Here is a 513,952-nt window from a genome sequence, read left to right as displayed (position 1 = left end):
TTTAACAGGTTTATTTCAAAGTTAAATTGTCCAGGTTTCCAAAAATAGGGGAAGAGCAAGTCCAGGTCTACAGGGAGGGTAACAGATCCAGGGTTCTGAGCAGGAGTGGTACCGTAACGTCCTAGTGTCCGTGGTGAGTCCAAATGTGAGGTCCAGTAGTGGAAAGCAGGATGGTGGTGGCAGGAGTGAAGCGGAGGCAGGAGTCAGGTTCCAATAATCTGTGGCACAGGAGAAATATAAATAGAACCGGCCAAAAACACAAAGAGCGAAAACAAGCAGGTTGAGTCAGCAGCGAGACTAACATGGTCGTCTTGACTATGATCTGACGATGAGTGGCAAGTTTGACCGGGTCTTTAAGGCTGAGGTGATTATGGTGAATGAGCTGCAGCTGGAACCCTGACTCCCGCACACCAGACTTCACTCCCTGCAATTAAGAACAGACAGAGGGAGGGGAGAGCAGAGAGAGAGAGCTACCTAGCAGCAGTAGGCCTAACAGTACCCCCCCCTCTACGGACGCCACCCGGCGGCCGACAGGGTTTATCAGGATGTAACCGATGAAGATCACGGACCAGAGCAGGATCCACAATGAAGCTCCTGGGAACGTTCCTCAGGACCATAACCCTCCCAATCCACCAGGTACTGGAAACCACGACCCCGGCGGCGAACATCCAGAAGTTGCCGGACAGTGTAGACAGGACCCCCACCCACGACCCTGGGCGGAGGAGGGGACGAGAGGGCGGGCACAGAGGGCTAACAGACACAGGCTTAATCTGGGACACATGAAAAGTGGAATGAACCCGTAGGGAGGCAGGAAGCTGTAGTTTAACCGCGCAGGGGTTAACAATAGACAGTATTTTAAACGGTCCTATAAAACGCGGCGCCATCTTCTTAGATTCCACTTTTAATGGAAGATCACGTGATTTAAGCCATACCTCTTGACCAGGAGAGTAACCGGGAGCCTGGGACCGGTGACGGTTGGCTTGCCTCTGCATGTACGATGAAGCTCGGGACAGAGCTACCCTGGCCTTCCTCCAGACCTTGAAGCAGCGGCGCATGTGGGACTGCACCGAGGGTACCGCCAGTTCCCTCTCTTGAGAAGGGAACAGGGGAGGTTGATAACCAAGAGCACACAGAAAGGGAGACAAACCAGAGGAAGCGTTAGTCAAGGTGTTATGAGCATATTCCACCCAGGGGAGCATGGAGCTCCATGACCCAGGGTTAGACCCTGTGACACAGCGGAGAGCGGTCTCCATCTCCTGGTTCGCTCTCTCGGCTTGCCCGTTGGTCTGGGGGTGATATCCAGAGGACAGGCTGGATGTGATGCCCACTGCTTTACAGAAAGCTTACCATACCTGGGAGACAAACTGGGGACCCCTGTCAGAGACAATATCAATGGGTAGACCATGAGAGCGGAACACATATTCAACCAAAATATCAGCAGTTTCTCTGGCAGTGGGCAGTTTAGGTAGGGCCAAAAAATGAGCAAACTTAGAAAAAACAATCAATTACAGTAAGAATGACAGTCTTTCCAGACGAGGGGAGAAGTCCAGTGACAAAATCCAATGCAATGTGGGACCAGGGACGGCTGGGTATTGGCAGAGGTCATAGATGACCAGCGCTGGCCTGGGTGGAGTTCTTACTTCGTGCACATACCGTACAAGCAGCAATGAAGGCTCGAGTGTCCGCCTCCATCCTGGGCCACCAGAACTTCCGTCGCAAAAAGTCAAGGGTCCGAGTAACTCCAGGGTGACAGGTAAGGGGAGACGAGTGAGCCCACTGAAGTACCTGGGAGCGAACAGACTCAGGGACAAACAACCGGTTAGGAGGACCGCTCCCAGGGTCAGCTTGTACATGTTGAGCCTGTCTAACAATCCCTTCGATGTCACATGTAATGGCAGCAATACTGCAGGTAGGAGGCAAGATGGTTTCAGGGTTACTACCAGTATCAACAGCAGAATGAACACGAGACAGGGCGTCAGGCTTGACGTTGCGTGACCCAGGACGGTAAGACAGGGAAAAATTGAATCTACCAAAAAATAGTGCCCACCTGGCTTGACGGGGATTGAGCTGCTTCGCTGACTGGATGTATGCAAGATTTTTATGATCCGTCCAAACGATGAAGGGTTGTTCCGCCCCTCCAACCAATGCCGCCACTCCTCGAGAGCCAGCTTAACGGCGAGCAGTTCACGATTGCCAACATCATAATTCCTCTCTGCCTGAGAAAGTTTCCGTGAAAGAAAAGCACAGGGATGCAGTTTGTTATCTTCAGGTGAACGTTGTGACAACACCGCACCTACCCCAGTGTCGGATGCGTCCACCTCCACGACAAACTGGCGGTCGGGGTCAGGCTGCATCAGAATGGGAGCCGAGGCAAAGCGATGTTTTAGCTCTTTGAACGCTGATTCGGCCCCTTCATTCCAAGCGAACGGTAGTGAGATGGAGGTGAGAGCGGTGAGTGGCGCAGCAATGCGGCTGTAGTCTTTGATGAACCTCCTGTAGAAGTTCGCAAACCCCAGGAATCGTTGAAGTTGTTTGCGGGTGGAGGGGGCTGGCCAGTCCGTGACAGCAGAGATCTTAGCTGGGTCCATCCGCAACTCCCCCTGAGCTATTATGTAACCCAAAAAAGAGGTTTCAGACACATAAAATGCACATTTCTCCATCTTCACAAATAGTTTGTTTTCCAACAACCTTTGCAACACCTGGCGCACATGCAGTTCATGTTCCTGGGAGGACTTTGAGTAAATCAGGATATCATCCAGATAGACAAAAACAAAACGATTCAACATGTCCCGAAGGACATCATTCACTAGTGCCTGAAAAACAGCAGGGGCATTAGACAAACCAAAAGGCATAACCAGATACTCAAAATGTCCCAAGGGTGTGTTGAAGGCAGTCTTCCATTCATCGCCTTTACGAATGCGCACCAGGTGATACGCATTTCGTAGATCCAGTTTCGTGAAAGATAGTTGCACCATGAAGGAGGGGAAAAGCAGAATTAATTAAAGGCAGAGAATATTTGTTCTTAATGGTGATGTTGTTAAGTCCACGGAAATCAATACAGGGTCTGAGGGTCTTATCCTTTTTCCCAACAAAAAGAATCCCGCTCCTACAGGTGACGAGGAAGGACGAATAATACCTGCCGCCAAGGAGTCCCGAATGTAGTTCTCCATAGCCTCCGTCTCCGGGCGGGAGAGATTGTACAGGCGACTGTTAGGGAGAGGGGCTCCTGGCTGGAGGTCAATGGCGCAGTCGTATGGCCGGTGAGGAGGAAGAGAAGTAGCTCTGTGTTTGCAGAAAACGGATGCCAGGTCATGATACACGTCAGGGACAGCAGAGAGATCCATGGACTCCAGTGGAGGTTGAGGAATAGTGCTGGCAGGGGTCTGAGCAGAACACAAACAGTTAACATGACAAAATGTGCTCCATGAAACAATTCTACCTGTCACCCAATCAATGTGTGGATTGTGTCTTATGAGCCAGGGGATACCAAGGACCAGGGGGTCTGTGGGCAGTCAATTATGTGAAATTGAATGTTCTCCTGATGATTACCCGACACTCTGAGACAAACAGGGACAGTCTGATGAGTAATACGGGTCAACAATTGTCCATTTAGACCCTTAGCCTGCAGCGGACGGTCCATAGGAACAGTCTCTAAATCCATTTGTTGAGCCAACTCTCGATCTAAAAAGCTTTCATCGGCACCAGAGTCAACCAGCGCACTAACAGGGAAATTCTGGGACTGCCACCGGAGGGATGCCTGGAGCAGAATGCGGGGAGAAGAGGAAGAATCCGCTGCTCGGCTCACCAAAACTTCTCCCATTAATGATGAGCCGGCCCTTTTCCCGGACGAACTGGGCAGGAAGGAACGAAATGACCAGCTTCTCCACAATACAGGCAGACACAAGCCTGAATTCGACGTGCACGCTCCTCTGAGGACAACCATGCACGACCCACCTCCATGGCTTCGGGTTCAGTGCTCCTAGTATTGACTCGGGAAGACTCGGCCTTCTCCGTAGGGAAGAGGCGGGGAGGAGTTGGTTGACGACAGACAGGTTGCTTGGAACTAACACTCCTCTCACGGCGGCGCTCCCGAATCCGATTATCCAACCTGATGGTGAGTGAAATAAGATTATCCAGCGTGGGCGATTCATCATATGACACCAATTCATCTTTCAAAGTCTCAGACAAAGCATTAATGAACACTCCTTGTAATGCCTCGTCATTCCAACCACTCACTGCCGCTAAAGTCCGAAACTCCACTGCCATCTCCGCCACACTGCGAGACCCCTGCCGAAGAGAAAACAACCGTTTAGCAGCCTCCTTGCCCCGTACGGGGTGGTCGAAAACCTTCCTCATCTCAGTGGTGAAGGCAACGTAAGAGTTGCAAACGTCCGACTGACTCTCCCAGACCGCTGACCCCCAAGAACGAGCGGAACCGCTAGTAGAGTTGATAAGGTAGGCAATACGGGATCTTTCTGAGGCGTAGGTGAGTGGCTGTTGTTCAAACACTAACGAGCATTGAGTCAAAAAATCACCACAGGTTCCCATGTTCCCGTCATAGCGCTCTGGAGCAGGAACAAAAGGCTCTCTGATCTGGGCTGGAGGAGCAGGAAAAACATGCGGAGCGGGAGAAGGAGCAGTTTGTATGCCATGAACGGGGGGTGCAGTATTAACTTGGGTAGTAAGGGCAGACACTTGATTGGTGAGTAATTGAACCTGATTAAGCAGCATCTGACTGTTCTCAGAAATAGTCTTAAACAAAGTATCATGTTGGCCAAGTAAAATGCCCTGATTGGCTATGGCAGTCCGAATTTGAGTGAACTCTGGGGTGTTATCTGAGCTACTGTCTGCTGGGTTCATGTTTGGTCAGATCATACTGTCACGATTTAAACTGAATATGAACCCAAATGCAGACAATTACACCGAGCCAGAGAAGGTTTAACAGGTTTATTTCAAAGTTAAATTGTCCAGGTTTCCAAAAATAGGGGAAGAGCAAGTCCAGGTCTACAGGGAGGGTAACAGATCCAGGGTTCTGAGCAGGAGTGGTACCAGTAACGTCCTAGTGTCCGTGGTGAGTCCAAATGTGAGGTCCAGTAGTGGAAAGCAGGATGGTGGTGGCAGGAGTGAAGCGGAGGCAGGAGTCAGGTTCCAATAATCTGTGGCACAGGAGAAATATAAATAGAACCGGCCAAAAACACAAAGAGCGAAAACAAGCAGGTTGAGTCAGCAGCGAGACTAACATGGTCGTCTTGACTATGATCTGACGATGAGTGGCAAGTTTGACCGGGTCTTTAAGGCTGAGGTGATTATGGTGAATGAGCTGCAGCTGGAACCCTGACTCCCGCAGACCAGACTTCACTCCTGCAATTAAGAACAGACAGAGGGGAGGGGGAGAGCAGAGAGAGAGAGCTACCTAGTAGCAGTAGGCCAAACAGCTTGACATTTCTCAACAAGACCTCACCACAGGCCAACCGCAGTTTCTCAATTCCATAGTCCTTTGACTGTACATTAAGGTCACCAACCAGTACTTCCTCACAGCTATTGTTCTGTCTGTTTGTCATACCACTTTTTCTTATAAAAACTGAGACCCAACTCTTCTTCATTGGGCTCTTAATCCTGCACCTGTGTGATTGTTAACCACTCCAGAATTGCAATTGTAATAATAAAATAAGTTGTTTGAAGAACCTAGTCTCTCTTCCTTTCTGGTTAGAATTTCCACCACACTAGGTATCCCCTTTCCCTTCCCAGACATCAACAAAGGAAACAGTTCCATAGTAGTTACAGTGTTAAAGTGATAACACACTAAATTTGATTTTGGAGTTCCCACTGGACACACACTGGTTGAATCAACATTATTTCAACATATTTTGGATGTGGAATCTACGTGGAAAATACATTGGTTTTGAAAAAAGTCCTAATGTTGTTTGGAGGGGGAAATTTCGACCACAGGATTATGTCATCATGGTAACAATTTCAACATAGACAAACCTTGTGTAAAATATGTTGAATTTGTATCTTTAAAACAATGTTAGATCTTCAACGTTATATCCACTATCAGAAACGTATCTATCTACAGATATCCTTTGGTCTCCTATTCAGGATTTTAACCAAGCCCAGTGCTCCACTTAAAAACTAAATAGATTCAATGTTGCTATCAAAGTCATTCCAAAGGGTAGGATTAACAGAGCAAGTTAAGTGTGACCACACTTTATCACTCATATATCATCAATAATGAGATTTAAGCCTGTATAGCATTTTACAAAGTAATCAACAGCCATTGTTTCAATTCAACCCAGAATTCAACAAAAAATAGGCAATACAATAGGCCTAGGGGATAAAGCTCTGATTGATTTCAAGTGTAATGTTATTTAGTGATATTGAATTGTGTTCGGTTGTCAACGCAACCAAATATCAACATTTGAAGGAGATATATCTTCTACTTGGATAGTTCCATCTGTGCCACTGACTTCACTTATGACTAAATGTGTCTACAAATTAACAAATTATTTGTTGGATTCACATCTCCAACCAAACCAAAAATAAAAGTTAAAGAATGGAATTAAGCCAGTGGCTCAGATGGAACTATCCAAGCAGTAGATACAGTGGGGTCTGAAATGATTGACACCCTTGATAAAGATGAGTAATAATGATTGTATCAAATAAATAATTCAAATACTGAGCTATATTGTATACTGCATTTTTTAGGGGAAATTATATTATTTTATACTAATAGTATACAATTGCTCAGAGTAAGAGATTTTGTTTAACAAGTAATACTTATTTTTCTTCAAAAAGGTAGGCGTCAAAATTATTGACTCCCGTAAAGATTCTTATAAATAAAGTAGTCAAAAGTTTAGTATTTGGTCCCATATTCCTAGCATGCAAAGACTTGGGCCGACTCTTTTCTCTGTGTATATCAATGACGTCGCTCTTGCTGCTGGTGACTCTCAGATCCACCTCTACGCAGACGACACCATTTTGTATACATCTGGCCCTTCATTGGACACTGTGTTAACAAACCTCCAAACGAGCTTCAATGCCATACAACACTCCTTCAGTAGCCTCCAACTGCTCTTAAACACTAGTAAAACTAAATGCATGCTCTTCAACCGAACGCTGCTTGCACCCGCCCACCCGACTAGAATCACTACTCTCGACGGGTCTGACCTAGAGTATGTGGACAACTACAAATATCTAGGTGTCTGGTTAGACTGTAAACTCTCCTTCCAGACTCACATTAAGAATCTCCAATCCAAAGTTAAATCTATAATCGTTTTCCTATTCTGCAACAAAGCCTCCTTCACTCATGCTGCCAAACATGCCCTCGTAAAACGGACTATCCTACCGATCCTTGACTTCGGCGATGTCATTTGCAAAATAGCCTCCAACACTCTACTCAGCAAATTGGATGTAGTCTATCACAGTGCCATCCGTTTTGTCTCCAAAGCCCCATATACTACCCACCACTGTGACCTGTACGCTCTTGTTGGCTGGTCCTCACTACATATTCGTCGCCAAACCCACTGGCTCCAGGCCATCTATAAATCACTGCTAGGTAAATCCCCGCCTCATCTTAGCTCATTGGTCACCATAGCAACACCCACCCGTAGTCTGCGCTCCAGCAGGTATATCTCACTGGTCATCCCCAAAGCCAACACCTCCTTTGGCCGCCATTCCTTCCAGTTCTCTGCTGCCAATGACTGGAACAAATTGCAAAAATCTCTGAAGCTGGAGACACTTATCTCCCTCACTAACTTTAAGCATCAGTTGTCAGAGCACCTTACCGATCACTGCACCTGTACACAGCCTGAAATTAGCCCGCCCAACTACCTCATCCCTATATTGTTATTTATTTTGCTCATTTGTACCCCAGTATCTCTATTTGCACATCATCTCTTGCACATCTATCATTCCAGTGTTAATACTAATTGTAATTATTTTGCACTATAGCCTATTTATTGCCTTACCTCCATAACTTGCTACATTTGCACACACTGTATATATATGTATTTCTGTTGTATTTTTGACTTTGTTTTATTTTACCCCATATGTAACTCTGTGTTGTTGTTTTTATCGCACTGCTTTGCTTTATCTTGGCCAGGTCGCAGTTGTAAATGAGAACTTGTTCTCAACTGGTTTACCTGGTTAAATAAAGGTTAAATAAAAAATTTTAAAAAAACATCAAGCTTGTGACTCTACAAACTTCTTTGATGAATTTGCAGATTTATTTTGGTTGTGTTTCATATTATTTTTCACCGAAAAGAAATTAATGGTAATAATGTAATAATGTATTGTGTCATTTTGGAGTCACCTTTATTGGAAATAAGAATAGAATACTGTATGTTTCTAAACACTTCTACATTAATGTGGATGCTACCATGATTACGGATAATCCTGAATGAATCGTGAATAATGATGAGTGAAAAAGTTACAGAATGTCAAAGATACCCCCAAGACACACTAACCTCTCACCATTACCAATACCAGGGGAGATTAGCATGTCTTTGGGGTATGATCTTTGACCTCACTGTACATCTCCTTTAAATGTTGATATTTGGTTGCGTTGTATTTTTGTAATACAGCAAACAGCCTAAAGTTAAAGCTAGAGTCCTTAATTGAAACAATAACAAAACAGATACACTGCCTCTAATTTGGTAAATGGCTGAGGGAAGGGGCTGGAGAATTGTAACCTCTCTAAAATTCATAGACATAGCTATGGATTCAAGGACTGACCATCCATGATCTCAAAATTATAGTTTTAACCATGTTTTGAGGCTATACAGTGTCTGTTTACATTTACATTGTTTAAAAAACATTGGAGTAAAACAAAATATGTTGGGTTTTGACAATTGGCCCAGCATCGTCCAGGGTAGGGGAGGGAATGGCCGGCAGCTCAGTTGGTTCGATTCCCACGGAGTGCCAGTATGAAAAATAAAAAAAGAATGTATGCATAAGAGCGTCTGAAAGTGGTTGAGTGTCATCCACATAACAATGATAGGAGAGACCATGTGAAGATATGACGGAGCCTAGTGACTTGGTGTATAGAGAAAAGAGGAGAGGGCCTAGAACCGGGCCCTGGGAGACACCAGTCTGCTAAATGACTAAAATGTAATGTAAAATGTATGACAGTTGAACTCATGAGGCATTATATATTTCAAGAATCAATGGGTATATAACGTTAATTTACAGTGCATTCGGAAATTATTCAGACCTCTTGACTTTTTCAACATTTTGTTACATTACAGCCTTATTCTATAATGGATTAAATAAAATAAAATCCTCATCAATCTACACACAATACCCCCTAGGGTTAGAGGCAGAAGCTTGAAATTTAGAGTGGTAGAAAGTGGATTTAGCAGCGGATACAGAGGAAGAGAAGGTAGAGAGGAGGGAGTGAAAGGATGATAGGTCCTCCCGAAGTTCAGTTTTCCTCCATTTTAGCTCAGCTGCCTGCAGCCCTGTTCTGTTTGCTCGCAATGAGTCACTCAGCCAAGGAGCAGGAGGGGATGGCCGAGCCGGCCGGGAGGAAAGGGTACAGTGCGATTAATAGGATGCGGAAAGGGAGGAGAGTAGGGTCAAAGAGGCAGTATCAAGAAACAGGAGGGAGAAGGATTTAGCAGATGGGAGAGATGATAGGATAGTAGAGGAGGGGGTACTGGGGGAGAGAGAGCAAAGATTGCGACGGCGAATGGCCATCTGGGTAGGGTCTGAGTGGTTAGGGTTGGAGGAAAAGGGGACAGAAAAGGACACAAAGTAGTGATCAGAGACCTGGAGGGGGGTTGCAGTGAGATCAGTAGGCGAGCAGCCTCTAGTAAAGATGAGGTCAAGCGTATTGCCTGCCTTGTGAGGTGGAGGGGATTGGGAAAGGGTGAGGTCAAAAGAGGCAAAGAGGGGAAGGAGAGAGTTGGAAAGAAATTAATCGAAGGCACATGTTGTACTTGTCGAACACACCTGTAAATGACACACGACTGCCTCCAGTTGGAGTCTCTCTCTTATTAGAGCAGAGGAGGAATCACTTGTCAAGCACACACAGCTCTGGGCATAGCTCACTCCACTACCTCCTCTCCTTTCACGTCTCTAAGTCCCTGCCTTGTCTGCTCACCCTCCCTCCCTCCCACCTGCCCACCTGACTCTCAGCGCAGATTGAGAATTAAGTGCACAGTGCCATCTGTGCAGCTAGAGGAGCTGGAGGAGAGGAAGGCTAATAGTTCCACCATGGATCAAAAGCTCATCACTCTTAACCCCTTGAGGAGATGATACTGACGGACCTGCCTGCATTGCCTTTTCACTTGGCTATAGTGTTTACTGTGAATGTGTCCCCCAAAGGAGTCAAAAACGCAATGTGAATGTGCTCAAATGTGAATGCAAGCTTAACGGGGGCACCCCAAATTGTTATGAAGTAGCTGCTTTGCTTGAGTGCAGCTCCTGGTAGACCATGCTATTGTCAAGGGAGCTAACAACCTTGTACCTGCAAGTGAGACAAAATGAAAGAGAAAAGGTTCAAAAGCGATGGCCGGCTCTATTTCCTTTATACCAAGAAATGTGTCTTTTTTTAACACCCAACACATTTATTTGGTGTAGATGCCAGTGCCACGATGGTCTACAGTTCCTTCCGAAAGTATTCATACCCCTTGACTTTTTCCACATTTTGTTAGGTTACAGCCTTATTCTAAAATTGATAAAATTATTCCCGCCCCCCTCATCAATCTACAAACAATACCCCATAATGACAAAGCAAAAACAGGATAAAAAAAAACGGAAATATAACATTTACATAAGTATTCAGACCCTTTCCTCAGTACTTTATTGTAGCACCTTTGGCGGCGATTACAGCCTCGAGTCTTCTTGGGTATGATGCTACAAGCTTGGCAGACCTGTATTTGGGGAGTTTCTCCCATTCTTCTCTGCAGATCCTCTCAAGCTATGTCAGGTTGGATGGAGAGTGTTGCTGCACATCTATCGGGTTCAAGTCCGGGCTCTGGCTGGGCCACTCAAGGACATTCAGAGACTTGTCCCGAAGCCACTCCTGCGTTGTCTTCGCTGTGTGCTTAGGGTCGTTGTCCTGTTGGAAGGTGAACCTTCGCCCCAGTCCTGAGCGCTCTGGAGCAGGTTTTCATCAAGGATCTCTCTATACTTTGCTCCATTCATCTTTGCCTCGATCCTGACTAGTCTCCCAGTCCCTGCCACTGAAAAACATCCCCACAGCATGATTCAGCCACCACCATGCTTCCCCATAGGGATGGTGCTAGGTTTCCTCCAGACGCGACACTTGGCATTCAGGCAAAATAGTTCAATCTTGGTTTCATCAGACCAGTGAACCTTGTTTCTAATGGTCTGAGAGTCTTTAGGTGCCTTATGGCAAACTCCAAGCGGGCTGTCATGTGCCTTTTACTGAGGAGTGGCTTCTGTCAGGCCACTCTTGATTTTTTTGTTGTTGTCATTTTAGCAGACGCTCTTATCCAGAGCGACTTACAGTTAGTAAGTGCATACATTTTCATACTGGCCCCCCGTGGGAAACGAACCCACAACCCTGGCATTGCAAGCGCCATGCTCTACCAACTGAGCTACAGGGGACTACATTGGTGGAGTGTTGCAGAGATGGTTGTCCCATCTCCACAGAGGAACTCTAGAGCTCTATCAGAGTGACTATCGGGTTCTTGGTCACCTCCCTGACCAAGGCCCTTCTCCCCCGATTGCTCAGTTTGGCCGGGCGGCCAGCTCTAGGAAGAGTCTTGGTGGTTCCAAACTTCTTCCATGTAAGAATGATGGAGGCCACTGTGTTCTTGGGGACCTTCAATGCTGCAGAAAGTTTTTGGTACCCCAACACAATCCTGTCTCGGAGCTCTACGGACAATTTTATTCTGACATGCACTGTCAACTGTGGGACCTTATATAGACAGGTGTGTGCCTTTCCAAATCATGTCCAATCAATTGAATTTACCACAGGTGGACTCCAATCAAGTTGTAGAAACATCTCAAGGATGATCAATGGAATCAGGATGCACCAGAGCTCAATTTTGAGTCTCATAACAAAGGGTCTGAATACCTATATAAATAAGGTATTTCTATTTTTTATTAGGTAATACATTTGCAAAAATTTATAAAAACCTGTTTTCGCTTTGTCATTATGAGGTATTGTGTGTAGATAGTTTTTATTTATTTAATCCATTTTAGAATATAGCTGTAATGTAACAAAATGTGGAAAAAGTCAAGGTGTCTGAATACTTTCAGAAGGAACTGTATTTCAGAGAGCTGGAAGGTGGGGCTGGAAGGCCACAAATGGTCTATTTCAGGGAGGGCTGGAAGTTGAGGCTGGAAGGTCCCTATTGTCTATTTCAGGGAGGGCTGGAAGGATAGCCTGGAAGGTCCTAAATGGTCTATTTCAGGGAGGGCTGAAAGGTGAGCCTGGAAGATCCCAAATGGAATACCCCCATTGTTAATGGGCTCTGATTGAATACCCATACTAGCAGCCTAAATAGTCTACATTTTGGGTATGCAAAAATAGAAAATTTTATAGTATGTGAAATTCACAAATTTAGTATGCTTTACTCATTCCTGGTTTTCATCTAGTATGAATTTGCTGCACACTAATGAATTGACTTTTCAGACCCACATGTGTTTGACAACAGCTGATAATCAGATAAGGGGATGGGCTGTACCAAAATGAACAAATGGCAGGGAATAACACCATTAGATTTTGTTTTTCTTTTAGCTTTATTTTAGCAGGGAGTCACCATTGAGACCAGTGTCTCTTTTTCAAGGGAGCCCTGTATATTCAATTTCATAGAACAAAATAATTGAATACAATATAAAACAAGTAAAGCACAGCATGTGTCCACTCTCTAAACTGCCTCTGGGCCATAAGGCCTCTACGGTGGCTTGCGAAAGTATTCACCCCACTTGGCATTTTTCCTATTTTGTTGCCTTACAACCTGGAATTAAAATTTATTGTGAAACAAACAAGAAATAAGACAAAAAAACAGAAAACTTGAGCGTGCATAACTAGTCAATACTTTGTAGAGCTACCTTTTGCAGCAATTACAGCTGCAAGTCTCTTGGGGTATGTCTCTATAAGCTTGGCACATCTAGCCAATTGGATTCATGCCCATTCTTCAAGGCAAAACTGCCCCAGCTCCTTCAAGTTGGATGGGTTCCGCTGGTGTACAGCAATCTTTAAGTCATACCACAGATTCTCAATTGGATTGAGGTCTGGGCTTTGACTAGGCAATTCCAAGACATTTAAATGTTTCCCCTTAAACCACTCAAGTGTTGCTTTAGCAGTATGCTTAGGGTCATTGTCCTGCTGGCAGGTGAACCTCCGTCCCAGTCTCAAATCTCTGAAAGACTGAAACAGGTTTCCCTCAAGAATGTCCCTGTATTTAGCGCCATCCAGTACCTTCTTACATATGTTTGGGGAGTCTCCCACATGCCTTTTGCCGAACACCAAATGTGTTTGCTTCTTTTTTTCTTTAGGCATTGGCTTTTTTTCTGTCCACTCTTCCGTAAAGCCCTGCTCTGTGGAGTGTACGGCTTAAAGTGGTCCTATGGACAGATACTCCAATCTCCGCTGTGGAGCTTTGCAGCTCCTTCAGGATTATCTTTGGTCTCTTTGTTGCCTCTCTGATTAATGCCCTCCTTGCCTGGTCCGTGAGTTTGGTGGGCTGCCCTCTCTTGGCAGGTTTGTTGTGGTGCCATATTCTTTCAATTTTTTTATAATGGATTTAATGGTGCTCCGTGGGATGTTCAAAGTTTCTGATATTTTTTTATAACCCAACCCTGATCTGTACTTCTCCACAACTTTGTCCCTGACCTGTTTGGAGAGCTCCTGGGTCTTCATGGTGCCCCTTGCTTAGTGGTGTTGCAAACTCTGGGGCCTTTCAGAACAGGTGTATATATACTGAGATCATGTGACAGATCATGTGACACCTAGATTGCACACAGATGGACTTTATTTAACTAATTATGTGACTTCTAAAGGTAATTGGTTGCACCAGATCTTATTTAGGGGCTTCATAGCAAAGGGGGTGAATACATATGCACACACCACTTTTCTGTTATTCATTTTTTATAATTTTTTTAAACAAGGTATTTTTTTCATTTCACTTCACCAATTTGGACTATTTTGTGTATGTCCATTACATGAAATCCAAATAAAAATCCATTTAAATTACAGGTTGTAATGCAACAAAATAGGAAAAACGCCAAGGGGGATGAATACTTTTGCAAGGCATTGTATGTGTACTGCTTTTCTACATACAGAGTAGAAAAACTAAAGGCCAATTTACCTCACTCTGAAGACACAAAAGGAGTCTCCAGAATTAACCAACCCCATGAACGGGTTTGATAACTTGCGATTTTAAATACTTTTAGTAAGAAGTAGGCTAGAAGAGAATCCAGACACAGCCATGGCGTCATCATCAGCATAGCAACTGGCCCTCCACCACCTGCGTCAACGACTCTGTGTACAAGGAGTATATCTGAAGACAGCAGAGTAGGATGGGGAGGGGGGATTAGAGCTCAGGTGAAGTCTGCCCCCTGGTTTGTGTGTGTGGATAAACTACAGGGTGGACCGTTGCTGTGGAAATCAGGCCAGCCTCTCCCCCCAGGAGTCAACATCAGACAAGCCTCTTACGGGGAGCAGGCGGGGAGAGATTGCGAGGCCCCTCATCTAAGCTACACCGCCTAAGGAGCCGCTGCCAAATCACTGAGCAAATGATCCAGGGGAGGCGAGCAATGAGGCAAAGATGTGTCAAGCCTGACTAAGTTAAGTGCGAGAGCACTTTGGTGTGGTGTTGACATTTTTTGTTAACCTTTGGTTATGTAGTTAATACGGTTGTTTTCCCCCTTTCTACGAGTGTTAAAGGCTTGTAATATGCAAGACAGGATTTTTTTACTTTGCTGTTTAAACCACATGCAGAAAATGCTTGTAGTCACTTGAATGTATCCTAAAGTATCATAAACAGAGAGCAAGAGCTCCCTCATATGAACAGATAAAGTTTTAAAATACCTACAGTAGTACAACTGAGGTGTACTTAAATGGAGGACAAGTATGTATCTCGAGATGTTTGAAGGGCAAGTCAACAATTAATGTTACCATGGTCCAAGATAAATCCAAAAATAAATCAATTATAGGGTTATTTACATGTATTTAATATATTCTGATTCCATTTAAAAGGCTTTGCCTCTTATGAATGAACATTAATCATGCATAAAGGCTCGCCGAATGTCCCAATGGTGTGTGTCCTTGTCATATATTTGCAAACTGAATATCAATTACATTTCTGCCAAGGGAAAGTCTGTGACATCATTTGATTTGCCATCTAATGAATGACGTGGAGTATTTCATTTAAATTCATCATTGTCTCAGATGATCCAACCACACTAAGAAATAGCTGTAAAACTGAAATTACACCTAACCTTAATCTTAACCTATCCCTCGTTCCTAAACCTAACTTTAACACTAAGAATTGATTTTGTCCCCTAAACGTTAAGTAAAGTTTTTCTGCCAGTTGAATATACACTTCCTTGATGTTATGGATTGCTGTAAATCTTGGCCACTTCAATAATAATCATAATTATATCTTTTATCTAAATCATCTACAATACAAACAGCCGCCAAGTATACATTATTAGAGCAAACTGTGTGATGGTACCTTACAGGAGATTAAATATGTATTATACTCACATGCATCATTAACTGATGATGCAATTAATCATAATAATCAATTGTGTCACTGAGCTGGATCGTATTTCCTTGTTGCCGTGAGATATTTCTCAGAGATTAAAAACAAGGACCTTATTCAATATGAGCTGTTTACACTATAGCTCCTTATAATATCAAATCAATTTTAAACTTTATTTTTCCCAGAGGGCAATTGGTTTTGCAGCAGGTGAGCACATGAGATAGAAAAAAAATAAAAACCACATGGAACAAAAATGATTCTGAATAACAATGAGCTAGTACATCAGTCATGGGGTGACAGCCATCAATAAAAATATATAAAATACTAATGATCAACATTAACAGCAGCCCATAAATATAGCAATAGTACAGGTTACATAATAAGTCAAGTGCGTTGTGTACATTCTCAAATCATCACGTCAACATCATCAAGATATGCGAACAAAAATCATAATCAGTAATGCCATCATCATAATCATCATCATCACATTACCACCACCACCATCATTATCATCATCATAATCCCCATGTTATGAAAAAAAATAAACACAAGGACCGTGAAACCAGTTCGGACAGACTAGCCTACCTCCTCCACTTTACTTTATTTCAAAAGGGCAGTGGTCGTAGGGGTAAAGGAGTGCTTGTAGTCTTGACAGTGGGGAATCCATACCAGAAGCCAGAGGGTAGCACCTGGAACTAATGGTGTAGGGGGTGGGAACAGTGAGACAGGATGGATTCTGCCTTCCTCACCACTTGTCTGTTCAGGTCAGACAGACTACTCTGCCCACTTTCTGTAAATCCCACAGGTTGCAAGGATAGGGCAGAGCCAATGTAGACTTGAACTGCACACAATTTACTATGATTTCTGTGTTAATATGGAGGAATAGTAGTGGTGCAAGGCTAAGATGAAAATGTTGACTGTATAAAACAAGCAAATTGCACCAACCTGAGGGTGGCTCCTCCTGCTGCTGCTACTGCTGCACTTTTGACATGTTTCCAGATCTGTACCCAGTTCCTGCCAACTACGCCAGATGTAACACCCACAGTTTGCAAGGATAGGGCGGAGCCAATGTAGACTTGAACTGGGTACAATGCCATTGAAACACATCATGCAAACACAATATAAATATTCAAAATGACTACTTGTAACAGAGCAATCCTTACCCTGTTACAACTTTCACTATTCTAGCAAGTGCATTTTTAGCTTTGATACCAAGGTTGCGATACCAACGATCAAAGAAAATGAGAGTCATCAAGGTCCTGTCAACCTGGAACTTTCCCAGTTTCCTGAGACTAAAAAAGCCTTGCTGATCCTTCTTACAGAACATGTTAGTGTTACACTCAAAGCTAAATGTAGTTATCAATCATGTTGCCAAGATACTTGTAATTGGCTACATTGTCTACCACCTGGCACTTGATAATAGTGTTCTGAGGAGTAAGGGGTTGATGCCTGAAATCATTACACATATCTTTAGTTTTTGTCACATTGAAGGAGACTGACTATTACTGTGAAGGAGACTGACTATTACTGAATCGTCCACAAATGGGTATTGCTAATGCTCTTATCGACTGTTGTTATTATAATAAATGCCCTTAGAATAGCTAATGCCCACACACACGTGTCTGGCTTTCCAGACTCAGATTGAGACCCTTGTACAAAGAAACTTCACAATGGAGGATCTTTATTTTTATTACGTTTCAGGAGAAGACCCAGATGCTGACAGTGTCGAAGTAACAAAAGTTTATTACAAAAACAGGGGGCAGGCAAACGACAGGTCAAGGGCAGGCAGAGGTCAGTAAGTCCAAAAGGTACAGAATGGCAGGCAGGCTCAGGGTCAGGGCAGGCAGAGGTCAGTAATCCAGATCAGAGTCCAAAAGGTACAGAACGGCAGGCAGGCTCAGGGTCAGGCAGGCAGAATGGTCAAAACCAGGAAAACTAGAACACAGGAACTTGAGAAAGACAAGCGCTAGGGGAAAACCGCTGGTAGGCTTGACGAAACAAAACGAACTGGCAACAGACAAACAGAAAACACAGGTATAAATACACTGGGGATAATGGGGAAGATGGGCGACACCTGGAGGGGGGTGGAGACAATCACAAAGACAGGTGAAACACATCAGGGTGTGACAATTTTACAGAGATGTTTAGTTCGGGAGTTCAGTATGGGTCTGGGAAACTGCCACATAATGTAACACACGAGAATGAAGTCACGCATTCATTAGAGCAGTAGTCTCCAGCCTTTTCTAGCATGAGAGTTACTTTTTTTTAAATGAACATGGTTGCGAGCTACTCATTTATTTATTCCCCTGCAACTCTTCCCCAGGTCCTTGCTGTACAAGATAGTTTAATATTTTCCCAAATTCAAATTGTTGCAGTTAACATTTTCCTGGTTTTCCAGTTTTCCAATCTCAAAATTGCAATTATTCATAGAGAACAGAGGCGCAACGTTCACTGGGGACATGTCCCCCCCACATTCTGAAATTGCATTTTTGTCCCCCCCAGTTTTATCATTGGAATGTGATACAAAACGATCAACGGTGTGATTTAGGACCATGCGGACGCTTCCGAGCGGTCTGGCAGGCTGTTTCAAATGTTTATCCCCCCACTTCTAAAACCAAAGTTGCGCCCCTGATAGAGAAACAACAATATTGGATGCTCTGAGTCACATCAGAAGATATTTTTTTAGGTCTGGAAAAAACTAAGACATTTGTATTTTTAAGTGTAATTCAACTAGCAAGAGAGCAACGTGTTTGTACTGCTACTGCACATGTGATGGCAGAGTTTGCAAAACAAATGCCCACCCGATTAATACATATAATTATGATAATATTTTGTCAGGTAGGCCTACATTTTGTAGTTAACATTTAATTGAGAAAGTCTTTGGGAAAGCCTTCTGTCTACCAACAAGATGGTTATCATTAGCATCGCTAACTGGCTTCACAAAGTGATAAACAAACGCATGTACCACACAGACAGACGGGGCAATATTGCTGGAAATTAATTGTGTATATGTTACTTGTGTACACATTCTTTTGATATGGCAGGTGATCATTGTCAGTGTGTACGTGTGTGTGAACACAAAATAATAGGACCCACTCACCAGCCCTGACAGATCAGAACTTTCAATTTGCAGTTGAGCTTGCAATTATTTTACGGGCAGAGAAGACCCCGTTTCATTTTTCTCCCCTGTAATTGTGGTGGTCTAATTTCCACCCGGCATGCCCTGCGCAGAGAAAGGACTCCCTCTGACAACTGTAGTTTTCTTGAAATCCACTGTGGGTCTCTATTATTTGAATGAGGAGGAGTAAGATGTTGACTATACAAAGAGCAAAACAGAGAGGCCGTAGGGTTAATACATGTACAATAGCACTTTTATTAAATGCTGTACTCGTTCTATTAGACAATGCAAGATTACATCTGTGTGGTACAGCTCATGCCAACCTACACAGAGGCATTGTTCTCAAAAGGAGAACAACAAAGGATTAAGACAAAGCACGACATAAACACATTAGGCACCTCTGTCGGTTCAAAGATTATTCATGTTGGAGAACAACAAACTGGGGATGAAGAGGGCAACAAAAGGGTGGAACATGAATTATCTCAGTGTGTGAACATTAAAGTGAAATGCAGAAGAACAGAACTGTCCCCTCTGCTGTTCGCAGTGACCTGCTCACAGCCATAACTGATGCAGCAAGTCCATTTATAAACCATTCCCTCCTCTTCAAAACTCCATCCCCCCATCCCTCCCTCAGGGAAACAAAACAATTAGACAGAAATCATCTCCCACCACCACCACCTCTCCTGTCTGTCTGGGAAAAATAACTGCCCACATCAAGAGGACCAGACATGTCCACTCCAATGTTAACGGAAAGGTCAGTTGTCATGTGATTGGAGCTCTGTTATGATTTGCTGGACATGGCCATGTCTCCAGATCTACTGATGGCCTTGTGTGTTTCAATCAAACCTCTTTGGCAGGACCTGACATTACAGTGCCCCTCATATAAGTACTACACTTTGGTATCTCTGTCTTGAGACCTACTGTACATACAGTGGGGAGAACAAGTATTTGATACACTGCCGATTTTGTAGGTTTTCCTACTTACAAAGCATGTAGAGGTCTGTAATTTTTATCATAGGTACACTTCAACTGTGAGAGACGGAATCTAAAACAAAAATCCAGAAAATCACATTGTATGATTTTTTAGTAATTAATTTGCATTTTATTGCATGACATAAGTATTTGATCACCTACCAACCAGTAAGAATTCCGGCTCTCACAGACCTGTTAGTTTTTCTTTAAGAAGCCCTCCTGTTCTCCACTCATTACCTGTATTAACTGCACCTGTTTGAACTCGTTACCTGTATAAAAGACACCTGTCCACACACTCAATCAAACAGACTCCAACCTCTCCACAATGGCCAAGACCAGAGAGCTGTGTAAGGACATCAGGGATACAATTGTAGACCTGCACAAGGCTGGGATGGGCTACAGGACAATAGGCAAGCAGCTTGGTGAGAAGGCAACAACTGTTGGCGCAATTATTAGAAAATGGAAGAAGTTCAAAATGACGGTCAATCACCCTCGGTCTGGGGCTCCATGCAAGATCTCACCTCGTGGGGCATCAATGATCATGAGGAAGGTGAGGGATCAGTCCATAACTACACGGCAGGACCTGGTCAATGACCTGAAGAGAGCTGGGACCACAGTCTCAAAGAAAACCATTAGTAACACACTACGCCGTCATGGATTAAAATCCTGCAGCACACGCAAGGTCCCCCTGCTCAAACCAGCGCATGTCCAGGCCCGTCTGAAGTTTGCCAATGACCATCTGGATGATCCAGAGGTGGAATGGGAGAAGGGCATGTGGTCTGATGAGACAAAAATTGAGCTTTTTGGTCTAAACTCCACTTGCCGTGTTTGGAGGAAGAAGAAGGATGAGTACAACCCCAAGAACACCATCCCAACCGTGAAGCATGGAGGTGGAAACATCATTCTTTGGGGATGCTTTTCTGCAAAGGGGACAGGACGACTGCACCGTATTGAGGGGAGGATGGATGGGGCCATGTATCGCGAGATCTTGGCCAACAACCTCCTTCCCTCAGTAAGAGCATTGAAGATGGGTTGTGGCTGGGTCTTCCAGCATGACAACGACCCGAAACACACAGCCAGGGCAACTAAGGAGTGGCTCCGTAAAAAGCATCTCAAGGTCCTGGAGTGGCCTAGCCAGTCTCCAGACCTGAACCCAATAGAAAATCTTTGGAGGGAGCTGAAAGTCCGTATTGCCCAGCGACAGCCCCGAAACCTGAAGGAGAAGGTCTGTATGGAGGAGTGGGCCAAAATCCCTGCTGCAGTGTGTGCAAACCTGGTCAAGACGTATGATCTCTGTAATTGCAAACAAAGGTTTCTGTACCAAATATTGAGTTCTGCTTTTCTGATGTATCAAATACTTATGTCATGCAATAAAATGCAAATTAATTACTTATTAAAAATCATACAATGTGATTTTCTGGATTTTTGTTTTAGAGTCCGTCTCTCACAGTTGAAGTGTACCTATGATAAAAATTACAGACCTCTACATGCTTTGTAAGTAGGAAAACCTGCAAAATCGGCAGTGCATCAAATACTTGTTCTCCCCACTGTATACACAGTGCTGTCATAAGAATGACAAATCCGATCGCATAAAGTCTAATAATGCAATGTAATGTTTTTTGGGGGGTAAGCCAGTTGGCTATGTGTGGTACAGTAAAGTATAACCATTTGTACGATCATCTGATGATTGTTGACATGAGCTGACAGAAGTAGCTGTATATCATGAATAGCCTACGCTTGACTTTCTGTTTTTACACGGCTGCTTTCACAACCAATGAAATCCTTGACAATGATCAATGCCATTTCATAGCCGTATCTCAGTTAATTATTTATCATGGTCTGATTGGCATGTAGTTTTTATTGACATTTTATAGAATATATTGAAAGAAAAAGCATATAGTCAAATACTATGGACACAACTTCTGCGAGGAGGTTTTCAGGAACATAACTGGAAAATAATGTAAAATGTAGAAATAGAGATTGATGACCTCATAGCAAGAGTAAGAGATGTTCATTGCCTCATAGACTACAGTATATGAGTATAAGATATAAATAATTATTTAACCTTTATTTAACCAGGAAGTCCTATTAAGGTCATAACACCTCTTTCCCAAGGGAGACCTAGATAATAAGATAGAATAAGCCAAAGTGGGGATCTATTGGTCTTTATTGCGTACCAAAACAGTCTGTTGAGAATGTATAACCTAAGTGTTCCTGCAGAAGAATCATGTAATACAATTACATCATTACGATGTTACATAAGCTTTTCAAACTGCTAGTGGACCACCACACCCAGGGCTTGCTAATAGATGTTGTTGTGCTGACAAAGTGTAAGGCACATCAAGTCACCAGGAGCCCGCTACACTTGGATCCCGAAATCACTTTTTCTGGCATGCGCCATGAGACCACGTATTGGGCAACAATCTAATTTCTAAAGTTTTGAGCAGGCCAGACTGGAGCTATTTGCTTCTATACGGGTTAATTGTCCCAATGTCACAAACAACGTCTTGTGAACGTCAAATACAAAGACAAAAACATAAATGAGCTTCTGTTTAAAAGTTAAATGAAAATAAATCCTCCACATAACACACAATTTACATGGTGGCATGATGAGATTTAGACTACTTGAGGCAAGTTTGAATTATACAATTATTTTTCGGACTATGGTGTGGGAATACAGCGATTGCTCCCAGTGCAATATGGTAAGAATGTTTGTGCATCATGCAAATTCTCACATATAACCAGGACATTAATTTGATCCTCAATGTTACACCCTCCTTGCGTAAATAATTATTTTGGATGAGTAATATTCTTTACAGATGAAAAATCTTCTGCTTCAGGCTTCACTCGCTACAGCCTTGTTTAATTTCAAATACTTCCCATTATGCCGTATTCCCCCGAGGAAATGTCTCACCTTCCCAGAGGAAAACCATTCTCCCACAGTGCACCACTTCCTGTGCGCGCCCTTGACAAAACCCAATGCTGAAAGTGTCTTAAAACAATGTTTGTGTTTGTAATTATGCTAACCCAGCTTGTCTTGGACTATGTAATCATGTTTGTTGCTATTCAGTAAGCCAAGGCCCTATGGCACATTTTTCAAATGGCACTGTTTCAAATTGTCACTTAGGTTCCTCTGCCATTTGGATGCATGTGTATTGACACAGTTGTATTGCCCCCTATGCGAAGGCTATAGGTGACTGCCTCCGTGCCCTATTCTGTCATGATCATTACTGCTATGAGCCAAGTTACTGAAATGTTAGAAAACTATATTCATCAGACAAGAGGTAAGAGTATTGTCTGCATTAACATATTATTTGATATGCAAACCCCATCTGTCAAAATGATGACAACTTGATTTCCCACATCTCGGCATTATGAGCACATGAAGGCTAATTATCTTTAATAATTCACAAGGTCTGACTCTTCAACAATCACCTTGGATCAACTTCATCTTTATACAAAACCTCCCTGAACTCAATAATGGAGAGCAGACACGGTATGTTTTCTCTTCTGTCTGAGAGATAAAAAAAAGAGACCGAATAGTACCGGCGAAATTGAACAGACCAGACAAGACAGGCAGAGAATGCCTTAACATAATGAAAGAATGCTGAGTGACAAGGGGGAAAGAATTGGCAAAACGATCACAGATGTGTAACAAGGATCCTCTCTTTCTTTCATATTTGATTCCCCCCCCCCTCTAATCGTTCTGCAATTTGTGAAAACTGTTGGACTGTGTGTAATGTCACATCCGAGACATCTTGACAATTAGATTTTTTTTAAAACACCATCTTCGCACAAATTCAATGAGAAACGACGAGTGCTTTGCTGATTAGATTCCCTACAGTTCAGTCACATGCTGGTTCGTCTGACCCAGAAAAGCAATCAGATGATAAATACGTTATGCAAACTTGTTTAGTGATGAATTAGATAGGAGTTCTGCCCATTTACCAACGTGTAAGCAGCCCATATTCTCTAATCTAGTTAAGGTGCAAGCTGATTGTCCCCTGTGATTAGTAATTATCAATTTCTCTAAACACAGTCCTGCAATCAGCTAGAATGGCTTACTGTTAGATTTCCCTTGCCTCTTTTTTGATAGTATTAAAGACAACAGCAAGTTAATTAAGGGTAAAAAATCATGGCGATCCTTGGTTCAAACCTATAGTTTACATCATCCCCCTCAAATCTATTTATCCAATTTGGACAGGGAACAAAACGAGAAACATGTGATTTCATTATTATGCGCAGCTGTAACAAAATGTAAAAAAACATTATAACTGTCTTTCCCAAACTGTAGAACAAATTGCGTTACTCCTAATTATGAATGTCTGATATTCACTGAGTAATTACAAATGAAATACGAGACCCCAACTGACTTCCTAACTCCAACTAATGGGCACAGACCCTGGGTCTGATCTTACAGGTAAAAAAAACTAGCATTCATTTTCTGTGGAGTATTTTCTGTTTTCATTAGTTGGAGTTAGGAAGTCAGTCGGGGTCTCAACTTACTGTTGAGAGATATCATAGTAGAATACACAACGGTCAATTTTGTAATTTGGTAGTGCATCAGCAGTTATCCTCTTGTTATGTCAGTCACTGACAGTCAATCAATTAGCCTATGTCAGCTAACATTTTATAGTTTGCTAGGTAAGTTAGTCTAGCCAGCTATCTAAACCTTGTAGAAATCATGGCCGAATTACTGACTGGGTACGCAAAGCAACCAAATCTCGCTTCGGCCCCCCACAACACTAGAGGCGGCCCTGATCAGACCATAACAATTATAGATTGGTAGAGTGCCTTGCAAAAGTATTCATCCCCCTTGGCGTTTTTCCTATTTTGTTACATTACAACCTGTAATTTAAATGGATTTTTATTTGGATTTCATGTAATGGACATAAACAAAATAGTCCAAATTGGTGAAGTGAAATGAAAAAAATAACTTGTTTAAAAAAAGTATAAAAAATAAATAACGGAAAAGTGGTGCGTTGCAGGTTTTCCTGCAAAAATCCAGAAAATCACATTGTATGATTTTTAAGTAATTCATTTGCATTTTATTGTATGACATAATTATTTGATACATCAGAAAAGCAGAACTTAATATTTGGTACAGAAACCTTTGTTTGCAATTACAGAGATCATACGTTTCCTGTAGGTCTTGACCAAGTTTGCACACACTGCAGCAGGGATTTTGTCCCACTCCTCCATACAGACCTTCTCCAGATCCTTCAGGTTTCGGGGCTGTCGCTGGGCAATATGGACTTTCAGCTCCCTCCAAAGATTTTCTATTGGGTTCAGGTCTGGAGACTGGCAAGGCCACTCCAGGACCTTGAGATGCTTCTTACGGAGCCACTCCTTAGTTGCCCTGGCTGTGTGTTTCGGGGCGTTGTCATGCTGGAAGACCCATTCACGACCCATCTTCAATGCTCTTACTGAGGGAAGGATGTTGTTGGCCAAGATCTCGCGATACATGGCCCCATCCATCCTCCCCTCAATACGTTGCAGTCGTCCTGTCCCCTTTGCAGAAAAGCATCCCCAAAAATGATGTTTCCACCTCCATGCTTCACGGTTGGGATGGTGTTCTTGGGGTTGTACTCATCCTTCTTCTTCCTCCAAACACGGCGAGTGGAGTTTAGACCAAAAAGCTATATTTTTGTCTCATCAGACCACATGACCTTCTTCCATTCCTCCTCTGGATCATCCAGATGGTCAATGGCAAACATCAGACGGGCCTGGACATGCGCTGGCTTGAGCAGGGGGACCTTGCGTGCGCTGCAGGATTTTAATCCATGGCGGCGTAGTGTGTTACTAATGGTTTTCTTTGAGACTGTGGTCCCAGCTCTCTTCAGGTCATTGACCAGGTCCTGCCGTGTAGTTATGGGCTGATCCCTCACCTTCCTCATGATCATTGATGCCCCACGAGGTGAGATCTTGCATGGAGCCCCAGACCAAGGGTGATTGACCGTCATCTTGAACTTCTTCCATTTTCTAATAATTGCGCCAACAGTTGTTGCCTTCTCAACAAGCTGCTTGCCTATTGTCCTGTAGCCCATCCCAGCCTTGTGCAGGTCTACAATTTTATCCCTGATGTCCTTACACAGCTCTCTGGTCTTGGCCTTTGTGGAGAGGTTGGAGTCTGTTTGATTGAGTGTGTGGACAGGTGTCTTTTATAGAGGTAATGAGTTCAAACAGGTGCAGTTAATACAGGTAATGAGTGGAGAACAGGAGAGCTTCTTAAAGAAAAACTAACAGGTCTGTGAGAGCCGGAATTCTTACTGGTTGGTAGGTGATCAAATACTTATGTCATGCAATAAAATGCAAATTAATTACTTAAAAATCATACAATGTGATTTTCTGGTTGAAGTGTACCTATGATAAAAATTACAGACCTCTACATGCTTTGTAAGTAGGAAAACCTGCAAAATCGGCAGTGTATCAAATACTTGTTCTCCCCACTGTACACCTGTTCTGAAAGCCCCAAAAGTCTGTAACACCACTAAGCAAGGGGCACCACCAAGCAAGCGGAGGAGCTCCCCAAACAGGTCAGGGACAAAGTTGTGGAGAAGTACAGATCAGGGTTGGGTTATAAAAAAATATGGCACCACAACAAACCTGCCAAGAGAGGGCTGCCCACCAAAACTCACGGACCAGGCAAGGAGGGCATTAATCAGAGAGGCAACAAAGAGACCAAAGATAACCCTGAAGGAGCTGCAAAGCTCCACAGCAGAGATTGGAGTATCTGTCCATAGGACCAATTTAAGCCGTACACTCCACAGAGCTGGGCTTTACGGAAGAGTGGCCAGAAAAAAGCCATTGCCTAAAGAAGAAAATAAGCAAACACGTTTGGTGTTCCCCAAAAGGCATGTGGGAGCCTCCCCAAACATATGTAAGAAGGTACTCTGGTCAGATGAAACTAAAATTGAGCTTTTTGGCCATCAAGGAAAATGCAATGTCTGGTGCAAACCCAACACCTCTCATCACCCCGAGAACACCATCCCCACAGTGAAGCATGGTGGTGGCAGCATCATGCTGTGGCGATGTTTTTCATCGGCAGGACTGGGAAACTGGTCAGAATTGAAGGAATGATGGATGGCGCTAAATACAGGGAAATTCTTGAGGGAAACCTGTTTCAGTCTTCCAGAGATTTGAGACTGGGACGGAGGTTCACCTTCCAGCAGGACAATGACCCTAAGCATACTGCTAAAGCAACACTCGAGTGGTTTAAGGGGAAACATTTAAATGTCTTGGAATGGCCTAGTCAAAGCCCAGACCTCAATCCAATTGAGAATCTGTGGTATGACTTAAAGATTGCTGTACACCAGCGGAACCCATCCAACTTTAAGGAGCTGGCGCAGTTTTGCCTTGAAGAATGGGCAAAAATCCAATTGGCTAGATATGCCAAGCTTATAGAGACATACCCCAAGAGACTTGCAGCTGTAATAGCTGCAAAAGTTTGCTCTACAAAGTAGTGACTTTGTGGGGGGGGGGGGGTGAATAGTTATGCACGCTCAAGTTTTCTGTTTTTTTGTCTTATTTCTTGTTTGTTTCACAAGAAAAAATATTTTGCATCTTCAAAGTGGTAGGCATGTTGTGTAAATCAAATGATACAAACCCCCCAAAAATCCATTTTAATTCCAGGTTGTAAGGCAACAAAATAGGAAAAATGCCAAGGGGGGTGAATACTTTCGCAAACCACTGTATATAGATATCTATAACATTTGGGTCTTTAATCTAATGTATTGTTCTGCCTTATACAACAGAAATCTCCAAATATAGTCCTTCTGCACCAAAACAAGTTGGGGGATAATCTTCGCTGTCTGTAAGAAAGGAAACAACAATAGAACAGCTGGCTCAGACTCAGACAGATGTTCCAACTTACAACTGTTATAAGTGGCACCAATTTAGTCTTGATTGACTTTATGAGCAAATTGACTGGAAGACAAATGTTATTCTGAGAAACTCTTAAATTGGTCTCTCTCAACGCCACATGTCCTCATTAAACCTCTGTTCAATAATAATAATGTAATTTATTTCAGTACAACTCTTTCTTTTTAGAATTTAAGAGCAAACAGCTTAAACATAAAAAATGTTTTATTACATTGTTCTTATGATGATCAATTGCTTTAATCTATCTAAAATGGTACTCTTTGAGTTGCTTAATCTGCATTTTCGAAGGGAAGTTTTCTTTCATTATAATGCAATCAATCTTTTTTGTATCTTATCTGCTGCTACCAAGAACAGGTCAGTAATTACAGTTTACTTAGAGGAACTACATTGGTTCGGGAACTACATGACAACTTAAAACTATTCTCCAACTCTGGACCTTACTACTTTTTCACCCCCAAGGAAATAGTTTGACATTTATTGTAACAATAGCTTTTTCAGGATATGCAGTAGTGAAACAATACACTGAGGACCATTGTTAGGGGTTCTAAAACATCTGATAACATATCTGGTACCATGAAAGTACTGCATTTCAGGAGTTAAAGATCTCTTGCTTTAAATTCTGACCAAAAAGCATCCCCCTGTCAGAGAGGACTCATGAACAATTGATGCCCGTTAATTGGAAAATGGTTTGAAGGTTTCTCCGTCTACCAGAAACCCTTACATAACCGATTAGCTTTCATAAGGGTGTTTAAAAAAGCTCTATATTCTCAGCGGCCTTTGTGCCTGTTTTGACAGAAAATAAAAAATAAAACAGGCTTTGTAGTTGTATCTGCTATAATAAGATTCTCTCAAACTTTGTTGAATAACCAACCGTGACCTAGTTTCGTTACTGCAAAGACACCTAGGCAGCACAGAGCACGACTGATGAGTTTGTGTAGGTTTTTACAGAAACCTTTCCTTGACTTGCATCTTATACTGCACACATCAGAAAGGCGACAGAAGAGTAATCTTGAGGGACTTGAGTCTGAAATGTTACAGACACTCCCCATGGTAACCTGCCACTCTGTATTTCCATCCCAAAGGCTGGCCTGAGTCTAGCCCTGCGGCAACATGGGAGAGCCCTCATAAAGGAATCAGTTATACAAGGCCCAAATGCAGTCATCCAAAGGGCGTTATATACTGTGAACCTCACAAGGAAGTCCCTGCTTGTTCAAGTACTGCTCTAAGAATGTATGGATGTCTGGGGACTCAGGTCTGTGTTGTTAGTGAGGACAGACTATCTGTGGAAGCTCTTTTTGAAGTCAGACTACAAAGTGCTCAGGGATTTGTTCTTGGAAAAACAGAGAGAACAAACGACCGGGATATTAGCACACAGGAGGGTGAAGGTGTACTGTTGTTCTAGACTTGATGTGACATGAGATGGTGATGGGCGATGGCTCCATACTCAGGGATGGAAATTAAGCTAGCCTGCTAGCTTGTGGCTAGTACTTTTCAGACCGGGCTAGAAATTGTGCCTCCATAGCCCACCAGCTAGTGAAATGTTGTATTTTCAAATATCGCTAGTAAAAATTGAGGTCTACTAGCCCGGCTTGCCAGTGCCCAAAATCCTTAGGTTCCATCCCTGTCCATACTACACTGTAATTGGAAAACTTGATATGAAACCTGATCAAAATCAAATACATTTTCTGTAGCGTATGCTTATGACTATGTTCTTCAATTGCAATAAATAGAGATTATCAGAATATAATGGAATATAATAGAATTATCAATTTGGGGTCTAACAGGGACTTTCACTCACAAGGCTAATTTCTAATACCCAATTAACTTAAAGGCAGGTGAGACCAGTAACAGTATTAATAGGTTACACAATTTAATTGGTTACACAAACTGGTCAGTCTGGGCAAGGAATGCTGACCCAGTTTTAACAATTTTACATTGTTTTACAGCATCAATGCATAACAACAAGACATACACATGTCGTCCAGTCATTGGGCAATAAGGAATTTGAGTGCCTACATACCGATGAGATCATGGATTGTTATAAAATGAACTTATGTACTTCCAGACGTTCCAAACTTGATATCAGTCCAAGTATGTGCAACTTCTCATGTACCAATAGTAGCCTAGAAAAACAGAGCAATGGCTGGTCTGACTGACAGTCAAAAGCCTCGGCCAATGACAGTGGAGCAGAGAAAGACCACCCCTCTCCCTCGGCTTGGTCCCTGTGTATGTGTGAGTGAGAATACTGAATGAGGACTCTGTCGCTGCATGCTGCCACAACTTGCAGTGGATTTAAATAACCTTCAGCACAGAGAACACCAGAGTCGAAGGAAAAGCTCCAAAATTGTAGATTTAGGAAAGAGAGCAAAACATCACTGTGTTGTTTTCTGTGTTCCTGTCGGGAAAAAAACTACTATAATACAAGAAGACGGTGAAGAAGAAGCATAAGTGTTCAACGGTGTCAACAGATTAAATTGGAAGAATGTATAATTCTATGTGTTTCCTGGTCCTGTCGTGGGTGTTCGCTCTGCTCGTGTTCCCAGGTAAGACTTCTCTCCCTCTCTTTTTCTTTGTCTCCATCTCTCTGGCTCTTGTATTGGTGCTGATGTTGCAAAGTGATAAACTGTAGCAACAGAGTTCTACTGGGGAAGCTTCATTTGACAATCACAAACTCTGACTCTCTCTCCCCTCTCTCGCTCTGTTTCTCTCTCCCAAGAAGTGGTCTGTTACTGCCAGTATAAACTGTTGGAAAATATTCAGGTGAAACACAGTGGAGAAAAGTCGGTCCAGGCATTGTTGATTCTACTAAAAAGCTTTGGTCTTAGCTCAAGGTGATCCTTGCTAAATTTTGTGTCCTCCCAAGCACCCACAGGGTTGCCAAAACTTGCTTCCATTGGGTTTTGATGTAGACAGAAACTAATGTAAAGAAAAGCTTGCTTTGGCAACAGCATACAGTGCAGAATACCAGTTATATTTCCTATGCGGATTAAATGTTGCATGTATTAGGAATGCAAAGAGAGTTTGTTGTGATGATGCTTAGGTTGGAGCTGGGTGAATTATCAGTCAGCAATCTTAACTGCCGCCTCAAATACTTAAATCTCATGTCCCGTTTTGATCCTAGCCAAGGAAATGAATATTGATCATTCTGGGGCCATGTCTAAGGAGAAGCCTATATTCTCTAGGGTAACGGCAACCCTTTTTTCACGCCATGACTTCAAGGTCTGGATCATTTGTGTCGGTCGCAACTAGACGTGCAGCATTTGTGAGTGACTTTGACATGTTAATCAACAGAGAGGAGAGTGTGTGTTTCATAATTGATGTTCAGGGGAAGAGAGTCTAGGATTACAATTGGAGGGGGCTTGAGGCACATTTCTATATGATTTGATATACTTCTGGTATTGGATATATTATTGGAGTAAAATTCTACATTTCTAAATGGTAATATTTTTCAGGATTAGCCCAATGTAATAGTACATTATCAAAACTAGCCTTATATACCACATTGTACCTACTTCCTCATGCAAGCTCTCTCTCTCTCTCACACACACACACACACACACACACACACACACACACACACACACACACACACACACACACACACACACACACACACTTCTAAAAGTACAAGCACAAGCTGAAACAGTTACATTGCAGGGGTGTATCCGAGGTGATGTGACAGAAGTAAGAGACTAATGAGAACGCTTGCACTGGATGAAGACGCAGCATAGCCAGGACAGTTAGCAATGCAGATGGCATGTGGTGGCCCTACTCACCGAGAGCTTTGGGGTCACTAGCAATCCTGCATGACTAACAGACTCCATCTGTTCCACGGTGACATCACAGGGCCTATAGTAGGGGCACCGCCCGCCTTTGGGGCGATGACATCAGGAGAACACAGCTGCATAGGCGGTGCTATCACTAAAATGAGATGGAGAACTCAATGTGGGTATGGTGTTGTACAATATTGAAGGGTCCTTTTTGATACTCCTCTAGCCAAATGGATTGATCCTTGATATGCCACTGCAACTATGGCTATTGATTTATGGATATTGAATGATGCGCTAAGGCATGGACTCTAAGACTCCTCCATGGACCCTAAGACTCCTCCATGGACCATAAGACTTCTCCATGGACCCTAAGACTCCTCCATGGACTGTAATACTTTTCCATGGACCCTAAGACTCCTCCATGGACTGTAAGACTTATCCATGGACCCTAAGACTCCTCCATGGACTGTAAGACTTCTCCATGGACCCTACGAATCCTCCATGGACCCTCAAACTCCTCCATGGACCCTAAGACTCCTCCCGAAATAGCAGGATATTTTGTACTTCTGGCCAACAACAGGCTACTGAAAATCTACAGTGTCCCTGTCTTTCAAATGCCCGCCAACCACCCATAGCCCCTCATGTATTATAGATAAGATATGTCAATACACTGTGATTAACATGTATTCAACTACTCAACTGGGACCCTTTCTTTGAATGAGATGTAGTCCAAAATGTGTATGGTCATATTTTGGTAGAAACACTGAATAAGCTAAATCTGTGTGCTCTGTCCCTACAGCACCATTACTATTGTACTCTCTCTGTCACAGCCCAGAGCAGGTTACGTCCTTGTCAAAGTTCATCAAATCAACCAGCTTCATAAACAGTACAAGCACAAAGGCCATTCACAGATGTATGAAGGACTCTGTGTCTGCTAAGATCGATGTGGCATCCATTTTGTCTTTTTGCACTCAATCGATAGTATTGTGTACTGTATATAATTTGGCATCGATTTCTATTGCTTCTCTGTGTCTACTTGTTTTATACTCTCAGCTGAAATACACTGAAATGTGGTCTATACTCCCTCAATGTATGAAACTGACCCTAGTTAGTCTTTGAGGAGTTCTCCATGTTCCTTTTTCAACGAGGCACGTATGGGCACCCTAACCTGCCCCACTCCCCATCCCGCTGATAATGTTGATAATGTTAATGTTTGTTGCATTGGGTATTGCCTGGAGGACCTTAGTGGGAACCACCGGTCACTTCCCTCAAGATGAGAATGATTGAAGAAAATGGATATGATTTCCTGTAGAATCCAGGACCTGTCATATCGAGTATCTTTTATTAGACACAAGAGACCACATTACGTAAATTAGAGCTGGACAATTTGGCCATAATATCATATTACAGTATTTTTCTAATTTCTGACGGTATGAAGGTGTTAGATGGTATTTTATGTTTCTGAATAGTAAAAGTTCTAAATATGCTTTAAGGGTAGTGCATAACCCTAGGATGAATTGTAAGTGGTTTTAATGGGCTTTCTCAATTCTGATTCTGTTTTATACTGGTCAACCAAACTTTAACCAAAAATAATACGAGTACAAACCTGACAATTAAGTAGTCAGTCCTATTTGTAGAACTGTCACGAATTCAGCCGAGGCTGCCCCTCCTCCTTGCTCGGGCAGGTTTCGGCGTTCGTCATCACCGGCTTACTAGCCACTACCGCTCCATTTATCATCACTCCATTTGTCTTGTCTTGTCTTGTCAATCACACACACCTGGTACTCATTCCCTCATTAGTCTGTGTATAAGTGTTCCCTCTGCCCCCTTGTCCTTTGTGAGTGATTGTTCATTGTGAGAGTGAGTAGCTCGGTTGAGCTCTTTCCTTGTATGTACCCAAGGTGGATTTTCCCTAGTTTTGTTTTGACGTTTAGTGCGCTTTATTCATGTACACTGAATAAACTCTGGATTTCGGTGTTTTTACCTCCTGCGCCTGACTCCGTCATTCACACCTCATCACAAGAACATTTCATAGGAATCAAAATATATTTTTGTAGCCTCAAACTCTGGTACTTCCCAATGGTTGACATTTGCATAGTTATTTGTTCAATTCCAGAATTCTTCTTGTATTCCTTAATTTCCAGCATTTTCATAAATGTGTTAATTTCCTGCATATGGTGTCACACTTTTTTTGCCTTCGTTTTTTTACTTGTTGTGCAAGTAAGATAGCTAGCAGCAGAGAAGGTAGAGAATCATCCATAATCTAGCAGTGCTCAGCTGTTAGCGGTCTCTTACCACTGGTAAAAATGGATGATTTACATTTTGTTGATTCATTACTCAATTGTTACATTTAACAATTCAAACATGAAAATAACTTTATAGAAGGTACAGTAAAAATCCACACCAGTGTGTGGATCAATACCAGTAAAATACACTATACCGCCCAGCCCTAAGTAAATTATTACAGACTATAAGGTGCCACGCAGTACATTCGTAAGTGTTTCACAAACCACCTGTCTATATGGTCCTTGCAGGGTTGCCTTTCATAATATGTATGAGTGGGAAGATTAATATGATCCCATTAAAGCTTGGGGTTCTCTTGTTCATTTCCGTACAGTACTGCCATAGACTTGCCGGCTGATTTACAAAGTGTTCTCATCAATTGTGCACACTCGATGCAATTCATTATCTTCGACAGCTCTGTGTGACTGGAGCACAATGTTTTGTTCTCTCAGCTATTTGTAAGATAATGAGCCTTGAAATAACAGCGTCTCAAATGTACAGACACATCTAATGAAGACTTTCAAAAGGGCACGTGTGGAATTCCCAGGTGCGTACTTACTCAGAAATGTGTCTGACTGATTTTTTTTGACACAGTAAGAGATATGTTCATAGTATTCATCCTTGCCTCAATCACAGGGTGATATATAGAGCCCAACAGTGGACGCGTTATAATACCCATAAAACCTAGCGGTCAAACACGGAAATGGTTCCAATCATTTTTTCACCATACATTCTCCCATAGGGGATTTTAGAACCACTTCAAACAAGGTCTGTGTTTCATGTAGTCTTTCCCTGGTGTGACGTTTTGATAACCATGTAAATCTCTCTTGGACAAGGTGACTTTTATCAATATATTAGTCTCTATTTACTCTCAGATTTGAACATGCTAATTAGCATAAAAGTAGACATCATGCAAGACAAATCCCTGAAAGTGTCACGCCCTGGCTCTGGGGACTCTTTAATGTTGAGCCAGGGTGTTAGTTCCTATGTTTAGTTGTTCTATGTGTTTATTCTAGATCGTTTAGATCTATGTTGGCCAGGGTGGTTCCCAATCAGAGGCAGCTGTAGCTCGTTGTCTCTGATTGGGAACCATACTTAGGCAGCCTGTTTTGCACAGTTGATTGTGGGATCTTGTTCTGTATAGGTTTGTGTTGGTGAACCTTTAGACTTCACGTATCGTTTTGTTGTTTTGTTGTTGGTGTAAAGTACTCATTAAAAGATGTACGCCTATCACGCTGCGCCTTGGTCTGCCTCTAATAACGATCGTGACAGAAGATCCCACCAAAATAGGACCAAGCAGCGTGTGCAGGAGCAAACGCCGGGTTTGGAACAGGAGGTTACTCTGGTAGATGTCCTCCTCGGTTGGGGGAGAATCACGGAGGAGGAGGCCGTCCGCTACCGGAGGGCGATGAGGGAGGATGCCCAGGCAGGAGAGAAGAAGCGGCGCCAACCGGGCTGTCGTCGGACAGGCGAGAGGCAACCCCAAGTAATTTTTTTTGGGGGGGCACACGGCATGGACGACGGGGCTGCTGGAGGCAGCTACAGGGCGAGTTTGCGGACTAGGAGGCCACCAGGTTACGGGGGCCATTGGTCATGAGGGGGAAGGAGAGTGTAGAGGCACGGCGAGAGGTACTGGGGTGTGTTACCTGTCCGGTCCGGCCCGTTCCTGATCCCCGCACCAAGCCAGTGGTGCGCGTCGTCAGCCCGGTCCGGCCCGTTCCTGCTCCCCGCACCAAGCCAGTGGTGCGCGTCGTCAGCCTGGTCCAGCCCGTTCCTGCTCCCCGCACCAAGCCAGTGGTGCGCATCGCCAGCCCGGTTCGGCCTGTTCCTGCTCCCCGCACCAAGCCAGTGGTGCGCGTCGCCAGCCCGGTCCGGCCTGTTCCTGCTCCCCGCACCAAGCCTGTGGTGCGCGTCGTCAGCCCGGTCCAGCCTGTTCCTGCTCCCCGCACCAAGCCAGTGGTGCGCGTCGCCAGCCCGGTTCGGCCTGTTCCTGCTCCCCGCACCAAGGCAGTGGTGCGCGTCGCCAGCCCGGTCCGGCCTGTTCCTGCTCCCCGCACCAAGCCTGTGGTGCGCGTCGTCAGCCCGGCACGGTCCGTGCCTGTTCCACCTGTGCCTGGTCCGGCTGCTGCTCCACGCCGGAGCCAGAGCAATCCGCTCCACCGGTGTTCAGTCCAGCTCCGGCCAGCAGGGCCAGACCACGAGGGCGAGAGAGAGAGTGGTGGTCACGCCCGGAGCCGGATCCGCCTACGAGGCGGAATGCCCACCCGGCCCCTCCCCTCTGGTGTTTGGTTGGCGCGGTCGCAGTCCTCGCCTTTGGGGGGGTGGGGGGGGGCACTGTCACGCCCTGGCTCTGGGGACTCTTTAATGTTGAGCCAGGGTGTTAGTTCCTATGTTTAGTTGTTCTATGTGTTTATTCTAGATCATTTAGATCTATGTTGGCCAGGGTGGTTCCCAATCACAGGCAGCTGTAGCTCGTTGTCTCTGATTGGGAACCATACTTAGGCAGCCTGTTTTGCGCAGTTGATTGTGGGATCTTGTTCTGTATAGGTTTGTGTTGGTGAACCTTTAGACTTCACGTATCGTTTAGTTGTTGGTGTAAAGTACTCATTAAAAGATGTACGCCTATCACGCTGCGCCTTGGTCTGCCTCTAATAACGATCGTGACAGAAAGCTCCTGCACGTCATTTCTAGCTATTAGCTACCTTGATCCAAAACTAAAGATATATTGAACATTTTCATTTACTGTTCCATATTTTATTTAAATAATAATTGTTGGCTTATATTATGCATTTGGTATTGTGTCTTGTATAGAATACTATCCTAGTAGCAGTCAGATATTTACAATGTGCCATGAATACTAGGCTAAATCTTTGCCAGGAAAATAGCTAGCTAGCTAGCTACCTAGATGATACCAGATCCTCTTCTCCTTCAGCTGGTGGAGGTCTAAATGTAATCCCTTATCATTTCTGCCAACTATATGAACGAGGTGAAATCTATTTCAATTCATGGTGTCATAATGAGCTGCTGTATTAAAGTAATTCAGAACTAACTTATTCTGATGCAGATTCAAAGCCAGATGAACTCATTGAAGAATGTATCCATAATCATGAATAAGCATATTTATTTGACAAGAATGCACCTAGTCACACGTCAATCACGTCAAACACCTGAACTCCAAACAATGCATACATATGCCTTTTATACATAACGTATAAACATCTGACTTGAAGTAAAGATTAAATTATTTATTCATCAATGCCACAAACCTGGGACATCGAAGAACACCATATTAACTATTATTACGATCTAAGAGCGCACAGACTATTTTGCTTTTCCATTTTAGGAATCAGAACAGCACAAATAACACAAAATATAAAACAGCATATTGTGATTTTTGGTGGGTGAGTTACAAATGGAGAAACAACTGGATGCGTGAAGTAGGTTTAATATAAAATACTAGGTCAACTCCAGCAGATTGAGAAAAACACTTAACAGACCCAAAACAAGGAAGCCATGCCTAAACACAGCTATATCAACACCCTTCTTGTCTATTTAACAGATCTATGTTTCTGCTGTCAATTGTGAAAGGCACATTTACCACTGCATTGTCTGAACCTCAGAAAAAGGATGACAGGATTACACAGAGGGGAAAAAGTTACAAAAACAGTACACCACAACACTTTTAAACATGTTACTGAGTCGAGATGTTATCAAATCAAAAGAAGCAGCATAGGGAAAGTGGGTGACGGTAGGGTGGGGTTATAGAGATAAGGGAGTTCCAAAGTGTCCAAGGTTTTGGGACCATGTGGCATAAAAGGCATAGTGTGGAATAAGTGGAATCTAGATGGATAAACATGAAATGGGGTGCTGGTGTGACTCAGGGTCACATTCCATCTCAGTTGCAGCATTCAAATCGTGGTCATCGTGTATCTGTGAATCACAACATTAAAAACGATGAGTGATCACAGCATTTCCACAAATTGAGCCATAGACAATACAATTTAAGCATTGAGGACAGCATTTTGTTGACAACATGGTGGTTTACACAAGGTCTACTGTGTGTGAATGATGGAATAATCTTACCCCAGCTGTAGGTCCATTTGAGTGTGTGTGGTCACTTTGGGATGAAAATCAACCAGTACTGGGACCATAGGAGATTTGGGATGCTTGCTTTCAAAGTGCAGCTTGAATGTCTTCGGGTCTGCATCTATAAAGGTCAAGTACAAAATGGAGGAAGTTAACAATCTTTTGTTTTAGACTGAATTCAAAGTTGACACAAATTATAAACTAAGCAATACGATGCAAGACACTACTGCACATATGAAAGACTGTACCACATAGGCCAGTACAATACCTTATATATCAAGAGGAACATAAAGGCACATACAGTACCAACCAATACTACTCACTCGACAGACTGGTGTGGACCAGTGCTGCCTTGGCTGCCGTCTTCTGGTCAGCAGCTACTACCTTCTTCTTAGCAGCCACCGCCTTGGCATCAGTCAACAAGTTCAATTTCAACTTGAGAGTGGAGCATGCGTTATATATCATTACCCCCCCCACCCCCGATTACAAATCATAGTATATCGCAGTGATTCGTTATGTTGATTATTTAAGTCAGGTGTTAGTGCCGGGCTGGGACAAAACTCTCCACACAGTTCTGCTCTTCAGGACTTTCAGGAGAATAGTGTTCCAGGTTGAAACAGCTTACATAGTTGAGAGGTGAGAAGACTGAGGCATACCCATTGGTTCTGGAATAGAGAAGGTGCAAATAAGGTTTGCAATTGGGCATTAATAACATGACAGTAATTGTACCTCAAAAACAAAACGTGTGCATTCCAATTAATTTAAAACCAACCATAGCAGGTAGGACTAAATAAGGTTACAAATCCTTGCCTACTAGCTATACTAATGATTTGCTGTCCAGAGAGTAGCAACAAACAGATCAAAGTCTTCCTGCAGTAAAGTAAGCACACTGTTGACTCAAGAGAGGATGGTAATCAGTCCATCTCTGAAACATCTCATGAAGCCAGACAAAATAATACAGCTATCTAGGGTAGCTACAAGTCAAGTAGTACTTGAAGTAGGCTACCCAATCCAACAGCTTTACCATTTAAGATAGATAGCTAGTTAACTAGCAAGCTAGACTTTTGGTTTATAAAAGTCAAAGAAAGCTAAACTTGTTTTTATAAATATGTCATGCATTTAATTTAGGGCTGGGCGATATATCGAATTAATCTAATTAATTCGAATTTATGGTTTAGCACAAATGTTCCAAATGCCTGTATAGCAAGAACATTTGTATTTATTTATTTTATGAGCATTCTATGTCTTTTTGGTCTTGTCTCCTTCACTCCTTCTGTGCTGTGTGCACTGTAGTGATGCTGCAGGTTGACTCATAACCTGCAGTCCCAACGGTTATATCTGCAGGACGGGCGGGTTTAGGGTCATGAAATATTGTGTGGATGTCATGCGTCTTTGTGTAGCGGTAGGACGGAGTCAGGCACAGGACACAGAACTTAGTCAATGACGTACTTTACTTGTCACAAGTAAATAAACATATCTTCCACGCAGGTAAGAAAATACAGACTCACATGTCAATGACAACAAAACAACAAACAATCACGCACAACACCATGAGGGAACCAGAAGGTAAAATAGGGAAACAAATTAGCGTAATTGGAACCAGGTGTGTGGAATATAGACAAAACAAGTAGAACACAGAAACATAGATCGGTGGCAGCTAGTACTCCGTTGACGACGAACGCCGAAGCCTGCCCAAGCAAGGAGGAGGAGCAGCCTCGGCTGAATTCGTGACAGTGGATGAAGGGTGGGTGTGTGGCGGGCGGGTTGAATAAAAAGAAAACAATATACCTTAAAGTCCATAAATGTATAATTATTGTGCAGTTTATATATATAGGCTACATTGAGGTTTTTCGTTCATTATTTTAGGTTATCTGGCATTAGTGTGTAAGCCTAAGCTTTAGGGCCTAACTGTAATGCCAAATAGCCTACACGCCAATCACCAAATACTTTTTTGGGAACGGACAGAAAAAGTTAATGGTGATCCATTGAGGCAAAAAGGACTATGTTGGAGTTTGATTCAATAAGAGAAAAGCTGCGAAATGGAAATTTGAAAATAAAGACAACGGAGTGCCAGAAAAGTAATGTTTGGGAAAGATTTGGTGAAGTGGTAAAAGAGGATGATAGCAGTGATTGTGAGGAGTTATACAAATTCGACAGTCACAAGAAGGGGACTTCAAATAGGTCTATGGCATGTCAAGCAAACTGTATGTAGCCTACTGTTCAGATGGGTTAAATGGAAACTGAAATCTGGACACTGACTGTAGGTCTATAACCACTTACATAGCCTTAATATTAACTCCTGCAGAATTAAGCATTTCTGATACACCGAATGTAGGCAAAATTGTGACTCCAAACAGGAGTGGAGAAATATGATTTATTTATTTATTTCAGCATCTTGACAGAATGCGAATGCGCAGTTAGATACTGTCTGTAGAGGTGCTATCTTAATCAGCATCCTAAAAGTTGATTATTATTTCAAACATATAAAATATGCATCCAAGCCTAACTGAAATCTTATCAGAAACATGTTGTGTCGTTTTCACAGCTTTCTATTTGGTTACAAGTGGTCAAACGGATGTCATTTGGGGTTTTGCACAGATAATTTTGTTGTTGTTAGCCTATTGTAGTTTCTCCCCAGTTACCTAAACTTTGCTTCTCGAAAGAACAGAGATCACAGGGAAAACTTTACCGATGTCAACTAGATTAAAGCATCCATTCTATGGATTTATGAACTTATTCTTGTGAGCAAGGGTTTATTTTGTATTCTAAGGCAACATATAATGACAGAAGAGAAGCTGCATGTTTCTAATTATAGACAACTTGACTAACAAATAGCCTACCAAAATGTCGGAAATTATAAGCACAAACATATCTAAATCAGGCAACAACAAAAAAATCCAGCACCGCCTTTCAAAAACTATTTCTGCTGTCTCTGACTGTAGCCTACAGCGCATTTTCAATATTAGCGTGTTAGGGTCTGGTGCCATCCTCACATTTCTACTTTATCACATGTAGTTTGCTGGCGGTTGCTGGATGGGTTATTAGCAATTGTGGGCGGTGTGGGTGAACAAACAGCTGACTGGTGCAACACTAGTCTGCTCCCTCTACATGACTCCGCCTCCGCCGGCTGCTGCATGCGTCAGAGGATGTTTAGCGAGGTGGAGCTGGAGTGGAGCGAGGAGAGTATAATTTGGCTGGTGCATGGAACAGATTACATTTTTTTTGGCCTAGTCTTTTACTCCAATTTCGCTCTGGTACCACTCAGCCACAAGCTGCCCAGCATTTTCATATCCTTCATCACTGTTATTTTAATTTGGCCAATTCTCTTGTATTTATTTAGCCTACCCCACCACTAATGTGCAGAGATGTGAGTCAACCAAGAAATATGTCACACAGCCTGTGTAATTGATAGCAAGATAACGAATGGGCCCATGCAGCAGCACTGGAGACGTTTTGATTTTTATATAGGCCTAGGCTACTGTTAAAAAATATATCTACGTTTATCTAAGTGCTAAAGTTGTTTATCAACTGTAAAATGTGGGCGGAACAGAGCCAGAGTTACAACTTAAGTATCTGATCTTCAATAGATTAGAGAAAAAGTAGGTTGTTGTTTAACACCACTGCTGCATAGGCCTATCATCAAGTAGGTCCTTGCTTAATACCACATGTTGTTGAAATGTTAAAGCTTCCTACTATAGCCTACTTCAAAACTAAATGGTACATAGTCACAAAAGTAGATGGGGTGTTTGTCAAATTATATTTATTTAAAATGAATGTAGAGAATTTGGAGCATCATTTTTTTTCCGGTGAGCACTGAGTGAATTTTAGCAAAGCAGGGAAAGGACGTCGCTGAAGCTATGCGCAAAGACCGCTCTTTGAGTAATGAGTGGGATTTCTGACAGCTCAACTCCGCTCACATCTTCTGGCGTGTGTGCACCCATCACTTGCACCCCTTCCCATGCCTCTTATCGCTCCCTCCCCACTCTCTCTCCGCTCTAGCCTCTCAGTCCTCTCCCTGCTGCTGCAGTGAGCAAAGTGAATTTATTAAATTGGTTCCTTGTTGTTAAATGATACCACAGCTCTCCAAAGCATCATTAATAATAATAATTTAAAAAAAGGAAAAAAAAAAAGTATTTTCTCAAAAAGTTATCTACCTTACTCTGTGCTGTTTAATGATTTAATCAGTTCCTTTTTGTTCTCTTTCAAACATTCTATTTAGTTTTGCTTTGGATCATTTGTCATTGCATGAGAGACTGAGGGACAGCATAAGCACAAAAAAAATTGTTTTAATGCATCTGCTCAAATTAATGTTATGAAGTCACTATTAAGTAATGATGTCATCTCGAATTCTAGTGACAAATGGAGCAACCAACAGCTACTTTCCTTGAAAACTAGTTGGCAACACTGAAGATAACTTCTTCCTCTCTGACAACAAGCAGTTTAAACTCGCTATTTGCATTTTAGGTTTGGTCCAACAGAATCTGTCATACTGACACCGAAACACTTAGAGGCATTATTTTACTGTAAAAGACTAGAACTTAACCTTTCTAACGATACCCCTTTTATGTCTCAACTTTTATGTAGCCATCTAGCCAGGCTAATGTTGCTAACTAGCTAACAATGAGCTAGCTAGCTAGGTAACAGGCATTGAAACAAGCAGCCTCAAACTGAAAGTTACTGTGACTAACAAAACGGCCATTTGTCTGCCTTTTTTTCCAGGAACAAATCATTATGTCTATTTACATAATTGTCAGATGGGTTGTCATTAACTGAAAAATGAAGTGACAGATGTCAATTGAGCCATTTGACCTCTATGACGTAAAGTAGTGGGTGTATGAGCAACGATTCCTCAACCACCATTGAGAGCATAGAAGCCACCCTCTTTTTTTTGCACACTCCTTTAACATTTCCTTAATTGATTAATTAAAATATATATCTATCTATCTATGCATTCTTGTTTGTTGAGGCAGATGGTCATTGCTGATTTAAGTGACATAGTTGCGAAAAACATTTCAATATTTTTTTCTGTCTAACCACAAACCACCCAGCTCTCTAAGCTTAAATTGATATAATCATTCATCAAAATGTCATGCTCAGAGCCTGCTTACTCTTAACACGCAGTACAGCTTGTTTCTACTCATTGATCCACTAGGTTCGACATGATGGGGATCAAATTGGTTGTGAAAATGAGGCTTCAGTTTATTAGCTGTTGATAGTCTGTCAAAATATAATATCCTCTCTAAAGTACACAGCTTTAAATCAAGTAAAATCCATCCACATTACAGACTCAAATACCCACCACATTACTGGAAATTGTGTCTACTGTGAAGTGTTTTGAGATGTTTCGATGCACTTGTAATAAAGTTTTTTCGATTTGAATGGTAGCATTGACAGCTACAAATTGTTACAGAGGCAGTTTAATGAGACAGACAGCTCTACTCTGTCAGTACAGATCCAACACCTTGTATCACAACAGGTAAACATATAATCTCATATTCTTTATAAGGCATTAGCCTGTCTCAGTGGGTAGCCTTGCTATCGCTGACTACTAAATTAAATTTACGGTGTCCATATTAAGACAACATTAGTCTCAGCAGGACAGTGTCAGTCTCATGAGGCTGTCCTAATATGGACACCGTGTGAACTAGCTATGTGATTAAGATGCTGTGATGCGTGCTTGCCTCTCCTCTGGGAATGCTGTAATGTCTCAGCTCTACTGGGAAGGGACGGCCAGCTAAGAGATGTGTTCATCTCAATGGGTTACTATATAAGACTTTACACACACTTGGATGGCAATATTGACAAAGAGGAGGGACACATCACTGCAGTGAGTCATTCAGCACTAATGGTGATGTTGATACTGTAAGGACATTGTCCACCATTGACTAACATTCTTAGAGAGTACAGTCCATAGTTTGCCCATTTACTTGTGTTTCACTCTCAGACTAGAGACAAGGCAATGTCCTGTTGCATCATCGCGCGGTGAGTGCTAGAGTATAGATTTCTGGCTTAGTGCTTGACAATAATGTAAAGTGGTACCAGTGAAAGCCCCATCAATCAGAATGAATGTGACAATGCATCGTCATTCAATGGAGAATTACTGTAATAATGTGAGTCAGAGTGAGAGAAAACTCAACTGTTGTTCTATCAACCAACCAACTGAGAGGAAAGGCAGGGAGAGAATAGGTGTGGCTCACTGCTGTGCTATTGTTGTTGCCCGTTGGACAGATACAATACTTCTGTCCACACAAGTTGAACAAAGCCACCATAGGAAAAATGTAATGGGATCACAGCATGAACTTTGAAGCGATAATGCCAGAGAGACCGTATTTTAGTATAACACTAGAATACCAGAAAATGAGAGCTTGTCTATCCACAATGTTTACTGCAAAATCACAGAGACAGGCAAACACACACACATGCGGGCACACACACACACACTTTCTCTCTAAAAAAAGATTGACTTTGGCTAATGCAGTTGTCAGTAGCTGAGTGTAGATGCGGTGTGGAAATCAAGCGCAGGAAACACGGGCGTTCGTGAACAGACTTTAGTAAATGAAGTCAGCACCAAACAGGCAAACAGCCAACCCAACCGGGAGGCAAAATACAAATTACGCACAAAATACAACGTGCGTAAAAGGCAATAGCGCACACAGTGCGGACTCTCGAAAACAACAAAACACGAGAGTAATAACGAGAGCAACAGCTAGACAATAACCAATCACACATAACACCTGACCCAACACACGATAACTAAATAGGAAACCAAATCAAACACTAACAAGGGACAGGTGTACAAACAGACAAAACCAAACAAACATGAAACATCGAACGGTGGTAGCTAGTACTCCGGGGACGACGACCGCCGAAGCCTGCCCGAACAAGGAGGAGGAGCAGCCTCGGCCGAAACCGTGACAGTACCCCCCCCTTGACGCGCGGCTCCAGCCGTGCGCCGATCCCGGCCTCGGGGACGACCCCGATGGAACTCGGTCAGCAGGGACAGGTCTAATATGTCCCTCCTCGGCACCCAGCACCGCTTCTCCGGGCCGTACCCCTCCCACTCCACGAGATATTGGAGACCCCCATCCGGCGTCTCGAATCAAGGATGGACCTCACAGTGTACGCCGGAGCCCCCTCGATGTCCAACGGGGCGGAGGAGTCTCCTCTATCTCATAGTCCTGGAGTGGACCAGCCACCACCGGCCTGAGGAGAGACACATGGAACGAGGGGTTAATATTCCTGTAATCAATAGGCAGTTCTAACCTGTAACACACCTCGTTCAACCTCCTTAGGACTTTGAATGGCCCCACAAACCGCCGACCCAGCTTCCGGCAGGGCAGGCGGAGGGGCAGGTTTCTGGTCGAGAGCCAGACTCGATCTCCAGGTGCGTATACAGGCCCCTCACTGCGGTGGAGATCGGCGCTCGTCTTATGCCGACGGATGGCCCGCTGCAGATGAACTTGGGCAGCGTTCCATGTCTCCTCCGAGCGCCGCACCCACTCATCCACCGCAGGGGCCTCGATCTGGCTCTCGTGCCAAGGTGCCAGAACCGGCTGGTACCCTAACACACACTGGAAAGGGGTTAGTTGGGTGGAGGAGTGGCGGAGAGAGTTCTGTGCCATCTCGGCCCACGGAACGTATCTCGCCCACTCCTCCGGCCGGCCCTGGCAATAAGACCTCAGAAACCTACCCACATCCTGGTTGACACGTTCAACCTGCCCATTACTCTCCGGGTGGTAACCCGAGGTAAGGCTCACCGAAACCCCCAACCGTTCCATAAAGGCTCTCCACACTCTGGAGGTGAACTGGGGGCCTCGATCAGACACTATATCCTCGGGTACCCCGTAATGCCGGAAGACATGGGTAAACAGAGCCTCAGCGGTCTGTAGGGCAGTAGGGAGACCCGGCATGGGAAGGAGACAACAGGCCTTCGAGAACCGATCCACAACGACCAGGATGGTAGTATTCCCCTGTGAGGGGGGAAGGTCTGTAACAAAGTCCACCGAGAGGTGGGACCAGGGTCGTTGTGGAACGGGCAGGGGTTGTAGCTTACCCCTGGGCAAATGTCTGGGCGCCTTACACTGTGCACACACCGAACAGGAGGAGACATAAACCCTCACATCCCTGGCTAACGTTGGCCACCAGTACTTAGTGCTAAGGCAGTGAACTGTCCGGCCGATACCTGGATGTCCAGAGGAGGGGGACGTATGAGCCCAATAAATGAGGCGATCGCGTACCTTCGAGCGGAACGTACGTCCGACCCACGGGACACTGTGGAGGACTTGGGTCGGTGCGTAACGCCCGCTCGATCTCTGCATCGACCTCCCATACCACCGGTGCCACCAGACAAGACTTTGGTAGTATGGGAGTGGGCTCAACGGACCTCTCCTCCGTGTCATACCGCCGAGACAGGGCATCTGCCTTCACGTTCTGGGACCCAGGGATGTAAGTGATTTTAAACACAAACCGGGCTAGAAACATAGTACAGCGGGCCTGGCGAGGATTCAGTCTCCTAGCTGCCCGGATGTACTCCAGGTTACGGTGGTCCGTCAAAATGAGGAAAGGGTGTTGAGCCCCCTCAAGCCAATGCCTCCACACCTTTAGGGCCTGTACCACGGCTAACAGCTCCCTGTCCCCTACATCATAATTCCGCTCCGCCGGACTGAGCTTCTTAGAATAAAAAGCACAGGGGCGGAGCTTAGGTGGTGTGCCAGACCGTTGTGAGAGGACGGCCCCAATACCGGCCTCGGACGCGTCTACCTCTACCTGGAATGGTAAAGCGGGATCCGGATGCGCCAACACCGGCGCCGAGGTAAACAGGTCCTTCAGTCTCCCAAAAGCCCTGTCCGCCTCAGCTGACCACCGCAAGCGCACCGGACCCCCCTTCAACAGAGACGTTATGGGAGCTGCCACCTGTCCAAAACCCCGGATAAACCTCCGGTAATAATTCGCAAAACCCAAGAACTGTTGCACCTCTTTCACAGTGGTTGGGGTTTGCCAATTACGCACAGCTGACACCCGGTCAACCTCCATCTTCACCCCTGACGCAGACAACTGATAACCCAAAAAGGAGACCGACTTCTGAAAGAACAGGCATTTCTCTGCCTTGACATATAGGTCATGCTCCAACAGTCTCCTCAACACTCGGCGCACCAGGGCTACATGCTCAGCTTGGGTAGAACTGTACACCAGAATATCGTCTATGTACACGACTACTCCCTGCCCCTGCATGTCCCGGAAAATCTAATCTACAAAGGATTGGAAGACTGAGGGAGCATTCATTAACCCATATGGCATGACGAGATACTCGTAATGACCGGAGGTCGTGCTAAATGCTGTCTTCCATTCATCGCCCTCTCTAATGCGCACCAAGTTATATGCGCTCCTGAGATCCAATTTTGTGAAGAACTGAGCACCGTGTAATGACTCCGTCATTGTCGCAATCAGAGGAAGTGGATAACTGTACTTCACCGTAATCTGATTGAGACCGCGGTAATCAATACACGGGCGCAAACCTCCATATTTTTTCTTCACAAAAAAGAAGCTCGAGGAAGCGGGTGAAGTGGAGGCCCATATGTATCCCTGTCTCAGAGACTCAGCGATGTAAGTTTCCATCGCCTTCCTCTCCTCTTGAGACAAGGGATACACATGGCTCCGCGGGAGTGCTGCTCCTAACTGGAGATCTATCGCACAATCCCCCTGTCTATGAGGCGGCAGCTGCGCCGCCCTTGTCTTACTAAACACCAGTGTCAAATCCTCATACTCGGGGGGAATATGCAGTGCGGGAATTTGATTTGGACTCTCCACCGAGGTCGCCCCTATGGAAACACCCAGACATAGCCCCTCACACTGAACAGACCACCCTTTAAGAGCTTTCTCTCGCCACGAAATAGTAGGATCATGGGTAATCAACCAGGGAAGTCCCAGCACCACCGGATACGCAGGAGAGTCAATCAGATAGAGCTGAATCGTCTCCTCATGACCCCCTGCGTCTTCATCCTAAGGGGCGCTGTAACTTCCCTAATTAACCCAGATCCTAACGGACGGCTATCTAGGGCATGTACAGGGAAAGGCTTATCAACGGGAAGGAGAGGAATCCCTAACTCTACACAGAACTGGCGATCTACAAAATTCCCAGCTGCGCCTGAATCTACTAGCGCCTTATGCTGGGAACGAGGTGCAACCTGTGGAAAACAAACAGGCAAGGTTATGTGAACAACAGAAAGCTCTGGGTAAGTAGGACGCCTACTCACCTGGGAGGACTCCCCAATGCGTGGCCTGCCTTCACCTCCACCGGGGGACCTTCCCCAACACCTAGCCGCGGTGTGCCCTCCACGGCCACAGTTGGTGCAGGGAACGGCCCCCCTCGGGTTCCTACTCCTCCGTTCTCTAGCGCCAGCACCTCCGAGCTCCATAGGGCTCGGCTCGGAGGTGCCGGAAGGTGGAATGGGCAACCCCCACCCGGGACGTCCATGGGTGGCGAGCAGGGTGTCCAGCCGAATGGCCATGTCGACCAGTTGGTCAAACGACAACGTGGTATCCCTGCACGCCAACTCTCTCTGGACGTCCTCCCGGAGGCTGCAGCGGAAGTGGTCTATGAGGGCCCGCTCATTCCACCCTGCATCTGCCGCTAGAGTCCGGAACTCCAAAGCAAAATCCTGTGCGCTCCTCATCCCCTGTCGGAGGTAGAATAGACGCTCCCCCGCCGCCTTCCCTTCTGGTGGATGGTCAAACACGGCACGGAAGCGGCGGGAGAACTCCGCGTAGGTAATAGTAGCGGCGTCTATTCTCCTCCATTCGGCGTTGGCCCACTCCAACGCCTTGCCGGTGAGACAGGAGATGAGGGCGGAGACGCTTCGTGTCCCGAGGGCGCCGGGTGTACGGTGGCGAGGTAGAGCTCCACTTGCAGCAGGAACCCTTGACACCCGGCAGCGGAGCCGTCGTGCGCCCTCGGGAGCGAGAGCCGAATCCCGCTGGGTTCCGGAAGGGGGACAGGAGGACTGACCGATGGGGATGGTCCGGTAGGTGGGGCGTGGGTACCCCGCTGCTTTCCCATCGGTGGAGAGTGTTCATCACCCGATCCAGGGCGTGACCGATCTGGTTGATCCTGTCCTCCTGCCCACGCAGACGGTCCTCCATGATGTCCGTTGGCGCGGTTGCTCCTGCTGATTCCATGGGTGTGATGTGTGATTCTGTCAGTAGCTGAGTGTAGATGCGGTGTGGAAATCAAGCGCAGGAAACACGGGCGTTCGTGAACAGACTTTAGTAAATGAAGTCAGCACCAAACAGGCGAACAGCCAACCCAACCGGGAGGCAAAATACAAATTACGCACAAAATACAACGTGCGTAAAAGGCAATAGCGCACACAGTGCGGACTCTCGAAAACAACAAAACACGAGAGTAATAACGAGAGCAACAGCTAGACAATAACCAATCACACATAACACCTGACCCAACACACGATAACTAAATAGGAAACCAAATCAAACACTAACAAGGGACAGGTGTACAAACAGACAAAACCAAACAAACATGAAACATCGAACGGTGGTAGCTAGTACTCCGGGGACGACGACCGCCGAAGCCTGCCCGAACAAGGAGGAGGAGCAGCCTCGGCCGAAACCGTGACAGCAGTGCCTTTTTCACAAGATAATCATAAAGCATATACTTCAGTTCTGTTTAGATGACTTCAATGACATAGCAGTCCTTTTCATACTGTTTCCAGTTTCATTCCAGAGTGAACACAAGGGTGCATCATGCACATGTTAATTCACTGTATTATTTTGTACTACTTTGAGTGTGTTGTGATGAAGTGAAATACTCATCCTACTTAGTAGGCTGTGAGATAATGGTATTATGTCTGGGTTATTATTTTCTCCAGTCATCCATTGTATGACAAATGGCATTGGAAATGTTAGTGGAATTGTGCATTGCTGGAAATGCGAGTGAAAGCACCCATTTCATGTTTTGAATCTGTCCTCAGAGAAATTGTGAAATGGCTCAGGCCAACATGTCACATGCCCTGATGTTTGCCTGACCTTGCCTGAAGTGTCAAGCGTCCCTGACAAAATACATCTACAGTTACTCAAATGTAGTATGTAGTATTTATTAGGATCCCCATTAGCTGCTGCCAAGGCAGAAGCTACTCTTCCTGGGGTCCAAACAGGATTAAAACAATTACACACATTTGTCCACTCATCCTTGCAAGGTCCAAGGCTATAGAGGGCTGGGGCAGAAACGCTGAAGTGAGTGCCAGGCACACTAGCTCAATGCCAAGCCCCATATGCCACTGTGTACACCCTGTGCCCTTCAAAAGGCCCTCACTTTGTTGAGCACCGGCCGTTTGCTGCTGGTTGGAGGAAAGGCAAGGAGGATGCAGGGCTTTCATCCCTGACTGGGGATGCATATGGAAGGAAGCATAACTAGAGTATGTACAGTATACACACTATTCAAGCTATTTATCACTAGTCTATTTTATGTAACACTTCATTTCAACACCCTCTTTATAATCGTAATAATATGTGTAATACCTTATGAGCTTTGCATTACATGCACAACATAGTCACTAATACATCTCATAAGCTTAGTTACAGGTCCATACTGCAGGTAGCTGGGTGAATGGGGAGGTGATGACGTGATGGAGGTACAGACTGAGAAGGCAACATGTCTGAAAGGGTGGAGGAGCATTCAAGAGCTCCACTCAGACACGCTATCATCCTGTCTCACGGGGCCAAGTGGAGCCACTTCAGGTCCTCAGTACTCTCTCTCTCTTCCTCCCCCTTTATCACTCTTCTTTTGCCTCCCCTCCCACTCTCTCTCTCTTGCTTTACTTCTCAAGAAAAACCTTATCAACCCACCTGCCAAAAGCAAATGGGTGATAGGTTAATGTTCCTTTTCCTTTGGAAAATAATTGTTCATCATTGCCAAGCATTACTTATGTTGTCTGCCTTATGTTGTTTGATGTCATTAGATGTTAGTGAACGGTTGATAACATACATTTTAGATATGAGTGCATAATCAATATGCTCTCTCGTATTAAAGCAACTACCGCCAATCTAAAGAGGGCTTAATATCATAAAACGGGTGTGGCTTTTTCACACACTTGCAAATGCATGTTGAAAATCAATTATCACAACCAGCAAAAATGAGGAACGTAATTACCATCCATGACATCCAGACATAATTGCATCTGATTTTTATCTAGCACGTGTTATGTATCTAACTGGTGAAAATCAATACCATCAAGAGATGAAGCATTTGAAATGTTTCTCTTTGTGTGTGTGTAGTTCTGTTGATTATATGCTCAGACTAATGTCCTACAGTTGACATTGTTTCCAGTTAGAATGACATGCAGTGGGGGGTTCATAAGAAAGCACTCCCGCGGTAGAAAATATCATTATTTAAAGTGGAGGAATAGGCATTTTGTTCCATTTTGTTCAAACCGCAATCTTGACATCTGCTGCCTGTAGCATTATTCAAGGTCAATGGGAACGAGGCCAGCGCAAGAAGAAGTGAAATATTTGCCATTGGAATCAACAGAACAACAGTTTCCAGGTTAGACGTGCAAACAACTGGCAATTAGATGGGAACAAATCTGTCAACGCTACATAGATCATTTCCTGAACGCTGATTTAAATTAGGATAATTTAAATTAACAAGTCCTGAATAGAAGTTGAATACTGTTATTTCACTAGGTATTATTTGGGGTTCTAAATATGGCAGAGACAAACACACCATTTCGAAGTTATGATTTAGTTCAGCTATGATGATATCCATTATTAACTCATTAGTAAGCCATTACTAAGGCATTATCACGCTCTCTCATGATAGTGATCGATCAGAGCTACATCCCTGATCATAATGGGTCATATTTGTTAGTGTTAAATGGCTACCCAATATGCGCTCATTGACTGGAAATGCATTGATATTGAGTAGTTGTAGGACGTTTTATCTTAGACCTTTGTATACTATATGTTTATGGTTCTAGAGCTAGCTTCGCTATCAGACCCAGGAATCAAGATTGACTTGAGAGTGCTGATAATAAGACTAGACTAATATGCTAATACCAGAGATAAGCATTCAACTGAGTGCCAGTCTCTTTCCCAGGTGAGGGCAGAAAGGTTAAACTCCTCAGAAAGCTTACATTGTAGACACTAGTGGTGTGCTGGTCAGCTGTTTGTTCAACTGCACCGGCTCTCCATTTCTAATAACCCATTGTCAACCACCCAACTACTTGTGATAAAGTGAAAATCTGAGGACCACCTCCGACACTAACACTAATATAGAAAATGCGCTGTAGGCTACAGTCAGACAGCAGAAAAAGGCGGTGCTGGAATGTTTTGTTGTTGCCTCATTTAGATATGTTTGTGCTTATAATTTCTGACATTTTGTTCGGCTATTTGTTAGTCAACTTATCTATAATTAGAAACATGCAGCCTTAGAATACTAAATAAACCCTTGATCACCAGAATAAAATCATAAATCAATAGAATAAATGCTTTTATCTAGTTGACATTGGTAAAGTTTTCTCTGTGATCTCTGGTTCTTTTGCGGAGCAAAGACGTTTAGGAACCTGGGGAGAAAATGCAATAAAAAAATAATTTCAAAAAATATATATTTTCTGTGCAAATTTCCGGTTTTAACGAAATGGAAAGCTATGAAAACGACCCAACATGTTTTCGGCTTGAATTAATATTTTATGTGGTTGAAATACTATCAGCTTTTATGATGCTGATAAAAATAGCACCTCTACAGACATGTTGTCTAACTGCGTATTTACATTCTGAAATCATATTTCTCCACTTCTGTTCCCAAGTCAAAATGTAGCCTAAATTTGGTGTATAATTTTGCTGTAAGAAATACAATTCTACATCACTAGTAGACACCCTTTTCTCAGTATCAGTCAAGTGTTTACATTCAACCTGATTCAGGAAATCAAGTCAACACAAGTGTATCATGCCTATTAGGACAGTCCTGGTATAAATGCCCCACCATCTGTGTCTGTGATTGCAGTTCATAAGACAGGAAGTTAGTTACAGAGAACAGCCCTAGAGGCATCATTTAAAGGGTGCCACACTCACTTTACATTTATATCTATTTGACAGCAAGGTTTACTCACAGGTTGTTAACAGATTCATTTAAACTGAAAAATATATTTCAAAGATTATACTGCGTTACAGTTCATATCAGGAAATAAGTCAATTTAAATAAATAAATTAGGCCCTAATTTATGTAGTTCACATGACTGGGAATACAGATATGCATCTGTTGGTCACAGATACCTTTAAAAAAAGGTAGGGCCATAGATCAGTTAACCAGTCAGTATCTGGTGTGACCACCATTTGCCTCATGCAGCGCGACACATCTCCTTCGCATAGAGTTGATCAGGCTGTTGATTGTGGCCTGTGGAATGTTGTCCCACTCCCCTTCAATGGCTGTGCGAAGTTGCTGGATATTGGCGGGATCTGGAACACACTGTCGTACACGTCGATCCAGAGCATCCCAAACATGCTCAATGGGGGACATGTCTAGTGAATATGCAGGCCATGGAAGAACTGGAAAATGTTCAGCATCCAGGAATTGTGTACAAATCCTTGCGACATGGGGCTGTGCATTATAATGCTGAAACATGAGGTGATGGCGGTGGATGAATGGCACGACAATGGGCCTCAGGATCTCGTCACGGTATCTCTGTAATCAAATTGCCATCAATAAAATGTAATTGTGTTCGTTGTCTGTAGCTTAAGCCTGCCCATACCATAACCCCACCCCTACCATGTTCACAACGTTGACATCAGCAAACCGCTTGCCCGCACGATGCCAGACACGCTGTCTGCCATCTGCCCGGTACGGTTGAAACGGGGATTCATCCGTGAAGAGCACAATTCTCCAGCATGCCAGTGGCCATCGAAGGTGAGCATTTTCCCACTGAAGTCAGTTACGATGCCGAACTGCAGTCAGGTCAAGACCCTGGTGAGGACGACGAGCATGCAGATGAGCTTCCCTAAGATGGTTTCTGACAGTTTGTGCAGAAATTCTTCGGCTTTGCAAACCCACAGTTTCATCAGCTGTCTCAGACAGTCTCAAACCATCCCATTGGTGAAGAAGCCAGATGTGGAGGTCTTGGGCTGGCGTGGTTACACGTGGTCTGCAGTTGTGAGGCCGGTTGGACGTACTGCCAAATTCTCTAAAACGCTTATTGTAGAGAAATTAACATAACATTATCTGGCAACAGCTCTGGTGGACATTCCTGCAGTCAGCATGCCAATTGCATGCTCCCTCAAAACTTGAGACATCTGTGGCATTGTGTTGTGTGACAAAACTGTACATTTTAGAGTGGTCTTTTATTGTCCCAAGCACAAGGTGCACCTGTGTAATGATCATGCTGTTTAATCAGCTTCTTGATGTGCCACACCTGTCAGGTGGATGAATTATCTTGGCAAAGGAGAAATGCTCACTAAGAGGGATGTAAACAAATTGGTGCACAACATTTGATAGAAATAAGCTTTTGTGCGTGGATCTTTTATTTTAGCTCATGAAACATGAGATCAACACTTTACATGTAAGTTAGTTAGTTTGCTAGTTCGTTTTTTTGGTCATGTATTTACCACTGTAGTCTTCCAGCATGGTACAAAATGCTGAGTTACAATACATAAATACGAAACATAATGCATCCTGTCTTCACAATCATACTAAATAAACCTCCTTGTTACCAAGTGCTTTGTAAATTGGAAGCATCATCAAAGTGGATATTCTACACAACCTGTGGATGTTCTAAATCGTCCTTACAGTTGTTGAAGACTATTATTCAAGGTTGGATGAAGGTCGTTATCGGATGATCCATCCTGGAGCCTTAAGAATAGTATCATTTTATCATATGAATCACAATTAAATGCACCAAGGCATAGATATGAGAAAGAGCAATATAAGGATCTCCCTGTGGCTGAATTTTGTTCATGCATGAATTACCTTATGGTGGTGTAGTATATGAAAAGACAGAAAGGTCAGAGATGTCATCGCTTGCTGGGTTGAAGAGAAATGTGAAGGAAAATAACTTTGTTTTAGAACTTGCCTCATGCGGAGAGGGCGGGGGTGAGAGAAAAGAAGAGAGAGAAAATGAAAAAGAGATTCAGTGGAGTGTAAGGAAACTAAAAGGAATCACACATTTCACTGTCATCCTTTTATGGCTGTCAGTTGACTTCTACCTTTGTACGAAGAACATGTGATGAAAGCTGATATAGCTTTATTTTACTGAGATTTTCATTGCAGACATTATCCCCTCGTTGTACAAATTCTCAGTTGCCATATAAGGCTCTGTTGAAGTATGTGAGAAATAAAAAATAATAATTGTAAGAACACAATAACAAAGCAATTGTTGTTCATAAACTGAGGTAGTAAAGTAGCAGTGGATAATTGACCAAACAGCAGTGAAGCCTCCAGAAACATGGCATGCTTTGAAAGATATTAAACAATATTTTTTATTCACACATATTTTACATTTGTTTCATCAGGACTTTCAGTGTGTAACCAAAGTGTTAGGATTGATCTGTCAAAATAAACTTTTTTTTTCTTCATTCAGTGTACCAATCAAGTCGCTATCGCGATATGCAACTTTTCAGGGAAGTTAGGAACCAATATACACAAGCAGTTAGGAAAGCAAAGGCTAACTTTTTCAAACAGAAATTTGCATCCTGTAGCACTAACTCCAAAAAGTTTTGGGACACTGTAAAGTCCATGGAAAATAAGAGCACTTCCTCCCAGCTGCCCACTGCACTGAGGCTAGGAAACACTATCACCACCGATAAATCTACAATAATCGAGAATTTCAACAAGCATTTTGCTACGGCTGGCCATGCTTTCCACCTGGCTACCACTACCCCGGCCACCAGCTCTGCACCCTCCGCTGCAACTTGCCCATGCCCCCCCGCTTCTCCTTCACACAAATCCAGACAGCTGATGTTCTGAAAGAGCTGCAAAATCTGGACCCCTACAAATCATCTGGGCTAGACAATCTGGACCCTTTCTTTCTAAAACTAGCCGCCGAAATTGTCGCAACCCCCATTACTAGCCTGTTCAACCTCTCTTTCGTAACGTCTGAGATCCCCAGAGATTGGAAAGCTGCCGCGGTCATCCCCCTCTTCAAAGGGGGTGACACTCTAGATCCAAACTGTTACAGACCCATATCCATCCTGCCCTGCCTTTCAAAAGTTTTTGAAAGCCAAGTCAACAAACAGATCACCGACCATTTCGAATCCCACCGTACCTTCTCCGCTATGCAATCCGGTTTCCGAGCTGGTCATGGGTGCACTTCAGCCACGCTCAAGGTCCTAAACGATATTATAACCGCGATCGATAATAGACAGTACTGTGCAGCCGTTTTCATTGACCTGGCCAAGGCTTTCGACTCTGTCAACCACCACATTCTTATTGGCAGACTAAATAGCCTTGGTTTCTCAAATGACTGCCTCGCCTGGTTCACCAACTACTTCTCAGATAGAGTTCAATGTGTCAAATCGGAGGGTCTGTTGTCTGGACCTATGGCAGTCTCTATGGGGGTGCCACAGGGTTCAATTCTTGGGCCGACTCTTTTCTCTGTGTATATCAATGACGTCGCTCTTGCTGCTGGTGACTCTCAGATCCACCTCTACGCAGACGACACCATTTTGTATACATCTGGCCCTTCATTGGACACTGTGTTAACAAACCTCCAAACGAGCTTCAATGCCATACAACACTCCTTCAGTAGCCTCCAACTGCTCTTAAACACTAGTAAAACTAAATGCATGCTCTTCAACCGAACGCTGCTTGCACCCGCCCACCCGACTAGAATCACTACTCTCGACGGGTCTGACCTAGAGTATGTGGACAACTACAAATATCTAGGTGTCTGGTTAGACTGTAAACTCTCCTTCCAGACTCACATTAAGAATCTCCAATACAAAGTTAAATCTAGAATCGGTTTCCTATTTCGCAACAAATGCTGCCAAACATGCCCTCGTAAAACTGACTATCCTACCGATCCTTGACTTCGGCGATGTCATTTACAAAATAGCCTCCAACACTCTACTCAGCAAATTGGATGTAGTCTATCACAGTGCCATCCGTTTTGTCTCCAAAGCCCCATATAATACCCACCACTGTGACCTGTACGCTCTTGTTGGCTGGTCCTCACTACATATTCGTCGCCAAACAGACTGGCTCCAGGCCATCTATAAATCACTGCTAGGCAAATCCCCGCCTTATCTTAGCTCATTGGTCACCATAGCAACACCCACCCGTAGTCTGCGCTCCAGCAGGTATATCTCACTGGTCATCCCCAAAGCCAACACCTCCTTTGGCCGCAATTCCTTCCAGTTCTCTGCTGCCAATGACTGGAACGAAATGCAAAAATCTCTGAAGCTGGAGACACTTATCTCCCTCACTAACTTTAAGCATCAGTTGTCAGAGCACCTTACCGATCACTGCACCTGTACACAGCCCATCTGAAATTAGCCCGCCCAACTACCTCATCCCTATGTTGTTATTTATTTTGCTCATTTGTACCCCAGTATCTCTATTTGCACATCATCTCTTGCACATCTATCATTCCAGTGTTAATACTAATTGTAATTATTTTTGCACTATAGCCTATTTATTGCCTTACCTCCATAACTTTCTACATTTGCACACACTGTATATATATGTATTTCTGTTGTATTTTTGACTTTGTTTTGTTTTACCCCATATGTAACTCTGTGTTGTTGTTTTTATCGCACTGCTTTGCTTTATCTTGGCCAGGTCGCAGTTGTAAATGAGAACTTGTTCTCAACTGGTTTACCTGGTTAAATAAAGGTGAAATAAAAATAAAAAAATAAAAAAAGATGCCATTGTAATTGTAATAAGATGGTAGCATGTGCATACAGTGATTTATATTTGATGTTTACATATTTGGAATGTTAAACTATAATTGCCTGGCTTCATAAAGTTATACCAGAATTCCGATTAAGGAATTTACGCCAATGCACTTCTCAGTATTTGGTATTCAGACTTACCTTATTCAGATGCATAAAGCGCCCTGCAGGTGTTGCTACCATGCACGCTCTGAATACATTACATTCAACTGCTGAAAGCCTCCCCCTCGCTGGCCAACATATTTCTTGTGGAGTCTTCATTCAATAGGGTTTTCAGTACATTTATCTTAAGCCATCCCTTTAAATACAGTGTAGCTTTGTAGTTTAAATTTTGTCGAGAGAACGGGTTCAAAATATTAGGGATCCGTGAAAGAAAGCCATCTAAATATATACATATTCGTCTCTATTTCAGCACCAATTGGTAGATCTAGAAATACTATTATCTTGTAGATTATTTAGGTTTAGGAAAGTATTTATCAGTCATAAAAAACTTTTTGGGAGAGCCTTTACACACTAATGAAAGAAAACTTTGGTTTGATTCAGAAAATTGCCACATACAGTTCTTCAACCTGTGGTAGTGTTGGAAGATTAGTTTACATAGAATTATAATAAGGAGAATAGTATACAATGGTAGGCTATACCCTCGTCTATTGCCTGCACTAACCATGGAACTGTGTGATGACACAGCCAAGTATTAGCAACTAACGATACTGATAGTGGCTAATATTTAACATTATAGAAATAGGAAACTGAGAAAGCCGGGGTAGCCTATATTTAAGACATTAGAGAGTGCCCATCCCTGCAAGTTAAAAGGCAGTACAATTTAAATTCAGCAAAATGGCACAGCATTTCATATACTTTACTGTGGGAAAGTTGATATGTTGATATGCTTCAGTTTGCTGTCATATGACTGGTTTCACATTTGTCTCCAGTGATTATATGGTAAAATTGATTATTCGGGAATTAAGGCAAGGTCAGAATATGGCATATCTGTAGACACACCTCTGTCACACCTTCATTTATTCCATCTCCAACCAAAACAAATAGCAGGTGAATAGCACTTTATTCTCATGCTTAAGTTTGTCAGAATACGCATAGAGAGAAAAGAGCATAAAAAGGGAATCATGTTCCATTTACACACGCTTAACTAGGGTCGGAATCGGGCCCATAGTGAAGACTGGTGAACTGGGTTGGCGGGAAAAGGTCTGTTAAAGCTCAACAAATCAGGAAATCACAATCTAATATAGCAAAACGTGGTTGACCTAAAGGCAACATTCCACTTTGATCTAAATGTAAATGATCAATGTTATCCCCCACAATAACCATGCAAATTAAGAGAAGACAAACTAAGGTTATGTAGTGCATTGCATTTGAAAAAAGAGAACATTCAATGATTGACTGTTACTGGATGAATACAGATCAAATGTCGGAGAGACAGACCGCAAGATTTATACAAATCTCTGTGTTGAAAGCTAAATGTTAGTCTAAAAGAAATGTGAGATAATGTCTAGATGCTTTTTATAGTGGAGATCAAGTTTAGAAATTGCCTGGCTGAGCTGATGAGACAGTGGATTGCGCAGTCAGATGGAACAGAGTAAATAGGCATTTTAACATCATAGATTTTGCTGGTTGTAACTTGTGGAATAGACAACGGCTGGAATGCAGATTTAACCAATCAGCATTCAGGATTAGAACCACCTGTTGTATAACTTCATTTATTATATCTCCACCCCAAACAAATAGCAGGTGAATAGCATGCTATTCTTATGCTTAAGTTCAAGGTCAGAATACGCATAGAGAGAAAAGACAATAAAAAAGGGAATTATGTTCCATTTACACGCGGTTAACTAGGGTCGGAATTCCCCCCGAACTAGTGGAATATTCCTTACCAAACAAACTTCCCTTCACATCTATAAAATACCAACAACTGGGAACACATAATGGCAGTATGAATTTAGCAATCTGAAAACAGGACAGCAGTGCTCCGCCTCTTATTATTTATTGATGAAACAACAATTTCATGGAGAGCCACCCCTTACATCAAGGAGACAGCCCCCATCTTGGCCGACAGACAATCCTGTTACGAATGTGAAACCTGCCTGGTGTACAAGGCATCACACAAGCAAGGTTATTCAAGGACACTAGCTGGACTGGGTTGTATGGACTTTTACACAATGCATCAACTAAGGAACAGAACAGCCCTGTAGGTGGGCCTAAAATAATCTAAATTAGCATTTATTCAATGGGATTTTATTTAATCAAGTCTTCTTGTATCATTATTCCAGTCTTGGTTGATTTAGTCTCTGAAAATGTTGCCTCACCTAACGAAACACAAACATTATTTGCCCTTTTGTGTATTTCACACACAAAAACATTACTTGTTTTTGGCATTGTACTCGATGTTCTAGCATCGGGAGAAGTCCCATTTTTAGACAAGTCAGCTGGCTGTTTATGTTTTCAGCTGTCAGATTGCATTTGGTGTTGTGTAACTTATGGGGTTGCTTTCACAGATAGTGCACAAAGAGGCTCTGTGATTGGTGGAGCTGGCAGTTCTTCGGGGCGGTTATGTCATCCCTGTTAAAAGGAACATCTTCCATTGGGCAATGTCATGGTTGGGGGTTGGGTCTATGAGACCTTTCTGGGTTGTTGTCATGGTGTTTCCTGCCTCCACGACACCACCAACTCACATTGGTGCAGTAGCACATATTAAACCATCATGTATGGACATGCACCATTATCTAGATTGAATTTGCCATGGATATGGAATTCATCCTACGTTGTGGCTCTTCACAAAATACAGTGGGGGAAAAAAGTATTTAGTCAGCCACCAATTGTGCAAGTTCTGCCACTTAAAAAGATGAGAGAGGCCTGTAATCATCATAGGTACACGTCAACTATGACAGACAAATTGAGATTTTTTTCTCTCCAGAAAATCACATTGTAGGATTTTTAATGAATTTATTTGCAAATTATGGTGGAAAATAAGTATTTGGTCACCTACAAACAAGCAAGATTTCTGTCTCTCACAGACCTGTAACTTCTTCTTTAAGAGGCTCCTCTGTCCTCCACTCGTTACCTGTATTAATGGCACCTGTTTGAACTTGTTATCAGTATAAAAGACACCTGTCCACAACCTCAAACAGTCACACTCCAAACTCCACTATGGCCAAGACCAAAGAGCTGTCAAAGGACACCAGAAACAAAATTGTAGACCTGCACCAGGCTGGGAAGACTGAATCTGCAATAGGTAAGCAGCTTGGTTTGAAGAAATCAACTGTGGGAGCAATTATTAGGAAATGGAAGACATACAAGACCACTGATAATCTCCCTCGATCTGGGGCTCCACGCAAGATCTCACCCCGTGGGGTCAAAATGATCACAAGAACGGTGAGCAAAAATCCCAGAACCACACGGGGGGACCTAGTGAATGACCTGCAGAGAGCTGGGACCAAAGTAACAAAGCCTACCATCAGTAACACACTACGCCGCCAGGGACTCAAATCCTGCAGTGCCAGACGTGTCCCCCTGCTTAAGCCAGTACATGTCCAGGCCCGTCTGAAGTTTGCTAGAGTGCATTTGGATGATCCAGAAGAGGATTGGGAGAATGTCATATGGTCAGATGAAACCAAAATAGAACTTTTTGGTAAAAACTCAACTCGTCGTGTTTGGAGGACAAAGAATGCTGAGTTGCATCCAAAGAACACCATACCTACTGTGAAGCATGGGGTTGGAAACATCATGCTTTGGGGCTGTTTTTCTGCAAAGGGACCAGGACGACTGATCCGTGTAAAGGAAAGAATGAATGGCCATGTATCGTGAGATTTTGAGTGAAAACCTCGTTCCATCAGCAAGGGCATTGAAGCTGAAACGTGGCTGGGTCTTTCAGCATGACAATGATCCCAAACACACCGCCCGGGCAACGAAGGAGTGGCTTCGTAAGAAGCATTTCAAGGTCCTGGAGTGGCCTATCCAGTCTCCAGATCTCAACCTCATAGAAAATCTTTGGAGGGAGTTGAAAGTCCGTGTTGCCCAGCGACAGCCCCAAAACATCACTGCTCTAGAGGAGATCTGCATGGAGGAATGGGCCAAAATACCAGCAACAGTGTGTGAAAACCTTGTGAAGACTTACAGAAAACGTTTGACCTGTGTCATTGCCAACAAAGGGTATATAACAAAGTATTGAGAAACTTTTGTTATTGACCAAATACTTATTTTCCACCATAATTTGCAAATAAATTCATTGAAAATCCTAGAATGTGATTTTCTGGAAAAAAAATTCTCATTTTGTCTGTCATAGTTGACGTGTACCTATGATGAAAATTACAGGCCTCTCTCATCTTTTTAAGTGGGAGAACTTGCACAATTGGTGGCTGACTAAATACTTTTTTCCCCCACTGTATTTACTATGTCTGTCCTAGCTCGCTCATTAATGTCTTAATTGAAATTACAGATTGCCTCTTATCTGCTCGTCGTCACCTTATGCCATAGTTTGTACATCTCAATTGTCAGTAGAAACCACTTTCTTTTTTTTTAAGGCAGTAAATGAGGCTGAATGAACTGTTTTGCTGCCAGACAAGGCACCGCTGATAGCCAGGGGTAGCAGTGGTAAGGTGTTGGGACTGCTGTTGGGTCTCTGCTGTTGGGACAGCTTTATGTAGGCCCTAACAGTTTGTGGGCACCGTTTGTCACTGTTATAGTGCGATTAATGTATTGTTTAGTGTTATGTTGTGTTGTGTACTGACTTTGCTGGCGTGGTAGCTTAGTGGGTAAGAGCGTTGTGCCAGTAACCGAAAGGTCGCTGGTTCTAATCCCCGAGCCGACTAGGTGAAAAATCTGTCGATGTGCCCTTGAGCAAGGCACTTAACCCTAATTGCTCCTGTAAGTCGCTCTGGATAAGAGCGTCTGCTAAATGACTAAAATGTAAATGTAAATGTAAAAAAAGGGAGTTTGCCCAACCAAGATTGACATGCAAAAATCACCACTGCATATTGTTTATGGTCAGTGGTGTTAATGAAGTGGTAAGTGGTGTTAATTAATTTTTTTACGCTGTTTTCCACTTTTGGGGGAAGCATTGTGGTGGTTGATGACATGAAGCCATCTATTTTGTGAAGTAGACCAGTTCCTCCTGCAGCAAAGCACCCCCACAGCATAATGCTGCCACCCCCGCGCTTCACGGTTGGGATGGTGTTCTTCGGCTTGCAAGCAACCCCCTTATTCCTCCAAACATAACAATGGTCATTGTGGCTAAACAGTTCTGTATTTGTTTAATCAGACAAGAGGGCATTTCTCCAAAAAGTACGATCTTTCTCCCCATGTGTAGTTGCAAATCGTAGTCTGGCTTTTATATGGTGGTTTTAGAGCAGTGGCTTCTTCCTTGAGCGGCCTTTCAGGTTATGTCGATATAGGACTTGTTTAACTGTGGATATAGATACTTTTGTACCTGTTTCCTGCAGAATCTTCACAAGGTCATTTGCTGTTGTTCTGGGATTGATTTGCACATTTCACACCAAATTACGTTCATCTCTAGGAGACAGAACGAGTCTCCTTCCTGAGCGATATGACGGCTGCGTGGTCCCATGGTGTTTATACTTGTGTACTATTGTTTGTACAGATGAACGTGGTACCTTCAGGCGTTTGGAAATTGCTCCCAAGGATGAACCAGACTTGTGAAGGTCTACAATTTTTTTCCTGAGGTCTTGGCTGATTTCTTTTGATTTTCCCATTATGTCAAGCAAAGAGGCACTGAGTTTGAAGGTAGGCCTTGAAATACATCCACAGGTACACCTAAAATTGACTCAAATGATGTACATTAGCAATCAGAAGCTTCTAAAGCCATGACATCATTTTCTGGAATTTTCCAAGCTGTTTAAAGGCACAGTAAACTTCTGACCCACTGGAATTGTGATACAATGAATTATAAGTGAAATAATCTGTCTATAAACAATTGTTGGAAAAATTACTTGTGTCATGCACAAAGTAGATGTCCTAACCGACTTGCCTAAACTATAGTTTGTTAACAATACATTTGTGGAGTGGTTGAAAAACAAGTTTTAATGACTCCAACCTAAGTGTATGTAAACTTCCGACTTCAACTGTATACATACATACATACATACATACATACATACCTACACATACACATACGTATACATATATATACACACACACATACAGTGGGGAGAACAAGTATTTGATACACTGCCGATTTTGCAGGTTTTCCTACTTACAAAGCATGTAGAGGTCTGTAATTTTTATCATAGGTACACTTCAACTGTGAGAGACGGAATCTAAAACAAAAATCCAGAAAATCACATTGTATGATTTTTAAGTAATTAATTTGCAATTTATTGCATGACATAAGTATTTGATCACCTACCAACCAGTAAGAATTCCGGCTCTCACAGACCTGTTAGTTTTTCTCTTTAAGCCCTCCTGTTCTCCACTCATTACCTGTATTAACTGCACCTGTTTGAACTCGTTAACTGTATAAAAGACACCTGTCCACACTTTCAATCAAACAGACTCCAACCTCTCCACAATGGCCAAGACCAGAGAGCTGTGTAAGGACATCAGGGATAAAATTGTAGACCTGCACAAGGCTGGGATGGGCTACAGGACAATAGGCAAGCAGCTTGGTGAGAAGGCAACAACTGTTGGTGCAATTATTAAAAAATGGAAGAAGTTCAAGACGACGGTCAATCACCCTCGGTCTGGGGCTCCATGCAAGATCTCACCTCGTGGGGCATCAATGATCATGAGGAAGGTGAGGGATCAGCCCAGAACTACACGGCAGGACCTGGTCAATGACCTGAAGAGAGCTGGGACCACAGTCTCAAAGAAAACCATTGGGAACACACTACGCCGTCATGGATTAAAATCCTGCAGCGCGCACAAGGTCCCCCTGCTCAAGCCAGCGCATGTCCAGGCCCGTCTGAAGTTTGCCAATGACCATCTGGATGATCCAGAGGAGGAATGGGAGAAGGTCATGTGGTCTGATGAGACAAAAATAGAGCTTTTTGGTCTAAACTCCACTCGCCGTGTTTGGAGGAAGAAGAAGGATGAGTACAACCCCAAGAACACCATCCCAACCGTGAAGCCTGGAGGTGGAAACATCATTCTTTGGGGATGCTTTTCTGCAAAGGGGACAGGACGACTGCACCGTATTGAGGGGAGGATGGATGGGGCCATGTATCGCGAGATCTTGACCAACAACCTCCTTCCCTCAGTAAGAGCATTGAAGATGGGACGTGGCTTGGTCTTCCAGCATGACAACGATCCGAAACACACAGCCAGGGCAACTAAGGAGTGGCTCCGTAAGAAGCATCTCAAGGTCCTGGAGTGGCCTAGCCAGTCTCCAGACCTGAACCCAATAGAAAATCTTTGGAGGGAGCTGAAAATCCGTATTGCCCAGCGAAAGGCCCGAAACCTGAAGGATCTGGAGAAGGTCTGTATGGAGGAGTGGGCCAAAATCCCTGCTGCAGTGTGTGCAAACCTGGTCAAGACCTACAGGAAACGTATGATCTCTGTAATTACAAACAAAGGTTTCTGTACCAAATATTAAGTTCTGCTTTTCTGATGTATCAAATACTTAAGTCATGCAATAAAATGCAAATTAATTACTTAAAAATCAAACAATGTGATTTTCTGGATTTTTGTTTTAGATTCCGTCTCTCACAGTTGAAGTGTACCTATGATAAAAATTACAGACCTCTACATGCTTTGTAAGTAGGAAAACCTGCAAAATCGGCAGTGTATTAAATACTTGTTCTCCCCACTGTATATATATATACACATACATATATACATACATATGTACACACATACACATACATACACATACACATACATATATATATATATATAAACACATATACATACATATACATACATATATACACATACATACCCCTTTATTACTTTCCAACCCCACTCCCCTTCCCTAATTGGAGTAAACTAGTGAACAACAACGCTTAGGCCTCTACTTCCAGCTTATACATACTTTATACATTTTATGGACACAGTCAATTTTACAATAATTATATTTTGCTTGTTTTTACTCATGAACCTCTCCGATCATTTTCATGATGTCCATCCGATTTGGTTCTATATGCCATATCTCTCCAACTGTGCTGTTATTAGTTAGTTGTTATTAGTCCCATCCTTCAGCTCCATTCAACACCTCTCATCTATCTCGTAACACCATCCATATTGGATTTCTATTTGCCATATATTTTTCAACTGTACTGTGATGTTTCACAAAAGTTCTGAACCCTTCTATTCTCATTTTTTCTACAGATTGTAAATTGAAAATAAACATTTTTGCTAAAAATATTATTATATTATTGATCGATTGACTATGACTTTTCAGATCACCCAGTAGTGCTATCTGCAGGGTTAGCTCCAGGTAAATATTGCAATCCTTCAGCCATTCCTGGATCCTGGACTTCCTGACGGGCCGCCCCCATGTGGTAAGGGTAGGTAACAACACATCTGCCACACTGATCCTCAACACAGTGGCCCCTCAGGGGTGCGTGCTCAGTCCCCTCCTGTACTCCCTGTTCACACATGACTGCATGGCCAGGCACGACTCCAACACCATCATTAAGTTTGCCGACGACACAACAGTGGTAGGCCTGATCACCGACAACGATGAGACAGCCTATAGGGAGGAGGTCAAAGACCTGGACGTGTGGTGCCAGGATAACAACCCCTCCCTCAACGTGACCAAGACAAAGGAGATGATTGTGGACTACAGGAAAAAAAAGAGGACTGAGCACGCCCCCATTCTCATCGACGGGGCTGTAGTGGAACAGATTGAGAGCTTCAAGTTCCTTGGTGTCCACATCACCAACGAACTATCATGGTCCAAACACACCAAGACAGTCGTGAAGAGGGCACGACAAAGCCTATTCCCCCTCAGGAGACTGAAAAGATTTGGCATGGGTCCTCAGATCCTCAAAAAATTATACAGCTGCACCATCGAGAGCACCCTGACTGGTTGCATCACCGCCTGGTATGGCAACTGTTCGGCCTCCGACCGCAAGGCACTACAGAGGGTAGTGCGTACGGCCCAGTACATCACTGGGGCCAAGCTTCCTGCCATCCACGACCTCTATACCAGGTGGTGTCAGACTCCAGCCACCCTAGTCATAGACTGTTCTCTCTGCTACCGCACGGCAAGCGGTACCGGAGTGCCAAGTCTAGGTCCAAACGACTTCTCAACAGCTTCTACCCCCAAGCCATAAGACTCCTGAACCGCTAATAATGGCTACCCAGACTATTTGCACTGCCCCCCCACCCCATCTTTTTACGCTGCTGCTACTCTGTTAAATATTTATGCACAGTCACTTTAACTCTACCCACATGTACATATTACTTCAACTACCTTAACTAGCCGGTGCCCCCGCACATTGACTCTGCACCGGTACCCCCCTGTATATATAGCCTCCCTACTGTTATTATATTTTACTTCTGCTCTTTTTTTCTCAACACTTTTTTGTTGTTGTTTTATTTTACTTTTTTATTAAAAATAAATGCACTTTTGGTTAAGGGCTGTAAGTAAGCATTTCACTGTAATGTCTGCACCTGTTGTATTTGGCACATGTGGCCAATAACATTTGATTTGATTTGATTTGATTTGACCTGTGACCAAAAACAAGCCACAAATTGTCAATACCAAAACAAATGATCTAATGTATATGTCTCTTCGCAGCAAAATCTGCAGAGCTGGGAAGATTGAATCCCCCATATAAATAACATTCTATTGGTAGCAAGATTTTTGTATAATAATTTAAGTTTTGAATCCGGCATCGTTTTACGTATCAGTTCATAAACACTATGCCAAGGAATCGGTACGTCAAAAATCTCTTCCCAACTATTTTGCAATATATATGGGACGGCTGTCAATCTTTTGGTTCTTAAATTAAACTGGTATATTTTTTTATTTATCACAATTTTCTTTAACCAATTATGTTCTTTAATGCAGGACCAACAGACAAGTTCCTTACTTTTTCCCCCTTCCACTTTGCTCTTCCATTTTTGCGGTAATGCTGCAATTATTTGGTTGTAATTTTGGGTAGAGCAGACATTTCCATATGTTTTTGTTAGCTGCGTGTGCGACATAACTCCACCAGTCCTACCTAAGATATAATTTACGCAGATTATACCTTTTTTAAACATTTTTTTCAAAAATACTGGCTTTTTATCTATTCGTATATTTGAGTTTAACCACAATATTTGTTGCATTATTTGTTCTGTCGTTTCTGGAGGAGTAAATTGAAATTGCAACCAACTTTCTATGGCTTGCGTTAGAAATAGTGATATTTGGGAGATGATTTCCTTTTCAAATAACTAAAAGTGAGAGGTTGTAATCTGAATTAAGGGAAAAAGGCCATTCTTGAACATGGGATGAGACAATCTTACTAATTTGCTAGAGAACCAGTTCAAACTTAAAAAAACTTTTGTATGACTGAAGCTTTTAGTGATAGGTCTAATGCTTTAATATTTAATAATTTCTGTCCTCCGAATTCATATTCATTATATAAATAGGCCCATTTAATTTTGTCTGGCTTGCTGTTCCGAATATAATATAATAATTTTTTTCTCATATAATTTTAAAAACTGTTCGCTAGGCATAGGCAAGACCATAAGCAAATAGGTAAACTGGGATAAGTTGAGTTAACTGAGTTAATCCACAAATAGACAGGTATTAACCTTTCCATGGTAGCAAGATCTTATCTATTTTTTATTGTATTTTTTTGTGATCCAATATATAATATAGTGCATTTATCATAATTTGGTAGTAATCCAGAGAGGTTAGAAAATGTATCTAGATCCTCTATGAGGCTGTGGAGGGATTTAAGTTGTGGATTTAAAAGAAAACACGAGTCATCAGCGTACAATGACACCTTTTTTTTAAGCCCTGGATTTCTAATCCCTTGATATTATTGTTGGATCTGATTTTAATAGCTAACATTTCGATGGCCATAACAAATAGATATGCTGATAGTGGACAACCTTGTTTTACTCCTCTTGACAGTTAAAAAAATTTGGAGAAATAGCCATTATTTACTATTTTACACCTAGGGTTACTATACATGATTTTAACCCATTTTATAAGAGATTCTCCAAAATTGAAATGCTCCAGGCATTTATATACAGTGGGGAAAAAAAGTATTTAGTCAGCCACCAATTGTGCAAGTTCTCCCACTTAAAAAGATGAGAGAGGCATGTAATTTTCATCATAGGTACACGTCAACTATGACAGACAAATTGAGAAAAAAGAAATCCAGAAAATCACATTGTAGGATTTTTAATGAATTTATTTGCAAATTATGGTGGAAAATAAGTATTTGGTCTCCTACAAACAAGCAAGATTTCTGGCTCTCACAGACCTGTAACTTCTTCATTAAGAGGCTCCTCTGTCCTCCACTCGTTACCTGTATTAATGGCACCTGTTTGAACTTGTTATCAGTATAAAAGACACCTGTCCACAACCTCAAACAGTCACACTCCAAACTCCACTATGGCCAAGACCAAAGAGCTGTCAAAGGACACCAGAAACAAAATTGTAGACCTGCACCAGGCTGGGAAGACTGAATCTGCAATAGGTAAGCAGCTTGGTTTGAAGAAATCAACTGTGGGAGCAATTATTAGGAAATGGAAGACATACAAGACCACTGATAATCTCCCTCAATCTGGGGCTCCACACAAGATCTCACCCCGTGGGGTCAAAATGATCACAAGAACGGTGAGCAAAAATCCCAGAACCACACGGGGGGACCTAGTGAATGACCTGCAGAGAGCTGGGACCAAAGTAACAAAGCCTACCATCAGTAACACACTACGCCGCCAGGGACTCAAATCCTGCAGTGCAAGAAGTGTCCCCCTGCTTAAGCCAGTACATGTCCAGGCCCGTCTGAAGTTTGCTAGAGTGCATTTGGATGATCCAGAAGAGGATTGGGAGAATGTCATATGGTCAGATGAAACCAAAATATAACTTTTTGGTAAAAACTCAACTCGTCGTGTTTGGAGGACAAAGAATGCTGAGTTGCATCCAAAGAACACCATACCTACTGTGAAGCATGGGGGTGGAAACATCATGCTTTGGGGCTGTTTTTCTGCAAAGGGACCAGGACGACTGATCCGTGTAAAGGAAAGAATGAATGGGGCCATGTATCGTGAGATTTTGAGTGAAAACCTCCTTCCATCAGCAAGGGCATTGAAGATGAAACGTGGCTGGGTCTTTCAGCATGACAATGATCCCAAACACACCGCCCGGGCAACGAAGGAGTGGCTTCGTAAGAAGCATTTCAAGGTCCTGGAGTGGCCTAGCCAGTCTTCAGATCTCAACCCCCTAGAAAATCTTTGGAGGGAGTTGAAAGTCCGTGTTGCCCAGCGACAGCCCCAAAACATCACTGCTCTAAGGAGATCTGCATGGAGGAATGGGCCAAAATTCCAGCAACAGTGTGTGAAAACCTTGTGAAGACTTACAGAAAACGTTTGACCTGTGTCATTGCCAACAAAGGGTATATAACAAAGTATTGAGAAACTTTTGTTATTGACCAAATACTTATTTTCCACCATAATTTGCAAATAAATTCATTAAAAATCCTACAATGTGATTTTCTGGGAAAAATAATCTCATTTTTTTTGTCATAGTTGACGTGTATCTATGATGAAAATTACAGGCCTCTCTCATCTTTTTAAGTGGGAGAACTTGCACAATTGGTGGCTGACTAAATACTTTTTTTCCCCACTGTATAAACTCCAGTCGTACTTTATCAAATGCCTTTTCAAAATCTGCTATGAATAGCAGGCCTGGTTTCCCAGATTTTTCATAGTGTTCTATTGTTTCCAGTACTTGCCTTATGTTATCTCCAAAAATGTGTCCATGTACAAAACCTGTCTGATTATAATTAATAATGTCTGACAATACCTTTTTAATTCTATGCACTATACATTTTGTAGAATTTTTGCATCACAACACTGAAGAGTAAGGGGCCTCCAATTTTTTTAATAGACTGGATCTTTATATTTCCCACTAATAATGAAATCAGACCTTCTTCTTGAGTGTCTGATAATCTACCATTTACATAGGAGTGGTTAAAACATGCTAATAACGGTCCCCGGAGTATACCAAAAAAGGTTTGGTATACCACGACTGGTATGCCATCCAACCCTGGAGTTTTCCCAGACTTAAAGTATTTAATTGCAACCAGAAGTTCCTCCTCTGTAATTTCACCTTCACATGAGTCTCTCTGTATGGCTGTTAATTTTACATTATCAATAGAAAAGAAATCCCTACAATTAGCTTCAGTTAGAGGAGATGGAGGCGACTGAAATGAAAACATATGCTTAAAGTACTTTGCTTCCTCCTTCAAAATATAATTTGGTGAATCATGGGTGATTCCATCATTTGTAACCAGTTTCAGTAAATTCGTTTTGGTAGCATTTCTATGTTGAAGATTAAAAAATAATTTGGTGCATTTTCCCCTATATTCCATCCAGTTTGCTTTAAAAAAATAATATATTACACTTGATCTTTCTTGAATAAGTTTCTCCATTTCTTTTTGTTTTCCATCTAATTTATTCTGAGCCTCTATGTTACAGTTTTTATTGCTATCTATCTGTTCTGTCAGACCTTCTATTTCCTTTGTTAATATGGACTCTTTTGACCTAAATTGCTTTTGTTTTCGAGATGAGTACTGAATTGCATGGCCTCTAAAGGCACATTTAAAAGTGTCCCATACAATAAGGGGATTTGCTGTACCTATGTTATGTCGGAAAAAATCAGTTATAAATTCCTCTGTCCTAGTTAAAAACAAGTTATCATCCAATAGGCTTTGATTAAATTCCCAATTTCCTCGCCCATGTGGAAATTCAGTAAGAGTAATGTATATGCCAATTATATGATGGTCCGACTGCATTCTGTCCCCTATCAACACTTTAAAAACTTTTGGTGCCAACGAGAATGACATAAGAAGAAGTCAAGACGACTATCTTGATTGAGTCTCCGCCATGTATATCTCACTAGGTCAGGATATTTAAGCCTCCATATATCTACTAATTCTAATGTATCCATGACATTCATGATTTCCTTAAGAGCATGAGGGTGATAGTTTGTAGTGTGATTTCCTTTACGGTCCATTGAGCTATTTAAAACAGTATTATAATCTCTCACCATAATAATAGAGTCTTGTATTGCATGCAGGGTTGATTATTTATTATATATATTGTCAAAGACGTGTGGATCATCATTATTTGGTCCGTTAATGAGCCATATCTGTTTATGGTCCAATAACATATTTAAAATCATCCATCTACCTTGCAGATCTGTTTGGACAATTTGCACATTTGGATCGAAATTACTGTTAATTAATATCATCACCCCTTTTGAGTTTCTTTGCCCATGGGAGAAGTATATTTCACACCCCCCCGTCCTTTTTCCACACAACTAGAATTGCAGGCCACTTCCCAGTTCTTTCATGGCCTGCATACTCACCAGACATGTCACCCATTGAGCATGTTTGGGATGATCTGGATCAATGTGAACGACAGCGTGTTCCAGTTCCCACCAATATTCAGCAACTTCACACAGTCATTGAAGAGTGGGACAACATTCCACAGGCCACAATCAACAGCCTGATCAACTCTATGCGAATGAGATGTGTCGTGCTGCATGAGGGAAATGGTGGTCACACAAGATACTGACTGGTTTTCTGATCCACAACCCTACCTTTTTTTTAAGGTGTCTGTGATCAACAGATGCATATCTGTATTCCCAGTCATGTGAAATCCATAGATTAGGGCCTAATTAATTTATATCAATTGACTGATTTCCTTATATGAACTGTAACTCTGTAAAATCTTTGAAATTGTTGCATGTTCCGTTTATATTTTTGTTCAGTATAGCTGCATACTTTTGTGTATTGCGAAATGCAACCCAAGCTGCCTAGAAAATGTAGAGCGGAATTTGATGATCTTTGCATAACTTATATCAGTGATATGATAATGAGATGAGTTGAGTATTTCCATCCATACAATTGGTATTCAGCGTTCCGATCCTTATGAATCGCTCACGTATACAGACGGCAGCAATTGTGGTTTTCAAATTGAAGTGTGTACGTGCACTGTTTTTTCCCATCAGGAAGCGATTGTTCACAAACCGGTCTCGTCTGCTAACGATCCTCTCGGAGGGAAACATTTTCCTCCATCTGGATAAGGGCCATCAAATTCATTTTCACAACCTGCTCAGAGTGCTTTGTCATATGTAATATAATTGGAAATGGTGCGTCACTAGTTGAATGACTGAGAAGTCAAACACTGTTCCCATTACACTGCACAGCTTTTTACCTTGTTTTTATCTTAAAAGCAAGATCCTTTTTTATAATTGGCAGCCAAGCACTGATCATCATGTCACCAGCATCATTCAAATGATAACCTACCGTTGATATTTATTGGACATTTGCATGAAGCTCATCACCATGCACATAACCACCATAAATTATGAAGTTATGAAATAAGTAATTTATTCCATCTGCCTATAAACTTAGCGCCAATGCCCCTAGAGGGCGTAGTTCTTCCTGACGTTGTGTATTACCTCTAGGTGTCGACGCAATCAGCCCAGCCGGTAATACACTCATGTCCCCCGGCGACCAGTTGGTACATAAAACATCCTCCTATCAGGCTACAAAGGCATCGGTTTCATCCTGAACTCGATTTAATGGAGGGCCGTTCCAAAAAAACAACGAAAAATATGCATACTGTCTTAATAAAACACAATTTTCCACCACCAAGCTGGGATGGCTAGCTATTTCTGGACGTTGTGTACAGCAGGGGTAAATAACAGACTGGTGCAACCGGATTGGCTGAATGCTATACACAATGCATTAGCCACCTTAGCATGGTGGTGGAAATTGTATTTTATTAAGACAGTACGCATATTATTCCTGTTTTTTTTTCAGAGGCACACTATTAAAGTTAGTTAAGGAGCACATCGATGCCTTTGCAGCATGAATGGAGGATGTTTTATGTACTCGCTGGTCGCGGGGGGTTAGGAGTGTATTGCCAGCTATGCTATTTGCGTTGGGAAGCCAAAGACCAGACAACGTATACCGGTACTTTGGCGAACCATGGGGCTACTATAAACTCTGCATGCTTTTCCATGTCATGGTGGTGGTAGTAGGCTACAACATCATCGCGTTACTCCAAGTTTACTGCGACATTATGTTTTTTCTATCAATATTTGCGCATAACAGCGTTTCCACCCCAATTGTTACATAATCTATTTGACGGACCAAAATAATATCCCACCTTGTCAATCTGCATAAAACAATATGTACATTTTCCCATCAGAGATGTTTCCATCAAACTGACTTATTGCAGATAAAAGGCTCTGCGACATAGTGCACATAAAAAAACATTTTGCGGTAAAATTCCCAATGTACTGAATAAAAAATACAAGCTAAATGGGTTTCCATCGCATTTTCAAATCAACTGATGGTTTTGTCACAAAAATGTTGCCTTATATAGCAAATGAGCCCACTGGTCTTGGCATGTATGCTCTAGCCAACAGCTTACAGATACAGTGCGGGTAGGCTAGCCTACATGATGAGGTTATTATGGATAAACGCGAGATTATTTGTATTTGTCAAACGGCACCCAAGCATCGATCATCATGTCACCAGAATAAGATCCTCGATATTTACTGGAAAGGAGCATCAAGCTCATTACCATGCAAGTCTGTAGCCTAATAAACTGCATGCTTTCCCGAGTCATAGTGTGAGGACCACACAATATATCATCGCGTGACTCCAAGTTTACTTCAATATGATGGTTATTATATCAATATTTGCTCATAAAGGTATTTCCACCGTCATTTCTCGCATAATTAATTTTGCAGACACAAAAAGATCCCACCATGTCGAACAAACAAATTGTCTGTCGGCATTTAAAAAATTGTACCGACAAATTTGCTGTTTCCATAAGGCCTGTCATTAATTGAAATGGTTGGATGGAAACCTGGTTTATGAGATACATGTACTGTTCTGGAAAGAACGTTTTGTTTGGGATATTTGTGGACAGACAGTGTTTCAGACAGTGACCCTTAGAGATGTCAGCTATAATGAAAAGAACACAGCTAAACTTTAGACAGTTGGCACCAAACCTCAGTACATATACAGTCACGACTGAAATTATTGGCACCCTCGATAAAGATGAGCAAAGAATACTGTATAAAATTAAAATTAAAATACTGAAATATATTGTATGCTCCCAAAAAATGTGGAAATTATATTATTTTATACGAATATAATTGCTCAGAGAAAGAGAGAGGTCAACACTATTGGCACCCCTGTTTTCAAAACTCTGGCGCCCATTTCTTGCAAGGATAATGGCACTGAGCCTTTTTCTAAAATGTTTTATGAGATTGGAGAACACATTTGGAGGGATCTTAGATCATTCCTCCAGACAGAAGCTTTCCAGATCCTTGATATCTATGAAAATAGAGCTCTTTGGACACGCACAGCAGTGTTGGGTTTTGCATCGAAAGAAGGATGCACACAGAAAAGAACCCCATACATACCTACTGTAACATATGGTGGTGGATCTTTGATGTTATGGGGCTATTTTGGTCCTGTGGCCCTTCTTAAGGTCAACGGCATCATGAACTTTACCCAGTGCCAGGACTTTTTTAGCCCAAAACCTAGTTTCCTCTGCCAGGAGGCTGAAACTTGGCCTCAATTGGGTCTTCAAGACAATAACCCCAAGCACAGATCAAAAGCAATAAAGAAATGGTTAATTGACCACAAAATCTACATTTTGCAATGGCCATCTCAGTCTCCAGACTTGAACCCCATTGATAACCTGTGGTTTAAATTGAAGAGGGCAGTCCATAAGCGCAGAAGAAGGATATCAAGGATCTGGAAATATTCTGTATGGAAGAATGGTCTAAGCTCCCTCCCACTGTGTTCTCCAATCTCATAAAACATTTTAGAAAAAGGCTCAGCGCCATTATCCTAACAAGGGAAGGGTGCCAGAGTATTGAAAACATGGGTGCCAATAATTTTGACCCATATATTGTTGTTCTCTGAGCAATTGTACTAGTATAAAATAATATAATTTCCCCTTTTTTTTTTATCATACTATATAGCTCAGTATTTGTGTTATTTATTTTATACATTCTTTTTTGCTCATCTTTATTAAGGGTGCCAATCATTTTGGTTGTGACTGTAAACTCACATCTCAGGGCCCCAGTGGCAGACTTGAATAAATTCATTTTGATATTCAGATTCAGAAAACTTGTGTCACGATCGTCAGGGAGAGACCAATGCGCAGCGTGTTGAACGAACATGGTTAACTTGGTGCGTAGACTTGGTGCGTGGAGCAGGGACAGGCCGGACTGGGCTGACGACGCACCCCGTAGGCTTGGTGCGTGGAGCAGGGACAGGCCGGGCTGGGCTGGCGACGCACACCGTAGGCTTGGTGCGTGGAGCAGGGACAGGCCGGACTGGGCTGACGACGCACCCCGTAGGCTTGGTGCGTGGAGCAGGGACAGGCCGGGCTGGGCTGGCGACGCACACCGTAGGCTTGGTGCGTGGAGCAGGGACAGGCCGGGCTGGGCTGGCGACGCACACCGTAGGCTTGGTGCGAGTGGCAGGAACAGGCCGGGCTGGGCTGGCGACGCACACCGTAGGCTTGGTGCGTGGAGCAGGGACAGGCCGGGCTGGGCTGGCGACGCACACCGTAGGCTTGGTGCGAGTGGCAGGAACAGGCCGGGCCGGGCTGGCGACGCGCACCGTATACTTGGTGCGTAGAGCAGGGACAGGCCGGACTGGGCTGGCGACGCACACCGTAGGCTTGGTGCGTGGAGCAGGGACAGGCCGGACTGGGCTGGCGACGCACACCGTAGGCTTGGTGCGTGGAGCAGGGACAGGCCGAACCGGGCTGGCGACGCACACCGTAGGCTTGGTGCGTGGAGCAGGGACAGGCCGAACCGGGCTGTGGAGACGGATAGGAGACCTGGAGTGAAGAGCGGCCACAACCCGTCCTGGCTGAATGCCTACCCTCACACACTCTGTGTGAGGCATCCGCACAGGACGTACAGGGCGGTGTATCCGTAACCTGGTGGCCTTCTGAATCCGCCCCTTTTCTGCCTCCGTCAGCCCCGTCGTCCATGCCGTGTGCCCCCCCCTAAAAAATTTCTGGGGTTGCCTCTCGACCGTCCGACGACGACCCTGATCACGCCGTTGCTCCTCTCTCCGTCGCCTCTCCACTGTCTCACTCCATGGCCGGCGATCCATCCCGGCCAGGATTTCCTCCCAAGTCCAGGACCCTTTACCGTCCAATATCTCCTCCCATGTCCAGGCTGCCTGCTCCTCTCTACGGCGCGCCACCACCGTCTCTTCTCCCGGCGCTTCCTCCCATGTCCAGCCCAAGAGCTGCCCCTGGACACGCTGCTTGGTCGTTGCATGGTGGGTTCTTCTGTCACGATCGTCAGGGAGAGACCAATGCGCAGCGTGTTGAACGAACATGGTTAACTTTATTATCTTTAGTGATAATAGAAACAATAAACAAAACAAGAAACGACTCGTGAAGTCCACGGTAACAATGACCGAACACGGAACAAGAACCCACAAACACAAAGGGAAAATAGACAGTATAAATATGGCTCCCAATCAGAGACAACCAACGACAGCTGACACTCGTTGCCTCTGATTGGGAGTCACTCTAGCCAACATAGAAATAAACACAACAGAATTACCAACATAGAAATAAACACATAGAATGAACACACCCTGGCTCAACATATAGAGTCCCAGAGCCAGGGTGTGACAACTTGAATGTCCTCAGAGAGGCAATTCATTTTGCAGCAGTCATAAAACATATCACATATATAAAAAATAAAGAAAATAGCAAAGGATATTTACAAGCAAGTAGGCCCAGTAAATGAGCCAGGAGCTGCTAGCACTAAGGAACATATGTGTGTGTATCATGTATTCTTGTGTTCCTCGCCACAACTCACTAGAGAGAGCAATGGCAGTGAGTGGAGTAAACTTCTACTCTACATCAGGAAATCTGTTGTGGAGAGAGTCCAGGTCCCCTGCCAATGGTGCTTATAGAAAGCAGGACATTGGCACGTCCATTTCTCCTTTGCTGTCTGACGGGATCATGCTCAACCACTGAAACAGTGACATGCATAGGTGGGAATGCTTCGGGGTATTTTCTACTGCTCAAAAATACTTATTTGTGTACTAGTCTGCAGTCAGCCTTTGTTCATATCTCATTGTCCTCTATCAAGCGTACTGTGGGCTGGTAGGTTTAATATCATCTTCAGTACATTGTTATAGTCTTTGTTCCATTAGTTGAATTAGTAATAAAGCTAACATTACAACTAAATGGGTATTAGGCTTTGATCACCATAGTGGATAAAGTCTTCAATCTGTGCCCACCTTTGGCAAAATCTGAACTACTTGCAGTGATACATTTTATAGTTCATGAAATGCATAATCAATTCCTGTCAGAGGCCAGATACTCATTTCACTGAGCCATGAAACATGCTTTTCTAAATTATGAAATGGTTCACTGCACTTCACTGAGGTATCCGTCTGAATTGGTCAGAGCAAAAAGTACATGCAGTTGTAAGAGTCAAGCAATGCAATGATCCTGGATTATGGATAATTTACATAACTGGCTATTAGCTGCTGCCTGCTTACTCAGTTGCATGCTGGTATGTGCTGAAAACAAATTGAGAAGGATATTAATCTGAGATTTGTAGAAAGAGGGAAAGACCATGATAATGAAACAGTGCAGTAGAATATTAATGGGCATTACCTGTTTCTGATGCCCACATACAGTGAGGGAAAAAAGTATTTGATCCCCTGCTGATTTTGTAAATTTGCCCACTGACAAAGAAATGATCAGAATATAATTTTAATGGTAGGTTTATTTGAACAGTGAGAGACAGAATAACAACAACAAAAATCCAGAAAAAACGCATGTCAAAAATGTTACAAATTGATTTGAATTTTAATGAGGGAAATGAGTATTTGACCCCCTCTCAATCAGAAAGATTTCTGGCTCCCAGGTGTCTTTTATACAGGTAACGAGCTGAGATTAGGAGCACACTCTTAATCTCAGTTTGTTACCTGTATAAAAGACATCTGTCCACAGAAGCAATCAATCAATCAGATTACAAACTCTCCACTATGGCCAAGACCAAAGAGCTCTCCAAGGATGTCAGAGACAAGATTGTAGACCTACACAAGGCTGGAATGGGCTACTAGACCATCGGCAAGCAGCTTGGTGAGAAGGTGCCAACAGTTGGTGCGATTATTCGCAAATGGAAGAAACACAAAATAACTGTCAATCCCCCTCGGGCTGGGGCTCCATGCAAGATCTCACCTCGTGGAGTTGCAATGATCATGAGAACGGTGAGGAATCAGCCCAGAACTACACGGGAGGATCTTGTCAATGATCTCAAGGCAGCCGGGACCATAGACACCAAGAAAACAATTGGTAACACACTACACCGTGAAGGACTGAAATCCTGCAGCGCACGCAAGGTCCCCCTACTCAAGAAAGCACATATACATGCCCGTCTGAAGTTTGCCAATGAACATCTGAATGATTCAGAGGAGAACTGGGTGAAAGTGTTGTGGTCAGATGAGACCAAAATCGAGCTCTTTGGCATCAACTCAACTCGCCGTGTTTGGAGGAGGAGGAATGCTGCCTATGACCCCAAGAACACCATCCCCACCGTCAAAAATGGAGGTGGAAACTTTATGCTTTGGGGGTGTTTTTCTGCTAAAGGGACAGGACAACTTCACCGCATCAAAGGGACGATGGACGGGCCATGTACCGTCAAATCGTGGGTGAGAACCTCCTTCCCTCAGCCAGGGCATTGAAAATGGGTCGTGGATGGGTATTCCAACATGACAATGACCCAAAACACACGGCCAAGGCAACAAAGGAGTGGCTCAAGAAGAAGCACATTAAGGTCCTGGAGTGGCCTAGCCAGTCTCCAGACCTTAATCCCATAGAAAATCTGTGGAGGGAGCTGAAGGTTTGAGTTGCCAAACGTCAGCCTCGAAACCTTAATGACTTGGAGAAGATCTGCAAAGAGGAGTGGGACAAAATCCCTCCTGAGATGTGTGCAAACCTGGTGGCCAACTAAAAGAAATGTCTGACCTCTGTGATTGCCAACAAGGATTTTGCCACCAAGTACTAAGTAATGTTTTGCAGAGGGGTCAAATACTTATTTCCCTCATTAAAATGCAAATCAATTTATAACATTTTTGACATGCGTTTTTCTGGATTTTTTTGTTGTTATTCTGTCTCTCACTGTTCAAATAAACCTACCATTAAAATTATAAACTGATCATTTCTTTGTCAGTGGGCAAATGTACAAAATCAGCAGGGGATCAAATACTTTTTTCCCTCACTGTACACAAGGTTGTATTGGTAATATCCTTGCGTACATTGCAGTTACACAAAAGTAATGCCGGGGACGAATTCCTTACCATGCTTCATCCAGAAACTACTATTACAGGCGAATGTAGGAGATATAAGATCTAAGGGGTGAATCTTAACTTCCGTTTAAGTCACATTTTCACTTAGTTTCCCATTGACATCAATGTATGACTTAGTGAAATTTGACTTAAGTGGAAGTTAGCCTCTAAGTAAGTAAGTAGGTACATGTATGTAACTAAGTAACTGCTGTGAACAAAGTCTAGCATAACCTGCTAATATCAAGCTCCCGACCATGTCAATGAAAGCCTCATGCAGACTCCCGCAAAGTGTTAGCTTTCATTCAACCAGTCTTTTCCCCATCATCTCCTTTCCCCTTGTTATCAGCTTTCTTTCTTCAAGGGATCGTCTGGGGTACTCCTCTCAGTTTGAGATTCCTTTTGAGCTTGAACCCACTAATTAATCATAACACCAGAGACAAAGGTGGAGGAGAGATTGGAGAGAGAGAGAGATAGACGGATGCGACAGAGTTTTTCTCCAATGAGAATAGACCGCTGTGGAGTAGCAGACAAGCAGACTGTGAGGCCAAGACATACACGGCATAATGAGGAACGGTTGATGGCTTTCAGGGACGGTGGATAGTGGATTTGTGGCCATTCATTTCCATGGGCCTGTGTCATTATTGGAAATTGGAAAAACAATTAGGTATTAGAGCTTGACTACGCCAATGACCAAATGTGTCTCAAAGTCTAATAAAAGCTGACATCTAACACCCTTCAGTCTAGAACGCATCAAGCGTGCCAGACTATGTATATTTAAACTCCACTGTTCCTCCCCAAATACTCTGAGTCCTTAGATGATATTGGCACATGACCTTGTCAAAGACTAGCTTTCTCCTGAAGGTGACCGCTTAGACCGCTTAGAGACATCACTTGTCACCGAGACCTGTCATGGTTGTCAAGAGTGGATTAATTAATCATGCTTGATTCGAGACATCTACACAGGAGGGGGTGTTGATTGGTGGAGGTCTGAAGCACCAGTGGCACCCAGCCAAGTACTCACTGGAAGTTACAGATGCACCAGGAAGTGGTTTATTGTGTCGAGAACGTAGTTTTAACATGGCACATTAAGTGGTGAGATGTCTGTAACCTTGGCCATTCAAAGTTTGATGGTCCGAGCAGAAGATTAAGGTATTTTATTCACATTAAGTGCAAAAGTTAAAGTGAACTGTTGGATTTTTAAGGTACTCATTTATAATAAATAAAGTATCTCTAAAGTCAAGCATAAGGCCTAAATATATTTCATGACTTTATGTTTTCTATGAACATGGGCTCTATTCTATTGAACCTACATAGCTGTATGTACGCTGTTGCTGGTCTAGTAGAAAACAGAGGTTTTCTTTATAGTTTTTAAAGTTTTATCTTGTACTGTAAAAAGCTTATACTTTGATTACCAGGTGGACTTCCCACACATGCACAGTGAGGGAAAAAAGTATTTGATCCCCTGCTGATTTTGTACGTTTGCCCACTGACAAAGAAATGATCAGTCTATAATTTGAATGGTAGGTTTATTTGAACAGTGAGAGACAGAATAACAACAAAAAAATCCAGAAAAACGCATGTCAAAAATGTTATAAATTGATTTGCATTTTAATGAGGGAAATAAGTATTTGACCCCTCTGCAAAACATGACTTAGTACTTGGTGGCAAAATCCTTGTTGGCAATCACAGAGGTCAGACATTTCTTGTAGTTGGCCACCAGGTTTGCACACATCTCAGGAGGGATTTTATCCCACTCCTCTGCAGATCTTCTCCAAGTCATTAAGGTTTCGAGCCTGACGTTTGGCAACTTGAACCTTCAGCTCCCTCCACAGATGTTCTATGGGATTAAGGTCTGGAGACTGGCTAGGCCACTCCAGGACCTTAATGTGCTTCTTCTTGAGCCACTCCTTTGTTGCCTTGGCTGTGTGTTTTGGGTCATTGTCATGCTGGAATACCCATCCACGACCCATTTTCAATGCCCTGGCTGAGGGAAGGAGGTTCTCACCCAAGATTTGATGATACATGGCCCCGTCCATCGTCCCTTTGATGCGGTGAAGTTGTCCTGTCCCTTTAGCAGAACCCCCCCAAAGCATAATGTTTCCACCCCCATATTTGACGGTGGGGATGGTGTTCTTGCGGTCATAGGCAGCATTCCTCCTCCTCCAAACATGGCGAGTTGAGTTGATGCCAAAGAGCTCCATTTTGGTCTCATCTGACCACAACACTTTCACCCACTTCTCCTCTGAATCATTCAGATGTTCATTGGAAAACATCAGACGGGCATGTGCTTTCTTGAGCAGGGGGACCTTGCGGGCGCTGCAGGATTTCAGTCCTTCACGGCGTAGTGTGTTACCAATTGTTTTCTTGGTGACTATGGTCCCAGCTGCCTTGAGATCATTGACAAGATCCTCCTGTGTAGTTCTGGGCTGATTCCTCACCGTTCTCATGATCATTGCAACTTCACGAGGTGAGATCTGACATGGAGCCCCAGGCCGAGGGAGATTGACAGTTCTGTTGTGTTTCTTCCATTTGCGAATAATCGCACCAACTGTTGTCACCATCTCACCAAGCTGCTTTGCGATGGTCTTGTAGCCCATTCCAGCCTTGTGCAAATCAATTTATAACATTTTTGACAAGCGTTTTTCTGGATTTTTTTGTTGTTATTCTGTCTCTCACTGTTCAAATAAACCTACCATTAAAATTATAGACTGATCATTTCTTTGTCAGTGGGCAAACGTACAAAATCAGCAGGGGATCAAATACTTTTTTCCCTCACTGTAGATGTGTCCATGTTTCAGAATTACAGTATGTTTCTGTGTGTGCAGTAGTAAACAAAGATATTGTGTAAACATTGCTATGGCAGCTTCAAGAATGGTAAGATTTTTATTGGATGTGGCTCCCTTGCCATTGGTTTCATGCTTATGCTGTATGACCTTGTCAGAAACAGCAGGAGTTTTTGGCATCCCATCACTATCTCAGGAGAGAGGAGAGTGGCTGTGCTTTTCAAGTTCAAGCGAGGGCTCAAACTGCAGGAAGACAATACAGTAGTGCTATTCAAAAAGTAGTGTGTGTTTTTGCTCTTGGGAAAGAGAGCTGTGTTAGTTAGTCAAGGGTTTATTCAAGTTCGCTACACTGTATGACACCGAAGGACAAGCCAAACACCTAACTCCATAACTGCTCTCTGTCCTTTATTTATCCTTGTCGCCATAGAGATCAAGACTCCTCTGGAATGTATCGTGTCCCCGCAGTATGACTATGCAAATTACTTGGAAAATGAAAGAAATATAGTATAGTCTTGGATAGTCTTGAAGCGTAAACGAATCCTGACAACGAAAGCGTATACATTTGGTCAACATCACGGTGTTCCCGCCCTCTCAAGAAAATCACACCGGCCAGTTGAGGTAGTAATTATGGACAATAATACCTCTAAAATTCCTGCAGAATTAAGATCATGGTCTTCATTAGAAACCATTAAGTACCTACTGGCACTGTGGTCGGATGCCACAGTCTAATCGAAATTAGATCAGGCATAGAACTAAAGATATATTAATGAAGAGATATGAGAGAAAAAGGGTTCCCCCATTCCCACGTCCAATGCCAGCACAAAATAAAATATTTGAAAACATTGTACAGAAAGGCCAAGGACTGTAATAGCAGGAGTGGGAATGGGAGAACCCATTTTATTCAGAGCTGGAAGCGGTATTGGGTTACCATCCCACCACCGCCCACAGTTCATTCTGGACAGTGCTGTGGCAATATTGAGGGAAAGCTGCTGAGCACTTTATAATCTTTTCTGGTAATGTGAATAGTCTAATTCAGTTGCTATGTCAGATATGAAAGTAATACAGTGGTATAATACAGTGGCTTGTCTATGTAAATTTTATAAAAGTCCACTCTGGATAGATCTAAAGTTACAGGTGGAACATTTGGCCTACACATTATACCTTGATCCATACACTTGTCATGCACTGAACTCTTCTGCTGCAATTCCCTCATAGTCCATCCCAGGGATTTGTAGTTCAGTTTAAATTCTGTAATGCTAACATATCAGTCTATCAACCCTTGATGAGTGAGAGACTCCGTTACTGAATTATTACTAATCAATGATTTGGAGGAAACCAAACCACGGTCGTTCTCCCAGCATGTCACATTTGGTACATTTTCTTTGGTACTGTTTAGGCCTATACTAAATAAAAATCTGACTCCTGGAATATAATGCAATCCTTTAAAATGTTTATTCTATAATATTCAGTGAATCTTTTAGCATTATCCAGACAAATCGCTAGCAATAAAGAGCAAAATATGTCCAAAATGATGCGTAAAGGCACACAGCTTTCTGTAAGCATGAGCAAGGCTTCATTCATAATACGATGTAGAATATGAATGACACTTTGGGCTACTTTTAGATTGACACTTTATTCATTTATAAAGCCATAGTATTTGCTTTACAATGCTTGCTCCTTTGCACTTTTTTCCATTGACGGTTTTATCCATTTACAGAATTTGATCACGTGTCTTGCTATAGGTTATCTTACAAACAACAAATGTAGGCGGTTATGATGAGTGTAAAACTATGAATGATAAAAGTCTGCTGTTTTCTGTTGATTTAAACAGCTTGTGTCATAAGGAAGGTCCAAGAAAGGTTGGATTAATTTGCATACAGGAAGGGACCAGTGAATCTGGTCACAATACGGACGCAGTGGGCAGATATGTGTAGACCATGTGTAGACCCTACAAATCTCGATCAGATACTGATCATCTTGATCGGATGATGACAACCACATGTTAATGCAAGGTGTAACCACAGAGAAAATGTCAACTACAGCAGGGAGAGCTGGAGATGAAGTAAACAGTGACAATGCACTTTCTTCTTACATATTTCTTGCAGCCAATGCTTTGCAGTGAACATCATGTCCAACAAAAGCACCAGCAAGATATCTATTCAGCTCAGCACAGGTTGAAAGTTGAAGCACAGAGGAACACATCGCAGTGGAATTGTTTGGTAAACCCATTGCTGAATGTGTCAGTCAGATGTTGAGAGTCAGGCTGTGGGTGATACTATTGAAGAGGACATTACTAGAAAACGGTTCTTACAGCTTTAATAACATGCCATTCAGGTTGAAACGGGCTTCAATTTGATAAGCTTAGGTCTTGTATTTACAGTGCCTATAGAAAGTCTACGCCCCCTTGTGTTTTTTTCACATTTTGTTGCATTACAAAGTGGGATTGAAATGAATGTAATTGTAAAAAAAAAACATTGCTCTACACATAATAACTAAAATATAGTCATTGCATAAGTATTCACCCCCTTTGTTTAGGCAAGCCTAAATTATACTGAACAAAAATAAAAACACAACATGTCAAAATATCCCAGAAATTTTCCAGACACACAAAAAGCGTATTTCTCTCAAATGTTGTGCACAAATTAGATTACATCCCTGTTAGTGAGCATTTCTCCTTTGCCAAGATAAGCCATCCACCTGACAGGTGTGGCATATCAAGAAGCTGATTAAACAGCATGATCATTACACAGGTGCACCTTGTGCCGGAGGGAAATAAAAGGCCACTCTAAAATATGCAGTTTTGTCACACAACACAATGCCACAGATGTCTCATGTTCTGAGGGAGGGTGCAATTGGCATGCTGACTGCAGGAATGTCCACCAGATTTGTTGCCAGAGAATTGTATGTTCATTTCTCTACTATCATTTTAGAGAATTTGGCAGTACATCCAACCAGCCTCACAACCGCAGACCACGTGTAACAACACCAGCCCAGGATCTCCACATCCGGCTTCTTCACCTGCGGGATCGTCTGACACCGGACAGCTGATAAAACTTTGAGTTTGCACAACTGAAGAATTTCTGCACAAACTGTCAGAAACCGTCTCAGGGAAGCTCATCTGCATGCTCATCGTCCTCACCAGGGTCAAATCACATAATAAGTTACATGGACTCACTATGTGTGAAATAACAGGGGTTGACATTATTTTTTAATGACTACCCCTTCCTCTGTCCCCCATACATACTGTAATGACCCAGCTGGGTCATAAAGGAAAAGAAAAACGGGCACCAGGTGTATAGGAAGAACACAGGTTTATTCCTAAATGGGCTATTGTTCAGGCCACAGCCCACGCCGCTAAATCCCGAACGTAGACAAATCTAACATGTCAAGTTAAGGGTCCCGAACAGAAGAGAGAGAGATGAGACAGTAACCCCTATTTATGCATTTCAAAACCCCGCGGGATTACCCATCATACCCCCCCAACCTTTCCATCTGTCCTGGCATATTTAACCCCTGCTAGCACCCATGAGAACAATAACACACCCACGAACACAGTACACAATACCGGGTCGTTACATAGCCCCCCCTTTCTAAACCCTAGGCCCTAGGGTTACAAAACAAAATCCTTAAAACGACCCGGAGGTCGCATCAGTCTCTTGTGCCTCCCCGTGACTCTCACCGGCGGACCCCCAGAACACTCATCTGCCCCAATGTAATTTCGGTGAATACTTATCTAATCAAGGTATATTAGTGTTTTATTTTCCATTTATCTTAAAGAAATATTGTAATTTTTCCTCCACTTTGACATTACAGAGTATTTTGTGTAGATTGTTGACAAGAAAAGACAATTAAATACATTTTAATCTCATTTGTAACACAATAAAATGTGAACAAATCCAAGATGGGTGTAGACCTTCTATAGGCACTGTATGTACAGACGGTATAGCTTACCCGGATGGACCTGAATGTGGTAGTATTAATTGAGATTGGGAAATGATCTAATTGGAAAGTAGTGGAGTGGATTAAATGAAACCTATGCCAGAGATTTAGTTGCACTTGAGATTGCAATAAACCCACTATGAAAACAAAGCTCAAATGTCTCTGTCATCAAACAAATAAAGGCACAGGCAATACTATCATAGAAGTCGCACGACAGCACCTGCTCGCTAGTTGTTGGCGCTTGAAATGCCCTTGTGTTGGCACTGGTGAGAGAGAGAGGAGTCCCGGTGGTGTGCTAACACATGGAAAGACTACATGCTGATGGGGAGAAGTCAGGGGGGAGGAGGTACTAGGTCCGACTTTAGATAGGACAGAGAGGTAGTTTATTACTCAAGGGGCTGCAAAACAATTCAACAGATTGTGTAATATGACTCGGGGGAAATCAGCTCTGTCAGACAGTGTTTAAGTAAAAGATATCAGGCTGGATACATTTTGCAAGTGGGAGAAAATACAACCGAGGCTGTAGACCATGTGGCAATTCCTGCCCTGTTGGCGGTGGCATTCTCCATTTGGGGAAAACTGTTGAAAATGAAATAAAATGTCTATAAGTGTAAACTGTAATTAGGTTAAGCTGTAAACTGTCTCTGTTTCCCAATCCAATAAAAATACAATATGACTCCCCCAAGACGGCAGAAGCATTAATAGTTAGGCCACTCAATATTGACTGCTGTGATCTTTGAGTACAAGTCAAATTCTCAAGTGTACTTTGGGGACTGTAGTTGGGTCCCCACTTTGCAGTCAGAATGATATAAACTTTGTTGAAGAAAGAATACCTTTTAGGAGTAGCAGAAGGTAACTTCCTAATTGTATGTGTGTGTGTGTGTGTGTGTGTGTGTGTGTACTGTATGTCCACATGTGTATGGTGCATTTAGAATGAATGGGCTTTTTGGAAGGGGATGACAACAGAGATTGACATTTGGCACCAAACATTCACACAAGTTCTCTCGATCAGAGCCACAATTAACAAACTGGGAAATGTTTTTGACACTGTGGCAGAGGTTTGCTGGAGTGATGAAAGGCCAAAACATACAGCAGTCAAGTCAAGCCTCATGCAGCCGTATGCAAACTTTGACGTGCACTAGAAGAGTGTCTGGAGTACTGATCACAATTGTAAAAATACATGCTTTGCTAGGATCTGTAATCTGGATGGATTCATGCACATCTAAACCCTGCATTAAGATGTGTTCTTTGATCCGATTGCATCAACATTTGATCATACAGGCTAGGTATGAGACAGACACAAAGACCTATAATCCGATTATGGAGGAATTTGGCTGACCACCCCTGGAGGTGGACGAGAAAACATTGTGTCCTTCCTGTGGCCAAGTGTGAGATGCTTCATTTGTTTAATGAAATGGAAAATCCCTTCGCAATGTGGATGTGCTAGAGGCATGACGGGTAACCCCTTTCCCAGAGATGGACCACATTTCCCAGAGGGCCAAGAGGCAGAGACTATAGAGGCTTGAGAATGGCCTTTGCTCATATTCACCTCCCAGGATTGATTGTGTCCAAAGGCTCTGTTCATTTACACCATCCACCGACACATTGCTCGGACTGGAAATCATTGGGTTGACTGCATTATCGATGCAATCCTTTCAAGGATTTGCAAGTGTCTTGAGACTGACTGAAGGGAGGTGGTAACAGACAGGCCTCAGCACACACATACCTCTGGTTGCGTTATTGACAGATATTTTTTGGGGGGTTGCAAGTTTCCTGAGACTTACTGTGTGAAGTTGGTAGCAGGCGAGCGACCCAGGCATGGGGGGCAGTCAGGCGGGTGGACATGCAGACCCAGGCGTGGGGCCAAGGCTTGGGGGCCAGGCGGGCAGGCAGATTCATGTGGACTGACAGGCAGACCCAGGTATAAAGGGCAGGCACCATTTTACATTTTTAGTCATTTAGCAGACGCTCTTATCCAGAGCGACTTACAGGAGCAATTAGGGTTAAGTGCCTTGCTCAAGGGCACATCGACAGATTTTTCACCTAGTCTGCTCTGGGATTAGAACCAGCGATCTTTCGGTTACTGCCACAACGCTCTTAACCACTAAGCTACCTGCCGCCCCACTCTGAGTGGTGGCACCAGCGTGAGCCCTGATTACTACCTATAATTCAGGGGTGGACAATAATTTTGTCTCGAGGGCCACATTAGGATTTCAAAATTCAAAGGAGGATTTTGTAAAAAATAAATCGGACAAATTTGTTCGTCAAGAAAAATGCAAGAAAAACTGCAGTTATTTCTAAACATGTAGGTCCATTATCATTTTGACATACTTTATATTGAGTTTTAGATGTTCAAGAGTTGCCTGAATTGTCCCCCCCCAAATCTATTTTCATTGGGGAGCAACTGGTGTTGCCTGAAGGGGTAGTCCTAATTGAATTATTCCTATGGTATAATTAATTATTCAATCAACAGCTAGATTGTAGAATAGATTATGTCACTTTTTGATAAACGTAACTGAAATCTCTGTGAGTGTTGGATCCATCCTCAAGAGAAATCATAATTAATATTCTAAACTCTAATCTGGGGAAATTGGTCTATTGGGAAAATGTACCAATAAAGGAATAGTCAACTGACTGTTAAAGAAGCATATTTTATAGACTCAAGGGTGCATTTATGAATGTCCCCATAGCTAATCCAATTGCTTGGGACAGCATCCAGTTTTACAGTCCTAGGGGCAATATTACTGCCAAAAAGGGATTTTGTGTCAATGATCCAAAAAGCAATCTGGGTAGTTAAATTGAAACTAGATTCCTGTTCCCGCTCTCTCGCTCTGTCAGTCAGTCACTAAGTCAGTCAGTTTTTCAGTCTGTCTGTCTCAGTGTCTGTTTGTCTGTCTGTCTCGCTGTCTGTCTGTATACTACAGAGCTTTAGAATACAGTGGCCTTCACTGTTTCTTTCCTAGATAATTACCAATTTGTCAGTACTCTGCCTATTGTATGAAGACAAATGCTTATTTGCTGTTCCAGAGAAACCATTACACTGCCAAACATTGCATACAGTAACTGAAGTTGATGTTTGCCAAGACAAGAGCCATCCGAAAATAAAATCCATTCTACCCCATCTAACCGTGCTTGCAGTTTTCAGTATAGGAAAATAAACCTAAAATTCAATGTAACATTTACTGTCAGCTGCAGTAAATGTCAAACACAACAATATAAACTTGTATCTACAGAATTACAGAGAATCCAACACAGTATTTTGTATAGCGCCTGTACAGCCACTTTGATCAGATGAGAAAGGTGTTTGGAGAGGTTGTCAGTTCTGGTTGGTAAGCAAAGAGATTGCTAGTATTGTCTTTATGTTCTGCTTAACAGTCTGGGTAATGCACTTGTTGATAGAAGAGGAAGAAAAATGCACAAACTAGATAAAATGTCACAAATGTAACTGTAGGGGACTGTCAATGTTATTCTGAGAAGCTGAGGAGATTCTGGTATGAACAAGGGAAAGGGAACGAGACCTGAGGGGTATACTATGAAGGAAGCTAGATCTACTCTGGGTTTTACAAAGCTAGCCAGCTTCAGTTGGCTTCACATTCCAGCTCAGGCTTCATCCGTACTACGACTGTGGACAATGCTCATCCACCTGCCGCTAACTCTAGCAGGCTTGTAACTGCGCATACATGTCATACATGACTTGTCGAACGCCAAACTCTTCATTGAGACAATGCTGAAACATCAACCCATGGGCGAGTCAGTGCCACTTTTTCATTTGTGCTGAAATCAAAATGAAAGAAATGTTATCTTGTAAATTCAGCTGGCTATGGTGTGAACTAGGCTTTTAGAAGTCCCATCTTTATTTCATTACTTATTGTTAATGCGTTCTTTGGTGTTATCAAGCACCCTTTTTCCCACACCTATTGATAAAATACTTCTATTAAGTCATGCAAAACTTTTACTGTGAGTGAAGTTTCAAATGCATTCTGTCATTACCAAATGTGTAATATGATAGGTATTTTAAAATGACTCATTTTTAACATAAAAAAAACCATTAAATAAATACAATGATGACGCAATCTTTGCTAGAGGGAGGGAATCTGATTTCATTGGTCCTCAAGTCGAGGCTCAGACACTTCATTCAGGATAAATGTAGTTAGCCCTGTTTTAGCCTGCCCCGGAGCAGATTCGTTCTGAAGGATTTGTTGCCATAGAAAGGTGCCTGGCTAAAAGGTGATCAGCTTTCATGGTACCGGTTATCCCGAGTTTAACTCAGAGTTGACCAAAGTTACCTTGGTAACTTCTCAAACCTGATTCGTATAGAGCTCTGAACATTATTATTAACTGTGTGGACAAGTTTAAAGAAGTACTGTAACAACATGGGGAAATCTTTCAGCCCATAACTAACAGGATTTGAGTACTTTCAGAGACGCTACAGCTTTGTAACTAAGAGTCAGAGGCTTGTTGAGAAATAACATATCCCCTAATGTCAGGCAGCATGCTTTGACCTGAAAGCCCTTGAAAACACAAGGTGCCTCTCAAGGAACTCAGACATTGTGTAATTTGTCATAATTATACCTTTGTAATCAAAGAAAGCATGTCATTACAGAGCGTAAGTGCTACTTCATGCATTACTTAGTGGCTATTTTCGGCAAATTATTAGGAAGATGTATAATAAATCCATCTCTCTGTTAAATAACATTTATTTTGGATCATCTACTGAACTATAACGTACACCTTAGGAGAAACTTACTGACAGACAACTGAGAAGAAAACATTGACTTTGATATTTACCGAATGCAAAAAAAAGAACATCACAATGTTTATGAATAGAGGCTCCTGGGTTACTAGAAATTCGACATAAAAAATCAAGCCCATGTTTGAGCAATCAAACAAGTCCCAATGCCTCGGTGATGCAGGATGAATAAATCTAGCAGCGAGAGTCTGGCGTCTAACCGGGAGATGGTGGTGCCACCCATGAATTCAATCCACAGTCTGAGTCTGGGTGAAGGCCTGGAACTTTCATCCCAATTTTAGAACCTGGAAGGTGTCATGTGAATGCTACATTGCTAAGGATTTTACTGAATTGATTCCTGATTATTGTAATGATCTTAAAAGCTGTCAAATAAAGTTTTGTTTTATTTGTGAACTGTTATGGTATACTATTATTTGGGAATGGGAATTGCCTCAGGTGAAAAATATATTAAAATGATAAGTAAATGAGTAAATAAGTACATTTCATATTGACAACAAATGCAAATTAATATGACAGCTTTTATATTGTAATATAGTAGCCTACTCCTATCAACAAAATCTTAACCCTAATGAGCACATTTTGCAATCTCATTCTTCTCATGAGAATGTAATGAAATCTAAATTACATTTTCATTTTGAGGATTTACGAGCTCATAAATGACAGCAGTAGATATACAACCTCATATTAAACATGTCTGTTTATTTTATGGGACAATTTATTTTCTGCAAAAGATGTGTTCAGTGCAGGCTCTATGCCTTTCTGAGGAAACTGTGTTGTCACTCCTGTATACCCCCCACTGTCCTCACCAGGAGCAATATTGTTCATCATTTTGTGCCAAGAAGTAAGACTTTTTAACTATTCACTTTTGACAACAGGTCAGTAAAATGTCCTATTATTACCCTCTTCATAATGCATTATAGCTTCCTAATGAGTAGCACTTTATAATCCTCCCTCAGCTTTTTAGCGAAACAGTGTCATTGCAAACAGTGGTGTGGAGAATGCTTATTGTTTCTACTGTTGATTGCCGCTTTAAACATTTTATGAATGGAGTAATGAGTAAATATTTACTATCCATTATAAATGCTTTATTATATGGAGTTATGGGCTGGAGAAATGTAACCACTCTCAAATTCATGAATAGAACTATGGATGCAAGGACTGACCATCCATGATATCAAAATTATAGTTTTAACCATGTTTTGAGGCTATAGTGTTTGTATAACATTTACTTTGTTTCCAAACACTGGAGTAAAACCAGCTTATATTTTGGGTTCTGATGGGGTACGACAGTTGAATGACGCATTTATATTCTTCAAGAGTCAATGGGTACATTGTCCATCGGCATGTCCATCTTTTTGTGAGATATTACACTGGTCACTCAAAACATTTATAAAATATGTATAGTATAAATAGCCGACACTTTAGATGAGGCCACACAAAAATACTTAACTAATGATTAGTAAATGGTTTATAAGGACCTATATTAAACATCTTATGAAGGATCTTATGAGTCATTATTAAATGATTTAAAGGCTGTTTATAAAGTGGGAAAAACAAAGTTACTAACCTTTACAAATGTGTGTGTAATGATTAATAAATGACGAATAAACAACTATCTACTAATCCATTATAAAAACGTTATTACATGGAGTTATTATGAAGTGCTACCTACTAAGGTAATAAGAAGAGGGTATTCATAGGAAGTGTTACCAACAGGTTTAATGTATTAACCCGGTAAACCCTTTACTTAACCTTTTACTGCAGTGGGCTAAATCAGGGTCACACAGTGTTTCTTGGTAGTCTTAATCAAATCTACTTAGAAACAGAAGTATACACCTCACACACGGTTATGGGCTTTCAAAAAGAAAAGACACCTGTACCATGTCAGATATAGAGTTGAAATGTATTCAATTTTTAGTTTGCATCCCAATATTACACTTTATATACATCACAGAAGACTGAAATATAACAAAACCGTTTGACATAGAAACACTGGATTTTCAGATACCACCCTGCATCCCACTGCTGGCTTGCCTCTGAAGCTAAACAGGGTTGGTACTGGTCAGTCTCTGGATTGGAGACCAGATGCTGCTGGAAGTGGTGTTGGAAGTCCAGTAGGAGGCACTCTTTCCTCTGGTCTAAAAAATATATATCCCAATGCCCCAGGGCAGTGATTGGGAACATTACCCTGTGTAGGGTGCCTTGTTTCAGATGGGACGTTAAACAGGTGTCCTGACTCTCTGTGATCACTAAAGATCCCATGGCACTTATCGTAAGAGTAGGGGTGTTAACCACGGTGTCCTGGCTAAATTCCATCATGGCCACCTAATCATCCCCAGCTCCAATTGGATCATTCATCTCCACTCCCCTGTAACTATTCCCCAGGTTGTTGCTGTAAATGAGAATGTGTTCTCACTCAACTTACCTGGTAAAATAAGGGTAAAAAGAAAAATGATTTTTTAATTATGAAATTATGAAAGTTATTAATAACATTCCACCCATGAGGCCACTAGGTAATTTGACTGCAGGAAAGGGCTACAGCCAGCCATCCCTCCATAGCGGTTCCTCCTTAACAGACTGTACAGGTGAAGTTCAAAACACAGACCTGTGTCCATAGCTGCCCATTGATTCACCTGAATCAGAAGACACTATAGAAATATGCCATATTTACGTTCATTTTTGTCGAGCATTATTTTATCCTCTTGGAGACCATTGTCTGCTTAAACAAAGATAATTATACAAAACCTTTCTCAGCATTTTGAGACCCGTACCTAATTAGTGAGCAAATGGAAAGGAAAGTCAGACACTGAAAAGAGAGAACACCTTCCAAGTCAAACTTTAAAGAATGCTTAGAGAAAGGATCCAAAAAGCAGCCTTCAGTGATTACAGACTCAAAAGGGAAAGATACATTTTTAAGGTGTGCCAGCTAGGGACGCACTTAGTCATCGGATGATCATCAAGATTTCAATTTATGCTGGGTGTAATGAGATGTCAAGGAGACATACAAATTGATTGATTATAACTGTCTTAGAGGCCTCTGCTTAAAGTCACGGGACACCATTTATTTTGTTTCTATTGTCTATTAGGGCCAGTGTTGATGGGCGCGGTGTTGAGAGGCAATGGCCCAAGAGCTACTGACCTACGGTACAGCCATTATCAACTAGATCAAGCGTTATTCTCTAGATATTACATATTACTGCCTTCCTATGTGGGTTTCTTCATAGTCCAAAATGGCTTCCTTTCTTTGTGGATTAATTTAATATAAACTGATCTAAAAGAGCTGGACAGGTGAAAGCAAATCCATCAGTGGATGACCAATGCTTTCATCCTGTCTTTCTACATCAATGCAGATGAGGAAGAGGAGTCACAGAGAGGAAACCACTTTCAACTACTGGATGCACCCCAGAGTTGCTACATGGTAGAGTATAAAAATCTGATAATGCAATCTCAGGTGCACCTGCGTGACGTGACAGCAGGGGTGCCTGCCAGAGGATAGGACGGGAGTGGGATTGGGCGTGCTTTCAGGGGTAATTATAGTGACTACTAATGTGGGGGTATTTGAGCTGGCAAACTAAAAGATTTGGGGTTCAAATTGGAAGAACAGATACTGGTGACTGTAATCTGCAAGGCTTTATGACTAAATGAGCTAAATTCAAATAATAACTAAGTTTGATGTCACTTTACATTTAAAACCCATAGAGACAACTTTATATGCACAAAACATTGAGTTTCCCACTACAGATCATAATCATTTGTGACCAAGTGGCCTGAAAGAGGTTTGATTCAAATGGCCAGGTTTTTGTATTTGTGTTTCCTGGGTCGGAAAATGATAGTCTACCTTTATGTCTGTGACCAGTAGCTAGACCTAATGCGGTAATACACAGCAATTACATGCAATTTGGAGTCAGAGAGCCCAACCAGATATCATTGTCCTCATTGTGATTGAATTTAATGTTAATTGAGGAAATAATATCTCGCCCTGCGGCTTCCTCGCAGTTTCATTACGCTTTTAAAAAGGTGTTCAGATAACTTTGGATGTCTCATGGAAGGATTCGGCGTAACATTCATTTTGAAAAGGAAACAAAGTGTTAGCTCATCATACATTGACTAATCTACATTGAAACTTTGGATCATAGATTTCTTATGAATTTTATATCAACCAATCATTATTGAATGTTGTGATGACATTATCAACTAATACTGTAGCATCAACAAGGATTTCTCAAGAATTAGTGTCTTACAGTACATTCAGTTCTCTATGGAGTAAACTGTAATAATTTATAATGCTCTTGTAAATAAACATCACATAATTAGGGTATTTGGGTATTTAAGTGTTTACCGCTCAAAAGGCAAAGAATGTGATTCCATCTTACCACTGAGTAAACATCTTACGGCCGTCATCCATTGATTTATGACTTCTATTTCAGCCTCGGCGTAAGTCCTGCTGAGCTTCTCTGTTTTACAATCAGTAATTCATTATTTGATAGAAAAGTGAGGAAGCTCTCCAGGAGCCGGGAACAGTGTGCCACTGAGAGATAACACCTCCCCACAGCTTTCCCAGAAGGAGAACAGCTAGATGTCCTTATAAAACAAATGCACAAAACAATCTTCGCACGAAACACTATCAGCAAATGTCTCACTTTCTCACATAACATGATTGTGGTGGGCTCAACCTGAAATGAGACTGATAATTGAAACAAAAACTGCTAATTTCTTAGAGATAGTTTTGGGGAGGAAGTCGAGACATGAAACGTTTAAGAATTCTGCTGAAAAAGACCCAAACATCCAGGCTACTGCTGCCCTTGAGGACCGGAACTGAGGTATCTCAGCCCAGATCCGGTCCAAAAGAACAGCAGTGGTCTGTCTGTTTTGGTCTTTTTCAGCATCATTCTTAAATGTTTTATATGGTTCCGTTGAAGGCTTCCTCTACAATGGTTTGCAATCAAAACTTTCTCCCAAAAAGTAGTGTGGTTGAAGAGGAAAATCTGGAAGTGAAGAGGAAAATCTGGAAGTTTTGATCGGTGATCTTCTCCTGGCCAGCATGGGTACAGTTCTGTGTTACCAGAATGTCTTTGCTTACAGTATTCTACACACTGTCAAGCAGATGTGGCGGAGTCAAGCTTATTGCTAATTGGTTATCTCGTGGTGGAGTCCCTTTCCTGAGATCTAAATAGATCAACTTTTGCTTCTGGAGTGACTGGTTAATATCTTGCTCTATGGTGGTTATCATCTGCAGTAGCCCCAAAAGTACATATTTGTTATAGCCCTGGACAAACACACCTGATTCAACTAGTCAAGGGCTTGGCGATTAGTTTACTAGTTGAAACAGGGCTACGACAAATATCTGTACTCAAGGGCCTACCGAGTGGCACAGCGGTCTAAGGCACTGCATTGCAGTGGTAAAGGCGTTACTACAGACCTGGGTTCATTCCCGGACTGTGCCACAACCGGCCGTGGCCGGGAGTCCCATAGGACGGTGCACAATTGGCCTATCGTTGTCCGGGATAGGGGAGGGTTTGGCCGGGGGGGCTTTACTTGGCTAATCGTGCCCTAGCGACTCCTTGTGGTGGGCCGACCCCGGTCGCCAGTTGAACGGTGTGTCCTCCGACACATTGATGCGGCTGGCTTCCGGGTTAAGCTGGCGGGTGTTAAGGAGCACGGTTAGGCGGGTCATGTTTCGGAGGACGCATGACTCCACCTCCGCCTCTCCCGAGCCTGTTGGGGAGTTGCAGCAATGAGACAAGATCGAAATTGGGGAGAAAAAGGCAAAATACAAAAATAAAATAACAAATCTGTACTCAAGACTACTCCGGGATTACTAAGAAACACTAATCTACAATATGTTCTTCAATAGTTGCTTGTGGATGATCGAGAATCATTACTATGGCCTATTGAATATCACCCTCAGGGGTCGAAACCTTACAGTCAATGACCCTGAACCCCTGAGACAGAAAACATGGCAGCCCACTATTATATAATATGCATGCAGCGACGGAAAAGACGACTCAACCTTTTCTCAGTCAAAATCTCATATGACACGGCAGATGGTAGTGTTGTGCAGGGGCTCCGACAGGGGAGCATTATTGTTCTCTGATCAGCCTGTAGACAGCAGGAAGGCTGTCTTGCTAAAAGTGGTGAGACTCCTCACACTGCTCACAGTTTCCCACACAGGCCCAATAGACTCCCACGCAGCCTCTGTAGTGTTCATAGTGCAATCTAAAGGTGATTTTAACACTAACAAGCTAACGGCTCTCTTATATGCCATTCATATTCCCACTTAAGGTGTTTGGTTACGGCTAACAGATTATAGTGAGGGTATGAATCGTGTTCTAATGTGCCAAATGTTTTTATATAGACATACAAATTGACATGGCTTACATAGACACACAGACATCTAACATAGACACAGACAGAGGTACGGACAGACAGACAGACAGACAGACAGACAGACAGACAGACAGACAGACAGACAGACAGACAGACAGACAGACAGACAGACAGACAGACAGACAGACAGACAGACAGACAGACAGACAGACAGACAGACAGACAGACAGACAGACAGACAGACATACAGACAGACACGATTCACATGGAGGGTTAAGTACTTCGTAAATACAGTTTTTTTGCTTAGGAAAGTCATCCACAAGTGAGAACCGTCTCCCATTTATGGTGACACATTACATTTATATCAACAAGTAGCCTATACACTGTCAACATGGAACAGAAGAGACTATTTATGCAAACAGAATATAATAATAATAATAATAGGTTCATTGAGTCAGTTAAATGACTGTATACATTATTAAAGAGTAGAATGTAAAGGACTCAGACCAAACACGCACCACATAACCCCATTCAGCCTTCGGATGTGCACTTATTGTACAGGGAAAAATACACCGTTTTTGCTGCAGTGACACTTGACAGGGCTATCAGTGTCTGCTGCAGGCTTTTCATGGCCAGCACTGTTAGCTAAGAGGGGGCCTGCAGTTGAACAGGCAGGCAAAAGGGCATGTTTAAAGGCTTAACAGTAGCCATTACAGTGTCAGCTATTGTAGACCAGGAATCCGGTGATCCTTACCATGGATCTTGGTGCTATATGAGAGCATGACATTTTACGGTACTATATTTGACTATTTCTGTGTTGAATTTCATGCAAATGTATTTTGAAGCTACACTTACTTGGTATAGGAAAGGATTACATATACAGTGGGGAAAAAAAGTATTTAGTCAGCCACCAATTGTGCAAGTTCTCCCACTTAAAAAGATGAGAGAGGCCTGTAATTTTCATCATAGGTACACATCAACTATGACAGACAAAATGAGAATTTTTTTTCCAGAAAATCACATTGTAGGATTTTTAATGAATTTATTTGCAAATTATGGTGGAAAATAAGTATTTGGTCAATAACAAAAGTTTCTCAATACTTTGTTATATACCCTTTGTTGGCAATGACACAGGTCAAAAGTTTTCTGTAATTCTTCCAAGGTTTTCACACACTGTTGCTGGTATTTTGGCCCATTCCTCCATGCAGATCTCCTCTAGAGCAGTGATGTTTTGGGGCTGTCGCTGGGCAACACGGACTTTCAACTCCCTCCAAAGATTTTCTATGGGGTTGAGATCTGGAGACTGGCTAGGCCACTCCAGGACCTTGAAATGCTTCTTACGAAGCCACTCCTTCGTTGCCCGGGCGGTGTGTTTGGGATCATTGTCATGCTGAAAGACCCAGCCACGTTTCATCTTCAATGCCTTTGCTGATGGAAGGAGGTTTTCACTCAAAATCTCACGATACATGGCCCCATTCATTCTTTCCTTTACACGGATCAGTCGTCCTGGTCCCTTTGCAGAAAAACAGCCCCAAAGCATGATGTTTCCACCCCCATGCTTCACAGTAGGTATGGTGTTCTTTGGATGCAACTCAGCATTCTTTGTCCTCCAAACACGACGAGTTGAGTTTTTACCAAAAAGTTATATTTTGGTTTCATCTGACCATATGACATTCTCCCAATCCTCTTCTGGATCATCCAAATGCACTCTAGCAAACTTCAGACGGGCCTGGACATGTACTGGCTTAAGCAGGGGGACACGTCTTGCACTGCAGAATTTGAGTCCCTGGCGGTGTAGTGTGTTACTGATGGTAGGCTTTGTTACTTTGGTCCCAGCTCTCTGCAGGTCATTCACTAGGTCCCCCCGTGTGGTTCTGGGATTTTTGCTCACCGTTCTTGTGATCATTTTGACCCCACGGGGTGAGATCTTGCGTGGAGTCCCAGATCGAGGGAGATTATCAGTGGTCTTGTTTGTCTTCCATTTCCTAATAATTGCTCCCACAGTTGATTTCTTCAAACCAAGCTGCTTACCTATTGCAGATTCAGTCTTCCCAGCCTGGTGCAGGTCTACAATTTTGTTTCTGGTGTCCTTTGACAGCTCTTTGGTCTTGGCCATAGTGGAGTTTGGAGTGTGACTGTTTGAGGTTGTGGACAGGTGTCTTTTATACTGATAACAAGTTCAAACAGGTGCCATTAATACAGGTAACGAGTGGAGGACAGAGGAGCCTCTTAAAGAAGAAGTTACAGGTCTGTGAGAGCCAGAAATCTTGCTTGTTTGTAGGTGACCAAATACTTATTTTCCACCATAATTTGCAAATAAATTCATTAAAAATCCTACAATGTGATTTTCTGGATTTTCTTTTCTCAATTTGTCTGTCATAGTTGACGTGTACCTATGATGAAAATTACAGGCCTCTCTCATCTTTTTAAGTGGGAGAACTTGCACAATTGGTGGCTGACTAAATACTTTTTTTCCCCACTGTACACATTGCTCTCATGTGGTTTCCCAAACAACATTTCGACCCTTAGGACCTTATAAAGACATAACGGTTGAAATGTTGTTTTCCAATACACCACGTGGGAGCATAGATCGCAGTGTGCAGACAGTCTTTACTTTCTGATGGGTCAACTGTCATATAGTGCAGTAGGTGATTGTTATAGCCTTGTGTGGATTATCCTGTCTTAATTAGCACACTCCAATCTAAAGGCTTCAGCCCCCCATAGCGACAGACAGACAGAGATAACAGGATGCTAAGAGATTGCTGAATTGATTTATGAAGCTCACTCAGACATTCCGACAGTCTGCAGAAAGGTGAGACAATTTCCCTTTGAAAATATTTTGTGAGATGTCATATTATTTAAAGAGTATGTATCACCCCATGCTGGTGTCTTCCTTTATGATGTTCAAAGAAGAATGAAGAATATGTTAGAGGTAATTTTACATCTGAGAGTCTGGAAGGTAATGGATTCAGATTGTGTCAGATTGTGAGAGTGTTATACCCCTATAGAAAGGATTCACACAGAGAAGTAGCTTTGTTTTAAGTCAATTGTAATTAATATTTTACAGAACTTCATCAACCATTTACATAGGTACAAAATATAATGTTTTCCAAGTGCACAATATCTCTAATTGCATAGCTCATACAATTGTTCAGTAAACCAGTATTGTCACCTTTATCAATTAGAATGGCTCAGTGTATTTTTATCTATCAGTGTTCTTTTTAACTTGACACTATGAATACAATGACAAAACCCTTTTAATAGGGTATTTCATCAAAATACATATTTTGACCAATGGGTGAAATAATTGTGTAGATACTCCTCTATGAAAACCAATGGTCCAAACTTCATGTCTCTATCATAATCCGTTCAAAAGTTATTGGAGTTTTTACCCTTGTAGGATGGCCAGAATTAGGGTGAATAAATCAATGGAGGCCAGAGAAAAAAAGTGGTCAAAAATCTGGAAAATAGCATTGAATCAGCTAAGCTGGATGCTGTGCGAGAATTAAGGCTAACTGACAGGTTGACCGTTGAACTCGTTATCTTTCTTCCCGAATCCGGAGGACATAAAACAATATAGAGGTAAGACAGATATCGATTTTGAGACATATTAATGCGAAATTCCTGTTCTTTTTAGAAGATTTCTCACAAAAATAAGCGTATCTCTGTGCAAAGTCAACGTAGCACTGAGCGTGCCGCAAGCTTTGCATTTTCAAAGCGTTTTAAATTTAAATCAGCTCTTGTCGTTAATTTTGCTATTTGCAACCCGCGGAAACAACTTTGCAGACTACTACCACAACATGTAAAATCCTCAAAAGTAATTGTGAGAAAGTGGAACCGCTCTGTCAACAGAGCTCGGTGCATATTATCGGATGTATTAAGTTACGAAATCCGAAATTTTGATATGATGTTAATGATATATTAGAGAAAGACCCCACTGAAAGATTCAGAACATGACAAATCTTATTTTGGTTGGTAAAATGTATTTTATAACAAAAGGAAGTTACATTTCATCACCAAAGCGCATTTTCCCTACTTTTAACCTTTTAAAATTGTCACGATCGCCGGTAAGAGAGGACCAATGCGCAGCGTTGAATGCAAACATATTTATTAACACTGAAGGATAACACGAACAAAAACGATAACGTGACAGTCAACGGTCTAACACAAACCAACTAGAACAAGAACCCACAAACACAACGGGAAAAACAGACAGTTTAAATATGGCTCCCAATCAGAGACAACCAGCACAGCTGACACTCGTTGCCTCTGATTGGGAGTCACTCAGGCCAACATAGAAATAAACTACATAGATCTACACACCCTGGCTCAACATAACAGTGTCCCCAGAGCCAGGGCGTGACAGTACCCCCCCCTAAAGGCGCGGACTCCGACTGCGCCAACTAAATACCACAGGGGAGGGACCGGGTGGGCACTCCGCCTTGGCGGCGGATCCGGCTCCGGGCCTGATCCCCACTCCCTCTCCAACCCCCCAAAGTACCCCTGGTCCGGTCTGGCCCCGCTGGCCGGAGCTGGACTGCACACTGATGGAGCGGATTGCTCTAGCTCTGGCGTAACGCATCTGACCGGTGCCGGACCAGGCACCAGTGGAACAGGCACGGGCCGTGCCGGACTGACGACGCCCACCACTGGCTTGGTGTGGAGAACAGGCACGGGCCGTGCTGGACTGACGACGCACACCACTGGCTTGGTGTGAGGAGCAGGAGCGGGCCGAACCGGGCTGGCGACGCGCACCATTGGCTTGGTGCGGGAAGCAGGAGCGGACCGGACCGGGCTGACGATGCGCACCCCTGTCTTGGTGCGTGGAACAGCAACGGGCCGGACCGGGCTGACGATACGCACCCCTGGCTTGGTGCGTGGAGCAGGAACGGGCTGGACCGGGCTGACGACTCGCACCCCTGGCTTGGTGCGAGTGGCAGGAACAGGCCGGACCGGGCTGGCGACGCGCACCATAGGCTTGGTGCGGGGAGCAGGAACAGGCCGGGCCGAGCTGGCGACGCGCACCGTAGGCTTGGTGCGAGGGGCAGGAGCAGGCCGGGCCGGGCTGGCGACGTGCACCGTAGGCTTGGTGCGAGGGGCAGGAGCAGGCCAGGCCGGGCTGGCGACGCGCACCGTAGGATTGGTGCGAGGGGCAGGAACAGGCCGGGCTGGGCTGGCGACGCGCACCGTACACTTGGTGCGGGGAGCAGGAACAGACCGGACCGTACTGGGGACACACACCACTGGCCCTACACCGGGATCTGGAACGGGCCGGACCGGACTGGTAACACACCCCAGTACCTCTCGCCGTGCCTCTACACCTTCCATCCCCTCTTCGACCAGTGGCCCCCGTAACCTGGCGGCCTCCTCTGCCAACCCGCTGGACCGCTCTATCGCGGCCTCCTGCTGCCCCGACGTCGTGAGCCCCCCCCTAAAAATTTTCTGGGGTTCTCTCCTCCCCGTGGGCCAGGCCTCTATAATTCTCGCCCAACTCTCGCTCTTCTGCTTCCAACTCCCGCCGTTCAGCTCCTCATTGGGCTTGACCCAGTCTAAGCTCTTCCTCCACTGTTCCCAAGTCCACCCTCTCTGCTCCTCACTAGGCTTGACCCAGTCGAGGTTGCCACGGAGATCTGCTAGCGATGGCTCCTGGACACGCTGCTTGGTCCAGTTTTGGTGGGTTCTTCTGTCACGATCGCCGGTAAGAGAGGACCAATGCGCAGCGTTGAATGCAAACATATTTATTAACACTGAAGGATAACACGAACAAAAACGATAACGTGACAGTCAACGGTCTAACACAAACCAACTAGAACAAGAACCCACAAACACAACGGGAAAAACAGACAGTTTAAATATGGCTCCCAATCAGAGACAACCAGCACAGCTGACACTCGTTGCCTCTGATTGGGAGTCACTCAGGCCAACATAGAAATAAACTACATAGATCTACACACCCTGGCTCAACATAACAGTGTCCCCAGAGCCAGGGCGTGACAAAAATGCATCATGTAGTCCTCTATTTATATTTATTACACATATTTAATAATTCCCATCTGTATGTAAACTCATCTTAAAAAACAAAGAAAACATGCATGAGCATGAAAAAATTCATATTAAGTGCTCTAAATTACAACAACATTTCTCTAGTTTACCTAAACATCAGACTGTTACCATGGTTACCCCACGGCTATTCATTCTGAAAGAAGAAGTCTGCCTAAAAAAGACACAAGAGTCTCTACAAGCCAGAATGTTGAATAAAATGATATTTAAACTTACTTTACCGGTTGTCCGTGCTGTTGGTCCTTTTGACAGTAAGAGGTGGAGATAGGGTATCCACAGAAAAGTGTTGTTTATCTGACTTTTTCCGGCACCGGTATTTTCTGTCACTTGTACACAGTAAGACACACAAATAAAAAAGACAGAATTAAATTGGCAGTTCAAAGCAGGAGTTCAGGGTTCTGTTTTTATTTTAAGAACTTATTGTTTGATTTCCAATATCACCTGTATTCTACCAGCAGTATTGTCAAGATTGGTCGACTTTCTGTTTCTTGGACATATTGGTGTCACGTCTAATATATAGTCTAATATGTTTTTCCGATCTCATGGCATCATCAGTTACATTATTCATACCAGTACAGTAATCACGTTCCAAAAGCCCCCTTGCTGGATCATTCCTATGATGGAAATAGGGATCACAGGTGTTGGGCCACAATCAGCTTAAGTGAGTTGAACCAGTGAACCGGCAAACTATCCCTGTCACCTACAAATTCTTCTCTGAACTGACATTGCATTTCTTCCAGGGACGTTAAAAGGCACTTTAACCATGACTGGTGAACTGTAAAAGAATATGAATAAATGTCGACCCTACAACTGTGGGCTGAAGAAGTGCAGTATAAAACTCACTCTCATGTTTAGGGTTGGACTATATCTAAATTATTCATATTCCCAGGGTATACTGGAATCTCAAGAGGCCTTTTCAATTACGAGGAGGGGTCTTCCTATAAGCAAGGCTCTGCAATGTTTATAAATGTAAGGCCTGTAGACAGCCCTCTGTTTATGGGAGATAACATTCAGTCCCTTATAACATAGACGTATCAGTGCCTTTGCCCTTTACATGTATGACACATTTTAGTAGAGTGGCAGGTAGCCTAGTGGTTAAGAGCTTTGGGCCAGTAACCGAAAGGTCGCTTTTTCAAACCCCTGAGACGACTAGGTAAAAAATCTGTCGATGTGCCCTTGAGCAAGGCACTAAACCCTAATTGCTCCTGTAAGTCACTCTGGATAAATGTGTCTGCTAAATGACTAAAATGTAAAGGTTTTGGCTTGGGGTGATCAATGTATATGCCATTCTGTTCAATATCATTTTCAGGTAGCTATATATAGATAAAAGAAATGGATAGTGTGGGAAGGAGTTGATTGGCATGTAGAAGAGAGTATGAAGAGTAATCCTGCTACACAGTATTTTGGCATTTCTTTCCGATTCAACATCTGCTCTCTGCGTTTCCACAGCATGCATTAGTGGTATCACAAAGTGGATGTATGGAGTACCCATTAAAACAATGGAGAATCAGCACACATGCATGGGAGTAGTGCACTATAATTTATATTTAAAGGCCATGTTGCAATTTTTATTTGCTAATATAAATAGAACATACACCCCAAAAAATAGCGTATTTTTTCCTATTCCGGGCTGCTAAATAAAAATGTAATTAAGCAGGTGCACTAGTAAGCAATGCCCCCTCAAGTGCATGACACAGTCTGTGATTTTGCCTGTGACGTTCGTTCAGGTGAAGATGCTGGAGCTGACTGGGGACAACATCTGGTGAAGACACCGGTTCTACGAACAAGTAATTATTACTGCTCTGCCTGAAGTCCTAGAATAAAACAAAAATGATATGCTTGAAGGTAATTGTCTCTTTTATACGTGTACATGATTTTTGTTGGTAAAAGGCATGAACTTGGCATTGCTAGCTGGCTTCTGACTTATTCATGCTACTTTACTAGCAACTGGCAAGCTGTATCAAGCAGCTTTACATCCGAGGGGAAACCAAATAGCTATACTGAACAAAATATAAACGCAACATGCAACAATTCCAAAGATTTTACTGTTACAGTTCATATAAGGAAATCAGGAATTTGAAATAAATTCATTAGGCCTTAATCTATGGATTTCACATGACTGGGAATACAGATATGCATCTGTTGGTCACAGATACCTTAAAATAAATGGTAGGGGCGTGGATCAGCAAACCAGTCAGTAGCTGGTGTGACCACCATTTCCCTCATGCAGCGCAGCACATCTCCTTCGCATGGAGTTGATCAGGCTGTTGATTGTGGCCTGTGGAATATTGTCCCACTTCTCTCCAATGGCTGTGTGAAGTCGCTGGATATTGGCGGTAACTAGAACAAGCTGTCATGCATGTCAATCCAGAGCATCCCAAACATGCTCAATGGGTGACATGTCTGGTGAGTATGCATGCCATGGAAGAACTGGTACACTTTCAGCTTCCAGGAATTGTGTACAGATCCTTGCGACATGGGGCCGTGCATTATCATGCTGAAACATGAGATGATGGTGGCGGATGAATGGCACGACAATGGGCCTCAGGATTTCGTCACAGTATCTCTGTGCATTCAAATTGCCACCGATAAAATGCAATTGTGTTCGCCGATAAAATGCAATTATGCCTGCCAATACCATAACCCCAACGCCACCATGGGGCACTCTGTTCACAACGTTGATATCAGCAAACCGCTCGCCCACACGACGCCATACATGTGGTCTGCGGTTGTGAGGCTGGTTGGATGTACTGCCAAATTCTCTAAAAAAAGGTTGGAGGCGGCTTATGGTAGAGAGATTAACATTAAATTATCTGGCAACAGCTCTGGTGGACATTCCTGCAGTCAGCATGCCAATTGCACACTCCCTCAAAACCTGAGACATCTGTGGCACTTTGGTGTGACAAAACTGCACAGTTTAGAGTGGCCTTTTATTGTCCCCACCACAAGGTGCATCTGTTTAATGATCATGCTGTTTAATCAGCTTCTTGATATGCCACACCTGTCAGATGGATGGATTATCTTAGGAGAAATGCTCCCCAACAGCGATGTAAACAAATTTATGCACAACATTTTAGAGAAATAAGCTTTTTGTGCATATGGAACATTTCTGGGATCTTTTATTTCAGCTCATGAAACATGGGACCAACACTTTACATGCTGAGTTTACATTTTTTGTTCAGTGTATATTTGCTAAGTTATACATCTGATTGATAAAGTTGATAAAAATGCCATTAGCTAGCTAGCTAGATTGAAACTGCTGGAGGAAAGTTAGCTAATGTTACCTAACTCCCACCATCAGTCTGATTTCACTTCCTTAGCTAGTTAAGTGGACTGCAGCTAGGTTTCTAGAAAATAAAAACTATATATTTGCTCACTGACTATTGTGAACACTTATTGTCAAACTACTTTGTTCCCCTGCCTATTTATTGATGCATTGGTGACTGAAAAATTTGTGTTGTTTTGGTATAATTTGGCTGAATAGGCTTGTGCACATTTACATGAGTGTTTCTGTCACACCCTGATCTGTTTCACCTGTCTTCTCCACCCCCCTCCAGGTGTCGCCCATCTTCCCCATTATCCCCAGTGTATTTATACGTGTGTTCTCTGTTTTGTCTGTTGCCAGTTCGTTTTGTTTCGTCAAGCCTACCAGCGGTTTTCCCCTTGCTCCTGTCTTTCTCAAGTTCCTGTTTTATAGTTTTCCCGGTTTTGACCATTCTGCCTGCCTGACCCTGAGCCTGCCTGCCGTTCTGTACCTTTTGGACTCTGATCTGGATTAATGACCTCTGCCTGCCCTTGACCTGTTGTTTGCCTGCCCCCTGTTATTGTAATACACTTTTGTTACTTCAAACTGTCTGCATCTGGGTCTTCTGAAATATGATAGTTTCATTAGGTAACTAAGTTACTGACTGACTAGGCTAATTCTTATTAATGTTTTTGGTGTTTCATTTCAGATGAAGAGGGAGTTAGATCACTAGAAAAGCAGCATGCAGACAGACCAAGGCCCCTATTCACAAAGCATCTCAGAGTAGGAGTACTGATTTAGGATCAGTTTTGCCTTTTATATCACAATGAATTATTTCATTGACAAGGGAGAGCTGGTCCTAGATCACTATTCCTACTCTGAAGACGCTTTGTGAATACGAACCCAGGAAGAAAGCTGTTGCCCATTACCTTGCACAGCAGTCTTTCACCACAAGACCCTAGAGGTATTGCAGTCAATGCTTATGAACTGAATATTTGTATGTGAATTTCCATGTATCAATGACACTAACAAAAGGGTTGAATTGTGCAGAAACATGTGCAGTGAACATGGCTTTGGTGATGAAAGGTACATTATGCATTCATTGTCATCTCCCTATCAGGCCACTGCTTGCTGTGACATGGGCTTGGATGGTGACACACATCATCTTCAAGCTTCCTGACTGAATACTGGGGTCTTCAGTGGTTCCAGAAGCAAGGGCCTTACCTGGGAGTACAGTAACAGTCTCTCTGTCTCAGCCATTCTGTCAACATGTATTGTATGTAATCACTCAAAATCACACAATCTGCTACGGACACAAGCACCGACTTACTATATATTCACTTTGTCCTATTCTTTAATCTTGTCTGGGATATATATTTTAGTTGAGACACCTGTGTGATATACATGAATACAAATATATTCACTCTGGACATGTGACTTGTATTAGTGCATTTCTCTTGATGTTTAAGTTATCTCAGAAGTTAGCAAAAATGTGAAGACCAACATGACAAACATGCTATGAAAAAGTTATGGTTTATTATTTAAATAGTTGTTTATACAAAAACTTTATTGCATTTGGTCATCCCCAAAATGTGGCCATTGAAAGTCTGCGGATAGCTGACAACAAGGTGTTAGGTTTTTTGATGTGCTGCTCTAGAGTTCCATAGCCCAGCAGACTCCCCTAGAGGAAAGGGGGATGGACACGTGTCAGTTTTGATAAAAGTCTGGGAGACTTTTTACAGGCAGCATGAATTTTGGAGTACAGTAAATCCTATCCAACCACTGGCACTGGATAATATGCTAGCATCACACAAGCAGACTGCCAAAGTGAAGGAGGTTTACATAGTGCATCACGTATTCTATTATGAGTGACGCATACTTCTCTGTGCTCTGGAGAGATCACAGGTAATAGGTCAGAAGGCTCTGGAGGTCCTTGGACCAGTCTGTCTCTGTAGCACCTGGAGAGAGACGGATAGAGGTACTGAGTGTGCTTGAAAGAGAGAGCCCTCACTCCTGACCTACCACTGGCCCAGGGCCTCCTGCCTAACCCTCTTATCGCAGTCTCTCTGACAGGGAGTTACTCCAGGAGTAGACCGTTGTATGGTGCATAGGGCTTCACCACTTCTTATATGAGTGTAGTATTAGCTCTTCAAATTGTATAATTAAGCAATAAGGCACGAGGGGGTGTGGTATATGGCCAATATACCACGGCTAAAGGCTGTTCTTATGCACAACGCAACGCAGAGTGCCTGGATTCAGCCCTTAGCCGTGGTATATATATATATATATATATATATATATATATATATATATATATATAGGGGGTAGATCAGCTTTAATATTGCAGATACATTGTAATTTCCATCAATGTAATTGTCTGCATCACTTCCAATCCCCCATATGTTTTTTTTCTCGCAAATATATATATATATATATATATATATATATATATATATATATATATATATATATATATATATATATATATACATTTACATACATACACATATATATACACATACATACATATATATACATATCCTTTAAAAAAATATATTTCCCTTTATTACTTTCCAACCCCACCACCCCTTCCCTAATTGGAGTAAACTACTGAACAACAATGCTTAGGCCTCTACTTCCAGCTTATACATACTATATACATTTTATGGACACAGTCTATTTTACAATAATTCTATTTTGTTTGTTTTTACTCCTGAACTTCCTCTACCCTCAACCTCTCCGATCATGTTCATCATGTCCATCCGGTTTGTTTCTATATGCCATATCTTTCTAACTGTGCTCTTTCACAAAAGCTCTCAACCTATAACCTATATACTTGCCAATATACCACAAACCCCTGAGGTGCCTTATTACTATTATAAACTGGTTACCAACATAATTAGAGTAGTAAAAATAAATATTTTGTCATACCACGGCTGTCAGCCAGTTAGCATTCAGGGATCGAACCACCCAGTTTATAATGCAATGTAAAGGAAGAAATGATATCATGACTCACTGACAAGGAGTGCTTCATGTTCCTGCTGACAAAGTCATACATTCCACCTATTTCTACAATTTCTCTTCTTAAAATATGCACACCATTTTGTGATAATGGTTACAACAAATTACATGGCATCCATGTGAATTTATAGCTATTATTTATCTTATGGCACCACCTATCATTTCACTAACAATTGCTACCTCGACTTATTCCATCATGACATCAACGACAACATGCTCCTTATTTTACTAATTAGCTGCTAGCTTAGCCAGATGCAGCCTGTGATTGAGGCCGGGATAATTTTGCAGCCAAACTGCTTCAAATATGGTAATTTGCCTAGGTAGCTAGCTAGCTAGCTAGGTAGCTAGCTAACTCTATTAATTCTAGCAGTTTCACCTACGAGTGACATCTGTAGGCATTGTGAGCTAGCTAGCCAACATGCATTGTTTCTGACATGCCACAATCCAGCTTACTTCACATCTGACAGATATTTAGCTGCTACTGTAGATAGTTAGATAACAATGGTTTACAATAATTGCAGTTAGTTAATTATCTAGCTAGCTAACGAGCTAGCTAAGTGTGAAATGCAGCTAGCTAGCTAACCAACTAGGCAGTTGTCAGAATGAACTCAAGTAGGCCCCAGGTGGGTATATGACATTTAACCTGGACCTGTATGATGGGATGATAATATGCTTAGTAGCTGTAGATTATCCAATCAGAGACAGCCAAGTGGAGTCACTTAGCGACACATCAATTGCTCACTCTATTGCAAACTTCATTACATTTCCCTTCTGTGTGTGTCAGCACTGATTCAAAGGGCTGGCTCCAGCCTCTCTCTGTCCACTCCAGTGTATTAACCAGTCATAGCATTAATTCGCCTTTTGGGAAGAAAAAGGGATGTCCAACAGACAGAGTGGAGTATAATGGAGTTGATCATTAGGTTTTTAGAAACGTCTGATTGTCAAATAGCAAGAAAATACAACATTTGGGCTTCTGGCTTCTGTTTACATAGTCTGTTTGCCTTTTTGTTATTGCATTTGGGGCCTTTATCATGCGATGGCAGGGGAGTTTATGATACTTTTATCCGTTTGTGAGAAATGACTGGGTGCCAGTTAGAGGAAATGTGGGGTGGATGAAGCCTGCTTCATTCCAATGGCAAGTCTGGTTTGTTGCTCTTTCTCTCTCCTAGATCTACAGCGCCTTGCAAAAGTATTCATCCCCCTTGGCGTTTTTCCTATTTTGTTGCATTACAACCTGTAATTTAAATTGATTTTTATTTGGATTTCATGTAATGGACATACACAAAATAGTCCAAATTGGTGAAGTGAAATGAAAACAATAACTTCTTTCAAAAAATTCTACAAAATAAATAACGGAAAAGTGGTGTGTGCATATGTATTCACCCCATTTGCTATGAAGCCCCTAAATAAGATCTGGTGCAACCAATTACCTTCAGAAGTCAAATAATTAGTTAAATAAAGTCCACCTGTGTGCAATCTAAGTGTCACATGATCTGTCACATGATCTCAGTATATATACACCTGTTCTGAAAGGCCCCAGAGTCTGCAACACCATTAAGCAAGGGGCACCACCAAGCAAGCGGCACCATGAAGACCAAGGAGCTCTCCAAACAGGTCAGGGACAAAGTTGTGGAGAAGTACAGATCAGGGTTGGGTTCAAAAAAAATATCCAAAACTTTGAACATCCCACGGAACACCATTGAATCCATTATTTAAAAATGGAAAGAATATTGCATCACAACAAACCTGCCAAGAAAGGGCCGCCCACCAAAACTCACGGACCAGGCAAGAAGGGCATTAATCAGAGGCAACAAAGAGACCAAAGATATCCCCGAAGGAGCTGCAATGCTCCACAGCGGACATTGGAGTATCTGTCCATAGGACCACTTTAAGCCGTACCCGCCACAGAGCTGGGCTTTGCGGAAGAGTGGCCAGAAAAAAGCCATTGCTTAAAGAAAAAAATAAGCGAATACGTTTGGTGTTCGCAAAAAGGCATGTGGGAGACTCCCCAAACATATGGAAGAAGGTACTCTGGTCAGATGAGACTAAAATTGAGCTTTTTGGCCAACAAGGAAAACGCTATGTCTGGCGCAAACCCAACACCTCTCATCACCCCGAGAACACCATCCCCACAGTGAAGCATGGTGGTGGCAGCATCATGCAGGGACTGGGAAACTGGTCAGAATTGAAGGAATGATGGATTGCGCTAAAACAGGGACATTTTTGAGGGAAACCTGTTTCAGTCTTCCAGAGATTTGAGACTGGGACGGAGGTTCACCTTCCAGCAGGACAATGACCCTAAGCATACTGCTAAAGCAACACTTGAGTGGTTTAACGGGAAACATTTAAATGTCTTGGAATGGCCTTGTCAAAGCCCAGACCTCAATCCAATTGAGAATATGTGGTATGACTTAAAGATTGCTGTACACCAGTGGAACCCATCCAACTTTAAGGAGCTGGAGCAGTTTTGCCTTGAAGAATGGGCAACAATCCCAGTGGCTAGACGTGCCAAGCTTATAGAGACATACCCCAAGAGACTTGCAGCTGTAATTGCTGCAAAAGGTGGCTCTACAAAGTATTGACTTTGGGGGGGTGAATATTTACGCACGCTCAAGTTCTGTTTTTTTGTCTTATTTCTTGTTTGTTTCACAATAATAAATATTTTGCATCTTCAAAGTGGTAGGCATGTTGTGTAAATCAAATGATACACACCCCAAAAAAATTCATTTTAATTCCAGGTTCTAAGGCAACAAAATAGGAAAAATGCCAAGGGGGGTGAATACTTTCGCAAGCCACTGTATTGTCTCTCATTCAATCCAAGGCCTACAGAGTGCAGGAAGATTGAACTGACCTCAGCTTGTCTGTCAAATATACTCCAGCTTGGCCATATTGTTGGGGGAATATCATTGCAACATTGCTTGGAGTGAAGGACATGGTTTTGCATAATAGTGATGCAGGGACCGCAACAATTATATTACGGTTATCTTATCAACATTTTAAACAGCTTGACTATTTAATTTAGGATTTTGATGACTGATTTACAAGAATGGGATTGAAAATGTACTGTTGCTACTGAGTATAAAATGAATGTGTCACTGAAGCAGTGCTGTGAGTAAGAATGAATTTAGTGTTTTGACAAGTAAAACGCAAAAAGCCCACACAGAAATGTAGTATCGATTTTACTTTTTTGTGGTTACAATTAGACTGGGTTGTAAGAGTTTACTGCATGTCTAACAATGTTGTAAATGCATTTGCTTTGATCAAATAGTTGCTTTCAAAGTAACACTGACTTTGCTATGAAAAATGGTCACTCTTGACTACTAGCAGCGAATGCCTTTGTAATTATAAATAAATCAAAGACCAGACTGCAATCAGCAGTAATTGCGTTCTAGATTGCAACTTGCCTCCAATTGCTGCTCCTTAAAGAAGAAAAGAGGAATACAGACTTCTTGAAATTTACTTTTGGGAGAATATGGAGATTGCAGCCTTTGATAATTCCATATGGAAAGAAAAACTGAAAATCGAATCAGACTCTCTCGGGCAGCGCCACACAGCTGTGTTGGTACAGGTGGCCAGATCCTGCTATGATCAGCTAAAATATGCAGCACCGGGAATCATCCACAAGTACACAAGGCACACACCCTACTGAGTGAGCATAATGCAAAAATAACCATGTGTTGTCACATTCAACATGATAGACTTTTCCCAGCGGTCAAAACTCGTTGCAATGACGTCATTTCAACCAGATTTCAACCAAATGGTTGTTATGATGTCATTGACATGTTACATCATTATACTGCACATACAGTGCCTTCAGAAAGTATTCATACCCCTTGACTTTTTCCATATTTTGTTGTATTACAGCATGCATTTTTTATGTTTAATCTAGATTTTGTGTCACTGGCCTACACACAATACCTCATAATGTCAAAGTGGAATTATGTTGTTAGAATTATTTTTACAAAATAATAAAAAATGAAAACCTGAAATGTCTTGAGTTAGTAAGTTTTCAACCCCCATAATAAATTCAATGGACTCACTCTGTGTGCAATAATAGTGTTTAACAGGATTTTTGAATGACTAGCTAATCTCTGTACCGCACATTAAAAACAATTATCTGTAAGGTACCTCAGTCGAATACTGAATTTCAAACACAAATTCAACCACAAAGACCAGTGAGGTTTTAAAATGCCTCGCAAAGAAGGACACATAAATAATAAATAATAATATGCCATTTAGCAGACGCTTTTATCCAAAGCGACTTACAGTCATGTGTGCATACATTTTTTGTATATGGGTGGTCCCGGGGATCGAACCCACTACCTTGGCGTTACAAGCGCCGTGTTCTACCAGCTGAGCTACAGAGGACCACATATTGGTAGATGGGTAAAAATAAAAGAAGCAGATATTGAATATCCCTTTGAGAATGGTTGTCACGCCCTGGCTCTGGGGACTCTTATATGTTGAGCCAGGGTGTGTAGGGTCTATGTTTTGTGTTCTATGTTCTGTTTCTAGTTCATTGTGTTTCTATGTTGGCCGGGGTGGTTCTCAATCAGAGGCAACGAGAATCAGCTGTTGCTTGTTGTCTCTGATTGGGCCCAATACTTAGGCAGCCTTTTGTGCACTTGTCTTTTGTGGGATCTTGTTCCGTGTTGGTTTGTGTGTATGACCAAGGACTTCACGTTTCGTTTTGTTGTTTTGTGTATTTGAAAGTACAAATAAAAGATGTACGCATTTCACGCTGCGCCTTGGTCTGCTTCGTATGACGATCGTGACAATGGTGAAGTTATTAATTACACTTTGGATGGTGTATCAATACACTAGAAAGATACAGGCGTCCTTCCTAGCTCAGGTGCCAGAGGGGAAGGAAACTGCTCAGGGATTTCACCATGAGGCCAATGGTGACTTTAAAACAGTTACAGAGTTTAATGGCTGTGATAGAAGAAAACTGAGGATGGATCAACAACATTGTAGTTACTCCACAATACTAACCTAAATGACTGAGTGAAAAGAAGGAAGCCTTTACAGAATACAAATATTCCAAAACATGCATCCTCTTTGCAATAAGGCACTAAAGTAAAACTGCAAAAAATGTGGCAAAGAAATTAACTTTTGTCCTGAATACAAAGCGTTATGTTTGGGGCAAATCCAACACAACACATTACTGAGTACCACTCTTCATATTTTCAAGCATGGTGGTGGCTGCATCATGTTATGAGTATGCTTGTCATCAGCAAGGGAGTTTTTTTGATAAAAAGAAACGGAATAGAGCTAAGCATAGACAAAATCCTGGTTCAGTCTGCTTTCCAACAAACACTGGGAGACATATTCACCTTTCAGCAGGACAATAACCTAAAACACATGGCCAAATATACACTAGAGTTGCTTACCAAGACGACATTGAATGTTCCTGAGTGGCCTAGTTACAGTTTTGATTTAAATCGTCTTAAAAATCTATGGTAAGACTTAAATATGGCTGTCTAGCAACGATCAACAACCAACTTGACAGAGTTGGAAGAATTAAAAATTAAAAATGTTGCTAATATGGTTCAATCCATGTGTGCAAAGCTCTTAGAGACGTACCCAGAAAGACTCACAGCTGTAATCGCTGCCAAAGGTGATTCTAACATGTATTGTCTCAGGGGGTTGAGTACTTGTCTAATCAAGATATTTTATCTGTTTTCTTTTTCTTGAATTCTTTACAAATGCTACAATTATTCATCCACTTTGACATGACAGAGTATTTTGTGTAGATCGTTGACCCAAAAATTACAATTAAATCCATTTTCATCCCACTTTGTAACACAACACAATGTGGAAGAAGTCAAGGGGTGTGAATACTTTCTGAAGTGCAACATTAGTCCTTATTCCCACGACTGTACTGGTATTTGCCTGTCAATGCATAAAAAAACAGTACCATAATATGACCAACGTTTCCCATCTTAGGCATAGACAACGGGTGCTATTTTTGTTATGCAAGTGCCAAGTGATTCATTGCACGGCATGCGTCCCAACGTGGCCGGGGTCCAAAGACTGGCAGCATGAAGTGGCCACCAGTACTCATTCGTACCAGTGTCACAGATACTGTGACTGGGTCAGACAGAGAGCAAACAGTGATGCTGGGTCAGGAGATTGTGGTGGTTGTTAGAGCTCTAAGCACTGTGGCCAACTATTGGCCACTACCGGACTTGAAAATATTGGCAGTTTGAAAAGCTGTGCTTAGTTTGTAGAAATGACAGCCTTGGGGTTCTTTCTTTGTAAAGTACTGTTAGAATGACAGGGCCATTGAATAGACTTGAGAGACTACAAGATGCAGTGTGTTTTTCGTTTATAAATGTATGCGTACTGATGTAGTCTAGGTGGAATTGCCATTCAGTCCAGTACACTGACTGTACAAAACATTAGGAACACCTTCCTACACAGGGATGCTGGCCCATGTTGACTTCAATGCTTCCCACAGTTGTGTCAAGTTGGCTGGATGTCCTTTGGGTGGTGGATCATTCTTGATACACATAGGAAACTGTTGAGTGTGAAAAACCCAGCAGCGTTGCAGTTCTTGACATACTCACACCGGTGTGCCTGGCACCTACTACCATACCCCGTTCAAAGGTACTTAAATTTTTTGTCTTGCCCATTCAACTTCTGAATGGCACACATATACAATCCATGTCTCAATTTTTTCTCAAGGCTTAAAAATCCTTCTTTAACCTGTCTCCTCCCCTTCATCTACACTGATTGAAGTGGATTTTACAAGTTACATCCATTAGGGATCATAGCTTTCACCTGGATTCACCTGGTCAGTCTATGTCATGGAAAGAGTTTGGTACACTCAAGAGTTCCTAATGTTTTGTACATTTAAATCTGTATCTAGATACTTGATGATTCACCTCAAAGAGACTTGAAGTGAATAAATGTCCTTCTGGGTCCTGGCATTAGTGGATCTGGATTTTCTGTGTTTCAGCACTTTGATTTAATTAAAATAATTGATTGTGAATGAAACTTGGTTTTCCCCTGGCCTAAATCAATTGTTTATTGGGGGGTGAAATGGCAAAAGCAGTGGAGAGTGCCACCCTAATGGGACCTTGGGCATACACTGACTTTGCTGTGCGGAGACTAAGGCTGTAACTCACTCACTGCAGATGGTGGATTTTCTCCACTGCGCTTCCAGAAGTGTGTTTGATTTGCACAACTGCATGTCCCTGAGGAAGGGAAGTGACATGTGATGTAGAAATCGGCAGACCTGTGGCGTGTTTGCTTCAGTACTGACGGTGGACCTAGCTGAGAAGTTATTTGGCGTGAGCAACAAGACTGTGATCCCTAAATCATGTGTCATGCAGTAGCAGTGTGTGGGTAAAATCACTGGGGAAGCCCCCCCCCCCCAAAAAAAAAGCCATATTACAACCTATGTCTTGTGATAATTGCGTTGTTTGATCTATAACCTGTTCATATACCTTGCCACCTTGATATATAGACCCTAAGGCTGAGACAATAAGAAGACACAGTGGACCACACCTTTGTTTCATCACAAAACCGGAGAGCAACCTCTGTACGGTGAAGTCAACAAGACATATTGCATGTAACAAACAGTTAGATGACCTACAGCATGGTCAAGCAAGGTAATGTTTCAGAAATGTTTGGACTATTAAACAACTATTGATTTAGAACCACTGAGAGTTACCGCAAGTCGCAAAGAAAACAGGAGCTGCCTCCACTATTCCAGCACCATTTCAATTTCAACATTTCAACATCATCTAATCACCTATGCTTAGTCTAATACAGTGACAACTAAAAGATACCGAAAATTATTTAGTCCAATCAACGTAAGCTAAATATGATGTGGCTGTCCATGGTACTGATGTGTGTGTGTTTGTTTGTGCGTGCATGCAAGTAGAAAAAACATTTTGACTCACCCTATTTGTAGAGAAATGCCAATGCCATCCTCCTCTTTCATGTTGACTAAGCGGTCTATGACTCTGTCATACAGGACACGCTTTTAGTTTTTGTTGCCCTAGGCTACATGGCTAAAATGCCTGCTCGCTAGCCTAACTTCCTTTCATGGGCAACGATGCGCCAGGCTAGCTAGTTAACATTAGCATACTACATCTAGCAAAATGTTGAACTTCCATCCTCTCAGGCCAGGGGCACAATATATGAATTTATGGTTGGATCAGAATCGCTTTTATAATCATTGAACAGTACGAAGAATTAAGAAAACAACAAGTTCAAATCCCTATCTCCATCCATGGATCATTTAGGAAAGGGATGATTTTAGCTAGCTAGCTAGCCACTGGAGGACAACGACACAACGAGATGCAACAATTCAAGTTTTTTTCTGTCAATGACGTTTGGCTTCTGATGTGATGTGATTTGTCTGAAGTCAAATCCAAACTGGCTTCCCTTGACACTTTTTTTGGGTGCGCCAGGACAATTCACAGCTGAGCTCACTCAGTTTAGCTCAACGCTGATTAGCTATTATTATTATTTAAATTTTTCCAAGGGAGGCCAAATGCTCACTGGCTTCCCTTGCATTCAATGCTACAGTGCCTTACAAAAGTATTCATCCCTCTTGGCGTTTTTCCTATTTTGTTGCATTACAACCTGTAATTTAAATTGATTTTTATTTGGATTTCATGTAATGAACATACACAAAATAGTCCAAATTGGTGAAGTGAAATGAAAAAAATTACAAAAAAAATAAATAAATAACGGAAAAGTGGTGTGTGCATATGTATACACCCACTTTGCTATGAAGCCCCTAAATAAGATCTGGTGCAACCAATTACCTTCAGAAGTCACATAATTAGTTAAATAAAGTCCACCTGTGTGCAATCTAAGTGTCACATGATCTCAGTATATATACACCTGTTCTGAAAGGCCCCAGAGTCTGCAACACCACTAAGCAAGGGGCACCACCAAGAAAGCGGCACCATGAAGACCAAGGAGCTCTCAAAACAGGTCAGGGACAAAGTTGTGGAGAAGTACAGATCAGGGTTGGGTTATAAAAAAATATCAAAAACTTTGAACATCCCACAGAGCACCATTAAATCCATTATTTAAAAAATTGAAAAAATATGGCACCACAACAAACCTGCCAAGAGAAGGCCACCCACCAAAACTCACGGACCAGGCAAGGAGGGCATTAATCAGAGACAACAAAGAGACCAAAGATAAACCTGAGGAGCTGCAAAGGTCCACAGCAGAGATTGGAGTATCTGTCCACAGGACCACTTTAAGCCGTACACTCCACAGAGCTGGGCTTTACGGAAGAGTGGCCAGAAAAAAAGCCATTGCTTAAAGAAAAAAATAAGCAAACACGTTTGATGTTCGCCAAAAGGCATGTGGGAGACTCCCCAAACATATGGAAGAAGGTGCTCTGGTCAGATGAGACTAAAATTGAGCTGTTTGGCCATCAAGGAAAATGCTATGTCTGGCGCAAAACCAACACCTCTCATCACCCCGAGAACACCATCCATGGTGGTGGCAGCATCATGCTGTGGGGATGTTTTTCATCGGCAGGGACTGGGAAACTGGTCAGAATTGAAGGAATGGATGGATGGCACTAAATACATGGAAATCCTTGAGGGTAACCTGTTTCAGTCTTCCAGAGATTTGAGACTGGGACAGAGGTTCACCTTCCAGCAGGACAATGACCCTAAGCATACTGCTAAAGCAACACTTGAGTGGTTTAACGGGAAACATTTAAATGTCTTGGAATGGCCTAGTCAAAGCCCAGACCTCAATCCAATTGAGAATCTGTGGTATGACTTAAAGATTGCTGTACACCAGCAGAACCCATCCAACTTGAAGGAGCTGGACCAGTTTTGCCTTGAAGAATGGGCAAAAATCCCAGTGGCTAGATGTGCCACGCTTATAGAGACATACCCCAAGAGACTTGCAGCTGTAATTGCTGCAAAAGGTGGCTCTACAAAGTATTGACTTTGGGTGGGTGAATAGTTATGCACGCTCAAGTTTTCAGTTTTTTTGTCTTATTTCTTGTTTGGTAGGCATTATGTGTAAATCAAATGATACAAACCCCCCAAAAATCCATTTTAATTCCAGGTTGTAAGACAACAAAATAGGAAAAATGCCAAGGAGGGTGAATACTTTCGCAAGCCACTGTACTTGCGGCAACAATGTCATTTTTGACCAGACAGCATCATATAGATAAGCTACACATACAGAAACAGCGGGGCGTTGTTTTGCTCGCTTGGATGCTTTCTCGGGTGAGATACATTCAGCCTCTTGCGAATTGAAGGACATTTTTATTGTTTCTTTTTTATGTTTCTTTTTATTTTATTTGGGGAAGCCTGGCTTTCCTTGGCATCCATGAATACACGCCACTGGTGTCATTGTCCCTCTATTGAGGACATGCAAATCAAACACAAATCAAACACGATGCAGAAAATCCACTGTCTACAACAACAGAATGAATACCTTATTCTCAATAGAAGCTAACAAAACGCAGAAAGGAGTGCAAAATGCAGACAACTATCAATTTAGATTTAGCTTTCCCACAGTTTTTTTCTGTAAGTTTTACTCTCGCTATTCAAAACCAACCTTTCATATTCCAAAGTAAAAATCTGTTGCTTTCAACTTTTGAGGGCATACTAAAGTCTGCTGCGTGTCTCTGGAAAGGGCAGTGGTGCTCCGGTGATTAAAGCTGGTCTCTCTCCGTCATATTTCCAGGGCCTTGACTCCATTTTGCTTAAACAGGATGAATCAAGCAATAGCCACGGGAATATTGTGCTCATACAATTGTTCATATCTCCTTCCCGCTCCCTCCTGCTGACATTTGGTGTGAAGGAAAAACAGTATGCAGAGAATGCCCAAATACACAGACCACGGAGCACACACTTGAGAGTTATTGATGTTGAGGTGCTTATGACTAACATGTGATTACAGGTATGAAAGAAAGAAAAGCTTGATTCTTCTATTGACTTTATAGCCATACTTTCCTTAGAGTGAATGCAGAGAGTATACTCTCATACACTGTTGTTGTGGAGGAAACATTCAATAACAAATGTGACGGTCATAGACCTTGGTCATGGCAACTTCCTAGGGGGACTTTATTATTCTACCCACCAAATAATAGCTGTAAAATCATTCACTCGAATGTTGTAAAAATAAATTGTTTTTAAAGGCACAATTTGTCATTTCAACAGCCTGGCCCTACCACTTTGTTTAATATAAGACACTTGTACAAAGTTTACTTTTATGGTTTAAAATAGTTGCATTCTTCAATAATCAATGTTTTTATGTCATTAATTGAAATGACCCCTGAACAGTAGGACTTTAATGGAGTAAAACATCTCCCTCAAACAATGAAAGACTGTAGTAGTGGTGGAGGACATTGCTGGTTCGTTGTTGTGGCTGTCTGGCACAGTAACTACCCTTTACTTTAAGATGGAGACAGGAAGACCTATAACCACAATGATAGGAATGTAACAGTCTAGCCATTTTCCTTTTCTGTCTCGTGTCCTTTATCTTTAATTAAATGATGACCTCTCGGCTACTGCAAAGTTCCAGGACCAGTTAATCACAGCTTCATTCATTAAAAGCTGACAAGGATATCACTGATGAGACCCATTAAATCAAATATTTCATTCCGACTTAGTCCTTTAAAAGGGCAGTATAAACTGTAGTTGGCTGGAAGATAATGTCCCCTTATGTTGGCAGCTAACTGCAAAAATCTGCTGGTGTATTTTATCATTAATTAATTAAAGATTATAGTGACTTACTTACTTTCCATATTAATGTTAGTGAAATCGGTTAGGATATTGGAGCCATTCTTGTTGCGCAAATTAGATAGGAAATTCAACCAGAAGGGTATTGTTTTCTGTCAAAGGCAGTTGTTGTGTAATCTCCTCAAATTGTACTTACCTTGAGTAATACTGACATCTGCTGGGACAATATGTAAACAAAAAAAGGAAAACAAAACTGAATTGAGACAGTAAGGATCTTCATGTTTACAATGATTTGTTTGTGAGGATTGATAGTTGATTTTCCACACAAAACAAATCAATTCATTCATATTGCACTATTTATGTGTTCAAACTTCCCAGCACTGATTGCAATTTTTCTCTCTTTTAGGTAAGAAAGCTTTCTCCTTATCAGCAGTGGAACTGCACAAAAAGATGGAGCTGCTGATATTGCTCAAGATACTCTTTGACATTTTATTCTGATTCATTTAAACATATCAATCATTATTAAGGTGAAAGAGCACAGTTAGAAAGATATGGCATATAGAAGCAAACCGGATGGACATCATGAAAATGATCGGAAAGGTTGAGGGTAGAGGAAGTTCAGGAGTAAAAACAAACAAAATATAATTATTGTAAAATTGACTGTGTCCATAAAATTTATATAGTATGTATAAGCTGGAAGTAGAGGCCTAAGCGTTGTTGTTCACTAGTTTACTCCAATTAGGGAAGGGGTGGTGGGGTTGGAAAGTAATAAAGGGAAATATATTTTATATTTTTTTAAAGGATATGTATATATATGTATGTATATGTATTTATATGTATGTGTATACGTATGTATGTGTATGTATGTATATGTATATGTATATGTATATATACACATACACATACACATACACATACATACGTATACACATACATATAAATACATATACATACATATATATATATACATATCCTTTAAAAAAAAATATATATATATATATATGTGAGAGAAAAGAACATATGGGGGATTGGAAGTGATGCAGACAATTACATTGATGGAAGTTACAATCTATCTGCAATATTAAAAGCTGATCTACCTTATCAGCAGTGCAACTGTTATCAACCAAGAACGGTATTGTACAATACAATAAGATGGAGCTGCTGATATTGCTCAAGATACTCTTTGACATTTTATTCTGATTCATTTAAACATAGAAATCATTATTAAGGTGAATTAGTCCACATCTCCCTGTTGGTGGAGTGGGAGAGGTTAAGACAAGCTCTTTGATTGCTCCCTAAAGCTTATTTCATGTCTGTGCGCCTCTGTTGATATGCATCACTGCAATTTAGAATTCATTCTGAACTGCTGAGACTCTGTTGTCTCTGACCTTAGTTGTTGGCCTGAAAGATGCAAATTGAATGAATGTATTAATGCTTTGGGTCCCTGAGTTTGAGTGTGTGTGTGTGTGTGTGTGTGTGTGTTTATCAGGTGCCATTAAGACCCAATTAGATCTAAATTGTTTTCCTGCTGTTCGTTACCATTCCGAATACTAATGTGGGTGCCAAAGTATTGGGGCTCAAACATATCTCTGGTGCTCACACGGTCTAACCTTGTCCTTGATTAGCTGGCCCTGTGTCATTACACATTACACAGGTCACCAAACAGAAGACGGGAGCTCATATGAATCTCTTTGAAATGTTTGCATTACTTGGTACCCTATTCCCTATACAGTGCCCTACTTTTAGCCAGAGCCCTGATAAAAAAATGGTAATGCCATTAGGGATGCAGAGTTATTGACAAGATCAGTGAGGCATTAAGTACGACAGAGAAAAACTGGCAACAATTTGATAAATTATAAAGTGTAGTAGGTTTAGGGCCTACTTCTCTGAGATGTTCAAGACTATCTCATTTGAAAGAGCTGATAAAACGTTTTAATTCAATTTTCCATGGAAATTGTTCAAATGAAGATAAATAAATAAAATGCCAATGTGGGTCAGTGGCATTTTATCGTGAAGAAGTGGCCTTCTTCATCGTGATGTCATTGTTATGGATGCTACCAATACGTCATTGCGAAAGCTTTGAGAAGTGTGGAAAAACACAGTAAAAGCATCATTCTTGTTTTGAATTTAAATATATACATCTTCACATTCTAAATCAACTTATATCTTAGCTTAATTACTTTAAATAATGTTTACCATTATGGTAACATTGTGCCACCAGCAGGAGTAGTGACACCAATGATGATAAAACCACTGAGACATTTTGAGTAAATTAGGATTTTCTGAAATGGAGGCCACTAATGCTCAAATCCAAGGTCATCAATCCATTAAAAAGAATTTACTCAAGTGAGATGATTAATCATTTTGCTCACAATGTTATTTCCCTTCATTTAAATTCAGTAACACCAAGTGACACTGAATTTAGACACACCAAATTATCAATGGGATTCTCAAATTTATGACATACTAAAAGGGTGTGAAGCTAATACTTTTCTTTAATATAGGCCTCTCCTACGATAAGTTTGCCACTGTAGGGAATGTTCAAGGTCCTTGTATATCTTTGTAATTAATGATTTTCAAGGTGATAACACCAATGACATAAAACTGAGGTACACACATTATTCTAGTAAAATAGGTATTTAAATAGCCTTCTATGTTTTTATTGATCTATGCAATATATTGAACACTTTTGTTCACTTTCTAGCATTCAAAATAATAGATATGTATCTCTAAATCACCAAAACATGTCAATACAACTCTACACATCATTACTTGGACAAGCCAATTTGCTTATCCTAAGTACTTTAAACAATGCTTAAAGTTGTACAGTATAAAGGACTTGCATTGTGTTTCTCTTTCATTAACTGTTCAATATAAACAAAAACATGTATGAAGTGTAACTATTTGTAATTTCTACGTGTTTCTCATGGTTGCAAAGGTAAAGGCAAATGCCACCGCAATTCAAGAACGACCAAAATCATAACTTATAGCAAAGTGTTTGAGCTGAGATTTTTACATCAACGTGTCGGAGCTGATATTTGCTGTTTGGATCAGTCATTCAGTCTCAAGGAGGACAACAAATAAATCAATAATATCTCAAATTGTTGAAATCCATCGGCTAGACTGGAGAAAAGAATAGGAGATATGACATATTGGCTGACAACAAGGACATCAATCCAACAAGGCAAAACAAGCACATCAATCAAGTGACTTTAACTTCTGCAGTCTGAAGTGGTGTCATTAAAAAACTCCTGAGATGGATTATTGCCAGTCAAATGTATGGTGTCCATATTAGGACAACCTCAGTCTCAACAGTGTCCTTAATGCAAGGGGGCTTATTAGTCATATCAGTAAACATTAAGATTAAAGGGACATTACCCACCTAAAAACATAGTTTGACATGTTTTCATACATCAAACGTTGTCTTCTGAAGAGATATGTCCATGTCCCAGGTTCCGTTTGTTTTGTAGATAGGCCTAGGCCTATTTGTCACAATCCAAAATGAATGTGGTGCTTATCTTTTCCATTCATTTGAGGTTGATTAATTTATGCCAAGGTAACCAAGGTAATCTACCTAAATGACTACCGACCCGTAGCACTCTGTGGCCATGAAGTGATTTGAAAGGCTGGTCATGGCTCACATCAACACCATAATCCCAGAAACCCTAGAGCCACTCCAATTCGCATACCGCCCCTACAGATCCACCGATGACGCAATCTCTATTGCACTCCACACTGCCCTTTCCCACCTGGACAAATGGAACACCTACAGTGGGGAGAACAAGTATTTGATCCACTGCCGATTTTGCAGGTTTTTCTACTTACAAAGCATGTAGAGGTCTGTAATTTTTTATCATAGGTACACTTCAACTGTGAGAGACGGAATCTAAAACAAAAATCCAGAAAATCACATTGTATGATTTTTAAGTAATTAATTTGCATTTTATTGCATGACATAAGTATTTGATACATCAGAAAAGCAGAACTTAATATTTGGTACAGAAACCTTTGTTTGCAATTACAGAGATCATACGTTTCCTGTAGGTCTTGACCAGGTTTGCACACAGCAGGGATTTTGGCCCACTCCTCCATACAGACCTTCTCCAGATCCTTCAGGTTTCAGGGCTGTCGCTGGGCAATACGGACTTTCAGCTCCCTCCAAATATTTTCTATTGGGTTCAGGTCTGGAGACTGGCTAGGCCACTCCAGGACCTTGAGATGCTTCTTATGGAGCCACTCCTTAGTTGCCCTCGCTGTGTGTTTCGGGTCGTTGTCATGCTGGAAGACCCAGCCACGACCCATCTTCAATGCTCTTACTGAGGGAAGGAGGTTGTTGGCCAAGATCTCGCGATACATGGCCCCATCCATCCTCCCCTCAATACGGTGCAGTCGTCCTGTCCCCTTTGCAGAAAAGCATCCCCAAAGAATGATGTTTCCACCTCCATGATTCACGGTTGGGATGGTGTTCTTGGGGTTGTACTCATCCTTCTTCTTCCTCCAAACACGGCGAGTGGAGTTTAGACCAAAAAGCTCTATTCTTGTCTCATCAGCCCACATGACCTTCTCCCATTCCTCCTCTGGATCATCCAGATGGTCATTGGCAAACTTCAGACAGGCCTGGACATGCGCTGGCTTGATAAGGGGGACCTTGCGTGCGCTGCAGGATTTTAATCCATGACGGCGTAGTGTGTTTCTAATGGTTTTCTTTAGGACTGTGGTCCCAGCTCTCTTCAGGTCATTGACCAGGTCCTGCCGTGTAGTTCTGGGCTGATCCCTCACCTTCCTCATGATCATTGATGCCCCACAAGGTGAGATCTTGCATGGAGCCCCAGACTGAGGGTGATTGACCATCATCTTGAACTTCTTCCATTTTATAATAATTGCGCCAACAGTTGTTGCCTTCTCACCAAGCTGCTTGCCTATTGTCCTGTAGCCCATCCCAGCCTTGTGCAGGTCTACAATTTTATCCTTGATGTCCTTACACAGCGCTCTGGTCTTGGCCATTGTGGAGAGGTTGGAGTCTGTTTGATTGAGTGTGTGGACAGGTGTCTTTTATACAGGTAACGAGTTCAAACAGGTGCAGTTAATACAGGTAATGAGTGGAGAACAGGAGGGCTTCTTAAAGAAAAACTAACAGGTCTGTGAGAGCAGGAATTCTTACTGGTTGGTAGGTGATCAAATACTTATGTCATGCAATAAAATGCAAATTAATTACTTAAAAATCATACAATGTGATTTTCTGGATTTTTGTTTTAGATTCCGTCTCTCACAGTTTAAGTGTACCTATGATAAAAATTACAGACCTCTACATGCTTTGTAAGTAGGAAAACCTGCAAAATCGGCAGTGTATCAAATACTTGTTCTCCCCACTGTATGTAAGAATGCTGTTCATTGACTACAGCTCAGCGTTCAATACCAAAGTGTCCTCAAAGCTCATCACTAAGCTAAGAACCCTGGGACTAAACACCTCCCTCTGCAACTGGATCCTGGACTTCCTGACGGGTCTCAACATGATCAAGACAAAGGAGATGATTGTGGACTACAGGACAAGGAGTGGGAGCACGCCCCCATTCACATCAACGGGGCTGTAGTGGAGCAGGTCGAGAGCTTCAAGTTCCTTGGTGTCCATATCACCAACAAACTATCATGGTCCAAACACACCAAGGCAGTTGTGAAGAAGGCACGACAACGCCTATTCCCCCTCAGGAGACTGAAAATATTTGCCATGGGTCCTCAGATCCTCAAAGAGTTCTACAGCTGCACCATCGAGAGCATCCTGACTAGTTGCATCACCGCCTGGTATGGCAACTGCTCGGCATCCGACCGCAAAGCGCTACAGAGGGTAGTGCGTACGGCCCAGTACATCACTTGGGCCAAGCTTCCTGCCATCCAGGACTTCTATACCAGGCGGTGTCAGAGGAAGGCCCTATAAATTGTCAAAGACTCCAGCCACCCTAGTCATAGACTGTTCTCTTTGCTACCGTACGGCAAGCGGTACCGGAGCGCCAAGTCTAGGTCCAAAAGGCTCCTTAACAGCTTCTACACCCAATCCATAAGACTGCTGAACAGTTAATCAAATGGCTACCCGGACTATTTGCATTAACCCCCCATTTTTTTATGCTGCTGCTACTCGCTGTTTATTATCTATTCATAGTCACTTTACCCCTACCTACATGTACATGTTACCTCAATTACCTCGACTAACCTGTACCCCTGCACATTGACTCATTGCGGGCACCCCCTGTATATAACCTCGTTTTTGTCATTTTATTGTAAAAAAAAATGTTTTTACTTTAGTTTATGTAGTGAATATTTTCTTAACTCTTATTTTTCTTAAAACTGCATTGTTGGTTAAGGGCTTGTAAGTAAGCATTTCATGGTAAGGTCTACAACTGTTGTATTCGGCGCATGTGACAAATACAATTTGATTTGGTCTTGACATTCAACTACTTTCAGTCAGAAAACATACAACAAACTTTGGTTTTGGAGTGTAATGTCCCGTTAAGCTTTTCTACACTTTTTTTATTTAACCTTTATTTAACTAGGCAAGTCAGTTAAGAACAAATTCTTATTTACAATGACGGCCTACACCGGCCAAACCCGGACGATGCTGGGCCAATTGTGCGCTGCCCTATGGGACTCCCAATCACGGCCATTTGTGATACAGCCTGGAATCGAACCAGGGGGTCTGTAGTGATGCCTCAAGCACTGAGATGCAGTGCCTTAGACCGCTGCGCCACTCGGGAGCTGTCCGTAGATAACATGTTTAAAATGTTTTAAAAACTTTTTCTGATTTTGAATCATTTGACGGTATCTGAATGTTATGTGCTGGCAGCACTGGCAGCGTGTTACATACTACAGCAAAATACAGATTGAATCAAGTTGTCTATAGAGTGTTGGTGTAGGCAATGGAATACAGTCCTATAGTCTGTTTTTCCCATCCAGTGACTGAGGTAGCCTGTCTGTATGTGATGGTATTTTGATTTCTGTTTCCAATTTCCAGTTTATCACTGTCTGATAAGGTCACCTCACGTCGTCACCCACGGTAACCAACTCCATTTGCTTTGCTGCTAGCTGCCATGCTATTTTCAGTAAGAAATGTTGTCCAACAGATACAGTACTTACAGATGGATACACACAGTGAAACACACAGTGTTTACTGCTTAGGAATCTAGGCTTTCTCCAGGTGCAGCAGTCAATATCTATCTGTCCTTTCAGAAAGTCTCCACTCGGGGCTTCCGGTTTGGTAATCCCTCTTCGGTTGTTGTGCTGTTGCTAGGATTTGAACAGGATAATCCCATACAATGCTAACTGCTAATCTTTATGGCAGGGGTAAAATGAGAATGCAAAAAAACACAACATTCATTTGGTTCATATTTCTTTGTTTATATTTTTGGTAGTAGAAAGTACTAACGGTACATACAGTAAATACCATAATGTAGCCATTTTTATGACATGCCTATGCTTGGACACAAACCTTTACAAACACCTTCCTGCATTGCTTACATTTTAAGCAATCCTGATAATGTTATTACTGTGTTTCTCATGAAGATGTTACGTCCCAGCCTGGTCTGTCTCCATGTCTGACCTAGCAGCTGTGGAGTAATGTTATGTAAATCACAGAGCACAAGATTGCCTTCTTCCTCTTATAACGAGGACCCCATTCCATTTGAATTTCACACCTATCATTTCCACCCTCTCTTTCATCAGTGGGTAATGGCAGTCTGGAACAGCCTAATTGTCTCAAACTGAGCACGGATTAGATTCAGTACTCAAGACCCAACGCCATAGCCATCCTCATAGAGTTACTAAAACAAAACAACACTATCATATTGTGAATCTCAAATGGTTGTAGGAGAGTAGAATGGAAATGAGGATGTTGTGGTTTGGAATGAATATGTGAATATCTATATCACTTGTTGCTGAAATATGAGGGAATCCTCTGTTTTTGAAGGGATTGGAAGGATAAGGGATGGCAATGGCATGCTTCTTAGAGGCTGGCATCGCCCCTAATGGGAGCACACCATTCAAATAGCTATGAATGGAATTCTGGGTTATATGATTTTGCATTATTATTTGGTTAATCAAAAGGCTCTATATATTCTACATTAGTGTTATGGCACATGCACTGTGCAAAATGTTAAAAAGGGTGTAATTACGTCTAAACGGAATTACACCCAAAACAAAAAATAACTTTTTTACAAACTGTATCGACTAAGAATATGAGTGGTGAAGTCTAGTATGATTTCACATGTTGGGAGATTTGGAAGAATGATTGAAGAACAAAATACACCAAAATCTCATATTCCCGGGGCCATTTATATACTTGTCAACGGTGTGATACAAACTACATATCGACAGACCCTTTACCCTTGTGAAAGCCAGTTCACATAACTCACTACGGGGTCAGAATACAGACACACCACCAAGCCAGTTCAATGTGTTGATGTTCAAGGCTTGCTACTGCAAGACTGAGATGAGAGATATAGAGAGAGAGGAATTGTCCCTTCCTTTGCCTCAACAGCAAACAAACAAATATGTAGTCCTATAAAAAGTCTAAAACTCATTTTGTCTGCACCTGTGACATAGATGGATGACACATTGATGGGTAAACGCTGTACACATATGCAAAGCTCCATCCTAGTTCAAATATGTAAATCCTTCAGTCTCATGGTGCTTCTGAAGGCTAATTAGTTGAGGGAATCATAGTCGGAACTAGTGGCGACCCGTCATTCAAGGCAGGTGGGGCAGAGCCCTACCTGTTTTGAGCCCCACCTATTAAGCTAAAAAAACAAAAAGATATCTGTTTGCAAACAATAATAAAAAATAAAAAATAATTGAGTTAATAAAGCCACATACAAACATGGTCTCTTTTTTGCTTTCTTGAGTAAGGCAGCTCCAAAATGCAGGTGTTTCAGCCTAGCTCAGTGCTTTCTGTGGTGGTGGGGAAGCCAGCGGAAAATACAGAGCGTAGGGGTTGGTAATGTTCTCTAGTTGCGCCGGGATTGGCTCAGAGTTCTGTCACTAATGGGGACACTACGTCACCGCAAAGTCTACATGGAGCGCCCCTTGGGAGCTGCCATAGAGTTACATTCGAAGTTTCCATCCAAGAAGGCTCAAGGTCATTGGCCATAGATAAAATGACGTCAAATCACATTATATCTACAGTAGCTTTGATTGGACTGATCATGTCAACATCATACTTTCAAAATCTTAGCTAGCAAGCTAGCAGTCATCATCATGAATCAAGTCGACAATCTACTGGCAAATCCTTTTCAATCCTTGTCATATGAAAATAAATTATAGATAAAACATATCGGCCATTGGACATAAAAATTACACAACAAGTTGGAAATCGCAAATTCAACAATGAGTGGTTTGGAAGGAATCAGTGGCTAACTGCAAGCATTGCAAAGCAATCACTAGTCTGCTATTCAGTGGAGTGGATGTGTGGTCCAAGTCTGGGTTTAAGGGTCTCTTTTCCAAGATCAAAAGGATAAACATTCAACATTGGCCATGCTGTCAATCCAGCATGACTTCTGCCGCTTTCAAGACAACTGGGAATCGGAAAATAACGAGCGCAGACTGGGAAAATACATTTTGAACGGTCATCCAACTCGGAATTCCAAGTCGGGAACTCGGGCCTCTTTCTAGAGCTCCGACCTGAAGATCACTGACATCATGATTTGACCTTGAGTTCCCAGTTGTCTTGAAAGCACCATAAATCCAGAGAATGGCAGACTTTGATGACAAAGTTTGATGACAAAATTTGCCCACAATGACCACTGCGCCACCTTCCTGTTCACGTGAGCACAGCACAACAAGGTGAGTCCATAAATGTCTTATATGCTGCTGCATAAATGATGTAATATGCCAGGGAGATATGTATACTCTAGCTAAGAAAATAATACTAAGTGTATTTTGTGTAGTAACCTCTTAGTAGCCCATGTGCCTCACACTAATAATTTGTTCCCTTTCCCCCTTATAACTTAGCCTACTGTTCTGACTTGGTGGTGCACATTAGGCCTATAGCCTGTTTAAGATAAATGTAATCATTGAATATTGTAAGAGCTTTCATTGTCTGCTTATATGCCCCCTTTATTTATTTACATTTACATTTACATTTAGGCCTACGGTTCTGACTTGGTGTACAGGGAGAATACTGTAAGAATGGCCCAGGTTCTGAATTCTGTCGCTGTACATTTCAAAAGTGCTGAACAAATAGTTATATTGACTACGTCCGTCCTAGCTCTCTCATTAATGTCGGAATCGAAATTACGGATGACCTCTTATCCGCTCGTCGTCCCCTTATGCCATAGTTTGTACATCTCAATTGTCAGTAGAAAACACATTTGTTTAAGCAAGTCAGCCATATCAGCTATGTTTTTTTTAAAGGCAGTAAATTAGGCTAAATGAACTGTTTCGCTGCCAGACAAGGCACCGCTGATAGCCAGGGGTAGCAGTGGTAAGGTGTTGGGACTCTGCTGTTGGGACAGCTTTATGTATGATGTAGCTCAGTTGGTAGAGCATGGCATTTGCAACGCCAGGGTTGTGGGTTCGATTCCAGTATAAAAAAAATAAATAAATGTATGTACTCACTAACTGTAAGTCGCTCTGGATAAGAGCGTCTGCTAAATGACGTAAATGTAAATGTATGTAGGCCCTAACAGTTTGTGGTCACCGTTTGTCACTATTATAGTCCAATTAATGTATTGTTTAGTGTTGTGTTGTGGCTTTGCTGGCATGCTTCTAAACATTTTTTTTTTTTTTGCCCCACCAAGATTTACATGCTAAAATTGCCACTGGTCGGGACCTCAAGCTTCGGGCATGATTTCAAATCTGCTCTTGACTATTTGAGTTGTGAAACATAAAATAAGGTAAATATCAAGATTCTCCAAATTCCTTGGCATTTGCTTATCTACACACTCTGTGGTCCTACTAAAAGGACCAGTTGTTTACCACCACCTGCATAGAATGTGAGTTACAACAACAGTAACTTGTATCTTGGGGCACCTATAATGGTGGTCTTAGGAATTTCATTACTACTACTACTTTGACAATTAGGCCCACCATACATTAATACACACACCATTTCTATTTCAATATGAGTGCCAACACATCCCATTTCACCCCTGAAAGCAAGACAATGTATTATTTCACTACATACGGTCTTAGACAGAAAATGTCAACAGCCTACAGGATATGAAAATGTAATCTGTACTTGCAGCTTACTTTTGCGCCACTGGAGGGCAAAGTAGCGCCACGGACACTTCTAGAAGTTGTGGAAATGACCTATTTTTCAAATGCTTTTGTGCTCAGAGCTCAGGCATTTGTTGTCTTTCTTTGAACAAAAATGTGTATGTGCACATAAACATACAATTTCATTACCATATCCTCTGTGCAAGCACGAATGCTGCTGTGTCATATCAGAAAGGCCAAGCATATCATTAACAATGCCCCTGCAACAAACGCTGTTGAGGAACAAACAGACTCCATGATGAGCCGTCAAGAGAGGACAGACAGAGCCAACATCAGGGGGAAGGAGAGGGCAGAGGCTTTTAGAAGTCTATGCACCTGATTACTGACTTTGCAGTAACTGACACGCCATGACATAAAAATGGATGCCGATGGTTTTCTTATTTTTTCTAACGTCCTGTTGGTTGGGTACTTGGGAGACCATTTATGGATACTGAACTAGATTTAAATTTACATGGCCATAAATATTCCACCTCAAGTGGATCCACCTCTTACACTTCAAAAAGATACAGGCTCAAGATTAGCATTTTTGCTTTCAATGAGGGGGGAAAGGACTATAAATAGTTTGGTAGAGAGAGGCATCCTTTGGTTATTTATATGACTGTAAGTTTATTCCGCTCTTAATGTATGCTTACTCTCAGTGTGGTACTAGGTTGTCCCCTAGGGTTGTTTGCAGTTAATTGTTTGCGTCCTCCATGAAATCTTGATGAACCTGAGCACCCGGAAGCAGGCAAATTGAAATGTGTTCCAGCTAGCGAATGCCTAAATGGGGCTACTGACTGTGTCTGAAATCTTCAGAGGCAGCCTGCTCTGCTGGGCTCTACTGCAGCCCAGACGGAGGGGAGAGGAGGACGTGTGAGCATTAACTGGGGCAAAAGAAGACCACCCAGGGGCAGTCCAGATTAGACAGAGGAGATAGAAGGCACCTGGGGTGTGTGGAAAATTAGCTGGTGGTTGGATGGAAGCCGGGGTGGCGCTGGGGGTCACTCTAGGACACGAGGGGTCTGTTCAGTCTATTGAAAGAACATAGTGTTCCAATGGAGCTGGTTCGCTAAGACTATTTTTTTATGCAAATAATAGTCTCTTCTATGCAAATAAAAAGAGACTGGTTAGTTTATTAATTATACACATTGAATGTATTACAAATGAACATCTATTTTTTATTTTATTTTTATAGAACCCTTATTAATGAGCAAACACATGAGAGAAATGTGCTTTAAATAATGCATTCCCAAAGACTAGTCGAGTGATTTACAATCAAGTTTCTTTGCTACATGTACTATGTAGGATGTGCTGCTGCTGTGTAGAGAAACAATAGCTGAGCAACTATTCTCAAACACACTGCAGGTTGCAGGACAGCAGTGTGACATTAAAACTTTAGTCATCCCAGGAAGGGGGAGGCTCATCTTCAGCTATACTGCTAAGATAAGTAACTTGGGGGACTTCTCAAGGCCTTAGCCTACTTCTTGGTGTTTGTGAAGGGAAAACACAGTGCGGCAGACTGCATGTGGCGTGTGATGCAATGTGATGCAGGGCTACAGTGCGAGACAGCCTAAGAAAATCTTGCCTCGAGACTCAAAGCACTGGTGCTCTGCTGCTTCGCTTTAAAGACAGGCTAGATCTTTGCTGCTTCGCTTTAAAGATAGGCTAGATCTTTGCTGCTTCGCTTTAAAGACAGGCTAGATCTTTGCTGCTTCGTTTTAAAGACAGCCTAGATCTTTGCTGCTTCGCTTTAAAGACGGCTAGATCTTTGCTACTTCACTTTAAAGACAGGCTAGATCTTTGCTACTTCACTTTAAAAACAGGCTAGATCTTTGCTACTTCACTATAAAAGACAGGCTAGATCTTTGCTACTTCACTTTAAAGACAGGCTAGCTCTTTGCTACTTCACTTTAAAGACAGGCTAGCTCTTTGCTACTTCACTTTAAAGACAGGCTAGCTCTTTGCTACTTCACTTTAAAGACAGGCTTTGCAGTTGAGCTCTCTTGTTTACAGTCAGTTGTATGGTGCAGGGAAATAATGCACTCGAGCAGGAAAGCTAGACGTCAAAAGAAATCCACTTCTGCTTTTGTGGATACAGAAGAGAATTCACATCCGAATATAGGAGTGCAATTCAGCCAAACAGATAAATGGCAATGGCAGAAGACAGCATTCATAGTGCAGGAAATACTATAGCTGGATACCATAGAGCAGGAGATCCAGCCAACTATTTGGAAATTAGCTATAATAGAATATGATTGTAGATGTTGTGTACAGTTCCCTAGCTTTTTCAAATATAATGAGAAGGTTGTACATCGGGTTCACTGACTAATCCATCTATTCATTAGCTAGGTTGTACACTAATTCATCCTTTGAAATTGCCCCCCAAACATATTGTTCGTTGAATAATTGCATATTTCCTGGATTTTGAAACCAAATCTATTTGTGCACTAACTGATACCGCAAACATACTGATGAGCCACAACAAGGGGAAAGAGGTGATACTTACCTTTCCCGAAGAATATAATGTACAGACATTATGAACAAAATTACAGAACTGCAATGTCCTTGTATTTTATATCTCTTCCCTACTATAGCAGCACGGCCACAACTCCTCTCCAACACAATGCTATATCCATTTATTATTTCCATGTGAAATGGATTGCAATAAAGATATACAAGCAAGATTAAATCCTCACATATTTTCCTTTAAATGATGTGTTTATTTACTCACCTGACTAGATAAACAACAATTCCCCTCCCTAGCCTAGCAGGTGTTGAGGGAGCATACTAAATAAAGATGTTGTCATGTTTGTGTACTGATGGGTAACCAGTAAATAATGCCAACCGCCGTCACTAGTTGATGCCTCGAAACCAAAGAAGTAGCTCTGCAAGCATATTCCGGCTCTGTGGCTCAGCTCCCGTTGCCTCCCTCAGCCTGGCCAAACAATTCCCTGATCTCAAAGAATAATTCTCATCTCACATTTGGCACATCACAGAAATTTTAACTTGGGGCCAAAAAAAGGGGGTATTCCTTAATGTCCGACGGCATTTTTATTAGGAATGTTTTAGACTTGGAATTTACCTGTCAAAGCGGGCTTATGCGTTTAAGTCATTGGGGGCACGCGGAAGGAGGAGGAAGATAATGCTAAAGTAAAAAAAAAGCTAAAGACCAAATTATTGCAGAGGATTAGCTTCGCCGACTGTCATCTTCGCTGCAGCGGCGCTCAGCCCCACAGTCAGCAGCCTGTCGACTTCATGGACAAATGTCAACCTCTGATTTAGGGTGCATTAGATCATCATAGCCTCTGCCTGTTGGCTGTTTACCCCCAAAACTCATTTAGCAGTTCCAGAGATTAATTTACAAAAAAAATACACGGACATTGATGGTTTATAGGCCTACGCTTTTATTTGACGTCTAGTCAACAGCATTCCGTTGTGTGTTTTTTACAGCCACTGATAACTATTAGAGAATTCAATATTGTTAAACCCATTGAGATAGGGTTGAGCGGTAAACAAAACATTTAGTTTACTTACAGCTAGAGAAATAGCCTTCTCACAAACAGACAAGATGAGAGGAAAGTCCCATTGGGTATATTTCTACAATATAGACAAACAAAATCACTTTTAACTTCATCATTGGTTCTATCTGAGGGCTGTGGCATATATTATAGTGTGAACATATCTCATATTTCGTACTGTGTGTTAATGGTGCTGGTGTCATTAAGGTTGAATACATAGGTCTCAGACCTCTTTAGCTTACTCTATAGTGGCACTTCTATTCAGCATGGTTGTTATGTGTGCAATACTCAATGCACACGTCATATCAACATAACTGCTGCACACATCTCATGTAATATCTTCCACTTTTCAGGTCTTCCAATCTAAAGTGGATGATTGCATGTATACTAAGCCACTTTATAGAGTTGATATACCAGTCCCTCCATACTTCTTTGATGGCTACTACAGTAGCCTGGTTGTTTCTGCTGTAGCCAGATTGTTTTGCAAGACAACAACATGGTGAGGAGTTGGCTGAAACCCAAACAAACTGGCAACCAGCTAGACCAGTAGAGTTACAGTATAGAGTTTGACCATAATCATTTATTGCGTATGGGTATTTAATTATTTAGAAAATGTTCAGTGAGTCTTACTGAGTAATGTCGAAGTAATAGTCTCGACATAAACAAGTGAAGTCTTTCCAAAATGGTCGGCTTACATTGCATTAGTACTAAATATTTGATATATTGAAACCAGGCCTTTTGAGCAGCTGACATCTCCAGTAGACGGGAGCAAAATGTAGTTTATAGTCTCACCAAATTGCTCCTTTGGTTCTCAAACATCCCTCAAACGACTGGAGCAAGAGAGGAATATTCGCTTGATATCTCATGAAACATGACAGGCTGTTTATAATTCCAGGAGGGATCAAAAGGGTAGGGTTCTGGAATGATTTTGCATAATGAAAGTGAGCAGGTGACATGAGAAGACACCTACAAGCACTCACCTACACCCCAGATTAATATTCTGATTTCTCTGACACACTCGATTCAGATGTCAATCACCTCCCGCTGGGCAATTATAAGGTGGGAGAGGATGAGAGAGGCAGATCCAGCTGCCGCTAATCTAATGGGAGAGGGTGTCGGTGTTGGAGAGAGAGAGACAGCGCGAGAGAGAGGGAGAGAGAGAGACTGAGACAGAGGGAGAGAAAGAGAGACTGAGACGGACAGAGAGAAAGACAGCAAAAAAGAGAGAGAGTGTTTGAGAGAGAGTGATTGTCAGAGACAGGAGTAGCTAGCTTCAGTATAGCGTGCATGCAGGGACAATGCCCACCCTTCATTTACAGTCTTGCGGGCATTGAATCAGCTCGGCTCTGGCAGATTGGTGCCACAGAGAATGGGAGCCCAATAGCACTGCAGTGGGCTAATTAGCAAAGTATTTCACACTGGATGCTCTTCCACTTAACTCTTTGGCTCTTTCAGTCTAGGAAATTGCGTCGCGATAATCAATATTTTGGTTGTTTTTCTTTGTGTAACAGCCCCAGACTCCAGACAAGATTAAACATGGCAGTCGCTACAATATCTACGGCACGTGTCGCACTCAGCAAAATGTTCCCTTTGATTATAATGAGCACATTTTTCTTCTGGTTTCTGTAGTTGCAATATTTTTAAAATGCATTTGATCTGAGATGCTTTGTTGGCTGTACTGGCGGATATTTTGAGGCTTAGACAATATATGAACAATATTAATCTCATCTCTCTGTAACTTCTCCTCTAGCTTGTTATTTATCCTCTTAGATGAATAAGTAAAAGCAGTCATTGTCACGATCGTTTAAGGATTGGTTGAACCAAGGCGCAGCGTGATAAGCGTACATTTTATTAAAGTACTGAACACACGACAAAACAACAAACAAACGAAACGTGAAGTCTTAAGGTTACACCAAACAAACCCCAACAGAACAAGATCCCACCCCGACTAGTGCCAAACAGGCTGCCTAAGTATTGTCCCCAATCAGAGACAACGAGCTACAGCTGCCTCTGATTGGGAACCACCCTGGCCAACATAGATCTACACGATCTAGAAAACACAACATAGAAAATATGACATAAAAACTCCACACCCAAAAACTCCACACGCTCAACATTTAAGAGTCCCCAGAGCCAGGGCGTGACAGTACCCCCCCCCCCCCCAAAGGCGCGGACTGCGACCGCACCACACAAACACAACAGGGTAGGGGCCGGGTGGGCATTCCGCCTCGGAGGTGGATCCGGCTCCGGGCGTGACCACCACTTTCTCTCCACCTCCCCGTTGCGCCCCTGGTCTGGTCTGGCACCGCTGACTGGAGCTGGACCCGACGACGGTGGATCGATCTGTACAGGCTCCGGACTGGAGCCGCTGGCCGGAGCTGGACTGGGCACCGGTGGAGCGGATTGCTCTGGCTCCGGAGTGGATCCGCTGACAGGAGTTGGACCGGACCCCGGTGGAGCGGATTGCTCTGGCTCCGGAGTGGAGCAGCTGACCGGTGCCGGACCAGGCACCGGTGGAACAGGCACGGGCTGTGCCAGACTGGACCCACACGCACCACTGGCTTGGTGCGGGGAGCAGGAGCGGGCCGGACCGGGCTGACGACGCGCACCACTGGCTTGGTGCGGGGAGCAGGAGCGGGCCGGACCGGGCTGACGACGCGCACCACTGGCTTGGTGCGGGGAGCAGGAGCGGGCCGGACCGGGCTGACGTCGCGCACCACTGGCTTGGTACGGGGAGCAGGAACGGGCCGGACCGGGCTGGCAACGCGCACCACTGGCTTGGCGCGCGGGACAGGAACAGGCCGAACCAGGCTGGCAACGCGCACCACTGGCTTGGTGCGAGGGACAGGAACAGGCCGGACCGGACTGGGAACACGCACCACTGGCTTGGTGCGGGGAGCAGGAACAGGCCGGGCTGGACTGGGAACACGCACCACTGGCTTGGTGCGGGGAGCCGGAACGGGCCGGGCCGGACTGTGGAGGCGGACTGGAGGTCTGGAGCGGAGAGCTGACACAACCCGTCCTGGCTGAATGCCTACTTCCACACAATACGTGTGAGGCATCAGCACAGGACGTACAGGGCTGTGCACTCGTACTGGCGCTACAGCACGTGGCACTGGCGCAGGATATACGGGACCGAGGAGGCGTACTGGAGACCACGAGCGTTGAGCCGGCACACCCCGTCCTGGCTGAATGCCCATCTTTGCACGACACGTGCGTGGTGCTAGCACAGGACGTACAGGACTGTGCCGGAATACTCGCTGCACAGTACGTGGCTCCGCATAACACGGAGCCTGCCCAGTCACACGCTTCCTAGCCTGAGTACGGGGAGTTGGCTCTGCTCTAACCCTAGGCTCCGCCAACCACCCTTTTAGCCCCCCAAAAAATTTTTATTGGGGCTGTCTCTCGGGCTTCCTCCTCGGCCGGTACCCTCTGCGTTGCCGCTGCTCCTCTCTATAGCGCTTCCACAGTCTCCTCCCAAGGACGGCGATCCATTCCGGCCTGAATCTCCTCCCAAGTCCAGGATCCCTTCCCGTCCAGGATCTCCTCCCAGGTCCAGGCTGTCTGTTCCTGGACACGCTGCTTGGTCCTCTTTTGGTGGGATCTTCTGTCACGATCGTTAACGGATGAGACGGACCAAGGCGCAGCGTGATAAGCGTACATTTTATTAAAGTACTGAACACACGACAAAACAACAAACAAATGAAACGTGAAGTCTTAAGGTTACACCAAACAAACCTATACAGAACAAGATCCCACCCCGACTAGTGCCAAACAGGCTGCCTAAGTATTGACCCCAATCAGAGACAACGAGCTACAGCTGCCTCTGATTGGGAAGCACACTGGCCAACATAGATCTACACGATCTAGAAAACACAACATAGAAAATATGACATAGAAACTCCACACCCTGGCTCAACATTTAAGAGTCCCCAGAGCCAGGGCGTGACAGTCATGATGCAGCTTTAACTGTCATGGCTATAATGCAAGCTCACCAGTGATAATGTAGGGCCTCCAACTAGCTTACAGGCCTGCTACACTGGACATGTAACTTTTGCCGGGCGTGAGATGCTCCCAAAACTGGGCGTAAGCAGCACAACCCTGCAAAAGGGTCACGGCGCTAAGCTTAAAAATGTAGCTCTAGTTCTATTTTCAAGAATTCAACTTGTGGCTCAAGTCTGAGAACACATGATGAAGTGTCTTGCGCTCTGCTCACGCCTGTAAAAAGTAATGCGTACGGTGTAGCACATGTTACTGTAAAACAGGACATACCAAACCACAATGTATCCTAAGGATCTGTAATAGGCTGCCCACCAGTTCCGCAGAAACTGCATTTGGCAATTGTGCTCTATTTGTTGTGCCTTATTCATGATTTATATATCAAATATGTCATGTTAATTTATTTTGAATGAATATACGTTGCATTTGTCAATCGACAGTACAGTCAAAATCAGTTTCGTCCAAACATTTAGCAAACATAACAAATACTAAAACCTCCAGCTTCAGAGATACCAAAAGCGTATTGCAGGCATTATACAAAAATGGAGATACAGTTCTTTCACCCCTGAGTGCAATTTGAAATTGAAGCTTTTTTTATAACTTATTTTACTTGGATAGTGTTAAAACGAAGGTGATTATCCACCGAGCACGTCCGGTTCCCCACACTGATAGAGTACAGAAGTGTTATCTTGGTGAGTAATGTGCTTAACTTTAGCTGTGAATAAAGATTGGGGGGCTGGGGAGCATTGCAAGCCACATGGTTGGGTGTGCCTGACCTCAGTGGCCACTGCAGTAGGAGATCGCCCTGGAACAAAGGAACGCATCCAACCCACTTCCACTTGTAGCATGGGGTTAATTGACTGGCCAGAGAAACAGAGGCTGGCTGAGAAGTGGAGATAGAGGAGAGTGTGGGTTGGATGTACTTAAACTATTAACGCCCTCAGAGTGGCTCATAAATGGGCTATCTGGCTAAATGATGTCTTTCTAAACACGGGCAGGTGGAGAAGCATTCCGAGTCGACTGCGGATAAAGCATTGTGAGGCCTGACAATGCGAGCCCTAGTGCCAAGGCTTTCTCACAACATTTAATTTGAATGTGGGCGTATTTTGATGGTGAGATTTGCTGTACTGGCAATAGAGCTGTCTTGACCATCTCTGTGCCCCTTCTTTTATAGTCTGGCAATGAACTCTCTTAAAAAAGAGGAGAAAGCTGTTGCTGGCACAGAATGGAGAGGCAGCGGCATCCAAAAGCAGTGGGGATAGAGGAAATGTTTGTGACATAATCACTGAGGAGCATGACTTTTCTCACACACACGTTCATGTTTGTGATCAGGCAGCCAATGGGCATCCGATGAGACAGCCTATAGGGAGGAGGTCAGAGACCTGGCAGTGTGGTGCCAGGACAACAACCTCTCCCTCAATGTCAGCAAGACAAAGAAGCTGATCGTGGACTACAGGAAACGGATGGGGCTGTAGTGGAGCGGGTCGAGAGCTTCAAGTTCCTCTGTGTCCACATCACTAAGGACTTAACATGGTCCACACACACCAACACAGCCGTGAAGAGGGCACAACAATGCCTCTCCTCACTCAGGAGGCTGAAAAGATTTGGCATGGGCCCTCAGATCCTCAAAAAGTTACACAGCTGCACCATTGATAGCATCTTGACTGGCTGCATCACCGCTTGGTATCGCAACTGCTTGGCATCCGATCGCAAGGTGCTGCAGAGGGTAGTGCGTACGGCCCAGTACATCGCTGGGGCCTAGCTTCCTGCCATCCAGGACCTCTATACCAGGCAGTGTCAGAGGAAGACCCTAAAAAGTGTCAAAGACTCCAGCCACCCAAGTCATAGAGTGTTCTCTCTGCTACCACAAGGCAAGTGCCACCGACACACCAAGTCTGGAACCAACAGGATCCTGAACATCTTCTACCCCCAACCCATAAGACTGCTAAATAGTTAGTTAAATAGTTAACCAAATAGCTACCCGGACTATCTGCGTTGACCCTTTTTGTACTAACTGTTTTGAATCATCACATACGTATCTACCTCAATTACTTCGTACCCCTGCACATCGACTCAGTACTGGTACCCCGTGTATATAGCCAAGTTATCGTTACTCATTGTGTATGTATTATTACGTGTTTTACTTTTCTATTATTCCTCTATTTTTTTTTCTCTCTGCATTGCTGGAATGGGCCCGTAAGTAAGCACTTCACTGTTAGTCTACACCTGTTGTTTACGAAGCATGTGACGAATAAAATTGGAATTGATATGCCAGAGAACCTGAGAGGCTTACAGCCCTCACTGAGCTAGGTATGTGTCACTTCAGCAGACAGAGGTTTGCCCTCCCCTCTCTCCATCCCTCTTTCCTTAGAGAACAAACTGTCAGGGTTTAGGGAAGGATGGTGTGGGGCTGCCTCCCAAATGGCAAGAGGCTTGCTGAATCACCACTCAAACTAACCAGCCTTAACGCAAAGCAAAGAATTTTACGACAGGAGCAAAGTGTTATGCCAAAGAAAACATATCATATCATGGTGTTTATATATTGAAGGGCTTGCGCTCTGCACGGTACTTCCTAAATTGGCTCGTATGCCTCGGTGCACGGAAGAGAGATGCAACCCTACAATCAAGTGGCCTTGAAGTATCTCACAAGGACATCCTGAATTGCGCTGATCTATTCTGGATTTGTCCTACATCGCAAGTGGCTTTTAGTCAAATTTCCACCCCCTTCTCCCTTCTCTGTAAAATGGGTTTAATAAAAAAATTAGTGGCAGCAGCACTAGCATTCAGTCTGCCTGGTTGTAAATCATGGGTCTGTCTTTGCCTTGGCCACTTCTCCCATTCAATATAATATAATAGAGGCTGCTACTGAAGAAAACACTTTTATCCAAAGTGACTTACAGTACAGTGAGTGCATACATGTTTTTTGTGTATATGATCTCTTCAAGAATTGAATCCACATTCGTCACGCTGTAACAACTAAGCCACACAGGGCCAGGGCGTCCTAATGTAGGTGCTTGACCAGTAGGAATGATGGATAACTTCTTAGGTTGTGTCTCAAATGACATCTTATCCCCTATATAGGGCAGCCCATTGCAGCTGTTCTTCCTGCACCCCCCATAGCTCCATCCTTAGAGTATACTGTACTTTAACAGCAAAAGTACAGAGAAGTAGTGTGTTGATCCCTCAAACAGTGCAGAATGGGAAAAAACATGTTGCGGCGCCTATTTCTATGTACGGCAAAACAGGAATATAAACTGCATGTGCCTTCAGAAAGTATTCATACCTGTATTCCACAATTCATAATTGATTAAATATATATTTTTCTCACACATCTAGACACAATACCCCATAATGACAAAGTGAAAACATGTTTTTAGAAATGTTTGAAAATTTATTGAAAATGAAATACAGAAATATTACAGCCCCCCGAGTCAATACATGTTAGAATCACCTTTCTGGGTGAGTCTAAGAGCTTGGCACACCTGGATTGTACAATATTTGCATATTATTATTGTAAAAATTCTTCAAGCTCTGTCAAATTGGTTGTTGAACATTGCTAGACAGTGATTTTGAAGTCTTGCCGTACATTTTCAAGCGGATTTCAATCAAAACTGTAACTTGGCCACTCAGGAACATTCATTGTCATCTTGGTAAGCAACTCCAGTGTATATTTGGCCTTGAAATGTAGGTTATTGTCCTGCTGTATAAGGGTTGGGGTGAGGCAAGGATGGTGAAACAAGGATCTTTACTGGTGGTCCAAAAACCAGGATACAAAACAATGGACTATACACTAAAACAAATGAGGAGCACATAGGTCTCCAAAAAACAGGCTGACAGCAAACAATACAAAATACTAACTCTGACTGGAAAAACACAATGACAACACTTCTTGAGTACCTGTAACTCCGTCCCGTGAACTGACACTGATACGTACTGCTTGACATCAAGGAACTAGCAGAGAAAACTGAGCAAAGGAACACAGGGAAGTGAGGGCATAAATACACAGGTGAATCAGATAGCCACAGGTGACACCAATAGGCAGATAATTAGTCCCGACTGTGAGTGAGAAGTTGCCAAAGGTTGTCGGAGGATGACACCTAGTGGGTCCCTCCGGAACTGCGACCTACTCCTGTAACACTGCTGAAAGGTGAATTTGTCTCCCAGTGTCTGTTGGAAAGCAGACTGAACCAGCTTTTCCTCTAGGATTTTGCCTGTGTTTAGCTCTATTCCATTTATTTTTATCCCAAAAAACTCCCTAGTCCTTGTCGATGACAAGCATACCCATAACATGACGCAGCCACCATCCTGCTTAAAAATATGAAGAATGGTACTCAGTGATGTGTTGTGTTGGATTTGCCCGAAACATAACACTTTGCATTCAGGACAAAAAGTTAATTTCTTTGCCACATTGTTTACAGTTTTACTTTAGTGCCTTATTGCAAACATGATGCATGTTTTAGAATATTTTTATTCTGTGCATGCTTCCGTCTTCTCACTCTGTCATTTAGTATAGTATTGTGGAATAACTACAATGTTTTTGATCCATCCTCAGTTTTCTCCTATCACGGCCATTAAACTCTGTAACTGTTTTAAAGTCACCATTGGCCTCATGGTGACATCCCTGAGCGGTGTCCTTCCTCTCTGGCAACTGAGTTAGGAAGGACACCTGTATCTTTGTAGTGACTGGGTGTATTGATACACCATCCAAAGTATAATTAATAACTTCAGCATGCTCAAAGGGATAGTCAATGTCAGCTTCTTTTTTTTTACCAATAGGTGCCCTTCTTTGTGAGGCATTGGAAAACCTCCCTGGTCTTTGTGGTTGAATCTGTGTTTGAAATTCACTGCTCAACCTTACACAAATCCAAATAAAATCTAATTTTATTGGTCACATACACATAGTTAGCAGATGTTATTGTGAAATGCTTGTGTTCTTAGCTCCAACAGTGCAGTATTATCTAACAATTCACAACAATACACACAAATCTCAAAGTAAAAGAATGGAATTACGAAATAGATCAATATTAAGATGAGCAATGTCGGAGTGGCATTGACTAGAATACAGTATATACATATGAAATGAGTAAGACAGTATGTAAACATTATTAAAGTGACCAGTGTTCCATTATTACAGTGACCAGTGATTCCATATCTATGTACATAGGGCAGCAGCCTCTAAGGTGCAGGGTTGAGTAACCGGGTGGTAGCCGGCTAGTGACAGTGACTAAGTTCAGGGGAGGATGTGGGTGGAGGCCGGCTATTTAACAGTCAGATGGCCTTGAGATATAAGCTGTTTTTCAGTCTCTCGGTCCCAGCTTTGATGCACTTGTACTGACCTCGCCTTCTGGATGATAGCGGGATGAACAGGTCGTGGCTCAGGTGGTTGATGTCCTTGATGAGCTTTTTGGCCTTCCTGTGACATCGGGTGCTGTAGGTGTCCTGGAGGGCAGGCAGAGTGCCACCGGTTATGTGATGGGCAGACCGCACCACCCTCTGGAGAGCCCTACGGTTGCGGGCGGTGCAGTTGCCGTACCAGGCGGTGATACAGCCCAACAGGATGCTCTCAATGGTGCATCTGTAAAAGTTTGTGAGGGTCTTAGGGGCCAATCAGAATTTCTTTAGGCTCCTGAGGATGAAGAGGCGCTGTTGTGCCTTCTTCACCACACTGTCTGTGTGGGTGGACCATTTCAGATTGTCAGTGAGGTGTACGCCGAGGAACTTGAAGCTTTTCATCTTCTCGACTGTGGTCCCATCGATGTGGATGGGGGCGTGCTCCCTCTGCTGTCTGCTGAAGTCCATGATCAGCTCCTTTGTTTTGTTGACATTGAGGGAGAGGTTCTTTTCCTGGCTCCACTCTGCCAGGGCCTTCACCTATTCCCTGTAGGCTGTCTCGTCATTGTTGGTAATCAGGCCTACTACTGTTGTGTCATCTGCAAACTTGATGATTGAGTTGGAGGCGTGCGGGGCCACGCAGTCATGGGTGAACAGGGAGTACAGGAGGGGGCTGAGCACGCACCCTTGTGGGGCCCCTGTGTTGAGGATCAGCGTAGTGGATGTGTTGTTTCTTACCTTCCGGAAGTCTAGGACCCAGTTGCAAAGGGCGGGGTCCAGAAATCCAGAAAATCACATTGTATGATTTTTAAGTAATTCATTTGCATTGTATTGCATCACAGACCTGTTAGTTTTTCTTTAAGAAGCCCTCCTGTTCTCCACTCATTACCTGTATTAACTGCACCTGTTTGAACTCGTTACCTGTATAAAAGACACCTGTCCACACACAAAATCAAACAGACTCCAACCTCTCCACAATGGCCAAGACCAGAGAGCTGTATAAGGACATCAGGGATAAAATTGTAGACCTGCACAAGGCTGGGATGGGCTACAGGACAATAGGCAAGCAGCTTGGTGAGAAGGCAACAACTGTTGGGGCAATTATTAGAAAATGGAAGAAGTTCAAGATGACGGTCAATCACCCTCAGTCTGGGGCTCCATGCAATATCTCACCTCGTGGGGCATCAATGATCATGAGGAAGGTGAGGGATCATCCCAGAACTACATGGCAGGACCTGGTCAATGACCTGAAGAGAGCTGGGACCACAGTCTCAAAGAAAACCATTAGTAACACACTACGCCGTCATGGATTAAAATCCTGCAGCGCACGTAAGGTCCCCCTGCTCAAGCCAGCGCATGTCCAGGCCCGTCTGAAGTTTGCCAATGACCATCTGGATGATCCAGAGGAGGAATGGGAGAAGGTCATGTGGTCTGATGACACAAAAATGTTTGGTCTAAACTCCACTCGCCGTGTTTGGAGGAAGAAGAAGGATGAGTACAACCCCAAGAGCACCATCCCAACCGTGAAGCATGGAGGTGGAAACATCATTCTTGGGGATGCTTTTCTGCAAAGGGGACAGGACGACTGCACCGTATTGAGGGGAGGATGGATGGGGCCATGTATCGCGAGATCTTGGCCACCAACCTCCTTTCCTCAGTAAGAGCATTGAAGATGGGTCGTGGCTGGGTCTTCCAGCATGACAACGACCCGAAACACACAGCCAGAGCTACTAAGGAGTGGCTCCGTAAGAAGCATCTCAAGGTCCTGGAGTGGCCTAGCCAGTCTCCAGACCTGAACCCAATAGAAAATCTTTGGAGGGAGCTGAAAGTCCATATTGCCCAGCGACAGCCCCGAAACCTGAAGGATCTGGAGAAGGTCTGTATGGAGGAGTGGGCCAAAATCCCTGCTGCAGTGTGTGCAAACCTGGTCAAGACCTACAGGAAACGTATGATCTCTATAATTGCAAACAAAGGTTTCTGTACCAAATATTAAGTTCTGCTTTTCTGATGTATCAAACGGACGGGAGTAGCCAGCTAACTATCTACTTGCTATTAGCTACCGTTAGCGGTTTTTCACCATTGTCCGTGGCCTGCACCACCTACCAGCCTGCTCTAGCCTGGACTATTATTCGGCCAGTCTGCACTGTCTGCACAGCGCGTTATCGACCCAGAACATATCTGTTTTTCTGCCGGAATCACTGAATCACTGGACCTTTAACACCGGATTCATCGCTACCAGCTAGCTGCAACAAAATTGCCGTTGTGGTTTGGCTAATCAGCCTGAGTTAGCTTTGAGCCAGGCCCATGAAATGAGCCAGGCCCATCTCCCAGCTATCTACCTCTCTGTCATCCTGACAGGACCACCTAGTGTTGACACAGAGCCCCGCCGATCCAACACGACTGGTCTGCCGCCGAAATCGTCTGATGTGGTTACAACAGGCTTCCCGTTACGACGTCGACCACGAAGATTCTATCTGCTAGCCCCGGCCCGCTAGCACACGCTAGCCGTGGCCTTTTGCTCGCTAGTGCTTTAGCAGCCCCCGAACTACCTCCGAACTATCCTATTGCTGTTCACCGGACCTTATGATAACTCAGCTATACAGTTGATGCCTGCTGGACTGTTCCTTTTTACGGTACCGCATCCTGTTTATGTTTAGCCTCAGCCCAAACTGTGTCGCCATTACCAGCTGTTGTCTTAGCTCTCTCAACTTACACCTGTGATTGCTTTATGCCTCTCTCCCATGTCAATATGGTTTGCTTATTGCTGTTTCGGTTATTTCTTATTGTGCTATTTCACTGTAGATCCCCCAGCCCAGCTAAACCTGCCTTAGATAGCTCCTTTGTCCCACCCACCAGACACGCGAAGACCGACTCAATCGGTGCCTCCAGTGATGCTATCTCTTTCATTGTTACCCAACGCTTAGGTTTACCTCCACTGTACTCATATCCTTCCATATCCTTGTCTGTACATAATGCCCTGAATCTTTTCTATAACGCCCGGAAATCTGCCCCCTTTATTCTCTGTACCCAACGCACTAGAAGACCAGTTCTTAAAGCCTTTAGCCGTATCCTTATTCTAGTCCTCCTCTGTTCCTCTGGTGATGTAGAGGCTAACCCAGGCCCTGCATCCCCCAGTATCACTCCTACTCCCCAGGTGCTATCATTTGTTGACTTCTGTAACCATAAAAGCCTTGGTTTCTTGCATGTTAATATCAGAAGTCTCCTTCCTAAGTTTGAGCTATTCACTGCGTTAGCACACTCCGCCAACCCTGATGTTCTAGCAGTGTCTGAATCCTGGCTTAGGAAGGCCACCAAAAATTCTGAAATTTCCATCCCCAACTATAACATTTTCCGTCTAGATAGAACTGCCAAAGGGGGTGGAGTTGCAATCTACTGCAGAGATAGCCTGCAGAGCTCTATCATACTATCCAGGTCTGTGCCCAAACAGTTTGAGCTTCTACTTCTAAAAATCCACCTTTCCAGAAATAAGTCTCTCACTGTTGCCCTTGCTACAGACCCCCCTCAGGCCCCAGCTGTGCCCTGGACACCATATATGAATTGATTGTCCCCCATTTATCCTCAGAGTTCGTACTGCTTGGTGACCTAAATTGGGATATGCTTAACACCCCAGCCATCCTACAATCCAAACTAGATGCCCTCAATCTCACACAAATTATCAACGAACCTACCAGGTACAACCCTAAATCCGTAAACATGGGTACCCTCATAGATATCATCCTGACTAACTTACCCTCTAAATACACCTCCGCTGTCTTCAACCAGGATCTCAGCAATCACTGCCTTATTGCCTGCATCCGTAACGGGTCCGCGTTCAAACGACCACCCCTCATCACTGTCAAACGCTCCCTAAAACACTTTAGCGAGCAGGCCAATCCTAATTGACCTGGCCCAGGTATCCTGGATGGATATAGATCTCATTCCGTCAGTAGAGGATGCCTGGTTTTTCTTTAAAAGTAATTTCCTCTCAATCTTAAATAAACATGCCCCATTCAAAAAATACAGAACTAAGAACAGATATAGCCCCTGGTTCTCCTCAGACTTGACTGCCCTTGACCAGCACAAAAACATCCTGTGGCGTACTGCATTAGCATCAAATAGCCCCCGCGATATGCAAATTTTCAGGGAAGTTAGGAACCAATATACACAAGCAGTTAGGAAAGCAAAGGCTAACTTTTTCAAACAGAAATTTGCATCCTGTAGCACTAACTCCAAAAAGTTTTGGGACATGGAGAATAAGAGCACTTCCTCCCAGCTGCCCACTGCACTGAGGCTAGGAAACACTATCACCACCGATAAATCTACAATAATCGAGAATTTCAACAAGCATTTTGCTACGGCTGGCCATGCGTTCCACCTGGCTACCACTACCCCGGCCACCAGCTCTGCACCCTCCGCTGCAACTTGCCCATGCCCCCCCCCCCCCGCTTCTCCTTCACACAAATTCAGACAGCTGATGTTCTGAAAGAGCTGCATAATCTGGACCCCTACAAATTAGCTGGGCTAGACAATCTGGACCCTTTCTTTCTAAAACTAGCCGCCGAAATTGTCGCAACCCCTATTACTAGCCTGTTCAACCTCTCTTTCGTAACGTCTGAGATCCCCAGAGATTGGAAAGCTGCCTTGGTCATCCCCCTCTTCAAAGGGGGTGACACTCTAGATCCAAACTGTTACAGACCTATATCCATCCTGCCCTGCCTTTCGAAAGTTTTTGAAAGCCAAGTTAACAAACAGATCACCGACCATTTCGAATCCCACCGTACCTTCTCCGCTATGCAATCCGGTTTCCGAGCTGGTCATGGGTGCACTTCAGCCACGCTCAAGGTCCTAAACAATATTATAACCGCGATCCATAATAGACAGTACTGTGCAGCCGTCTTCATCGACCTGGCCAAGGCTTTCGACTCTGTCAACCACCGCATTCTTATTGGCAGACTAAATAGCCTTGGTTTCTCAAATGACTGCCTCGCCTGGTTCACCAACTACTTCTCAGATAGAGTTCAATGTGTCAAATCGGAGGGCCTGTTGTCTGGACCTATGGCAGTCTCTATGGGGGTGCCACAGGGTTCAATTCTTGGGCCGACTCTTTTCTCTGTGTATATCAATGATGTCGCTCTTGCTGCTGGTGACTCTCAGATCCACCTCTACGCAGACGACACCATTTTGTATACATCTGGCCCTTCATTGGACACTGTGTTAACAAACCTCCAAACGAGCTTCAATGCCATACAACACTCCTTCAGTAGCCTCCAACTGCTCTTAAACACTAGTAAAACTAAATGCATGCTCTTCAATCGAACGCTACTGGCACCTGCCCACCCGACTAGAATCACTACTCTCGACGGGTCTGACCTAGAGTATGTGGACAACTACAAATACCTAGGTGTCTGGTTAGACTGTAAACTCTCCTTCCAGACTCACTTTAAGAATCTCCAATCCAAAGTTAAATCCAGAATCGGCTTCCTATTTCGCAACAAAGCCTCCTTCACTCATGCTGCCAAACATGCCCTCGTAAAACTGACTATCCTACCGATCCTTGACTTCGGCGATGTCATTTACAAAATAGCCTCCAACACTCTACTCAGCAAATTGGATGTAGTCTATCACAGTGCCATCCGTTTTGTCTCCAAAGCTCCATACACTACCCACCACTGTGACCTGTACGCTCTTGTTGGCTGGTCCTCATTACATGTTCGTCGTCAAACTCACTGGCTCCAGGCCATCTATAAATCACTGCTAGGCAAATCCCCGCCTTATCTTAGCTCATTGGTCACCATAGCAACACCCACCCGTAGTATGCGCTCCAGCAAGTATATCTCACTGGTCATCCCCAAAGCCAACACCTCCTTTGGCCGCCATTCCTTCCAGTTCTCTGCTGCCAATGACTGGAACAAATTGCAAAAATCTCTGAAGCTGGAGACTCTTATCTCCCTCACTAACTTTAAGCATCAGTTGTCAGAACACCTTACCGATCACTGCACCTGTACACAGCCCATCTGAAATTAGCCCACCCAACTACCTCATCCCTATATTGTTATTTATTTTGCTCATTTGCACCCCAGTATGTCTATTTGCACATAATCTCTTGCACATCTATCATTCCAGTGTTAATACTAATTGTAATTATTTTGCACTATAGCCTATTTATTGCCTTACCTCCATAACTTGCTACATTTGCACAAACTGTATATATATTTTCTGTTGTATTTTTTGACTTTATGTTTTGTTTTACCCCATATGTAACTCTGTGTTGTTGTTTTTATCGCACTGCTTTGCTTTATCTTGGCCAGGTCGCAGTTGTAAATGAGAACATGTTCTCAACTGGCTTACCTGGTTAAATAAAGGTGAAATAAAATTTTAATACACATTTTTTTTTAAACGTATGTCATGCAATAAAATGCAAATAAATTACTTAAAAATCATACAATGTGATTTTCTGGAATTTTGTTTTAGATTCCGGCTCTCACAGTTGAAGTGTACCTATGATAAAAAATTACAGACCTCTACATGCTTTGTAAGTAGGAAAACCTGCAAAATCGGCAGTGCATCAAATACTTGTTCTCCCCACTACATACATATATACATACATCCATACGCACACACATATCCTTTTTTAAATTGTATTTCCCTTCATTACTTTCCAACCCCACCACCCCTTCCCCAATTGGAGTAAACTAGTGAACAACAACGCTTAGGCCTCTACTTCCATCCCATACATACTATATACATTTTATGGACACAGTCAAATTCTACAATAATTATATTTTGTTTGTTTTTACTCCTGAACTTCCTCCGATCATTTTCATGATGTCCATCTGGTTTGCTTCTATATGCCATATTTTTCTAACTGTGCTCTTTCACAAAAGCTCTCAACCTATAACCTATATACTTATTATGGACACAGTATGCTTTACATTAGTTATCTTGTTGTTATTAGTTGTTGGTATTAGTCCCATCCTTCAGCTCCAATCAACATCTCCCATCTACAGTGAGGGAAAAAAGTATTTGATCCCCTGCTGATTTTGTACGTTTGCCCACTGACAAAGACATGATCAGTCTATCATTTTAATGGTAGGTTTATTTGAACAGTGAGAGACAGAATAACAACAAATAAATCCAGAAAAACGCATGTCAAAAATGTTATAAATTGATTTGCATTTTAATGAGGGAAATAAGTATTTGACCCCTCTGCAAAACATGACTTAGTACTTGGTGGCAAAACCCTTGTTGGCAATCACAGAGGTCAGACGTTTCTTGTAGTTGGCCACCAGGTTTGCACACATCTCAGGAGGGATTTTGTCCCACTCCTCTTTGCAGATCTTCTCCAAGTCATTAAGGTTTTGAGGATGAAGTTTGGCAACTCGAACCTTCAGCTCCCTCCACAGATTTTCTATGGGATTAAGTTCTGGAGACTGGCTAGGCCACTCCAGGACCTTAATGTGCTTCTTCTTGAGCCACTCCTTTGTTGCCTTGGCCGTGTGGTTTAGGTCATTGTCATGCTGGAATACCCATCCACGACCCATTTTCAATGCCCTGGCTGAGGGAAGGAGGTTCTCACCCAAGATTTGACAGTACATGGACCCGCCCATCGTCCCTTTGATGCGGTGAAGTTGTCCTGTCCCCTTAGCAGAAAAACACCTCCAAATCATAATGTTTCCACCTCCATGTTTGACGGTGGGGATGGTGTTCTTTGGGTCATAGGCAGCATTCCTCCTCCTCCAAACACGGCGAGTTGAGTTGATGCCAAAGAGCTCGATTTTGGTCTCATCTGACCACAACACTTTCACCCAGTTCTCCTCTGAATCATTCAGATGTTCATTGGCAAACTTCAGACGGGCCTGTATATGTGCTTTCTTGAGCAGGGGGACCTTGCGGGCATTGCAGGATTTCAGTCCTTCACGGCGTAGTGTGTTACCAATTGTTTTCTTGGTGACTATGGTCCCAGCTGCCTTGAGATCATTGACAAGATCCTCCTGTGTTGTTCTGGGCTGATTCCTCACCATTCTCATGATCATTGCAATTCCACAAGGTGAGATCTTGCATGGAGCCCCAGGCTGAGGGAGATTGACAGTTATTTTGTGTTTCTTCCATTTGCGAATAATCGCACCAAATGTTGTCACCTTCTCACCAAGCTGCTTGGCGATGGTCTTGTAGCCCATTCCAGCCTTGTGTAGGTCTACAATCTTGTCCCTGACATCCTTGGAGAGCTCTTTGGTCTTGGCCATGGTGGAGAGTTTGGAATCTGATTGATTGATTGCTTCTGTGGACAGGTGTCTTTTATACAGGTAACAAGCTGAGATTAGGAGCACTCCCTTTAAGAGTGTGCTCCTAATCTCAGCTCGTTACCTGTATAAAAGACACCTGGGAGCCAGAAATCTTTCTGATTGAGAGGGTGTCAAACAGGGGCGGCCTGTTCAATAGGGCGATATGGGCGACGCACTGCCAAACGGGAAAAGGAAGGGATTTCTTTTCTAATCAATTATATCACGGCAACAGTAGTTATCAGTGTTGTAATCTAGACGTCTGATCTGCCACAGTGCCACACTGCCACTAAATGTCCAATTGCTTCAAATGGCCACCCCCCCTTTTGGGGCGATTTCAGTCAGGTTGAAAATCGCCCAGAAGTCTGTCATAGACTCCCATGTAAAATCTATTTTTTTCAAATTTCAGAGCTTTCAATACAATCTCTATGGGTGGCTGAGGGCTTGCACTTACGCGCTTTCGTCATACGTAACGTAACCATGAACGTAACTAAGAAAAGAGCGGATTGTGTCTTTGAAAGAAGTTCCTTTTTGTCGGCGAACAAATGAAGATAAATTGGCAACGAAACAATTAGGACCTCCCAGACCAAATTTAATAATTCAACAGGTTTCTACTAAAGGCGGAAAGTCCTACACCCGAGGATTTTCCAAAAATTGGTACTGAACGAAAAAATAACATTGCCACTCAACTGGATGAGGGATACAGGCTAGCTGTCCGCCGCCACAACGATGAGGTTAGTGTTGATAATCACAAGTTTACTGGAGAACTGAGACCAAGTAGAGACTTTGGACAGGGTGGATATGGTATAATAAAGGCAGTTTATTCAGAGGTAAAGATATCTGGAATCGCGTGCACGGACCCGTTCGTCAAACTCTTAGGGAGCTATACATTAAGCCCCATTACTTACCATATCAGATAAGAGAAATTGCTGCAGCTACATATATTTTACATCCTGGCCCTACATAGTTCACTATTTGCATCACTTACCAAAATATTACATGTGGTCATATATGCTTGGAAAGTGGAGATGCCATAGAACGTCAAAAAAGTAAACATTGCTGGAGACACATTGCCGTTTTGGAGAAGACATCGCGTTTGCTAGCGAAGAGATATATGCATTGCGAGTCTCATGATTCTATACGTATTGCGATTCGATACTGTGATTTTATTGCGCACCATATGTCTGTTGCAGAGGGATCAGAAAGCCATGAGAACGAGTTTTGATCAGTCATGGAAATAAAAGTGCTGAAAACAAATTGGCTCCCAATGTGAAAAGATTGAGAACAAGCTATGAAGGAACAATAATGGTGTTTTGGTGCAGGTACAGCCAACTAGCGCTAAAATATTGCGATATTGTCAATACAGTATATCGTAAAGTATCACTATGTAACTCGATTTCTTTCACCCCAATCCCTCAAATTAACGGTAAATAACTGAATTGTTTGCCCCACATTTAGCTAAGATGATTAGCTAGCCAGCTAAAATGTTTTATTTAGTTAGCAGTCGCATCTACAATAGTTTACTGTCAATAACATGTCTCCAAAAATGACGTGGTGTCTCCAATTGTGTTGACATTTTACAATTGTGATGCGCATCCATGAGTATCCACTTTCTGTAGCTCAGCTGGTAGAGCATGGCGCTTGTAACGCCAAGGTAGTGGGTTCGATCCCCGGGACCACCCATACACAAAAATGTATGCACGCATGACTGTAAGTAGCTTTGGATAAAAGCGTCTGCTAAATGGCATATTATTATTATTATTATTATCTGAAGAGAGCCCCGAAACATTGTGTGCACTGTGCAGACATTTTATGCAATAAATGAAGTAGGTTGAATCTAGTAGTTCTGATCTTCTGATTGGTCCTGATGAGTTGGGCGAGGTCCCCTCCAGGCTACTGTCACTGTTGCATTGGCTCTGAGTCGGGTTCTCTGTCTTCAAATGTTCAGCCTAAGAGAGGGGATTTTTGTGTGTGTGTGTGTGTGTGTTTAACAGTGATGATGTGTGTGTGTGTGTGTGTGTGTGTGTGTGTGTGTGTGTGTGTGTGTGTTTTAACAGTGATGATGTGTGTGTGTGTGTGTGTTTGTGTGTGTGTGTGTGTGTGTCCTCAGAGCAAGAACTCGTGAGTTGGAAGAACTGAGAGGCCTATGGCGTGGGTGTTGTCCTTGGCCACCTGCTGACAAGGCTGACAAGATAGGACCCTTTTGTCCATTGTTATTGGATAGGAACAGAACTTATAACCAGCTCCTGACCTAAATAGATCTTAGCACAACATTTTACTCAACATATCATATTCCATATTCACTATAACAAATATATTTACTACGACATTAGCAAGAACCGCCACATCCTCAGCCGGCTAATCCAGTGTGTGAAGTTTTGCGGAGTGTTTGAGTTAGCTTTGCGAGGCAAAGATGAAACTGAGGGCTCCACCAACCCTGGTAAGCCAACACTTTTGAGATCAGTCAATAAATGCTTCTGGTATTGACTTATATGCTGCCCCTGTCTTCATGTTGTTGCTGGACATATCTTTTTTAAAATGTGTGTAGGTCACCTAAATCATCAGAAAAATTGCCCCCCCTGAGAATTTTTTCAGGAGCCGCCACTGGTGTCAAATACTTATTTCCCTCATTAAAATGCAAATACATTTATAACATTTTTGACATGCGTTTTTCTGGATTTTTTTGTTGTTATTCTGTCTCTCACTGTTCAAATAAACCTACCATTAAAATTATACACTGATCATTTCTTTGTCAGCGGGCAAACGTACAAAATAAGCAGGGGATCAAATACTTTTTTCCCTCACTGTATCTCTTAACACCATCCATATTGGATTTCTATTTGCCATATATTTTTCAACTGTACTGTGATGTTTTACAAAAGTTCTGAACCTTTCTATTCTCATTGTTTCTACAGATCGTAAATTGAAAATAAACATTTTATTATATTATTGATCGATTGACTATGACTTTTCAGATCACCCAGTAGTGCTATGTGCAGGGTTAGCTCCAGGTAAATATTAATATAATCATTTAAATTGACAAATTCTAAGTTTTGAATCCGGCATCGTTTTGCGTATCAATTCATAAATTCGTCTCCTGAGTGGCGCAGTGGTCTAAGGCACTGCATCGCAGTGCTAGCTGTGCCACTAGAGATCCTGGTTCGAATCCAGGCTCTGTCGCAGCCGGCCGCGACCGGGAGACTCATGGGCAGCGCACAATTGGCCTAGCGTTGTCCAGGGTAGGGGAGGGAATGGCCGGCAGGGATGTAGCTCAGTTGATAGAGCATGGTGTTTGCAACGCCAGGGTTGTGGGTTCAATTCCCACGGGGGACCAGTATGAAAAAAAAATATATATATGTATTCACTAACTGTAAGTCGCTCTGGATAAGAGCGTCTGCTAAATGACTAAAATGTAAATGTAATAAACACTATGCCATGTAGTCCCCTGTAGCTCAGTTGGTAGAGCATGGCCCTTGCAATGCCAGGGTTGTGGGTTCATTTCCCACGGGGGGCCAGTATGAAAATGTATGCACTCACTAACTGTAAATCGCTCTGGATAAGAGTGTCTGCTAAATGACTAAAATGTAAAATTAATCGGTACATCAAAAATCTACCTCCTACAAAATCTCTTTCTACCAGACAAGACTTGGTAGAAATGTGATACACGGTATCCCAAAAGTTAATACATCAGAAAACTATCCTCTGACCTCGTCCTCAGGCCAGCAAATGAGAGTGAAGTAGACCATTCCATGCACTACTTGGTAAATACTTTCGGCTGGATCTGCTGGAAATGGCTGCGTGTGATTTATCGAATAGCATATTTTGTTCGTTATTTCAGTATAGCGTTAATGACCGACATTAGTGCCAGTGGAGTGCCGAGTGATTACTGTCCAGCAGTAGTCCCACTGTGTCCAGAGAGAAAAATGACAGCCAAAGCTCTGGAGATGGGTAATCAATACTGTATTTATGCTTCGTGAGGAAACAACATTACTCACTCTCGAGCACAACAGCACTTTTATCGATATGCCTCTCATAGAATTTTCTGAGGAAAGATAATGAACATTTATTTATTTAGAGCATCAAAAGAACACACCTGTCAATAGTTCCGGGGGTGTTGTAGGAAATACAATATGCCTTTAAAAAAAAAAGGCTTTTAGGACAACCCTGTCCTCAGATCCAGTGTTCAATGGTTTAATGTAATTCTGCACGTTCCGAATAAAGTTAAGTGTGTCTCTGGACCAAAACAGAACTCATCAGTGCATCCTTTTGTCAAATTGCAAACAAGCCTTAAAGAACATAATGGCAAGAAAGAAAATGTAATAGTCCATTGTTCTGCTCTTTCCATGACATAGACTGACCAGGTGAATCCAGGTGAAAGCTATGATCCCTTATTGATGTCACTTGTTCAATCCACTTCAATCAGTGTAGATGAAGGGGAGATGACAGGTTAAAGAAGGATTTTTAAGCCTTGAGACAATTGAGACATGGATTGTGTATGTGTGCCATTCAGAGGGTAAATGGGCAAGACAAAAGAGTTAAGTGCCTTTGAGCGGGGTATGGTACTAGGTGCCAGGCGCACTGGTTTGTGTCAAGAACTGCAATGCTACTGGGTTTTTCACGCTCAACAGCTTCCCATGTGTATCAAGAATGGTCCACCACCCAAAGGACATCCAGATAACTTGGGGGGGGGTGCAACTCAATATTAGGAAGATGTTCTTAATGTTTTGTAATTGAATACTCTGTCAAATTCATCCCAAATGGACTTCTTTAGCCTCCATCTGATTATACTGATGGTCTTTTGGTTGTGTGTATGAGGAGAGCAGTGCACACTCTATAGGTAACCGTAATGATCTCAGTTCATGCGTGCACAGGAAAGTTCATCCACAGAGCCCTTGCCCCGGCAGCAGCAGCCTGCCTCCTAGATATCCAAGTAAGTGTAGCTTTAAATGGCAGGAAGGCTCTCTGTGTTCTAAGCCATGTCTAATTTAACACCAAAGCCTACAAACACTCTGAAGTAATCCCTCCAATCTTCCTATGCAGTCCGCAACCTTTGATGAAAGTCAATGAAGATCAAGGGGATCTGTCAAGTGCTTTCCAATTTCCCAAACCTAATATAACAGACAGTCATCCTTCAAAGGAGCCTTGCGTCACTGCTCGCAAGTTCCTCCTCAACAGGTCCACATCCACAGCTACTCAGTTCTGCCATATGGCAGGGGGGTTTGTTGTGTGCCCCATTAGATTTGGGCTTCTGTTGGAAATTCATTTTTGAGGAGGGCAGGAAACGTGTCCCAATTTAATTGAAAGGTGCGGGATACAGCTTCATGTTTAGATTAACTTATACATAAAACTGTGAATTTTAAGACATTCCCTCCCAACCCAGAGGAATTTTGGTTTGGAAATCTTCCCATGGCCAAAGCTGATACAGATTTTTCAAGTGAGGGAGATTTAAGTGAGGGGCATGGAAAGCCTCAGCATGATTATCTGTGTGCTTACATCCACTCAGTAGCTACTGCTATCACGACTTCAGCTCAAGTTCCTAGGCCAGGTCTGAGGTCCCCTACAGCCTTAACCATGAGTCCTAATATCCCTCTAACTTTTACCAAAATCTTCTTGGTAATCTGAAAAGATAGATTGATAGAGACAAGGTTGTTGGTAATACCACCAGGTACTTAATGGGACCGATTCAGTAAATACCCCTCTCTCCGTCTCACTTGCTCGCTCTCTCGCTAGCTCGCTCACTCACTATCACCGTTGATCGACCTATGCTATTACCAGTGCCTGAGTTGAAGGTAATATGAATATTTTATTTGAGCACTGGCTCAGTGGTAAAACCCTACCAGAAATAGTAAAACATGGAATGATTGTATCAGAAAGCCAACATCATAAACCAAACATAGACCTGAGCCAATATCTGCTCTTAGCATGTGTTACCTTCCCCCTACATGAACGGTTAAGTGAGTTGTCAGATGGGCGTATGTCACACTGGTCAAGCTCTACACTGTGTCTTTCCTGTTCTGCCATGGTTTTTAGCCTTCAATACTCCTCACCATGGTCTAACCGCTCCAAGGTAGTGTACACACATCCAGCAAACATTTTATTAAATTCAAAGCTACTTAGTCAATATATAGTATATCGACCCATATGAATTCAAACCCGTGATATTGGTCTTGCATGCACCATGTTCCAACGAACTTAGCCATATAACACTGATATGATATTACACTGGTATGCAAAATATGATGGTACGAAAAAGGACAATGAAGAGTCACGGTGGTCAAAATATTGATGAAAGAAACTTTGGGAGCATCTAAGCAGTGAATTGTATTTGATTTATTTGATTTATCTTGTTCCCTATTCATGTAGGACAAGCAAAGTAGGGAATGAGACACTACAGCCCAAAATGTGGTCTCAAGGGAGCTAGTGACAACCCTTATTCTCCACTAACGCTTCCCCCTACATTCATAAAAACCATCACAGTAGCCTTTTGACATTAACACCAGACACTGTGATGACATTGGGGAATTACACTATATATACAAAAGTATGTGGACACCCCTTCAAATGAGTGGATTCAGCTATTTCAGCCAAACCCATTTCTGGAAATCGAGCACACAGCCATGCAATCTCCATAGACAAACACTGGCAGTAGCATGGCCCGTACTGAAGAACTCAGTGACTTTCAATGTGGTACCGTCATAGGATACAACCTTTCAAACGAAGTCAGTTCGTCAAATTTCTGCCCTGTTAGAGCTGCCCCAGTCAACTGTAAGTGCTGTTATTGTGAAGTGGAAACGTCTAGGAGCAACAACGGCTCAGCCGCGAAGTGGTAGGCCACACAAGCTCACAGAACGAGACCGTCGAGTACTGAAGCGCTTAGTGCGTAAAAATCGTCTGTCCTCGGTTGCACTCACCACCGAGTTCCAAACTGCCTCTGGAAGCAACGTCAGCACAATAACTGTTTGTTGGGAGCTTCATGAAATGGGTTTCCATGGCCAAGCAGCCGCACACAAGCCTAAGATCACCATGTGCAATGCCAAGTGTCGGCTGGAATGGTGTAAAGCTCGCCGCCATTGGACTCTGGAGCAGTGGAAATGCCTTCTCTGGAGTGATGAATCACGCTTCACCATCGGGTAGTCCGACGGACAAATCTGGGTTTGGCAGATGCCAAAAGAACGCTACCTGCCCGAATGCATAGTGCGAACTGTAAAGTTTGGTGGAGGAGGAATAATGGTCTGGGGCTGTTTTTCATGGGTCGGGCTAAGCCCCTTAGTTCCAGTGAAGGGAAATCTTAATGCTACAGCATACAATGACATTCTAGACGATTCTGTGCTTCCAACTTTGTGGCAACAGTTTGGGGAAGGCCCTTTCCTGTTTCAGAGATCGGTGTGGAAGAACTTGACTGGCCTGCACAGAGCCCTGACCTCAACCCCATTGAACACCTTTGGGATGAATTGGAACGCTGACTGCGAGCCAGGCCTAATCGCCCAACATCAGTGGCTGACCTCACTATTGTGGCTGAGTGGAAGCAAGTCCCTGCAGCAATGTTCCAACATCTAGTGGAAAGCCTTCCCAGAAGAGTGGAGGCTGTTATAGTGGCAAAGGGGGGACCAACTCCATATTAATGCCCATGATATTGGAATGAGATGTTCGACGAGCAGGTGTCCACATACTTTTAGTCACCCAGACTATTTACATTGACACCCCCCCCTTTTTATTTACACTGCTGCTACTCGCTGTTTATTATCTATGCATAGTCACTTTACCCCTACCTACAGTAGGGGAAAAAAGTATTTAGTCAGCCACCAATTGTGCAAGTTCTCCCACTTAAAAAGATGAGAGAGGCCTGTAATTTTCATCATAGGTACACGTCAACTATGACAGACAAATTGAGAATTTTTTTCTCCAGAAAATCACATTGTAGGATTTGTTATGAATTTATTTGCAAATTATGGTGGAAAATAAGTATTTGGTCACCTACAAACAAGCAAGACTTCTGGCTCTCACAGACCTGTAACTTCTTCTTTAAGAGGCTCCTCTGTCCTCCACTCGTTACCTGTATTAATGGCACCTGTTTGAACTTGTTATCAGTATAAAAGACACCTGTCCACAACCTCAAACAGTCACACTCCAAACTCCACTATGGCCAAGACCAAAGAGCTGTCAAAGGACACCAGAAACAAAATTGTAGGCCTGCACCAGGCTGGGAAGACTGAATCTGCAATAGGTAAGCAGCTTGGTTTGAAGAAATCAACTGTGGGAGCAATTATTAGGAAATGGAAGACATACAAGACCACTGATAATCTCCCTCGATCTGGGGCTCCACGCAAGATCTCACCCTGTGGGGTCAAAATGATTGTAGGATTTTTAATGAATTTATTTGCAAATTATGGTGGAAAATAAGTATTTGGTCAATAACAAAAGTTTCTCAATACTTTGTTATATACCCTTTGTTGGCAATGACACAGGTCAAACGTTTTCTGTAAGTCTTCTCAAGGTTTTCACACACTGTTGCTGGTATTTTGGCCCATTCCTCCATGCAGATCTCCTCTAGATCAGTGATGTTTTGGGGCTGTCGCTGGGCAACACGGACTTTTAACTCCCTCCAAAGATTTTCTATGGGGTTGAGATCTGGAGACTGGCTAGGCCACTCCAGGACCTTGAAATGCTTCTTACGAAGCCACTCCTTCGTTGCCCGGGCGGTGTGTTTGGGATCATTGTCATGCTGAAAGACCCAGCCACGTTTCATCTTCAATGCCCTTGCTGATGGAAGGAGGTTTTCACTCAAAATCTCACGATACATGGCCCCATTCATTCTTTCCTTTACACGGATCAGTCGTCCTGGTCGCTTTGCAGAAAAACAGCCCCAAAGCATGATGTTTTCACCCCCATGCTTCACAGTAGGTATAGTGTTCTTTGGATGCAACTCAACATTCTTTGTCCTCCAAACACGACGAGTTGAGTTTTTACCAAAAAGTTATATTTTGGTTTCATCTGACCATATGACATTCTCCCAATCCTCTTCTGGATCATCCAAATGCACTCTAGCAAACTTCAGACGGGCCTGGACATGTACTGGCTTAAGCAGGGGGACACGTCTGGCACTGCAGGATTTGAGTCCCTGGCGGCGTAGTGTGTTATTGATGGTAGGCTTTGTTACTTTGGTCCCAGCTCTCTGCAGGTCATTCACTAGGTCCCCCGTGTGGTTCTGGGATTTTGCTCACCGTTCTTGTGATCATTTTGACCCCACGGGGTGAGATCTTGCGTGGAGCCCCCAGATCGAGGGAGATTATCAGTGGTCTTGTATGTCTTCCATTTCCTAATAATTGCTCCCATAGTTGATTTCTTCAAACCAAGCTGCTTACCTATTGCAGATTCAGTCTTCCCAGCCTGGTGCAGGTCTACAATTTTGTTTCTGGTGTCCTTTGACAGCTCTTTGGTCTTGGCCATAGTGGAGTTTGGAGTGTGACTGTTTGAGGTTGTGGACAGGTGTCTTTTATACTGATAACAAGTTCAAACAGGTGCCATTAATACAGGTAACGAGTGGAGGACAGAGGAGCCTCTTAAAGAAGAAGTTACAGGTCTGTGAGAGCCAGAAATCTTGTTTGTTTGTAGGTGACCAAATACTTATTTTCCACCATCATTTGCAAATAAATTCATTAAAAATCCTACAATGTGATTTTCTGGAAAAAAAATTCTCAATTTGTCTGTCATAGTTGACGTGTACCTATGATGAAAATGACAGGCCTCTCTCATCTTTTTAAGTGGGAGAACTTGCACAATTGGTGGCTGACTAAATACTTTTTTCCCCCACTGTAAATACTTTTTTCCCCCACTGTACATGTACAAATTACCTCGACTAACCTGTACCCACGCACATTGACTCGGTTCTGGTACCCCCTGTATATAACCTCGTTAATGTTATTTTATTGTGTTACTTTTTATTTTATTTTTTACTTTAGTTTATTTGGTAAATATTTCTCTATTTCTTGAACTGCATTGTTGGTTAAGGGCTCGTAAGTAAGCATTTCACTGTAAGGTCTACACCTGTTTTATGTTTGGCTCAGTAGATAAAAAAATATCCAAGCATGAATAAAATCATAAAATTAAGGTTGCAATATGTAACTTTTTGGGTGATCGACCAAATTCGAATAGAAATGTGTGTTATATATCTGTCATTCTCATTGAAAGCAAGTCTAAGAAGTGGTAGATCTGTTTTATGTGCGCTATTTATATGCTTCCCGTTCTTAAAGGAAAACCATCTTTTGGTATTTGTTTCATTAGTCCATTGTGGAAATGGTTCCAAAATGTTTTGCAGCAATCAAGTTTTCAAGATATGTAACTTTAAAAATACAGAAAAATGGCGCATATGATGCATTGATTGCTGACATGCAAAACATTTTGGGACTATATCAACAATGGACTAATAAAACAAATATCAAAAGAGAGTTTTTGGGTGGCGTTATCCTTCAAGTTTAGTTCTTGCTTCTTTTACTTTCGTTTTTGTACACCAGCTTCAAACAGCTGAAAATATAATATTTTGTGTTATGGAAAATATATTTCACAGCGGTTACGATGGTACAATGATTCTCTACACTATACTTGCTTGTTTTGTCACATAAACTGAAATTAGGTGAACTATTAGAAATTTAGCAACCAGGAAATGGCGGAGCGATTTCTGCATAGTGCATCTTTAAATCACAGTGCATTACATCTATTTTAACATAATTGTCACAAAAAAATAATGCAATGACTTGATAGATGACAGAATCCTCTATCTGTATTCCTCTACTCTAAGGTACTGTGCATATACAGCATCAAGTCAACCCCTTCCCAAGGCTATGAAGTGCTTTGTCAATATCTTTCTCTCCCACTTTTTAATGGTAAGAAAGTAGATGCTATATAAGACAGACGTATACATACACCATGTAGTCCCGTGTAGCTCAGTTGGTAGAGCATGGCGCTTGCAACGCCAGGGTTGTGGGTTCGATTCCCACAGGGGACCAGTATTAAAAATGTATGCACTCACTAACTGTAAGTCGCTCTGGATAAGAGCGTCGACTAAAATGTAAAATACACAAATGAGCACCAAATCTAACTGCAGCATACTTCTTCCTTTACATTATGGAATCATGGCAGTTGTAATCAAACCATGCAATACACCTTCCACTACCAATTACCCTACAGAGATATCCACCAGGGACCTATAGATTCCCTCCAGGCTGTGGTGCTGTGAATTGCACTCTGTAAACTGAACGTAATTGGCAGGTGGATGACTTCTAGTAGGCAGAGGGGTGGGGTGGTGCGCCTCCACATATAAGATACGTAAGGTCACTTGTCAGCCCACATCACAATATGGGTGTACGGTACGCAAGCATCCACAGCTGTTGGAGGATGAAAGAAAATACATGGCATTTGGTTATACAGTAACAATCGCCAAATTCAGATTATTAGGTAACAGCAGTACTGCACAAACACCTCAAAATGGTACACATTTTTACATACAGTGCATTCGGAAAGTATTCAGACCCCTTTACTTTTTTCACTCTTTGTTACGTTACAGCCTTATTCTAAAATAGATTAAATTGTTTTTCCCCTCATCAATCTACACACAATACCCCAACAGCTATAAACACTAATATGTCCAACAACTATAAACACTATACACAATTTCCGTACATGTCCCTTGGGGTTGTTTTAATGGGTAACATTTGGCTGGATTCAAGCACAGAAATCACATGCTACAATCTTAAGTGTGTATAAAACTATTGTTATTATTTGTATTTACCCTCAGCTTGTTGGTTTCAGAGGGAACGGCGGGTGCTCGAACAGCGAGTGAAATGCGAGCCCTTGATTTCTTGTAAGATGCTGATTGAATTAGACAGAATCTGGCAACCAGTTTAGCCTTGACTGTATCTCCAAGGTCATTGCACTTGAGACATCTGTGGCTCCATCTGGGGACCGGTCTATACTGCATTGTTTGTTTTCTTATGAATGCTCTTCAATTGTGTTGATGAAAATTATATCAAATCAAATCAAATTTTATTGGCCACATGCGCCGAATACAACAGGTGCAGACATTACAGTGAAATGCTTACTTACAGCCCTTAACCAACAGTGCATTTATTTTTAACAAAAAAGTAAAAATAAAACAACAACAAAAAAAGTGTTGAGAAAAAAAGAGCAGAAGTAAAATGAAATAACAGTAGGGAGGCTATATATACAGGGGGGTACCGGTGCAGAGTCAATGTGCGGGGGCACCGGCTAGTTGAGGTAGTTGAAGTAATATGTACATGTGGGTAGAGTTAAAGTGACTATGCATAAATAATTAACAGAGTAGCAGCAGCGTAAAAAGATGGGGTAGGGGGGCAGTGCAAATGGTGTGTTTGGACCATGATAGTTCGTTGGTGATGTGGACACCAAGGAACTTGAAGCTCTCAACCTGCTCCACTACAGCCCCGTCGATGAGAATGGGGGCGTGCTCAGTCCTCTTTTTTTTCCTGTAGTCCACAATCATCTCCTTTGTCTTGGTCACGTTGGGGGAGAGGTTGTTATCCTGGCACCACACGGCCAGGTCTCTGACCTCCTCCCTATAGGCTGTCTCATTGTTGTCTGTGATCAGCCCTACCACTGTTGTGTTGTCGGCAAACTTAATGATGGTGTTGGAGTCGTGCCTGGCCATGCAGTCATGGGTGAACAGGGAGTACAGGAGGGGACTGAGCACGCACCCCTGAGGGGCCCCCGTGTTGAGGATCAGTGTGGCAGATGTGTTGTTACCTACCCTTACCACCTGGGGGTGGCCCGTCAGGAAGTCCAGGATCCAGTTGCAGAGGGAGGTGTTTAGTCCCAGGATCCTTAGCTTAGTGATGAGCTTTGAGGGCACTATGGTGTTGAATGCTGAGCTGTAGTCAATGAATAGCATTCTCACGTAGGTGTTCCTCTTGTCCAGGTGGGAAAGGGCAGTGTGGAGTGCAATAGAGATTGCATCATCTGTGGATCTGTTGGAGCGGTATGCAAATTGGAGTGGGTCTAGGGTTTCTGGGATAATGCTGTTGATGTGAGCCATGACTAGCCTTTCAAAGCACTTCATGGCTACAGACGTCAGTGCTACGGGTCGGTAGTCATTTAGGCAGGTTATCTTAGAGTCCTTGGGCACGGGGACTATGTTGGTCTGCTTGAAACATGTTGGTATTACAGACTCAGTCAGGGACATGTTGAAAATGTCAGTGAAGACACTTGCCAGTTGGTCAGCACATGCTCGGAGTACACGTCCTGGTAATCCGTCTGGCCCTGCGGCCTTGTGAATGTTGACCTGCTTAAAAGTCTTACTCACATCTGCTACGGAGAGCGTGATCACATAGTCATCCGGAACAGCTGGTGCTCTCATGCATGCTTCAGTGTTGCTTGCCTCGGGCGAGCATAGAAGTGGTTTAGCTCGTCTGGAATTCTTGTGTCACTGGGCAGCTCGCGGCTGTGCTTCCCTTTGTAGTCTGTAATAGTTTTCAAGCCCTGCCACATCCGACGAGCGTCAGAGCCATTGTAGTACGATTCAATCTTAGTCCTGTATTGACTCTTTGCCTGTTTGATGGTTCGTCGGAGGGCATAGCAGGATTTCTTATAAGCGTCCGGGTTAGAGTCCCGCTCCTTGAAAGCGGCAGCTCTACCCTTTAGCTCAGTGCGGATGTTTCCTGTAATCCATGGCTTCTGGTTGGGGTATGTACGTATGGTCACTGTGGGGACGACATCATCGATGCACTTATTGATGAAGCCAGTGACTGATGTGGAGTACTCCTCAATGCTATCTGAAGAATCCCGGAACATGTTCCAGTCTGTGCTAGCAAAACAGTCCTGTAGCTTAGCATCTGCGTCATCTGTGTCATCTGACCACTTTTTTATTAACCGAGTCACTGGTGCTTCCTGCTTATATGGTAGCCTTTGAAGAACATTTCTCTGACATGGTTAATAGATAATATAGTAGATATGCAGAATGTGGGTATGCGGTTTGTTTTCTAATCTAAAATACAGCAAGGCTGTGACTATGGACTCTGAAGTTGTGCTCTCCTCTCCTGATTCAATGATTGACTGCAGCCCTTAATCTGAACACAGCCAAGTTGTCCATCTCTCCAGTCATTGATAGCAGGGAGTAGATCACTCCTCTCTAATAACACAAACATCCCATCCTATTTTCGCTGAGCCTTGCAAACTGTCAGTAGATAGCACCGCTTTAAATGACAGCTGCTTATCCGAGCAAACTTCAGTCCATTTTGTGAGTGTGAAATCGGTGATACTGCGACCGCAAGAACTCTGGTATGTAGTTCAACATCCTTCACTCACAACCCTATTCTCGTCGCAGGTTGCCTAGCATTTCGCTCAAGGTTATGTAGCATCATGGCCCACCATAATAGTATTGGCTTATATACAGTGCATTCAGAAGGTATGGAGACCCCTTCACTTCTTCCACATTTTGTTACGTTACAGCCTTATTATAAAATGGATGAAATTGTTTTTTCCCTCATCAATCTACACACAATACCCCATAATGACAAAGCAAAAACATGTTTTTAGAAATTTTTGCAAATGTATTAAAAATAAAAAAGTATCACATTTACTTTAGTATTTAGACCCTTTAGTCAGTACTTTGTTGAAGCACCTTTGGCAGTGATTACAGTCTCTAATCTTCTTCTTCCATTTAAGAATGATGGAGGCCACTGTGTTCTTGGGGATCTTCAATGTCGCAGACATTTTTTGGTACTCTTCCCCAGATCTGTGCCTCCACGCAATCCTGTCTTGGAGCTCTACGGACAATTCCTTCGACCTCATGGCTTGTTTTTTGCTCTGACATGCATTGTCAACTGTGGGACCTTATATAGACAGGTGTGTGCCTTTCCAAATCATGTCAAATCAATTGAATTCACCACAGGTGGACTCCAATCAAGTTGTAGAAACATCTCAAGGATGATCAATGGAAACAGGATGCACCTGAGCTCAATTTCAAGTCTCATAGCAAAGGGTCTGAATACTTATGTAAATAAAGTATTTCTGTTTTTTATTTTATATACATTTGCAAAACATTCTAAAAACCTATTTTCGCTTTGTCATTATGGGGTATTGTGTGTAGATTGATGAGGATTTTTATTTATTTAATCCATTTTAGAATAAGGCTGTAACGTAACAAAATGTGGAAAATGTGAAAGTGTCTGAATACTTTCCGAATGTGCTGTGCTGTATATGAAAAGTGTGTTATGATGTGACTTTGAAATGAGAAGCAAGAAACACAATGCCATATAATGCATACTAATGACTAATAAGAGTCCATTACATTTATTTTACTCTGCTTAACTATTGTGAAAACTTAATTTATTAAAATCAATTGAAACGTTCTATGGGGACAGTTGAAATCAATACCATATAATAATATTAACCTGAATCCTCAGACACCTTTGGAAAGCATAGGAAGAATTTTAAATAGTAATTACTGTTGGGTAATGTATCCAATGAATGTCAACAAGTCATCATGACAGCCTTATTTCACTAATTATTCATCTGAAGCGTAAATAATGAATTACAGGTTTATAGTTTGTAATTTAAATTGGACATGTATTTTTCCCCTCTCTAAAGACTATTTTGCAACCAGTACCCAATTAACTGTATTTGTGGCCTAGTTATGTCAGAGATGAGAAGCAATCATTACAACTATGTATAAGATGCTCTAATGAAAGCCGGGTGTGGAGAATCCTCTTCTGAGAGAATTCTACAATTCTCCCACATGAGAGAGGGGCAGGCATCTCTACAACTCCCTGCTGTGCTTTAAAATGTAAAATGTAATGTCTCTGTTATAAAACTTCAAGTATCTTAGTTTACTATATGGTGTCAACAGAACTTGAAGTCATAAAAATCTTTACACAACATCCCCCAGCTTGTTTGCAAAAATGCATACGACCACCATCAAAGATCACCGACACAGACTGTCTCCCCTTTTGTACCGAAACTTCCTATTTCCATCAAAGCTGTTGTGATTTTTTTTTATAAGGTATGACTTTTCTCACATAATAAAAACTGTAGATGGAAATGTGGTTACTGGTAGCTTCTGGGAACAATGTCACAGCATTTTTCACCCAAAAAAGATTGCCACTTTTCTCCAAGACAAATGTTGTTCTGTTCAAGACAGATTCTCATTTTCTTCGCCTGTATTTGTTTCAAATATTCATGCCTGCAGCCAGAAGATGGACAACAGAACAACCTAATTTTCACAATGCACTAAACACTTCCCACGTTGCCTAAACCTCAGAGGCACTTACATGAAGAAAGGTAATTTCCGAAAGAGGAGCTCAAATATTACCCCCAATATCACACACTGTGGGCCCAAACATCTTCATTAATACTCCTGAGTGCCAGAGTAAAAAGCGCAAAGATAGTGTTTTCATACCAATGAGATTTAGTTCATCCCAAATCCAAACCATATCGGATAGGGTTTGCCTGATTTTGGCTACGAGGGCAGTTTTAAGTACGATATTTAAGAGTCGTATCCCATCACCTTGATCTACTTTCCCTCCCCGTTGAGCAGAGGCCCAATTTAAACCTTAAACGGGCAAACCATTGGGAACTAAGTGAAGCATTCATTTCTTTCTTGTTCTAAGAAGAAACATTTTGTCATAGGAACGACCTGCAAAATATACACCAGAACAAAACATTATTGTTGTAACTAATCAACATTTGATATGGGAATTAGATAGTTAATTCATATTGAACAGAGGTATCCAATACTCCTATGTAACAGACATTGACAAGTAAATGTTTTCCTACCAACTCTGATCTTTGTTGAAGCCGGTTATATAAAGGAACATTTCTCAGTCTGTGGCAAGGTTAGAGTCTTTTACCTTCCCAAATTGGACTGTATTTCTGAAATTGTTCATTAAACAGCCAAAGATGTTCAATAGTCGATAATGCATGCTCTTCATACTCCTCTAAGTACAACCTTTGGCTTAGGTCAAAAGGTCCCAGTGAAGGAAGTTCTTGATTCTAACTCTCAAGATGTGAGAACTGTAGGTTAACAACACAGCAAACCTTCCAATGAAATGGAAAAAAGGGGGAATGCCTTGTCGTATTAATGTGAGAGAGCTGAAATTCTCTTCCACACCTGAAGCAATTTGCTTCAATCTGGGTGGCAGCTATCTTTATTAGGTCACCTTTCATGTCCATAGCATAATTATTTTGCACCTTCGATGGAGCAGCCTCTCTGATTGTACTTTCTATCACTGGAACAGCAATTTGTTGATTAAGAGGGAAAATGCTAGGCTAATGCCATATCCCTGCAATAATTTCAAGATTACAGAAAACGTTTTTTGATGAAAGGGCAGTGTAGTCTTGTATTTTGATGAAGCGCAGAGCTGATTTTGAAGTGAGTAGAGCTGACATTAGAAGGAATGATGAACATCTATCAAGTTCTATTTGGAGTAGGTCGCTTAGGTTTTCTCAAGAGCACTGATTGAGGTTAGCAATGAGTTGTCATACTTTATAATCAGTTTAAATACAACTGCTGCTATATTGTAGCATACAGTGCCTTACAAAAGTATTCAGACCCCTTGGATTTCTTAAAATTGTATTGTGTTATAAAGTGGGATTAAAAGTGATTTAATGGTCATTTCTTGTCAATAATATACACAAAATACTCTGTCAAAGATTAATAAAATATAATCGTTGCATACTGTAAGTATTCAGCCCCTTTGTTTAGGCAAGCCTAAATTAGTTCAGGAGTAAAATGTGGCTTAACAAATAACAATAGTTACCGGAGTTGCTCTGCTCCCATTGGCAGCGAACAGCCTGAGACAAAATTATGCACACACCTGCATCCAATAGGAGTACAGGTGTCCCTATAAGAGGGGACGCTTCCCCTCAATCAGCCTCCCAAGAAATTATCTTCAGTGAGACTGGAGGGTCGGCAGGGCCTTAAGTCCTATGGGGCTCCGCTCCACTCATAGAACTGGAGTTACAACTCCGGTAACTATCGTTCTATATCGTGGAGCTCCGCCCCATAGGGGAGCTCTGCTCCTATTGGTTTAAGGCGGAGCGCAACGCTCCCAAATGTACTACCTGCCGAGCCCAACACTTCCCACCTAAATGAAAAGGTCGGGCCTAGCAATGGCTGCGACCAAGTCCCACAGTACTGTAACACACTGTGTCACAATATACTGTGTCCTCGGTACAAATCTGCCCCACCTAGTCCAATGGCATTGCCAATGTCAAGTGGGCAGATAACCAGAATATGAATCATACTAATCTGAACCAGCAGATAGATGACGTCACAATTCCGTCAATATTTTATGACCGGTCCAATAGTAATGTAACAAAGTTACAAAACTATTTCCCTCATCATTCCCAGTAATACTGGTGGGCAGATCAATAACATGCCCTCTACTGTACTGAACATGTCAGTCAGGAGTCATGTCATATATGTCTTCCTCTAAAAGGAGCGGACCTGAAAGAGACCTACCTCTTTAGTCCTGCATTCCTAGCTCAAGGCCTCCCGTCAGCTACGCTCAGTACAGACCGAGCCAAAGAGTTAGAAGACATGTCCAAGAGATAGAAACTGATAAATGGAGACGGTGCCGACCACGACGCCGCTACACAAATACCCTCTAGCCCTGTTCCTCTGAAAAGGGCAGTAGAAGCCGCTACTCCACGAGTGGAGTGAGCTCTTATACCCTAAGGCAATTGTCGCCCCGCTGCCTCATAAGCTGTCACAATGCCTTCGCAAAGCCAATGAGACAGACACTGTTTCGAAAGTGGTCTACCTAGTGCAGTCGCACCGTGACACACAAACAGCTGAGGCGATTACCTAATCGCTGCTGTGCGCTCAACGTAACACACCAAAGCACGTACTGGGCACAGGCGATGGAGCCTTTCTTCTCTCCTCTCCCCATGGGGAGGGGGGGGGAAAAGCCCACAGCTCCACGGTCTGTGATCTATATGAGCTCTTAATAACCTTCGGCATAAAAGACAGGTTAGGACGTAACACCGCTCTGCTCAAATTGCCATTAATGGCAAGGCAGTCGGGTCTCGTCGAAAGAGCAAACAAATCACTGACACGCTTAGCAGTAGTCAAAGCGAGCAACAGTGCTGTCTTTAAAGACAGCATCTTGAGGGGAATTTGATTCAATGGTTTGTATGGCGACTCACAGAACGCTTCGAGTACCAGAGCCAAATCCCACTGAGGAACCGTGGCCCCTGGGCGATCGGGAGCCACCAATATGATTGACAGCCCGCCTGATCTCACCCTGGCTAACAGTGGGAGAATGCAGGACAGCGGTGAAAAAGCATACAGGAGAACTCTCGGCCACGGTCGGTGCGCAAATGCGTTCCTCCCCAGTGGCGGTTCGTCCTGAGCTCGAAGAGAGAACCAAAGAGGGCAATGCGCGTTCACGCGTTCCCAAATCTGGAGAACGATGTTCGGGTGCAGACGCCACTCGTCATCTCGAGGACCCCCTCGAGACATGATGTCTGCCCCTACGTTCAAGTAGCCTGGAATGTGTGCTGCTCTCAATGAGCGAAGGTGCTCGTGAGCCCACAGCCACAATTCCTCCGCCGCCCGGTGGAGTGCAGGAGACCTGACACCTCCCTGGCGATTGATGTGGGCTACTGTGTTTCCGTTGTCTGACCAGACCAGCACATCGCGACCCCGAAGGTTAGACGCGAAGTGGGTCAGAACCAGTAGAACCGTTTCCAACTCTAAGAGGTTGATGTGACGACTCAAAAGAGGCCACACACCTCCTATCGCTTGGGTCTGACATGTCCCTCACCATCCAGTCAGAGAGGCATCTGTAAACACTGGAATGTAGGAGGACACTTTGCCTATTGGGACTCCGTGCGTGAGAACACGCGGGTCTCTCCAATAGTTCAGATCTGCTCTGAGCGAGAGGGGAACCACCACCAACCGACGACGATGACGCACTGGGTCTAGCCGTAGTTGGGCGAACTATCGCTGTATTCTGTGCATGCGCAGAAGTCCCAGCGGAACCACGAAATGGGCAGACGACATGAGACCCAAGAGTGACATGACCGAAAGCGCCGTTACCGTGTGATTCGGACGAAACCGTCGTAGGGCTAGCAACATAGCAACCCTTCGAGGGTCCGGAATTCGAGCCCTCATCGTCACAGTGTCTATCTGTATCCCCAGATAGACAATCTGATGACTGGGCCAGGGTGCGCTCTTTTTCCAATTCACAGCAAACCCCAGACGCGTGAGACGTGGTCCTCTGTAGCTCAGCTGGTAGAGCATGGCACTTGTAACGCCAAGGTAGTGGGTTCGATCCCCGGGACCACCCATACACAAAAATGTATGCACGCATGACTGTAAGTCGCTTTGGATAAAAGCATCTGCTAAATGGCATATTATTATTATTATTATTATGAATCACTATCTGTGTCGTGTGAGTGAGTGAACACCAGCTCTGCTGACGGGGCGAGAACCAGTAGGTCGTCTAGGTAGGCTAGTAGCCTTATTCCCTGACGACGCAACGGTTCCAATGCCGCCTCCACACATTTGGAAAACGTGCGAGGTGCCAGGGCGTACCCGGATGGCATCCTCGTGAACTCGTACGCCACCCCTTGAAAGGCGACCCGCAGAAACTTCCTGTGACGCGGCTGCACCGGCACATGAAAGTACGCGTCCTTTAGGTCTATGCTCGTACAAAAGTCTCCCTTCTGGACACATTCCAGTAGACGTTTTGTTGTTAGCATTCGGAAGGGCCTTTTGGCTACGCTCTCGTTGAGAATGCGTAAATCCAATATCGGCCTCATTCCCTCTGTCTTTTTCGGCACCAGGAAATAGGCGAATATAGCCCTTTGTTCCTTTGCTCCCAGGGAACAACTGTGACCGCCTCCTTCACCAAAAGTTCCGTAATCTCTGCAACGAGAGCGGTTACTTTTTCGGGCGTTTTCATCACGGTCTCCACCACCCCCCTGAATGGGGGAGGGGTCTGATGGAATTGGATGGCATAACCCTTCTGCAACGTCTGGTCTAGCCAGAGGGAGAGGGTACAGCTTTGCCGCACTCCCAGCAATGCAGAGAAAGCGGAAGAGCACGAAGCTGTGGTACACTCAGTAGGAAGGACGTGTATTCCTTGACGGCCCTCGCCGCCGCTGTTCCCCAGCACTGAAGTGGTGGAACAGCCCAAGGCGGGCCTCCCAAGAAAGGGAGAGGAAACATTAGCGCATTCTGAGAGAAACGGGGGCGCCGATACGTTGGTTAAACTCGTAACCTCGATATCCCGGCCCTCCATGAACGCAGCACGGGTCTGAACTGCACTGACTGAGGCATTAGCCTGAGACAGAGCGCCATCCCCAAATAGTGATTGCGTCATCATTCCATTACTTGACTGTGACTGCAGTCTGCTATGTGAAACCTTCACTGCTCAGTCGCGCTTTTCGCCGTGCCATCCTCCATTCTCTCCCCCACGTCCCATCATGTGCGTCGTCGCTTCTGGCTAACCTTGGGCTGCCAGGTCGATGTCCGAATGACTTCCCTGGCCAGCGGAATCGTTGGGACCTCAGGTGCAGCTGGGGGGGCGGGGCCCTCTCTCCTGCTGCTCGAAGTCGCCGTCTGATGCCGGGCACGATGCCTTGCAGTAGAGCCAGGTCTACTGGAGGCGGTGGAGGTGGACGGTTTCTGCGTTGAGTGGCCAGACCTTCCTGCCAGTGGCAGGTGTCTAGCCAGCTGCTTCCTCTCCTCGTCCAGCTTCATAAAACGCTCCGTCGTGTCTTTGACGGCGACCCCGAAGAGGCCGTCGTCAGAGATGGGGGCGTTCAAGAGCGACGCTCTATCGGCTTATTTCATGGCCGTCATAGACAGCCACAGGTGTCGCTCCGTGACCACCGAGGTGGCCATGGACCTCCCCGCACAGACAGCCGACGCCTGTGTCAGGTGGAGGATAGCGGCAGAAATTCTGGACGACTCTTCCACCTCCCTGCTAAGCTCAATCCTACCTGTGGTTAGACGGGACAGAGAAGCCGCTAGGATGGCAATGCTATTAGCTGCTGCTACAGCTTGGGCTCCCAACGTAAAATACTTTTATACCAGCTGCGCTGTGAACCTATCCTTTTGCGTCGGCAAGGTGGCCTTTTTGGAAGAGGGCCAAGGGACTCGAACCAGTAGGAGATACACAGCCATGGCGCTCTCTAACCTGGGGATTCCCTTCGTGAAGCCCTGTTGTCTCCCTTCCACTCTGGTGAACGGGAGGTACGCCTTGGCCGGCGAACGCGCCGCCAGAGGTGCCTCCCATGAGCCCTCAACATATTTGCCAAGAGAGGGCATTGCCGGAGCCAGGGGCTCCGCCGCCCTCCTCGGCCGGGAATAAGGGCCGCCCTCCATCATATCCACTTCCGACCTGGAGGGAATGGGGGAAAGCTCTATCTCCAAACGTTTTGCAGCCCTCTCAATGAGCCCGGGAAAATCCGAGCACAGAGAGGCTGCTGCGTAGGACAGGGCTACTGATCTCTCGAGCCTGTGTCGTCATCGCCCAGGGATGAACAGGACCTCTCGCTCTCCAAAGGAAAGGGGGCCTTGAAGGTCTGGGTCATTGAGACGGACTGTTCCAAAGGAATATCCATCTCCTCCCCAACATCCCTGTCTTCCCCTGAGTCGGCGCCCTCGGATGACGCCTCAGAAGCTGAGGCTAACACCGATAGCACGTTCTCGAGGGGGATATCCTCCCTAAAAAACACCCAGTGCTGCTTCCTCTCCTTCAAAGAAAGGAGGGCGCAGCTGGCGCACATAGGGGGAACAATGAGGCCGTCCCTTGCGTGCTGTGACCCTAGACACACGAAACATAAGTCGTGGGGGTCAGCAGTCGCCATGGAGGAACAGCGACATTGAGCTCTGAAAAGAGCTTTTTGGGGTGGAAAATCTCCTGGTGTGCTCATTTTAGGACGACATCGATGATCTGGAAAATCGACTGCGTTTTCTTCGTCCTGAGTCTTCAGTCCAGTCCAGTCGCTGAAGATATAATGGGAGGCTGATTGAGAGGAAGCGTCCCCTCTTATAGGGACACCTGTACTCCTATTGGCTGCAGGTGTGTGCATAATTTTGTCTCAGGCTGTTCGCTGCCTAGGCAGCGGGGTAAAACAATAGGAGCAGAGCTCCCCTATGGGGCGGAGCTCCACGATATAGAACATAAAAATTACATGGACTTACTCCGTGTGAAATAATAGGGGTTGACATGATTTTAAATGACTAACCCTCTCTCCCCCATACATACAACATCTGTAGTGTCCCTCAGTCAAGTATTGAATTTCAAGCACAGATTCAACTACAAAGACCAGGAAGCTTTCGAAAGCCTCATAAAGAAGGGCAGTGATGGGTAGATGGGTAACCATAACAAATCAGACATTGAATATCTCTTTAAGCATGGTCTAGTTAATAATTATGCTGTGCATTATATATTAAACAACCCAGACACCACAACGATATAGTCGTCCTTCTGAACTGAGCTGCAGGACAGGAATGAAACTGTTCAGGGATGTTATCATGAGGCCATTGGTGATTTTAAAACAGCTACAGAGTTCAATGGCTGTGGTGGGAGAGAACTGAGGCTGGATCAACAGCATTGTAGAGACTCCACAATAATTACCTTAATGACAGAGTGAAAAGAAGAACACAAATATACATAATACAAAATATTCCAAAACATGTATGCAACAAGGCACTAAAGTAATATTGCAACAACAACAAAAAACATGGCAAAGGAATACACTTTTTGGCCTAAATGCAAAGCCCTGTGTTTGGGGCAAATCCAACGCAACACATTACTGAGTAACTGCCTCCTTATTTTCAAGCATGGTGGTGGCTGCATCATAGTATGGGTGTACTTGACATAGGCAAATACTTGGGATAAAAGGAAATGAGATAGGGCTAAGCACAGGCAAAATCCTAAAGGAAAACCTGCTTCAGTATGCTTTACACCAGACACTGGGAGTGGAATTCACCTTTCAGCAGGACAATTAGGCCAAATCTACACTGGAGTTGCTTACCAAGAAGACAGTGAATGTTCCTAAGTGGCCAAGTTACAGTTTTGACTTAAATCTGCTTGAAATACCATGGCAAGACTTGATAATTGCTTTCTAGCCATAATCCCCAACATCTTGACAGAGCTTAAAGAATTTTGAAAAGAATAATGGGCAAATGTTGTGCAATGTTCTTAGAGACTCACCCAAGAAGACTCACAGCTGTAATTGCTGCCAAAGGTGTTCTAACATGTATGAACTCAGGGTGCTGAATACCCATACAACTACTATATTTATTTTTATTCGTCTTTAAAAAATTTCGCAATTAAAACCATTTTAATATAACTTTGTAACAAAAAGAAAAGAAGAAATCCAAGGGGTCTGAATACTTTTGCAAGGCACTGTATGTGCCTTTAACAGAGCAAATGACTTAAGTAATGTCTTCAATTATCTCATGTTTGAACTAGCGCAGATCATACCTGGCTGTGATGGCAAGTAGACAACGCTAATAAAGACAAATGAACAATTTCTGGAATATTGCCACAGCTACAACGCCAAAGAAACAGTCAACCATTGATGTCTTAGATGTTCCACTATAGGTTTTATCAAATAACGGCTTATTAGACACTTAAACAGTGATTGCTTTTGAAGAGAGACTATAATATGACTGCTACAGTGTAATCTTTTATATACTTTATCATGATAGTGCAACCATGTTATAGCCTTTTCTCCAATATACTCTCTCAGATATCTGCGTTTTGCCACTTTCGCTGCTTCCTTCTGGCATTTCTGCTGAAAGAGAGCCAGAGAAAAGAAGAATGGTTTACTTGCAGTTTTGCTTTTCATAAGGATAATAAACCATTCCTGCAATCTACATGGCCATGCTAAGCTAAATTAGATCTATGAGGGTTTGACTGAAGTACATTTTTTGTAAACTTAATTGATCTTATCTGTCACCATTCTCCAAACATTCTTTAACATTAAAGTGTTTGGAATTTCTGCACCACTTCATAATGGATTCAGAAACACTTTCGATAACACTTCTGTGTTTCAGTAACACTTTTCAGTAACACTCTCTATAAGCCACTGTGTATAATGTATTTTAAGTACATTTATAGTGCCTTCTATCACCCCATAGTGCATCAGAAGACTTCTAATAAAGATTCCAGCCCACAGCTCCTTTTAACAGAATTTTATGAATGCTGTAAAGCTACATACTGTGCATCACAGACAGATAGTATAATGCATTGTATTGTATAACATACTGTATTGATATAGTCTTATAAGACACGTGCATCAGTGCTTATAATGCATTCAAAGGGCAGTTGGCTCAAAGAAAGTGCATTTTAGAAACTGACATCAAATGTCACCAGAAAAATGTGTTAACAAATATCAATGTAGGCTCGTGAAAAATACAAAATATGTTGCTATGGTGTTTATAGAAGTAGATCATGATACCATCAGGGTAGCTCATGCAATATATTCTCTCAGGCCTCTTGGACTACTCCAGAGATAAGAAAAATTAGAGAGGTTTAACCCCATTTTTCTTCTCAACGCCAACATTTTCCTTTCCATTGCCAATTGCAATTATGCCTCCAAGTCTTTCATATAACAGTGCTCTGCAGTTGGTTGGTCTAAGAAAATAACATGGGAGGAAATCCCAATGCCCCAGTGGGCCATTTGCCTGTGATACCGTGAAATATGCGAGAAAGCAATCTTACTTTATTGAGTAAATATAATCAAATATGGAAATGTTAGTGACACTAGGAGAGAAATGTAGTTTCGGCTTCATAGGCAAGTACCTTAAAACTTTGGCAAATAACTTTATTCACTTACACTTAATAACATGAAATACGAAAAGAAGATCTAATTTCATAACCTGATTACTAGCCATTCTTCCAAAGGGATAACTGTCTGGAAGAATAGTGAAAGAAATTGCATGTCATTGTGGGCTCTCTTGGCTTTTTACGTCATTGTATTTTGGTTGGGACTTTGATATTTTTCAGTGACAGTGGCAGAGAGAGTGGTTGAGGGATGCCTGTGGAAATGCCAGAGTAGTCAGTAGTGTGTGTGTGATAGGCATGGATGAGCCTCCTCACGCGTGATCTACCCATTTCACTGGAAAAGGTCAATTACTGAACTAAAAGGGAAATAGTCTGCCTACATGGTGATTATATCTTCGGGGCATGGCAGCTTTGATACCACACTAAAAGTGTGTGAAGTGTGTTTGTATAGCACAGTTAGAACAGTGTTCTATTGAGGGCACTTAGAGGTACTCGGTCTAGCGTTTTTTTATGTTTTGGTCTTCAACTGCAAAGAATAGCAATTCATGTTGGCCAGTACTGCGAAGACTGTCACCTTTCCATCTTTTTTATTTCCAAAAGTCGCATTTTGAAACCTGTTCTAAAATGCCACAAAAAGAAAAATATCTCACACAGAAACGTCTTCTACAGGAAGCCTCAGAGGCCAACCTAGCAATCTTCTAATTTTACACTTCAACGGAAGCCAACAAGCTGTCGCTTGCATAATTTTTTGTTGCGATTATGTCCATATTTCTGACGATGTCCTAATAAGAAATCCCTTCTCAATAGACACTACCTTCACACATAGGCCAGGAGCAGGTTGAGCTTCAAGTTCCTTGGTGTCCACATCACCAACAAACTGTCATGGTCCAAACATACCAAGATAGTCGTGAAGAGGGCACGACAAAGCCTATTCCCCCTCAGGAGACTGAAAAGATTTGGCATGGGTCCTCAGATCCTTAAAAAGTTATACAGCTGCGCTATCGAGAGCATCCTGACTGGTTGCATCACCGCCTGGTATGGCAACTGTTCAGCCTCCGACCGCAAGGCGCTACAGAGGGTAGTGCGTACGGCCCAGTACATCACTGGGGCCAAGCTTCCTGCCATCCAGGACCTCTATACCAGGCGGTGTCACAGGAAAGCCCTAAAAATTGTAAAAGACTCCAGCCACCCTAGTCATAGAGTGTTCTCTCTGCTACCGCACGGCAAGCGGTACCGGAGCACAAAGTCTAGGTCCAAAAGGCTTCTTAACAGCTTCTACCCCCAAGCCATAAGACTCCTGAACAGCTAATCTAACCCCCCAAACCCCTCTTTTACGCTGCTGCTACTCTCTGTTTATTATCTATGCATAGTCACTTTAACTCTACCTACATGTACATATTACCTCAATTACCTCGACTAACCTGTGCCCCAGCACATTGACTCTGTACCGATACCCCCTGTATATAGCCTCGCTACTGTTATTTTACTGCTGCTCTTTAAGTATTATTATTTATTTATTTTTACGTATCTATTCTTTACTTAACACTTATTTTTCTTAAAACTGCATTGTTGGTTAAGAGCTTGTAAGTAAGAATTTCACTGTAAGGTTGTATTCGGCGCATGTGACAAATACAATTTGATTTGGTATGCAAACGTTCCTTTATACACAATCTGATGTTCTGCTGCAAGCTTAGTATGGCCACAGTAAGTGTATGGTAAATAACATTGTGTAGTCTTACTCGTTCATCATCAACATTTTTACAGTGCCTTCAGGTCTAGCATGGCGTGCTACATACGGTTACCATAGGAGTAGGTGTCTGCTGAATATGAGAAACAATATGAACTACTAAGTCACTAAAGGCAACACCAGCAACAGAGGTTGAAGTCAAGGCTTTTATCATGCATGCACTTCCCCATGAGTGTGGACTGTGCTTGTCAGTTTGGTCAGGGCCAGCTCCAGGCATAAGGGGTTTTTAGGAACTGTCAAGGTCTCAACTTACTATTGAGAGTAAGAATAGTAGAATACATGGTGCAATTTCGAAATTTGGTTGTGTATCAGTAGTTTTTCTCTTGTTATGTCAGTCACTCAATTAGCTGACAATCAGCCATGTACAATTTTAGATTGGTAATTAGTCTAGCCAGCTATCTAAACTTGTAGTAATCATGGCCGAATACCGACCGGGCATGCAGGGCACGTGCCCAGGGGCCCTGAACCAGTGGGCCCCCATTGATTTTGTTAGTCATTCTCTCTCAGATATCATATTAACATGACATAAGTCATGGCAAAATGTGTAGAATTGTAGGAAATTTGCTGTAAAACTGCATATTTTTTCTCTCTGCCCCATGGCAAAATGAGTAGAATTGCATGACATTTTCTATAAAATTGCAAAGGTTTCTCTACACCCCATGGCAAAATGGGTAGAATTGCAGGAAATTAACTTTAAAACTAAAATGTTTCTCTCCGTTGTCAAGAGAGGGACCACTAAAATGTTTTACCGTGAGGTGGGGGGCCCACCAAACCAAATCTCGCTTAGGGCCCCCAAATAGCTAGAGCCGACCCTGAGTGTGGTCCAGTATAGGGCCATTATATTGGCCTAGAATGGTCATTCATTATTGAACATCTCTGCCAATTGGCTGAGCCGCCCCCAAAACTGCTATGGTGTCCTCTCTTGAAATTGGAAGATTATCCATCTAAAATCATTCCTGACCTCTTTTGAAATATTTGACACTTTATGCATATCTTTGCTAACTTTGCCATATGCCAGCTCTAAATTTGATCAGAGTTGTTGATTCCATCCATCCTGAGGTATTAGTTCCATTTGAATAACATTCTGATGGAAATTCAGAACTAAGATGCATTCACCTTGAAGTGAGTGGAATTCATCTTAGGATGACAGTTGAGTTTACACCTAACTTAGTATAACCACAAGCTGGTACACTCCTTTTTAGATTGCACATTGTTGCCAGTGTATCCTTCTCCAAATTGCATTTGACCTTGGGTTAAAGACATATTTACTTATTTACAGTACATACATATAAATTAACTGGCTAATGCTGATGAAATTGATAGATAAGTAAAAACGAATTATACCACAGCATTGTGGAATACTCGTTTCTGATTGGCTAGAAGAGCATTCTAGAATGGACATTAAAACCAGATAATGGGACAGTTGGAAAAGATATCGGGACACCTTGCAATCATGACTCAATAAGCGCCTACACATGCAGACTGTACTTGCTACAAAGTTACAGAAAGCTAAACCAACAACCACACAAACCGAAATTGGATACATTGTAAACTCAGGTCCAACGAGGAAAAAACGTAGCTAGGTAGCACTGACTTGTTTTTGCAGAGACATTTTTTTTGAGCATCTGATGACCTAACGTGGTGAGTGATGAACATGAATTTCCCTGGTCATGACGCAAGTGGCGCTATGCTGTCAAGTCCTCCCACGTTTCTAGTTTGACCAGCTGTTTTCAGCAACTGTTGTTTGAATTCGGTTGTCGTATTGGCAGGTTTGCAACAAACTATTTAGATAGCTTCTAGCCTAGTGTTTGCTATGCAATGCGATCTCCTTGTAATGAACAGTGTTGAGTGTCGTGACGAGAACGCAAACTTTTCTGGCTATGCCAGGCAAAATCGGTCATTATCAGCTCATTGTTATGGATGTTTCCAAATGAATGTCAATAGAAAACAGCTACTTTGCAGTTATTCTGGCTGCAGAGGTCGTGACTGTGTTAGTCAGTAGCTAGCTGGCTAGCTGGCAAGCGACGGATAAGAACGTTGCCAGCGAGCATGGCAATAGAACGTAAAGAACGAACGACTCGGTCGCGTCCATAAATATCGAACTAATCAAATGGATTAATTAATTAATTTGCTTATATACTGTAAATTAAAATATCAACAAACATTTTTTAGTTCTAAAGGTGAATGTGTGCTTATAGTATTGGTTTATTTGGCAACTGTAGTAGAATCGGGATAAATAGCTTAAACAAATGCAACGGAATAAACTTTGATGTTATTCTGGCTGCAGAGGTAGTGACTGTGTAGCCGTAGCTAGTTGTCTAGCTAGCAGCAAGCAAGGGATAAGAACGTTGCCACTGAGCATGGCAACGAAACATAAAGAACGAACGATTGGGTCGCCTTCATAAATATCGAACTAATCAAACGAAACCAAAAGATGAGAAAGTATGTATTTGCTTATAAAAAAGTACTTCTACCACAAAATGTGTGCTGTCATATTGTTTTCTTTGGCATCTGTGGTTGCCTCTGTTCTGTACATTACCTTGGAAAAATGAACTCCGCAAAGGACTCTGCACTGCGTCGTCCATTATTTCCAAGGTAATGTACAGGATATCGGCGTTTAGCCCTTACTTATATCATAGTTATATAGTTGCCATGGCACCCTAGTAGCAGCCTAAGCACAGAGCTCTTGTAAATATGTACATATTTAGTTATTTTTGTAGGTGTTTTTAATTGTTGATTTTTAATCAGCTCTTTTGTTTTTGATAACATTGAGTTTATATTGCAAATATCTGGTGCTTTTGAGCCACGGATTTGCAGATTGCCTGACAGGTTAACACTTTTTGGCTTGGCTAGCTAGCTAGCTAAATGGCTAATGTTTTTGTTTGAAAAATTCATCTGGACACAGTTCCAGCTTTTCTGTTTCACCTGGCTGCCAATTCCTGATCTTCTGAGAACATCATTTGAGGAGTCGCCTGAAGCGTGAGAGGAATGGGAGATAGAGGAATACAGCAGTGCTAAGGCAGAAGGCTCATAGTGAGGATGACTGGCTAATATTCTGAACTTTGTGTGGTGAGCTTTCTAGCACCTAGAGCTGCTGAGGCATCACCCAAGTGGGTGCTACTCAGAGTGGAAGAGGAGAAGTCCAGTGGCTAGCTAGCGTGGAACCCCATATTATAGGCATATTCAATAGCGTTTATGAAATATATTAACTTCAACAGTGTTATCTTGTGATCAAGCCATCAATGTTTTGTGATTATTGGTGTCGTAAAAATGTTAGCTAACGGGTTAGCAATTAGCATGTTTGACATTTCAGTGGAAATACTACTATTATCAGCTTTTTGCTAAGCGGTTTAGCAAAAAAATACGTCCCGTATTATCGGCATACAGTGGGGTGAACAAGTATTTGATACACTGCCGATTTTGCAGGTTTTCCTACTTACAAAGCATGTAGAGGTCTGTAATTTTTATCATAGGTACACTTCAACTGTGAGAGACGGAATCTAAAACAAAAATCCAGAAAATCACATTGTATGATTTTTAAGTAATTAATTTGCATTTTATTGCATGACATAAGTATTTGATACATCAGAAAAGCAGAACTTAATATTTGGTATAGAAACGTTTGTTTGCAATTACAGAGATCATACGTTTCCTGTAGGTCTTGACCAGGTTTGCACACACTGCAGCAGGGATTTTGGCCCACTCCTCCATACAGACCTTCTCCAGATCCTTCAGGTTTCGGGGCTGTCGCTGGGCAATACGGACTTTCAGCTCCCTCCAAAGATGTTCTATTGGGTTCAGGTCTGGAGACTGGCTAGGCCACTCCAGGACCTTGAGATGCTTCTACGGAGCCACTCCTTAGTTGCCCTGGCTGTGTGTTTCGGGTCGTTGTCATGCTGGAAGACCCAGCCACGACCCATCTTCAATGCTCTTACTGAGGGAAGGAGGTTGTTGGCCAAGATCTCGCGATACATGGCCCCATCCATCCTCCCCTCAATACGGTGCAGTCGTCCTGTCCCCTTTGCAGAAAAGCATCCCCAAAGAATGATGTTTCCACCTCCATGCATCACGGTTGGGATGGTGTTCTTGGGGTTGTACTCATCCTTCTTCTTCCTCCAAACACGGCGAGTGTTATATTTTTGTCTCATCAGACCACATGACCTTCTCCCATTCCTCCTCTGGATCATCCAGATGGTCATTGTCAAACTTCAGACGGGCCTGGACATGCGCTGGCTTGAGCAGGGGGACCTTGCATGCGCTGCAGGATTTTAATCCATGACGGCGTAGTGTGTTACTAATGGTTTTCTTTGAAACTGTGGTCTCAGCTCTCTTCAGGTCATTGACCAGGTCCTGCCGTGTAGTTCTGGGCTGATCCCTCACCTTCCTCATGATCATTGATGCCCCACGAGGTGAGATCTTGCATGGAGCCCCAGACCGAGGGTGATTGACCGTCATCTTGAACTTCTTCCATTTTCTAATAATTGCGCCAACAGTTGTTGCCTTCTCACCAAGCTGCTTGCCTATTGTCCTGTAGCCCATCCCAGCCTTGTGCAGGTCTACAATTGTATCCCTGATGTCCTTACACAGCTCTCTGGTCTTGGCCATTGTGGAGAGGTTGGAGTCTGTTTGATTGAGTGTGTGGACAGGTGTCTTTTATACAGGTAACGAGTTCAAACAGGTGCAGTGGAGAACAGGAGGGCTTCTTAAAGAAAAACTAACAGGTCTGTGAGAGCCGGTATTCTTACTGGTTGGTAGGTGATCAAATACTTATGTCATGCAATAAAATGCAAATTAATTACTTAAAAATCATACAATGTGATTTTCTGGATTTTTGTTTTAGATTCCGTCTCTCACAGTTGAAGTGTACCTATGATAAAAATTACAGACCTCTACATGCTTTGTAAGTAGGAAAACCTGCAAAATCGGCAGTGTATCAAATACTTGTTCTCCCCACTGTAGGGTCCCTAGTTATTGGCCACCTTACTATTTTGTTCAATTACAAGATATATCAGTTTAATGTTGTTCAAAAAAGAGACACCATCCTCGTATCCGAAGTGTTTACTAGATAGTTGACAAGTTGGCTAGCCTTATTTATTTGCCTGTCAACTTTTCATTGCGTAGCCCGGTGTGCCCTCCTGTGGACTCTTAAAAAATGGATGTTCACCAACATATTCAGTGTTGTATCCAAATGTCTCATAATTTGTTTTACAGGTTAATCTTATGTTTTGAGAAAGTAGATAACAGTTTAATACTAAAATATAAATGAGTATGAATAATTTACATCAAATAAATAATTTCAGTAATGTGCATTGACATAAACAATGAAAACACTGTTGGAGTTTGTGTTGCAGAGATGCACTTGGAAAGTAAAGGAAGAAATACACAAGATGTGTTGAATAAATATATATATTATATTTTAGACATGTATATATATATTTTTTACAAATAAATAATTTCATATGAAAACAAACAAAACACACAATTAAATCTCGACCTCCATCCCTATAGTGTCACAAAAATCCAGCTCCACTGGATCCCACTACACGCACCTGTGCTGGCAGAAGTCACAGCACACCCATGGCACCTCGGACCTACACTCCTGAGGATCACGCTCCCCGCAGCGAGCACAGCAGGGGATGTCTACTTTTATTTAAATAATAATAATCAAATTGATTAACATGGTTTTGCAAAATGTAGAAGTACTTCAACAACAATAGTAATTTATACAACAGAGAGAGAAAAACAGATTATGAAGTACCTGAGAGTGGTGCCATGGGTGGCGTGACAGAGGTGGTCGTGGAGCTTTTCTCTTACTTTTCTGTGCTGCAGTTTGAGAAAAAGTAGTGTTAGACAGAACATGTTTCATGAAAACCCTTTTCAACTTTTTTACATCAATACCTCTGGAGGAAGCATCAGAAGTTTTGGAGGTGGACATGACTTGAGGGCTGGTGCTATGGACTGTAGATATGTAAAGAGAGAAAAAAAAGTTTCAACATTGCAGTTTTATAAAACAGATACAACAGTCATTGTCATAGTCATAGTCATTGTGGTCCTCTGTAGCTCAGCTGGTAGAGCATGGCGCTTGTAACGGCAAGGTAGTGGGTTCGGTCCCCGGGACCACCTATACGTAAAAATGTATGCACGCATGACTGTAAGTCGCTTTGGATAAAAGCGTCTGCTAAATGGCATATTATATTATTGCTTCGTAATTTAACATGTGTTTACCTGTGGAGGTGGCTGTATTCAAATTGCAGGGGGCATGGACACCAGACGAGGCTGCTATGGAGGTGTGACCAGGGGAGACGGAGGAGGCAGTTGACAGACAGGGGGGGTGGTGTGCATCATGGTGGTGGTGGACGAAACCGCCGACAATGGCTTGGAGGAGCTGGTGTTTGTAATGGTGGGGTTGAGGGGCCGACGATGGTGTGGCCGGGAGAGTAGGCACGTCCTCCCCAGCTGCGTTGAAGCAGGCCAGCACTGTGATGTGCTCCTTGATCCCCGGAGCCTGCTGATACACGTGTTTTACGCCCCGGGGAGCCAGCACTTTGTGCCTGCTCTGGTCGCTACGAAACCCAGACTCATCGCAGTTATATATTTGTCTGGGTTTCTCCCTCAACCCACTCTCCTCCAAGTGCTTGTCATAAGAAGTGAAGAAGATGTCCATCGTCGGATGTATGGCACACTCAGCTCTCCCCCTGTCCAGTGTGTCCTCATGCTCAGGTTCTTGTGCATCCTCCTGAACATTTCCCACCACCTCTTCCCCAGTGGTGGGATTGTTTCCCCTGGGTGCCGAAACCTACAATAGAATAGAATATATAATATATAATATATAATTGTCCATCCAGGATGAAAATGTTTGTTTTGGCATCACCTTACACATCCACATTTACATCACACACATTGAGAACAGTCAGTCCAGCATTCTACATACATAAACACATAGAACACCAAATACCTGCGTATTTTGTCGGTGTATTTCATCAGCCTCTGTCTGGTGAAGGGAAACCCATGGCTGGCGCGGTAGATACAGTACTGCACCAGAGAATTTTCAAGCAATGTGGGTGGTCCACCGCGACAACCATGGGTCACCCGGCCGCTCAGCCTGTCCGCCAGGGTCTGCCGAGGTACACCATGCACCTTGGTAGATAAGAAAAGAAAACTGTTACTAGCAGATAAAATTCACATACACGTGGTAATCCCCTAAAAACAAAATATGCCTAACCTTGGCTGCCTGGCGGATAGCCATCCCTGCCCCGCAGTCCTCCATGGCATGAAACATGTCCACCTCACTCCACTGCTTCCTCTTGACTTTCTCCATGCTGTGGTGGTAAATACATGTAGCTAAATAACTTGGCATACTATACACATTTTAGATAGATAACTCAATCTGAATATGTATAAATATTTACATTTCAAAGCTCAGGCATTGAAAGGTGATGATGAAAGTTTTCACAATAACTGAAAGTGTACTCACGTTTTTTGTTTGATGTTATCTGTAATGAAAATTAGTGTCCCAATTAGTTTAATATTGATGCATACATTGTAACATTTGACTAAATACTGCCTCTATGTAGCTGTTGTAAGATGAAACATAGCCAACAGTGATATGTGTCAAAAAGTTAATGGTTCAAAGTTAAATTAATTTTAGTCAGAGGACTAATTGAAGACAATTTTGATACGGTAAAGCTTGACAACATTCAGCTGTTTTTGTGATATGTATTATCTAATGCTTACAATGTCTTTCCTTTTTGCTTACTTAGCAGTTCTATCAACATTTAGCAACTAAGCTAGCAACATTAGAAAATCCGTTAGCTATATTTCAGAGGTAAATAGTTGGATATTAAATGATGTGTGGTCTGTCGCGCAGTCTAATTTTACAATATACAGCGTGTCCCACAAAATGTGTATGTATGTACATTTTTTGAAAACTCTCAAAACCTAACTTAACTTACATAAATTGCATTGAAAATCAGTGGTCAGCTAGCTAGAAGGGTGTCTTTAGTCGCAAAATGTCCAGTTATTTTCCAGTCCATTTAAATGTTGAACTCGAGGTGATTTAGTCCTCCAACTGCTAGAGAGTGTCCGAAGTTAGGGGGTGTCCGATGTTGGGGGAAAATGTGCTATAAGACTCAGGCTGGTTCCCAGACTTGCCCTCTACAAGTTCATCAGCCGACTCCATCACCATCATCTACCATCCTATGACCAGCTCTCTCCACTCAAGCCATGAACTGACCCTCTCCATCTTCGGAGGATGCAGCTTTAAAAAACTTGGCCTCTATTGGTTGACCTGTCATGTTATATTGCTTGTTTGTTTTTTAATCTTTAAGCACTTTGAGATTCTATGAAAAGCGCTATATATTTTTTAATTATTATTATAAACAATCTGGAAAAACAGATGCAATATTGTTCATAGCTTTCTATATCTATTTCAGACTTAATGTCTCTCTATGATGGCATAGTTAACATGTGATTCCCGGCTGATTAAGTTTAATCTCTGTTTCAAAGGCTTTATTATCTATTGTAAAAGGTAATTTTGTCTAAAGGATCAAATACTGATTCTAGTGAAGACCAGATAAAATGCTAAATTAGTGTAATTCATGAAAACATTACCAAGTACTGAGAAATAATCTAGCAGTCCATTAGCCTCAGTACTTCATTTCAACCGACTCAATGTATTAGGGTGTTTTCCCTTAGATACATGTCCAAATGCACTTCTAAAGACATCATCCAAATCATTCCACAACATATCTTACCACAGATATGACACAGTTGTAAGAAATCTCTCTGATTTGTTCGTTGACATTGAAACAAAGTTAATCTAACTATCAGGTTAGATCAACTTTGGTCTACCATCATAGACCTAAAGTGATGCAATATGTTTTTATATTGGATTTAGCCAACGGCAAATGTGGAAAAATAACACTTCCTGTTGCACCAAGAAGAACCGTTTGCAGGCCCTTTCAGGGTGAGAGAACACCACCATTATCGCTGTCCCCGGATTTCTTAGGAATAAAGAAGTACTTTCATTTACCATAGTGCCCACCAGGTCGTGTACCCACTGGGGTGCTTGCTGATGTATTTCTCGCTTTGCCTGCTTTTAAAATAAATGTAGACCGCATGGCTTCGAAGATAAGCTAGAGCCTTCAAAAACCTTTTCATGTCCAGAAAAAGTACATCTTTATTACTAAGCCTTCAAAAGTTACATATGTAGACAAATGTTGTTGATTTTCAGACATTTTAAAAGTTAACAAGTTGCCAAAAAGCATGCTTCTTGCATGTTTTGTCTAAATGAGAGGAAATTCTTAATTGATGAAGTAGGGCGGCAGGTAGCCTAGTGGTTAGAGCATTGGGCCAGTAACCGAAAGGTTGCTGGTTTGAATACCTGAGCCGACAAGGTGAAAACTCTTATCTGTGCCCTTGAGCAAGGCACTTAACCTTAATTTGTTCCACAGGTGCCATACTACTACGGCTGTAAAACAATACATTTCACTGCGCCTATCCGCTGTACAGTATGTGACAATGAAACATATTTTAGTCAGAGTTTAGCTCAAGGTCAAGACCTTCATTGAGTGGGCTTAGTATCAATGATACTGTAATTAGCATGCATTTAATTTCCTCCTTGAAAAGTCATGGAAAAGTCAGCAACACTTGATCATTTGTATCAGCATATCTACGTCGAGTATCTCTCCAGGGAACTGAGTGAATATTAGAGCTATTGATAATTCAGAAAGAAGATGTCTGCACATTCAATTCATTTAACGGCACCAGATGCCTAAATAATCCATATATTCATGCCAGGAATACATTGAAGGATTTAGTCATGTACTGTAACACTTTAAAGCAGAAAGAGAACAGTGAGAGGTCAATCCAGAACATATTCTCAACCAGAGCATTCGATGGGTTAGTGTCACACCCATCGTTCTAAGGTATCAAGGTGTATTGTGCTGGATTGTGATGAGTATGAATTACTAGTGCGAGCTCCTGTCCAATGTTCAGTGTCAGCCTGAATGTCATTGCATGCATAAATACATTCAATGTAAAGGCACCAATAGAAGAAAGGTATTTCAATAATTTCTATGAAACAGTTATCTTCCTTTCTTATAATTTTTATAGGGGAATCTACTCATAAATGATTGATATAGATAGAGTATAGCCTACTGTAGAATTTCATGAATCTAAAGTATAAACTGTCTTCCTTGATGTGTTAGAATAAAGCAACACCCAACTCAACAGATACTAATGTAAGTGTGCTCTTATTCAATGCAAATGTTACTTCTTTGGGCCCCAGACTAAGTCTAAGGTCCCCTCCTACTCTTGTTTGTAGAACACAGTGGGGAAATGATTCATGCATGGAGTCTAGCACACAATGCCAGTCTAATTTGTCATTTCCCCACGGTGCACCCTTTCTCATAAACACATCACTGGCTAACAAAGCAAGGTCATCTACTGCATCTGACCCTCGCACGGCAAAACAATGAAGGTTGGCTCGATTATGTATATTACACGGTTTCCAGTCTTACTGTGACTAAAGACTTTCAAAGTACTGTAAATTCCCTAAATACACGTGTGAACTTACTCCTAATCCCCAGGTAATTTAAATGGTTGACTCAGCCATACAGTGAAATATGCAATGTTCCACAGCCCTATGCATTGAAGCTTAAAGGCCAACTCCTTAATTTGAAAAACAATAAAACAGCAACCTTGCCACTTGGGTTCTTATAAAGCTGAGGGATGTAAAACATCCTTATATTTTGGGTTATGATGGGTTTGGACAGTTGATCAAAGCTCATGGCATGGGGCATTTATATATATAATTAATTTACAAAATGTCTGTAAATATCACAGAGTAGGGCTTTAAATAAGATGAGGTTGTTCAAGCTGATAGACAGGTCTGATTTTATAGGCAGTCTATAGTACACAAAATGTTGTCACCCTAATCTGCTGGGGGTGTTTCGGAAACAAGTGTTTCACCGAGACATCCCCCCTACCTAGCAACCAATGCTAATTAAGACCACATATCTTAGATTTGCTGAGGTCAGAACGAGGGGTTTTAATTAAAACGCCTTTGAGTTCGATTTGCACGTCATGCACAAAGACCTACTCAGGTTGCACCACAGACTAGATAGAGTTCTAATTTAATCTTATTTTAGCCCAATTTTTCCAGCTCGGGTCATCATCATAATTCCCCCACTATCGCCCCAAGAATAAATTGAACGGGGCCTCTGAAAATCCAAGCTGCATGTCAAAACAAACAGTGACCCCTATATCCCCAGTTCTGTCCACACCCAATCAATCCTTATACATACAAATATGCATATTTCAGTGGATGCAATTAGGAGGACAATGCTTTAGATGTGTTAAAGAGACTTTCCGGAAGATTTGCATAGTTTTTAGTCAGTATTTCTAAAGGTAGCGTTCAAGAGCCAAAACGGGTCCGTCCCCAAAAATTGCGTACTACATCATATAAATGTATGAGCCATTGGGCCCGCCCTGCAACCTCATTGGATAATGCTGGGAAGGCCTGGGCCAGCATTTTTCTTTCACTGTGAGACTTGTTACTGTGCATCTTGCTAGCTGTCATTCAAATGGCGACGGACTGGAACTCAAAATTGGCTGGAACTCAAATTGCTAGGGGGCTGGCCCAAGTGGGCCAAGCTTGCAGTACTCAAAATGGCGCCGCATAGTTTCTAGAAAACAGTAGCTTTCAAACTAGGGATTTCATGGCTAATTGAGGTAAGACAGTAATTCTGCTCATAGATTATGCATGTATGAACTACACATTGACACATCCAGCCCAAAGCGGGAGGTTTAAAAAAGACTTACAGTATGTAGTCGCCAGAGTTACGGAACGTATCTTTTAATATGTGGTCTGGGAGGCCTTGGATGTAGGTCTATGCAGGACAGAATTAAATAACATGCTTACAATAACAATGCTCAGTTGTCCTAGCACAGTAATGTGCAATGCATGCCTTTGTTGCAGCGAAGACCCTGAGGACACATAAGTGCTTATGATAATGCCATGGAAAGATGTCTCGGCAGAGCTATTTAACAACCAGCTTCTATTGTTTGTACATTACAAAAAAACAATGTAACTACTGTAGGTATAGGTAGAATGTGTTTAGAGTGTAGTAAAACGTTGTTACACAATACATACTCACAAACTTTAGTGGGACCAAATATCTTGTAATTTACACATTGACATTGTAGGCAGACTATTTCTGCAATGAACCACACACACAAAACAAAATAAAACTATTTCAGATATGTAGAAACTATCTCTCTCACACACACACACACACACACACACACACACGCACACATACACATTAGCCTACAGTTCTGATATACAATAGTATAGCCTACCACTTATACTATTGAGCAGAGCATAGATCATCCTTGATATGTTCAGGAAAGTACATTTCAGATGATTAGCTAAGCGTTCCCAATACAGAGTATTCAAATAATAATTGACTGCATTAGGGTAGGCCTAATGATTTAGGGACAGATCGAAATGTACATAATGATTACCTGGAGGGAGGGTCATGCTTTTTAAATGTCAAATCAAATCAAATTGTACTTGCCACATGCGCCAAATACAACAGGTGTAGACCTTACAGTGAAATGCTTACTTTCAAACCCTTAACCAACAATGCAGTTTTAAGAAAAAAAGGAAAAAGTGTTAAGTAAAAAATAGATAAGTAAAAAATAAAAATAGCAAATAATTAAAGACAATGCAAATAGTCCGGGTAGTCATGATTAGCTGTTCAGGAGTCTTATTGCTTGGGGGTAGAAGCTGTTAAGAAGCCTTTTGGACCTAGACTTGGCGCTCCGGTACCGCTTGCCGTGCGGTAGCTGAGAGAACAGTCTATGACTAGGGTGGCTGGAGTCTTTGACAATTCTTAGGGCCTTCCTCTGACACCACCTGGTATAGAGGTCCTGGATGGCAGGAAGCTTGGCCCCAGTGATGTACTGGGCCGTACGCACTACCCTCTGTAGTGCCTTGCGGTCGGAGGCCGAGCAGTTGCCATACCAGGCGGTGATGCAACCAGTCAGGATGCTCTCGAGGGTGCAGCCCCTTCAGTCAAGAGGAGGGTTTAGTATTTTTTTAATCTAGTCCTGGGGAGGGTCATGTCATTTGTAATTGATGGAATTTCAATATTTCTCAGTGTTTTAGAATGCTTATTAGGCTATATATCGATGTGTGCTTGATGCCGCCCTTCAGCTCTGATTTTCCACTGGGCGCCAATATCTAGTGCGCCTATAGGTTATTTAGCATGGTCTCAATCAAATGTTCCATAGCCTTGAGGCTATAGGCTATGAAGTGCATGCTTGGAGAAGCACAGAGCAAAGTTATGTTTCTAATATAGCTGCTGGAATGGTGTAAATAAACTAGGCTGCATTACAAGCTGCAATGGAAATTCCAACCCTGAGCCCTAGCCTGCTCTGCTCTTGCTGGTCAAAAACGTTTTTGTGTGCCTCTTAACCAATGGCTGTGTTGTGTAGGGCTACAGTGGCAGTACAGGAGGAGAGTCAAAGGATCATTGACCTCATTATAAGCCAGATTTTAGTTACTTACATTGTGGTGCTGAAACTTGCAGCAGCAGCCATGGCACAATCCATCGGAAATGAACAGCTCATGGTGCTGAAAGTAGGCAAATTCGAGTAGGCATAATTCAATAATCTTCATTTTAATTAGACTTTTCTAACAACAAGGGGGATTTGTGCTGGAGTCTATTTCTTCCTATTTAAGAAATAAGAGGTAGGGCTACCTGTTTGACAGACGAAATTAGGCTATTTGTTGGTCAATTCCTCCACCCACCATGCATTCTTTAAATAGCTTACCTCTGTGTCAGTGAAGGGCTGTTAAGTTATTGAGGGGGTATGAGAGGGTATGCCATAGGCCTACCTTTTATTAAAGAAATTGGCAAAAAGCACAGGCCTACCCCTTTTAGCTTAAGATTTTGAAGAATATAAAACGGATCTGATTATATTAAGTGATCTATAACAGTGCTTTGGTCCACGATGCTTTATGCTTGAAACAAGCTGTAAAATACCCGGGAAAGACGTGACTCTGATGCATATGGAGATATTCTTGGTTTGTTTCTTCGACATTCAGAGGCTGACTTTGCTTGGGAAGTAATCTAATTCTGTCACTATCAATTGATTAAGCTATTCAATTTCTGCACAATAGAAGATGTTTAAAATATATAAAAATATTTGTATATATATATATATATATATATATATATATATATATATACACTGAACAAAAATATAAACATCCAACAATTTCAACGGTTTTACAGAGTTACAGTTCATATAAGGAAATCAGTCAATTGAAATAAATTCATTAGGCCCTGATCTATGGATTTCACATGACTGGGCAGGGGCAAAACCATGGGTGGGCCTGGCTCCCAAGTGGGTGGGCCTATGCCCAGCCAATCAGAATGAGTTTTTCCCCACAAAAGGTATTATTAGACACACTGATTTGGCATTGGAGAAATATGATAGGATGAACACATAGCCTTTCTCTATGTCCATTTCGGCAACTTGTGTGGTATTAAAAGGAGATTACTAGCCTGAAATGTTGGTCATTTGTGTGGTATCAAAAAAATATTCTGCTAACACTTTTTTTTCAAGCATTGAGGGAGAGTTTAGGTAAAATATATTGCTGAAGGTAGTGACATCCATGTTCATTTCAGAGAGGTCCAATTTTCTCCATGTAACCCTTATTATAAATAACGTTCACTCCCTTAGGCAACCCTATTGACCTATACATTGTGGTGGTTATTGCCATTATAACGCAGACTAAGATATAGTTTCAAGGACCTATACAGCCTAGCCTATAGATTTATCTCTACAAATCACTTGCTTGATCATCCACTGGGGGATTAAAAATAGCGGGAGTAGGGATGCTGCGCGGATGGCTCTCATGGTTTTATAACCTGCGCAGGAGAGAACTGCAGACTAGGCTGCACGCGAGGCACACACTCGAATCAAGGAGTGATTTCACTTGATTCGGCGGTGCTGGCTGGTTGGTGGATTTAGTTTATGTACTTGATAAATAAGGATAAAAAAACTGATTTCAGAGCATACTTGTTTCTAGAGTCAATGCGGTGTTGTGCTGTATCGGGAGAACTACCCAAGAGGAGACTTTGCTGATGCATCTTTGCGCGATCATCCATCTCTTGGCGATTACAAATAACATACACAAAGCTTTTTTCCTCTGAAGCTTGTTGTAGCTGGACATTTCTTGGAGATAGGCTACTGGAGGCACACATATAGCTTACTTTGTGATATTTTCACCTTCTAATTGAGGCAAGCAAATAGAGGTCGACCACCAACCACAACATCATCTCGAGTGGAGTCGAATTTCTGTGGGCATCACTATTTCGCACAGAGCAAGGAATATTTGACATTCAAGTTTTCGTGGAAGTTGCGCACTGACGGAAAATGGGCATTTGTGGTTATTTTGTGGCACCTTGGAAATGCCTTGTTGTCATCGGTCTAAGACTGTTATTCCTTGTACCTGCAGGAGTTCCAGCGAGGAGCGGGGATTCTTTTTCTAAGGACAACATCACTGTCAGACAAGGGGACAGTGCCGTCTTAAAGTAAGTCATTTAATTTGTACCTTATTTCAATGCTTTCAAAGTCATTGGTTTGGCGAATCGTGCTATATTGCGTGCTGGAGGTGTATAGTAGTCGAAAACACGTGCCAAAATGTTTTGGAATTCATTACAAGTGTTCTTAATGTCCACAAATGTCCTTTGCAAGCGTGATGTATAATATGTAATAGTGTTATTATTTATAATAGATAATTAACTCTAACTGCGTCATTCTTTCATCATCTCAAGCAAGCACTATAGCATGCAAAACGCAGACTTGCCTCTGGTTTTATTGTCCTTCCATGTTATTGATTCGGTTAATGTCATTTTAATCTTTTTAAGGATGCTGTGGGCAGAGATACTGATATCGATGTGTGGGTAGGGGGTGGGATGGGGTCGTCAGCTGATCATAATGCAATATTATATTATATTAACTGTTGTGGTATTGTTGGGCAAATATTTCGATTATCCAATAACAGAATACAATACATTAGATTATTCCATTATTTGTAACGAATCATGTCTGGGACCCATACAAAATGTATACAGCTCTCTCTGTCAGTGAGTGAGAGCGAGCGAGAGATGTGATCAAATCCTATCTGAATCTCCCAATTCATGAAAGACATAAGCGAAGGGGACAGAGCTGACAAAGTGTGTATTCATGCATGGGGTGACTGAAGGAAAAGTGGATCTTATGTCACATTCCAGCCCGGTTTTGCTAAGAGCCTGGCACCATACAAAGTAGGAGCCATTCTGGAGAAAGAGAGAGTTGCCTGTTGTGGCCACTCCTGGACACATACTGGAGTCTTGGACAGCCATCCTTGAGAGAACTTCATTTTGACCATAAAGCAAAGCTGTCAACCTAAAATGATTGGCACCCTTGATAAAGATGAGCAAAAAACTGTATAAAATAAATAATACAAATACTGCGCTAGCTGTATTGTACACCCCCAAAATGGGAAAATTATATTATTGGATAGGCTACGAATAGAATTGGTCAGAGAAAAATAAGTAATCATCTAAAAAAGATAGGGGTCAAAATGATTGGCTCCGCTGTCTTCAATACTTTGTGCACCTTCCCCTTGTGAGGATAACAGCACTTAGCCTTTTTCTATAATGTTTTATGAGATTGGAGAACACATTGGGAGGGATCTTAGACCATTCCTCCATACCTTGATATTCTTAGGTATGTGCTTATGTACTGCCCTCTTCAATTCAAACCACAGGTTTTCAATAGGGTCCGGAGACTGAGATGGCCATCGCAAAATGTTGATATTGTGGTCAATTAACCATTTATTTCTGGATTTTGATGTATGCATTGTCTTTCTGGAAGATCCTCTTGCAGCCAAGTTTCAGTCTCCTGGCAGAGGCAACCAGGTTTCTGGCTAAAATGTCCTGGTTCTTGGTAGAGTTCATGATGCAGTTGACCTTAACAAGGGCCACAGGACCAGTGGTAGCAAAATAGCCCCATAACATCAAAGATCCACCAGCACACCTACCTTTACAGTAGGTATGAGGTTCTTTTCTGCATATGCATCCTTCTTTCGAGGCCAAACACACCACTGGTGTGCGTGGCCAAAGAGCTCTATTTTCGTCTCATCTGACCATAACACCCGGTTCCAATACAAGTGCCAATGCCTTTTAGCAAACTCAAAGAGTAGAATGTTTATGCGGATGTAATTTTGTTAGATTTTATTTATAAGAATCTTTAGTGGTGCCAATCATTTTAGACACCTGTCTTTTTTAAATGTTTTCTTTTTTACTTGTTAAACAAAATATCTGTACTGAGTAATTGTATTATTATAATTTATCATTTTTGGGCGCTCTTGCCCAAACGGCAGCAACAAGGACTTTTTCCTGCAAAGGGTGAAATCTTGAGATGAGATGTTAAACTGAAGTCCTCAATCTGTGGTTACTCATGGCACCTCTCAAGAGTACAGGTCTTAACACCAGTTCCCAACCTTGCCCTCATACCCTACTGGCCAGCTGATCATCCCTGGCCTGCTGATTAACACCATTCACTCTTCACCTCTCCACTGGCATAGCCAGTGATGAGTGTGGTGTAAAACCCAGGGCCAGATTAATGCAGGGGCTTACTGGGGCTCAAGCCCCTTGGCCCAGTCCCATGGGGGGCCCAAGAGGCAGCAAAAGTATAAAATAATCATAAAAGGAAAATATATACTGTATATATTATATACACTATATATACAAAAGTAGGTGGACACCCCTTCAAATTAGTGGATTCAGCTATTTCAGCCACACCCGTTGCTGACAGGTGTATAAAATCTAGCACACAGCTATGCAATCTCCATAGACAAACATTGGCAGTAGAATTACCTTACTGAAGAGCTCAGTTACTTTCAACGTGGCCCGTCATAGGATGTCACCTTTCCAACAAGTCAGTTCATAAAATTTCTGCCCTCCTAGAGCTGCCCCGGTCAACTGTAAGAGCTGTGATTGTGAAGCGGAAACGTCTAGGAGTAACAACGGCTCAGCCGTGAAGTTGTTTGGTGGAGGAGGAATAATGGTCTGGGGCTGTTTTTCATGGTTCGGGCTAGGCCCCTTAGTTACAGTGAAGGGAAATCTTAGCGCTACATGATAAAATGACATTCTAGACAATTCTGTGCTTCCAACATTGTGGCAACAGTTTGGGGAAGGCCCTTTCCTGTCTCAGCATGACAATGTCCCTGTGCACAAAGCGAGGTCCATACAGAAATGATTTGTTGAGATCCGTGTGGAAGAACTTGACTGGCCTGCACAGAGCCCTGACCTCAACCCCATCGAACACATTTGGGATGAATTGGAACGCCGACTGCGAGCCAGGCCTAATCACCCAACATCAGTACCCAACCTCACTAATTCTCTTGTGGCTGAATGGAAGCAAGTCCCAGCAGCAATGTTCCAACATCTAGTGGAAAGCCTTCCCAGAAGAGTGGAGGCTGTTATAGCAGCGAAGGGGGGACCAACTCCATATTAATGCCCATGATTTTGGAATGAGATGTTTGATGAGCGGGTGTCCACATACTTTTGGCAATGTAGAGTATGTAGTATATATTTTATATATTTTTTACTGCAACCGCCAACCACAGTAGGACTCAGGAGCCCGCTATCAATGAGTGTAGACAGCCTGCTGCTGCCTGCTGCCGCTCTTCTAATCATCAGATGGGGGGAGGAGAGGAGGTAGGGGGTCCAAGTAGGTAACTGAGGGGCCCTGCTTTAATTGGGTAACTGATTAATGTGACTAGTCAATTGTGTGAGTCAATTGAGCCCCAAGCCTGTAGAGGGCCCAAGAGACAAAAAACATAAATATAGAAATTATATATATATTTCTATTATTATAATTTTTTTATCCAACCACAGGAGCCCGCTCTTAATGTTCAAAATACACCAGAGAGCATAATTTAGCCACAGAGAATCAATAGTTTATAAAAAAATTACTTACGTTTTATCACAAGCACATACAGGTATCTGCCAAAATAAAGGAAACACCATCATAAAGTCTCTTAAAAGGGTGTTGGGCCACCATGAGCTGCCAGAACAGCTTCAATGCACCTTGGCATAGATTCTACAAGTGGACCTTAACCATGCCAGTAAAATGCATCCTACACCATACAGTATACTTTGGTCCCTCGTTTACTTTATTTTGGCAGTTACTGGTATGCCTACAGTCGGGAAGGCCGCAGTTTGGGCAGCATGTACATTAAGTTGTGACCATAGACATATAAAGCATAGAAGGGTTTTGTAACCTCTTACCCTGGCAAATTGACTATTGAACTCATGGGTACACTAGCAATGGATGACAGTCCTGACTTGAATGGGAAGGGCCATCTATGGATTATATTTATATGGTTGGCTGCGGCTGTCGGTTTGCCTTTTGCAGATTTCAAAATACAATTGCGGGAAAAACGTACAGTTTGGAAAGCAAATGTCTTCTGCTGAAAAGAGAAGACTAATCTGTCTGTAGAACCAATATAAAAAAAAAAATTCTCAACAACTCCCACATTTTTGCTAACAGCACCACTGTTTTTCAAAGTAACTCATCTTGAGATAGGCTATTGCCACGACGAGCGAACCAGCCATCACGTGAGTAGCCAATGGCTTCAACTTCTTCATTAAATGAGTCAGTGTGCCACTGGAAATTTTATTTAGTAGCCTACTGTAGCCTATGATATACACTGAACAAAAATATAAACGCAACATGTACAGTGTTAGTCCCATGTTTCATGAGCTGAAATAAAACATCCCAGAAATGTTCAATACACACAAAAGCTTATTTCTCTAAAATGTTGTGCACAAATTTGTTTACATCCCTGTTAGTGAGCATTTCTCCTTTGCCAAGATAATCCATCCACCTGACAGGTGTGGCATATCAAGAAGATGATTAAGCATGATCATTACGCAGGTGCACCTTGTGCTGGGGACAATGAAATGCCACTCTAAAATGTTCAGTTTTGTCACACAACACAATGCCACAGATGTCTCAAGATTTGAGGGAGTGTGCAATTGGCATGCTGACTGCAGGAATGTCCACCAGAGCTATTGCCAGATAATTGAATGTTCATTTCTCTACCATAAGCTGCCTCCAACATCATTTTAGAGAATTTTGCAGTACGTCCAAACGGCCTCACAACCGCAGAGCACGTGCAACCATGCCAGTCCAGGACCTCCATATCCGGCTTCTTCACCTGTGGGATCGTCTGAGACCAGCCACCCGGACAGCTGATGAAACTGTGGGTTTACACAACCGAAGAATATCTGCACAAACTGTCAGAAACCGTCACAGGGAAGCTCATCAGCGTGCTCATCATCCTCACCAGGGTCTTGACCTGACTGCAGTTGGGCGTCGTAACCGACTTCAGTGGGCAAATGCTCACTTTCGATGGCCATTGGCATGCTGGAGAAGTGTGCTCTTCACGGATGAATCCCGGTTTCAACTGTACTGTATGGCATTGTGTGGGCGAGTGGTTTGCTGATGTCAACGTTGTAAACACAGTCATGTGAAATCCATAGATTAGGGCCTAATGAATTTATTTCAATTGACTGATTTCCTTATGTGAACTGTAACTCAGTAGAATCGTTGAAATTGTTGCATATTGCGTTTATATTTTTGTTCAGTGTAAATATTGCATATACAGTGGGGGGAAAAAGTATTTAGTCAGCCACCAATTGTGCAAGTTCTCCCACTTAAAAAGATGAGAGAGGCCTGTAATTTTCATCATAGGTACACGTCAACTATGACAGACAAATTGAGATTTTTTTTCTCCAGAAAATCACATTGTAGGATTTTTAATGAATTTATTTGCAAATTATGGTGGAAAATAAGTATTTGGTCACCTACAAAGTATTTGGTCACCTCTCACAGACCTGTAACTTCTTCTTTAAGAGGCTCCTCTGTCCTCCACTCGTTACCTGTATTAATGGCACCTGTTTGAACTTGTTATCAGTATAAAAGACACCTGTCCACAACCTCAAACAGTCACACTCCAAACTCCACTATGGCCAAGACCAAAGAGCTGTCAAAGGACACCAGAAACAAAATTGTAGACCTGCACCAGGCTGGGAAGACTGAATCTGCAGTAGGTAAGCAGCTTGGTTTGAAGAAATCAACTGTGGGAGCAATTATTAGGAAATGGAAGACATACAAGACCACTGATAATCTCCCTCGATCTGAGGCTCCACGCAAGATCTCACCCCGTGGGGTCAAAATGATCACAAGAACGGTGAGCAAAAATCCCAGAACCACACGGGGGGACCTAGTGAATGACCTGCAGAGAGCTGGGACCAAAGTAACAAAGCCTACCATCAGTAACACACTACGCCGCCAGGGACTCAAATCCTGCAGTGCCAGATGTGTCCCCCTGCTTAAGCCAGTACATGTCCAGACCGTCTGAAGTTTGCTAGAGTGCATTTGGATGATCCAGAAGAGGATTGGGAGAATGTCATATGGTCAGAAATATATATACCAAAATATAACTTTTTGGTAAAAACTCAACTCGTCGTGTTTGGAGGACAAAGAATGCTGAGTTGCATCCAAAGAACACCATACCTACTGTGAAGCATGGGGGTGGAAACATCATGCTTTGGGGCTGTTTTTCTGCAAAGGGACCAGGACGACTGATCCGTGTAAAGGAAAGAATGAATGGGGCCATGTGTATCGTGAGATTTTGATTGAAAACCTCCTTCCATCAGCAAGGGTATTGAAGATGAAACGTGGCTGGGTCTTTCAGCATGACAATGATCCCAAACACACCGCCCGGGCAACGAAGGAGTGGCTTCGTAAGAAGCATTTCAAGGTCCTGGAGTGGCCTAGCCAGTCTCCAGATCTCAACCCCATAGAAAATCTTTGGAGGGAGTTGAAAGTCCGTGTTGCCCAGCGACAGCCCCAAAACATCACTGCTCTAGAGGAGATCTGCATGGAGGAATGGGCCAAAATACCAGCAACAGTGTGTGAAAACCTTGTGAAGACTTACAGAAAACGTTTGACCTGTGTCATTGCCAACATAGGGTATATAGCAAAGTATTGAGAAACTTTTGTTATTGACCAAATACTTATTTTCCACCATATTTTGCAAATAAATTCATAAAAAATCCTACAATGTGATTTTCTGGAAAAAAAAATCTCATTTTGTCTGTCATAGTTGACGTGTACCTATGATGAAAATTACAGGCCTCTCATCTTTTTAGTGGGAGAACTTGCACAATTGGTGGCTGACTAAATACTTTTTTCCCCCACTATATAGCCTCCTAATATTTTATAATCTGTGTTTCGCTTTATTGGCCTGGGCTTTTGTTTGTTTGAATGCAAGATTAGATTGATCTCAGTTTGTCAGTGTCAGAGTAGCCACTCATTTCGGTCATTTGTGTGATATTAAAAAAGATTCAAAGATTTAAAAAAAATTCAAAGCCCCGTGGCCTATGATTTCTTAATCTGGCCCTGGTCATACCTAGATGGGTTCTACACAATGGTGCAACAGCCTGGGTTGGAGTAGTTACCATCAGTAGTTGTATTGACTTTACCCTACCACCTAGGACTGCTGTATAACCTTTCTGCAAACCACCACCATTTCCTTTTTTAAATCTTTTTTTTTGCAAATTTTTTTTCTGCACCCCAAATACAAACATACGAACAACAATTTATAGACGCACACAAACAACAACTCTTCTGCCCAGACCCGCATGCTCACACCTCCATCCCTTGTGCCTGCATTATTGTTTGCCACATGGCCTTAAATTGTACCAATTTGTTTTTCTCGGTCGCCAATTCTATTTCAGTATTTAAATAATAAATAATTTGATTATTCCATTGTGTTAATGATGGCGGATTAATTGATTTCCACATATTTTTATATATTTTTTTTTCCTTGATGAGTGATGTGAAAATAATCGTCCAGCCCATTGGGTATCTCACTACACCCCCATATGCCATGTCTTGAAAAAATGCAGACAGACAGATTAAATGTAAGTTTACATTGTAATACTTCAAACTTTCTAGCTCCGCCTACAATCCGGATTTTATAGCATTCCCAGAAAGCATGAACATACAATTCCGTATGCACAATTACTGGTACTCTGAACTCTTGTAGACCAGTGTGTACCTAGCATGATTTTTTTTGTGATTAAGTGTAAAATTAATTGAGCAGTTTTAGTTTGAAAGTTCAAATCTCTGAAGTAAAAAGTGTCAATAATGCCTTTGCATCCAATTTCAGTTTTGCCATCCCTCTCCGAAACAGGTGCCTGGCTCAATTAAAGACAAGGATTTAACGTTTCAGTTTATTACATAGTAGGAAACACTTCAAATCACAGACCCCATGAGTTGAAAATAAACAGGAATTCAGAACATTAATACTGAAAAATATATATAAAAAAAATACCCAAACAATCAACAATGGAATAGACACTTGACAAAGTAGGTCTGTATCCAAATTCAAATGAATGTGTGCACTCATTCATTTAAATCAAGATGACAGGCACCAAGGGGATAATTGGACTGTACAGAAGTGACGGAACACATTTCAACACATTGGAGCAGTTTCCTTTCAGACTCTTTTTAGAAGACCTGAGGCCGGTGCAGTAGACCACACACATTTATGGGCACCATATCCAGAGGGCATGACCTATTAATAAATAACACACACATGAGCAATAGCCTAACATTCCATCAAACGATACTACCAGAAATGTTTTATTTCCAAACCAACATATCAACCTCAAGGTCCCAGAAACATGTACCAGATATGATGGGCACAGGAAATCCACAGTTGACACATCTCTCCATGGGACGCTCCAACAGATCTTGCAGTCAGTCTGTATTAGCAGTTCTTACTGAGGCCATGGTGAAGTAAAAAAGAACACTAAGTAGAACGTGCAGCAGCCTAATGATGTACATCAACAAATTAGAATGTATCTATCCACATCTTTCAAAATCGAGAAAGTTTTATATCTGATGTCATGATGTGGTGGCAATCATTTGACAGTGGGACAATCTTCACTCCAGTGGGAAGTTGCATCCAATAGCCTTTTATGGTGAGCTCATCTGCCCTCGTCTGAGCCTTGTATGGTGAGCCAGTATTGGATCTGTCGATCAACATACACAGAGAAGGGTCCTCTTTAGCTCAGTAGGTAAAACGTGGCCCTTGGAACGCCAGGATAGTGGGTTCGATTCCCAGGACCACCTGATGTAAAATGTATTCACGCATGACAGTAAGTTGTTTAGGATAAAAGTGTGCTAAATGGCATATATTAATGGTATTCAGGTTGTGGAAATTGCCTTATTTTAAATTAATTTAGATGTTGCCACTTCATGCATATAACATACCTGGACATCTGTATTGAGGCCCCAGGGAACCGCTTGGGAACTGATTGTTGTTGCATGGATGTTCTCAGCACCCAGTAAGATGAAAGTGTGTGTAACTGAGGCAGTTTTACTAAACATGGAAAGAAAAAGCTAAAATTAGAATTGGGTTGAACCGGTTCAGGGAACAGAACCAAAAACCATTAAAAATAACAACGTTTTTCAAGGAACAGAATCAGAACAGGGAACGAAAATGATCTATACTGTTCCAGAACCGAACCGTTATTTTAAAAGCATGGGAACCGGTTAATAACGTTATCTTACGTCCCAGGCATTTTTTTCCAGGCCCACAACAAAACGCAACAAAGCGCCTATGCAAAGCCCTCCCTCTGTCAATCAGAAACTTCTTCCAGTGTCTGCCTGCCAGCAGAAAATCTTGCCAGTGCGTGTAGGCTACCTGCCCATCCCCCTTCGAAGCATAGTTGTAGCCTACTGACTTTACAAGAATGATTCAGAAGATAGCGAGAGATATTTTTTAATTATGCTGGTTAGGGATACTATAGTAATCACATTTCACATTGGATTTATTAACTACAAAAAGGTAAGTCGTATTTTTTATTCTGTTGCTGCTCTGCACACACAAGCTTGTTAGCTAGCTAGCTAGCTTCTCTGGTGCAACGTTAAGCCATCTCTGAAGTTTAAAGACATTTAAAGTTCCTCCATAGAAGCCGCTTCTCCGTAGGTATATTTCTGTGGACCTAAGTCAGATAATGCATGTCATCACACGATGCCCAGTGCTTCAAGCCTCCTCCTCCACCATCTCTTTCTCTCTCCCCCCAGCCCTACCTTGTATAGAGTCATACTCAGATTGCCATTACTTAAAGATCTAAAACATAATACAGTAGCCATTAGAAAGGCTGAAGATATGAAGTCAAATGTGTCTGCCTAGCAAAATGTAAAAATAATGCTAGCAATATATGTTTATTCTAACTTTGGCTACCACATGTTTCAGGAAATAGTACAGAGGCTCAGCTTCAGATAAGAGTGCACTTTAAGCACTGTCACCAGCAAAGAAAATTGTAACCTTGAGGAAATGTGGCCATTTAGAAATGTGTCAGCCATACTCACAGGAAGTGTCTTTGCTGTTGCTGGTGTCCTCTGTCACCCATAACCAGTGGCAAAGACCTGCAGGAACACAAAAGCAAAGAGACACATAAATAATAGTCCTCTATAGCTAAACTGCACTGCAAAATCATAAGTATCAATCAGTGGAGGCTGCTGAGGGGAGGACGGCTCATAATAATGGCTGGAACGGAGCGAATGGAATGGCATCAAACACATGGAAACCATGTGTTTGATGCATTTGATACCATTCCACTTTTTCTGCTCCACCCATTACCACGAGCACGTTCTCCCCAATTAAGCTGCCACCAACCTCCTGTGGTATCAATGATACATGTATTGGAATTACTAACAAAACCAAGGAGTGCACAAGAAAATAGTAGTTGATGTTAATGTTTGTGCTAACACGCTCCATTCTACTTCCTGTCAGTGGCAGCATGGCACACGTATTGCGAGGCTGATTAGCTAGGACAAACAGGTGTTTGTAATCCTTGTCTGATTTTGTTCTGGGGAGCGGGGTAGCAACTAACTGGATTTAATGCTTTCTTGTGCACTGCTTGGTGTTCTAAAGGATGCCGATTTAGTAAAAACTGTCTACCCATTACAGACCTTCCTGCGTGGGAAAAGTGTCGCTAAACAGGAACAGTCACAGGTTCAGACTTATGTTTTATTCTAGGTCTGTATTCTGGGCTAACCAAGACATCGCTGCAGCAAAAAGCAAAAGTAGGCAACTGCTGCAGGTAATTGTAACCACTGTCCAATCAGTGCCAATAATATATACCAGTAGTTGAAATCTCAGATAATAACAAATCTACTGTAATAAAATGGAATCGAATAGTCGGTAGCATTCATCTTGCACAATGTTCTCCACATGCCATGGATGATCTCGTAATGGTTTAGAAACAAAGGACCATTCATTCGTCCATTCCTCGAAGAACAAAAAGACGACCAGAGAATCAATGCTTTGTTATATCAAACATTCAACAAGACATTGGAAATTGGAAAGGACCATTCAATAAGACAATTGGAAGCACAGCAGAAAATCGATTATGAACCAAATGCATAGCTCAATGGATGAGAAAACCCTTTGAGATGGATGTGAACACTGCGTGGGACAATAACCATATTATCCTAGACTCATATTGCAACATGCAATGATCAGTGGCGTGTATTCATGGATGCCAAGGAAAGCAAAACAATTCTAATTGTCTCTGTGTTAATAATTTTTCTTCAGTTCGCAAGAGGCTGAATGTATCTCACTGGAGAAAGCATTCGAGTGAGCGAAACAGCTCCACTCTGTCTCTGTATGTCTAGCCCATCTATCTGATGCTGACTGGTCAAAAAGACTATGACATTGTTGCCACCTGTAGCATTGAATGCAAGGGAAGCAGCGAGCATTTGGCCTCCCTTGATAAAAAAGTATAAAATAATAGCCAATCAGTGTTGAGCGTTAAACTGAACCTGGCACACCAAAAAAAAGTGTTAAGGGAAGCTAGTTTGGATTTGGCTTCATCACATCACATCAAAAGCAAAACGTCATTGACATAAAAAACTTAAATTGTTGCATCTTGTGTCATTGTTCTCCGGTGGCTAGCTAGCTAGCTAAAATTGTCCCTCTCCTAAATTAGCCATGGATGAAGATAGGGATTTGGACTTGTGGTTTTACTTAATTTTCCGTACTGGCCAATGATTATAATGGTGATTCTGATTCAACCATAAATTCGTACATTGTGCCCCTGGCCTGAGAGGATGGAAGTTCAATTTGTAGCTAGATGTAGTAGGCTAATGTTAACCAGCTGGCTCATCGTTGCCCATGAAAGGAAGTGTCGGGAAAATTACCACCAGGGACACCTGAATTCAATCTTAAATTAATAATTCTTTATTATCAGCAAGCTGGAGAGGTTCCAACAAACTTAATGCACCAAGTAGTACACATCTGTCAGGAGCTCCCCCGGGGCAGTCCCGTTAGTTCTCTTATATACTGCTTACACAGACAAGTTATATTTGCATGATTTACATAACTCATAATTCATTCATCATTAACATTTGGTTCATGCATGTGACCGACCAATACCTCACGAGGCTTCTTCTCTCCAAGCTGAGACCTTGAAACTGAGATATCCCTTTCTGTTCTCAAAACAAGGTTCTGGGCGTACTTCCAAATTGCTTATACTGATGGTGAGGATTCCTCCCAGGCACAATCAATCAGTCACTTGCATGAACCCAGTCGAATTGGTTATTAGAAAAGCACAAAAAGCTATAAAAACAAAGAGTTGCACACTCTATATATAAACTCCCAGTAATTTATTGGGTAAACCACCAACGTTTCGGCATCACTGTGCCTTCTTCAGGGTAATGTCATGAATGCTTGAACCAGGTTTTGTAGACAAAACAGTGCAATTAGTGCAACCAATGACAATAGTGAGGGGTGTGTCATAATTATTATGTTGATTAGAATGAATTGAGTGAAACTGTTAAAAGACAATAGTTTACATTTAATGAAATTGGAAATAATTAAATATATATGTGAAATTAAATTAAACAATAATGTATGTTGATGCTAATCTTATGCTAATGTTATTGATAACAATAGCCTAACACATTCAATATGCTGAAAAATGTACTTGCTTGACCATGCTGTAGGTCATCTAACTGTTTGTTACATGCAATATGCTTTGTGGACTTCACCGGACAGAGGTTGGTATCCGGTGTTTTGATGAAACAAAGGTGTGGTTGAATTTATTCTTCCACTGTGTCTTCTTATTGTCTCAGCCTTAGGGTCTATATATCACGGTGTCAGGGCATATGAACTAACAGGTTATAGAGCAAACAACAAAATTAGCACAACACATAGGCTGTAATATGGCATCTTTTTCTTGCTTGGCTTTCCCAGTGATTTTACCCACACACCGCTACTAGCAATGATCCTGACAAAAAGTGGAGGGAATTGGGATATGCTTGCTGTTGAGAACACAGGATAGAAAGGTTGCCACATATCAGTATAATAGGAATATCATTCACACAAATTAACAACCATTCTATGATTGAAACCTTTTGAACCTCAACATTGCAATAGGGGTGGTCTGCAGCACACCCCTCGTGCATTAAATAATTGTTCAAGGCCAAGAGTGAGAATCAATTACACAGGCCTCACTTTGACCCATAATAGACCTAAAACCATAAGAAAAGTTCATCAGCATTAGAGTCAGGTTAAAACAATTGGTACAGATCATCATGTCATAATTTTTAGATAACGGATATACATTGAAGGCCTCGTACGACAAGTACGCCCTCACACAAATATGCATCTGGAACACCCATGCCCGATTCCCTGCAGAGGTTTAAAGCCCATGGCAGAATCCAACATTATGCCTTCATATTCATGATATAAAGAAAATCTATTAAACCTGTGGAAGAAATAAGAGGGAATTACCAAGAGGAGCCTGTTGTATTGTGCAAGATAAATATGACACTCATTAGAGACGATCCCAGAAATTAAATCAAATGGAACATTAGACATTTCGTTGTTTTTACAACCAGCATAGGGATTACAATTTAAATGTTTTTGAAGGAATACAAAAAATATTTTACAACAAACTCTTTGAATTTCCCTCTTTTGAAAAAGGTAAAACGTAATTGAGGAGAGACAACGAGGAGAAGGATTGCGCACGGAAATCCGCTTGTTTGAAATGAGATGGTTCTTCTCCACTCACGTATAATCAGGAAAATAACGTTTACAGAGGTTGGATCACAAAATAAATGTGTAAAGTGATAAAAACAAATTAAGTTAGTTGTGCAAGACATTTTATAGATAAAGCAATAAGTAGCATGGTCTTCTCCTCCGACAATACAACAGCTGATTCAAAGGGGGTGTGGCAGATATCAAAACTCTTCTGCGGTAGGATACGCTCGTGCTTCCTTGCCAAAAGGAGGCTATCAAGGAGGGGAGGACCGTCTTCAATTTACCTATTACCGAATTGACACACTCAACGACCACTTATCGGTTTCCGGGTCACGGAGGAGAGAGGACAGAGGATGGACTTTTGCCCAAATGAGAACCCCAATGTGTGAAGAATCAAAATGGCTGCCAAACAACATGTGGCTGCAGCCATTGCCAAAGCCAGGCTTTTGGCTGGTGGGGCATTTAAGCCCTGAATGACGCCTGACAGACAGCAATGTCTGCCAGGCTGCATGCCGCCCTCAAGACCAAAGCCAATCGCAGCAGGGCTGCTTAGCATGCTAACTTGGCTAGCTAGTCTTGTGAGCTAGCTAGTAAGCTAGGCAGTCTTGTGAGTTATCTATGCTGGTTGTTAGCTTGCATAATTGATATGTGTATACAGTATATTTATAAGGGACACTTCATGTTTTGTGGATAATATTTACATTTAAAGAGTGGGTGAGCTCCACTCCTTATAGGCTGATCAGATTCCCTTTCAGCCTTAGAGCTTGATCAGATTCAATAGCAGCCTCAGAGACTGATAAATCAGGATGCTGCCTTGTAGGCTGTTTCATGAACAAAGCTCATTGCAGGCATATTAGCAGTCAAAGTGCCTTGTAGGCTGATGCATATGATCCAGTGGGTGAGCTCTATTCCTGGCAGGCTGATCAGATTCATTAGCAGCCTCAGAAGCTGATAAGTCAGGACGCTGTCTTGTAGGCTGTCACAAGGTGAGTTATGGCTTGAAATCGTCAACCCTGTTACAGTCAACCCTGTCACTTTAATAGTTACTTTTATAGTCAGTTTTCTTAATTTAACCTCTTAAGATGGGAAAACATGTTTTTTTATTTATAAGTTGAACATGTGCTCTTTATGACAGAATGTTACAATTAGGTGAAATAAATAGTTATTTTTTACCAAATTACACTACCCAAATTACACTATATTCGTAGTATGACATACAGTATCTCACTGAATTCCCTTATTATCTCTGTCTCTGTGTTGTGAATGTCAGAGCACAAAATAGAAAATGGCCCTTTTGATAATATCGACCAATGAGAATGGGCAGCTGGAGGCATTTACACATGCAGGCCAGGTACATCCTCTTCAATTTGGTCAAACTGTCCTTTGGATCCAAGGAACGAGCAGATGGTCGCCGGGCTCTGGTTGCCATTATTGGCTGGATATGAGTTATCATTTTTATGAGGCCAAATTACTCAGAGTAATCAAAAAAATAATGTGTTGAACATGCAGAGGCGCCACACACCCCCTGATGCTTAAATGAGGGTGTCATTAGCTTAAGCTGCTGGGCTCTAAGGGCTTGATTTAATGTTAGTTGCCGAGCAGTCAGCAATCAAACAGTTTTTGAAAGGATAACATTTTCACCATAATAAACAAAACGTTAAAAATATGTGAGGAACATTGAATGGAGAATGCACAATAAACATTTGTAAGGATATGATACAGAGCTTGAGTCACCATTTTTTATCTTACTCATAACTGTTGTTAGGCAAAATGATGTCACGATCAAGCTAAATTCTACATTGAAGAGGACTGACAATACAACTGTATTTGGCTCTAATTCTTCTATTTGACATTATCTGGACCAAAATATCTCAATTATAGTGAAACAGTAGGACCCAAAGTTGCATCCAAATATGTTGGAGTCAGGGTTATGCAGCTGTTTGTAAGGTACGCTGAACTGGTGGTGCATTACTGGTGCCTCAGCATCACCCAAGTTCATAGAAGTGGTGGTGATATCTTATCTTCGTCATTCATTGCATTTTGGAGTGGTTTTGCGTCAATGAAACCAACAACCTTCAACTGTTTTGTTCAAAGGAAGGTAAATCAATTTTACAGGGAGATACTGTACCTGCAGTTATTAGATATTATCCATGAATGCCTTTTTTATGTGGTTTACATCTCTGAAAGAACATCAAGTAATCTGAGCACACATCAGTCTTCTGTTGGCACCTACTGTGACATCCATCTTACACAAGTTAGGTTTCAGCTTTTTCGTGTTGTCGTAAATCACGGAGATCGAGTCATACATTTTTTATATCCGGCCACCTATGCACTACAATACAATCCTAGCCGCTCCTCCTCTTCCAATGCCAGCCCGCATCCATTATGTCCTGTCCTCGTTTCCCCTTCCTACTGCATGTTTAGTTGCACCTTTCCAACATAATTCATTGTCATTAGTGGCAACACCTTCGTGTCACTCTCCCCGAGCAAATGTTCTCTCTCTTCGCCACCTGCACTGTCCTCCTAGTTGGCTCACTGCACTTATTTACGTACTTTCTGGCCAACTTTTTTTCTTCTGACTTTTATTGACCTTTTATACGCACCGAGACAAATGTTCATGGTCGAACAGAGGCCTATTGTGGTTAAACAAGGATGTCTGCAAACAGTATAGAACTTGTTATCTGTGCAGCGGCAGTGTTAAAAAAATAGAGTTTAGAATGGTGTTTTGGAGCACCTCTTCTCACCCTTTGGTGCAAAATACTGCCTGTTGCCTGAATTCATTATATGCGATAGGCTCAATTCAATAGGCAAAACGTTTTACCACATCTTTGCAACAGGTCCCTTTGAGAGCATTTCAAGATGAGTTCGATAGAGATATGGCCCTGGGCGAGTTGAATTGAGAGGGAATTTAAGTTTGAGTAGGTGTCAGTAAAAATCCAATGTACCACCATTACACCTTAGTGCTGTACAACCCCCTCCTTTGCTGTGATCCGATAAAAACTCTAAAGCATGTTTTATTTGTTAGATTCACCCAGCAAAATACGTTTTCACCGTACAGTCAGTCGTACAGTATATTTATTTGTCTTTTCAATCAATAGTATTTTATTTCATCATCATAACTAATGGGCAATATATAACCCTATTATCAAAAAAATTACCATAATAACCTTATTGAAACAATACTTTGATTGTCTTTTCATTTCATGAATTAGTTATCCGGAAACAATAAAAATACACTCCTAAACCCTGCACATGACATTGACACATCCACAGCAAACATATTGACCAAAGGCCAAAACTGCAATATTAGACAGTTATGACACATAGACACATACTGAATCCACAGCAAATTTAACGTATTAAAATGTTAAATGACAATGACACATACTCACAGCAAATGTATTGACCAAAGGCCCAAACTACAATACCAGATATTTTTATTTTCTTACATTATACAGTTACAGTTCGGTCCTGTGTTCACTTACAGACCGAGAGACAGGATGGAGGGAAGGATGTTGACTTACCAGAGGAATGATTACAGGCACATTTAATTCAGTCCCACATCATGCCGTGTAATGATAACAATTAGTACATGTAATTAGAAGTAATTAGAATCAGGAAGTCAAGACAATGGGATCATTATTTATGATTGCAATTAACTCCCTCTGCAGTAATGAATATATTGATCTTCTAAGCTGTTCCTGTGCATTATTTCACTTCTGTTTCCTTTACTGTACATTTATTGGTATGATGTTACTGTATGTGTTCTTTGAGGTAAATTACAGATTACCCTTCTGTTGCTAATTACAAACAATTTTCAATTATATTCTATGCATTTTACTAACCAGAAAGTAAAAATAATGTCACACATTATGTACATTAGGCCTAGCTGTGTGTTAGAAAGCAGATTTTTTTCTTTCAAAAGCAAGGTGTGCTAATAGGAATCTGGATGCACACTGTCTATCTCACACCATCCTCATTTACTCTTAGCTGTCACATGCATCAACAGCAAGTATTCAATTAAATTCAGATGTTCTGAGAATGTTTTATATGTGAAGCAATTTACCGCAAACTTCTATTCCTCTAATAAATTCTATAGCCAAGTATTAGTTTGACAAATGAGTAGCTAAACATAGACATACATATTCTCCAATTAAATGTGTGATGTCATCCACAGATAACCTTCTGCTTTATTAGCAACAAGTAATTGTGATATGGTACAACAAGGAACACAATCATATTGATACTGGATGAAATAGATACTCAATCAAACATAAGAGAACTGACAAGTATTCCCCTATGGGAAATGTGAATTACCCATCTTACCCATCACTGGTGGTGCAGCTGTCATTTCAAAACAATGCAACAGAGGAACATTTGATTAGTGGCTACATTTTATGCAAAATGAGAGGGACATACAGGAGGAGTTTGTATGCTAGATATGTTATAGTATCTGGTTCTCCCATCAGTATCGGAGTGTCCTCATTTAGCATACATTTGTCTTTGTTGAGTGTCTCACTGCACATAATATAGATTATCGCTTACACACCCAAAACTTGTAGACTGCCAATCATTTTTAATACTGTAAGTAAAAAGAAGGATTGTTTTGTGTGGATACAATCAGTTATTTTCCATTGGTTGCCTAACTAGAAAGACTACATAGGCTACTTCAACAAATAATAATAATTTTTAAAGCCTAGAACTTTCTGAAAAAGAGAATATGTCAAGGGAATAAGTGTTTGAATGTCAAAAAAGCATGTCATCCTAAAATGGAAAGAAAAACAATTAAACCATTGAGCCGCTAAATTATTTCATTTTTCTCCCATTTCTAGTCAATGTCACTTGTTGCTGCCTCCATGGCGTCTCGAGAATGGTGACACTTTAAATTTGCCGTGCTTTGCTCCAACCATCTGTCAACACAATGTATTGCCATTCTGTGACCACACAAATCATCCCAAATTCTCATGTTCTGGATCCCTGCCTTGGGTTTCTTTAACAAAACAGATCCCCCAGCTTAATGGGCTGTCTCAAGAATTGTGCAAGTATAACCGGCGTCAATGTGCTAGCTTAGTGCTAGCTTAGCATACAGCGCTGCCTCCCTGAACTTGCCTCTGACTGGGCTTGAACCAGGGTCCTCTACCTCGCCAACACAAGTGACCATGCGCTTGACCACGTACAAACCAATTGAGCTATAGAAAAAGGATCCTATTCATTAGCTCCGTTGGCAACATTTCAAGCTAGCTGTGGAGTGAGTTTATGCCACGTTCTTAACTCCGTTACACAAGGATACTTACATTAAGGGGTGGGAGTAGTTCGGGTTGTAGTTTCAGTTTGAGTGGATTGCTAGTTGAAGGACCAGCAAGCCCTTAGGAATGACAATCGTGGCTGTGCAAAATAGTAGTTTGGAAAAAATACTTTTAACATTTATTAACTGGCCCAAGGTACTTTAAAGAGTGCCATACTGTACTGAATCCAGGGTCATGTTAGCTCTACTGTATACACTGTACTGTGAACTCAGTAAGGGAGACAAAGGTCCCATCCGATTGGTTATTCAATTCATTACAAATTGTTGTATAACCACGTTTTTTGGGAGGGGTTAACAAAACATATTTGAGACCTCAACTCTAGCTCAACTGGCTAACAAGATCCCTTGTTGTTAAAGCACTGCTGGTGTGCACACAACCGGGGGTGTTTGTGCAATGGTGGTGTTACAAATATATTTTGTAGTTTCGACAGGCCATATGTGAAACCACATGGTTAACAGAATTAATTGAAATTCAGACATGTTTCCGATTAAATCATAAATTGACACTTTATGGCAAAGATAGGTCTTTGACTAAAGAAAACATTTGAACTGTCACATCACAACTCTCTGTTGGCGCCTTTAACAGTCTCTGACACTCCGTAAAATGAACACTTGAACACCTGGCTGTTTTTGTTGGAAATAGTCCAAGATGGCACTAATGTCATCCAAATATAAGAATATAATAACCCAGTGCAGTGGTGGTTTTAGCATGTAAATATTGGTGGGGCAAACTCAAAGACACAACCCAACACTAAACAATACATTAATTGCACTATTGCCCACAAACTGTTAGGGCCTACATAAAGCTGTCCTGACAGCGGAGCTTTCTTTTCAGCAACATGGAGTGAATCCTTACCACCGCTACACCTGGCTAACAGCGGAGCCTCATCTGGCAGCGAAACAGTTCATTCAACCTCAGTTACTGCCTTTTAAAAAACCATAGGTGATATGGCTGACTTGCTTAAATAAATATGGTTTCTACTGACTCCTTGTTGATTTGTCTAACTCGATGAGAACCACATTCTCCTTCAATAATAACGAATGCCTACATGAGTTTTGACTTTTGAACCGTACACAAACATTATTACATTTATGTTCAGTAAATTCATAATGTTTGTTCTTATATCGTTAACACTTAGCTCTAAGTATAAGCAAGTGCAAACAAACGAACTGCGACGAGGTAGGCTTATTCGTTCAGCACTTTCAAAATGGAGGGGGGGAGGAGAGAGAGAGAGAGAGATGTACAAACTATGGCATAAGGGAACGATGAACGGATAAGAGGCAAGTCATAATTTCAATGAAAACATTGAGCGAGCTAAGACGGACGTAGTCGATATGCCTATTTGTTCAACACTTTTGAAATGGACAGCGACAGAATTCAGAACATGGGCCGTTCTTATAGTATTCTCTCTGTACACCAAGTCAGAACTGTAGGCTACTAACAGCTTACTACACAACATACATTTTGTACAACTTGCTGTGTAGTGTTTATGTCCAATGGCCAATGAGCACAGATACGTTTTATTTATAATTTATCTTCATAAATAAGGATAAGGATTGAAAAGGATTTTCAAGTAGATTGTCGACGTGATTCATGATGATGACTGCTTGTCTAGCTAGCTAGCTTGCTAGCTAAGATTTTGAAAGTATGATGTTGACAGGGACAGTCCAATCAAAGCTACGGTAGATATATTGTGATTTTTATCTGTAGCCAATGACCTTGAGCCTTTTTGGATGGGCACTTCTACTGTAAATCTATGGCAGGGGGGGCTTGAACTGTAGATTCTTTGGTGACATAGTGTCCCCATGAGGGACAGAACACAGAGCCAATCACAGCGCAACTAGAGAAGATCACCAACGCCTATGCTCTGTCTGCCCCTCCACCACAGAAAGCACTGAGCCAGACTGAAACACCTGTATTTTGGAGCTACTTTACTCAAGAAAGAGACCATGTTTGTATGCAGCTTAATTAACTCAAGGAAAAAACATTTTTCGCAAACTAATATGTGACACAAATTAATGGCAGAATAACATGCAAAACAGGCCTTTTATTTGTTACTTGTTGTTATTATTATATATATTTTTTTAGCTAAACAGGTGGGGCTCAAAATAGATGGGGCTCTGCCCTGAATGAAGGGTCGCCACTGCCCCAGTGAATATTTTTCCCTTTAGAAACTCACTTTGTATAATAAATACCACATGCGAATACACGTACTTAGGCATTATGGTATGGTCGCATCAAATTATTTCAAACATTTTCCTGCCTGTAAACCAAGAAAGGTAGGGAATGTGTCCAAGTCTATCAGCCGGTGTTGCTCAATAATATGTATGGAAATGGCTGTGTAAGTCAATTATCTGGGAAGGATTTCAAACCACATTAGACAAATAAGTGACTGCAGCCACCGGTTAAATTTAATTTATTTGCCTTTTATGAATCTACATTTTTTTTAAACACCGCTCTCATTTGGAAATCTTGTTCAAAATGTTTTTCCTGAATATCCCGCTAATTTTTTAATAGCATTTAGACTAGACCTAATACACTAAAGTTGGCCAAACCATTGCTGTTAGAGACAAAATAATGTATTTTCCCTTGCCTTTAAAGTTTTTCCAATCTGACTAGGTAAAACATCTAACCACTGCCACCAAATGTGAGAAAGCTGCACCATGTTCTGCTTTATTTTACAGGGTCTTTGATCTATTTTGTTAACCACTTTTTACGAAGCATTAATACACTTTTTGACCCAATGGCTGTTAACATCCATTTTGTTGCATTGATTATGCTAAGTCATGCTACGAGCTACAGCCAGAGTTTATGATATAGAATGAGAAAGATGCATCTATTCCAAAATTGGACCCATCTCTGTATTCCATTTTCAAATCAGTTTATCCAGGGCGTACACTATTTGATAACCATGTGTGGATCAAATAATTCATAGAAATGCCCTATTTTCGTTTAGCCTGGCTGAACCACTACAGTATCTCTGCTTCAGTGTAGAACATATGAGGTGAATAGAGGCAGACATATACATTCATTCATGAGCAATGGTGGGTTCAATCAGCAGCATGAGTATGTCATTTTCACTGGTACATATGTAGACCTGGAGATGCTGTCGTGATTTATACATTCCCTGAAGAAAAGCCATTTCAAGCCTGTCAAAGCAAATGAGGTGTGGCAAATTTTCGCCAAGCCAAAAGCCGAGCCACTTGTTCTGCTCGAAATAGCAAGAGGTTTCAAGACAAACTAAATATTGTATTTTTCATCCCCATCTTCCAATATGGTTGTCATAGTAGAACCTTAAATCAAATAGAATTATGACTTTAATTCTCTGCTATATTACATTTAAGCAGACACTTTTATCCAGAGCAACTTACAAGAGCAATTAGGGTTAAGTGCCTTGCTTAAGGGCACATCGACAGATTTTTCACCTAGTCGGCTCGGGATTAGAACTAGCGACCTTTCAGTTACTGGCACAACGCTCTTACCCACTAAGCTACCTGCCGCCCCTCATATTGTCATGAGTCATCGGCTGGATGGAAAATTCCAGATAGAAATATAAAAATTATGATAGAAATGTCTTTGTGCGTGATTCAAATTTAAAGCTGTATGACTTTGTGTGCTTGACTTGTTCAACATAAGAGGTTTCTTTCTGACAACAGTGCTGGCTGCATTTACAGAGCCTTGACGAAGCGCAAGAGCTCTCCCAGTGTCATTGTGAGAGTGCTAAAGCATGGGGAGTCGATGAAGAGTCTTTGTGTGATGAATTGCTAGATACTTAATGTTTGTTGGACAACTCCTATTGATGCTTGTATGTGTGTGTGCAGTCGTTTTCAAAGGCTTTTGAAATATAGTACAGAGCCACCAATGAAAGTAATTAGCCATTTCCATCTGTCATATCACCCTTTCAGAAGTGAAAAAACATCCTCTTTTCACAATAAATTAATATATTAAATGAAAAGGGTGTCTTGGACGAGCTACATAACAAAAGTGTAAACAAACCTGAGCCGGCCTCGCTTTTAACCTCTTTTATCTATTAGGCGGAATCTACCACACACCTAAACCTCTTATCTCAAAATAAAGTCCAATTAATAGCACTCGAGACTATCGGAGGAAATTAAGTCATTGAACTTCAATATCATGGGAAGATGAAAAGGAGTCTGCCTTTTCAACAGCATATTGACTGGGAGTAGTGCATAATTATGACACACTGCGACTCTTATCCGAGACCGCATTGTATTGCACTCTTTAATGAATCCGCACTTGTACATGCACACTGTTCCCACTAAATTGCAGAGACTACACTATAACTGTGACAACCTAACAATAACACAGCCCATAGGGAAGTCATTTGGCAATAGCAATATGTGCATATAGCATAACGTACAAATATTGCCTATTGACTTTATGGTTTGCTCTCTCCTCTCGTCCACCTCCCCGACTGCAGAATCCATTGTCCCTCACTTGCCATTGAAAATAATGAGAGCAATAAAAGTCAGGTTGTTTACAGCGACCCCTCCGACTCCTCTATTACATTTACAGCACTCACGCGGAGGCGAGATGTGACCTTCCTCTGAGGTCAAAGGTAATGTGTCCATCACCGTTTAATTAGCCCGGAGGTGTCTGTTTATTCTGCCATAGCGACGGCACACCAAAACGATCAGACGAAATCTACAGTCAAGCCCATCTGGTTCTTTTTAATATCTGTTTTATGTTTTAAAATAAACATGAATGAGGTATAATTGGGAGGGAAAGCGAGTGTTGAATGGACAAGGGCAATGCAGTTAAGTGAGTTGCTAACCAGAAGAAGAAGCCAAGTGATTCAGTTAATTTACCCACAAGATAAATCATAACATCCTCAACATATTCTCTCTCTGGGAGGGATGTTATACACAGTGGTGGAAGGATTTGTCTGGATATAAATTACATTGCCTGTATACAGGGCAGGCTATGGCCTGCCAACAAGTATGTGCTGTCCTATCATGCAATTCTTATGCTTTCTGTGAGCAGATTCTTAATTTACAAACAAAGTGTTTATTTAACAATTTTTTTGTCTGTGATACTTTACGCTCTAAGTAGTTTCCAAAACTATTTCATATTGATTCCTGCTTGCAGAAGTCATTCTCTAATATAAATGTTTTTACCTTGCATTGATACATGCATACTGTAGCCCCCCCCCCCATACTCAACTGGCAGACCGCGGACCGCATCCTGACCCAGAATGGGGTCAATACGGACCGCGGGTCCCATTCCAAAAAGAAAAAAATATATAAATACATTATTATTATTTTTAAAAATGTTTTAGTCATTTAGCAGACGCTCTTATCCAGAGCGACTTACAATTAGTGAGTGCATACATTTTTCATACTGGCCCCCCGTGGGAAACGAATCCATAACCCTTGCAAGCGCCATGCTCTACCAACTGAGCTACAGTATATATATTTTTGTTTTTAATCAGTAGGGCTTCGATCCCTGGTATCATATAAACACACATAAGACATGGAAGAATATGTAGAACTGCAGGAAATAAGCTTTAAAACAGCAAAAAAGATATCTGGCCAATGCAAAATTTTAAACTGCAACATCTTCTCTCTGCCAACGAGAGGGGTGTGGACCTCCCGAGTGGCGCAGCGGTCTAAGCCACTTCATCGCGGTGCTAGATGCGTCACTACAGACCCGGGTTCGATCCCGGGCTGTGTCACAACCGGCCGTGATCAGGAGTCCCATAGGGCGGTGCACAATTGGCCCAGTGTTGTCCAGGTTAGGCAAGGGTTTGGACCGTGGGGGGCTTTACTTGGCTCATTGCGCTCTAGCGACTCCTTATGGCGGGCCGGGCGCCTGCAGGCTGACCTTGGTTGTCAGCTGAACAGTGTTTCCTCCGACACATTGGTGTGGCTGGCTTCCGGGTTAGCGGGCAGGTGTTAAGAAGCGCGGTTAGGCGGGTCATGTTGCAGAGGATGCATGACTCGACCTTCGCCTCCCGAGCCCGTTGGGGAGTTGCAGCGATGAGACAAGATTGAAAAAGGGGGTACAATACAACAACAACAAATACTTTAAATAAAAGTGGGGTGTGAACAGTTTGGGGTCGCATGAGGTGGGGGTTTGTTACTACACCGATAAATTACATTATCCATCTGGGCCTTTGCCAACTAGGAAAGTTGTGTGACCGGACCTTCTCCAAAAGTACTTAAGTACCCCTGCTGTAGCCTATGATGTCCGTTTCAGAACCAGTTTCGTGAAGGCAGAAAAAGAACAAAGATGAGAAACTTCTTATCGGAACAACTCAAGGTCCTTTTCTTGCAGCAGCCAGCCAGGATGAGGTACTTTAAGTGGCCATCCCTGCCCCTGTGTGTCAGTGTGAAGGATTGCCAGAGCCTCCCAACAAGTGTGATCTCTCTACATCAACAGCCGTGTGACAGAGCTTTTACTTCTCCCCTGGATGGTTTTCCTATCTTGCAGATGTTCAAGAAGAAAGAACAAAAAGGGAGAAAATGTTTCAGGACTCATCTGAAATATTTATTACTTTTTGGACACCGTGGCGCAGGGAAGATATAGAGTATAAGCGTCTCATTTTGGAAGGATAACGCGATAAATAACATGATAATTTGCTGACGTGAAATGCTTTGGGAAGGTGTCCTCCGATAGATTAATATCTGAATAAGCACTGATAGCGGTTTAATTAATATTTTGGATGGGCTGGTGTTTGTGGCCTGTTGGATGTAAGAGCTCGCATTGGAGGAGAACCTATGGCTGCGAGGGTACAGGGGTCAATGGTGTTGTTCTCAGTAGAGTGTGTTGTGCTAATTTGTCTGCCTAAGGGGTGCCACATTTGTCCTGCAAATAATAGAATGCTTCCAGACCGTGTCGGTACATCTGATAAAATTAGCTCTGGAGCAAGGACGAGCAATTCCACCTTCATAAACCTCAGTAGCGTACTGTCTTACTGATGCACTTTTAACTTTTCCCCAACTTTCCCACCCTCTCTCAATCCCACAGCCCTATCTCCGGTGAAATAGAGCATATCTGATGTCAGTGCCTCTCGCAGGGGAAAAACAACTGGGCTTTCTACTTTACTATACTCTTCGCAAAGAGCAAGTCAATGTGTTTCGTTTGAATGAACTACTGTACCAGAGCTACACAATATTGCATTTAAAGAATAGCAAAAATAAAATGTACAGTACTTTTCCTGATATTTTGAAACTCTATCCAAGTTCAAGACTGTGTATTTTCCACAAGTTACAAACTGGAGAGTCAGAAAGCAAAGCCTTGCCTTATTTGCACAGGAAACATATGTTCCAGAGAAGCTTTGCTCTCTAAAGGTCCAAATGTACACACATGTACAGATTGCAATTTGAAGATAAAGAGCCTTTTTTTTCCATGGCCATATAGCACTTAGGAAATTAATGTGCGAATGAGTGTTCATTTAGATCCATCACTGAAGAGCCTTATCTTACTTCCCACGCTCTATGTGACAGACTGGGAGACACAGGGGGTAAGGAGAAGTGCAAAATGACATTTATTATCCCTTGCAAATGACTTCAAACTCTACTCGTCTGAAGTTGGAAAGGTCATTATTTCTCAAGGCAGGGAGGCATCCAAGGTTTCTTGGAGAGTGATGCATATCAAAATCCTTGAAGATACCATCGGCGATGGGGTAAGATACCATCGGCTTTAAAACGGCACGGAAAATGTATATTAATGCCGAACAGTTACATGAAAGCCATGTTAAGGATCAAATCTACTTAGATCCCAAAACAATAAGTGTGGCACTTATCTGAAGTAGGCTGGATTTACAGTAAACAAGCATGATGTGCAGTAAATATGAAATGTAAGGAATGAGTCAACCTTATCTTCATCTACATGACTGATGCACATTACTGGGGCACCATGCTTTTCTGGGCAGTTGTTACTGTTAATTTACAGACTCGCACTCAATAAATATCAGTCCCTCTAGGATTTTGTGGGATGTTTTGTGATATTTGCTGGCAAAAATGCTTGATTTTGCAGAGGCAATTCAGACATTTTGCATGGCATTATGCAATGATTTTGTCAAATGTGTCGCAAAAATGCGCTGACGAGGGAAGAATCACCATATTATGCTGTAAATGTGCGGTAGTTGGTTGAAATTGAGTGGCGCAGTGGTCTAAGGCACTGCATCGCAGTGCTAACTGTGCCACTAGAGATCCTGGTTTGAATCCAGGCTCTGTCGCAGCCGGCCGCGACCGGGAGACTCATGGGCGGCGCACAATTGGCCCAGCGTCGTCCAGGGTAGGGGAGGGAATGGCCGGCAGGGATGTAGCTCAGTTGATAGAGCATGGCGTTTGCAACGCCAGGGTTGTGGGTTCGATGCCCACGGGGGGCCAGTATAAAAAAAAAAAAAAGATGTATTCACTAACTGTAAGTCGCTCTGGATAAGAGCGTCTGCAAAATGACTAAAATGTAAATTGTGAGCCCTCTTTTTCTACTGCGGTGAGGGGTCAGTTTTATGCAATAATATTGCGATGATTTGACTGTTTTATGGGAAATTGTGCGGTGATTGGTCAAATTTCAAGTCCTTGCATAATATGCGGAGAATTGTTGATTTTGCTAAAAAAATTTATAATGCAATCATATAATATGATGGAAAACACGTCATAATGTGACACTTTCTGTATTTTTAAAGTTCTATATCTTGAAAACTTGATTGCTGATATGCAAAATATTTTGGGACGGTATGAACAGTGGACTAATGAAACAAATACAGAAATATCGTTTTTGAGTGGACTCTTCCTTTAAGGTGCATGCTCTCTATCTCAAAAAGCATGTAAACACCCAGGCAATGTTTACCCGACAACATACGTGTCACGGCCCCATCATTCTCCAGGAGGAAATGGGATCTGTGAGCATGTCGGATCAATTGAAGGCACAAGGCATACCTTCACTATTTATTATGCAACATTTGTTCTTCTTGGATAGGTCCTTTTATTTGAATATAGGCTACACTCCTGGTGTGGTAGATTCTGTATTTCCTTGTGTATTTTTTCTCTCCCATTTTTATTTGAGATGGGAAACACAGGTCCAGATGGGGCCCTATGTACCGGGTCCAAATCCACAGGATGATTTCACATCCCTTTTTTCTCTCCCAATAATAACGGAGTTAACAATACGAATGCATCCAGCTACAGTTTGGCTAGTCCATTTCCATCCAACTTATTGGTTTGTTTCAAACTCATTTCCACACAGGATAGATATGGAGGGCATACCAGATGCTTCAATTCCAGATGTATAAAAAGCGAACACATTGGACTCAAATCATGCCTCTATCAGCTTTGACTTGTCTGTCTTACAGCTATCGATTTAGAGGGCCAGTATGAATAGGCTGTGAAGGCACCTCTGGAGCTTTATAGGATTCATGATATACATCATCAATCTCTTTGTACAGCCTTCAAAATGTGGTAGATGTACCCTAGCCTTTAATCAATTCAGATTCGATGTCCGAAATACCATTTGTAATGGTATTCATTGCATTTAGGGACCACTGTGCAGACTTTAAAAGTGTCCTTGTGTATTTTGTAGACCTTTCTCATCTGATTTGATGTATTTCCTATAGTGTAAATACCAACTATTAACATAACCAAATTAGTCTTTTAGCCTATTGAAATATTTTGATGATTGTAAATGTCATTTGTCAAAAATAGATGCTAACTCTTACCTGCTCTGCATCATGCCTAGCCAACAACAACTCCATGATTTACGATGGAGTTGAGCGGCGACTAGTGTGGACGGACTGGAGTGCCGATGTCACATCAAATAAATGTAATGTGTAACTGCGTGCTATTCTTTGCATGCTGAAATCCGTAGTTTTGGATCAAAACTTCAAGTTAGTAGGTTGCATCCCTAGCCAAGGTAATCTTCAAAGACATCCTGGGTAGATAAAAAAAACTCCTAGTTTGTGTGTTTGTCAATAGCCAGCCCATGCAATGGACTGTTGGAGTCTTTAGTTTTTGAGGAAATAGTGGCAAGCTAAATACAGCAGCAACAAAGTATTGATTCATTAAGTGATAAAAGGGTTTGGAGTTGTGATGGCATCCAAGGGAAAAAATTTAATGTATAGGTTTGCTTAAAGGGTCAATCTGCAGTTGCTAAATACATTTTATTGACTTAAATTAATTACATGAATTATTTGTACCCATTGATTCTTGAAGAATATAACTTATAAATGCCTCATAACCGTAGTTCAACTGTCGTATCCCATCTGCACACAAAATATAAGCTTGTTTTACTCCAATGTTTGTAAACAAAGTAAATGTAAACAAATGCTGTATATCCTCAAAAAATGCTTAAAACTACAATGTTGATACTGTATCATGAATGGTCAGTCCTTGCATCCATGGCTGTGTCTATGAATTTGAGAATGTTTACATTTCTCTTGCCCCATCCCTCAGTTTTTTACCGAAAGTGTGGCAGGGTGTCACTTTGTTATTGTTTCAAATACGGATTGCCCCTTTAAGGTGACCTTATTTTCTAGTTGGAACATTTTCTGTGTAGTCTGCACAAACAAGCCAATGTCATGTGCAGACATGTATCTCAAATATCCGTTAATAATTAATACCGTCAGATGTTGGGATCAGAAATAGCACAAACAATACCGAACAAACAACAATCCATTTGGCCAGATGTGATGGGAGCACTGATACCATACAGTCTGTCTAATGTTTTCAGATCAGGGATTATTTGTGGATTGTGGTTAACAATGACTAATGTTTGACCATATATTATATGCCAAATCATTATCAGACATTATTTTATGACATTTGGTGAGCAAGCTATGCAAATATTGTTGTCAACAAAGCCAAAGTTCAGCTGTGATCCTTGGATTAGATTTATCAACACAATACATTATTATTGTTATTATGGAAACACTTTCATTGAAGTGAAGTTTAGTTTTATGTGGCCTTATAAATACATTAGTTGGCAGTTATAAACACTAAATACAACTGGCAGAAGGTTCATTGGCATCTTAAAATATATTGTAGAAGTAATTGTTTTATTAGTCTTTGTAGTAGTAGCCTATGATGCAAAGATTCCTATTCCTGCATTGATGTGCTAGTTGCTAACCCTCATATAATAAAACATAGCTTTAGAAACATTGACATTTGTACATGATTGTTTTGTATTGATCTCATGTCATCTCAGTAATCCACTTCAATGTATAAGACATATTACAGAACAAATCATTTTCCAGACCCCTTCAACTTTAAATCATTTCAGATACAGCAAGTGGTAGTGGGTCTCTTGTATTACAAAACATAGTACTACAGAATTATAGTGTTTTTAGGTTAAAGGTACGTGATGATTGGACTGAACTAAATCTACAATTGAAGAGTTTCTTTCCAAAACGCTATATATCCATTTGCAGAAATGTTATGTAAATTAACTTTTATTTTTAATTTAAAGAACTTATGAAAGAGATGTGTATTTTTTCACTATCTAATCATGACATGGGCTTGTTCAATGACAGACATGTATTTGTTTGAAATCCATCACTTGATTGTTTCATTTCAGAGAGTGAAATAATAGTTTTTTTGCAAAACGCTACATATCTGCCTCACTCTCAGAGAAATAAGTAGTACTGCTAGGTTTTATACTGTCAAATGTAAAAAATAACTACATTTTGAATAAAGAACTATACAAATGATACATTTGTGACATTGATACAGTTATCAATGCAGTTATATGAGATCTGTATGTAAAAACTATGAATCTGAGAACAGTAATATTTTACACACACATGAAAGTACCCATAAGCAATCATTTCTGGTGAAAAAACACAAATGTGAAGGATTGGTGGATATAGCGTTTTGGAAATAAACTCTTCAATTACAGTACCTTGCAAAAGTATTCATTCCCCTTGGCATTTTTCCTATTTTGTTGCATTACAACCTGTAATTTAAATAGATTTTTATTTGGATTTCATGTAATGGACATACACAACAAAGTCCAAATTGGTGAAGTGAAATGAAAAAAATAACTTGTTTCAAAAAATTCAAAAAAATAAATAGTGGAAAAGTGGTGCGTGCATATGTATTCACCCCCTTTGCTATGAAGCCCCTAAATAAGATCTGGTGCAACCAATTACCTTCAGAAGTCACATAATTAGTTAAATAAAGTCCACCTGTGTGCAATCTAAGTGTCTCATGATCTGTCACATGATCTCACTATATATACACTGTTCTGAAAGGCCCCAGAGTCTGCAACACCACTGAGCAAGGGGCACCACCAAGCAAGCGGCACCATGAAGACCAAGGAGCTCTCCAAACAGGTCAGGGACAAAGTTGTGGAGAAGTACAGATCAGGGTTGGGTTATAAAAAAGTATCAGAAACTTTGAACATCCCACGGAACACCATTGAATCCATTATTAAAAAATTGAAAGAATATGGCACCACAACAAACCTGCCAAGAGAGGGCCGCCCACCAAAACTCACAGACCAGGCAAGGAGGGCATTAATCAGAGAGGCAACAAAGAGACCAAAGATAACCCTGAAGGAGCTGCAAAGCTCCACAGCGGAGATTGGAGTATCTGTCCATAGGACCACTTTAAGCTGTACACTCCACAGAGCTGGGCTTTACTGAAGTGTGGCCAGAAAAAAGCCATTGCTTAAAGAACAAAATAAGCAAACAGTTTGGTGTTCCCCAAAAGGCATGTGGGAGACTCCCCAAACATATGGAAGAAGGTGCTCTGGTCAGATGAGACTAAAATTTTGCTTTTTGACCATCAAGGAAAACGCTATGTCTGGCACAAACCCAACACCTCTCATCACCCCGAGAACACCATCCCCACAGTGAAGCATGGTGGTGGCAGTATCATGCTGTGGGGATGTTTTTCATCTGCAGGGACTGGGAAAGGAACGATGGATGGCGCTAAATACAGGGAAATTCTTGAGGGAAACCTGGTTCCGTCTTCCAGAGATTTGAGACTGGGACGGAGGTTCACCTTCCAGCAGGACAATGGCCCTAAGTATACTGCTAAAGCAACACTCAAGTGGTTTAAGGGGAAACATTTAAATGTATTGGAATGGCCTAGTCAAAGCCCAGACCTCAATCCAATTGAGAATCTGTGGTATGGTGAATAGTTATGCACGCTCAAGTTTAGTGTTTCTTCGCTTATTTCTTGTTTTTTTTTTCACAAGAAAAAATATTTTGCATCTTCAAAGTGGTAGGCATGTTGTGTAAATCAAATGATACAAACCCCGCAAAAATCCATTTTAATTCCAGGTTGTAAGGCAACAAAATAGGAAAAATGCCAAGGGGGAGGGGTGAATACTTTCGCAAGCGACTGTACTTCACTGAACTGCACATTACGTTAAAGTTTTTGTATTACCTGGTAAGATTTAAAAGATATACTAAATAATAATGTATTAGGAAGTTAAGACTTTCACTAGAAAGAATGGCCCAAAGTTGTATGTACTATACTAGGTATGCTAATTGGTAGTTTTAGCAAAATTATATGCATATCCATAACAAGTCATACAGAACACTTATATCTCATACTGTGAGTGAAAGAAAACCAAATGAGTAGATTGTTCATTACATGACTTGTGTATACTTTAAAGCTTTGTATTTATTTCCCATGCTGTGTTTATAATAACCCACATATGATATCATCTTTTATACATTTACAAAGTAATTATGATTATAAATATTTAATTATGAATTAAACACTTTGTAAAGGGAACAAGCCAGGCTCTTGACATGCAAGTCTCATGTGCAGAGCCTAATTTGTGCCCCTTATCTTCCGAGGACAGTAACTCTCTGTAAGTGGCAAGCCACATTCCCCTGCTGTTTAGGGAGACTTTAAACTTAGTTGAATGTGGTATGAGAGCAAAACTCCAAATCAGTGAAATGCATTGTCACACATGCCCATTTTGCTCACTCGAAAACCCATTTATATTCCACCTCAGCGAGCAGCCTCAGTACCCAACAAGGTCAAATTAAACCTACGTTGGCGCTTTCAGCTACTTGGATTTTTATGTTTTAGTTCCAGATTTCATTTTTAAATCAGACCCTTCATCTTTAACAGATTGCATTTGCATAGAGCTTTTTCGCTGTGTCTCACACTGTTCAATGGTGACTCACCTCACCCACTGCTGCTGTCATTTGCCCCCAGAATGGCTGGCTGGCTGCTACACAGCAGCTGTTTCAGTGGAGAGTTGGTGTTATTGTGTTAATTTTTTAAACTGGCAAATTATATGGAAAGACATGCTAGTTAGAGGGGAAGGTTTGGGAATTCAGCTATAGTCGATCTGGGATAAGACTCCTACTTGGGACTACAGAGAGTCAGGACTTTGGTTTAATACCTCATCCTAAGGATGACACCATTACATTAGTAGGGGGACCCACATGGTGTGTGCAGCTGCTGTGGAATCGCTAGTTAGTTAGCGCCCATCATGCAAGTGACGTCACTTCCCCTGAGTCTTTAGGAGTCACAGTAGTGTTTTTCTCTTGCTCCAAGTTCAACGGTGTGGTGATTAGTTGAGTAGCTGAGACTGGACGAGAACAAAAAAGTGCACCCCTTGTGGTCCCCCAGGAATGGATAGGTAAACACTGATGGTGTTCCAGGTTGTCTTTTTGGTGGTCATGTTGCACAGATTATCAGTGTGGAACGTCTCATTAGCCACATTGACTTGCTATGGACATCTTCTGAGATGTGTAGCATGACTGAAAATAGGCGATCCGGAACACCACTACTGCATTACAGAGTTGTGTTTCCGTCTCACCTGAGGGGATTTGTATCTCCTTCAAGCACAGGGAAGATTGCCCTAGTTGCTCATCAACACTAGTTCCATTAATAACCTGATTTTACAGAGTGGTCTCCCATCCAAGTACCAACCAGGTCCTACCAACCAGGTCCTACCTAGATGGGTCATACGCCAGTGTAAATCTCAAGTTATACTTCAAGGTTGCAAAAAATAAAAATCTCAAATTATACTACTTCAACCTGCCCTAAATTTCAGTATAAACATTATGTGCCGCCATTTGAAATATGAACTCCACGGCTATTGAATCGGTGCGGCGGTGACTGATGCTCGATGGTAGAGTCTGACACTTTCATTTTATGCTTCCATTTATGACCACACCTTGCAGTGCTGTTCAAATGCAGTTGTCATTGCTCAGTGTCACTAATGTATGAGGATGCCTCAAGGGTTAAGCCTCTTGGAACCGTTTGTAAATTAAAAACTTGCATGACTAAGTGGGTCATGAGGACATTGGCTTGGGTAGAAGGGCATTTTTTCAACTTAACGAGAAATTGTTCAGAAGCAGAAAGTCTTAAACTGAAAGATGAATGACTGTAGTCACCTCATCTTTTAGTAGCCAATTGGTGTCAGTAGTGGGATAAAATGTTATAAAATGTGTTCAAATATGTGGGTTTATTTTTGGACCCTCAACAGGTAACTCTTCACGGAATATTCCTGAAGTGTCCTTTTAGACAAGTGGAAACTTTCAAATCATCATATTTCCTTTTTTAATCTCAAAACTCTGGAAAGAGAATAAGTGGTTGAATTGGTTCTGCTAATGCAATTATATGGCGAGTGACAAACTTGTTAATACCAGGCTCAGATGGAAATGGTTCCGGATTATATTGCTGTTGGGGAGTACCATTTAGTCCATTTGACCCACGCTGAGAGTAAAACAGAGCATACAAAATATATGTGTCTCATGTATCAACTTGAGATCTTATCAAGGATGTCAATGTCAAAATTGAGTGTATGTAAGAATAATTCTCAATGGTTACTTAAAAACAGTAAAGTTGTGGTAACTGAAGTAGCTACATTTTGAGGATGTTGAAATGTTATCTCATTTGGTATACTACGTTGCCAAAAGTATGTGGACACACCTTCAAATTTGTGGATTCGTCAATTTCAGCTGTATACAATTAAGCACACAGCCTTGCAATCTCCATAGACAAACATTGGCAGTAGAATGACCCGTACTGAAGAGCTCAGTGACTTTCAACGTGGCGCCGTCATAGGATGCCACCTTTCCAACAAGTCAGTTTGTCAAATTTCTTCCCGGATAGAGCTTCCCCAGTTTATATTTTTTACATTTTTAGTCATTTAGCAGACGCTCTTATCCAGAGCGACGTACAGGAGCAATTAGGGTTAAGTGCCTTGCTCAAGGGCACATCGACAGATTTTTCACCTAGTCAGCTCGGGGATTAGAACCAGCGACCTTTCGGTTACTGGCACAACGCTCTTAACCACTAAGCTACCTGCCGCCCAGCCAACTGTAAGTGCTGTTATTGTGAAGTGGAAACGTCTAGGAGCAACAATGGCTCAGCCGCGAAGTGGTAGGCCAAACAAGCTCACAGAACGAGACCGGCGAGTGCTGAAGCGGGTAGTGCGTAAAAATCATCTGTCCTCGGTTGCAACACTCACTGCCTCTGAAAGCAACATCAGCACAATAACTTTTCGTCGGAAGCTTCATGAAATGGGTTTCCATGGCCGAGCAGCCGCACACAAGCCTAAGATCACCATGTGCAATGCCAAGCGTCAGCTGGAGTGGTGTAAAGCTCGCCACCATTAGACTTCGGAGCAGTGGAAACGCGTTCTCTGGAGTGATGAATCATGCTTCACCATCTGGCAGTCCAACGGATGATTCTGGGTTTGCCAGGAGAACGCTACCTGCCCGATTTCATAGTGCCAACTGTAAAGTTTGGTGGAGGAGGAATAATGGTCTGGGGCTGTTTTTCATGGTTCGAGCTAGGCCCCTTAGTTCCAGTGAAGGAAAATCTTAACGCTACAGCATACAATGACACTCTGGATGATTCTGTGCTTCCAAATTTGTGGCAACAGTTTGGGGAAGGCCCTTTCCTGTTTCAGCATGACAATGCCCCTGTGCACAAAGCGAAGTCCTTACAGAAATAGTTTGTCAAGATCGGTGTAGAAGAGCTTGACTGGCCTGCACAGAGCCCTGACCTCAACCCCATCGAACACCTTTGGGATTAATTGGAACGCCGACTGTGAGCCAGGCCTAATCGCCCAACATCAGTGCTTGACCTCACTAATGCTCTTGTGGCTGAATGGAAGCAAGTCCCTGCAGCAATGTTTCAACATCTAGTGGAAAGCCTTCCCAGAAGATTGGAGGCTGTTATAGCAGCAAAGGGGGGACCAACTCCGTATTAATGCCCATGATTTTGGAATGAGATGTTCGACAAGCATTTCGCTTACTTTAGTTTATTACTTTACATACTTTACAACTTGAGAAAATTGAGGAAACAAATCACGGAAGTGTTATCCACCCTATTATAAACTGTATTATTAACGGTTTACAAAGTAAAGTATGGCACTTACAATGGTCAGATTCCAGCTAAAAACTATTGTGCTCTTGAGTGGTTAGCCAAATTGGCTACAACGTTTTGGCAAGTGGGCAACATAAAAAATGCAGATGTACTTTGCTTAGCATCTGCAAACTTAATGTGAACAGATGGAGGACATAAGAGATGGTATTGGCCCAAGTTCTCATTGCTTGGCACCTCTTGCGGTCGTTAAGCCTGAAAAGTCCTTCCTTGAACTTGTATAGAGGAGCTCTTACTTTGTAAATAAAAGATCTGTTGGGGCTGTGTTAAAGTTCGTATTATCGATTGGCAGGGCCTGCTTCATTGAGAGAGGTCTGTCTAATCTATCCTCAACACCTCCCCACATCGCAAACCACCATCACTCTCCACTCGGCTGGATGACATCAGCCTACATTATCATCAGTTATTCACAAAAAGGTGCTCATCTGCTCATTCTGACCCCCAGAGACTTTTAACAGTGCTTCAAACACACCCACTCACTCCCTTGATATGTATATACTTTTACGCTTTTAGTTAATGGCTTTTTTGTTTTTGTGCCGAAAACTGTGAAGGTTACTACACTCTTAGAAAAAAAGGTGCTATCTATACTGAACAAAAATATAAACGCAACATGCAACAATTTCAAAGAGTTACATTCACATAAGGAAATAAGTCAATTGAAATAAATTAATTTGGCCCTAATCTATGGATTTCACATGACTGGGAATACAGATATGTATCTGTTGGTCACAGATACCTTAAAAAAAGCTAGGGGTGGGGATCAGAAAACCAGTCAGTATCTGGTGTGACCACCATTTGCCTCATGCAGCGCGACACATCTTCACATAGAGTTGATCAGGCTGTTGATTGTGGCCTGTGGAATGTTGTCCCACTCCTCTTCAATGGCTGTGTGTTGTTGCTGGATATTGGCGGGAACTGGAACACGCTGTCGTACACGTCGATCCAGAGCATCCCAAGAATGCTCAGTGGGTGACATGTCTGGAGAGTATGCAGGCCATGGATGAACTGGGACATTTTCAGCTTCCAGGAATTGTGTACAGATCCTTGCGACATGGGGCTGTGCATTATCATGCTAAAACATCAAGTGTTGGCGGCGGATGAATGGCACGATAATGGGCCTCAGGATTTCGTCACAGTATCTGTGTGCATTCAAGTTGCCATCGATAAAAAGTAATTGTGTTCGTTAGCTGTAGCTTATGCCTGCCCATACCATAACCCCACCCCCACCATTGGGCACTGTGTTCACAACTCAGCAAACCGCTCGTCCACATGACGCCATACACATGGTCTGCGGTTGTGAGGCCTGTTGGACGTACTGCCAAATTCTCTAAAATGACGTTGGAGGCAGCCTATGGTAGAGAAATTAACATTAAATTCTCTGGCAACAGTTCTGGTGGACATTCCTGCAGTCAGCATGCCAATTGCACGCTCCCTCAAAACTTGAGACATTGTGTTGTGTGACAAAACTGCACATTTTAGAGTGGCCTTTTATTTTCCCCAGCACAAGGTGCACCTGTGTAATGATCATGCTGTTTAATCAGCTTCTTGATATGCCACACCTGTCAGGTGGATGGATTATCTTGGCAAAGGAAAAATGCTCACTAACAGCAAAATATGCTTTTTGTGTGTATTGAACATTTCTGGGATCTTTTCTTTCAGCTCATGAAACATGGGACCAACACTTTACATTTTGCTTTTATATTTTTGTTCAGTGTAGAACCTATAAGGGTTATTTCGCTGTCCCCATAGAACCCTTTGAATATAATAATATAATATAATATGCCATTTAGCAGACGCTTTTATCCAAAGCGACTTACAGTCATACACTTTGAAGAACCGTTATTGGTTCCAGGTAGATTCCCTTTTGGTTCCAGGTTAAAAAACGTTTGGGTTTCATGTAGAACCCTTTCCACAGGGGATTCTACATGGAGCCCACCATAATGGTTCTACCTGGAACCAAAAAGGGTTCTCCTATGGGGACAGCTGAAGAACCCTTTTGTAACTATTTTTTTCTAAGAGTGTACAGTAAGTGCAGCCAGGTTCAATGAACATGTCTCGGATAAGTGTTTGACTAGATGTCAACAACGCAGTCCACTCTCTGTGCAACTCTCCCTTTCCCCCTCCTAAAAGAAGCCTGTTACGATGGTTGTTCTGCATGCTGTATGAGTGCTTTGCTTTTGCATGCGCACATGTGACTCCATTCAGACTATCAATGTATCTATTAATGTTTCCCTGGCGTTCCCTTCAGAATCTGTGAGCCGGTCTAATGGACTGCAAGCATTAGGAAGCAGATAATTAAGCATAATGGGAAAAGTTCTGAGCAGAGAGAGATTTAACTGTATTCCCATTGCCAAGGGGTTTCCTTGTCCTTAATCGGTTCGTCGTCATCTCAGAGCGAGGAGAAAGAATCTCAATGAGACTATGACAGCAGTTAGCGCTATTCAATGGCCCACTCGTACAAGTAAGAGCACTTTTCCCAGTATGTCATGTCTAGAATTATAGTGGAAAGGAAATGATGTATTTTATACTTGGCTCTCCACTCTGCAAACTATTTTAAAGTGCAATGACGATGATTAAAATGGCTATTGCGTCTCTATCTCTTTGAGTCATGAAATGGGATTGCTAAGGAGTTGTAGTCATGTTTTGTTTTATAGCGTCATAGATGACTTCAGTGGACATTTTGCCAGCATTGTATTTGTACTTTAAACTGAAACGGCAGAAAAGTCTGTTTGGATGAACGTAGACTAGATGAGTGAGAAGGGATTCCTGTAGCTAATGCTAACCACCGGTCATCACAACATCAGGTTGGTAGTGATGGGAACTGGAAAGTTTAATTGATAGAATCATGTATGAAACTAAGGTAGTCTAACACTCATGGCAACCCCTCTGGTCACGGAACAGGGAGGAACTAAAACTGAGTGAGGTTGGAAAATATCATTCAAGCTATCCTCAAATTCCACCCCTGACAATACCTCTGTATCTGTATGAATATATCAGTTATATTTTCTTGTCTACCTGAATGCCACTATATCTCACCAATAAAAGCGTGCATGATTAGTACTAGGGAATATTGAATAATTTGACAAATCCACATGAACAAATTCAATTTGAACTTGTACCCACCACCGGGGTTGACGGCAAATGAATTCTGTCATTTTAATCTGCCGTCGTAAAGCCTCCAGTGGAATTGACGAAAATTATGTGTACACACAAACATACACAAAGGCCCACGCTGCATACCTTTTCACTCCGTTGGCCGTGCTCGCCGTCATCAATCTTACTATGCAAATGTTGTGCGAATCCTTTGGGGCCGTTTTGTACCGTCAACGCTGACAGCTTAAATAGAGGCAGAGAGCATGATGGTCACTCAGCGAGAGAATGTTTGGGGTGGGCTGTACAGGCTCAGTGAAGGGACCCCTGTCAGTCTTGTCTTACCTGAAACCGCACAACAGAAGTGCCGGGCCTGGTATTAACTTATACTCCAAGGTTGAGTGGATCTCTGATTGACCACAGAAGAAGTTCTCGGGGAGGCAGCCCATTGAGTGGCAGCCTTTTACCTCGGCCTCACTGGGTTGCTTGTTGGAGTTTTTTCTGCTCCTTTTGCAGAGAGAAAGAAAGATACATTTTGTGGGGTTTTGTTGATAGTTCTAAAATCTATCACATTTGGAGACATTTGGCCCTGCTTGGATGCCCCTGGGTCTTCTTGTGAGGACCATTGACACGGACCAGAGCTAGGCAGGGTCTTGAGGTATGGAGCCTTAGTAGGCAAAGACTGAGGTTCTATACCAAGGGTACTCTAATATGAGCCTGGAGGTCGGGAGTAGCGCTGGCTTTCAGGAAACCAACTACTGGTTTCAGCCAACAATGAAACACCAGACAAGCAGATACTTTATGTATCGTACGTAGCAGTGGAGGCTGCTGAGAGTAGGATGGCTCATAATAATGGCTGGAATGGAGTCAATGGAATGTTATCAAACTCACGAGTGGTACAGCGGTCTAAGGCACTGCATCTCAGTGCCAGAGGTGTCACTACAGACCCTGGTTCGATCCCAGGCTGTATCACAATCCGGCCGTTATTGGGAGTCCCATAGGGCGGCGCACAATTGGCCCAGCATCGTCCGGGTTTAGCCGGGGTAGGCCGTCATTGTAAATAAGAATTTGTTCTTAACTGACTTGCCTAGTTAAATTAAATAAAAAAAACACATCAAAGACGTGGTTTCCATTTGGTTGATAACATTGACTCCATTCCAGCCATTATTATGAGGCGTCCTCCCCTCAGTGACTAGAAGCAGCACCTTTTAGGTCAAGATGTAGTGGCTAATTCTCCTAATTCAGTCTGCCTTGATTAGTCTATTGGGTGCAGCTGGGGCCCCTTCACCAGCCAGTTGAGCTATCTGCCTGGGCCAATGATAAGTAGGAGGGTGTGTTCAAGGACTATCCGCGCAACCAGACTCATTCAATTAGGTACGTACAGTACATCACATACCGTCATAATGTATCACACTGACCATTACACACAATTATGGTGTTGGACAGGAATGGTAAAATAGTATTTTATTTTACAGTCATTTCCGTTAGTATTTACCTGGTATCTGGTATTTTTCTGACTACAACCTTTGGACTATGTGTCTCCAACTCTGGTTCAAGCAATTCAGTCTGAACTTTGGTTATGTGAATCAAGTGTATCGGTCCTGGGCTGGAACAAAAGCCTGCACAACCAGTAGCTCTCCAGGACCGAAATTGAAGACCCCTGTCTTAGACACTGCTGATAAGTCGCTAACCCTCGTAAATTGCTGACTGTATGAGAGTGATCAAGGCTGGCTTTCAAGACCTGTAATGTGTCGTACTGCTACAGCTCAATATGTCATAGAGCTGTTAGCTAGACACCAAATTGCAACGTCTCTGTAAACGCAATAGGCTTTGTAATCCGAGGTGAACAGATTCATATGCGATTGCCTGCGTTTACCATGCAATGATAAACAATAAGGCTCCATAAGATGGTTGCAATAAAAGCTTCAGGTGCTCTATTTTCTCTGACATTATTATTGCACAATGATAAGCTATTACTGGGGCACCAGACATTTGACTGCAGGAGGAATCCTAGCTCAGAGTATAAAATCATCTTCAATTTGAGCCTCCCAGGTTGCCCGCAGGGCACAGGAAAAAGCTATTGTTCTGTCCCCGAGAATGGCAAGGCCTGTAATTAAAGGAAAATGTGTGTGGGTGTGTGTGTGACAGAGAGAAAGAGAGAGGTGGGGTGAGAAAGTGTGTTCAAAAGTTGATTATGTTTTGGGCTGTCTATACAGATGACAATCACATACTCATTCTGCTTTGGAAAAAATTCTAGTAGAAACCCAATGCATTCATTTTTGAGAGAGCAGAGAAGTAGCCCGTTTTATTATTACAGCCTTCTGAGGGAGAGACCTTTTCTGTTGTCAGAAAGCATCACAAGAACCTACACACCTTTTCACACAATGTTTTTCTGGATGATATTGGACATTTTTGCCTTGGTATGAAGTGTTGAATAGAAAACTGTCAAACAAGAGCATTGAATATAAATCAGTGTTTTGGGGCTGAATTCACAACACTACCTGTTTTGAAAATGTATACTGTAGTACTGGAGTTATTATTATTATTTTATTTAGGAGGTGATGTTGAGATTAGTACATATTTTTTCCAAGACCTGAGTATATAATGGAAAGCAATAACATATAAACATTTTACTGGACAGGTAGCTATGAGGTCACAACATCAAAATGAAGAGAACTAACCTGGTAATCTCTCTTTGAGTCGGACATCTGGTCAGGTAACAGATGTAGATATAGGGGGGCATGGTGCAGAATGTTGATCAGGATATGCATAAATTATGAGATCTGATTTTGAACACTGAGTTTTTTTTATTTTTATTTTTTTATTTCACCTTTATTTAACCAGGTAAACCAGTTGAGAACAAGTTCTTATTTACAACTGCGACCTGGCCAAGATAAAGCAAAGCAGTGCGATAAAAACAACAACACAGAGTTACATATGGGGTAAAACAAAACAAAGTCAAAAATACAACAGAAATACATATATATACAGTGTGTGCAAATGCTAGCAAGTTATGGAGGTAAGGCAATAAATAGGCTATAGTGCAAAATAATTACAATTAGTATTAACACTGGAATGATAGATGTGCAAGAGATGATGTGCAAATAGAGATACTGGGGTAACAAATGAGCAAAATAAATAACAATATAGGGATGAGGTAGTTGGGCGGGCTAATTTCAGATGGGCTGTGTACAGGTGCAGTGATCGGTAAGGTGCTCTGACAACTGATGCTTAAAGTTAGTGAGGGAGATAAGTGTCTCCAGCTTCAGAGATTTTTGCAATTTGTTCCAGTCATTGGCAGCAGAGAACTGGAAGGAATTGCGGCCAAAGGAGGTGTTGGCTTTGGGGATGACCAGTGAGATATACCTGCTGGAGCGCAGACTACGGGGTGGGTGTTGCTATGGTGACCAATGAGCTAAGATAAGGCGGGGATTTGCCTAGCAGTGATTTATAGATGGCCTGGAGCCAGTGGGTTTGGCGACGAATATGTAGTGAGGACCAGCCAACAAGAGCGTACAGGTCACAGTGGTGGGTATTATATGGGGCTTTGGAGACAAAACGGATGGCACTGTGATAGACTACATCCAATTTGCTGAGTAGAGTGTTGGAGGCTATTTTGTAAATGACATCGCCGGAAGTCAAGGATCGGTAGGATAGTCAGTTTTACGAGGGCATGTTTGGCAGCATGAGTGAAGGAGGCTTTGTTGCGAAATAGAAAACCGATTATAGATTTAACTTTGGATTGGAGATTCTTAATGTGAGTCTGGAAGGAGAGTTTACAGTCTAACCAGACACCTAGATATTTGTAGTTGTCCACATACTCTAGGTCAGACCCGTCGAGAGTAGTGATTCTAGTCGGGTGGGCGGGTGGAAGCAGCGTTCAGTTGAAGAGCATGCATTTAGTTTTACTAGTGTTTAAGAGCAGTTGGAGGCTACTGAAGGAGTGTTGTATGGCATTGAAGCTCGTTTGGAGGTTTGTTAACACAGTGTCCAATGAAGGGCCAGATGTATACAAAATGGTGTCGTCTGCGTAGAGGTGGATCTGAGAGTCACCAGCAGCAAGAGCGACGTCATTGATATACACAGAGAAAAGAGTCGGCCCAAGAATTGAACCCTGTGGCACCCCATAGAGACTGCCATAGGTCCAGACAACAGGCCCTCCGATTTGACACATTGAACTCTATCTGAGAAGTAGTTGGTGAACCAGGCAAGGCAGTCATTTGAGAAACCAAGGCTATTTAGTCTGCCAATAAGAATGCGGTGGTTGACAGAGTTGAAAGCCTTGGCCAGGTCAATGAAAACGGCTGCACAGTACTGTCTATTATCGATCGCGGTTATAATATCGTTTAGGACCTTGAGCGTGGCTGAAGTGCACCCATGACCAGCTCGCAACTGGATTGCATAGCGGAGAAGGTACGGTGGGATTCGAAATGGTCGTGATCTGTTTGTTGACTTGGCTTTCAAAAAACTTTTGAAAGGCAGGGCAGGATGGATATGGGTCTGTAACAGTTTGGATCTAGAGTGTCACCCCCTTTGAAGAGGGGGATGACCGCGGCAGCTTTCCAATCTCTGGGGATCTCAGACGTTACGAAAGAGAGGTTGAACAGGCTAGTAATAGGGGTTGCGACAATTTCGGCGGCTAGTTTTAGAAAGAAAGGGTCCAGATTGTCTAGCCCAGATGATTTGTAGGGGTCCAGATTTTGGAAGGATATGAGTACAGTTCAGGTAACCCTAAGCGTTGGGTAACAATGAAAGAGATAGCGTCACTGGAGGCACCGATTGAGCCGATTGAGCCGGTCTCGGCGTGTATGGGGGGTGGAACAAAGGAACTATTTGAGGCAGTTTGAGAGGGACTAGGGGTTCTACAGTGAAATTGTATAATAAGAACTAACCCAAACAGCAATAGGCAAGGCATAATTGACATGGGAGAGAGGCATAAAGCAGTCACAGGTGTTATTAGAGAGAGCTAAGACAACAACTGGAAATAGCGATAACGTTTGGACTAAGGCTAAACAGAATAAACAGGACAGGGTACCGTGTAAAGGAACAGTCCAGCAGGCATCAGCTGTGCAGCTGAGTGATCATAAGGTCCAGTGAACAGCAATATGTGAGTCCGAGAGCAGTTCAAATTGGTGCTTCAGCACAGCTAGCAGGGAGCACAGTTGTAGTTTGCGTGGTGCTAGCGGGCCGGGGCTGGCAGATGGATCTTCGTGGTCGCCGCAACGGGAAGCCTGTTGAAACCACATCAGAATATTTCGTCGGCAGACCAGTCGTGTTGGATCGGGCGGGGCTCAGTGTCAACACTAGGAGGTCCCGTCCGGTTGACAGAGAGGTAGATAGCCGGGAGATGGGCCTGAGGCTAGCTCAAGGCTAACTGGCGCTTGCTATAGGGCAATGGTAATCAGCCAACAACAGGTTGCAGCTAGCTAGCTGGTTGCGATGATCCGGCGCTAGGGTCCAGTGATTCCGGCAGAAAGTCCAATAAGTTCTGGGTCGATAGCACGCTGGGTCGATAGCACGCTGTGCAGACTGGCCGACGAATTGTCCAGGCTAGAGCTAGAGCTGGCTGGTGGATAGTGTAGGCCACGGACAGTGGTGAAGACGCTAACGGTGACTAATAACAGGTAGCCATTCAGTTGCAGCTACCTATTTTCAGCTTACGGTTCTTGATGAAAGTTATAAAGAAATAGTAGAATCCTTTCCACGTTGGGTGTGGCGGGTTGCAGGAAAGTATATTTAGTTGAAGAATGAAAAGTAAAAATTGAGAAATATATACAAAATAGACAAAAAAAAAAAAAAGTTAGTTATCTTTGTAAAGAAAATGTTTGGCACGTATCCCTTTCAATCTGTTATGTCAACATGATGTGTAGCATCCATTTAGGATTATCAAAATATATATGTATTGGGGTAATGAGATGTCTGTGAAGTACTTGTATTACATGTGGAGGATGTGATTACATGTGATTATTTATGATCTGTCAACGCATTCTTAATTGCCCCTGAGGGAATTAATAAATAAGGTTGGATTGACTTGAATTAAACGCTTTACTTTCAAAACAGATACTCTTAATAGTTATTCGACAAGCGAAGGTGCGTGCAGTCAGTCTGTGACCATGTAAGAGTACATCTTTATCTCTAACCGGTACAGCCGGAAGAGGACTGGCCACCCCTCGGAGCCGTGTTCCTCTTTAGGTTTCTTCGTGGGTTCCTGCCTTGTAGGGAGTTTTTCCTAGCCACTATGCTTCTGCCTCTGAATTACTTGCTGTTTGGGGTTTTAGGCTGGTTATCTGTAAAGCACTTTGTGATAACTGCTGATGTAAAAAGTGCTTTATAAAATACATTTGATTGATTGATTGACTGATTAAAACAATTACAGTGATAGCTCCTCTCTGTCACTATTCTTACTGTTGTAGTTTGACATCACATTTGCATGGAGACTGTACATCAGTTTGCACTTGACTTGAAAAAAATGTACACCATCATCACTAGTAATCCCTTTTAATTTCATAATGTCGCCGCAATGCACTTGAAAGGATTTGACTCTGTGTTCAACATTCTGGGTTTTGGCGGTTGAGTGGACAGGGAGCGCTGTTACAAATTCCCCCTCCATACAATAACTTACAAGAGATTTACCTGCGGATTTCATGTGAAACATCTCAGAAGAAATTGGCAGCTTGTGAAGCCAGGGGGTCCCTGGGAAGGGAAGGCGGTATTATTTCAGTCTGATTCACAGCACAGCAGGGCACCAGCGATCCTGTTACACCTGTGTGTTAGAAGGGCTGCGTATGATGCTGTCTTGATTAAGCTTGAATTACAGTATCTCTGCCTCCCCGTTTTGTCTCTTAGTGGAATGTGGCTATAAGAAATAAAACTAGGCCCATTTAACCAGCTGTTTGGAAGGATGGTCGCTGAGCCGTGGAGGCTTTTTTGTCTACACAAGACCGACTCCCCACATTAACATGCAAAGCGGTCCTGGTGTTGGGAAAGAAGGCAAGGCATTGTTGATTCTTATCAGTGTGGGCATGTTTTCAGGGAGTCTAGTCACACTTTCTGTTTCACTGCTTGAAAGGGCCTGGTTGACACACCATTGTCCCCAATCAAGGATTGGTTTGACTGACAGCAAGTTCACAGGCGTTTAAAAACGGACTTATGATTACTTGCAGGTGTATGCATGTGTGTGTGTCTGTTTGTGAGAGAGAGAGAGAGATTTGCTATATTTAGGAATGTACAGTGCATTCAGAAAGTATTTAGACCCCTTCCCTTTTTCCACATTTTGTTACGTTACAGCCTAATTCAAAAATGTATTACATTAATTTTTCCTCATCAATCTACACACAATATCCCATAATGACAAAGCGAAAACAGGTTTTTAGAAATATTAGGAAATGTATTAAAAATAAAAAACAGAAATACCTTATTTACATCAGTATTCAGACCCTTTGCTATGAGACTCGAAATTGAGCTCAGGTGCATCCTGTTTCCATTGATCATTCTTAAGATGTTTCTACAACTTAATTGGAGTCCATCTGTGGTAAATTCAATTGATTAGACATGATTTGGAAAGGCACACACCTGTCTATATAAGGTACCACAGTTGACGGTGCATGACAGAGAAAAACCAAGCCATGAAATTATTATAAATTATTATTATTATTATTATTATTATTATAATTATTATGAGGTTGAAGGAATTGTCCGTTGAGCTCCGAGACAGGATTGTGTCAAGGCACAGATCTGGGGAAGGGTACCAAAACATTTATGCAGCATTGAAGGTCCCCAAGAACTCAGTGGCCTCCATCATTCTTAAATGGAAGAAGTTTGGAACCACCAAGACTCTTCCTAGAGCTGGCCGCCCGGGGGAGAAGTGCCTTGGTCAGGGAGGTGACCAAGAACCCGATGGTCACTCTGATAGAGCTCCAGAGTTCCTCTGTGGAGATGGGAGAACCTTCCAGAAGGACAACCATCTCTGCAGCACTCTACCAATCAGGCCTTCATGGTAGAGTGGCCAGACGGAAGCCACTCCTCAGTAAGAGGCACATGACAGCCCACTTGGAGTTTGCCAAAAGGCACCTAAAGGACTCTCAGACCATGAGAAACAATATTCTCTGGTCTGATGAAACCAAGATTGAAATCTTTGGCCTGAATGCCAAGCATCACGTCTGGAGGAAACCTGGCACCAGCCCTACGGTGAAGCATGGTGGTGGCAGCATCATGCTAAGGGGATGTTTTTCAGCAGGGACTGGGAGACTAGTCAGGATCGAGGGTAAGCTGAACGGAGCAAAGTACAGAGAGATCCTTGATGAAAATCTGCTCCAGAGTGCTCAGGACTGAAGACTGGGGCAAAGGTTCACCTTCCAACAGGACAACGACCCTAAGCACACAGCCAAGACAACGCAGGAGTGGCTTCGGGCCAAGTCTCTGAATGTCCTTGAGTGGCCCAGCCAGAGCCCGGACTTCAACCCGATCAAACATCTCTGGAGAGACCTGAAAATAGCTGTGCAGCGACGCTCCCCATCCAACCTGACAGAGCTGGAGAGGATCTGCAGAGAAGAATGGGAGAAACTCCCCAAATACAGGTGTGCCAAGCTTGTAGCATCATACCCAAGAAGACTCGAGGCTGTAATCGCTGCCAAAGGTGCTTCAACAAAGTACTGAGTAAAGGGTCTGAATACTAATGTAAATGTCATATTTCATTTTTTTTTTTTTTATATATTTGCAATCATTTCTAAAAACTTGTTTTTGCTTTGTTATTATGGGGTATTGTGTGTAAATTGATGAGGAAAAAAACGATTTAATCAATTTTAGAATGAGGCTGTAACATAACAAAATGTGGAAAAAGTCAAGGGGTCTGAATACTTTCCGAATGCACTGTACTTGAGTCTGTGGGCCTTATTCAAACACAACCATTTTTTCCGGGATATTAATAAAAAATGACCTTGTTGCTCCTGCCCAACGAGATAATATTATTTACATTAATTAATGTTTGATACCGGAAACATTTCATTTTGTACCTATTGCTAGAAAAAAAAGCTAGAATCATGGCAACATCAAACGTTTTATCTAATTAAATCAGTATTTGAAAATGTTTCTTAATTGAAACAACTCAGACATAGAATTAACCAGAAGACATAGGTATGGACTCGACTGGCTTAAAGAAACCACCTTTTAAGAGGTATCAACATAAAACACATACTGCCCAGGGACTACAGATGAAAATGACCTATCTAGCTAAATCTGGTGCAATGGCATGTTGTACATGGTCCCTGACAAATAAACGTAATAAAAAAAAAACATGCCTGGGGTCATTGGTCATTTGTGGGTTGATTAAAATGTTTGTCTGATGTTGACTGTCCCTTTCGAAAGTTGCAAGCAGTTTTCCCATTTTCTGTTAAATATATGAATGAAGACCAAACAAACATGAGATTTATTTTATTTTACCTACAGTACCACAGTGTCTTCCCATGAATCAGACCCCACAGCAAAAGCAGTGCTAAGAAAGTGTCTGACTTTATTTAGGAGGAAATATAAATACAATATTTTTGTAACCAAGCAATCAGGAATCGGCATTGAACACGAATGCTACTGTCAAGGTTCTCTATACAGTAGAATTTAAAACCTAATTAAGGAAGTCAAAATGAAAGCTTTTCACACTCAGGTACAGTATGTCATAGAAAATGATGACCTTCTTTCTCTTTTAAGTCAACATTTCATCTTGCACTTTCATACACCTACAGTGCTCGCTCTCTCAGTTTTCACTCCTACATCAGCAATCACTCTCTATAGAATCTCTTTAGCAATTGATGTAACATATTTTGACACTGTTTCAATGAAATCCCCCTTCAAACCCTATAGCACTTTGATAGCTAAAAGGACTTTTAGGAGTTGCACAAAAGACCCATCTCACAGTGACTCAGCGAAAGAAGCATGTTTGTTATGTTTTAAGTGATATTGAAAGGAAGGTTGTCGGAACTCTCCGCTATATTGCTTTGACTTGCCTTAAAGTTCATAATGATTGTTGAAGTAGTAGATGCTGATATGTTAGTAGTGTGAGTAGAAATAGTTAATCACATGAAAAGGTATATCACTTGTTTGTTTGTTTGTTTCTGTCCTGCTCGATTAAATAGTTATCTCTAGAAATTGAATTAATGATCATGACTAAACAAATTAATTCCGGTTTAATGAAGTAAGATGAAATAACATTGAATGGGAAGTAATATATATGTTTGAAGGTTGTACATATTCTAAACATGATAATACACCTTCACAATAAGCTACACTGTCAGGCCGTACCGATGATTTAGCTTGTTCCACTTTGTTAGCTTGTCAGTCATTTATCTGTGTAGGGGTGAATGGTGAAGTTAATTGCTTGTGCTGTGGGTTTCTCAGAGCTTTTGAGTCATGCAACGATTGATTTTATTTTAAAGGGAGGCCACTTGGTGTTCTCTCATCAGGAAGGAGGCTGTCCAGTTACTGTGATGTCTTCTGTTTCCTCAGTTCCAACTCATGTGCTCAGACGGTAATAGTTTGGTTGTTTCGCTGCTGCTTTGTTCATGATTTGCTTCACACATGCTTCACAGACAGTGTTTCTTAGAGTAACCGGCTTCTGGTGAAAGTGGGTGATGACAGTGGGAAAGAATGAAGATGAATCAGCAATACTAACAAGTATCATACAGCTTAGATGAAGGAGGGAGGCTGGGGATGTGCAGACACTTTCTATCTCTCACCATTTTGGAGATGTCTCAGACAGTTTATCACTGTATTTTGCTATTTGCTGTCTGTATGTACAGTCTGCATCCTCATTTACACCCTCACCAGTCTTTGAGCTAATTGTCTACCTCATACCTCATTATCACCTGTTCAGGGTGTTGTACACAAGAGTACCTGTGAGTGTCTGGTGTGATTGAGATATGATTATAGTTCAGCAGTGGGTGAATTTGATTAATTAAAGAATGACAACAATGTTGCGTTGTGTGTATGCAAATGTTGGTATTTGCTTGCCCTCTTCTTCAGATATAACCTCAGAGGATAAAACTCCAGTTTAGGACTATCCGGTTATGAAATAATGTTTAGTTGCATGGTGACCCATGGTATGTAGATGATCCATAGATACCATTTCTTGGCAAGTGTGGATTATACATTTTTGATAAAACATTATACATTTAGATTCCATAAGTCATTTAGAATCACATGATGGTCCAGTTAATAAATCTCTCCTTTTGAGACTTATCAGACTAGAAATCAGTTTTAGCTACATCCATTGTGGAAATGAGACCCCTCATGGAATGAGAGGCCTTAGCCTCCATGTCCTGAGGCTTGGCTGCTAGTTATCAGCCCTTCTCTCCATCCGTATTAATTCAGATTTATTAAAGATAAAGAAAAGGCGATGGTATCGTCTGGATGATGGACAGCTACGAATCAGAAATCGATCAGGTTATCTCCAATGGGCCACACATTCACCACAGGGACAACGTCTGGCTTCTATTCATTTCTATTCATGGCAGACGCTGCAAGAAATACTGCCTCCGTTACGCATGTTAGCGAGATGTTTTCTGCAGTTGATTGAAAGCAGCCAAGTCCCCGTGCTCCGGCGGAATACGTGTGAAATAATGTACATTTTTGAAACCGAGAACAACAAAGGTGTCAAGGCTGAACAAGAAGGGAGTTGGCCCTGGCTTATGGAAAAGCAAATTAAATGTATAAGCATAACTAAGGGGTAAAGGGGATGCAGGTCACCACATGTGTATACAGTGTTAATGCACTGTTCTGTATGTAAAAGTGTGCTATGATGTAATATAATTTATATTCTTGAATTTTATTTTGAAATCACTGGATTTATTCCGTTTTTTTCTTCTGGTATTTACCCTAATTTAGTCTTTCTTTACTGTATCTATTTGTATATTTGATTAACCTTTGGACATGGATTTGTTGTTGGGTGTGATGGTATACAGTGCATTCGGAAAGTATTCAGACCCCTTGACCTTTTCCACATTTTTTCACTCATCAATCTACACACAATACCCCATAATGACAAAGCAAAAACAGGTTTGTAGAAGTTTTTGCAAATGTATTAAAAGTAAAAAACAGAAATAACATATTTACATAAGTATTCAGACCCTTTGCTATGAGACTCGAAATTGAGCTCAGGTGCATCCTGTTTCCATTGATCATCCTTGAGATGTTTCTACAACTTGATTGGAGTCCACCTGTGGTAAATTCAGTATTCAGACCCTTTATTCAGTACTTTGTTGAAGCACCTTTGGCAGCGATTATAGCCTCTAGTCTTCTTGGGTATGACGCTACAAGCTTGGCACACCTGTATTTGGGGAGTTTCTCCCATTCTTTTCTGCAGATCCCATCAAGCTCTGTAAGGTTGGATGGGGAGCATCGCTGCACAACTATTTTCAGGTCTCTCCAGAGATGTTCAATCGGGTTCAAGTCTGGGCTCTGGCTGGGCCACTCAAGGACATTCAGAGATTTGTCCCGAAGCCACTCCTGCATTGTCTTGGCTGTGTGCTTAGGGTCGTTGTCCTGTTGGAAGGTGAACCTTCGCCCCAGTCGGAGGTCCTGAGCGCTCTGGAGAAGGTTTTCATCAAGGATCTCTCTGTACTTTGCTCCGTTCATCTTTCCCTCGATCCTGACTAGTCTCCTGCCACTGAAAAACATCCCCACAGCATGATGCTGCCACCACCATGCTTCACCGTAGGGATGGTGCCAGGTTTCCTCCAGACGTGATGCTTGGCATTCAGGCCAAAGATTTCAATCTTGGTTTCTTCAGACCAGAGAATCTTGTTTCTCATGGTCTGAGAGTCCTTTAGGTGCCTTTTGGCAAACTCCAAGTGGGCTGTCATGTGCCTCTTACTGAGGAGTGGCTTCCGTCTGGTCTGAGAGTCCTTTAGGTGCCTTTTGGCAAACTCCAAGCGGGCTGCCTTTTACTGCGGAGTGGCTTCTGTCTGGCCACTCTACCATAAAGGCCTCATTGGTGGAGTGCTGCAGAGATGGTTGTCCTTCTGGAAGGTTCTCCCATCTCCACAGAGGAACTCTGGATCTCTGTCAGAGTGATCATTGGGTTCTTGGTCACCTCCCTGACCAAGACCCTTCTCCACCGATTTCTCAGTTTGGCCGGGCGGCCAGCTCTAGGAAGAGTCTTGGTTATTCCAAACGTCTTCAATTTAAGAATGATGGAGGCCACTGTGTTCTTGGGGACCTTCAATGCTGCAGAAATGTTTTGGTACCCTTCCCCAGATATGTGCCTCGACACAATCCTGTCTCTGAGCTCTACGGACAATTCCTTTGACCTTATGGCTTGGTTTTTGCTCTGACATGCACTGTCAACTGTGGGACCTTATATAGACAGGTGTATGCCTTTCCAAATCATGTCCAATCAATTGAATTTACCATAGGTGGACTCCAATCAATTTGTAGAAACATCTCATGGATGATCAATGGAAACAGGATGCACTTGAGCTTAATTTCGAGTCTCATTGCAAAGGGTCTGAATACTTATGTAAATAAGCTATTTCCGTTTATTTTATTTTATATATTTGCAAAAATGTCTAAAAGCTGTTTTTGATTTGTCATTATGGGATATTGTGTGTAGATTGATGAGGGAAAAAATTATGTAATCAATTTTAGAATAAGGCTGTAACGTAGCAAAATGTGAAAAAAGCCAAGGGGTCTGAATACTTTCCGAATGCACTGTATAATATATGTACAGAGTCAATACCGATTTCCTGTGATGTATACTGTATCACTGCAATAAACAGTCATTATTAAGCAATCTGATATGGCATCCATACACAGAATGTGAGATGCTGTTCTCGCCAAATTAATCTGCGTGTTAGTGGTTATGATGCTGTTGCTATTGGACATTTTGTCATTTGTAATGCATGTTTGCATCAATGGAATGCAATTAATCTAGAACATGTGTATGCACATTACTCTGTGACTTGTAATACAAGAAACTGCCACAACAAACAGCTGTCCACTTTCTCTCACAGGGTAGCCACAGCCTGTGATGTCATCTAGTATATTTAGCATGAATAACACAAGAGCAGCATTGCAACCTGGATTCAGGGGTAGACATACAGTAGTAAATGTAAATCCGGGACACTCCAATTAGTATGGACATGTTAGGTTTTGTAAAATGTGCATTAATTTGTGGATGTCCATCATCCATTTCGTATGATATGTTACAAATTAGAATTTGTATGATATGTTAAGGATTTGCTAAACTTATGATATGTCACCAATTCCATTTTGTTGTGGCGAACGTTAGCTAAATGGCTAGGCGGCTAACGCTAAAGCTAACGTTAGCTAGGTGGCTAACATTAGCTAGGCTAGGGGTTAGGTGTTACGGTTAGAGTTAAAGGTATGGTTAAGGTTAGGGGAAGGGTTAGCTAACATGCTAAGTAGTTGCAAAGTAGCTGAAAAGTAGTTGCAAAGTTGCTAATTAGCTAAATTGCTAAGGTTGTCTGTAAAGAGATTCGAACATGCAACCTTTGGGTTGCTAGACGTTTGCGTTATACTGTCAACACTCCACCCCGACCAACCACCTTACTTTCGTTTTTGCCTTAAGTAACCTTCTGTCTTAATGGCCATGTATAACCCGGCACAGCAAGAAGAGGACTGGTCACTCCTCAGAGCCTGGTTCCTCTCTAGGTTTTTTCCTAGGTTCCAGCCTTTCTAGGGAGTTTTTCCTAGCCACCGTACTACATCTGCATTGCTTGCTGTTTGGGGTTTTAGGCTGGGTTTCTGTATAGCACTTTGTGACATCTGCTGATGTAAAAAGCGCTTTATAAATATATTTTATTGATTGATTGATCTTATGTAACCATACCAAATGTAACATACTAATGTCTACACATTTTTAAAGATTCATATAAATTAAATAACTATAATATATTTGTTGCGTAAGTATTCCGCTCCCTTAGTCAATACATGTTAGAAACACAGCTGTGTGTTCTTGGCCATTATTCCTTTCAAAATTCTTCAAGCTCTGTCAAGATGTTGGAGATAATGGCCTAGACAGCAATTTTCAAGTCTTGCCATAGATTTTCAAACAGGTTTACAGTGCTTTGCAAAAGTATTCATCCCCTTGGCGTTTGTTCTATTTTGTTGCATTACAACCTGTAATTTAAATGTTTTTTTATTTTGATTTCATGTAATGGACATACACAAAAGAGTCCAAATTGGTGAAGTGAAATGAAAAATTATAACTTGTTTCACAAAATTCAAAAAAATAAATAACGGAAAAGTGGTGCGTGCATATGTATTCACCCCCTTTGCTATGAAGACCCTAAATAAGATCTGGTGCAACCAATTACCTTCAGAAGTCACATAATTAGTTAAATAAAGTCCACCTGTGTGCAATCTAAGTGTCACATGATCTCAGTATATATTTTTTTACATTTACATTTTAGTCATTTTAGCAGACGCTCTTATCCAGAGCGACTTACAGTGGGAATCAAACCCACAACCCTGGCGTTGCAAACACCATGCTCTATCAACAGAGCTACATCCCTGCCGGCCATTCCCTCCCCTACCCTGGACCAATTGTGCGCCGCCCATGAGTCTCCCGGTCGCGGCCGGCTGCGACAGAGCCTGGATTCGAACCAGGATCTCTAGTGGCACAGTTAGCACTGCGATGCAGTGCCTTAGACCACTGCGCCACTCAGGAGTATATATAGTCTGCAACACCACTAAGCAAGGGGTGCCACCAAGCAAGCGGCACCATGAAGACCAAGGAGCTCTCCAAACAGGTCAGGGACAAAGTTGTGGAGAAGTACAGATCAGGGTTGGGTTATAAAAAAATATCAAAAACTTTAACATCCCATGGAGCACCATTAAATCCATTATTAAAAAATTGAAAGAATATGGCACCACAACAAACCTGCCAAGAGAGGGCCGCCCACCAAAACTCACAGACCAGGCAAGGAGGGCATTAATCAGAGAGGCAACAAAGCTCCACAGCGGAGATTGGAGTATCTGTCCATAGGACCACTTTAAGCCATACACTCCACAGAGCAGGGCTTTACAGAAGAGTGGCCAGAAAAAAGGCATTGCTTAAATAATATTTGGGGGTGTTTGCCAAAAGTCATGTTGGAGACTCCCCAAACATATGGAAGAAGGTACTCTGGTCAGATGAGACTAAAATTGAGCTTTTTGGCCATTAAGGAAAACGCTATGTCTGGCGCAAACCCAACACCTCTCATCACCCCGAGAACACCATCCCCACAGTGAAGCATGTTGGTGGCAGCATCATGCTGTGGGGATATTTTTCATCGGCAGGGACTGGGAAACTATATAATATTTGTATTCTGTATATTTCTATTCTTCTTTTCATTCTGTCATTTAGGTCATTATTGTGGAGTCACTACAATGTTTTTGATCCATCCTCAGTTTTCTACAATCACAGACATTGAACTCTGTAACTGTTTTAAAATCACCAATGGCATCATGGTAGCATCCCTGAGCAGTTTCATTCCTGTCCTGCAGCTCAGTTTAGAAGGATGTCTGTATCTTTGATGTGTCTGGGTTTAATATATAATCCACAGCATCATTATTAACTTGACCATGCGTAAAGAGATATTCAATGTCTGATTTGTTATTGTTACCCATCTACCAATCACTGCCCCTCTTTATGAGGCTTTCGAAAAGCTCCCTGGACTTTGTAGTTGAATCTCTGCTTGAAATTCAATACTTGACTGAGGGACCTTCCAGATGTTGTATATATGGGGGACAGAGGAAGGTTTAGTCTTTGAAAAATCATTTCAACTCTCATTATTTCACACCAAGTGAGTGATTTTTTAAGCAACATTTTACTCCTGAACTAATTTAGGCTTGACTAAACAAAGGTGCTGAATACTTATGCTACGATTATATTTCAGTTATTAATTTTTTTATTATCTTTTTTTTTATTGAATTTTTCTTCAACTTTGACATTACAGCATTGTTAACAAAAAATGACAATTAAATCCATTTGAATCCCAATTTGTAACACAATAAAATGAGAATAAATCCAAGGGGTCTGAATACTTTTGCAAGGCACTGTATTTTGCTGCACCATATATCCAGGAGACACTACATCCTCTTTGATCTGCATTGGAAATCCCTAAAACATCAATTTTACCTCAGCCAGGATAAGGAATGCTGTTTTCCACCTCAATGCTCCCATATCAGAATGGACTGATAGTAGTTAAGTTCAAATGACAAGGATTTCCAATAACCGAGTGATACTTGCTCAGTGCATGATTCTGAACGCCACTGTATTACTAACTGCATGTGTCCTTTGATTTTATTGTTTGCTTTTATTTGGATATCATCAGATCTTAAAGGAATGATTCACACATATTATTTCTGTGCATCTCTGAGCAATTTTCTATCAATTCCAGGGGTCATGTCATGTTTTCATATAAATCTGAACTATTGCCGTTCAAGCAGGCAGAAATTCGGCTGGTATGACGTAGCATTGTGATAAAGCTGCTCGCACTAAACTGGAAGTTATTATGAATACGACTTTTAGATCGCGAAAATGTTTACGTACATTTACGTCAGATTTCAATACTGGTCAATGTCATAACGCAGGAGGTTGTCATTTCTCGAATGAACCATTGATCATATTGTTGCGATATTCTTACCTCGAGAAATGTGTAATTTTAACAGAGGGCCCACCATATCGCCGATGCGAATGTCGATCAGCAGGTTGAACATGCTGAGATTGTAGACTCCTAAAATGATAGCTGTAAAATCGCCTAAAGAAACTGCACTAACTAGCTACTTCACATGCTGATATTGACTTTGGTATTATTGTGTCTGCTATTTAGCTACCTAGCTGTGGGATTTGTAGTCGACTTGAGCGGCAACAGATTTCCACAACGATTTTCACGTTGCAACCTTATTATAACGACAAAATGAAACATTTGTTCACAAAGAATATTGTTCTTACACATTAGTGATATTTAACACTGTAAATGATAGGAATGAGAGGTTTTGGGTGGATTTCTCCTTTAAGTTGTCAACCCTTTGTGTCAGAGTAGACTGTTGATAAAGCAATCTCTTATTTTAAGCTACTACTTAAAAACCTGTTGTATACAGAGGGGGTGAACTGAGGGTGTATTTATGGTAGTAAGTTTGGGTTATTATATTCAACAAAGTTCAAAACAAGAAGAAATACATTTGCATATTCAAACATGCTGCCTTGATGTACAGAGCAAGTGCCGTCAATCCCCACTTACTGATTGTAAAGTGTATAGTATGTGTATGGCATTGACATTCAATTCAAATTACATTTTAGTCATTTAGCAGACGCTCTTATCCAGAGCGACTTACAGTTAGTGAATACATATTTTTTTTATACTGGCCCCCCGTGGGAATCGAACCCACAACCCTGGCGTTGCAAACGCCATGCTCTATCAACTGAGCTACATCCCTGCCGGTCATTCCCTCCCCTACCCTGGACCAATTGTGCGCCGCCCATGAGTCTCCCGGTCGCGGCCAGCGGCGACAGAGCCTGGATTCGAACCAGGATCTCTAGTGGCACAGTTAGCACTGCGATGCAGTGCCTCAGACCACTGCACCACTCAGGAGTACAAATCTGGCATATAACATTCTATACTGTGCACAGTTAAATCACAGTTTCTGGACGTGTTGGAGTGTGTTTCTCTAATGCAATGTAATCCCATAGAACACAGTGTAGGAATCTGTGCCACTGTCATCTGAATATCAAGCTGCTATTTTGAGGTAATGAAGTGGAGACACGATGTTCCTGTTCTTACAATCCTTCACCAACTGTACTCAAGTAGAATGGAATCAGACTTTTTCCAATAGGGTTATCGAGGGTTATTTTCAATCTGTGCTATAGCACAATGTTTTAACATTGGATTTTGTTAGGTTATTGTGAGGGAATGTCATCAATCCATTTTGTGTGGTTCTAGCTATACATCAACAAGCTCTATTGCCAAGAATGCTTTTGGTCTGTGGAGTGATGAAACATCCGCATTTGGTGAGCAGAGTGGTTTAGAGTTTGTGGACGCATATCCATTCATTGGCAGGCCGTTTCCCATTCCTTGTTATTATTGACGGACTGGCTGCAGAAGAAGAGGGGCGTGTCACCACATTCTCCTGCTGGTCAATCATCCACTTGACTAGTTAGCCATCATCTTTTGTAGGCTGACACAAATAGAATGCTATTGAACTCAGCCTGACAGTGTTGACACCAAAAATGCAGCAGAGAAATGTTCAGGCACACCAATGTACACTATATATACAAAAGTATGTGGACACCCCTTCAAATTAGTGGATTTGGCTATTTCAGCCACACCCGTTGCTGACAGGTATATATAATCGAGCACACAGCCAATGCAATCTCCATAGACAAACATTGCCAGTAGAATGGCCTTACTGAAGAGCTCAGTGACTTTCAACGTGGCACTGTCATAGGATGCCACCTATGACAGTGCCACGTCAATTCGTCAAATTTCTGCCCTGCTAGAGCTGCCCCGGTCAACTGTAAGTGCTGTTATTGTGAAGTGGAAATGTCTATGAGCAACAACGGCTCAGCCGCGAAGTGGTAGGCCACACAAGCTCACAGAACTGGATCATGCTGTAGCATGTAAAAATCGCCTGTCCTCGCTTGCAACACTCACTACCGAGTTCCAAACTGCCTCTGGAAGCAACGTTAGCACAAGAACTGTTCGTCGGGAGCTTCATGAAATGGGTTTCCATGGCTGTGCAGCCACACACAAGCCAAAGATCACCATGCCAAGCGTCGGCTGGAGTGGTGTAAAGCTCACCACCATTGGACTCTGGAGCAGTGGAAACGGGTTCTCTGGAGTGATGAATCACGCTTCACCATCGGGCAGTCCGACGGACGAATCTGGGTTTGGCGGATGCCAAGACAGCACTACCTGTCCAAATGCATAGTGCCAAGTTTGGTGGAGGAGGAATAATAGTCTGGGGCTGTTTTTTCATGGTTCGGGCCAGGCCCCTTAGTTCCAGTGATGGGAAATCTTAACGCTACATCATACAATGATATTTTGTGGCAACAGTTTGGGGAAGGCCCTTTCCTGTTTCAGCATGACGATGCCCCCGTGCACAAAGTGAGGTCCATACAGAAATGGTTTGTCGAGATCGGTGTGGAAGAACTTAACTGGCCTGCACAGAGCACTGACCTCAAGCCCACCTCAAGGACCAACTCCATATTAATGCCCATGATTTTGGGATGAGATGTTCAAAGAGCAGGTGTCCACATACTTTTGGTCATGTAGTGTACAGTCGTGGTCAAAAGTTTTGAGAATGACACAAATACTAATTTTCACAAAGTCTGCTGCCTCAGTTTTGATGATGGCAATTTGCATATACTCCAGAATGTCATGAAGAGTGATCAGATGAATTGCAATTAATTGCAAAATCCCTCTTTGCCATGAAAATAAACTTAATCCCCAAAAAACATTTCCACTGCATTTCAGCACTGCCACAAAAGGACCAGCTGCCATCATGTCAGTGATTCTCTCGTTAACACAGGTGAGAGTGTTGACGAGGACAAGGCTGGAGATCACTCTGTCATGCTGATTGAGTTAGAATAACAGACTGGAAGCTTTAAAAGGAGGGTGGTGCTTGAAATCACTGTTCTTCCTCTGTTAACCATGGTTACCTGCAAGGAAACACATGCCGTCATCATTGCTTTGCACAAAAAGGGCTTTACAGGCAAGGATATTGCTGCTAGTAAGATTGCACCGAAATCAAACATTTATAGAAAAAGGGCTTCACAGGCAAGGAGAGAGGTTCAATTGTTGTGAAGAAGGCGTCAGAGCGCCCAAGAAAGTCCAGCAAGCGCCAGGACTGTCTCCTAAAGTTGATTCAGCTGTGGGATCGGGGCACCACCAGTGCAGAGCTTGCTCAGGAATGGCAGCAGGCAGGTGTGAGTGCATCTGCACGCACAGTGAGGCGAATACTTTTGGAGGATGGCCTAGTGTCAAGAAGGGCAGCAAAGAAGCCACTTCTCTCCAGGAAAAACATCAGGGACAGACTGATATTCTGCAAAAGTTACAGGGATTGGACTGCTGAGGACTGGGGTAAAGTCATTTTCTCTGATGAATCCCCTTTCCGATTGTTCGGGGCATCCAGAAAACACCTTGTCCGGAGAACACAAGGTGAGCGCTACCATCAGTCCTGTGTCATGCCAACAGTAAAGCATCCTGAGACCATTCATGTGTGGGGTTGCTTCTCAGCCAAGGGAGTGAGCTCACTCACAAATTTGCCTAAGAACACATGAATAAAGAATGGTACCAACACATCCTCCGAGAGCAACTTCTCCCAACCATCCAAGAACAGTTTGGTGACAACCAATGCCTTTTCCAGCATGATGGAGCACCTTGCCATAAGGCAAAAGTGATAACTAAGTGGCTCGGGGAACAAAACATCTGCATTTTGGGTCTATGGCCAGGAAACTCCCCAGACCTTAATCCCATTGATAACTTGTGGTCGATCCTCAAGAGGCGGGTGGACAAACAAAAACCCACAAATTCTGACAAACTCCAAGCATTGATTATGCAAGAATGGGCTGCCATCAGTCAGGATGTGGCCCAGAAGTTAATTGACAGCATGCCAGGGCGGATTGCAGAGGTCTTGAAAAAGAAGGGTCAACACTGCAAATATTGACTCTTTGCATAAACTTAATGTAATTATCAATAAAAGCCTTTGACACTTATGGAATGCTTGTAATTATACTTCAGTATACCATAGTAACATCTGACAAAAATATCTCATAACACTGAACAGCGAACTTTGTGAAGACCAATACTTGTGTCATTCTCAAAACTTTTGACCATTACTGTATGCTCTGCAGTTAGTTCTGTTCGAATAATAGCTCAGAAACTGAATTTCATGTTGCATTTTGTCCTGATGTGAACAGTGTGGAGCTTGTTACTCCCAAATTACTATTGCTCCTTTGAGAGGGGAAAAAGCTTGAGAGCATGGTAAGAAAATGAATTGTGAAAAAAGTATAGAATGGCTAATTGTGTGTAGGGCAAATTAAAGGGACTGTTCAACATAAAACTGTTTGTGAAAAAGCTCTGGTGATTCATACTGATTGTGTGGGGCTATGCATGTTTTTTGAACGCATCCCCTCTGATTATGCATTGTTATTCACTACAGAAAGTAGTGTAGGTGCTACAATATGTAGGGTTAGGGCTCATCAGTGCCAACATTTGAGAAAAATACTCAAGATACTGTGCTGAAGAGTAAATGTTTGTGTTGTATTCGTATTGACTTGTGCTCAAATATAATATGCAAAGTATGGATATTAGGTTGAGCAGTTAAACATATTTTACTGAACTCATTCAAACCAGAAACTAGGGATAAGTGCGTATTGTGACCAATTGCCTTTGGTGCTATAATGGCACACTTCACGTATGGTGGTCTTTGTAGTTCATAATGGTAAAGACTGCTTGCTGTATCCAATGCACTTCATTGAAAGATGGCCATATGCATGACTTCAAACATGCTAATATGCTGTTCCATATGAACGGAAGTGACATCAATTTGCAATCTTGTGTGTCATGTAATGGCAAAACATGTCAATGCCAAAACATGTCAATGGGAACCCAAGTGTCAATCAACTAGCCCTAATGAATATAATCATCTACATTATGACAAATGTATGTGAAAATCTAAATAATCAATATTCAATCATAGAATATTTAATTAATTGAGGTCATTTTATGGCTTTTTTGTCTTTCTTCCATGGCCTTCATATTCATATATATCCTTAGGGAAACATTTGGTCGGGCTGAATTGAGGGCTTCACCATTCCAATTATGTAAATGTTTTTTGAGGTGAAGGCCTTCTCCTGGTTGATTGATTTGATTTGCTATGGCAATGGACTGATAAATGGACACGTTGCTGAGAGATTCACAATTGGAATAGCAGATGTGATGACTCTTGGATGCATATTTGCAAACAGACAAACCACAGATGATATCGCTCATCTGTCAGCATTTGTTCCTTATATGATGATATCCGGACGAGTGGATGATTGGATGATTACAATTTGTGCAAAGCACCTGACAATGATATGAAAGCACTGACATAACTGACAATCTTTTTAAATGTCACCGTTGGCAGTTATGGGGGATATTGAACTTTGCAGAATATTGTTTGGCTATCCATAATCATGTCCATCTGCCGTGGTAGTTATACCTCTATTTGTAATCTGAGACCGTTGCCATTTCATGGTCTGCTAAACACTTTTTGGGTCATTTTGCTATGCAAATTTACACCAATCAGACTTCCTTATCAAGTCCAAGGACAAACTAAACCATTGTGGTATTATACACCGTCATATTATTATTTGTTTCTTTATCAATTAGATAGATGAATTAGCTGTAATTAGTTCCTCTGTTCATTGTGGTTTTTGGCTTTGTTATGAAAAGCAAATGTCCTTTGTTTGACATGTTTATACAAAACAAACATCAAATTCATTGCCATGGTATACTCCCAATCAGAATTATACCTTTATCTAGTTTTATGCTACAGTAATTATAATATTATTTGACATGTCAACTTTTTTTGTCCATAACAATATGTAATAATAATGCCAATAATGATTGGGCAGGTAGATAGAAATGGGATCCAAGAATTGTAAAACCCAGACTCCAAGATTAACTCTGGTATACGTTTGTTTGCAAAGGAGATCTTCTGGTCCATCTGTGCACATATTTGTAGTGTAAACCACATTCATTATCCATTCTTATGTTTCCATTCTATTTCTCAATATATAGTTCTGAATTTTGTGTTAAAGATTATTTATTTATTTTCGCTGGGTGGGAAAATAGGTCCCAGAGAATACAATATAGCTTTGAAGGAATTCAGGCAAGATGCAACTTATTAAATATGCATTAGAGCCAAAGCAAGCCATCTGGCTTCTATCACCTGCCTGAGAAAAAGATAATTGTTAACTTCACGAAAAATGCATTCCAGCAGTGAAAGCTGCTGGGTTAGAGCACATTTTTAGAGAATACAGTTTTGACCTTATCATTCTGTCATTAAGGCGTAATTACAGATATTTTGTTAATCATTTGTCTAATTTGTGCAAAGCTACCAAATTATGAGGCACAGAGACATTTGGCAGATGCCTTTTAACATTGCAGTTCAATTAATTGACAATAAGCAACATTTCTTATCGTTTTTGGGGGAATTTGTGTTATAGATAACACTATAGTAGATAGCCAGTTTTAATACAAAACATTATAGGTATTAGAGACATTTAGCATAAAGTGGGATCATTTTACACTCCAGATTTAATGTATCTCCTAACTGTTAGCTTATCGGTATAAACCGTGCTCAACCCATTGTGAAATCCTCTTTACCATATTTAATGCATGTGAGGGAACAGCTAACCATGATACACCCAGAGTATGATGTATTGCACAAAAAAAGCTACAAACAGGAATTGTTGCCTTTTCCTGCAATCACATTACCAAATTGACCTATAGTAGCCTCATGGGTGGAATGTTATTAATATGTTTCATAATTAATCAACATGATTTATTTTTTAACACCACAAATCCGGTGTTTCAGTGTCAAATGGTTTTGTTATATTTCAGTCTTCTGTGATGTATAAAAAGTGTAATAGTGGGATGAAAACTCAAAATTGAATACATTTAAACTCTATACATGGTACAGGTGTCTTCTTTTTTTTAGAACCGTGTGTGAAACTTTTGTTTCAAAGTTGATTTGTTTAAGAATACCAAGAAACACTCTGTGTGACCCTGATTTAAAGGGATAAACAACAATCGTTCTAAACCAATTTCTAAGGGGAAATTAATAGCAAATAAACGCCCACACTCTTTTTGGCATGCCAGCCATGTATCACAATGTACAAGGCTCTTATTGATTAAAAGGCTTACACCAGTGGTATTCAAACTTTTTTTCTCAATAATTTCTCGCAACGCCACCCCACCCCAAATCTAATGACAAAATCTTAAAATCAGTTAATCAAAAATGTACTTTAAATTCATTACATTTTCATCTCTCTTATAAAAATTAAGAGAACCAATACATAAAGTACATTTACTCAATCAATTATTTTGTTCTAATAATCTTTCTCCAAAAAGATTGTATATAAGATAATCTGTACTCTTAAAAAAATATATATATAATAATAATTTGACTACCACTGGCTTACACAGAATTAGATACTGTATACGTTATGCAAATGTATTGTGAATATATTGGCAGTTGCATGAAACCAATCTGAATGAAGCACAGACGAGACGAGATATTTACTCAGTAGAAAGTCATACAGTAAAGCTCAATGTCCACCATCCCAGCTGTTTTGACAGCAATGCCCCAGCTTTGACAGCTTTGGTTTGTGAACTGTTATGCCATTGTGGTTGCCAATTAAGTATCTAATTTTAACTATCAGTGGTAGCAGTAACCACACTGTTTTGCAATTACATACTGATTCCTAATTGCCATGAGTCACTCCTCACCTCTCCAATGTGATAGCTGGTGTGTGGTGACCTTTCTGGCTCAAAATGGCTGCCATGGCTGGTGGGTGTTACATATTGGCAGTGGATGAGGTGATTTTCTCCTAACAATTTAAAGTACTTGGAGCACCAAGAAAAAAATTGCAATTATTATTACAAAAATGATAATGGCTGTGGGGTGGTCAGTGGTGCTGTTTCCCCTAGAGCGGATTCCATCTAAAACACATCTCTACAGTAGATGCTCTCATGACCATTGCTCTACTGTAGACCATTTAGACCAGCTATACAGTGCATTCGGAAAGTATTCAGACCCCTTGACTTTTTCCACATTTTGTTACATTACAGCCTTATTCCAAAATTGATTAAATTGTTTTTTTCCCTCATCAATCTACACACAATACCTTATAATGACAAAGCAAATACAGGTTTCTAGATTTATTTGCCAATTTTTACAGCCTTGAGTCTTCTTGGGTATGATGCTACAAGTTTGGCACAACTGTATTTGGGGAGTTTCTCCCATTCATCTCTGCAGATCCTCTTAAGCTCTGTCAAGTTGGATGGGGAGCGTCGCTGCACAGCTATTTTCAGGTATCTCCAGAGATGTTCGATCGGGTTCAAGTCCGGGCTCTGGCTGGGTCACTCAAGGACATTCAGAGACTATCTTGGCTGTGTGATTAGGGTCGTTGTCCTGTTGGAAGGTGAACCTTCGCCCCAATCTGAGGTCCTGAGCACTCTGTAGCAGGTTTTCATCAAGGATCTCTCTGTACTTTGCTCCGTTCATCTTTCCCTCGATCCTGACTAGTCTCCCAGTCCCTGCCACTGAAAAACATCCCCTCAGCATGATGCTGCCACCACAATGCTTCACCGTAGGGATGGTGCCAGGTTTCCTCCAGACGTGACGCTTGGCATTCAGGCCAAAGACTTTAATGTTGGTTTCATCAGACCAGATAATCTTGTTTCTCATGGTCTGAGAGTCCTTTAGGTGCCTTTTGGCAAACTCCAAGTGGGCTGTCATGTGCCTCTTACTGAGGAGTGGCTTCCGTCTGGCCACTCTACCATGAAGGCCTGATTGGTGGAGTGCTGCAGAGATGGTTGTCCTTCTGGAAGGTTCGCCCATCTCCACAGAGGAACTCTGGAGCTCTGTCAGAGTGACCATCGGGTTCTTGGTCACCTCCTTGACCAAGGCCTTTCTCCCCCGGGCGGCCAGCTCTAGGAAGAGTATTGGTGGTTCCAAACTTCTTCCATTTAAGAATGATGGAGGCCACTGAGTTCTTGGGGACCTTCAATGCTGCAGAAATGTTTTGGTACCCTTCCCCAGATCTGTACATTGACACAATCCTGTCTCGCAGCTCTAGGGACAATTCCTTCGACCTCATGTCTTGGTTTTTGCTCTGTCATGCACTGTCAACTGTGGGACCTTATATAGACAGGTATGTTCCTTTCCAAATCATGTCCAATCAATTGAATTTACCACAGGTGGACTCCAATCAAGTTGTAGAAACATCTAAAGGATGATCAAATGAAACAGGATGCACCTGAGCTCAATTTTGAGTCTCATAGTAAAGGGTCTGAATACTTATGTAAATATGCTATTTCTGTTTTTCGCTTCGTCATTGTGGGGTATTGTGTGTAGATTGATGAGGATTTTTGAAAATGTAATCCATTTTAGAATAAGGCTGTAACGTAACAAAATGTGTAAAAAGGGAAGGGGTCTGAATACTTTCCGAATGCACTGTATACTGTTGGTGGTGTAACAGCAATGCAATTAGTGGTTCTGAAGGAGGAACCTATGTGTCCTGAAGTTGGATTACATGTTTTGCCCCACATTGCAGTCACAATAGCATGGGCTAGAATTACTAGTAGACATCCCTCTTTTTCTTTATTAGATAGAATGTCTTTATTGACATGAGCCTTAAAGTTTCTTCTTCTACCTTGACAGTAGATACAGATTGTGACTTGAAAACTGTACACATGGAAGTAAAAATACAATTGGTTTCTGTAAGAACACATTCAACGACTCATCATTTTACATTTACATTTTAGTCATTTAGCAGACGCTCTTATCCAGAGCGACTTACAGTTAGTTAGTGCATACATTATTTTTTATATTGGCCCCCTTGTGGGAATCGAACCCACAACCCTGGCGTTGCAAACGCCATGCTCTACCAACTGAGCTACATCCCTGCCGGCCATTCCCTCCCCTACCCTGGGCCAATTGTGCGCCTCCCCATGGGTCTCCCGGTCACGGCCGGCTACGACAGAGCCTGGATTCAAACCAGGATCTCTAGTGGCACAGCTAGTACTGCGATGCAGTGCCTTAGACCACTGCGCCACTCGGGAGACTCTTCAAGGCTATTTTAAGATTTACTGCATCAGTAGTCCCAGACAGCCAAGAAAATGTAAGCAGATTAGAATCAAGCACCAGCAGTGTATGTATAATCTAAATCACATTGAATCTTGGTTCGGCTTCTCCTTAATTCCAGACATTGTAACTTTCTGAATTAGTTAAGAATCATTAAGCAATGTTGCTGAAACACAACAGAGACCCCATTTTCTAGCAGCGAGAAAGGAAAAACAAAATGGTTACACTTGAAATTCACAGTTTGCTTTGGAGCAGTGCTGGGGATTCCAGTACACAATGTAGCTGGAATTGGTTAATTAGCTGAACAGGCACAGCTGAATAGATGTTTTATCATTACATGTAGTTAATCATTTTTAGATGCTTAAGATGCTTTTTTTCTGCTGCTTTTTCAGGCGTGCATCGAAGCATATTCTTATGATGCTCAAAGACTGGGATATTGTGAGCCCCTATGGCTGCGTTTACACCGGCAGCCTAATTCTGATATTTTTTCCACTAATTGGTCTTTTGACCAATCACTTCAGATCTTTTTCAGAGCTGATCTGATTGGTCAAAAGACCAATTAGGGGAGAAAAAAAGTTCAGAATTGGGCTGCCTGTGTAAACACAGCTATTATGCACATGAGCCATGAAAATCCCAAAGCTACTTACTATCTGCTTATTCTGGAGAGCCATTGTGTTCCATGCTTTGCCAGGATGGCTAATTTCAAAACCTTATATAGACTGTTTTATACATGTTTTTGACATCACCAAGGTGAATAATACTGCCATTGAAATATATCTCTCTTTGTCAAATTCCTATCCTCACAAATACCTGAATACAGTTATCTGTTTGAGGACAAGATATATGGATTTGTCACATTATGTAAGAATACAGAAAGGGGTTCAAAAGAATGCTACAGAGTAGGAGCAGCAGAAGTGAAGGTTGTGAGGTTAGATTGTCATTGGTCTATTGTGATGATAATGCAATAGCTGAACAAGCTGAACCCTGAAAACAGATGTTAGCTGGCTGGTCTATCTGCTAGCCTTTAAGCTAGCGACGAGCAAGTAAATTAGCTAGTAACTAGCAAGTAACAGAGCTAGCAACTAGCAAGTAATGGAGCTAGCAAGTACCTAAGCTAGCAACTAGCAAGTCACTAAGCTAGCAACTAGAGCCCTCAAACTCAACTCTGGACCTCAAAGCCAGTTCCACTGCATTTTTTCATTGTTCCCCTCTAATCAGGGACTGATTTAGACCTGGGACACCAGGTGTGTGCAATTAATTATCAGATAGACCATAAAACCAGCAGGCTCCGGACCTTTAAGTGTAAGCGTTGAATACCCCTGAACTAGAGGATGCACATACTAGAGCCAAATCCTAATTAAGGATTTTGTCCATAGTGAAGTAGCAGGTTTGAATCCTGACCTATATAAATATTATAACATATATATAAACATTTATTCTACTTCTTCGACCAGTACTTTAACATAAACAGGCTTTAGCTAGCCAACATGTATAGCAAAACAGACACAAAGCCCCCACAAAGCCTCATAGCTAGATATACAGTACAAGATAATGCAAATCCCCTAATTTTGTTGACAGATCTAGAGGGAACTAGGATTGGACTGCCATTTTCACATTTCAAGAAAAGCCAATAATTCTGTGAAAAGGGGTATTGAAGATTTGATGGTTTTCTTGCTTCCTCAAATCAGCTGTATTCCCTACTGACAACCCACCAGTGGAGCACATATCTAGTATTTTCCATTGGACTAGATTTGGCCGGGACTTGACAAATGACACTGTCGTTATGCTCAGTGTCATGTGTTCACTCTCTACATAAATAGGAAAGGGCACTCCATCATTCATCCTTGAGAAAGAAGGGTTCTGTAATAAAATCACAACTTTCTGTTTAATTTCAACGTTATATTTTATTATTACAGAAAATACAGTATAGTGAATATAATAATCCTACTTCTCTCATAAATAGTACACAGAGGAAGTTAAACATACCTTTAAAAACTAACCATTGTACAAGAAACAAAAATGTTTGCTTATTTGAGACTAAAAACGTTACTCTGTTTTCAGAGTCCACAAGCCAGTTTACTTCACCTTCAGAAAGCATTTGCCTGAAATAGTAATGCATGGCTTGACCACCCTTAAACTAAAGTGGCTGTTTAATATTGAAACAGTGTGCTTTTGTCTAGTGTGTGGTCTTGTGTTTGGTAATGGAAAACGGAATCTCTGTTCCCTACACTCTGGGGTCATGCTCTAAAATGTTATTGTTTTCTAATATTGAAAAGGTCTGAAGAGAGAATGAATCCCACCTCATGACACATATCATTTAGGCCTTGTGCAAACATCTTTTAGACAGGTATCTTCAGGTTTAAATAACCATTATTAACCCCTGGAAAAAATGCCTGTTATTTTTCTGAACTCACAAATAAAGTACTCACAAGGCACAACGGGACTGTGATTCAGAAGTGATGTGATAATAATGTAGATTTTGTATTGTCAACCACTAAGATATGTGACAGTGGATTAACCAGAAACTATTTTAGTTTTTATTTGGCAAGTACAAAGCTCTGATTTCTTACTGGTTGGTAAAGCAACAGAAACATTGACTCTGAGAGTTAATGTTATTACTATCCCTGAATTCCAACGTTAATAGCGTTGCTGTATTCCAAGTTGAATTTTTCTTGCTCTTACTGTAGGTCTAATGATATAATAAATAAAGAATTAGCGTTGAACCTCAGTGACCCTCTGAATCACAAAACAATATTTTTGTTGTGATAGTCCCGACAATACAGAATAGATTTGAGTGAAATGCCAGTCATACTGAACCCCTATGAACTCAGATGAATGAATTTAACAAACTATTTTAGCAAATAAAGTTATTGTTGTCTACATAACAAATGCAGATTGTTGTGTGCGGTTGATTATTCATTTCACAGGTGGCAAAACACTATGAAAAGCCAGATATGGACAAGGTGTGTGTGTGGAAAGTGATGGCAGCAGTGAGGTGAGACCTGGCAACATGCAGAAGATCTTTCGATGCTGGTCCACATGAGACATACTCGTGCAGCAGTGTTATGACAGTGAATGATAGTAGCGCGAGATAGGCCCACTGGGTACAACAACATACAGCTTTTGCTTTATTGTGTGAGTGTGTGCATGTGTGTGTGTGTCAAGACCTGTGAATGCTTAGCTGGAATACCCTCATTTAGCTTATGGCACTGTGCCTAAACATAGTATCCCACCGTTGTTAGTCTAACGATACATACATTGTGTTGACAATGACACAACATATTCACATGACCACTAAAATCGACACTATAGACCAGCACTATAGACCAACACAGGGAGTTTAGAGAGAATCACAGGTACACTATAATTACAGCTCAAACTAATGCCCAAATCAAGCTCACAATGAGTATTGATGTTTTAAAGCACCTCTTGTCATGGCCTCCTCCTCAATACATATTACAATAGACAGGGCTGCTAATTAGCCGCTCTGACATTAGCTAATTATTTTAAACAGAATTGAAGGCTCTCGTTAGTAAACTGCTATTTAATTGAACCTGATTGTACTTTGTCATTGCTTTGTCTGGCTATGTTATAACCTTCCCTCACGTAGACAGACAGGCTGTGTCTGAAAACATTATTAGCCGTCAAATCCTTGCTTCCTCTGTCCTTGTTTCCTTAATTCCTCTCAAAGCTCATTGGAAGAGGGGGTCCCAGGGAGGGACCTTCGATCCTTTCCTCCAATTACTTTTGAGAGGAATTGAGGAAACAAGGATGTAGGAAGCAAGGATTTGACAGTTAGTAATGTTTTCAGACACAGCCCGGGCTCCATCATGTTTGTCTCACCAGGTAGTTGTGAGATCATTTATGTGTGTCTCTTGTCTGAGGGAGCCCAACAAAGTTGCTACCGTACATTGCAGCCAATGTAATGACGGTCATCAATCCACCTAGCAACTAGAGCCGGGCGATCATTTATCTCTTGGCTGGGGCTCTGGGAGCAGCCCGGGCTGCTGACAATGATCTGCAATCACTAAAAGTATTCTGCTGCGACTTGGTGACCTATCCATATCTTAGCGCTGTAGTCCACATATAAATAAGAAGCTAGCTAGTGCACATCATTTTGAGAAAACATGGGGCTTTTTAACATGCCCGACAGAGGGATGGAGGCTTATGCTTAAAGTTTTCTCCAAAGTCATGTTCATGATTAACAATTAAAGGGACACTCATTGTACTGGAGTGAAAACAATTGTTGTACAAGGATATTTAGTGAGAGAGGATCTAAAGCTCTGGAAGGCATTGTTTGTCTGACTGCGTCTTTTTTTGCAGGGAAATTGAGATCTTTCTAATGCATCCTGTTCCTAATATTATTTCCAGCTGTCAGTATCCATGTCCTGCAGATACATATCATTAGGATAACTGCCGTTATTATCCCTGATACTGATATTGTTATTTTTAAATGTTAAGGTCTGGAGTTGTTTTCTAGATATGTCACTCTCAATGACCAGATCTCTCTAATTTACATTGGGTTTCACATAAGATGTTGCTATGAAGCAATATCCCATCAAAAACAATAATGCTAACAACAAGGTATTTCAATCTTTATCAACCAAATATGTTTGCTTGCACCCTAACATGTTACACTGCTGCTGTGCCAGGTTGGTTCTCTATTTTATTTCTTATCTATTCAAGACCTCTCCAAATTGGATCAGCATTTGGCCATTAATAATGTTCAACAATTTAGATTTCCCAGTAGTGATATTAACCTACTGAAGCATGCTGAAGTCAATCAGTTTGGGAAGTTTAAACTGCAAGGAGGTTTCGCAACCTGATATAAAAGTGACACAAGGGAAATGAAAACGTGAGGACACTGAAATCAGTCTAAACATTTTGCGAAAATCGGTTTATGCTATCTATTAGAAAGCAAATGAGCTCAAATTGATGCTGCTGTCACTGCTAGTTGGTGTTTCAATCAGGTGTGAACAAGATTGTAGGAGTGAGAGACACTGAATTACAGCTTGCAATTCAATAGTAAACAACACTGAAGCGTATATGACTTTATAACGTACTAAAATCATGTAACATGATGCAATTTAAATGGCCAGTTTGACAGGTATTTTTACACTACAGTGTTGGGTTGCCATTGGAGTTCTATTTCAAATCAAAACAAAAGTTTTTTGTCACATGCTTCATAAACAACAGGTGTAGACTAACAGTGAAATGCTTACTTGCGGGCCCATTCCAGCAATGCAAAAATATAAAAAATAGTAGATAAAAAATAATAGCATGAGGAATATATACAAAAATAATAACACAAGGAATAAATACAAATAACAATAACTTGTTTTATTAAAAATTTTACCCAGTCACCATCCCCCTCATCGGAGGACAGAAATATGTATATATTTTTTGTTTTAACAGCTTTTTTGTTACATATACATACACTTTACATATTACATTTTACATACTACATACAGTGGGGAGAACAAGTATTTGATACACTGCCGATTTTGCAGGTTTTCCTACTTACAGAGCATGTAGAGGTCTGTAAATACACTTCAACTGTGAGAGACGGAATCTAAAACAAAAATCCAGAAAATCACATTGTATGATTTTTAAGTAATTAATTTGCATTTTATTGCATGACATAAGTATTTGATCACCTACCAACCAGTAAGAATTCCGGCTCTCACAGACCTGTTAGTTTTAAGAAGCCCTCCTGTTCTCCACTCATTACCTGTATTAACTGCACCTGTTTGTACTCGTTACCTGTATAAAAGACACCTGTCCACACACTCAATCAAACAGACTCCAACCTCTCCACAATGGCCAAGACCAGAGAGCTGTGTAAGGACATCAGAGATAAAATTGTAGACCTGCACAAGGCTGGGATGGGCTACAGGACAATAGGCAAGCAGCTTGGTGAGAAGGCAACAACTGTTGGCGCAATTATTAGAAAATGGAAGAAGTTCAAGATGACGGTCAATCACCCTCGGTCTGGGGCTCCATGCAAGATCTCACCTCGTGGGGCATCAATGATCATGAGGAGGTGAGAGATCAGTCCAGAACTACACGGCAGGACCTGGTCAATGAGCTGTAGAGAGCTGGGACCACAGTCTCAAAGAAAACCATTAGTAACACACTACGCCGTCATGGATTAAAAATCCTGCAGCGCACGTAAGGTCCCCCTGCTCAAGCCAGCGCATGTCCAGGCCCGTCTGAAGTTTGCCAATGACCATCTGGATGATCCAGAGGAGGAATTGGAGAAGGTCATGTGGTCTGATGAGACAAAAATAGAGCTTTTTGGTCTAAACTCCACTCGCCGTGTTTTGAGGAAGAAGAAGGATGAGTACAACCCCAAGAACACCATCCCAACCGTGAAGCATGGAGGTGGAAACATCATTCTTTGGGGATGCTTTTCTGCAAAGGGGACAGGACGACTGCACCGTATTGAGGGGAGGATGGATGGGGCCATGTATCGTAAGATCTTGGCCAACAACCTCCTTCCCTCAGTAAGAGCATTGAAGATGGGTTCGTGGCTGGGTCTTCCAGCATGACAACGACCCGAAACACACAGCCAGGGCAACTAAGGAGTGGCTCCGTAAGAAGCATCTCAAGGTCCTGGAGTGGCCTAGCCAATAGAAAATCTTTGGAGGGAGCTGAAAGTCCGTATTGCCCAGCGACAGCCCCGAAACCTGAAGGATCTGGAGAAGGTCTGTATGGAGGAGTGGGCCAAAATCCCTGCTGCAGTGTGTGCAAACCTGGTCAAGACCTACAGGAAACGTATGATCTCTGTATTTGCAAACAAAGGTTTCTGTACCAAATATTAAGTTCTGCTTTTCTGATGTATCAAATATTTATGTCATGCAATAAAATGCAAATTAATTACTTAAAAATCATACAATGTGATTTTCTGGATTTTTGTTTTAGATTCCGTCTCTCACAGTTGAAGTGTACATATGATAAAAATTACAGACCTCTACATGCTTTGTAAGTAGGAAAACCTGCAAAATTGGCAGTGTATCAAATACTTGTTCTCCCCACTGTATAGGGTACTTTTATATACAGCATTTCCATGATAAATAAATATAAATATATATAAATATATATATATATATATATATATATATATATATATATATATATATATATATATATATATATATATATACACACACACACAGTGCATTTGGAAAGTATTCAGACCCCTTCCCTTTTTCCACATTTTGTTACGTTACAGCCTTATTTAATCATCAATCTACACACAATACCCAATAATGAGAAAGTGACAGGTCTATATATTTTTTAGCAAAAAAACAACAACCTTATTTACATAAGTATTCAGACCCTTGGCTATGACACTCAAAATTGAGCTCAGGTGCATCATGTTTCCATTTATCATCCTTGAGATGTTTCTACAACTTGTTTGGAGTCCACCTGTGGTGAATTCAATTGATTGGACATGATTTGGAAAGGCACACATCTGTCTATATAAGGTCCCACAGTTGACAGTGCATGTCAGAGCAAAAACCAAGCCATGAGGTCGAATGAATTGTCCGTAGAGCTCCGAGACAGGATTGCGTCGAGGCACAGATCTGGGGAAGGGTACCAAAACATTTCTGCAGCATTGAAGGTCCGCAAGAACACAGTGGCTTCCATCATTCTTAAATGGAAGAAGTTTGTAAACAGCAAGACTCTTCCTAGAGCTGGCCGCCTGGTGAAACTGAGCAATCGGGGGAGAAGGGCCTTGGTCACCTCCCTGACCATATACCCAATTGTCACTCTGACAGAGCTCCAGAGTTCCTCTGTGGAGATGGGATAACCTTCCAGAAGGACAACCATCTCTGCAGCACTCCACCAATCAGGCTTTTATGTTAGAGTGGCCAGACAGAAGCCACTCCTCAGTAAGAGGCACATGACAGCCCGCTTGGAGTTTGCCAAAAGGCACCTGAAGGACTCTCAGACCATGAGAAACAAGATTCTCTGGTCTGATGAAACCAAGATTGGATTCTGAATGTCAGTGTCACGTCTGGAGGAAACCTGGCACCATCCCTAAGGTGAAGCATGGTGGTGGCAGCATCATGCTGTGGGGATGTTTTTCAGTGGCAGGGACTGGGAGACTAGTCAGGATCAAAAGAAAGATGAACGGAGCAAAGTACAGAGAGATCCTTGATGAAAACCTGCTCCAGTGCACTCAGGACCTCAGACTGGGGCGAAGGTTCACCTTCCAACAGGACAATGACCCTAAGCACACAGCCAAGACAACGCAGGAGTGGCTTCGGGACAAGTCTCTTAATGTCCTTGAGTGGCCCAGCCAAAGCCCGGACTTGAACCCGATCGAACATCTCTGGAGAGACCTGAAAATATCTGTGCAGCGACGCTCCCCATCCAACCTGACAAAGCTTGAGAGGATCTACAAAGATGAATGGGAGAAACCCCCGAAATACAGGTGTGCCAAGCTTGTAGCATCATACCCAAAAAGACTCAAGGCTGTAATCACTGCCAAAGGTGCTTCAACAAAGTACTGAGTAAAGGGTCTGAATACTTTAGGTTTTTATTTGTAATAAATGTGAAAAAAATGATAAAAGCTTGTTTTTGCGTTGTCATTATGCAGGTGTTGTTACACGTGGTCTGCCACTGCGAGGACGATCAGCTGTCCGTCCTGTCTCCCTGTAGCGCTGTCTTAGGCGTCTCACAGTACGGACATTGCAATTTATTGCGCTGGCCACATCTGCAGTCCTCATGCCTCCTTGCAGCATGCTTAAGGCACGTTCACGCAGAAGAGCAGGGACCCTGGGCAACTTTATTTTGGTGTTTTTCAGAGTCAGTAGAAAGGCCTCTTTAGTGTCCTAAGTTTTCATAACTGTGACCTTAATTGCCTACCGTCTGTAAGCTGTTAGTATCTTAACGACCGTTCCACAGGTGCATGTTCATTAATTGTTTATGGTTCATTGAACAAGCATGGGAAACAGTGTTTAAATCCTTTACAATGAAGATCTGTGAAGTTATTTGGATTTTTACTAATTATCTTTGAAAGACAGGGTCCTGGAAAAGGATGTTTCTTTTTTTGCTGAGTTTAGATGGAGTACCAGTACCGAGTCGATGTGAGGGGTACGATGTAATTGAGGTAGATTTGTACATATAGGTAGGGATAAAGTGACTACAAAAAAAATTAGGGGTTCAACAAGGGTTGTTCTAAGATCCTCAAAGTTCTTCGAAGAACCTTATGGTTCTTGGCACTGAAAATTGGTTCATCGGGTGGGGTTCATCGAGGAACCTCCTTAGTTGGGAGTTCTTGCAGGAACCGAACTGCCCAACTGAAACATTTGGATTTGAATTTGAAAGGACAGCAGGTGCAGGCACTTAACTGAACAATTTAAAGATCTCCTCAATTTAAGGTAAGGTTTGACCCTTGTATGATCTAAATTGATATTGCTTTCTGATTACATATTTGTGAAAATATGAAGAATATGTTTAGCTGTATTGGGTGCAGATGACTGAACTGCTCACTTTTGTGTCTGTGTCTGCAGGTATACTGTATAGACGAGGAGGCATACAAAGGTATGTATATTAGTATTGGTATGTTATGCAGATCACACGTACCATCCTCCTCCCTTAACTCTTCGATGAAAATCCCATAGGCCTCTACATTATGGACAAGGTATGTGTATGAAAACCATTATTAAAACAGTTTTTTTCATTCACATTTACCACAAAAACCAAGGTATGAATACTGTCATGTGCATGTTTTGTTAATCATCTGTATAACTATATATTTTTTGGATTCACAGACTTCACCCTCCCTACACCTCTGATGAATATAACAGAAAACCTGTTAGGTCACCATCCATTGCAAAATCATTCTGGCTATGGATACGGAGAACATCAACATGCCAGAGGATATACCCATTGGACTTGAGGCTCTGCTGGGAGTTTAACTCATATTTTGATTTTTTTATTCTGCTATGCCACTACAATCATAATAAACACTGACAACTAAAATATTGTGTTATTGTTGTTATTGTTATGAATATTATTAATAGGGTAGTTAAAAAATGTACCCCAAAAGGTTCTTCAAACGGTTATTCGAGGATCCATTAAAAGGGGTTCTTTGAAGAACCCTTTTAAAGGGTTCTTCCAAGAACTTATAGGGGTTCCCCCACAGTTTCAATTTGAAGAACCCCTAAAGGATACTCCACAAACCTTTTCTTTTTATTGTGCCTTTAGAAAATATTCACACCCCTTGACTTTTTCCAGATTTTGTTTTTTTTACAGCATGAATTTAAAATGGATTAAATTGAGATTGTTTTTGGTCACTGGCCTACACACAATACTCCATGATGTCAAGGTGGAATTGTTTTTTTTTATGTTTACAAATTCATAAAAAATCAAAAACCTGAAATGTCTTTAGTCAATAAGTATTCTACCCCTTTGTTATGACAAGCATAAATAAATTCAGGAATAAACATTGGATTAACAAGTCACATAATTAGTTGCATGGACTGCAATAATAGTGTTTAACATTATTTTTGAATGACTACATCATCTCTGTACCCCACACATACAATTATCTGTAAGGTCCCTCAGTCGAGCAGTGAATTTCAAACACAGATTCAACCACAAAGACCAGGGAGGTTTCCCAATGCCTCACAAAGAACGGCACCTATTGGGTGGGTAAAAAAAAAAGACATTGAATATCCCTTTGTGCAAGGTGAAGTTATTAATTACACTTTGTATGGTGTATCAATACACCCAGTTATTACAAAAGATACAGGCGTCCTTCCTAACTCAGTTGCCGGGGAGGAAGGAAACCACTCAGGGATTTCACCATGATGTCACGATCGCCTATGAAGTATGACCAAAGCGCAGCGTTGGGAGTGAACATGATGATCTTAATATTGAAACACACGACAAAACAAACACGATCCGTGAAGTCCTCAGTGACAACTACTGAACAATGAACAAAAACCCACAACCCCCAACGGAAAACAAACAGATTAAATATGGCTCCCAATCAGAGATAACGAGCCGACAGCTGACACTCGTTACCTCCGATTGGGAGTCACTTGACCAAACACATAGAAATACACCCAAAAGAATGAACAACCCTGGCTCAATATTCAGAGTCCCGGAGCCAGGGCGTTACAGTACCCCCCCCTAAAGGCGCGGACCGCGACCGCGCCTCAACAAGGGCTACACAAGGGAGGGCTGGGTGGGCACACCTCCTCGGCGGCGGCTCCGGCTCCGGCCCTGATCCCCACTCCCTCTCCAACCCCCCAAAGTACCCCCGGTCCTGTCTAGCCCCGCTGGCCGGAGCCGGACTGACGACACGCGCCCCTGGCTTGGTGCGTGGAACAGGAATGGGCCTTACCAGGCTGACGACTCGCCCCCCTGGCTTGGTGCGAGTGGCAGGAACAGGCCGGGCCGGGCTGGCGACGCGCACCGTATCCCTGGTGCGAGTGGCATGAACAGGCCGGGTCGGGCTGGCGACGCGCACCGTATCCCTGGTGCGAGTGGCCGGAACAGGCCGGGCCGGGCTGGCGACGTGCACCGTATCCCTGGTGCGAGTGGCCGGAACAGGCCGGGTCGGGCTGGCGACGCGCACCGTATCCCTGGTGCGAGTGGCCGGAACAGGCCGGGCAGGGCTGTCGACGCACACCGTATCCTTGGTGCGTGGAGCAGGAACAGGCCGGGCAGGGCTGCTCGACGCACACCGTATCCTTGGTGCGTGGAGCAGGAACAGGCCGGGCAGGGCTGTCGACGCACACCGTATCCTTGGTGCGTGGAGCAGGGACAGGCCGGGCTGGGCTGTCGACGCACACCGTATCCTTGGTGCGTGGAGCAGGGACAGGCCGGGCTGGGCTGGCAAAACGCACCACAGACTTGGTGCGGGGCGCAGGAACAGGCCGAGCTGGGCTGGCGACGCACCCCGTAGGCTTGGTGCGTTGAGCAGGGACAGACAGAACCGCACTGGGGACACACACCCTGGCCCTACACGGGGATCAGGAACGGGCCGGACCGGACTGGAAACACCCCCAGTACCTCTCGCCGTGCCTCCACACTTTCCATCCCCTTCGTAACCAGTGGCCCCCCTTAAACTGGCGGCCATATCTGCCAACCTCTTGCACTCCTCCGGGCCGTACACCTTCTGCCCCGACGTCGTGAGCCCCCCCCTAAAAAATTTCTGGGGGTCTCTCCTCTCGGTGGACCAGGCCTCCATAGTCCTCTCCCAACCTTCGCTCTTCTGGCTCCACCACTCGTTATCCAACTGCTGCTTGGTCTCGTTGTGGTGGGTTTTTCTGTCACGATCGCCTATGAAGTATGACCAAAGCGCAGCGTTGGGAGGAACATGATGATCTTAATATTGAAACACACGACAAAACAAACACGATCCGTGAAGTCCTCAGTGACAACTACTGAACAATGAACAAAAACCCACAACCCCCAACGGAAAACAAACAGATTAAATATGGCTCCCAATCAGAGATAACGAGCCGACAGCTGACACTCGTTACCTCCGATTGGGAGTCACTTGACCAAACACATAGAAATACACCCAAAAGAATGAACAACCCTGGCTCAATATTCAGAGTCCCGGAGCCAGGGCGTTACACATGAGGCCAATGGTGACATTAAAACAGTTACAGATTTAAATGGCTGTGATAGGAGAAACTGAGGATGGATCAACAACATTGTAGTTACTCCACAATACTAACCTAATTGAGAGAGTGAAAAGAAGGAAGCCTGTTTGCAACAAGGCACTAAAGTAATACTGCAAGAAATGTGGCAAAGCAATTAACTTTTTGACCTGAACACAAAGTGTTATGTTTGGGGCAAATCCAATACAACACATTACTGAGTACCACTCTCTATATTTTCAAGCATAGTGGTGGCTGCATCACACTATGTGTTTGCTTGTAATCGTTAAGGACTGGGGACTTTTTCAGGATAAAATAAATGAAATGGAGCTAAGCACAGGCAAAATCCTAGAGGAAAAACTGGTTGTCTGCTTTCGACCAGACACTGGGAGATAAATTTACCTTTCAGCAGGACAAAAACCTAAAACACAAGGCCAAGTCTACACTGGAGTTGCTTTGAATTCAGGCTGTAACACAACAAAATGTGGACTAGGTCAAGGGGTATCAATTCTTTCTGAAGGCACTGTATGTGATAAGTCAAAAGAGATTAGTGCAAAAAGGTTAAATACAGATATTCCGGGTAGCTATTGGTTAACTATTTAACTAACAATTTCCATTGGAGTTCTGTTTAGGTCATTTTAAGACTTAAGTGATTGCAGCACGAAACCAATTTGGATAGTATTTGCTTGTAATATTTATACAAGTGTGACATACATTTTTGAACAATTGCTTCTACTATTGTAGCTGGCAACTCAAGACCACATGCTGTATTCCCGTAATGATTAAGGGTGTCAATTTAGGCTATTTGTTGTCTGTTGAATCAATGAGTGGCCATGCCAACTAACAGTACATTTAAATATCCTGGTTCATAGAATGTTAATTGTTAATATTTCTAAATATTTCTCTCCCTGCCGCTCTCTCAAGGAGAAACACAGTACATGAATGTTATTGTATTTAATTAAACTCACTATCATTAAACCATGAAAGACAACATTAAGTGATTTACCAGACCAAAGTACTCACATGGAGCATTCCTCAATTGTAGTTGAATGTTCTCTCCTGCATAACATACTGGGTTTTACTGTTTAATGCATAACAAATGAATCAAAGTAAATACTGTATGGTGTCTAATATAACTTGTGATTATTAGATGAAGGGAAGAATTAAGGATGATTTTGTATACTGTAAATAAGGCATCTGTCAGTTGGATGGTGATAAGGAATCTCGAGCGGAATAGTTGTTATTCTATTAATCTCGCTGGGACCGAGAGACTGAAAAACAGCTTCTATCTCAAGGCCATCATACTGTTAAACAGCCATCACTAGCACAGAGAGGCTGCTGCCTACATACAGACTTGAAAATCACTGGCCACTTTAATAAATGGAACACTAGTCACTTTAATAATACCACTTTAATGTTTACATATCTTGCATTACCCATCTCATATGTACAGTTGAAGTTGGAAGTTTACATACACTTAGGTTGGAATCATTAAAACTTGTTTTTCAACCACTCCACAAATGTCTTGTTAACAAACTATAGTTTTGGAAAGTTGGTTAGGACATCTACTTTGTGCATGACACAAGTAATTTTTCCAACAATTGTTTACAGACAGATTAATTAATTTATAATTCACTGTATCACAATTCCAGTTGGTCAAAAGTTTACATACACTAAGTTGAATGTGCCTTTAAACAGCTTGGAAAATTCCAGAAAATGATGGCATGGCTTTAGAAGCTTCTGATAGGCTAATTGACATCATTTGAGTCAATTGGAGGTGTACCTGTGGATGTATTTCAAGGCCTACCTTCAAACTCAGTGCCTCTTTGCTCGACATCATGGGAAAATCAAAAGAAATCAGTTAAGACCTCAGAAAACAGATTGTAGACCTCCACAAGTCTGGTTCATCCTTGGGAGCAATTTCCAAACGCCTGAAGGTACCACGTTGATCTGTACAAACAATAGTACGCAAGTATAAACACCATGGGACCACGCAGCCATCATACCGCTCAGGAAGGAGACGCGTTCTGTCTCCTAGAGATGAACGTACTTTGGTGCGAAAAGTGCAAATCAATCCCAGAACAACAGCAAAGGACCTTGTGAAGATGCTGGAGGAAACAGGTACAAAAGTATCTATATCCACAGTAAAACGAGTCATATATCGACATAACCTGAAAGGCCACTCAGCAAAGAAGAAGCCACTGCTCCAAAACCACCATAAAAAAGCCAGACTACGGTTTGCAACTGCACATGGGGACAAAGATTGTACTTTTTGGAGAAATGTCCTCTGGTCTGATGAAACAAAAATAGAACTGTTTGGCCATAATGACCATCATTATGTTTGGAGGAAATGGGACGCTTGCAAGCCAAAGAACACCATCCCAACCGTGAAGCACGGGGTTGGCAGCATTATGCTTTGGCGGTGCTTTTCTGCAGGAGAGACTGGTGCACTTCACAAAATAGATGGCATCATGAGGAAGGAAAATTATGTGGATATATTGAAGCAACATCTCAAGACATCAGTCAGGAAGTTAAAGCTTGGTCGCAAATTGGTCTTCCAAATGGACAATGACCCCAAGCATACTTCCAAAGTTGTGGCAAAATGGCTTAAGGACAACAAAGTCAAGGTATTGGAGTGGCAAACACAAAGCCCTGACCTCAATCCTATAGAAAATGTGTGGGCAGAACTGAAAAAGTGTGTGCGAGCAAGGAGGCCTACAAACCTGACTCAGTTACACCAGCTCAGTCAGGAGGAATGGGCCAAAATTCACCCAATTTATTGTGGGAAGCTTGTGGAAGGCTACCCGAAACGTTTGACCCAAGTTAAACAATTTAAAGGCAATGCTACCAAATACTAATTGAGTGTATGTAAACTTCTGACTCACTGGGAATGTGATGAAATAAATAAAATCTGAAATAAATCATTCTCTCTACTATTATTCTGACATTTCACATTCTTAAAATAAAGTGGTGAACCTAACTGACCTAAGACAGGGAATTGATTAAATGTCAGGAATTTTGAAAAACTGAGTTTAAATGTATTTGGCTAAGGTGTATGTAATTTTAAAAAACATTTTTACTAATTTAGCAGACACTCTTATCCAGAGCGACTTACAGTTAGTGAGTGCATACCTTTTTTTTTTCTCAGAATGGTCCCCAGTGGGAAACGAACCCACAACCCTGGCGTTGCAAACGCCATGCTCTACCAGCTGAGCTACACGGGACTAATCTTCCGACTTCAACTGTATATACTGTATTCTATACTATCTATTGCATCTTAGACTATGCCACTCTGATAATGATAATGACATTGCTCATCCATACATTTATATATTCTTATTCCATTCCTTTACTTAGATTTGTGTGTATTAGGTTTTTGTTGTGGAACTGTTAGATATTACTTGCTTGATATTGCTGCACTGTCGGAACTAGAAGCACAAGCATTTTGCTACACTCACAATAACATCTGCTAACCATGTGTATGTGACCAATACATTTAATTTGATTTGATTAAATGCCACTCAGGTGGCTGACACTTCGTTAGCTCAGGGTGTACGATGGCAATGTGGCCTCACTATTAGAGGCCAAGGTAAGAGCCCAGCCCACGCAGTCAATAATGAGAATGTTGCTTGGGTTAGAAAACAGGGGTCTTCTGGTCTCTACAAACACCCTTGAAGCACAGACATCACTCCCCTACTTATTATCAACTCGTTATTCTGCGGTATCTATCGCCTTTCAATGTCCCCCTAGAACAGATGATTTTGTTGGCTGTGGGCTGTTTATTTAACGGTGTGTGTCTAAGTTCGGCTGGGACTCTGTATAAGTATCTGTCTCAGCCCTGATTCCTGAATGAAGAGTTGAGGCCACAATAAGTAACATTATCAAGGGACACATGGAGGTATGCTCGAGTGCACCACCATATTTGTGATGGAGGCCTCTGGATACAGAATTGATAGGCTCAGCAAAAACCTGCTGGATGTCCGCTCCAGTTAAAAGGATTTATGGTGTAAAAGCTCATACTGTAGTCATTAGGGATGAATGGAGAGGCAGCAACACTGGTTGGCGTACAGACATGGCTGTCCTCACTGCAGCAGTCGAAACACAATCTCAAAATGACATAGTTATTTTAGAAACAAGAGGGTGTGAGATGAGGGAAGCAGAGGGAAAAGGGAGGGAAGACATTTGTTTGTGAATGCAATCATTGCCAAGCAAAGTCAGAAAGTTTGTGGTATCATTTAGAGCTGCTTAATCTTGTGGTTGTCAATGATTCCAATACCCTTGCCTACACTTCTGCTGCACTTTACCACTCAGACCAGATTACTAACTGGTGGTGGTGAATTAGCTGCTTCTTTAAAGAATGTCCAGAGAAAACATTTTCCTCACTTGCTGTGTTGTTGTCAAACTGTTTCTAATTCTAATGCTCTCTTGCCCCCATCACTTCCATTGATTGTTAGGTTGTGGTGGTTAAAGTTAGCTGAAGTTTGTAGTGGCTGTTCAAAGAAGACTGTACCATGTATTACAGTTTCTCCTGGCCCATAGACTACTTTCAGGGTGTGAAACCATCTAACATCAAGTTGTAAAATAGTGAACTACTCCTTTAAGGCAAGCTTTCCTCTTTTGACCTTGTGATGTGTCTGGCCTTTTCTGTGAAGGAAGGGTTCGCTAGGGTTTGCCCTCGTACTGTAGTTTATCAGAAACATAATTCAGCTAGGCATTGTTCCTGGTTTATATTGGAATAATGAGATCTGAACTGAGCAATATTTGCTTTTTTTGCATCTTTTTGCAACATTTATTTAAATGTTAAAAGCTAATTGAATACTACCAAACTATGGGTTATTTGTTGCGTTTCAAACATTCCGTACACTTTTCACATCTCCATGTTTTACCCTGGTAACAGCCATTTAATCCTCTCTTGGAATAATGATTAAATGGGGTGAACACAGAACACATTTAAACTGACGGTTTGTGCTATCAGCGGTTCACATTGACACCCACCATTGTACTGTGAAGCAAAAGCCTTGACACCGGGTTACAAGTGGCTCTGACAGCTATCATAGATTCCCTATCATTAATTGTGATAATACAGTAACATGCAGCGAGACTGGGTACACATTCAACACTGCTGACCTTTCTCTTGAATAAATGAATACCTAATTAATAATTCATCATAATTATTTGTTGTATAATTTCCTGCCTTGTTTTCGGAGTAAAAGTAATACATATGCCACAACCATGCGTGACCTTCTCATGGAACAATGATGAATATTAATAGAGCACTATTTTCATGACAAACATTTCATGTTTAAAGTGGTCACAGTGCTGTATGTGATTTTAAATTATTTTAGTTATTTAGATTAACAACAAATATGTGATGTTCCTGTATTTCAGTCAAAACATTGTATTACTTGAGTGGTTATAGTATTTAATTTACAAGAAGAGGGATTAAACTCATCATGGTCCATGGTCCAGACTGAAGGCCTCAGTAGCTCTCCAGGACAAGTGTTGGACATCTCTGCTCTGTAGATATTCAACTTAATAAGTACTTACTGCCAGTTTCATTTGTTGTCAACTGCAACATGAAACAAACTTTTACAGCAAGGGTAGTAGTAACTGGTTTAAGGGAAGCGGGAGGATTTATACTGTTCTCTCTGTCCGTCTAATCGGTCTTCTTTAACTTCATGAAATAAATGTGAACATTGATTACTAAGACAACTTGCCAAAGAGAGGCAGTTGACTAATGAATGTAGCGGGTAGTGTTGATGGTATGACCATTTACAGATCATAAGGCAATCCATAGTAAGTTATTTATCATGTCAGATAAATAAAAGCACAACCAATCTTTCAAAACAACCATGATGAGAGATTGTTCGCTTTGCCAAGGGTCACTGAACTAAAACAATCCAATAGGCTGTATTGCTGGACAGAGCAAAGGTTATTGGCATTTTGTCATTAATATAACTTTTGTTTTACCATTGAATATTGTTATTTCGCTTTTCCTTAGGTAATACATCTGAAGAAATCAGTCACCCATGTTAACCTTTAGCCTTAGATTTGCATCACAAATTGTACAGTTCTCCAATAGTTTTGATATATGGCCGTGAAGACTCGCTCTTCTCTGTCCCCGTTTATAATGCAGTGGAAGTCTAATTGGTATTATGAGCATTATGATATTCCTCCACTGAAGTTCATTGGATTGAAGGTTAGGCATGGAGGTTAGGATCCAATAATCTGCTCTGAATATAAATCACATGTTGTTTGTTACCACCAGTTCTCTTGGGGACTCAGAGAGAAATCAGTGTAGGCTTCTCTCTTTTTCAAATAAATGGTTTGACTGGTCTTTTCCACAAGGCCTGGCTACTGGAGAATACCAAGGATATGCAAATCGGACTTGGCGTAGGTTCTCATCGTAAATTGAAATTTAGCACAGGTGCTGACATTTAAAGCAATGTACCATGATAATTGTTATAGAATTAATTCGCAAAATACTAAGCATATGTTTTGTTTCCATAGAATGCATGAATCATTTCTAATGAGCCTTATGTACAGTTGAAGTCGGAAGTCTACATACACCTTAGCCAAATATATTTAAACTCAGTTTTTCACAATTCCTGACATTTAATCCTAGTAAAAATTCCCTGTCTTAGGTCAGTTAGGATCACCACTTTATTTTAAGAATGTGAAATGTCAGAATAATAGTAGAGAGAATGATTTATTTAAGATTTTATTTCTTTCATCACATTCCCAGTGGGTCAGAAGTTTACATACACTCAATTAGTATTTGGTAGCATTGCCTTTACATTGTTTAACTTGGGTCAAACTTTTTGGGTAGCCTTCCACAAGCTTCCCACAGTAAGTTGGGTGAATTTTGGCCCATTCCTCCTGACAGAGCTGGTGTAACTGAGTCAGGTTTGTAGGCCTCCTTGCTCGCACACACTTTGTTAGTTCTGCCCACACATTTTCTATAGGATTGAGGTCAGGGCTTTGTGATGGCCACTCCAATACCTTGACTTTGTTGTCCTTAAGCCATTTTGGCACAACTTTGGAAGTATGCTTGGAGTCATTGTCGATTTGGAAGACCATTTGCGACCAAGCTTTAACTTCCTGACTGATGTCTTAAGATGTTGCTTCAATATATCCACATAATTTTCCTTCCTCATGATGCCATCTATTTTGTGAAGTGCACCAGTCCCTCCTGCAGCAAAGCACCCCCACAGCATGATGCTGCCACCCCCGTGCTTCACGGTTGGGATGGTGTTCTTCGGCTTGCAAGCGTCCCCTTTTTCCTCCAAACATAACGATGGTCATTATGGGCAAACAGTTCTATTTTTGTTTCATCAGACCAGAGGACATTTCTCCAAAGAGTACGATCTTTGTCCCCATGTGCAGTTGCAAACCGTAGTCTGGCTTTTTAATGGCAGTTTTGGAGCAGTGGCTTCTTCCTTGCTGAGCGGCCTTTCAGGTTATGTCGATATAGGACTAGTTTTACTGTGGATATAGATACTTTGTACCTGTTTCCTCCAGCATCTTCACAAGGTCATTTGCTGTTGTTCTGGGATTGATTTGCACTTTTCGCACCAAAGTACGTTCATCTCTAGGAGACAGAACGCGTTTCCTTCCTGAGCGGTATGATGGCTACGTGGTCCCATGGTGTTATACTTGCGTACTATTGTTTGTACAGATGAACGTGGTACCTTCAGGCATTTGGAAATTGCTCCCAAGGATGAACCAGATATGTGGAGGTCTAGAGGTCTACATTTTTCCCCCCCGAGTTCTTGGCTGATTTCTTTACATTTTCCCATGATGTCAAGCAAAGAGGCACTGAGTTTGAAGGTAGGCCTTGAAATACATCCACAGGTGCACCTCCAATTGACTCATATTATGTCAATTAGCCTATCAGAAGCTTCTAAAGCCATGACATCATTTTCTGGAATTTTCCAAGCTGTTTAAAGGCACAGTCAACTTAGTGTGTGTAAACTTCTGACCCACTGGGATTGTGATACAGTGAATTATAAGTGAAATAATCTGTCTGTAAACAATTGTTGGAAACATTACTTGTGTCATGCACAAAGTAGATGTCCTAACCGACTTGCCAAAACTATAGTTTGTTAACAAGACATTTGTGGAGTGGTTGAAAAACAAGTTTTAATGATTCCAACTTAAGTTTATTTAAACTTCCGACTTCAACTGTATTACTGAGTACCACGCTCCATATTTTCAAGCATGGTGATGGCTGCATCACGCTATGTGTATGCTTGTAATCGTTAAAGACTGGGGACTTTTTCAGGATAAAATATATGAAATGGAGCTAAGCACAGGCTTAGCAGACTGAACCAGAAAACCTGGTTCAGTCTGCTTTCCACCAGACACTGGGAGATGAATTCACCTTTCTGCAGGACAGTAAAATAAAACACAGGGCGAAATCTACACTGGAGTTGCTTACCAAGAAGACCGTGAACGTTCCTGAGTGGCTGAGTTACAGTTTTGACTTAAATCGACAGCAAAACCTGAAAATGGTTATCTAGCAATGATCAACAACCAATTTGACAGAGCTTGAAGAATTTTGAAAATAATAATGGGTAAATGTTGCCCAATCCAGGTGTGGAAAGCTCTCAGAGACTTACCCAGAAAAACTCACAGCTGTAATTGCTGGCAAAGGTGTTTCTACAAAGTATTGACTCAGGGGTGTGAATACTTATGTAAATGAGATTTCTGTATTTCATTTTTTATAAATGTGCAAACATTTACTGGGTATTGATTAACATATATTCAATCCATTTTAAAGTCATGCTATAACACAACAAAATGTGGAATAAGTCAATGGGTATGAATACTTTCTGATGGCACTGTAGTTCAAATATAAAGGTATAAACTCACTGAAAAGTCCAATCTACGATTGGTATATCCATTTCTAAATTATATATACACTCATTGATTCTTGAAGAATATAACTTATAAATAAATGCTTCATGAGTTTTTTTTTATTTCTTTCTTTCTTTCTTTAGGGGGTAGATCAGCTTCAATATTGCAGATAGATTGTAACTTCCATCAATGTAATTGTCTGCATAACTTCCAATCCCCCATATGTTTTTTTCTCGCAAATATATATATGTATATATATATGTATGTATATGTATGTATGTATGCATGTATGTATGTATGTATGTATATATATATATATATATATATATATATATATATATATATATATATATATATATATATATATATATACAGTGGGGAGAACAAGTATTTGATACACCGCCGATTTTGCAGGTTTTCCTACTTACAAAGCATGTAGAGGTCTGTAATTTTTATCATAGGTACACTTCAACTGTGAGAGACAGAATCTAAAACAAAAATCCAGAAAATCACATTGTATGATTTTTAAGTAATTAATTTGCATTTTATTGCATGACATAAGTATTTGATCACCTACCAACCAGTAAGAATTCCGGCTCTCACAGACCTGTTAGTTTTTCTTTAAGAAGCCCTCCTGTTCTCCACTCATTAACTGTATTAACTGCACCTGTTTGAACTCGTTACCTGTATAAAAGACACCTGTCCACACACTCAATCAAACAGACTCCAACCTCTCCACAATGGCCAAGACCAGAGAGCTGTGTAAGGACATCAGGGATAAAATTGTAGACCTGCACAAGGCTGGGATGGGCTACAGGACAATAGGCAAGCAGCTTGGTGAGAAGGCAACAACTGTTGGCGCAATTATTAGAAAATGGAAGAAGTTCAAGATGACGGTCAATCACCCTCGGTCTGGGGCTCCATGCAAGATCTCACCTCATGGGGCATCAATGATCATGAGGAAGATGAGGGATCAGCCCAGAACTACACAGCAGGACCTGAAGAGAGCTGGGACCACAGTCTCAAAGAAAACCATTAGTAACACACTACGCCGTCATGGATTAAAATGCTGCAGCGCACGCAAGGTCCCCCTGCTCAAGCCAGCGCATGTCCAGGCCCGTCTGAAGTTTGCCAATGACCATCTGGATGATCCAGAGGAGGAATGGGAGAAGGTCATGTGGTCTGATGAGACAAAATAGAGCTTTTGGTCTAAACTCCACTCGCCGTGTTTGGAGGAAGAAGAAGGATGAGTACAACCCCAAGAACACCATCCCAACCGTGAAGCATGGAGGTGGAAACATCATTCTTTGGGGATGCTTTTCTGCAAAGGGGACAGGACAACTGCACCGTATTGAGGGGAGGATGGATGGGGCCATGTATCGCGAGATCTTGGCCAACAACCTCCCTTCCCTCAGTAAGAGCATTGAAGATGGGTCGTGGCTGGGTCTTCCCACCCGAAACACACAGCCAGGGCAACTAAGGAGTGGCTCCGTAAGAAGTATCTCAAGGTCCTGGAGTGGCCTAGCCAGTCTCCAGACCTGAACCCAATAGAAAATATTTGGAGGGAGCTGAAAGTCCGTATTGCCCAGCGACAGCCCCGAAACCTGAAGGATCTGAAGAAGGTCTGTATGGAGGAGTGGGCCAAAATCCCTGCTGCAGTGTGTGCAAACCTGGTCAAGACCTACAGGAAACGTATGATCTTTGTAATTGCAAACAAAGGTTTCTGTACCAAATATTATGATCTGCTTTTCTGATGCATCAAATACTTATGTCATGCAATAAAATGCAAATTAATTACTCAAAAATTATACAATGTGATTTTCTGGATTTTTGTTTTAGATTCCGTCTCTCACAGTTGAATTGTACCTATGATCAAAATTACAGACCTCTACATGCTTTGTAAGTAGGAAAGCCTGCAAAATCGGCAGTGTATCAAATACTTGTTCTCCCCACTGTATACACACACACACACACACACACACACACACACACACACACACACACACACACACATACACATATATATATACACACATATCCTTTAAAAAAATATATTTCCCTTCATTACTTTCCAACCCCACCACCCCTTCCCTAATTTGAGTAAACTAGTGAACAACAATGCTTAGGCCTCTACTTCCAGCTTATACATACTCTATATATTTTATGGACACAGTCAATTTTACAATAATTCTATTTTGTTTGTTTTTACTCCTGAACTTCCTCTACCCTCAACCTCTCCGATCATTTTCATGATGTCCATCCGGTTTGCTTCTATGAGCTTAGCTCAACTATCGTACCTCATCAGAACCCAAAATGTAAGCTTGTTTTACTCCGTTGTTTATAAACAATGAATTTGTAAACAATTACTGTAACTCAAAACATGGTTAAAATGAGGTTAGTCCAGGGCTTGTACTTATTGAAGAAGTACAGACATTTAGTCCCATGTTGAAGTGCAGCAAACAGGTTTACTATTGAATCTACAGTGAGGAACAGTGTAGGGGAGTCCAAAGCCCTATACTACAAATTAGGTTTGAGTAGTAAGCAAAGTTACTTTGGTCAATTCTGAGTTCATACGAATGTGGTTCACCTTTTAGCCAGATACATTTCTATGGCAACAAATCCTTCAGAACTAACCTGCTCTGGGCTAACTCCTTTTATCCTGAATGAAATGTCTGAGCTGCAGGTTGAGGACCAACAAAATCAGATTCCCTCCCTCTCGCAAAGATTGCATCATCATCCCCCTCATTTGAGGAAGACGACTCAGTAAATATTTTATTAATCAACGTTTATTTTTTTGTGTTAAAACATAGTAATGTTAAAATACCTATCACATTACACATTTAGTAATGCCAGAATGCATTTTAAACTTCACGCACTGTATAACTTCTGTATGACTTAATAAAAAATGTTTCGATAGAGGTGGGAAAAATGGTCTTGTGCATTAATAAGCATAACAAAGACGTCATTAACGATACGTAGTAAAAGAAAGACGGCACTTCTACTAGCCTATTTCACACCATAGCCTGCTGAATTTGCAAGATCATTTTTATTTAATTTTGATTTCGGCATAAGTGAAAATGTGGCACTAACTCGCCCATAGATTGATGTTTTAGCATTGTCTCAATGAAGAGTTCGGCATTCAACTAGTCGTGCGAAATGCACTTGCAGTTACAAGCCTGCTAGAGTTAGCATCAGGCGGACGAGCAATATCCACCGTCGTAGTACGGATGAAGCCTAAGCTGGAGTGTGAAGCTAACTGAAACTGGCTAGCTTCATAAAAGCCTGAGTAGACCTAGCTTGCTTCGTATTATACCACTGATTGTCTAGTGGGCCTGGTGTGATTATCCCCAGAGACCAATCAGAGGTCAGTGCACCCAGGTCAAGAGCTTAGGACCCCAGATGCCTATGAAATAGCGGTGGATAGATTCTGGAGCGCAAGGGAGTTTTTGGGCGGGATGTAAGATGGTTTTGTACAACTTCTTAATTCAACACTGACACAGTTGCCTCTGCCACAGTTAGATAGAAGTTATGAGAAGCTATATTAAAGGAAACTATTTGAAGGCATTTCTGCATTCCCTCTTCAATCCACTATCTCAAGGAATATGTTACCATGCACAATGTGTCTACTGTCAATGAGTATTCCAGCGCAGAATAACAGAGGAACAATCTTCAACAGTTTACTTCTATTGGTGTGCCAATCTCCAGAGATAAAAGTATATTATGAGAGTATAGCCTCACTGGGAGCTATACTCTTTAGATAGTGTTTCCCAACTACGGTCCTCAAGTACCCCCAACAGTACATATTTTTGTTTTGGCCCCAGACAAGCACACCTGATTCTACATCAAGCTCTTGACAAGTTGAATCAGGGCTGCGTTCAGTAGATTTTTACATTCTGGAATGTTCAATTGAACGGAAACTGAACTGTACTAAACGACCAGTTGAAAAACGGGGAAGGGTTGGGTTGTGGATTGGGGAATACTGTCAGCATGGCCACTTCCTTTTAAACACATCACTCATTGCTTCAAGCCACACCCCGCCACACCCACCAGATGGGAGGAAACATAGTTCAGTACAAACGTGTAATTTAGTACAAACCGTTCCGCAATGTAGCAAACGTTCAAGCGAACTGAACGCACCTCAGGTGTCTTTGTCCGGGGCTACAACAAAAATGTGTGCCGTTGGGGGTACTCGAGGACCGCTCAAAGAAGTCAGTTATTTTATCAAGGTCCTGGGGACTCACAGGCTGTTGTTCCATTCCAGTGCTAACTTACTTGATTGAAATACTCAAGGGCATGGTGATTAGTTTAATCAGATGTGCTAGTATTGGTCTGGAACAAAAGCCTGCACATCATGTGGGTCCCCAGCAACAGTATTGAAGAACACTGCTAACCTATATTGTATAAGAAAGCCCAAGGTCATACTTTATCAGACTTCATACAAAAGCCACATCCTCACATGATAGTAGCATCAGTCAGACATCACTCGATGAATATCGCTTGATTGTGCTTCACAATAGAATGGACACAATAGAACACTGTAAAAATATGCTGGAATGCTTAATACTCATCCTCTCCTCTCTCTGTTTTCTCTCTTTTCCTCACAGATGTACTGTGGATAGCAAGGTATCGCGGGTGGCTTGGCTCAACCGCACCACCATTCTCTACGCAGGGGCTGACAAGTGGTCTCTGGACCCTCGCGTGGTCCGAATGGACAACACACCCGTGACAGAGTACAGCATAAAGATCCAGAATGTGAATGTACACGACGAGGGGCCCTACGTGTGCTCCATCCTCACAAGCAACAAACCCAAATCATCCAAAGTGCATCTCATCGTTCAAGGTACTGCACTTCTTCTTCTCTCAGATTCTGTCCGTTTTTCATAGTTCTCCTGTGGTTTGTGATGAGAGTTTTGTCAATTTTCCATCTAGACGCATAGGGCTGAATAGATATCACTGTCTTTGCTTGGTAGTCTGACTGACTTTAGTGTTGAGTTTACAGATGCTATATTTCAAACTCGGGACTGTGATTGTTTTGACTTAACCGGTGGGGAGGCATGAGAGATGAAGAGAAGAAAAGCTTCGCCGGGATGATCTAATTATCTGAAACTCACCAAACGTGACTCCCTGAGATGAAATTGGGATTTAATCTAGGTTTAATTTCAAATCGTTGATAGATATTGATTTGGGGACCCAGCAAGTTGGAAAATACCGTGGCCCCGTTTCAGTGCAAGGGCTTGCTAAATCAGCTGTCGATACCTGGAATTTGTTATCATTTATAGTGAACTCAATTTTCCTCACGCTCAGTTTCCAAAAACAATTAGCACCACTGCCCTTTGTCGGCTTTAGAGGTACAGATCATGTAGACACACTCATTTGACGTTTAATTAAAACTGAACAAGATTAACAAAGGACGAGACAGTTTTTTATCATGTAAGATCTTGCATTTAGAAAGGGACTAACGCCACAACAAATAACAGTATGCATGCAATCATAAAACAATTGATAACGGCTGAACTAGACATCATTTGGCAATGGCTATGTCTTGCTCAACAGAGTCCCCAAGGGTTCTTTATTGTCCTATTTGAAAATGCAACTTTTTGTTAAGAAAACAATATATATTATCTGTTATTCATTAACCTAATTACATGGAAAATACAAAATAATTGCCAGTTATTTATTTAGAAAATATTAGATGTTGCTTAATTAGCAGCGGCTTTAAGATTTTAAAAAGAGTTCAGTCTGAACACAGAACACGTTACTGTACTTAAATCGTTATTCTGAACTGGAATTAACAGATAATTGGTGGGGATTTCGGCTACACTGTATAATTACTCTTCATAATATGTCATTAATTTATGATATGCTGCTGCTACTCTGTTCTTTATTTTACTCTTATTATTATCTATCCTGATGCCTAGTCACTTTACCCTGCCTTCATGTGCATATCTACCTCAAATACCTCATACCCCTGCACATTGATCTGGTACTGGTACTCCTTCTATATAGCTCCATTCTTGTATATTTTATTCCTTGTGTTTTTTTTTTACTCTGCATCATTGAGAAAGGCTCATAAGCATTTAAGTCTACACCTGTTGTATTCGGTGACAAATTTGATTTGATTTATTGTGGTTTAGAAGTGGAAACTTTTGGCACAAATTTATTTTTTCGCACTTCACTATTAGATTGTAAAGGTGTTTGGTCTAGAATAAAGAAAAATAACCCTCACACAAGAAATCAGATACAAAAAAGAAAGAACAATACTGTATGTATTCTGATGGCAGCCTCTCCTTTACAATTTATCTGTCCTAAACGTGACCCTCTAACATACTGCACAACTCTTAAGTTGGTGTGTACAACATGCCTGAACTTGTCGGGGTGCTTTTATTGTTAGATCCAAAGAGACTTCTCCTGGAGAGCAGCACTCTGAGAATTGCTGTGTGAGAGTGAAGGTGACTCATGGGTGCGAGGCCCTTGGTTCACGGAAACCAACACAGCACAGCAGCCCTCCACCGCACCTCAGCTTTTAATATTTCATGCTGTGTTTAGCCATGAAATGTTTCACAAAAAAATGATATCACATTTCTCTCCTGCAAGCTCAAAACGGCACCGCACTGCCTTCTCTGCCATCCTGCCTATTTATACAACACAGGGAAGAGGTAGGAGTAGGATTGTTCTGGTCTCTACAGTAAAACACGTTTTTCTACAAATGGGTGTTTCAACCAGCTTTTAAACCACTGTGTGTCAGAAAATACTATTTTGGATTATGCTCTGCATGGATATTGCTGTAATGTCAAAACTATTTTGGTTTAAAATGACGCCAACTGGAAAACCATATCTTTGCAAAAACTGCATGCACTTCCAAAACATCCATCTGTGATATTGATTAGATGTAATTCAATAGGGGACAAGTAAGCAACAGCTTTTCGGCATCTTAAAAGCAGGGTTAGTTAGCTAGTTGAAGAAAGTCGGTTGGAATCGGCTCTTTGGCTGGTAATTGTGACGTATATTCCATGCAAAGGTATATCTGTTCAAAGTGTTTTTAAGTATGATGTAGTGTGTTGATTAATACGACATGGAAGTATGTTAAAAATGACCACCAAGCATATCCAAAATGTTTATAAAATGATAAAAACAAAGAATACAGCCATTTTCGGGTTATGAGTAAAGTAGGCAATTTAACATACGGCTGTACCCTGCTTGGGGGCGTGGTCATGTTATGCCTCGCCATATGTATCTATTCTGTGTTATAACATCGATATGGCTTTTTAACATAAAACCACAGAAGGCAGAATAGCAAGATTACTAAAGAGCTCACCTTAGGAATATCATCAACAAAAAGCCATTCTCCAAAGGCATGTATTCCTACTACAATAAGCATTGTATTGTATAGACATTTGATAACAAGGTATTTCATGTGACCCTTACATTGAAAGATGCTGAACCTATTTCATCGGCATTTCATACTGAGATATACTCCATACCTGATCAACTTGTCTGCAAGTCTCTTTATAAGAAAACCCAATTAACTCTTACTAACAACCTCCTAAGTGCTGCAAACCAGAATGAAATTGTGCTTCTATATGTTTCAGAAATGTGAAAATGAGTTCAGTTTTAATTCACGGCATGAGCAAATGTAGTCTAATTAATTATATTAAGAAAAACCTCTACAAATGATGGAGGGCTATACATCAACATGGTCTATTTCACTCAAAAGCCAAAAGTCCATCATCTCCATGTGACACTCTGGCTCCATGGACTTTGATTATTGAGCCAGGGTTGTTCATTTTCTTTTGGGTGTATTTCTATGTTGGTTTCTAGGTGTTCATTTCTATGTTGTGGTGGTTATTATTCAGGTGACTCCCAATCGGAGGTAACGAGTGACAGCTGTCGGCTCGTTATCTCTGATTGGGAGCCATATTTAAACTGTTGTGGTTTCACTGTGTGTTTGTGGGTTTTTGTTCCATGTTTCTGTCAGTGTTACAGAGGACTTCACTATCGTCATTTGTTGTTTTTTGTGGTTGCTTTATAAAATAAAGTCATCATGTTCACTCCACGCGCTGCGTATTGGTCCGCTTCTTCAGACGATCGTGACAGAAAAACCCACCATAAAAGGACCAAGCAGCGTGTCCAGGAGCAAGACAGCTGGACATGGGAGGAGGCGCCGGGTAAGGAGATCGAGAGGCTGGCGATGGCCCAGGTGGGCAAATCGTGGTCCTGGGAGGACATGCTCGGGGGCAAGGGACCTTGGGGGAAGATCAAGGCCCTGGCGAGAGAGGAGCAACGGCGTCAGCAGGGCCATCATCGTTGGAAGGACGAGAGGCAACCCCAAAAAGTTTTTTGGGGGGCACATGGCTAGGCGGCTGGGCAGCAGGAGGCTGCCACAGGGAGACGTGGAGAGAAGGCTATCGGATTACGGGAGCCATTGGCGAGTAGAGGAAGGGAAGTTGTTGCGGCACGGCGTGAGAGACTGATGTGTGTTACCAGTCCGGTCCGGCCCGTTCCTGATCCCCAGTTAAAGCCAGTGGTGTGTGTTCCCAGTACGGACCGGCCTGTTCCTACTCCACGCATCAAGCCCACGGTGTGCGTCGCCAGCCCAGCCCGGTCTGTTCCTGCTCCACGCACAGAACCTACGGTGTGCGTCGCCAGCCCAGCCCGGCCTGTTCCTGCTCCACGCACCAAGGATACGGGGTGCGTCGACAGCCCTGCCCGGCCTGTTCCTGCTCCACGCACCAAGGATACGGTGTGCGTCGACAGCCCTGCCCGGCCTGTTCCTGCTCCACGCACAGAACCTACGGTGTGCGTCGCCAGCCCAGCCCGGCCTGTTCCTGCTCCACGCACAGAGGATACGGTGTGCGTCGACAGCCCTGCCCGGCCTGTTCCTGCTCCACGCACCAAGGATACGGTGTGCGTCGACAGCCCTGCCCGGCCTGTTCCTGCCACCCGCACCAAGTCTACGGTGTGCGTCGCCAGCCCGGTCCGGCCTGTTCCTTCTCCCCGCACTAGCCCTGAGATGCGTGTCCTCAGCCCGGTACCTCCAGTTCCGGCACTACGCGCCAGGCCTAAGGTGCGCCTCAGACGGCCAGAGTCTGCCGTCTGCCCAACGGCGCCTGAACTGCCCGTCTGCCCAACGGCGCCTGAACTGCCCGTCTGCCCAACGGCGCCTGGACTGCCCGTCTGCCCAACGGCGCCTGAACTGCCCGTCTGCCCAACGGCGCTTGAACTGCCCGTCTGCCCAACGGGCGCTAAAGCCGCCCGTCTGTACTGAACCTGCAAAGCCGCCCCGTCTGCCATGAGCCTTCAGAGCCGTCCGCCAGACCGGGAGCCGCTAGAGCCTTCCGCCAGACAGGAGCCGCTAGAGCCTTCCGCCAGACAGGATCAGCCAGAGCCTTCCGCCGGACAGGATCAGCCAGAGCCTTCCGCCAGACAGGATCAGCCAGAGCCTTCCGCCAGACAGGATCAGCCAGAGCCTTCCGCCAGACAGGATCAGCCAGAGCCTTCCGCCAGACAGGATCAGCCAGATCCGTCAGCCAGCCATGAGCAGCCAGATCCGTCAGCCAGCCACGAGCAGCCAGATCCGTCAGCCAGCCATGAGCAGCCAGATCCGTCAGCCAGCCATGAGCAGCCAGATCCGTCAGCCAGCCATGAGCCGTCCAGCCAGGATCCGCCAGAGCCGGTCCAGCCAGGATCCGCCAGAGCCGTCCAGCAAGGATCCGCCAGAGCCGTCCAGCCAGGATCCGCCAGAGCCAGCCAGCCAGGATCCGCCATTCAGTCCGGTGCTGCCCCTTAGCCCGGTGCTGCCCCCTTAGCCCGGTGCTGCCCCTTAGTCCGGTGCTGCCCCTGAGTCCGGTGATGCCTCTTAGTCCAGTGCTGCCCCTTAATCCTGTGGGGTTTAGTTGGGGGGTGGTCATTTGGAGGAGGCTACGTAAGCGGGTAGTGACTATGGTGGGGTGGGGACCACGACCAGTGCCAGAGCCGCCACCATGGACAGACGCCCACCCAGACCCTCCCCTAGACTGTATGCTGGTGCGCCCGGAGTTCGCACCTTTAGGGGGGGGTACTGTGACACTCTGGCTCCATGGACTTTGATTATTGAGCCAGGGTTGTTCATTTTCTTTTGGGTGTATTTCTATGTTGGTTTCTAGGTGTTCATTTCTATGTTGTGGTGGTTATTATTCAGGTGACTCCCAATCGGAGGTAACGAGTGACAGCTGTCGGCTCGTTATCTCTGATTGGGAGCCATATTTAAACTGTTGTGGTTTCACTGTGTGTTTGTGGGTTTTTGTTCCATGTTTCTGTCAGTGTTACAGAGGACTTCACTATCGTCATTTGTTGTTTTTTGTGGTTGCTTTATAAAATAAAGTCATCATGTTCACTCCACGCGCTGCGTATTGGTCCGCTTCTTCAGACGATCGTGACACTCCAAGGCTTTAACTCCCTTAGTTAATTTAACACTCCAGCCTTAAATCAAATCAAATTGTATTTGTCAAATTCTTCGTAAACAACAGGTGTAGACTAACAGTGAAATGCTTACTTATGGGTCCTTTTCCAACAATGCAGATTTAAAGATAAAGATTACAAATTAAAATAGAAATAGTGACACAAGGAATAAATCCACAGTGAATAACCAATAACGAGTAAAAACAACATGGCTATATACAGGGAGTCCTAGTACCTAGTCGATGTACAGGGGTATGATGTAATTTAGGTAGCTATGTAAATATACTGTAGGTAGGGGTAAAGTGACTAGGGAACAGGGATAGATAATAGACTGAGCTGTAGCAGCAGCGTAAGTGGAGCAGTAGCAGCAGTGTGTGTGTGTGTGACGTCAGTATGTATGGGTGCACATGTTATATGTGTGTGGGCGTATGTAGTGTGTGTGTGTTGGGGTGTCAGTGTAAGTATGCAGGTAGTCCGGGTAGCCATCTGTTGGTTCCAGACTTGGTGCACTGGTACTGCTTGATGTTTGATAGCAGAGAGAACAGTCTTTGGCTTGAGTGGCTGGAGTCTGACAGTTTTTTGGGCCTTCCTCTGACACCGCATTGTATAGAGGTCCTGGATGGCAGGGAGCTCGGCCCCAGTGATGTACCACACATTTCTTGAGGATCTGAGGGCCCATGACAAATCTTTTCAGCCTCCTAAGGGGGAAGAGGCGCTGTTGTGCCCTCTTCACAACTGTGTGGGTGTGTGTGGACCATGTGGATACCGAGGAACTTGAAGCTCTCGACCCGCTCCATTACAGCCCCATCAATGTGGATGGGGGCGTGCTCGCCCCTCCGTTTCCTGTAGTCCACGATCATCACCTTTGTCTTGCTGACTTTGAGTAATTTCACCTCAAAAAGCAAAAGAAAGAGGATTGACTCCCACCATCTCAGATTGTTCTGAAATGGTTTCTGTAGTTAGAAACAGCATTCCTGAAACATTATTTTGTTGAAACATTATTTGATCTCTGAGAAATTAAGCTAATTGATTGCACCCAAATTGGCCATTTTAATTTATAGGACTCATATAATCTTCAATAAATATAGTACCTAACATCCGATTTGGACAATCATTCTTCCTAACAATGAGTAAGACATGAGGAATCCAATAAATTATCATCAGCCACCCAAAGACACTCACACCCCACACCATTTCCACCCCAACTACTGGCTTGACCATGCAATTGACCACACAATTTATTTTCATCATGAGCAAAAGCAATTGGTTTTCTACCCAAAGTTGCAAAGAAAATGTTGTGATCCATTTAATAAAGATAAAGAGACCAGCAAAATGGATATAAGGGTGTGGTGGGAATAGCAGGAACAGCAGCATCTAGTAGGCAAAGCTTGGTACTTTCACACTAATTTATGGTAAAGAATGCAAGCGACTTCAGTTGCTAATTTCTCTAAACAGGGGAATAAAACAACCCCAGATTAACAGGCAATACATTACAAAGGTTGAATAAGCAATACTCCAAGCAGCAGCGTCATACTACTTGTCAGACATAGAGAGCTGATACTGTATGCTGGTTGTTGGGGTGGGATTGGTGTGTGGGGTCTGTGGGTGGCTATTGATCATTTTATTGGATTCCTCATGTCTTACTCATTGTTAGGAAGAATGATGGTCCAAATCAAATGTTATGTACTATATTTATTGAAGATTATATGAATACTATGAATTAAAATGGCCAATTTGGGTGCAATCAATTAGCTTATGATCAAATTATATTTAAAAAAAAAAGTTCTTTCAGGAATGCTAATCTTATCTGTTTCTAAATACAGAAACAATTTCAGAACAATCTGAAATGGTGGTTGACATGGCTTGCTGAAATTACATGGAATGACCCTTGAGGGAGAGGTTGTTGTCTTGGCACCACACTGCCAAGACTCTGACCTCCTCCCTATAGGCTGTCTCATCGTTGTCGGTGATCAGGCCTACCACTGTCGTGTCGTCAGCAAACTTGATGATGGTGTTGGAGTTGTGGGTGGCGACGCAGTCATGGGTAAACAGGTAGTACAGAAGGGGACTAAGCACACACCTGAGGGGCCCCAGAGTTTATGGTCAGCGTGGCGGATGTGTTGTTGCCAACGTTGTGGTCAGGTGTTGTTGCCAACGTCGGTGGTCGGGAGAGGTTGTGTTTTCTCTAGCAGGAGGTAAGCTTGGCTTCTTATATGGTGTTGAGTAAAGCTTAAACCATGTATTTAGATTGTAGGTAGGTATTGTAGTTAGGTATTATAGGTAGTTTACTCAGGTAGTTATTGTAGGTTATTGTAGGTAATTACTGTAGGTAAGGACTGTATTCGGCGGACCCCGGCGAAGCACGAGGCTAGCTTACCCACTACTTGGACCAACAAAGCTAGCTAGCTAGCTAGCGGGTAGCTACTGGTAACTTTTAGCAACAGTGGTTAATTGTTTCCAATGTTATTTCACGCTTAAGAGTACCTGTGATTGAGCCAGCTAGCCGTCACCATTCAGCTGTTTTTCTAACCTCATTAACGTTAGGTGGTTGGTAGCTGCTGTACTTAATTACGGCTACTGATTGCAGTCTGCCAGTTTGGCTTTATACATAGCTTGGGCTTTGTCGAGTAAGGCTTAAACTATGTATTTAGATTGTAGTTAGGTATTATAGGTAGGCATCGTGGGCTGTATATTATTAAGTAGTATAGGTAGGCATCGTGGGCTGTTGTGGGTAGCTGTTGTGTAGTTATTGTAGGTTACTTTTGTATTCGGGCGGTGCCGGGTGTAGCACGAAGCTAGCTAGCTAACTCACCTCCTGGATTAGCTGGCGAGTAGCTATTAGCAACGGTAGCAACTAAAAACAATATCCTTTTAGCCAGCTACATTCGTTCGCAGCGACGCCGTTTTTCAAACAAAGTCAACACAGCAGCCATTGCTAGCCAGCCAACACTACCAGCTGGCTGTACTGTGGTAGCTAAATCCAATATCTTTGTGCTAGCTACCCAACGTTTAATCATTGCTGCGTTATGAAAGGTAAGCTTGGCTTCTTATATGGTGTTGAGTATAGCTTAAACCATGTGTTGAGTTAAGCTTAAACCATGTATTTAGATTGTAGGTAGGTATTGTAGTTTGGTATTATAGGTAGCTTACTCAGGTAGTTATTGAAGGTTATTGTAGGTAATTATTGTAGGTAAGTATTGTATTCGGCAGACCCCGGCGAAGCACGAGGCTAGCTTACCCACTACTTGGACCAACAAAGCTAGCTAGCTAGCTAGCTAGCGGGTAACTACTGGTAACTTTTTGCAACTGTGGTTAATTGTTTCCAATGTTATTTCATGCTTAAGAGTACCTGTGATTGAGCCAGCTAGCTGCTACCATTCAGCTGTTTTTCTAACCTCATCCGAGGCATTAACGTTAGGTGGTTGGTAGCTGCTGTACTTAATTACAGCTACTGATAACAGTCTGCTGTAGTTTACAACAATTCTAATTTCTAAAGTGGAAGTTGGGAGAGTTTTACTCGGGTGGTTCAGTGAAACAATTATAGTTTCTGAGGTGGAAGTTGGGAGAGTTATATATATTTTATTTTTTTTGGTGAGGGAGTCCTGCTCTCTCCTTTCCCAGATGTTTAGTTCATTTCATTCCGATCTCCTCTGCATTATTGTAGCCATCTGCTGCAGCCTGTCAACTATGCCTCTGCCTATCCCTGTTCTCTCCTCTCCGCACAGGCTACACAAACGCCTCACACCGCGTGGCTGCTGCCTCTCTAACCTGGTGGTCCCTGCACGCACCACACACCTGGAGTTCCAGGTCTCAGGCAGCCTCTGGAACTGCCGTTCTGCCGCCAACAAGGCTGACTTCATCCCAGCCTATGCTACCCTCCAGTCCCTCGACTTCCTGGCGCTGACGGAAACATGGATTACCACTGAAAACACTGCTACTCCTACTGCTCTCTCCTCGTCTGACCATGTGTTCTCGCATACCCCGAGAGCATCTGGTCAGAGGGGTGGTGGCACAGGAATCCTCATCTCTCCCAAGTGGTCATTCTCAATTTTTCCCCTAACCCATCTGTCTATCTCCTCATTTGAATTCCACGCTGTCACAGTCACTAGCCCATTTAAGCTTAATATCCTTGTCATCTATCGCCCTCCAGGTTCCCTTGGAGAGTTCATCAATGAGCTTGACGCCTTGATAAGTTCCTTTCCTGAGGATGGCTCACCCTTCACAGTTTTGGGGGATTTCAACCTCCCTACGTCTACATTTGACTCATTTCTCTCTGCCTCCTTCTTTCCACTCCTCTCCTCTTTGACCTCACCCTCTCACCATCCCCCCCACTCACAAGGCAGGCAATACGCTTGACTTCATCTTTACTAGATGTTGCTCTTCTACTAATCTCACTGCAACTCCCCTCCATGTCTCCGACCACTACTTTGTATCCTTTTCTCTCTCGCTCTCCTCCAACACTACTCACTCTGCCCCTACACAGATGGTAACGCGCCGCCGCAACCTTCGCTCTCTCTCTCCCACTACTCTCTGCTCTTCCATCCTATCATCTCTTCCCTCTGCTCAATCCTTCTCCCTCCAATCTCCTGATTCTGCCTCCTCAACCCTCCTCTCCTCCCTTTCTGCATCCTTTGACTCCCTGTGTCCCCTATCCTCCCGGCCGGCTCGGTCCTCCCCTCCAGCTCCGTGGCTTGATGACTCATTGCGAGCTCACAGAACAGAGCTCCGGGCAGCTGAGCGGAAATGGAAGAAAACTAAACTCCCTGCCGACCTGGCATCTTTTCACTCCCTCCTCTCTACATTTTCTTCATCTGTTTCTGCTGCTAAGGCCACTTTCTACCACTCTAAATTCCAAGCATCTGCCTCTAACCCTAGGGAAGCTCTTTGCCACATTCTCCTCACTGCTGAATCCCCCCTCCTCCCTCTCTGTGGATGACTTTGTCAACCACTTTGAAAAGAAGGTTGACGACATCCGATCCTCGTTTGTTAAGTCTAATGACACTGCTGGTCCTGCTCACACTGCCCTACCCTATGCTTTGACTTCTTTCTCCCCTCTCTCTCCAGATAAAATCTTGCGACTAGTGACTGCAGGCCGCCCAACAACCTGCCCGCTTGACCCCATCCCCTCCTCTCTTCTCCAGACCATCTCCGGTGACCTTCTCCCCCTACCTCACCTCGCTGATCAACTCATCCTTGACCGCTGGCCATGTCCCTTCCGTCTTCAAGAGAGCGAGAGTTGCACCCCTTCTCAAAAAACCAACACTCGATCCCACTGATGTCAACAACTACAGACCAGTATCCCTTCTTTCTTTTCTTTCCAAAACTATTGAGCGTGCCGTCTTTAGCCAACTCTCTTGCTATCTCTCTCAGAATGACCTTCTTGATCCAAACCAGTCAGGTTTCAGGACTGGTCATTCAACTGAGACTGCTCTTCTCTGTGTCACGGAGGCTCTCCGCACTGCTAAAGCTAACTCTCTCTCCTCTGCTCTTGTCCTTCTAGACCTGTCTGCTGCCTTTGATACAGTGAACCATCAGATCCTCCTCTCCACCCTCTCCGAGCTGGGCACCTCCGGCGCGGCTCACTCCTGGATTGCGTCCTACCTGACCGGTCGCTCCTACCAAGTGGCGTGGCGAGAAGCTGTCTCCGCACCACGTGCTCTCACCACTGGTGTCCCCCAGGGCTCAGTTCTTGGCCCTCTCCTTTTCTCCCTATACACCAAGTCACTTGGCTCTGTCATATCCTCACATGGCCTCTCCTATCATTGCTACGCTGACGATACACAATTAATCTTCTCCTTTCCCCCTTCTGATAACCAGGTGGCGAATCGCATCTCTGCATGTCTGGCCGACATATCAGTATGGATGACGGATCACCACCTCAAGCTGAACCCTGGCAAGACGGAGCTGCTCTTCCTCCCGGGGAAGGACTGCCCGTTCCATGATCTCGCCATCACGGTTGACAACTCCGTTGTGTCCTCCTCCCAGAGTGCGAAGAGCCTTGGCGTGACCCCTGGACAACACCCTGTCGCTTCTCCGCTAACATCAAGGCGGTGACCCGATCCTGCAGGTTCATGCTCTACAACATTCGGAGAGTACGACCCTGCCTTACACAGGAAGCGGCACAGGTCCTAATCCAGGCACTTGTCATCTCCCCGTCTGGATTACTGCAACTCACTGTTGGCTGGGCTCCCTGCCTGTGCCATTAAACCCCTACAACTCATCCAGAATGCCGCAGCCCGTCTGGTGTTCAACCTTCCCAAGTTCTCTCGCGTCACCCCCTCCTCCGCACACTCCACTGGCTTCCAGTTGAAGCTCGCATCCGTTACAAGACCATGGTGCTTGCCTATGGAGCAGTGAGGGGAACGGCACCTCCGTACCTTCAGGCTCTGATCAGTCCCTACACCCAAACGAGGGCATTGCGTTCATCCACCTCTGGCCTGCTGGCTCCCCTTCCTCTGCGGAAGCATAGTTCCCGCTCAGCCCAGTCAAAACTGTTCGCTGCTCTGGCACCCCAATGGTGGAACAAGCTCCCTCACGACGCCAGGACAGCGGAGTCACTCACCACCTTCCGGAGACATTTGAAACCCCACCTCTTTAAGGAACACCTGGGATAGGATAAAGTAATCCTTCTACCCCCCAAAAAAAAAAAAAAAAAAAAAGTATAATTGTAAAGTGGTTATCCCACTGGCTATAGGGTGAATGCACCAATTTGTAGTCGCTCTGGATAAGAGCGTCTGCTAAATGACGTAAATGTGCCCTTGAGCAAGGCACTTAACCCTAATTGCTCCTGTAAGTCGCTCTGGATAAGAGCGTCTGCTAAATGACTAAAATGTAAATGTAAATGTTGCCTACCCTCACCACCAGGGGATGGCCCGTCAGGAAGTCCAGGACACAGTTGCAGAGGGAGGTGTTCAGTCCCAGGGTCCTGAGCTTGGAGGGGACTATGGTGTTGAACGCTGAGCTGTAGTCAATAAACAGCATTCTTACAAAGGTATTCCTTTTGTCCAGGTGGGTGAGGGCTGTGTGGCGCGCAATAGAGATTGCGTCATCTGTGGATCTGTTAAAGCGATATGCAAATTGGAATGGGTCCAGGGTGTCTGGGATGATGGTGTTGATGTCAGCTATGACCAGCCTTTCAAAGCATTTCATGGCTATAGATGTGAGTGCTACGGGTCGGTAGTCATTTAGGCAGGTTACTTTGGCATTCTTGGGCATAGGGACTATGGTGGTCTGCTTGAAACAAGTTGGTATTACAGACCAGGTCAGGGAGAGGTTGAAAATGTCATTGAAGACACTTGCCAGCTGGTCAGTGCATGCTCTGAGTACGCGTCCTGGTATTCGGTCTGGACCCACAGCCTTGGGAATGTTAACCTGTTTAAAGGTCTTACTCACATCAGCTAAGGAGAGCAAGATCACACAGTCGTCCGGAACAGCTGGTGCTGTCATGCATGGTCCAGTGTTGCTTGCCTCGAAGCGAGCATAGAAGGCATTCAGCTCGTCTGGTAGGCTCGCATTGCTGGGCAGCTCGCGGCTGGGTTTCCCTTTGTAATCAAATCAAATCAAATTGTATTTCTCACATACACGTGTTTAGAAGATGCTATTGCGGGTGTAGCGAAATGCTTGTGCTTCTATCTCCGACAGTGCAGTAATATCTAACAAGTAATATCTAACAATTTCACAACATACAGGTAAAAGTCAGTAAATTAGAATATTTTGAAAAACTTGATTTATTTCAGTAATTGCATTCAAAAGGTGTAACTTGTACATTATATTTATTCATTGCACACAGACTGATGCATTCAAATGTTTATTTCATTTAATTTTGATGATTTGAAGTGGCAACAAATGAAAATCCAAAATTCCGTGTGTCACAAAATTAGAATATTACTTAAGGCTAATACAAAAAAGGGATTTTTTAGAAATGTTGGCCAACTGAAAAGTATGAAAATGAAAAATATGAGCATGTACAATACTCAATACTTGGTTGGAGCTCCTTTTGCCTCAATTACTGCATTAATGCGGCGTGGCATGGAGTCGATGAGTTTCTGGCACTGCTCAGGTGTTATGAGAGCCCAGGTTGCTCTGATAGTGGCCTTCAACTCTTCTGCGTTGTTGGGTCTGGCATTCTGCATCTTCCTTTTTCACAATACCCCACAGATTTTCTATGGGGCTAAGGTCAGGGGAGTTGGCTGGCCAATTTAGAACAGAAATACCATGGTCCGTAAACCAGGCACGGGTAGATTTTGCGCTGTGTGCAGGCGCCAAGTCCTGTTGGAACCTGAAATCTCCATCTCCATAGAGCAGGTCAGCAGCAGGAAGCATGAAGTGCTCTAAAACTTGCTGGTAGACGGCTGCGTTGACCCTGGATCTCAGGAAACAGAGTGGACCGACACCAGCAGATGACATGGCACCCCAAACCATCACTGATGGTGGAAACTTTACACTAGACTTCAGGCAACGTGGATCCTGTGCCTCTCCTGTCTTCCTCCAGACTCTGGGACCTCGATTTCCAAAGGAAATGCAAAATTTGCTTTCGTCAGAAAACATGACTTTAGACCACTCAGCAGCAGTCCAGCTCTTTTTTTTCCTTAGCCCAGGTGAGACGCTTTTCCGCTGTTTCTTGGTCAACAGTGGCTTGACACGAGGTATGCGGCAGTTGAAACCCATGTCTTTCAAGCGTCTCTTGGTGGTGGATCTTGAAGCCCTGACTCCAGCAGCTGTCCACTCCTTGTGAATCTCCCCCACATTTTTGAATGGTTTTTTTTTCACAATCTTGACTAGGGCGCGGTGATCCCTATCGCTTGTACACTTTTTTCTGACCACAGTTTTTCCTTCCCTTTGCCTCTCTATTAATGTGTTTGGACACAGAGCTCTGAGAACAGCCAGCCTCTTCTGCAATAACCTTTTGTGTCTTTCCCTCCTTGTGCAATGTGTCGATGGTCGCCTTTTGGACAGCTGTCAAATCTGAAGTCTTCCCCATGTTTGTGTAGGCTTCAGAACTGGACTGAGAGACCATTTAAAGCCCTTTTGCAGGTGTTTTGAGTTAATCAGCTGATTAGTTTGTGGCACCAGGTGTCTTCAAAATGTAACCCTTACACAATATTCTAATTTTGTGACACACGGAATTTTGGATTTTCATTTGTTGCCACTTCAAATCATCAAAATTAAATGAAATAAACATTTGAATGCATCAGTCTGTGTGCAATGAATAAATATAATGTACAAGTTACACCTTTTGAATGCAATTACTGAAATAAATCAAGTTTTTCAAAATATTCTAATTTACTGACTTTTACCTGTATACCCAATTCACACAAATCTAAGTAAGGAATGGAATTAAGAATATATACATATATCAACAAGCAATGACAGAGGGGCATGGACTAAGATACAGTAGAATAGTATAGAATACGGTATATACATATGAGATGAGTAATGCAAGATATGTAAACATTATTAAAGTGGCCAGTGATTTCTAGTCTATGTCTATAGGCAGCAGCCTCTAATGTGCTAGTGATGGCTATTTAACAGTCTGATGGCCTTGAGATAGAAGCTATGATAGTTTGCAAGTCCTGCCACATCAGTTGAGCATCAGAGCCAGCGTAGTAGGATTAGTAGTAATGAAAACTGTAGTCAGCCAACCAAGTAGGAATGCAGTTTTATGGCAGGAGAGAGAAAGATCGGGAAGTACTGCTCTAGTGGTCCTTCTGGCCCCCGCAGGCCCTCCATGTTAACCTGCACAGAGGGAAGGCCTCCAGTCCAGAGGCAAACGTCAATCAGCCAAGTGACCTTGTCCACTGAAACCACCAGGAATAAGGCACCTGCTTCCATGGTGACTGTACGGAGAAGCTAAACTTGAGCAAACCACATTCAGGACACACTACCAAAAGGAATATGTTATCTAAAGTAAAGCTCTTTGCTGCATACTTTATTCAGTTTACTTCCAGTACTAGAGTTAATGGAAGTGGAAAGGAGCTGGAATGTGAGGAGTGGAAAAGAGCTCAACCGCTACCCCTATAAATATGAGTGCATTCTGATTCTCAGATTGGTTAAACTCATGGTAATAGCAGCTAGAAAATGAGACCGAGTTGTGGTGCAGAGAGGGGCCAGGTGTGTTTGGCTATGTTTAACTCCCTTTTGGTACCATGGGATGTACTGCCCTCACACCAGTGCAGACAGTGACTCAGAAGTAAAAGGAGTGAGTGCGAGGGAATAAGGTTTGCTGACCATATCCTCAATACAGTGCCCATGGGAATCATTTAGAAGGGGTCACACATCTAATGGATCACACCAGCATAGCTTCCTCTAACACACTGGAATATCTGTCATTTTTGCTTTTTCAAGCATCTATGCTACTACGAGAGAAAGGCATATTTACACCACATCTCAAAATCTACTTGACATCGCAATCCATTAGGGGTGTACGGGAACATCGGTTTGGTCCACGCTGTGAACCCGAATGAATACATACAAAAATATATATTTACAAAATAAAAACACTAGACATAGAGGCTATGCCTACGCTGCGTTGTAGGCTTATGCCTCTTGAGTAAATCTGAGAAGAAATACAATTTCTGCCTATTCCGTTAAAACAACTAGAGCCTACAGTATGCGCGCACGTTGCAATAAAAATAAAAATGAATTAACGCATTTCAAACTGTCCTTTTGTAAGACGCAGCCGGGAACTAGTTCTGTACGATGGTGAGTGGTGGGGTTGATAAACCAGAATTAGAGGATCCTGCATCATCTTTTAACTCCAGTTTGGGAACATTTGGGCTCCTCAGTAGATTACAGCGGCGATGGATAGAGAGTTGTGGATAAAACGTTGACAGTATGTCGCCACGCTCAACAGGAATAGCCTATGCAACTGCCAACACCTCAAATATGTTGACATCACCCCAGTATACCGGAGCAAGACCAAAACACAAAGAAACAACAGTCTCTAAAATGGAAACGAACGTTAGGGAACTAAAAAAGGAGAACAACCTTCTGAGAGATGCCTTACTAGACATCCGAACTAGATCGATGAGGGAAAATCTAGTACTTACGGGTATTCAGGAAAAGGAGAGAGAAATAACAGAGAATATTATGAAGGACTTCCTGCATACAGCGCTACAAATCCCACTCGAGGCTGTCGATAAAATCCAACTCGAACGTGTACACCGTTTCGGAAAAAGAGGATAGAAATATGAGCGCCCAATCGTTGCCAAATTTGCTTTTTTTAAAGATAAAGCTATGGTGAAAAGCCTAGGAAAAAGACTTGCTGGCACGAAAATAGGCATGAATGATCAGTTCCCGAGGGAGATTGTAGAAAGGCGCAAAGTTCTGTATCCAATCTTCAAGGAAAACAGATTAAAAGGGAAACGTTTTGCACTCGTGGTGGATAAACTATATATTGACAACCAAATGTTCAGAGACACAAAGACTACTCCATGGCTATTCTAAAAGTTGTAATAGAGGAGTCGAATATTGGAGCACCTGATACTAGCAATGATAGGGATTGTAATATTAAATAACATTTATAGTAAGTATAGTATTTTATAAAAGGATAAAACAACATAACAAGCAGAATAATACATCTTTAAATACAAATAATTAGAACATGGCTTTTTTGGCGGGAGGTTGTTGTTTTGGCGGATGGTTGTTGTGGTTGGTCCTGTGTTCTCTCTGGCGTCCTTTCCCCCTTGTGGCAGATGTGGATGCGGGTGCGTTTGCACGCTCGGCTCATTTCTTCCGCAGTCAACCATGTGGTGTGCATTTTTGTGTTTGAAAAGGTGCGGCGTTAAGTGAGTGAGAGGGGAAATGGTTGCATATCCCAGAGCCAACCGGGGGTCTATGAGCAGGGGTAGTGAGAGAGAGCTTTCAATTTTGTGTAGATGAGGGATATACATTTTTAAATATAGTATACATCTAATCAAATTTTTCATTGTCCTATCATGATGGAAAGATCCCTAACCCTATAACCTGGACACCCACCTGAGCGACCCATACACCAAAGAGAAGTTCCCATCTCTTTTATGGACCTGCTGTGAGTATGCAGCCTAAACAGAGAAATAAATGCGGTCAGAGACCTACTTGAGCAGCACCGCACCCTCTAGATTCTGGGCCTGCCTGGCAGGGTTGGTCCTACAAAGCCAGAGCCCCCTGATGGGAGAGCATAATATACAAGGAAATTCTCAAAGCTGCTAATGAGAACCTTGACGACCTTTTATCTAGCCAGTGGGGATTCCGGTGGGGTACGCCCACCCAGGTAGTGGCAGTGCTGGCAACACTGGCTGCAGTAACCCATGGGGAGGGGGTCACACTCGGACAATCAGAGAGGGGGTTTATCATTGTGGCCCAGGTGGCACAAAATAATCAAAGGTCTGACCGCACGGAGATGCTTGGGAAAATGGTTACAACAGGGGATCAGAGTGTTTGTGTCTCAGGTGAAGAGGGTGGATCTGATCTCCATCACCTAGGACTTGACATAGATTAAGTAGATTAATCAAATCTCACATTGTTATCAATTTCTGCTCAATCTGCATGCTTTCTCAATCAGCTTTAACTGTATGTGCACTCGTAAATCAGGTTATTTCTCGAGTTGGGCTCTGGGGATATAACAGCCGTTGAGTATCTGATTTTATGGTGGATTGTGGAGGAGGGGGGTTGAGTGTGTTGGAGTATGTGAGTATGTGCGTGTGTGCTTGTCTGGCATCTGTTGTGGGGGGGTGGGGATGTTGGGGGGGGGGGGGTATGGGATTGACCACAGGAATTATTTGCTAGGATAATAATTGCTTGTCAATGAATTAAATGTAATACAATGGCAATCCGGGTTATATGTTAGAATCCTACACGTGACCTGCCGACATTATTACGCATATTCATTGATAATGATGGGAAATAGGATATGCATACATTTTTTTAAATAGTTATATAGATATAGATATATAGAGAGAGAGGTGAAAGCATTGGAAATGCTTTTGGCGGTTAATCTGCTTCTGTTTTGTGGGTGGCACTGTGTGCTGTTTTCGATGGATGGGTCCTGGCCTCTCGGGGCCTTAGGGATCCGGAGGGACGTGGGTGGGATGCTGATCACTGGGATAACAGCTCAACTTGGGATGGGGAGGGGCTTTAGCGGGGGAATTAGTGGAGAACAATTGAAGGGTTACTCCGTAGCAATGCAAATATCACGGTACAGCTATATGGACACTCAATCATTACGGTATTTTTTTTTGGTAAATTTACAAACATATATAATGATAAATAGACTTGAAACTTGTATCTCATTATGATGTATGGTGAAATAAGTATAGCCAGTTATAATTGCAATGGCTTAGCTGATAATAACAAAAGAAGAACAATATTTACATGGCTCAAAGAGAAGGAATATAATATCTATTGTATACAGGAAACTCATTCAACAATTCGAGATGAAGTAGCGTGGAAAAAATAATGGGGGGATATACTTCTCCCATGGGGAAAGAAATTCAAAAGGGGTGATGATATTAATTAATAGTAATTTCGATCCGAATGTGCAAATTGTCAAAATAGATACGCAAGGTAGATGGATTATTTTAAATATGTTATTGGACCATAAACATATATGGCTCATTAACCTTTACGGACCAAATAATGATGATCCACAATTCTTTGACAATATATATAATAAATTATCAACCCTGCAAGCAATTCAAGACAATATTATTATGGTGGGGGATTATAATACTGTTTTAAATAGCTCAATGGACCGTAAAGGAAATCACACCACAAACAATCACCCACATGCTCTTAAGGAAATTGTGAATGTCATGGATACATTAGAACTAGTAGATATATGGAGGCTTAAATATACTGATCTAGTGAGATATACATGGCAGAGACTGAATCAAGCTAGTCGTCTTGACTTCTTTCTTATCTCATTCTCGTTGGCACCAAAAGTTTAAGAAGTGTTGATAGGGGACAGAATGCGGTCGGACCATCATATAATAGGCATATACATTACTCTTACTGAATTTCCACGTGGGCGAGGATATTGGAAATTTAATCAAAGCCTATTGGATGATAATTTATTTATAATTAGAACAAAGGAATTTATAACTGACTTTTTCCAACATAACATAGGTACAGCGAATCCCCTTATTGTATGGGACACCTTTAAATGTGCCTTTAGAGGCCATGCAATTCAATACTCATCTCGAAAACAAAAGCAATTTAGGTCAAAAGAGTTTATACTAAGAAAGGAAATAGAAAGTCTAACAGAACAGATAGATGGCAATAAAAACTGTAACATAGAGGCTCAGAATAAATTAGAGGAAAAACAAAAAGAAATGGAGAAACTTATTCAAGAAAGATCAAGTGTAATATATTATAAAAATAAAGCAAACTGGATGGAATATGGGGAAAAATGCACAAAATTATTTTTTTAACTTCAACATAGGAATGCTACCAAAAAGAACTTAATGAAACTGGTTACAATTGACGGAGTCACCCATAATTCACCAAATTATATTTTGAAGGAAGAAACAAAGTACTTTAAGCATATGTTTTATTTTCAGTCGCCTCCATCTCCTCTAACTGAAGCTAATTGTAGAGATTTTTTTCTATTGATAATGTCAAATTAACAGCCACACAGAAAGACTCATGTGAAGGTGAAATTACAGAGGAGGAACTTCTGGATGCAATTAAAGACTTTAAGTCTGGGACAACTCCAGGGTTGGATGGCATACCAGTCGAGGTATACCAAACCTTTTTTGATATACTAAGAGGACCGTTATTAGCATGTTTTAACCACTCCTATGTAAATGGTAGATTATCTGACACTCAAGAAGAAGGTCTGATCTCATTATTACTGAAACAGGATACAAGTGGAAAATATAAAGATCCAGTCCATTTACAAAATTGGAGGCCCCTTACACTTCAGTGTTGTGATGCAAAAATCCTAGCAAAATGTATAGCGCATAGAATTAAAAAGGTATTGTCGGATATTATTCATTCTAATCAGACAGGTTTTTTTACATGGAAGATACATTGGAGATAATATAAGGCAAGTATTGGAAACAATAGAACACTATGGAAAAGATGGGAAACCAGGCCTGCTATTCATAGCAGACTTCGAAAAGGCATTTGATAAAGTTCGACTGGGGTTTATATATAAATGCCTGGAGCATTTCAATTTTGGAGAATCTCTTATAAAATGGGTCAAATTCATGTATAGTAACCCTAGGTGTAAAATAGTAAATAATGGCTATTTCTCAGAAAGTTTTAAACTGTCAAGAGGAGTGAAACAAGGTTGTCCACTATCGGCATATCTATTTATTGTGGCCATCGAGATGTTAGCTATTAAAATCAGATCCAATAATAATATCAGAGGATTAGAAATCCAGGGCTTAAAAACAAAGGTGTCATTTTACGCTGATGATTCATGTTTTCTTTTAAATCCACAACTAGAATCCCTCCACAGCCTCATAGAGGATCTAGATACATTTTCTAACCTCTCTGGATTACAACCAAATTATGACAAATGTACAAATTTTACATGACCATGTAGTTTACCAATAAAATGGTCTGATGGTGATGTGGATATACTCAGAATACATATCCCAAAGGAAATAAATGATCTCACTTCAATACATTTTAATAGAAAGTTAGCAAAAATAGATAAGATCTTAATACCTGTCAATTTGTGGAAAAATCACCCTGATTAACTCTTTAGTATTATCCCAGTTTACCTATTTGCTTATGGTCTTGCCTACGCCTAGCGAACAGTTTTTTAAATTATATGAGAAAAAAATATTCAATTTTATTTGGAACGGCAAGCCAGACAAAATTAAAAAGGGCATATTTATATAATGAATATGAATTCGGAGGACAGAAATTATTAAATATTAAAGCATTAGACCTATCACTAAAAGCTTCAGTCATACAAAAGTTATACTTAAATCCGAACTGGTTCTCAAGCAAATTAGTAAGATTGTCTCACCCAATGTTCAAGAAAGGCCTTTTTACCTTTATTCAGATTACAACAACTCATTTGCAGTTATTTGAAAAGGAAATCATCTCCCAAATATCACTATTTCTAAAACAAGCCATAGAAAGTTGGTTGCAATTTCAATTTAATCCTCCAGAAACGACAGAACAAATAATGCAACAAATATTGTGGTTAAATTCAAATATACTAATTGACAAAAACCTTTATTTTTTGACAGAATGTTTAAAAAAGGTATAATCTTCGTAAATGATATCATCGGGTAGGACTGGTGGAGTTATGTCGCACATGCAGCTAACAAAAACATATGGAAATGTCTGCTCTACCCAAAATTACAACCAAATAATTGCAGCCTTACCGCAAAAGTGGAAGAGGAAAGTGGAAGGGGGGAGAAAGTAAGGAACTTGTCTGTCGGCCTTGCAATAAAGAACATAATTGGTTAAGGAAAACTGTGATAAATAAAAAAGTATATCAGTTTCACTTAAGGACCAAAGGATTGACAGCCGTCCCATATAGATTGCAAAATAGTTGGGAAGAGATCTTTGACGTACCGATGCCATGGCATAGTGTTTATGAACTGACACGCAAAACGACACCGGATTCAAAAATTAGAATCTTTCAATTTAAATTATTATATAAAATTCTTGCTACCAATAGAATGTTATTTATATGGGGGATACAATCTTCCCAGCTCTGCAGATTTAGCTGTGAAGAGACAATCATTAGATCATTTGTTTTGGTTCTGTCCATTTGTAGCTTGTTTTTGGACACAGGTCCAGGAATGGCTAAAGGATTGCAATATTTACCTGGAGCTAACCTTGCAGATAGCATTACTGGGTGATCTGAAAAGTCATAGTCAATCGATCAATAATATAATAATATTTTTAGCAAAAATGTTTATTTTTAATTCACAATCTGTAGAAGCAATGAGAATAGAAAGGTTCAGAACTTTTGTAAAACATCACAGTACGGTTGAAATATATATGGCAAATAGAAATCCTATATGGATGGTGTTAAGAGATAGATGGGAGGTATTGAATAGAGTTGAAGGATGGGACTAATAACAAATAACAACAAATAATAACAAAGATAGCTAACAATGTAAGCATACTGTGTCCATAATAAGTATATAGGTTGTATGTTGGGAGCTTTTGGGAAAGAGCACAGTTAGAAAGATATGGCATATAGAAGCAAACCGGACGGACATCATGAAAATGATCGGAGAGGTTGAGAGTAGAAGAAATTCAGGAGCAAAAAAATTTAAAATTAAATATATATATATATAATATAATTATTGTAAAATCAACTGTGTCCATAAGGTGTAGATAGTAAGTATAGACCGGAAGTAGAGGCCTGGGCATTGTTGTTCACTAATTTACTCCAAGTAGGGAAAGGATGGCGGGGTTGAAAAGTAATAAAGGGGAGTATATATATAAAAAACATGGGGGATTGGAAGTGATGCAGACAATTACATTGATAGAAGATACAATCTATCTGCAATATTAAGCTGATCTACCCCCCCCCCAAAAAAATTTATAAAATAAAATAAACAACAACACAACATGTCTCCCCTCTGCATTCAAGCAGCCCTTGGCAGCTGACTGACTGGGACAAATAAATTACAAGAGCGATAGGTAGGCTAGGTTTATATTTTTTACAGTCTTTGGTTTATAGCCGCAGATATGGAGTTTCAGCACCTCATGAAAGTGCTCGTGCCACGTTACGAACTTCCCTCTTGCACTCATTTCAGCAAACAGCTAGCACCCGCTCTATATAATCTAAGCAAACCAAGTTGTCAATGAACTGGCCAATGCACCCTGTGTTGCGCTTACTTAACAGTGACATCCCATCACATTACCCCGGAGTGGGAGAGACACAACCCTTTTATGAGAGTCACAAGTGTACATCTGGCACTGAAGGAGGAACTGGAAATTTACCACATACGACTAGGAAAAATCCACTTAAACGGCCCTCAAACTGGTATTACTAGTGGAAAACTTGTCTATCAACCTGAGCACCCACTTCTCCCACATGGTGACCTCTGACGTCACCTACTAAGGAAATGGTCTCTATAACAGCATTTTCGGCAGTTAAATGCAACAACAAAACATTATTTATAAAATGCAATCTATTAGTGTTGTTTTATTAACTCTATAATTTCTTTACAAGCATGATAGCTATATGTTTAGTTTATGGTTGACAGCTTGTTGGCCATTAGCAAATATGCGTTTCTCAACGAGTTCAAATCACATGACTACTATTTACGACTTAAAAACGGGTAAATTCCCACCTCCCACATGGTTACAAAGGCAGCATCAGAGTGGAAACTTGAGAGGCCCAACATAACAATCCAGTGAACATTGTGAATGCTGAACATTGTGAATAGTATTTAATTTTCCTGATGTATTGAAACCGAACTGTGAACCCAAAACCGCAATACGTATCGAACCGTGGGTTTGGTGAACCGTTACACCTCTACAATCCATACAAATCAAATGGGACTGCCATTTAAATCTGTTGGTTTAATATGAGTGATTTCTGTTGTTTTGTTAAATAGGAATTATTAATAAGTGATACAGAGCAAATGCATTTTGGAAAGTTTATCTATGAGGTTGTTGTTTGATCTCAAATCATGTTTTCATAGATACTATATTAACATGTGCTGCCTAGTTAAAACCATGTAACTGGCACCTACTACCTCTTTGTTCTCTAACTTGACATTTTAGTAGATTTATAACTTAGATAAGAGTATGTAGCATAAGGATGGTCATATCTGACAGAAATTGCATGTGGCTTCCATTGCCTGTAAATGTGATTCGGTGAGTGCCTCGAGACAACGCTAATCCATTAAGCCTTCCCAACAGTGGTGGCCCACGTGGCGAATGTGCATGGGCCCAGATCGTGGGGTGCTCGGCATGGCACTGGCCGCTCATATTAGACATAGTGGGGAGGCCTTTCATTCTGACGGCCATTACGGGGTGGCCTCGAAACGTATGCTTTCTCCTGAGCAAAATGTCACGCACAATGTGATGTGTCAGAGGGCAGGTGTAAATCAATTCAATTATAAAGCCCTCTAAACAGACTACTGGATCTATGGTTTCCTGAAGTGTAATGATGTGACTGTGTTTTTTTAATTAGGCCTGAGTCCTCTCTAGCATAAGAGGTGTCTAAAAGAAAAAGGATTGGCCTCTCAATTCAATGCACATTGACGTAATAAGCTGTAGCTCAGTTGGTAGAGCATGGCGCTTGCAACGCCAGGGTTGTGGGTTTGTTTCCCGCGGGGGGCCAGTATGAAAATGTATGCACTCACTAACTGTATGTCGCTCTGGATAAGAGCGTCTGCTAAATGACTAAAATGTAAATGTAAGCTTTAGGACTCATTATTGTATGGAGATGAGCCTCTTCTCTAGTCCATCAAAAGCAAGTAATGAGGCATTTGAAATATTCAGGCGACATTAGGAGAATAGAAATTGGAGCCAGGTCCTAAGCTTTTGCTTGTGTAACACATTAAGAGGTGCTCTCTTCATCAATTTCTCACCTACTGAGTTCTACGGCTATTTGGCCTGCTTCGCACTGCTTTCCCGTTAATACTTACATAGTAATACTGTATTCGAGTGGGCGTGCAGCAGGAGCACATTCAGGGCTATTTTGCCAAGCTTTCTTTTTGGCTTTTATCCAAAGGCACAGCCCAGATGTAAAGCTTAAAGGGCGACTGCACTTCCTGATTTGGCCTCATTTAGATTTGGTTAATTAAGAAATGCTAGCGGTCATGACTGAATTCAAATGTGAGTTGGTTTCGGGGTGTGGTTTGATATGACTGTCTCTTGTGTGTGTTCACAGATGAGAAGAGTTAGCCAAATCATTTCACCAGTTAGCTTCAGTCGGCTGGTGTGGCAAAGTTGGTTTGACTTTGGATAGCTTATCTCTGGAGATAGTTAGGGACAGTCATTAAATTTCACAATGTAAATGGAACAATATTTTCATGTTGCACATCTTTTAGTTGACTCATTAAACGCTTTCAATATTTGTATATGAATTTCTTCAATTTATAGTTAAGGAATAGAGCTAAGCACAGGCAACGTCCTAGAGGAAAACCTTCTTCAGTGTGCTTTACACCAGAGACTGGGAGAGGAATTCACCTTTCAGCAGGACAATAACCTACAACACAAGGTCAAATCTACACTGGGGTTGCTTACCATCGGTAAGGACTGGGGAGTTTTTCAGGATAAAAAATAAACTGAATGGCTCAGTCAGCTTTCCACCAGACATTGGGAGATGAATACACCTTTCAGCAGGACAATAACCTAAAACACAAGGCCAAATCTACATTAAAGTTGCTTACCAAGAAGACAGTGAATGTTCCTAAGTGGCCAAGTTACAGTTTGGACTTAAATCCGCTTGAAAATCTATGGCAAAACTAGAAAATTGCTGTCTAGCCTTGATCCCCAACATCTTGACAAAGAATAATGGCAAATATTGCACAATCCATGTGTGCAAATCTGTTATAGACTTTCCCAAGAAGACTCACAGCTTTAATCGATTCCCAAGGTGTTTCTAACATGTAATGACTCAGGGAACTGCATAGTTATGCAATGACCATATTTTAGTTATTACATTTTTGTTAATCTTTAAAAATAAATATTTCAACATTTTCTTCCTCGTTGACATAGAAAAATGACAGTTCAATCCATTTTAACTCCACTTTGTAACACAATAAAATCTGAAGAAATCCAAGGGGTCTGAATACTTTTGCAAGGCACGTACAGTATATGGATGTCACACAGCCACAGATTTCCCCCAAGCAAAATCAACTCAAAGAAGTCTAGTGCAGATTAAAACTGTTTTCGTGTTGACTTCGACCTATCATATATTTTTGTAAACAAATGTCTGCATTTTTTTCACAGACAAATGCCTGCACATCTACAACAGACTGGCGACATGTACTGTTTATGACAGCAAAGACAGCAAATGCAAATAACTACTCCATGCTGATGGCTTTTCCCTGAACCTCTAATAAAGTGAGAGCAGCCCAAATGACCCACTTTAACGGGGATGATGAAGCAGCAGCCCATTCCACTGCCATAAACGCAGCCCCATTAATAACATTATTAGAGTGTAAGGGAAGAGGCAATCGCCACACTGTTATGTTCACTCAGCATGTTCTGCACAAAGCTTAGCTTCCATGATCCCCAGGAGGTAGTAACAGGCAAGTAATTTTAATAAAGGCCACAAATACATCTATCGCCTATGCACAGATTTAATATCAATGTTGAGGGGGCTAGTTAGTTTTCACCCTCAGGGTTTCCGGTGGCATCTCTCAGGGGCAGACAGGGATTGAAGTGACATTCACAAGCTTGCATCTCAGAGAATTGTTTGCTTTCAAGGGGATGCTGTCGATCACTACTTCAACAGCTCCCTGCTTTTTCACATTTCCATGGCAATTTGATCTAAAAAAATGTCATCCTATTTAAATGATTTAGCGCACAACTAAATTAGAGATGTGTGTTATGAGAAAGAAATAAACTTTCACATCAGGGTATAGTTAGACCATAGAAATCATATTAAATTACTAGAGGGGCTATGTCATGAAACCTCAAAGTTCCTGAATGAGGTGAATATGGCAGCCATATTGGTCAGGGAGAAATCCAAACAAGTCTAATTGGAATGACTGGCAGTAGAGCCATAATCTTGATTTTACTTATGCAGGAAAATAAAAGTAAGGCATGTGATAACAGAAATTGTGTAATAGAATTATTGTCAACCTATAATATTGTTATATACTGTGCATTCGGAAAGTATTCAGACCCCTTGCTTGTTCCACATTTTGTTACGTTATAGCCTTATTCTAAAATTGATTAAAATCATGTTTTTCTTCATCAATCTACACACAATACCCCATAATGACAAAGCGAAAACAGGTTTTCAGAATTTTAGCAAATGTATTAAAAATACAAAAACAGATACGCTGTTTACATAAGTATTCAGACCCTTTGCTATGAGACTCAAAATTCAGCTCGGGTGCATCCTGTTTCCATTGATCATAATTGAGATGTTTCTACAACTTGATTGGTGTCCACATTTGGAAAGGCACACACCTGTCTATATAAAGTCCCACAGTTGACAGTGCATGTCAGAGCAAATACCAAGCCATGAGGTCAAAGGAATTGTCCGTAGAGCTCCGAGACAGGATTGTTTCGAGGCACAGATCTGGGGAAGGGTACCAATTTTATTTTGCAGCATTGAAGGTCCCCAAGAACACAGTGGCCTCCATCAAGTTTGGAACCACCAAGACTCTTCCTAGAGCTGGCCGCCCGACCAAACTGAGAAATCGGGGGAGAAGGGCCTTGGTCAGGGAGGTGACCAAGAATCCGATGGTCACTAACAGAGCTCCAGAGTTCCTCTGTGGAGATGGGAAAACCTTCCAGAAGGACAACCATCTCTGCAGCACTCCACCAATCTGGCCTTTATGGTAGAGCGGCCAGACGGAAGCTACTCCTCAGTGAAAGGCACATGACAGCCCGCTTGGAGTTTGCCAAAAGGTACCTAAAGAACTCTCAGACCATGAGAGAGAAGATTTCTGGTGTGATAAAACCAAGATTGAACTCTTTGGCCTGAATGCCAAGCGTCACGACTGGAGGAAACCTGGCACCATCCCTAAGGTGAAGCATGGTGGTGGCAGCATCATGCTGTGGGGATGTTTTTCAGTGGCAGGGACTGGGAGACTAGTCAGGATCGAGGGAAAGATTAACTGAGAAAAGTACAGAGAGATCCTTGATGAAAACCTGCTCCAGAGCACTCAGGAACTCAGACTGGGGCGAATGTTCACCTTCCAACAGGACAACAACCCAAAGCACACAGCCAAGACAACGCAGGAGTGGCATCGGGACAAGTCTCTGAATATCCTTGTGTGGTCCAGCCAGAGCCCGGACTTGAACCCGATCTAACATCTCTGGAGAGACCTGCAAATAGCTGTGCAGCGATGCTCCCCATCCAACCTGACAGAGCTTGATAGGACCTGCAGAGAAGAATGGGAGAAACTCCCCAAATACATTAGTGGCAAGCTTGTAGCGTCATACCCAAGAAGACTTGAGGCTGTAATCGCTGCCAAAGGTGCTTCAACAAAGTACTGAGTAAAGGGTCTGAGTACTTTTGCAAATGTGATATTTCCATTTTTTATTTTAAATAAATATGCTAACATTTCTAAAAACCTGTTTTTGCTTTGACATTATGTGGTATTTTGTGTAGATTGATGGGGATTTATTTATTTATTTTTAGAATAAGGCTGTAACGTAATAAAATGTGGAAAATGTAAAGGCGTCTGAATACTTTCCGAATGCACTGTATATATGTTGGTGAGATCCTAGAAGTTGCTCTGATGTTTTTGGGGACTATGTGTACAGGTAGATAGGTTGGAAAAGCTAAAGTGATCCGTTTGATGTTTTTGTTGCATTTTAAATGGTTATAAAAGAACTGTGAATTTCCATTATAGATTTGGAGAACATAGCTGGAACAATACCTTTGATGTGCAGGGGGATGTCAATGGATCAAAATGGCCAACAGTAGATGGTCATGTTTTCTAAGGGACAAGATTCCATTTATGTTGCATACAAATTAAATATGAATCAGATCGAAATATATAGATTTCAAGTCTATTATACAGTGGGGAGAACAAGTATTTGATACACTGGCGATTTTGCAGGTTTTCCTACTTACAAAGCGTGTAGAGATCTGTATTTTTTTATCATAGGTACACTTCAACTGTGAGAGACGGAATCTAAAACAAAAATCCAGAAAATCACATTGTATGATTTTTAAGTAATTCATTTGCATTTTATTGCATGACATAAGTATTTGATCACCTACCAACCAGTAAGAATTCCGGCTCTCACAGACCTGTTAGTTTTTCTTTAAGAAGCCCTCCTTTTCTCCACTCATTACCTGTATTAACTGCACCTGTTTGAACTCGTTACCTGTATAAAAGACACCTGTCCACACACTCAATCAAACAGACTCCAACCTCTCCACAATGGCCAAGACCAGAGAGCTGTGTAAGGACATCAGGGATAAAATTGTAGACCTGCACAAGGCTGGGATGGGCTAGAGGACAATAGGCAAGCAGCTTGGTGAGAAGGCAACAACTGTTGCCGCAATTATTAGAAAATGGAAGAAGTTCAAGATGACGGTCAATCACCCTCGGTCTGGGGCTCCATGCAAGATCTCACCTCGTGGGGCATCAATGATCATGAGGAAGGTGAGGGATCAGCCCAGAACTACACGGCAGGACCTGGTCAATGACCTGAAGAGAGCTGGGACCACAGTCTCAAAGAAAACCATTAGTAACACACTACGCCGTCATGGATTAAAATCCTGCAGCGCACGCAAGGTCCCCCTGCTCAAGCCAGCGCATGTCCAGGCCCGTCTGAAGTTTGCCAATGACCATCTGGATGATCCAGAGGAGGAATGGGAGACGGTCATGTGGTCTGATGAGACAAAAATAGAGCTTTTTGGTCTAAACTCCACTCACCGTGTTTGGAGGAAGAAGAACAATGAGTACAACCCCAAGAACACCATCCCAACCATGAAGCATGGAGGTGGAAACATCATTCTTTGGGGATGCTTTTCTGCAAAGGGGACAGGACGACTGCACCGTATTGAGGGGAGGATGGATGGGGCCATGTATCGCGAGATCTTGGCCAACAACCTCCTTCCCTCAGTAATAGCATTGAAGATGGGTCGTGGCTGGGTCTTCCAGCATGACAACGACCCAAAACACACAGCCAGGGCAACTAAGGAGTGGCTCCGTAAGAAGCATCTCAAGGTCCTGGAGTGGCCTAGCCAGTCTCCAGACCTGAACCCAATAGAAAATCTTTGGAGGGAGCTGAAAGTCCGTATTGCCCAGCGACAGGTCTGTATGGAGGAGTGGGCCAAAATCCCTGCTGCAGTGTGTGCAAACCTGGTCAAGACCTACAGGAAACGTATGATCTCTGTAATTGCAAACAAAGGTTTCTGTACCAAATATTAAGTTCTGCTTTTCTGATGTATCAAATACTTATGTCATGCAATAAAATGCAAATTAATTACTTGAAAATCATATAATGTGATTTTCTGGATTTTTGTTTTAGATTCCGTCTCTCACAGTTGAAGTGTACCTATGATAAAAATTACAAACCGCTACATGCTTTGTAAGTAGGAAAACCTGCAAAATCGACAGTGTATCAAATACTTGTTCTCCCCACTGTAGGTTGCGAGTGTCCACTGTAAAAAGTCATCAAGGTTGCACAGATATTGCAACGGTGGGCACAACACACCTACGTGCATGCACACACACACATTTTCATCTACCGAGCTTTCTGAGGAAACATTAACGTGACCATGTATTTCATACTCCTCTATTCTTTGGTGTAAAGTCACGGTTGCACTTTACCTTCACTTACATCACCATGGATATTTTCAATTATTTGCTAAGAATTCTGTTTCACAGTGATAATAGCTTGACAGATGAGATCCACTGGGACCTCATCAGAATTTCCTCTGCCATTTGGCTCTTGATAGAGCATCCTGCTATAAAACCTGGGATGTTTGAATCGTCTCTACAAAGCTTGAGAATCCATCTACGTTTTACTTCCAAAAATGTTTTACACTACAGTTTCTACCTCTAGTTTTGTCTTATGCACACATTTTAGGTTATCCAATGATAAATTGTGTGTACATTATTCCATTTAGAGCCATTTATTTATGAACAGAAGCCTGAAAAACCTTCACAGAGGCGAAAGCTCCATTGTGACATAAATACCCTGTAGAAATCACCTCCTAACATCCACAGACCTTGATTCTACTTTTTCAATTAATTACCAGCACCACCCCTCGCTGTGCTAACATGAACCGAGTGAGTTATCTCCTGGGGTTTGGACTCCTGACTACCATCAGGGCCATGTGACCTAGCATGTATGTTTTAATCGATTGGCAACTGCCATTTTTAAGCTAGAGGAATATGGTCACCTGGTCCTTCACAGACTCTCCAGTCCATTCATCTCAGCAGGAGACTTGGAGGGCCAAAATGCTATTCACCAGACAGTGGCCGTACTTCCACACTAGCGTACTACATACTTAAACTGCATAGTATGTACTCATCGTCGCATACTATTTAAAACATACTGTTTAGTAAAAAGTATGCAGTATGCCACAGCCGCAACATACTACCTTTGGTGCATTCAAGACAACTGGTGATCTTCAGGTCGTAGTTAGAGCTTTGGGATGATGCTTGAGTTTCTAACTTGTAATTCCGAGTTGGATGACCGTTCAAAAGATTTTTCCCAGTCGGAGCAAGCTTTTTTTCAGAGTTCCCCATTGTCTTGAACCACCAAATCAAATCAAATCAAATTTTATTGGTCACATGCGCCGAATACAACAGGTGCAGACATTACAGTGAAATGCTTACTTACAGCCCTTAACCAACAGTGCATTTATTTTAAACAAAAAAAAGTAAGAATAAAACAACAACAAAAAAAGTGTTGAGAAAAAAAGAGCAGAAGTAAAATAAAGTGACTGTAGGGAGGCTATATATACAGGGGGGTACCGTTGCAGAGTCAATGTGCGGGGGCACCGGCTAGTTGAGGTAGTTGAGGTAATATGTACATGTGGGTAGAGTTAAAGTGACTATGCATAAATACTTAACAGAGTAGCAGCAGCGTAAAAAGGATGGGGTGGGGGGCAGTGCAAATAGTCCGGGTAGCCATGATTAGCTGTTCAGGAGTCTTATGGCTTGGGGGTAGAAGCTGTTGAGAAGTCTTTTGGACCTAGACTTGGCACTCCGGTACCGCTTGCCGTGCGGTTGCAGAGAGAACAGTCTATGACTAGGGTGGCTGGAGTCTTTGACAATTTTGAGGGCCTTCCTCTGACACCGCCTGGTATAGAGGTCCTGGATGGCAGGAAGCTTTGCCCCAGTGATGTACTGGGCCGTACGCACTACCCTCTGTAGTGCCTTGCGGTCGGAGGCCAAGCAGTTGCCATACCAGGCGGTGATGCAACCAGTCAGGATGCTCTCGATGGTGCAGCTGTAGAATTTTTTGAGGATCATAGGACCCATGCCAAATCTTTTTAGTCTCCTGAGGGGGAATAGGCTTTGTCGTGCCCTCTTCACGACTGTCTTGGTGTGTTTGGACCATGATAGTTCGTTGGTGATGTGGACACCAAGGAACTTGAAGCTCTCAACCTGTTCCACTACAGCCCCGTCGATGAGAATGGGGGCGTGCTCAGTCCTCTTTTTTTTCCTGTAGTCCACAATCATCTCCTTTGTCTTGGTCACGTTGAGGGAGAGGTTGTTGTCCTGGCACCACACGGCCAGATCTCTGACCTCCTCCCCTATAGGCTGTCTCATCGTTGTCGGGTGATCAGGCCTACCACTGTTGTGTCGTCGGCAAACTTAATGATGGTGTTGGAGTCGTGCCTGGCCATGCAGTCATGGGTGAACAGAGAGTACAGGAGGGGGACTGAGCACGCACCCCCTGAGGGGCCCCCGTGTTGAGGATCAGTGTGGCAGATGTGTTGTTACCTACCCTTACCACCTGGGGGCGGCCCGTCAGGAAGTCCAGGATCCAGTTGCAGAGGGAGGTGTTTAGTCCCAGGATCCTTAGCTTAGTGATGAGCTTAGAGGGCACTATGGTGTTGAATGCTGAGCTGTAGTCAATGAATAGCATTCTCACGTAGGTGTTCCTCTTGTCCAGGTGGGAAAGGGCAGTGTGGAGTGCGATAGAGATTGCATCATCTGTGGATCTGTTGGGGCGGTATGCAAATTGGAGTGGGTCTAGGGTTTCTGGGATTATGCTGTTGAAGTGAGCCATGACCAGTCTTTCAAAGCACTTCATGGCTACAGACGTCAGTGCTACGGGTCGGTAGTCATTTAGGCAGGTTATCTTAGAGTTCTTGGGCATGGGGACTATGGTGGTCTGCTTGAAACATGTTGGTATTACAGACTCAGTCAGGGACATGTTGAAAATGTCAGTGAAGACACTTGCCAGTTGGTCAGCACATGCTCGGAGTACACGTCCTGGTAATCCGTCTGGCCCTGCGGCCTTGTGAATGTTGACCTGCTTAAAAGTCTTACTCACATCGGCTACGGAGAGCGTGATCACATAGTCATCCGGAACAGCTGGTGCTCTCATGCATGCTTCAGTGTTGCTTGCCTCAAGCGAGCATAGAAGTGGTTTAGCTCGTCTGGTAGGCTTGTGTCACTGGGCAGCTCGCGGCTGTGCTTCCCTTTGTAGTCTGTAATAGTTTTCAAGCCCTGCCACATCCGACGAGCGTCAGAGCCAGTGTAGTATGATTCAATCTTAGACCTGTATTGACTCTTTGCCTGTTTGATGGTTCGTCGGAGGTCATAGCGGGATAGCGGATGTTTCCTGTAATCCATGGCTTCTGGTTGGGGTATGTACGTACGGTCACTGTGGGGACGACATCATCGATGCACTTATTGATGAAGCCAGTGACTGATGTGGTGTACTGCTCAATGCTGTCTGAAGAATCCCGGAACATGTTCCAGTCTGTGCTAGCAAAACAGTCCTGTAGCTTAGCATCTGCGTCATCTGACCACTTTTTTATTAACCGAATCACTGGTGCTTCCTGCTTCAGTTTTTGCTTATAAGCAGGAATCAGGAGGATAGAGTTATGGTCAGATTTGCCAAATGGAGGGCGAGGGAGAGCTTTGTATGCGTCTCTGTGTGTGGAGTAAAGGTGGTCTAGAGGATTTTCCCCTCTGGTTGCACATTTAACATGCTGGTAGAAATTAGGTAGAACGGATTTAAGTTTCCCTGCATTAAGGTCCCCGGCCACTAGGAGCGCTGCATCTGGATGAGCGTTTTCCTGTTGATTAATGGCCTTGTACAACTCATTCAGTGCAATCTTAATGCCAGCATTGGTTTGTGGTGGTAAATAGACAGCTATGAAAAATATAGATGAAAACTCTCTTGGTAAATAGTGTGGTCTACAGCTTATCATAAGATACTCTACCTCAGGCGAGCAAAACCTCGAGACTTCCTTAGTATTTGATTTTGTGCACCAGCTGTTGTTTACAAATATACACAGACCGCCACCCCTTGTCTTACCAGAATCAGCCGTTCTGTCCTGCCGATGTAGCGTATAGCCTGCTAGCTGAATGTTATCATTGTTGTCGTTCAGCCACGACTCCGTGAAACATAAGATATTACAGTTTTTTATGTCCCTTTGGTAGGATAACCGTAATCTTAAATCGTCCATTTTATTCTCAAAAGATTGAACGTTGGCTAATAGGATTGATGGAAGAGGCAGTTTACTCGCTCGCCGTCAGATCCTTACAAGGCATCCGGATCTGCGTCCGCGATATCTCCGTCTCTTCCTCACGCAAATGACGGGGATTTGGGCCTTGTCGGGTGTCTGTATGATATCCTTCGCGGCCGCCTCGTTGAAGAAAAAATCTTCGTCCAATGCGAGGTGAGTAATCGCTGTCCTGATATCCAGAAGCTCTTTTTGGTTATAAGAGACAATGGCAGAAACATTATGTACAAAATAAATTACAAATAACGCGGAAAAACACACATAATAGTACAATTGGTTAGAGGGCTGTAAAACGGCAGCCATCTTCTCCGGCGCTGTTTTTTTAAAACCATGAGATACGGCTTCGCAAAGGAACTGGAAAGGATCGTGTGTAGCCCCACCCAGTGACCTTTCACTATAGCGGAATGCCATAGTGTTGTTGTTTTGGGCTAACTTTAGATAGACTTGAGTTAACCGTAGGCCTAAGCATGTATCAATTGAAGAGTCACCTGAAGCATGAGAGTAATGGGAGATGCAGTAGAGGAATGCAGTACTAAGGCAGAGGGCTCGTAATGAGGACGACTGGCTAGCTAGCTACTACTCTGAACTGTGTGTGGTGAGCTTTCTGGTGCCGGGTGCTGCTGAGGCATCACCCAAGTGGGTGCCATACATTGTGAACGAGAAGTCCAGTGGCTACACGACTCAGGATGGTTCCCAGAGTAGCTAGCCCTCTACAAGATTGTCACCAGACTCCATCTTCATCAATCATCTCCCTGACCACCTTCCTCTGATCATGCTCCGGTACTGCTTGCCGTGCGGTAGCAGAGAGAACAGTCTATGACTTGGCTGGCTGGAGTCTTTGACAATTCTTAGGGCCTTCCTCTGACACCACATTTTCTTGTTTGCTTATGGCCCTATACAGCTCGTTGAGTGCGGTATTAATGCCAGCATCAGTTTGTGGTGGTAAGTAGACAGCTACGAAAACTCTCTTGGTAAATAGTATGGTCTACAGCTTATCATGAGGTATTCTAACTCAGGCAAGCAGAGACTTCCTTAATATTAGAGATCGCGCACCAGTTGTTGTTAACAAAGAGACACACACCACCCCGACGCTGCCTACTAACATCTGTAGTCATGAAATGCTTTGAAAGGCTGGTCATGGCTCGCATCAACACCATCATCCCAGACACCCTGGACCCATTCCAATTCGCAAACCACCCCACAGATGATGCAATCTCTATTGCACTCCACACTGCCCTTTCCCACCTGAATAAAAGGAACACCTATGTGAGAAAGCTGTTCATTGACTACAGCTCAGCATTCAACACCATAGTGCCCTCCAAACTCATCACTAAGCTAAGGACCCTGAGACTGAACACCAACCTCTGCAACTGGATCCTGGACTTCCTGACGGGCCACCCCCAGGTGGTGAGGGTAGGCAAGAACACATCCGCCACGCTGACCCTCAACACGGGGGACCCTCAGGGTTGTGTGCTTAGTATAGGAGGGGACTATCTGTTCATCCACGACTGCGTGGCCACGCACGACTCCAACACAGTCATTAAGTTTGCAGATGACACGACGTTGTAAGCCTGATCACTGACAACGATGAGACAGCCTATAGGAAGGAGGTCAGAGACCTCTCCCTCAACGTCAGCAAGACAAAGGAGCTGATCGGAAAGAGAGGGCTGAGCAGGCCCCCATTCACATCGACGGGGCTGTAGTGGAGCGGGTTGAGAGCTTCAAGTTCCTCGGTGTCCACATCACTAAGGACCTGTCATGGTCCAAACACACCAACACAGTCGTGAAGAGGGCATGACAATGCCTCTTCCCCCTCAGGAGGCTCCCTTGTGATCGAGATGTAGTTGTCCCTGATTGCATTGACTTTGCTCACAGCTGCTTGTTTGAAGAAGTGTCATTACTGTGATCAAGATGTGGTTGTCCCACTGGCTATCCTAAGTAGAATGCACCAATTTGTAAGTCGCTCTGGATAAGAGTGTCTGCTAAATGACTTAAATGTAAATGTAAATGAGGCTGAAAATATTTGGCATGGGCCCTCAGATCCTCAAGAAGTTCTATAGCTGTACCATTGAGAGCATCTTGACTAGATGCATTACCGCTTGGTATTGTGTGACGACCCTCCCACTCTGTCTGCCGTATTCTCTCTCTTTGCTCTTGTTTCCTTATTAGGATGCCGGTGGGCGGAGTTGGGAACTTACGGTTGTTGCCTCAGTTTAATGAAAAGGACCCTGAGACATTCTTTTAGTTGTTTGAGCGTGTTGCTGATGCTAGGAGTTGGCCTGATTCTGACCGCACTTTGATGTTGCAGTGTGTGCTGACTGGTAAAGCGCAGGAAGCATATTCAGCTCTTAGTGTAGTCGACAGTGTCAGTTATGATAAGGTTTAAACGGCTTTGTTACAGATTTACGAATTGGTCCTTGAGGCTTACCACCAACGATTTAGAACTTTAAAAAGGGATGATCAGGAGACTGTGTGATCTGATTATGTTAGAGCAATTTAAGGACACAATCCCTGATCGTATAGTGACGTACGTTAACGAACAAAAAATAAAGACTGTCGCTGAGGCTGCAGTTTTGGCAGATTAATATGTTTTGACTCACAAAAATGTTTTTTCAGAACCCCGTATTCGGAGTGAGTGGGGGCGTTCGCAGAGATTTGGGCCTCGCTCACCGAGATACTTCGGTTCACTAGGGTTGAGCCCGATTCTCGTGGGAAAACTGACTTTGGTCAAGAGTGTCACTACTGTCAAGACTTAGGTCATTGGAAAAACAAATGTCCGGTTCTCAGGTCTAGGGGTAAATTCAGTACAGGTGCTTATGTTAAATCTAAGCCTACGGCGTTAGCTGCGCCTGTTCCACATCAGTTCACTCCTGACACATTGTCTCATGCCCAGGGGCATGTGAAAGTCCATATTGATCCAGACTATTTACCTTTCATTACGGAGGGTTTTGTGTCTATGTTAGGAAGTAAGAACCTAGTGCCAGTGAAAATCCTAAGAGACACAGGTGCCTCTGAATCGTTTGTGTTGGAATCTGTGTTATCCTTCTCTGCGGAGACTGATTCGGGGAATAGTGTTCTAATTAGGGGAATAGGTTTGAACACTCTGTCAGTTCCATTGCATAAACTGATGTTGGATTGTGGACTGGTGAAAGGTGAGGTTGTTGTGGGGGTGCGTCCTTCATTGCCTATTGAGGGTATCGACGTGATCCTTGGGAATAACTTGGCTGGTGAGCGTGTGTGGCCTATCATGTTTCCATCTTTAGTGGTTTCCACTAAGCCGTTAATTGTAGGGATTCCTGATGAGAGTGCGCAGAATTTCCCAGAGGTGTTCTCTGCGTGTGCAGTGACGCGTTCTATGATCCATGACGACCTGGTCACTGAACTGGCTAACGAGAATACCACAAAGAAGTATGTCACTGTTTTCCCTGTTATCCCGTTATCTGTATCCCGCTCCGATTTAATCGAGGCGCAACGGACTGACCCCACATTAGAAGAGTTGCGGGACCAAATTGTGCCTGTGGAACAGTTGGGAGATGTCGCACAGGGCTATTTTCTCCAAGAGGAGGTCCTGATGAGAAAGTGGATGTCTCATGGTAGTTATTTTCTGGGGGAGGCGATTAGTCAGGTTGTGGTAGCAGTTAAGCTTCGTGAGTTGGTGTTGACAACTTCTCACAACGACATTGCTGGACATATGGGTGTGAGGAAAACCTACAATCGCATATTAAGACATTTCTTTTGGCCTAGATTATATGAGGGATGTTTCTGATTTCATAAAAACTTGTCACACCTGTCAATTAACTGGTAAACCTAATCAAGCTATTAAGCCGGTACCACTGTTTCCTATTCCTGTACTCAGTAAACCTTTTGAGTATCTGATTATTGACTGTGTTGGTCCTTTGACTCGTTCTAAAAAGGGTAGTCATTATTTGTTGACTGTGATGTGTCAGACCACTAGGTTTCCTGCTGCCTATCCTCTCCGGTCTATCACGACTAAGTCTGTGTTAAAAGCTTTGACTCAGTTTATCTCACTGTTTGGAATCCCTAAGGTCATTCAAAGTGATCAAGGATCTAATTTCACCTCTAATCTCTTTGGTCAGGTTCTCCAACAGCTCCATATTAAACACAATTTGTCTAGCGCCTATCACGTGCAAATTCAAGGAGCACTGGAACGTTTCCATCAAACACTTAAGTCTTTGTTGAGAGCTTATTGTACTGAGATGGATAAGGATTGGGAGGAGGGGTTGCCTTGGTTACTGTTAGCCGCTAGGGAGGTTTCACAGGAGAGCACAGGTTTTAGTCCAAATGACCTTGTGTTTGGACATAGGGTGCGTGGGCTTTTATCTGTTCTCCAGGATGACTGGAAGCCTCCCTAGCCTCCTCAGTCCCTGTTATCATGTGTGTGTGATTTTCGGCGACGCTTGTATGCCGCTGGTGAAATGGCTAAAGAGAAGCTATCATCTTCACAGGACAGGATGAAGAGCATATTTCATCGCCGAGCTGAGCCTCGTCACTTTAGTCCAGGTGATCAGGTTCTGGCTCTGCTGCCAATTGTTGGTTCTCCTTTTCAAGCCAAGTTTCAAGGTCCATATACAGTGGTGCACCAGTACACTGAGCAAAATTATCTAGTTGCCACTCCAGAACGGAGGAAAGCACACCAACTGTGCCATGTAAATTTGTTAAAACCCTATTATGCACGTTCCTCTGAGACTGAACAGAGGACGGTAAAACTGTTATTTTGGCTGATACTGTTATTTCCCTGGGTTCTGGTCATGCTAGGTCTGTGCATGAGGAGGAAGATGTTCCTGGTCCCAACGATTGCATACTGCAGGGTAGATTGAAAAATTCAGAGACACTGGATATTTTAGATAGCCTTCTTACTCATCTACCTGTTGATGGGCGGAAAGAGATGGTTGGTCTGATTCTGAGATTTCCAGGTTTGTTTTCTAATACACCTACACGTACAAACTGATGCTGACCCCATTCGTCAACGGTTCTATAGAGTTTCTTGAGAATAACTGCGTTGTCTGGATGCTGAGGTCAGGTACATGCTGGAGAGTAAAATAGCAGAGCCTTCTTTCTCCAGTTGGGCTTCTCCCTGTATCTTGGTCAGTAAATCAGATGGAAAAAACAGATTTTGTACAGACTACCATAAGGTAAACGATGTCACTTAGCCAGATTAATGTCCTCTTCCTCGGATGGATGACTGCGTTGATCAAGTCGGTGCAGCTAAGTTTGTGAGCAAATTTGACCTGTTAAAGGGCTATTGGCAGGTGCCACTGACGAGTAGGGCATGTGAAATCTCTGCCTTTATTACACCTTTTGGTCTGTACTCGTATTCGGTTATGAGTTTCGGCCTGCGTAATGCACCTGCCACTTTTCAGCGACTTATGAACAGGGTTGTCTCTGGTCTGGCCGGGTGCGCTGTTTATCTGGACGATGTAGTGATATGCAGATACTTGGGAGGAACATCTGTCCCGTATTCAAGCCTTGTTCGAACGTCTGGCTGCCTCAGATAAATTTGGCTAAATGTGAGTTTGCTCAGGTGACTGTTACATACCTTGGAAAGGTGGTTGAGCAGGGTGAAGTGCGTCCTGTTCGGGCTAAAGTGGTAGCTATTGATGCTTTTCCACCACCAACTACTAAAAAGGAACTGATGCGTTTCTTGGGAATGATTGGGTATTATCGTGGTTTTTGTAGGAACTTCTCTACTATGGTCGCTCCCTTGACAGATTTGCTGAAAGCTAAGGCTGTTTACGTATGGTCTTCTTGTTGTCAACAGGCTTTTGAAGATGCAAAGAGGTTGCTTACTTCAACTCCGGTGCTGGCTGCTCCTCGTGTGGATTTGTAATTTACCTTGCAGGTGGATGCTAGTCATGTGGGGGCAGGTGCAGTTTTGCTACTATTCGGTCATTGAAAAAGAAGCACTAGCACTCATATGGGCGCTGCAACACTTCGAAGTGTATGTCGGGTCGGGAGTAATACCTATTGTGGTCTACACCGACCATAACCCTCTCACCTTTTTGAGGTCCATGATGTGTCCTAATCAGAGGATAATGAGATGGTGTTTATTTTTACAATCCTTCCATCTAGATGTGCGGCACATCCGGGGGACTGATAACGTGATTGCTGATGCACTCTCTTGTGCGCCCTGTTCCTGAATGTTTAGGTGACTGACCATTGTTTGGTTTTGTCATGTTCTATCTTTCCTGTCTGTTCCCTCCTGGTCTTGTGTTCTTCTTTCCTCTTAAATGTTGCTTCTTGTGTGTAAAGGATGCTGAGGTCTGGGGAGGAGGATGTTGGCTGGGGCAAGTGGAGGTGTGAACATGTAACAACTTGTTAATTTGGGACGCAGAGGCTGGTACGTTGTTCCGGGGTCCTTGTTGATCCGCGGTTTTATGGGGGGGTGTGACGACCCTCCCACTCTGTCTGCCGTATTCTCTCTCTTTGCTCGTTTCCTTATTAGGATGCCGGTGGGCGGAGTTGGGAGGGTCGTCAGCTACATGGGAAACACCTGGGCTTGGGTGTGTCCCAGGATAAATGGACCTCTTCCACATTCATTGGGGAGACTCTCTCCATGCAGACACCTTTATTGATTTTTGTTGTGGTATTTTTGTGGCTTTTTGGTTGTTTGCTTTGGCACATTTCAACACCTTGCATTATTACATTTATGCATGCAAAACACTCACTTACACTACTGATGACTGATTACACACACCATTGTTAATTGTACTTAGTTTACTTTAGTTAATAAATATATATTTTGGTATTCCTTGTCTCCACGTTGTCTCCCTTTTGTTATGAACTTTGAGCCGGTTCGTGACAATTGCAACTGCTTGGCATCCAACCATAAGGCGCTACAGAGGGTAGTGCGTACGGCCCAGTACATCACTGGGGCCAAGCTCCCTGCCAAGCTCCCTGCCAAGCTCCCTGCCATTGTCAGACTCCAGCCACCCAAGTCATAGACTGTTCTCTCAGCTACCGCATGGAAAGCGGTACCGGATCACCATGTCTGGGACCAAAAGGCTCCTGAACAGCTTCTACCCCCAAGCCATAAGACTGCTGAACAGTTAATCACATGACTACCCTGACTATTTGCATTGACCACCTTTTTATTTGCACTGACTCTCTTGCACCGGCTCTATGAGCACTCACTGGACTCTACCCACACACTCACAAGTACTACACTGACACTCCAATACACACATACACACACCCACTACATACAGTACACTCACACACACACACACACACACACACACACACACACACACACACACACACACTCACACATAGACACTTTCACACTCTTTCACACTCTTCACATATGCTGCTGCTGCTACTCTGTTTATTATCTATCTTGATTGCCTAGTCACTTTTACCCCTACCTCCATGTGCATATTACCTCAATTACCTCAACTACCTCGTACCCCTGCACATTGACTTGGTACCGGTACCCCTTGTATAGGATAGCTTTCAACTTCAAACATACTGTACTACATGTAAAGCCCTGTAAAAGGTATTATGCCAATTGCAGTACATTTCTCTGGAATACTTGCACCTTTCTAACATGTACAGTATATCTTCACACTTACATTAATGTGCTGGTGAAGCATAGGAAATAGATGTGAAAGTGTTGTTGCACTCAGAGAAAAGGGAAACGTTATTAGCACAGCAATAAATGTAAAGATAACACACAGTAGTGTACCGTGTATTTTCTTTTTCAGCCATGCAGGTGGCAGCTGCCACTCCAGCTCACACTCCTTCACGTAGATTCTGAAAATATATAAGATGAAGTACACCATTAACCAAAACAAGAGCAAAGTAGAGTTGTGTGGACCTTCTGTAGATAGCTAGAATGCCACATACTTTATCAAATTAGAGTGTCAAGGTGAAATAGTAACGAGTGCGGCTTACCATTACTTCAACCATAACAGGTTATATGCAATGAAACTAGCTAGACCCATTCAGCCTGTAACCGTTCAGGTAGAAACTAATATTGCATAGCATGAAAATTACAATCAGAATCAGCTCAACACAGTTACATTGATTTGACAAATCAGGAGAAGTAGAAGAAAAGAGAAGTGTTGGGACCAGCACCGCTGTGGGAAATAGGAATGAAGGCTACCGCATTACCAATGTTAGCTATTACTAACGTTAGCTATAACTAGTGATAGTGCAGTGGCAAGAGAGCTAACGATGGCCACATTACTTATTCAAAACATTTTTTTGCAGCTTTTCTCCTGCCATGTTCACCATTGAATTAAATGCCTGGTATTGTCATCAGACCCTGAAACAGTTTGAACACAAGCCCTGGTTACAGCAAGTAGCTAGTTAGCTAACTAGGCTAATGATACATATGAAGTTGTCACTCAACAGCAAGCAAGTAATCATGTAGCTATTGTTACTGTTTGAACAGTTATAACTTCTAGTCCTACTAAAGCACATAGCTAGTTAAAGGTACGGCAGGCAGCAGGCTGCAGATCGGTTTTCAAAGGTGTAACATTACAATGGAACATTCCTGTATGACATCCAGGCATTTAAAGTATACTCGATTTTCTAAATGTCACATACTATAAAATGTACTTTTTTTGCATAATCAAACAGCCTAATATTTAGGATGCAAGAATGGGTATTCGGACAAGGCCAGTTAGTCTTCGCTCTGCAGTCACACTGAGGTAAACTAGACTTGTGTTGACCATCAGAATGGGCTTACTGTGCAATTGCTGTTGGAGAGGAACAGACCAGTGAACAGAAATCAGCCTGTGAAAGCAAAAGTATATTTTATAGGGTACCAAATTCTGAGGGGAAACACACTTACGTAATGACTAAATTCTAAACTAAATTCTGTCATTTAATTGTGTCGTCTTCATTGATTTGTAATGGTATATCATTAGTGGGAGGTTTGGATAAAGTTATTCTGTGGCATTTAAAAGTAGGTTGGACATTGTCCCCAGCATTAGCCAGAAATGGACATGAGAAATGCTTAATAATTAGAGCAGTAGATCCAAAGGTGAATGAGATGCAGGAGAGGAAACTGTCAAAGTTGAGGAAACCAATCACCCCATTATCCCCAGTCACTGGCCACTGGCCACCTACAGTACATACAGTGCCTTCAGAAAGTATTCATACCCCTTTACTTATTCCACATTTTGTTGTGTTACAGCCTGAATTCAAAATAGATTACATTTATTTTTCTTCCCACCCATTTACACACAATACCCCATAATGACAAAGTGAAAACATGTTTTTGTAAATGTTATCAAATTTATTGAAAATGAAATACAGAAATATCTAATTTACATAAGTATTCACACCCCTGAGTCAATACTTTGTAGAAACACATGTCTTTCAATGTAGGTCTCTAAGAGCTTTCCAAACCTTGATTGTGCAACATTTGCTCATTATTATTCTTAAAATTCTTGAAGCTCTGTCAAATTGGTTGTTGATCATTGCTAGACAACCATTTTCAGGTCTTGCCATAGATTTTCAAGTAGATTTAAGTCAAAACTGTAACTCGGCCACTCATGAACATTCACAGTCTTCTTGGTAAGCAACTCTAATGTAGATTTGGCCTTGTGTTTTAGGTTATTGTCCTGCTGAAAGGTGGATTCATCTCCCAATGTCTGGTGGAAAGCAGACTGAGCCATTCAGTTTATTTTTTATCCTGAAAAACTCCCCAGTCCTTACCGATTACAAGCAAACACATAACATGATGCAGCCACCACTGCTTGAAAATATGGCGAGTGGTACTCAGTAATGTGTTGTATTGGATTTGCCTCAAACATAACACTTTGTATTCAGGACATTTTTTTTTTTTACAGTATTACTTTAGTGCCTTGTTGCAAACAGGATGCATGTTTTGGAATATTTGAATTATTTTCCTTCTGTCAATTAGGTTAGTATTGTAGAGTAACTACAATGTTGTTGATCCATCTTCAGTTTTCTCCTATCACAGCCATCAAACTCTAACTGTTTTAAAGTCACCATTGGCTTCATGGTGAAATCCCTGAGCGGTTTCCTTCCTCTCTGGCAACTGAGTTAGGAAGAACGCCTGTATCTTTGTAGTGACAGGGTCTATTGATACACCATCCAAAGTGTAATTAATAACTTCACCATGCTCAAAGTGTCTGCTTTACCAAATCTACCAATATGTGCCCGTATTTGCGAGTCATTGGAAAACCTCCCTTGTGTTTGTGGTTGAATCTGTGTTTGAAATTCGCTGCTCGACTGAGGGACCTTATAGATAATTACCCACTTCATATGTAAATACTGTATTCTAGTCAAGGCCTATCCTATTGAACTATTGCTGTAAATATATAATTATTCAGATACATGTTCTATCCATATACTGTCCATATTGTCTATACATCCCATCACATATATACAATGCATTCGGAAAGTATTCAGACCCCTTGACCTTTTCCACATTTTGTTACCTTACAGCCTTATTCCAAAATGGATGACATTCTTTTATTTTTTTCATCAATCTACACGACAAAGAAAATCATGTCCAATCAATTGAATTTACCACAGGTGGACTCCAATCAAGTTTTAGAAACATCTCAAGGATGATCAATGGAAACAGGATGCATCTGAGCTCAATTTCGAGTCTCAGAGCAAAGGGTCTGAATACTTATGTAAATAAGGTATTTCTGTTTTTTATTTTAAAAACATTTGCAAACATTTCTAAAAACCTGTTTTCGCTTTGTCATTATGGGGTATTGTGTGTAGATTGATGAGGAAATTTTTTTATTTAATCCATTTTAGAATAAGGCTGTGACGTAACAAAATGTGGAAAAAGTCAACGGGTCTGAATACTTTCCGAATGTATTCTTGAGAGGCAGGTGCCAAACATTTGAGATAAATACAGTGAGGGAAAAAAGTATTTGATCCCCTGCTGATTTTGTACGTTTGCCCACTGACAAAGAAATGATCAGTCTATAATTTTAATGGTAGGTTTATTTGAACAGTGAGAGACAGAATAACAACAAAAAAATCCAGAAAAACACATGTCCAAAATTTTATAAATTGATTTGCATTTTAATGAGGGAAATATGTATTTGACCCCCTCTCAATCAGAAAGATTTCTGGCTCCCAGGTGTATTTTATACAGGTAACGAGCTGAGATTTGGAGCACACTCTTAAAGGGAGTGCTCCTAATCTCAGCTTGTTACCTGTCTAAAAGACACCTGTCCACAGAAGCAATCAATCAATCAGATTCCAAACTCTCCACCATGGCCAAGACCAAAAAGCTCTCCAAGGATGTCAGGGACAACATTGTAGACCTACACAAGGCTGGAATGGGCTACAAGACCATCGCCAAGCAGCTTGGTGAGAAGGTGACAACATTTGGTGCGATTATTCGCAAATGGAAGAAACACAAAAGAACTGTCAATCTCCCTCGGCCTGGGGCTCCATGCAAGATCTCACCTCGTGGAATTGCAATGATCATGAGAACGGTGAGGAATCAGCCCAGAACTACACGGGAGGATCTTGTCAATGATCTCAAGGCAGCTGGGACCATAGTCACCAAGAAAACAATTGGTAACACACTACGCCGTGAAGGACTGAAATCCTGCAGCGCCTGCAAGGTACCCCTGCTCAAGAAAGCACATATACATGCCCGTCTGAAGTTTGCCAATGAACATCTGAATGATTCAGAGGAGAACTTGGTGAAAGTGTTGTGGTCAGATGAGACCAAAATCGAGCTCTTTGGCATCAACTCAACTCGCCGTGTTTGGAGGAGGAGGAATGCTGCCTATGACCCCAAGAACACCATCCCCACCGTCAAACATGGAGGTGGAAACATTATGCTTTGGGGTGTTTTTCTGCTAAGGGGACAGGACAACTCAAAGGGACGATGGACGGGGCCATGTACCATCAAATCTTGGGTGAGAACCTCCTTCCCTCAGCCAGGACATTGAAGATGGGTCGTGGATGGGTATTCCAGCATGACAATGACCCAAAACACATGGCCAAGGCAACAAAGGAGTGGTTCAAGAAGAAGCACATTAAGGTCCTGGAGTGGCCTAGCCATTCTCCAGACCTTAATCCCATAGAAAATCTGTGGAGGGAGCTGAACGTTTGAGTTGCCAAACGTCAGGCTCGAAACCTTAATGACTTGGAGAATATCTGCAAAGAGGTGAGTGCAAACCTGGTGGCCAACTACAAGAAACATCTGACATCTGTGATTGCCAACAAGGGTTTTGCCACCAAGTACTAAGTCATGTTTTGCAGCGGGGTCAAATACTTATTTCCCTCATTAAAAGCAAATTAAATCAATTTATACAATTTTTGACATGCGTTTTTCTAGATTTTGCTGTTGTTATTCTGTCTCTCACTGTTGAAATAAACCTACCATTAAAATTATAGACTGATCATTTCTTTGTCAGTGTGCAAACGTACAAAATCAGCAGGAAATCAAATACTTTTTTCCCTCACTGTAAGCTTTTTGTGTATGGAACATTTCTGGGATCTTTTATTTCAGTTCATAAAAAATGAGACCAACACTTTACATGTTGTGTTTATATTTTTTTTCAGTGTATATATCTATAGGAATATATATATATATTTATACTCCAGACTGACATTGCTCGTCCTAATATTTCTATATTTCTTAATTTCATTATTTTACTTTTTAGTTTAGTGTATTGTTGTGTATTGTTAGATATTACTGCACTATTGGAGCTAGGAACACAAGTATTTCGCTACACCTGCAATAACATCTGTTAAATATGTGTATGCAACAATACATTTGATTTTGACTTGTGAAGCAAATTTTTACTCCTGAACTTATTTAGACCTGCCAAAACAAAGGGGTTTAATTATTTTGGACTGAAGACATTTCAGCTTTTCATTTTTTATTAATTTGTAAACATTTCTAAAACATAATTCCACTTTGACATTATGGGGTATTGTGTGTAGGCCAGTGACAAATAATTTCAATTTGATCTATTTTAAATTCAAGCTGTAACATAACAAAATGTGGAAAAAGTCAAGGGGTGTGAATACTTTCTGAAGGCACTGTATCTGCCTGCCCTATCCATTCTAATAACCATTATTAGCTATAATAATGGATGTGACAATTGTTACATGTAAGTTCAAATTCACATAGCACTAGCTAGTTGCCTTGGTAACACATTTTCTAGCGAAAATACTTGCTAGCTAAGCATCTGTGCTAAATGTTAGCTAACTACTTATGACAATCAAATTCAACAATGCCAATAATGTTTTAAATTTGACTTTTGAAAGAGCAGCTCAAAGATGTAACACTGTTTTACAATACTTTTGGTTTCGCCTCTTGGGAACATTTTACTAGCTAGTGGCCACCAAATGTGCCGAAAATGACATGCAACAATGCTGGTTAAAAGTTGGCTAAATTAATACTGGCTCACAAGCTAAATTCACTTGCATCCTTTCTTTTCGTTGGTGGTGCATTTTTTTGAATTTTTGTATTTTATGTTAGAACTACTTTTTAGCTGTTAATAAAAAGAAAATGCTTTGCGTTTACTGAGAAATAATCAACACCCTCTGAAAATTAAGAATCGAGAACTAAGGCTGAACAATGTAATTCATTGTTTTAATATGTTGGTAACTGTTTTATAAAAGCAATAAGGTACCTCAGGGTTTGTGCTATATGGACAATATACCACGGTTAAGGGCTAAGAACAAGGCCCTACGCACTAAGCACACTGATACTCCAACACACATGCAAACACTCACTCCACCATTTGCTCACACACACATAATATGCACATACATTTATACTGACTCTACACACCCACTCACATACAATCATCATATACGCTGGTGCTACTCTGTTTATCATATATCCTGATGCCTAGTCAACTTACCCATCTACATATCTACCTCTATCGATCCAGTATCCCTGCACATTGTAAATATGGTACTGGAACTGACCCTGTATATAGTATGCTTACTTACTTTATCGTGTTCTTCTTATTTTTATATCTTGTGTGTTTTTGTTCTACCTTGTTATTTTTAGTATTACATTGTTATTGATTAATGCATTGTTAAGGTTAGAGCTGGCAAGAAAGGCATTTCACTGTACTTGTGCATGTGACATTAAAATCGGAAAAAATTGAAATTGTATATTGGCCATATAACACACCCCATCGGGCCTTATTGCTTAAATGTGCTATGTTTTTGTTTCCTCTTTCCTTAGTACCTGCGAAGATCACAAACATATCGGCGGACATCACAGTGAACGAGGGCAGCAATGTAACTCTCATGTGTCTGGCCATTGGACGACCAGAGCCTAACATCATATGGAAACATCGCTCTGCAAAAGGTAAGACTCTGCAAAGCTTTGAGGTCAAAACATAGAATCAATCAATGAGTATAATAGAGCAGTGTATCTATTTTAAAAGCGTATCGTCTCTAGTCATCAAAATTCTAATTAGCTGTGTTGCTGTTTTAAGAGCTTGGCATATAGCAAAAAAGGTAACCTGAGCTAGTTTTACCCTTTGCATTTTATCCTTTGAACTTGAGGAATGTATATCTGGAGTTTGGCAGTAGGATGTCTTAAAATAATTATATGTTTTATTGTCACATACACCGAATAGGTGCAGTGAAATGTGTTGTTTTACAGGGTCAGCTATAGTAGTACGGCACCCTTGGAGCAAATTTGGGTTAAGTGCCTTGCTCAAGGGCACCGACAGATTTCCACCTTGTCGGCTCGGATAGTCAAACCAGCCACCTTTCGGTTATTGGCCCAACGCTCTAACCTGCCGCCCTTACTGTATGTAAGGCTCCATGACCGTGTGATAAGTATGGAGTCCTTAGCTGACTAGCAAAGCTGTTACAGCCTGACCTAATTTCTCCATCTAAAATGTAGTGTCTTAGTAGGTCCAAAGCATTGTATAGGCACTGCATTTTGAATATGATGCCCACGGGACACAAACACACAACCTCAATGCTGGTACAGTGAGGGGAAAAAGTATTTGATCCCCTGCTGATTTTGTACGTTTGCCCACTGACAAAGAAATGATCAGTCTATAATTTTAATGGTAGGTTTATTTGAACAGTGAGAGACAGAATAACAACAAATACATCCAGAAAAACGCATGTCAAAAATGTTATAAATTGATTTGCATTTTAAATGAGGGAAATAAGATTTTGACCCCTCTGCAAAACATGACTTAGTACTTGATGGCAAAACCCTTGTTGGCAATCACAGAGGTCAGACGTTTCTTGTAGTTGGCCACCAGGTTTGCACACATCTCAGGAGGGATTTTGTTCCACTCCTCTTTGCAGATCTTCTCCAAGTCATTAAGGTTTCAAGGCTGACGTTTGGCAACTCGAACCTTCAGCTCCCTCCACAGATTTTCTATGGGATTAAGGTCTGGAGACTGGCTAGGCCACTCCAGGACCTTAATGTGCTTCTTCTTGAGCCACTCCTTTGTTGCCTTGGCCGTGTGTTTTGGGTCATTGTCATGCTGGAATACCCATCTACGACCCATTTTCAATGCCCTGGCTGAGGGAAGGAGGTTCTCACCCAAGATTTGATGGTACATGGCCCCGTCCATTGTCCCTTTGATGCGGTGAAGTTGTCCTGTCCCCTTAGCAGAAAAACACCCCCAAAGCATAATGTTTCCACCCCCATGTTTGACGGTGGGGATGGTGTTCTTGGGGTCATAGGCAGCATTCCTCGTCCTCCAAACACGGCGAGTTGAGTTGATGCCAAAGAGCTCGATTTTGGTCTCATCTGACCACAACACTTTCACCCAGTTCTCCTCCGAATCATTCAGATGTTCATTGGCAAACTTCAGACTGGCCTGTATATGTGCTTTCTTGAGCAGGGGGACCTTGCGGGCGCTGCAGGATTTCAGTCCTTCACGGCGTAGTGTGTTACCAATTGTTTTCTTGGTGTCTATGGTCCCAGGTGCCTTGAGATCATTGACAAGATCCTCCCGTGTAGTTCTGGGCTGATTCCTCACCGTTCTCATGATCATTGCAACTCCACGAGGTGAGATCTTGCATGGAGCCCCAGGCCGAGGGAGATTGACAGTTATTTTGTGTTTCTTCCATTTGCAAATAATCGCACCAACTGTTGTCACCTTCTCACCAAGCTGCATGGTGATGGTCTTGTAGCCCATTCCAGCTTTGTGTAGGTCTACAATCTTGTCCCTGACATCCTTGGAGAGTTTTTTGGTCTTGGCCATGGTGGAGAGTTTGGAATCTGATTGATTGATTGCTTCTGTGGACAGGTGTCTTTTATACAGGTAACAAACTGAGATTAGGAGCACTCCCTTTAAGAGTGTGCTCCTAAACTCAGCTTGTTACCTGTATAAAAGACACCTGGGAGCCAGACATCTTTCTGATTGAGAGGGGGTCAAATACTTTATTCCCTCATTAAAATGCAAATCAATTTATAAAAATTTTGATATGCGTTTTTCTGGATTTTTTTGTTGTTATTCTGTCTCTCACTGTTCAAATAAACCTACCATTAAAATTATACACTGATAATTTCTTTGTCAGTGGGCAAACGTACAAAATCAGCAGGGGATCAAACACTTTTTTCCCCTCACTGTAGGTCCAACCTCCAGTCAAATATACTAATAGCTTGGCCATAGGCCATTCAATGTTGGGTAAGTTTTGTTATTTTTCTGGTTGTGCTGGCAACCACAGGCCACGGGATAGCCAAGTGTGTGTGTGTATATGAACGTGTTTTGTCTTCTAATTAACTGTAGTAGCAGCCCTTCGGTTTCCAGTGAACATGCTCCAAGAGTCATGGGCTGCTTGCTTCAATACGTTCACACACGTTCTGCCTGGAACACGCAACATGAATGCATCCAATCCAGATGTTTGTCCCTCATTATCTACATGTAGTCAGCTGAGCCAATTCTTCTTCACAGTACAGGATTTTCAATATCCCCTGCCTTTTAAAGACATGCTCTGGAACTTTGGCGACTACTAAGTATTTTTTAAACCTCGCACTTTGGGCTGGATGTGTCAATGTGTAGTTCATACATGCATAATCTATGAGCTGAATTAATGTCTTACCTCAATTAGCCACGAAATCCCTAGTTTGAAAGCAACTGTTTTTCTGGAAGCTGTGCTGCGCCATTTTCCCTACATTTTCCCCCATGTGGACCAGCCCCCTAGCAATTTGAGTTCAACCAATGAGCTTCAGCCCCTCGCCATGTGAGTGACAGTTAGCAGGAGGCACATCATGCACACACAGAGTGAGAGGGAGAGCAAAGATGTGGTGCACATATCTGCACATATGTGACGTAGTACGCAATTTTCAGGGACCACTTTTGGCTCGTGAGCACTACTATCAGAACTACTGGCTAAAAAGTATACTAAAGTACTGGAGGCGCTCTTTAACAACCACCCTAAAACAACTGCCCTGATTTTCCAATATTTACATTGAATATCATCTGTTTCCTGCTAGCTTTCATATGAAGTGCACATTACAATTATAGTTAAAGGGTAACTGTTTAATGAAATGCCTGTATGCATAAACCAGATGGTGTCATTATCCATGATTGGAATTGAGTGTAATTAAAACCATACTCTATTCTAATGCAATGCATGCATTATGATAGCAATGTTGATCTACCAACTCTACTCTATTGAATCGGGGAATAACAGAGAAAGGAAATGTATATTCATTTATTTGTCATAACAGACATCATAGACAGACATGAAGCGGCAAAAAAAGCAGCCAATTTGAAGGGATGAAATCACTTCTGTGAAAACCAATAAGCAATGTCTGTGGCTGAGAGTCTGTTTATGTCAGGGAGATGCGAAGATGGCGGGTTATATTACTTGGCATTTATGTGCAAGCTCTAATGAAAGAAAGAAAGGAGGAAGATGTGAGGGATGTTTGGCCGCTCGGAAAGACATTCTCACCGGCGTGTGTAAGAACTTAAATGGGTTCTGGAGTGACATTTCTTCACTGTTTTCCCACAGTTTGTCTCCATCTCTGTCACTTCTGATTATGAACCACTCCCAAAAAGAAAGCATTTATGTCTGTAGGAATAGCATTTAAGTGACTACTAAGTGATTGGGCTATATGTAGACAATATATTTGAAAATAAACCCAATAAACCAAATTATACATGACGAACTGAGCTAAACAAGCATGACAGAAAATCTATGAGAAAACCGCCAAGGCATCGGATGGGTATTATTATATCTAGTGTGAATATTATTTTTGAGTTCCACACTCAGTGTCAGCCAGGAACATGAGGAAATGTTTTTGTATTGAAAGTATAGGGAGTGTACCCACCTATTTTTGTTTTACCACTACATCACTGGTTACCTTACTATATGGATGCAATCAATTCAAGATTCAGCTTGATTTAGTGCACTACAAGCCTGTCCCCACTTCAATTCATTTGGGGACAACTGTGAATGAATTATTCAACGCTTTCCACTTCATCCTTGGCTGCCAGGCTCTCTAAAAGGATTAGAAGAAGTATGCGTGAGGAAAACAGTGCACGCAGAGGACAATGCACTGCCGGGCCAAATGGATCAATGTGGGCCATTAAAGACACGTTATATGGAGGAGGTTATGAGTGTCCATTTGTCCAACTGTCAGAAACATCATACTCAGGGATTTCTCATTTAAAACGATGGTAAATACTAAAGACTTTGCAGTTTGTAAATGAGTGTGCGGCCTACACCGTGCCTGCAGCACTGTCACAATCTTATCAACAGCTTGATAATTTTTTTGCTCCCTTCTGTCTTGAAATTATACTTTTTGTTGCCCTCTCATCCACTATCCCATCCAGTGTTGTTGTAAGATTCGTACTTTTACAAGGCACAACATCACAGACAACACAGATGTGACAACGGCCGTCAATCATGCTGTCTAGCTCAGTCGAGCCGATCCACTTTTGTTTCCGAATCGGGTTCTAATTTGTGTCTGGGGGAGAAAGATTGCCAGTTAGGAAAGTTCCTGTTGGAGACTTGAAGGTCTGTGCACTCTAATTTGGCAGTGTCAGCGGATGATTGACAGCTCTATGGCATTGTGGACTGATGTTGTAGACTGGTGGCAGCTCTCGTGATGAGTGACAATCAGACTATTATACAGGGCAAACGTATGTCATGCCATTTGCTGTGATACGTCTATCAATGTGAATAATGTTCCATTAGCACTGTCAGTGGAGTGATGGCAAAATCACTAGGGAGTAAACCAGAATGCTAAAGGTTCGCTTACCCAGTGGGCTAGGAAGGTTCTGGAAACAGCACTGGATTGTATACAGTTCAAAGCGAACATGTAGGGATGAGCATTGGTTTCTTGTAAGGTTTGAGGTAAGACGTTTGGCCAACGTCCTGTCTGCCACTGGCAAAAGGGTTTGACATGGTGTAGTTATTGTTGCTGTCTTGGATGAGTATAGCCCAATTTGCCTCATGCTTTTACATACGTTTTTTTGAAAGGCATAAAGCAGGGCTGCCAAACCCTCTTCCTGGAGATCTATCATCCTGTAGGTTTTCAGTCGAACCCTAACCTGACATACCTGTTTTAGCTAGTTAAGGACTTGGTGAGCAGCTAATAAGTAGAATCAGGTGTGCTAAATTAGGGTTGGACTGTAAACCTACAGGATGGTAGATCTCCAGGAATACAGGAGGTTCAATCTGGTTTTGGAAACTGCTTGAGAGAATATCTGATATTCGAGTTATCAGTTACTATTGAAATAATTGTATGGCTAGCAGGTCATTGGAAAAGGCCATGTCTTTAGAAGATAATGCATTGCATTTGCTCACTAGCCCCCTCAAACTCAACTCTGGCCCTCAAAGCCAGTTCCACTGCGTTTTTTCAATGTTACCCTCTAATCAGGGACTGTTTCAGACCTGGGACACCAGGTGGGTGCAATTAATTATCAGGTAGAACAGAAAACTAGTCGGCTCAAAACAAAAGTGACGTAGGTCAAATATGATCTATTATATTGACAAGATAGTCGAGTGACTGCTCTAATAATGGAAATACATGTCCGCAAAAATGGAAGGCAGGCGGGAGGAGGAATGCCACGTGCATCCACTTACATCAGTACATTTGTAACAGCCTAAACATTATGTAACTTCTATAAGATCAAATATTCCTCACGTAATTCCACATTCTCCCATAGACCTCCATACAAAAAATCACTTGGTCTGCTTATCTCACGCGGACAGATTTTGGGCGGAGTAATCCTCTCGCTTTGCCTCTTTATCTCTGCGAAGGTTAAGCACGTGGAGTAATGAGTAGGATTCTGTGTTTTCACATACAAAATTCATTGATTTTCATGCAAACATTTTATCTGCCTTCCCAATAAAAACTAGTTTGAAAATTCAAACATATATTATGGAAAAGAGATGTTGTACGTTTCTGAACAATGCATCATGCTGCATTGTTAACAATATGACCGAGCGGTACAAATTACTGTTCGATTTGAGCAGGGCTTTGCCCGGTGCAACCCGGACCAGTTTAATCGAATCCCCTCAATGTATCTGGGGGTTTGTTCAAGAGCATCTAACATTGAAATCTGATCTCTCTGAAAAGACAAATGAGGTTGGCAAGCAAGGTGCCTTTGCTTCCATGCAGTTCCACCAGTCGCTTTCTTTATGATCACTTTCCTGTATCTCTGTTTGTTGTGAAACAATTCAATCAATACTCTTTGCTAAAGGTCATTTGGTCAGAGATGACATCAATGTTTCATATGGCCTCGTTCTCCTTTGCAAACAAGAATTGAAACACAATATTGTCCATGTTGATAAAGTTGCTTGCCAGAATCACAGAAAAGGCTTTTGATATATTTGTCCAACACTTAGACATGATTGGCAATTACTAGCACTGTATGTGTCTGTGTGTGTGTGTCTGTGCGTGTGTATTTGTTCATAGGCATTAAAGTAAGCTCAGATTCCGTAATTACCATTGAATTAGGCAGTGCCAAAGTGATCCAAAGCCTCAGTGAAAACACTATTTTTCAAGAAGCCAGCTGTTGTAATTTGTTTGCAGAGCTCCTCATTCACAGCATATGGCCCAGGATTTGATTTGTCCCTTTTGCTTTGACATTGAAGCATTTGGCACTTTACAAAATGGCACTCAACAATTCATGTGCAATTTGTGATTGCCCACAGGATGCATAAGCAGAGCGACATATTCATCTCTGATGAATTGAACTTGCAGTGCTGCATGAAATCATATTCTGGAGCTCATGCTGTTGTAGGATTTAATTTACTGGGTCCTCTCTGCTTGCTGTCTGTGCAGTATTATTATCCATTGGAAAAAGAAAGATGAATATTGGCAACACTCTGAGAAGGGAAAAATAGAATACACTGAAATATCAAGATCAAGATGAAATGATAAGATCGGTAACAGCCTTCAAAAAGGTTTTATTTCTAGTTTTTCAGTAAATCCTTCATCATTGACAATATTCCGCCTTAATCTCATTTTCTGGTTGTTATTGGCGGTATAACCATAGGTCCACACGCAGGAAGCTGAGTTTTCAACAAAAATCACGGAAGTGTGACGGTGTTGTAATCAGGAAGTGTTAATAGGATTACCATGTATCAATTATACTGTTTATGTGCTAAATACAGAGAATCCTTCCCCAGTTTCAAATTTCCCTCTAATGATTTTGAACTATGCTGGGAGGATATAAGAGGGCCCATTCATTCTGAAAATTAGATTGACATATTGCTCGAAGTAAACTTGAATGCCATTTATCCCGGGTGTAAAATTGGATGCGTTTGAAATCAAACACCTGCCGCATGTTATTATCTGTTTTTACAGTTATCATCTGCAGTGAAAAACAGGACACAATAAAACTCAGTGTGAAGTATACAGTGATAACCATTCTCTCCAACTATTTTCAATGTCTGTAATACAAGGGTTTAAACGCTACCATGGCTTGTTGATAGTTTGAAGTGGGTGTGTGTGTCTGATTTATAACACTTTATGTGACACCTCCACCAAATGATCCAAGCTGTTATTATGATTACATACTGTGACAGACATTTTATGCCATTATTACAACTGTTGACAACGTCACCCAGTTGTGACACCTTCTGTATTTCTTCAAGTAAACTTGTTCACGGTTTTCGTCAGAGGCTGACATCAGGACAGGTATGACGTCATCAATCTAGGACACCTATACAGTGTCCATATTAGGACAGTCACACATCCAATTCCAAGTGACTCTGACACAACTTCCATTGATGTGTATCCTAATATGGACACCATACACAATCTATATTTTGCTCTCCAATGGAATCAGAATACATGTTCCAACCGTTTAGCGCCAATAGCAACTACTGTTATCGGATTAGGTGGTCACATGTAGTGGATGGAAATTATACAACCATTATGTAGAAATTATGTTGAATATAATAATAAACTACATTAATCAATCTGACTCCAATATTATGTGAATAAATGCAACATGCCTTGTACGTCTCTGGAGGAATCTAGTCAAGGTAGCAAGCCTTACGTCACCTCTTAGTATGACTATAATGAACATGTGTCTTACTTGCACTGTTATGCAATTATTAAGAGATACAAATACAGTGGGGAAAAATATATTTAGTCAGCCACCAATTGTGCAAGTTCTCCCACTTAAAAAAATGAGAGAGGCCTGTAATTTTCATCATAGGTACAAGTCAACTATGACAGACAAAATGAGGAAAAAAAATCCAGAAAATCACATTGTAGGATTTTTTATGAATTTATTTTCAAATTATGGTGGAAAATAAGTATTTGGTCAATAACAAAAGTTTCTCAATACTTTGTTATATACCCTTTGTTGGCAATGACACAGGTCAAACATTTTCTGTAAGTCTTCACAAGGTTTTCACACACTGTTGCTGGTATTTTGGCCCATTCCTCCATGCAGATCTCCTCTAGAGCAGTGATGTTTTGGGGCTGTCGCTGGGCAACACGGACTTTCAACTCCCTCCACAGATTTTCTATGGGGTTGAGATCTGGAGACTGGCTAGGCCACTCCAGGACCTTGAAATGCTTCTGATGAAGCCACTCCTTCGTTGCCCGGGCGGTGTGTTTGGGATCATTGTCATGCTGAAAGACCCAGCCACGTTTGATCTTCAATGCCCTTGCTGATGGAAGGAGGTTTTTACTCAAAATCTCACGATACATGGCCCCATTCATTCTTTCCTTTACACGGATCAGTCGTCCTCGTCCCTTTGCAGAAAAACAGCCCCAAAGCATGATGTTTCCACCCCCATGCTTCACAGTAGGTATGGTGTTCTTTGGATGCAACTCAGCATTCTTTGTCCTCCAAACACGACGAGTTGAGTTTTTACCAAAAAGTTCTATTTTGGTTTCATCTGACCATATGACATTCTCCCAATCCTCTTCTGGATCATCCAAATGCACTCTGCAACTTCAGACGGGCCTGGACATGTACTGGCTTAAGCAGGGGGACACGTCTGGCACTGCAGGATTTGAGTCCCTGGCGGCGTAGTGTGTTACTGATGGTAGGCTTTGTAACTTTGGTCCCAGCTCTCTGCAGGTCATTCACTAGGTCCCCCAGTGTGGTTCTGGGATTTTTGCTCACCGTTCTTGTGATCATTTTGACCCCACAGGGTGAGATCTTGCATGGAGCACCAGATCGAGGGAGATTATCAGTGGTCTTGTATGTCTTCCATTTCCTAATAATTGCTCCCACAGTTGATTTCTTCAAACCAAGCTGCTTACCTATTGCAGATTCAGTCTTCCCAGCCTGGTGCAGGTCTACAATTTAGTTTCTGGTGTCCTTTGACAGCTCTTTGGTCTTGGCCATAGTGGAGTTTGGAGTGTGACTGTTTGAGGTTGTGGACAGGTGTCTTTTATACTGATAACAAGTTCAAACAGGTGCCATTAATACAGGTAACGAGTGGAGGACAGAGGAGCCTCTTAAAGAAGAAGTTACAGGTCTGTGAGAGCCAGAAATCTTGCTTGTTTGTAGGTGACCAAATACTTATTTTCCACCATAATTTGCAAATAAATTCAATAAAAATCCTACAATGTGGTTTTCTGGATTTCTTTTTCTCAATTTGTCTGTCATAGTTGACGTGTACCTATGATGAAAATTACAGGCCTCTCTCATCTTTTTAAGTGGGAGAACTTGCACAATTGGTGGCTGACTAAATACTTTTTTCCCCCACTGTAGCTAATCTTGGTGACCAATATTCTAGCATTAATTTATTGAGGCAAGCAGATCAAAGATGTCAAGGTGGTACCGAAGCATGTGGTATCTACAGTGAGGAAAAAAAGTATTTGATCCCCTGCTGATTTTGTACGTTTGCCCGCTGACAAATAAATGATCAGTCTATAATTTTAATGGTAGGTTTATTTGAACATTGAGAGACAGAATAACAACAAAGAATTCCAGAAAAACGCATGTCAAAAATGTTATAAATGTATTTGCATTTTAATGAGGGAAATAAGTATTTGACCCCCTCTCATTCAGAAAGATTTCTGGCTCCCAGGTGTCTTTTATACAGGTAACGAGCTGAGATTAGGAGCACACTCTTAAAGGGAGTGCTCCTAATCTCAGCTTGTTACCTGTATAAAAGACACCTGTCCACAGAAGCAATCAATCAATCAGATTCCAAACTCTCCACCATGGCCAAGACCAAAGAGCTCTCCAAGGATGTCAGGGACAAGATTGTAGACCTACACAAGGCTGGAATGGGCTACAAAACCATCGCCAAGCAGCTTGGTGAGAAGGTGACAACATTTGGTGCGATTATTCGCAAATGGAAGAAACACAAAATAACTGTCAATCTCCCTCGGCCTGGGGCTCCATGCAAGATCTCACCTCGTGGAGTTGTAATGATCATGAGAACGGTGAGGAATCAGCCCAGAACAACACAGGAGGATCTTGTCAATGATCTCAAGGCAGCTGGGACCATAGTCACCAAGAAAACAATTGGTAACACACTACGCCGTGAAGGACTGAAATCCTGCAATGCCCGCAAGGTCCCCCTGCTCAAGAAAGCACATAACCAGGCCCGTCTGAAGTTTGCCAATGAACATCTGAATGACCAAAATCAAGCTCTTTGGCATCAACTCAACTCGCCGTGTTTGGAGGAGGAGGAATGCTGCCTATGACCCCAAGAACACCATCCCCACCGTCAAACATGGAGGTGGAAACATTATGCTTTGGGGGTGTTTTTCTGCTAAGGGGACAGGACAACTTCACCGCATCAAAGGGACGATGGGCGGGGCCATGTACCGTCAAATCTTGGGTGAGAACCTCCTTCCCTCAGCCAGGGCATTGAAAATGGGCCGTGGATGGGTATTCCAGCATGACAATGACCTAAACCACACGGCCAAGGCAACAAAGGAGTGGCTCAAGAAGAAGCACATTAAGGTCCTGGAGTGGCCTAGCCAGTCTCCAGAACTTAATCCCATAGAAAATCTGTGGAGGGAGCTGAAGGTTTGAGTTGCCAAATGTCAGCCTCGAAACCTTAATGACTTGGAGAAGATCTGCAAAGAGGAGTGGGACGAAATTCCTCCTGAGATGTGTGCAAACCTGGTGGCCAACTACAAGAAACGTCTGACCTCTGTGATTGCCAACAAGGGTTTTGCCACCAAGTACTAAGTCATGTTTTGCAGAGGGGTCAAATACTTATTTCCCTCATTAAAATGCAAATCAATTTATAACATTTATGACATGCGTTTTTCTGGATTTATTTGTTGTTATTCTGTCTCTCACTGTTCAATGCTCTTTGGTCTTGGCCATGGTGGAGAGTTTGGAATCTGATTGATTGATTGCTTCTGTGGACAGGTGTCTTTTATACAGGTAACAAACTGAGATTAGGAGCACTCCCTTTAAGAGTGTGCTCCTAATCTCAGCTCGTTACCTGTATAAAAGACACCTGGGAGCCAGAAATCTTTCTGAATGAGAGGGGGTCAAATACTTATTTCCCTCATTAAAATGCAAATACATTTATAACATTTTTGACATGCGTTTTTCTGGAATTCTTTGTTGTTATTCTATCTCTCAATGTTCAAATAAACCTACCATTAAAATGATAGACTGATCATGTCTTTGTCAGTGGGCAAATGTACAAAATCAGCAGGGAATCAAATACTTTTTTCCCTCACTGTATAGTTTATATAACAACTACCAATAGATTTACTAAATGATAAGCGTATAGTCAATCAAATAATTACTCTGTAAAACGAGAAATGCATTTACTCACTTCAACTAATATAATTTATTAGTCACAAAATAATTAATAATCTGACAACTACAGTGTACATTAAATACATTATACATTACAGTCTACTCAGAGTAAATGACTATCACCAATAGGCTAAGACTTAACGTGGTTAGTTCAGAATAATCTCAAACATAAAAAACGATGTGTGTGATACACACAGGAGTTTGGTAACAAGTATAAGTGAATTCACTGTCCTTTTAACCAAATTCAAGCAGGAACTCACCCCCAACCTGAATTAACATTTCTTTGGACTTTGCTAGTAAAAACTAAAGACAAGAACAACCCACCCAGATTCTAATCTAATCAACTCAATTTAAATGATAGGAGCACACCCGTGTCACTCCTCTTTGAACTATCCACCATCCAACCAACAAAAAACACAGTTTCCCTGTAACAATAAATCCATAGCACTTACAGTACAATAAAACATATACAAATTCATACTGTAGCTCTTTATGAACTCTTGAAACATGACAATTGAATTCACACCGTAACATTAATTTAGTCGATTTCACGTTTTCACACCTCCAATGCTGTCCGTGCCCCAAGGTTCTGTGGGAACGTCCCTCACTAGAGAAAACCACAGATAAGGTGTGTTTGACCCTTGTGATAGCCCACAAATGGTCAGTCATCCAAACAAGGTCATTAATCTTGATTATTTATTTTTTTGTCATTTAGCAGACGCTCTTATCCAGAGCAACTAGGGTTAAGTGCCTTGATCAAGGGAACATTAACCAATTTTTCACCTAGTCAGCTCGTGGATTCGAACCAGCAACCCAACGCGCTTAACCGCTAGGCTACCAGTTGCGAGTATCACCTTCTCTCATTCTTCCACTACACACACACACAGAAGGTAAGATATGATTAGCTTGCCATTGGAAGGGCCAGTGAAAGCTGCTTTAGACAGAACCTTTTTCAATTATGGTTTGAAAACAGTGGCTTTGTGGCAGACGATATCCCACGCATTAAAATCTGCTTGACCGTGCCTTAAAAAAAGCCAAGGGGATGGAGAAGACCTTCTGCCTTCGAAAGGTTTAGTAAATGTGAAGTTTCTTTGGGCAATATCCAAAACATATGCTTGGCAATGCCTCTAAAACTAAAAGTCCTTTGATCTTGATGAAACAAGATAAATCAATTGCCTATAAAGTCTAGTGGCTGCCATTTAGTAGTAGCTGTTCAGTATAGTAGAATGGTGCTAGTACAATAGCTTACATATTATTTCCTGAATCCTTTTCAGAGGGAACGTTGCAACAGTAGTTGTGAATGGCCTATTGCAGTGACATTGAGTTTGTGCATATATTGACGACATTTTGTGACGTGTTTGTTAGTTTTGGACTTCGGAAAGGTTTTTTTGGTTGTTTGGACACACAACAATCTTTCTTGAGGCAAGCCGAAGTCGGTAGCCGAAGTCTACGCCCCTTCGTCAGTGATTGGTCAACAGTAGGGATTCTTCAGTAGTAGTCTCGTTTTCATGCTCATCTTTTCTTTGAGAAATACTGCACCAAACATCTTAGTTAGATATAAAATTGTGCGACTAATATATCGTCTGCAAACACGTCAACATTTATGACAGATTTCTTGAGTTATCTTAGATTCATTCTGACTATTTGAGGAAGTGTATACTGGCTACGGCGTCTCAAAATGGACAAACATTACTATTGCCGCTTTTTTCTTGTTTTTCAAGCGAAGATCTTTTAAGGGAGTATGTGAGCACACTCGTTTGGTTCGCCTAGCCGACTTCGGCTAGCCGCCAGCCGAACTGAAGCATGCTGACGCCTTAAGGCACTGAGAAAACAAGACTCACTGAAAGAGGGAACACACCTGTGGGTAAGTTTTTGTGGGGGTTAAAAGGAGAAATTAGTGTACTAGTGGAACTGGCGTTCCCTTTGAACAGTGTCGACACCAAACCCTTCTTCAGGTGAGGAGTGGAAAGCAGGAAGACAGGTGCAAGCAGCGTTCTTCTGGATGAGTTTCATACTCTCCGACATAAATCATCGACAAACTCGGCTAATTCTATATGAACTTTGATAATTAATAATGGAGAGAGGAGAAGAGGAGACCGCAGTCTGCGTCTGTTCGCTTTTTTCCGCTCTTTCGTTGGAGGAGCGAGGGAGGGAGGTGAGGGTGGGGGGGATGAGGAGATGGGGGTTCATCATTTCATCTCTTGACATGATTAGTTCACTGGGGGGTTTCCATGTAGCGGTGGTAGCTACCCCCACCTTCTCCCACCACCCCAACCACACCCACCCACCCACCCATCCACTGCGTAGGCAATCACCCCCTCCCCACAGAGCACCCAGGCATCTCAAGGCTTCAAGAGGCTCTTCATTACAGCTTAATAACATGTCATCTAAAGTTATTCCTCCGAGTAAAGCTCGAGCTAATCTTAAACGTGGCTAATTCATCACTGTGTGTCCTCGCTCAGAGCCACGCCAGCCAAGCCCCCTTTGGTTTTAAAGACACTGAAATACAATTAAGGAGTTCCTTGAAGAAGATAAGACGCGCACTTTATACATCTGAAGAACTGTTCTTTGTGTCTTAGATAAGGATAATGTTTGATACATTTTTATTTCACTTTCTCAATTATTTTTGAATCAATGAAGTTACTTCCACTGTTATTAGATATGTGGGGAATGAGCAAGAGATTTTTGTAGGAAAAGTAAAGTCCTTTGTCTTAAACACACCTCTGTTTAGTGAATTCCACTAAACAATGAACACTGTAGACTCATAGTGTGTCACGGTTTACTAAGCCAGAACCCAGAAGCAGACCAGGACAAGGTAAGTTGAAACAAAGGTGAGTGTTTATTTAATAGATCCACGAGTGAGGCTGAATAATCCAGGGAACAGAGCGGGTGGCGTGGATGGGTTGTTGAGGGTGCAGTGGTAGGTCCAGTAATGGCTCGGCAGCCGCCGACCATCAGGCAGAGGTTGGGTGAAGGTTCCGGGTGAGTGACTGCAGATAGAACAAAACGGAGGTAAGTATACAGCAAGTCAAAAAGGTGCAAAACAACAAAACTAACGCTAGAAGTTCCAAGGCTGATACACGGACAAACATACTGTTCATGGCTAACGATCCGGCAGGGAATGGATGTTAGGACAGAGCCTAAGAAGGGTGATGATCAGGACCAGGTGTGCAGATTGCTGATGGGATGCAGGTGCGGAAATCAAGAGAGCTCCCGCCTAGCAACGTTGCCCGGCAACCAGGCAGGAGCGTTCCAGAACCCTCGGGAAACTGGAGATCCCGAGCAGAAAAACTAATACCCAGACAGAAACCGACTCAGACTGCAGGGATCGTTACAGTACCCCCCTCCGACCAGACGCCACCGGGCGGACTCCCGGAGCGCCAGGATGGAGGCGGTAGAAGTCACGAATGAGGTCAGCATCTAGGATCTGTCGCCGCGGGAATCCAACTCCTCTCTTCAGGACCATACCCCTCCCAGTCCACGAGATACTGGAAACCCCGGCCCCGCCGTCTGGAATCCATGATGCGTCGCACCGTGTAGGCAGGACCACCTCCGATCATCCGAGGAGGAGGAGGAGGAGGCGGAGGAGGCAACAGAGGACTGAGGAGAACAGGCTTGAGGCAGGAGACATGAAAGGTGGGATGGACTCTGAGCGTCCTCGGTAGTTTGAGTCGAACTGCCACCGGATTGATCACCTTCTCCACCACAAACGGACCAATGAACTTCGGTAACAACTTCCTAGCCTCAGTCCGTAAAGGAAGATCCCCGTGTGGCCAACCAGACCCTATCTCCGATGGTATAGGTGGGAGCGGGGATCCGGCGACGATTCGCCTGGAGCTGATACCGGTCCGAAACTCCTAAGGGAGTGCCTTTCTGGCCCGATGCCAGGTCCGGTGGCAACGACGAATATGGGCCTGAACAGAGGGCACTGAGAGCTCCTTCTCCTGAGAAGGGAACAAGGGAGGTTGGTAGCCATACAGGCACTGGAAGGGAGACATCCCAGTGGCAGATGTAGGGGAGAGTATTGTGGGCATACTCAACCCAAGGCAACTGAGAGACCCAGGAGGTGGGGTTGGAGGAGACAAGGCAGCGTAGCGTGGAATCCATCTTCTGGTTGGCTCTCTCCGCCTGACCATTAGATTGGGGTGAAAACCAGATGTGAGGCTGACTGTAGCTCCAATGGCCAAACAGAAGGACTTCCAGACAGCAGAGGTAAACTGAGGGCCACGGTCGGAAACGATATCACTGGGCAAACCGTGGACCCTGAAAACCTCCCTAACCAGGATCTCGGACGTCTCCGAGGCAGAGGGAAGCTTGGCAATAGGCACAAAGTGGGCGAACTTGCTGAATCTGTCCACGATAGTCAGAACGACCGTGTTTCCCTCAGACGGGCAACCCAGTGACAAAGTCCAGGGCCAGATGCGACCATGGTCGCCGGGGAATAGGAAGGGGGTGAAGTAGTCCAGAGCTGGGCCGATTGGTACTCTTATTCTGCGCACACACTGGACAGGCAGCAACATAACCCCGAGTATCCTCGGCCATGGCAGGCCACCAAAAACGTCTGCGAAGAAACGCCATCGTCCGAGCCACGCCAGGGTGACAAGCCATCTTGCTGGCGTGGGACCATTTGAGGACAGCAGGACGAACCGACTCAGGCACAAACAACCGACCGGGTGGACCGTTACCGGGACCGGGCTGCGTCCGAAGGGCCGCCATCACCTCCTCCTCAATCTTCCACCTAACTGCTCCCACGACGCAGTCCCGGGGGAGAATTGTCTCGGTCTTGGACCCACTCTCCTCCGTCTTGGAGAACATCCGGGACAAGGCGTCCGCCTTGCCGTTCTTAGATCCAGGTCGGAACGTCAGGGAAAAATTTAATCGTCCGAAAAACAACGCCCACCTGGCCTGACGGGAGTTGAGACGTCTAGCCGATTGCACGTAAGCAAGATTCTTGTGGTCAGTCCAGACAATAAACGGTTGCTCCGCCCCCTCCAACCAGTGGCGCCACTCCTCCAAGGCAAGTTTCACCGCGAGAAGCTCCCGGTTACCCACATCGTAATTCCTCTCCGCAGGCGAAAGGCGACGAGAGTAGTAGGCGCAGGGATGGAGTTTACTGTCCGTGGAGCATCGCTGCGACAGGATGGCGCCAACTCCCACATCAGACGCGTCCCACTTCAACGGCGAACTGACGGGCCGTGTCCGGTTGAGAGAGAATCGGTGCGTTGGTGAATCGCCTCTTCAAATCCAGAAACGCTCGATCCGCCTCCGGATTCCACTTGAAGATCCTGATACTGGAAGTCAAGGCAGTTAACGGAGCGGCCACACGGCTGTAATCCCCGGATGAATCTGCGGTAGAAATTCGCAAACCCCAAAAATCTCTGGAGCTGCAATCTCGTACCGGGCTGGGCCCATTCCAGAACCGCTCTAACCTTCTCCTGGTCCATCCTAATCTCTCCCCTGGAGATGATGTACCCGAGAAAGGATGTCGTGTGGGCTGAAACTCGCACTTCTCGGCCTTCACGAACAGGCGATTCTCCAACAATCGCTGCAGAACCTGCCGGACATGCTGGACGTGGTCGGGAAGGTTCCTTCGAGAAGATCAGAATGTCATCCAGGTAAACAAACACAAAGAGACCGATCATATCTCTCAGGACGTCGTTCACCATACTCTGGAATACCGCTGGAGCATTGGTCAGTCAAACGGCATCACCTGATACTCGAGTGACCCATCGGTGTATTGAAACCCGTCAACCACTCGTCCCCCTCTCTGATCCGGGACCATGTGATACGACATTGCGTAGGTCTAGCTTGGTGAACACCGTAGCACCCTGTAAGGAGTCGAAGGCAGAACTCATCAAGGGCAGGGGATACTTGTTCTTGACCGTGATGTCATTCAACCCCCGATAATCAATACACGGTCGAAGAGAGCCATCCTTCTTACCCACAAAGAAGAATCCTGCCCCCAGGGGTGATGACGAGGGACGAACGAGACCAGCAGCTAGGGACTCCTTGATGTAGGTCTCCAAAGCCTCACGTTCAGGTCGGGAGATACTGTATAACCTTCCCTTAGGGTAGACAGCTCCAGGAACAGGTTGATGGCACAATCATATGGTCGGTGGGGAGGAGTGACAGAGCCTTCTGCTTACTGAACACTTCCCCCAAATCGTGATATGTCTCGGGAACCAGGGACAAATCTGGGGGTTTAGCCTCAATCACCTGACTGGGAACCGAATGGGGACAGGCAGTCTTGAGACAGTTAGCATGACAATCAAGGCTCCAACTCGTTACCTTGCCCGTCACCCAATCGAACGTGGGATTGTGTTCCTTCAGCCAGGGGTATCCAAGGACCAGAGGAACATGGGAAGACGGCAGAATGAAGAATGAAATCATCTCCGAATGATTCCCCGACAACAGCATCTTAACCGGTTCAGTCCTCATCGTGATACGTACCAGACTACTGCCGTTCAGAGTGGTCGCTTCAATGGCTTCCGGCAATTGCTCCTTGGAAAGCCCCAGCTGTTCCACCAACTCGGCATCAAGAAAGCTTCCACCGGCACCTGAATCGATAAAGCGTTAATCGCTAAGCTCTGATTCCTGTTCATAGGGTAGCCGGGAAACGGGGTCTGACAGAGGTATTGAGAGGTCGAAACTGGCTCGCTAAAAGTCCTCCCAACTTTAGCGAGCCGCGCGGTTTGACGACCGCCGGGAACAGGTGGCGAGTAATGTCCCGAACCACCACAGTAGAGGCAACAGTTAGTCCTACGTCTGAGTTGGCGTTCCTCCTTGGTTAACCCGTGCCGCCCTACTTGCATTGGTTCAGAATCGGGAGACAGGACCTCTCCACTAATCCTGTGTGGTGGACGATGATCGACGTATTCTGGTCCAATCCCCGACCCGACTGGAACCTGAGAAGCTGATCGATTGGACGGAACCCATTGCTTCTCCCTCCTTCGCTCTCGGACTCGATTATCCACCCGAATAGACAAGGCTACCAAGCTGTCCAGGTCACTAGGCTCCGGATAGGGAGATCAACTCATCCTTGAGCTGCTCCGACAGACCCTGGTAAAAGGCCGCTTGCAGAGACTCCTCATTCCACCCACTCTCCACAGCCAACGTCTTGAACTCGATCACGAAGTCGGCCACGCTACAGTTCCTTGGTGAAGCGAAAACAGGCGCCTAGCTGCGTCCCTCCCTCGGACGGAATGGTCGAAGAGCTTCCTCATCTCGGCCGTGAACCCCTGGTATGAAGCCATGCAGGGGTCTTGTCGTTCCCAAACGGCTGAAGCCCACTCCAGCGCTCGACCACGCAGTAACTCAATCACAAAGGCTATCCTAGCCTTGTCTGTGGCATAAGAGTAGGGCTGTAGATCGAACACTAACCCACACTGCATAAGGAAAGAACGGCATCTTCCCAGCTCCCCCTCATATTTATCCGCGTCGGAACCTTGGGCTCACGGAAGGACACAGCTCCAGAAGCGGCAGGCGAGATGGGTGAAACCCGGGTAGTGGATCCTCCACCGGAAACTTGCGCTGGTTCTGGACCTCCGTCAGACCGGTAGAAAGGTTCCGAACTGCCAACGCGATCTCCTGTAGCTCCGTGCTATGATGGCCCAACATCTTCTCCTGATGGGTAATGGCATGGCGAACAGAGTCCAGGTCCGCTGGGTTCATTACTGGCCGGATCGTTCTGTCACGGTTTACTAGCCAGAAACCCAGAAGCAGACCAGGACAAGGTAAGTTGAAACAAAGGTGAGTGTTTATTTAATAGATCCACGAGTGAGGCTGAATAATCCAGGGAACAGAGCGGGTGGCGTGGATGGGTTGTTGAGGGTGCAGTGGTAGGTCCAGTAATGGCTCGGCAGCCGCCGACCATCAGGCAGAGGTTGGGTGAAGGTTCCGGGTGAGTGACTGCAGATAGAACAAAACGGAGGTAAGTATACAGCAAGTCAAAAAGGTGCAAAACAACAAAACTAACGCTAGAAGTTCCAAGGCTGATACACGGACAAACATACTGTTCATGGCTAACGATCCGGCAGGGAATGGATGTTAGGACAGAGCCTAAGAAGGGTGATGATCAGGACCAGGTGTGCAGATTGCTGATGGGATGCAGGTGCGGAAATCAAGAGAGCTCCCGCCTAGCAACGTTGCCCGGCAACCAGGCAGGGAGCGTTCCAGAACCCTCGGGAAACTGGAGATCCCGAGCAGAAAAACTAATACCCAGACAGAAACCGACTCAGACTGCAGGGATCGTTACATAGTGGTCAAACACGATGGAAGAGAAACAATACAAACAATGTAGTTTGCTTAACCAATCAAATGGTCCAGGATGGATGTGATCAATGTTCCCTCTAAGCTGGGCGCGTGCGCAGGCATGCAGTAGCCTCAAGACTGCCATGCAGAAGAAATACTGTATCAGCCCACAGAGAAAAGCACGAGATTGAACTTCACTGAACTTTCCAGAGTTTTTCCTGTTAGTTAACACTATCAACATTTCCATTTACTGTGGCAATTGTGATAGAATCAACACAATATTAGCCACTTTCAACGCAAAATACCGAAACAAAACTAACTATGCAAGAGATGTTGTTGTAGGCAGAACGCATCGGAGTAGGATTCTATTGCATTGACTCACTACTCAGCCCGTATTCTACACAGACTAGTGCAGCATAACCAATCAGAGCTGCAGTAGGCCTATATGCAAATATCCATTGCCATATTAATCTGTGCCATTTACTTTGATCTGGACTGTGTTTACAGCTGTGGTCGTGAGTAGATGTGCTTGTTTTGAGATCAAAGCGAGAGCCGCATGTAGCCACGTGTTTACATTTTGTTCATATCCTTTGCTAGTTAATGAGTTATTAGCCCAGTTATAGATCATTTGTAGTCAGCAATAGGGGAATGATTGCTTACTACAAGAACACAAAATGTGTACATTTCTAGACATCTTTGAAAAGCGAGTCAGGTAAAGAGCTTTTTTTTTGTCTTAAAGGGGCAGTGTTGTATTTTGAGACAGGCTTGAATAAGCTAAGTAGCCAATAGGCAGAGGGTAGCATAATTTGTCTGATTCTCTGTAATAATGTATGGAAATAATAATGCATTTTATTTTGTAAAGTGGTTTCTTGCATCAAACAACAAAACATCATTTTCAGTCACCTCCTTGTCTGAAGGACAATTGGATGAACAGGTTACTATCAAGCCCTGCATGTTTTTTTCAAAAGTCTCATGGAATGTAGGCCTACATTGAACACCACACATTGGCTGCTACTGTATGCTTAATGATATAACAGCTATTTCCATGTTAAAATGTTATGGGATGCATTTTCTCCATTGTTTTTGATGGTAGGCCTACATTATAATCAAATAGCCACAGTAGCCTACTTGGCCACTGTTAAAACTGTAACTTAAAGTGGATACAGCCTCAGTGTTCACAGTAAATGCACGCTGGAAGTTGCACAGAATTTTCACAACGTTCAAGTTGCGCTCAGCAGACCTGAAATTTGCTCAGTGCCGAGAAAAGAGGGAACATTGGATGTGATGCTTGTAAGGGAAGTGAACTGTACAGACAAAACTACAGTACATGTGGCTCCTGTAGGTAAACCAGCACACATTGTTTTGAGGTCGGGCCTACGTAAGGCTGCAATCCATCCTACATCTCCCATGGTCCCCGGAGTGAGCCGAGTAACACGGTCTATGCTCTAACGTGGGGTGTGAATCCATTAAGGCTTCTCTTTATCTAGTTGCATGTCGATATTTTAATCCCACACTGGCCATCTTCCCAGCACTGAGAACCACTGAAGGTTCGAACAACTGGATATCTCACACCCTACCGTTAGGTTGTGGGTGTCTCTCAGAAGGCGCTTGCTCTGAAAGATTAGAAATAACTTAGGTGAGAAATAACATTTAATATGAAACCTAAACCTGATACAATGTTGCCCATGGTATGTTGTGTTATAAAGGCTTGTTACTCGTATGTTGTGTTATAAAGGCTTGTTACTCGGCGTACACAGATGATCAGAGTTCTGCTTTAGGATTCAACAGGTAGTCTTGTATTTCTCTCCTGCCGTCCCTCTCCTAAAGCATCAATGTTTTGTGTGAAGGCTTTGTCTTTTTACAGAGAAGCGTAAACAAATAAAGGAGGATTTTCTTTTCATGTCGTATGTCTGCGTTGTTTGGCTTTATTTGACGTAGTCACTTTTGTTGCAATTTGTGTTGGGTTACGAAATTGTTCAGAGGTTTTAATCCTATGAGGCTCTTGTTGTTCTGGCTATATTACATCAGTCAAGTACTTCAGCCCTACACACTTCACACTTCAGCCCTACACACTTCACACTTCAGCCCTACACACTTCAGCCCTACACACTTCACACTTCAGCCCTACACACTTCAGCCCTACACACTTCACACTTCAGCCCTACACACTTCACACTTCAGCCCTACACACTTCACAGCTGAATTTTGATGGGAACAGAACCAGTAAAGAACATAGGGAAACATTTCCAGGGAACAAATTGAATGGCAACACTATTCATTTTAGATTTATTGTTTAACCTTGAGCAGTAAGGAAACACTTTAAGATAATGCATTTATAAGATAATATCACTTTGAATTAATAGGTTATAGCAATAGCTTTTCTGGATTGAGAGGTGAGACATTCCACAATAACAGCTTTTTGGTAAAAGTATATAATTTATTATTTAAAATTGTTAAGGTGAACATACAGTACTACATGGTGCAATTACCCCACCCACTACCAATAAATATTTTGATACATAAATTATAATTGAATGGTAAACCACAAACCACCCAGTTTCCTCCAATAAGGAATACAAACAATCTCCATGCAAACTTGCTACAGATGAAAGAGTGTCACAAATGAAGTGGAATGTGGTGTCATGAAGTTTGGAAACTGAAGAAAAGAAAACAATCCTTCTCCTTTATGAGTCTCCCAGATTGCACTGCAGTGATAAAGCTTTACCTGTGGTGTAGCTTGCAGATGCCTCATCCGCAGACACAGAAGGCAAGGTGGCACTATCAACAGACCAACAGGAAACTTCTCAACTGGGCCCAGATGCAGACACAGCTGTGTTTTTAACGGCGCTGATTAATAATGCATCTCTCCTTAGAGGATCCCAGGCCTCCTGCAAGATTTATTCTGTCTGTCTGTCTATGCTAACACAACCAGGTGAGCAGCATGATTATGTCCAGTAACACATTTCGTATAAGCCAATTAAAATCATTGACGTAGTTGGACGTGATCCAACACTTTTCCATGAAAGCGTCCAATGGCACGTTCTGATAATCAATAGCAGTGGATCATATTTCCTCAAAGAAAAACCTTGTGGGATTTGAACTCACAGCTGTTGTATCTCGCCATCTCCATGCTTACTGCCTTAGTGGATCATGCCACTAGTCAGTGATAGCAGTAAGGGGTAAATTACGGCTATTTGACAAGACCACGAGGGTCTTAGACAAAAAAATTAAAGCTGTTTATTACTAACAGTTCTCGTTCTTTCAACATAACATTGGTGCCAATGTATGTTTCATGCGTTGTCTCATGTTATGTCAATCAAAGTAGTCCCAAGACGCTGTGTACTAATGCCTCAATTGGTTAGCTCTGCTTTCTGTCCAGAAAAGGGCGGGCTGTAGGTTGATTCTGCTGCTATGATCGGGTCGCGTTCAGCTGTGCTCCGAATCGATGATTATTTGGGTACTGCCAGACATGGGCATGTGGACAGGATTGAAAACTTAACTCATCCCAAGGAAAATTGTGTCGTACCCTAGATTCCATAAATCTCGCAAATCTCCTTTTTGGAAGATACTATTTGACCGAAGTTCTACCACTTACACGTCTTAGTAAATTTTGCAGTCCCCGAGTGGCGCAGTTGTCTAAGGCACTGCAGCGCAGTGCTAGCTGTGCCACTAGAGATCCTGGTTCGAATCCAGGCTCTGTCGTAACCGGCCGCGACCGGGAGACGCATGGGGCGGCGCACAATTGGCCCAGGGTAGGGGAGGGAATGGCCGGCAGGGGTGTAGCTCAGTTGGTAGAGCATGGCGTTTGCAACGCCAGGGTTGTGGGTTTGATTCCCACGGGGGACCAGTATAAAAAAATAAGAGCGTCTGCTAAATGACTAAAATGTAAATGTAGTACAATTGTTTTCGACTAATATCGAAGCCACATAGGGTGTTTTCAACACTGATCTTCCACGGTCCGGATAAAATCCAGCCCTAAATTGAAGAAATATCCGATATCCGCCTGGTCTGCCTTATACAATACTTATTGTGTTGTGTGGCCAATGTGTGTGCACAGAGAATGCTAATGCCAGCTTATATTGGAAGTGTCAGGGAAGTCAAATATTGAGGAGTGGTGAGAAGATGTTAGATTGTGGCAGACATTATAGCAGCCTGGAACCAAAATGCAAGCTTCCTATACACATTTTATTAATTTTGCTTATAGAGAATCTCTGAACAGTATCAGAGTCTGTTCACCAGTGGTTCTGATTGCCAGTTGGATCTTTATTGAAATGTGACATTTACTGTTTTATTAGAAGTCCTCTGTGGTCACTCATGGATATGGTATTCTCAGTGCTCATGAAGTGACATTATGCGAGGCCGGTATTGATTCTCAGGTACAGTAGAATGAGTAGATCATTAAAATGGTATTAGTGATGATGTTTGTGAACGTAAATTCACCTTGTAACTCATGTCTTCGAGAGGGAGACTTATAGGGGAGGAAGGTGCTTTTTAATCTTTGTTTACAGCAGGAGCGATCAGAAAGTTATACGATGATGATATTGCTTTTACAATGTGCAAAGGAGTTACACTGGGGTAACTCAATTTATCATCTCTTCGACTGTATGTGTATTTTAGTCATAAAAATCCTGCGGAACAAAATAGTTTTGCTGAGTCTGGTATTTCTGTGCTCCTGTTCTACAAGGTGATGGTTATAGTGTATTCAGTTCTCTCAGAAAGCAAATAGGAAAGTAAAAGCTTTTTCTTCTTTCTTTTTTTTGCTTTGCATGGTTGCAGGACTGTGTTTTCTGGGGCATTCCAGGACTGTGTTTTCTGGGGCATTCCAGGACTGTGTTTTCTGGGGCATTCCAGGACTGTGTTTTCTGGGGCATTCCAGGACTGTGTTTTCTGGGGCATTCCAGGACTTGCCACATTCTGACTGCTTTTGTTTCTCCTTGTGTTATTCATCAAACTTTAAAGCAACCTGCTTAGCTGCAAAGTGACACAAATGGTTTCCACCTAATTGTGCTTTTATTTCAACGTAATTAGGGCATTGTGGAAATAGAAGTGTGACCATTTTTTAATATCATTTTGTTATGCTCTGCTGACAAGGCAAGATTTTTATCACCATATATCACATTGAAACTGTCCCCATTCTGTCAATGTCTTTGAAAGCCAAGCCAAGAAAGTGGAAGTACTTTCTTGGCTGCGATTGATTTTTTTTGCTCAGTGAGGATGTGGGTCAAAAGCAAGTGCAAGACCAAGCAGATGTACTCTTTAAACTAGACACATCCAAGAGAACAGACAAGATTTGTTTATCTCTCTTTCGCCTTCCTCTACATTTTTCTGTGTCTGCAAGGAGGTTGTTTTTTGGGGGTTGTGTGTGTATATCGGAAGGTTGAAACTTTAAGGAAATAATTTTCTTCTGAGAAGGTTTAAGTTGTGTTCAGTAGGACAGCTTTTTCTGTCTTTATTGTTCCTATTGCCAAATTAATAAATATATCACCTTGGCGTTATTATATAACCACCGAGTAAATGGCTCTAAGCTCTTTATACTTCTGCATTTCTCTCCTTCAGGAGACATTCTGTTAAATATTGGCTTAAGGAGACCAGCCATACAAAGCAATTGCAGTATTTTAGTTTTCAGTGTAGATACTTTGTTCAAGAGTACTGAGGTTGTTTCTATTCTTTGTGCCTCAATGCCTGGATTCTGATACTTGCTCTGGCAAGTATGTTTGTTATCGAAATCCATATTAGCATTAGTTGTGGGTTTATAGTCTGAGAACATCAGAATATTCACCCAGTTCCATTTTTTTACCAAGCAGTTCACAAAACATTGAATCATAAATAATGCACTGTCTGTAGTTTGCTCTGGTATGTAAACTAACCATAACATGAAATGGAATATTGCCTAATGATGAAGCCTAAATATGTACAATAACAAATATTCACAAATACATTCCTTTGAGAAGAATTTAGTTTTGTAAAGTTGTTCCTATCCAATACCCCCTGCTAGGACTTAGAGCACACAATCTCTTTCTACAAAGATTTTTCAAACTAGGGAGCAGGTTCATGTAGATCAACATTATGCACATATGTCAAAAAGAAATGATCTTCAATGTTACGGTCTGTGTTATCTACAGTGAACACTGCCTATGTATCTTTAGAGATGTAATCTCACAGTTGGGGGCTGTTGAGTGTGTGTGTGTTTATTTGTATTTATCAAGGATCCCCATGGGGTCCAGCAACATTAAGACAGTTATATACAGTTAAAAATATTACATGACATTACAGTTCAAAACACTTTACCCAATACATTTAGTGTGTTCCCTCAGGCCACTACTCCACTATCACATATTTACAATACAACATCTATGTGTACGTGTGTAGAATGTGTGTCTTATCATGTGTATGTGTGATTGTATGCGTGCGTGCATGTGTACTTGCTTACGTGTGTGTGTGCATGCTTGCGTGTCTTTGTGTGTTCACTAACCCTATCAATGTAGCAGAGTGACCCAGAGAGTCAAGGGAAGTCTGTGTGTCAGGACTGTGTCAGATGGGTTGTAGAGATCAATGCAGGGTTGTCAGCAAACAATGATTAATCCTCCAGCTCATGACGAAGAGCACTGCCACTGTGAAACGTGTAGCGTCCGGTCGTCCGCTATAGTTTCATGCTCAGAATGTGATTAGCAATGATAGCTGGGCCTATATCATACAATAACAAAAATACATAGGCTACAGGAACAGCTATAGCACAGCAGTTGAAGATGTGGGGCTCAGTATGAAGGAAGCCTTCCCTCCTTGAATGTTACGGATCTGACAAGGTTTGATTGGTGAAAGTAATAGGATGGATGCTTTGTTTTCACTTATCCACTTACGTACAGATGAGTAATTACCACAAGGAACGGAGGAGTTAAGGAGGTTTTTTAAAGTATTCAATTCAATTTAAAACAACCCTTTTATTGAAAAGGTTCTGTTGTTGAGGAATAAGAGGAAATAGATAGAGGTTTGATCACGTGTCGCGTCCCCTACCCCAGTATTGGCAATGGTGGGGCTGCTGGTTTCAAACTTTATCCAACCTCACAAGTGATGAAACTAACATATTCCTGTCGACGTTCATAAAATGTTCCTTATCACCATAGATTAGGCTACAGGGGAGTGGAAAATGCTCTCCTCCACTACTTTTAGCAACAAGTCTGTTGATGTACACCCTTGGACATGATAGGCCTGTGAATTTCAGTATTTCAGTGGCGACAACACGCTGTGATTACAGATAGGGCGGGTGTGGTGTGGTGCGCCGCGTTGGGTGGTGTCGGGTGGAGGTGTTCGTCAGCCGCCGTGGCATTTACATTTTGCCATGTCCCCGCTAAGTAAAGGCTTTCTTTGTGGCTGTGGCCTTTCTGACAGGTGTCCTCGTCCCCCTCTGTGGATGACAGGGCTTCCCAGGGCCGCCAGAGAGACAGGTGAAAAGGGAACACGCTGAGTGGCTGTCATACTTTTGTAAAACGCCCAGGATAGAGTCACTTAAGTGGGATACTGCAGTCTACCACGCTGGGGGAATTGCTGCCAGTCGAATGTTTAAATGTTTCATTCTGATGTCAAGGCTGGCGCTAAATAGGGAAATGGTGATTAAAGCAACAAATCAGGACATCTGGCGTTTCGAGATAAATTTAGTCTGTCAGCTGGCTTCAGAAGTATCATATGTCTCTTTTTTTAGGCCTATTCGTTTTTTTCAGGGATCCTCACTTCAATCATGTGTTTGATTGTACCAGTGCATTTAAGCACCAGGCAAATCAAGTGCCCTAAATGTATCATTGAGATATTAGCTTTAAAAGGATTTAGTCGTCTATCATCAGTTATGGATCCTGACATCAATGATCTGTTCGGCTTAATCTCTGACATGTTTTGAGAACATTACTATTATGCCTGATTCACTCTAGGGCCAAATCGAGCCAAGCTAAGCAGAGCTGTATTGGCTGCTGTAAAGAACAATTTGAAAAGAAAATATCTGTGCCATGCAGAACGGTTCAGGTCAGCCCTACAGTGTGAATCAGTCATGATAATTAGATCATCACCATTGGAAAAGAGTAGGCCTAAATATTTGTGCGTGGGTTTTACACCTTTGTAATGGAAGTCAGCCCTGTGTTTTCACCATCAACCTGACTCCCCTCCTGTAGTTTAGTTCAATATTCAGGGCTCAGTATGACTCCGTGATAAAATAAAGGTTGACTAAAAATACTATAAAAATAAGTGTTTCTTGGCTGATGGCCACTCTCACAGAAATACCCAAGGAGAAGCTACATCGAAAGCTCCCATTCCTGTATGTTTCCTGAGAAGAAAACACTAATGAACAGTTCAATACATTGTCTCTCTTTGGTCCCCTATGCCATGGCTAATGGCTTGTGTCTCTCTCCAGAGCAATATACCCACCTAACTTCTCCCACATTACCTACCTCTCCCATCTCACATCAGCCTCCCACATCATTAGCGAGCCATGCTACACTAGCCATGCTACACTATGTTTCATGCACAATCACTCTATCCTCACATTATTAAACCAGTCGCATACCTGATGAAGCCTGAACGGGACATGTATTCCCAGTTCGTATCACTTCCCTGTTCCCTCTCATCTTCTCATTTCCAAACTCGGATGTGTGACTTCTTATCTCAGCATGGAGCATTGTCACACTCCACGACAGTTCCTGTCAAGAGGGAGCTCATGAACACCTTCCCGGTAGGATCATTATTAATTATCATCAGGTACAATTAACGGGCTGATGCAACACCACCCCAGGAATTTCATATCCTGTCGTGTACCTCTCTTCTGTGATGTGTGCAGCTCAACTCTGTAGTTGATAAGGGTGGGCATGTTCTTGACAAGAAGAAAATGTTATTGCCACAAGTGATGCGATTGAGTCTGCCTTGTTACGTGATGGGTGCCAAAAGTAGGTCAATTCAAAAAGGGTTTTCCACCTTGATTTTTGGAAAGGTAGACTGTAATGAAACGATACATCTTGATATGCACAATGATATGCACAATCGTTTTTTATAGAGGTAGGTTTTTTCATGCATTTATTTTTCTATAGGCTAAAGGCTTTATTATCTGATTATTCCAAATGTTTGGCAGTTGTGTGATTTGAAAATGCACATGAAAAAACATTGCCTGGGGACCTATTGATTGTAATCAACAGCTTTTAAATTGAACAAGCTGTTAAAGTAATATTACCTATTATCTGTAGCTATAGCTTGTGCCAGGTATAGCGATATACCTCAGAGGCAATATTCCTCAGTGCTGACACTCCATGCTTAACTAACTGCCAACAATTCTCAAGGGCCAGCCAGCCACTCTGTGTGTAAATGTGTGTAAATCTTATCGACGTCACTTAGTTCTGGTACAAAGGATGATTTCAAACGGTCTGATAAGATATGGAAGAGAAAGAAAAGCCAGCCAGGGAATGGATCGGCTCTGCCACTAGTTTTTAGCTCTCAGGTATGTATCTTTGTCTCTCCGTGTCTTCGACCTCTTCACTGTTTACGCCTCCAAGACAAAACCCCCAGACAACAACTCCAGACAGACAGAAAGACAGACACCCAATGAAGCAGTAATCACTCCAGCCCATCTCAGGGGTGAGGAATTATATCAGAGTAATTGATTGGCAGTCAGTAATCAAAACCTCTCAGTAATTAGACCCTGTCTGGGCGATGACTGTCCTAATGAAGATATATTTGTACTGTAAAGAGCTGAGGCGATTCATCTCCCAGATCCTCGTTAAAGATCAGGATGCAGAAGTCGGTTCAGGGAGGCATGTGATGATAAGTCAGGCTGAACTGCGTAACCATGGTGACCCGTTACTTATCCGCAAGCTGATTGGGGTGGATTCCGCCCCATCCCAGTGCGAGGTGACATTGAGCGAGCAAGACTAGAACATAGCTGCTTTGTATTGGCATTTTATAATGGTTGTTCGATATGCAATCAAAATCATTCCGTTTTCTCTCTATGCGCAGGAATGTCCCTTAATATCCGGATGTCATTCCCTAAATTGGCTCTTGATAAGTAATTTCCTTCTTCTGAAAGGCAAAAACACGTTTGAAGAATGTGTACTTTTAAATGTTTATGTGAATTTCTCTGTCATATCAAATCAAATCAAATTTTATTGGTCACATGCACCGAATACAACAGGTGCAGACATTACAGTGAAATGCTTACTTACAGCCCTTAACCAACAGTGCATTTATTTTTAACAAAAAAAGTAAAAATAAAACAACAAAAAAAGTGTTGAGAAAAAAAGAGCAGAAGTAAAATAAAATAACAGTAGGGAGGCTATATATACAGGGGGGTACCGGTGCAGAGTCAATGTGCGGGGGCACCGGCTAGTTGAGATAGTTGAAGTAATATGTACATGTGGGTAGAGTTAAAGTGACTATGCATAAATAATTAACAGAGTAGCAGCAGCGTAAAAAGGATGGGGTGGGGGGCAGTGCAAATAGTCCGGGTAGCCATGATTAGCTGTTCAGGAGTCTTATGGCTTGGGGGTAGAAGCTGTTGAGAAGTCTTTTGGACCTAGACTTGGCACTCCGGTACCGCTTGCCGTGCGGTAGCAGGGAGAACAGTCTATGACTAGGGTGGCTGGAGTCTTTGACAATTTTGAGGGCCTTCCTCTGACACCAATGCATTAAGTAGGCCATTACTCTTCATATCGTTGTTCAAAGAATTTCAGAATACGCTCTGATTCTGTAGTTAACACTGCTAGGAATAAATCATTTTGAAGAGGAATGGCCTACTTAATGCATTGGTAGTTCAATAAATAGTATTAAGCTTTATTGCCTCATTCAATATACTGTAATATTCAAGAGGGAAGCACAATTAGTAAGTGGTTACCCAACCATATGACCCCTGAAATCTTTGACCAATTACACTGTTTTTACTTCAGTCTTATTGTATGATATGGTACAGACTGGTTTCTGCTCCGAGATTGTTTTAATTGGTTAAGTTATCAACTGGCACAGCTTCACAGATACAGTGAAGTAGTAGGCTAAAGTGTGTAGCAAAACCAATTCAGTAACCATCTGGTGTTCAGTAGGGCACACCATGTATGTGCCCTATCCAATGCCTGTTTTCTTACTGGACCCGTTCACGTATTACATCCCCATTTCAAAATGTTTTCTCCTTTCTAGTGCCTACTGAATACAACTCAGGTCTCCAATTATCCACTAGCTGTAACAATATCATTTCCCTCACAATATGTGTCTCTGACCTCTATGGAAAAGGTTTGGCCATTAGGATATAATAAAAGTAATTGAACTGGTGAGCAGTAATCACAATGTAGGCCTAGTATTAATGAAATAAGGAGGATAATTGAGAGAGCAAGGCTTTTGAAAATATTCCACAAATTGGACAGGTGGGGAAATTAGAAGTCAATCTAATGCATTAGGACGAGAGTAGTAAAATTCATTAAACAAGAGCTGACAAATAATTAAATAGCTTGTAGTTATTCTAAATGTGGATGCTTTTTTCTGTCATTTGAAAAAGTCTTATGATTTCTATTTATGACAACAGATCCAAGATTAAACTTGTTTAGTCATGGCGTGGTAATGGAGTGACAGAACAGTGAGGGGTGAGGTATAAGAATTGGGAAGGCTTCTACGAATGACAACAGAGATCCATACAATAGCTCTTGTTGAAAAGCTGTGATGGACATAATTTATTCACGATTCATGATTATCTTCATCTATAATCACAGTACAGCACAGTACTTACTTATCATTAAGCCTTATATTAGCCAATATTAAGCCAACAAATATTGATAACTCCGTTGACAGGCTTTGACATCATACAGCTATACATGCGTTTCCAATTAACATGGTGAGATGTACAGTATGATTGACAAGGCTCCCTTACAGACAGTTGATTTCTTGTCTAGGAATCACATTTCCTATACACTTGCATGTGCTATTGTTTTTAGTGCGTTGGATTGATACCCAGAGCATTGAGGCGAGGCCAGACTTCTCAATGAGAGGAATGTTTTGAGAAACACTTTGGATTTTACTGTACATATACATTTTTGACTTGGTTCATCAGAGGTTATGTGAAACAGAAACTTGTGATGTAATTGTGCTACAAAGTGGATTCAGAGCTGCACGTTGACGTTTATTGTCATGAGTCTTGCCCTGGAGGCAGAATTGAGCGGTTTCCGCTAGACGGGCTAACTGCAAAGTCAAAATTGGCTATTATCATAAAAATTAATCAAAACAAAAATGTGCTTTTTGGTCTTTATTTAAGGTTAGGTGTAGGCATTAGGGTTACAAGTGTGGTTAAGGTTAAGGTTAGGATTAGGTTTAAAATTAGATTTTATGACCAGCTAGTGACCACTAGTGCAGAGCTGCCTCCAGTACATGAGTCATCTTAATAAATGCCAACCTGCTTCAGAGTTACCGCTTTCATTTCCAGGTAATGTTGTACCTAACTCTTAACTGTACAATTTTCCAGTGCCCTAGTCTGCCCTGCAAAAATATGACATCTAAATAGCGAGGTTATGAAAGAACCAGGGTGTAAATCACTTGAAGTGAGTCTACTGTATGCCTGTGTGTGAATGTGCCTCTATCCTGCTAAGATAATGTTTTGTTCTCTTCTCTCTGCTATACAGTAGTAGCTAAGTCCCCAGTGCACTCTCATTATTTTCAATATAACCACTCCTTATCAAGTGTGTCAGCAGGCTCCTAATTCATTTATGCAGACAAAAGTCATAATCAACGCTTTGAAACCTATTAGGGGCCATTCCATCTGGCAATGATTGCATATCGCAATTAGATGTGTTGACAAACATGAATAATGGTCAATGGTTTATTATGAAATCATTAACACTCGGAAATCTCATTATAAGTGGAATGTCATCCTATAATGCGTTTATATTAATTTACTGTGAACCACAGGGCCAGAAAGGAGCTAAAGCTACAGACAACCCTGTTCCCCTTAGCCAGCTCAAGCAGAATGGACTAGGGAAATACAGAGCATACAACAAGGCAAACCATGGCATTAATCAAAGGACAGACTTCAGATCAGATTTGTGTAATAGTATCCAACGGACCATTTCAACTGACTGAGTAAGATATAGTTGACCCAGTTTAGCGTTTACCAGGACCATGTTTGGTTTAGGAATATCATAAACATATTATGCTTTCACTTTAGTGATCTATTATTAGTAATGTCTTATACATACAGCTACCCATACTTTATTTCACCTCATTGCTAAGGGATGGTGTCTTATAAAGACACCCTACTATTCCCTTTAAAGTTTACAACTTTTCATCAGAGCCACATAGGGATCAAATGTAGTGCACTATACAGGCAATAGTCATTTGAGACAGCTTCCATGCCTGAACAAGCCTCCTCATCCTGTTCTTTTATACTATGTGTGCATTTCCATTTCTAAACTCCATTTACTCTGTTTATGTTCAGAGACATTTCCATGGCAACCTTGTGGTCATTAAGGACAGAGTACACTACAGTCTGTCTGATTTAAAATGACATATTGTATGTTGCTTCGGCAAGGACATAACAAAAGAAAACACTGAACTCGACATTGTCAGCACAAACAAAGCTATGATGCCCCCATACGGAAAGAATGGTGGAATCTGCATTGTAGCTTTAGCTAGTGATCTATTGGCATAAATTGTTGAGATATTTCTCATAATGTGTTTCTAGAGTAAAGGGCACGACTATAAGACATCAAAGACAACCTCTCTGTTACCCAAAAACTGAAGTGAAAGTGTGTTCTGTCACTTTAAATGTGGGGACAGATGGCAATTGGGTGAGGCTATGGTTGTTAATATTTAGGGTGCATACTAAACGACCACTTGAGCTTTAAAGGGCATATGGCAGAACTCATACAGGAATTCAATGGCAGTTTGGAACAGAAGGGCAATGTCCACCTCAACTTTGAGCTTGATAAAACAGACAACCCTGCATAATAGATGGCCGTTCAAGACAGACTTGAGGAAATGTATGTCGTTTTTTGGTGATTTATGGTCATCTGGGAAATGCTTTGACTGTTGATTCAAGATGGAGCAGAAGATGAAGTGATGCTTGCTGTTATGAATTCACACCAACTCATTAAGACACATACAGTAGAATGTCAAGTACTCACTAAACAGTATAGCTTAATAAGTGTAACAATAAAACAGTGTTAAGTGTTGTGATATATTGTATATAATACAGTGGGGGAAAAAAGTATTTAGTCAGCCACCAATTGTGCAAGTTCTCCCACTTAAAAAGATGAGAGAGGCCTGTAATTTTCATCATAGGTACACGTCAACTATGACAGACAAATTGAGGAAAGAAAATCCAGAAAATCACATTGTAGGATTTTTTATGAATTTATTTGCAAATTATGGTGGAAAATAAGTATTTGGTCACTTACAAACAAGCAAGATTTCTGGCTCTCACAGACCTGTAACTTCTTCTTTAAGAGGCTCCTCTGTCCTCCACTCATTACCTGTATTAATGGCACCTGTTTGAACTTGTTATCAGTATAAAAGACACCTGTCCACAACCTCAAACAGTCACACTCCAAACTCCACTATGGCCAAGACCAAAGAGCTGTCAAAGGACACCAGAAACAAAATTGTAGACCTGCACCAGGCTGGGGAAGACTGAATCTGCAATAGGTAAGCAGCTTGGTTTGAAGAAATCAACTGTGGGAGCAATTATTAGGAAATGGAAGACATACAAGACCACTGATAATCTCCCTCGATCTGGGGCTCCACGCAAGATCTCACCCCGTGGGGTCAAAATGATCACAAGAACGGTGAGAAAAAATCCCAGAACCACACGGGGGGGACCTAGTGAATGACCTGCAGAGAGCTGGGACCAAAGTAACAAAGCCTACCATCAGTAACACACTACGCCGCCAGGGACTCAAATCCTGCAGTGCCAGACGTGTCCCCCTGCTTAAGCCAGTACATGTCCAGGCCCGTCTGAAGTTTGCTAGAGTGCATTTGGATGATCCAGAAGAGGATTGGGAGAATGTCATATGGTCAGATGAAACCAAAATATAACTTTTTGGTAAAAACTCAACTCGTCGTGTTTGGAGGACAAAGAATGCTGAGTTGCATCCAAAGAACACCATACCTACTGTGAAGCATGGGGGTGGAAACATCATGCTTTGGGGCTGTTTTTCTGCAAAGGGACCAGGACGACTGATCCGTGTAAAGGAAAGAATGAATGGGGCCATGTATCGTGAGATTTTGAGTGAAAACCTCCTTCCATCAGCAAGGGCATTGAAGATCAAACGTGGCTGGGTCTGGGTCTTTCAGCATGACAATGATCCCAAACACACCGCCCGGGCAACGAAGGAGTGGCTTCGTAAGAAGCATTTCAAGGTCCTGGAGTGGCCTAGCCAGTCTCCAGATCTCAACCCCATAGAAAATCTTTGGAGGGAGTTGAAAGTCCATGTTGCCCAGCGACAGCCCCAAAACATCACTGCTCTAGAGGAGATCTGCATGGAGGAATGGGCCAAAATACCAGCAACAGTGTGTGAAAACCTTGTGAAGACTTACAGAAAACGTTTGACCTGTGTCATTGCCAACAAAGGGTATATAACAAAGTATTGAGAAACTTTTGTTATTGACCAAATACTTATTTTCCACCATAATTTGCAAATAAATTCATTAAAAATCCTACAATGTGATTTTCTGGATTTTTTTTTCTCATTTTGTCTGTCATAGTTGACGTGTACCTATGATGAAAAGTACAGGCCTCTCTCATCTTTTTAAGTGGGATAACTTGCACAATTGGTGGCTGACTAAATACTTTTTTTCCCCCACTGTATATGACGGGGAGGGCAACTTTGATGGGGGTGGGGGCCACAAACAATTCTACTCATTTTGCCACGGGGCTGTGAGAAAAATGATCTATTTTATAGCTAATTTCCAGCAATTCTACACATTTTGCAATAGGGTGGCGAGAAATGTTTTTAATATGATATCTGAGTGAGACTGACTAACACAATCAATGGGGTCCCCCAGCCGGTAATTCGACCATGATAAAAGTTTAGATAGCTGGCCGCAAAACTAACTTAGCAATCAAAAACAAAATAACTGACATGGTCTAATTGACTGACTATCAGTGAGTGGCATAACAAGAGAAAAACTGCTGATGCAAAACCAAATTATGTCCATCCCTGATATATTATATGATAAAGGATTAATATTCTTTGAGGCCTGTCTATTAAGTTCAAATCAACAGCAGTAATTCACATAGGTGGATCTGTTATCTTTGGAAATGAATACAGGCAGAAATTGGATGAAATTAGAATAATTTACTTTAAATGCTTAAATAGAGCTGCTACGTTATGCATTCATCATCATATTGTTCCATTTCCACCAAGAATTCAAATAGCAAATGGAATTATTATATAAATTAAAAACACATTATTATTATTTTTTTCAATACCACTCTTCAATTGCAACTGCCGGGAAAACTAATCATATTTTGATGCCAATCAAAATGTTATATTACAATTTAAGGCATTGCAAATGATTGCATGGATTGAGGACATACAGTACCAGTCAAAAGTTTGGACACACCTACTCATTCAAGGGTTTTCTTTATTTGTAAAAAAAAGACACAGTGGTTTGAACCAAAAATCTCAAATTTGGACTCCAGACCAAAGGACACATTTCCACCGGTCTAATGTCCATTGCTCGTGTTTCTTGGCCCAAGCAGGTCTCTTATTATTATTGGTGTCCTTTAGTAGTGGTTTCTTTGCAGCAATTCGACCATGAAGGCCTGATTCACACAGTCCCCTCTGAACCGTTGATGTTGAGATGTGTCTGTTACTTGAACTCTGTGAAGCATTTATTTGGGCTGCAATTTCTGAGGCTGGTAACTCTAATGAACTTATCCTCTGCAGCAGAGGTAACTCTGGTTCTTCCATGCCTGTGGCGGTCCTCATGAGAGCCAGTTTCATCATAGCGCTTGATGGTTTTTACGTCTGCACTTGAAGAAATTTCAAAGTTCTTGAAATGTTCCATATTGACTGACCTTCATTTCTTAAAGTAATGATGGACTGTCGTTTCTCTTTGCTTATTTGAGCTGTTCTTGCCATAATATGGACTTGGTCTTTTACCAAATAGGGCTACCTTCTGTATACCACCCCTACCTTGTCACAACACAACTGATTGGCTCAAACGCATTAAGAAGGAAATCAATTCCACAACTTAACTTTTAAGAAGGCACACCTGTTAATTGAAATGCATTCCAGGTGACTACCTCATGAAGCTGGTTGAGAGAATGCCAAGAGTGTGCAAAGCTGTCATCAAGGCAAAGGGTGGCTATTTGAAGAATCTCAAATATAAAATATATTTTGATTTGTTTAACACTTCTTTGGTTACTACATGATTTCATATGTGTTATTTCATAGTTTTGATGTCTTCACTATTATTTTACAATGTAAAACATTTTAAAAACTTTTGACTGGTAGTGCAGTTGCAACGTATTCAGACCCCTTGACTTTTTCCACATTTTGTTACGTTACAGCCTTATTCTAAAATTGATTAAATTGTTTGTTTTACTCAATCTACACACAATACCCCATAATGACAAAGCAAAAACTAGTTTTTAGAAATGTTTGCTAATTTATTTCAAATATAAAACTGATATCAGATTTACATAAGTATTCAGACCCTTTGCTCAGTACTTTGTTGACAAACCTTTGGCAGCGATTACAGCCTCAAGTCTTCTTGGGTATGACGCTACAAGCTTGGCACACCTGTATTTGGGGAGTTTCTCCCATTCCTCTCTGCAGATCCTCTCAAGCTCTGTCAGGTTGGATGGGGAGCGTCGCTGCACAGCTATTTTCAAGTTTCTCCAGAAATGTTAGATCGGGTTCAAGTCCGGGTTCTGGCTGGGTCACTCAAGGACATTCAGAGACTTGTCCCAAAGCCACTCCTGCATTGTCTTGGCTGTGTGCTTAGGGTCGTTGTCCTGTTGGAAGGTGTACCTTCGCCCCAGTCTGAGGTCCTGAGCGCTCTGGAGCAGGTTTTCATCAAAGATCTCTCTGTACTTTTCTCCGTACATCTTTCCCTCGATCCTGACTAGTCTCCCAGTCCCTGCTGCTGAAAAACATCCCCGCAGCATGATGCTGCCACAACCATGCTTCACCGTAATGATGGTATTGGCCAGGTCATGAGCGGTGCCTGGTTTCCTCCAGACGTGACGCTTGGCATTCAGGTCAAAGAGTTCAATCTTGGTTTCATCAGACCAGAGAATCTTGTTTCTCATGGTCTGAGAGTTCTTTAGGTGCCGTTTGGCAAACTCCAAGCGGGCTGTCATGTGCCTTTTACTGAGGAGTGGCTTCCGTCTGGCCACTCTACCATAAAAGCCTGATTGGTGGAGTGCTGCAGAGATGGTTGTCCTTCTGGAAGGTTCTACCATCTCCACAGAGGGTCTCTGGAGCTCTGTCAGTGACCATCGGGTTCTTGGTCACCTCACTGACCAAGGCCCTTCTCCCCCGATTGCTCAGTTTGGCCGGGCGGCCAACTCTAGGAAGAGTCTTGGTGGTTCCAAACTTCTTCCATTTAAGAATGATGGTGGCCACTGTGTTCTTGGGGCCCTTCAATGCTGCATAATTTTTTTGGTACCCTTCCACAGATCTGTGCCTCGACACAATCCTGTCTTGGAGCTCTAAAGACAATTCCTTCGACTTCATGGCTTGGTTTTTGCTCTGATTTTTGCAATTTCAACTGTGGGACCATATATAGACAGGTGTGTGCCTTTCCAAATCATTTCCAATCAATTGAATTTACCACAGGTGGACTCCAATCAAGTTGTAGAAACATCAAGGATTATCAATGGAAACAGGATGCACCTGAGCTCAATTTCGAGTCTCATAGCAAAGGGTCTGAATACTTATGTAAATAAGGTATTTCTGTTTTTTATTTTGAATACAAAATGTAGAAAAAGTCAAGGGGTCTGAATACTTTCCGAATGCACTGTATTTCTAAATGGATCTTTGCCGTTTCCCTGCTTCAGTTAATTGAACCCTTCAACCATGAAACCATAGCTCTCAGTTTTGGAAAATGTTGGTGATATTGTCTATTTCTAGTTATATAGTCAATATTAATCATCCAGAGCCTTGATATTACATACAGACTATAAAACCGACAACATGTGCAATACATTGATATTACATTTAACTTATAATAACATACATAATCAGTAATCATCTGAAAAACGCACAAACAGTGGGGTCCGGAATTATTGGATTCCTTGATAAAGATGAACAAAAAAGACTGTATAAAATATAGAATACAAATGCTGAGCTATATTGTATGCTCAATTTAATTTAATTTAATTATATTATTTTATACTAATACAATTGCTCAGAGAAATAGATTTTGTTTAACAAGTAATAAAAACAAATCTAAAAAAGATAGGATCCCGTTTTCAAGACTCCATCACCCTCCCCTCGCGAGGATAACGACACTGTATCTTTAAAAAAAAGATAGATTGGAGTACACGTTGGGAGGGATCTTAGACCATTCCGCCATACAGAATATTTCCAGATCCTTGATATCCTTCATCTGCACTTATGGAGTGCACTTATGAAAACCACAGGTTTTTAATGGACCCTCTTCACTTCAAACCACAGGTTCTCCATAGGGTTCACGACCGGAGACTGAGATGGCCATTGCAAAATGTTGCTTTTGTGGTCGGGGTTTATTGCTTGGGGTGCTTGGGGTTATTGTCTTGCTGGAAGATCCACTTGCGGCAAAGTTTCATCCTCCTGCCAGAGGCAACAAGGTTTTAGGTACTTGGTAAAGTTAATGATGCATATTCTGCAAATGCATTGTTCTTTCGAAGGCCAAACCCACCATTGGTGTGCGTGGCCAAAGAGCTTTATTTTCATGTCATCTGACCATATCAAGGATCTGGAAAGATTCTGTATGGAGGAATGGTCTAATATCCCTCCCAATGTGTTTTCCAATCTCATAAAACATTTTTGAAAAAGGCTCAGTGTTGTTATCCTTGCAAGGGGAGGGTGCTGGAGTATTGAAAACAGGTGATCCAATAATTTTGACCCCTATCTAGAAAATAATAATATTATTATTACTTGTTAAACAAAATCTCTTTTGCTGAGCAATTTTAAAAAATTGCTTTTTTGCTTAATCTTTAAGGGATCCAATAATTCCAGACCCCACTGTATATGATTATTTGGTTGAAGAAGAGGTTAGATTTAGGGCCGAGACAATACCAATATCGTGATACTCATTAGTATCATGGCAAGGAAACAAAACACATTTCTTGACCACTTAACTTCTTTAGGAAAACAGTCCTAATGTTGGAAACAAACATATTTGTGTTGTCATCCAGTCACATTTGTTTATTTACCAAGCTATATCACACAATATTTTACATACAGCATGTTTTTAAAGGACCAACAAGTTTGGTCTGCTTCATGTTTTCTTTCTTGCCATGGAAAAATATTGCAATACTGGTATTGTCCCAGCCCTAGTTAAATTGCCACAGATCAGTGTCTGTCTATGTTGATACTATCTCTGTGTGGGTGGGTGGGTGTGTGTGTGTGCGCGAGTTGATGTTTTCCCCCAAGGTGTGCTTTGTTACAACCGAGAACTTGCCAACAGCAAACGTGCACTCACTCTCCACTCTCGTCAACCTACTCCATCCTCCTCTGAGAACTCGGTGATTGATGCAAAGAAGTCCATGTGAAGCGTAATGTGGAGAGCCTGTTGTTGTCGATGCTAATCTCAATAATGTTGCCAGGGCCTAGCTTATCTCTGGGGCTTTAAACCAGAGGGGGGAGGGATGAGATGGCTCTATTATTAATTTATCCTCATGCTCTCCTAGTCGCTTTCCCCCCCCCTTTAACAATCTAATAAGCCTTCTCTCACTGTGGACAGGCAGTTAAATAATGGCCGCAGGATTATAAGGGAAGATGTTGGTAGTAATTGCAATGGGCCTCGGGCTTTGTTTGCGCTTCCATCTCCATTACTCAAATCAGCGATCGGTTGCACATCAAAGTCAATCAAAAGCTGCCTTCTCCTGTTAGGTGTTTATTTATACGTTTCTCGTTTACTTTTATAATGCACATATGATCTGTCTCCCTTGTCAATGCAATCACTTTGTTCTACATAGAACAACACACAATAGAATAGGAAGGATTATCATTGTAGGTTGAAGTGAAAATAGTTTATTTGATCCATACAGATTGAGGCTTTGTGGTTTTGTGTTGTTGTCTTGAATTTTGCAGTTACTTTAAAGAAATTGTGCAGCTGTTGATAATTTCCAGTCATTTCCAGTTCTATTGTTGTTGGTGACGGAGTATTCAAGGCAAATCTGTTTTTCAGTTAAGAAATGTTGTCATTGTTTGAGGCACAATGATGTTTTAGTGCTGTCTTCTGAAGAAAATCAAGAACGTGTTACTGAAAGAAAATAAATGGGGAAATTGTATGCATGTCAACCCCAGTGGGATTATTTTATTTGTGTGATTAATTTAGCAATTTTACATTCAGTTGAATATTGAGTGTACAATACATTACCAAAAGTATGTGGACACCTGCTCATCGAACATCTCATTCCAAAATCCTAATATAGAGTTGATTCCCCCCTTTGCTGCTATAAACAGCCTCCACTCTTCTGGGAAGGCTTTCCACTAGATGTTGGAACATTGCTGCGGGGACTTGCTTCCATTCAGCCACAAGATCATTAGTGAGGTCAGGCACTGATGTTGGGCGATTAGGCATGGCTCGCAGTCGCTGTTCCAATTCATCACAAAGGTGTTCAATGGGGTTGAGGTCAGGGCTCTGTGCAGGCCAGTCAAGTTCTTCCACACCGATCTTGACAAACCATTTCTGTATGGACCTCACTTTGTGCACATTGTCATACTGAAACAGGAAAGGGCCTTCCCCAAACTGTTGCCACAAAGTTGGAAGCACAGAATCGTCTAGAATGTCATTGTATGCTGTAGCGTTAAGATTTCACTTCACTGGAACTAAGGGGCCTAGCCCGAACCATGAAAAACAGCCCCAGACCATTATTCCTCCTCCACCAAACTTTACAGTTGGCACTATGCATTCAGGCAGATAGCGTTCTCCTGGCATCTGCCAAACCCAGATTTGTCTGTCGGACTGCCAGATGGTGAAGCCTGATTCATCATTTCAGAGAATGTGTTTCCACTGCTCTGGAGTCTAATGGCGGCGAGCTTTACACCACTCCAGCCGACGCTTGGCATTTCGCATTTTGATCTTAAGCTTGTGTGCGGCTGCTCGGCCATAAAAACCCATTTCATGAAGGTCCCGACGAACAGTTCTTGTGCTGATGGTGCTTCCAGAGGGAGTTTGGAACTCGGTAGTGAGTGTTGCAACCGAGAACAGACGATTTTAAACACGTTATGCGTTTCAGCACTTGGCAGTCCCGTTCTGTGAGCTTGGTGTGGCCTACCACTTCGCGGCTGAGCCGTTGTTGCTCCTAGACTTTTCCACTTCACAATAACAGCACTTATAGTTGACCGGGGCAGCTCTAGCAGGGAAGAAATTTGACGAACTGACTTGTTGGAAAGGTGGCATCCTATGACGGTGCCACGTTGAAAGTCACTGAGCTCTTCAGTAAGGCCATTCTACTGCCAATGTTTGTCTATGGAGATTGCATGGCTGTGTGCTCGATTTTACACACTTGTCAACAATGGGTGTGGCTGAAATAGCAGAATCCACTAATTTGAAGGGGTGTCCACATACTTTTGTATATATAGTGTATGTGTTGATATCAATCACTGATAGATGATTCAGTGATACCTTTTTGGTGAAATATGTTAGTAGATGTTTAACATATTTTTGTAGTATTGGCTAGGATTTATAATCCATCATATCATTTTAGGAGTAATGTGAAGGGCTGGACAACCTACATGTAGCCACTGGCTGACCTTGTGTGGTGCAATTCACTTGAAACTTCCAAACTATTCCAGGAATGGGTAGTGATGCAAAGCGCAAATCTGCCCTACAGTCTAGTAGTTATGTCTATGCATTTCATGCACTTGCACTTTTGAGTGTTGTGTTTAATAACTTAACATATACAGTAGGTTATGTGGGGTAACAGTCATCTAAGGCACTGGTCATTTAAGCCTATATCCATTCTTTCTGAATAATTTCTGAGGTAAAATGCTCTGAGATTAAAAACTCTGAACCATCTGCCTGAATTGCCTTAGGAGAATCTTGCCCGTGCTCTAGCTTTTGTTTTGAGTCAGGCAATAAAACAAGGTCCTGACCTCCCACGGTCAAATTCCAGCTCATGTCATTTTGCTCACAGAGCATGTAGATGTCTGCCACATGACCCACTTTGTTGGGCTTAAATAGCCTCTGCCCATGTGTAGTTAGCCATGGTACTGTGTGTCAGCAGACAGGCACAAGTTGCTGTCTCAGTTATCCGTTGAGAAAGAAGCTGTGTATGTAATCTTGCCTGTATCAGAGGTTTTTCTGATCCCTAGCAAACAGAGTTTTATCGCAGAGGATATCTGTTCAGCTGCACAGATGTGAACACATTTGATTGCTCCAGTACTGTCTTACTTCAGGAATACTCGTTTGAACAGTGATAAGGAAACAAACTTCTTGGATAAATACTAGATAACAAATCATTCCCCCTTTTCCAGACGGCTGGCAGATTTAAAAAAAGGATTCAATGCTTTATGTTGTTTTGAGCCGTTCATAAACCCATGTGAAATGAGATAATATTTCACATGAAGGTTTCTCCTGAAGGAGTTTGTGAACTTTCACAAGCAGTCAACCCAAAACCAAACAAACTGCTCTAAACTTGAAAATAGTTATTTGTATTGAGTAAAACAACACCATTAAATAAATAAAAAGTTAAGTTTTAATGTCACGTGCACAAGTACAGTGAAATGCCTTTCTTGCAAGCTCTAAACCCAACAACGCAGTAACCAATATCAATATAGCACTACAAATTATATAAGGTAGAGTGTGTGTGCGCATGTGTGTAGAGTCAGTATAAATGTATGTGCATGTTATGTGTGTTAGAGCAGGGTTTCTCAAACTTGGTCCTGGGGCCACCCCTGGGTGCATGTTTTGGTTTTTGCCCTAGCACTACACAGCCGATTCAAATAATCAAAGCTTGATGATGAGTTGGTTATTTGAATCAGCTGTGTAGTGCTGAAAACCAAAACGTGCACCCAGTGGGGGCCCCAGGACCGAGTTTGGAAAACCCTGTTATAGAGTATCAGTGTGCGTGAGTGTGTAGAGTTCTGTGAGTGTGCATAGAGACAGTGCAAAAAAGGGTAAACTCAGAGAGTCTGTGTATTCATTTTGTTAGCTATTTAGCAGTCTAATGGCTTGGGGATAGAAGCTGTTCAGGAGCCTGTTGGTGTCAGATTTGATGCAACGGTACCGCTTGCAGTGCGGAAGCAGAGAGAACAGTCTATGGTTTGGGTGGCTGGAGTCTTTAATGATTTTCCTGGCCTTCCTTTCACACTGCCTGATATAGAGGTCCTGGATGGCAGGGAGCTCGCCTACCACCGTTGTGTCATCAGCAAAATTAATGATGGTGTTGGAGTCGTGCTTGGCCACACAGTCGTGGGTGAACAGAGAGTACAGGAGGGGACTAATCACGCATCCCTGAGGGGCCTCCCTGTTGAGGATCAGAGTGGCAGATGTGTTGTTGCCTACCCTTACCACCTGGGGCCAGGAAGTCCAGGATCCAGTTCCAGAGGGAGGTGTTTAGTCCCAGGGTCCTTAGCTTAGTGATGAGCTTGGGGGGCACTAAGGTGTTGAATGATGAGCTGTAGTCAATGAACAGCATTCTCACATAGGTGTTTCTTTTGTCCAGATGGAAAAGGGCAGTGTGGAGTGTGATTGACATTGCGTCATCTGTGGATCTGTTGGGGTGGTATGCAAATTGGAGTGGGTCTAGGGTTTCCGGGATGATGTTGTTGATGTGAGCCATGACCAGCCTTTCAAAGCACTTCATGGCTACAGATGTGAGCACAACGGGGCGGTAGTCATTTAGGCAGGTTACCTTGGCGTTCTTGGGCACAGGGACTATGGTGGTCTGCTTGAAACATGTACAGTTGAAGCTGTAAATTTACATACACTTACGTTGGAGTCATTAAAACTTGTTTTTCAACCACTCCACATATTTCTTATTAACAAACTATAGTTTTGGCAAGTCGGTTAGGACATCTACTTTGTGCATGACACAAGTAATTTTTCCAACAATTGTTTACAGACAGATTATTTCACTTATAATTCACTGTATCACAATTCCAGTGGGTCAGAAGTTTACATACACTAAGTTGACTGTGCCTTCAAACAGCTTGGAAAATTCCAGGCTATGGCTTTATAAGCTTCTGATAGGCTAATTGACATAATTTGAGTCAATTGGAGGTGTACCTGTGGATGTATTTCAAGGCCTACCTTCAAACTCAGTGCCTCTTTGCTTGACATCATGAGAAAATCATGACCTCCACAAGTCTGGTTCAACGTTGGGTGCAATTTGCAAACGCCTGAAGGTACCATGTTCATCTGTACAAACAATAGTACGCAAGTATAAACACCATGGGACCACGCAGCCATCAAACCACTCAGGAAGGAGACGCGTTCTGTCTCCTAGAGATGAACGTATTTTGGTGAGAAAAGTGTAAATCAATCCCAGAACAACAGCAAAGGACCGTGTGAAGATGCTGTAGGAAACAGGTAAAAAAGTATCTATATCCACAGTAAAACGAGTCCTATATCGACATAACCTGAAAGGCCGCTCAGCAAGGAAGAAGCCACAGCTCCAAAACCAACATTAAAAAAGCCAGACTACGGTTTGCAACTGCACATGGGGACAAAGATCTTACTTTTTGGAGAAATGTCCTCTGGTCTGATGAAACAAAAATACAACTGTTTGGCCATAATGACCATCGTTATGTTGGGAGGAAAAAGGGGGTGCCTTGCAAGCCGAAGAACACCATCCAAACCGTGAAGCACGGGGGTGGCAGCATCATGCTGTGGGGGTGCTTTTCTGCAAGAGGGACTGGTGCACTTCACAAAATAGATGGCATCATGAGGAAGGAAAATGATGTGGATATATTGAAGCAACATTTCAAGACATCAGTCAGAAAGTTAAAGCTTGGTCGCAAATGGGTCTTCCAAATGGACAATGACCCCAAGCATACTTCCAAAGTTGTGGCAAAATGGCTTAAGGACAACAAAGTCAAGGTATTGGAGTGGCCAGTACAAAGCCCTGACCTCAATCCTATAGAACATTTGTGGGCAAAACTGAAAAAGCGTGTGCGAGTAAGGAGGCCAACAAACCTGATTCAGTTACACCAGCTCTGTCAGGAGGAATGGGCCAAAATGGGCCAAACTTATTGTGGGAAGCTTGTGGAAGGCTACCCGAAACGTTTGACCAAAGTTAAACAACTTAAAGGCAATGCTACCAAATACTAATTGAGTGTATGTAAACTTCTGACCCACAGGGAATGTGATGAAAGAAATAAAAGCTGAAATAAATCATTTTCTCTACTATTATTCTGACATTTCACATTCTTAAAATAAAGTGGTGATCCTAACTGACCTAAGGGAATTTTTACTAGGATTAATGTCAGCAATTGTGAAAAACTGAGTTTAAATGTATTTGGCTAAGGTGTATGTAAACTTCCAACTTCAACTGTAGGTATTAAAGACTCGGTTAGAGAGAGGTTGAAAATGTCAGTGAAAACACTTGCCAGTTGGTCCGCGCATGCTCTGAGTACACGTCATGGTAATCCGTCTGGCCCCGTGGCCTTGTGAATGTTGACCTGTTTAAAGGTTTTACTCACATCGGCTACGGAGAGCGTGATTACACAGTCGTCCAGAACACCTGGTGCTCTCATGCATGCTTCAGTGTTGCTTGCCTTGAAGCGAGCATAAAAAAGGCATTTAGCCCATCTGGTAGGCTCGCGTCACTGGGCAGTTCGCACCTGGGTTTCCCTTTATAGTCCGTAATAGTTTGCAAGCCGCTGGATATCGCTCATCAGTCTAAAAAAATATGAACATACTCGCGGACGCCGACCCTGTATCAAATCTCGACACGGCTGTTGTATTTAGCGTAGAATCTTTGTTTTTTATGCTTTATTTTCCTTACTAAGGAAATCTGACAGTAGAAAACCATCGGGCTTCTTCCGACAATTGAAAAAGATATATATTTTACCTTTATTTAACCAGGTAAGCCAGTTGAGAACAAGTTCTCATTTACAACGGTGACCTGGCCAAGATAAAGCAAAGCAGTGCGATAAAAACAACAACACAGAGTTACATATGGGTAAACAAAACATAAAGTCAAAAATACAACAGAAAATATATATACAGTGTGTGTGAATGTAGTAAATTATGGAGGTAAGGCAATAAATAGGCCATAGTGCAAAATAGTTACAATTCCGTATTAACACTGGAATGATAGATGTGCAAAAGATGATGTGCAAATAGAGATACTGGGGTGCAAATTAGCAAAATAAATAATTTCAGAATGGCTGTGTGCAGGTGCAGTGATCGGTAAGCTGCTCTGACAACTGACGCTTAAAGTTAGTGAGGGAGATAAGAGTTTCAGAGATTTTTGCAGTTCGTTCCAGTCATTGGCAGCAGAGAACTGGAAGGAATGGCGGCCAAAGGAGGTGTTGGCTTTGGGGGTGACCAGTGAGATATACCTGCTGGAGCGCAGACTACGGGTGGGTGTTGCTATGGAGAAGGTACGGTGGGATTCGAAATGGTCGGTGATCTGTTTGTTAACTTGGCTTTCAAAAACTTTTGAAAGGCAGGGCAGGATGGATATAGGTCTATAACAGTTTGGATCTAGAGTGTCACCCCCTTTGAAGAGGGGGATGACCGCGGCAGCTTTCCAATCTCTGGGGATCTCAGACGTTACGAAAGAGAGGTTGAATAGGCTAGTAATAGGGGTTGCGACAATTTCGGTGGCTAATTTTAGAAAGAAAGGGTCCAGATTGTCTAGCCCAGCTGATTTGTAGGGTGTCCAGATATTTCAGCTCTTTCAGAACATCAGCTGTCTGAATTTGTGTAAAGGAGAAGCGGGGAGGGTATGGGCAAGTTGCAGCGGAGGGTGCAGAGCTGGGGGCCGGGGTGGTGGTAGCCAGGTGGAAAGCATGGCCAGCCGTAGCAAAATGCTTGTTGAAATTCTCGATTATTGTAGATTTATCGGTGGTGACAGTGTTTCCTAGCGTCAGTGCAGTGGGCAGTTGGGAGGAGGTGCTCTTATTCTCCATGGACTTAACAGTGTCCCAAAACTTTTTGGAGTTAGTGCTACAGGATGCACATTTCTGTTTGAAAAAGCTAGCCTTTGCTTTCCTAACGGATTGTGTATATTGGTTCCTGACTTCCCTGAAAAGTTGCATATCGCGGGGGCTGTTCGATGCTAATGCAGTACGCCACAGGATGTTTTTGTGCTGGTCAAGGGCAGTCAAGTCTGAGGAGGACCAGGGGCTATATCTGTTTTAATGCTTATTTAAGATTGAGAGGAAAGCACTATTAAAGAACAACCAGGCATCCTCTACTGACAGAATGAGGTCAATATCCATCCAGGATACCCGGGCCAGGTCAATTAGAAAGGCCTGCTCGCTAAAGTGTTTTAGGGAGCGTTTGACAGTGATGAGGGGTGGTCGTTTGACCACGGACCCATTACGGACGCAGGCAATAAGGCAGTGATCGCTGAGATCCTGGTTGAAGACAGCGGAGGTGTATTTAGATTGTACATTTGTCAGGATGATATCTATAGGGGTGCCCATGTTTACAGATTTTGGGTTGTACCTGGTAGGTTCATTGATAATTTGTGTGAGATTGAGGGCATCTAGTTTAGATTGTAGGTTGGCCGGGGTGTTAAGCATATCCCAGTTTAGGTCACCAAGCAGTACGAAATCTAAGGATAGATGGGGGGCAATCAGTTCACATATGGTGTCCAGGGCACAGCTCAGGGCTGAGGGGCGTCTGTAGCAAGTGGCAACAGTGAGAGACTTATTTCTGGAAAGGTGGATTTTTTTGAAGTTTGGGCAGTAGATTGCAACCCCACCCCCTTTGGCAGTTATATCGAGACGGAAAATGTTGTAGTTGGGGATGGACATTTCAGAATTTCTGGTGGCCTTCCTAAGGCAGGATTCAGACACTGCTAGAACATCAGGGTTGGCGGAGTGTGCTAACGCAGTGAATAACTCAGACTTAGGGAGGAGGCTTCTGATGTTAACGTGCAAGAAACCAAGGCTTTTACGGTTACAGAAGTCAACAAATTATAACGCCTGGGGAGAAGGAGTGATACTGGGGGCTACAGGGCCTGGGTTAACCTCTACATCACCAGAGGAACAGAGGAGTAGAATAAGGATACGGCTAAAGGCTTTAAGAACTGGTCTTCTAGTGCGTTGGGTACAGAGAAAAAAAAGGGGCAGATTTCCGGGCATTGTAGAATAGATTCAGGGCATTATGTACAGTGCAGGTAAACCTAAGCGTTGGGTAACGATGAAAGAGATAGCATCACTGGAGGCACCAATTGAGTCGGTCTCCGCGTGTATGGGGGGTGGGACAAAGGAGCTGTCTAAGGCAGGTTGAGCTGGGCTGGGGGCTCTACAGTGAAATAGTACAATAAGAAATAACCGAAACAGCAGTAAGCAAGGCATATTGACATGGGAGAGAGGCATAAAGCAATCACAGGTGTTATTCGAGAGAGCTAAGACAACAGCTGGTAATGGCGACAAAGTTTGGGCTGAGGCTAAACATAAACAGGATGCGGTACCGTATAAAGGAACAGTCCAGCAGGCATCAGCTGTATAGCTGAGTTATCATAAGGTCCGGTGAACAGCAATAGGAGAGTTCGGAGGTAGTTCGGGGGCTGCTACAGCACTGGCGAGCAAGTGGCCCGGGTTGCGTGTGCTAGCGGGCTGGGGCTAGCAGATGGATCTTCGTGGTCGACGTCGTAACGGGAAGCCTGTTGAAACCACATCAGACGATTTCGTCTGCAAACTAGTCGTGTTGGATCGGCGGGGCTCCGTGTCAACACTAGGAGGTCCCGTCTGGTTGACAGAGAGGTAGATAGCCGGGAGATGGGCCTGGCTCGAGGCTAGCTCAAGGCTAACTGGTGCTTGCTAAGGGGCAATGGTAATTAGCCAACGACAACAGCCATTTGGTTGCAGCTAGCTGGTTGCGATGATCCGGCGCTAGGGTCCAGTGATTCCGGCAGAAAATCCGATATGCTCTGGGTCGATAGCACGCTGTGCAGACTGGCCAACAAATTGTCCAGGCTAGAGCTAGGACTGGCTGGTGGGTAGTGCAGGCCACGGACAATGGTGAAGACGCTAATGGTGGCTAATAGCAAGTAGCTAGCTAGCTGGCTACCACAGCCATTCGGTTGCAGCTAGACTAGTTTCAGCTTAAGGTTCTTGATAAAAGATATAAAGAAATAATATAATCCTTTCCACGTTGGTTGAGGCGGGTTGCAGGAAAGTATATTTAGTTCAAGAATGAAAACTACAATTGAGAAATATATACAAAATAGACAAAAAAACTGGCTATTTACACAAGGACACTACAGAAAACACGACCGCACTGCTACGCCATCTTGGAAGACTTGCTCCTCTTATAAGTCTTATCCCGTATCCCGTACGTTTTGTCACCCTAGCTGGGTGTGACAAAACATCAGCCTCCTATAAAATCCCACTTTAATGATTTCAGCCTAGTATGGAAATATTGGGGCTGACAGACTATTTTGATGCTGATGAGACAAACTATTTTCACAACCTGTCAAAACACACAGCTAGCTACGGGTACTGTAAGTACTGTAAGTTGTTAGCTAACTGTACTAACGTGATGTACCTAATGCACTGAACTTACCTGCTAGTGCTAGATATTCTAACCGAAAACAGCAGACAACAAATATATATAACATAAGCTGCGAAAGTTTTAAATCTTTACTGTTGAATTAAATGTTCATGGTAGAGACGGAGAGGAGAGACACTCCTCTTCTAGTTCTGACCAATTCCATAGCTCTGTTCTTATTGGTCAATTATTGGTTACTTCTTGGTTGCACTGCCGTCTAGGATTGGTTGGCGAGTGCAATTATTGGTTACCTCTTGGTTGCAGACGGCGATATGATTGAGACATTATCCTCGACTCACCTTTGTAACGGGGGAGGGGGCAGATCTGTCTCACTGTCTGGAGGTTCTGGCTGCTATGATTGGATAGAGCGTGCACAGGTGATAGAGCACAATCAGCACAGCTGCTTCTCTCATGTTAATGGGCACTGGGCACGTGGGCATGACCGTAATCCATACCCAACCATCCAGTAACTCGTGACGCACTCACTTACAAAACTCTGTTTTGGACGAGACTGACTTTATGACCAAATTATCCTATTTACACTTTGTAGTCAATTTTGACAGTATAATATATGTTTCTGACACACAGATGCCACATAAGACTTTTAAAAACAGAGAAGTAGATTTTAAGGGGCAGTTGACCTTTAACATACAATATTTGGGTTAAATACAGTGCCTTCAGAAAGTATGCACACCCCTTGACTTTTTCCACATTTTCTTGTTACAAATTGGGATTAAAATGGATTTAACCCTTTAGACCCCAATAGAATTCTAGAATGCTGCTGTAGATTACTGAGAATGTTCAAGATAAAGCACAACCTCTTCTTTAATATGACACCACATTCATGTCAATATGAATAACACTCATTTTGTCTTCCATTGTGTATAGACACTCACTATCGAATAAATTATTAATACAAAAAAAAACTAGAGTATTTAAATTGTTGTAAATTTGACTAACTGACTTACTCAAAATGTGCCAAGTATAATATATTATGCTCATAAATATTTGTTAAATAATCCAAAATGTGACCAGAGGACAATATTCAGAATGTATTTCAAAACCCACACAAATTAAGCTATTTGATTGACAACGATTCTTACTTCTGTAACAATGTAAAAATGCAAACAACTATTCAGAGACTATATAGATAACCTCTCTCAATAAGATTCAGTACAGACCAGGCCTGAAAAAAAAAAAAAGTATAAATAGTTGCCTACTTTGACAACAATTCAGTGAATGCAACAATTATTAGATAGATCAAGGGATACTAAACACAACTACTGTTCAGATACAATTTTAAAAAGTACACAATTTCCCTATAAGATTCATGTCACACTGTCACTTGAGTGTTTGCATTTAGCTTACAACATGCCATGAAAGTTCTTGAAGCACAGCCCCATCCTACAATGTGGCACAAAATGAAAAAATAGTACTTTGACAACAATTCAGTGAATGCAACAAGTACAGTGGGGAAAAAAAGTATTTAGTCAGCCACCAATTGTGCAAGTTCTCCCACTTAAAAAGATGAGAGAGGCCTGTAATTTTCATCATAGGTACACGTCAACTATGACAGACAAAATTAGATTTTTTTTTCTCCAGAAAATCACATTGTAGGATTTTTAATGAATTTATTTGCAAATTATGGTGGAAAATAAGTATTTGGTCAATAACAAAAGTTTCTCAATACTTTGTTATATACCCTTTGTTGGCAATGACACAGGTCAAACGTTTTCTGTAAGCCTTCACAAGGTTTTCACACACTGTTGCTGGTATTTTGGCCCATTCCTCCATGCAGATCTCCTCTAGAGCAGTGATGTTTTGGGGCTGTCGCTGGGCAACACGGACTTTCAACTCCCTCCAAAGATTTTCTATGGGGTTGAGATCTGGAGACTGGCTAGGCCACTCCAGGACCTTGAAATGCTTCTTACGAAGCCACTCCTTCGTTGCCCGGGCGGTGTGTTTGGGATCATTGTCATGCTGAAAGACCCAGCCACGTTTCATCTTCAATGCCCTTGCTGATGGAAGGAGGTTTTCACTCAAAATCTCACGATACATGGCCCCATTCATTCTTTCCTTTACACGGATCAGTCGTCCTGGCCCCTTTGCAGAAAAACAGCCCCAAAGCATGATGTTTCCACCCCCCATGCTTCACAGTAGGTATGGTGTTCTTTGGATGCAACTCAGCATTCTTTGTCCTCCAAACACGACGAGTTGAGTTTTTACCAAAAAGTTCTATTTTGGTTTCATCTGACCATATGACATTCTCCCAATCCTCTTCTGGATCATCCAAATGCACTCTAGCAATCTTCAGACGGGCCTGGACATGTACTGGCTTAAGCAGGGGGACACGTCTTGCACTGCAGGATTTGAGTCCCTGGCGGCGTAGTGTGTTACTGATGGTAGGCTTTGTTACTTTGGTCCCAGCTCTCTGCAGGTCATTCACTAGGTCCCCCCGTGTGGTTCTGGGATTTTGCTCACCGTTCTTGTGATCATTTTGACCCCACGGGGTGAGATCTTGCGTGGAGCCCCAGATCGAGGGAGATTATCAGTGGTCTTGTATGTCTTCCATTTCCTAATAATTGCTCCCACAGTTGATTTCTTCAAACCAAGCTGCTTACCTATTGCAGATTCAGTCTTCCCAGCCTGGTGCAAGTCTACAATTTTGTTTCTGGTGTCCTTTGACAGCTCTTTGGTCTTGGCCATAGTGGAGTTTGGAGTGTGACTGTTTGAGGTTGTGGACAGGTGTCTTTTATACTGATAACAAGTTCAAACAGGTGCCATTAATACAGGTAACGAGTGGAGGACAGAGGAGCCTTTTAAAGAAGAAGTTACAGGTCTGTGAGAGCCAGAAATATTGCTTGTTTGTAGGTGACCAAATACTTATTTTCCATTTTTCTGGAGAAAAAAAATCTCAATTTGTCTGTCATAGTTGATGTGTACCTATGATGAAAATTACAGGCCTCTCATCTTTTTAAGTGGGAGAACTTGCTCAATTGGTGGCTGACTAAATACTTTTTTCCCCCACTGTATTAGGCCTAGATAGAGAAAAAATCTAAATGCACCCACACAAAGTAGGCTATTGGATTGACAAAGAGTCTTACATCTGTAACGATGTAAAAATGCAAACAACTATTCAGAAACTATTTAAATATCTTGATAACCTCTCTCAATAAGATTTAGTGCAGACTAGGCCTGACAAAAAATGTAGAAATAGTAGCCTACTTTGACAGCAATTCAGTAAATGCAGACAGATACAAAGAGGAGACACAAAACACAATTTTAAAAAGCACCCAATATGCCTATAAGATTTGTTGGACAAATTCATATTTCACACTGTCACTTTAGTGTTTACATTTAGCCTACAATATGTCATGGAACTTCTGAAAGCACTGCTCCATCCTGAAAAATGGCACAGAACATGTAGAGCACCCAAAGGCGGTTTCTACACATCTCCCACTCTTTGCCCTGCATCCACTCCAGATGCACACCACACACCCTCTCGTACAACTCAGTTCACACACCCTGGTGCCACACTCTTGGCTATCCGCTTCCTGCCACTGTAGCCATCACAAAGTAAATGCACAAGCTGCATTTTGAATGCTTTCAGGGACCAGCGCCTGCGGTTTCTGACAAGGGGCCTTTGCAGGGTCCCCCATACTGGTCTACTGATGCCGCCCTCAGGGTACCATACATAGATAACAATATGCCACGCTACCGCTTTGAGCAGCTATGTAGGTACATGCACTTTTTGGATCCAAATTCAACAAAAGAGACCGACAAATTGCACAAAGTAAGCTGTGTGAATGGTGAGACTTAGGGAAGACGCACTCTATGGAAACATAGGCTCCCCCTCTGGCGTGCTCTCCCTCTTCCTCCTCCTCTCCGTACTCCTGAGTGGCGCAGTGGTCTAAGGCACTGCATCGCAGTGCTAACTGTGCCACTAGAGATCCTGGTTCGAATCCAGGCTCTGTCGCAGCCGGCCGCGACCGGGAGACCCATGGGGCGGCGCACAATTGGTCCAGGGTAGGGGAGGGAATGGCCGGCAGGGATGTGGCTCAGTTGATAGAGCGTGGCGTTTGCAACGCCAGGGTTGTGGGTTCGATTCCCACGGGGGGCCAGTATAAAAAAAATATGTATTCACTAACTGTAAGTCGCTCTGGATAAGAGCGTCTGCTAAATGACGTAAATGTATGTTCCTCTTCCTCTCTCCCTCCACTCTTCTCTATCTCTACTCCTCTCTCCTCGCTTCACATCTCTATCCCGCCAATCATCTCTAACTGCTCTGCCTTCTGCTACTGAGCCCTGACTCTCCACATCACTTCCCTCGCTTTCAACAATCTAGACAGAGAGAGAGAGAGAGAGAGAGAGAGAGACAAAAAGGATACAATTGTGGTCAGGATCATAATTCCATTCTCTCTGCGTCTCACACACCCTCTCTCGCTTCCTGTCGTTCTTTTTCTCAGCCATACACATACTCTTTCATAATCACCTCTTAGGGGTTTCCATAATAAATGGTGTGTTAGTTACAACACACCTCCCATCACACACACAGTATAATCATGTGGTACCCCAAGAAGAGTAGCTGCTGCATGTTCAATAGCTAATTGAAATCCTAATAAACTAAACTAATATATAATATATAATATAATATAATATATAATATTATAAACTAAATCATGATACTATACAGCACTTTCATTCAATCAATCAAATCCCATTACACACAAACACACACATATAAAGTATCACCGTAAAGCTATACAGCACTTCAATCAATCATCAATCAAATTATTTTATAAAGCCCTTAGTGGTCAGATTGTTTCTCGGTTCATTGTGTGCATATGTTTGTCAGACTGATGGATAATCAGGCAGGATAGAGCACACAAAAATACTTTCATAAATATGTTCATAGATGACCAGCAGGGTTAGATTATAACCTTAAAACCTATATATGGTACACACACGTCAAGATCCATGGCCAGATTATTTAGTTAGATGGTTGTGGGGGGGAGTGATACGATCAGTATGAAAAAAAAAGTATGAAAAATGTATGCACTCACTAACTGTAAGTCGCTCTGGATAAGAGCGTCTGCTAAATGACTAAAATGTAAATGTAATCAAGTGACAGCGTCGCGAGCAAAGCACAATGTTGCCGCCTCCACTCAACTCTCGTTTTCTAGCCTGACTGACAACTACAGAGTTAGATAATGTTAGCTGATTAGTTACAAAGCTGGGACAGTTTCCAAACAGGACAAATCAAGCAACTTGTTAGCTGGCTACGTAAACAAATATCACTGCAATTCAATATCATTTGAGCTCCACTGCGCGGGCTTCTACCATAACATGACAGCTAAGCAAACTGTCAAATAATAGGAAAATGAGGCAATGTATAGGCTATGAAAATCTGTAACTAGCAAACATGATAAACCGTAACCTAAGTCCGACAGATAAACACAAATTACTCTAATCTTTTTTTCGTGGCTAGTTAGCTGGTTGTCTGTATGGCTAGCATTAGGTAGTGAAAGTGACAGCTTGACGTTTCGCGAGCACAGCACACATTTACAGCCACACAACTTTTCTAGCTAGCCTGACAGACAAACCTGTTAGTTAGCTAGCAACCATAGGAAGCAGCTTGGGTGAATTAATTCGGTAGAAACAAGACAAAACAACCAACTAGTTGACGAAACAGGGCCTACAGCTAAACACTGCTCCACCACTGATGTGCTCGCCTGTATCAACCCAGTGATCATGACAGGACTGGCTAATCTGAGAGCTATTCCTCAAGTTTCACATCATCAAACATTGACAACGCCAAACATATATCTGCTGTTTACTTATTTCACTCACCTCAACATCATCATCACTTTCAAAGTGCAAGGACATGTCCGAATCCGTATCACCAACCAACATAGATACAGCCTCTTGCACAGTGAAAAGTCGTGGCTGCTTCGGTGCTGTCATTTTGAGTAATGAAGTGAAAAAAACGTAGAAATTCATATCATAACCTGTTTCTGATTGATGACAACAGCCACGTGAATAAGACAACAGGTTGTTAGCAAGTTAATTTAGCAATATTGACAAAGATATTATTGTTAGAAAAACAAGGCAGTTTGCGGACGCTATACTAATTTAAAGAATGGCCGTTGACAGCCGCTATGGGCAGTGTTGCCATTTAACAGTGTTGCCAACTCCTCAGTAAGGAAAGTAGCTATTGGCTGTCCTAAACGTATTTAAATGATGTCATCATCGAATTTGCATAATTGGCCATGTGCATGTAATTGTGATGGACGCTGTAGGAGAGAGGAATAATGTCCTGGGAGAGACAAAAAGTGAGTAAAAAACACCCTAAATATGTTTAGAACTACAAATGTCGATTCTTGTTTTTTTATGTCACAATTCCAACCCTCCTCCTTTATCCGAGGTTGGGACCAGCAAAAGTGACCCAAAAGAGACACTCTGACGGAGTTACTTCGTTTGTATTATTTTTATTTTAGTTTTCTTAAGTTTGGTTTGGTTTTTAACCTCATGGTCCACTTAGGAGCCTACAACAAGTCACAGTAAAACATGAACATTTTTAACCATAACATTTAAAACATTTTTTTGTATACAATCTATATTAACAATCTAAATGGACCAAAAAGAGACAATAGAAAAAACTGTCAATGGCAATGTGAGAAAATGATGGTAACTAGTCTGGCCCTAATTCAGGTTAATTTTTTTTTTTTTTTTTCAGACCCCCCTCCACACACACACAGGCTGTGCTGGCTCACAGAAAGAGTGGATCATCGTCATTTTGGTCAAGGCACTCTATGGCAGGTTTAGCAACTGAGGGAGCTGACTTAAATTAGTAAGCAGCTGATGTGCCAAAAAGCTGCAAAACATTATCAGGCAGCTGGTGCTCATAGCAAGCCTCACCAGACAGCTTCAGTCCATATCGAATGTACAGAATGGAGTTAAGGGTCTGCAAGGACATCCGATTTCTAAGTTTGCTTTTTACCACACTCATCTGGTTGAATACTCTGTCGACTTCAGCATTCGAGTGTGGCAAGGACAACACAGAAAGCAGGCATGGCAAGTTCTTGAAACGTGTTGATATCAGCTGCATACCTGAACTTCCAAATCTCACTCCAGAAGCCCAGTGTGTTTTTTGTCTCATTCCATTTACTAAGATGAATGGCACGCCATTGCTGGACAATCTTGTCTATCTCTGCAGGGGAGTAGCCAAGGAGCTTGGCTATTTTTTCTATTTCTCCAGGGCTCTTATTATGCTTTAGAGTTTCCTCCACATTGAACAGTACATTGACATGTACTGCAATGCTTCGATGTTGTCCAGCAGTCTCACCCTCAACTCATTAGTGAGGGAGATGGTGAAGGCTACACACCGCTTTCGGACATTGTTTTCTTCCTCAGGCGCAAGGTGGAGCTCAGCTGCCTTTGACTCAAAAAGGTAACCAAGGTACAGTTTGGGACTGATGTATCCATCTATTGGCCCTTTGAGTACATCAACATTTGCCAGTGGATTCAGTACCCTGCTGCTCACAGACTTGATCAGGCTAGCCAAGCTGTCAAGTAGCTTAAGAGGATCTACTTGCTCTCCCTCAAAAGCCTTGATGGCCAACTGTACCTCACCCAGCACTGACTTCAAAAAAGTCAGATACTCCATGTACAGTGATCCTCAAAACATATTGTATAACACCTCAGCCATGTAGCAGTGTTCACTGGACTTGGTAACTGCGAAATGCAGCCTAAGCTCCTCCCACTGGTCCAAAATGTGTGAAACAGCGGGTTCAATGGAGAGCCAACGTGTGGAACACACCTTGGTTATCTGTAAAGGTTTCTCCCCACAGTTGATGGTCTCATATGGCCTTGTAGGCCTCCCTGCGCTTTGGAGACACTGAAAACCAGTTTTAAGTCTCTCGTACCAAGTACTCCACACTACGGGGGATGGTGTCATTGGAAGCATGACTTACAGCAAGCTGCAGAGAGTGGCAGATCCAGATCTTTGAGGCCATACTCCTCCTTCAGCACTTTATGGACCCCATTGTTAATCCCCATCATAACAGAGGCATTGTCAGTCCATATCCCCAGGAGTTTCTCTTTTTTAAGACAATACTTCTCGAGGAAAGCCACAACAGCACGGGCTATAGATTTGGCATCTCCTCCCTCCAACTCAACAAGCCCGAGAAATGTTGATACAATTGTCTGCATGGTGTCACTAAAGTACCTTATCACAACCCCAGGTACTTAGAAACACTTACATCCGTGGACTCATCGAGGAGGAGGTTGAAACGCTGGTCACCCACATCTGCAACCAACTTTTTCAGAAAGTATGGTACTAGAACACCATTAATCATTTCTGGGCACTTTGTCCTGTGCATTTTGAAGTGGGTAGCAGCAGTGGAGTCTGAGAAAGCAGCTCTACATGCTTCTCCAATGTGATCACATGCCAGCATGGAACAGTGTTCAGCGATAGCTAATGCCATGGTGGCCTCAGCCTTTTTTGCAGAGTCAATTTTTTTGACCCATAATTGGCAGCTTGTTTTGGGTGGAACTGTTATAAGGCTTTGCGTAGAAATCAGCCTTACAATACAGGCAGTATGCCCGTGTATCATCTCCAATAAACGGCTTCAACCAGCCTTTGAATTCAGGGTTTGATTCCCACTCCTTTCTGTATTTTTGAGTGTACAGTTTAGACTGAGACATGATGAGCTAGCCAGCTAGATGTTTAGCTTATGTCACAGAGAGGCACACACACAGTGGACGAGGTGAGTAAGTGACTGAGGCTGTGTGAGTCAAATGCAGTGATTTATTTTTGAGCAGTGATTTATTTTAGACAAAGAACATTTTACATTTACATCCCACCCTGAATGTAAGTCAGGGTGGGATCAGCCAGCGGCGGCTTCCCGCATGCGCGATTCATTTGCAGTCTGGACGACTGTCTTGGTGTGTTTGGACCATGATAGTTCGTTGGTGATGTGGACACCAAGGAACTGTTTGGTGGCTCAGGAAGGCCACCAAAAATTCTGAAATTTCCATCCCCAACTATAACATTTTCCGTCTAGATAGAACTGCCAAAGGGGGTGGAGTTGCAATCTACTGTAGAGATAGCCTGCAGAGCTCTATCATACTATCCAGGTCTGTGCCCAAACAGTTTGAGCTTCTACTTCTAAAAATCCACCTTTCCAGAAATAAGTCTCTCACTGTTGCCGCTTGCTACAGACCCCCCTCAGCCCCCAGCTGTGCCCTGGACACCATATGTGAATTGATTGCCCCCCATTTATCCTCTGAGTTTGTACTGCTTGGTGACCTAAATTGGGATATGCTTAATACCCCAGCCATCCTACAATCCAAGCTAGATGCCCTCAACCTCACGCAAATTATCAACGAACCTACCAGGTACAACCCTAAATCCTTAAACATGGGTACCCTCATAGATATCATCCTGACTAACATACCCTCTAAATACACCTCAGCTGTCTTCAACCAGGATCTCAGCGATCACTGCCTTATTGCCTGCGTCCGTAACGGGTCCGCGGTCAAACAACCACCCCTCATCACTGTCAAACGCTCCCTAAAACACTTTAGCGAGGAGGCCTTCCTAATTGACCTGGCCCAGGTATCCTGGATGGATATAGATCTCATTCCGTCAGTAGAGGATGCCTGGTTGTTCCTTAAAAGTAATTTCCTCTCAATCTTAAATAAACATGCCCCATTCAAAAATACAGAACTAAGAACCGATATAGCCCCTGGTTCTCCTCAGACTTGACTGCCCTTGACCAGCACAAAAACATCCTGTGGCGTACAGCATTAGCATCAAATAGCCCCCGCGATATGCAACTTTTCAGGGAAGTTAGGAACCAATATACACAAGCAGTCAGGAAAGCAAAGGCTAACTTTTTCAAACAGAAATTTGCATCCTGTAGCACTAACTCCAAAAAGTTTTGGGACACTGTAAAGTCCATGGAGAATAAGAGCACTTCCTCCCAGCTGCCCACTGCACTGAGGCTAGGAAACACTATCACCACCGATAAATCTACAATAATCGAGAATTTCAACAAGCATTTTGCTACAGCTGGCCATGCTTTCCATCTGGCTACCACTAACCCGGCCACCAACTCTGCACCCTCTGCTGCAACTTGCCCATGCCCCCCCGCTTCTCCTTCACACAAATTCAGACAGCTGATGTTTTGAAAGCGCTGCAAAATCTGGACCCCTACAAATCAGCTGGGCTAGACAATCTGGACCCTTTCTTCCTAAAACTAGCCGCCGAAATTGTCGCAACCCCCTATTACTAGTCTGTTCAACCTCTCTTTCATAACGTCTGAGATCCCCAGAGATTGGAAAGCTGCCGCGGTCATCCCCCCTCTTCAAAGGGGGGTGACACTCTAGATCCAAACTGCTACAGACCTATATCCATCCTGCCCTGCCTTTCGAAAGTATTCGAAAGCCAAGTTAATAAACAGATCATCGACCATTTCGAATACCACCGTACCTTCTCCGCTATGCAATCCGGTTTCCGAGCTGGTCACGGGTGCACTTCAGCCACGCTCAAGGTCCTAAACGATATTATAACCGCGATTGATAATAGACAGTACTGTGCAGCCGTCTTCATCGACCTGGCCAAGGCTTTCGACTCTGTCAACCACCGCATTCTTATTGGCAGACTAAATAGCCTTGGTTTCTCAAATGACTGCCTCGCCTGGTTCACCAACTACTTCTCAGATAGAGTTCAGTGTGTCAAATCGGAGGGCCTGTTGTCTGGACCTATGGCAGTCTCTATGGGGGTGCACAGGGTTCAATTCTTGGGCCGACACTTTTCTCCGTGTATATCAATGATGTCGCTCTTGCTGCTGGTGACTCTCAGATCCACCTCTACGCAGACGACACCATTTTGTATACATCTGGCCCTTCATTGGACACTGTGTTAACAAACCTCCAAACGAGCTTCAATGCCATACAACAATCCTTCAGTAGCCTTCAACTGCTCTTAAACACTAGTAAAACTAAATGCATGCTTTTCAATCGAACGCTGCTAGCACCCGCCCACCCGACTAGAATCACCACTCTCGACGGGTCTGACCTAGAGTATGTGGACAACTACAAATATCTAGGTGTCTGGTTAGACTGTAAACTCAACTTCCAGACTCACATAAAGAATCTCCAATCCAAAGTTAAATCTAGAATCGGCTTCCTATTTCGCAACAAAGCCTCCTTCACTCATGCTGCCAAACATGCCCTCGTAAAACTGACTATCCTACCGATCCTTGACTTCGGCGATGTCATTTATAACATAGCCTCCAACACTCTACTCAGCAAATTGGATGTAGTCTATCACAGTGCCATCCGTTTTGTCTCCAAAGCCCCATACACTACCCACCACTGTGACCTGTACGCTCTTGTTGGCTGGTCCTCACTACATGTTCGTCGTCAAACCCACTGGCTCCAGGCCATCTATAAATCACTGCTAGGCAAATCCCCGCCTTATCTTAGCTCATTGGTCACCATAGCAGCACCCACCCGTAGTCTGCGCTCCAGCAGGTATATCTCACTGGTCATTCCCAAAGCCAACACCTCCTTTGGCCGCCATTCCTTCCAGTTCTCTGCTGCCAATGACTGGAACGAATTGCAAAAATCTCTGAAGCTGGAGACTCTTATCTCCCTCAATAACTTTAAGCATCAGTTGTCAGAGCACCTTACCGATCACTGCACCTGTACACAGCCCATCTGAAATTAGCCCACCCAACTACCTCATCCCTATATTGCTATTTAATTTGCTCTTTTGCACCCCAGTATCTCTATTTGCACATAATCTCTTGCACATCTAGCATTCCAGTGTTAATACTATTGTAATTATTCTGCACTATAGCCTATTTATTGCCTTACCTCCATAACTTGCTACATTTGCACACACTGTATATATATTTTCTGTTGTATTTCTGACTTTATGTTTTTTTTTTACCCCATATGTAACTCTGTGTTGTTTTTGTTGCACTACTTTGCTTTGTCTTGGCCAGGTCGCAGTTGTAAATGAGAACCTGTTCTCAACTGGCTTACCTGGTTAAATAAAGGTGAAATAAAATAAATAAAAAAAAAGGGGTGAACATCTCCTGCTCTGACTGCAGCTGTGAGGGACTGCTGCTCGAGGACTGGGCCACCTGTGAGTGCTTTGGGACGGGGGTGGGGCCCACGGCAGCACCCGCTGCTCGTTGAGAAGAGTAAGAACGATACGTGCTTTCACATCAGAGTCTCCAAAAGTCTCCAATAACACCAGAAAAAGTCACTAGATTTGTTGCTAGTCGCTTTTTTGATAATGTGTCGCTAGAGGGGTCTGAATACTCGCTAAATATAGCGACAAAGTCGCTAAGTTGGCATCACTGGCTATGGGTTCTAAAGGGTTATTGTCTTTTTTTTCCTCAAAGATCTACACAGAATTCTCTGTAATGTCAAAGTGAAACTTTTTTAAAGATGAAATTAAAAACAAAAAACTAATATATCTTGATTAGATACGTATTCAACCCTGAGTCGATACATGTTAGAATCACCTTTGGCAGCAATTACAGCAGTGAGTCTTTTTGGGCAAGTCTCTTAAAGCGCTGTCAAGTTGGTTGTTGATCATTGCTAGACAGCCATTTTCAAGTCATGCCATAGATTTTCAAGCCGATTTAAGTCAAAACTATAACTAGGCCACTCAGTAACATTCAATGTCATCTTGGTAAGCAACTCCAGTGTATATTTGGCCTTGAGATTTAGTTTATTGTCCTGCTGAAAGGTGAATTTGTCTCCCAGTGTCTGTTTGAAAGCAGACTGAACCAGGATTTTGCCTGTGTTTAGCTCTATTCCGTTCCTTTTTACCAACAAAAAAAACCTCCCTAGTCCTTGCTGATGACAAGTATATCCATAACATATCCATGTTTGGAAATATGAAGAGTTGTAATCAGTGATCTGTTGTGTTGGATTTGCCCCAAACATAATGCTTTGTATTCAGGACAAAAAGTTAATTTTTTTTGCCACATTTATTGCAGCATTACTTTAGTGCCTTATTGAAAACAGGATGCATGTTTTGGAATATTTTTATTCTGTACAGACTTTCTTCTTTTCATTCTGTCATTTAGGTTAGTATTGTTGAGTAACTACAATGTTTTTGATCCATCCTCAGTTGTCTCCTATCACAGCCATTAAACTCTGTAACTGTTTTAACTGAGAGGTTTTCTTCCTCTCCGGCAACTGAGTTAGGAAGGACGCCTGTATCTTTGTAGTGACTGGTTGTATTGATACACCATCCAATGTGTAATAACTTCACCATGCTCAAAGGGATATTGTATATTTTTTAACCCATCTACCAATAGGTGCCCTTCTTTGCGAGGCATTGGAAAACCTCCCTGGTCTTCGTGGTTGATTCTGTGCTTGAAATTCACTACACGACTGAGGGACCTTACAGATAATTGTATGTGTGGGGTACAGAGATGCGGTAATCATTCAAAAATCATATTAACCACTATTATTGCACACAGAGTGTGTCCATGCAACTTATTATGTGACTTGTTAAGCACATTCTTACTCCTGAACATATTTAGGCTTGCCATAGCAAAGGGGTTGAATACTTATTGACTTATGACATTTCAGCTTTAAATGTGTTATTCATTTGTACAACAGAATACCACTTTGACATTGTGGGGTATTGTGTGTAGATCAATGGCACAAAATCTCAATTTAATCCATTTTCAATTCAGGCTGTAACACAACAACATTTGGAAAAGTTAAGGGGTGTGAATACTTTCTGAAGGCACTGCACCATGTTGCCATGTTTGCTTGGGTTTGCAGATACAAAAGAGTGACTGTATCACGTATCTTAAGACATTACCCAAACTTTTTCCCTTTAGTTAAAAACCTGACATAAATATTTTATCGACTCGACTGAAAATACAGGCATAACCGATTCTGCCATCTTTTGCACATGGAGTCGCTGTTACGCTAAAGCCTGAATTATCATAGGTTAACCTTGCCATCACTCACCCGATCACCGCCTGCAACCATAAAATAACACAGTAATGGCCAATAACTCAATTTCCACTTCCTCGCCTCAATCTGCATAATGTAGATAGAAATTATCTGTACTTCCATTTCCCATGGCCCAGCACATTAAAGTTAAAAGCAACAACCCAGCCAGGACAACCTTTCCAGTCAGTCTCGTCAGCTGCAGCAGCAGCAGCAGTAGCTGTTGGTGGGACCAGGGCTTGGGGAAAGTAATGAGATCATGCTAATGTCGAGTTATTGCTGTATGTGACATTTCAGCTGATTGGGAATTGGTTATCTCCAAGTAAAGGTGCCGCTCCATTTCAGTCTCAGCCCCATTTCCTCCTGCTCACACACACACACACAGGAGAAATAACTGATACCGGCACATTTCTTTGAATAGCGAGACCTTAGAGACTTTATGATGTCTGTCGCGGGAGCAGTGGGTAGATATTATGCCACAGTACTGCTGATGTCTGGGGAAATGTTATTTTATGTGATGTGTGTTGACATTTGATAACATATTGAGGGCCAGTGTTTCTGTAATGTGGTACCTGCTGCTGTTGTGTACAAGACACAGCTACTGTAACTCTTTAGAATTTCCACCTTGAGTGGCTCCTGCTTTCAAATATTCAACGAACAGGTTTCCAAATGTCACGTTGTAGTGTCTGATGTATAGCCTACACGCTACCTTCATCAATGCTGCAGACCATTTGAAAGGTTGATTTCTATGCATCTTGGATCTCACACCTGTTTAACCTGCTTGCAAGTACTGTTTCATGCTCAGAAGACTGCTAGAAAACAGAAGTATGTTTGCATATATGTGTCAAATTCAAGGGCTGCTGGTATGAATTTATCATGGTTCTGTGTATTTATATTAAAAAAGAAAAGGTGCAACACTCGCTCACCATTACAAACTTTTTGTTTTATTTAGGCTAGGTTAAAAGATAAACATTTCGGCCTTCAATGGCCTTCATCAGAAGGCCATTGAAGGCCGAAACGTCAAATAAAACAAATAATCTTTAATGGTGAGTGAGTGTTGGGCCTTTTCCTTTTCAATTCTGATAAAAATGTTGGGTTGCAACTCGACTCACGTTGGTTGAGCGCCCTCCACTTCTTTCCATCTGTTTATTTTTATGAAATGAACGTTTGAGTTATGTGGCTTTTTGGGAGATATTTAAGATGAAAAGAAAAGTCCAGGAAACTGCACTTCAATCATGTGGGGGTTTTGGTAATACTTTATGCACCGCTGTATGCTTTCTACTTTTAAAAACAGATGTTTTTGTGTTCTTTTTCAGGCCACAAATTTGTCACTGAAGGGGAATATGTTGATATGACAGCGATCAGTAAAGAACAGTCGGGATCGTATGAATGCATCTCCTCCAATGACATCTCAGCCCCAGATGTGAAGACAGTGAAAGTCACAGTCAATTGTAAGCAAGAAAACAAACAATGACGCCAAACACCACAACACTCAAACAAATCTAAATGGTCAGCTTATCTGTTGCTATTTTATCAGCTACATGGTTTTCCCAGGCTGTTGTTGATCCAAACTTGTTTTAAGAGCTTATTAGGGTTAAGATCATTTTAGAAGCCTCTTGTTAGTTTAGCATGTTAGCTCGAGTGTACATTGGTATCAACAGAAAATATACTGACGCACCTTACAGATTATTCAGAATAATAGATACTTCACCTGTTTGAAACAGTTCACTTTAAAGGACATCAAAGTAATGGCTATCAGGTAGTTATACACAGCAATATATGACATCATACACAGCGGGAAGAATTCTTGCCTGCAGAAATCAAAAGCATAATTTCAATCTGTCAAGACTGACAAAACAGGCTCTTTCCAATGTGCTCCCTCCTGTGAGGAATTTCCACATTAGGAAGACCCAAAAGTGGCAGTCTTGGAAGATCAGATTTCTGTTGTTTTGATTTCTGTAAGCAGGAAGTTGCCCCACTGTGTCATATTGCTGAGTCTACTTTTAATGTTAAGAATATTCACTGCTATAAAACTCATTAAATAACCTCAATTTCATACATCTTACAGACGCTCCCTTCATTTCGAAGGCCAGGAGTACAGGTACACCAGTGGGCCAAAAAGGGGTGCTCCAATGTGAGGCCTCTGCTGTTCCTGGTGCAGATTTTGAGTGGTACAAAGAGGACCGCAGGTAAGTCCTAATATATGTTTTAGAAAAGAGTCTTAGGTTTTAAGGGTCTCAGTTTTGGCCTTTGTTGGTTGTAAGGAGATGTAAATCCCCCAGTTGTTTTTATTCTCCACTGGCAAAATATAATTTTGTCTCATTAAGAACTTACTATTCAAATTACTTTCTTTGGAGAACAATTTCTAATCTAAACCATCATGGCCACCAAATGCGAGTTGTATTGTTTTGCATAATTAGTTTCTGTCAATGGGCTACGTTGCTTGGACAACCTCTGAGAAAGTACAGGGGGTTATAATGAATGACTACGCTTCACAAATAAATCTTGTTTCGACACGAACTGGCACAAGCCAGTGAAGCGTGGGGAATATTAGCGGTGCAGCCAAAGAGAAAATGTTACACAACGCAGGTTGTTGTACAGCGATGCAGAGCAGTCGTCTCAGCACGACCTAATGAGCTGTGTTCAGTATTAGGGCTCTAAAGACTTATTTCAAAAGTATTTTTGTCCATAAGTTCCCGAGACTAATAGTCTTTACCAACTGTAGCATTCATACTTGTGCTGAACCCTTCAAGGACATACACAAATGCCAACACAGCAATGACCTCAATGGGCCTTGTTCAGTCAAACTTGACTGGATTATACTGACATTGTTGACAGACTACACCTTCAAACCGTATACCCAAATGCAGTGGTTCTCAACTGGTTTTGCCTCAGGACCAAAATTGAACCAGGTTGTCTCAGTCACGATCCAATATTCGCATCCCAATTTATTGGGGCCAAAATACAATCTGGAAAACATTTTTTTTATGGTATATTGATAGAAAATGTGCCAATTATATGACAAGGGAACAACAGTGCCACATTTTTCATTGTCGATAATTCAATTTTGCCCATATGAATGTTAAGACCATAAAATCAACCAAATCCGCTGAAAATACTGTGATTGAAGAAAAATAGTTCAGAGGTTAAATTATAAAAAAAGATCTACACACTTTCTAACTGGTTTTAGTTGTTTAGTTCAGACAGGAGTATTTTTCATTAACTTTGTTTTATTATGATTAATATATATATATATATATATATATATATATATATATATATATATATATATATTTGTTTTACTCAGACACTCACAACCCATTCAAAACCTCCCCCACCAGTTGAGGGCCAAATTTGATTGATATAAGAAATACCCATCAAATTCACGGCTATGGGGATTTGTTTTTGATAAACATATAGATATGGGATTCCAATATCAACATTTAAGAATGTATTTTCTTCTTTACAGACTCTTCAATGGGCTGAATGGGGTTAAGATAGAGAACCAAGGTAAACAATCCATGCTTATGTTTTTGAATGTTTCTGAAGAGGACTACGGAAACTACACTTGTGTGGCCATGAACACCATGGGGATCACCAATGCAAGCATAATCCTCTACGGTAAGACTGCCTACTGTTAAAGTACAACATCGCTTTAATATACGTTATTGTGTTATTGTGTGCACTGGGATGCAATTCTAGATGCAATAATATATATATATATATATATATATATATATATATATATATGTGGTTTCGTGACAATGACCACAAGAGCAGCTGCGGCTGCATTTACACCTCTAACATCGCCTAAACAAAAGCAATGATATGCTATGCAGTTGTCAGTAACCGTGGGTTAACACTGATCTGATTGAATCCTGGCCTAAATGTAGATGTCTCTGTCTGTGTGGTGGGGTGTAATGCAGATAGATACATTTTGTTTGTCAGTGGTCTTATTAATCTGTGGGAGAATACTCCACAGTGAACCAAACTTGCAGTTATGTAATGTAGAATAAAGCCATAAATTAATTCATTTTAACATTGTTGCTATGAATAGGACAAAAAGCAGAAACTTATTTTGATTATCTCTAGGGGCATATCATGTGAAAGAGCTGAGCCTCTTTGGATACAATAGCTATTGAGCGAATACAATAGCTCCGTATACAAATTTGTTGAGTCATAGAAAACTTCTTAGGGTAGCATTACAGTTCATCCACAATGTTTGGTCAACTTTTCCTCTGACTGCAGTTCCAGCAGTTTACAAAGACTAACAAACTGTAAGAAACACAGTAAGAAGCCATTTTATCCATCCTACATGATTCTATTCTCAACGTTATAAAGGCCCAATCATGAAAAATACATTCTAGCCTCAGTCGTGCTCCTCAGTTCACATGCCAAGGGATTTGGGGGAATGTTTGTTTTGTACTGCTTGTTTCTTTTTGATCATCAAAGGGGATAGAATGCCATGTCATCTCTGATATGAATGATGGGTTTGCGTGGAAAAAGCTATTTGAGATCCTTGCTATGCTTTGTTAAGATGACCAGTGTCTGATGGAGCTGGTGCTCCGTTTTCAAAGGAACCTGTCCTATTCAATGTGCAGGAGGAATCCATCTTGTTGGTTTTATGCCTAGCGTTACTGCTGATGATGACCTCTTTGCAGTCCATCCCCTAAATTACTTTTCAGGAAAAGGCTCTAAAGCCAACAATCTTTTTTTTTTTGATAAGGCATCTAAAGTTGTCAGTTAAAGCCAATAGAACCCACACTGTTTTAGTTGTGGAAGGGGAGATAGTTGGGGGAAGCACTGCCTCTTGAGATGCCTTAGTGACGTTAATATCAAACTCTTTTTCCCAACAGGCCCCGGGACTATGATGCACGATGTGAACAGGGCAGCCCTGTCGCCCCACTGCTCATTCTGCCTCCTGCTGACTGTTTTCTTGTTGTTCCTGCTCAAGTTTTGATGCAACACGGTTTATCCTCAGCTTTACTCAGCACTGAACAACAAGACTCTTGGTACCAGAAGAAGAAAAGGAACAAAAGGAACCACCAATAACATAGTTGATTCGCTCTTCTTTTTTTTTGGGGGGGGGTTGCATTGGCGGTATGTCTTCTTTTGGACAAAAACCAGAAGACGGGACACATCTAGGGAGGTGGGGAGGGAGAGGGTCGACATGGCTGCTGATCTGAGGTGATGGTAGTACTACCAAGTTTGTGTCAATCTAAACTTTTATATGTAAAAAAAGGGAAACAAAAAGTTCATGTATGTGTTGATAGTTGACTGGTTTTACCCAAATATTGAGGTGTACATTCAGATTACTGGTGTGTCATGTGCTGTTTGATCTCTGTACAATAACATACGTTTTTCTTAAGTAAATGACAAAAAATGAAAACATGCATTGTGATTGTTGAATTTACTGTATTTTTACAGTTGTATGCAACAGAATGATAACAAAAACAGACCATTCAATATAAACAATGTCAACTTCAGCGTAACAGTGTGCTATCATTTCTGAGGCAGAACTTTACAATATCAAATATTTAAGGAATTTATGTCCATGCACAGCAAAACAAACACTGTTAAAGCATAAACAGCACTGACAATTTTTTTGGGGGGGTTGTCACTAAGAAGAACTGCATAGTCCAAGACAAATTATGACAGTACGTTGTCTGAAATTGGCTTACACCTTTTTGAAAGGAAGTTGAGGCAGGCAGGGCTGATATATACAGGCAGAAATGTACAATTAAAACAGGTTATTCATTGCACAAACAATTCGGTCTCCTGCTGACTATACACTGTAGTGTCATCCCACAATATACCATTTAGCTCATGTGGGTGTCTACAAACAAAACGCAAGTGGTTAAATAAAAACAACATGATTCCAACAGGATATAAATTATGTAGAAATGTGTACTGCACTCCCCACTACATGAAGTGAAGAGAAATTAGTCATTGATCAAATGTTGTGATTTCTCTCTTTAAATGGTAAGACATGAGAGAGACTGTAAGTCAGGCCTCTGCATTGACCAGAGATGGATTGAAACGCAGTCAATGTCAGTAGGTTTGTGTCTTTTCACTGTTTTAGGACATTTCCAAATAAACAATGAAGCTGGTGTGTATATTGGATGTGCATAGCTGCATATCTTTTGAACAGAAAGGCTTCTGATTTAAGAATGGTTTCCTAATTACGTTGCCTGATTACCTAAATTACTGTCACAATCAATTATAATTCTGCAAAGAGCATAGCAGAAATTCACTGAACCACGTTATGTATTTCCTCCAGTTTAGAATGTGTGTTTCTCATGTGCTTTACCTGCATGGTTTACTGTTTGCTATAGCATTGCCGATCCCCCGTGTCATAACATATAGCGGCAACAATTTGTTTTGAGCAATTGTTTTGATCAAGTGAGTCCATGAATCGCAATGATGTAACCATTATGGTGAGTAATTAACATGTCAGCTGGAGATAAGGTTTTACATTGTCCATAAATGATGAACTGTTAAAACAAAGAAGTCCTCAGTCCTTTTGAGTATGTGACACAATACTACCCATTATAGCCCACACAGAATGAAACAACGTACAGTATGCGAGTCATGTCTAGATTGAGGCTGTGTGCAGTGAAGTGTAGGAATATGCTTTGTATCCAATTAAGATCACATGCGTATCAAATGCAGGCTCTGAAGTTTTCATTATAACATATCCAGTGAAAAACAATTAATTAGTTTTAACAAACATAGCTTGCCATTTGATCTCACTACAGTTATCCCCCCCAGTAAATATAATTGAGAAAGGTACTGTAAGTGAATTTTATCAAAATAACCTGAACTGGAACAGAAATATGACTGCCAATCCAGACTGCACAATTATTAAATGTATTGTTACATGGTAACACAACTAACGCCACAAGTTGACACACACATCTGTTAAAACACCATATAGCACTACACTGTAAAAGTAAGCATTCAATGTGCTACACGGAGACTCATTTTGAATGCCTCAAGCGACCTTTTAATGTTTGACGGAAGTCCTGACCCCAGTGTTCTATCAATCAAAGGGTGGAATGATAAAGGCTGAGGATAGGTCTGTCCCCAGTCTCTCTATCAACTATCTATTTGGAGGGCTCAAGCTGTTACATCTTCCCTTTTTCTTTCAGATGAATAAGAACTATTCAATGTCACAGCTGTCACTTCTGATCAGCCTTCGCACAGCCGCCCCACAATGCCATCAACACCCGGTTTGTTGCATGTTGGGCTCGTCCCAAAACTGCATGGTTATCAGGCAGCAGCAGAGAGGAGTGTGTATACACACACACACGTGCAGGCATGCATGTACACACACAGACAAGGCCATTTTGGAGTCCATAATGGCTAAAATTGGTCCCTCTGTCTTGAGACTTAGGGCCCAATTCCGACTTAGGAAATTAGGCCTTTCATACGCACGCCTTTCCTACGCACTTTATGAAGGTGCTTAACGGGCTTTGCATGCGTGGTTCCCTTGCGTGTGCTAAATAAGTGTAATTAAACCACTGAAAACCCTCCCACTTGCTAGCCAACAGATTTTCTTGTGGAGTTTTCATTCAATAGGGTTTTCAGTACATTTATCTTAAGCCATCCCTTTAAATACAGTGTACCTTTTAGTTAGATCAATGAAAGAAAGCCATCTAAATATATGCACGGAAGAAAGAAAACTGTGGTTTGATTCATTCTGAAAAATTGCCACATTCAGTTCTTCAACCCATCGTAATGTTGGAAGATTAGTGTACATTGAAATATAATAGGGAGAATAGTGTACAATAGTAGGCTATACCCTCATCTATTGCCTGCACTAACCATGGAACTGTATGATGACACGGCCAGGGTATTGCGCCATGCGTCGGGTTCAAACTGTTATGGCTTGGTCTGCGCTCCATAACCTTTTTAAGTAGCCTACATGCCTTTTTTTATATTATTAACTGTTACTAATGATCCTCAGCAACAACCACATGGCCGTGATGCCGTTTACAGAGGAAGCAAATGAAGGTAAACGAAACATTGGAATTAAATGGAATGATAATGTAGGCTATACCAACTGAAGGAACTAACAGTAAATTGGCAGTTAAATATGTATATATGGTTATTAGGCCTACTGATGGTCAATACTGATAGTGGCTAATATTTAACATGATAGAAATGGAAACAGAGAAAGTCGGGTAGCCTATAATTAAGACATTCGAGAGTGTCCATCCCTGCTAAAGGCCATTCAATTTATATTCTGCATAATAGCACAGCAGTTCATAAACTTACTGTGTTGATATGCTTCAGTTTGCTGCCATATGACTGGTTTCACATTTGTCTGGTTTCACACGTGATAATAAGGTAAAATAGATCTAAAACAAGTGTTATTTATAATTACAATTCCCTTATCCAAATGGATTACTCATTTACATAGTTCGTCAAGTTATTACAGTGCATGGAGAAAGGTGGTATTTCTATCCCAAAAACTTAAGTAGATGCTTTTTCCACTTGGAACCGGTAGGTTCGCTAGACCTTATTCATGGTTTCCTCGCGCGTAAAGGTGGTGGAATTATTAGGTAATTAGGGCATGGTCAGAATACGGTGTGTCTGTAGACACACCTCTGCCACACCTTCATTTATTCCATCTCCAACCAAAACAAATAGCAGGTGAAAAGCACTTTATTCTCATGCTTAAGTTCATTAGAGTACGGATAGAGAGAAAAGTGCACGCGCTTAACTTGGGTCGGAATCGGGCCCATAGTGAAGACTGGTGAACTGGGTTGGTGGGAAAAGGTCTGTTAAAGCTCAACAAATCAGGAAATCACAATCTAATATAGCAAAACGTGGTTGACCTAAAGGCAACATTCCACTTTGATCTAAATGTAAAGGTCAATGTTATCCCCCACAATAACCATGCAAATTAAGAGAAGACAAACTAAGGTTATGTAATACTTTGCATTTGAAAAAATAGAATATTCAATGATATACTGTTACTGGATGAATACAGATCAAATGAAATGTTGTCAATACACAAATATCAGTCTTATGGTGTGGTTTTGAACGTGCTGTTTATATGTAAAAAGTGAGTATTAGTTCTCTAGGTCAGAAGGCTAAACGGTTTTGTTTTTCTTGCCACCCCCCCACCCATGTACAGTGGCTCTAAGGGGTAAAGTGGCTTGAAACCTTTGATCCACAGTTAAAAACAGAAATGAGTATTTCTTCACTTTTATTTATGAAGAACTGTAGACTGCCGTAACTCATCCACGAAAATCAATTGAAAGTCAAAGGAAAGCTTTTGTGGCCTACAGAAGTGCAGTAACACCGCCATACACCTAAAGTTCAATGTGAATCTGTGTATAAATGATCATGAACGGTGTATTAGTCATAACTGTAATCTTGCGGTTATGACAAAGAGAGGATCAAAATATAGATTTTGATCCTTGGGAAACAATATCTACTTTAATTGTTCCATGCCTGGAGTCAACATACATTACTAAATTAAGCAGCAGCACATATGCAAATTATAACTCCTAGATAGGGAGTTGTTGTTGTTGTTGTTTTCTCTTTTGGATCAAACCCCATCCACTATACAGTAAAATTAGTCAAAGCTTTAACCATACTGTGTACTGGGTAACACTGTACATATGCTGTCAATAACAGCTTGTAATTGTCTATTAATAGTTAATGAACCATATGCATTATTTAGTTGATTTATTCTCTACAAAACTATAAACAGACAGAAATTGCATAGGAAACCTTTCACTAATTATTATTGTCAAATGATAAGCTTTTTGTAACAATGCCCAGTATTTGGCAAGTAATAAGTACAGTGGGGAGAACAAGTATTTGATACACTGCCGATTTTGCAGGTTTTCCTACTTACAAAGCATGTAGAGGTCTGTAATTTTTATCATAGGTACACTTCAACGGTGAGAGACGGAATCTAAAACAAAAATCCAGAAAATCACATTGTATGATTTTTAAGTAATTAATTTGCATTTTATTGCATGACATAAGTATTTGATACATCAGAAAAGCAGAACTTAATATTTGGTACAGAAACCTTTGTTTGCAATTACAGAGATCATACATTTCCTGTAGGTCTTGACCAGGTTTGCACACACTGCAGCAGGGATTTTGGCCCACTCCTCCATACAGACCTTCTCCAGATCCTTCAGCTTTCGGGGCTGTTGCTGGGCAATACAGACTTTCAGCTCCCTCCAAAGATTTTCTATTGGGTTCAGGTCTGGAGACTGGCTAGGCCACTCCAGGACCTTGAGATGCTTCTTACGGAGCCACTCCTTAGTTGCCCTGGCTGTGTGTTTCGGGTCGTTGTCATGCTGGAAGACCCAGCCACAACCCATCTTCAATGCTCTTACTGAGGGAAGGAGGTTGTTGGCCAAGATCTCGCGATACATGGCCCCATCCATCCTCCCCTCAATACGGTGCAGTCGTCCTGTCCCCTTTGCAGAAAAGCATCCCCAAAGAATGATGTTTCCACCTCCATGCTTCACGGTTGGGATGGTGTTCTTGTGGTTGTACTCATCCTTCTTCTTCCTCCAAACACGGCGAGTGGAGTTTAGACCAAAAAGCTCTATTTTTGTCTCATCAGACCACATGACCTTCTCCCATTCCTCCTCTGTATCATCCAGATGGTCATTGGCAAACTTCAGACGGGCCTGGACATGCGCTGGCTTGAGCAGGGGGACCTTGCGTGCGCTGCAGGATTTTAATCCATGACGGCGTAGTGTGTTACTAATGGTTTTCTTTGAGACTGTGGTCCCAGCTCTCTTCAGGTCATTGACCAGGTCCTGCCGTGTAGTTCTGGGCTGATCCCTCACCTTCCTCATGATCATTGATGCCCCACGAGGTGAGATCTTGCATGGAGCCCCAGACCGAGGGTGATTGACCGTCATCTTGAACTTCTTCCATTTTCTTCCAGTTGTTGCCTTCTCACCAAGCTGCTTGCCTATTGTCCTGTAGCCCATCCCAGCCTTGTGCAGGTCTACAATTGTATCCCTGATGTCCTTACACAGCTCTCTGGTCTTGGCCATTGTGGAGAGGTTGGAGTCTGTTTGATTGAGTGTGTGGACAGGTGTCTTTTATACAGGTAACGAGTTCAAACAGGTGCAGTTAATACAGGTAATGAGTGGTGAACAGGAGGGCTTCTTAAAGAAAAACTAACAGGTCTATGAGAGACGGAATTCTTACTGGTTGGTAGGTGATCAAATACTTATGTCATGCAATAAAATGCAAATTAATTACTTAAAAATCATACAATGTGATTTTCTGGATTTTTGTTTTAGATTCCGTCTCTCACAGTTGAAGTGTACCTATGATAAAAAATTACAGACCTCTACATGCTTTGTAAGTAGGAAAACCTGCAAAATCGGCAGTGTATCAAATACTTGTTCTCCCCACTGTATGTATTCTCATTGTTTTACATTACTTCATTCATGTTTGTTAATGATTTCCTTTAGCAAATGGCACACAGATAGGAAGTGTTACCATGTAGTATCAGTTGTACCCATGTAGCTCAGTTGGTAGAGCATGGCGCTTGCAAAGCCAGGGTTGTGGGTTCGATTCCCACGGGGGGCCAGTATGAAAAGATTTATGCACTCACTAACTGTAAGTCGCTCTGGATAAGAGTGTCTGCTAAATGACTAAAATGTAAATGTGGTATGTCTGGGTGCAAAAAACGATAATGTCCAGCTAAATAACGGTATGAACATAACGCCAATCAGAACTAACATAATAGAACACAACTAATACGCAATCTGAAAAAAGGCCACTGTTTATTCCTGCACTATTATTTTAAAGGGATAGTTTAGCAAAGTTCCAAAAGCAATTTGTTATCTAGCTAAATCAATATCAAAATAATGGATTGCAGTGTCTCAGCACATGGAAGTGAAAACTTTCAAGGTAGCTTATCATAAAACAATCCCAGTACGTTTTGAGGTATGCAGTATAACTGAAAGAGAGGGTATATAGAGTATACAATTATCTATATCATGCAAGCAGTGTGCCTTGTGTGCTTTAAAAAAAGTATATATATTTATGTAGTTGGTACCACACTGTAGTCTAGGTAAAGGATTATCTGGAAACAGCAATGCAATTCCATCATTATGCATATTGTTTTGAACATGGCAACTTCCACAATTATTCTACAATTCGTAGGAAACAACTGATGTCAAGTGCACTTAGGGGCATCATGTTGATTCAAACCAAGATATTCATACGTTGTAGCCTTACAAAATAAAATGTATAGTAATGTATCAATCTGTAAAGAAGAGCTATACGCAATCAGTGTCCATACACGATGCCCTTGACTGCATCGCTGGTACTTGCATTCTCAGATTAAATAAAATGCAACGTTAACCAGCTTCAGTGCATAATACATGTATACATACTGTACATACATTCTGCTCCAATTATTACACATCTGAATGACATACGATAACTCAACCACATGCAAATGTCATGCTAGAATTAGAAAACATCTGACACATTATTACTGTATTTGCACTGTAAAGGAGCACTACTCAATCTCAGTTTCCACCAACAGTGAGCCCCTAACGTGTGTTTGTAAACATGTGTGGGTCTTGGCGAATGTAACTGCCATATAGTTATTTGAATTCGTGTAACTGCCCCAAAACCAATGACGAGAGTGAGGGGTTTTGGAGCAATTACCGCATAATTCAAATAGCTATTTGGCTGTTACACATAGGACAACTCATAGCTTGAGATATGCACATTACTCAAACTTTTACGTAAACCATGCAATGATGTCAATGAAAGATTTGCACCAAAGTATGAGGTACAGTGGGGAGAACAAGTATTTGATACACTGCCGATTTTGCAGGTTTTCCTACTTACAAAGCATGTAGAGGTCTGTAATTTTTATCATAGGTACACTTCAACTGTGAGAGACGGAATCTAAAACAAAAATCCAGAAAATCACATTGTATGATTTTTAAGTAAATAATTGGCATTTTATTGCATGACATAAGTATTTGATACATCAGAAAAGCAGAACTTAATATTTGGTACAGAAACCTTTGTTTGCAATTACAGAGATCATACGTTTCCTGTAGGTCTTGACCAGGTTTGCACACACTGCAGCAGGGATTTTGGCCCACTCCTCCATACAGACCTTCTCCAGATCCTTCAGGTTTCGGGGCTGTCGCTGGGCAATACGGACTTTCAGCTCCCTCCAAAGATTTTCTATTGGGTTCAGGTCTGGAGACTGGCTAGGCCACTCCAGGACCTTGAGATGCTTCTTAAGGAGCCACTCCTTAGTTGCCCTGGCTGTGTGTTTCGGGTCGTTGTCATGCTGGAAGACCCAGCCACGACCCACCTTCAATGCTCTTACTGAGAGAAGGAAGTTGTTAGCCAAGATCTTGCGATACATTGCCCCATCCATCCTCCCCTCAATACGGTGCAGTCGTCCTGTCCCCTTTGCAGAAAAGCATCCTCAAAGAATGATGTTTCCACCTCCATGCTTCACGGTTGGGATGGTGTTCTTGGGGTTGTACTCATCCTTCTTCTTCCTCCAAACACGGCGAGTGGAGTTTAGACCAAAAAGCTCTATTTTTGTCTCATCAAACCACATGACCTTCTCCCATTCCTCCTCTGGATCATCCAGATGGTCATTGGCAAACTTCAGACGGGCCTGGACATGTTATTTGTATGAAGGCATGAACAGCAAAGGGATTTTCTTACAATCTAGTCCGTACAGTGGGTCTCATCTGTATAATTTCAATGTTCATTTGTACAACTTATTATCTTGAATGAACAAGTTAATGAACTCACCTCTACAAAATTTATTTTCTTGTCTATATGAGTTGCCATTTGATCTGTTCTAGTTAATTATGCCTACCAATTATGTTACCGTTTAACACCACTCCTGAATCACACACAATATCAAGAGAACCTCACAATTACAGACCTCTACATGCTTTGTAAGTAGGAAAACCTGCAAAATCGGCAGTGTATCAAATACTTGTTCTCCCCACTGTATGTGCAGTAATCTCAAAATAGTGTTCCACCCTAAATGATGATATTTATCCCATTCAATCAAACTGGGAACAGGAATTTATGAGTGGTCAACTTTATTGGCATTCAAATGTGCAGATACTGACTACAGGTGATACTATGCTGCACATTTGTTTTTTAGTGTAACTTGTCAAGTTATTCACTATCTGTAAATGAAATGGTATTGTAGATGTTCTTTTTTTCAGCTTTTGGTTTCCTTTCTATTCTGTCAAAAGTATTAACAAAAACAGTATTTAACTATTTGTGCATGTTAAGGCATAGTTGTATCTTTTCTAATTGAGAAAGAGTAAGAGATGGTTGTTTCTGTTAAGTGTAATAAAGCTTCATGATATTTTCCTCTAAATATGTGTTTTATCCCTTGGCACAATTATATATATGAACAAAAAGAATACCTCAGTACTCATAAACAGTATATAGGAATGTGCACTCTCATAGGAACTTGCTTTGGGATTTTACTAAGAAATTGAGAATGAACAGATGCTATTCTTCACCGCTAACCTTCAGTGTTGGCTGATAGCTAGGTTTGAGGATGAGTGTGTCCTAAAATGTACATTGTACTGTAGATAGTCTGTTGTAAGATGCTGTCAAACATGTTTCATAATCCATCTGTTGGGTCCATCTATCAGGTTTCCATCTAAATGTGTTTATTGCATTTATCAAATAGAAACTGGCTTCCCGAGTTAGATAACTGCCTTCAACATAATATTGAATCTTGTTTGTCATTCTCGGTGTGCTTCCTTTGTAAACACTCAAATGACTCTAGAGTATTTTAATTAAGAACTTTTAGAAGACAATGGTATCACAACACTGTCTCCATCCACCACGGGCCTGATGACAGCTGTCACAGCACCGTCTCCATCCACCACGGGCCTGATGACAGCTGTCACAGCACCGTCTCCATCCACCACGGGCCTGATGACAGCTGTCATAGCACCGTCTCCATCCACCACGGGCCTGATGACAGCTGTCACAGCACCGTCTCCATCCACCACGGGCCTGATGACAGCTGTCACAGCACCGTCTCCATCCACCACAGGCCTGATGACAGCTGACACAAGGTAGAACATCTCAAAACAACAATGTCATCAAAGACAGACCCGTTATGTATTTACAGCAACAAGCAGAAGCCTAATTAAATTTACAGATGTAAAAAAATGTTTTTCATCCAATTCCTTACATAAGAAATAATGTGTACACGTGATGGGGATCTGTTAAATGAAACTAGCCAACTAACAAAAAGCAATGGCTGTGTTGAAATAATCAATTAAATTAGTTGTATATTCAATTAATGAGTTGTTAGTTGTTGATACATCTTATTAATGTGTTAAGTCTTTAACAGCTATTTTTTGGTTGTTGAAATATTGTTGCATAGAAATGTAACATAGTATAAGCCATTATAAGGGTTCATACATGATTATAACAAGTAAATAAAACAGCCTTATTCTGTACCCATTGGCTTTAAGTATTAAAAGTGTTAACAAATAAAGTGTAACCAAAACAGCATGCCTACATCCAACATAACAAAAATTATATAAAACAACTAATGAGATTATCATGGATCAACACAGACTTAACAAATACATACATGTGTAGGAACTTGTTGATCAAATGAAGGTTGAATTGACTGTCAAATAACATAACATTAAATACACTGCAAAAATGTTTTGTTTTGTTATTGTCCACAGTATTTATGACTTCACTGGCCACTTACAATTATCATATGGAACCAATGCCAATAATCAGCAAGCAAGTAAACCGGTATTCAGAATGCGCCACCGCCAAACAAATGTCATGTACTATACAGATAATGAAATGCTTGTTTGTTTATCTGAATTTATGCATGCATTTGGCTTTGTCTATCTCACCACCAGACATTTGATGTCCCAACAGGTCACTCCTGTGATATTAGATAAAGAACTCCATATGGAATATCGTTCCGGGAAATGAAGGTAAAACAGACAGTTAGAATGTGGAATACATAGGGAGGACAAAGGGTGATGATTCCCTGGATTCCATCTTTTGTAGTCAGACAGCACATTCATTGGCCCTAGACAAAAGGGATGCGGATGAAGGTAGATGACGGTCACCTCATTAATCACGTTTTGGTTTACTCCCCAAAGAGGTAATGTTTTCCGGATGCCTCGGCACTGATGTATTTCTTTGCTCATACCACCTTTAGTTTTGAGGCAGTGTTGGCCTATGTAGCCAATGAATCGTGCAAAACCAAATTAAGTCCAGCCTTCACTGTAATGCTTTTGCTCCTTGACTTTGCAACACAGAAGAAGTGCCATATTTCAAGCCCAAGGATGAACACCAAACTACATTAACCACTTATGCTACTCCAACCACAAAACACCCTCACAACAAATCACCTTGTAATGAGTTTTAATTGTATTGATACTTGATTACCATGACTTGGTAGAACTGTAGAAATATACGTATTCAATGAATGTCTTCCCATACACGTTTAAGTAGCTTGATCATTTAATTAACTTGCTTTCTATTTTAATTTAGTATCAGTATGTTCAGTATCCATCATTTTTTGATATGTGATAGACTTTAATATTATGAATATATGAATCTAAGTTGTTCAATATAAACATTTTATTTCATGTTATTTGTATGAAGGCATGAACAGCAAAGGGATTTTCTTACAATCTAGTCCGTACAGTGGGTCTCATCTGTATAATTTCAATGTTCATTTGTACAACTTATTATCTTGAATGAACGAGTTAATGAACTCACCTCTACAAAATTTATTTTCTTGTCTATATGAGTTGCCATTTGATCTGTTCTAGTTAATTATGCCTACCAATTATGTTACCGTTTAACACCACTCCTGAATCACACACAATATCAAGAGAACCTCACAAGTCCAATACACCACCTACAAAGTATGCCCATTTTACTCCTGAAATAGATTAAATGCTCAAATTGATGTGCCTTACCTACTGTGATGGTGGGTGGGTATAGGTCTATGGCAGTAGTAAAGGGAAAAATCCTGGCTAGGGAATAGTAGAAGTGATTGACTTTTGTGTAGTTATTCCTTTGGTATGTACACATGGTTTACGTAGACAATCAAACAATTGAACATTTGAAAAACAAATTGCTGTAGCATGGACAATAGCGGTCAGGGAACTCACCAGTTGTTGTTTTTTTAGATCTGCACCCCATGCAGATAGGAGGCTTTCCAAAATGTGGCCTATGAGTTATTGAACCGTTTTCATATTCCAGATAGCTATTAAGTATTGTGGATAAATATTAGTAGACAATCAAACAAGTGGAAATTGTACTAACAAATGGCTGCAGCATGGACAATAGAGGTCAGGAAATTCACCACAGCTGGTTTTAGATCCAGACCTATTGAAGATAAATATTTGTAGACATGAAAGGTCCAGTTGAACGTGCACATTTCAGGGCTGAATATTGCACCTACGTAGATGACTCCAACATATGATTCATGGCTGATTCAGGGTGTTCAGATGTGTGTGTGTCACCCCAGATGGTGCATGGCCTCAAGTGAACTACAGATACACTAATAAAGGCCATACAGATAGACATGAGTTATTTTTTATCTTAATAGCATAGACAAATCCATAACCCTCATAATTCATAATGTGAGGGCATTAGTATGCTAAAATCAGTGTGTATTGAATGTATTGAAGCCACACAATGAACAATCAAAGATGAAAATAATTTGAATGGATGAGACGCACTAACGAGATTTGCTGCAAGATAGGAAATGTGTTGTACGAATGAGCATTCAGCATGCAGACAAAATAAGACATTTCACAGGGCTAACCTAGTTAAACATAGCATTGATTTGACCAATGCATTCTGGTCCAGACGGGTTCTTGAAAGGGGTATTTTTTTGTGTTGTAAAACACGGAGGGAGCTCTCCAATACTTCCAACCATCATTACTGCTTCACAGTCAATCAGGCTAGCAGGCCTTTTTTGAGAGAAAAAAATAAGAAAAAGATAAGAGAGAAAGAAACATGAAAGTGCAAGTATAAAAAAATCCTGTTTCCGGATTGAGTTCCCACTCTTGTAATTACGTGGAAGGAGCCGACCCTGGTTCCTTTCAGAACAGATGGTATTCACTTTGGTTCTCATAAGCACCACACACAATCCTCTGTTCCTCAGTCGGCTCCGCACGGGCCTCTGAGGAAATATTTATTGGGCCAATCAAAAGTATTTACCCACCATTAAGATAGTCTGCTGCCTTGATGAGTGATAAAATTGCTGGTGGGAGAAATAAACAATTGGTGAGGAAGGATCATTAACTCGTGACTCAATTTTGACACTAATTAGAAGGGAATATAACACTGAGAAAGTGAGGGGAGATATGGTTTCCGGGGGAAGGCAGACAGCTATGACTTGTCTTCATGTTTAAATGTCTATCATTGGCTTGGGTGCCGAGTCAAGCATAAACAATCTGCCTGTCCAGTCTCTTACTATTAAAATCTATACTCTTCTTCTGAAGAGCCAACTACTAACGTAAGCTGTAGGAAAACCCATTTCCAGCTAAATGTAAAGTGGTAAACACTTGACTATACATTAAACATGTTAGCCTGAATATGACCACTTGATTTTAGCTTGCCAGTATGCAGTATGTATGAAATTACACTAACATATAAGGAATAATATACAGAATTTAGCAGAGCCCTTTTTAAGTTAGGCATGTTAAGTTTCAAATGTGATGTATGTTTATCTTTCAGAATCTGGTCAGATTAACGCCAAACATTCAGTCATTACGCTTTCAGAATGTGGACTTATTTATGTACTCCTTAAATGTAGAACCAACAAGTGCTTCAATGCCTATAAAAGCCGGGAAGTGGCTGCCTAGCTATCTGCTATTGATGGCCACCAGCTGTGCCGACTGCCAATTGAGGATAGAATGTTTGCATTGATCATGAAGTAACAGCGTGGAGACTCCTTGTATCATCAGTCAGCAAGGTTGCAGACATGCATCCATTTTTATTGTATTAACTGAACTTCTCCCCACTGTATCCCCATTTGTACATTTCTTAGAAAATTGCCCGTTAAAGAAATGTGATAAAAAATAAAGTACCATACAGTTAAAGATGTTATCTTATCGACGGGTCCATTTTCTTTTTAACGGTGCCGGTCTTTACTTTCTCTCAATTGCAGGGAGCAGATGTTTGCATGAATTAAATATTGTTGAGGATGAAGTAGAACAGCAGGGTAGCGAGTGCAGAGCAGCAGAGGTGCCCAATTTGTAATATTTTTTTGGGGGAAAAACAGTAATAAACAACGCCAACCTGAAGATGCACTACACAGCAATAATCATTTGTCTGCAAAGCAATCCTGGTAATGACATATTCCATGGGTAGGCAATCCTGGTCCTGGAGTGCCGCAGGAACTTAATGTTTTTGGTTTAACAGACCTGGAAGACCAGGTGTGTTGAATTTAGGCAATCACTGAACTGATCAGTTAGCTCAGTTGATCAGGTGTGTTGCCTAGTTGGAACAAAGTCCTGCAGTACCTACAGCACTCCAGGAACAGGGTTGCCTACCCCTGACCTATTCTCTAAGTGATGTCTTGGAGGACAACACTCAGCGCCTCTTGTTGCATGTATAATCTATAGGAATGAGAATTAGAAAGTGTCACTTGGTGCGCCGTTCAATTAACATCCAGTGTCGTGGTGGTATAGCAGGGCAGAGAAACAAGATTTAACCTATTAAGGAAGCACCCATGCTGAAGTGGTACATAATTGATAGGTGAGAGGAGATCACTTGAATAGGACCACTACAGTATGTACTCAGAAGTAAGACTCCATTAGCGGGAGTTGGCACTGTGTTTGGACAGGGCCACAGTCAGTCAAGGCCAGGGTCAGTGAAAAATCAATGGTGCTCTCCAGTCATTGTGACAGTCACCACACTCACCACTCCACAGAGTGCACTTACTCTCTCCACCTTATGGCAGACCACTGGCATGATATGGGAATTTGATTCACCTAACGCATATTGGAGATGTCTCCCAAATGGAAAAAATGTAATAGTCTGTCATGTGGGTCCTAGAGAGGTATGGCTGACAAGGTGGTGCGATACAGTGCCTGGAGACACCAGGTGAGTTAAATTACCCAATGAAGCAAACACGCAAATGGCTGACTTGCAATTCCAAAGCATGGCAATGAGCATACTCAAACAATGATGGTCAAAGCATGGGGCATTTAAGATACATTTTTTATTATTATTATTGTCAGTCTTATATGAACACACAATCTTCATAAAGAAAATACATATGAATCATTACAGGGAGTCAAATAGAATGTCATTTTCCCTTCACTTTGGAATCAACCAGAATTACGGGACCACTGTGACCTATGCCGGGTGAATGACTTGACTGTACTGTATTGGGGTAGAGAGAATGTGTGTATCATCAGAGATTCAAATTAAGTCGATCATGAGATTTGGTCATGCACCAACACAGACATTTCCTTTGATAACTGAGACGAGCACATCCATATGCCGCCAATGTCTACACTTTGTCACTGCTATTTCTAAAGTCCCTATTCAAAAACAAATTATTCCAAACTGCAATGCATACTCAACAAATGTCACGTCACAAACAACACTATACTAAAGGGTAGGTGCAATATAAGCTCAGTCAAAAATAATAGTTGGAAATAGGTTTCTGTGATGGTTAAACCGTGGACTTCTCAGAAGCCCCAGCTGTTGCTTTCTGTACATATGTTTTGAAACTACAAAAAAACGTTGTAAAACTTTTATTGAATCTACCCTTAGCATGGCCTTTAATTCATTGAGCCCACATGATGATATAGCTTCCGTCACTAGACTGAGGTTAACCCCAGATTTCCATATCTTTCAACAGGCATTGGGATCCGTTTTGTCAGGAAATGTGTGATGCCATCACCACCGTAGAACACTTATATAACCTTTATTTATCCCATTGAGGTCTGAAGACCTCTTTTACAAGGGTAATAATCATGTGGTAATTATTTCAAAATGGTTTTTGGGTGCAAACCATTACGCTGATGCATTGTGCATCATTCATGACATGCATTAAAGTGATATTCCAAATCAGTGTAAAATCAATACAGCCCTCACACAGACATAACCCATTTGAAATGTGTGATAAATGCACCCAATTATCTGTTGTAATATGGCCTATTCTGATGGCAGCACCACAGGTTTGAACCATTAACATGTCAATTATTTCTTAACATCAAAATGTGTCCCCTTCTCCCCATTTGTGAATAAAATATTAAAGGCACACTTCACAGTATGATATCATCGTACATGGCATGGTAACTTCCTGCTTCCAGACATCAACAACAACAAAAGACTGCCAAAACGGACTCTTAATCTGTGCCCTCCCCTGAGGCATGCCCACAGTCCTGGCAGATTAGATGTTGTTGATATCTGGGAGCAAGCAGTAAATTGCCCCACTGTGTATGATGATTTCATAACATTGAGTCTACCTTTACGACCTCTAAATTAGGATTTATAATACATCAGTCCCTTACAATCATCCCTTTAACCACAGTGAACCACTCGACTGTGGTTTCTCATCGTGAATTATTTGTTGTTCATGAGCTCCACAAGTGCACTGCCTGATATAGGTAACTTTAAAACCCCCCGTCCAAAAATGATCCCAGATCAGCACTCCTACTCTGAGTCGCTTTATGAATATGGGTCCAGATATTTTAATAAAGTTTAAAAAATTATCCTAAGGAGGAGCAACTGCTGTGCAGTTTATAAACTGGGCCAAAGGGTTGATGCACTGCACCGAAGAAAGCTGCAAAATTCTTGCATATCGATTTCAGAGCATTGTGTGCTTTCCTGTTATACAAAAACAAATTGAGCAAACGTCTGTAGTAGTTGTTTTCTCCATAGCATCAGATTATGTGGGTGTTGTGTTACATAGAAAGGTTACAGGAAGTATTGTTGTAGCTCCTGAGTGTGTGTCCTTGGTGACAAGGTCACAGAGGAGACAAATATATGCCTGATTTCAAATCAATCCAAACTCACTCCTGATTATTTAACTCGGTATACAACACTAAACGATAATATATTAAATGGAATGTATGTATCTGCGCTGTATTGGGAGACAATATATGCAAAACATTTGCATTTCCAGTCAAAATGTACCAGTTCAACACAGCCAAACAATTAATACTTATTGGTTATGAGCGAGTATTTTGTAACAAACTGAAAACAATGAGCATACAAATATACTGTGAAACTAATGTCTGAGAAGTCTTTGGGCTCTTTTAGGGGAAAATCCTAACTCCCTCCTCAGTCCAATTTCCACTTAGTCTCCCATTGACATCAATGCATCATAAAGTGAACATTTTACTTAAAGGGATACTTCAGGATTTTGGCAATGAGGCCCTTTATCTACTTCCCCAAAGTCAGATTAACTTGTGGATACCATTTTCTCTGCGTGCAGTTTAAAGGAAGTTGATAACTGGCGTTAGTGCAATTGCTAACTAGTGTTAGCACATGGACTGGAAGTCTATGGTAACTGCTAGCATGCTAGTAGATACCATATACTTCTAGTCATTGCGCTAACACTAGTTAGCATTGGATCGTGAAACTACCCCTTAACTTCCTTCATACTGGATGCAGATCCATTAAAATGGTATCCATGAGTTCATCGGACTCTGGGGAAGTAGATAATGGGCTTCATTGCCAAAATCCCGAAGTATCCCTTCAAGTGCAAGTTAGGATTTGCCCTTAGAGTGATCCATAGAGAGTTGCTATTGGACACGATCTTACTCCTTAGCCTCTTAGTTACACTGCTTAGTTGAGACGGGAACACTTCAGAATTGACCCCAACGTGTGCAAATGACCCATGTAAATGTACCTTAAGGTAACACCAGTTGTTGTGACATTAATAACATTTGTGAGCGATTACATTACTTGAAGTTAGATGTCCACACATAACTAGTTAAGTAATTATTCTTTACCACACCTTGTGTAGACTTGTGCCAGCTAAAAGGGTCGAAGAACAGGCTCTTTGCCTAAATAATTAAAATTACAACTTTGATATTGTATTTACCCCTTTCAAAATATGTGAAAAAAAAATTAAAATAGATAGCATAGCACAAACTGAAAATATCACAATTTACAATGCTGAGAGGAAGAACAACATTTGTCAAATACCATTTCTCCATTGTTATGGTTTGTCAATGTGTCAGAATCAGAAATAGCTTTAAATTATAATTACACCAAAAACAAACATGATAACAGGCTTTTAGGTCCTAGAGTAATTTCAGTCCATCTGCTTCACTGCCTGTTTGAGGTGTTTGTTTCATTCATCTCATACACTTAACTCTTGGGGATAAGACTCTTGGGGCTAAAGCGTCTATCATAGTCCAAAACGTATACGCATAGCAGTGTTGTGGAATATTGGCATTCATACTTTTTGAATTCTCAGCTATATCACAATGGGACGCCGGACTATCACATCTTAGCGTCTGTGGACTATGATTTACACTTAAGACTCTTGGGGCTAAGACTCTTGGGGCTAAGACTCTTGGGGCTAAGACTCTTGGGGCTAAGACTCTTGGGGCTAAGATGACTGTCACTCGGTATAAACTGAGATAAATAAAATGTAAATAACAGACAAACCACACCCGAATAGAAACATTTAAGAATCATACCATAATGGGAGGGGAAACGAAAACCAAAAAAGTGACAATGTTGTTATGTCCTTAAAACTCCTAAAATGAACAAAGAAAAACGTATAATTTACATAATACTTTTTAGCGGCTTGACATTATGTAATAGGGTAGCCCATGCACGCATGTGCATCACATTTATGTTTCCAGGTGAGAGAAAACACACAAACCACGCAACCTTGCCCCTCGGAAGCCAGAAAGCCCACTGCATCAAAACCTGAGCAGAAACTGAAGGAGGATGGTCAGAAGTAGACAGGTGTAGGTGTGTACATGCGTCCCCATTGAGCTGCTGTTCCCATCCTGCACTGCTCCAGGTCCTGTTGTGGCCGAGGGCGGAGGAGAGGGAACAAAACACTTGGATGAGTTTGTGGTGTTCAAGATTGGTTTTGCCGACTTGTGTGAACCTTCTGATCTGCAGATAAGTGATTCACTGCTCTAATACCTTCTCCCCGGCACTCCACAGAATCTCTTAACTTGCTGTCTGCTCAAGCAGAGGTGTGTTTCACAGATATTCCCAAATTTGTGTGGTAGAACAAAAATATACAACTATATCCCCCTCTCCCCTAACGTCACCTACAGGTATCAGTACTTTTAACCTTCTACGGGTTATTGATTCATCATGTGTTGATCAAATTTTTTTCATCAATCATTTTGGGGGTAATAGGTTAGGTTTGAAAGTGGATTCATTACCCATATTGCAAAGGTTTCAGAGGTTGTCTTTTGTAACATAGATGAAGTCAACTCTAACACAGTGGTTGACTCCTCTAAAAGATAGATTATATGAAAGAAGGCACTCGAAAAATGGTAACAGGGGCATGGGGGATTGGGCAAAAAAGAAAAGCAACAACTGGATTGCAGTAATTGCCACGCAGCACATAATGAACTACCCCCCGGGCCAAACGCCTGCTAGTGCCATTAGATACCCACCTCAAAAGAGAACATTGTCATTCATCTCAATTCTGTTTACTTATTACTCGGCATAGAGATGTCCAAGTTATCCCTGGCACAGCTAGGGTACCTAACTTTGCTATGCTACGGAATAATCCGATCCCTGCTGATGGAATGTTTAAGTGGGGGCACTTTGGCGGCCATATAAGCATTGCTACAGCATCTGTTCTCGTCCTCTCATCACCAGCAAGCCCTGTTGACTTGAGACCCCCTTATCACCACTCTTATTATCATCTTACTGTATGATATTATGAAACCTTGTCCAGCCAAGCCGGCTGGCCGGGTCAGCCTTAAGCCTTAAGGCTGTAAACAAGCTAATCAACTGAGGGAAAGGTGACAAGCAATAACCATTGATAGACAGCGGAGGAAAGAGCAGGACCCGGGCCTGTTTTCTCTTGGCTGGTAGGAGGTCTGTGAGTTTTCAGTCTAAATTGAAGCGTGATAGCAGAGGCTGGGCTAACGGTGTGGGGCCTGGAGCAATAGGGGAGTTGTACGCTGGTCCAATTAAAATGTCAAACCACTTACTTATTCACTAAGACAATCTTGTGAGTTTCAAAATATCCTATAGCATATAATGTATTCCTACTAATAACAGTACATGTTTACCACAATAGCAGTTTAAAAAATAGTTTTGATGGTGGTATTAGATCCACCACCATATTTTACAGTAGGGATCAGGTATTTCTGCATATGCATTGCTGTTTTGAAGGCCAAACCCACCACTGGTGTGTGTGGCCAAAGAGATCCATTTACACCTATCTTTTTTAGATTATTTTTTATTACTTGTTAATAAACAAAACCTCTTTCTCTGAGCAATTGTATTAATATAAAATAATATAATTTGTAATAACAAAAATAGCTCAGTATTTGTATTATTTATTTTATACAGTCTTTGCTCATCTTTATCAAGGGATCCAATAATTCCGGACGCTACTGTAAATAAATATTGGACCACATGGGGCATTAATGAGAGAGAGACGGACGAGATCTTTAAAAAAAAAATTTAAACTTTGAAGCAGAGTACCGTTAATACAATTTCTTGGAGTTCACCAGGCTTTTTTTTGGGACATCTATCCAATTATGCTGCCACAGTAGATTATTCCTAAACCTGCATATGGATAATTACAATAATAGTGCTGCTTTCCCCCAACAATCCAAATCAAAGCAATTAATACATCTCTGAAGAGGAGCCCCACAGTTAATGGATCCTGTTTCACTTACATTCCAAACGTGTCTAATTAATACAAACAATGATGACGCTGACATCAAATCAATCATTTTAATATTCATTGCTAAGAGGTCAGACATAGCGCTACACTATAGTAGTAACCATTATTACAAGTATTCGTTAATAACTAACTAGAGGGAAGAAGGAATTAGAAATTAGGGATTCCTATATAGACACAAATGAACAACTAGACTGACAAATTGTATAACAAGTTGTCACAACAGTTAAAACACATACATGATCCAACACAAATGATAGTTGTAGGACAGATAGATACTTACACAGCAGATGAAGCACATGCAAAATGAAAATGTAGCCATGCCACATGGTGAGGCGGTTAGGCAGTTGAGAAAAGAAGAACAAAACACGGTTAGCAAAACGTTTAAAAGGTCAGAGCTCTTCATTTACCATTTCCACAACGATTCGAGTGACATACTTTCTCCTCATCAGCCTGGGAGAATTCTCCCCGGAAAGTTCACCTGTCAGATATACCTTTTAACTTGTTATCAATATTAATACATGGAATTGAAAGCTAATAATGTTTTCATAAGATTGCAGAGCAGCCCAGTAACTACCTGACAATCTCATTTTGTCAGGCTGTGCTCAAACACTATATGGCCCCTTTCAGTGGCAGAAACATAGTCCTCCTCTCACCTCAGTATTAGCATTGAGTGCTACTCCAGTGATATTTGCATCTAATCAGTTTGTTGTCGATGTGAAAATGGCAATGTTTATCATGCATTGTTAGAATGCTGTTAGCGCATCAGAGATCTGAGAGTGTGTCGAAACGCATGCTCATGCCGAATACCGGTACTAACCTTGCAATAGTGTTGAGCTAGTGGGCTCAATAACCTCTACACCAAAAGAACGGAACAGAACAGAGCAAAATATATAAAAACAAACAAAAGCAAACAATCATAGACAATGCTGCCTTAACATGAACAACGTGAAAGTCAAGCTGGTGAATTAGTCTTTAGCTTCGTGGGTGCAGTGTTAAAAGGCATACAGTGATGTGGAAGGTGTTGCTGTTAACCTAAATAATTATGATGTTGCATTAGATTACATTAGAAGGCACAGATTACTAAATCAGCTTGAGGCTCTGATGTTAAGCATGGAAATGTCCTCAGTTATTTATATCAAATAAATCACATAAAGAATAGAATTCCATTCAAAGTGAAATGAGAGTCGTAGACATTTTCAGTACACTTTATGATAACAGGCATTTAGACATTTATAAACTATTAATAAATAAGTATTTCATTATTTGTAAACATTCATAGTAAGCCTTTATAACAGGTAAAATACTTTTATGAAGTATTTAGAAACATGTATAATGGCCTTTTCGTGAAAGATATTATAAAGTGTTACCAACACACAACATTTTCATTTCGTTGCACCTGGAACACATGGTATCATGTACTCACCATACAGGACAAAGCTTGTGTTGGAGCTGCCCAGTTTGTTGATGGCGATGCAAGTGTAGTTGCCGTAGTCTGCCTCAGAGACATTGAAGAAGGTCAACTTGGAGAGCTGCCCGGCGTCTTCGATCTCCATGCCGTCAAAACCATTGAAGATCCTTGAGGAGAGAGGATGGACACCTCGGTAGTCAATTAATGAATAAAGGAATTGATTTAAGAAATGTAAAATACATATACAGAGTGTACAAAACATTAGGAACACCTGCTCTTTCCATGACATAGACTGACCAGGTGTATCCAGGTGAAAGCTATGATCCCTTATTGATGTCACTTGTTAAATCCACTTCAAATCAGCATAGATGAAGGGGAAGAGACAGATTAATGAAGGATTTTTAAGCCTTGAGACATGGATTGTGGATGTGTGGTAGTAAGAGGTTGAATGGGCAAGACAGTGCCTTTGAACAGGGTTTGGTAGTAGGTGCCGGGTGTGTCAAGAATTGCAACGCTGCTGGGTTTTTCACACTCAACAGTTTCCCAAGTGTATCAATAATGGTCCACCACCCAAAGGACATCTAGCCAATTTGACACAACTGTGGGAAGCATTGGAGTCAACATGGGCCAGCATCCCTGTGGAACACTTTCGACACCTTGTAAACTCAATGCCCCAATGAATTGAGGCTGTTCTGAGGGCAAAAAGGGGTGCACCTCAATATTAGGAAGGTGTTCCTAATGTTTTGTACACTCAGTGTAGACCTGCCTCAGCCATGTGAGTACAACAATACACACAACTCTTGTGTTTCTCACAACTTCCTTGTAGGGAAACTCACTGCAGCTAGAAGTTCAGGGAAGCCTGAGATGACCGCTATGACGCCTACATATTATGTCATTGTTATCTTAATTACATGTTATAATTTATTGTCATTTCCAAACAGGTTCAATGGCTGGGGAAATGACATGGTCTTGACCATGTGCAATGGTACAATGTTTTACACAAAATGATACGGCCGTTAGGCTTTGGGTCTCTAACCATAGGGACACTCTACAAGCGTACTCTCTCGCTCTCTCACCTTTGACATGCTGATGATCTAATGACCTTCCTTGAAAATCTACTTCCAGGAAAATCTAAAAGGCTGGAAAAAGCAGCAATTCAACATGTTTGCAAACATGCACAATGGCTTACCTTCTGTCGTCTCGGTACCACTCGAAGTCTGCCTCGGGCACTGCCTCCGCCTCGCACTCCAGCACCCCTCTCTGGCCAAGGGTCACGCCAACGTCTCTGCCCTCTGACACACTGGGGGCATCTACGGGCACACGAGGGCACTCATGGGATCAGCGTGCCAAAGACGGGGTCAAAGTATCAAGCAGGGGTCGTGTGTAAATAGCAGAGAGAGGATTTTGTCCATCCAGAGAGGATGTTCCTCTATCTGAACTGCTGTAATCAAGTTGAAAGCCATTCTTCTTTGGAGAACACATTTGTAAATTGAACTGGTACTTCAGCGCATATGGGCTGCATTCCAAGCATAGCACAGTTAATGTTGTAATGATTACAAGGGGGTTAGAATAGGATCAACGATCCCTGTCTTTTAAAAATGAATAAAATGTCCAATGTATGGCAACATCAAATAGTCACACATAGTCAGCCAATAAGACATGATGTATAGCATGCACAAATTATTTTGCAACTTTTTCTGGTGAAGTGCAACAACAATAAAGCTAAACCCAAATCAAAACTGATTTCACGTGAATGGAACCCTACAACTTTTTCTGGAGAACTGGAACAAAGTTAAGATGAACCCAAACTGAGCTTCATCCATCAGTCTATATTAAATTCCTAGTCATGAGACCATTGACTCAGTGAATCTGTCTGCGAGGGAATGGAATGCCTATTGCACACTGTAGCAAACCGATTTGCAAAGGAAAAAGTTTTGCAACAAAATCAAGTCTCTCTTAATGGACAAGTTCAGTGTTAGTCCCTCCCCGATTTGGCCCATTGCTTCCGTTTGGATCCTAGTAAATAAACACCAGGACTGGGTTGACATTGAACTCACAGTTGACTGTGATCTCCACAGTCCTGACATCTGTGGCGATGTCGTTGACGGCAGTGCACTCGTATGTCCCCGCTCTCTGTCTGGAGATACTGGGGATGTCCAGGTACTCGTCCTCCGAAGCCAGGTCACCTGTGGAGGTAAACAACAACAAGATGTGAGGTCAAAAACAACAACAAGAAGTGAAGTAAACAACAATGTGTCAGGTAAACAACAATAACAACATGAATATGTGAGGTAAGCAACAACAACAAATCAAATCAAATCAAATTTTATTGGTCACATGCGCCGAATACAACAAGTGCAGACATTACAGTGAAATGCTTACTTACAGCCCTTAACCAACAGTGCGTTTATTTTAAACAAAAAAAGTAAGAATAAAACAACAACAAAAAAAAAAGTGTTGAGAAAAACAAAGAGCAGAAGTAAAATAAAGTGACAGTAGGGAGGCTATATATACAGGGGGGTAACGGTGCAGAGTCAATGTGCGGGGGCACCGGCTAGTTGAGGTAGTTGAGGTAATATGTACATGTGGGTAGAGTTAAAGTGACTATGCATAAATACTTAACAGAGTAGCAGCAGCGTAAAAAGGATGGGGTGGGGGGGCAGTGCAAATAGTCCGGGTAGCCATGATTAGCTGTTCAGGAGTCTTATGGCTTGTGGGTAGAAGCTGTTGAGAAGTCTTTTGGACCTAGACTTGGCACTCCGGTACCGCTTGCCGTGCGGTAGCAGAGAGAACAGTCTATGACTAGGGTGGCTGGAGTCTTTGACAATTTTGAGGGCCTTCCTCTGACACCGCCTGGTATAGAGGTCTTGGATGGCAGGGAGCTTTGCCCCAGTGATGTACTGGGCCGTACGCACTACCCTCTGTAGTGCCTTGCGGTCAGAGGCCAAGCAGTTGCCATACCAGGCGGTGATGCAACCAGTCAGGATGCTCTCGATGGTGCAGCTGTAGAATTTTTTGAGGATCTGAGGACCCATGCCAAATCTTTTTAGTCTCCTGAGGGGGAATAGGCTTTGTCGTGCCCTCTTCACGACTGTCTTGGTGTGCTTAGACCATGATAGTTCCATGTGAGGTATAGAATAACAACAAAGAGGTGAGGTGAGCGCCACGGCTATCCTGTATCAAAATATGGCACAATTCCTCCCCACTGGTCTCAACAAGACTTATCGTACATGTTTTCACATTGGAAAAAGGAGTCACCCACCGATTTTTAGACCGACCTTATCGACCAACTTATCAAGAGGCAGGATGGTTGAAATGGTCAAAGTAGCACTGTAGTCATGTCAAGTTCAAGGACTCTGCAGCCTCACCTTCACATGAAGCAGGAATTAAATAACTCAGGTTGTATGCATTTTTTATCCAGGTGGGGGTGAAATACAGTACCAGTCAAACGTTTGGACACACCTGCTCCTTCAAGGATTTTTCTTTATTTTTACTATTTTCTACATTGTAGAATATTAGTTAAGACATCAAAACTATGAAATAACACATATGGAATCATGTAGTAACCAAAAAAGTGTTAAACAAATCAAAATATATTTGAGATTTGAGATTTTTCAAAGTAGCCACCCTTTGCCTTGATGACAGCGTTGCACACTCTTGGCATTCTCTCATTCTCTCAACCAGCTTCACCTGGAATGCTTTTCCAACAGGCTTGAAGGAGTTCCCACATATGCTGCGCACTTGTTGGCTGCTTTTCCTTCACTCTGTGGTCCGACTCATCCCAAACTATCTCAATTGGGTTGAGGTCGGATGATTGTGGAGCCCAGGTCATCTGATGCAGCACTCCATCACTCTCCTTCTTGGTCAAATAGCCCTTACACCACCTGGAGGTGTGTTTTGGGTCATTGTCCTGTTGAAAAACAAATGATAGTCCCACTAAGCACAAACCAGATGGGATGGCGTATCGCTGCAGAATGCTGTAATAGCCATGCTGGTTAAGTGTGCCTTGAATTCTAAATAAGTCAGTGACAGTGTCACCAGCAAAGCACCCCCACACCATCACACCTCCTGCTCCATGCTTCACGGTGGGAACCACACATGCGGAGATAATCCGTTCACCTACTATGCATCTCACAAAGACACGGCGGCTGGAACCAAAAATCTCAAATTTGGACTCATTAGACATATTTCCACCGGTCTAATGTCCATTCCTCGTGTTTCTTGGCCCAAGCAAGTCTCTTCTTCTTATTGGTGTCCTTTAATAGTGGTTTCTTTGCAGCAATTCGACCATGAAGGCCTGATTCACGCAGTCTCCTCTGTGTCTGTTACTGGAACTCTGTGAAGCATTTATTTGGGCTGCAATTTGAGGTGCTCTAATGAACTTATCCTCTGCTGCAGAGGTAACTCTGGGTCTTCCTTTCCTGTGGCGGTCCTCATGAGAGCCAGTTTCATCATAGCGCTTGATGGTTATTGCGACTGCACTTGAAGAAACATTGAAATTTATTTTAGGATTGACTGACCTTCGTGTCTTAAAGTAAGGATGGACTGTCGTTTCTCTTTGCTTATTTGAGCTGTTCTTGCCATAATATGGACTTGGTCTTTTACCAAATAGGGCTATCTTCTGTGCTGTGACAAGGTAGGGGTGCTACCTTGTCACAACACAACTGATTGGCTCAAACTTATTAAGAAGGAAAGAAGTTCCACAAATTAACTTCTAACAAGGCACACCTGTTAATTTAAATGCATTCCAGGTGACTACCTCATGAAGCTGGTTGAGAGAATGCCAAGAGTGTGCAAAGCTGACATCAAGGGAAAGGATGGCTACTTTGAAGAATCTAAAATATAAAACACTTTTTTGGTTACTACATGATTCCATTTGTGTTATTTCATAGTTTTGATATCTTCACTATTATTTTACAATGTAGAAAATAGTAAAAATAAAGAAAAACCCTGGAATGAGTAGGTGTGTCCAGATTTTTGACTGGTACTGTATGTATGAACAAAAATATTGGTTATAAAATGCTAAATGGTTCAGTATTCATATAGTTTGGAGAAGGGTGCTGGCCAGATCAGGGCTGTGTATTTATAATATAATAATAATATGCCATTTAGCAGACGCTTTTATCCAAAGCGACTTACAGTCATGTGTGCATACATTTTACGTATGGGTGGTCCCGGGGATCGAACCCACTACCAATTGACCTACAGAGGATACCAACATGGACCACAGGCATCGAATACATTTGATAACTGTAAGTCACTTCGGATAAGAGCATCGATAATGACCATACAGATATAGGATCTAAATTAGACATTTCTCACAGCAGAAAAATAATACTGCATTAACAGGAAATGTGAATTATTGTGTGGATGATAATGAATGGACATTTTTGTAGGGGTTGATACATTTTTAGTTAGGACAAATCAAGTCTGACATTTTAAAGTGGAAATTACAAACTTTAGAAGCCTTTTTAAACCTTCAACACTACAAGTTTGCATTTCCTGCTGTGCAGGAAATTTCCTGCAACAAAAGGATGATCAAATTAAGATCCTATATCTGTAACTACACTCAGGAATATAATTGACTTCTTAACCACGTTTCTATCCACAGTTTTTATGCGAGTAAAGTCATACCGTATAAAAAAAAAAAAAACACGACAGCTGTGATGGAAACAGAAAGTTTCAGTACAATTTCATAAATGGCGACAGATCATTTGTTCGTTTGATATGGTGAGATCTTTTTGTGTCGGTAAAATTAATAATGCGAGAAATGGAGGTGGAAACACCTTTATGCACAAATGTTGATATAACAACCATCAAATCGAAGTAAACTTGGGAGTCACGCGATGACATTGTGTGTGGTCCTCCAACTACGACTTGAAAAACCATGCAGTTCATTAGGCTACAGATGAAATAAGTTATGATGAACTTCACAGGGTGGTGAAAGTGCACTGTGATCTTGATGCTCCTTTCCAATAAATATCGAGGGTCTTATTCTGGTGACATGATGATCGATGCTTGACTGCCATTTGACAAATAAAAATATTCATAATAATCTCATCATGTAGACTTGCCTCCCCACACAGCCTACCCGCACTGTATCTGGCAGCTGTTGGCTACAGTGCACGTGCCAAGACCAGAGTAGGCACATTTGCTATTTAACGCAACAGTTTTTGTGACAAAACTATCGGTAGAGTTGAAAATGCGATGGAAACACAAAATAACATTTTGTGTGCACTATGTCATCACACATAAGTCAGTTTGATGGAAACACACCACTGGTGGGAAAATGTGCATATTTACTTTATGCAGATTTTAGAATATTCACATTAAAATCTGTCGCCAATTGAATGGAAACCTAGCTATTGACTACATCACAAAGAAGTGATGTTATTCTAAGTCAAGCTCAACTGCAAGCTCCTACGACTCCAAGCAACAATGATTCAGGAACTGATTGACTAGCCAGCTGCTTAAAGAACCAATGAACCCTTTTGTTTAAGGATTCTGACTGAAGGAAAGGTTTAAGTCTGAATCAATTGGAGACTAACCCAGAACATGCACAATGTCTCATCAGCAGCAGTGTACAGCAACGATAAAAATATCCAGATCAATCATTTAATGAGCTGACTTGTTTTGACATGCTTGGGTCATAACTACATCATATGTTAGAAACAATGAAAATACTTTTCCATGTTTATCTGTCATTTGTTTCAAGGGGATTGAGGGGTGGGGGGATATTTAATGTCTTCAACTGTTATTGTCTGTCTTTTTGAAAACTGAAAAAAATAAAATATATATATATATACACACTATTTTGAAAAGTCTACATCTACAGATCCATTTTTAGCTGCCTATTTCTGTTGTATTCCTCACTCTATCCTTTCCTTAAACACGTTGACCCAAAACTTAAAACAGCCTCCACACTCGTCACCATTCTGTAAACTGACATTTTGTTGTGGAAAACATGACTAATTGATTAGCTTAAGTGCCTTTGTAGTATTCCGCTTTAGCCATCACTGCTCTGCTCTGTATTCATGTTTCTGTTCACCTCACTGTCACATCAATAAAGCAAATCAAACAATGTCAGAAAAAAATAAAAAGTTATTTTTCCTATTTGAGTTAAGCTTGAGGGAGAATGCTTATTCCTTCATGCACAGAACTTAACATCAAGTACAAAGGACATACTTGATTTCTAAATGGATCTTTAAAAAGAAATCACACCAAGGAAAGCTCTCCCCAGGTGTTGTGGGTGACAGTAATGGCATGCACATGTATTCACTTTGCTGGGTTTGAACAGACATGTGACTCCCACCTGGTAGGAGCCATTAACAAGAGCAGTCATGGAGGATCTCAGATCACCTGACGCGGTGTCAGGAGAACCCTCGGAACGCACAGGTGTCAGACAGACCCCACAACGCACAGGTGTCAGACAGACCCCACAACGCACAGGTGCCCAGAAAGCCTCGTCCTTCTCTCCCTTTTTTCCTAGTCTTTCTTGTTTCTCTCGTTTCTCTTGTGCCCTGCTCATTCTCTAGTGTCTCTCCCTCGTCTCGCTTTCTCTCGCTCTGTCTTTTGTCATTCTCGTTAGCCTCTCGCTCTGTTAACTCTTTCATCACTACTGCAACGTCAAATTCAGACTGCATCAGGGAGCTAAGTATCTGTTTCATAAAAAAACGCATTTGGAGCGCTAGACCTCATCTGTGCAGCCGTTTGAAAAAAGTTGGAATGTTATGTTCTTAGGAATGTTATGTAGCCTACCTAGCAATTAGCGGTTAAGTATTGACTGTGTCTTTCCCTTTTATCTTTCTGTTCAGAAAATCTGAAATTCAAAACTAACTTGCATTTCTGTATATGATACCACACTGTCTATAGAGCAATCTGAATCCATACCATACACCGCGTGAACAATATGCCCTCTAGCAGTTTGGGTATCTTTCAACAGAGTTATGGCAGATTATCAAGACAGTGCTCCTGGCTGACCATTAACTGAGGGGTCAGAGAGGACAGAAATTGACTGACTGACCTCGTGTTCAACTATTGTGAACACTGTACAGGCAACACTAAATAGACAAACTGTAACAATAACACATACTTCACAAGTATCTATACGTAAAGGGTCAACAAGGAGTTACCATAACCAACAAAGTGATTTGCAGAGAAAAGACCAGTGTGAGTAAATCTAACGCACTTTAAAGTGTCTGGGTTAAGTATGGCTTGTTACGGTACAACCCAGGCCGTTGTAGTGCCCATGATTGTCAAGATGGAGGTGTTTATATAAAATCAATAGTTCCCAGCCCATTTTATGCCTGCCGTAAAATATGTGTCGTTGGGGGAAAGTAGCTAGCTGCTATCTACAGTCACAGAGGAGGCAAATCCCACCTCGGCTGGGCACGGCCGTGGCCCCGCACATTATCGATACGGGCCTGTGTGCCCGTCACCCACTGTGCCGGTAAAGCCAGTGAAAACACAGCGACGTACGGCAGAGGGCACCAGCAGGACTTCCACTTCCTGTGTGGAGAAAAAAGAGAGGAAGGCCGTCGGGCCATGTTGGCTCAGCCGAGGCAGAGTTGCCTATCTACTGCAGGCATTACTGTGCAACTATGAACACAGAATACTTGTGTGAGAAATACTGAAATGAACTGTGTTTGTATGAAATATAAGATAGGTTGTACTTACGGGGAAATCAAACAAATAAACACTGTTGAAATGCAATCCGCTGCTTGAAAATCCTTAATACTCATTGAGAGACGAGATACCACAAAGATAACAGCCTCCTGCACACCATATCCCCAGTCACTGACGCGGACTTAGAAATAGAGGACCCTCAGGAGACCACACAGAGCAGAAAGAGAGCAGAGAGGTGGGCGTGGGAGGGGGCTGGCATATCTCAGGAGGGGCCTGCTGCCGAGGCTCCCATACACTCACTGTGTCTTTGAAAAGCAAAGGAGCACCACACTTATGCCGCAGGCAGATTCCGGTTGTAGATGAAGAGAGAGAACTCAATACAGAGTGAGGGGGGGAGCAAGAGAGCAAGAGAGAGAGAGGGGGGAGGGAGACAGAGAGAGAGGGGGGGAGGGAGACAGAGAGGGGGGGAGAACAAGAGAGCGAGGGGGGGACAGAGAGAGAGAGAGGGAGCGAGGGAGATAGAGAGAAAGTGCAGGAAGGAAGTGGGAAGGAGGTGTATCAATCCAAGTTGGGTTGCAGCCAATGTCAGTTCATACAGTATGAGATTGAGGGGCCACACTCTGAATCCAATTTCTCCAAGGAGACAGTGTCATGGTAGGGTTACTTACATGATTATTACAAGAGAGAGGGGAGCACAGGTAAAGGACAAATGAATGGATTTGCTTTCAGGGGGAGTGTACAGTATAACTGTTGCACGTCAGTAGCACTCACTTCTTTTCCCTGTATTAAGAGATTTTTCACTGATAATCAGACTCCAAACCAAAATATAGAATGTATCATATGTGCCAGCTTTGATGTATTATCCTCTTTGATGAAAAACAAACACAAGAGAGGGATAAACCATACGTATAGCTGGGGGTTCTATAAGAGACCATGACACTGCATTACTTCTATTGAAAGCAGTGAAGATAATGCATTTTGACAGTCTCACTTTGATTCAACCCATCAGAATCGGCTTTCTTTTGAACTCACAATGAGCTATGAAAACCACATCTGGCACAAATGCTGGAGCATGTGTTCCTTTGCATTTAAGCATTATCACAGATGCCATGAACAATGAGCATTTTGAGATTAACGTATTAGGTTTAAGCTTTCAAAGATATAACTGGAGTGAATATTGATGTTGACATTATTTTACTTCAATGAATCCATGGCATTGTGGCAATTTGGCAAAAGCATATGTTTGGGAGTAAAAAGTATTTCAAAACACCATTGAGTAAAATTATTTTTGATATTTGATTTGCTGAATACAATTAAAACAGAAATGTACATAACAAAATAACGGACACCAAGGCACAATGTTGAAGTGACTCAATATAACATTTTAGTTGGTTCAAATTAGCTTACGGTTAGGGTTAAGGTTAGGGGGTTGGTTAAGTTGAGGGTTAAGGTAAGGGTCAGTTATAGATTTGTGCTAGTAGGTCTGTCAATGGGATACAAATAAACCTCCTGAAAAATCAATACACTTCCATGTAGCTCTAGTACAAAGCAATTTCCAAACAGACTTCATTCTCGGTTACTGCGTTGATTCCCAATTTCCATCATGCATATACTCCTTTTTGGGGAGACTTTATTAATGCATCTGGGGCCACTACTGTTAGTTCCTGGTCAGCGTCCCAAATGGCACCCTATTCTCTATGGGCCCTGGTCCAAAGTAGTACACTAAATAGGTAAAGGGTGCCATTTGGGAAGCAGTCTGGTCGAGTGGACAAACATTGCCATTCAGGTACTGTGGTGGTGTGAGATACCAGGGATCCCTCCTTATCCGGCAGAAGCCCCTGAGTCATCTATCTATCATGAAGCGGGGCGAAGCGGCGGGTGGCTGCTGAGCTAGGTCATGACTACAACGAGAGCTCCAGACAGGGCCAGAATATCATCAATCCACCCTCCTCCTTCTCCGCTTCCGTCCTCTCTCTCCTCCTCCGTCCTCCATCTCCTCGTCCGTCCTCCCTCTCTCTCGTCCGTCCTCCCCTCGTCCGTCCTCCCTCTCCTCGTCCGTCCTCCCTCTCCTCCCCTTGTCCGTCCTCTCTCTCGTCCGTGCGTCCTCCCTTCTCCCTCCTCCGTCCTCCCTCTCCTCCTCAGTCCTCCCCCCTCCCCTCCTCCATCCTGTTGATGGATACCTATTTCATTCTTTATTTCTGTCACCCTGGAAAAGCCTTGTAATAACTGGGCCCACACTGAATGGCCCGAGGCAAGAGGATGGTGCAGTGCACTGGAACAGTGTGTGATGGTGATTGTGGGGCTGAGAGATTGAACCTCGCGCTGCGACTGCAATGAGAATGAGCTTTGGGTTTACTTTCTCCGCTTGGCTGTGTTCGGCTGCAGCAGCAACAGTCCAGTTGTGTATACTGTCTGTATACTGTCTGCCTGTAACAGCGAGTGGTTAAATGATCAAATCGGAGTATTGGAATAGTCTAAAGATTGCTCAAATTTTGGCGTTGCCATTGAACTACAGTAAACACTCCTCCTGGATAGCAAAATACCTTGGATGACACCAATTTAGGCTGAAAACTGTTACAATACAGCACCACAAACTCAAATAGTGCCATACAGTTGGAAACAAAAACACTTGGCTAGAGTTAGAAACCCCGGCGTCCTTGTGCTTTCCAAGGGACACAAAGCATTGACGCCATCATATTTTGACTTCAAGGCGAATACAACAGACCTGGTTATCTACACTTCCCTTCCCCACTAAATGCCCCTTGTCCTGGACTTCTTCTCTACATCTCTCAGTTTGTTGGTTTTGATTAGTGCAAAGAAAAAAACAAATCCCTTTCATGAATTTCAATGGCAGCTCCCAGTTGGGAATGGTTAAGAGGAAAAAACATACGTTTGGTGTCAGGGCGCTCGTTTTGATCACGGAAGAGGTTCTGGGAGAAAAAAATAACCTCAGAAAATGTTTTGTTTGGCTTGTTTCATCTGGAGATTTGTCTCTATTAGGACATTTGTATTGCACTAGCATCCCCATCAGAACCCAAAATAAAAGCTTATTTTACTCCAATGTTTGTAAACAATGTTAAGGTAAACAAACCCTGTATAGACTCAAAACATAATTTTGATATCATGGATGGTAATTTATTTCATCCATAGCTCGGTCTATGAATTTGGCGGTGGTTACATTTCTCCAGCCCCGTCCCCCAGCTTTTTATCAAAACAGTGGCAGGGATGACATTTGGTTATTGTTTTAACTGCATATTCGAGGACAAAAATAATATTTTTTGTGTACATTGTACACACATTTAACATACGTGCATTCGGAAAGTATTCAGACCCCTTGCCTTTTTCCACATTTACAGCCTTATTCTAAAATGTATTAAATTGTTTTTTTTCCCCACTAATGACAAAACAAAAACAGGTTTTTAGAACTTTTTGCTAATATATAAATAATAAAAAACTGAAATATGACATTTACATAAGTATTCAGACCCTTTACTCAGTACTTTGTTGAAGCACCTTTGGCAGCTATTACAGCCTTGAGTCTTCTTGGGTATGACGCTACAAGCTTGGCACACCTGTATTTGGGGAGTTTCGAATAAGGCAGTAACGTAACAAAATGTGGAAAAAGTCAAGGGGTCTGAATACTTTCCGAATGCACTGTACATTACATCTGGATAGATAGTACTTAAACACATACAGTATACATTATATATAGTGTTTTCAGTCATAATTCTTATAAATCTCCCCTTTCTGTGGTAAATAAAAGCTACATGGTTATTATCCCCATTAGGCAATTGCTTGAAAATATTTTACATGGTTCAGTACACACACACACACACAAAAACATTTAAAACTGATTCCCGTCTTATAAGCAATTTTGACGAATTGAATTTATAAAAGTCCTGAGCTTGGCAAATGAGGGCGTAATCTATCAGAGGACTCCAAGGAGCTCTCTCTAACATTAAATTACAAAGTTAGCTCAGCTGAGGAGTCCAACCGTCGGCACACTCCATTAATGACATTCTACAGCAGTGGATGGACTTGTCCGAGAGCTGCTCCAGCTCATATTGAAATGGGATTTTAATGCGGAATACAGTATGTTCTTGTTATAAACATAATACTCCCTCTGTTGCTTTCATAGCCTAGTGATTGGACTGTTCAAGAGAATAACCGAATAAGCAGCTTTTCCTAATTAGCGAGAATGTTATCTTCTTCTATTCCCAGCTGGAACGCCACACTCCCTCCATGGAAATAGAAGACTGGTTTGAACATCCAGCTGTGGACCTATTGAATCGCCCTAATTATTTAACCATTTGAAACATAAAATGCACACGTCATGATCACCCCCGTAAACCTTTAATGCAGCAAATATCAATTTGGAATGGAAATTGATTCGCATAAATTGGCATCACGTGATTTGGTTTAATTATTTTGTAATAAGCGCAATCTGTTTTTGTCTGGTATTGTTTAGTGCGGGCGGGCATTTCTGTCCTTCGTTAACCTACTTAACGTATCAGCAGTAATTTCCGTCTGTTTGGTCTTTTGTTATTGAGCCACTGCACACTCTTTCTTTTCATTGGATCCCAATGGGAGTATCTTCGAAATAATTCAAATATTGTATCTTCAAATGAAAAGACAAGTTCATAAGTGCACAGTAATTAACTCAGTCCCATGTGTGTGCTGTTGCCATCTATTCTATATTTCACATGCCTCATACACACTTAAGGCTTGACAACCATGGAAGAGTTGGCTACAGTACATATAATAAGGGACTAGGCTACAAAAGCATGTGCAGACATACACTTCCTTGGGGTATATACAGTGGGGAGAAGAAGTATTTGATACACTGCCGATTTTGCAGGTTTTCCTACTTACAAAGCATTTAGACGTCTATAATTTTTATCATAGGTACACTTCAACTGTGAGAGACGGAATCTAAAACAGAAATCCAGAAAATCACATTGTATGATTTTAAAGTAATTAATTTGCATTTTATTGCATGACATACGTATTTGATACATCTGAAAAGTAGAACTTAATATTTGGTACAGAAACCTTTGTTTGCAATTAAAGAGATCATACTTTTCCTGTAGGTCTTGACCAGGTTTGCACACACTGCAGCAGGGATTTTGGCCCACTCCTCCATACAGACCTTCTCCAGATCCTTCAGGTTTCGGGGCTGTCGCTGGGCAATACGAACTTTCAGCTCCCTCCAAAGATTTTCTATTGTGTTCAGGTCTGGAGACTGGCTAGGCCACTCCAGGACCTTGAGATGCTTCTTACGGAGCCACTCCTTAGTTGCCCTGGCTGTGTGTTTCGGGTCGTTGTCATGCTGGAAGACCCAGCCACGACCCATCTTCTACTGAGGGAAGGAGGTTGTTGGCCAAGATCTCGCGATACATGGCCCCATCCATCCTCCCCTCAATACGGTGCAGTCGTCCTGTCCCCTTTGCAGAAAAGCATCCCCAAAGAATGATGTTTCCACCTCCATGCTTCACGGTTGGGATGGTGTTCTTGGGGTTGTACTCATCCTTCTTCTTCCTCCAAACACGGCGAGTGGAGTTTAGACCAAAAAGCTCTATTTTTGTCTCATCAGACCACATGACCTTCTCCCATTCCTCCTCTGGATCATCCAGATGGTCATTGGCAAACTTCAGACGGGCCTGGACATGCGCTGGCTTGAGCAGGGGGACCTTGCGTGCGCTGCAGGATTTTAATCCATGACGGCGTAGTGTGTTACTAATGGTTTTCTTTGAGACTGTGGTCCCAGCTCTCTTCAGGTCATTGACCAGGTCCTGCCGTGTAGTTCTGGGCTGATCCCTCACCTTCCTCATGATCATTGATGCCCCACGAGGTGAGATCTTGCATGGAGCCCCAGACCGAGGGTGATTGACCGTCATCTTGAACTTCTTCCATTTTCTAATAATTGCGCCAACAGTTGTTGCCTTCTCACCAAGCTGCTTGCCTATTGTCCTGTAGCCCATCCCAGCCTTGTGCAGGTCTACAATTTTATCCCTGATGTCCTTACACAGCTCTCTGGTCTTGGCCATTGTGGAGAGGTTGGAGTCTGTTTGATTGAGTGTGTGGACAGGTATCTTTTATACAGGTAACGAGTTCAAACAGGTGCAGTTAATACAGGTAATGAGTGGAGAACAGGAGGGCTTCTTAAAGAAAAACTAACAGGTCTGTGAGAGCCGGAATTCTTACTGGTTGGTAGGTGATCAAATACTTATGTCATGCAATAAAATGCAAATTAATTACTTAAAAATCATACAATGTGATTTTCTGGATTTTTGTTTTAGATTCCGTCTCTCACAGTTGAAGTGTACCTATGATAAAAATTACAGACCTCTACATGCTTTGTAAGTAGGAAAACCTGCAAAATCGGCAGTGTATCAAATACTTGTTCTCCCCACTGAATGAATGAATATGAATATGAATATGAATATGCCATTTAGCAGACGCTTTTATCCAAAGCGACTTACAGTCATGCGTGCATACATTTTTTTTTTGTGTATGGGTGGTCGCGGGGATCGAACCCACTACCTTGGCGTTACAAGCGCCGTGCTCTACCAGCTGAGCTACAAGTTATTGATGTTATGCACATCTTACAGAGTGTGACTTCAAAGTATAGTGCCATTGGCAACAGTTTCATGTTTACTTTGTGTTTTTCCTTATCTGCCTCTGAAACTACAGGGGCAAAGTTCACCTTAGTGCCAACCAGGGCCGTGCACAGACCTTTCAAGGGGAAGGTGCTCAAAATGAAAAAAAGCCCCTAAAAACATGCTTGACATCGGGAAAAGAAGGTTGGCTATCAGCTGATCACTGATGTTGATTATTGATGTTAATCTGCTAGTTAGCCAGCTCAATATTTTTTTTTTTACTGATTGTGATTTATCTTCAATGCTCTTAAATAATAACTTTATAATGTAGCCTAATATTCATAATCTTCCAACTCATGATATATGGCTGGCTGGCTAGCGGCTTGTGTGGATATTTTAGTAGCCTATGGTGGTTAGCTAGAGTCTAGACCAGGGGTATTCAACTCTTACCCTACGAGGTCTGGAGCCTGCTGGTTTTCTGTTCTACCTGATAATTGACCCCACCTGGTTCCCAGGGCTAAATCAGTCCCTGATTAGAGACAAACAATTTAAAAAATGCAGAGGAACTGGCTTTGAGGTCCAGAGTTGAGTTTGAGGGGTCTAAACTATACCTGTGTTCAGTGCTTCATTTGTAAATTGGGAGGTGCCAACAAAAAGTGAGTGAGAGTGAGGGGTGACATTGGGAGCTCTTTGGTACCGGAACGAATGAGATAAAAAATAAAATAAACGTTATAATAAAGCATTGCATGCATATCATCACATTTGCGTAGTGGCATAGAGCAGTAGAGTAGAGGCGCTTACAGAAGTTGCACACATGGGACCATTTTTAGTAGCCTAGGGGGTCAGATTTATTTTTGCCCTTTTACAAACTAATTTCATGCAATTCTACATAATTTTACATGACTGTAGACATTTGACATTTGAGTCATTTAGCAGACGCTCTTATCCAGAGCAACTTACAGTAGTGAGTGCATACATTCTGATAAAATATTTTGGTAGCCTACAGCAGACGGATTAGAGCCTTCTATTTTCAGCAGGAGACATTTGCTTTCCAACCTGTGTTTTCCCGCGATTGTATTTGAAATATTGCGAATGGTGTTGTCTGCATGCTGTTCACTGACAGATTTGCTGGGCATTACCGATTGTAGGCTATGCCTTGTTATTGGGCTACACAACCCACAGTTAGGCATTTTTTTAAAAAGAAGCCATTGATCCTCTGTGGCTAAATTACTGGCTTACTCATGGTGTAGTAGGCTATTCTGAATAATTTCATTTCTTAATAACTTTGGCAAATTTATGTAAATGTTTCAGAGGTGCTGCAGCACCTCCAGCACCCTTCCGGCTATGATTCTATAAGGAAATAAATGATGAAGCGCATAAAGGCTACCAGCCAACCAGACCAAATATTGATGATGTAAATCAAGTGTTATCAATTGTTAATCAAATGTTATGTTGCTGTGGCAGTAGTGTTGATATTTAAATTAGGTAGCTTGCTACAAACATTTGACCGGTGACCGCATTTCACAACCTGGTCTCAGAGCAGTTTGTATTATTCTGTACGTAAATCTGAGACACTCCATTTAATCTGAGACACTCCATTACGTTTATTATGGTATATATTAATTTGTGGAAGTCCATTATACATTTCATATGATATGTTACAAATTAGAATTTGTATGTTATGTTACAAATTTGCAAAACATATGATATGTTACAAATTCAAATTTGTGGTGGCTAACATTAGCTAGGTCTCTAGGTGCTAATGCTAATGTTAGCTAGCTGGCTAACGTTAGCTAGGCTTGAGGTAAGGGTTAGGGGTTAGGGTTAAGATCTGGGTTAGCTAACATGATAAGTAGTTGCAAAGTAGCTAAAAATTTGTAAGTACTGTAGTTGAAAAGTTTTGGGTTGCTAGCCGTTCAAATTATACGCCCACCCATCCACCCCGACCAACCACCCTCCTTTCCATTTTGCCATAAGTTACCTTCTGTCTTATTTAACCATACAAAACGTAACATATCATACTAATTTCAGTGTCCCGGATTTCCATTTACCATGTTACGTCTAGTCTACGAGAACAGGCTATATTTCAAGCCATGCATATTTGGATACCGGACACTCAATCTCCATACAGGGCAGACTGGGAAAAAACGCACAACCGAATGCATGTACAATCCGTACAGAGCAGACCAACGTAGGGGGTAGGGGTGGGGGGTGGCGAACTTAACGACGTCTTGGGGGCATGGGTTCAGAACAACTATGCCAAAAACTGTATACAAGAGAAATATATATTAAGGACTAAAAACAAACAAAATATAACTATTGTAAAATATGCTGTGTCCGTAAAATGTACATAGTATGTATAAACTGGAAATAGAAGCCTAAGTGTTGTTGGGTTAGGGGAAAATAATAAAGGATTTTTTTTTTTTTTTTTTATAGATATATTTTATATATACACTACCGTTCAAAGGTTTGGGGTCACTTAGAAAAGTTTTGTCCATAAAAAAAACATCAAATTGATCAGAAATACAGTGTAGACATTGTAAATGTTGTAAATGGCTATTGTAGCTGGAAACGGCTGATTTTTTATGGAATATCTACATAGGAGTACAGAGGCCCATTATCAGCAACCATCAGTCCTGTGTTCCAATGGCACGTTGTGTTTGCTAATCCAAGCTTATCATTTTAAAAGGCTAATTGATCATTAGAAAACCCTTTTGCAATTATGTTAGCACAGCTGAAAACTGTTGTGCTGATTAAAGAAGAAATAAAGCTGACCTTCTTGTGACTAGTTGAGTATCTGGAGCATCAGCAATTGTGGGTTCGATTACAGGCTCAAAATGGCCAGAAACAAATAACTTTCTTCTGAAACTCATCAGTCTATTCTTGTTCTGAGAAATGAAGGCTATTCCATGCGAGAAATTGCCAAGAAACTGAAGATCTCGTACAACGCTGTGTACTACTCCCTTCACAGAACAGCGCAAACTGGCTCTAACCAGAATAGAAAGAGGAGTGGGAGGCCCCGGTGCACAATTGAGCAAGAGGACAAATACATTAGTGTCTAGTTTGAGAAACAGACGCCTCACAGGTCCTCAACTGGCATCTTCATTAAATAGTACCCGCAAAACACCAGTCTCAACGTCAACAGTGAAGAGGCGACTCCGGGATGCTGACCTTCTAGGAAGAGTTGCAAAGATAAATCCACTCCACAAATTTCTTTTTAACAAGCTATCGTTTTGGCAAGTCGGTTAGGACATCTACTTTGTGCAAGACACAAGTAAATTTTCCAACAATTGTTTACAGACAGATTATTTCACTTATAATTCACTGTATCACAACTCCAGTGGGTCAGAAGTTTAAAAACACTAAGTTGACTGTGCCTTTAAACAGCTTGGAGAATTCCAGAAAATGATGTCATGGCTTTAGAAGCTTCTGATAGGCTAATTGACATCATTTGAGTCAATTGGAGGTGTGTGTACCTGTAGATGTATTTCAAGGCCTCTTTGCTTGACATCATGGGAATATCAAAAGAAATCAGTTAAGACCACAGAAAAAAATCTGTAGACCTCCACATGTCTGGTTCATCCTTGGGAGCAATTTTCAAATGCCTGTAGGTACCACGTTCATCTGTACAAACAATAGTACGCAAGTATAAACACCATGGGACCACGCAGCCGTCATGCCGCTCAGGAAGGAGGCGTGTTCTGTCTCCTAGAGATGAACGTACATGGGTGCGAAAAGTGCAAATCAATCCCAGAACAACAGCAAAGGACCTTGTGAAGATGCTGGAGGAAACAGGTACAAAAGTATCTACAGTAAAACGAGTCCTATAGACATAACCTGAAAGGCCGCTCAGCAAGGAAGAAGCCACTGCTCCAAAACCACCATTAAAAAAGCCAGACTACAGTTTGCAACTGCCCATGGGAACAAAGATCTTACTTTTTGGAGAAATGTCCTGTGGTCTGATGAAACAAAAATAGAACTGTTTGGCCATAATGACCATTGTTATGTTTGGAGGTAAAAGGGGGTGGCTTGCAAGCCGAAGAACACCATCCCAACCGTGAAGCACGGGGGTGGCAGCATCATGCTGTGGGGGTGCTTTTCTGCATGAGGGACTGGTGCACTTCACAAAACAGATGGCATCATGAGGAAGGAAAATTATATGGATATATTGAAGCAACATCTCAAGACATCAGTCAGGAAGTTAAAGCTTGGTCGCAAATCGGTCTTCCAAATGGACAATGACCCCAAGCATACTTGTTGTGGCAAAATGGCTTAAGGACAACAAAGTTAAGGTATTGGAGTTGCCATCACAAATCCCTGACCTCAACCCTATAGAAAATTTGTGGGCAGAACTGAAAAAGGGTGTGCGAGTAAGGAGGCCAACAAACCTGATTCAGTTACACCAGCTCTGTCAGGAGGAATGGGCCAAAATTCACCCAACTTATTGTGGGAAGCTTGTGGAAGGCTACCCGAAACATTTGACCCAAGTCAGAAAACTTGAAGGCAATGCTACCAAATACTAATTGAGTATATGTAAACTTCTGACCCACTGGGAATGTGATGACATAATTAAAAGCTGAAATAAATCATTATCTCTACTATTATTATGACATTTCAAATTCCTAAAATAAAGTGGTGATCCTAACTGACTTAAAACAGGGAATTTTTACTAAGATTAAATGTTAGGAATTGTGAAAAACTGAGTTTAAATGTATTTGGCTACGGTGTATGTAAACTTCCGACTTCAACTGTATATCTATATATATATATACACACACATACACAAATATATATATACACACACACAGTGGGGAGAACAAGTATTTGATACACTGCCGATTTTGCAGGTTTTCCTACTTACAAAGCATGTAGACGTCTGTAATTTTTATCATAGGTACACTTCAACTGTGAGAGACGGAGTCTAAAACAAAAATCCAGAAAATCACATTGTATGATTTTTAAGTAATTAATTTGCATTTTATTGCATGACATAAGTATTTGATACATCAGAAAAGCAGAACTTAATATTTGGTACAGAAACCTTTGTTTGCAATTACAGAGATCATACGTTTCCTGTAGGTCTTGACCAGGTTTGCACACACTTCAGCAGGGATTTTGGCCCACTCCTCCATACAGACCTTCTCCAGATCCTTCAGGTTTCGGGGCTGTCGCTGGGCAATACGGACTTTAAACTCCCTCCAAAGACTTTCTATTGGGTTCAGGTCTGGAGACTGGCTAGGCCACTCCAGGACCTTGAGATGCTTCTTACGGAGCCACTCCTTAGTTGCCCTGGCTGTGTGTTTCGGGTCGTTGTCATGCTTGTATGGTTGTACTCATCCTTCTTCTTCCTCCAAACATGGCGAGTGGAGTTTAGACCAAAAAGCTCTATTTTTGTCTCATCAGACCACATGACCTTCTCCCATTCCTCCTCTGGATCATCCAGATGGTCATTGGCAAACTTCAGACGGGCCTGGACATGCGCTGGCTTGAGCAGGGGGACCTTGCGTGCGCTGCAGGACTTTAATCCATGACGGCGTAGTGTGTTACTATTGGTTATCTTTGAGACTGTGGTCCCAGCTCTCTTCAGGTCATTGACCAGGTCCTGCCGTGTAGTTCTGGGCTGATCCCTCACCTTCCTCTCAATTATTGATGCCCCACGAGGTGAGATATTGCATGGAGCCCCAACCGAGGGTGATTGACCGTCATCTTGAACTTCTTCCATTTTCTAATAATTGCGCCAACAGTTGTTGCCTTCTCACCAAGCTGCTTGCCTATTGTAATACAGGTAATTAGTGGAGAACAGGAGGGCTTCTTAAATAAAAACTAACAGGTCTGTGAGAGCCGGAATTCTTACTGGTTGGTAGGTGATCAAATACTTATGTCATGCAATAAAATGCAAATTAATTACTTAAAAATCATACAATGTGATTTTCTGGATTTTTGTTTTAGATTCCGTTCCTTCACAGTTTAAGTGTACCTATGATAAAAATTACAGACCTCTACATGCTTTGTAAGTAGGAAAACCTGCAAAATCGGCAGTGTATCAAATACTTCTTCTCCCCACTGTATATATACACTGCTCAAAAAAATAAAGGGAACACTAAAATAAGACATCCTAGATCTGAATGAATGAAATAATCTTAAATACTTTTTTCTTTACATAGTTGAATGTGCTGACAACAAAATCACACAAAAATGATCAATGGAAATCAAATTTATCAACCCATGGAGGTCTGGATTTGGAGTCACCCTCAAAATTAAAGTGGAAAACCACACTACAGGCTGATCCAACTTTGATGTAATGTCCTTAAAACAAGTCAAAATGAGGCTCAGTAGTGTGTGTGGCCTCCACGTGCCAGTATGACCTCCCTACAACGCCAGGGCATGCTCCTGATGAGGTGGCGGATGGTCTCCTGAGGGATCTCCTCCCAGACCTGGACTAAAGCATCCGCTAACTCCTGGACAGTCTGTGGTGCAACGTGGCGTTGGTGGATGGAGCGAGACATGACGTCCCAGATGTGCTCAATTGGATTCAGGTCTGGGTAACGGGCGGGCCAGTCCATAGCATCAATGCCTTCCTCTTGCAGGAACTGCTGACACACTCCAGCCACATGAGGTCTAGCATTGTCTTGCATTAGGAGGAACCCAGGGCCAACCGCACCAGCATATGGTCTCACAAGGGGTCTGAGGATCTCATCTCGGTACCTAATGGCAGTCAGGCTACCTCTGGCGAGCACATGGAGGGCTGTGCGGCCCCCTAAAGAAATGCCACCCCACACCATGACTGACCCACCACCAAACCGGTCATGCTGGAGGATGTTGCAGGCAGCAGAAGGTTCTCCACGGCGTCTCCAGACTCTGTCACGTCTGTCACGTGCTCAGTGTGAACCTGCTTTCATCTGTGAAGAGCACAGGGCGCCAGTGGCGAATTTGCCAATCTTGGTGTTCTCTGGCAAATGCCAAACGTCCTGCACGGTGTTGGGCTGTAAGCACAACCCCCACCTGTGGACGTCGGGCCCTCATACCACCCTCATGGAGTCTGTTTCTGACCGTTTGAGCAGACACATGCACATTTGTGGCCTGCTGGAGGTCATTTTGCAGGGCTCCGGCAGTGCTCCTCCTGCTCCTCCTTGCACAAAGGCGGAGTTAGCAGTCCTGCTGCTGGGTTGTTTCCCTCCTATGGCCTCCTCCACGTCTCCTGATGTACTGGCCTGTCTCCTGGTAGCGCCTCCATGCTCTGGACACTACACTGACAGGCACAGCAAACCTTCTTGCCACAGCTCGCATTGATGTGCCATCCTGGATGAGCTGCACTACCTGAGCCACTTGTGTGGGTTGTAGACTCCGTCTCATGCTACCACTAGAGTGAAAGCACCGCCAGCAGTCAAAAGTGACCAAAACATCAGCCAGGAAGCATAGGAACTGAGAAGTGGTCTGTGGTCACCACCTGCAAAACCAGTCCTTTATTGGGGGTGTCTTGCTAATATCCTATAATTTCCACCTGTTGTCTATTCCTTTGCACAACAGCATGTGAAATGTATTGTCAATCAGTGTTGCTTCCTAAGTGGACAGTTTGATTTCACAGAAGTGTGATTGACTTGGAGTTACATTGTGTTGTTTAAGTGTTCCCTTCATTTTTTTTAGCAGTATATACAGTGGGGGAAAAAAGTATTTAGTCAGCCACCAATTGTGCAAGTTCTCCCACTTAAAAAGATGAGAGAGGCCTGTAATTTTCATCATAGGTACACGTCAACTATGACAGACAAAATGAGGAAAACAAATCCAGAAAATCACATTGTAGGATTTTTTATGAATTTATTTGCAAATTATGGTGGAAAATAAGTATTTGGTCAATAACAAAAGTTTCTCAATACTTTGATATATACCCTTTGTTGGCAATGACACAGGTCAAACGTTTTCTGTAAGTCTTCACAAGGTTTTCACACACTGTTGCTGGTATTTTGGCCCATTCCTCCATGCAGATCTCCTCTAGAGCAGTGATGTTTTGGGGCTGTCGCTGGGCAACACGGACTTTCAACTCCCTCCAAAGATTTTCTATGGGGTTGAGATCTGGAGACTGGCTAGGCCACTCCAGGACCTTGAAATGCTTCTTACGAAGCCACTCCTTCGTTGCCCGGGCGGTGTGTTTGGGATCATTGTCATGCTGAAAGACCCAGCCACGTTTCATCTTCAATGCCCTTGCTGATGGAAGGAGGTTTTCACTCAAAAATCTCACGATACATGGCCCCATTCATTCTTTCCTTTACACGGATCAGTCGTCCTGGTCCCTTTGCAGAAAAACAGCCCCAAAGCATGATGTTTCCACCCCCATGCTTCACAGTAGGTATGGTGTTCTTTGGATGCAACTCAGCATTCTTTGTCCTCCAAACACGACGAGTTGAGTTTTTACCAAAAAGTTCTATTTTGGTTTCATCTGACCATATGACATTCTCCCAATCCTCTTCTGGATCATCCAAATGCACTCTAGCAAACTTCAGACGGGCCTGGACATGTACTGGCTTAAGCAGGGGGACACGTCTGCACTGCAGGATTTGAGTCCCTTGCGGCGTAGTGTGTTACTGATGGTAGGCTTTGTAACTTTGGTCCCAGCTCTCTGCAGGTCATTCACTAGGTCCCCCCGTGTGGTTCTGGGATTTTTGCTCACCGTTCTTGTGATCATTTTGACCCCACGGGGTGAGATCTTGCGTGGAGCCCCAGATCGAGGGAGATTATCAGTGGTCTTGTATGTCTTCCATTTCCTAATAATTGCTCCCACAGTTGATTTCTTCAAACCAAGCTGCTTACCTATTGCAGATCCAGTCTTCCCAGCCTGGTGCAGGTCTACAATTTTGTTTCTGGTGTCCTTTGACAGCTCTTTGGTCTTGGCCATAGTGGAGTTTGGAGTGTGACTGTTTGAGGTTGTGGACAGGTGTCTTTTATACTGATAACAAGTTCAAACAGGTGCCATTAATACAGGTAACGAGTGGAGGACAGAGGAGCCTCTTAAAGAAGAAGTTACAGGTATGTGAGAGCCAGAAATCTTGCTTGTTTGTAGGTGACCAAATACTTATTTTCCACCATAATTTGCAAATAAATTCATTAAAAATCCTACAATGTGATTTTCTGGATTTTATTTTCTCAATTTGTCTGTCATAGTTGGCGTGTACCTATGATGAAAATTACAGGCCTCTCTCATCTTTTTAAGTGGGAGAACTTGCACAATCGGTGGCTGACTAAATACTTTTTTCCCCACTGTACATGCCCGTCTGAAGTTTGCCAATGAACATCTGAATGATTCAGAGGAGAACTGGGTGAAAGTGTTATGGTCAGATGAGACCAAAATCGAGCTCTTTGGCATCAACTCAACTCGCCGCATCAACGGGACGATGGACAGGGCCATGTATCGTCAAATCTTGGGTGCGAACCTCCTTCCCTCAGCCAGGGCATTGAAAATGGGTCGTGGATGGGTATTCCAGCATGACAATGACCCAAAACACACGGCCAAGGCAACAAATGAGTGGCTCAAGAAGAAGCACATTAAGGTCCTGGAGTCTTTTGGACCTAGACTTGGCGCTCTGGTACCGCTTGCCGTGCGGTAGCAGAGAGAACAGTCTATGACTAGGGTGGCTGGAGTCTTTGACAATTTTGAGTAACTTCCTCTGACACCACCTGGTATAGAGGTACTGGATGGCAGGAAGCTTGCCCCAGTGATGTACTGGGTCGTACGCACTACCCTCTGTAGTGCCTTGCGGTCGGAGGCCGAGCAGTTGCCATACCAGGCAGTGATGCAACCAGTCAGGATGCTGTCGATGGTGCAGCTGTAGAACTTTTTGAGGATCTGAGGACCCATGCCAAATCTTTTCAGTCTCCTGAGGGGGAATAGGCTTTGTCGTGCCCTGTTCACGACTGTCTTGGTGTGTTTGGACCATGATAGTTCGTTGGTGATGTGGACACCAAGGAACTTGAAGCTCTCAACCTGTTCCACTACAGCCCCTTCGATGAGAATGTGGGCGTGCTCAGTCCTCTTTTTTTTTCCTGTAGTCCACAATCATCTCCTTTGTCTTGGTCACGTTGAGGGAGAGGTTGTTATCCTGGCACCACACAGCCAGGTCTCTGACCTCCTCCCTATAGGCTGTCTCATCGTTGTCGGTGATCAGGCCTACCACTGTTGTGTCGTCGGCAAACTTAATGATGGTGTTGGAGTCGTGCCTGGCCATGCAGTCATGGGTGAACTAGGAGTACAGGAGGGGACTGAGCACGCACCCCTGAGGGGCCCCCGTGTTGAGGATCAGCATGGCAGATGTGTTGTTACCTACCCTTACCACCTGGGGGCGGCCCGTCAGGATGTCCAGGATCCAGTTGCAGAGGTAGGAGTTTAGTCCCAGGATCCTTAGCTTAGTGGTGAGCTTTGAACGCTGAGCTGTAGTCAATGAATAGCATTCTCACGTAGGTGTTCCTCTTGTCCAGGTGGGAAAGGGCAGTGTGGAGTGCAATAGAGATTGCATCATCTGGGTCTAGGGTTTCTGGGATTATGGTGTTGATGTGAGCCATGACCAGCCTTTCAAAGCACTTCATGGCTACAGACGTCAGTGCTACGGGTCGGTAGTCATTTAGGCAGGTTATCTTAGTGTCCTTGGGCACGGGGACTATGGTGGTCTGCTTGAAACATGTTGTTATTACAGACTCAGTCAGGGACATGTTGAAAATGTCAGTGAAGACACTTGCCAGCAGGTCAGCACATGCTCGGAGTACACGTCCTGGTAATCCGTCTGGCCCTGCGGCCTTGTGAATGTTGACCTGCTTAAAAGTCTTACTCACATCGGCTACGAAGAGCGTGATCACATAGTCATCCGGAACAGCTGGTGCTCTCATGCATGCTTCAGTGTTGCTTACCTCGAAGCGAGCATAGAAGTGGTTTAGCTCGTCTGGTAGGCTTGTGTCACTGGGCAGCTCGCGGCTGTGCTTCCCTTTGTAGTCTGTAATAGTTTTCAAGCCCTGCCACATCCGACGAGCGTCAGAGCCAGTGTAGTACGATTCAATCTTAGTCCTGTAGACTCTTTGCCTGTTTGATGGTTCGTCGGAGGGCATAGCGGGATTTCTTATAAGCGTCCGGGTTAGTGTCCCGCTCCTTGAATGCGGCAGCTCTACCCTTTAGCTCAGTGCGAATGTTGCCTGTAATTCAGAGCTTTGTATGCATCTCTGTGTGCGGAGTAAAGGTGGTCTAGAGGTTTTTTTCCTCTGGTTGCACATTTAACATGCTGGTAGAAATTAGGTAGAATGGATTTCAGTTTCCCTGCATTAAAGTCCCCGGCCACTAGGAGCGCTGCCTCTGGATGAGCATTTTTCCTGTTTAGTTATGGCCTTATACAGCTCATTGAGTGCAATCTTAATGCCAGCATTGGTTTGTGGTGGTAAATAGACAGCTATGAAAAATATAGTTGAAAACTAGCTTGGTAAATAGTGTGGTCTACAGCTTATCATAAGATACCCTACCTCAGGCGAGCAAAACCTAGAGACTTCCTTAGTATTTGATTTTGTGCACCAGCTGTTGTTTACAAATATACACAGACCGCCACCCCTTGTCTTACCGGAGTCAGCCGTTCTATCCTGCCGATGTAGCGTATATCCCGTCAGCTGTATGTTGTCCATGTCGTCGTTCAGCCACGACTCGGTGAACCATAAGATATTACAGTTTTTAATGTCCAGTTGGTAGGATAACTGTAATATTAGGTCATCTAATTTATTTTCAAATGATTGAACATTGGCTAATAGGATTGATGGAAGAGGCAGTTTACTCACTCGCCGTCGGATCCTTACAAGGCACCCCGACCTACGTCCATGATATCTCTGTCTCTTTCTCCTGCGTATGACGGGGATTTGGGCCTTGTCGGGTATCTGTAGGATATCATTTGTGTCCGACTCGTTGAAGAAAGAATCTTCGTCCAATACGAGGTGAGTAATCGCTGTCCTGATATCCAGAATATCTTTTTGGTTATAAGAGACGATGGCAGAAACATTACGTACAGAATAAATTACAAATAACGCGGAAAAACACACATAATAGTACAATTGGTTAGAGAGCTGTAAAACGGCAGCCATCTTCTCCGGTGAAGTATTGGTCTTCACAAAGTTTGCTGCTTCAGTGTTTTTATATATATTTGTCAGATGTTACTATGGTATACTGAAGTATAATTACAAGCATTCCATAAGTGTCAAAGGCTTTTATTGACAACTACATTAAGTTTATGCAAAGAGTCAATATTTGCAGTGTTGACCCTTCTTTTTCAAGACCTCTGCAATCCGCCCTGGCATGCTGTCAATTAACTTCTGGGCCACATCCTGACTGATGGCAGCCCATTCTTGCATAATCAATGCTTGGAGTTTGTCAGAATTTGTGAGGTTCTTGAGGATTGACCACAAATTCTCAATGGGATTAATGTCTAGGGAGTTTCCTGGCCATGGACCCAAAATGTCGATGTTTTGTTCCCCGAGCCACTTAGTTATCACTTTTCCCTTATGGCAAGGTGCTCCATCATGCTGGAAAAGGCATTGTTTGTCACCAAACTGTTCTTGGATGGTTGGGAGAAGTTGCTCTCGGAGGATGTGTTGGTACCATTCTTTATTCATGGCTGTGTTCTTAGGCAAAATTGTGAGTGAGCCTGGTGAATGGTCTCAGGATGCTTTACTGTTGGCATGACACAGGACTGATGGTCCTCTGTAGCTCAGCTGGTTGAGCACGGCGCTTGTAACGCCAAGGTAGTGGGTTTGATACCCGGGACCACCCATACACAAACATGTATGCACGAATGACTGTAAGTCGCTTTGGATAAAAGCGTCTGCTAAATGGCATATTATTATATGGTAGCGCTCACCTTGTCTTCTCCAGACAAGCTTTTTTCCGGATGCCCCAATCAATCAGAAAGGGGATTCATCCGAGAAAATGACTTTACCCCAGTCCTCAGCAGTCCAATCCCTGTACCTTTTGCAGAATATCAGTCTGTCCCTGATGTTTTTCATGGAGAGAAGTGGCTTCCTCGCTGCCCTTCTTGACACCAGGCCATCCTCCAAAAGTATTCGCCTCACTGTGCGTGCAGATGCACTGACACCTGCCTGCAGTCATTCCTGAGCAAGCTCTGCACTGGTGGTGCCCCGATCCCGCAGCTGAATCAACTTTAGGAGACGTCCTGGCGCTTGCTGGACTTTCTTGGGCGCCCTGACACCTTCTTCACAACAATTGAACCTCTCTCCTTGAAGTTCTTGATGATCCGATAAATGGTTGATTTAGGTGCAATCTTACTAGCAGCAATATCCTTGCCTGTGAAGCCCTTTTTGTGCAAAGCAATGATGACGGCACGTGTTTCCTTGCAGGTAACCATGGTTAACAGAGGAAGAACAATGATTTCAAGCACCAGCCTCCCTTTAAAGCTTCCAGTCTGTTATTCTAACTCAATCAGCATGACAGAGTGATCTCCAGCCTTGTCCCCGTAAACACACTCACCTGTGTTAACGAGAGAATCACTGACATGATGTCAGCTGGTCCTTTTGTGGCAGGGCTGAAGTGCAGTGGAAATGTTTTTTTGGGGGGATTAAGTTCATTTTCATGGCAAAGACGGACTTTGCAATTAATTGCAATTCATCTGATCACTCTTCATAACATTCTGGAGTATATGCAAATTGCCATCATAAAAACTGAGGCAGCAGACCTTGTGAAAATTAATATTTGTGTCATTCTCAAAACCTTTGACCACGACTGTAGTAACCATAAAAGTTTTAAACTAATTTATATTTGAGATTCTTCAAATAGCCACCCTTTGCCTTAATGACAGTTTTGCACACTCTTGGCATTCTCTCAACCAGCTTCACCTGGAATGCTTTTCCAACAGTCTTGAAGGAGTTCCCACATATGCTGAGCACTTGTTGGCTGCTTTTCCTTCATTCTGCCATCTGACTCATCCAAACCATCTCAATTGGATTGAGGTCGGGGCATTGTGGAGGCCAGGTCATCTGATGTAGTCCCATGTTTGCAACGCCAGGGTTGTGGGTTCGTTTCCCATGGGGGACCAGTATGAGAAAAAAAACTCTAAGTCGCTCTGGATAAGAGGGTCTGCTAAATGACGTAAATGTAATGCATTTATTTGGGCTGCAATTTCTGAGGCTGGTAACTCTAATGAATGTATCCTCTGCAGCAGAGGTAACTCTGGGTCTTCCATTCCTGTGGCTGTCCTCATGAGAGGATAAGTTCATTAGAGTTCCCAGCCTCAGAAATTGCAGCCCATATAAATGCTTCACAGAGCTCAAGTCACAGACATATCTCAACATCAACTGTTCAGAGGGGACTGTGTGAATCAGGCCTTCATGGTCGAATTGCTGCAAAGAAACCACTACTAAAGGAAACCAATAATAAGAAGATACCTGCTTGGGCCAAGAAACACGAGAAATGGACATTAGACTGGTGGAAATTTGTATTTTGGTCTGGAGTCCAAATTGGTTCCAACCGCCGTGTCTTTGTGAGACGTGGTGTGGGTGAACGGATGATCTCTGCATGTGTAGTTCTCACCGTAAAGCATGGAGGAGGAGGTGTTATGGTGTGGGGTGCTTTGCTGGTGACACTGTCTGTGATTTATTTATAATTCAAGGCACACTTAACCAGCATGGCTACCACAACATTCTGCAGCGATACGCCATCCCATCTGGTTTGGGCTTAGTGGGACTATAATTTGTTTTTCAACAGGACAATGACCCAACCCACCTCCAGGCTGTGTAAGGGCTATTTGACCAAGAAGGAGAGTGACGGAGTGCTGCAGCAGATGACCTGGCCTCCACAATCCCCCGACCTCAACCCAATTGAGATGGTTTGGGATGAGTCGGACGGCAGAGTGTAGGAAAAGCAGCCAACAAATGCTCAGCATATGTGGGAACTCCTTCAAGACTGTTGGAAAAGCATTCCAACAGCCAAAAATGTGCAATGCTGTCATCAAGGCAAAGGGTGGCTATTTGAAGAATCTCAAATATAAAATATATTTTCATTTGTTTCACACTTTTTTGGTTACTACATGATTCCATATTTGTTATTTAATAGTTTGGATGTCTTCACTATTATTCTACAATGTAGAAAATAGTACAAATAAAGAAAAGCCCTGGAATTAGTAGATGTGTCCAAACTTTTGACTGGTACTGTATATTTTATACCACCACTCAAAAGGGCATTGGCGAGTGGGAGGGCAAAGGGGCAGGTGCTCGGGCACAGGTACACCCCTATCTGGGCACGTGGTTGGTGTCAACACCAACACTTGTTAAATCTGGCTCCAGTTGTCTCTGTGCTTCAATGTGAAACAAAGCAGAAACCAATAGCATATACCTCCAAAGGCCCCATCTCCACTGTTTAAATGCAGTTAAGAGCAATTGCTTGTGCCCTGAAAGGAATAAAAAAAACGGTTGTTTTTAATGCACATTCTAAACATAAATTGTGCATTTGAAAGCCCATTTTGAAAGCGCAAGTATTTTGTGCTTCCTTGTTCTCCCCAATAAAGAAATGAAACATTGGGCCATGACCCGTCATAGGTAGTATGAGATATTGGCAAAGGCACCCTATGAAATTACAAATGTATTATCATGTCTGTGATTGCTCTTGGCCAAGTTTGAATGGCATCATCAAAATGGATTTAAAATAAATAATTTGTTGTTGAACAAGCATTAATTTGTGATTAAGTACAAAAAGGCTAAGATGCCTAAAGCTTTCTCAAATGCACTTTAATTAACTATCATTCTCTTATTGTGTTCATAAGTGGCACTAGCTAACACTCACTGTTTCTCTTTGACGGGTACAGATGTAGGATCTTAATTTGAACCAGTTTTCTACAGCAGGAAAATAATCCTGCAGCAACAGGAAATGTGAATTACGAGAGTTATAATTAATGGACAATGGGAAAATGAAGTCCGAAATTTCAAAGTTGAAATCACAAACTTCAGAAGCCTTTTTAAACCTCAAATACACTGCACGTTTAAAATGTCCTACATTGCAGGAAAGTTATCCTGCAACAGGGTGATCAAATTAAGATCCTAACCTGTAAAAGTAAACAAGGAAAAACACAGCCAAGTGTAATCTTGGTGTAAAGGTAAATAAAAAGACAATGCAGTCACTATGTCCTCTTTGTTAACCGCTCAACACAGAATAGCCGCATGTGCGCACTTCCTTGGAAATCATGTGGAGAAAATATCCTTTCTATTTTATTCAGCTATGTTCAATTGTATTCTTCATACTATAAAATAAGAAAAATAATGCCACGGAATTCTAAGCAAATCTTGTCTGCTAAATGAACTAGTGTAGCCCACAGCCATATGGCATAGCCATATCAGGGCCTAAAATAAGGACAACTCAGAGTATGCTATTCTGTTCTTCTGAAATAGACTAAATTTTCTTCATATCATGTGTTTTTAGACCGGTCTAAAAGAAATAATGGATTCATTGTGATGGTGTAGGCTATAATAAATTGATTTATTTGACAACAAAAAAAAGACTGCATCAGTGGCTTGTAGGCTATGCGTTGAAGCCAGGAGATGCTAAACGTGTTTATGTTAATTATAATTAACGGTCAATTACCGTGAGACCAGCAGTTATTTGCTTGACAATCACCGGCTGACAAGATTTCATGACCGCCAAAGCCCTAGCAATAAGTCTCCACATTGCAAGTGGCCCATGCACGTTTTTATATTATCTTCAGATTTAGATAAGGGGGTAGCACTCATAACGTTCACTATCTCGGATCTCAAGAGCACACAATGACAGGTATGAAATGTAGAAGCGTGGGAGAGAAACGGAACAGCTGTCAATATTTTTCAAAGGATTTCGTACTGGGAAATGTGTTCTTACACACATATAGGGCTTGTGAAAGTAATACATGCTTTTTAAGGGAAAACATGGGAAGGTACTTTAAAATGTTATGGTTCTGATTCTGAAAGAATGGCCTAAGATTGTCCTCATGTGCTGTTACCCAGGAAACATACAGCAAGCCACTCTCACAAATTACCTGTCAAGGGTTCTGAAGCGAATGTGGTGTGGAATCAAGTGCAGGACACAGGAGCTCAGTCAAACTTGACTTTACTGGAAAGGCACGAAAAATAAACGGGTCAAACTAACCCGGAGGCGAACAATACGCAACAGTGCGTAATACAAAAACCGACTACGCACGAACAAAAGTGCGACGGTAAACTAGCGTCTGTCCAAACAACAGTAGAACACCAACAGACAGGAAAAACAATTACACACAACACATGACAGAAACAACGAGAACTTATAGGACACATAATCAACACTAAACATGAACAGGTGTACTAAACAGACCAAACCAATCAAACATCGAAACAAAGAACGGTGGCAGCTAGTACTCCGGAGACGACGACCGCCGAAGCCTGCCCGAACAAGGAGGAGGAGCAGCCTCGGCCGAAACCGTGACAGTACCCCCCCCCCTTGACGCGCGGCTCCAGCCGTGCGCCGACCCCGGCCTCGAGGACGACCAGGAGGACGCGGAGCAGGGCGCGTGGGATGACCACGATGGAACTCAGTCAGAAGAGACGGGTCTAAGATGTCCCTCCTCGGCACCCAGCACCGCTCCTCCGGGCCGTACCCCTCCCACTCCACGAGATATTGGAGACCCCCCATCCGACGTCTCGAATCCAAGATGGACCGCACGGTGTACGCCGGTGCCCCCTCGATGTCTAATGGGGGCGTAGGAGTCTCTCTGATCTCATCTTCCTGGAGTGGACCAGCTACCACCGGCCTGAGAAGAGACACATGGAACGAGGGGTTAATATTCTTATACTCAATAGGCAGTTGTAATCTGTAACACACCTCGTTCAATCTTCTCAGGACTTTAAACGGCCCCACAAACTGCCGACCCAGCTTCCGGCAGGGCAGGCAGAGGCGCAGGTTTCTGGTAGAGAGCCAGACTCGATCACCAGGTGCGTACACCGGCCCCTCACTGCGGTGGAGATCGGCGCTCGCTTTTTGACGACGGATGGCCCGCTGCAGATGGACGTGTGCAGCGTTCCACGTCTCCTCCGAGCGCCGCACCCACTCATCCACCGCAGGAGCCCCGATCTGGCTCTGCTGCCATGGTGCCAGAACCGGCTGGTAACCTAACACACATTGGAAAGGGGTTAGGTTAGTTGAGGAGTGGCGTAGGGAATTCTGGGCCATTTCTGCCCAAGGAACATACCGTGCCCACTCCTCCGGCCGGCCCTGGCAGTACGATCTAAGAAACCTACCCACATTCTGGTTCACGCGTTCCACCTGCCCATTACTCTCAGGATGGTAACCCGAGGTAAGGCTCACCGAGACCCCCAAACGCTCCATAAATGCTCTCCAGACTCTGGAGGTGAACTGGGGACCTCGATCAGACACAATATCCTCGGGTACCCCGTAGTGCCGGAAAACGTGGGTGAATAGCGCTTCGGCGGTCTGTAGGGCAGTAGGAAGGCCCGGCATAGGGAGCAAACGACAGGCCTTAGAGAACCAGTCCACAACGACCAGTATAGTGGTATTCCCCTGCGAGGGGGGAAGGTCAGTGATGAAGTCCACCGAGAGTTGAGACCATGGTCGTTGTGGAACGGGCAGGGGTTGTAACTTACCCCTAGGCAGATGTCTAGGCGCCTTACACTGGGCGCACACCGAGCAGGAGGAGACATAAACCCTCACATCCCTGGCTAACGTGGGCCACCAGTACTTAGCACTAAGACAGTGCACTGTCCGGCCAATACCAGGATGTCCAGAGGAGGGTGACGTGTGAGCCCAATAAATGAGTCGATCCCGAACCTCGAGCGGTACGTACGTCTGACCCACAGGACACTGTGGAGGGCTAGTGTCGGTACGCAATGCCCGCTCGATCTCAGCATCGACCTCCCACACAACCGGGGCCACTAGACAATACTCCGGTAGTATGGAGTGGGCTCAACGGACCTCTCCTCTGTATCATACCGCCGGGACAGGGCGTCTGCCTTACCGTTCTGGGACCCAGGGATGTACGTGATTTTAAATACGAACCTGGCTAGAAACATGTTCCACCGAGCCTGGCGAGGGTTCAGTCTCCTAGCTGCCCGGATGTACTCCAGGTTCCGATGGTCAGTCAAAATGAGGAAAGGGTGTTGAGCCCCCTCAAGCCAATGCCTCCACACCTTTAGGGCCTGTACCACGGCTAACAGCTCCCTGTCCCCTACGTCATAATTTCGCTCCGCCGGGCTGAGCTTTTTAGAGTAAAAAGCACAGGGGCGGAGTTTAGGTGGCGTGCCGGACCGTTGAGATAGAACAGCCCCTATACCGGCCTCAGACGCGTCCACCTCTACCTGAAATGGTAAGGCGGGATCCGGATGCGCCAGCACCGGAGCCGAAGTAAACAGGCCCTTCAGTTTCCCAAAAGCCCTGTCCACCTCAGCTGACCACTGCAAGCGCACCGGACCCCCTTTCAGAAGAGACGTGATGGGAGCTGCCACCTGTCCAAAACCCGGATAAACCTCCGGTAGTAATTCGCAAAGCCCAAGAACTGCTGCACCTCTTTAACAGTGGTTGGGGTTTGCCAATTACGCACGGCTGACACACGGTCCACCTCCATCTTCACCCCTGACGCGGACAACCGATAACCCAAAAAGGAGACCGACTCCTGGAAAAACAGACATTTCTCTGCCTTGACATACATGTCGTGCTCCAACAGCCTCCTCAACACTCGACGCACCAGGGCTACATGCTCGGCTCGGGTAGGAGAGTACACCAGAATGTCATCAATGTACACGACCACACCTTGCCTCTGCATGTCCCGGAAGATCTCATCCACGAAGGATTGGAAGACCGAAGGAGCGTTCATCAACCCGTATGGCATGACGAGATACTCGTAATGACCCGAGGTGGTACTAAAGGCTGTTTTCCATTCATCGCCCTCCCTAATGCGCACCAAGTTATATGAGCTCCTGAGATCCAGTTTCGTGAAGAAACGCGCTCCGTGCAATGACTCCGTCATAGTCGCAATCAGAGGGAGTGGATAACTGTATTTCACAGTAATCTGATTGAGACCACGGTAATCAATGCACGGGCGCAACCCTCCATCCTTTTTCTTCACAAAAAAAAAGCTCGAGGACGCAGGGGAAGTGGAGGGCCGTATGTATCCTTGTCTCAAAGATTCGGCTATGTAAGTCTCCATAGCCCTTTTCTCCTCTTGAGACAACGGATACACGTGGCTCCGCGGGAGCGCCGCTCCTGCCTGGAGGTCTATCGCACAATCCCCCTGTCTGTGAGGAGGCAACTGCGTCGCCCTCGATTTACTGAACACAAGTGCCAACTCCCCATATTCAGGGGGAATGTGCATTGCGGGCACTTGGTTTGGACTTTCCACCGAGGTCGCCCCCACGGAAACACCCAGACATCGCCCCTCACACTGAGCAGACCACTCCTTGAGAGCCCTCTGTTGCCACGAAATAGAAGGGTTATGGGTACTTAACCAGGGAATTCCCAGCACCACCGGATACGCAGGAGAGTCGATCAGATACAGCTGAATATTCTCCTCATGACCCCCCTGCGTACACATCTTAAGTGGTGCTGTGACCTCCCTAATCAACCCCGAACCCAACGGGCGGCTATCTAATGCATGAACGGGAAATGGAGCGTCAACCGGAAGGAGGGGAATCCCTAAATCTAAACAAAATTTCCAATCAACAAAATTCCCAGCTGCGCCTGAATCTACTAGCGCCTTATGCTGGGAATGAGGTGCAACCTGTGGAAAACTTACAGGTATACACAAATGTACAACAGAAAGCTCTGGGTAAGTGGGGCGTCTACTCACCTGGAATGGCTCCCCAGTGCGTGGCCTGTTGTCCCCTCCCCCTGGAGACCCTCCCCAGCACCTGGCCGCAGTGTGCCCTCCACGGCCACAAGTGGTGCAGGGAACGGCCTCCCTCGGGCTCCTTCTCCTCCTCTCTCTAGCGCCAGCACCTCCGAGCTCCATAGGGCTCGGCTCGGAGGTGCTGGAGGATGCAATGGACGGACCCCACTCGGAACGTCCACGGGTGGCCAGCAGGGTGTCCAGACGGATGGACATGTCGAACAACTGGTCGAACGTAAGGGTGGTGTCCCTGCAAGCCAACTCACGTTGGACGTCCTCCCGTAAACTACATCGAAAGTGATCGATGAGGGCCTGTTCATTCCACCCTGCATCTGCCGCTAGAGTCCAGAACTCCAGTGCGAACTCCTGGGCGCTCCTCCTCCCCTGTCGGAGGTAGAATAGACGCTCCCCCGCCGCTTTCCCCTCAGGTGGATGGTCGAACACGGCCCTGAAGCGACGGGAGAACTCCGCATAGGAGATGGTGGTGGCGTCTATCCTCCTCCATTCGGCGTTGGCCCATTCCAACGCCTTGCCGGTGAGACAGGAGATGAGGGCGGAAACGCTCTCGTGTCCCGAGGGCACCGGGTGTACAGTGGCCAGGTAGAGCTCCACCTGCAGGAAGAACCCCTGACACCCGGCAGCTGTGCCGTCATACGGCCTCGGGAGCGAGAGCCGAATCCCACTGGGTTCCGGAACTTGGACGGCCGGACTGACCGATGGTGGTGGTGAGGTAGGTGGAGGTGTGGGTAACCCTCTGGACTCCCATCGGTGCAAGGTGTTGATGACGTCCTGCAGAGCGGTCCCCATTCGCTGGATCTGATCATCCTGGCTGCGGACGCGCTCCTCCAACGACTCAGGCGCTGCTGTCGCTCCTGCTGATTCCATAGATGGTGTGTAATTCTGTCAAGGGTTCTGAAGCGAATGTGGTGTGGAATCAAGTGCAAGACACAGGAGCTCAGTCAAACTTGACTTTACTGGAAAGGCACGAAAAATAAACGGGTCAAACTAACCCGGAGGCGAACAATACGCAACAGTGCGTAATACAAAAACCGACTACGCACGAACAAAAGTGCGACGGTAAACTAGCGTCTGTCCAAACAACAGTAGAACACCAACAGACAGGAAAAACAATTACACACAACACATGACAGAAACAACGAGAACTTATAGGACACATAATCAACACTAAACATGAACAGGTGTACTAAACAGACCAAACCAATCAAACATCGAAACAAAGAACGGTGGCAGCTAGTACTCCGGAGACGACGACCGCCGAAGCCTGCCCGAACAAGGAGGAGGAGCAGCCTCGGCCGAAACCGTGACATTACCGTGAAATAGACAAGTATTACTTATGCAAAATTCGGGACAGACACACAAAAAATTATTTTTATTTCGTGTCCACCACACGATTTTGTATATAGTGTATTTCAATCACAGATGAAGGCAGTAGGTTACTTAAGACAGAAACAATAGGAGAGAAGTTGGTCGGGGAGGATGGGTGGGCATATAACGTGAATGTCTAGAAACCCAAAGCATTGCGTGTTCAAACCACATGGACAACTTTAGCATTTTAGCTAATTAACAACTTTGCAACTACTTACTACTTTTTCACTACTTAGCTGGGATGTTAGCCAACCCCAACCCTAACCATAACCCTTTAACTACTTAGCTAGCATGTTACCCAACGCTTACCCTAACCTTAACCCATAACCCTAACCCCTATCCTAGCTAACGTTAGCCACCTAGCTAACCGAGCTAACCTTAAATTGGAATTATTTATGAAGAAAATCATGTAGTGGTCACAAACGCATTTTTAAGAAAATCGTGTGGTGAACATTGAAATTGTGTACTGGACATGAATGCGTTATGGTGGACACAAAAATGTTAACTCGTGCATGTCACAAACTTAAAATAAGTACTTTGCCTTTTTCACGATAATCTGTGACAGGTATGAATACATTCATATCTAGACTGTCAAGTCTACAAGTTGATCAGGTTTGTGAATAATTATAATAATGTCTGTGGCATGAGCATAACATCTCCCATAAGTGCATGCCAAATGCTGATACAACGTGGTAACAATCAAGTGCAGTTACAGTATTGTTCACAAGCATTAGGATTAGCTCACCCTCCACTCTTCTGGGAAGGCTTTCCACTAGATGTTGGAATATTGCTGTGGGGACTTGCTTCCATTCAGCCACAAGAGCTTTAAGGAGGTCGGGCACTGATGTGGGATGATTAGTCCTGGCTCGCAGTCGGCGTTCCAATTCATCCCAAAGGTGTTCGATGGGGTTGAGGTCAGGGCTCTGTGGAGGCCAGTCTAGTTCTTCCACACCAATCTCGACAAACCATTTCTGTATGGACCTTGCTTTGTGCACGGGGGCACTGTCATGCTGAAACAGGAAAGGGTCTTCCCCAAACTGTTGCCACAAAGTTGGAAGCACAGAAGTGTCTAGAATGTAATTGTATGCTGTAGCATTAAGATTTCCCTTCACTGGAACTAAGGGGCCTAGCCCGAACCAAACTTTACAGTTGGCACTATGCATTGGGGCAGGTAGCGTTCTCCTGGTATCCACCAAACCCTGATTCGTCCGTCGGAGTGCCAGATAGTGAAGCGTGATCCATCACTCCAGAGAACGCGTTTCCACTGCTCCAGATTCCAATGGCGGCAAGCTTTACACCACTCTAGCCGATGCTTGGCATTGCGCATGGTGATCTTAGGCTTGTGTGCGGCTGTTTGGCCATTTCATGAAGCTCCCGACAATTTTTACACGCTACTCTCTTCAGCACTCAGCAGTCCCGTTCTGTGAGCTTGTGTGGCCTTCCACTTCGCGGCTGAGCCGTTGTTGCTCCTAGACGTTTCCACTTCACAATAACAGCCCTTACAGTTGACCAGGGCAGCTCTAGCAGGGCAGAAATTTGACGAACTGACTTGTTGGAAAGGTGGCATCCTATGATGGTGCCACATTGAAAGTCACTGAGGTCTTCAGTAAGGCCATTCTACTGCCAATGTTTTCCTATGGAGATTGCATGGCCGTGTGCTCAATTGTATACACCTGTCAGCAACGGGTGTGGCTGAAATAGCCGAATCCACTAATTTGAAGGGGTGTCCACATACTTTTGTATAAATAGTGTAGCTATGTTGACTATGACGGTGACAACGATGTAGGCTGTGTGTAGCGGTTAGTGGTTATGGTAAGGTTATACAGTAGAGAAGGCCTACACCTAGGGTGGAATTGGGGGAAACTCATGGGAATGGGGTTGCCAAATCAAATTGTGACCCCAAAAAATTCAAATTCCACCCTTCCAACAACCACAGATACAAAACATAAAACCTGTCTCTGAGATAACATCCATAAAGGGTTCAAATGAGCTACATTTACCTCCATACCCGCTCCTCTAACTGGCTGAATGCACATCAACCTCTACCTACCAAATGACAAAGCTCACAGACTAAAGACTTGTATCAGCACTTTCTCCATTCTATACATGCTGACACGGAAGGAGGCAGTAATTGCGTAAATGTGCATAGGTCTTCAATGTATTCAGGGGGTACTGGCGCAACAAGTGACAGTTGCTCTTTTTCAGCCACCCGGGCTGCAATTATGGTTCCCCCAGGCAAGAAGACACCCGCCGTGTGTGGCAAATGGAGACCCATCAAAGCAACTCCTCACTTATCTCCTAAAAGACAGGGCCAGTCACATCCTTGTCGTATTAACATTACAATTCCGCAATCCTTGTAGACACAAAAGGAGAGAGAGAGAGGGGAGGAAACTGTTACACAATTGTCTCCACGAGAAATGCAGCTCATTACAAATGCAAGCATCATCTTGCCTGATTAAGTGAAGCATAGAAATGTAGATATGGAGACAGGCAGACTAACGTGGTTTTCCCTCCTCTTGATGAGATAGCGGTATGTTTGAGCACAGTGCTCCAAATGCACTCAGTGAACATATTCTCCGACATCCTCAACTGTGGCACGTTTGTCTTTGCAACGCCACTTCACACTATATGCAAATAATTCTGAAATGTATTCCGTCACTCAATCACTTACCTCCAAAACATTTACATTTCTCCAATTATCCTAATTAATTATCCCAAATGCATTGACAGCAATTTATTTCTATACATATCATTAGCGGTTAATGGTGATTAGGGAACAGGTAGTAGACAGATAATGAGCTACTCATTAAGGAGTAGGATACAGTTCACCAAGTGTCATTGGGGCTACCTAATGTCAAGGTGACAGAGTTGAGAGAGGGGGAGTATGTGTGAGTGAGTGAGTGAGTGAGTGAGTGAGTGAGTGAGTGAGATAACTGCAGGAACGTCCACCAGAGCTGTTGCCAGAGAATTTAATGTTCATTTCTCTACCACAAGCCACCTCTAACGTTGTTTTAGAGAATTTGGCAGTATGTCCAACTGGCCTCACAACCTCAGACCATGTAACCACGCCAGGCCAGGACCTCCACATCCGCCTTCTTCACTTGCGGGATCATTTGAGACCAGCCACCCGGACAGCTGATGAAACTGTGGGTTTGCACAACCGAATAATTTCTGCACAAACAGATCTGAAACCATCTCAGGGAAGCTCATCTGCGTGCTACCCGTCCTCACCAGGGTCTTGATGTGACTGCAGTTCAGGTAAAAACCAACTTCAGTGGACAAATGCTCACCTTCAATGGCCACTGGCACGCTGGAGAAGTGTGCTCTTCACCGATGAATCCCGGTTTCAACTGTACCGGGCAGATGGCAGACAGTGTGTATGGCGCCGTGTGGGCGAGCGGTTTGCTGATGTCAACGTTGTGAACAGAATGCCCCATGGTGGCGGTGGGATTATGGTATGGGCAGGCATAAGCTACAGACAACGAACACAATTGCATTTTATCTATGACAATTTGAATGCACAGAGATACCGTGACGAGATCTTGAGGCCCATTGTCGTGCCATTTATCCGCCGCCATCACCTCATGTTTCAGCATGATAATGCACAGCCCCAAGTCGCAAGGATCTGTACACAATTCTTGGAAGCTGAAAATGTCCCAATTCTTCCATGGCCTGCATCCTCACCAAACATGTCAGCCATTGAGCATGTTTGGGATGCTCTGGATCGACGTGTACGACAGCGTTCCAGTTCCGCCAATATCCAGAAACTTCGCACAGCCATTGAAGAGGAATGGGACACACATTCCACAGGTCACAATCAACAGTCTGATCAACTCTATGCAAAGGAGATGTGTTGCGCTGCATGAGGCAAATGGTGGTCACATCAGATACTGACTGGTTTTCTGAAACACGACCCAACTTGTGTCTGTGACTAACATATGCATATCTGTATTCCCAGTCATGTGAAATCCATAGATTAGGGCCTAATAAATATATTTCAATTGACTGATTTCCTTATATGAACTGTTACTCAGTAAAATCTTTGAAATTGTTGCATGTTGCGTTTATATTTTTGTTCAGTGTAAATAAACAAGTCGAGACTAACTGAGGTGAGAGATTGGTGTCTTACCTGAGGGAGAGAGGAGTTTCCAGGTAAACGAGGGTTCTGGTTTGCCACTGGCTTGGCACATCAGCGTGACGTTGGAGCCTTCGTTGACCACGATGCCCTTCGACAGATTGATGATTGTGGGGGGCACTGCAAAACACAGAGAAAATTACACTTGTTTGCTATTTGTTTCTGTTTTACCATTTTAACGGAAAACTATTATAGTAACTTTATTACTCAGAATTTGGATTTAAAGATGCCTGTACTATTGAAAAATAAAATACTGTAAATATGACAGGTGTGAGCAACGCATTTCTTTGAATCTCATATCAAGCTAGTGCTGAGATAACTACATCAGAGTGTTTCCTATAACCTATAAGCCAGCCTCTGTAAAGTGAAGGAACACTCAGAAAAAGATAACCTTTCCTGACATTACTGTTTACCCTTAAAGGCATTCACTGCTGGTACAGTGGCCTGAACAAAGGCCAGAGCTATTCAACCATAACCTCAATCAAAATGTGACTGTGTCACAGGAGTTATTCCACCTCGAAGGAAGATGGTGTATTAAATAGGCCTCAGTTTGCTGTTTGGGCCATGAGTGCACCTAAGGGCCACCGTAGCCTGCTCACCATCATTACACTCAGAAAAGTTAAGCTAGAACTAGGCCTACTCAAGTTGAGGGGTAAGAAGAAAGAAACAAGTACACTAAATACTACTATTGTTAATGAAACAATTTCTACACATCATAAACATGGGCTTTTGCACACAAAATAGTATTTGGCACAGACACAGAAAACCATGACCTTGCTGAGTGCAGATCCAAAGCAGCGAGAAATAGCCAGCAACTATCAGGAGTCTCTTACAAGAACACACATATTTCAGCTTTTGTTTTGCACCTGCTCTCCACTCAAAAGCTCACTCCTGACGGTGCAAAGCACTGAAATTCTAACCTGCAAAGAATCGGAAACCAGTCTTTCAAATGAAAAGATTTTCGAAATGCAGAAGCACCAGGAAAAGCCCTTGACCTAAAAACGGTCAGTGTGAAAGGGAGCGAGTTGAGCAGTGATCTGCTATACTAGAAGGGATGTTCTGAAATGAAGCAAGCCTTACGATTTCTGCCCCTTTCTATGTCCCTCTGGACCTGCCACCAGCTGCAAATCATAAGTGAAGTAGCCACAAACATTGTTCAATAGGATGCTTTTTCACTGCCACTAGGCATCCTTTCTTATACATCCTGCACAACTGCATTTGAATAAGACATGGAAATATAGTGATATTGTAGGCTACATTGAAATGAGGCACTGTGTGGGGCCAAGGCATAAGTATGTTCCACATCTTTCTTTGAGGAAGTATCATGGCGGACTACCAAATAGAATGTCCCCCACCTGTGACACTTTTCATCTCTCCAGCAAATGACAGGCAAGGTGTCTGCCAAACCAAAGAGAGGTGTCCTCGTGTTTTGACATCTCCAATATGTCCTGTCAACGGACACGTTTTGTTTCCTCTGTCTTTTTCTTCCATTTTAACTTTCAAGGATTTCTATTTCCAAGAAGACGAAGACAAGAACAAATGAATTAATTTAGAGAGAATCTTTGTGCAATTGGTTTTCTGTTCAGTATCCGAAAAATGCAAACGAGAAACTTCACCTCGTGGCTGATGTATTGATTGCCTTTGCACTTTGAACACAATTTGAGAAGAGTGCAGTACAAGGCCTAATCCTTGTCTTTGTGGAACCCTTGCAGAGCACAAAAAGGAAACAGTCAGCACAAATATACATGTAACAAATAATCATATTATTTAGGGAGCCACTGGGAATAGAATAGACTGCACTGTGTAAGCACGTGCCGCTCCCTAAAATGCTGAAACCCCATTTAGAATTTGATGGCAATTTGAGAACTAAATGTGTGTCAAATGTCACCCGGACACCTGCCACTTTAGTCGACAAGCCAGACGAATGTCTAATGCGTTGGTGACTCTTCACTGATTCCCTCCCTCCCCCCGAGACACACAACAACACATACTGTATACCCACGGAGAGGATGGAGGACAGGGTCATCCACAGTTCAGCACCCCTGGAGCAGTTTAGGTGTTGAGTGCCTTGCTCAAGGGCACAACGGCAGGATATAGTGACTAGGTCAGGACACTGACGCCAGCAACCATCTGGTTTTCCGCCCCCTACCCACCAAAATGTTCCTGTCTGAGATTCGAACCGGCAACCTGGGATTCACACCGACAACTCTCCCGTTGCTGGCCCGCCTCTCAAATCTCAAGGACACCTGTCACCCCCTTCCGTATAGTTCAACAAGCAATCAACTTCAAAGATTGGTACAGCAATAAAAGACATTGCCACTCAAATAAATGTCCTCTAACATTTCCTTGAGAAGAAGTATCGATAGCATGTGCAAAGAGAACACGTGTGGCTCACTTGGTAGAGCATGGCACTTGCAGCGCCAGGGTTGTGGGTTCGATTCCTACGGGGGACCAGTATGAAAATGTATGCACTCACTACTGTAAGTCGCTCTGGATAAGAGTGTCTGCTAAATGACAAAAATGTAAATGTAAACACAATATGAATGAAAGAAGTGCACAGAAAGCATGTTTGCTAGACTTTAGCTGTGTTCGAATACTCATACTAACCGTACTATGTGTGACGTAAATTGAGTATGTAGTATGCTTATTGGTCATAGCATGGATATAGGTAGTATGCCAAAGGTTCCCGGATGTCGTACTACATTCACCAAAATACGAAGTATACAAGCAGTGGACACTATTTCCATGCTTTTGTGGACCATAATGCAATTATTCAGAAAATGGGCGTGGCTTCACAACATTTTCAGATTTGAAGAAAATGGTGGAAAATATGCAGCCGAAGTCCGATGAGAGCGGATACAAATTCATTGCTTTAACTAATTATGACAAATGTTAAGAAAATGTGGAGCAATGTAATAAAGTAATTCCTTCCCAAATAAGTTACGTTACACGTTATGTTGTCTGACAATTTGTTAGCTTCGCTAGCCTTACGAACCGCAGTTGCATGTACAGTGCCTTCGGAAAGTATTCAGACCCCTTGACTTTTACCACATTTTTTTACGTTACAGCCTTATTCTAAAACGGATTTTACAAAAAATCCTCAGCAATCTACACACAATACCCCATAATGACAAAGCTAAAACAGGATTTATTAAATATTTGCTAATTTATAATAAAAAAAAAAAAAGAAATACCTTATTTACATAAGTATTCAGACCCTTTGCTATGAGACTCGAAATTGAGCTCAGGTGCATCCTGTTACCATTAATCATCCTTGAGATGTTTCTACAACTTGATTGGAGTTCACCTGTGGTAAATTCAATTGATTGGACCTGATTTGGAAAGGAAACACATTTGTCTATATAATTTTTTTTTTTTTTTTTTTCACCTTTATTTAACCAGGTAAGCCAGTTGAGAACAGGTTCTCATTTACAACTGCGACCTGGCCAAGATAAAGCAAAGTAGTGCAATAGAAACAACACAGAGTTACATATGGGGTAAAAAAAAACATAAAGTCAGAAATACAACAGAAAATATATATACAGTGTGTGCAAATGTAGCAGGTCCCACAGTTGACAGTGCATGTCAGCGCAAAAACCAAGCCATGATGTCGAAGGAATTGTCCGTAGAGCGCCGAGACAGGATTGTGTCAAGGCACAGATCTGGGGAAGGGTACCAAAATATTTCTGCAGCTTTGAAGGTCCCCAAGAACACAGTAACCACCATCATTCTTAAATGGAAGAAGTTTGGAACCACCAAGACTCTTCCTAGAGCTGGCCAAACTGAGCAATCGGGGGAGAAGGGCCTTGGTCAGGGAGGTGACCAAGAACCCGATGGTCACTCTGACAGAGCTCTACAGTTCCTCTGTGGAGATGGGAGAACCTTCAAGAAGGACAACCATCTCTGCAGCACTCCACCAATCAGGCCTTTATGCTAGAGTGGCCAGACGGAAGCCACTACTCAGTAAAAAGGCACATGACAGCCCGCTTGGAGTTTGGCAGAAGGCACCTAAAGACTCTCAGACCATGAGAAACAAGATTCTCTGGTCTGATGAAACCAAGATTGAACTCTTTGGCCTGAATGCCAAGCGTCACGTCTGGAGGAAACCTGGCACCATCCCTACGGTGAAGCATGGTGGTGGCAGAATCATGCTGTGGGTATGTTTTTCAGCGGCAGGGACTGGGAGACTAGTCAGTATTGAGGCAAAGATGAACAGAGCAAAGTAAAGATAGATCCTTGATGATAACGAGTGGCGCAGTGGTCTAAGGCACTGCATCTCAGTGCTTGAGGCGTCACTACAGACCCCCTGGTTCGATTCCTGGCTGTATCACAACCGGCCGTGATTGGGAGTCCCATAGGGCGGCATAGGGCGGCGCACATTTGGCCCAGCGTCGTCCGGGTTTGGCCGGTGTAGGCCATCATTGTAAATAAGAATTTGTTCTTAACTGACTTGCCTAGTTAAATAAAGGTAAAATACATTTTACAAAATAACCTGCTCCAGAGTGCACAGGACCTCAGACTGGGGCGAAGGTTCACCTTCCAACAGAACGCAGCCAAGACAACGCAGGAGTTTCGGGACAAGTTTCTGAATGGCCCAGCCAGAGCCCAGACTTAAATTTGATCGAACATCTCTAGAGAGACCTGAAAATAGCTGTGCAGCAATGCTCCCTATCCAACCTGACAGAGCTTGAGAGGATCTGCAGAGAAGAATGGGAGAAACTCCCCAAATACAGGTGTGCCAAGCTTGTACTGTCATACCAAATAAGACTCAAGGCTGTAATCGCTCGTTTTAGCAAACATTTCTAAAATCCTGTTTTTGCTTTTTCATTATGGGGTATTGTGTGTAGATTGATGAGGGAAAAAAACAATTTAATCAATTTTAGAATAAAGGCTGTAACGTAACAAAATGTGTAAAAAGTAAAGGGGTCTGAATACTTTCCGAAGGCACTGTATGTACCAGTATGTTAGCTAGCTACCGTCCTAACGTTATTTGGCTACTAATACATCGAACTTGCCAGTATATTAACTATATGCCAACTAACTAACTACACAACGTTTATTGACTTGATTATTCACGTCATTCTTAGCTTAGCTAAGTGGTATAGACGTTGTGCATTCTCAATGGACATTGTTAATGAAGTCGTAAGATGTCTAACTAGTAATTTGTTAGCTATGGTAACAAGCTAGGAAGAAGTTGCATAGCAACAGCATCAACTTCCGGTAGACAGAAAGGATACCGTTTGTTTACAGTATACTGAAATGAACTAATAGTATGTAGTATATACTCATTAAGTATGTAGTATACAGTATGTTAGTATGGGTATTCGAACACAGCTTTTGTTTTGGTTCTCTCGTGCTGTAGTAGTTCAAGTTAGGGGTGGATTTTCCAATATTTGTGGAGCTAAAAAAAGTGTTCTTCAGTTGAGGAACGGAATGCAAGTAGTCATGTCACTGTAGAACTTTATCTGACTGCTCTTATCGTTTAACATGGCATGGCTCCATTCAATTTCTAATCCTAGTCTGTGCAGGTAATGTGTTAACATTTTATAGAAACTGATATTCAATTGAAATCGTCATATCAAACAGACCAAAGTCTACATGGAATTGACATCTCCTCTGCCAGTGACAGTCTTTAGTCTAAACCCAGATGATACTGTCAAATTGGTGTACTACTGTATCAAAATGGTTGTATTTTCTAGACTTTGCCTGTCAGTCAGACAAGGAAAACTAAAATCTTTGGGTGTTGTCCAGGCAGGAAATGGCAAATCATCTGAAGACAGAGTTATCCAGACCACCGACAGAGAACACTTTTGTGTTTTTTACTAATCAATCTACACAGAATACCCCATGATGACAAAGCAAAAACACGTTTTTAGAATTTTATGCAAATGTATAAATACAAAAATATCTATATATCACATTTACATAATATGGTCAACCGTGGGGTGTTGAGTTGAGCTTGCAGAGATGGACACAGAGACAGGGAGGTTCTAGTCAGAAAAACACAACTTTACTAGGCAACGAAAATAAAGATAACAAAATAATTCAGGGTTGGCTCTATACTTCTTCTCCTACTCGGCTCTGTGCTTCCGGGAGCTTTGTTTCCCCTCGTTGGCTCATTCCTTGCCTCTATCTTTGTCCTTCTCGCGGTGTGCCACGGTGCTCCCTTTATGTGGCCTGCACGGCTGGCTGGCACTCTCCCCTAATTACCTCTACTTGGCCCGTCGGGGTGCCCAGCCCGTTTACTCCCAGCAGAGGGAGCCAACGTCACGGCACATACCTCCCCTCTTTCACCAACCCCCGGGGTAGACCTTCCAGGATACCACCACCACCTGGAACGCCGCCTCTGTCCTCTGTCCACCGCACCGTCTGGAGTAGGCGTGCCTTCGTCATGTCTGTGAGGGTAGAAGCTATTGCGGCAAAGTTAGGTACAAAACGACTGTAGTAGCCTGCTAATCCCAGGAACGACTTCACCTGCCTCTTGGTTCGGGGGACCGGCCATTCCCTAATGGTGACAAAAAAAAACTTTAAAACTTGGGGCTTCACATTTTCCTGCCCGATTCGATAGCCCAGGTACTCCACCTCGGCGTAGCTCAGTTTGCACTTGTGGGTGTTCGCGGTCAGCCCGTCATCCCTTAGCGCATCCACCACCACCTGTAACCTACAGAGATGGGACTCCCAACTGTCACTGCACGATTATATCATCCAAATACGCAGCAGCGCACACAGTGTGGGCGCAGGACACCGTCAATGAGTCGCTGGAAGGTTGCTGGTGCCCCGTGGAGTCCGAATGGAAGGACCCTGTAGTGGTATAGCCCCTCCCCGGGGTGGAGAAAGCAGTCTTATCCCGGGAGGCCGCTGCCAGTGGCACCTGCCAGTACCCCTTCGTCAGGTCCAGGGTGCTGACGTATCTTGCCTACCCCAAGCGGTCAATTAGTTCGTCCACCTGGGGCATGGGGTAGACATCAAATTTGCTGACCTCGTTCAGGCCCCGGAAGTTGTTGCAGAAGCGGACGGTTCAGACCAGTTTTGGTACCAGCACTATAGGGCTAGACCACTAACTGTGGGACTCCTCCAGTACCCCCTTCTCTAGCACTGTCATCAATTCCCGCTGGACCGCCACCCTCCAGGCTTCTGGTATCCGGTATGGCCGTTTACACACTTTTTTTCTCCCGGACATGTGTGGGTATGATGTTCCACGAGATCCGTGCCCCCTGGCACCTCGGAGAACACGGCCATATTCCGCTGGACCAACTCTCGGAGCGTTTGTCGTTGGGTCGGGTTGAGGTCTTCCCCCATGGAAACTTTGACAGAGGGCGGGTTCTGCTGGGGCCGGGTCCACGTTGCACACAGCGCCTCTCGTGCGTGCCATTTATTCAGTAGCTTCAGATGGTCAAGCTGGAGGGGTTTTCTCCACCCATGCCACATAGCCAGGAATTTGCTCTCCATTGTGGGGATCAGCACCAATACCCTCTCACCCAGGTGGAACTCTCGTGGTTGGGCACACCGGTTGTATACGCAATCTTGGGCACATTGCGCCTGGGCCATATGCTCCCTCACCACTGGCCAAATCGCCTTCATTCTCTCCCTCATCTCCTCCACGTATTCCACCATGCTGAGAAGGGGGGTCAGTTGGTCCTTCCAGACCTCCTTGGCTAGGTCCAGCAGTCCGCGGGGCCGACGGCCATACAGGAGCTCAAAGGAGGAGAACCCAGTGGATGCTTGGGGTACCTCACGCACCGAGAACATCAGATGGGGCAGTAACTGGTCCCAGGTTTCCCATCTCTCTAGATTACCTTCCTCAGCATCTGCTTTAGGGTCTTGTTGAAGCGTTCAACTAGCCCGTCCGTTTGTGGATGGTACACACTGGTCCTCACCTGTTTGATTCGTAACAGATTGCAGACATCTTTCATTGCACGAGACATGAATGCAGTTTCCTGGTCCGTCAGGATTTCCTGCGGAATATCCACCCAGCTGAATAAATGGAAGAGCTCCCGTGCGATACCTTTCGCTGCCACCGTACGTAACGGGATCGCCTCTGGATACCGGGTGGCGTAATCCACTATTACCAGGATGTATTGGTATCCCTTCGCTGTTTTCACCAACGGATCCACCAGATCCATTGCCATCCGCTCAAGCGGCACCCCTATAATGGGCAAGGGAACCAAAGGGTTTCTATAATGTGCCCTCGGGGCTATGATCTGGCTCTCTGGGCAGGTACGGCAGTAGTCCTCCACGGCGCGCTTGACTCCGGGCCAGTGGAATCGATTCCCGATCCGCTCCCTAGTTTTTCCATCCCCAGGTGTGCCCTGAGCAGGTGGGTGTGGGCAAGCTGCAAGACAATTCTAACATACTGGGTGGGTAGGAGTAACAAGTCTTTCGTCTCCCCATTGTTCTTTACTACCTGATACAATAAATTACGCTTGATGGCGACGTGTGGGTAGCGCCACTCACTTACCCCGGGTAACAGCGCGCTGTCCATTGCGATCACCTGGCCCCTCGCGTTCTGGAGGTGGGACCTCTACCTGGGCTGTCCCGAACTGATCCGTGAGGATCCCGTGTCGGGCGGCCCGTCTGGTGCCTCCACCTCCATAAAGGGGAGCCTGAGGTCCTCCTCGGATGATGGCCCGCTTCCCGGCGCGGGGACATCTCCCTCCTCCTGGTCTGACTCGGGCCCAGTGGACACCTCTTGCGGCGGGGTTTGGCTTGCGCAGGCGACTGTCCTTTTTCCTCTCCTTCCTACCTCTCGCGCACCTCCCCAGGTCCCTCTTCTACAGTGCCTGGAAGAGAAGGCAATCTCTACCGTTGAGAATGGGCACGGGCAGGTTAGGAACAGCCCTCACGCACATCTGGCATTCCCCCCTTGGGGTGGTTATCCGCACCAGCACGGTTGGGTACCTCTTTGTGTTCCTGTGTACACAGGACACTCATCTTCTCGTCCCCCAGTTCATCCTTCCCCTCTCGTGTGAGCCACTGCGGTTGGGACAGGGTCACCATGCTGCTGGAGTCCAGCATAGCACTGGTGTTGACGCCATCGATTCGTACTGGAACCATCGGAGGTGCCGTCTCGGTGTGCGCCCAACAGGAGGTGACATAACTCCCCATCCGGTATACCCCGGAGCTGGGGTATGCGGAGGGCATGGACTCCTCCCGGCATGGGCAGCTCCACGCAAGGTGTCCCGGCTCACCGCACTCATAGCAGCACCTCTGATCTAGGTCTAGCAGAGGACGTCGTTGTAGGTTTGGGTCGCCCTCCCGCTTCACGGCCTCGTCTGGTTCTGTCCGGGCCCCCTTCAGCCCCTCGCCTCTCTCTGTGCTTTTCTTCCCCCTCCCCGCATCTGCTCTCTCCGCCCGGGCCCCTTTCAGCAGGTCCTGGGTGTTCTGGTGGGATTCCACCACGGTTAGCAATTCCTCCAGGCTCTGGGGGTTCTGCATGCTCGCCACCTTCTTCATCTCGTAGGGGAGGGCCCGAAGGTACTGATCCAAGATGACCTTATCGATTATCGGGAGGGACGGTACGTCGGTCAGTAGCCAGTCCTTGGTAAGGCACACCAGGTCTATCATCTGAGCGCAGGGAGAGATGGTGGAGTCAAAGGCCCAGTCGTGGACCAGTTGTGCACAGCGTCCGAGGCTGAATCCATAACGGCTCAGGATCTCACGTTTGAGTCCCTCATAATTTGCGGCCTGGTCAGCGTTCAGGTCGAAGTAGGCCTTCTGGGCCTTCCCGGAGAGGTAGGGTGCCAAAAGGATGGCCCACTTGAACTTGGGCCATCCTTCCCTCTGTGCCATCCTCTCGAAGGTGCACAAATACGTTAGCTTGACCAGGAACTGATTCGGGCTAGACTCCTGAGCCATACCACCCTTCAACTGGGCTACCTCCGCTACCAGTCTGAGGTTTTGTTGGCGCTGCTCCTCCAGCGCTTGCTCCTGGAGAGCCTGTTGTTTCTGCTGGTTGAGGATAAACTGAGCCACCAGTTCCTCCATGGTAATCTCCGTACGCTCAACCCCACGGCACCCAAAGCTACTGAGATGCCCGCATTCTCCACCATATGTGTTAAACTGTGGAGTGTTGGTTTGAGCGTGCAGAGATGGACACAGAGACAGGGAGGTTCTAGTCAGAAAAACACAACTTTACTAAGCAACGAAAATAAAGATAACAAAATAATTCAGGGTTGGCTCGGTACATCTTCTCCTACTCGGCTCCGTGCTTCCGGGAGCTTAGTTTCCCCTCGTTGGCTCACACCTTGCCTCTCTCTTTGTCCTTCTCACTGTGTGCCACGGTGCTCCATTTATGTGGCCTGCATGGCTGGCTGGCACTCTCCCCTAATTACCTCTACTTGGCCCATCAGCGTTGGGGTGCCCAGCCCATGGACTCCCAGCAGAGGGAGCCAACGTCGCGGCACATACCTCCCTCTATCACCAACCCCCGGGGTAGACCTCCCGGGATACCACAATAAGTATTCAGACCCTTTACTCAGTACTTTGTTGAAGCACCTTTGGCAGCGATTACAGCCTTGAGTCTTCTTTGGTATGACACTACAAGCTTGGCACGCCTGTAATTGAGGAGTTTCTCCCATTCTTCTCTGCAGATCCTTTCAAGCTCTGTCAGGTTGGATGAGGAGCATCGTGCACAGCTATTTTCAGGTCTCTTGTTCAATCGGGTTCAAGTCCGGGCTCTGGCTGGGCCACTCAAGGACACTCAGAGACTTGTCCCGAAGCCACTCCTGCATTGTCTTTGCTGGGTGCTTAGGGTCGTTGTCCTGTTGGAAGGTGAACCTTCACCTTTTTTTATTTAATCAATTTTAGAAAAAGGCTGTAATGGAACAAAAGGTGGAAAAAGTCAAGGTGTCTGAATACCTTCCGAATGCACTTTAGCTCTATCAATGCTTTACTTTGAAAAGTATGTGAGCATCAACATTCATGATAATTATCTCCTTATTTCGATGAATCAACTATATGCAACTCTTAATATTTGGGAAGCTTACATACAAATGTAGCTAAATACGTGTATCTTGAATTAATTCAAAAATGTAAATTAAAGGGCAGTAAGAAATAAAGTATCCATTTGTTAATCACCAAAACATCCTCAAGCCTCATTCAAAATATAGGCCTATTTACCGGTAGTCATCCAATTGATTTTTCTATCTTTACCAACCATATTTCTACGCATGTGAATAACCAGCCGAGTGCAGAAAAATTGCTTTCAAAGCCAATAAAGTGCTTACTGTGAGGGTCTTTCTTTATATATTGCACAGTCTGTCACACGGCCAATAAAGAGATCTGTCAGTGTTGTGCGTCCCAAATGGCAATCTATTCTCTACATAGTGCACTACTTTTGATCAGAGCCCTATGGGCCCTGATCAAAAGTGTTGCACTATGTAGGGAATAGGTTGCCAATTGAGAAACAGCCTGTGTATGTGTTACCACCAGATTGTAATTCTCCAACCTTTATATGAGGTAAAGCATGTTAAATTGCTTTTTAATAGAGCTGTACCTTCCCTTCACTTTTGAAGGAGGATTTCAGAGCTTCAAAGGATTCTTAAGTCAACAGGCTGCTATGCTGAATCAAAAGAATTTGCTTCGTTGCTGGCTGGATTCATAGGCCCTATGTATATTCTTAACCTAGAATCCCAGCTGCTTCACCGCTGGAAGATTATTACAGAAGATGGAGATTCCCCCTTTATGACTGCACGTTTGGTGGTGTGTGTGGTCTTTGGGATTTTTATCTGTTATTAAATGAAGGCCTTACCTGAACTAGGACTTGTGATAAACATTCAACCTTCCTAAGTTCTCCCATGTCCCCCCGCTCCTCCGCAGACTCCTCTGGCTTCCAGTCGAAGCTTGCATCATCTTCAAGATCCTGGTGCTTGCCTACGGAGCAGCAAGGGGAACTGCCCCTCCTTACCTTTAGGCTATGCTCAAACCCTACATCCCAACCCGAGCACTCCATTCTCCCACCTCTGGTCTCTTGGCCCTCCCACCCCTACGGGAGGGCAGCTCCCACTCAGACCAGGCCAAGCTCTTCTCTGTCCTGGCACCCCAATGGTGGAACAAGCTTCCCTAAAGTCAGGACAGCGGAGTCCCTGCCCATCTTTCGAAAACGTCTGAAAGCCTACCTCTTTGTAGAGTATTTTAAATAACTCACGCCGCCCCCGACACTCCCCTCCCTGCAAAAAAATAAAATAAGGCATTTCTCATTTCCCACTAGCACTGACTTTGCTGATAAATACTTTTTTGAGGGAAAATGTACTTGATACGACTGTGATGTGTTGTTGTCTCACCTAGCTGTCTTAAGATGAATGCACTAACTGTAAGTCACTCTGGATAAGAGTGTCTGCAAAATGACTAAAATGTAAAAGAATAACCAAAAATTACTGAACCCAACTATTTCCAAGTCCAGGTTACTAAAACCAGCAAATATCAATTAGAAAACTAGGATATCCACCAAAGTAACAACTACATTTATCTTAAATGTGATCGCAAACAAAAAAGGTTGTTTCAGTGCACATCCAGGTGAAACCAAGCATTCCAACACTGTAACATCTCACATACAGCCACTTAAGTCGTAAGCAATCCACTTTATTTTGTTATTTTGCCCAATGTGACAAGATGTTCTTGCTTCTCAGTAAATAAATAAAACACCCTTATAATGAATGAATCTTCTCTAATGTTGGATCCACAGCTGCGGTAACAATATTATTATTATTTTTATTTTTTTGGGGGGGTAGATCAGCTTAATATTGCAGATAGATTGTAACTTCCATCAATGTAATTGTCTGCATCACTTCCAATCCCCCATGTTTTTTAAAATAAATAAATATATATATATACACACACACACATACAGTTGAAGTCGGAAGTTAACATACACTTAGGTTGGAGTCAATAAAACACGTTTTTCAACCACTCCACAAATTTCTTGTTAACAAACTATAGTTTTGGCAAGTCGGTTAGGACATCTACTTTGTGCTTGAGACAAGTAATTTTTCCAACAATTGTTTACAGACAGATTATTTCACTTATAATTCACTGTATCACAATTCCAGTGGGTCAAAAGTTTACAAACACTAAGTTGACTGTGCCTTTAAACAGCTCGGAAAATTCCAGAAAATGATGTCATGGCTTTAGAAGCTTCTGATAGGCTAATTGACATCATTTGAGTCAATTTGTGGTGTACCTGTGGATATATTTCAAGGCCGACCTTCAAACTCAGTGCCTCTTGACATCATGGAAAAATCAAAAGAGAAATCAGCCAAGACCTCAGAAAACAAACTGTAGACCTCCACAAGTCTGGTTTGTCCTTGGGAGCAATTTCCAAACGCCTGAAGGTACCTCGTTCATTTGTACAAACAATAGTACGCAAGTATAAACACCATGGGACCACGCAGCCATCATACCACTCAGGAAGAAGACGCGTTCTGTCTCCTAGAGATGAACGTACTTTGGTGCGAAAAGTGCAAATCAATCCCAGAAAAACAGCAAAGGACCTTGTGAAGATGCTGAAGGAAACAGGTACAAAAGTATCTATATCCACAGTAAAACGAGTCCTATATCGACATAACCTGAAAGGCCGCTCAGCAAGGAAGAAGCCACTGCTCAAAAACCGCCAGACTACGGTTTGCAACTGCACATGGGGACAAAGATCGTACTTTTTGGAGAAATGTCCTCTAGTCTGATGAAACAAAAATAGAACTGTTTGGCCATAATGCCCATCATTATGTTTGGAGGAAAAAGGGGGCTGCTTGCAAGCCGAAGAACACCATCCCAACCGTGAAGCACGGGGGTGGCAGCATCATGCTGTGGGGGTGCTTTGATGCAGGAGGGACTGGTGCACTTCACAAAATAGATGGCATCATGAGGAAGGAAAATCATGTGGATATATTGAAGCAACATCTCAAGACATCAGTCAGGAAGTTAAAGCTTGGTCGCAAATGGGTCTTCCAAATGGACAATGACCCCAAGCAGACTTCCAAAGTTGTGGCAAAATTGCTTAAGGACAACAAAGTCAAGGTATTGGAGTGGCCATCACAAAGCCCTGACCTCAATCCTATAGTACATTTGTGGGCAGAACTGAAAAAGCGTGTGCGAGCAAGGAGGCCTACAAACCTGACTCAGTTACACCAGCTCTGTCAGGAGGAATGGGCCAAAATTCACCCAACTTATTGTGGGAAGCTTGTGGAAGGCTACCCGAAACGTTTGACCCAAGTTATACACTTTAAAGGCAATGATACCAAATACTAATTGATTGTATGTAAACTTCTGACCCACTGGGAATGTGATGAAAGAAATAAAAGCTGAAATAAATAATTCTCTCTACTATTATTCTGACATTTCACATTCTTAAAATAAAGTGGTGATCCTAACTGACATAAGACAGGGAATTGTTACTAGGATTAAATGTCAGGAATTGTGAAAAACTGAGTTTAAATGTATTTGGCTAAGGTGTATGTAAACCTCCGACTTCAACTGTATACACACACACATACATACAGTGGGGAAAAAAAATTATTTAGTCAGCCACCAATTGTGCAAGTTCTCCCACTTAAAAAGATGAGAGAGGCCTGTAATTTTCATCATAGGTACACGTCAACTATGACAGACAAATTGAGGGGAACAAATCCAGAAAATCACATTGTAGGATTTTTTATGAATTTATTTGCAAATTATGGTGGAAAAAAGTATTTGGTCACCTACAAATTTCTGGCTCTCACAGACCTGTAACTTCTTCTTTAAGAGGCTCCTCTGTCCTCCACTCATTACCTGTATTAATGGCACCCGTTTGAACTTGTTATCAGTATAAAAAGACACCTGTCCACAACCTCAAACAGTCACACTCAAAACTCCACTATGGCCAAGACCAAAGAGCTGTCAAAGGACACCAGAAACAAAATTGTAGACCTGCACCAGGCTGGGAAGACTGAATCTGCAATAGGTAAGCAGCTTGGTTTGAAGAAATCAACTGTGGGAGCAATTATTAGGAAATGGAAGACATACAAGACCACTGATAATCTCCCTCGATCTGGGGCTCCACGCAAGATCTCGTCCCGTGGGGTCAAAATGATCACAAGAACGGTGAGCAAAAATCCCAGAACCACACGGGGGGACCTAGTGAATGACCTGCAGAGAGCTGGGGCCAAAGTAACAAAGCCTATCATCAGTAACACACTATGCCGCCAGGGCCTCAAATCCTGCAGTGCCAGACGTGTCCCCCTGCTTAAGCCATGGGGCGGCAGGTAGCTTAGTGGTTAAGAGCGTAGAAAATCTTTGGAAGGAGTTGAAAGTCCGTGTTTCCCAGCGACAGCCCCAAAACATCACTGCTCTAGAGGAGATCTGCATGGAGGAATGGGCCAAAATACCAGTAACAGTGTGTGAAAACCTTGTGAAGACTTACAGAAAACGTTTGACCTGTGTCATTGCCAACAAAGGGTATATAACAAAGTATTGAGAAACTTTTGTTATTGACCAAATACTTATTTTCCACCATAATTTGCAAATAAATTCATTACAAATCCTACAATGTGATTCTCTGGATTTATTTTCTCTCATTTTGTCTGTAATAGTTGACGTGTACCTATGATGAAAATTACAGGCCTCTCTCATCTTTTTAAGTGGGAGAACATGCACAATTGGTGGCTGACTAAATACTTTTTTTCCCCACTGTACATACACATACATATCCTTTTTAAAAATATATATATTCCCCTTTATTACTTTCCAACGCCGCCACCCTTTCCCCACTTGGAGTAAACTAGTGAACAACAACGCCTTGGCCTCTACTTCCAGCCCATACCCACTATCTACATTTTATGGACACAGTCAATTTTACAGTAATTACATTTTGTTTGTTCTTTCTCCTGAACTTCTTCTACTCTCAACCTCTCCGATCATTTTCTTGATGTCCATCCGGTTTGCTTTTATATGCCATATCTTTCTAACTGTGCTCCTTCACAAAAGCTCCCAACCTACAACCCATACACTTATTATGGACACAGCGTGCCTACATTATTAGTTATCTTGTTAATGTTTGTTGTTAGTTGTTATTAGTCCCATCCTTCAATTCCATACAACACCTCCCATCTATCTATTAACACCATCCATATAGAATTTCTATTTGCCATATATATTTCAACTGTACTGTGATGTCTTACAAAAGTTCTGAACCTTTCTATTCTCATTGTTTCTACAGATTGTGAATTGAAAATAAACATTTTTGCTAAAAGTATTATTATGTTATTGATCGATTGACTATTACTTTTCAGATCACCCAGTAGTGCTATCTGCAGGGTTAGCTCCAGGTAAATATTGCAATCCTTTAGCCATTCCTGGACCTGTGTCCAAAAACAAGCTACAAATGGACAGTACCAAAACGATCTAATGATTCTGTCTCTTCGCAGCAAAATCTGCAGAGCTGGGAAGATTGTATCCCCCATATAAATAACATTCTATTGGTAGCAATAATTTTATATAATAATTTAAATTGAAAGATTCTACGTTTTGAATCCGGTGTCGTTTTGCGTATCAGTTCATAAACACTATGCCATGGGATCGGTACGTCAAAAATCTCTTCCCAACTATTTTGTATCTTGTGGAAATGTCAAATGATTTGACATGCAAATGATGACCTCTTCCAGGCATTTATTAACATGCACATTTGGTAATCAAGCACGGCATATTTGCTGCATCTGCATTTCCACTGATGCAATTTGCCTTCTTTCGTAAACAGGCCTGGGTCATTCCTTCGAGCGAGATAGCTACTTTGGCAAAAATTCCCTCTTCAGTTCTCAGACCCATTAGATAAGTAATGAAGATCTTACAATTTTACTTGCTTAAGGTGTATCCCATGATCCCACAGGTACTGTAGCTACGGGTCAATATTTCTTTTTTAATTTGGATTTACAGGAATTGTCTAGGTTCTTTCAGGGGTGTATTTGTATAGACTATACATCAACATGACTTGAAGACAACACAGTGGCTCATCTGGGTAGATACTTGAGGTAGTATGGTTTATTGTCTATCTTATTCACCATAAAGCAGTGATCTACTGCTGTGGCACTGTAAGGTAATATTTGAAGTCATTCAATAAAACACCTTGTTAGAAATAATTTTGGTCGACAGGTTTGCCAGATAGCAACCCAAGTCATAAACGGTTATCTCGTGCGGTACCGATGCACCAAGTCTGGAACCAACAGGACCCTTAACAGCTTCGATTTGGATGAAGATTTCTACTTCAATGAGTTGGCAGCACAGGACATACTGCTCACCCCGGACCAGGCCCTAAACCCCAACACTCGGAAGAGAAAGAGACGGCGATATAGAGGTCGATGTGCAGGTACCCTGATGAAACTATGGCGACGAGTAAATAATCCTCCTCTACCCTCTGTTCTATTGGCAAAAGCACAATCACTGGAGAACAAACTGGACGAACTCCGTTCGAGACTATCCTATCAACAGGACCTGAAGAACTGTAATATCCTACGTTTCTCGGAAACTGGACTGAACCAGAACATGGATAATATTCTAGCTCTTTTTTCTATGCATAGGCAGGACAGAACGGTTGCGTTGGGTAAGCTCAAGGGGGGTAGTCTGTTAACAAAAGCTGGTGAACGATCTCTAATATTAAGGAAGTCTCAAGGTTCTGCTCGCCTGGGTTAGAATACCTCATGTTAAGTTATAGACTATACTATTTACCAAGAGAGTTTTCATCTATATTTTTCATAGCTGTCTATTTACCACCAGAAACCGATGCTGGCACTAAGACCGCACGCAACGAGCTGTATAGGGCCATAAGCAAATAAGAAAATGCTCATCCAGAGGCAGCACTCCTAGTGGCCAGTGATTTTAATGCAGTAAAAATGAAATCTGTTTTACATAATTTCTACCAGCATTTCACCTGTGCAAAACTCTAAACCATCTTCACTCCACTCACAGAGATGCATAAAAAGCTCTCCCTCGCCCTCCATTTGGGACACTAACCCGGACACTTCTAAGAAATCCCGCTACAACCTCCGACAAACCATCAAACAGGCAAAGCATCAACACAGGACTAAGATCGAATCCTACTACACCGGCTACACTGACGCTCGTCGGATGTGGCAGGGCTTGCAAACTATCACAGATTACAAAGGGAAACCCAGCTGCGAGCTGCCCCGTGACGCGAGCCTACCAGATGAGCTAAATGCCATCTATGCTTGCTTCGAGACAAGCAACACTGAACCATGCATGAGAGCACCAGCTGTTCCGGATGACTGTGTGATCACGCTCTCCGTGGCAAATGCAAGTAAGACCTTTAAACAGGTTAACATTCACAAGGCCGCAGGGTCAGATGGATTACCAAGACGCGTACTCCGAGCTTGCGCTGACCTGCTGGCAAGTGTCTTCACTTACATTTTCAACTTCTTCCTGACCCAGTCTGAAATACCTACATAAAGCAGACCACCATAGTCCCTGTGCTCAAGAACGCCATGGTAACCTGGCTGAATGACTATCGTCCCGTAGCACTCACATCTGCAGCCATGTAAATGCTTTGAAAGGCTGGTCATGGCTCACATCAACAGCATCATCCCAGACATCCTGGACCCACTCCAATTCGCATACCACCCCAACAGATCCACAGATGACGCAATCTCTATTGCACTCCACAGTGCCCTTTCCCACTTGGACAAAAGGAACACCTACATGAGAATGCTGTTCATTGACTACAGCTCAGCTTTCAACACCATAGTGCCCTCCAAGCTCATCACTAAGCTAAGGACACTGGGACTGAACACCTCCCTCTGCAACTGGATCCTGGACTTCCTGACGGGACGCCCCCAGGTGGTGAGGGTAGGCAACAACACATCCGACACATTAACCATCAACACCGGGTCCCCTTAGGGGTGCGTGCTTAGTCCCCTCCTATACTCCCTGTTGACCCATGACTGTGTGGCCATGCACAACTCCAACACCCTTATTAAGTTTGCAGATGACACAATGGTGGTAGGCCTGATCACTGACGATGATGAGACAGCCTATAGGGAGGAGGTCAGAGAACTGGCAGTGTGGTGCCAGGACAACAATCTCTCCCTCAACGTCAGCAAGACACAGGAGCTGATCGTGGACTACAGGAAACGGAGGGCCGAGCACGCCCCCATTCACATCGACAGGGCTGTAGTGGGGCAGGTCGAGAGCTTCAAGTTCCTCAGTGTCCACATCACTAAGGATCTATCATGGTCCAAACACACCAACATGAAGAGGGCACGACAATTCCTCTTCCCCCTCAGGAGGCTGAAAAGATTTGGCATGGGCCCTCAGATCCTCAAAAAGTTATACAGCTGTACCATTGACAGCATCTTGACTGGCTGCATCACCGCTTGGTATGGCAACTGCTTGATCGACTAGGTACTGGTACCTAGTCTATTCCATGTATATAGCCAAGTTATCATTACTCATTGTGTATTTATTCCTTGTGCTATTATCGTTCTATTATTTATCTCTCTGCATTGTTGGGAAGGGCCCGTAAGTAAGCATTTCACTGTTACACCTGTTGTTTACAAAGCATGTGACAAATAAAATGTGATTTGATGATCCCTTTATCATTATACAATACATTAGAACGTTACCTCAAGCCAAGGCACACTTTAGGGGAATTATCTCAGGCAAATCCTATCCTTATTCAGCTCAGACTAATTCATGCACTAAATCTTAATTGAATGAGTTTGCGGCATAATATATGGACGAGAAAAGAAAGTGTGCGGAGGAAGTAGAGGCAAAGTTCAAACCGCAAGCACAGTGCGAATGGGGGGGACGACGACGACGACGACGACAACAACTGTGGGAAGAGAGACCAAACAACATGCCATGCAGTTCCGTAGCCTCCCTCGAGCCATTCTCGCCTTCCCTCGTAAATGCAGATGACAGTGGATCTCGGCAGAAACCTCGGCAGAGCTCTGTGTGTGGGGATTACGACAAATTGGCTCAGTTTCTCCTTGACCTCCTCTCCTTAACACACACAACCAGCAACTACTTAAAGAATATAAATAGATACATTAAAGTTCCTCCAGTAAGTCTTGCCGTTCCAAACCACTTAGACCTGGGGCCTTTCAATCAGCGCATCTAGCGTCTGGCATAAACTCATGCCTATATTTCCCTGCCACCTCTGCAAGCATCATCGTGGCAATGTTTCCCTCCCACGTCAGCAAATCCGGCTTGAGAGCATGAATTAGCACATGAATAGGAAATACATTGAGGTACTTAACAGGCTCTTGATTTCAAATCAGCAACGCAAACATTCAAAAGCTTGCGACGTGTAAATATGTGTAATTGCTTTGCATCAGTGGTCGCCTGAAAGCATCTCCGCCCCAGCAACCCTAAAAACAGTTTGGCAGGTTGAGAATCCAATCCCCCAGAATGGTGGTTCTTCAAAAACGGCATAAAAAAACAACAAATATTTGATGTCTACATCTGATTCCATTGCTCAGGTGATTTGGGCTACTCTTTTGAAGTGGTGACGCATCAACAAAAAACCCACCCTGTGCCGTATACAGTCATGAGGGACACTGAACCACGAAGACAGAACATACTGAATTGAGGATAGACAAGGCACAAGCCTGATCCATTTTAAATTTTAGCATGTCTGGCTGTGGCCCCAAGTCAATCAGTTGCAGATAAAGGAAGACCTTACTGGGGGTTCAATAGGAATGTTTATGCACTTTTCTAAAGACCGGTGCAATTTCATATGAACACCTTAGAAGAACAGCTTCTATCAGTTCTAACACTCAACACCTCAGAGTGTAAACATTCTGAGAGGATCCATAGTATGGTTTCCCTTTATCTGCAATTGATTGAATTTGGGTCTGTGTGTGTGTTGAACTACCTCTGAGCAAGGGAGCTCATTCCAGTTTCTAACCCCTCTCTCCCTCCCATAGAAACACATTCAATTAAACATTCATAAAATGGCAAAAAAGACAGTCAAAAAATTAATCATAAGGAATAAGGTTTTGAAGTGACTGTCCTATATCTAGGAGACTCAGGAAATATTTTTGTTTTTTGGGACTTTTTGTTGGTAAAAAACAACCTGCATACATCCATTCGTTTGTATGAGTTACCTACAGACCAGTCACTTGTGGGGGTCGTAGAGCAAAACCATTGTGTTCGTGAGTCTCTCCTTTCCATAAAGTGGTCATAATAGTTTGTTGGCCAAACTGTTCAGACTCTACAGATGTTCTCAATGGAAGACCGATTTCCGGGATGTCTCATGGTCTGACAAACACCGCTGGAGCTCGGCCACCTTCCACCGCAGATGCGTAAGGCAGATGGTGGATTGAGACACAGCCCAAGCTTAAACTGACAGATTTTATTGGGGATTTTTTTATTATGTTACTTAGATTGACACACAGGTTGACACAAGGGGTCATGCTGAAAACCTGGTAGAGCACTGCTCTTTTTAAAGAAACATTCAGATAACTGATGGCCACCTGTGGTTAATCTGTAAGTAGCACCATCAGCCACAGTGCTGTATACTGACGCGTTGGTGTCGACTAGAGGCCCTACAAAGAAAGGGGTATTCTCCTGATTTGCCTGTTACACAGCGCCTTTTTGCACAAAGAATTTGCCATCTAGCAGTTTTAATGCAGAATTCATGTTATTTTTGCCTCTTGTGCCAAACTGACAAGGAATACATGTATAGTAAAGACACTTCTATAGTCCATGCTCTCTTCGATGGATATTGGCATCGTGTCAAATAGCCCGGAGGCAAAAACAGCTTCTATAGTCCATGCTTTTTTCGATGGATATTGGCATCGTGTTAAATAGCCCAGAGGCAAAAACAGCTATATTAGCTCTGAAAGGTATTTAGCGCTAGAGGCAAAATAATTAGCGCTTGGCAACGTCGACGGTCTGGGGAGTCATTGATTAGGACTGACAGCGTTGAATCGCCTTAAAACGTTAATGATCTCATCATTATCTGATCACACCTGTATACTATCCACAGACCAAGCCATTGACGGTCGGTCAAAAAGTCGAGGATCAGCCCAAATGCTTATTCGATATAACAGCCATGAAATACTCAACATCATTCTCATTAACTGCTAAAACAGACGATAACAAGGTTTGGCAGATGATAACAAGGTTGAATACATTTCCAAATGCATTTTTTTTCATAAAGCGTACCTTTTGTGTACACAATACGGTAAACATGTTTTGTATTTAGGTGTGGGCTTCAAAGCGCACATACAGTAGGCAGGGAAAACCTGTTTTGGTGATTTCTGGTATATCATCAAAATAAATAAATCACAGCACGTTTTTGGACCCATTCAGCAGTTTTTACCTGATTAAGTACAATACTATTGGAAATTAATGTTGAAACTTCCATTTATATTCCTAAAATTGTAGGTTAAAATTATAAATTATGCTGTCACTGCTTCCTGTTGACAAGACATTGATAAATAGCCCAATGTCAAAACACAGTTTTAAAGTGTCCAAATCAATAACCAATATGCAGAAACAGTTTGTGATATATTGAAAACCCAAACATAAAATGTACTATCTACACATACATGTGCAACAATAGCAATTATATTACTTGTATTTTTTAAACGTGCAGCTTATAAAATGCACACGCACCAAAAACCCTGTTCTTTTGTCAAGTGGCAATAAATCGCTCATCAGTTAGGGGGGAGTATTTAGTCAGCCACCAATTGTGCAAGTTCTTCCACTTAAAAATATGAGAGAGGCCTGTAATTTCCATCATAGGTACACGTCAACTATGACAGACAAAATTAGATTTTTTTTTCCAGAAAGTCACATTGTAGGATTTTTTATGAATTTATTTGCAAATTATGGTGGAAAATAAGTATTTGGTCAATAACAAAAGTTTCTCAATACTTTGTTATATACCCTTTGTTGGCAATGACACAGGTCAAACGTTTTCTGTAAGTCTTCACAAGGTTTTCACACACTGTTGCTGGTATTTTGGCCCATTCCTCCAATCCTCTAGAGCAGTGATGTTTTGGGGCTGTCGCTGGGCAACACGGACTTTCAACTCCCTCCAAAGATTTTCTATGGGGTTGAGATCTGGAGACTGGCTAGGCCACTCCAGGACCTTGAAATGCTTCTTATGAAGCCACTCCTTCGTTGCCCGGACGGTGTGTTTGGGATCATTGTCATGCTGAAAGACCCAGCCACGTTTCATCTTCAATGCCCTTGCTGATGGAAGGAGGTTTTCACTCAAAATCTCACGATACATGGCCCCATTCATTCTTTCCTTTACACGGATCAGTCGTCCTGGTCCCTTTGCAGAAAAACAGCCCCAAAGCATGATGTTTCCACCCCCATGCTTCACAGTAGGTATGGTGTTCTTTGGATGCAACTCAGCATTCTTTGTCCTCCAAACACGACGAGTTGAGTTTTTAACCAAAAAGTTCTATTTTGGTTTCATCTGACCATATGACATTCTCCCAATCCTCTTCTGGATCATCCAAATGTACTCTAGCAATCTTCAGACGGGCCTGGACATGTACTGGCTTAAGCAGGGGGACACGTCTTGCACTGCAGGATTTGAGTCCCTGGCGGCGTAGTGTGTTACTGATGGTAGGCTTTGTAACTTTGGTCCCAGCTCTCTGCAGGTCATTCACTAGGTCCCCCCGTGTGGTTCTGGGATTTTTGCTCACCGTTCTTGTGATCATTTTGACCCCACGGGGTGAGATCTTGCGTGGAGCCCCAGATCGAGGGAGATTATCAGTGGTCTTGTATGTCTTCCATTTCCTAATAATTGCTCCCACAGTTGATTTCTTCAAACCAAGCTGCTTACCTATTGCAGATTCAGTCTTCCCAGCCTGGTGCAGGTCTACAATTTTGTTTCTGGTGTCCTTTGACAGCTCTTTGGTCTTGGCCATAGTGGAGTTTGGAGTGTGACTGTTTGAGGTTGTGGACAGGTGTCTTTTATACTGATAACAAGTTCAAACAGGTGCCATTAATACAGGTAACGAGTGGAGGACAGAGGAGCCTCTTAAAGAAGAAGTTACAGGTCTGTGAGAGACAGAAATCTTGCTTGTTTGTAGGTGACCAAATACTTATTTTCCACCATAATTTGCAAATAAATTCATTAAAAATCCTACAATGTGATTTTCTGGATTTGTTTTCTTCTCAATTTGTCTGTCATAGTTGGCGTGTACCTATGATGAATCATTTTAAGTGGGAGAACTTGCACAATTGGTGGCTGACTAAATACTTTTTTCCCCCACTGTATACATGGTTGGTTGGATGGTAATTTGTAGAAGGCTTCTATCTATATTTTGGAAAGGCGGATGTTGATTTCGGGAGGCTATCATCAGGGAAAAGGGAACAAACTACTTTGTCCACCATAGGATATCAACAGTGGCAAAGGTTGGCTGCTATTAAAGTGATAGTTTGACTTTCAAATACATGTATTGGTGTGTGGCCAGCAACTTGTATAGAGCGACCGCCCTGAATTATCCGTTCCATTTGAAATAGAAAATGATAGCTGTGTTCAGAATCAACAGTACAAAACCAAAAACATTGATTAGTTTTATGCAACTGATCTTTTGTCATCGAGTTGACTATCAACTTTTATACTAACATCAACAATCTGAGGTAAAAAGGATGTAATTCCGCCCGATCCGATGTGGTCAAAACGTCATGGAAAGTAGCGTAATATACCTTAATTAGATATGGCAAAATAATTAAATATCTTAATTTAGGATGATAGTAAATTACGCAAACTTTGTTCTTCTTCAATAATCACATATATTTCTCCCTACTTTAACCATTTAGAGATTACAAAAACATTCCTAAGCACAATTTAACCAGCCACCCTAGACTAGAGGTCTGTGCAGCAGGCTGAACATTTGGCATCTCTACATACAGGACGCAGATACAAAAAGAGTTTTTTTTTTTATATTACCTGCTGCAAGTTGGAGCAGAGGCTCCAATCAAGTGGTCAATTGTTTCATTAATTATGGGGGAAATAGAGAGATGGGAAAGTGGTGGAGGGAGGAAGTGAATGCAGTAGATAGGTGTTGTGTGCAGTGCACTTCTAGAAGAAGCGGGGGGGCAAACTCCCATCAAAAGATTGTTGAGTAACAAGGACGTCGCTCCCGCTGAGACCCCCCCCCATTACTTCCCTCCCACAACGTGACTTTTCCTCGCAGTTCCTCTTTGATCTGCCTTTTAATTGGAGTTGACTATTTACAAATGTAAATACACACGCACAGTCGCCTGATAGGAGCACAATCAATTAAAGCACACAGCGATCTGAAAACAACGATGATGACAGATGATCCATGAGGTTTGACAAAACATAAACTATTAATGTTGAAAGACCACATAACAAGACCATGACTATTGCTATGTCCCAAATGGCACCCTATTCCTTATATAGTGCACTAATTTTGCCCTGGGCCCTGGTCAAAAGTAGTGCACTATATAAGGAAGAGGGTGCCATTTGGGATGAAGCAAATGACGACTATGACTCTCTGATCAATTATTCCAAAAGTGAGCGAAGTAAGTCTGTTCTGTCTAACAAGCACATCCTAATCCCCACACAGTAGCAAGCATCCCTCTCTGAAGTAGACATCTAATATCTCTATCAACTTATGAAGATATGTTTCACTAGCAAACTTCAGTTATTTTTTTGTTAACACAGGGGGTTAGCCAAATAGCCAACTACTCCTACTGTCTGAGTCATGGGCTGGCAGTTTCACTCTGTTGGCAGTTGTCATCAAGCTCTAAAGTAATTCAAAGCACAATTCTGAATAAACTCTTATTCATTGTGCATTTTGTTAAAATGGAAGGATCCAAGTGTAATCTAGTGTAACTAATGCTGTACATGTGCAGCAAAGAAATAACCTTTTTCATTTAGACAGTGAGGACAAACCCGATAGGCTAGTAATTAATTTTGCAGGAAATTAAAAGGGGGAGAAACTAAACAGACACTGAAAAATAATTTGATCTTTGAAGAGGTGCTGTGCAGATTTCCAGAGGCATTTGAGTGAAAGCTAGGACACTAAATGTCTTTGAGTTGCCAGACTTATTGAATTATTCTGATTGAAAGGAGTTTGTTTGTCTGTTTGTTCCGTCATATTCAATGCATATTGTTCTCTTTAAAAAACATAGCGTAGCTAACAATGCTGAAGACCAAGAGCCTGATCGAAAGCGATGAGATCAACTACAGAACTAACATACAAACACTAGGAAAGGAAATATGGTGGAACTGTAGAGACACCATTGGAGCTTTCTAGAGTTCATGATTACCTCTATCGAAAACCCTAGCACCAGAGAACACCTAGCCCATACCCCCTAGGCACCTGTGTAGATTTGAGAAGACTACATAGGTGTATTGCACCAAAGAACATCCAATATAACAGTCCTCAAACTCCCCCTCTACATCACATACGAACCCTCAGAAAAACCTCAATTTGCACCTACACCGGTATTCTACATCATACAATTTTCTACTTTTATGGCACACAGCCATAAATCTAATTGCCATCAAAGGAGCTTGGAAGAAAAGGACGTTTCAAGCTTCTAGAGAACATACAGACTGGCCTTGCATCTCAGCCTGCTCTGTTCTCCTCTGTTCCGCCCTAATGCTCTGGTGCTTAGCAATGACACCTTCATCAATCAAATTGCCTCAGGATCCGCTGATTAGGAAAAATACAGTATCGCCAAGGTGCAATGCCGTTGATGGGGCTCAAATCAGACCATTATCCATTTAATTAGAACATACGGCATGAGAATCTGCATTATGAAGTTCACAGCAAAGTTCTGAGTTATATTCATTAGGCACCAAACGGAAGAAAACAGACTGAAATAGAGAGGGACTGCCTGGCCTTGTCCAATAAGAAATGCTCATTTTCGTTTTCAAATGTTTCAAAATGTGTGCCCTAACGAATACAATCCTGGATTTGAGCTTCTCGTGCATGCACACGGGGGTATTCAAGGTAAAGAAGTCTCAGAGCTAGTACTTTATATGAATAATTGATTAGACTGTGAACGAGCACCACACAACAGGTGTTTTCCATAATGTAAGTTGCACAAGTTAGGTAGAATCTTGTAAAGACCTAATAAAACACAAACTAATGGATACACAGACAATAACGGAAGACTTAGTGAAGTGCTTTCCCAGACTTGTGTTGTTCTACCTATTATTCTCCCTTTATTTCTATAGATTTATTTTTTTACAGCGAAAGAGAAAGTAGACAAATTCATTTTTTTAATGGGTAATAACAGGTTCTCATTCACTGAGGGGTATGAAGGCCACCAAATACACCAGAGAAGGAGATGTCCACACACAGAAAGATGGAGAGAGATAGGAGAGAGAGCGACACACACACACATCAGGCAAAAGCTATTTTTCGACAACACCCGACCAGACAGTATCTAGATTCTAAGGCTTTGGCTTACCTTGGACGAGGATGTGCACTGACGTCGTCCTCGGTCTGCTGCTCGTCTGCACCGCACAGATATATGGGCCCTCGTCGGTCATGTCCACATCCTCAATCTTTATGGTGAACTCCTCCTGATTGAGTGTAACCAGACTCACCCTGGGATCCACAGACCACTTGTCCTCGCCGGCGTACAGTATACTGGACCGGTTGAGCCAGGCCGTGTGTGTGACGATGTCCCCCTGTGCACACCTGGAGAACGAGAAATAAATAAATAGCCAAATCAAAAACAAGGTGAAATAAAAATGAAAAAAGTAACGCTTCGCTTTGCAGCAGGTGAGAGACCACAGCCGGCCCCATTTGCAATGTCACAGCTTTTCCTCGATGGCATACAGTGCCGTGAAAAAGTATTTACCCCCTTTCTGATTTTCTCTATTTTTGCATATTTTTTATACTGAATGTTATTAGACCTTCAACCAAAACCTAATATTAGATAAAGGGAACCTGCGTTTACAAATAAAAAAACAAATTGATACTTATTTTATTTATTTAATTAACAAAGTTATGCAACACCCAATTCCCCAGTGTGAAAAGGTATTGCCCCCTTACACTCAATAACTGGTTGTGCCACATTTAGCTGCAATGACTGCAACCAAATGCTTCGTGTAGTTGTTGATAAGTCTCTCACATCGCTGTGGAGGAATTCTGGCCCACTCTTGCATGCAGAACTGCTTTAACTAAGCGACCTGGGAGTTTTCAAGCATGAACTGCTCGTTTCAAGTCCTGCCACAACATCTCAATAGTGATTAGGTCTGGACTTTGACTAAGCCATTCCAAAACTTCTAATTTGTTGCCTTTTAACCATTTTCATGTAGACTTGATAGTATGTTTTGGATCGTTGTCTTGCTATGTAGACCTGATTGTATGTTTTGGATCATTGTCTTGCTGCATGACCCAGCTGCGCTTCAGCTTCAGATGGATGGCCTGACATTGTCCTATAGAATTCACTGATACAGAGCAGAATTCATGGTTCCTTCTATTAAGACAAGTCGTCCAGGTCCTGAGGCAGCAAAGCATTCCCAAACCATCACACTACCACCACCATGCTTGACCGTTGGAATGAGGTTCTTAATGTGGAATGCAGTGTTTGGTTTTCGCCAGATTTAAATGGGACCCATCTCATCCAAAAAGTTGACTCAAGTTTGCCAAAAAGCACCTGGATGCACCTGGATGATCATCAAGACTCTTGGAAGAATGTTCTATGGACAGATGAGTCAAAAGTATAACTTTTTGGACGACATGGGTCCCATTCAATGCAACATGCAGCAATTTCAAAGATTTCACTGAGTTACAGTTCATACAGTATAAGGAAAGCCGTCAATTGAAATAAATTCATTAGGCCCTAATCTAGGGATTTTACATGGGAATACTGTTGGTCACAGACACCTTTAAAAAAAAAAGTTGGGCCGTGGATTAGAAAACCAGTCAGTATCTGGTGTGACCACCATTTGCCTCATGCAGCGCAACACATCTCCTTCGCATTGAGTTGATCAGGCTGTTGATTGTGGCCTGTGAAATGTTGTCCCACTCATCTTCAATGGCTGTGCGAAGTTGCTGGATATTGGCGGGAACTGGAACAAGCGGTCGTACACGTCAATCCAGAGCATCCCAAACATGCTCAATGGGTAACATGTCTGGTGGGTATGCAGGCCATGGAAGAACTGGGATATTTTCAGCTTCCAGGAATTGTGTACAGATCCTTGCGACATGGGGCTGTGCATTATCATGCTGAAACATGAGGTGATGGCGGCGGATGAATGGCACGACAGTGGGCCTCATGATCTCATCACGGTATCTCTGTACATTCAAATTGCCATCAATAAAATGCAATTGTGTTTGTTGTCCGTAGCTTATGCCTGCCCATACCATAACTCCACAGCCACCATAGGGCACTCTGCTCAGAACATTGACATCAGCAAACCGCTCGCCCACACGATGCCACACACATGGTCTGCTGTTGTGAGGCCGGTTGGACGTACTGCCAAATTCTCTAAAACGATGTTGGGGGCGGATTATGGTAGAGAAATTAACATAAAATTATCTGGCAACAGCTCTGGTGGACATTCCTGCAGTCAGCATGCCAATTGCACGCTCACTCAAAACTTGAGACATCTGTGGCATAGTGTTGTGTGACAAAATTGGCCTTTTATTGTCCCCAGCACAAGGTGCACCTTTGTAATGATCATGCTGTTTAATCAGCTTCTTGATATGTCACACCTGCCAGGTGGATGGATTATCTTGGCAAAGGAGAAATGCTCACTAACAGGGATGTAGACAAAATTGTGAACAACATTTTAGAGAAATAAGCTTTTTGTGCCTCTGGAAAGTTTCTGGGATCTTTTATTTCAGCTCATGAAACCAACACTCTACATGTTGCATTTATATTTGTTGCGTTCATATTTTTGTTCAGTGTTCTGTGACAAATGACTAACTTCTGTCAATAAATTGCTATATTGATTATGCTGACTATATTAAATAATATGCAGTTACAGTAGGAGCTAATGAAAATGTCATCAAACTCTATTCGCGGCATGCCTGGATAACTTTAGGTTTACTGTTATATAATGACTTGACTTGGAGGTCACATGAGAAGACATAAGGTAGTGCACGTGTGTGACGTGTGTCTATGTATATGTCCAATGATGGGTGCCCACGCAACTCCAATTAATGGAAAGCTGAGACCTTCCTTAGTCACTTTGCTGGAAGAGATCCAATAGAACACACTGTAAACTCTTCGGCTGGTTTTGTATTTATTCATCCTTTATTTAACCAGAGATCACATTGAGATTTACATCTCTTTTACAAGTAAGCCCTGGCCAAGAAAGAAGCATACATAGTAAACAAAACATAAAACACAAAGTTAAAACAGTGCATAGTACAGAAGAGATGTCACGACTTCCGCCGAGGCTGCCTCCCCTCCTTGTTCGGGCAGGTTTCGGTGTTCATCGTCACCGGCATACTAGCTGCTGCCGATCCATTTATCATCACTCCACTTGTCTTGTCTAATTAATCACACATACCTGGTCCTTATCCCCAATTAGTCATTGTATAAGTGTTCCCTCTGCTTCCTTGTCTGTGTGGGTGATTGCTTGTAGTGAGCTGTGTGTAGCTCGGTTGAGCTACCCTTACCTTGTTGTTGCCAGGGTAGATATTTCCCCTGTGCCTGAGTTTTGTTGTCGCATGTTTGCACAACTCTTTATCGACGGAATAAACTCTTTGGATGCGTATTACTCTCCTGCGCCTGACTCCTATCACACGCATCACAGAATCACCCACCCGCTATAGAGTCAGCGGGAGAAGAGTGCATGCCTGGAGTCGTGGCACAGGTCCAGGAGCACTCCATGATGCTGGCCAGCTTGGGGGAAGCGATGGATCGGGTTCTTCAGGTCGTCCAACGCCTGGAGAGGAGCAGACCCAATCTGTCGAGACCAGCTGGCCAACCAGATCCAGCCACCTACACCCCAGCACCAGGAGGGATCCAGATATCCCGACCACGGGCGTTTGAGGGGACAGCGGCGCTGTGCCAGGGATTCCTCCTCCAATTGGGGCTTTACTTCGCCAGCATCCGGCCATCGGAGCGGGAGAAGGTGTCCGTCCTCGTTTCCTGCCTCTGTGGGAAAGCCCTGGAGTGGGCCAACGCGGTGTGGAACGAAGGAGGAGCTGCATTGGAGGACTACAGGGAGATCGCTCGCCTCTTTCGGGCGGTATTCGACCACCCACCCAAGGGTCGAGAGGCGGGTGAGTGACTGGTCCACCTGAGGCAGGGGACGAGGACCGCGCAGGACTTCACGTTGGAGTTCCGGATACTGGCAGCGGGGTCCGGGTGGAACGAGCGGGCCCTGATCAACCGTTTCCGGTGCCATCTGCGGGAGGACGTCCGACGGGAGCTAGCCTGCCGGGACACCATGTTGTCCTTCGATAAACTGGTGGACATGGCCATTCGGTTGGACAACCTGCTGGCAGCCAGAGGACGTCCTGGTAGGGGTCTGCCCGTTTCCACCCCGGAAGACTCGGACCTCGAGCCGATGGGTGGAGCCGCCGGCCGAGAGAGCGGAGGAGGACAGCGACAGTGCCACTCTGGTGACACGAAGGGACAATCCACCACACATCGTAGTCAACGTTCTTTTGGGCCTGGAGGCGGCAGGCAGGGCACTCACGTATCACCCCAGGTATCGAACACCCACACTTGTTCAGAGCCCTCTGTTGCGCACCCTACCTATCCACTTTCCCGATCACATGGTAGTTCCCCAGTGTAAGGCGCTAGTCGATTCAGGCACAGCTGGGAACTTTATGGATAGGGCATTCGCACACCGTCAAGGCATTTCATTGGTTCCCCTCTCCATTCCACGTCCCCTCACTCGATAGTTGACCATTAGGGTCTGGATTTGTTACGGAAGTCACTATTCCAGTCACCATGATCACCCAGGAGAATCATTTAGAGTAGGTGATTTTTTCGATTATTGAATCTCCTGTTTTCCCTGTGTATTAGGTATCCCTTGGTTAGCACTCCACAACCCCACTTTCTCATGGCCGCAGAGGGCTCTCACGGGGTGGTCGCGTGAGTGTCAGGGTAGGTGTCTAGATGTTTCCGTTGGTGCAACCACGGTGGAAAGTCCAGATAGTACCTCCACTGTGCGCATTCCCCCCGAATACTGTGATCTGGCGCAAGCATTCTCTAGAACGCAGGCAACTAAGTTACCACCTCACCGGGCAGGGGATTGTGCGATAAACCTCAGGGTAGACGCTGTACCTCCCAGGAGTCATATATACTCCGTCACAGGTGGAAACGGTGGCTATGGAGACATATGTCACGGAGTCCCTGCGTCAGGGGTATATACACGTCCCTCCACTTCACCCACCTCCTCAAGTTTCTTCTTTGTGAAGAAGAATGATGGAGGTCTGCGCCTGTGCATTGATTATCGACCACTGAACAGGGAGACGATAAGATTTAGTTATCCACTCCCCCTCATTCCTTCAGTAGTTGAATCGATGCATGGGGCGCGCTTCTTCACCAAATTGGATCTCAGGAGTGCGTACAACCTGGTGCGTATCCGAGAGGGAGATGAGTGGAAGACAGCGTTCAGCACAACCACAGGGCATTATGAATACCTGGTGATGCCCTATGGTTTAATGAATGCTCCCTCAGTTTTCCAGTCCTTTGTGAACGAGGTGTTTCGGGACATGCTTGGTCGCAGTGTAGTGGTCTACATCGATGACATCCTGGTGTATTCCGCTACTCGCACTGAGCATGTGTCCCTGGTTCGCAAGGTGCTGGCCCGACTGTTGGAGAATGACCTTTATGCTAAGGCAGAGAAGTGTATGTTTTTCCAGCAGTCCATCTCCTTCCTTGTATACCACATTTCCACCTCAGGGGTGGAGATGGAGGGAGATCGCATTTCAGCCGTGTGTAATTGGCTGACTCCAACCACGGTTAAGGAGGTGCAGTGATTCCTTTGCCAACTACTATGAAGGTTTATCCGGGGCTTTGGCAAGGTCACAGCTCCCATCACATCCCTGTTGAAGGGTGGGCCGTCCCGGCTCTGCTGGTCTGCTGAGGTGGATCTGGCCTTCAGGAGACTGCGGGGTCTGTTCACCTCAGCTCCGGTACTAGCCAACCCCGATCCATCACTACCGTTTATAGTGGAGGTGGATGCGTCCGAGGTAGGGATGGGCGCTGTCCTATCCCAACGCTCGGGCACGCCACCCAAGCTCCGCCCCTGTGCCGCCTTCTCGAAGAAGCTCAGCCCGGCGGAGCAGAACCACGACGTTGGTGATCGGGAGCTGTTTGCTGTTGTCCGAGCTTTGACCGTGTGGAGGCATTGGCTTGAAGGGGCGAAACACCCTTTCCTCGTATGGACGGACCACCATAACCTGGAGTACATCCGGGCAGCGAGGAGGCTGAATTCTCATCAGGCCAGGTGGGCCCTATTCTTCACCCAGTTTGATTTTACATTGTCATACATTCCGGGTACGAAGAACGTGAAGGCAGACGCACTGTCCCGGCTGTATGACACAGAAGAGAGGTCCAGAGACAATACTCCAGGCCTCCAGCATTGTGGCGCCGGTAGTATGGGCGATGGACGAGGATATAGAGCAGGTATTACGCACAGATCCATCTCCACCGCAGTGTCCAGCTGGGCTGCAGTACGTGCCTGCTCTTATCCGTGATCGTCTGATCTTCTGGGCACACACGTCACCCTCCTCTGGTCACCCAGGTATCGGTCGTACAGTGCGCTGCCTGAGTGGAAAGTACTGGTGGCCTACCTTGGCTAAGGACGTGAGGGTGTACGTCTCCTCCTGCTCGGTGTGCGCCCAGAGTAAGGCACCTAGGCACCTCCCAGCGGGTAAGCTACAACCGTTACCAGTTCCACAACGACCATGGTCTCACCTTAGCATTAATTTTCTGACTGATCTTCCCCTCTCCCAAGGTAACACCATCATCCTCGCTTCTCAAAGTCCTGCCGCCTCCTTCCTCTGCCCAGTCTCCCCACAGCCCTGCAGACTGCGGAGGCCCTGTTTACTCACGTCTTCCGGCACTACGGGGTACCAGAGGATATAATGTCTGACCGAGGTCCCCAGTTCACATCCAAGGTCTGGAAGGCGTTCATGGAACGTCTGGGAGTCTCGGTCAGCCTGACCTCTGGGTTCCACCCCGAGAGTAATGGGCAGGTGGAACGGGTAAATCAGGACGTGGGTAGGTTCCTACTGCCAGGACCGGCCGGGGGAGTGGTTGGTGTTCTTGCCATGGGCAGAATATGCCCAGAACTCTCTGCCACTCCTCCACTAACCTAACGACTTTCCAGTGTGTTCTAGGTTACCAACCCGTTCTGGCACCGTGGCACCAGAGCCAGACCGAGGCTCCTGCGGTGGATGACTGGTTTCGGCGCGCAGAGTAGACGTGGGATGCTGCCCATGTTCACCTCCAACGCGCTGTGCGTCGTCAGAAGGCCAACGCTGACTGCCACCGCAATGAGGCTCCCGTCTTTGTACCGGGGGATCGGGTCTGGCTCTCGACCCGGAATCTGCCCCTCCGCCTGCCCTGCCGGAAGCTGAGCCGGCGGTTTGTGGGGCCGTTCAAAGTCAATGAGGTCTCATATAGGTTATTACTTCTCCCTGATTACCGTATTAACCCCTCGTTTCATGTGTCTCTCCTCAGGCCGGTGGTAGCTGGTCCGCTCCAGGAGTCTGAGGTGCGGGAGGTCCCTCCACCTCCTTTGGACATCGAGGGGGCCCCGGCATACTCGGTCCGTTCCATCCTGGATTCGAAGGTGTCGGGTGGGGGGCCTTCAGTACCTCGTGGAGTGGGAGGGGTACGGTCCGGAGGAACGGTGCTGGGTCCCGGTGAGGGATATCCTCGATCCCTCCATGTTACGGGATTTCCACCGTCGCCATTCGGCTCGCCCTGCTCCGTGTCCTCCTGGCCGTCCCCGAAGCCAGGGTCGGCACGCAGCTGGAGCCGCACTTCGGGGGGGGCTGCCTCCCTTCCTTGTTCGGGCAGGTTTTGGCGTTCGTCGTCACCGGCTTACTAGCTGCTGCCGATCCATTTATCATCACTCATTTTACATTTACATTTTTGTCATTTAGCAGACGCTCTTATCCAGAGCGACTTACAGTTAGTGAGTGCATACATTATTTATTTTATATTTTTCATACCCCCCGTGGGAATCGAACCCACAACCCTGGCGTTGCAAACACCATGCTCTACCAACTGAGCTACATCCCTGCCGGCCATTCCCTCCCCTACCCTGGACCAATTGTGCGCCGCCCCATGGGTCTCCCGGTCGCGGCCGGCTACGACAGAGCCTGGATTCGAACCAGGATCTCTAGTGGCACATGCAGTGCCTTAGACCACTGCGCCACTCGGGAGGCTTGCGCCACTCCACTTGTCTTGTCTAATTAATCACACACACCTGGTCCTTATCCCCACTTAGTCATTGTATAAGTGTTCCCTCTGCTTCCTTGTCTGTGATTGTTTGTAGTGAGTTACATTTTACATTTTAGTCATTTAGCAGACACTCTTATCCAGAGCGACTTCCAGTTAGTGAGTGCATACATTTTTTCATACTGGCCCCCGTGGGAATCGAACCCACAACCCTGGCGTTGCAAGCGCCATGCTCTACCAACTGAGCTACAAGGAGACCTTGAGCTACCCTTACCTTGTTGTTGCCAGGGTAGATATTTCCCCTGTGCCTGAGTTTTGTTGTCGCATGCTTGCGCAACTGTTTATCGACGGAATAAACACTTTGGATGCGTATTACTCTCCTGCGCCTGACTCCTTCTATCACACGCATCACAAGAGAGCTTAAAAAAACAGGCTTTAAAACATGTGCAATTCGTGGTCAGAAGCCCTCCAATCTATGATTTCAAATCGGAATAAAACGATCCAGTTTCAGGTCCTTCTGCAAAGTGTTCCAAGATGATGGGGCAGCAAAGCTAAAAGCAGTCTTACCAGATATCACGCCATTATTGCGATATGGGAGAGGCATAGTCATACGCGTAGGGCCTACCTATATTAACATAGACACTCATAAGTGCAAAAAGAAACTGCCTTTTCAACACCTGGCAAAAAAACGTAGAAAGATATGGCAGCAAATGCAATGGTAAGAACAAGTCCTGAAAAACGTGCCTGAAACTGGCATGATACAGGTGTTTGCTAACCTGAACAACAACTCTTAACTCAACATAATCCCCAGACTACCATCTCTTTGACAGGAAATTGAATATTTCAACAAACGGTAATTCAACGTAGCACTAGACTTTAATTAAAACTGTTGAATCATCTTTTTGGTATACATTGACAACAACACAGTATGACAAATTCTTCTACAAAACATCGGCTAATTCTTCATTACAAACTATAAATGATCTTGATCAATTCCTAATCAATCGCTGACCAAGTTACCAGTTGATGGTATAATGGTGTCTCATGCCTTATTTTGCCCCGTTGGACTACTTTCTTTCACAAAGGGTAACCTCCAAAATCACCAGGGAGCGGCTGAGGTAAATGTAGCTGATTTTGCCTTTCTTTGGCTGCCAGTGATGAGGTAGTCAAGGGCACACATAATCTGGGGAACTGGAGAGAAAGTCAGTCCCCTCTTGCATTGTAATGGTTGGGCGTAAAAAGTGTGAAGATCAGTTGTTTCCCCTGGTAGATTTTTTAAAATGACATACTGCAGGGAAACATTACAATATTTGTTTATGTTCTCAGAGTATGACAAAATTTTTGTCCTCTCTGAAGTGCACCACGGTGAATCAAGAATTTATCCCGGGACCAGGATACTGTCACAAATGTGTCCCATGGTGAACATAACCAAAAAGCCTATAAGGATTTGTTGCCAGTAACACCTAAAGGAGATGAATTGCGAGGTGCAAAAAGTACAAGGTTGTCGAGAGAGCCACATGGTGCATTAGCAACTCTCCCAGGGCATTCTGGTTTGACTCAAAAATAGAAATGTCACCCGAGTCAACTTTTTACTCAATATTCAGGTCCTTCCATCTCAGTTTTTCAGAATTACAAATGCTCAAAGTGCCATAGTTAGGGGTTTTATTTATTCCAGATTCCAGAAACCTTACAGAAGATAAAACTGAGGAGAGCAAGCCAGGAGATTGGAGAACCCTACTTGGTACTTATGAATGTAAAGAAACTCAGCAGCATGTTGAGAGACGCTGGGGGAGAGGGAATAGGAAGGTGTTGGAAAGAAATTGTGATTGACATGGTGATATGAGGATGATAAAATAGACATAAGGCGGCAGGTAGCTTAGTGGTTAAGAGCGTTGTGCCAGTTACCGAAAGGTCGCTGGTTCTAATCCCCGAGCCGACTAGGTGAAACATCTGTCGATGTGCCCTTGAACAAGGCACTTAACCCTAATTGCTCCTGTAAGTCGCTCTGGATAAGAGCATCTGCTAAATGACAAAAAAATAAAATAAAAATTGTACCATTTCATGGGCCTGAGATTGCAAAGCCTGTTGAGAGCAAACAATGTACCTCTCAGGTGGCATGTTATTGATTATACAGTAAATGACTCTCGACTTACAAAAAGCCCTTACCTGCTTTGGGGGTGTTGTCGTTAAAGGTCCAATGCAGCCATTTGTTTCTCAATATCAAATCATTTCTAGATAACAATTAAGTAGCTTACTGTGATTGTGTTCAATTAAAATGGTCAAAAAGAAATAAAAATTGCTTCTAAGCAAAGAGCAATTTCTCAACCCAAAATTCTGCTAGGAATGTCTGGGAGTGGGGAGGGGAAAACTGAAAATTTGCTGTTATTGGCAGAGAGGTTTGGAACTCTTTCTTATTGGTCTATTAACTAATTTACCGCCTGGTGATGTCATTAGGCTGGCCAAAACTCCATCCCACCAAAACAGGCTGAAATTTCAGGCAGTCTTTTCAAACAATTTCACAGTATTATTCCAACCTCAGTGTGGAGATATTAATAAAACACAGGAAAATCACGTTGTTGACTGCTCTTGGCCTTTAAGCAAGAGGCCCTGCTTTTGAAACCATGTGCTATGCAAAGCCGTCATACAGTACAGTGTGTTCAACCTCCACACCAAATCCCCATAATGCCTACAAATAAAGAAATTAATGAATAAATATTTCATCCTGCACTTTTCCCTCTTATCACTGTGGCACAGACGGCAAACCAATTTAATCCAAATAAAGTGTCGACCCTTTCAGCACTATGAAAGGGATCCAACTACAGCATAGGAGGAAGCAAAAATCAAGCAGTGGAATAAATAACTTCTGGCCTCTTCCCTGGTGCACTCTGACACTGCACTGTGCGCATAACATAAAAAATACATGTTGTTTCTCTTCCCCACAATTCAAGGTTGCAAGTGTTCTTTGTTCACTGCGAGCTTCAATGGAGTTGGTTAATGTACGATGCCGTGTCATCATTGGCTAGTTCACAGGGAATACAATAATTTGTTTTAAGTACTACAAAAGGTGAAGATTAATTTTGCATGGTTGAAATGTATTCAAAAGTATGGACGGGTCTGCAAAGAGGCTGCATACAAATGTAAAACTAATAGTTTACCCTCTTCAAATACAAAAGCTAGGAAGAGAAATGTTGGTTTCCAATTACATACATATCTTATATTTGGCTGTTGGCTGTTCTTGCTGGTTTTACGTATTTTAGAATATCCACAAGCAGTTAATGGAAGGGCTCTGTACTAGGGAATATCAAACAAAATGTAGCGCTAAACTAAGCTTATTAGTCCGAGGGATTCTCATGAATTTCAATGAGGAGACTGTATGTGGATGTATTGCCATGGACTTTAAACATCAGACATCTTGTGGGTCATTGCAGATCAGTGAAGAGACATTGCTATGACCAGAGTATTCTATTAAGGTATTTGAACACACAGATTTCTGTCTTTGATTAACCTCTAGCAGTACGAGGTCATTTTCTATGGAGACAACTTAATGTCAATAGTATTGAGTTATATTTATTAATATCCCTAACCAACAAATACAACTGAAAGCAAAAGGGAATAAATGTGCCTTGAGATCACAAAAAAAGTAGCAAACAAAAATATAGAACTGTAAGCGAGAAAAACGTGATTCAAATGTGTAAAAACTAATTGAACGCATTCAGAGGAAGGGAGCACTTCCATTGGTCACTCAATCATCCCATGACGAAAGAAGAGAGAGGCACAAACACTCGTGTTTGCTTTTCTATTCGAGAGCACCATAACAATGTAACAAGTGCAGCAAAATGAGACTATCACCAGTCCTTAACTCAGGTACAATCTCTGAATAAGAATGGTACCCATTTTCTCAACCCCATTATATTTGAATCAGTAGCTGTCACTTAAATGACACACTATCTCTTGTCATATGAACTTTAGTGCGTGACGAACTTGAGGTCATGATCATTTGAGGGGTTTGTATTAATGGTTATCCATAAATAAAGTTGCATAATCATCTTTGACACAACCTGTGCTTACTGTAAAAGCATTGAATTAATGTAAAATAAATGCCCTGTATTAATCGACCTGTGTTATCAGTGGGCAAACATTGCAGAAATAGATGTAATAAATAGAGCTGACACGATTCCTTAGTCTACATGCCAGAGAGGCATATCTGTTCTACATAACATATTTCAACAGAATGGTCGACAAAGTAATGCCATGCTGAACACACCCCCAGCACTATGTAAATTAAACATCATAGACGTGTTGTTGTTGTATGAAAGGGGCATTTTAAGTCTCTGTTGCAAGTAAAAAATATTGTTTATTCAACCTTGAAATGATGCACCTTGAAATAGTTTTTCTCTGCAGTGTTTATGCAGAGGGAGTGTAATGCGGACCTTTAGTACTCAAGTAGAAAAGGTAGCTGATGTGATTTAAATGCACTTTCAAGGAATGACAACACCGTCATGGCCAATCCTGTATTATTATTTGGTGTACCAACACAAATGTGTATCTGTCAGTGCTCCAAGGTGACAGCTAAGAGGAATAACTACATAACTCAAACAAATATCATGCCGTCGGTAACCT

General features: G+C 42.6%; 2 protein-coding genes across 3 annotated transcripts; one reads left to right on the top strand and one right to left on the bottom strand.

The window, feature by feature from the left end:
- The first annotated feature begins 29,906 nt into the window (after nt 1-29,906).
- LOC121579310 (opioid-binding protein/cell adhesion molecule-like) lies at nt 29,907-410,180 on the top strand. 2 transcript variants are annotated; one of them, XM_041893794.1, is made up of 8 exons: nt 29,907-30,197; nt 197,425-197,500; nt 290,760-290,995; nt 340,053-340,178; nt 406,416-406,550; nt 407,168-407,288; nt 408,569-408,720; nt 409,956-410,180. In XM_041893794.1, the coding sequence occupies exons 1-8, from the start codon at nt 30,137-30,139 to the stop codon at nt 410,057-410,059; spliced, it is 1,011 nt and encodes a 336-aa protein (XP_041749728.1). In that variant the 5' UTR covers nt 29,907-30,136; the 3' UTR covers nt 410,060-410,180. The 2 variants fall into 2 exon arrangements, with proteins under 2 accessions (XP_041749728.1, XP_041749727.1); XM_041893793.1 differs by lacking the exon at nt 29,907-30,197 and having other exon boundaries at nt 196,844-197,500.
- A 17,604-nt stretch (nt 410,181-427,784) lies between these two features.
- Nucleotides 427,785-501,656, bottom strand: LOC121579309 (opioid-binding protein/cell adhesion molecule homolog; the record flags this gene model as incomplete). Its single annotated transcript, XM_045214286.1, has 7 exons — nt 427,785-429,133; nt 431,811-431,846; nt 432,417-432,568; nt 433,591-433,711; nt 434,459-434,587; nt 474,005-474,130; nt 501,410-501,656. Coding segments are annotated over 7 exons (918 nt in total), but the record flags the coding sequence as incomplete, so codon positions are not given.
- Nucleotides 501,657-513,952: the final 12,296 nt, after the last annotated feature.

Source organism: Coregonus clupeaformis, unplaced genomic scaffold, assembly GCF_020615455.1.
Source record: "Coregonus clupeaformis isolate EN_2021a unplaced genomic scaffold, ASM2061545v1 scaf0231, whole genome shotgun sequence".
Lineage (NCBI taxonomy): Eukaryota > Metazoa > Chordata > Actinopteri > Salmoniformes > Salmonidae > Coregonus > Coregonus clupeaformis.
Note: the sequence above shows the minus strand (reverse complement) of the source record. Positions and strands in the feature narration are given on the sequence as shown.

Coding starts and splice junctions, on each gene's coding strand:
- LOC121579310 (XM_041893793.1), top strand. CDS start 197,343: ATGGGCATTTGTGGTTATTTTGTGGCACCTTGGAAATGCCTTGTTGTC. Junction 406,551..407,167: donor AGTGAAAGTCACAGTCAATT/GTAAGCAAGAAA, acceptor TACATCTTACAG/ACGCTCCCTTCATTTCGAAG. Junction 407,289..408,568: donor TGGTACAAAGAGGACCGCAG/GTAAGTCCTAAT, acceptor TCTTCTTTACAG/ACTCTTCAATGGGCTGAATG.